The 576716-nt window shown below is 33.2% G+C and overlaps 4 protein-coding genes across 4 annotated transcripts; 2 read left to right on the forward strand and 2 right to left on the reverse strand.

The window, feature by feature from the left end:
- Positions 1-180448: 180448 nt before the first annotated feature.
- LOC139868896 (uncharacterized) lies at positions 180449-181204 on the forward strand. The gene has a single exon (XM_071857233.1). The coding sequence runs from the start codon at positions 180449-180451 to the stop codon at positions 181202-181204; it is 756 nt and encodes a 251-aa protein (XP_071713334.1).
- Positions 181205-181275: 71 nt separating this feature from the next.
- LOC139868897 (uncharacterized) lies at positions 181276-184511 on the reverse strand. Its single transcript, XM_071857235.1, has 3 exons — positions 184269-184511; positions 183944-184167; positions 181276-181348 (listed from the first exon to the last, which is right to left on the reverse strand). The coding sequence occupies exons 1-3, from the start codon at positions 184509-184511 to the stop codon at positions 181276-181278; spliced, it is 540 nt and encodes a 179-aa protein (XP_071713336.1).
- Positions 184512-289549: 105038 nt separating this feature from the next.
- Positions 289550-297018, reverse strand: LOC139868898 (uncharacterized). The gene is made up of 2 exons (XM_071857236.1): positions 296348-297018; positions 289550-289634 (listed from the first exon to the last, which is right to left on the reverse strand). The coding sequence occupies exons 1-2, from the start codon at positions 297016-297018 to the stop codon at positions 289550-289552; spliced, it is 756 nt and encodes a 251-aa protein (XP_071713337.1).
- Positions 297019-448006: 150988 nt separating this feature from the next.
- Positions 448007-449399, forward strand: LOC139865727 (uncharacterized). Its single transcript, XM_071853804.1, has 2 exons — positions 448007-448284; positions 448959-449399. Exons 1-2 carry the CDS (start codon positions 448063-448065, stop codon positions 449397-449399), a joined length of 663 nt encoding a protein of 220 aa, XP_071709905.1. The 5' UTR covers positions 448007-448062.
- The last annotated feature ends 127317 nt before the right edge of the window (positions 449400-576716 follow it).

Consider the following 576716-nt stretch of genomic DNA (forward strand, 5'->3'; position numbering starts at 1 on the left):
CGACAACATTTATTTAGGGCGAAATAGTGGGTATGGCTTTAAAAAATTCCCATTTTGTTGGGTGTTTTAGGGTGATCATGCATGTTTTTAAATTATCGGTGTGGTGTTTTAATGTTCTAATGATGATGATGATGATGATGATGATGTACGCTCTCTGTTTTTTACTATGAAATAAAATTGTGTTTGTGTGTTTTCAATAAGTAGTTGTTGTGTTTTTATTTATAATATTTTGTTATATGTCAAGTTGTGGCCGACAATATTGATAAAGTAAAGTTTGATAATCAACAAATTTGGTGAATCACAAATTCATTCACGGATATTACTGTTCTACATAGTGAATTATTGTACTATATATATGTGATCGATTGTAATCAGTGATACACCAATTCACACACATAGAATATATTTCATCACCATTCTTTTACTCTCTCTCTTATTTTAAGTTTATTAGTAGCCTATAGTCAAGAACAAATCCACTAAAGGTAGTTATATGCCTACTGAATTATAACACGAACCAAACCACTAAAGGTAGTTATAAGCCTACTGAATTATAACACGTTATCAGCACGAAGTGCTCCGTATAATCAAGGTAATAAAAAATATATTATTTAATGATATCTTCTATTAGTAAGGTAATTATTATTATCATCATAACTAACATTTATATTTATATTATTTAAGTTATATATGGTCGGTTATACCGCCTGAATAATATTTTTGTAATCTAACTTTTATTAACTTCATTAACATTTATATTTATGTTATATATGGTCGGTTATACCGCCTGAATTATATTTCTGTAATCTAACTCTTATTAACTTCACTAACATTTATATTTTTGTTATCTAACATTTATGATTATTTATGCAGTTAATCATTATTTATTTCATGCATACTAATGTTTATTCTTAAATTTATTATTTATGCATAATATGTTTATTCTCTTAATCTTCGTATTTATACTAAACATATTTCTACTAAATGTATTTTATAGTAATTATATTTATACTAATAAAATTCTTTTATTAAAATGATTATTAATATAACGAGTACATAACATTCGTTAACGTCAATTAACGACGTTACAATGGTCATATATACATAACGGTTGTTAACGTCAACTGACGACGTTACAACGACTATATTTTTCAAATATAAAATAAACATCTCCATTTTCATATTTTCACAAATCAATCTTCATTTTCTCAGATTAACACTCTCAAAAAGTTTTTGTAAAGATGATTCACACAAGGATGATTTTTCCTATTGTATTGGTCATATTAACTATCATCATTGTTGCTAATATACCACCGGGTGAACCTATATTCTATCCTGCCCTTGTGGTTTTATTATTTGTAATCATACCATTATTCTGTTGTTTGCTACTTATGAATTTAAAATGATTCTAATTTCATGTTGTTAGAAATTGATTATGATTATACTTTATGTTGTTCATCTTTCTGAAAATAGAAAATGTCAAACTTATCAAAGCTTGAGTTTGATGCCCTAGACGTATCGGGAACAAACTACACATCATGGGTCATGGATGTAGAAATAAATCTTGGATCATTGGGTATTCTAGAAACTTTAAAAGAAAACAATACTTGTTCTGATCAAGATAAATTAAAATCAATTGCTTTTATTCGTAAACATATTGATATCACCTTAAAACATATGTATCTCACTATCAAAGATCCACATGTTTTATGGGAAAGTATCAAAAGTAGATTCGAAAATCAAAAGGAAATATTACTCTCAACTGCGAGGGAAGAATGGAGAAATCTAAGGTTCCAAGACTTTAAAAAGGTAAGTGAATACAGCTCGGCCATGTTCAAGATCCGTTCAAAGCTTCAATTCTGTGGTCAAGAAATAAGTGATGCTAATATGATGGAGAAAACTTTCTCCACAATGCATTCTGCAAACATTACTATACAAGAAAATTTAAGATTGCAGAATTACAAAACTTTTTCCAAACTTCAAACTTATCTCTTAGTTGCAGAAGTGAATAAAGAATTACTGATGAAGAATTAAGAATCTCATCCTACGGGTGCGCTAGCATTCCCTGAAGCTAATGCTATTAACAATAATAATAATAAAAAAAGAAATGCACCTGGACGAGGATGTGGGCGAGGTTGTGGTCATATTGGCCAAAATCATCATCATGGAAATTACCATAACAATAATAAAAATCATAACTATGTTCGAAATCATCCTTATGGTAGTGGTCATGGTCGTAATGGTTACAGTGGTCGTGGTCGTGGACAAAGAAATAATAATCCACAAAATTATAAATTCCAACCACCATACAATCCCACAAATCATAATGTTGAAGGAAGCTCTTTAAAGAATATTGAAGATTCTTGTTATCGATGTGGTAAAATTGGCCATTGGTCTAAAAACTGTCGAACAAATCAATATTCTGTTAATCAATATCAAGAATTCCTAAAGGGAAAAGGAAAAGAGGCAAACCTTGTGGATGACCTTGATACAAAAATCACTGAGCCAACAAGTGACTACTTTAATGAATAAATTTCCTATTATATGGATGTAGATTTACCATCTATACCATATCTACTTTACTATATGTTTCCTTATTATGCACTTTCGTTTATAACATATTTTGAATGTAATATATTGATGAATTATGTACTCATTATTTGTTTCTCATATTTTGAAGTTCATGATGTACACTACTGGAGTGCAAAATCAGTCAAATGGTGGGAATCTTTGTATTGCAGACAGTGGTACCACATACACTATACTCAAATCTAAAAAATATTTCACTAATTTTAAAGCAACAGAAGGAACGGTACATACTATATCAGGTCCTGCGGACCATTTAGATATTTTATGGTCCTAATAGATGCATCTAGTAGATGGTCTCATGTTTTCCTATTATCAAGTCGAAATGTCACATTTGCAAAATTTCTTGCTCAAATTATTAAATTGAGAGCACATTTTCCTGATTATACTATTAAAATGGTGAGATTGGATAATGCTGGTGAGTTTACATCTCAAGCATTTAATGATTTTTGCATGTCTATTGGAATTGTTGTTGAACATCATGTTGCCCATGTGCATACACAAAATGGTTTAGCCGAATCACTAATCAAACGATTGCAGTTAATAGCTAGACCATTGATAATGAGAACAAAACTCCCAGTATCTGTATGGGGTCTTGCAATTTTACATGCTGCATCATTAATTCGCATTATACCAAGTGCAAGTCATACATATTCTCCTTTGCAACTTGTTTTTGGCCATCAGCCAAATATTTTCCACCTTAGAACATTTGGTTGTACGGTTTATGTTCCTATCGCACCACCACAATGCACTAAAATGGGTCCTCAAAGAAGGATGGGAATATATGTTGGATATGAAACATCTTCAATCATAAGATATATTGAACCCATGACGGGTGATGTTTTTACAGCATGTTTTGTCGTGTAGTGACCCGAACTTTTTCATGTTTATATATATATTAAATGAAATTGTTATTTACATGATTAAGTGTTTCCAACATGTTAAGCAATCAAACTTGTTAAGACTTGATTAATTGAAATAGGTTTCATATAGACAATTGACCACCCAAGTTGACCGATGATTCACGAACGTTAAAACTTGTAAAAACTATACGATGACATATATATGGTTATATATATAGTTAACATAATTTTATTATAAGTATGTATCTCATTAGGTATTTTAACAATGAGTTATATACATAAAAATGAGACTATTAATTTAAGAAACTCGAAAACGATATATATAACGATTATCGTTATAACAACGTCTTACTAGGTACATATGAATCATATTAAGATATTGATACACTTGGTTAATTATGTTAAATGATAAGTAAATATATTATTAAGTGTATTCACAATGAAATACATATGTAAAAATAAGACTACTAACTTAATGATTTCGAAACGAGACATATATGTAACGATTATCATTGTAACGACATTTAACTGTATATATATCATACTAAGATATATTATATATCATAATATCATGATAATATAACAATTTAACATCTCATTTGTTATAATAAACAATGGGTTAACAACATTCAACAAGATCGTTAACCTAAAGGTTTCAAAACAACATTTACATGTAACGACTAACGATGACTTAACGACTCAGTTAAAATGTATATACATGTAGTGTTTTAATATGTATTCATACACTTTTGAAAGACTTCAAGACACTTATCAAAATACTTCTACTTAACAAAAATTCTTACAATTACATCCTCGTTCAGTTTCATCAACAATTCTACTCGTATGCACCCGTATTCGTACTCGTACAATACACAGCTTTTAGATGTATGTACTATTGGTATATACACTCCAATGATCAGCTCTTAGCATCCCATGTGAGTCACCCTAACATATGTAGGAACCATCATTTGGCAACTAGCATGAAATATCTCATAAAATTACAAAAATATGAGTAATCATTCATGACTTATTTACATGAAAACAAAATTACATATCCTTTATATCTAATCTATACACCAACGACCAAAAACACCTACAAACACTTTCATTCTTCAATTGTCTTCATCTAATTGATCTCTCTCAAGTTCTATCTTCAAGTTCTAAGTGTTCTTCATAAATTCCAAAAGTTCTAGTTTCATAAAATCAAGAATACTTCCAAGATTGCAAGTTTACTTCCAAGTTTTCTAAATCCATTCCAAGTAATCATCAAAGATCAAGAAACCTTTGTTACTTACAGTAGGTTATCTTTCTAATACAAGGTAATAATCATATTCAAACTTTAATTCAATTTCTATAACTCTAACAATCTTATTTCGAGTGGAAATCTTACTTGAAATTGTTTTCGTGTCATGATTCTGCTTCAAGAACTTTCAAGCCATCCAAGGATCCTTTGAAGCTAGATCCATTTTTCTCTTTTCCATTAGGTTTATCCAAGGAAATTAAGGTAGTAATGATGTTCATAACATCATTCGATTCATACATATAAAGCTATCTTATTCGAAGGTTTAAACTTGTAATCACTAGAACATAGTTTAGTTAATTCTAAACTTGTTCGCAAATAAAAGTTAATCCTTCTAAATTGACTTTTAAAATCAACTAAACACATGTTCTATATCTATATGATATGCTAACTTAATGATTTAAAACCTGGAAACACAAAAAACACCGTAAAACCGGATTTACGCCGTCATAGTAACACCGCGGGCTGTTTTGGGTTAGTTAATTAAAAACTATGATAAACTTTGATTTAAAAGTTGTTATTCTGGGAAAATGATTTTTATTATGAACATGAAACTATATCCAAAAATTATGGTTAAACTCAAAGTGGAAGTATGTTTTCTAAAATGGTCATCTAGACGTCGTTCTTTCGACTGAAATGACTACCTTTACAAAAACGACTTGTAACTTATTTTTCCGACTATATACCTATACGTTTTCTTTTTAGATTCATAAAATAGAGTTCAATATGAAACCATAGCAATTTGATTCACTCAAAATGGATTTAAAATGAAGAAGTTATGGGTAAAACATGATTGGATAATTTTTCTCAATTTAGCTACGTGAAAATTGGTAACAAATCTATTCCAACCATAACTTAATCAACTTGTATTGTATATTATGTAATCTTGAGATACCATAGACACGTATACAATGTTTCGACCTATCATGTCGACACATCTATATATATTTTGGAACAACCATAGACACTCTATATGTGAATGTTGGAGTTAGCTATACAGGGTTGAGGTTGATTCCAAAATATATATAATTTGAGTTGTGATCAATACTGAGATACGTATTCACTGGGTCGTGGATTGATTTAAGATAATATTTATCGATTTATTTCTGTACATCTAACTGTGGACAACTAGTTGTAGGTCACTAACGAGGACAGCTGACTTAATAAAATTAAAACATCAAAATATATTAAAAGTGTTGTAAATATATTTTGAACATACTTTGATATATATGTATATATTGTTATAGGTTCGTGAATCAACCAGTGGCCAAGTCTTACTTCCCGATGAAGTAAAAATCTGTGAAAGTGAGTTATAGTCCCACTTTTAAAATCTAATATTTTTGGGATGAGAATACATGCAGGTTTTATAAATGATTTACAAAATAGACACAAGTACGTGAAACTACATTCTATGGTTGAATTATCGAAATCGAATATGCCCCTTTTTATTAAGTCTGGTAATCTAAGAATTAGGGAACAGACACCCTAATTGACGCGAATCCTAAAGATAGATCTATTGGGCCTAACAAACCTCATCCAAAGTACCGGATGCTTTAGTACTTCGAAATTTATATCATATCCGAAGGGTGTCCCGGAATGATGGGGATATTCTTAAATATGCATCTTGTTAATGTCGGTTACCAGGTGTTCACCATATGAATGTTTTTTATCTCTATGTATGGGATGTGTATTGAAATATGAAATCTTGTGGTCTATTATTATGATTTGATAATATATAGGTTAAACCTATAACTCACCAACATTTTTGTTGATGTTTTAAGCATGTTTATTCTCAGGTGATTATTAAGAGCTTCCGCTGTCGCATACTTAAATAAGGACGAGATTTGGAGTCCATGCTTGTATGATATTGTGTAAAAACTGCATTCAAGAAACTTATTTCGTTGTAACATATTTGTATTGTAAACCATTATGTAATGGTCACGTGTAAACAGGATATTTTAGATTATCATTATTTGATTATCTACGTAAAGCTTTTTAAACCTTTATTGATGAAATAAAGGTTATGGTTTGTTTTAAAATGAATGCAGTCTTTGAAAAACGTCTCATATAGAGGTCAAAACCTCGGAACGAAATCAATTAATATGGAACGTTTTTAATCAATAAGAACGGGACATTTCAGTTGGTATCCGAGCGTTGGTCTTAGAGAGCCAGAATTTTGCATTAGTGTGTCTTATCGAGTTTGTTAGGATGCATTAGTGAGTCTGGACTTCGACCGTGTTTACTTGAAAAATGATTGCTTAACAAATTTTGTTGGAAACTATATATTTTTAACATGTGAATATTATGTGATATATTAATCTCTTAACATGTTTGATATTATGTGATAGATGTCTACCTCTAGAACAAGTCCCATTGACTCACCTAATAATAATGAAGAGTCAAATGTAAATTGGAATAATTCGTGGACTGATTCACAAGTTCCCGAAGAGGAACCGGAAGAAGAGTCGGAACCGGAAGAAGAATCGGAACCGGAAGAAGAATCGGAACCGGAAGAAGAAATAGAACCAGTGGGGAAAATAATAAAACGGTTAAGTAGAAGAAAATCCTCAACCAACCGACCAAAGTTAATTATGGTCAATGGTGTTTCCGCCAAGGAAGCAAAGTATTGGGAGGATTACCGATTCTCCGATGAATCGGATCCCGACAAGGAATCCGATGATGTTATAGAAATTACCCCAACACAGTTTAATAAGAAAAATAAGAACAATAAGGGAAAGGGCATAAAAATAGAGAAATTTGATTCCAAACCCGATGAACTTTATATGTATCGTCAACACCCGTATTTCTTAAGTTGTGACAATAACCCGGGAACCTCTAAACCACCAGGTTTTTCTAAACCAATGTGGAAAACGATGGCTCGTATTAGGGGAACATCATATATCCCTAGAAACTTGTCAAAACGAACCAAAACCGAAGAAGAAGAAACGAGCGAGTCGGAATAAGATAGTTGTATTAGGGTGGTGTAATATATGTAATATAGTGTGCTTATGCTTTATGATATATGTAAAAATTGCTTGTATTAATAAGTATTTTTTTTTTATGAATCTAACTCTTGTCTATTTTACAGTATAAAAACACAAAATGGATAGACAACCCAATATTTTAAGAGACCTACCCGGAGACATGATTGATGAAATCTTGTCTAGAGTCGGTCAGAATTCCTCGGCACAACTATTTAAGGCGAGATCAGTTTGTAAGACATTCGAAGAACGTTCCAAGAATTCCTTGGTTTATAAAAGGCTTTCGTTCGAAAGATGGGGGATATCACATTGGGAAATCCATAAGTTACGATGTGTTTACTTTGACGCATATATTGCGGGGAACCTAAATGCTATTTTACGCAACGGGTTAAGAAATTATTTTGACTCAATATATCCGAATATAGGACTTCGTGATTTAGAAAAAGCGGCTAACATGCAACATAAAGAAGCATGTTATGCTTACGGCTTAGTAATGTTCACTTCTCACCAAAGTGAGAACAAGAACATCGGGCTACAACTATTAAACAAAACGTTCTCACAAGTGACGGAGTCGGTAATTGGGGTAAGAAATGAGGTTTTTAGATTGTTAAAGGACTGTTGGATATTACGTAACCCTCGTCCCTTTGACGACGTTACAACACGCTATCTTATCAATGGCCATAACGGTTATGTTCCACAAGACCAAGGATGGGAAGTAGTCCTAGTAAAACCAGAATGCATGACTTGTTTCTGGACGTATGAATTACGTGTCTTTATTACCTTTGCTGAACAACTTGTGTACTAGCTAGAATTATCTTCACAACTATCATGTATCAAAGTTATTGTGTGCTATATTTCATGCTTTATGTAAAATAAGCGGTATTGTAGTTTGTAAAATATTGTATAAAAGTTTGAACGCGAAATATTATTATAATCAGTTTTTCATATAGAATTGTAGTAGTTGAATTGTATATTAGCTACTAAGTATGAACTTAACGGGTAGGTACTACCCGAATTTAAACTTATAAAACGCTAATATGAAGAAAAAGCTTTTATAAATGAGTTCATATTATGCTACGAAATACTATTAACTACTCTTAATATTCTGTATGATTAACTTGTTCCATTTGACTATTTTGAAGGAAATGGCACCGACTACTCGACACACCGTAGAATATGAATGAAGAGGAATTCCGTACTTTTCTAGCTTCAAACATAGCCGCAGTACAGGCTGCGCTACATACCAACAATAACCTTGGATCTAGCAGTACAGGAAATCGTGTAGGATGCACCTACAAAGAATTCACTGCCTGCAAACCTTTGGAATTTGATGGAACCGAAGGACCGATCGGATTGAAACGGTGGACCGAGAAGGTCGAATCGGTGTTTGCCATAAGTAAGTGTACTGAAGAGGACAAAGTGAAGTACGCTACGCATACCTTCACAGGTTCTGCGTTAACATGGTGGAATACCTATCTAGAGCAAGTGGGACAAGATGATGCGTACGCACTACCGTGGTCAGCATTCACGCACTTGATGAACGAGAAGTACCGTCCCAGAACCGAGGTCAATAAGCTTAAGACAGAACTTAGAGGGTTACGAACCCAAGGATTTGATATTACCACGTACGAAAGACGATTCACAGAATTGTGCCTATTGTGTCCGGGAGCGTTCGAAGATGAGGAAGAGAAGATCGACGCGTTGGTGAAAGGATTACCGGAAAGAATCCAAGAAGAAATAAGTTCACACGAGCCCGCCTCCATACAACAGGCATGTAGAATGGCTCACAAACTAGTGAACCAGATTGAAGAAAGAATTAAAGAACAGACTGCTGAAGAGGCCAATGTGAAGCAAGTCAAAAGAAAGTGGGAGGAAAACGGTGATAAGAATCACAAATACAGCAACAACAACAATTACAACAATAATCGCAACAACTATCCCAACAATCGCAACATCAATCGCAACTACAACAAACGGCCCAACAACAACAACAACAGCAACTACAACAATCATCCCAACAACAATAATAACCGCAACAACAACAACAATCAGAAGCAGCTATGCCAAAGGTGTGAAAAGTATCACTCGGGGTTCTGCACCAAATTTTGCAACAAGTGTAAAAGAAATGGTCATAGCGCGGTGAAGTGTGAGGTCTATGGACCAGGGGTTAACAGAACGAAAGGAACAAATGGTGTCGGAATGAGTAATGGCAGAGCAAGTAGTGTCGGAGCAAGTTATGCCAATGTAGTTTGTTATAAATGTGGAAAACCGGGCCACATTATTAAAAATTGCCCGAACCAGGAGAACACAAATGGACAAGGCCGTGGAAGAGTTTTCAATATTAATGCGTCAGAGGCACAGGAAGACCCGGAGCTTGTTACGGGTACGTTTCTTATTGACAATAAATCTGCTTACGTTTTATTTGATTCGGGTGCGGATAGAAGCTATATGAGTAGAGATTTTTGTGCTAAATTAAGTTGTCCATTGACGCCTTTGGATAGTAAATTTTTACTCGAATTAGCAAATGGTAAATTAATTTCAGCAGATAATATATGTCGGAATCGAGAAATTAAACTGGTTAGCGAAACATTTAAGATTGATTTGATACCAGTAGAGTTAGGGAGTTTTGATGTGATAATCGGTATGGACTGGTTGAAAGAAGTGAAAGCAGAGATCGTTTGTTACAAAAATGAAATTCGCATTATACGAGAAAAAGGAAAACCCTTAATGGTGTACGGAGAAAAGGGCAACATGAAGCTACATCTTATTAGTAATTTGAAGGCACAAAAACTAATAAGAAAAGGTTGCTATGCTGTTCTATCACACGTCGAGAAAGTACAAACTGAAGAAAAGAGCATCAATGATGTTCCCGTCGCAAAAGAATTTCCCGATGTATTTCCGAAAGAATTACCGGGACTACCTCCACATCGATCTGTTGAATTTCAAATAGATCTTGTACCAGGAGCTGCACCAATAGCTCGTGCTCCTTATAGACTCGCACCCAGCGAGATGAAAGAACTGCAAAGCCAACTGCAAGAACTATTAGAACGTGATTTCATTCGACCAAGCACATCACCATGGGGAGCTCCTATTTTGTTTGTCAAGAAGAAGGATGGTACATTTAGGTTGTGTATTGACTACAGAGAGTTGAACAAACTTACCATCAAAAACCGTTATCCACTGCCGAGAATTGACGACTTATTTGATCAACTACAAGGCTCGTCTGTTTATTCAAAGATTGACTTACGTTCCGGGTATCATCAAATGCGGGTGAAAGAAGATGATATTCCAAAGACTGCTTTCAGAACACGTTACGGTCATTACGAGTTTATGGTCATGCCGTTCGGTTTAACTAATGCACCAGCTGTGTTCATGGACCTTATGAATCGAGTGTGTGGACCATACCTTGATAAATTTGTCATTGTTTTCATTGATGACATACTTATTTACTCAAAGAATGATCAAGAACACGGTGAACATTTGAGAAAGGTGTTAGAAGTATTGAGGAAGGAAGAATTGTACGCTAAGTTTTCAAAGTGTGCATTTTGGTTGGAAGAAGTTCAATTCCTCGGTCACATAGTGAACAAAGAAGGTATTAAGGTGGATCCGGCAAATATAGAAACTGTTGAAAAGTGGGAAACCCCGAAAACTTCGAAACACATACGCCAGTTTTTAGGACTAGCTGGTTACTACAGAAGGTTCATCCAAGACTTTTCCAGAATAGCAAAACCCTTGACTGCATTAACGCATAAAGGGAAGAAATTTGAATGGAAGGATGAACAAGAGGAAGCGTTCCAGTTATTGAAGAAAAAGCTAACTACGGCACCTATATTGTCATTGCCTGAAGGGAATGATGATTTTGTGATTTATTGTGATGCATCAAAGCAAGGTCTCGGTTGTGTATTAATGCAACGAACGAAGGTGATTGCTTATGCGTCTAGACAATTGAAGATTCACGAACAAAATTATACGACACATGATTTGGAATTAGGCGCGGTTGTTTTTGCATTAAAGACTTGGAGGCACTACTTATATGGGGTCAAAAGTATTATATATACTGACCACAAAAGTCTTCAACACATATTTAATCAGAAACAACTGAATATGAGGCAGCGTAGGTGGATTGAATTGTTGAATGATTACGACTTTGAGATTCGTTACCACCCAGGGAAGACAAATGTGGTAGCCGACACCTTGAGCAGAAAGGACAGAGAACCCATTCGAGTAAAATCTATGAATATAATGATTCACACTAACTTTACTACTCAAATAAAGGAGGCGTAACAAGGAGTTTTAAAAGAGGGAAATTTAAAGGATGAAATACCCAAAGGATCGGATAAGCATCTTAATATTCAGGAAGACGGAACCCGGTATAGGGCTGAAAGAATTTGGGTACCAAAATTTAGAGATATGAGAGAAATGGTACTTAGAGAAGCTCATAAAACCAGATACTCAATACATCCTGGAACGGGAAAGATGTACAAGGATCTTAAGAAACATTTTTGGTGGCCAGTTATGAAAGCCGATATTGCTAAATATGTAGGAGAATGTTTGACGTGTTCTAAGGTCAAAGCTGAACATCAGAAACCATCAGGTCTACTACAACAACCTGAAATCCCGAAATGGAAATGGGAAAACATTACCATGGATTTCATTACTATATTACCAAGGACTGCAAGTAGTTATGATACTATTTGGGTAATAGTTAATCGTCTCACCAAGTCAGCACACTTCCTGCCAATAAGAGAAGATGACAAGATGGAGAAGTTAGCACGACTGTATTTGAAGGAATTTGTCTCCAGACATGGAATACCAATCTCTATTATCTCTGATAGGGATGGCAGATTTATTTCAAGATTCTGGCAGACATTACAGCAAGCATTGAGAACTCGTCTAGACATGAGTACTGCCTATCATCCACAAACTGATGGGCAGAGCGAAAGGACAATACAAACTCTTGAAGACATGCTACGAGCTTGTGTTATTGATTTCGGAAACAGTTGGGATCGACATCTACCGTTAGCATAATTTTCCTACAACAACAGCTACCATTCAAGCATTGAGATGGCGCCGTTTGAAGCACTTTATGGTAGAAAGTGCAGGTCTCCGATTTGTTGGAGTGAAGTGGGGGATAGACAGATTACGGGTCCGGAGATAATACAAGAAACTACCGAGAAAATCATCCAAATTCAACAAAGATTGAAAACCGCCCAGAGTCGACAAAAGAGCTACGCGGACAGTAAAAGAAAAGATATAGAGTTTGAAATTGGAGAAATGGTCATGCTTAAGGTTTCACCTTGGAAAGGCGTTGTTCGATTTGGTAAACGGGGGAAACTAAATCCAAGGTACATTGGACCATTCAAGATTATAGATCGTGTCGGACCAGTAGCTTACCAACTGGAGCTACCTCAACAACTCGCGGCTGTACATAACACTTTCCACATCTCAAATTTGAAGAAGATCTCACTATTCCGTTGGACGAAATCCAAATCAATGAAAAACTTCAATTCATTGAAGAACCCGTCGAAATAATGGATCGTGAGGTTAAGAGACTTAAACAAAACAAGATACCGATTGTTAAGGTTCGATGGAATGCTCGTAGAGGACCCGAGTTCACCTGGGAGTGTGAAGATCAGATGAAGAAGAAATACCCGCATTTATTTCCAGAAGATACGTCAACACCTCCAACTGCTTAAAATTTCGGGACGAAATTTATTTAACGGGTAGGTACTGTAGTGACCCGAACTTTTCCATGTTTATATATATATTAAATGAAATTGTTATTTACATGATTAAGTGTTTCCAACATGTTAAGCAATCAAACTTGTTAAGACTTGATTAATTGAAATAGGTTTCATATAGACAATTGACCACCCAAGTTGACCGGTGATTCACGAACGTTAAAACTTGTAAAAACTATACGATGACATATATATGGTTATATATATAGTTAACATGATTTTATTATAAGTATGTATCTCATTAGGTATTTTAACAATGAGTTATATACATAAAAATGAGACTATTAATTTAAGAAACTCGAAAACGATATATATAACGATTATCGTTATAACAACGTCTTACTAGGTACATATGAATCATATTAAGATAATGATACACTTGGTTAATTATGTTAAATGATAAGTAAATATATTATTAAGTGTATTAACAATGAAATACATATGTAAAAATAAGACTACTAACTTAATGATTTTGAAACGAGACATATATGTAACGATTATCGTTGTAACGACATTTAACTATATATATATCATACTAAGATATATTATATATCATAATATCATGATAATATAACAATTTAACATCTCATTTGTTATAATAAACAATGGGTTAACAACATTCAACAAGATCGTTAACCTAAAGGTTTCAAAACAACATTTACATGTAACGACTAACGATGACTTAACGACTCAGTTAAAATGTATATACATGTAGTGTTTTAATATGTATTCATACACTTTTGAAAGACTTTAAGACAATTATCAAAATACTTCTACTTAACAAAAATGCTTACAATTACATCCTCGTTCAGTTTCATCAACAATTCTACTCGTATGCACCCGTATTCGTACTCGTACAATATACAGCTTTTAGATGTATGTACTATTGGTATATACACTCCAATGATCAGCTCTTAGCATCCCATGTGAGTCACCTAACACATGTAGGAACCATCATTTGGCAACTAGCATGAAATATCTCATAAAATTTCAAAAATATGAGTAATCATTCATGACTTATTTACATGAAAACAAAATTACATATTCTTTATATCTAATCCATACACCAACGACCAAAAACACCTACAAACACTTTCATTCTTCAATTTTCTTCATCTAATTGATCTCTCTCAAGTTCTATCTTCATGTTCTAAGTGTTCTTCATAAATTCCAAAAGTTCTAGTTTCATAAAATCAAGAATACTTCCAAGATTGCAAGTTTACTTCCAAGTTTTCTAAATCCATTCCAAGTAATCATCCAAGATCTAGAAACCTTTGTTACTTACAGTAGGTTATCTTTCTAATACAAGGTAATAATCATATTCAAACTTTAATTCAATTTCTATAACTATAACAATCTTATTTCGAGTGGAAATCTTACTTGAAATTGTTTTCGTGTCATGATTCTGCTTCAAGAACTTTCAAGCCATCCAAGGATCCTTTGAAGCTAGATCCATTTTTCCCTTTTCCATTAGGTTTATCCAAGGAACTTAAGTTAGTAATGATGTTCATAACATCATTCGATTCATACATATAAAGCTATCTTATTCGAAGGTTTAAACTTGTAATCACTAGAACATAGTTTAGTTAATTCTAAACTTGTTCGCAAATAAAAGTTAATCCTTCTAACTTGACTTTTAAAATCAACTAAACACATGTTATATATCTATATGATATGCTAACTTAATGATTTAAAACCTGGAAACACGAAAAACACCGTAAAACCGGATTTACGCCGTCGTAGTAACACCGCGGGCTGTTTTGGGTTAGTTAATTAAAAACTATGATAAACTTTGATTCAAAAGTTGTTATTCTGGGAAAATGATTTTTATTATGAACATGAAACTATATCCAAAAATTATGGTTAAACTCAAAGTGGAAGTATGTTTTCTAAAATGGTCATCTAGACGTCGTTCTTTCGACTGAAATGACTACCTTTACAAAAACGACTTGTAACTTATTTTTCCCACTATAAACCTATACTTTTTCTGTTTAGATTCATAAAATAGAGTTCAATATGAAACCATAGCAATTTGATTCACTCAAAACGGATTTAAAATGAAGAAGTTATGGGTAAAACAAGATTGGATAATTTTTCTCAATTTAGCTACGTGAAAATTGGTAACAAATCTATTCCAACCATAACTTAATCAACTTGTATTGTGTATTATGTAATCTTGAGATACCATAGACACGTATATAATGTTTCGACCTATCATGTCGACACATCTATATATATTTTGGAACAACCATAGACACTCTATATGTGAATGTTGGAGTTAGCTATACAGGGTTGAGGTTGATTCCAAAATATATATAGTTTGAGTTGTGATCAATACTAAGATACGTATACACTGGGTCATGGATTGATTCAAGATAATATTTATCGATTTATTTCTGTACATCTAACTGTGGACAACTAGTTGTAGGTTACTAACGAGGACAGCTGACTTAATAAACTTAAAACATCAAAATATATTAAAAGTGTTGTAAATATATTTTGAACATACTTTGATATATATGTATATATTGTTATAGGTTCGTGAATCAACCAGTGGCCAAGTCTTACTTCCCGACGAAGTAAAAATCTTTGAAAGTGAGTTATAGTCCCACTTTTAAAATCTAATATTTTTGGGATGAGAATACATGCAGGTTTTATAAATGATTTACAAAATAGACACAAGTACGTGAAACTACATTCTATGGTTGAATTATCGAAATCAAATATGCCCCTTTTTATTAAGTCTGGTAATCTAAGAATTAGGGAACAGACACCCTAATTGACGCGAATCCTAAAGATAGATCTATTGGGCCTAACAAACCTCATCCAAAGTACCGGATGCTTTAGTACTTCAAAATTTATATCATATCCGAAGGGTGTCCCGGAATGATGGGGATATTCTTAAATATGCATCTTGTTAATGTCGGTTACCAGGTGTTCACCATATGAATGTTTTTTATCTCTATGTATGGGATGTGTATTGAAATATGAATTCTTGTGGTCTATTATTATGATTTGATAATATATAGGTTAAACCTATAACTCACCAACATTTTTGTTGACGTTTTAAGCATGTTTATTCTCAGGTGATTATTAAGAGCTTCCGCTGTCGCATACTTAAATAAGGACGAGATTTGGAGTCCATGGTTGTATGATATTGTGTAAAAACTGCATTCAAGAAACTTATTTCGTTGTAACATATTTGTATTGTAAACCATTATGTAATGGTCGCGTGTAAACAGGATATTTTAGATTATCATTATTTGATAATCTACGTAAAGCTTTTTAAACCTTTATTGATGAAATAAAGGTTATGGTTTATTTTAAAATGAATGCAGTCTTTAAAAAACATCTCATATAGAGGTCAAAACCTCGCAACGAAATTAATTAATATGGAACGTTTTTAATCAATAAGAACGGGACATTTCATGTTGATTGTCACTTTAATGAAACATTGTTCCCTAGATTAGGGGGAGAAATAAAAAATAAAGAAAATGATGTTTCATGGTGTGAACCTCAATTAATGTATCTTAATCCTCGTACAAAAGAATGTGAGACTGAAGTTCAAAAAATAATGCATATGCAAGAACTTGCGAATAAATTGCATGATGCATTTACAGATACAAAAAGAGTGACTAAATCATATATACCAGCAGCAAATGCTCCAGCTATAATTGAAATTCCAAAAGCTGGCAATAATGTCGCTCTTGAGTCTTTGCCACGCCAGAAACGTGGGAGACCAATTGGTTCCAAAGATAAAAATCCTCGAAAAAGAAAATCAGCTGATAATGAGGTAAAAGAAAGTGTTCAAGAAGAATCACAAATCAATACTCCTTCTGCAGAGGAGATTGATGATATCAATACAGAATTTTCAATCAATTATGCACATTCAAAAATATTATGGAACCTAAATGAAATGAAAAATCTTGATGAGATATTTTCATATAATGTTGCATATCACATCATGAATGATGATGATGATCCAGAACCAAAATTTGTCAAGGAATGTCAAAATAGACATGATTGGGATCATTGGAAAGGAGCAATACGAGCTGAATTTGAATCGCTCAATAAAAGAAAAGTTTTCGGATCTATCATTCTCAAACCTAAAGATGTGAAACCTGTGGGATATAGATGGGTTTTTGTGCGAAAAAGAAATGAGAAAAATGAAGTTACAAGGTATAAAGCTAGACTTGTAGCTCAAGGTTTTTCTCAAAGACCAGGAATTGATTGTGAAGAAACTTATTCTCCTGTTATGGATGCAATTACTTTTAGATACTTAATCAGCCTGACAGTTTCTAAAAATTTAGAAATGCATCTCATGGATGTTATGACTGCTTATCTATATGGATCACTTGATAGTGAGATATATATATATATATATATATATATATATATATATATATATATATATATATATATATATATATATATATATATGAAGATACCTGAAGGATTTAAGGTATCAGAAGCAACCAATGCAAAACCCAAAGAAATGTACCCAATCAAGTTACAAAGGTCTTTATATGGGTTGAAACAATCGGGTTGCATGTGGTATAAACGATTAAGTGATTACTTGAAAAGCAAAGGGTATACAAATAATCTTATTTGCCCATGTGTATTCATTAAGAAAACAACATCCGGATATGTGATCATAGCCGTTTATGTTGATGATCTTAATATCATAGGTACAAATAAAGAGATCCATGAAGCCATTCAACTTCTAAAGAAAGAATTTGAAATGAAAGATCTCGGAAAAACCAAGTATTGCCTTGGTTTGCAGATTGAGCATATGCCTAATGGTTTACTTGTACATCAAACAACTTATACAGAAAAGATTTTAAAATGTTTCAATATGGACAAGGCAAAACCATTAAGTACTCCTATGGTTGTTAGATCACTTAATGTTGACACTGATCCATTTCATCCCTGTGAAGATCATGAAGATATCCTAGGACCAGAAGTACCATATCTTAGTGCAATTGGAGCTCTTATGCATCTTACAAATTGTACAAGACCTGACATTTCTTTTGCAGTTAATTTGTTGGCAAGGTTCAGCTCAGCTCCTACCAAAAGACACTGGAATGAGATCAAACACATATTTCGATACCTTCGAGGAACTACAGACTTAGGATTATTTTATTCTGACGAATCAAAACAAGATTTGGTTGGTTATGCAGATGCATGTTATTTATCTGATCCACATAAAGCTAAATCTCAAACTGGATATGTATTCCTAAATGGAGGTACTGCAATATCATGGCATTCTCAGAAACAAAGACTTGTTGCAACATCATCAAATCATGCCGAAGTGATTGCATTACATGAAGCTACTCGGGAATGTTTTTGGTTGAGATCAATGACACAACTCATTACTGATTCTTGTGGACTAGAACGCGATAAAAGTTCAACAACTATCTATGAAGACAGTGCAGCTTGCATAACACAGATGAAAGAAGGGTATATCAAAAGTGACCGAACAAAACACATACCTCCTAGATTCTTCTCATATACTCAAAATCTCATCCAAGACAACCAGATTGAAATGAGATATGTTCAATTCAGCAAAAACTCTGTATTTCTTTTCACTAAAGCACTTCCAACTGCTATTTTCAGAACGCATGTTCACAATATTGGCATGAGGCATGTTCAAAAGATGTGACGACTCATCAATGTCTACTTGAGGGGGAGTCAGCTCTATGCTGCACTCTTTTTTCCTTGGCTAAAGTTTTTATCCCATTGGGTTTTTCTTTAGTAAGGTTTTTAATGAGGCAGTAACTTGTAGTTGATCTTAATAAAACAAAATTGTCATCCAAGGGGGAGTGTTATATGTCAAGTTGTGGCCGACAATATTGATAGAGTAAAGTTTGGTAATCAACAAATTTGGTGAATCACAAATTCATTCACGGATATTACTGTTCTACACAGTGAATTATTGTACTATATATATGTGATCGATTGTAATCAGTGATACACCAATTCACACACATAGAATATATTTCGTCACCATTCTTTTACTCTCTCTTATTTTAAGTTTATTAGTAGCCTATAGTCAAGAACAAACCCACTAAAGGTAGTTATAAGCCTACTGAATTATAACACGAACCAAACCACTAAAGGTAGTTATAAGCCTACTGAATTATAACATATTTATATTTATTTATTTATCCCTACATCTCAAAACGCAGGTGAGACACTGATGATGTGTCACCTTGCTAATTACCCTAATCCATACGCAACATTTGTAAACACCTCATTAATTCGGATTAATTTTTTATAATCACCACAATATTACACGTTTCCCAATGAGGCTTCAATTTAAACAATCACATATACTGAAAAGGAGTTTTAAATCGTAAAAGAAACATAACCGTCGCTCCCTTACTCTCTCTCTTCAAACATCAAACCACACACGATCTACACCGGTGATGGTGGCTTCCAGCGTCGTTAATAAACCTCGCCGCCACTGCAGAATAAATCTTTACAATTTTACAAACAAAACGGTACTACTTTTATATATTTTGTAAACATATATACGCCAGAACATTTTTCGGTAAATCAATCTCATAGAAGATCAAAATTGTCGTACAAAGATCGATAAACCGCTTAGCAAACCGTTGTTGAAGTAACCCGTCCTAATCTATCTGGACGAATACATTACATTTGGTTACATCGCGAGGTACTTGACCTCTATATGATACATTTTACAAACATTGCATTCGTTTTTAAAAGACAAACTTTCTTTACATTGAAACTTGACGGCATGCATACCATTTCATAATATATCCAACTATAATTGACTTAATAATAATCTTGATGAACTCAATTGAAATGTCCCATTCTTATTGATTAAAAACGTTCCATATTAATTGATTTCGTTGCGAGGTTTTGACCTCTATATGAGACGTTTTTCAAAGACTGCATTCATTTTAAAACAAACCATAACCTTTATTTCATCAATAAAGGTTTAAAAAGCTTTACGTAGATTATCAAATAATGATAATCTAAAATATCCTGTTTACACATGACCATTACATAATGGTTTACAATACAAATATGTTACAACAAAATAAGTTTCTTGAATGCAGTTTTTACACAATATCATACAAGCATGGACTCCAAATCTCGTCCTTATTTAAGTATGCGACAGTGGAAGCTCTTAATAATCACCTGAGAATAAACATGCTTAAAACGTCAACAAAAATGTTGGTGAGTTATAGGTTTAACCTATATATATCAAATCATAATAATAGACCACAAGATTTCATATTTCAATACACACCCCATACATAGAGATAAAAATCATTCATATGGTGAACACCTGGTAACCGACATTAACAAGATGCATATATAAGAATATCCCCATCATTCCGGGACACCCTTCGGATATGATATAAATTTCGAAGTACTAAAGCATCCGGTACTTTGGATGGGGTTTGTTAGGCCCAATAGATCTATCTTTAGGATTCGCGTCAATTAGGGTGTCTGTTCCCTAATTCTTAGATTACCAGACTTAATAAAAAGGGGCATATTCGATTTCGATAATTCAACCATAGAATGTAGTTTCACGTACTTGTGTCTATTTTGTAAATCATTTATAAAACCTGCATGTATTCTCATCCCAAAAATATTAGATTTTAAAAGTGGGACTATAACTCACTTTCACAGATTTTTACTTCGTCGGGAAGTAAGACTTGGCCACTGGTTGATTCACGAACCTATAACAATATATACATATATATCAAAGTATGTTCAAAATATATTTACAACACTTTTAATATATTTTGATGTTTTAAGTTTATTAAGTCAGCTGTCCTCGTTAGTAACCTACAACTAGTTGTCCACAGTTAGATGTACAGAAATAAATCGATAAATATTATCTTGAATCAATCCACGACCCAGTGTATACGTATCTCAGTATTGATCACAACTCAAACTATATATATTTTGGGAATCAACCTCAACCCTGTATAGCTAACTCCAACATTCACATATAGAGTGTCTATGGTTGTTCCGAAATATATATAGATGTGTCGACATGATAGGTCGAAACATTGTATACGTGTCTATGGTATCTCAAGATTACATAATATACAATACAAGTTGATTAAGTTATGGTTGGAATAGATTTGTTACAAATTTTCACGTAGCTAAAATGAGAAAAATTATCCAATTTTGTTTTACCCATAACTTCTTCATTTTAAATCCGTTTTGAGTGAATCAAATTGCTATGGTTTCATATTGAACTCTATTTTATGAATCTAAACAGAAAAAGTATAGGTTTATAGTCGGAAAAATAAGTTACAAGTCGTTTTTGTAAAGGTAGTCATTTCAGTCGAAAGAACGACGTCTAGATGACCATTTTAGAAAACATACTTCCACTTTGAGTTTAACCATAATTTTTGGATATAGTTTCATGTTCATAATAAAAATCTTTTTCTCAGAATAACAACTTTTAAATCAAAGTTTATCATAGTTTTTAATTAACTAACCCAAAACAGCCCGCGGTGTTACTACGACGGCGTAAATCCGGTTTTACGGTGTTTTTCGTGTCTCCAGGTTTTAAATCATTAAGTTAGCATATCATATAGATATAGAACATGTGTTTAGTTGATTTTAAAAGTCAAGTTAGAAGGATTAACTTTTGTATGCGAACAAGTTAGAATTAACTAAACTATGTTCTACTAATTACAAGTTTAAACCTTCGAATAAGATAGCTTTATATGTATGAATTGAATGATGTTATGAACATCATTACTACCTTAAGTTCCTTGGATAAACCTACTGGAAAAGTGAAAAATGGATCTAGCTTCAACGGATCCTTGGATGGCTCGAAGTTCTTGAAGCAGAATCATGACACGAAAACAAGTTCAAGTAAGATCATCACTTGAAATAAGATTGTTATAGTTATAGAAATTGAACCAAAGTTTGAATATGATTATTATCTTGTATTAGAATGATAACCTACTGTAAGAAAAAAAGATTTCTTGAGGTTGGATGATCACCTTACAAGATTGGAAGTGAGCTAGCAAACTTGAAAGTATTCTTGATTCTATGTAACTAGAACTTGTAGAATATATGAAGAACACTTAGAACTTGAAGATAGAACTTGAGAGAGATAAATTAGATGAAGAAAATTGAAGAATGAAAGTGTTTGTAGGTGTTTTTGGTCGTTGGTGTATGGATTAGATATAAAGGATATGTAATTTTGTTTTCATGTAAATAAGTCATGAATGATTACTCATATTTTTGTAATTTTATGAGATATTTCATGCTAGTTGCCAAATGATGGTTCCCACATGTGTTAGGTGACTCACATGGGCTGCTAAGAGCTGATCATTGGAGTGTATATACCAATAGTACATACATCTAAAAGCTGTGTATTGTACGAGTACGAATACGGGTGCATACGAGTAGAATTGTTGATGAAACTGAACGAGGATGTAATTGTAAGCATTTTTGTTAAGTAGAAGTATTTTGATAAGTGTATTGAAGTCTTTCAAAAGTGTATAAATACATATTAAAACACTACATGTATATACATTTTAACTGAGTCGTTAAGTCATCGTTAGTCGTTACATGTAAGTGTTGTTTTGAAACCTTTAGGTTAACGATCTTGTTAAATGTTGTTAACCCAATGTTTATAATATCAAATGAGATTTTAAATTATTATATTATCATGATATTATCATGTATGAATATCTCTTAATATGATATATATATATACATTAAATGTCTTTACAACGATAATCGTTACATATATGTCTCGTTTAAAAATCATTAAGTTAGTAGTCTTGTTTTTACATATGTAGTTCATTGTTAATATACTTAATGATATGTTTACTTATCATAGTATCATGTTAACTATATATATATCCATATATATGTCATCATATAGTTTTTACACGTTTTAACGTTCGTGAATCACCGGTCAACTTGGGTGGTCAATTGTCTATATGAAACATATTTCAATTAATCAAGTCTTAACAAGTTTGATTGCTTAACATGTTGGAAACATTTAATCATGTAAATATCAATCTCAATTAATATATATAAACATGGAAAAGTTCGGGTCACTACAGTACCTACCCGTTAAATAAATTTCGTCCCGAAATTTTAAGCTGTTGAAGGTGTTGACGAATCTTCTGGAAATAGATGCGGGTATTTATTCTTCATCTGATCTTCATGCTCTCAGGTGAACTCGGGTCCTCTACGAGCATTCCATCGAACCTTAACAATTGGTATCTTGTTTTGCTTAAGTCTTTTAACCTCACGATCCATTATTTCGACGGGTTCTTCGATGAATTGAAGTTTTTCGTTGATTTGGATTTCATCTAACGGAATATTGAGATCTTCTTTAGCAAAACATTTCTTCAAATTCGAGACGTGGAAAGTGTTATGTACAGCCACGAGTTGTTGAGGTAACTCAAGTCGGTAAGCTACTGGTCCGACACGATCAATAATCTTGAATGGTCCAATATACCTTGGATTTAATTTCCCTCGTTTACCAAATCGAACAACGCCTTTCCAAGGTGCAACTTTAAGCATGACCATCTCTCCAATTTCAAATTCTATATCTTTTCTTTTAATGTCAGCGTAGCTCTTTTGTCGACTTTGGGCGGTTTTCAACCGTTGTTGAATTTGGATGATCTTCTCGGTAGTTTCTTGTATAATCTCCGGACCCGTAATCTGTCTATCCCCCACTTCACTCCAACAAATCGGAGACCTGCACTTTCTACCATAAAGTGCTTCAAACGGCACCATCTCAATGCTTGAATGGTAGCTGTTGTTGTAGGAAAATTCTGCTAACGGTAGATGTCGATCCCAACTGTTTCCGAAATCAATAACACATGCTCGTAGCATGTCTTCAAGCATTTGTATCGTCCTTTCGCTCTGCCCATCAGTTTGTGGATGATAGGTAGTACTCATATCTAGACGAGTTCCTAATGCTTGCTGTAATGTCTGCCAGAATCTTGAAATAAATCTACCATCCCTATCAGAGATAATAGAGATTGGTATTCCATGTCTGGAGACGACTTCCTTCAAATACAGTCGTGCTAACTTCTCCATCTTGTCATCTTCTCTTATTGGCAGGAAGTGTGCTGATTTGGTGAGACGATCAACTATTACCCAAATAGTATCAAAACCACTTGCAGTCCTTGGCAATTTAGTGATGAAATCCATGGTAATGTTTTCCCATTTCCATTCCAGGATTTCGGGTTGTTGAAGTAGACCTGATGGTTTCTGATGCTCAGCTTTGACCTTAGAACACGTCAAACATTCTCCTACATATTTAGCAACATCGGCCTTCATACCCGGCCACCAAAAATGTTTCTTGAGATCCTTGTACATCTTCCCCGTTCCAGGATGTATTGAGTATCTGGTTTTATGAGCTTCTCTAAGTACCATTTCTCTCATATCTCCAAATTTTGGTACCCAAATCCTTTCAGCCCTATACCGGGTTCCGTCTTCCCGAATATTAAGATGCTTCTCCGATCCCTTGGGTATTTCATCCTTTAAATTTCCCTCTTTTAAAACTCCTTGTTGCGCCTCCTTTATTTGAGTAGTAAGGTTATTATGAATCATTATATTCATAGATTTTACTCGAATGGGTTCTCTGTCCTTCCTGCTCAAGGCATCGGCTACCACATTTGCCTTCCCCGGGTGGTAACGAATCTCAAAGTCGTAATCATTCAACAATTCAATCCACCTACGCTGCCTCATATTCAGTTGTTTCTGATTAAATATGTGTTGAAGACTTTTGTGGTCGGTATATATAATACTTTTGACCCCATATAAGTAGTGCCTCCAAGTCTTTAATGCAAAAACAACCGCGCCTAATTCCAAATCATGCGTCGTATAATTTTGTTCGTGAATCTTCAATTGTCTAGACGCATAAGCAATCACCTTCGTTCGTTGCATTAATACACAACCGAGACCTTGCTTTGATGCGTCACAATAAATCACAAAATCATCATTCCCTTCAGGCAATGACAATATAGGTGCCGTAGTTAGCTTTTTCTTCAATAACTGAAACGCTTTCTCTTGTTCATCATTCCATTCAAATTTCTTCCCTTTATGCGTTAATGCAGTCAAGGGTTTTGCTATTCTGGAAAAGTCTTGGATGAACCTTCTTTAGTAACCAGCTAGTCCTAAAAACTGACGTATGTGTTTCGGAGTTTTCGGGGTTTCCCACTTTTCAACAGTTTCTATCTTTGCCGGATCCACCTTAATACCTTCTTTGTTCACTATGTGACCGAGGAATTGAACTTCTTCCAACCAAAATGCACACTTTGAAAACTTAGCGTACAATTCTTCCTTCCTCAATACTTCTAACACCTTTCTCAAATGTTCACCGTGTTCTTGGTCATTCTTTGAGTAAATAAGTATGTCATCAATGAAAACAATGACAAACTTGTCAAGGTATGGTCCACACACTCGGTTCATAAGGTCCATGAACACAGCTGGTGCATTAGTTAAACCAAACGGCATGACCATAAACTCGTAATGACCGTAACGTGTTCTGAAAGCAGTCTTTGGAATATCATCTTCTTTCACCCGCATTTGATGATACCCGGAACGTAAGTCAATCTTTGAATAAACAGACGAGCCTTGTAGTTGATCAAATAAGTCGTCGATTCTCGGTAGTGGGTAGCGGTTCTTGATGGTAAGTTTGTTCAACTCTCGATAGTCGATACACAACCTGAATGTACCATCTTTCTTCTTGACAAACAAAACAGGAGCTCCCCACGGTGATGTGCTTGGTCGAATGAAACCACGCTCTAAAAGTTCTTGTAATTGGCTTTGCAGCTCTTTCATCTCGCTGGGTGCGAGTCTGTAAGGGGCACGAGCTATTGGTGCAGCTCCTGGTACAAGATCTATTTGAAATTCAACGGATCGATGTGGGGGTAATCCCGGTAATTCTTTCGGAAATACATCGGGAAATTCTTTTGTGACGGGAACATCATTGATGCTCTTTTCTTCAGTTTGTACTTTCTCGACGTGTGCTAGAACAGCATAGCAACCTTTTCTTATTAGTTTTTGTGCCTTCAAATTACTAATAAGATGTAGCTTCGTGTTGCCCTTTTCTCCGTACACCATTAAGGGTTTTCCTTTTTCTCGTATAATGCGAATTGCATTTTTGTAACAAACGATCTCTGCTTTCACTTCTTTCAACCAGTCCATACCGATTATCACATCAAAACTCCCTAACTCTACTGGTATCAAGTCAATCTTAAATGTTTCGCTAACCAGTTTAATTTCTCGATTCCGACATATATTATCTGCTGAAATTAATTTACCATTTGCTAATTCGAGTAAATATTTACTATCCAAAGGCGTCAATGGACAACTTAATTTAGCACAAAAATCTCTACTCATATAGCTTCTATCCGCACCCGAATCAAATAAAACGTAAGCAGATTTATTGTCAATAAGAAACGTACCCGTAACAAGCTCCGGGTCTTCCTGTGCCTCTGCCGCATTAATATTGAAAACTCTTCCGCGGCCTTGTCCATTCGTGTTCTCCTGGTTCGGGCAATTTCTAATAATGTGGCCCGGTTTTCCACATTTATAACAAACTACATTGGCATAACTTGCTCCGACACTACTTGCTCCACCATTACTCGTTCCGACACCATTTGTTCCTTTTGTTCTATTAACCCCTGGTCCGTAGACCTCACACTTTGCCGCGCTATGACCATTTCTTTTACACTTATTGCAAAATTTGGTGCAGAACCCCGAGTGATACTTTTCACACCTTTGGCATAGCTGCTTCTGATTGTTGTTGTTGTTGCGGTTATTATTGTTGTTGGGATGATTGTTGTAGTTGCTGTTGTTGTTGTTGTTGTTGTTGGGCCGTTTGTTGTAGTTGCGATTGATGTTGCGATTGTTGGGATAATTGTTGCGATTGTTGTTGTAATTGCTGTTGTTGTTATATTGGTGATTCTTATCACCGTTTTCCTCCCACTTTCTTTTGACTTGCTTCACATTGGCCTCTTCAGCAGTCTGTTCTTTAATTCTTTCTTCAATCTGGTTCACTACGTTGTATGGAGGCGGGCTCGTGTGAACTTATATCTTCTTGGATTCTTTTCGGTAATCCTTTCACAAACGCGTCGATCTTCTCTTCCTCATCTTCGAACGCTCCCGGACACAATTGGCACAATTCTGTGAATCGTCTTTCATACGTGGTAATATCAAATCCTTGGGTTCATAACCCTCTAAGTTCTGTCTTGAGCTTATTGACCTCGGTTCTGGGACGGTACTTCTCGTTCATCAAGTGCTTGAATGCTGACCACGGTAGTGCGTACGCATCATCTTGTCCCACTTGCTCTAGATAGGTATTCCACCATGTTAACGCAGAATCTGTGAAGGTATGCGTAGCGTACTTCACTTTGTCCTCTTCAGTACACTTACTTATGGCAAACACCGATTCGACCTTCTCAGTCCACCGTTTCAATCCAATCGGTCCTTCGGTTCCATCAAATTCCAAAGGTTTGCAAGCAGTGAATTCTTTGTAGGTGCATCCTACACGATTTCCTGTACTGCTAGATCCAAGGTTATTGTTGGTATGTAGCGCAGCCTGTACTGCGGCTATGTTTGAAGCTAGAAAAGTACGGAATTCCTCTTCATTCATATTCACGGTGTGTTGATGTCAAAGCAGAGGGGTATAAAATACTATTAAATTTTATTAGGAAATACTATTAAATACGATACAATTTTACACAAGATATTTATTTATTTATAGAATGGATATACTTAAACCTTGCTACAACACTTATAGGCAGTGTACCTAATCGTACAGTAGTGTAGTTTTTAGTAAGTCCGGTTCGTTCCACAGGGAGATCTTTAAGCAAAGCTCAACGCTATATTAGTTTACTTTTATAAAAATACAAATATATATATAAGTAATATTATTATTATAAAGAGGGGTTTTTTTTACCGTTTAATGACCGGTTTGTCGATTTTAAAACTTTAGTCGCAGTTAAAACCTAATGTAAAATATAAAATAAATACAAGACTTTAAATTAAAGCGTAAAGTAAATAACGATAATGAAATTGCGAATAATAAAAATGCGATAAAAATTAAATTGCGATAATTAAAAAGTACGATAATTAAAAGTGCGATAAAATGAAATAACAATAAATAAAAGTGCGATAATTAGAAGTGCAATTAAATATAAAATAAAGGAAATTAAATATGAAATAAAAGAATTATGCTTATTTAAACTTCCGTAATCATGATGTTTGACGTGTTGATTTTAGTTTTATGCCCATGGGTTAATTGTCCTTTGTCCTGGATTATTCAATATGTCCGTCTGGTTTTTGTCCATAACAGTCCATCAGTCATAAATATAAATTGCAAGTGTCCTTGTCAAATTATTATTATACCCGAAGATAAATATTCCAACTAATTGGGGATTCGAATTGTAACAAGGTTTTAATACTTTGTTTAATGAATACACCAGGTTATCGACTGCGTGTAAACCAAGGTTTTACTACTTTGTTAACAATTACACCAATTACCCTTGAATGTAATTTCACCCCTATTTTAATTATTCTAGTGGCTATTAATCCATTCCCGTGTCCGGTTAAATGAACGATTATTCGTACATATAAATACCCCGCCCATCGTGTCCGATCGAGTGTATATGGTAATTTATAGGGACGCCCAATTGTAAATCTTTATATTAACATTAACAAACTTTCATTTAGTTAAACAAATATAAAGCCCATTAATAGCCCATAGTCTAGTTTCCACAAGTGTCGTTCTTTTGTCCAAACCCCAATTATGGTACAAAGCCCAATTACCCAATTTTAGTAATTAGCCCAACATCATGATTACTTTGTTTTAAACAAGCATAATAATAACTTAGCTACGAGACATTAATATAAAAAGGTTGAACATAACTTACAATGATTAAAAATAGCGTAGCGTTACACGGACAGAATTTCGACTTACACCCTTACAACATTCACTAACATACCCTTATTATTAGAATTATAATTAAAATTAAAATATAAATTATAAATATAAATATATATTACTTATGAAGAGGAAGAGAAAAAGGATGATAAAACTCGTCAGAAAACTGGCTATTTATAGGACCTGACCAGCAATCTCACACCATGCGACTCGCATGGTTTTGTGCTTCTGGCCATGCGAGTCGCATGGCCACCCTGGATTCAGCCAACTACTTTTGTTTTCTTCTTGCCGACGTAATATAATAATAATAATATATATAATATATAATTATATATAATTATATATATATTATATTATATTCTTGTGCATAGTAGACTAGATATTTTTGGTCCGTTGCGTCGGGCGTTTCTTCTTGGCTCAGGTCCCGGTTCCGGATTTTCGGACGTCCTCGCGTATTATTTTATATCGTGTACTTTGCGTTCCGCAACTTGTACTCTTGTCATTTTGAGACGTTCCTCATCAATATTTTGAACCTTTTTAGTTGTATCTTGTACTTTTTAGCTCTTTGGACCTTTTTGTCTTCAATTTGTCGAATCTGTCTTTTGTCTTCACCTTTTATTATTTAAACGAATATTGCTTGTAAATCGAACAATACCAACTAAAATCTTGTCTTTCTTGGGGAATAATGCTATGAAATATATGTTCGTTTTTAGCATTATCAAATATTCCCACACTTGAGCGTTGCTTGTCCTCAAGCAATATTGTCTTGAAATACTAGAATCACTTTTTTATTCTTCACACTTTGTACATCAGTGATTTCTATACGGCGGTATAAACAATGGTAGTAACGATATGGTTTACAGTCCCATATGACTATAAAAATTTAGATCCATTAATGAAATTGGATCTTTATGAAAACATTTGATCTTTTGAAAATTAAATCTAGTTTTTTCCCTAGATAAATTTTCCGGAATAACCCTTTACCGGTGTTTGCAAAATATTTTTGTGGGTTTGGTGGGTTTCAGATTTGAAAATTTTAGCTCAAAACTTGCGGTTTTGTGTCACCCACTTGCTAACCTTGTATTTGGAAAGCAACACGTCCAGTTTACTTGTTCCGTATATTACCTTTCGGCAAACTACCGTCCGGTTGTAAAGGAAAGCGTTGAACAAGCAACTGTTTAAGGCAATGTCCCGTGACATGCTTTTGATTATGGTCTATAACGTGTCGGACGCAATTACTATCCTTGGTAGGAGCAATAGTAAAGCTCACCCTTATAATTTTTCGGTCTGGCACAAGGTCCTGTCTTTGACCATGTTATGCAACCACCGTTCTTACGGTTGACACCCGATTTAGTTCAGGTGACCTAATGAATTCCAGGTGAATTCCTAGGATTTTACGTTCAATGGTAATGAACGCATTGAAAATAGGGTTTTCAGAAAACAAATCGGTTTGTATTTTTGATCAAAATATTTTCTCGTTCACGCTCGAGTTTAGATATCATTGAATTCCATGAGTTTGAATTCTCAATCTTTAAGGTCAATCTCTAGGATTGAGTAATATCAGTCTTAAAAGCTGATTTTTAATCTTTAAGGAGATTATCCTTTCTGGGGATCTGATTCATTAGTCTTATCCAGCTAATTTGCATGGTGCCCCCCCATTGTACGAGATAAATCCTTCTCATGGTTAGGATAAATCTGACCACTTGGCGACCCTGTTTAATGCTGAGGTCCGTGGATTTCCTGCTGATTTTAGTGATGACTTTTCTAGATTTTTCGTCAACCTACAGCTGGTCTGAACGACAACTTCATGACCTAAATCAAGAAGCGCGTGTCTTTTTCGGAAGACTTTACTTCCTTTTAATGATGGAATTGATTCATCGTGTAGATCCATCTCTTCTTTTCTTTCATCGGGTAAAACAGTTTAGTTTAGTCCAAAGCAAAAGTATTTTCAGTTATTTGTTACAGATATATGTGACATATGTTTAAAATAACTTGGTAAATTTTCCCACACTTTGGCTTTTTATTTTTCTTTTTATCGTCCTCTATTCCATTTTAAATGAATTTTGACATTTTAGTTTGTTTCTCAATTTATGTCCTTTTTGAGGTAACAATAATTTCGGTGTTAAAACCTAGTTTTATCGTTCATAAATATGTATAAACATGATTTTTAGTTCATTTAATTGAAAATTTTGGAAAATTTACTAGAATTGGGTAGTTAGTATATAAGACTAGGGCTGTTCTTTTTTTATCAGAGAGCACTAGATTCTAATACAACTACTGCTTTACTAGTATTTTTAATGGTAACCAAGTGTTTAATATAAAAATTTTAAAATCCGAAAGAATTTAACCCCTTCCCACACTTAAGATCTTGCAATGCCCTCATTTGCAAGAAATCAGTAACAATTTAAATTATTGAGGGTGATTTGTGTGAAAATGATTAAATTTTTACCAAAGTTTCCAAATATATTGGCGTTTGTTTGCTGAATGATAAATGGTGCACGTCATTTGTTCATTCCGTCTTGTTGTTATTTCACATACATTTTGCATCATTGTCGTCAAAATTACTTGCTTTTGCTGAACTTAATGCCAGTCTTTGAAAACGCGTTGTTTTACCCTGTTTTGTGCATAAAATAGAATACATACAATACAAATATAATCATACATGCAATTTGAAATGGAACTTTGGCATCCCACTTTCAAACTATAAGAAAAATATTAGTACACAATAATAATAAAATATCCAACATTACATAAACATAATAAAATGTTAAGTGTTTAAAATAAAAATAAAAATTACCAACTTATCTCATCTCTACTGATCAGGAGGTGGGTTAGGAGGAAAATTAGGATATGGATCCCAATTCATGTTCGCGTCCGGGTTCCATGGCTGATTATAGGTGTACTGGTATGCTGCGTCATAATCATATGAATCATAGGGTGGTCTCATCTCTGGCTGATGTGCGGGATAGTATGCGGGTCGGGTCGGATAATACATCTCACCAGGCTGCAACTGGCTTATAATTTGGCGCTGATGATAATCCCATCGGCCATGCTCTCGTTGCCGGGAATGCTCGTAGTCATTCCGGCGTTGCCATGCCTCGTACTGCATATGCCTATCATAGTTCGTCATGTATTCATCCTCCATACGAATACCTAAATCAAGAGCAGTCTCCCGAACAACTCCTATAATGTTGTTCGCCTCCTCCATCTCGTCATCCGAACCTCTCTCTACCTGTCGCTGAGGTCCCTCGTATCGATATACCCGACCACGTCTCATCAATAATACCCTTGCACCGTGATAAAGGTTTGAACTTATGGTTTCACCTCCGTCCTCTATTTCGTTCATTGGACCCCCTTGGTGCTTATCTACACCTAAATACTCTCCAATGAGAGTAATGAAAATACCACCACCTATAATACTCCCCGATTTCATCCCCGAAACTACATTAGCGAGATAATAACCAACACAATAGGGAATGTTAACGAAACTCCTCGGGTCTCTAATACACTTAAGGTAGAACAAATCGTTTACGGTCAATTTCTCCTTATTCCTACCCCTTTGTGTAATTGTGTTTGCTAAGAATCTATGAATCACCCGGAGTTCAGCTCTGTCTATATCTAAGTATGTATGATTTCCACTGGCGTGAAATTCATTAAAGTGTGACATACGCCTCCAGACAGCGTTAACATCAAATTCCCTATCTACCCTTTCTCCTTGGGCAATCAGGCTATTACAGTCGGGGCTCAAAAGTTCAGCAGGGGTGTAAATCTGTAAGGCCCTAGCTAAATCTATCATGGACATTCTGTACATGCGTCCACCTAACAGAAATCTAATAAAGCTTCTATCATCTATCCTCCTAACATCACTGTTCAACTTAATAGTACTAAGTAATTCTATACACCATTCCCTATATATGGTTCTACGAATGGAAAATAGACGCATCCAATCGTTAAACTGAGAATTACCATACCTTTGCACCAATAATCCCCGAATCGGTTCGGCAAGGTCAACTGTTTCCAAAGGTACCCAGTCAATTGCCCTTGGCATTTCAACAACCTTATTGTAGAGAATGTGCATGTTCTTTTGATAATCTGGATACTCTATCCAACATCGATCAAATCTCAGATTTGGGTGTAACTGATCTTCATTAATGTCTAAGCTCAGAATCCTTTGATGTGGAGCGAATTGACGAAACTGATTCACGAATAATTGATCTTGATCGTGATAAGGAATATGTTGCTCCTCCTGTTCTTCTTCTTCTTGTTGCATATGTTGTTCTTGTTCATGAAACATTTGCGGTTCGGGCTCTGGTTGCCTGGACGATGATGCTCCTGAACCTCCAGTATCGGCTTTCTGCAAAACACATTAAACACAAAATTTGTGCATCCAAATATGCATTAGTGTTAGCAAAATAATAACTTGAAACAATTATGATGACCTGTTCAATTCATAACACATTTTATACACATTTTCTTAACAATAACAATTCTACACTTTTACATACGAAAATGTGTACAATGTTTTATCACATTTAAACTCTTAAACATGTCAACAATAATCATTATAGCAATTAAACACTTGTTACATGGCATTCAAATCAAACTAGTGTTCATTTTCATATTTTTGTCAAGTCTACACTTTGTCAAATAAGCCTATACGAAAAATGTACATCAAGTTCATAAGCATTTATCTCAAATAACATGCCAAAATAATCACTACTAGCAATGAGACAAGTTTCAAATGGCCTTTATATCAAATTATCCAAGTTCATGAATTTTTAGACTTAAAAAGTCTACTTTAATTCTCAAAAACATGTTTAGGCTCAAAGTTTGGATCAATTAACTACCTAAACATGTTACACTACTTAATTTAGCAACAATTCATGACAAAAATCGGCCATAACCTGTTTATATCAAAAAGCCCCAAATTGCTCAAGAACACAAACCCTAGATTCTTAAAAATTTGAAGTTTTTAGCTTCAATTCATGTTAAATAGCTTCTATCTAGGATATACATGCATAATATAACAACAATTCAGCTCTAATTACACCTAAATTTAACAAAATCAAAATATAAATTTTCTAGCTCAAGAACACAAAAATTTGAATTTAAAGAGATTAGGGGTGAAATCTTTACCTTTCTCCTGAAGGGGTTGAACCTACTGAATCTAGGCATGATTATTGTGAAGTTTTGCAAGAAATTTGGTGAAAAATGGCGGATTTTTGAGAGGATTTGGGAGAGTTTTCGTGTATATGTGTGTGTGTTGTGAAAGAAGCAGAACTCGGCTGCCTTTTGATCCTGTCCAGTTTTTAACAGCCATGCGAGTCGCATGGCTTAAGCCTTTCCCCCATGCGACTCGCATGGGGGTATTTTCCAGAATTTTTTTTTTTTTTTTTTTTTTTTTTTTTTTTTTTTTTTTTTATAAACCTTATACTTTTAAAACATATAATTAAATAAAATTTTAAAAATTTTGTTTCTTTTTAAGACGAAGTCGTTTCGGGACGATGCCCTAGTCCGTCCCTCGACAAAATTTTAAAATTTGTCTTTTTGTAGCGATTGTTTTAAAAGCTAAGATTTTTGGGTTTTTTAATGTTTTTGGCATACTTTAAATCAATAAGATTAAAAATAATGATAATAAAAGTTCTCGTCCCTCCCTCGGGTAAAGCAATTTCGGTTCAAAGACCTAGTCTTCAACTTACGACGAATTTTAAAAATCATATTCTTAACTTAATGAGATAAAGTAAATTTTTGTTTTTAAATTCACACAACTTAAATATAAAATTCAAAATAAAAAAAAATTAAAAATTAAAAATTTACACCAAACTTAAAATTTGAAATGCATAAAATTAAAATTCATATTTTAAAAATTAAAAATTCACACCAAACTTAATTTAAAAATTCATAAATTCATATCAAACTTATATTAATTTTTCAAATATTTACAATTTTATATATATTGTTTTTATAAAGTTTACAATATTAATTTAAGGTTTAAATATTAAGATTAAAAACAATTAAAAATCTTTTTGTCTTTTTATCCCACTTTAATCAATCAAATATTATCAAAAATATGCGCCCCTCTTTTCGGTAAAGTAATTTCGGTTCCAAGACCTAATTTAACTCATGACGAATTTTTGAAATATTTTGGGTTGATTGATTAAAGATATTTATACCTTAAGAATAAACGTTAAATTTCGCAGTGATGTAATAAATTTTTGAACGATATCAATAATTTCGGTCGCCAAACCTAATTTTATTTAATACCAATTTAATACTTTTTAGCGAACAAATTAGCGTTTATTATCAAAAGGTTAAAAGTAAAAATAAAAATAAAAACTGTACAGACATACCTGTGAAATAGATTTCTTAGTTATATGATCTATTATATTCATAAGATAGTCGGTTTAATTGGTCTTCCATGGCTGCATAGGCGTAACCTCGAGCATTCATTGTCTTTTCTTCTAAACATATGAACGGTCCGTCTCTGCATAAAGTAACAAATTCGGTATTTGAATAGGTTTGATTATTTGAACATTTACCTCCATGTGACCATTTTCCGCATTTGTGACATTTTTCTAGGTGTCGTGCTCTTCTTTTCGCTGCGGATTTTGATTTTCCTTTACCAAATTGTAACTTATTATCTTCGCATCTGGATCCTTTTCTAACTCCGTCCATTCTTTCTCTGATTACTGATACTATTTCACTCGGGAGTATGTCATTATTACGTTTAGTGATCAAAGCGTGTAGCATTAGACCATGGTTTAATTCACAGGCAGTCTTCATTTTGTAAAAACCTAAAAAAAATAAAAATTCAGAATGGGGGGAGAAGACTAGTTCTTTAGGGTCTGCTAGGGAAAGACCATACGTGTTCCATTTTCGAGAATTACACGAAAACAGACAATCTAACTCTAACAGAAATACATATTATCCTTTAAAGACTTGATTCTCCCCACACTTAGTTAGCTGTGGTGTCGAAATTGTGATTAACTTCGTTGTCGACTTCCATCGGACCCTGTATGTAATGTTTAACTCTGTGACCATTAACTTTAAATTCAATCCCATTTGAATTTATTAATTCTATCGTTCCGTATGGGAAAACTCTTTTGACTATGAATGGTCCAGACCATCTTGATTTCAATTTTCCAGGAAATAGCTTGAATCGTGAATTGAAAAGAAGAACTCTGTCTCCTTCTTTGAATTCTTTTGATCTTCTGATTCTTTTATCATGCCATTTCTTCGTTCTTTCTTTATAGATTAACGAATTTTCGTATGCTTCATGTCTTAATTCTTCTAATTCGTTTAGTTGACTTAATCGTAGACGTCCGGCTTCATGTAAATCAAGATTACATGTCTTCAAAGCCCAAAATGCTTTGTGTTCAATTTCTACTGGAAGATGACACGCTTTTCCATAAACAAGTCTAAAAGGTGTGGTTCCAATTGGAGTTTTGTAGGCTGTTCTAAAAGCCCAGAGTGCATCCTCCAATTTAATGGACCATTCCTTCGGATTTGATCCTACGGTTTTCTCTAGAATACGTTTTAAAGCTCGGTTGGTATTTTCAACTTGTCCACTTGTTTGTGGATGATATGCGGTGGAGATTTTATGAGTTACTCCATATCTTTTAAGAACTTTCTCAAGTTGATTATTACAGAAATGAGTACCCCGATCACTTATTAAAGCTTTCGGTGTTCCAAACCTTGCAAAAAGACGTTTTAAAAAATTTACTACAACTCGTGCATCGTTAGTTGGGAGAGCTTGTGCTTCCGCCCATTTAGATACATAATCAATGGCTACGAGTATATATAGATTATTATGAGATTTTGGAAATGGACCCATAAAGTCAATACCCCAAATGTCAAATACTTCACATACTTGGATGACATTTTGTGGCATTTCATCACGTTGACTTATTTTTCCGGCCCTTTGACATGCATCACAGGATTTGCAAAGAAGGTGTGCGTCTTTGTAAATTGTAGGCCAATAGAATCCAGCTTCATAAACTTTTCTTGCTGTTAGTTGAGGCCCATAATGCCCTCCTGTTGGTCCTGTGTGACAATGGTTTAAAATTTTACTCGCTTCATCTCCAAATACACATCGGCGTATTATTCCATCGGGACAACTTTTAAACAGATGTGGATCTTCCCAGAAATAGTGTTTTATATCACTGAAGAATTTCTTTCGTCTTTGGTACGATAATCCTTTTTCAAGGAATCCACAAACTAAGTAGTTTGCATAGTCTGCAAACCATGGGATTTCTTTATAATCTATCTTCAATAGATATTCATCAGGAAAGTTGTCTTGTATGGCCGATTCATTCAGAACTTCTAATTCGGGATTTTCAAGACGAGAAAGATGATCAGCGGCGAGATTTTCTGCTCCTTTTTTATCTCGGATTTCAATATCAAACTCTTGTAAGAGTAAGATCCAACGGATTAATCTTGGTTTAGCATCTTGTTTTGAAAATAGGTATCTAAGAGCAGAATGGTCGGTATAGACCACCGTTTTTGCTAGAACTAGATATGATCGAAATTTGTCAAAAGCAAAGACAATAGCAAGGAGTTCTTTTTCAGTAGTTGTATAGTTCGTTTGTGCTCCTTGTAATGTCTTACTAGCATAATATATAGGTTGAAATCGTTTTTCAATCCTTTGTCCTAAAACGGCTCCCATTGCAAAATCACTTGCATCGCACATTAGTTCAAATGGTAGATTCCAATTTGGTGTTATCATGATCGGTGCATTAGTGAGTTTTTCTTTAAGAATATTAAAAGATTTGATACATTCATCTGAAAAGATGAATGGCGCATCCTTTTCTAGGAGTTTATTCATAGGAGTGGCAATTTTAGAAAAATCTTTTATGAAACGTCGGTAAAAACCGGCATGCCCTAGAAAACTCCTAACTCCTCTAACATTTGTGGGATGTGGAAGTTTAGCAATTACATCTACTTTAGCTCTATCCACTTCAATTCCTTCTTTTGAAATTTTATGTCCAAGAACGATGCCTTCTTTAACCATGAAATGGCATTTCTCCCAATTAAGTACTAGATTTGATTTTTCGCATCTAATTAGCATTCGTTCCAGATTAACTAGACATGATTTAAATGTATCACCGAAGACTGAAAAGTCATCCATGAATACTTCCATGCATTCTTCTATCATGTCGTGAAAAATCGCCATCATACACCTTTGAAAGGTTGCAGGGGCGTTACAAAGTCCAAATGGCATGCGTTTGTAAGCAAAAGTACCATAAGGGCACGTGAATGTGGTTTTCTCTTGATCTTCGGGTGCTATTGGAATTTGAAAATATCCGGAAAATCCATCTAGAAAACAATAGTAACTATTTCCGGCTAATCTTTCCAACATTTGATCTATGAAAGGTAAGGGAAAGTGATCTTTTCTGGTGGCGTCATTTAATTTTCTATAATCAATACATACACGCCATCCTGTTACAGTCCTAGTAGGAATAAGCTCATTTTTCTCATTTGTAATGACAGTCATGCCACCCTTCTTAGGCACGCATTGAACTGGGCTTACCCATGGACTATCAGAGATTGGATATATCAAACCTGCATCTAGCAGTTTAATAATCTCTTTCTTAACTACATCTTGCATATTAGGATTTAGTCTTCGTTGACGTTGCACATACGTTTTATGACCTTCTTCCATAAGGATTTTATGTGTGCAATACGAAGGACTTATTCCTTTAATATCATGAATCTTCCATGCAATGGCTGGTTTATGAGCTTTCAACACAGAAATGAGTTGTGATTTCTCATTTTCAGTAAGAGAAGACGATATTATTACAGGTAATTCAGATTCACCATGTAAATAAGCGTATTCCAAATGGTTTGGAAGTGGCTTTAACTCTAATTTCGGAGGTTCTTCTATCGATGATTTATATCGATATCTATCTTCTTCTTTTAGCATTTGAATTTCTTCTGTTGTTGGTTCATATCCATTAGCTATAAGTGTAGCTAACATTTCAGCTTCATCAATTGGTTCATTTCCTTCTCCTAAAGAACATTCTCCTGTTCCTTGTAATTCTGGAAATTCTTCTAATAATTCTGCATGTGCATCTATAGTTTGAATATAATAACATGTATCATCTGCAGATTGTGGTTGTTGCATTGCTCTATCAACTGAAAAGGTAACACTCTCATCCTCTATACTTAGGGTCAGTTTCTTACCGAACACGTCTATCATTGCTTTAGCCGTGTTTAAGAATGGTCTTCCTAATATGAGAGGAACTTGAGAATCTTCTTCCATGTCCAAAACAACAAAATCTACTGGGAATACTAAAGTACCAACTTTAACTAGCATGTTCTCCATTATCCCTCTAGGATATTTTATTGATCTATCGGCTAGTTGTATGCTTATTCTGGTTGGTTTCAATTCTCCAAGGTCTAGTTTAGCGTATAGTGAATACGGCATTAGATTTATACTAGCACCTAAGTCTGCCAATGCTTCTATTGAACTAAGACTACCCAGAAAACATGGAATTGTGAAACTTCCTGGATCAGATAGTTTTTCTGGTATCTTATTCAACAGCACTGCTGAACAATTAGCATTCATTGTAACAGCCGAGAGTTCTTCCATTTTCTTTCTATTCGTGATTAGATCTTTCAAGAATTTAGCATATCTTGGCATTCCTGAAATCACGTCAATGAAAGGAAGATTTACATTTATCTGTTTAAACATATCCAAGAATTTGGATTGCTCGGCTTCAAGTTTTTCTTTCTTCATTTTACTCGGATAAGGAAGTGGTGGTTGGTATGGTTTAACATAAGGTTTAGCCTTAACTGTGTTATCTTCATTAACCTTTTCAACTACCGGTTCTTTTTCCTTATCTTGATCTGGTTGTGGTTCTTGTGGAGTAGGAATAGTTTCATCAGAAGTTACAGGTATTTCAGGTGGTTTAAGTGTTGTACCACTTCTTGTGGTAATAGCTTTAGCTGTTTCATTCCGGGGGTTAGCATTTGTATCACTAGGTAAACTTCCCGGTTTTCTTTCACCTATTAACCTTGCTAGGTTACTTACTTCTTGTTCCAGATTTTGAATAGAAGCTTGTTGATTTCTAAATGCTTGAGCATTTTGTTCATTAGTTTGTTTTTGAGATGTGAAAAACTGCGTTTGAGTTTCAACTAGCTTCGTCATCATATCTTCTAAATTTGGCTTTTTATCATCGGTTTGTTGTGGTGGTTTGTTTTGAAAATTCGGTCTTTGCTGATTGTAAGTATTATTGGATACTTGTTGATTGCTAGGACCTTGTTGGTTGTTGTATGGAATATTTCGGTTATAATTCTGGTTTTGATTGTAAATCGGTCTTGGCGGTTGATAATTATTCTGATAATTATTTCCAGGCCTTTGGTTTATGTATGAAATATTCTCTCTTTGTTCCATTGTTAATTCAATACTTAGACAATCTTTTGTCAAATGTGGTCCTCCACACTGCTCACAACTAATTCGTATTGAGTGAATATCCTTAGTCATCTTTTCCATTCGTCTCTCCACAGCGTCTATCTTTGCGGAAATGGAATCTAAGTCATGGCTAGAATCGGCTCTAGCTGCTTTAGATGATCTAATGATGTCTTTTTCTTGGTGCCACTCATGTGAGTGGGAAGCAGTGTTATCAATAATTTTGTAAGCATCAGTTTCGGTTTTCTTCATAATAGAACCACCAGCTGCTATATCTATGTCTTTTCTTGTAGTGATGTCGCATCCTTGGTAGAATATTTGTACTATTTGACAGGTGTCTAAACCATGTTGCGGACATCCTCTTAACAACTTTCCATATCTTGTCCACGCCTCATATAATGTTTCATTTGGCTTTTGCGTGAACGTAACAATTTCTCCTTGAAGTCTCACGGCTTTAGATGCCGGAAAGAATTGTTTAAGAAATTTGTCAATTAAAACGTCCCATGTATCAATCGCCCCTTCGGGTAACGATTCTAACCAATCTTTGGCTTCTCCCTTTAAAGTCCAGGGAAACAACATGAGATAGATCTGCTCATCTTCCACTTCTCGGATTTTAAATAGTGTGCAGATCCTATTAAAGGTACGTAGATGTTCATTTGGATCTTCTTTCGGCGCACCACTAAATTGGCATTGATTAGTCACCATGTGTAGAATTTGTCCTTTGATTTCATAATCTGGCGCATTAATGTCTGGATGAGTAATTGCGTGACCTTGGCCAGTGCGTTTAGCTCTCATTCGGTCTTCCATACTTAAAGGTTCCAGATTCTCCATAATTGAATTTGTTGAATCGGTATCACTAGATGATTCTGATTTAATGGTTCGTTCCTCAACAATCTCTGTTTGAATGATTGGTGGTTCCGGAGGAAAGTTTAATGGTTCAGGATCTATGAACCTTTCCTGAATATTCTCTGGATTCTCAATTGTGAGGTTGGTTTCAAAAACTGGATTATCGGAAATTTGAACTGAAGTACTTGGTCGACTAGATGACGATTCTAAAGAAAAATCAACGGCGGTTATATTTGTTAAACGATGTCTTGATCGAGTTACAGGTGGTGAACGTACAAAAGGTGGTGAACGTCTTGCTCGGTGCATTCACAGAATATCCTATTAGTTTTTAAAAGGAAAGAAAAATTATAATAAGTTATCCAATCAATAGACTTTTCTGATTTTGCCCACGTTTCGAATAGCCAAAAGATGCAGCAGAGGGGCAGGATTCGTTTGGTCTCAATATAATTGAGGACTGTTTGGCTCCAATAACCCGGTCCACGTACAAATCCAACTATTACTACGAACCAGAAAATTTTTATGTCTATCAATTTAACTACTTAAAATAAATTTTCGTAATTTTAAGAAATTTAGATAAGAAGTAGAAAAAATTCTAAGTCCTAAAACTAGAATAGCGAGAAATAAGAGAGAAAAAGAGTTCGTCGAAAAAGGTCGAAAAAGAAAAATGGTTGAAAAATAAAAGGTGACGGAGAAATAAAAGAAACTTATAAAAACTTAAAAATACTTAACTAATTTAACCTTATTACTACAATTAACTTAAAATTATAATCGCAAATTGATATTACTAATTGGAATGATAATTGATACATAGTAAAAGGTCTAAAAATATTAAAGCTTACAGGAAAAACTAAATCCCAAATGGAAATAACTTAAAAAGAAACTAAAACTTAAAAAGGCGTCGCAAAATTCTAAAGCATCTAAATCTTAGTCTAAAGAAAAAGCACTTAAGGAATTCTACGGCAAAGCCTAAAAATCTAGGAGTAAAAATTACTATAGCGAAAACTAAGTTTAAAATTAATTATGAGCTAAAAAAAATACAAATATTACGCTACAACGATTAAAAAGGGACAAAATATAAAAGTTATAAAAAGTTATAAAAATATTAGATTTTATAAAAATATTATTTTTATATTTTATAATAAAAGTATTAAGTAAATAAATAATAAAAGTAAATAATAGTAAAAATAACTAAATAAATTAAACTTAATTATAATAATAATAATAGTATTAGGGTTTAGTTAATAATAATATAATATACCCCGTAATTAATGCGAAATTAGGGTTGGATGTGGCCCTGTCAGACCCTTCATGCGAGTCGCATGATTTAAGGGGTTGGGTCATGCGAGTCGCATGACTAACTGGACCGGTTCAACTGGACAGGTTCAATTTGACAGGTCACGTATATTTAATATTTATTTTCTTTTTTTTTTTTTTTTCTATTTAAATATAAATATATATATAATTAAAATAAAACTTAATCTTAAAACTAAAAATAAACTTAAAATACTTTATAATTTTGTAAAAATAAAAGAAAAACTTAAAAAAAATATATTTAAAATTTTTTTTTTTTTTTTTTTTTTAATTTTTAAACAAAAATATAAATTTTACAAAAACTAATTATAACTTAAAAATTAAAAATATGGCGTTTCGCTTCGGCGAAAATGATTCCCCGGCAGCGGCGCCAAAAATACTTGATGTCAAAGCAGAGGGGTATAAAATACTATTAAATTTTATTAGGAAATACTATTAAATACGATACAATTTTACACAAGATATTTATTTATTTATAGAATGGATATACTTAAACCTTGCTACAACACTTATAGGCAGTGTACCTAATCGTACAGTAGTGTAGTTTTTAGTAAGTCCGGTTCGTTCCACAGGGAGATCTTTAAGCAAAGCTCAACGCTATATTAGTTTACTTTTATAAAAATACAAATATATATATAAGTAATATTATTATTATAAAGAGGGGTTTTTTTTACCGTTTAATGACCGGTTTGTCGATTTTAAAACTTTAGTCGCAGTTAAAACCTAATGTAAAATATAAAATAAATACAAGACTTTAAATTAAAGCGTAAAGTAAATAACGATAATGAAATTGCGAATAATAAAAATGCGATAAAAATTAAATTGCGATAATTAAAAAGTACGATAATTAAAAGTGCGATAAAATGAAATAACAATAAATAAAAGTGCGATAATTAGAAGTGCAATTAAATATAAAATAAAGGAAATTAAATATGAAATAAAAGAATTATGCTTATTTAAACTTCCGTAATCATGATGTTTGACGTGTTGATTTTAGTTTTATGCCCATGGGTTAATTGTCCTTTGTCCTGGATTATTCAATATGTCCGTCTGGTTTTTGTCCATAACAGTCCATCAGTCATAAATATAAATTGCAAGTGTCCTTGTCAAATTATTATTATACCCGAAGATAAATATTCCAACTAATTGGGGATTCGAATTGTAACAAGGTTTTAATACTTTGTTTAATGAATACACCAGGTTATCGACTGCGTGTAAACCAAGGTTTTACTACTTTGTTAACAATTACACCAATTACCCTTGAATGTAATTTCACCCCTGTTTTAATTATTCTAGTGGCTATTAATCCATTCCCGTGTCCGGTTAAATGAACGATTATTCGTACATATAAATACCCCGCCCATCGTGTCCGATCGAGTGTATATGGTAATTTATAGGGACGCCCAATTGTAAATCTTTATATTAACATTAACAAACTTTCATTTAGTTAAACAAATATAAAGCCCATTAATAGCCCATAGTCTAGTTTCCACAAGTGTCGTTCTTTTGTCCAAACCCCAATTATGGTACAAAGCCCAATTACCCAATTTTAGTAATTAGCCCAACATCATGATTACTTTGTTTTAAACAAGCATAATAATAACTTAGCTACGAGACATTAATATAAAAAGGTTGAACATAACTTACAATGATTAAAAATAGCGTAGCGTTACACGGACAGAATTTCGACTTACACCCTTACAACATTCACTAACATACCCTTATTATTAGAATTATAATTAAAATTAAAATATAAATTATAAATATAAATATATATTACTTATGAAGAGGAAGAGAAAAAGGATGATAAAACTCGTCAGAAAACTGGCTATTTATAGGACCTGACCAGCAATCTCACACCATGCGACTCGCATGGTTTTGTGCTTCTGGCCATGCGAGTCGCATGGCCACCCTGGATTCAGCCAACTACTTTTGTTTTCTTCTTGCCGACGTAATATAATAATAATAATATATATAATATATAATTATATATAATTATATATATATTATATTATATTCTTGTGCATAGTAGACTAGATATTTTTGGTCCGTTGCGTCGGGCGTTTCTTCTTGGCTCAGGTCCCGGTTCCGGATTTTCGGACGTCCTCGCGTATTATTTTATATCGTGTACTTTGCGTTCCGCAACTTGTACTCTTGTCATTTTGAGACGTTCCTCATCAATATTTTGAACCTTTTTAGTTGTATCTTGTACTTTTTAGCTCTTTGGACCTTTTTGTCTTCAATTTGTCGAATCTGTCTTTTGTCTTCACCTTTTATTATTTAAACGAATATTGCTTGTAAATCGAACAATACCAACTAAAATCTTGTCTTTCTTGGGGAATAATGCTATGAAATATATGTTCGTTTTTAGCATTATCATGTGTCGAGTAGTCGGTGCCATTTCCTTCAAAATAGTCAAATGGAACAAGTTAATCATACAGAATATTAAGAGTAGTTAATAGTATTTCGTAGCATAATATGAACTCATTTATAAAAGCTTTTTCTTCATATTAGCGTTTTATAAGTTTAAATTCGGGTAGTACCTACCCGTTAAGTTCATACTTAGTAGCTAATATACAATTCAACTACTACAATTCTATATGAAAAACTGATTATAATAATATTTCGCATTCAAACTTTTATACAATATTTTATAAACTTACAATACCGCTTATTTTACATAAAGCATGAAATATAGCACACAATAACTTTGATACAAGATAGTTGTGAAGATAATTCTAGCTAGTACACAAGTCGTTCAGCAAAGGCAATAAAGACACGTAATTCATACGTCCAGAAACAAGTCATGCATTCTGGTTTTACTAGGACTACTTCCCATCCTTGGTCTTGTGGAACATAACCGTTATGGCCGTTGATAAGACAGCGTGTTGTAACGTCGTCAAAGGGACGAGGGTTACGTAATGTCCAACAGTCCCGTAACAATCTAAAAACCTCATTTCTTACCCCAATTACCAACTCCGTCACTTGTGGGAACGTTTTGTTTAATAGTTGTAGCCCGATGTTCTTGTTCTCACTTTGGTGAGAAGCGAACATTACTAATCCGTAAGCATAACATGCTTCTTTATGTTGCATGTTAGCCGCTTTTTCTAAATCACGAAGTCCAATATTAAGATATATTGAGTCAAAATAATTTCTTAACCCATTGCGTAAAATAGCATTTGGGTTCCCCGCAATATATGCGTCAAAGTAAACACATCGTAACTTATGGATTTCCCAATGTGATATCCCCCATCTTTCGAACGAAAGCCTTTTATAAACCAAGGCATTCTTGGAACGTTCTTCGAATGTCTTACAAACTGATCTCGCCTTAAATAGTTATGCCGAAGAATTCTGACCGACTCTAGACAAGATTTCATCAATCATGTCTCCGGGTAGGTCTCTTAAAATATTGGGTTGTCTATCCATTTTGTGTTTTTATACTGTAAAATAGACAAGAGTTAGATTCATAAAAAAAAAATACTTATTAATACAAGCAATTTTTACATATATCATAAAGCATAAGCACACTATATTACATATATTACACCACACGAATACAGCTATCTTATTCCGACTCGCTTGTTTCTTCTTCTTCGGTTTTGGTTCGTTTTGCCAAGTTTCTAGGGATATATGATGTTCCCCTAATACGAGCCGTCGTTATCCACATTGGTTTAGAAAAACCTGGTGGTTTAGAGGTTCCCGGGTCATTGTTACAACTTAAGGACTTCGGGGGTTGACGATACATATAAAGTTCATCGGGGTTGGAATTAGATTTCTCTATTTTTATGCCCTTTCCCTTATTATTTTCTTTTGCCTTTTTAAATTCAGTTGGGGTAATTTCTATAACATCATCGGAATTCTCGTCGGAATCCGATTCATCGGAGAATTGGTAATCCTCCCAATATTTTGCTTCCTTGGCGGAAACACCATTGACCATAATTAACCTTGGTCGGTTGGTTGAGGATTTTCTTTTACTTAACCGTTTTATTATTTCCCCCACCGGTTCTATTTCTTCATCCGGTTCCGATTCTTCCTCCGGTTTCGATTCTTCTTCTGGTTCCGACTCTTCTTCCGGTTCCTCTTCAGGAACTTGTGAATCAGTCCACGAATCATTCCAATTTACATTTGACTCTTCATTATTATTAGGTGAGTCAATGGGACTTGTTCTAGAGGTAGACATCTATCACATAATATCAAACGCGTTAAGAGATTAATATATCACATAATATTCACATGTTAAAAATATATAGTTTCCAACAAAATTTGTTAAGCAATCATTTTTCAAGTAAACACGGTCGAAGTCCAGACTCACTAATGCATCCTAACAAACTCGATAAGACACACTAATGCAAAATTCTGGTTCTCTAAGACCAACGCTCAGATACCAACTGAAATGTCCCGTTCTTATTGATTAAAAACGTTCCATATTAATTGATTTCGTTGCGAGGTTTTGACCTCTATATGAGACGTTTTTCAAAGACTGCATTCATTTTAAAACAAACCATAACCTTTATTTCATCAATAAAGGTTTAAAAAGCTTTACGTAGATTATCAAATAATGATAATCTAAAATATCCTGTTTACACACGACCATTACATAATGGTTTACAATACAAATATGTTACAACAAAATAAGTTTCTTGAATGCAGTTTTTACACAATATCATACAAGCATGGACTCCAAATCTCGTCCTTATTTAAGTATGCGACAGTGGAAGCTCTTAATAATCACCTGAGAATAAACATGCTTAAAACGTCAACAAAAATGTTGGTGAGTTATAGGTTTAACCTATATATATCAAATCATAATAATAATAGACCACAAGATTTCATATTTCAATACACACCCGATACATAGAGATAAAAATCATTCATATGGTGAACACCTGGTAACCGACATTAACAAGATGCATATATAAGAATATCCCCATCATTCCGGGACACCCTTCGGATATGATATAAATTTCGAAGTACTAAAGCATCTGGTACTTTGGATGGGGTTTGTTAGGCCTAATAGATCTATCTTTAGGATTCACGTCAATTAGGGTGTCTGTTCCCTAATTCTTAGATTACCAGACTTAATAAAAAAGGGCATATTCGATTTCGATAATTCAACCATAGAATGTAGTTTCACGTACTTGTGTCTATTTTGTAAATCATTTATAAAACCTGCATGTATTCTCATCCCAAAAATATTAGATTTTAAAAGTGGGACTATAACTCACTTTCACATATTTTTACTTCGTCGGGAAGTAAGACTTGGCCACTGGTTGATTCACGAACCTATAAAAATATATACATATATATCAAAGTATGTTCAAAATATATTTACAGCACTTTTAATATATTTTGATGTTTTAAGTTTATTAAGTCAGCTGTCCTCGTTAGTAACCTACAACTAGTTGTCCACAGTTAGATGTACAGAAATAAATCGATAAATATTATCTTGAATCAATCCACGACCCAGTGTATACGTATCTCAGTATTGATCACAACTCAAACTATATATATTTTGGAATCAACCTCAACCCTGTATAGCTAACTCCAACATTCACATATAGAGTGTCTATTGTTGTTCCGAAATATATATAGATGTGTCGACATGATAGGTCGAAACATTGTATACGTGTCTATGGTATCTCAAGATTACATAATATACAATACAAGTTGATTAAGTTATGGTTGGAATAGATTTGTTACAAATTTTCACGTAGCTAAAATGAGAAAAATTATCCAATCATGTTTTACCCATAACTTCTTCATTTTAAATCCGTTTTGAGTGAATCAAATTGCTATGGTTTCATATTGAACTCTATTTTATGAATCTAAACAGAAAAAGTATAGGTTTATAGTCGGAAAAATAAGTTACAAGTCATTTTTGTAAAGGTAGTCATTTCAGTCGAAAGAACGACGTCTAGATGACCATTTTAGAAAACATACTTCCACTTTGAGTTTAACCATAATTTTTGGATATAGTTTCATGTTCATAATAAAAATCATTTTCTCATAATAACAACTTTTAAATCAAAGTTTATCATAGTTTTTAATTAACTAACCCAAAACAGCCCGCGGTGTTACTACGACGGCGTAAATCCGGTTTTACGGTGTTTTTCGTGTCTCCAGGTTTTAAATCATTAAGTTAGCATATCATATAGATATAGAACATGTGTTTAGTTGATTTTAAAAGTCAAGTTAGAAGGATTAACTTTTGTATGCGAACAAGTTAGAATTAACTAAACTATGTTCTATTGATTACAAGTTTAAACCTTCGAATAAGATAGCTTTATATGTATGAATTGAATGATGTTATGAACATCATTACTACCTTAAGTTCCTTGGATAAACCTACTGGAAAAGTGAAAAATGGATCTAGCTTCAACGGATCCTTGGATGGCTCGAAGTTCTTGAAGCAGAATCATGACACGAAAACAAGTTCAAGTAAGATCATCACTTGAAATAAGATTGTTATAGTTATAGAAATTGAACCAAAGTTTGAATATGATTATTACCTTGTATTAGAATGATAACCTACTGTAAGAAACAAAGATTTCTTGAGGTTGGATGATCACCTTACAAGATTGGAAGTGAGCTAGCAAACTTGAAAGTATTCTTGATTCTATGTAACTAGAACTTGTAGAATATATGAAGAACACTTAGAACTTGAAGATAGAACTTGAGAGAGATCAATTAGATGAATAAAATTGAAGAATGAAAGTGTTTGTAGGTGTTTTTGGTCGTTGGTGTATGGATTAGATATAAAGGATATGTAATTTTGTTTTCATGTAAATAAGTCATGAATGATTACTCATATTTTTGTAATTTTATGAGATATTTCATGCTAGTTTCCAAATGATGGTTCCCACATGTGTTAGGTGACTCACATGGGCTGCTAAGAGCTGATCATTGGAGTGTATATACCAATAGTACATACATCTAAAAGCTGTGTATTGTACGAGTACGAATACGGGTGCATACGAGTAGAATTGTTGATGAAACTGAACGAGGATGTAATTGTAAGCATTTTTGTTAAGTAGAAGTATTTTGATAAGTGTATTGAAGTCTTTCAAAAGTGTATAAATACATATTAAAACACTACATGTATATACATTTTAACTGAGTCGTTAAGTCATCGTTAGTCGTTACATGTAAGTGTTGTTTTGAAACCTTTAGGTTAACGATCTTGTTAAATGTTGTTAACCCAATGTTTATAATATCAAATGAGATTTTAAATTATTATATTATCATGATATTATCATGTATGAATATCTCTTAATATGATATATATACATTAAATGTCTTTACAACGATAATCGTTACATATATGTCTCGTTTAAAAATCATTAAGTTAGTAGTCTTGTTTTTACATATGTAGTTCATTGTTAATATACTTAATGATATGTTTACTTATCATAGTATCATGTTAACTATATATATATCCATATATATGTCATCATATAGTTTTTATACGTTTTAACGTTCGTGAATCACCGGTCAACTTGGGTGGTCAATTGTCTATATGAAACATATTTCAATTAATCAAGTCTTAACAAGTTTGATTGCTTAACATGTTGGAAACATTTAATCATGTAAATATCAATCTCAATTAATATATATAAACATGGAAAAGTTCGGGTCACTACATCAATGACTCGAATGCAACGTCTTTTGAAATATGTCATGAATGACTCCAAGTTATATCTCTAAAATGAGCAAATGCACAGCGGAAGATTTCTTTAATATCTGAGAATAAACATGCTTTCAAGTGTCAACTAAAAGGTTGGTGAGTTCATTAGTTTATTATAAACATTCATTTCCATCATTTTAATAGACCACAAGATTTCAGATATTTAATTTTACACGTAACCCGAGTACATAATAACACGCGTAACCAGTGAATTAAAATTCATTCATATGGTGAACGCTTGATAACCGACTTAACTTTAATGCATAGAATATCCCCAAACAGAACCTCTCGTATGTATAATAATAATAATCTCGAAGTACTAAAGCATCCGTACCCCGGATGGGACTTGTCGAGGTCCATAGATCTATCTTTAGGATTCGCGTCGATTAGGGGCCATACCCGTTTCCTAATCATTAGGTTACCAAGCTAAAAAGGGGTGATATCCAATATTCATAATCCAGCCATAGAATGTAGTTTTTGATCACTTGTGTCTATTTCGTAAAACATTAATAAAATCGGCGCATGTATTCTCAGTCCCAAAAATATATATAAAAAGGGAGTAATGAAACTCACGATACTGTATTTTGTAGTAAAAATACATATGACGAATCTGAACAATGCAGGGTTGACCTCGTATTCACGAACCTATATCATTTGTGTATATATTAATACATATCCTTGTAATCGAACACACACACACACACACACACACACACACATATATATATATATATATATATATATATATATATATATATATATATATATATATATATATATATATATATATATATATATATATATATATATATATATATATATATATATATATATATATATTATTAGTGATAAAATTTTATATTATTAATTTGTATATCTCATTATTACTATATAGAAATATACTTTTGTTATGTTATATGTATCAAATATTTTATATGTATGTATTTCATTAGTTTGTTAAAATAGTAATTATATTAATACCAAAACAATATTAGTAGTGATTAAAATAATGATAATGATAATACTAGTGTTAATAATAATGATAATAATATTAATGATTTTATTAATAATGATAGTTTTAATGATAATTCTTTTAATAATGATAATATTAGTATTTTTTAATAAATTAAGTAATTTAATAATAATGATAATGAAAATTATACTTTTGATATTAATACTTAGTACTTAGTAATACTAATTGTAACAACCTTATTACTTATGGAAATCTTTAAAAGTAATACTTTTATAAAAATAATAATTCTAAAATGATATTAATACTAATATTAATAAAAAATGATAGTAACTTTTATTATTTTCATTATAATACTACTAATGATTCTCATAATACTTAATGACATAAAATGATAATATTATTAATCATAGTATTTCTGTTAACATAATAATAATGATAATAATAGTAGTAATAACAATATTCTTAGTTATAATAATGATAATTGATAATTAATACATATTAGTAATAATAATAATAACTATAATATTTAGTACTAATAACAATAATTAATAATAACATTAATAATAATAATAATAATAATAATAATAATAATAATAATAATACCTGTACCAATATTAATAATAATAATAATACTAATAGTACTTAGTGATATTAATTAGTAATAACAAAAATGATAATAATTTTAATCCTATTATTTATATTAACCTAATCAACAACAATCATTAATAATAATAACAATCACAATGACAATAATAATAATAATAATAATAATAATAATAATAATAATAATAATAATAATAATAATAATACCTTATAAACCTTGTTTAAAAAAAATGTCATTGCCCGGGCTTGAACCCGAGACCCCTCGCTCACTAACCAACACCCTCGACCATGGCACCAATTCGGTTTTTCTCAATTATACTAGATTCAACTTTTATTTATCTAGCTCCTATCTGCTTCCCTTTTCTTCTCCAATTTCGAATTCAATTGACCAGAGGTCGAGACCAACAATAAGATGATTTACCAATTAGTTTTTAGGATTTACAACTTATACAGAACCATTATAGTTCATTTAAATTAATTAAAATAGAAAATAGAATCCAAATATATTACGCTGATGAACATTTTTGACTTAAAATCAAACTCGAATTTAGAAGCCGTTATAGACCAACATTCCTTCATGAAAAAGGTTTTAAAACATCATTAGAAACTTTCTGGAATTTTAATTTAAATTAAAACATCAAAAAAAACCCTAATTTTATGATGAACACTTCGGTTGACTTTTTAGAATATGAACTTTGACTAAAAAATTCTTACTCAATAGATAAAATTGGGATTTGAGCTTTTGCAGTTAGTTTTCATAAGGGATTACTAACAAAACTGCATTAATAATTTTTTAATTTAATTTCAAATTCGAGGTTTTGATGAGAATGTGAAGAACAGAGCATTATAAGCTGTGTTCTTAATAATCTGTTTTAAATTCGCAAAAATGAGACTGTATTAATTGTGATGGATGATTGATAACAAAAGGTTGAATGTGTTAACACCATCAGATCAATTAATATATATGGAAGCCTATTAGGATCGACATCATATAACGGACAAAAAAGAAAAAATATAAAAAAATGTGGTAAAGTGATCGTGACACTCAACAGATTTTTTATCTGTTATAAATTGAGATTCGTTCAGTACAATCATTAGAGATAGGATTAGCAATCTAAAACAGTTTGATCAAGACATGAAACTGAATACATATTTTTCTATATTTAAAAATGCATATAATTTAATTTTATAAATCTATTTATCTATATCTGTATTTATATTTATATATATATCTGTAATTTATATATGTATATGTATTTAGATGTAAATATCTGTATATATATATATATATATGTATAACTGGATTTTTATATCTCTGTATATATATATGTTTATATATTTATCTATTTAGTTGTATATATATAATTGTATTTATATATGTATCTATTATTATTATTATTATTATTTTTATTATTATTATTATTATTATTATTATTATTATTATTATTATTTATAATAAATATAAACCTATTAATAATAATATTGTTGTTAATAATTATAATAATAATAACTAATAATAATAGTGGTATTAATGACAATGATAATAATAATAATAATATTAATGTTAATAATAATATTAATATCAAATTAATTAAATACAAATAATAATAATAATAATTATTTTAATAATGATAATGATAATAATATCACTAGTACTAATATTAATAATAATACTACTAATAACAATATTAATAAAAGTAATAATAATGATATCTATAATAAGTTTAATAATATTAATGATAATAATACCATTATTAATGATTCTAATAAAACTAGTTATACTTATTCATTAATACCCCATCATGTACTCACCTACATCATGTAACAATAATTGTCACACCAACTACTGGGAATTAGCAATCAGTATTTTGAATTTCGCGACAATTTTATGTCAAAAGTTATATGTATACATATAACGTCTATCTCATAAACTTACACACTTCGAATGTGAAGTTTCTGAAAAACATCTCAAACTGTGAATTAGTTCTCGAAATGCTAATGCAGCAGCAGAAACTGTAAACGACTTTAACAGTCAAAAGTTTGATGACAAAGAGTAATGTGTTGGTAAAGACCAGAAAAAGAGAAGAGTTGGTACTGAACAATGGATTGAGCAGACCGTGAAGGAGACCAAGGACAAATACAAGGACCAAAGTCTGTATTTAAAGAATCTTGATGATTCTGTTTTTGACGAAGTCATTAACGAATACCTTGCTCCTGACTCTAAACCTTTGCAGACCTTATTCTTCATCATCATCTTATCTTAAATATTATAAGATATCTTCGTATCTCTCATTATACATATTCTCCATATTTCTGGAGATATTTTCACAACTATTCTTATCTGAGATCATTTATCTCTCCATAATATCTGCAACATAAAAGAAACTGTGTTGGTTTCTAAATTCTGAAAAAAATTCAAATATGAATGTTTTGAAGTAGTGTTGGGAACTGAAGCATGAGTTAGTATAATATAATGACACTTGATCAACGTGATTATATTACAGTAAGTCATACTGAGATTCTAATGGAACGTGATGATTCACAGAACATACCGTCATCATGTACTATTTACACGACTCTTACATTCTACCCAATTTCCAAACATATTAAGAACATATCATCTTGATAGCTCTATATTTTCAGATATTCTGGTAATTTGTCAAATCAAGATCGTGTCATTACGATTTTCTTCTTGGAACATTAACTATGTTCATCCAAAAATTCATATCTACAAATTCTGGACCATTATCCGCTTGACTTAAGGTCGGGAAGAGAAAACGAAAGCATGAAGCTCCGAAATATAATGGAGAATATAAAGCCCGATAACAGCCCCGAAATTACAAACCGTGTATATCAATGCGTATAGCAATATGAAGACACGGGAGAATGAAAAACACAATAATTCCAAGGTAATGGTAGAAGAAAATAACTTCCTCCGGTGGTAGATGAAAAAGAAGAATGACAGATATGAAAGTTAAGAGTATATCAAGAATCAATACTGGATGAAGCATATTAAAGAATGATTTAAAGTATGAATTGGGGAGAAAGACTAGAAGGTGTGAGCTGTAGAAATAAAGAAACGAAGGGGGTGGATTTATAGTAAAATATCAGACAGAGAAATCGAGACAGATTATCGCATTTAATCAAATAAGATCCTGATTTCCTTAATCGCCGAAGAACCAAATCTTATTGCAAAGATTTTCTTTAAATCTCATGAATTCCAGAAATCAATCATAACTACGTCATCGGTTAAAACGAATATACGTTTACTCAGCTTCACTTATACTCTTCGCGTAAACAAATTGTTTTATCTATATTACTCAATGATGACAAAACTCTATTTATCAACTCATATTCGTCATGAAAACATTTTTAAAGTTAGCCATGACGACCTCGATCAAATTTCGGGACGAAATTTCTTTAACGGGTAGGTACTGTGACGACCCGGAAATTTCCGACCAAATCTAAACTTAACCTTTATATGTTTCCGAAACGATAAGCAGAATTTGTAATGTTGAATCTCAAAAAGTTTGGAACTACATTCATGTAATCAATTACCCTTTGACCGTGTTCGACGATTCACGAACAATTATGTGTATATAGATATGTATATATAATATATAATATTAACTGAAAACATTAACAAAGTATTAGATATATGATACTTTACATAAACGTATTTGTTTCGATATATTTATTGACATAATTAAGAGATAATTTCAAATGATTAAATTATCAGATACATTATGATATGATTACGGGCCTATGTTATGAGGTCCACTGTGATTTAAGAAATCTATTCTTTTTTACCACTCATTACTTAACCAGTATGATAAAAATAATGATATTTATATTTTATTTTATCAAATATATATAACAATTTAAATTAATATTATATATATTTATACGCGTATTATACATACATAGTTTTATACTTTTACTATACTTTAACTTTACCTTTACTTTACTTTTACTTTACTTTAACTTTAATAATTCACTTTAATAATTCATACTTTAATAATTTACTTTAATAATTCACTTTAATAATTCATACTTTAATAATTTACTTTAATAATTCATACTTTAATAATTCACTTTAATAATTCATACTTTAATAATTTACTTTAATAATTCATACTTTAATAATTCACTTTAATAATTCAAAAATCTATTATAAATAAAATTCAATAGGTTTCATTATTTCATAGAAACAAGAAAATATATTTCTCTAAACTCTCTCAATCGAATTATATATATATATATATATATATATATATATATATATATATATATATATATATATATATATATATATATTTACTTAGTATTATTTCAAGATATTATTAGTATACATAAAATACTACGACGGAGTTATATTCAGACGATTTCAAAATAAGTTTTCAAACGGGATAGAGCTAAGGAAATTATAGGTTATAGCTATGGAGGTTATGGGTATTGATCGAGGGTATTGCTCGTGAGGTCAACCTAACGTTTATCATTTTCGTTGCGTCTACGAACTTTCCTGCAATATTGAATCACAATATTGATACGTGAGCATTCATATCTTATCTTTTATATATTAATAGTGTATCCCTGACTAGTGCTCGAGTGTATATGATTATGCATGTTTGTATGCTTAGTTTCATCATTAAATAGTTTATGATAAATCACGAATTTGATACTTATGCTACTGAGATAAGGTATATGGTATGCATGTCGTTGAGAAGATGAAGAAAAATTAATAACTTTTCATTTAGAAATCATGTGATTTCGATGAACGGATTAAAAGATATGGTCAACTGAATTATCATTAATTTTAATATTATTATTAAAAAGATTATTATAATTGTTATTAGTTGATGTTATTACTAAAATTATCTCTATTACTAAAAATTAATATTTTTATTGAAACTATCATTTTATTATTTTTATCATTATTATTATTATCAATATTATTTTATCAAATAAATATGCGTACAAAGATATTTTTACCACACGTAATATAATTACATTAATAATACATACCACTATATTTTTATGATATTAAGTGAATTTTATAAATTTTATTACTTGAGATATATAAAAGTATATTTTTATCATATATGAATTTTAATATAAATTTTTATTTATTAATAAATGACTTGTATTATTTAGTATAATAAGATCTGATAAATATATTTAAATATATAAAACGACGATATATAAGTTATATAATAAACATGTATAGATTTTGAAAGTCATTTTGGGTCAAGTTAACTTTTGTTGACTTTTGCATGTTGGTCTCGAGCATTAGGATTGTGATACACTACGACTTGACCTAAATTATTAGACAGATATTGACCAACATATAAATATATATACTTAATATAGGTTCGCGAATCCGAGACAAACCCTGCACTTGTTCAGTGCCGTCATATACATAATTGCTACGAAATACAGTATTGTGAGTTTCATTGCTCCCTTTTTAATTGCTTTGCAATATATATTTTTGGGCTGAGAATACATGCGCTGTTTTATAAATGTTTTACGAAATAGGCACAAGTACTAAAACTAATTCTATGTGGGTTTAAACCAGAAATATACCCTTAGCTTGGTAACACTAAACTACTTGTCTATGTACGGTAGGCGCGAATCCTAAAGATAGATCTATTGGGCCTGACAAACCCCATCCTGACTATGGAATGCTTTAGTACTTCAAGGTTATTTTAAACACACCTGATCTGGTGTACTTCAGAGGGTAAAACATGAACGTTAAGGCTTGTTACCAGGTGCCTACAGCTTATAGAATACTTTTATACACTTGCGAGTGTACGGATATTTATAGAAACTGAAATCTTGTGGTCTATTACTATTATGGAAATGATTGATTATGATAAACTAATGAACTCACCAACCTTTTGGTTGACAATTTAAAGCATGTTTATTATCAGTTATTAAAGAAATCTTTCGCTGTGCATTAGCTCATTTTAAGGATATTACTTGGAGTCATTCATGACATACTTTGAAAGACGTTGTATTCGAGTCTTTGAGTTCATCAAGATTAATATTAAGTCAATTATAGTTAGATGTAATATGAAATGGTATGCATGCCATTAATTTTTGATATAAAGAAAGTTTATCTTTTAAAAACGAATGCAATGTTTGTAAAACGTATCATATAGAGGTCAAATACCTCGCGATGTAATCAACTATTGTGAATCGTTTATAATGTATATGAACGGATCCTTTCAGTTGGTATCAGAGCTGGTATAACGCCGTCCATGTGTGGCGGGTTAGTCGTAAAGGAGGTTCTCATAGTGTTACCTGTGACGAAGCATTGGCTCTTACTCCTTGCGATCCCTTACGAGGGTTGGCAGTAGCCGAGAGGCAGGCCCTAAAATCAGTATCTGAGGTACACTCAGTGGTCAAAAGGCGGTTAGCTGGGAAGGCACTGGGTGGGAAGGTGGTTGTCCCCAACTGTCTTTCAGTTGGTATCAGAGCGGTGGTCTTAGCGAACCAGGTCTTGCATTAGTGTGTCTAACTGATAGTTGTTAAGATGCATTAGTGAGTCTGGACTTCGACCGTGTCTGCATGTCAAAAGTTTTGCTTATCATTTTTAGTCGGAAATCATCTACTTACCATCCTTAGGAAATTACCTGCTTATCATTTTTTAAGTCTAGACGCGTTTTCCTACATTTATTGCATAATAATGTATAGACGAATTCTTATCTTAGCATATATGTTACTGTGAACTTTGACTGACATCTTTCAAAGATTCCTCCGTAATTTATGGGATTTTGATATTATATATACATATGTAAATTATGTATTAAAGAATACCAAATCTAAATTCTATAATCTATTTCATACCAAAAATTCTTTCCCTGATCATACAAGATGGATCCCTCAACCAGTTTGAGTTCCTCGGATTCTGACAGCTATGCCGATATTGATTTCCACATGAGCTCCGAAAGCAGCGTGACCGGAATGGATTAACCAATTAGCCATCATCTATTTTGGATGAATTGAGGATGGGTTCGTAATCTACTTAACCATTGGAGACAAGAAGAAGGTGATCCCTTTCATCCACCACATTGCCCTCTTGGCAATGAACCTGAAGCACTTATTGGCGAACCTGTCCGAAACACCATTTTCTCTCTCATTTCCAGAGTATCTCGTCATGATTATATACTACACCAAATTCTAGATCTTATTTATCCGGTCGTCCGAACCGACAATCACCCCGGTGTAATAGAAGAAGTCAACGAGCTTCGCGCTCGGGTAGTGGCTTTGGAGAATATGGTGCAAAGGTTACAAACACCAGCAGCAGCACCAGCAGCATAACCAGTACCACCATCAACAACATCAACAGTACCATTACCACCACCAACAACAACCGCATCACAAACCTTAACTTCACAATATTTCCCACGAGCATCGACGTCATACGCCATGTAGATACCAAGGAATACCACAACGATGAAGTATTGATTCATAACTTCATTGGGGAAACATTCTATGACGATTATGTAATTTCTAAAGTTTAGAAATTATCTATCCTAGCCTTAACCATAAATCAAATGAGTTTAATTTAATATTAACTCATTAAATCTATATTACATCTGAAGAAATATACACATATATATGCGTACAAAGATATTTTTACCACACGTAATATAATTACATTAATAATACATACCACTATATTTTTATGATATTAAGTAAATTTTATAAATTTTATTACTAGAGATATATAAAAGTATATTTTTATCATATATGAATTTTAATATAAATTTTTATTTATTAATAAATGACTTGTATTATTTAGTATAATAAGATCTGATAAATATATTTAAATATATAAAACGACGATATATAAGTTATATAATAAACATGTATAGATTTTGAAAGTCATTTTGGGTCAAGTTGACTTTTGTTGACTTTTGCATGTTGGTCTCGAGCATTAGGATTGTGATACACTACGACTTTACCTAAATTGTTAGACAGATATTGACCAACATATAAATATATATACTTAATATAGGTTCGCGAATCCGAGACAAACCCTGCACTTGTTCAGTGCCGTCATATACATAATTGCTACGAAATACAGTATTATGAGTTTCATTGCTCCCTTTTTAATTGCTTTGCAATATATATTTTTGGGCTGAGAATACATGCGCTGTTTTATAAATGTTTTACGAAATAGGCACAAGTACTAAAACTAATTCTATGTGGGTTTAAACCAGAAATATACCCTTAGCTTGGTAACATTAAACTACTTGTTTATGTACGGTAGGCGCGAATCCTAAAGATAGATCTATTGGGCCTGACAAACCCTATCCTGACTATGGGATGCTTTAGTACTTCGAGGTTATTTTAAACACACCTGATCTGGTGTACTTCAGAGGGTAAAACATGAACGTTAAGGCTTGTTACCAGGTGCCTACAGCTTATAGAATACCTTTATACACTTGCGAGTGTACGGATATTTATAGAAACTGAAATCTTGTGGTCTATTACTATTACAGAAATGATTGATTATGATAAACTAATGAACTCACCAACCTTTTGGTTGACACTTTAAAGCATGTTTATTCTCAGGTATTAAAGAAATCTTTCGCTGTGCATTAGCTCATTTTAAGGATATTACTTGGAGTCATTCATGACATACTTTGAAAGACGTTGCATTCGAGTCGTTGAGTTCATCAAGATTAATATTAAGTCAATTATAGTTGGATGTAATATGAAATGGTATGCATGCCATCAATTTTTGATGTAAAGAAAGTTTGTCTTTTAAAAACGAATGCAATGTTTGTAAAACGTATCATATAGAGGTCAAATACCTCGCGATGTAATCAACTATTGTGAATCGTTTATAATGTATATGAACGGATCCTTTCACATCACGAGGTACTTGACCTCAATATGATACATTTTACAAACATTGCATTCATTTTTAAAAGACAATCTTTCATTTCATCGGAAGTTGACGGCATGCGTACCATTTTATAATATATCCAACTATAATTGACTTAATAATAATCTTGATGAACTCAACGACTCGAATGCAACGTCTTTTGAAAAATGTCATGAATGACTCCAAGTAATATCTCTAAAATGAGCAAATGCACAGTGGAAGATTTCTTTAATACCTAACAATAAACATGCTTTAAAGTGTCAACCAAAAGGTTGGTGAGTTCATTAGTTTATCATAATCATTCATTTCCATAATTTTAATAGACTACAAGATTTCCATATATTGACACGCGTAACTCGCGAATTAAAATTTATTCATATGTTGAACACCTGGTAACCGACCTTAACAAGATGCATATAGAATATCCCCATCATTCCGGGACTCACATCGGACATGATAAATTTGAAATACTAAAGCATCCGTAACTCGGATGGGGCTCGTTGGGCCCGATAGATCTATCTTTAGGATTCGCGTCAATTGGTGGCAATTATCATAAACACCAATTCTTAGGCTACCAAGCTAAAAAGGGGCATATTCGGTTTGATAATCCAATCATAGAATGTAGTTTCGATCACTTGTGTCTATTTCATAAAGCATTTATAAAAGCAGCGCATATATTATCAGTCCTAAAAATATATACATTGCAAAAGCATTTAAAAAGGGAGTAAATGAAACTCACAATACAATATTTTTGTAGTAAAAATATTCATACGATGGAACTGAACAAAGCAGGGTTGGCTTCGGATTCACGAACCTATATCATTTGTATATTTATTAAAACATATACTAGTAATCGAACAAATATATATACTATTATTAGTGATGTAATTTATATATTTAATAATTTGTAAGTTTCATTATTTATTTATATATTTTCATTTTATATATAACAATGTTAATATAGTTAAGTTGTGCGTATTAAATATATTTATATACAAATATCATTTTATTTGTTAAATTAATGATAATACCAAAATAGTGATAATAAATAATTAGATTTATTATTGATGTTGAAAATAACAATTTTGGAAAATAACATTTGTCACATTATTTGTAGTAATAATGATAGTGATAATAATAATATTAAATAAGTAATAATAATAAGAATAAAAATGTAAATTTTATTAAAGATAATCTTAATAATCATGATAATAATAATACTTTTAATAATAATGATGATGATAAAATAATGTTTATATGAAGTTGTTTGATATTAATAATACTAATAGTATTGATAATAATATTAACTATAAAAATAACCATTTTACTACAGATGATAATAATGATAGTAATAAGTTTAATAATAACAATACTAATAATCATATTAACAATAATGGGGATAATATTAATAATGATACTTATGTCATTAATAATAATAATAATAATAATAATAATAATAATAATAATAATAATAATAATAATAATAATAATAATAATAATAATAATAATAATAATAATAATAATAATAATACATATATTAGTAGTAATAACAATGATAATTATTATAATACTAGTAATACTAGTGATAATAATAATAATAATAATGCTGTTATTAATAATATTAATAATGATAATACTAATAAGTTTTAATTGATGTTACTTATAATAATAATGATAATAACATTCATAATATTAATTTTAGTGATAAAAACAATTAACATATTAATAATAACATAATTAATAATAATAATAATAATAATAATAATAATAATAATAATAATAATAATAATAATAATAATAATAATAATAATAATAATAATAATAAATAAATAAATAAATAAATAATTAAATAAATAAATAAACTACCTTATGAAAAACAGATTTCTAAAAAGAAAACGTCCCAGCTCAGACTCGATCCCGCGACCACTTGCTTAATCACAAACACCCTAACCATCTGAACCAATCTGCTTTTCTGTTTTATTTACAGACCCAATTTAACTTAACCTATTTTTCTGTTTCCACTCTCTTCTCCTTCTTCTATAAATACCACTCGATCAGAGACAACCCAACATCAAACAACGAATTACCAAAACAAGATTTAAGACTTTGCCAACTACTAGAAAACTAATAAGTGATGTAATTGATTAATAAGGAAAATGAAAGAAGAAAAAAAAAACAAAAAAAAAAACAGTTGTTCCCGTCGCTGCCATTCTTAAAAAAAAATTATTGATGTTGAGATTTATCACGTTTTAGACAAAGTTTATAACACGAATTTAGTTTCAAATTACTCCTATAATCTATTGGAATCTTTAATTTAACTGAAAACATTGAAACAAACTCAAATTTCTCGATGAACACATCCTTTGACTTTTGAAAATTTATCTTTGACTCAAAAATTTGGATTCGTTATTAGAAATTGGGATTTGAGACTTTGCAGAAAGTTTTAGTATGAGATTCCTAACAACACTACATTATTACTTTTTGCAATTGAATTCGAATCCTAGTTTTTGAATTTTGTATCAAGAACACTTAAAACTCAAATCTTGATTATGAATTTAAGATTGTTTCAGATAATAATTTCTACATGAAATATGTTCTAAATGATCCTTTGAAACTTTCTGGATCATTAATTTAACTTAAAACATAAAAACAAGTTCAAATTTTACCATGAACAATTCGGTTGACTTTTTGGAATAAAACTTTGACTCGAAAATTCGTGATCACTAGAAGGAATTGGAAGTTAAGCTTTTGCAGATAGTTTGAATGAAGGATTACTAACAACTCTGCATTTAAGGATTTTTAAATTGTTTTTGAATTCGTGGTTTTGATAAAATGTTTCAATTATATAATATCAATAGTACCGATATTAATATTAATATTAATATCAATAGTAATAATGAAGTAATAACATTAATATATCAACTATATTTTTAACTTGCAATTATGTTTAATCTATTAATATTACATAATATTAATTATGTATTATTTAATAATTATATATATATATATATATATAATAACATATAATATCTCTACTTTGATATGTATTCCAATATACACATCATAATAATTATTTATAGAAATCAAATATATTTATATATAGCTTTAGTTTAATATCCACTTATTACTTTGTATATTATTTTACATACTTAATCTAAATTATCAAATTTTATCTGATTATTTTAATTTATTATATATACCTATATTTATATTTATATACCTTTTTATTTACAAATATTTATTCGTGAATCGTCGGGAATGGTCGAAGTTAAATGATCGTATGAAAACAGTTCAAAATTTTGAGACTCAACATTACAGACTTTGCTTATCGTGTCGAAATCATATAAAGATCAAGTTTAAATTTGGTCGGAAATTTTCGGGTTGTCGCAGTACCTACCCATTAAAGAAATTTCGTCCTGAAATTTGATTGGGATGGTTATGGCTGACAATAAGTATGTTTTCATGATGTATACGAGCTGAAAATTAGAGTTTTATCATCATTGAGTAATATAGATAAAACAATTCGATTTTGTGAAGAGTACGAGTGAAGTTATCACAAAAGAGTGAAATAAATAAATGTAGATTCGTCATATTTTTTGACGTAGATAGGATTAATTTCCAGAGTTCAAGGGATTTAGAGAAAATCTTCGTAATAAGATATGATTCTTCGGTAATTAAGGAAATTAGGATCTTCTTTGATTAAATGTGATAACCTGTTACGATTGCTCTGTCAGATTTTTCGCTATAAATCTACTCCCTTCGTTTCTTTATTCCCACAGCTCACCTTTATTCTTCCTCCCTCAACTCATACTTTAAAGTATTCGTCAATATGCTTCATCCAGTTCTGATTCTTGATATACTCCTAACTTTCATATCTATCGTTCTTCTTTTTCATCTGCCTCTGGAGGAATCTATTCAATTTTACTATACTTTTGGCTTTATAGTGATTTTAGTTCTCCCGTATCTTTATGTTGCAATACTTATTGATATACACGGTTTGTAATTTATGTGTTATCGTCGGGCTTTATATCTTTCCTTATTTTTTAGAGTCCCTGCTTCTGTCTTTCTATAATCATCGACATCCACAGTTAATGCTCTCTCCTATTTGCTACGATTTATACCCCCATTTCTATTTCGGAGCTTCATGCTCTGTTTTCTCTTCTATCCATTAAGCACCGCATGTAATGGTCCATAATTTGCAGATATGAATTTCGGAATGAACATATTTAATGTTTTAAGAAGGAAGTTGTAATGGCACGGTCTTGATTTGTCAAATTACCAGAATACCTCAGAAAAGACCGAATCATCAAGAAAATATTTTCTTGATATTTTTGAGGTTAAATATAATACAAGAGTCGTGTAACATGGCACATGATGACGGTATTATCTGTGAATCATCACGTTCCATTAGAAACTCAGCATGACTTACTGTAATATAATCACGTTGATCAAGTGTTATTATATTATACTAATTCATGCATCAATTTCTTTACATTTCTGCAGAATTCATTCATAAATTAAACTTAAATTTTACAGAAGTTTCCAATATAATGAAACACAGGAAGCACGAAGAGGTATATAATTTAAGAAGAGAATATTTATGAAAATATCCTTAGAAATATCAAAGATATTTATGATGATATTTTAGAATTTCCAAGTTCGAAGGTTGATGAAGAAAAATTTTTCGCAAGATTTTATCATGACTTCGGAGCAAGATATTCTCTAAAGATTTCAACGGATCTAGAATTACCTGGATTCTTTGAATATAGGGTATGGTCCTTGTATTTGTCCTTGGTCTCCTTCGTGGTTAGCTCAATCCGTTTTCCAGTTCTAACTTTTCTGAGCTTTTCCAACATACTATTCATTATCATCAAACTTCCGACGATTAAGGTCGTTTACGATTGCCCAAAGTTTCTGCTGCTTCATTCAGCTTTTTTAAAGTTCAATGTATTGATTCGTAGGCTGGGTGCTTTTCAAAATTTTAGAATTGAAGATCGTAATTCTAGGAGATAATTGTTATATGTATACATATAACTATTGATGTAGAAATGCTACGAGATTCAAAATACTGATTTCTGATTCTCGGTAATTGGTATGGCAATTATTGTTACAGGGTATAGATGAATACACGATGGGGTTTTAATGAATATAATGATTTTTCGGAAAGTCCAAATTCATTGAAGTTGCTGGTAGGTTTACTGCTAATGTGGTGGAATATAAACAGTTCCCCGGTAATGATGACGACAGGCAAACTTATATATCGAGGTTATAATAAGGCTAATTCGAATGGAAGTCGAAGTTGATTTGTTGAAGCTGTGACAAAATTGGCTAATTTGAAAAAGAGTTGCAATGTTATTTTCAGTAATAACAATGCCAAAGGAGCTAGCACAGACACATGTTAAACGTTTACTCAGGTTCCAAATGTTTTCAGGTGTATAAATATATGCATTAATCTCTTCTTCCGAAGATGAAGTGCGGTTGGTTCATCCTATCGATTGAAGTGTTTTCAAGAATTATGAAAGGTTTGAATCGCAGATTGTAATCGTCAAGATACAAATGAGGTTTAAGATGAAATCAAGTGGCAAACTTGAAGAATTGTTTATTTCATATGTTATAATCAATATTTTAATTCATTTTTATTGTCCAATGTTGGCAGTCCACAGTTAGCAGTCCATAATTAGTAATCCAATAATTCATATATAATGTAATATATAATATTCGAATTAATTAATACGTATTCGTGACCCATTGTATACATGTCTCAGACTCGATCACAACTCAAAGTATATATATTATTGTAGAATCAACCTCAACCCTGTATAGATAACTCGAACATTATTGCATATAGAGTGTCTACGGTTATCCCAAATAATATATATAGATGCGTCGATATGATATATCAAAACCTTGTGTACGTGTCCCGATATTTAAAGTGCGTAAAATATATAACAGAAATTAAATGACAATAAATAAAATTGCGAGAATTTAAATTATGATAAATAAATTGTGATAAATAAATGTAATAAGGAATTAACAGTTAGCTAGGAACAGTTAGCTAGGACTTTGTTAGCGTGGATTCTTAACAGAATTTCTCATAGTTAATTTGTTTGTTTCTAACAAATTTTATTTTGTCCAACATTTTCTTCATTATGCCACTTGGTGGATCTTGATAAGTCAAAATCCAAATATGAAATTGAATGAAAATGGTTATTCTGCGGTGAACGGATACGTATATATGTGGATGTAAGTAGGATAGTAAATGACTGTTGAATCAGATTGGAAGAATGTACAATGTAACTTATTAATGTGAAATCTAAATATCTCTCAGATATTACCTACCCGTTAAAATATTTTCATGATTAACAGTTTGTACAAAAGAATTTTTAATTACAATCTTTATGAAAATATACTTACATATATATTTTCTTCAGATGTAATCATGGATTTATAGATATCGATTGTTAAATCGTTGATGAAAGATGTGAATGATAACATATGTGAATTAATGATGTTATGCGAGGTAGTATATGAAATAGTTATATTTTTACTACGAAATACTATTAAATACGATACAATTTTACACAAGTTATTTATTTATTATTAGAGTGGATATACCTAATCCTTGCAACAACACTATAGGCAGTGTACCTAATCGTAAAGTAGTGTAGTTTTTAGTAAGTCCGGTTCATTCCGCAGGGAGCTAGCCAAGTTTAACGCTATATTTTTAAACTATATATATATATATATATATATATATATATATATATATATATAAGTAGTATTATTATTATAAAAAGAGGTTTTTACTGTTTAATGACCGGTTTGTCGATTTTATGTCTTAAGTAGCAATTAAAACCTAATGTAAAATATTAAATATACAAATGACTTAACTTAAAGCGTAAAGTGAATGACGATAATAAAATTGCGATCAATAAAATGACGATAAATAAAATTGCGATAATTAAAAGTACGATAATTAAAAAAGCGATAAGATATAAAATAAAGGAATTATGCTTATTTAAACTTCCGTAATCATGATGTTCGACGTGTTGATTTTAGTTTATTACCATGGGTTAATTGTCCTTTGTCCTGGATTATTGAATATGTCCATACGGTTTTTGTCCATAACAGTCCATCAGTCATAAATATAAAGTGCGAGTGTCCTCGTCAAATTATCCTTATATCCGAAGTCAAATATTCCAACAAATTGGGGACTTAAACTGTAATAAGGTTTAATACATTGTTAATGATTACACCAGGTTATCGACTGTGTGCAATCCAAGGTTTTAATACCTTATTATCAATTACACCAAGTGTCCTTGTATGTAATCCACCCCTATTTTAATGAGCCCATTGACTATTAATCCATCCCCGTGTCCGGTTAAATGAACGATTATTAGTATTTATAAATATCCCGCCCATCATGTCCGATCGAGTGTATATGGTTATTTATAGATACGTCAAATTATAAATCTCTATATTAAATTAACGAACTATCATTCAGTTAAACAAATATAAAGCCCATTAATAGTCCATAGTCCAATTTCTACAAGTGTCGGTCTTTTGTCCAAACCCCAATTATGGTACAAAGCAAAATAACCCCGTCTTTAATATTTAGCCCAACATCATGATTACTTCGATTTAAATAAGCATAATAATAACTTAGCTACGAGACATTAATTTAAAAAGGTTGAACATAACTTACAATGAGTATTAACAGCGTAGCGTTACAGGGATAGAATTTTGACTTACAAACTTAAAACATTCGCAAACATAACCTTATTATTATTAAACTTTAATATTAAAATTATAATATAAATATAAATATATATTTGAGAGTGAGAGAGATTGAATTATATTGTGTACAAAACTCGTCCGAAAAATGCTAAATTTATAGACCTGGCCAAACTTTTGGGGCCATGCGATCGCATGAGTTTTGTTCTTCCAGGCCATGCGATCGCATGGCCAACTGGATCCAGCCCACATGCTTTTGTTTGCTAGTTTGTCGACGTTATATAATAATATATAATATAATATATATAATTTTATATAATTATATATATATTATATTATATTCTTGTGCATAGTAGACTTGTAATTTTAGGTCTGTTGCGTCGCGCGTTGATAGTTGGTTCATGTCCCGGTTCTGGATTTTCGAACGTCCTTTCGTATGATTTAATATCTTGTACTTTGCGTTTTGCGGCTCGTACTCTTGTAACTTTTAGACGTTTCCTATCAATAAATTAAACCACTTAAATTGTATTTTGCACATTTTAGCTTTTTGGTTGTTTGCGTCTTCAAATCGTCGAATCTGTCTTTTTTCTTCATCTTTTATTATTTAAACGAATATCACTTGTAAATAGAACAATTGCAACTAAAAGCTTGTCTTTCTTGAGAGATAATGCTATAAAATATATGTTCATTTTTAGCATTATCAATTAGTTATGATAGAAGCCCTTTAAAGCTTCTTTTATCTTTCTCGGGTATTACCTACCCGTTAAACGTTTACACAGGTACGTGTTAAACGTTTACTCAGGTTCTGAGTGTTTTTAGGTGCATAGTTATATGTATCACTCTTTTCTCCCGTAGATGAAGTGCGATTGGTTCATTCTCTCGATTGAGGTGTTTCCAAGAATCATGAAAAGTTTGAACGTAGATTGGGATCGTCAAGATACAAATGAGGTTTAAAGTGAAATCAAGTGACAAACTTGAAGAATTGTTTAGTTTCATATGTTATAATTAATATTTTAATTCATTTTAATTGTCCAAATGATGATAGTCCAATAATAGGTTTATATATATATAATTTTAGAATTATCCCATGATGTATTGTATACGTATTGTCTTTGCATTAACCCAGAGACGTATTGTATACGTATTGTCTTAGAATTAACTAAGACATATTGTGTACGTATTGTCTTAGGATTTTTCAAAACGTATTGTATACTTATTGTGTTAGGACGTACCAAGAATATTATTATACATGTATACACTTTGTATACGTGTCCCGATATTTAAAACGCGTAAAATAAATAACAGAAATTAAATGACGATAAATAAAATTACGATAAATAAATTGCGATAAATAAAATGTAATAAGTTAGTGATAAGGCTAAAAAGGAACATATATTTCATAGCAATATCCCTCCTAAATAATAGGTTTTCATATGTAATTGTATTATATTTTCATTGTAATTGTTTAAATAAATAAGTGCGAAGACAAAAGGTGAAAACGAAGATTTGAAGACACAAACGTCCAAAAAGCTCAAATGTACAAGATATAATTCAAAAGGTTCAATTTATTGCTGAAAAATGTCTAAAAATGACAAGAGTACAAGTTACAAAACGCAAAGTACAAGATATTAAATTGTACGCAAGGACGTTCGAAAATCCGGAACCGGGACATGAGTCAACCATCAACGCCCGACGCAACGGACTAAAAATTACAAGTCTACTATGCACAAGAATATAATATAATATATAAATAATTATATTAATTATTTATATTTTATATTTATATATTTATTATGTCGACAAGCTAGGAGCCAAAAGTTTGTGAGCTGGAAAATCAAACTCCACGACTCGCGAAGTTTGAAGGCCAAAAACTCCACGACTCGCGGAGCTGTCAGAAATCAAAACCCCTATAAAAGGCCATGCATTCATTCGATTTTAATATATAAAAATAAAAATAATAATAATACTCCTTAGTATAATATAAATAAATATAATATATATATATATATATATATATATATATATATATATATATATATATATATATATATATATATATATATATATATATATATATATATATAGTATAGATTAGTGTTATATTAGATTAGTTTGGGTTATGTAAAAGTTATTTTTACGGGTTTTAAAGTCAGAGCTCTGTCCGTGTAACACTACGCGATAAATAATCAATGTAAGCTATGTTCTCCTTTTTAATTTAATGTCTCGTAGCTAAGTTATTATTATGCTTATTTAAATCGAAGTAATCATGATGTTGGACTAATTACTAAAATTGGGTAATTGGGCTTTGTACCATAATTGGGGTTTGGACAAAAGAACGACACTTGTGGAAATTAGACTATGGGCTATTAATGGGCTTTATATTTGTTTAACTAGATGATAGTTTGTTAATTTTAGTATAAAGATTTACAATTGGACGTCCCTATAAATAACCATATACACTCAATCGGACACGATGGGTGGGATATTTATATGTACGAATAATCGTTCATTTAACCGGACACGGGAATGGATTAATAGTCACTAGAATTATTAAAACAGGGGTGAAATTATATACAAGGACACTTGGTGTAATTGTTAACAAAGTATTAAAACATTGGGTTACACGCAGTTGATATCCTGGTGTAATTATTAAACAAAGTATTGAAACCTTGTTACAGTTTAAGTCCCCAATTAGTTGGAATATTTGACTTCGGGTATAAGGATAATTTGACGAGGACACTCGCACTTTATATTTATGACTGATGGACTGTTATGGACAAAAACCAGACGGGCATATTAAATAATCCAGAACAAAGGACAATTAACCCATGGGCATAAAACCAAAATCAACACGTCAAACATCATGATTACGGAAGTTTAAATAAGCATAATTGTTTTATTGTATTTTTCATCGTACTTTTATTTACTCGCTATTTTATTTAACGTCATTTATTTATTGTCATTTATTTTTCGCTACTTTAATTATCGTCATTTATATTTTGCATTAGGTTTTAATTGTAACTTAAAATATAAAATCGACAAACCAGTCATTAAACGGTAAACCCCCTTTTATATATTATCAATATAATATATTTTGTACAAATATAATTTTTTAAAAATATAGTGTGCAATAAGCCCGCTCCCTTTGGAACGAACCGGACTTACTAAAAACTATACTACTCTACGATTAGGTACACTGCCTATAGTGTTGTAGCAAGGTTTAGGTATATCCCATTTGTAAATAAATAATTAAAACTTGTGTAATATTTTGTCGTATTTCGTATTTAAATTAATACTATTTCGTACACCCCGCTGCACACATCAAGTTTTTAGCGCCGCTGCCGGGGAACTCGGCGAAACTCTATATTTTTAATTTATTTTTGTATAAATATATTTATATATATATTTAGAAAAACAATATAAAATTATATAAAAAAACGAAAATGCAATCTCTGAGACTTGCGGAATTTTAGGGCACGTGGCAACGCGACTCACGGAGCCGCCCTGACGCGCTGACAGAAACCCTATTTTCGCTTTAATTACGGAGTAATATTATTTATTATTATTTTTAAACCCTAATTACTTTATTAGTTTAATATAATTAGTTTTAATTTTTAATTAAATTGTATTTTAAATTTTAATTAGTTTTATTTATATATATATATAAATTAATACTTTTATAAAATAAATATATAAAAATAATATTTTTATAAAAATAAATAATTTTATCAAAATTTAAGCTTATTTTTATTTTTGTATCTTTTTAATCGGTTAATCGTAATATTTGTATTTTTATCGTTCATATCTAGTTTTAAGCTTAGTATTTTGCCGTAGCTTATTTTTATTTCTAGATTTTTAGGCTTTGCCGTAAAATCCCTTAAGTGCTTATTCCTTAGACTAAGATTTAGGTGCTTTTGAATTTTGCGACGCCATTTTTTCGCGCTATCTTTCTTATTTTTATTTTTCAACGTTTTTCGACGCGCACTCTTGTTCTTTCTTATTTCTCGACACGCTAGTTTTTAGGACTTAGAAATTTTCTCTATTTCTTCTCTAAAATTTCAAAACGAAAAATTATTTTAAGCGGTTAAATTGATAGACATCCAAATTTTTTGCTTCGTAGTAATAGTTGGATTTGTTAGTGGCTGAGTTGTGAGCTTCCGATTTAAAGGGTTCTGGCTCCCTGCTGCATCTATTGGCTATTCGAAACGTGGGCAAAAGCAGAAAAGTCTATTAATTGGACAACTTATATAAGTTTTTCTATTTTTATAACTAATAGGATAATTAAAATTTGGTAATAAGCGCATTATGAAAAGTCTCGAAGATATTTTGGAAACTCTTTATGAAATACAAAATCAACACTCTCAACCGAGTGTTGATGACAATTCGATCAGTCAATCTTGTATCACGAACGATGAAACAATAACTGGTTGTGAAATATGTGGAGATTATCACTCAACATGGGAATGTTACTATTACGTTCCTATGAAAAATTACGCACCCACGGAACCTGAATGGAATGATTATGAAGAATACAATTTAAATTGGAATTATTCCCAAGAATATTTCCAAACTCAACAACCAGTTGACGAGGAAAATTACGTGTCTGAAAATTTATTAGACAATATGAAAATCAAACTCGAAGAACTCAATGCTCAAAATGAACAAATGAGAGAGTTTGTAAACCGGCAAGCTGAAACTCTATCAGACTACACACCTGTTGATCTGAGGAGTATTGTGCAAGAAAATCTCATATCATCGAATTTTAATGAATTCGAGAGCTCCGAAATCACCAACTATCTCGATGATACTTTTTATTCAGTCTTACCAATTTCACAATATATCGACACATTAGCCTCTACCGACGAAATCATCGATCCATCTATGGATGAAGAAGAAATAAGGAAGACAAATTTGTACTCTTGGGAAAACGATAACGTTGAAAATTTTACCCCCAATACCAAAGTGGTGGGACTGATAAGTACCGTTAATGAAGAAGAATCTACTTCGATCCCAAAATTCACCATTCCACAACCTTCCAACCCAATATTCTCAATAGACGAGTCATCTATCGAAGATGAACTACGAGCTGTAATAGATAATGACACCTCAGATTTCACCCAATTGGGTAATAGAGGTGAAACCTTTAATCCCGAGAATAAAAGGAAGGAAATGTTAGGAATTGTCCACCCTATAATATGTATGTCGGTGTATATCGATCCATTTGACCAAGAACCAGAAAAGAGACATATCCATTTACTAAAAGCTACACTTAAAAAAGAATTAAGTAGTGATGATCGGGTGAGTCTAAACTTTAAACCCATTGATATATTATACACCACCCGAGATGTAAATAACTGGCTCACTATTTTAATTCATGGAACTTATTCTACCGACTTCACATGTCGTCAGCTAAGTATTTAGAAGTCTAACCCCACTTAACGTTAAATTAGGGGTTCGGGTTACTGCATAACTCGTTAATAAAAATGCATGATTAGGGTAAAAGACGCTTTTTTAAATATTAGTAAACAGTTCAGAAAAGCAGCCGTTTTTGAAAAAAAGCATGTGTGATAAAACAAGAAGGAATGAACGATGAGGCGCGCCATCTATCATTCGACGAGCTTTGTAATTACAAACTGGGTATTTTCAATCACTTTTCTACACTAATCACCCTCATGAATTTATAATTAGAGTCTGATTTCATGCAAATGAGGGCATTGCATGATCTCAAGTGTGGGGAAGAGTTATAAATTCTCTCGGGTTTACACTTGGTTTTATTTGCCAAATTTTGTGAAAATTTGAAAAATTTTCAACTAAATGAATTCAAAATCATGTTTATACATATTTATGAACGATGAAAACTAGGTGTTAATACCGAAATTATCATTACCTCGGAAAGGACATAAATTGAGAAACACCCTAAAACGCTTGAATTCATTTAAAATGGAATAAAGGAGAATAAAAAGGCAAAGAAAGAAACTAAGTGTGGGGAGAATGTACCTAGTTATTCAATTAAAACTATCTAGCACATGTTTCTGTAAAGTTTATTGCAGGTGCTTTTGTTTTGGACTAAATTAACTATTTTATCCGATGAAAGAAAAGAAAAGATGAATCTACACGATGAATCAATTCCATCATTAAAAGGAAGTAAAGTCTTCCGAAAAAGACACGTGCTTCTTGATTTAGTTCAAGAAGTTGTCGTCCAGGCCAGTGTAGGTTGACGAAAAATCTAGAAAAGTCATATCTAAAATCAGCAGGAAATCCACGGACCTCAGCATCAAACAGGGTCGCCAAGTGGTCAGATTTATCCTAACCATGAGAAGGATTTATCTCGTACAATGGGGGGCACCGTGCAAATTAGCTTGATAAGACTAATGAATCAGATCCCCAGAAAGGATAATCTCCTTAAAGATTAAAAATCAGCTTTTAAGCCTGATATTACTCAATCCTTGAGATTGACCTTAAAGATTGAGAATTACAAACTCATGGAATTCAATGATATCTAAACTCGAGCTTGAACGAGAAAATATTTTGATCAAAATTAAAACCGATTTGTTTTCTGAAAACCTATTTTCAATGCGTTCATTACCATTGAACGTAAAATCCTAGGAATTCACCTGGAATTCATTAGGTCACCTGAACCAAATCGGGTGTCAACCGTAAGAACGGTGGTTGCATAGCATGGTCGAAGACAGGACCTTGTGCCAGATCGAAAAAATTATAGGATGATCTTACTATTGCTCCTACAAAGGATAGTACTAGCATCCTACACGTTTATAGACCATAATCAAAAGCAAGTCACGGGACATTGCCTTAACAGTTGCTTGTTCATCGCTTTCCTTTACAACTGGATGGTAGTTTACCGAAAGGTAATATACGGAGCAAGTAAACTGGATGTGTTGCTTTCCTAATACAAGGATAGCAAGTGGGTGACACAAAACCATAAGTTTTGAGCTAAAATTTTCAAATCTGAAACCCACAAAACCCACAAAAATATTTTGCAACACCGGTGAAGGGTTATTCCGAAAAACTTATCTAGGGTAAAAGCTAGATTAAATTTTCAAAAAGATCAAATGTTTTCATAAAGATCCAATTTCCTTAAGGATCTACATTTTCATAGTCATGTGGGACTGTAAACCGCCTTTCAAATGTGCACTTTGCTTTGGAAACTGAAAGTAAATCGGCTATTTGATTGCAAGTGTTGTTGACCTAAACCTGAGGCAACTGTGGATGACACACCCACTTTTAACCATCGTTACTATCATTGTTTATACCGCTATATCAAAATCACTGATGTACAAAGTGTGAGAATAAAAAAGTGATTCGAGTGAAGTGTGATTTTATTTCAAGTTATGTATTGCTTGAGGACAAGCAACGTTTAAGTGTGGGGATATTTGATAAGGCTAAAAAGGAACATATATTTCATAGCAATATCCCTCCTAAATAATAGGTTTTCATATGTAATTGTATTATATTTTCATTGTAATTGTTTAAATAAATAAGTGCGAAGACAAAAGGCGAAAACGAAGATTTGAAGACACAAACGTCCAAAAAGCTCAGATGTACAAGGTACAATTCAAAAGGTTCAATTTATTGATGAAAAACGTCTAAAAATGACAAGAGTACAAGTTACAAAACGCAAAGTACAAGATATTAAATTGTACGCAAGGACGTTCGAAAATCCGGAACCGGGACATGAGTCAACTATCAACGCCCGACGCAACGGACTAAAAATTACAAGTCTACTATGCACAAGAATATAATATAATATATAAATAATTATATTAATTATTTATATTTTATATTTATATATTTATTATGTCGACAAGCTAGGAGCCAAAAGTTTGTGAGCTGGAAAATCAAACTCCACGACTCGCGGAGTTTGAAGGCCAAAAATTCCACGACTCGCGGAGCTGTCAGAAATCAAAACCCCTATAAAAGGCCATGCATTCGTTCGATTTTAATATATAAAAATAATAATAAAAATAATACTCCTTAGTATAATATAAATAAATAAATAAATAAATATATATATATATATATATATATATATATATATATATATATATATATATATATATATATATATATAGTATAGATTAGTGTTATATTAGATTAGTTTGGGTTATGTAAAAGTTATTTTTACGGGTTTTAAAGTCGGAGCTCTGTCCGTGTAACACTACGCGATAAATAATCAATGTAAGCTATGTTCTCCTTTTTAATTTAATGTCTCGTAGCTAAGTTATTATTATGCTTATTGAAATCGAAGTAATCATGATGTTGGACTAATTACTAAAATTGGGTAATTGGGCTTTGTACCATAATTGGGGTTTGGACAAAAGAACGACACTTGTGGAAATTAGACTATGGGCTATTAATGGGCTTTATATTTTTTTTAACTAAATGATAGTTTGTTAATTTTAATATAAAGATTTACAATTGGACGTCCCTATAAATAACCATATGCACTCAATCGGACACGATGGGCGGGATATTTATATGCACGAATAATCGTTCATTTAACCGGACACGGGAATGGATTAATAGTCACTAGAATTATTAAAACAGGGGTGAAATTATATACAAGGACATTTGGTGTAATTGTTAACAAAGTATTAAAACCTTGGGTTACACGCAGTTAATATCCTGGTGTAATTATTAAACAAAGTATTAAAACCTTGTTACAGTTTAAGTCCCCAATTAGTTGGAATATTTGACTTCAGGTATAAGGATAATTTGACGAGGACACTCGCACTTTATATTTATGACTAATGGACTGTTATGGACAAAAACCAGACGGGCATATTAAATAATCCAGGACAAAGGACAATTAACCCATGGGCATAAAACCAAAATCAACACGTCAAACATCATGATTACGGAAGTTCAAATAAGCATAATCGTTTTATTGTATTTTTCATCGTACTTTTATTTACTCGCTATTTTATTTAACGTCATTTATTTATTGTCATTTATTTTTCGCTACTTTAATTATCGTCATTTATATTTTGCATTAGGTTTTAATTGTAACTTAAAATATAAAATCGACAAACCAGTCATTAAACGGTAAACCCCCTTTTATATATTATCAATATAATATATTTTGTACAAATATAATTGTTTAAAAATATAGTGTGCAATAAGCCCGCTCCCTGTGTAACGAACCGGACTTACTAAAAACTATACTACTCTACGATTAGGTACACTGCCTATAGTGTTGTAGCAAGGTTTAGGTATATCCCATTTGTAAATAAATAATTAAAACTTGTGTAATATTTCGTCGTATTTCATATTTAAATTAATACTATTTCGTACACCCCGCTGCACACATCAGATAGCTAGGAACAGTTAGCGTGGATTTCTAACAAAATTTCAATTAGTTAATTCGTTTGTTTCTATCAATTTTTATTTTGTCCAATGTTTTCTTCATTATGCCACTTGTTGGATTATGATAAGTCAAAATCCAAATATGAAATTGAATAAAAATGGTTATTCTGTGGTGAACGGATTCGTATATTTGTGGATGTAAGTAGGATAGTAATTGACTGTTGAATCAGATTGGAAGAATGTACAATGTAACTTAATAATGTGAAATCTAAATATCTCTCGGGTATTACCTACCCGTTAAAATATTTTCACGATTGACAGTTTGTACAAAAGAATTTTTAATTACAATCTTTATGAAAATATACTTACATATATATCTTCTTCAGATGTAATCATGGATTTATAGATATCGATTGTTAAATCGATGATGAAAGATGTGAATGATAACATATGTGAATTAATTATGATAGGAGCCCTTTAAAGCTTCTTTTATCTTTCTCGGGTATTACCTACCCTTTAAAAATTCACACGTCATAGTTAATATGAAAAGAATTTTTATTACGATCTCGAGATATACATAAATATATACATATATCCTTTAATCGTGAACAGAAAGTAATGAATTAATATTTCATAATTCATCATTCTCGGTACTCTTCGGTGTCTGTGGTGCTTACGGAGCTTGTGGTGATGGAAATGATGCTGGTGCTGGTGGTGTTGCTATTGGTGTTGGTACTGCTTGTGGTACCTGCGTAGTAGATGCGAGCCAAGCTTTCAAATCGAACACCGTCACCTCCAAGGTTTCTACTTTACGCTCGAGTCTATGAATTAGTTCTACCCATTCTTCCGTAAGGTTTGTCAATTCTTGATATTTAGTTCGAAGTCTTCTAACTTCTTCTAATAATCCTATCTGATTAGAATTCGGGAGTAGAGGACGAATACTATCTTTAATTACATCGAGTCGACCTTCGAGGCGGAAAATCCGTGCGAAAAGAGTGAAAATGGTATTAACAGGTTCGCCGGTAAGCAGATCGAGCACTCCGATGTTAGGTAGTAAGTTCGGCTCGTGATATGGAGTACCTTCTTCATTTCTCCATAGGGTAAGTATTTCGCGAACCCATCTCCAATTCATCCAGAATTGGTGATGACTAATTAGTTGATCCATTCCGGTTACACTGTCTTCGGAGCTTGAGTCGAAATCCATATCGGAATAGCTGTCGAAACCTAAGGAATTTGAACTGGTTGTGAGTTCCGTCTTGTACGGTTAGATAAGGGATTTTTGATATGAGATGATTTTTGGATATCGGATGATATTCTAATTGTATAAAATTCCTAAATATAGTACAGAAGATCTCGTATATTACGAAGGAAATTAAGGAAACGTGTCTGATAAAGTCTAAAGTAACAGATACGCTAAGATATGGTTTAGCAGATATGCTAAGATATGACTTTGTCTATACACTATCAATGCAATAATTGCAATAAGATGTGTCGAGACTGAAAATGATAAGTAGATATCTTTCGACAAATGGTGGTAAGCAAAAAATTTTGACATGCAGACCAGGTTCAAGTCTAGACACATTAATATAACCTAACAACTACTAGGTCGAAGTCCAGACTCATTAATGCATCCTAACAACTCCTAGTTAGACACACTAATGCAATACCTGGTTCGCTACGACCACCGCTCTGATACCACATGAAACGACCCGTCCTAATCTACCTGGACGAAGTCATCAACATCTGGTCCCATTGCGAGGCGTTGACTTAAATATGCCATGAACGACTCCAAGTAATATCTCTAAAATGAGCAAATGCACAGCGGAAGGTTTCTTTCATACCTGAGAGTAAACATGCTTAAAAGTGTCAACCAAAAGGTTGGTGAGTTCATAGGTTTATCATAACAATCATTTCAATATCTTAATAGACCACAAGATTTCATATACACAAACGTTTTAATAAAAATATTCTAAGTGGTTGAGCACTTGGTAACCATACTTAACATTTAATCAACGTCGCATATTCCCTTTATTATTAAATCTCACTACACCGTACCAAGTGTAGTCACCGAAACGAAGTACTGTGCAACCGTTGAATACTGGTCGTCCAGTCCGGTTGGGGTTGTCAGGCCCGACAGATCTATCAACAGGATTCGCGTTTACAATATCACATGTAAATAGTAGTTACCAAGCTATTAGGGAAGATATGCAGGGTGGTACAACTCAACGTAGAATATATTTTAAGTACTTGTGTCTATTTCGTAAACATTTATAAAAGCGGCGCATGTATTCTCAGCCCAAAAATATATATTGCAAAAGTAATTAAAAAGGGAGCAAATGAAACTCACCATACTGTATTTTGTAGTAAAAATACATATGACGTCATTTAACAAGTGTAGGTTTGGCCTCGGATTCACGAACCTATATCATTGGTATGTATATATTAAAACGTATATTCGTAATCGAGCAATTTTATATATTTTGCTATGATACTTATTTGATATACATAGTTTAATTAACTTTATAATATTATATTAGTTAGAACATAATATTATGTAGTATTAATATAACTTATAATAAATATATTATTATAAAAATATCTTCTGTTTATAAAAGTTGATATTTATGATAATACGAAGTTAAGGATCATGATAATAAATATAACAATAACAATAATAATAATAATAATAATAATAATAATAATAATAATAATAATAATAATAATAATAATAATAATAATAATAATAATAATGATGATGATGATGATGATGATGATGATGTTAGTTTTTAATAATAATAACAAATTAATAATTTTATTAACAATGTTAATTTCAATGATAGTACCAATTTTTTAATAACATGATAGATTTTAAAAGAAATGATATTTTTAGTATTAAGGTAACAATATTAGTACTGATAATAGTAATACTTATAAAAGTAATCATTTTACTACAAATGATAATAAGTTTAATAATAACTATACTAATAATCATTTTAATAATAATGATGATGATATTGATTATAATACTAGTAATAATAACAATAATTTTAATAAAGAAAACTACCTCAAAAAGCTTTCCTAAAAATTAATACCCTGAACCGGACTTGAACCTGAGACCTCTCAGATCTCAACACAAATCCTAACCATCTAAGCTATTTCATTTTTCTGAAATTAAACACAGTTTAATATCTTTTAACCTCAATTTCCTTCTGTCATCTTCTTCTTAAAACTAAAAAAAAAAATCAATCGGTCCAAATTCATATCCTCATAAAAACGATGTTTACTCTTCAAAATAATCACAATTAATAATTATTAAATGGTTGTATTGTTTAAAGACAAAAAATAAAAAAAAATAACATAAAAGAATGCTGGGTTCGTCGCTGTTAGAACACAAGAGAAAAAAAATTGATTGAGAAATTAGGGACGTTTTAATCTATGATTATAACATAAAATAGTTTAGAAAACATTCATGTAATCTTCCCAAATCTTCAATTTGACTAAATTCGTAATAGAAATTGCGAATTCGATTAAAGAACAACTGTTGAGTTCTTTTATTTAAAACTTTGACTTCAACAATTCGAATTCATTTTGATGAATTGGGTTTTGATACTTCACCGAAAGATTGAATGGGAGATTCCTAACACTTCTACATTTAAAGATTTTTAAAACTGATTCGATTTTTAATTTTAGCCAAAAAGTAAAAAAAAATGTAGAAGAACCGAAAAATAAATAAATAAATATATAAATCTGTTCTTCGATTTTGATTGCTGAAGGTGAGTTATAATATAAGTGTAGTTGACCAGTCCAAACAGAAAGAATCCAAAATTTGAAAAGTAGAAAATGATTGGTAACAAATTTCATACGTTTTCATGATCCTGCTATCTAATATTTTGTTTCCATCCTAATATTTACTAAGTTATTATTATAATTGTGTTAATATTTAAATACAGATAATTATTAAATAAAATACTAATAATAATATTTATAGAAATAATACTAATAATATTAGTAATAATAATAACACTAATATTATTATTAATAGCAATAATATTACTACTAATTTAATAATAATAATAATTTAAATAAAATGATTATGAAACAGATAATTATGATAATACTAATATAAATGTTAATACCAATAATAAAGATGAGGTAATGATAATATTATTAATACAACTATATTTACTTGTAATTAAATTTAATATATTAGTATTTCATATTCTTGATTATGTTATATGATTACATAGTATACATTTCATGTTAATTACATTGATTTTTATACATTCTAATATACTACAACTTATTTACTTTATATTTTATTGTATTTATTAAATTTTAATGTTTAAATTATATTTTATAATTTCAAGTTACCACTTATATATATATATATATATATATATATATATATATATATATATATATATATATATATATATATATATATATATATATATATATATATATATATATATATATATATATATATATATATATACACACACACACACATATATATACATATACATATTTAATTACAAACACTTATTCGTGAATCGTCGATAACAGTCGAAGGTCAAATGGATATATGATACATTTCAAAAATTTTAAAACTCAACATTACAGACCTTGCTTATCGTATCAAATTCATTTAAAGATTTAAGTTTAAATTTGGTCGGAAATTTTCGGGTCATCACAGTACCTACTCGTTAAAGAAATTTCGTCCCGAAATTTGAGTGAGGTGGTCATGGCTAACAATAAATATGTTTTCATGACGCATATGAGTTGATAAATAGAGTTTTATCATCATTGAATAATATGGATAAAACAATTCGATTATTCGAAGAGTACGAATGAAGCTATCACAAAAGATTGAGATAGAGATTTAACTTTTGACGTAGTCACGATTGAATTTAGAAAATAAGGTGCTTCTTTACTTTTGACTTTGTCTGAGTTGAATTTCGGAATTCAAGGGATTTAAAGAACATCTTCGAGATCTAAAAGATTTGATTCTTCGGCGAATAAGGAAAGTAAGATCTCTATAACTAAATGCGTTTATCTCTCTCGATTACTACGTCTGATATTTCTATTATAAATTTACCTTTTCCGTTCCATTAATTTTCACCACTTCTATACTCAATTCCCAAATTCAAAAGTTTGTGAAAATTCTTAATCCAGTTCCGATTCTTGTCCTTATCCTTACTATTGCAACAATCATTCTCCTTTTTCCAATTTCCACCGGAGAAATCTGTTTTCTTCTAGTTCGGCCTTGGAGTTTGATGTGTGCAGCGGTGTATACGAAATAGTTATTTTTTTACTACGAAATACGATACAATTTACACAAGTTTTATTTATTTATATAGATGGGATATACTTAAACCTTGCTACAACACTTATAGGCAGTGTACCTAATCGTAGAGTAGTGTAGTTTTTAGTAAGTCCGGTTCGTTCCACAGGGAGCTAGCTGAGTTTAACGCTATATTTTTAACAACTATATTTATATAAAATATAAATAATTATATATAGTAATATTATTATAAAAGGGGGTTTTTTTACCGTTTAATGACCGGTTTGTCGATCTTAAATAAAGCGTAAAGATAAATGACGATAATATAAATGACAGAATTTAAATTGCGATAAAGTAAATTGCAGTAATTAAAATGACAGTAAATAAAGGTTCGACGAAATATGAAATAAAAGTATTATGCTTATTTAAACTTCCGTAATCATGATGTTCGACGTGCTGATTTTAATTTATTACCCGGGTTAATTGTCCTTTGTCCTGGATTATTTGATACCTATTTGGTTTTTGTCCATAATAGTCCATCGGTCATAATTATAAAATTCTCGTCAAATTAACCTTATTCCCGAAGTCAAATATTCCAACTAATTAGGGATTCGAACTGTAACAAGGTTTTAATACTTTGTTAATAATTACACCAGGTTATCGACTGCGCGTAATCCAAGGTTTTAATACATTGTTAACAATTACACCAATTATCCTTGTATGTAATCCACTCCTGTTTTAATGAGATATGAATATTAATTTACCCACTTGATCAGAATGAATAATCAATTACCCAACCCGAATAATTAATTAAATGATCGTAAAAGATGTCGTATAAACGTCACTAAATAGGACATACATAATCATTTTAATAATTATTAGATTAACTAATTTGAAGATAGGTTTGACAGGTTCCAATGAGTTGTCGCTCAATTAGACAATACCCCTTATCTATTAATAGTCATAGTCCAATGTCTACAAGTGTCGGTCTTTTGTCCAAACCTTAATTATGGTACAAAATCTAATAACCCCGTCTTAATATTTAGTCTAACATCACGATTACTTTGGCTCAAATAAGCATAATAATAACTTAGTTACGAGACATTAATTTAAAAAGGAAGAACATAGCTTACAGTGGTGATTAATCGCGTAGCATTGCACGGACAGAATTTCGACTTAAAACCCGTAAAACATTCTTAAAATAACCTTATTATTATTAACTTAAAATTAAAATTAAAATTATAAATATAAATATATATACATTGAAGAGAGTAAGAGATTGAATTCTCTTGTGTAATTAAAACGTCGAGCAAACTGCCTTTTTATAATACTTGGCCTGCTACAGTAACTCATGCGGTCGCATGAGATTTTAGTGCAAATCTCATGCACTCGCATGGGCTCATGCACTCGCATGAGTTTTATGCCTATTTCCCATGCGATCGCATGGCCGTCAGATCCAGCTCACATATTTTTTGTTTGCTAGTTTGTCGACGTTATTTAATATAATATATAATATATAAATAATTTATATAATTATTTAAATATTATATTATATTCTTTTGCATAGTTGACTTGTAATTTTAGCTCCGTTGCGTCGCGCGTTGATAGTTGGCTTAGGTCCTGGTTCCGGTTTTTCGAACGTCCTTGCGTACTATTTAATATCTTGTACTTTGCGTTTTGCGACTTGTACTTTTGTAATTTTGAGACGTTTCTCATCAATATTTCGAACCACTTGGATTGTACTTTGTACTTTTTAGCTTTTTGATCATTTGCATCTTCAAATCGTCGTTTTCTTCTTTTGTCTTCACACTTATTTATTTAAACGAATATTACATAAAAATAGAACAATTACAACTAAAAGCTTTACATATTGGAAGGATATTGTGCCTAAATATATGTTCATTTGGAGCACTATCAAATATCCCCACACTTGAGCGTTGCTTGTCCTCAAGCAATACAGAACTTGAAATTAAATCACACTACACTCGAATCACTTTTTTTTATTCTCACACTTTATACATCAGTGATTTTAATACGGTGGTATGAACAATGGTAGTAACGATGTGGTTTACAGTCCCATATGACTATGAAAATTTTGATCCTTTAAGGAAATTGGATCTTTATGAAAACATTTGATCTTTTGAAAATTCATTCTAGATTTTATCCTAGATAAGTTTTCCGGAATAACCCTTCACCGGTGTTTGCAAATTGTTTTTGTGGGTTTGGTGGGTTTCAGATTTGAAAATGTTAGCTCAAAACTTATGGTTTTGTGTCACCCACTTGCTAACCTTGTATTAGGAAAGCACACGTCCAGTATACTTGCTCCGTATATTACCTTTCGGTAAACTACCGTCCGGTTGTAAAGGAAAGCGTTGAACAAGCAACTGTTAAGGTAATGTCTAATGACATGCAGATGTTCATGGTCTAAAACGTGTCGGATGCAATTACTGTCCTTTGTAGGAGCAATAGTAAAGATCGCCCTATAATTTTTTGATCTGGCACAAGGTCCTGTCTTCGACCATGCTATGCAACCACCGTTCTTACGGTTGACACCCGATTTGGTTCAGGTGACCTAATGAATTCCAGGTGAATTCCTAGGATTTTACGTTCAATGGTAATAAACGCATTGAAAATAAGTTTTCAGAAAACAAATCGGTTTTAATTTGATCAAAATATTTTCTCGTTCAAGCTCGAGTTTAGATATCATCGAATTCCATGAGTTTGTAATTCTCAATCTTTAAAGTCAATCTCAAGGATTGAGTAATATCAGGCTTAAATGTTGATTTTTTAATCTTTAAGGAGACTATCCTTTCTGGGGGTCTGATTCATTAGTCTTATCAAGCTAATTTGCACGGCGCCCTCCCCATTTTACGAGACAGATCCTCTCATGGTTAGGATAAGTCTGACCACATGGCGACCCTGTTTGATGCTGAGATCCGTGGATTTCCTGCTGATTTTAGAGATGACTTTTCTAAATTTTTCGTCAACCTACAGCTGGTCTGGACGACAACTTCTTGACCTAAATCAAAAAGCGCGTGTCTTTTTCCGGAAGACTTTACTTCTTTTAAATGATGGAATTGATTCATCGTGTAGATCCATCTTTCTTTCAAATATATTACAGTAAATCGGGTAAAACTGATTAAAATCGTTCAAAACAAAAGTACCTGTAATAATATTGTACAAACATATGTGATATGTGTTTTAAATAACTTGGTAAATTCTTCTCACACTTAGCTTTTATTTATTTTTTTCTTTGCCTTTTTATTCTCCTCTATTCCATTTTAAATGAATTCTAACGTTTTGGGTTGTTTCTCCATTTATGTTCTTTACGAGGTAATAATAATTTCGGTATTATAACCTAGTTTTATCATTCATAAATATGTATAAACATGATTTTGAATTCATTTAGTTGAAATTTTTTCAAATTTTCACAAAATTTGTGGCAATTAAACTATGTGTAAACCCGAGAGAATTTATAACCCTTCCCCACACTTGAGATCATACAATGCCCTCATTTGCATGAAATCAGACTATAATTATAAATTCATGAGGGTGATTAGTGCAGAAAAGTGATTAAAAATACCGAGTTTGCAAACATATTTTATATCACATTTGATATTTTGCGTCTTGTCATCAAAATTAGTAGCTTTTGCAGAACTTTAATGCCAGTCTTTGAAAGTGCGTTGTTTTACCCTATTTTGTACATAAGATAAACTAAAAACATACATAATATTTTTATTATATATTTTTTTATAAAACCTTTATTTATTAAAACAATTTAAATGAATAATTTTTTAAAATTTTTGTTTCCTTTTACTTTAGGTAGTTTCGGTATGTTTACCTAGTCCGTCCCTCGACAAAATTTAAAATTTCTCGTTTTTAAAGCGATTGTTTTAAAAGCAAAGATTTTTGGGTTTTTTAAATTTTTTTTTGGTATACTTTAGATCAATAAAATTAGAAATAATGATAACAAAATTTGTCGCCCCGCCCTCGGGTAAAGCAATTTCGGTTCCATGACCTAGTCTTTAACTTACGACGAACTTTAGAAATCATTTTTTTTAAACCTAATGAAATAAAGTAAATTTTTGTTTTTAAATTCATACAAAAAAAATTAATTTTTAAAAAGCGTATTAATTTCATACAAAACCTACAAAACAATGGAATTCAGAATGGGGGGAAAAAACCAGTTCTTTAGTGTCTGCTAGTGGAAAAGACCAATCGAATTCCATTCTCGGATCTACACGAGAACAGAACAACTAATTCTAGACAGCATTTTCTTTTTAGAACATCTGAATCTCCCCACACTTAGGTAGCTGTGATATCGAATTTGTGATTAACTTCATTGTCAATTTCTTTTGGACCATAATCAACTTGCATATCTGTGACTTTTACTTTAAGCCATTGGTCGGATTCCTGTGTAATTTCCACAAATTCAACTAGTTTTGCCTTTTCTTTAAGCGATAGATTGGATACTAACCGGTTACATAACGTAAAGTTCCCCTTGGTTCTAGCATCGCGAATCCGTTTAATAAGTTTCTTCATTGAACTATTAATAACGGGATCATTTAATTTCGTTTCAACAATGGGGTTCTTTGTTATCAAGTCATCATTAGGTGTTACTTCATCTTCCCCACACTTAGGCGTTTTATTATTGCTAAGCACTACCGTTGGAGTTGGTAAAACAATATGCTTCTTACCAATTGTTTTTGTTGGTTCAACGGTTTTGGTTGGTGGAGATTTAGACTTTCGACTTACAAAGGTGATCGATTTTTCATCATCACTAAGTGTCATTCTACCCTCTCTTACATTAATGAACACCCTGGTGGATGCTAAGAATGGTCGACCTAAAATTAGAGGAATGTTTGAGTCCTCTTCTATGTCAATGACAATAAATTCGACTAGAAAGGTTAAATTACCTACTTCCAACTGGGTGCCTAATGGTTTGATCAAAGAGTCGAACACTCATTTCCGTTGGAATTAACTCACCTACACCTAATCTCTTATATAATGAAAGAGGCATAACACTCACACTCGCACCTAAATCTGCTAGTGCATCATACATGACACAATCACTAAGTAGACAAGGAACAATAAATTCACCTGGATCACCCACCCTGGGTGGAGGTTTCGGTGGAACTGTCTTTACCGGGTTTATCTTTACGATTTTTGTTTCTTGTACTTTCTTATTCTTCTTCTTCTTTCCAGAGGTATCACAAACTTTATTACTTATTACTTGCTCATACTCAACTCCTTTTCTTGGAAACGGTATGGGTGGTCTGTATGGTGCCACCACTTGCTTTACATACTCGGGTGGTTGTGGTGTTGTAACTTCTTCATTGTTACTCACATCTAAAACCTTCCCATCTTTTGGTGTTGGTTTTTCAGAATTCGTTGATACCATATTAACATTCTCATTCCGAGGATTTACTTCAGTATCACTCCGTAGCTTTCCTTGTTCCCTCTTACTCATCGTGCTAGCAAGAGAACCTACGTGTTTTTCTAGATTCAAAATGGAAGATTGTTGAGTTCTTAGTGACTGATCAAACCTCTCATTTGTTTGGGTTTGAGATGTTATAAATTGTGTTTGAGATTCCATTCGCTTTGCCATCATTTCTTCTAGATTTGGCTTTTTCTCTTCGGTTTGTTGTGGTGGTTTATATAAGCTAGGTCTTTGTTGATTGAAAGTGTTGTTTTGAGTTGGTTGGTTATTCGGACCTTGTTGGTTGTACGAGTTGTTGTTGGGTCCAATTGGATTGTAAAGAATATTTTGATTTCGATTAAAGTTTGGCCTTGGCGGTTGATAATTATTTTGATAATTATTTCCCGGCCTTTGGTTCATGTAGGAAACATTCTCACGTTGTTCCATTGTTTGCTCAATGTGGCAATCTTTCGTTAAGTGTGGTCCATCGCATTGCTCACAACTGATTCGTATTGCGTGAATATCTTTAGTCATCTTTTCCATTCGTCTCTCGAAAGCATCTATTTTTACGGAAACGGAATCAAAGTCATGGCTAGAATCGGCTCTAGCCGCTTTAGATGAACGAAAGATATTTTTTTCTTGGTGTCACTCATGTGAGTGGGAGGCTGTGTTATCAATGATCTTGTGAGCTTCAGTTGCGGTTTTCTTCATAATGGAACCACCAGCTGCTATATCGATGTCTTTTCGTGTAGTAATATCGCATCCTTGATAGAATATTTGTACTATTTGATAAGTGTCTAAACCATGCTGAGGACTTCCTCTCAACAACTTTCCAAATCTTGTCCACGCTTCATATAGAGTTTCATTTAGCTTTTGTGCGAACGTAACAATTTCTCTTTGAAGTCTCACGGCTTTAGATGTTGGAAAGAATTGTTTAAGAAATTTTTCAACTAAAACATCCCATGTATCAATCGCCCCTTCAGGTAACGATTCTAACCAATCTTTGGCTTCTCCTTTTAAAGTCCAGGGAAATAACATGAGATAGATCTGTTCATCCTCAACTTCTCTGATTTTGAATATAGTACAAATCCTATTAAAGGTTCGAAGATGTTCATTTGGATCTTCTTTTGGCGTACCACTATATTGGCATTGATTAGTTACCATGTGTAGGATTTGTCCTTTGATTTCATAATCTGGCGCATTAATGTCTGGCTTAATAATGGCGTGACCTTGGCCCGTGCGTGTGGCTCTCATTCGGTCTTCCATACTTAGAGGTTCTGTTACTTCCATAATTGAATTTGTTGAATACGAATCACTAGAGAATTCTGATTTAACTGTTTCTTCTTCGACAATCTCTGAATGAGTAATTTGTGGTTTAGGAGGAATGATTAATGGTTCAGGATCTCTGAATTGTCCTTGAATATCCTCCGGGTTTTCAATTTTGAAGTCGGGTTCAAAATATAGATTATCGAAAATTTGAGTTGGAGTACTTAGTCGACTAGATGATGTTTCTAAAGATAAATCAACGGTGATAATATTGGCTAGATGTCTTGATCGAGTTACAGGTGGTGAACGTATGAAAGGTGGTGAACGTTTTGCTCGGTGCATTCACTGAATATCCTATTAGTTATAAAAGATAAAAATTATATAAGTTATCAAATTAATAGACTTTTCTGATTTTGCCCACGTTTCGAATAGCCAATAGATGCAGCAGGTAGCCAGGACCCTTTAAATCAGAAGCCCACAACTCACCACTAACAAATCTAACTATTACTACGAACCAGAAAATTTTAGATGTCTATCAATTTAACCGCTTAAAATAATTTTTCATCGAAAGTTTAAAGAAATTTTAGAGAAGAAATAGAAAATTCTATGTCCTAAAAACTAGAGCGTCGAGAAATAAGAAAGAAAAAGAGCGCGTGTCGAAAAATAAAAGGTCGAAAAATAAAAATAAGAAAGAAAAACGTCGAAACTTAAAAGTCTAAAAACAAAATATTAAAAGTTGCGTCTAAAGGTATTAAAGTTTAAAAGGAAATCTATATCTAAAACGGCAATAACTTAAAAGGCACTAAAATATATAAACGGCGTCGCAAAATTCTAAAGCGCCTAAATCTTAATCTAAAGAAAAACCACTTAAGGGATTTTACGGCAAAGCCTAAAAACTAGAAATATAAAAATAACTACGGCAAAAATTAATCTTAAAATTAATTACGAACGATAAATATACAAATTAAAAATTAAACGATAAAAAAATATACAATATATAAAAATAGGCTTAAAGTTATAAAAATACAATTTTTTATAAAAATATTATTTTTATATTATTATTTTATAAAATTATTAATTTATTATATTAATAAAACTAAATATAACTTAAAAATACAAAATAAATAAAACTAAAATTAATTAATATAATAAATAACCCTAATTCGTATTTAATTTATTATAATTATTATTAATTACGTAACCCTAATTGTGTCGGCAGAGGTACCTGGGCTGTCAAATCACTCCATGCGATCGCATGGAGTGTATGCTATAATTTCATGCGGTCGCATGACCCTCGGATCCATTTCAGATGTTGGGCTGCTACAGTGTAGTGGCCCGATTACTTTTTTTTTAATTTATTTATATAAAATAAATAAAAACTTACTTTTTAAAAACTAAAATAGAAATAGAAAAACTTTATAATTTTATATATTTTAAACAAACTCTTAAAAATATATATACTTCGTTTTTCTTTTTATATTTTTTGTATTTTTAATATTTAAAACATATTTTTACAAAAAGAAATTAAAACTTAAATATATTTTTTTATATATAGCGTTTCGCTTCGGCGTCCCCGGCAGCGGCGCCAAAAACTTGATGTGTGCAGCGGTGTATACAAAATAGTTATATTTTTACTACGAAATACGATACAATTTACACAAGTTTTATTTATTTATATAGATGGGATATACTTAAACCTTGCTACAACACTTATAGGCAGTGTACCTAATCATAGAGTAGTGTAGTTTTTAGTAAGTCCGGTTCGTTCCACAGGGAGCTAGCTGAGTTTAACGCTATATTTTTAACAACTATATTTATATAAAATATAAATAATTATATATAGTAATATTATTATAAAAGGGGGTTTTTTTACCGTTTAATGACCGGTTTGTGAAATGTCCCGTTCTTATTGATTAAAAACGTTCCATATTAATTGATTTCGTTGCGAGGTTTTGACCTCTATATGAGACGTTTTTCAAAGACTGCATTCATTTTAAAACAAACCATAACCTTTATTTCATCAATAAAGGTTTAAAAAGCTTTACGTAGATTATCAAATAATGATAATCTAAAATATCCTGTTTACACACGACCATTACATAATGGTTTACAATACAATTATGTTACAACAAAATAAGTTTCTTGAATGCAGTTTTTACACAATATCATACAAGCATGGACTCTAAATCTCGTCCTTATTTAAGTATGCGACAGCGGAAGCTCTTAATAATCACCTGAGAATAAACATGCTTAAAACGTCAACAAAAATGTTGGTGAGTTATAGGTTTAACCTATATATATCAAATCATAATAATAGACCACAAGATTTCATATTTCAATACACATCCCATACATAGAGATAAAAGTCATTCATATGGTGAACACCTGGTAACCGACATTAACAAGATGCATATATAAGAATATCCCCATCATTCCGGGACACCCTTCAGATATGATATAAATTTCGAAGTACTAAAGCATCCGGTACTTTGGATGGGGTTTGTTAGGCCCAATAGATCTATCTTTAGGATTCGCGTCAATTAGGGTGTCTGTTCCCTAATTCTTAGATTACCAGACTTAATAAAAAGGGGCATATTCGATTTCGATAATTCAACCATAGAATGTAGTTTCACGTACTTGTGTCTATTTTGTAAATCATTTATAAAACCTGCATGTATTCTCATCCCAAAAATATTAGATTTTAAAAGTGGGACTATAACTCACTTTCACAGATTTTTACTTCGTCGGGAAGTAAGACTTGGCCACTGGTTGATTCACGAACCTATAACAATATATACATATATATCAAAGTATGTTCAAAATATATTTACAACACTTTTAATATATTTTGATGTTTTAAGTTTATTAAGTCAGCTGTCCTCGTTAGTAACCTACAACTAGTTGTCCACAGTTAGATGTACAGAAATAAATCGATAAATATTATCTTGAATTAATCCACGACCCAGTGTATACGTATCTCAGTATTGATCACAACTCAAACTATATATATTTTGGAATCAACCTCAACCCTGTATAGCTAACTCCAACATTCACATATAGAGTGTCTATGGTTGTTCCGAAATATATATAGATATGTCGACATGATAGGTCGAAACATTGTATACGTGTCTATGGTATCTCAAGATTACATAATATACAATACAAGTTGATTAAGTTATGGTTGGAATAGATTTGTTACCAATTTTCACGTAGCTAAAATGAGAAAAATTATCCAATCTTGTTTTACCCATAACTTCTTCATTTTAAATCCGTTTTGAGTGAATCAAATTGCTATGGTTTCATATTGAACTCTATTTTATGAATCTAAACAGAAAAATTATAGGTTTATAGTTGGAAAAATAAGTTATAAGTCATTTTTGTAAAGGTAGTCATTTCAGTCGAAAGAACGATGTCTAGATGACCATTTTAGAAAACATACTTTCACTTTGAGTTTAACCATAATTTTTGGATATAGTTTCATGTTTATAATTAAAATCATTTTCTCAGAATAACAACGTTTAAATCAAAGTTTATCATAGTTTTTAATTAACTAACCCAAAACAGCCCGCGGTGTTACTACGACGGCGTAAATCCGGTTTTACGGTGTTTTTCGTGTTTCCAGGTTTTAAATCATTAAGTTAGCATATCATATAGATATAGAACATGTGTTTAGTTGATTTTAAAAGTCAAGTTAGAAGGATTAACTTTTGTTTGCGAACAAGTTTAGAATTAACTAAACTATGTTCTAGTGATTACAAGTTTAAACCTTCGAATAAGATAGCTTTATATGTATGAATCGAATGATGTTATGAATATCATTACTACCTTAAGTTCCTTGGATAAACCTACTGGAAAAGAGAAAAATGGATCTAGCTTCAACGGATCCTTGGATGGCTCGAAGTTCTTGAAGCAGAATCATGACACGAAAACAAGTTCAAGTAAGATCATCACTTGAAATAAGATTGTTATAGTTATAGAAATTGAACCAAAGTTTGAATATGATTATTACCATGTATTAGAATGATAACCTTCTGTAAGAAACAAAGATTTCTTGAGGTTGGATGATCACCTTACAAGATTGGAAGTGAGCTAGCAAACTTGAAAGTATTCTTGATTTTATGTAACTAGAACTTGTAGAATTTATGAAGAACACTTAGAACTTGAAGATAGAACTTGAGAGAGATCAATTAGATGAAGAAAATTGAAGAATGAAAGTGTTTGTAGGTTTTTTTGGTCGTTGGTGTATGGATTAGATATAAAGGATATGTAATTTTGTTTTCATGTAAATAAGTCATGAATGATTACTCATATTTTTGTAATTTTATGAGATATTTCATGCTAGTTGCCAAATGATGGTTCCCACATGTGTTAGGTGACTCACATGGGCTGCTAAGAGCTGATCATTGGAGTGTATATACCAATAGTACATACATCTAAAAGCTGTGTATTGTACGAGTACGAATACGGGTGCATACGAGTAGAATTGTTGATGAAACTGAACGAGGATGTAATTGTAAGCATTTTTGTTAAGTAGAAGTATTTTGATAAGTGTATTGAAGTCTTTCAAAAGTGTATAAATACATATTAAAACACTACATGTATATACATTTTAACTGAGTCGTTAAGTCATCGTTAGTCGTTACATGTAAGTGTTGTTTTGAAACCTTTAGGTTAACGATCTTGTTAAATGTTGTTAACCCAATGTTTATAATATCAAATGAGATTTTAAATTATTATATTATCATGATATTATCATGTATGAATATCTCTTAATATGATATATATACATTAAATGTCTTTACAACGATAATCGTTACATATATGTCTCGTTTAAAAATCATTAAGTTAGTAGTCTTGTTTTTACATATGTAGTTCATTGTTAATATACTTAATGATATGTTTACTTATCATAGTATCATGTTAACTATATATATATCCATATATATGTCATCGTATAGTTTTTACAAGTTTTAACGTTCGTGAATCACCGGTCAACTTGGGTGGTCAATTGTCTATATGAAACATATTTCAATTAATCAAGTCTTAACAAGTTTGATTGCTTAACATGTTGGAAACATTTAATCATGTAAATATCAATCTCAATTAATATATATAAACATGGAAAAGTTCGGGTCACTACAGTTTGTCGATCTTAAATAAAGCGTAAAGATAAATGACGATAATATAAATGACAGAATTTAAATTGCGATAAAGTAAATTGTAGTAATTAAAATGACAGTAAATAAAGGTTCGACGAAATATGAAATAAAAGTATTATGCTTATTTAAACTTCCGTAATCATGATGTTTGACGTGTTGATTTTAATTTATTACCCGAGTTAATTGTCCTTTGTCCTGGATTATTTGATACCTATTTAGTTTTTGTCCATAATAGTCCATCGGTCATAATTATAAAATTCTCGTCAAATTAACCTTATTCCCGAAGTCAAATATTCCAACTAATTAGGGATTCGAACTGTAACAAGGTTTTAATACTTTGTTAATAATTACACCAGGTTATCGACTGCGCGTAATCCAAGGTTTTAATACTTTGTTAACAATTACACCAATTATCCTTGTATGTAATCCACTCCTGTTTTAATGAGATATGAATATTAATTTACCCACTTGATCAGAATGAATAATCAATTACCCAACCCGAATAATTAATTAAATGATCGTAAAAGATGTCGTATAAACGTCACTAAATAGGACATAAATAATCATTTTAATAATTATTAGATTAACTAATTTGAAGATAGGTTTGACAGGTTCCAATGAGTTGTCACTCAATTAGACAATACCCCCTATCTATTAATAGTCATAGTCCAATGTCCACAAGTGTCGGTCTTTTGTCCAAACCTTAATTATGGTACAAAATCTAATAACCCCTTCTTAATATTTAGTCTAACATCACGATTACTTTGGCTCAAATAAGCATAATAATAACTTAGTTACGAGACATTAATTTAAAAAGGAAGAACATAGCTTACAGTGGTGATTAATCGCGTAGCGTTGCACGGACAGAATTTCGACTTAAAACCTGTAAAACATTCTTAAAATAACCTTATTATTATTAAATTAAAATTAAAATTAAAATTACAAATATAAATATATATACATTGAAGAGAGTAAGAGATTGAATTCTCTTGTGTAATTAAAGCAAACTGCCTTTTTATAATACTTGGCTTGCTACAGTAACTCATGCGGTCGCATGAGATTTTAGTGCAAATCTCATGCACTCGCATGGGCTCATGCACTCGCATGAGTTTTATGCCTATTTCCCATGCGATCGCATGGCCGTCAGATCCAGCTCACATATTTTTTGTTTCCTAGTTTGTCGACGTTATTTAATATAATATATAATATATAAATAATTTATATAATTATTTAAAATATTATATTATATTCTTGTGCATAGTGACTTGTAATTTTAGCTCCGTTGCATCGCGCGTTGATTGTTGGCTCAGGTCCCGGTTTCGGTTTTTCGAACGTCCTTGCGTACTATTTAATATCTTGTACTTTGTGTTTTGTGACTTGTACTTTTGTAATTTTGAGACGTTTCTCATCAATATTTCGAACCACTTGGATTGTACTTTGTACTTTTTAGCTTTTTGGTCATTTGCATCTTCAAATCGTCGTTTTCTTCTTTTGTCTTCGCACTTATTTATTTAAACGAATATTACATAAAAATAGAACAATTACAACTAAAAGCTTTACATATTGGAAGGATATTGTGCCTAAATATATGTTCATTTGGAGCACTATAAGATTTATAATGTTTTTAATTCTCCCGTGTCTTTATGTTGCGATAAACATTGATATACACGGTTTGTAATTCCTGTGTTTGTGATTGGCTTTATATTTTCCTTTATTTTTCGGAGCTCCATGCTCTTGTTTTCTTTTCCCGACTCCAAGTCAAGCGAATAATAGTTCAGAATTCATAAATATAGAGTTTCGAATGATTATAATGTTCTAAGCAGGAACGAACGTAATAGAACGATTTGATTTGGTAAATTACCAGAATCGCTGAGAATAGAACTATCAAGAATATATTTTCTTGATATGTTCATAGGTTAATTAGAATGAAAGAGTTATGTAACATGGTACATGATAACGTTATTATCTGTGAATCATCACGTTCCATTAGAAACTCAGCATGACTTACTGTAATATAATCACGTTGGCCAAGTGTCATTATATTATACTAACTCATGCTCAAATTCTTAACACTTCTTCAGAATTCATTCATAATTAATATTTAGATTTTACAGAAGTTTTCAATATATTGAAATACAGAAAACACGAAGGGGTAGATAATTTCGAGCAAGAATATTTATGAAAATATCCTCAGAAATATCGAAGATATTTATGATGATATTTTGGAATTTCTAAGTTCGAAGGTTGATGAAGAAAAATTTTTCGCAAGATTTTAACATGACTTCGGAGCAAGATATTATCTAAAGATTTCCACGGATCCAGAATTACCTGGATTCTTTGAATATAGTGTTTAGTCCTTGTATTTGTCCATGGTCTCCTTCATGGTTAGCTCAATCCGTTTTTCAGTACCAAATTTTTTATCGAGCGTTCCCAACACTCCATTCTTTATCGTCAAACTCTTGGCCATTTAGGACATCTACAATTTTACTGTTTCCTCTGCATTTATTGCAGCCATATCTGAATCGTCGATTATCAATCCGAGGTGGTTTCAAGAGAATTGTGTTTTTAGATGATTAAACGCTGATGGTAATATGGTGGAATATAAAAGGTTCCCCAGTAACAATAAAGAGTACGCATATATATCAAGGTTATAATAAGGTTGTTTTGGATGAAAAGTCGGAGTTGACTTGTTGGAGCTGTGACAAAATTTGCTACTTTGAAAGGGATTACCAAATTATTTTGGGTAATAATAACACTAAAGGAATTAGCACAGCTACGTGTTAAACGTTTACTCATGTTCTGAGTGTTTTCAGGTGCATAGTTATATGTATCACTCTTTTCTCCCGTAGATGAAGTGCGATTGGTTCATCCTCTCGATTGAGGTGTTTTCAAGAATCATGAAAAGTTTGAACGTAGATTGGGATCGTCAAGATACAAATGAGGTTTAAAGTGAAATCAAGTGGCAAACTTGAAGAATTGTTTAGTTTCATATGTTATAATTAATATTTTAATTCATTTTAATTGTCCAAATGTTGATAGTCCAATAATAGGTTTATATATATATATATATATATATATATATATATATATATATATATATATATATATATATATATATATATATATATATATATATAATTTTAGAATTATCCCACGACGTATTGTATACGTAATGTCTTTGCATCAACCCAGAGACGTATTGTATACGTATTGTCTTAGAATTAACTAAGACGTATTGTGTACGTATTGTCTTAGGATTTTTCAAAACATATTGTATACTTATTGTGTTAGGACGTACCAAGAATATTATTATACATGTATACACTTTGTATACGTGTCCCGATATTTAAAACGCGTAAAATAAATAACAGAAATTAAATGACGATAAATAAAATTACGATAAATAAATTGCGATAAATAAAATATAATAAGTTAGCTAGGAACAGTTAGCGTGGATTTCTAACAAAATTTTAATTAGTTAATTCGTTTGTTTCTATCAATTTTTATTTTGTCCAAAGTTTTTCTTTATTATGCCACTTGTTAGATTATGATAAGTCAAAATCCAAATATGAAATTGAATAAAAATGGTAATTCTGTGGTGAACGGATTCGTATATTTGTGGATGTAAGTAGGATAGTAATTGACTGTTGAATCAGATTGGAAGAATGTACAATGTAACTTAATAATGTGAAATCTAAATATCTCTCGGGTATTACGTACCCGTTAAAATATTTTCACGATTAACAGTTTGTACAAAAGAATTTTTAATTACAATCTTTATGAAAATATACTTACATATATATCTTCTTCAGATGTAAACATGGATTTATAGATATCGATTGTTAAATCGATGATGAAAGATGTGAATGATAACATATGTGAATTAATTATGATAGGAGCCCTTTAAAGCTTCTTTTATCTTTCTCGGGTATTACCTACCCGTTAAAAATTCACACGTCATAGTTAATATGAAAAGAATTTTTATTACGATCTCGAGATATACATAAATATATACATATATCCTTTAATCGTGAACAGAAAGTAATGAATTAATATTTCATAATTCATCATTCACGGTACTCTTCGGTGTCTGTGGTGCTTACGGAGCTTGTGTTGATGGAAATGATGCTGGTGCTAGTGCTGGTGGTGTTGCTATTGGTGTTGGTACTGCTTATGGGACCTGCGTAGTAGATGCGAGCCAAGCTTCCAAATCGAACACCGTCACCTCCAAGGTTTCTACTTTACGCTCGAGTCTATGAATTAGTTCTACCCATTCTTCCGTAAGGTTTGTCAATTCTTGATATTTAGTTCGAAGTCTTCTAACTTCTTCTAATAATCCTATCTGATTAGAATTCGAGAGTAGAGGACGAATACTATCTTTAACTACATCGAGTCGACCTTCGAGGCGGAAAATCCGTGCGAAAAGAGTGAAAACGGTATTAACAGGTTCGCCGGTAAGCTGATCGAGCACTCCGATGTTAGGTAGTAAGTTCGGCTCGTGATATGGAGTACCTTCTTCATTTCTCCATAGGGTAAGTATTTCGCGAACCCATCTCCAATTCATCCAGAATTAGTGATGACTAATTGGTTGATCCATTCCGGTTACACTGTCTTCGGAGCTTGAGTCGAAATCCATATCGGAATAGCTGTCGAAACCTACGGTATTTTAACTGGTTGAGAGTTCCGTCTTGTACGGTTAGATAAGGGATTTTTGATATGAGATGATTTTTGGATATCGGATGATATTCTAATTGTATAAAATTCCTACATATAGTACAGAAGATCTCGTATATTACGAAGGAAATTAAGGAAACGTGTCTGATAAAGTCTAAAGTAACAGATACGCTAAGATATGGTTTAGCAGATATGCTAAGATATGACTTTGTCTATACACTATCAATGCAATAATTGCAATAAGATGTGTCGAGACTGAAAATGATAAGTAGATATCTTTCGACAAATGGTGGTAAGCAAAAACTTTTAACATGCAGACCAGGTTCAAGTCTAGACTCATTAATATAACCTAACAACTACTAGGTCGAAGTCCAGACTCATTAATGCATCCTAACAACTCCTAGTTAGACACACTAATGCAATACCTGGTTCGCTACGACCACCGCTCTGATACCACATGAAACGACCCGTCCTTTTTCCACCTGGACGAAGTCATCAACATCTGGTCCCATTGCGAGGCGTTGACTTAAATATGCCATGGACGACTCCAAGTAATATCTCTAAAATGAGCAAATGCACAGCGGAAGGTTTCTTTCATACCTGAGAGTAAACATGCTTAAAAGTGTCAACTAAAAGGTTGGTGAGTTTATAGGTTTATCATAACAATCATTTCAATATCTTAATAGGCCACAAGATTTCATATACACAAACGTTTTAATAAAAATATTCTAAGTGGTTGAGCACTTGGTAACCATACTTAAAATTTAATCAACGTCGCATATTCCCTTTATTATGAAATCTCACTACACCGTACCAAGTGTAGTCACCGAAACGAAGTACTGTGCAACCGTTGAATACTGGTCGTCCAGTCCGGTTGGGGTTGTCAGGCCCGACAGATCTATCAACAGGATTCGCGTTTACAATATCACATGTAAATAGTAGTTACCAAGCTATTAGGGAAGATATGCAGGGTGGTACAACTCAACGTAGAATATATTTTAAGTACTTGTGTCTATTTCTTAAACATTTATAAAAGCAGCGCATGTATTCTCAGCCCAAAAATATATATTGCAAAATTAATTAAAAAGGGAGCAAATGAAACTCACCATACTGTATTTTGTAGTAAAAATACATATGACGTCATTTAACAAGTGTAGGTTTGGCCTCGGATTCACGAACCTATATCATTGGTATGTATATATTAAAACGTATATTCGTAATCGAGCAATTTTATATATTTTGCTATGATACTTATTTGATATACATAGTTTAATTAACTTTATAATATTATATTAGTTAGAACATAATATTATGTAGTATTAATATAACTTATAATAAATATATTATTATAAAAATATCTTATGTTTATAAAAGTTGATATTTATGATAATACGAAGTTAAGGATCATGATAATAAATATAACAATAACAATAATAATAATAATAATAATAATAATAATAATAATAATAATAATAATAATAATAATAATAATAATAATAATAATGATGATGATGATGTTAGTTTTTAATAATAATAACAAATTAATAATTTTATTAACAATGTTAATTTCAATGATAGTACCAATTTTTTAATAACATGATAGATTTTAAAAGAAATGATATTTTTAGTATTAAGGTAACAATATTAGTACTGATAATAGTAATACTAATAAAAGTAATCATTTTACTACAAATGATAATAAGTTTAATAATAACTATACTAATAATCATTTTAATAATAATGATGATGATATTAATTATAATACTAGTAATAATAACAATAATTTTAATAAAGAAAACTACCTCAAAAAACTTTCCTAAAAATTAATACCCTGAACCGGACTTGAACCTGAGACCTCTCAGATCTCAACACAACTCCTAACCATCTAAGCTATTTCATTTTTCTGAAATTAAACACAGTTTAATATCTTTTAACCTCAATTTCCTTCTGTCATCTTCTTCTTAAAACTAAAAAAAAAAATTCAATCGGTCCAAATTCATATCCTCATAAAAACGATGTTTACTCTTCAAAATAATCACAATTAATAATTATTAAATGGTTGTATTGTTTAAAGAAAAATAATAAAAAATAATAAAAAAAATAACATAAAAGGATGCTGGGTTCGTCGCTGTTAGAACACAAGAGAAAAAAAATTGATTGAGAAATTAGGGACGTTTTAATCTATGATTATAACATATAATAGTTTAGAAAACATTCATGTAATATTCCCAAATCTTCAATTTGACTAAATTCGTAATAGAAATTGCGAATTCGATTAAAGAACAACTGTTGAGTTCTTTTATTTAAAACTTTGACTTCAATAATTCGAATTCATTTTGATGAATTGGGTTTTGATACTTTACAGAAAGATTGAATGGGAGATTCCTAACACTTCTACATTTAAAGATTTTTAAAATTGATTCGATTTTTAATTTTAGCCAAAAAGTAAAAAAAAATGTGGAAGAACCGAAAAATAAATAAATAAATATATAAATCTGTTCTTCGATTTTGATTGCTGAAGGTGAGTTATAATATGAGTGTAGTTGACCAGTCCAAACAGAAATAATCCAAAATTTGAAAAGTAGAAAATGATAGGTAACAAATTTCATACGTTTTCATGATCCTGCTATCTAATATTTTGTTTCCATCCTAGTATTTACTAAGTTATTATTATAATTATGTTAATATTTAAATACAGATAATTATTAAATAAAATACTAATAATAATATTTATAGAAATAATATTAATAATATTAGTAATAATAATAACACTAATATTATTATTAATAGCAATAATATTACTACTAATATAATAATACTAATAATTTAAATAAAATGATTATGAAACATATAATTATGATAATACTAATATAAATGTTAATACCAATAATAAAGATGAGGTAATGATAATATTATTAATACAACTATATTTACTTGTAATTAAATTTAATATATTAGTATTTCATATTCTTGATTATGTTATATGATTACATAGTATACATTTCATGTTAACTTACATTGATTTTTATACATTCTAATATACTACAACTTATTTACTTTATATTTTATTGTATTTATTAAATTTTAATGTTTAAATTATATTTTATAATTTCAAGTTACCACTTATATATATATATATATATATATATATATATATATATATATATATATACATATATAATTACAAACACTTATTCGTGAATCGTCGAGAACAGTCGAAGGTCAAATGGATATATGATACATTTCAAAAATTTTAAAACTCAACATTACAGACCTTGCTTATCGTATCAAATTCATTTAAAGATTTAAGTTTAAATTTGGTCGGAAATTTCCGGGTCGTCACACCGTATATTACCTTTCGGTAAACTACCGTCCGGTTGTAAAGGAAAGCGTTGAACAAGCAACTGTTAAGGCAATGTCCCGTGACATGCTTTTGATTATGGTAAAAAACGTATCGAATGCAATTACTATCCTTTGTAGGAGCAATAGTAAAGATCATCCTATAGTTTTTTGGTCTGGCACAAGGTCCTGTCTTCCACCATGCTATGCATCCACCGTTCTTACAGTTGACACCCGTTCAGGTTACCTAATGAATTCTTGTGAATTCTTAGGATTTTACGTTCAATGGTAATGAACGCATTGAAAATGGGTGTTCAGAAAACAAATCGGTTTGTAATTTGATCAAAATATTTTCTCGTTCAAGCTCGAGTTTAGATATCATCGAATTCCATGAGTTTGTAATTCTCAATCTTTAAGGTTAATCTCAAGGATTGAGTAATATCAGGCTTAAAAGCTAATTTTTGATCTTTAAGGAGATTATCCTTTCTGGGGATCTGATTCATTAGTCTTATAAGCTAATTTGCACGGTGCCCCCCATTGTACGAGATAGATCCTCTCATGGTTAGGATAAGGCTAACCACTTGGTGACCCTGTTTGATGCTGAGGTCCGTGGATTTCCAGCTAATTTTCGAGAAAACTTTTCAAGATTTTTCGTAGACTCTACAACTAGTCTGGACCACAACTTCCTGACCTAAATCAAGAAGTGCGTATATTTTTCTCAGAAACTGTACTTCCTTATAAATTCTATTTATATTACAATAAACTGGGTAAAACTGATTAATATCGTCCAAAATAAAAGTATCTTCAATTATTTGTACAAAAATATGTGATATATGTTCTAAATAACTTGGTAAATTTTTCCTACACTTGGCTTTTATTTTCCTTTCTTTGCCTTTTTATTCTCCTATATTCCATTTTAAATGAATTCAAGCGTTTTGGGTTGTTTCTCAATTTATGTCTTTTCCGAGGTAACAATAATTTCGGTGTTAACACCTAGTTTTATCGTTCATAAATATGTATAAACATGATTTTGAATTCATTTATTTGAAAATTCTTAAAAAATTTACTAGAATTGGGTAGTCAGTATATAAGACTAGGGCTGTTCTTTATTATCATAGAGCACTAGATTCTAATACAACTACTGCGTTACTAGTATTTTTAATGGTAACCAAGTGTTTAAATTAAAATTTTAAAACCCGAAAGAATTTAACCCCTTCCCATACTTAAGATCTTGCAATGCCCTCATTTGCAAGAAATCAGTAACAATTTAAATTTTTGAGGGTGATTAGCGTAAAAAGATGATTAAATTTTACCAAAGTTTCCAAACATATTGTTGTTTGTGTTGAATGATAAATGGTGCACATCATTTGTTCATTCCGTCTGTTGTTACATCACACTTGTTTTTCGTTTTGTCGTCAAAATTAATAGCTTTTGCTAAACTTAATGCCAGTCTTTGAAAATACGCTGTTTTACCCTGTTGTGTACATGAGATAAAATTCATACAATACAAATATAAACATGCATGGTAATTTGAAATGGGACTTAATATCCCACTTTCAAATCAAATTTGAAATATTAGTACAAAATAATAAAAATATTAAACATTACATTAAAGTATCAAAATGTTAAATGTTTAACATAAATAGATAAAATAATAAAAGAAAAGACATCACCAATGGAACACTATTTATTTGGATAGGGGTTCCAGTTCATATCATCATTCGGGTTCCATGGTTGGTGATAGGTGTTCTGGTATGCTTGATTGGGGTCGTACAAGTCATAGGGTGGTCGCATATCGGGCTGATGTGGAGGATAAAAAACAGGTCGGGTCGGGATGTAGTTATTTGGTACCTGATATGATAGCTGGCTCATGATTTGGTGCTGATGAACTTGCCAGCTATCGTGTTGGTGTCACCTGGAAGTCTCATACTTATTCGCGGCTTGCCACTGCTCATACCGACGATGCCTATCCTCATTAGTCATTTCTACCTCATTTATACGCTGGATAACGTCAGTAGCACTATCCCTAATGACATCCCTAATGTCATCCGCCTCCTCCATTTCATCATCCGAACCCCTCTCTACCTGTGGATGGCGGCCCTGATATTGTACTGCCTGATTGTGTCTCCTAGTCAAGACTTTTGCACCCTGATAGACTTGCAAACCTAAAGTCTCGTCCTGTTCCCTACATACCATCATCGGACCCCCTTGATCCTTATCTACACCTAAATACTCTCCAATGAGAGTAACAAAAATACCTCCTCCTATTATTCCCCCTTCCTGTATTCCTTCCACCATTTTGGACAGATAAAAACCAACAAAGTAGGAGATATTAACAAAGCTTCTAGTGTTTCGAATACACTTAAGGTAAAATAAATCGTGTAAGGTTATTTTCTCCTTGTTGTTACCTCTTTGTGTAATCGAGTTTGCTAAGAATCTATGTATTATACGAAGCTCGGCTTTATTAATATCTAAATAGGAGTGTCTTCCTCCCAGTGTAAAAACATTATAATTTGACATACGCCTCCAGATGGCGTTTGCGTCAAAATTTCTATCTACCCGCTCACCATGATAAATTAAATTTGTACAATCAGGTGATAGTAATTCAGTGGGAGTGTAAATCTGTAAAGCCCTGGCCATGTCCATCATGAACATCCTGTACATCCTACGGCTAAGTAAAAATCTAAGAAAACTCTTATCATCTATCCTATCTACACCTTTATTAAAAGCTATAGTACTCATTAGCTCAACATACCACTCTTTATATACAGGCCTACGAGTGGTAAATAAACGTTACCAATCAGTAAAAGAAGAGCTGCCATACCTTTGGATTAGATGCTGCCTAACTGGGTTAGCTAGGTAGACCCTTTCCAAAGGCTCCCAATCTATTACCCTTGGAACTTCTACATTTTTTGTCCAAAACTTAAATTTGTTACTTTGGTACGTCGGGTAATCTCTCTAACTTCTATCAATCCTTAAATTGGGATGCAACTGTTCTTCATGAATTGTTGGGTGTTCTATTATATGGTGAACGTGAAATACTACGTAGGCAATAAAAAATTGTGGCTCTGGCTCATAGTATGGTACGTGTTGATCATAATGTTATTGTTGTTCAGGTTGGTGTTCCGGTTCGTGATATTGCATCTCTGGCTGTGGTTCCGGAGCAGGTTGCCTAGACGATGATGATGCACCATCAGTATCTGTATTTCTCTTCAAAACACATTAAACACGAAATTTGTGCATCCAAATATGCATTAGTGTTAGCAAAATAACAAATTAAAATAATTACAATAACATGTTTAATCCATATTAAACTTATACTCATTTCCATATTTTTATCAATTCTACACTTTTTCAAATAAGCATATATGAAAATGTTTACAAAGTTCATAAGCATTCAACTCAAATAACATGTCAAAATAATCATTACTAGCAATTAAACAAGTTTCAATTGGCATTTACATCAATTTAATTAAGTTCATGAATTTTAGACTTAAAAAGTCTACTTTAATTCTCAAAAATCATGTTTAGGATCAAAGTTTGGATCATTTAGCTACCTAAACATGTTACACTACTTAATTTAGCAATAATTCATTATAAAAATTGGCCATAACCTGTTTATATCAAAAAGCCCCAAATTGCTCAAGAACACAAACCCTAGATTTCTAAAATTTTTGAAGTTTTTGGCTTTAAATCATGACAAATAGCATCAATCTAGGTTATACATGCATACTATACTAACAATTTAACTCTAATTACACTAGAAATTAACAAAATCAAATTAGGTAAAAATTAGCTCAAGAACACTAAAATTCGAAGTTAAAGAGTTTTATGGGTGAAATCTTTACCTTCCTGCTTCCCCATATGAGAAAAGACATGATTATAGCAGATTATTGTGAGAAATTTGGTGAATTTTGGTGAAAAATGGCGAATTTTTGAGAGTATTTTGGGATGTGTTCGTGTATGTGTGTGTAAATGTGGGAGACAGAAGCAGCTCGCTGGGAATTTTGTTCCTGACCAGCATTTCATCTCCATGCAATCGCATGGATATGAAGTGCAAACCCCATGCGATCGCATGGGGTCTGATCTTTTTTTTTTATATAAAAACCTTTGACTAATAAAACAAAAATAAAATTAATTAAAATTTTGTTTCTTTTAAGAATGAGGGCGTTTCGGATCGTTGTCCTAGTTCGTCTCTCGATAAAATTTTAAAATTTGTCATTTGTAAGCGTTGTTTTAAAAGCAAAGATTTTTGTGTTTTTTTAAATGTTTTTTGGCATACTTTAATTCAATAAGATTAAAAATAATGATAACAAAATTTCTCGTCCCTCCCTTGGGTTAAGCAATTTCGGTTCAACGACCTAGTCTTCAACTTACGACGAATTTTTGAAATCAATTTTTAACTTAATGAAATAAAGTACATTTTTGTTTTTAAATTCACACCAAACTTAAATTTAAAATTCATAATAAAATTTCATACAAATATCATTAATATTTAAATATATTAGTTTTACAAACTTATATTAAAAATATTAGTTTTTTTAAAATATTTAAAAACTTAAATGTATTGGTTTTAAAAATTTACAATAATAATATAATATTAATTAAAAACGAGGTAAAAATTAAAATTAAAAATCTTTTTGGTCTTTTATCCCACTTTAATCAATCAAATATTAACAAAAATATACGTCCCTCTTTTTGGGTAAAGTAATTTCGGCTATATTACCTAGTTTTACTCCTGACGAATTTCTGAAATATTTTGGATTGATTGATTAAAGATATTTATATTTTAAGAATAAATGGTAAATTTCGCAGTGATGTAATAAATTTTTGTATGATATCAATAATTTCGGTTTCGCATACCTAATTTTATTGAATATCAATTTAATACTTTATAGCTAACGATTCAGCGCTTATTATCAAAAGGTTAAAAGCAATAAAATAAAAGTAAAAACTGTACATACTTACCTGTGAGATAGAATTTTCAGACACCTGCTTTAGCCGACTCATAGGAGAGTCGTGTGATTTGGTTTTTCATAGCTACATAAGCGTAACCTCGATTCTTCAATAACTTTTCTTCTAAACATATGAACGGTCCTTCTCTGCATAGAGTAACAAATTCGGTATTTGAATATGTTTGATTGTTCGAACATTTACCTTCGTGTGACCATTTTCCGCATTTATGACATCTTTCAAGGTGTCGTGCTCTTCTTTTTGTTGCGGATTTTGATTTTCCTTTACCAAAATGTGTCTTATGATGATTCTTCCTAAGTTCTTTCCTCACTTCGTCCATTTTGCCTCTTATGAATGATACCAGTTCACTCGGAAAGATGTTATTATTACGTTTAGTAATCAAAGCGTGTAGCAGTAGACCATGGTTCAGATCAAAGGAATTCTTCATCTCGTAAAACCTAAAAAAAATAAAAATTCAGAATGGAGGGAGAAGACTAGTTCTTTAGGGTCTGCTAGGGAAAGGCCATCCGGATTCTATTCTCGGAAACTATACGAAAACAGAAAATCTAACTCTAACAGAAATAAATATTATCCTTAAAAAGATTCGAATCTTCCCACACTTAGTTAGTTGTGGTGTCGAAATTGTGATTAACTTCATCTTCAACTTCCATTGGATTATCTATGTAATGTTCAACTCTGTGACCATTAACTTTAAATTCAACCCCATTTGAATTTATTAATTCTACTGTTCCGTACGGGAAAACTCTTTTGACTATGAATGGTCCAGACCATCTTGATTTTAATTTTCCAGGAAATAGCTTGAATCGTGAATTGAAAAGAAGAACTCTGTCTCCTTCTTTAAATTCTTTTGAACTTCTGATTCTTTTATCATGCCATTTCTTCGTTCTTTCTTTATAGATTAACGAATTTTATTATGCTTCATGTCTTAATTCTTCTAATTCGTTTAATTGACTTAACCGTAGATGTCCAGCTTCATGCAAATCAAGATTACATGTCTTCAAAGCCCAAAATGCTTTATGCTCAATTTCTACTGGAAGGTGACATGATTTTCCGTAAATAAGTTTAAAAAGTGTGGTTCCAATTGGAGTTTTGTAGGCTGCTCTAAAAGCCCAGAGTGCATCCTCCAATTTCATGGACCATTCCTTCGAATTTGATCCTACGGTTTTCTCTAGAATACATTTTAAAGCTCGGTTGGTATTTTCAACTTGTCCACTTGTTTGTGGATGATAAGCGGTTGAGTTTTATGAGTTACTCCATATCTTTTGAGAACTTTCTCAAGTTGATTGTTACAAAAATGAGTACCCCGATCACTTATTAAAGCTTTCGGTGTTCCGAACCTAGCAAAAAGACGTTTTAAGAAGTTGACTACAACTCGTGCATCGTTAGTTGGGAGAGCTTGTGCTTCCGCCCATTTAGATACATAATCAATGGCAACGAGAATGTAGAGATTGTTATGAGATTTTGGAAATGGACCCATCAAGTCAATACCCCAAACGTCAAATACTTCACATACTTGAATGACATTTTGTGGCATTTCATCACGTTGACTTATTTTTCTGGCCCTTTGACAAGCATCACAGGATTTACAAAGAAGGTGTGCGTCTTTGAAAATTGTAGGCCAATAGAATCCAGCATCGTAAACTTTTCTTGCTGTGAGTTGAGGCCCATAATGCCCTCCTGTTGGTCCTGTGTGACAATGGTTTAAGATTTAACTAGCTTCGTTTCCGAATACACATCGGCGGATTATTCCATCGGGACAACTTTTAAATAAATGTGGATCTTCCCAAAAATAGTGTTTTATATCACTAAAGAATTTCTTTCGTTTTTAGTACGACAACCCTTTTTCAAGGAATCCACACACTAAGTAGTTTGCATAGTCTGCAAACCATGGAATTTCATTATAATCTATCTTCAAAAGATATTCATCAGGAAAGTTATCTTGTATGGCCGATTCATTTAGAACTTCTAATTCAGGATTTTCAAGACGAGAAAGATGATCAGCAGCAAAATTTTATGCTCCCTTTTTGTCTCGGATTTCAATATCGAATTCTTATAAGATTAAGATCCAAAGGATTAATCGTGGTTTAGCATCTTGTTTTGAAAATAGGTATCTAAGAGCAGAATGGTCGGTATAGACCACCGTTTTTGCTAGAATGAGATATGAACGAAATTTGTCAAAAGCAAAGACAATAGCAAGGAGTTCTTTTTCAGTAGTTGTGTAATTCATTTGTGCTCCTTGTAACGTCTTACTAGAGTAATAAATAGGTTGAAATCGTTTTTCAATCTTTTGTCCTAAAACGGCTCCAATTGCAAAATCACTTGCATCGCACATGAGTTCAAATGGTAGATTCCAATTTGGAGTTATCATGATCGGCGCATTAGTGAGTTTTTCTTTAAGAATATTAAAAGATTTGATGCATTCATCTGAAAAGATGAATGGAGCATCCTTTTCTAGGAGTTTATTCATATGAGTGGCAATTTTAGAAAAATCTTTTATGAAACGTCAGTAAAAATCTGCATGCCCTAGAAAACTCCTAACTCCTCTAACATTGGTGGGATGTGGAAGTTTAGCAATTACATATACTTTAGCTCTATCCACTTCAATTCCTTCCTTTGAAATTTTATGACCAAGAACGATGCCTTCTTTAACCATGAAATGGCATTTCTCCCAATTAAGAACTAGATTTGATTGCTCGCATCTAATAAGCATCCGTTCAAGATTAACTAGACATGTTTCAAATGTATCACCGAAGACCGAAAAGTCGTCCATGAAAACTTCCATACATTCTTCTATCATGTCGTGAAAAATTGCCATCATGCACCTTTGAAAGGTTGCAGGGGCGTTGCAAAGTCCAAATGGCATGCATTTGTAAGCAAAAGTACCATAAGGGCACGTGAATGTGGTTTTCTCTTGGTCCTCAGGTGCTATTGGAATTTGAAAATATCCGAAGAAACCGTCAAGAAAACAATAGTAACTATTCCCAGCTAACCTTTCCAATATTTGATCAATGAAAGGTAAGGGAAAGTGATCTTTTCTGGTGGCGTCATTTAATTTTCTATAATCAATACATACACTTCATCTTGTTACAGTCCTAGTAGGAATAAGCTCATTTTTTACATTTGTGATGACAGTCATGCCACCCTTCTTAGATACGCATTGAACTGAGCTTACCCATGGACTATCAGAGATTGGATAAATTAAACCTGCATCTAACAGTTTAATAATTTCTTTCTTAACAACATCTTGCATATTAGGATTTAGTCTTCATTGGCGTTGCACATATATTTTATGACCTTCTTCCATAAGGATTTTATGTGTGCAATACGAAGGACTTATGCCTTTAATGTCATGAATCTTCCATGCAATAGCTGGTTTATGAGCTTTTAGCACAGAAATGAGTTGAGATTTTTCATTTTCCGTAAGAGAAGATGATATTATTACAGGTAATTCAGATTCACCATGTAAATAAGCGTATTCCAAATGGTTTGGAAGTGGCTTTAACTCTAATATCGGTGGTTCTTCTATCGATGATTTGTATCGATATCTGTCTTCTTCTTTTAGCATTTGAAGTTCTTATGTTGTTGGTTCGTATTCATTATCCATGAGTGCAGCTAACATTTCAACTTCATCAATTGGTTCAGTTCCTTCTCCTAAAGAACATTCTCCTGTTCCTTGTAATTCTGGAAATTCTTCTAACAATTCTGCATGTGAATCTATAGTTTAAATATAATAACATGTATCATCTGCAGATTGTGGTTGTTGCATGGCTCTATCAACAAAAAAGGTAACACTCTCGTCCTCTATACTTAGGGTCAGTTTCTTATCGAACACGTCTATTATTGCTTTAGCCGTGTTTAAGAATGGTCTTCCTAATATGAGAGGAACTCGAGAATCTTCTTCCATGTCCAGAATAACAAAATCTACTGGAAATACTAAAGTACCAACTTTAACTAGCATGTTTTCCATTATCCCTCTAGGATATTTTACTGATCGATCTGCTAGTTCTATGCTTATTCGTGTTGGTTTTAATTCTCCAAGGTCTAGTTTAGCATAAAATGAGTACGGCATTAAATTTATACTAGCACCTAAATCTGCCAATGCTTCTATTGAACTAAGACTACCCAGAAAACATGGAATTGTGAAACTTCCTGGATCTGATAATTTTTCTGGTATCTTATTCAACACCACTGCAGAACAATTAGCATTCATTGTAACAGCCGAGAGTTCTTCCATTTTCTTTCTATTTGTGATTAGATCTTTCAGAAATTTAGCATATCTTGGCATTCCTGATATTACATCAATGAAAGAAAGATTTACATTTATTTGTTTTAACATATCCAAGAATTTGGATTGCTCGGCTTCAAGTATTTCTTTTCTCATTTTACTCGGGTAAGGAAGCGGTGGTTGGTATGGTTTAATATAAGGTTTTGTCTTAACTGTGTTATCTTCATTAACCTTTTCAACTACCGGTTCTAATTCCTTATCTTGCTCAGGTTGTGGTGCCTGTGGAGTAGGAATAGGGTCATCAGAAATTTCAGGTATTTCAGGTGGTTTAAGTGTAATACCACTTCTTGTGGTAATAGCTTTAGCTGTTTCATTCCAAGGGTTAGCATTTGTATCGCTAGGTAGACTTACCGGTTTTCTTTCACCTATCAACTTTGCTAGGTTGCTTACTTCTTGTTCCAAATTTTGAATAGAATCTTGTTGATTTCTAAATGCTTGAGCATTTTGTTCATTTGTTTGTTTCTGAGATGTGAAAAACTGCGTTTGAGATTCAACTAGCTTCGACGTCATATCTTCTAAATTTGGCTTTTTATCATCAGTTTGTGGTGGTTCAATTGGAAAAATAGGTCTTTGCTGATTGTAAGTATTATTGGATACTTGTTGATTACTAGAACCTTGTTGGTTGTTGTATGGAACATTTCGGTTATGATTCTGATTTTGATTGTAGTTTGGTCTTGGCGGTTGATAATTATTCTGATAATTATTTCCAGGCCTTTGGTTCATGTATGAAACATTCTCTCTTTGTTCCATTGTTTGTTCAATACTGAGACAATCTTTTGTCAAATGTGGTCCTCCACACTGTTCACAACTAATTTGTATTGCGTGAATATCTTTAGTCATCTTTTCCATTCGTCTCTCGAAAGCATCTATCTTTGCAGAAATGGAATCAAAGTCATGGCTAGAATCGGCTCTAGCCGCTTTAGATGATCTAACGATATCTTTTTCTTGATGCCACTCATGTGAGTGGGAAGCAGTGCTATCAATAATTTTGTAAGCTTCAGTTGCGGTTTTCTTCATAATGGAACCACCAGCTGCTATGTCGATGTCTTTTCTTGTAGTAATATCGCATCCTTGATAGAATATTTGTACTATTTGATAAGTGTCTAAACCATGCTGCGGACATCCTCTTAACAACTTTCCAAATCTTGTTCACGCCTCATATAATGTTTCATTTGGCTTTTGTGTGAACGTAACTATTTCTCCTTGAAGTCTCACGGCTTTAGATGCCGGAAAGAATTGTTTAAGAAATTTTTCAACTAAGACATCCCATGTATCAATCGCCCCTTCAGGTAACGATTCTAACCAATCTTTGGCTTCTCCCTTTAAAGTCCAGGAAAATAACATGAGATATATCTGTTCATCCTGTAGTGACCCGAACTTTTCCATGTTTATATATATTAATTGAGATTGATATTTACATGATTAAATGTTTCCAACATGTTAAGCAATCAAACTTGTTAAGACTTGATTAATTGAAATATGTTTCATATAGACAATTGACCACCCAAGTTGACCGGTGATTCACGAACGTTAAAACTTGTAAAAACTATATGATGACATATATATGGATATATGTATAGTTAACATGATACTATGATAAGTAAATATATCATTAAGTATATTAACAATGAACTACATATGTAAAAACAAGACTACTAACTTAATGATTTTTAAACGAGACATATATGTAACGATTATCGTTGTAAAGACATTTAGTGTATATATATCATATTAAGAGATATTCATACATGATAATATCATGATAATATAATAATTTAAAATCTCATTTGATATTATAAACATTGGGTTAACAACATTTAACAAGATCGTTAACCTAAAGGTTTCAAAACAACACTTACATGTAACGACTAACGATGACTTAACGACTCAGTTAAAATGTATATACATGTAGTGTTTTAATATGTATTTATACACTTTTGAAGGACTTCAATACACTTATCAAAATACTTCTACTTAACAAAAATTCTTACAATTACATCCTCGTTCAGTTTCATCAACAATTCTACTCGTATGCACCCGTATTCGTACTCGTACAATACACAGCTTTTAGATGTATGTACTATTGGTATATACACTCCAATGATTAGCTCTTAGCAGCCCATGTGAGTCACCTAACACATGTGGGAACCATCATTTGGCAACTAGCATGAAATATCTCATAAAATTACAAAAATATGAGTAATCATTCATGACTTATTTACATGAAAATAAAATTACATATCCTTTATATCTAATCCATACACCAACGACCAAAAACACCTAAAAACACTTTCATTCTTCAATTTTCTTCATCTAATTGATCTCTTTCAAGTTCTATCTTCAAGTTCTAAGTGTTCTTCATAAATTCTACAAGTTCTAGTTACATAAAATCAAGAATACTTTCAAGTTTGCTAGCTCACTTCCAATCTTGTAAGGTGATCATCCAACCTCAAGAAATCTTTGTTTCTTACAGTAGGTTATCATTCTAATACAAGGTAATAATCATATTCAAACTTTGGTTCAATTTCTATAACTATAACAATCTTATTTCAAGTGATGATCTTACTTGAACTTGTTTTCGTGTCATGATTCTGCTTCAAGAACTTCGAGCCATCCAAGGATCCGTTGAAGCTAGATCCATTTTTCTCTTTTCCAGTAGGTTTATCCAAGGAACTTAAGGTAGTAATGATGTTCATAACATCATTCGATTCATACATATAAAGTTATCTTATTCGAAGGTTTAAACTTGTAATCAATAGAACATAGTTTAGTTAATTCTAAACTTGTTCGCAAACAAAAGTTAATCCTTCTAACTTGACTTTTAAAATCAACTAAACACATGTTCTATATCTATATCATATGCTAACTTAATGATTTAAAACCTGGAAACACGAAAAACACCGTAAAACCGGATTTACGCCGTCGTAGTAACACCGCGGGCTGTTTTGGGTTAGTTAATTAAAAACTATGATAAACTTTGATTTAAAAGTTGTTATTCTGAGAAAATGATTTTTATTATGAACATGAAACTATATCCAAAAATTATGGTTAAACTCAAAGTGGAAGTATGTTTTCTAAAATGGTCATCTAGACGTCGTTCTTTCGACTGAAATGACTACCTTTGCAAAAACGACTTGTAACTTATTTTTCTGACTATAAACCTATACTTTTTCTGTTTAGATTCATAAAATAGAGTTCAATATGAAACCATAGCAATTTGATTCACTCAAAACGGATTTAAAATGAAGAAGTTATGGGTAAAACAAGATTGGATAATTTTTCTCATTTTAGCTACGTGAAAATTGGTAACAAATCTATTCCAACCATAACTTAATCAACTTGTATTGTATATTATGTAATCTTGAGATACCATAGACACGTATACAATGTTTCGACCTATCATGTCGACACATCTATATATATTTCGGAACAACCATAGACACTTTATATGTGAATGTTGGAGTTAGCTATACAGGGTTGAGGTTGATTCCAAAATATATATAGTTTGAGTTGTGATCAATACTGAGATACGTATACACTGGGTCGTGGATTGATTCAAGATAATATTTATCGATTTATTTCTATACATCTAACTGTGGACAACTAGTTGTAGGTTACTAACGAGGACAACTGACTTAATAAACTTAAAACATCAAAATATATTAAAAGTGTTGTAAATATATTTTGAACATACTTTGATATATATGTATATATTGTTATAGGTTCGTGAATCAACCAGTGGCCAAGTCTTACTTCCCGACGAAGTAAAAATCTGTGAAAGTGAGTTATAGTCCCACTTTTAAAATCTAATATTTTTGGGATGAGAATACATGCAGGTTTTATAAATGATTTACAAAATAGACACAAGTACGTGAAACTACATTCTATGGTTGAATTATCGAAATCAAATATGCCCCTTTTTATTAAGTCTGGTAATCTAAGAATTAGGGAACAGACACCCTAATTGACGCGAATCCTAAAGATAGATCTATTGGGCCTAACAAACCCCATCCAAAGTACCGGATGCTTTAGTACTTCGAAATTTATATCATATCCGAAGGGTGTCCCGGAATGATGGGGATATTCTTATATATGCATCTTGTTAATGTCGGTTACCAGGTGTTCATCATATGAATGATTTTTATCTCTATGTATGGGATGTGTATTGAAATATGAAATCTTGTGGTCTATTGTTACGATTTGATATATATAGGTTAAACCTATAACTCACCAACATTTTTGTTGACGTTTAAAGCATGTTTATTCTCAGGTGAATATTAAGAGCTTCCGCTGTTGCATACTAAAATAAGGACAAGATTTGGAGTCCATGTTTGTATGATATTGTGTAAAAACTGCATTCAAGAAACTGATTTCGATGTATCATATTTGTATTGTAAACCATTATGTAATGGTCGTGTGTAAACAGGATATTTTAGATTATCATTATTTGATAATCTACGTAAAGCTTTTTAAACCTTTATTTATGAAATAAAGGTTATGGTTTGTTTTAAAAATGAATGCAGTCTTTGAAACACGTCTCATATAGAGGTCAAAACCTCGCAACGAAATCAATTAATATGGAACGTTTTTAATCAATAAGAACGGGACATGTCAGTTGGTATCCGAGCGTTGGTCTTAGAGAACCAGAATTTTGCATTAGTGTGTCTTATCAAGTTTGTTAGGATGCATTAGTGAGTCTGGACTTCGACCGTGTTTACTTGAAAAATGATTGCTTAACAAATTTTGTTGGAAACTATATATTTTTAACATGTGAATATTATGTGATATATTAATCTCTTAACGCGTTTGATATTATGTGATAGATGTCTACCTCTAGAACAAGTCCCATTGACTCACCTAATAATAATGAAGAGTCAAATGTAAATTGGAATGATTCGTGGACTGATTCACAAGTTCCCGAAGAGGAACCGGAAGAAGAGTCGGAACCGGAAGAAGAATCGGAACCGGAAGAAGAATCAGAACCGGATGAAGAGATAGAACCGGTGGGGGAAATAATAAAACGGTTAAGTAAAAGAAAATCCTCAACCAACCGACCAAGGTTAATTATGGTCAATGGTGTTTCCGCCAAGGAAGCAAAATATTGGGAGGATTACCATTTCTCCGATAAATCGGATTCCGACGAGAATTCCGATGATGTTATAGAAATTACCCCAACTGAATTTAAAAAGGCAAAAGAAAATAATAAGGGAAAGGGCATAAAAATAGAGAAATCTAATTCCAACCCCGATGAACTTTATATGTATCGTCAACCCCCGAAGTCCTTAAGTTGTAACAATGACCCGGGAACCTCTAAACCACCAGGTTTTTCTAAACCAATGTGGAAAATGACGGCTCGTATTAGGGGAACATCATATTTCCCTAGAAACTTGGCAAAACGAACCAAAAACAAAGAAGAAGAAACAAGCGAGTTGGAATAAGATAGTTGTATTCGTGTGGTGTAGTATATGTAATATAGTGTGCTTATGCTTTATGATATATGTAAAAATTGCTTGTATTAATAAGTATTTTTTTTATGAATCTAACTCTTGTCTATTTTACAGTATAAAAACACAAAATGGATAGACAACCCAATATTTTAAGAGACCTACCCGGAGACATGATTGATGAAATCTTGTCTAGAGTCGGTCAGAATTCTTCGGCACAACTATTTAAGGCGAGATCAGTTTGTAAGACATTCGAAGAACGTTCCAAGAATGCCTTGGTTTATAAAAGGCTTTCGTTCGAAAGATGGGGGATATCACATTGGGAAATCCATAAGTTACGATGTGTTTACTTTGACGCATATATTGCGGGGAACCCAAATTCTATTTTACGCAATGGGTTAAGAAATTATTTTGACTCAATATATCCGAATATTGGACTTCGTGATTTAGAAAAAGCGGCTAACATGCAACATAAAGAAGCATGTTATGCTTACGGATTAGTAATGTTCGCTTCTCACCAAAGTGAGAACAAGAACATCGGGCTACAACTATTAAACAAAACGTTCCCACAAGTGACGGAGTCGGTAATTGGGGTAAGAAATGAGGTTTTTAGATTGTTACGGGACTGTTGGACATTACGTAACCCTCGTCCCTTTGACGACGTTACAACACGCTGTCTTATCAACGGCCATAACGGTTATGTTCCACAAGACCAAGGATGGGAAGTAATCCTAGTAAAACCAGAATGCATGACTTGTTTCTGGATGTATGAATTACGTGTCTTTATTGCCTTTGCTGAACGACTTGTGTACTAGCTAGAATTATCTTCACAACCATCTTGTATCAAATTTATTGTGTGCTATATTTCATGCTATATGTAAAATAAGCGGTATTGTAAGTTTGTAAAATATTGTGTAAAAGTTTGAACGCGAAATATTATTATAATCAGTTTTTCATATAGAATTGTAGTAGTTGAATTGTATATTAGCTACTAAGTATGAACTTAACGGGTAGGTACTACCCGAATTTAAACTTATAAAACGCTAATATGAAGAAAAAGCTTTTATAAATAAGTTCCTATTATGCTACGAAATACTATTAACTACTCTTAATATTCTGTATGATTAACTTGTTCCATTTGACTATTTTGAAGGAAATGGCACCGACTACTCGACACACCGTGAATATGAATGAAGAGGAATTCCGTACTTTTCTAGCTTCAAACATAGCCGCAGTACAGGCTGTGCTACATACCAACAATAACCTTGGATCTAGCAGTACAGGAAATCGTGTAGGATGCACCTACAATGAATTCACTGCCTGCAAACCTTTGGAATTTGATGGAACCGAAGGACCGATCGGATTGAAACGGTGGACTGAGAAGGTCGAATCGGTGTTTGCCATAAGTAAGTGTACTGAAGAGGACAAAGTGAAGTACGCTACGCATACCTTCACAGGTTCTGCGTTAACATGGTGGAATACCTATCTAGAGCAAGTGGGACAAGACGATGCGTACGCACTACCGTGGTCAGCATTCAAGCACTTGATGAACGAGAAGTACCGTCCCAGAACTGAGGTCAATAAGCTCAAGACAGAACTTAGAGGGTTACGAACCCAAGGATTTGATATTACCACGTACGAAAGACGATTCACAGAAATGTGCCTATTGTGTCCGGGAGCATTCGAAGATGAGGAAGAGAAGATCGACGCGTTTGTGAAAGGATTACCGGAAAGAACCCAAGAAGATATAAGTTCACACGAGCCCGCCTCCATACAACAGGCATGTAGAATGACTCACAAACTAGTGAACCAGATTGAAGAAAGAATTAAAGAACAGACTGCTGAAGAGGCCAATGTGAAGCAAGTCAAAAGAAAGTAGGAGGAAAACGATGATAAGAATCACCAATACAACAACAACAGCAATTACAACAATAATCGCAACAATTATCCCAACAATCGCAACATCAATCGCAACTACAACAAACGGCCCAACAACAACAACAACAACAACAACAGCAACTACAACAATCATCCCAACAACAATAATAACCGCAACAACAACAACAATCAGAAGCAGCTATGCCAAAGGTGTGAAAAGTATCACTCGGGGTTCTGCACCAAATTTTACAACAATTGTAAAAGAAATGGTCATAGCGCGGCAAAGTGTGAGGTCTACGGACCAGGGGTTAATAGAACGAAAGGAACAAATGGTGTCAGAACGAGTAATGGTGGAGCAAGTAGTGTCGGAGCAAGTTATGCCAATGTAGTTTGTTATAAATGTGGAAAACCGGGCCACATTATTAGAAATTGCCCGAACCAGGAGAACACGAATGGACAAGGCCACGGAAGAGTTTTCAATATTAATGCGGCAGAGGCACAGGAAGACCCGGAGCTTGTTACGGGTACGTTTCTTATTGATAATAAATCTGCTTACGTTTTATTTGATTCGGGTGCGGATAGAAGCTATATGAGTAGAGATTTTTATGCTAAATTAAGTTGTCCATTGACGCCTTTGGATAGTAAATTTTTACTCGAATTAGCAAATGGTAAATTAATTTCAGCAGATAATATATGTCGGAATCGAGAAATTAAACTGGTTAGCGAAACATTTAAGATTGATTTGATACCAGTAGAGTTAGGGAGTTTTGATGTGATAATCGGTATGGACTGGTTGAAAGAAGTGAAAGCAGAGATCGTTTGTTACAAAAATGCAATTCGCATTATACGAGAAAAAGGAAAACCCTTAATGGTGTACTGAGAAAAGGGCAACACGAAGCTACATCTTATTAGTAATTTGAAGGCACACAAACTAATAAGAAAAGGTTGCTATGCTGTTCTAGCACACGTCGAAAAAGTACAAACTGAAGAAAAGAGCATCAATGATGTTCCCATTGCAAAAGAATTTCCCGATGTATTTCCGAAAGAATTACCGGGATTACCCCCACATCGATCCGTTGAATTTCAAATAGATCTTGTACCAGGAGCTGCACCAATAGCTCGTGCTCTTTACAGACTCGCACCCAGCGAGATGAAAGAACTGCAAAGCCAATTACAAGAACTTTTAGAGCGTGGTTTCATTCGACCAAGCACATCACCGTGGGGAGCTCCTGTTTTGTTTGTCATGAAGAAAGATGGTACATTCAGGTTGTGTATCGACTACCGAGAGTTGAACAAACTTACCATCAAGAACCGCTACCCACTACCGAGAATCGACGACTTATTTGATCAACTACAAGGCTCGTCTGTTTATTCAAAGATTGACTTACGTTCCGGGTATCATCAAATGCGGGTGAAAGAAGATGATATTCCAAAGACTGCTTTCAGAACACGTTACGGTCATTACGAGTTTATGGTCATGCCGTTTGGTTTAACTAATGCACCAGCTGTGTTCATGGACCTTATGAACCGAGTGTGTGGACCATACCTTGACAAGTTTGTCATTGTTTTCATTGATGACATACTTATTTACTCAAAGAATGACCAAGAACACGGTGAACATTTGAGAAAGGTGTTAGAAGTATTGAGGAAGGAAGAATTGTACGCTAAGTTTTCAAAGTGTGCATTTTGGTTGGAAGAAGTTCAATTCCTCGGTCACATAGTGAACAAAGAAGGTATTAAGGTGGATCCGGCAAAGATAGAAACTGTTGAAAAGTGGGAAACCCCGAAAACTCCGAAACACATACGCCAGTTTTTAGGACTAGCTGGTTACTACAGAAGGTTCATCCAAGACTTTTCTAGAATAGCAAAACCCTTGACTGCATTAACGTATAAAGGGAAGAAATTTGAATGGAATGATGAACAAGAGAAAGCGTTTCAGTTATTGAAGAAAAAGCTAACTACGGCACCTATATTGTCATTGCCTGAAGGGAATGATGATTTTGTGATTTATTATGACGCATCAAAGCAAGGTCTCGGTTGTGTATTAATGCAACGAACGAAGGTGATTGCTTATGCGTCTAGACAATTGAAGATTCACGAACAAAATTATACGACGCATGATTTGGAATTAGGCGCGGTTGTTTTTGCATTAAAGACTTGGAGGCACTACTTATATGGGGTCAAAAGTATTATATATACCGACCACAAAAGTCTTCAACACATATTTAATCAGAAACAACTGAATATGAGGCAGCGTAGGTGGATTGAATTATTGAATGATTACGACTTTGAGATTCGTTACCACCCGGGGAAGGTAAATGTGGTAGCCGACGCCTTGAGCAGGAAGGACAGAGAACCCATTCGAGTAAAATCTGTGAATATAATGATTTACAATAACCTTACTACTCAAATAAAGGAGGCGCAACAAGGAGTTTTAAAAGAGGGAAATTTAAAGGATGAAATACCCAAAGGATCGGAGAAGCATCTTAATATTCGGGAAGACGGAACCCGGTATAGGGCTGAAAGGATTTGGGTACCAAAATTTGGAGATATGAGAGAAATGGAACTTAGAGAAGCTCATAAAACCAGATACTCAATACATCCTGGAACGGGGAAGATGTACAAGGATCTCAAGAAACATTTTTGGTGGCCGGGTATGAAAGCCGATGTTGCTAAATACGTAGGAGAATGCTTGACGTGTTCTAAGGTCAAAGCTGAGCATCAGAAACCATCAGGTCTACTTCAACAACCCAAAATCCCAGAATGGAAATGGGAAAACATTACCATGGATTTCATCACTAAATTGCCAAGGACTGCAAGTGGTTTTGATACTATTTGGGTAATAGTTGATCGTCTCACCAAATCAGCACACTTCCTGCCAATAAGAGAAGATGACAAGATGGAGAAGTTAGCACGACTGTATTTGAAGGAAGTCGTCTCCAGACATGGAATACCAATCTCTATTATCTCTGATAGGGATGGCAGATTTATTTCAAGATTCTGGCAGACATTACAGCAAGCATTAGGAACTCGTCTAGACATGAGTACTGCCTATCATCCACAAACTGATGGGCAAAGCGAAAGGACGATACAAACGCTTGAAGACATGCTACGAGCATGTGTTATTGATTTCGGAAACAGTTGGGATCGACATCTACCCTTAGCAGAATTTTCCTACAACAACAGCTACCATTCAAGCATTGAGATGGCACCGTTTGAAGCACTTTATGGTAGAAAGTGCAGGTCTCCGATTTGTTGGAGTGAAGTGGGGGATAGACAGATTACGGGTCCGGAGATTATACAAGAAACTACCGAGAAGATCATCCAAATTCAACAACGGTTGAAAACCGCCTAAAGTCGACAAAAGAGCTACGCTGACATTAAAAGAAAAGATATAGAATTTGAAATTAGAGAGATGGTCATGCTTAAAGTTGCACCTTGGAAAGGCGTTGTTCGATTTGGTAAACGAGGGAAATTAAATCCAAGGTATATTGGACCATTCAAGATTATTGATCGTGTCGGACCAGTAGCTTACCGACTTGAGTTACCTCAACAACTCGCGGCTGTACATAACACTTTCCACGTCTCGAATTTGAAGAAATGTTTTGCTAAAGAAGATCTCACTATTCCGTTAGATAAAATCCAAATCAACGAAAAACTCCAATTCATCGAAGAACCCGTCGAAATAATGGATCGTGAGGTTAAAAGACTTAATCAAAATAAGATACCAATTGTTAAGGTTCGATGGAATGCTCGTAGAGGACCCGAGTTCACCTGGGAGTGTGAAGATCAGATGAAAAAGAAATACCCGCATCTATTTCCAGAAGATTCATCAACACCTTCAACAGCTTAAAATTTCGGGACGAAATTTATTTAACGGGTAGGTACTGTAGTGACCCGAACTTTTCCATGTTTATATATATTAATTGAGATTGATATTTACATGATTAAATGTTTCCAACATGTTAAGCAATCAAACTTGTTAAGACTTGATTAATTGAAATATGTTTCATATAGACAATTGACCACCCAAGTTGACAGGTGATTCACGAACGTTAAAACTTGTAAAAACTATATGATTACATATATATGGATATATATATAGTTAACATGATACTATGATAAGTAAATATATCATTAAGTATATTAACAATGAACTACATATGTAAAAACAAGACTACTAACTTAATGATTTTTAAACGAGACATATATGTAACGATTATCGTTGTAAAGACATTTAGTGTATATATATCATATTAAGAGATATTCATACATGATAATATCATGATAATATAATAATTTAAAATCTCATTTGATATTATAAACATTGGGTTAACAACATTTAACAAGATCGTTAACCTAAAGGTTTCAAAACAACACTTACATGTAACGACTAACGATGACTTAACGACTCAGTTAAAATGTATATACATGTAGTGTTTTAATATGTATTTATACACTTTTGAAGGACTTCAATACACTTATCAAAATACTTCTACTTAACAAAAATTCTTACAATTACATCCTCGTTCAGTTTCATCAACAATTCTACTCGTATGCACCCGTATTCGTACTCGTACAATACACAGCTTTTAGATGTATGTACTATTGGTATATACACTCCAATGATTAGCTCTTAGCAGCCCATGTGAGTCACCTAACACATGTGGGAACCATCATTTGGCAACTAGCATGAAATATCTCATAAAATTACAAAAATATGAGTAATCATTCATGACTTATTTACATGAAAACAAAATTACATATCCTTTATATCTAATCCATACACCAACGACCAAAAACACCTAAAAACACTTTCATTCTTCAATTTTCTTCATCTAATTGATCTCTTTCAAGTTCTATCTTCAAGTTCTAAGTGTTCTTCATAAATTCTACAAGTTCTAGTTACATAAAATCAAGAATACTTTCAAGTTTGCTAGCTCACTTCCAATCTTGTAAGGTGATCATCCAACCTCAAGAAATCTTTGTTTCTTACAGTAGGTTATCATTCTAATACAAGGTAATAATCATATTCAAACTTTGGTTCAATTTCTATAACTATAACAATCTTATTTCAAGTGATGATCTTACTTGAACTTGTTTTCGTGTCATGATTCTGCTTCAAGAACTTCGAGCCATCCAAGGATCCGTTGAAGCTAGATCCATTTTTCTCTTTTCCAGTAGGTTTATCCAAGGAACTTAAGGTAGTAATGATGTTCATAACATCATTCGATTCATACATATAAAGCTATCTTATTCGAAGGTTTAAACTTGTAATCACTAGAACATAGTTTAGTTAATTCTAAACTTGTTCGCAAACAAAAGTTAATCCTTCTAACTTGACTTTTAAAATCAACTAAACACATGTTCTATATCTATATGATATGCTAACTTAATGATTTAAAACCTGGAAACACGAAAAACACCGTAAAACCGGATTTACGCCGTCGTAGTAACACAACGGGCTGTTTTGGGTTAGTTAATTAAAAACTATGATAAACTTTGATTTAAAAGTTGTTATTCTGAGAAAATGATTTTTATTATGAACATGAAACTATATTCAAAAATTATGGTTAAACTCAAAGTGGAAGTATGTTTTCTAAAATGGTCATCTAGACGTCGTTCTTTCGACTGAAATGACTACCTTTGCAAAAACGACTTGTAACTTATTTTTCTGACTATAAACCTATACTTTTTCTGTTTAGATTCATAAAATAGAGTTCAATATGAAACCATAGCAATTTGATTCACTCAAAACGGATTTAAAATGAAGAAGTTATGGGTAAAACAAGATTGGATAATTTTTCTCATTTTAGCTACGTGAAAATTGGTAACAAATCTATTCCAACCATAACTTAATCAACTTGTATTGTATATTATGTAATCTTGAGATACCATAGACACGTATACAATGTTTCGACCTATCATGTCGACACATCTATATATATTTCGGAACAACCATAGACACTCTATATGTGAATGTTGGAGTTAGCTATACAGGGTTGAGGTTGATTCCAAAATATATATAGTTTGAGTTGTGATCAATACTGAGATACGTATACACTGGGTCGTGGATTGATTCAAGATAATATTTATCGATTTATTTCTGTACATCTAACTGTGGACAACTAGTTGTAGATTACTAACGAGGACAACTGACTTAATAAACTTAAAACATCAAAATATATTAAAAGTGTTGTAAATATATTTTGAACATACTTTGATATATATGTATATATTGTTATAGGTTCGTGAATCAACCAGTGGCCAAGTCTTACTTCCCGACGAAGTAAAAATCTGTGAAAGTGAGTTATAGTCCCACTTTTAAAATCTAATATTTTTGGGATGAGAATACATGCAGGTTTTATAAATGATTTATAAAATAGACACAAGTACGTGAAACTACATTCTATGGTTGAATTATCGAAATCAAATATGCCCCTTTTTATTAAGTCTGGTAATCTAAGAATTAGGGAACAGACACCCTAATTGACGCGAATCCTAAAGATAGATCTATTGGGCCTAACAAACCCCATCCAAAGTACCGGATGCTTTAGTACTTCGAAATTTATATCATATCCGAAGGGTGTCCCGGAATGATGGGGATATTCTTATATATGCATCTTGTTAATGTCGGTTGCCAGGTGTTCACCATATGAATGATTTTTATCTCTATGTATGGGATGTGTATTGAAATATGAAATCTTGTGGTCTATTGTTACGATTTGATATATATAGGTTAAACCTATAACTCACCAACATTTTTGTTGACGTTTAAAGCATGTTTATTCTCAGGTGAATATTAAGAGCTTCCGCTGTTGCATACTAAAATAAGGACAAGATTTGGAGTCCATGTTTGTATGATATTGTGTAAAAACTGCATTCAAGAAACTGATTTCGATGTATCATATTTGTATTGTAAACCATTATGTAATGGTCGTGTGTAAACAGGATATTTTAGATTATCATTATTTGATAATCTACGTAAAGCTTTTTAAACCTTTATTTATGAAATAAAGGTTATGGTTTGTTTTAAAAATGAATGCAGTCTTTGAAAAACGTCTCATATAGAGGTCAAAACCTCGCAACGAAATCAATTAATATGGAACATTTTTAATCAATAAGAACGGGACATTTCACATCCTTCACTTCTCTGATCTTAAATAGAGTACAGATCCTATTAAAGGTTCGAAGATGTTCGTTTGGATCTTCCTTCGGCGCACCACTAAATTGGCATTGATTAGTTACCATGTGTAGGATTTGTCCTTTGATTTCATAATCTGGCGCATTAATGTCTGGTTGAGTAATTGCGTGACCTTGGCCAGTGCGTTTAGCCCTCATTCGGTCTTCCATACTTAGAGGTTCCAAATTTTCCATGATTGAAATTATTGAATCTGAATCACTAGAGGTTTCTGACTTAATGGTTTCTTCCTTGACAATCTCTGGATGAGTGATTTGTGGTTCAGGAGGAATGATTAGTGGTTCAGGATCTCTAAATTGTCCCTGAATATCCTTCGGATTCTCAATTGTGAGGTCGGGTTCAAAAAACGGATTATCGGAAATTTGAATTGGAGTACTTGGTCGACTAGATGACGATTCTAAAGAAAAATCAACGGCGACAATTTTGGCTAGATGTCTTGATCGAGTTACAGGTGGTGAACGTATAAAAGGTGGTGAACGTTTTGCTTGGTGCATCCACAGAATATCCTATAAGTTATAAAAGATAAAAAATTATATAAGCTATCAAATTAATAGACTTTTCTGATTTTGCCCATGTTTCGAATAGCAAATAGATGCAGCAGGTAGCCAGGACCCTTTAAATCGGAAGCCCATAACTCGCCACTAACAAATCCAACCATTACTACGAACCAGAAAATTTTGGATGTCTATTAATTTAACTGCTTAAAATAATTTTTTGTCGAAGTTTAAAGAAAATAAAAAAATTCTATATCCTAAAAACTAGAGCGTCGAGAAATAAGAAAGAAAAAGAGTGCGTCGAAAAACGTCGAAAAATAAAAGGTCGAAAAATAAGCGTCGAAAAATAAGAAAATTGCAGCGTCGAAACTTAAAAGTCTAAAAACTAAGAATTAAAAGTTGCGTCTAAAGGAATTAAAACTTAAAGGAATTCTATATCCAAAACGGCAATAACTTAAAAAGTACTAAAATCTTAAAACGGCGTCGCAAAATTCTAAAGCATCTAAATCTTAATCTAAATAAAAAGCACTTAAGGGATTTTACGGCAAAGCCTAAAAATCTAGAAATATAAAAATAAACTACGGAAAGACTAAGTTTAAAACTAATTACGCATGATAAATATACAAATTACGAAATAAACGATTAAAGTATACAATTTATAAAAAGATATAAAAAGTGATAAAATTACTTATTTTTATAAAAATATTATTTTTATATTATTATTTTATAAAAGTATTAAGTTTATATAATTAATAATAATATTAAAAATTTAAATATAAAATTAATTAAAACTAAAACTAAATATTATTAAATCAAAAACCCTAACTATAATTAATTATAATTAATAATAATTAAAATCGTAACCCTAACCTGCAAACTGAGGTACCGGTCCTGTCAAATCAATCCATGAGATCGCATGGATTGAGTGTAGGATTTTCATGCGGTCTCATGGCTTCGGTTTCCAGGCCAAGTAGTTGGGCTTCTACAGTGTCGGCCCGAATTTTTTTTTCCTGTTTTTTATATTTTTATAAAATATTTATATAAAACTTATAAATAAGAAAAATTTACTTATTAGTTTTTATAAAATATAAACTTTTTAAATTTAACTAAACTTAAAAATATAGATATATATTTTTCTTTTTCTTGATTTTATATTTTTGATTATATTATATAAAACGTATTTTTATAAAAATAAATTTAAGCTTAATAAAAATCTTTTTTTATAGCGTTTCGCTTCGGCGTAAAGTGTCCCCTGCAGCGGCGCCAAAAATACTTGATGTTATGCAAGGTAGTATACGAAATACTTATATTTTTACTACGAAATACTATTAAATACGATACAATTTTATACAAGTTATTTATTTATTATTAGAGTGGATATACCTAAACTTTGCTACAACACTATAGGCTGTGTATCTAATCGTAAAGTAGTGTAGTTTTTAGTAAGTCCGGTTCGTTCCGCAGGGAGCTAGCCAAGTTTAACGCTATATTTTTAAACTATATTTGTATATATATATATATATATATATATATATATATATATATATATATATATATATATATATATATAAGTAGTATTATTATTATAAAAAGGGGTTTTACCGTTTAATGACCGGTTTGTCGATTTTATGTCTTAAGTCGCAATTAAAACCTAATGTAAAATATTAAATATACAAATGACTTAATTTAAAGCGTAAAGTAAATGACGATAATAAAATTACGATAAATAAAATGACGATAAATAAAATTGCGATAATTAAAAGTACGATAATTAAAAATGCGATAAGATATAAAATAAAGGAATTATGCTTATTTAAACTTCCGTAATCAGATGTTCGACGCGTTGATTTTAGTTTATTACCATGGGTTAATTGTCCTTTGTCCTGGATTATTCAATATGTCCATACGGTTTTTGTCCATAACAGTGCATCAGTCATAAATATAAAGTGCGAGTGTCCTCGTCAAATTATCCTTATATCCGAAGTCAAATATTCCAACTAATTGGGGACTTAAACTGTAATAAGGTTTAATACATTGTTAATGATTACACCAGGTTATCGACTGTGTGCAATCCAAGGTTTTAATACTTTATTATCAATTACACCAACTGTCCTTGTATGTAATCCACCCCTGTTTTAATGAGTCCATTGACTATTAATCCATCCCATGTCCAGTTAAATGAACGATTATTAGTATTTATAAATATCCCGCCCATCGTGTCCGATCGAGTGTATATGGTTATTTATAGATACGTTAAATTGTAAATCTCTATATTAAATTAACGAACTATCATTCAGTTAAACAAATATAAAGCCCATTAATAGTCCATAGTCTAATTTCTACAAGTGTCGGTCTTTTGTCCAAACTCCAATTATGGTACAAAGCCCAATAACCCCGTCTTTAATATTTAGCACAACATCATGATTACTTCGATTTAAATAAGCATAATAATAACTTAGCTACGAGACATTAATTTAAAAAGGTTGAACATAACTTACAATGAGTATTAACAGCGTAGCATTATACGGACAGAATTTCGACTTACAAACTTAAAACATTCGCTAACATAACCTTATTATTATTAAACTTTAATATTAAAATTATAATATAAATATAAATATATATTTGAGAGTGAGAGAGATTGAATTATATTGTGTACTAAACTCGTCCGAAAAATGCTGAATTTATAGACCTGGCCAAACTTTTGGGGCCATGTGATCGCATGAGTTTTGTTGTCAGGCCATGCGATTGCATGGCCAGCTGGATCCAGCCCACATGCTTTTGTTTGCTAGTTTGTCGACGTTATATAATAATATATAATATAATATATATAATTTTATATAATTATATATATATTATATTATATTCTTGTGCATAGTAGACTTGTAATTTTAGGTCCGTTGCGTCACGCGTTGATAGTTGGTTCATGTCCCGGTTCTGGATTTTCGAACGTCCTTTCGTATGATTTAATATCTTGTACTTTGTGTTTCGCGGCTCGTACTCTTGTAACTTTTAGACGTTTTTTATCAATAAATTAAACCACTTGAATTGTATTTTGCACATTTTAGCTTTTTGGTCGTTTGCATCTTCAAATCGTCGAATCTGTCTTTTTTCTTCATCTTTTATTATTTAAACGAATATCACTTGTAAATAGAACAATTGCAACTAAAAGCTTGTCTTTCTTGAGGGATAATGCTATGAAATATATGTTCGTTTTTAGCATTATCAATTAATTATGATAGAAGCCCTTTAAAGCTTCTTTTATCTTTCTCGGGTATTACCTACCCGTTAAAAATTCACACGTCATAGGTAATATGAAAAGAATTTTTATTACGATCTCGAGATATACATACATATATATACATATATCTTTTAATCGTGAACAGAAAGTAATGAATTAATATTTCATAATTCATCATTCTCTGTACTCTTCGATGTCTATGGTGCTTACGAAGCTTGTGGTGATGAAAATGATGCTGGCGCTGGTGGTGTTGCTATTGGTGTTGGTACTGCTTGTGGTACATGCGTAGTATATGCGAGCCTAGCTTCCAAATCGAACACCGTCACCTCCAAGGTTTCTACTTTACGCTCGAGCCTATGAATTAATTCTACCCATTCTTCTGTAAGGTTTGTCAATTCTTGATATTTAGTTCAAAGTCTTCTAACTTCTTCTAATAATCCTATCTGATTAGAATTCGGGAGTAGAGGATGAATACTATCTTTAATGACATTGAGTCGACCTTCAAGGCGGAAAATCCGTGCGAAAAGAGTGAAAACGGTATTGCGAACAGGTTCGCCGGTAATCGGATCGAGCACTCCGACGTTAGGTGGTAAGTTCGGCTCGTGATATGGAGTACCTTCTTCATTTTTACATAGGGTAAGTATTTCGCGAACCCATCCCCACTTTCTAAAGAAATCACGGTAGTTGATCGGTTGGTGCGCTCCCGTCACGCTGTCTTCGGAGTCAGAGGAACTTGGTCGATTCGTAGAGGCCATCTTACGCGATCACAGAAAAGATTTTTGGTATGAAAAGTTTAGTGACAGCAAACGATAGTTGGATGGTATTCTCAATGCATAATTTGCATAGATATATATAGTACCAGGATCCCTTAAATTACGGAGAAATTTACGGAAGATATCAGGCAAAGTTTACCGTAATAGATACGCTAAGATATGAAATTGTCTATACATTATCTATGCAATAAAGGCAGTAGGACGTGTCTAAACTTAGGATTGATAAGCAGGTAATTTTCGACACGAAATGATAAGCAAAACTTTTTGACATGCAGACACGGTCGAAGTCCAGACCCACTAATGCATCTAAACATCTATCAGTTAGACACACTAATGCAAGACCTGGTTCGCTAAGACCACCGCTCTGATATCAACTAAAAGGACCCGTCCCAATCCATCTGGACGAATACATTACATTTGGTTACATCGCGAGGTACTTGACCTCTATATGATACATTTTACAAATATTGCATTCGTTTTTAAAAGACAAACTTTCATTTCATCGGAAGTTGATGGCATGTATATCATTTCATAATATATTCAACTATAATTGACTTAATAATAATCTTGATGAACTCGACGACTCGAATGCAACGTCTTTTGAAATATGTCATGAATGACTCCAAGTAATATCTCTAAAATGAGTAAATGCACAGCGGAAGATTTCTTTAATACCTAAGAATAAACATGCTTTAAAGTGTCAACCAAAAGGTTGGTGAGTTCATTAGTTTATCATAATCATTCATTTCCATAATTTTAATAGACCACAAGATTTCATATATTGACACGCGTAACTCGCGAATTAAAATTCATTCATATGGTGAACACCTGGTAACCGACCTTAACAAGATGCATATAGAATATCCCCATCATTCCGGGACTCACATCGGACATGATAAATTCGAAGTACTAAAGCATCCGTAACTCGGATGGGGCTCGTTGGGCCCGATAGATCTATCTTTAGGATTCGCGTCAATTGGTGGCAATTATCATAAACACCAATTCTTAGGCTACCAAGCTAAAAAGGGGCATATTCGGTTTGATAATCCAACCATAGAATGTAGTTTCGATCACTTGTATCTATTTCGTAAAGCATTTATAAAAGCAGCGCATATATTCTCAGTCCCAAAAATATATATATTGCAAAAGCATTTAAAAAAGGAACAAATGAAACTCACAATACAATATTTTTGTAGTGAAAATATTCATACGACGGAACTGAACAATGCAGGGTAGGCCTCGAATTCATGAACCTATATCATTTGTATATTTATTAAAACATATACTAGTAATCGAACAAATATATATACTATTATTAGTGATGTAATTTATATATTTAATAATTTGTAAGTTTCATTATTTATTTATATATTTTCATTTTATATATAACAATGTTAATATAGTTAAGTTGTGCGTATTAAATATACTTATATACAAATATCATTTTATTTGTTAAATTAATGATAATACCAAAATAGTGATAATAAATAATTAGATTTATTATTGATGTTGAAAATAACAATTTTGGATAATAACATTTGTCACAATATTTGTAGTAATAATGATAGTGATAATAATAATATTAAATAAGTAATAATAATAAGAATAAAAATATAAATTTTATTAAAAATAATCTTAATAATCAAGATAATAATAATACTTTTAATAATAATGATGATAAAATAATGTTTATATAAAGTTGTGTTGATATTAATAATACTAATAGTATTGATAATAATATTAACTATAAAAATAACCATTTTATTACAGATGATAATAATGATAGTAATAAGTTTAATAATCACAATACTAATACTCATATTAATAATAATGGGGATAATATTAATAATGATACTTATGTCATTAATAATAATAATAATAATAATAATAATAATAATAATAATAATAATAATAATAATAATAATAATAATAATAATAATAATAATATATATTAGTAGTAATAACAATGATAATTATTATAATACTAGTAATACTAGTGATAATAACAATAATAATAATACTGTTATTAATAATATTAATAATTAATAATGATAATACTAATAAGTTTTAATTGATGTTACTTATAATAATAATGATACTAACATTCATAATATTAATTTTAGTGATAACAACAATTAACATAATAATAATAACATAATTAATAATAATAATAATAATAATAATAATAATAATAATAATAAAAATAATAATAATAATAATAATAATAATAATAATAATAATAATAATAATAATAATAATAATAATAATAATAATAATAATAATAAACTACCTTATGAAAATCAGATTTCTAAAAAGAAAACGTCCCAGCTTAGACTCGATCCCGCGACCACTTGCTTAATCACAAACACCCTAACCATCTGAACCAATCCGCTTTTCTGTTTTATTTACAGACCCAATTTAACTTAACCTATTTTTCTGTTTCCACTCTCTTCCCCTTCTTCTCTAAATACCACTCGATCAGAGACAACCCAACATCATACAACGAATTACCAAAACAAGATTTAAGACTTTGCCAACTACTAAGAAACTAATAAGTGGTGTAATTGATTAATAAGGAAAATGAAAGAAGAAAAAAAAAACAAAAAAAAAATAGTTGTTCCCGTCGCTGCCATTCTTAAAAAAAAAATTATTGATGTTGAGATTTATCACGTTTTAGACAAAGTTTATAACACGAATTTAGTTTCAAATTACTCCTATAATCTATTGGAATCGTTAATTTAACTGAAAACATTGAAACAAACTCAAATTTCTCGATGAACACATCCTTTGACTTTTGAAAATTTATCTTTGACTCAAAAATTTGGATTCGTTATTAGGAATTGGGATTTGAGACTTTGCAGAAAGTTTGAGTATGAGATTCCTAACAACACTACATTATTACTTTTTGCAATTGAATTCGAATTCTAGTTTTTGAATTTTGTATCAAGAACACTTAAAACTCAAATCTTGATTATGAATTTAAGACTGTTTCAGATAATAATTTCTACATGAAATATGTTCTAAATGATTCTATGAAACTTTCTGGATCATTAATTTAACTTAAAACATAAAAACAAGTTCGAATTTTACCATGAACAATTCGGTTGACTTTTTGGAATAAAACTTTGACTCGAAAATTCGTGATCACTAGAAGGAATTAGAAGTTAAGCTTTTGCAGATAGTTTGAATGAAGGATTACTAACAACTCTGCATTTAAGGATTTTGAAATTGTTTTTGAATTCGTGGTTTTGATAAAATGTTTCAAGAATAGAGTGTTGACGAGCTGCTATATATTTTTTGTTTTTTTTTTCGTTTGTGAAAAGCTGTAATATAAAGGGAATAATCGAATGTACAATGCAATAATATGAGATGATTGATTTTTGTTTGTATTGTGGATCATCGACATGAAGAATCAATTAAAGATATACAAACAAATAAAAGGAGAAACCGATTGAGACTTATAACAACTGGTACGGTTTTTATAATTTTATTATTTATATTTAATTAATATAATTAACTAATATATACATATTAATAATAATTTTATTAATAATACAAAAACACTAAAAATAATTATAATAATAGAATTAATAATAAAATTAATCAAAATAATACTAATAATAATATGAGTAATGATAAGAGTAATAAAATTAATGAAAATAATAATTTTAAATAAAAATGATAATTTTTAATAATGATAATAATAATAATCATAATAATAATTAAAATCATAATAATAATGATATTAATAATGATAATAATAAGATTTAATAATAATATAACCAATTAAATGTATCTAATTCTATATATATATATATATATATATATATATATATATATATATATATATATATATATATATATATATATATATATATCAATAGTACCAATATTAATTTTAATATTAATATCAATAGTAATAATGAAGTAATAACATTAATATATCAACTATATTTTTAACTTGCAATTATGTTTAATCTATTAATATTACATAATATTAATTATGTATTATTTAATAATTATATATATAATAACATATAATATCTCTACTTTTGATATGTATTCTAATATACATATCATAATAATTATTTATAGAAATCACATATATTTATATATAGCTTTAGTTTAATATCCACTTATTACTTTGTATATTATTTTACATACTTAATCTAAATTATCAAATTGTATCTAATTATTTTAATTTATTATATATACCTATATTTATATTTATATGCCTTTTTATTTACAAACATTTGTTCGTGAATCGTCGGGAATGGTCGAAGTTAAATGATCGTATGAAAACAGTTCAAAATTTTGAGACTCAACATTACAGACTTTGCTTATCGTGTCGAAATCATATAAAGATCAAGTTTAAATTTGGTCAGAAATTTCCGGGTTGTCACAAGTCATGCCCTCAATGCAAAAGCAGCTACAAACATCTTAAAGGTATTAGTCATCTTTCAAATTTACTGTTATTTAGTTCATTATGTACAACTTATTAAGGTTTAATTAGCATAAACAAATCGTCATTTGTTTCATGTTTTGGTTCTATGAGTGATTGTAAAAATGTATGTGGTCATTAAATTGTTTCTTTACTTTCTTGAACACATTAAACCCTTCACAAAATGGATATAGCTAGTTACTGTTAACTATCTTAAAAAAGTATTTGCATATTAAAACATGACTTCCCCTCGAGTATCAAATTTTAATCTGTCACAATGGAACAACACTCATCATTAGTAAGTAACTAGATATATGTATTAGAGGTAAAAATGTTAATCGTTCAAAGCCTTTGCTTTAGCTTTCATCTATCCTACTGTACTATTTAATTATGTATGTTAGTGAAACTTATGAATACTCATGTTTTGCTTTTTTCACTACTATTTTCATCTTCATACGTAATTGTTGTTGATATATAAATTTTTTGCTATTTTAAAGTAACACGTTGAATCATAATGTGATGTTTAGCATCTGTTATGGTAGAAGGAGGTTTATACTTGTGCCTTGGATATAGATTGATATATGTGATGTTTCGCATATAATTTTAGGTATTCAATCTTCAATATGTCATTTTGTTGAATTCAGAAATTGTTATTTACCGTTAACCCTAGGAGATTATAAAATCATTACCCAATTCAACCCGATCATTTCCGAATGGGTTGGTTTGGCACCAGTGGCGGAACCAGCATGGGGCAGGGGGGGGGGGGGGTAGATGCCCCCAGTCGATTTGCAAGTTTTAGTGTAAAAATTTTGGGTTTTTCGATTTTGCCCCCAGTGAAAAAAAAAATTTGCCCCAAAACCACCATATTTTGCCCCAAAACCTCCGTATTTTGCCCCAAAACCTTCATATTTTGCCTAAAAACCTCCACATTTTGCTCAAAAATCACCATATTTTTCCCCAAAACCTCTATATTTTACCAAAAAAAATTTGATACGCTTTAAAAAAATTTTCGCCCCGGGTGAAAAAAATTCCTGTTTTCGCCACTGTTTGGCACGTTAACAAAATTCTTTTACGGTGGTTGGTTTATGTACTTACATTTACTGTTTCTTTTTGGTAATATAATATAAATAATATATGATCAAGTCTTGGATACATTGAAATGCATGGAACAAGATATGAACGAGGTTGATGAAACATATGACAAGGTTGGCAATTTCGTTATTGTTCAGACATTTATACAACTAAATCTATACATTATGATTATGATAGTTAGAGTAGGTTCCCAAGATGGATGAAATAGACGAAAAGGTAGGATATCTTTCTCATTTATGTAATGTATGAGAATCATGAGAATGATTACCTTACTGACTTAGTGTTATGAGAACGAAATTTATGTAGGTCGAGTTAATCTTATTGAGATTCATTTATGCAGTTCAATCTTTGTAATAATATATGGTTTCTACTGAAGGTTTACAAATATAACACATTGGCGCCCAAAAAGAGTGGAGAGCTCTGCTTATAGTACATCTTTGCATTTGAGGTATATCCTCGAGGTCCTTTATTACAAAGGTATGATACTCTCTTAATTGTTAAATTTATTTGTCAAGAAAAAAGTTAGACTTTATATTTAGAAAATATATCCTTGTTCAATTAGATATCTGGTGCATGCAATTGGATGTGAACATAGGGAGGAGCTTGACAAGTTCGATTTCATTCGTACAAGGGATAATGTATTTAAACAAACAGGGTCTGTTCCGTTTACAGTAAACGTGTAGCCAATCTTAGTAGTTTTTAAATGAAATCAATGTCCTTCATGTTATTCTGATGCTATCGGCGATGTCATGTTGCTTGGGAGACTTGGTGATAAGAACTCATATATGATCATATGCGTTTGTGCGTTTAATTGTCTGCTCATCACTGCAGCTACTCAACAATGTTGTAAAATTCTATAATTACCCTTTCTTTTGACTCTGTCTACCTTATAATAAAGATCATTGTAAAATACTAGACTATGGTTTTTCACAATGGCTTATATAATATTGTCATTTGAAATGCCAATGGGGTGCCTTACCAAACAGAATTTGATTTAAAGTTTTCATCATCATGACAGATTTCCATCACTTTCTTACTATAAGGAATGCGATTTATAATTGTCTTTAATTGTGATCATTCTCTTAATCATCAGGGCTTGGAAGTTTTTGCTAAAGATGGGGGTTATCATATGTATGCTTCATGGCGGGTGATGATCCCGAGTTGTGCAACTAATGTGAAACTTCTTTGAAGCGTATATATGAAACCATAAATTAGCAAAAGTAAAAAAGATCAACTGAAACGCTATATGAATGTTTGAGGAGATTACGATTTTCTTTTTCATCATTCTAAAGTTGATTGTGTTGAATTAACTAAATAAAAGATAGATATAATTCTTTAATTGTATTAATCCACTACGAAAATTTTCTTTTAAAAATCCCGCGAATTTGCGGGTATTAAACTAGTATATTTATAAAAATGAACTATTAATTTTATACAATTTAAAATGAAATAGTGGACTACTAATATGAGACGGAAAAAAGTAACGAAATAAATTAATTCAAAAATTACTACGAATCGGGATTCCAAAAAAACACAACAAACCCAAAACTAATCCATAAATTTCTTGTTAACCCCAAACTAAACTACCACAAAATCCTTTGGAACATAGAAACATGAAAGGAGAATCATTACTTGAATTCCGAAAACTGACAGAAGCTAGTCAAATCAATCAAATATTCAAATCATAGCCGGATGAATATTCATCGTCATCATGGAGTGCCATCATCCAAGTTCTTCATCAAATCATTCAGAGTAGTTCGTTCGAACCAACTAAGTTCACCGCAATATCTATTATGTTTTGTAATTAACTTAAAGATCATTTTCTTTCTTATTATGCCGAGAACTGGCCACCTAAGGCATTTGTCAAACTAGCATCATTTACGTAGCGTTTTTTCTTCTTAACAATTTACCTTATGCTCATGAATATTTTATATTCCTCTCACGTCTCAAAATTATTGTCCCGTTTTGATTGTTTGTCTTTTTTATAAAACTTTGAATTTAAAGTTTTGTTTGTGTTATATAATATTTGATAAAAGTTATATTAATGAAAACACATTTTAAAACCTAATTCATTCATTTTATTTTTATTAAATATTATATAGTACAGATAAAGATATTTAAAGTCTATCATTTAAAACGACGACTTTGGAAAGTGTTATTTTGGGAGTTGGGACAGTATTAGTTACCACTATTTTAATATTAGAAAGCCCAAGCACACAAGCGTAATCCACTTTCTGATTTAATAAAGTAAATTTACTTGGCACAATATAAGAATTCACAAGCTCAGTCCCTCTAAACCCACCTGTGTCCACATGCCAAAGGTCCACATCGTTAAAAGGCTCAAACTATTCATCATTTTTTTGATTGTTGTCAACTATATCGCCATCGGTAATTTGATCATATGACATAACTAAAAACCTTTATAAAATCTACTTTTATTGTGTTCATAATTCCAAATCAATATCTGACTAATGTGACTTCTTATTAGTAATTCATCATTAATTTCTAAATTAAATAATGAAAGTAGTCTTTAACAATTTGTTTTTGTGCAACTGTGAGAGTAAATGAAGGAGCAGTAAAATAGCCAATTATAGAATGAAAAATCAAGGACAAACCGAACCTATTGATTCATCCATGTGTATAAACCATGAAAAAGCAATGCACTCACCAACCGTTTTAACTGAAGGACCCCACCAACCATAACTTCCATAAATAATACTCCGTAGTTATCTTTTTCTTATTATTATTTTTTTATAATCTAAAAACGTACGACGTAAAATATAATTGCTACTCCCGTCCCGGATTGCATCTCCATCAACAAAAATTCTTCAATTGATATATTATTAATTTAGTAAAATATCCAATTTACCTTTCATTTAATAACTAGAACCGAATCGGCCCGCGCGATGCGGCGGAGTTTTTCGGGTTGCATCTTCATATTTAACGTAGTGCTATGCGTTTACAGAATTAAAAATGTGTTGTTACGGATGTGTTTGGATACACGTGAGTAGTACCTTGTATACCTAATGAACTGCAAGTTTTTAACGTCGAAAAATTGCGTAAAAAAAGGACAGAACCATATATATGATGTAGTTAGTTTGGGTTGTTTATTATATGTGTGTGTGTGTGTGTGTGTGTGTGTGTGTGTGTATATATGAAAAATAGCCTGAAATACTTAGCGTTTTTAAAAAGCGACCGTTTTGTGTATAGTTAGTTGCGTTGTGGTCGTAAAAGTATTTCGAGTTGAATGGTGATGTCGAAAAAATTTAACTCGTACCGAGCAAGAAGATATGGCCCGGGAAAAATTTGAGTAGAGTTTATTTAAGTTTTTTAATTAAAAATAGTGAATTTACAGTTTGTACCCCTATTCTGGCGGGTGAAATTGCAAAAGGGTTAAAAGTTTGTTATGGTTTCTTGATTTTGAGGGCCATGTCGTTTTGGGGTGGTTATTCCCTTATTTTTTTGTCATCAAAAGGGTTAAAAGTTTGTTATGGTTTCTTGATTTTGAGGGCCATGTCGTTTTGGGGTGGTTATTCCCTTATTTTTTTTGTCAAACGACACATTCAACCACCCTTTTTAGTATCTTAGGTATTAATATTAATTAATCAATTTTCAAACTAAAGTTAGAAAGAGATTAAATAAATATTAATAGTTTTGCTGACTTATAAATATAAAATGGGTAGAATTATAACATTAGTAATCTTTTAGTATTATTTTGAGCATGTGACATTTATTTTTGAACAAATATGAATATTAATATGGTCCTTTTTAATGGGACGGAAGGAATACTTCGTATTTAAGAATCAAAATCAAGTATGCATCAACCTTTAGGTTGTCTTGAATAAAACATGATGATAACCGGTGAATGGTTCAAAATTTGAATAATTAAAAGGTTCTAATTGAGCTTGTTTTATACGACAATAACTGTTTGATAATCATTCTGAATTAACAATGTTGAACTTATTATTGATGTAAATTCAATGTAATCACATTATAATTGAGTAAATAAATGAATATAATTGTTTGATAATTGTTTCAGAAATAATTTAAGGAAGATATTAAAGGAAATTAATGTGATGAATGATTAAGAAATTACTTTAACTTTGAATGGTTTAGTACAAATTGATGAACGGTCTAACATAATTTGACATTCAGATATCATATAAACGCACTGGATATCGAATGGTTCAATATGTTGAACCATTCAGTTAAGAGATAATCAAACATACATTTGGTTTGGTTGGTAGTATTTGTAAGTATTTTAGCATTAGTCATTTTTCAGTTTATAATCGCTTAAAATGTTCTTTGTATCTGGTGATTTGATTTTACTTCCATTGTCCTTTTATCACTTTGAACATTAGTACTCATTTTTAGTTTTATTCTTAGTGAGAGAGAGAGAGAGAGAGAGAGAGAGAGAGAGAGAGAGAGAGAGAGAGAGAGCTTAGTTGCTATTTATTTAGTGTTTGTTCCTATAACATATTATTACTAATGTTATCAATAAAGAACATGTCATTTACTGTTCATCACAAATTTTTATTTCAAAAAACTCGAATTTTTTACATAATAAATAATTAATGTGCTAATTATAACATAAAAGCACTCTTGGAGGAGTGGTTAAGCACGTGTTTGTTTAGGTTACCAGGTGGTCGGGCGTTCGAAGCACGACCAATTTTTTTTATTTAATGCAAAATGACGTCTTGTGTGACAACCCAGAAATTTTCGACCAAATTTAAACTTAATCTTTATATGATTTCGACACGATAAGCAGAAAATTTTGGAACTATTAAATTTTGGAACTATGTATATATATATATGTATATATATATATATGTATATATATATATATGTGTATATATATATATATATATATATGTATATATATATATGTATATATATATATGTATATATATATATATATATATATATATATATATATATATATATTATAACTTGAAAACGTTAACAAAGTATTAAATGTATAATATTTTAGAACAAACGTATTCGTCTCAATATATGCTTAATATATTCATCTACGGAATTAGAAGATAATACCAACGATTGGATTAACAGATATTTCAACAATTATAAATCCCGTAAGTATTGTGATAAGTCTTTGTTGAGAGGTCCACCTTAATTTAAGAAATCTTTCCTTTTTGACTGTATTTGATATATAAATTACTTGCAACGTGTATAGATAAAGTATTTATATATATATATATATATATATATATATATATATATATATATATATATATATATATATATATATATATATATATATATATATATATATATATATATATATATATATATATATATATATATATTAAGGTTCGAAATTATTTTTGTAAACAATAGTAACACCCATTTATTGTTCCGTTTGATAAATAAATATTATATACAAATTTATATTTTTCTAAACGAAAATATATATTTTACAATGTGATAATGCATAGAATTGAATTAGATATAAAACGTTTTTATATTATTAAATATATTTTAATAAACAACGAGGAGTTGATTTATAGAAGCAAATGACCAAATTACTAAAATGTATAAGTTATACTTTGAGTAATATAGTTTATTGATAATTTAAGATTATATTTTGACAAAGGTACGAATCACGAAACGTAAAGTACAAGTTTTCTAAGCATACGAAAATGCATTTCAGAAACCGGAACTGAGACATTAGTCGAGCGTAAACGTACGAGTCATCGGACCAAAAATTAAAAGTCAACTATGCACGTAAATATAATTTAATATATAATTAATTAATATAAATTATATATATTATATATATATTATAAAAATATGTCGACAAACAAAACAACAAAAAATTGTGAGTTGGATTTTGGGGCCATGCGATCGCATGAGAAATAGGCATAAAACCCATGCGATCGCATGACAGTCAGGATTCAGAAACATTCTATAAATTGGCCAGTTTGCTCGACGTGCACACACACACATATCCTATATGTTACTCCCTCTGTTATATAATTATTTATATTATTATTATTATTATTATTATTATTATTATTATTATTATTATTATTATTATTATTATTATTATTATTATTATTAAGATTATTATTATTATTAATCTTATTATTATCAGTAGTATTAATATTATTATTATTAGTATTATATATAAAATACTACGACGAAGTATTGCTCAAATGATTTCAAACCAAGTTTTCAAATGAGTCAAAGCTAAGGAAACTATGGGTTATAGCTATGGAAGTTATGGGTAATATTCATGAGTATTGCTCGTGAGTCAAACTAGTGTTTATCATCTCCGTTGCGTCTACGTACTTTCCTACAATATTGAATCACAATATTGATACGTAAGCATTCATATCTTATCTTTTATATATTAATAGTGTATCCATGTCTAGTGCTCGAGTATATATGTTTATGCATGCTTGTATGCTTTAATTTTGTCATTAGATAGTTTATGATGAATCACGAATTTGATACATATGCTACTGATATAAAGTATATGATATGCATGTTTTTGGAAAGCTGTCGAAAAATTATTAACTTTTCATTTAGAAATCGTGTGTTCCGATGAACGGATTAAAAGTTATGGTCAACTGAATTATAATTAACATTAATTGAAATTGCTTTTGAATCTGCAATTGATATTTAAACAACTGGTTTATAAGATTGATAAATTGGATTTTTAGATATTACTAATCGAGTAAATGAATTTCTATATAAGGCACGGCTTGTTTTGTTGAACAATTGTCAAAGTTGACTGTCGTATCATGTTTTAAAGCTTTATAAACACTATAATCTGATTCTACAAGTATTGAAAAACTATGTAAAGTAATAAAATATTTTCGATTGCCATGATAATTCAAATATAATATAGCTCCTGAAATAAATAATATTTTGAGTTTGATAAACTATAAATTCGTTCAATTATCAAGACTTATACTATGTTAATAAACATGTATAGATTTAAAGATCATATTGGGTCAGGTTGACTTTTGAGATGACTTTTGTTATCTTTTGCATGTTGGTCTCGAGCATTAGGATTGTGATACACTATGACCCAACCTAGCTTATTAGACATGTATTGACCAACATATGTTCTCTAGGTTGAGATCTACGGTTAATTTTGCATTCCGAGTTTCGGTCACTTTTTGGTGAATGACCTTATGTGCTGCTAAGGTGAGTTTCATATGATCCCTTTTACTCAATATATTTTTGGGCTGAGAATACATGCGACTGTTTATAAATACTGAAAATACTAGATTTATATGCGTGAGTTTCATTTGCTCACTTTTTAATTGCTTTTGCAATCTATATTTTTGGGCTGAGAATACATGCACTTTATTTTAAACGCAATGGATACAAGTACATACTAAATTCTACACCGAGTTTGAACCTAAAATCCCTTAGCTTTGGTAACTAGTAACTGCCGGTTATAAGAACTGGTGGGCGCGAGTAGTTATATATGGATCCATAGGGCTTGAAATCCCCTTCTGTTCCAGGTATAGAAACCCTAGCCTGAACTATAAAACAAACATATGCTATTTGAGTTTAGTACAAGTTGGTTTGCGTGTATTGTACATGTTGGTTGCTGATGTTGTGCGAGGTGTATATAAAATACTATGAAATTTTACAAGAAATACTATTAAATACGGTACAATTTTATACAAGATATTTATTATTTAGAGAATGGATATACTTAAACCTTGCTACAACACTTATAGGCAGTGTACCTAATCGTACAGTAGTGTAGTTTTTAGTAAGTCCGGTTCGTTCCACAGGGAATCTTTTTAAACAAAGCTTAACGCTATATTAGTTTACTTTTATAAAAATACAAATATATATATATATATGTATTATTATTATAAAGGGGGGTTTTTACCGTTTAATGACCGGTTTGTCGATTTTAAAACTTTAGTCGCAGTTAAAACCAAATGTAAAATAATAAATAAATACAAGACTTAATTTAAAGCGTAAAGTAAATAACGATAATGAAATTGCGAATAATAAAAGTGCGATAAAATAAACTTGCGATAATTAAAAAGTACGATAATTAAAAGTGCAATTAAATACAATAACAATAAAAATGCGATAATTAGAAGTGCAATTAAATATAAAATAAAGGAAATAAAATATGAAAGAAAATAATTATGCTTATTTAAACTTCCGTAATCATGATGTTTGATGTGTTCATTTTAGTTTTATGCCCATGGGTTAATTGTCCTTTGTCCTGGATTATTTAATATGTCCGTCTGGTTTTTGTCCATAACAGTCCATCAGTCATAAATATAAAGTGCGAGTGTCCTCGTCAAATTATCCTTATACCCGAAGTTAAATATTCCAACTAATTGGGGATTTAAACTGTAACAAGATTTTAATACTTTGTTTAATAATTACACCAGAATGTCGACTGAGTGTAACCCAAGGTTTTAATATTTTGTTATCAATTATACCAAGTGTCCTTGTACATAATTTCACCCCTGTTTTAATTATTCTAGTGGCTATTAATCCATTTCCGTGTCCGGTTAAATGAACGATTATTCGTACATATAAATACCCCGCCCATCGTGTCCGATCGAGTGTATATGGTAATTTATAGGGACGCCCAATTGTAAATCTTTATATTAACATTAACAAACTATCATTTAGTTAAACAAATATAAAGCCCATTAATAGCCCATAGTCTAATTTCCACAAGTGTCGTTCTTTTGTCCAAACCCCAATTATGGTACAAAGCCCAATTACCCAATTTTAGTAATTAGCCCAACATCATGATTACTTCGGATTAAATGAGCATAATAATAACTTAGCTACGAGACATTAAATTAAAAAGGTTGAACATAACTTACAATGATTAAAAATAGCGTAGCGTTACACGGACAGAATTTCGACTTTACACCCTTACAATATTCGCTAACATACCCTTATTATTAGGATTAAAATTAAAATTAAAATTAAAATATAAATATAAATATAAATATAAATATTTACGTATAGATATAGAGAGGATGGATATATGTTGGTTTTTGCGATCAGAATTCGTTTGCTTTTATAGGGAGTTTCAAACTTTAGGGCTCCGCGACTCGCGGCATTTTTTGCCTTCAAACTCCGCGAGTCGCGGAGTTTGAAAATACAGCTCACATTCTTTGGAGTCTTTCTTGCCGACGATTTATTTATAAATATAATATATATATAATTAATATAATTAATTATATATTATATTATATTTATATACATAGTTAACTTGTAATTTTTAGTCCGTTGCGTCGAGCGTTGAGAGTTGACTCTGGTCCCGGTTCCAGATTTTTGAACGTCCTTGCGTACAATTTTATATTTTGTACTTTGTGTTTTGAATCTTGTACTCTTGTAATTTCGAGACGTTTCTTATCAATAATTGGAACCTCTTTGATTGTATTTTGTACTTTTGAGCTTTTTGGTCGTTTGCGTCTTCAATTCGTCGAATCTGTCTTTTGTCTTCACCTTTTATTATTTAAACGAATATCACTTGTAAATAGAACAATTGCAACTAAAAGCTTGTCTTTCTTGAGGAATAATGCTATGAAATATATGTTCGTTTTTAGCATTATCAAATATTCCCACACTTAAGCGTTGCTTGTCCTCAAGCAATATCGTCTTGAAATACTAGAATCACTTCTTTATTCTTCACACTTTGTACATTAGTGATTTTCTATACGGCGGTATAAACAATGGTAGTAACGATATGGTTTACAGTCCCACATGACTATAAAAATTTAGATCCATTAAGGAAATTGGATCTTTATGAAAACATTTGATCTTTTGAAAATTAAATCTAGTTTTTACCCTAGATAAGTTTTCTGGAATAACCCTTTACCGGTGTTTGCAAAATATTTTTGTGGGTTTGGTGGGTTTCAGATTTGAAAATTTTAGCTCAAAACTTGCGGTTTTGTGTCACCCACTTGCTAACCTTGTATTTGGAAAGCAACACGTCCAGTTTACTTGTCCCGTATATTACCTTTCGGTAAACTACCGTCCGGTTGTAAAGGAAAGCGTTGAACAAGCAACTGTTAAGGCAATGTCCCCTGACATGCTTTTAATTATGGTCTATAACGTGTCGGACGCAATTACTATCCTTGGTAGGAGCAATAGTAAAGCTCACCCTTATAATTTTTCGGTCTGACACAAGGTCCTGTCTTTGACCACTATGCAACCACCGTTCTTACGGTTGACACCCGATTTAGTTCAGGTGACCTAATGAATTCCAGGTGAATTCCTAGGATTTTACGTTCAATGGTAATGAACGCATTGAAAATAGGGTTTTCAGAAAACAAATCGGTTTTATTTTTGATCAAAATATTTTCTCGTTCAAGCTCGAGTTTAGATATCATTGAATTCCATGAGTTTGAATTCTCAATCTTTAAGGTCAATCTCTAGGATTGAGTAATATCAGGCTTTAAAAGCTGATTTTTAATCTTTAAGGAGATTATCCTTTATGGGGATCTGATTCATTAGTCTTATCCAGCTAATTTGCATGGTGCCCCCCATTTTACGAGATAAATCCTTCTCATGGTTAGGATAAATCTGACCACTTGGCGACCCTGTTTAATGCTGAGGTCCGTGGATTTCCTGCTGATTTTAGTGATGACTTTTCTAGATTTTTCGTCAACCTACAGCTGGTCTGGACGACAACTTCATGACCTAAATCAAGAAGCGCGTTTCTTTTTCGGAAGACTTTACTTCCTTTTAATGATGGAATTGATTCATCGTGTATATAAGACTAGGGCTGTTCTTTATTATCAGAAAGCACTAGATTCTAATACAACTGCTGCTTTACTAGTATTTTTAATGGTAACCCAGTATTTAAGATAAAAATTTTAAAATCCGAAAGAATTTAACCCCTTCCCACACTTAAGATCTTGCAATGCCCTCATTTGCAAGAAATCAGTAACAATTTAAATTATTGAGGGTGATTTGTGTGAAAATGATTAAATTTTTACCAAAGTTTCCAAATATATTGGCGTTTGTTTTCTGAATGATAAATGGTGCACATCATTTGTTCATTCCGTCTTGTTGTTATTTCACATATATTTTGCATCTTGTCATCAAAATTAGTTGCTTTTGCTGAACTTAATGCCAGTCTTTGAAAATGCGTTGTTTTATCCTGTTGTGTACATAAGATAAACTGCAAACATATATACATATTTTTGAAGTTTGGTATATTACCCTACATTCAAAAATTATTAAAATCTAAGAATAAAAGTTAGAAAATTATAAAAACTATTACAATATTAACATAAGTATTAAACGTATCAACATTACAAATTACAAAATAAATAAAACAAAATAGACTAGAGATGATACGGGTACCAATAGGGGTTCCATGCATAACCATAGGTGCTATAAAATGCTTCGGCAGGGTTATACGTAGGATACGGTGGTTGCATCTCTATAGACCAGGGAGGGAATATGGGTTTTGGAGTAGGAATATAGTTTCTACCTATATGTTGGCAATGAGCTATGATTTGGTTTTGATGAACTTGCCAATCTTCAAATGCTCTCTGTCTAGCATTTTCGTACTCCTGTGAAGCTATAAACCTTTGCATTTCTTGCATTTCATTTCCCCCTCCTACATTACCTTGCTGTTGGTTTCTCTCAACCTGTGGATGTCTACCATGGTATTGTACTGCGGCGTTATTTCGCCTCTTCAAAACTTTCGCACCATGGTATACATTTAAACCTATAGTATCGCGGGGTTCTGGTTCTTCTACTAATAATCCCCCCCGACTTATATCCACACCGAGATATTCAGCAATCAAAGTAATAAAAATAACACCTCCTATTATGCTATGCGGTCTCATCCCCCTAACCATAGCTGATAAATAATAACCCACACAATAAGGTATACTTACAGCGCTTTGTGGGTCTCGAATACACATATGGTAAAACAAATCCTGTTCATTTACCTTTTCCTTGTTCTTACCTCTTTGTGTAATCGAATTAGCTAAAAACCTATGAATCACTCTTAATTCAGCTCTATCTATATCCAAATAAGAGTAATTTCCCCCTTTGAATCGGTGATGGCTTGTCATTTGACTCCATACACCATGTGTATCAAAATTTTCATCTATCTTTCTACCATTTAGTATCAACCCTCTACAATCAGCAGATGCTAACTCCTCAGGCGTATATATACGTAAAGCCTGAGCCATGTCTAGTAAAGACATGTAGCGCATCGAACCTCCTAACAAAAATCTAATAAAAGATCGATCGGTTAAACTAGCTACCCGATCATTTAATTCTATACTACACAATAATTCTTCACACCATACTTTATATACAGGTCTACGCATGGTGAATAAATGTACCCAGTCATTAAAAGTAGAACTACCATACCTCTGTGCAAGTAATTCCCTAATTGGCCCGGCCAATTCTACAGCTTCTAATGGTCCCCATTCTATGACCCTCGGTACCTCAACAACTTTAGAATGAAGAGTATGCAAACCCCTTTGGTATTTTGGATAATCTATCCAAAGTCTGTCAAATCTCAGGTTCGGGTGCAAATCTTCCAAGTGCATATCAGAAAATGTCATGACTGGATGAGGTATATCTTGCTTGTAGTAGCTATCCACCTCCTGTTGTTCCGCATTCTCAGCAGGAGCATTGCGAGCTTGGGATGAAGATTCACCCCTTTCAGTCTGCAAAACACATCAAACACAATTTTTGTGCATCCAAATATGCATTAGTGTCAGCAAAATCATCAATCAAAATAATTACAATGACATGATCAATTTATATCAAACTTAAGCTCATTTTTCATATTTTCATCAAATCTACACTTTTTTCAAATAAGCATATACGAAAATGTTCGCCAAATTCATAAGCATTCAATTCAAATAACATGTCAAAATAATCATTACTAGCAATTAAACAAGTTTCAAATGGCATTATCTCTCAAAAATCAAGTTCATGAATTTTAGACTTGAAAAAGTCCACTTTAATTCTCAAAATCATGTTTAGGCTCAAAGTTTGGATCATTTAACTACCTAAACATGTTACACTACTTAATTTAACAACAATTCATGACAAAAATCGGCCATAACCTGTTTATATCAAAAAGCCCCAAATTGCTCAAGAACACAAACCCTAGATTACTCAAAATTTGAAGTTTAAGGCTTCTAATCATGTTAAATAGCATCAATCTAGGTTATACAAGCATAATAATTAAACAATTTAAGCATAATTACACTAAAAAGCATCAAAATCAAATTGGGTATAAAATTGCTCAAGAACACTAATTTTCGGATTAAATGGTGTTTAGGTGTATAAACTTACCGTTTTTCTTGAGTAATTCCTTGATAGCATCCTTCTCAACATGATTTTAGTAAAAGATTTGATGATTAACGGTTAAAAATTATGATTTTGGGGGTGTTTTTCGGGTTTTTTCGCGCAGTATTTCGCAGTGTTTTCTGTGGGTGTTGTGTGGACTGAGCTGTTCCAGCTCTTATATTTTTTTTTCTGTAATTCGATCCCTCCGAGAGTCGCGGTGTTTGAAACTTCAAACTCCGCGAGTCGCGGAGTTTGTATTTTTTTTTTTTAATATCTTATACTAATTAAAACAATTAAGTAATTAATTTTAAAATTTTGTTTCCCTTGTTATTTAGGACGAGGTCGTTTCGGATCGATGTCCTAGTCCGTCCTTCGACAAAATTTTAAAATTTGTCTTTTTGTAGCAATTGTTTTAAAAGCTAAGATTTTTGGGTTTTTTAATGTTTTTGGCATACTTTAATTCAATAAGATTAAAAATAATGATAATAAAAGTTCTCGTTCCTCCCTTGGGTAAAGTAATTTCGGTTCAAAGACCTAGTCTTCAACTTACGACGAATTTTAAAAATCATATTTTTAACTTAATGAGATAAAGTAAATTTTTGTTTTTAAATTCACACAATTTAAATAAAAAATTCAAAATTAATATTAAAAATTCACACCAAACTTTAAAATTTGAAATGCATAAAATTAAAAATTCATATTTTAAAAATTAAAAATTCACACCAAACTTAATTTAAAAATTCATATTATAAATTCACACCAAACTTATATTAATTTTTCAAATATTTACAATTTTAAATATATTGTTTTTACAAAGTTTACAATATTAATTTAAGATTTATATATTAATTTTAAAACATGGTAAAAATAAAATTAAAAATCTTTTTGGCTTTTTATCCCACTTTAATCAATCAAATATTATCAAAAATATGCGCCCCTCTTTTCGGTAAAGTAATTTCGGTTCCAAGACCTAATTTAACTCATGACGAATTTTTGAAATATTTTGGGTTGATTGATTAAAGATATTTATACCTTAAGAATAAACGTTAAATTTCGCAGTGATGTAATAAATTTTTGAATGATATCAATAATTTCGGTCGCCAAACCTAATTTTATTCAATACCAATTTAATACTTTATAGCGAACAAATTAGCGTTTATTATCAAAAGGTTAAAAATAAAAAATAAAAATAAAGACTGTACAGACATACCTGTGAAATAGATTTCTTAGTTATATGATCTATCCCATTCATAAGATAGTCGGTTTAATTGGTTTTCCATAGCTACATAGGCGTAACCTCGAGCATTCAGTGTCTTTTCTTCTAAACATATGAACGGTCCGTCTCTGCATAAAGTAACAAATTCGGTATTTGAATAGGTTTGATTATTTGAACATTTACCTCCATGTGACCATTTTCCGCATTTGTGACATCTTTCTAGGTGTCGTGCTCTTCTTTTCGCTGCGGATTTTGATTTTCCTTTACCAAATTGTAACTTATTATCTTCGCATCTGGATTCTTTTCTAACTCCGTCCAATCTTTCTCTGATTACTGATACTATTTCACTCGGTAGTGTGTCATTATTACGTTTAGTGATCAAAGCGTGTAGCATTAGACCATGGTTTAGTTCACAGGCAGTCTTCATTTCCTAAAAAAAATAAAAATTCAGAATGGGGGGAGAAGACTAGTTCTTTAGGGTCTGCTAGGGAAAGACCATTCGGGTTCCATTTTCGAGAACTACACGAAAACAGACAATCTAACTCTAACAGAAATACATATTATCCTTTAAAGACTTGATTCTCCCCACACTTAGTTAGCTGTGGTGTCGAAATTGTGATTAACTTCGTTGTCAACTGCCATAGGACTATCTATGTAGTGTTTAACTCTGTGACCATTAACTTTAAATTCAATCCCATTTGAATTTATTAATTCTATCATTCTGTATGGGAAAACTCTTTTGACTATGAATGGTCCAGACCATCTTGATTTCAATTTTCAAGGAAATAGCTTGAATCGTGAATTGAAAAGAAGAACTATGTCTCCTTCTTTAAATTCTTTTGAACTTCTGATTCTTTTATCATGCCATTTCTTCGTTCTTTCTTTATAGATTAATGAATTATCGTATGCTTTATGTCTTAATTCTTCTAATTCGTTTAGTTGACTTAATCGTAGACGTCCGGCTTCATGTAAATCAAGATTACATGTCTTCAAAGCCCAAAATGCTTTGTGTTCAATTTCTACTGGAAGATGACATGCTTTTCCATAAACAAGTCTAAAAGGTGTGGTTCCAATTGGAGTTTTGTAGGCTGTTCTAAAAGCCCAGAGTGCATCCTCCAATTTAATGGACCATTCCTTCGGATTTGATCCTACGGTTTTCTCTAGAATACGTTTTAAAGCTCGGTTGGTATTTTCAACTTGTCCACTTGTTTGTGGATGATATGCGGTGGAGATTTTATGAGTTACTCCATATCTTTTAAGAACTTTCTCAAGTTGATTATTACAGAAATGAGTTCCCCGATCACTTATTAAAGCTTTCGGTGTTCCAAACCTTGCAAAAAGACGTTTTAAAAAGTTGACTACAACTCGTGCATCGTTAATTGGGAGAGCTTGTGCTTCCGCCTATTTAGATACATAATCAATGGCTACGAGTATATATAGATTATTATGAGATTTTGGAAATGGACCCATAAAGTCAATACCCCAAATGTCAAATACTTCACATACTTGGATGACATTTTGTGGCATTTCATCACGTTGACTTATTTTTCCGGCCCTTTGACAAGCATCACAGGATTTGCAAAGAAGGTGTGAGTCTTTGTAAATTGTAGGCCAATAGAATCCAGCATCATAAACTTTTCTTGCTGTTAGTTGAGGCCCATAATGCCCTCTTGTTGGTCCTGTGTGACAATGGTTTAAAATTTTACTAGCTTCATCTCCAAATACACATCGACGTATTATTCCATCGGGACAACTTTTAAACAGATGTGGATCTTCCCAGAAATAATGTTTTATATCACTGAAGAATTTCTTTCGTCTTTGGTACGATAATCCTTTTTCAAGGAATCCACAAACTAAGTAGTTTGCATAGTCTGCAAACCATGAAATTTCTTTATAATCTATCTTCAATAGATATTCATCAGGAAAGTTGTCTTGTATGGCCGATTCATTTAGAACTTCTAATTCGGGATTTTCAAGACGAGAAAGATGATCAGCGGCGAGATTTTCTGCTCCTCTTTTATCTCGGATTTCAATATCAAACTCTTGTAAGAGTAAGATCCAACGGATTAATCTTGGTTTAGCATCTTGTTTTGAAAATAGGTATCTAAGAGCAGAATGGTCGGTATAAACCACCGTTTTTGCTAGAACGAGATATGATCGAAATTTGTCAAAAGCAAAGACAATAGCAAGGAGTTCTTTTTCAGTAGTTGTATAGTTCGTTTGTGCTCCTTGTAACGTCTTACAAGCATAATATATAGGTTGAAATCGTTTTTCAATCCTTTGTCCTAAAACGGCTCCCATTGCAAAATCACTTGCATCGCACATTAGTTCAAATGGTAGATTCCAATTTGGTGTTATCATGATCGGCGCATTAGTGAGTTTCTCTTTAAGAATATTAAAAGATTTGATACACTCATCTGAAAAGATGAATGGAGCATCCTTTTCTAGGAGTTTATTCATAGGAGTGGCAATTTTAGAAAAATCTTTTATGAAACGTCGGTAAAAACCGGCATGCCCTAGAAAACTCCTAACTCCTCTAACATGCCAAAAATACTTGATGTTATGCGAGGTGTATATAAAATAGCTTTATATTTTACTAGGAAAAACTATTAAATACGATACAATTTTACACAAGATATTTATTTATTTATAGAATGGATATACTTAAACCTTGCTACAACACTTATAGGCAGTGTACCTAATCGTACAGTAGTGTAGTTTTTAGTAAGTCCGGTTCGTTCCACAGGGAAATCTTTAAACAAAGCTCAACGCTATATTAGTTTACTTTTATAAAAATATAAGTAATATTATTATTATAAAAGGGGGATTTTTACCGTTTAATGACCGGTTTGTCGATTTTAAAACTTTAGTCGCAGTTAAAACCTAATGTAAAATATAAAATAAATACAAGACTTAAATTAAAGCGTAAAGTAAATAACGATAATGAAATTGCGAATAATAAAAGTGCGATAAAATAAACTTGCGATAATTAAAAAGTACGATAATTAAAAGTGCGATTAAATAACAATAAATAAAAGTGCGATAATTAGAAGTGCAATTAAATATAAAATAAAGGAAATTAAATATGAAATAAAAGAATTATGCTTATTTAAACTTCCGTAATCATGATGTTTGACGTGTTGATTTTAGTTTTATGCCCATGGGTTAATTGTCCTTTGTCCTGGATTACTTAATATGTCCGTCTGGTTTTTGTCCATAACAGTCCATCAGTCATAAATATAAAGTGCGAGTGTCCTCGTCAAATTATTCTTATACCCGAAGTTAAATATTCCAACTAATTGGGGATTCGAATTGTAACAAGGTTTTAATACTTTGTTTAATGAATACACCAGGTTATCGACTGCGTGTAAACCAAGGTTTTACTACTTTGTTAACAATTACACCAATTACCCTTGAATGTAATTTCACCCCTGTTTTAATTATTCTAGTGGCTTTAATCCATTCCCATGTCCGGTTAAATGAACGATTATTCGTACATATAAATACCCCGCCCATCGTGTCCGGTCGAGTGTATATGGTAATTTATAGGGACGCCCAATTGTAAATCTTTATATTAACATTAACAAACTTTCATTTAGTTAAACAAATATAAAGCCCATTAATAGCCCATAGTCTAATTTCCACAAGTGTCGTTCTTTTGTCCAAACCTCAATTATGGTACAAAGCCCAATTACCCAATTTTAGTAATTAGCCCAACATCATGATTACTTCGTTTTAAATAAGCATAATAATAACTTAGCTACGAGACATTAATGTAAAAAGGTTGAACATAACTTACAATGATTAAAAATAGCGTAGCGTTACACGGACAGAATTTCGACTTACACTCTTACAACATTTGCTAACATACCCTTATTATTAGAATTATAATTGAAATTAAAATATAAATTATAAATATAAATATAAATATATACGATATATTGAGAGAAAGAGATATATTTTTTTGTGTGTTTAAAACTCGGCAGAAAACTGGCTTTATATAGGACCTGACCAGCATTTTCACTCCATGCGACTCGCATGGATTTTGTGCCTCTGGCCATGCGAGTCGCATGGCCACCCTGGATCCAGCCAAATTGCTAGTGCTCCAAATGAACATATATTTAGTATCAATATCCCTCCGATATGTAAAGATTTCAGTTGCAATTGTTCCATTTTCATGTAATATTCATTTATATTAAATAAGTGCGAAGACAAAAGGCGAAAACAACGAATTGAAGACGCAAAGGTCCAAAAAGCTCAAAAGTACAAGATACAATTAAAAAGGTTCAATTTATTGATAAGGAACGTCTAAAAATGACAAGAGTACAAGTTACGAAACGCAAAGTACAAAATATCTCAGCATACGCAAGGACGTTCGAAAATCCGGAACCGGTACATGAACCAACTCTCAACGCTCGACGCAACGGAAAAAAAATTACGAGTCTACTATGTATATAAATATAATATAATATATAAATAATTATAAAAATTATTTATATATTATATATATTTAAATAAAAACCGTCGGCAGCCTTGGATCTTGAACTTGTGGGCTGGTTTTGGAACCTTCGCGACTTGCGGAGCTGGAAGGCCAAAATGGCCGCGACTCGCGGAGCAGTGAATTTCAGTTCTGGCTATAAAAGCTCTCGAGTTCTGCATGTAAAATATAAAAAATAAATAATAATAATAATACTCCCTAGTATAATATAAATAAATATACATATGTATATATAGTATAGATTAGTGTTATATTAGATTAGTTTGGGTTATGTAAAAGTTATTTTTACGGGTTTTTAAAGTCGAAGCTCTGTCCGTGTAACACTACGCGATAAATAATCAATGTAAGCTATGTTCTCCTTTTTAAATTAATGTCTCGTACTTAAGTTATTATTATGCTTATTTAAAACGAAGTAATCATGATGTTGGGCTAATTACTAAAATTGGGCAATTGGGCTTTGTACCATAACTGGGGTTTGGACAAAAGAACGACACTTGTGGAAATTAGACTATGGGCTATTAATGGGCTTTATATTTGTTTAACTAAATGATAGTTTGTTAATGTTAATATAAAGATCTACAATTGGGCATCCCTATAAATTACCATATACACTCAATCGGACACGATGGGCGGGGTATTTATATGTACGAATAATCGTTCATTTAACCGGACACGGGAATGGATTAATAGCCACTAGAATAATTAAAACAGGGGTGAAATTACATTCAAGGGTAATTGGTGTAATTGTTAACAAAGTAGTAAAACCTTGGTTTACACGCAGTCGATAACCTGGTGTATTCATTAAACAAAGTATTAAAACCTTGTTACAATTCGAATCCCCAATTAGTTGGAATATTTAACTTCGGGTATAATAATAATTTGACGAGGACACTTGCACTTTATATTTATGACTGATGGACTGTTATGGACGAAAACCAGACGGACATATTAAATAATCCAGGACAAAGGACAATTAACCCATGGGCATAAAACTAAAATCAACACGTCAACCATCATGGTTACGGAAGTTTAAATAAGCATAATATATTTTATTTCATATTTCCTCGTACTTTTATTTATTGTCATTTTAATTATGGTTATTTATTTTATTGTTATTTAAATATCATCATTTACTATACGCTTCGCTTAAAATATAAATCGAAAAACCGGTCATTAAACGGTAAACCCCTTTTATATATTATTTTATATAATTATATATATTTTGTACAAATATAGTTGTTTAAAAATATAGTGTGCAATAAGCCCGCTCCCTGTGGAACGAACCGGACTTACTAAAAACTATACTACTCTACGATTAGGTACACTGCCTATAGTGTTGTAGCAAGGTTTAGGTATATCCATTTTGTAAATAAATAATTAAAACTTGTGTAATTTGTAACGTATTTTGTAGTAAAATATAGTACTATCACGTACCCCTCCGCTACATCATCAAGTTTTTGGCGCCGCTGCCGGGGACTTGGCGAAACGCTATATTTTTAATATATATTTGTATAAATATATTTTTAGAAAAACAATAAAAAAAAAAAAAAAAAAAACACGTCGAATTAAAAACTGTACCAGAGTTGAATTTTGGAATCCCGCGACTCGCGGGGTTTGCTGCATCGATTACCGCGACTCGCGGAGACACTCTGACACGGGTACACAGAACCCTAATTCAGCATTAATTACGGATAATTATTAATTATTATTATTATAACCCTAACTAATTATTATTATTATAATTACTTTTACTTTTTATTTAATTTATATATTTTAGTTAAATTAGTTTAATTAATTTGTAAAATTAATAGTTTTAATAAATAAATAATATAAAAATAATATTTTTATAAAAATTGTACTTTTTACAACTTTTTGTATATTTTTATATTTTGTCCCTTTTTAATCGTTTTAGCGTAATATTTGTATTTTTAGCTCATATTTAGTTTTAAACTTAGTTTTTGCCATAGTTATTTTTATTTCTAGATTTTTAGGCTTTGCCGTAAAATCCCTTAAGTGCTTTTTCTTTAGACTAAGATTTAGGTGCTTTAGAATTTTGCGACGCCGTTTTTATATTTTAGTACCTTTTTAAGTTATTACCATTTGTGATATAGTTTTTCTTTTAAGCTTTAATATTTTTAGACGCAACTTTTAATTCTTAGTTTTTAATTCTTTTTTTAAGTTACGACGCGCTATTTTCTTATTTTTATTTTTCAACGTTTTTCGACGCGCATTCTTTTTCTTTCTTATTTCTCGACGCTTTAGTTTTTAGGACTTAGAAATTTTCTCTATTTCTTATCTAATATCTCAAACGAAAAGAAAAATTATTTAAGTGGTTAAATTAATGGACGTTGACAATTTTCTGCTTCGTAGTAATAGTTGGATTTGTTAGTGGCTGAGTTGTGAACTTCCGATTTAAAGGGTTCTGGCTCCCTGCTGCATCTTTTGGCTATTCGAAACGTGGGCAAAAGCAGAAAAGTCTATTAATTGGACAACTTATATAAGTTTTTCTATTTTTATAACTAATAGGATAATTAGTGAACGCACCACATTGTAGCTAAAAATTTGTCCATCGCAATAAAATGGAAAATTTTGAAAACAGGGCCTTGGAAACTCTTTTTGAACTCCAAAATCAATTAAATCAATACCCTCAAACGAGTGTTGATAACAATTCATTCGGTCAATCTTGGATCGCGAACGACGAAACAATAACTGGTTGTGAAATCTGTGGAGATTATCACTCAACATGGGAATGTTACTATTACGTTCCTATGGAAAATTACGCACCCACGGAACCTGAATGGAACGATTACGAAGAACACAATTCAAATTGGGATTATTCCCAAGAATATATCCAAAGTCAACAACCAGAAGACGAGGAAAATTACGTGTCCGAAAATTCTTTAAACATTATAAAAATCAAACTCGAAGAACTCGATGCTCAAAATGAACAAATGAGAGAGTTTGTAAACCGGCAAGCTGAAACTCTATCAAATTACACACCTGTTGATCTGAGGAGACATGTTCAAAAAAATCCCATATCATCGAATTTTGATGAATTCGAGAGCTCCGAAATCACCAACTACCTCGATGATACTTTTTATTCAGTCTTACCAAATTCACAACATATCGACACATTAGCCTCTACAGACAAAATCATCAATCCATCAATGAATGATGAAGAAGAAATAAGGGTGACAAATTGGTACTCTTGGGAATACGATAACGTTGAAAATTTTAACCCCAAGGCCAAACCGAACTTCACCATTCCACAACCTTCCAACCCAATATTCTCAATAGACGAGTCATCTACCGAAAATGAACTACGAGCTGTAATAGATAATGACACCTCAGATTTCACCCAATTGGGTAATAGAGGTGAAAACTTTGATCTTGAGAATAAAAGGAAGGAAACGTTAGAAATTGTCCACCCTATAATATGTATGTCGGTGTATATCGATCCAATTGACCAAGAACCAGAAAAGAGACATATCCATTTACTAAAAGCTACACTTAAAAAAGAATTTAGTAGTGACGATCGGGTGGGTCTAAACTTTAAACCCATTAATATATTTTATACCACCCGAGATGTGAATAACTGGCTCACTATTTTAATTCGTGGAACTTATTCTACTGACTTCACATGTCGTCAGCTAAGTGTGGGGAAGTTTAACCCCACTTAACGTTAAATTAGGGGTTCGGGTTAGTGCATAACTCGTTAATAAACATGCATAATAAATTAGGGTAAAAGACGCATTTTTAAAGATTAGCAAACAGTTCAGAAAAGCAACCGTTTTTGAAGAAAAATATGTGTGATAAAACAAGAAGGAATGAACGATGAGCCGCGCCATCTATCATTCGACGAGCTTTATAATTACAAGCTGAGTATTTTCAATCACTTTTCTACACTAATCACCCTCATGAATTTATAATTAGAGTCTGATTTCATGCAAATGAGGGCATTGCATGATCTCAAGTGTGGGGAAGGGTTATAAATTCTCTCAGGTTTATACTTGGCTTATTTTCTAAATTTTATGAAAATTTGAAAAATTTTAAACTAAATGAATTTAAAATCATGTTTATATATATTTATGAACGGTGAAAACTAGGTGTTAATACCGAAATTATCGTTACCTCGGAAAGGACATAAATTGAGAAACACCCTAAAACGATTGAATTCATTTAAAATGGAATAAAGGAGAATAAAAAGGCAAAGAAAGAAACTAAGTGTGGGGAGAATGTGCCAAGTTATTCAATTAAAAACTATCTATCACATGTTTCTGTAAGGTTTATTGCAGGTGCTTTTGTTTTGGACTAAATTAACTATTTTACCCGATGAAAGAAAAGAAAAGATGGATCTACACGATGAATCAATTCCATCATTAAAAGGAAGTAAAGTCTTCCGAAAAAGACACGCGCTTCTTGATTTAGGTCAGGAAGTTGTCGTCCAGACCAGCTGTAGGTTGACGAAAAATCTAGAAAAGTCATCTCTAAAATCAGCAGGAAATCCACGGACCTCAGCATCAAACAGGGTCGCCAAGTGGTCAGATTTATCCTAACCATGAGAAGTATTTATCTCGTACAATGGGGGGGGCACCGTGCAAATTAGCTTGATAAGACTAATGAATCAGATCCCCAGAAAGGATAATCTCCTTAAAGATTAAAAATCAGCTTTTAAGACTGATATTACTCAATCCTTGAGATTGACCTTAAAGATTGAGAATTTAAACTCATGGAATTCAATGATATCTAAACTCGAGCTTGAAACGAGAAAATATTTTGATCAAAATTACAAACCGATTTGTTTTCTGAAAACCCATTTTTAATGCGTTCATTACCATTGAACGTAAAATCCTAGGAATTCACCTGGAATTCATTAGGTCACCTGAACCAAATCGGGTGTCAACCGTAAGAACGGTGGTTGCATAGCTTGGTCGAAGACAGGACCTTTTGCCAAGACCGAAAAACTATAGGGTGATCTTTACTATTGCTCCTACAATGGATAGTATTGCATCCGACACGTTAAAAACCATAATCAAAAGCATGTCACGGGACATTGCCTTAACAGTTGCTTGTTCATCGCTTTCCTTTACAACCGGACGGTAGTTTACCGAAAGGTAATATACGGGACAAGTAAACTGGACGTGTTGCTTTCCTAATACAACGTTAGCAAGTGGGTGACACAAAACCATAAGTTTTGAGCTAAAATTTTCAAATCTGAAACCCACCAACCCACAAAAATATTTTGCAAACACCGGTGAAGGGTTATTCCGGAAAACCTGTCTAGGGTAAAATCTAGCATGAATTTTCAAAAGATCAAATGTTTTCATAAAGATCAAATTTCCTAACAGATCTAAATTTTCATAGTCATGTGGGACTGTAAACCACAAATGCTACTATCATTGTTTATACCGCCGTATCAAAATCACTGATGTACAAAGTGTGAAGAATAAAGAAGTGATTCTAGTGTGTTTTATTTCAAGACTGTATTGCTTGAGGACAAGCAACGTTCAAGTGTGGGGATATTTGATAGTGCTCCAAATGAACATATATTTAGTATCAATATCCCTCCGATATGTAAAGATTTCAGTTGCAATTGTTCCATTTTCATGTAATATTCATTTATATTAAATAAGTGCGAAGACAAAAGGCGAAAACAACGAATTGAAGACGCAAAGGTCCAAAAAGCTCAAAAGTACAAGATACAATTAAAAAGGTTCAATTTATTGATAAGGAACGTCTAAAAATGACAAGAGTATAAGTTACGAAACGCAAAGTACAAAATATCTCAGCATACGCAAGGACGTTCGAAAATCCGGAACCGGTACATGAACCAACTCTCAACGCTCGACGCAACGGAAAAAAAATTACGAGTCTACTATGTATATAAATATAATATAATATATAAATAATTATAAAAATTATTTATATATTATATATATTTAAATAAAAACCGTCGGCAGCCTTGGATCTTGAACTTGTGGGCTGGTTTTGGAACCTCCGCGACTTGCGGAGCTGGAAGGCCAAAATGGCCGCGACTCGCGGAGCAGTGAATTTCAGTTCTGGCTATAAAAGCTCTCGAGTTCTGCATGTAAAATATAAAAAATAAATAATAATAATAATACTCCCTAGTATAATATAAATAAATATATATATGTATATATAGTATAGATTAGTGTTATATTAGATTAGTTTGGGTTATGTAAAAGTTATTTTTACGGGTTTTTAAAGTCGAAGCTCTGTCCGTGTAACACTACGCGATAAATAATCAATGTAAGCTATGTTCTCCTTTTTAAATTAATGTCTCGTACTTAAGTTATTATTATGCTTATTTAAAACGAAGTAATCATGATGTTGGGCTAATTACTAAAATTGGGCAATTGGGCTTTGTACCATAATTGGGGTTTGGACAAAAGAACGACACTTGTGGAAATTAGACTATGGGCTATTAATGGGCTTTATATTTGTTTAACTAAATGATAGTTTGTTAATGTTAATATAAAGATCTACAATTGGGCGTCCCTATAAATTACCATATACACTCAATCGGACACGATGGGCGGGGTATTTATATGTACGAATAATCGTTCATTTAACCGGACACGGGAATGGATTAATAGCCACTAGAATAATTAAAACAGGGGTGAAATTACATTCAAGGGTAATTGGTGTAATTGTTAACAAAGTAGTAAAACCTTGGTTTACACGCAGTCGATAACCTGGTGTATTCATTAAACAAAGTATTAAAACCTTGTTACAATTCGAATCCCCAATTAGTTGGAATATTTAACTTCGGGTATAATAATAATTTGACGAGGACACATTGCACTTTATATTTATGACTGATGGACTGTTATGGACGAAAACCAGACGGACATATTAAATAATCCAGGACAAAGGACAATTAACCCATGGGCATAAAACTAAAATCAACACGTCAACCATCATGGTTACGGAAGTTTAAATAAGCATAATATATTTTATTTCATATTTCCTCGTACTTTTATTTATTGTCATTTTAATTATGGTTATTTATTTTATTGTTATTTAAATATCATCATTTACTATACGCTTCGCTTAAAATATAAATCGACAAACCGGTCATTAAACGGTAAACCCCTTTTATATATTATTTTATATAATTATATATATTTTGTACAAATATAGTTGTTTAAAAATATAGTGTGCAATAAGCCCGCTCCCTGTGGAACGAACCGGACTTACTAAAAACTATACTACTCTACGATTAGGTACACTGCCTATAGTGTTGTAGCAAGGTTTAGGTATATCCATTTTGTAAATAAATAATTAAAACTTGTGTAATTTGTAACGTATTTCGTAGTAAAATATAGTACTATCACGTACCCCTCCGCTACATCATCAGTGGGATGTGGAAGTTTAGCAATTACATCTACTTTAGCTCTATCCACTTCAATTCCTTCTTTTGAAATTTTATGACCAAGAACGATGCCTTCTTTAACCATGAAATGGCATTTCTCCCAATTAAGTACTAGATTTGATTGTCCGCATCTAATAAGCATTCGTTCCAGATTAACTAGACATGATTCAAATGTATCACCGAAGACTGAAAAGTCATCCATGAAAACTTCCATGCATTCTTCTATCATGTCGTGAAAAATCGCCATTATACACCTTTGAAAGGTTGCAGGGGCGTTGCAAAGTCCAAATGGCATGCGTTTGTAAGCAAAAGTACCATAAGGGCATGTGAATGTGGTTTTCTCTTGGTCCTCGGGTGCTATTGGAATTTGAAAATATCCGGAAAATCCATCTAGAAAACAATAGTAACTATTTCCGGCTAATCTTTCCAACATTTGATCTATGAAAGGTAAGGGAAAGTGATCTTTTCTGGTGGCGTCATTTAATTTTCTATAATCAATACACACACGCCATCCTGTTACAGTCATAGTAGGAATAAGCTCATTTTTCTCATTTGTAATGACAGTCATGCCACCCTTCTTAGGTACGCATTGAACTGGGCTTACCCATGGACTATCAGAGATTGGATAAATTAAACATGCATCTAGCAGTTTAATAATCTCTTTCTTAACTACATCTTGCATATTAGGATTTAGTCTTCGTTGGCGTTGCACATACGTTTTATGACCTTCTTCCATAAGGATTTTATGTGTGCAATACGAAGGACTTATTCCTTTAATATCATGAATCTTCCATGCAATGGCTGGTTTATGAGCTTTCAACGCAGAAATGAGTTGTGATTTCTCATTTTCAGTAAGATAAGATGATATTATTACAGGTAATTCAGATTCACCATGTAAATAAGCGTATTCCAAATGGTTTGGAAGTGGCTTTAACTCTAATTTCGGAGGTTCTTCTATCGATGATTTGTATCGATATCTGTCTTCTTCTTTTAGCATTTGGATTTCTTCTGTTGTTGGTTCATATCCATTAGCTATAAGTGTAGCTAACATTTCAGCTTCATCAATTGGTTCATTACCTTCTCCTAAAGAACATTCTCCTGTTCCTTGTAATTCTGGAAATTCTTCTAACAATTCTGCATGTGCATCTATAGTTTGAATATAATAACATGTATCATCTGCAGATTGTGGTTGTTGCATTGCTCTATCAACTGAAAAGGTAACACTCTAATCCTCTATACTTAGGGTCAGTTTCTTACCGAACATGTCTATCATTGCTTTAGCCGTGTTTAAGAATGGTCTTCCTAATATGAGAGGAACTTGAGAATCTTCTTCCATGTCCAGAACAACAAAATCTACTGAAAATACTAAAGTACCAACTTTAACTAGCATGTTCTCTATTATCCCTCTAGGATATTTTATTGATCTATCGGCTAGTTGTATGCTTATTCTGGTTGGTTTCAATTCTCCAAGGTCTAGTTTAGCGTATAGTGAATAAGGCATTAGATTTATACTAGCACCTAAGTCTGCCAATGCTTCTATTGAACTAAGACTACCCAGAAAACATGGAATTGTGAAACTTCCTGGATCAGATAGTTTTTCTGGTATCTTATTCAACAGCACTGCTGAACAATTAGCATTCATAGTAACAGCCGAGAGTTCTTCCATTTTCTTTCTATTTGAGATTAGATCTTTCAAGAATTTAGCATATCTAGGCATTCCTGAAATCACATCAATGAAAGAAAGATTTACATTTATCTGTTTAAACATATCCAAGAATTTGGATTGCTTGGCTTCAAGTTTCTCTTTCTTCATTTTACTCGGGTAAGGAAGTGGTGGTTGGTATGGTTTAACATAAGGTTTAGCCTTAACTGTGTTATCTTCATTAACCTTTTCAACTACCGGTTCTTTTTCCTTATCTTGATCAGGTTGTGGTTCTTGTGGAGTAGGAATAGCTTCATGTAACAACCCAAACCAAACCACGACAATTCCCGTTAAATTTCACAACATAAAAAAAAAAAAATTCTGGTGCAGTTCATTTGCGCGGCGCGCCAGGTGGGTGCGCGGCGCGCCAAACCACCTGGATAGCCCGCTGTCCCCGGAAGTCAATTTAACGAAAATGTTTGACTAGTTCCCGACATTTTTAGCCAAAACGCTTTTAACCATAAATTCATATATATAAAACTAGCACGTTTAATTAATAAAATTGAGTTTACGAAGCGGGTCCCACAACGACCCATTTTACCACCTTAAGTACCGAAATACAATATTTGACCAAAAGACTTTTAATACAACAAAGCCGAGCATGGCGATTGGGAATACGCTACCCAATCCTAAATGATCCAAAAGTAAGTCACTAAAGCAACTATGCACGTCTTCTAGTCCTCGCGCTTACCCGAGCCACCAATCCACATGCGATCTATAAAAAGAGTCAACAACGAGAGGGTAAGCTAATGCTTAGTGAATGATAATATACTACATACATATATATGTATAAAATGAATACGCCACACAAAACAAATACCGCATACCGAAGCATTCAAGTATAAAGCGTCTACACTAAGCATACCGTACGATCTAAGCAACGAGCTAAAGATACAACACAAAAGATAGTCCATCAACGACAAAGTAAACATCGCCAAATAGCTACACCCGGAGGGTTAGCTACAACACAACAACACATTAATATATATATAACAATATAAACGAACAAGGTTAACCCCTTAACCTCAAACACACGAACATTGGCCGAACAACCCGAGCCTTGTGAATTCGCACAACCCGAAATTCACTTCTCAACCATAAGATGACCGAACAACCCGAGTCATCATGAATCCGCACTACCCGAGATTCATTACCTCCAATAAGGTGACCGAACAACCCGAGTCACCATGAATCCGCACTACCCGAGATTCATTTCACAATACTAAAACCCACGGTCACGGGATTATAAAATCCACCACACAACCATATCAACCCTTCGCCATTAGGGTTATAACAACCAAATCACAACCAAGTGTGATAACGTGCACACAAACGTGTACTTCGCCAAAGATGGTCAACCAAGACGCACAAACGTGCCAATTGGACTCATACACAAGTCCTTCAAATCTACCTATATGTGAAGTGAGCTCTATAACCGAGAATCACCTCACCCAACCCGCACCCATCCTACACATACATATGCATATAGGATATTATCACTCACCTTGAAGTCTTGAAGAAAGCTTCCAAGTAAACCGCAACTCGCCGATGGAAAATACCTATTCCATTATCACAAATACCACAACACAATTAGATTGGATTCACAAATTAACCCAATTCGTCACTTAGTGCCATTTCGACCCAAATGCACTTCCAAGCACAAACCGTACCCAAACTAACCAATAATCACTAACACAAGTGAGAATGGTCCTAATATGCCAATTAAACCCGAACTCAAGTGTTAAACACGTGTCATACCCATTTTGACACTTAAACCCTAATTTTGACCCATAAAGGTCAAAATCTCATCCTTTACAAGTTTTGCCACCAAAACACATTTAACTCGGTCTTATACTTCAACTTAATCCATTTTAAGTTTATAAACCTCATTAATTCGCCAATCGGGTCATAATTACCACCAAACCCTAATTTGACCCAAAGTCACAATTAGTCACCCAAATACCCTAAAATGGTTTCCAATACTTCCATAATCACTAATCCAAGTGATTAAACTCATAATCAAAGCCTAATCAAGGCCAAACCGCCAACCAACCCAAAACCCACCAACAATAACTATAAGATCCGATTACTAGCTTCACTTAACCCATTTCATCACTTAAAAGGGTTTTACAACTAATTAACTCAAAACCCTAACTTGAATATCAAATTAAATAAATGAAATTCAGAGTTTGAGCTTACCAATACTATCACCGCGTAGCCGAGAACGAAAGGAACAACTTTAAAACCCGAGCTTTTGCGAGAAATCCACTCCTTCTTCCCCAATCAAGCTCTCTCTCTCTAAACTCCCTTCTCTCTCTCTAGATGTAAGTGTGTGAGTGAAAGAGGTGAAAATGAAGATAAGATTGCCCATGGATCAGTTTTGTGGCTCAAAACCCGGCCATCAAGTGAAATACCCATTTTACCCTTTTTAAAACACTTAAAAGAAAAAAGGGTCTGCCAGCTCGATTCTGCGCGGCGCGCACCAGGACCGCGCGGCGCGCAACATGCCTGTTCCAGCTTCTTTTGCTTTTTAACTAATACAAATAGCCAATGCAACCAGAACTAGAATGTTATAAGTACATAAGTATGTAATATAAATATTTGGGTCTTACAACTCTCCCCCACTTAGACTCGATCACGTCCTCGTGATCCTCGTCACTTAACCCAACGGACCTCACCTCACGGTCCTCGACGTAAGTCCCAAACCGACTTTCCTAAGCATTTCTTTCCAACGAATCGCCTTCTACAACTTAATCGTCACCCGCGATTTCTCAAGTTCACAACCCGAGCACTAAACCATGCTCATTCCCCAACATCGAGGAAAACTCAACTAATCTCGTACCGGGATGTCAATCCCTTAGTATACTAATACCGAGTACAACTCTAAAAGCAACCAAGTCTCAACCTAAGGTCAACGACCCGAAACAATGAAGACCGAACCAAAAGAATCCTTACGGATACCACCAATCACGAATCATCCATTGTAGTGCGCAATACGACCCATACGCAACTACCGTAACAACACAATCCACGGTTAGAAACCGATAGCGCCCAAAGCGGCTATGGGAACACAAATCCCAAGGTGTACGAAATCATCCATCGTCACACCCGTAACAAACATGTGAGCGAAACACGGCTATCGCATCACTAATCATACCACATGGTCCTCACGACCCCACCATCGACGCATAAAACGACCGATAGTTCCCACAACATGGTCCTTACGACCCCACCATTGGTGTATCAAACAACCAATAGATTACAACTCAACATGGTCGAAACAACCCGAGCCAAAACACATATGGAGGATGGTCGAAACAACCCGAACCTTAGTGAATTCGCACAACCCGAAATCCACCAACCCAATCCATATATCTCACAACGAAATGACCGCACAACCCGAGTCATCGTGAATACGCGCAAACCGATATTCACTACCACCGCCACATAGTATAACCGAGGATGGCCGTACAACCCGAGCCTTAGTGAATCCGAACTACCCGACATTCACTACCTCAAACTATGAGCCCAACCAACAGGGACATTCGTACTACCCGAAATATTGTGAATACGAACAACCCGATATTCACGTCCCACAACACAACCCTCTTGATGAAGTCAGCGGACCCCGAAGGTCATGCTCCACCAATCACGTACTCCCATGATGAAGTCAGCGGACCCTAAAGATCATGCTCCATCACGCAACCATACTATAATGAAGTCAGCGGACCCCGAAAGTCATGCTTCATTAATCATCAATACCACGATGAAGTCAGCGGACCCCGAAGGTCATGCTTCATCAACTACATACCATAATCGAGCAAGAACCACCTATATCAAACATAGGTACCGAACAAGAATTCTCCAAAAGAGAACCCGACACACACCTTCCTTAACCGAAGGATTTCACCTTGCTCACCAAACACGTCCATTATCTCTCAACGAGATTTACCACATTACCGCCTCGGTGGGATTCCAATCCAAACCATAAGTACAATTTATCCGAAATCGCACTCTACCACGAGTCGACCCAAAACTAGGTCTCGGTAAAAATTCCAGATCTACCAAAATCATCATCCGAAATATCACACTAACACTTTCCTCGCGCAGGAGTGCGACTCCCCCACTTGGAAACACGTTCCTATATCACAACTCGTACACCCGTACGATGCTACCAAAGGTAGACTTTACCAACAATTGGGTACACACGACCCATCACCACACCTTGCTCTAACCTTGAGCACACGAAGGATTTCAATCAATCCTTAAACACTTTGAACGAAAAGTGTACCACGATTACACAAACCATACCCTCGCAATTATCCAATTGCTTTAGTTTGTCAAGTTTCACCTAGTCACTCATGTACCTACGGGTTTCTCCCGGGACCCTAAGTACAATGTAACCACAACACAATCGGAGTCGACACCACGCTAGTAGGTATAAAAGAGGCACCTAATGTCGCGTCATAAAGACTCCATTACCAACACACATCGAGATTTTAAACACTCGATCTCAAAGGTTCCAATCACCCGGCGAACCTCATGGTTCATCACTTCAACACCAAAAGCGAACACGCGCTTAACAATCGAACACCAAAACCATTTCCGTGGTTTGTAGAAACATTCCCCAAATACTAAGGAATGCTTGGTTACACCAAGTCTTACGCCCTTCGTCCAACAACCAAACATCACCATAGGGTACTTCCGTTAGGAACGTCACCCTTAACCATAACATGCAAATCACTATGCAATTAACAAGTCCGAACATAAACGCCACATAAATAAATATTCAAAGACATATTTATCAAAACGAAACGTACCTCAACGTCTCCTTGCGGCATTCGTCGCCGCCAACTCGGGACAATCCGGCTTGCGATGTCCCTCTTTATGACAATAGTAGCACATTCCGCCTTCACTTCTCGGCATCGTGCATTCCCACAACTTGTGACCCCTAACGCCACAATTGAAACATCTAGGCGCACGAGATTCCACCGCGCCCTTTACCACTTTACTCGTACTCGCACTCGGACCCTTAGTCCTCTTACTCGGAGCACCATAAGAAACAACCCTTCTCTCAATTGAAGGTTCGCCCTTTTTCGATCGCGTATAAGACTCGAAACCTCTAGCCACCGCAAATAACTCCGCAAACGACTTCGCGTAACCCCGGCTAATTTTGCTTTTCAAGTCATCGCTCAAAGTTCGATAGAAATCCTCCATCAACAAACGATCGTTCCCCAAATATTCCGGGCAAAAACGAGCCTTCGACATAAAAGTCGTCTTTAAAGTATTCAAGTCCATAGAACCCTGTTGCAAATTTCGCAACTCACAACGCAATTCCGATAAATCGGCTGAAGTTCGGAACTCCTCGAAGAATTCCTCCTTAAATTCGTCCCAAGATAACGTCATAAACGTTTCACCACCGACAAGATCAATCTTGCCATCCAACCAATCCTTCGCCCTACCCCGCAACAAACTAGTAGCGAGTCTCGTCTTTTTCTCGGGAGGGCATTCCATAGTACGAAAACACCCTTCGACATCCAAAACCCAAGTCGTACTCACCAAAGGATCCGGTTTCCCATCATACATCGGGGGTCTAGTCCTCATGAAGCTCTTAAGACAACGCTCCATTTCACCCCTATTTTGGAATTCGGAATACTTCCCATCCATTTCTTCTCGAAACGCTCTCATTTGCTCCGCAACGGCGGCCGCAACTCTAGCGTTAAATTCCGTGTCATTCGTCTCGGTCTCGTTTCGCGTCGTCATTCTAAAGAATGCAAAACGGTTAGTCCACGCACGTATAAAACGACACGCACAACACCACCCCATCTTGCTAAACACTCGTCGTACATCACTTGTTAGACACGATTTGCACCCGTAATAAGGTCTGCAAGTTCTTATTACGCACGCACGCCGCATCGACTCGTTAGTACAACGACCGCCTCGCTCGATGCTATAAACAAACACAAACAAAATTCTACGCGATAGAAGCACACGCGAGAATTACCCCACAACACAAATAATATATTAATAATATCCGCATTACTAATATAAACGTTAGTCAACCTATAAACAAGGCACTAACTAAACCCGTTCCTGACCCGTAATCCTACAAGTCCCGCAACAAATTACGCGCACACAAAAGTCTAAGTCTAGGCACTTATCTCAAGTCACCTAAATCCCTTAGACCATGCTCTGATACCACTTGTAACAACCCAAACCAAACCACGACAATTCCCGTTAAATTTCACAACATAAAAAAAAAAAATTCTGGTGCAGTTCATTTGCGCGGCGCGCCAGGTGGGTGCCCGGCGCGCCAAACCACCTGGACAGCCCGCTGTCCCCGGAAGTCAATTTAACGAAAATGTTTGACTAGTTCCCGACATTTTTAGCCAAAACGCTTTTAACCATAAATTCATATATATAAAACTAGCACGTTTAATTAATAAAATTGAGTTTACGAAGCGGGTCCCACAACGACCCATTTTACCACCTTAAGTACCGAAATACAATATTTGACCAAAAGACTTTTAATACAACAAAGCCGAGCATGGCGATTGGGAATACGCTACCCAATCCTAAATGATCCAAAAGTAAGTCACTAAAGCAACTATGCACGTCTTCTAGTCCTCGCGCTTACCCGAGCCACCAATCCACATGCGATCTATAAAAAGAGTCAACAACGAGAGGGTAAGCTAATGCTTAGTGAATGATAATATACTACATACATATATATGTATAAAATGAATACGCCACACAAAACAAATACCGCATACCGAAGCATCCAAGTATAAAGCGTCTACACTAAGCATACCGTACGATCTAAGCAACGAGCTAAAGATACAACACAAAAGATAGTCCATCAACGACAAAGTAAACATCGCCAAATAGCTACACCCGGAGGGTTAGCTACAACACAACAACACATTAATATATATATAACAATATAAACGAACAAGGTTAACCCCTTAACCTCAAACACACGAACATTGGCCGAACAACCCGAGCCTTGTGAATTCGCACAACCCGAAATTCACTTCTCAACCATAAGATGACCGAACAACCCGAGTCATCATGAATCCGCACTACCCGAGATTCATTACCTCCAATAAGGTGACCGAACAACCCGAGTCACCATGAATCCGCACTACCCGAGATTCATTTCACAATACTAAAACCCACGGTCACGGGATTATAAAATCCACCACACAACCATATCAACCCTTCGCCATTAGGGTTATAACAACCAAATCACAACCAAGTGTGATAACGTGCACACAAACGTGTACTTCGCCAAAGATGGTCAACCAAGACGCACAAACGTGCCAATTGGACTCATACACAAGTCCTTCAAATCCACCTATATGTGAAGTGAGCTCTATAACCGAGAATCACCTCACCCAACCCGCACCCATCCTACACATACATATGCATATAGGATATTATCACTCACCTTGAAGTCTTGAAGAAAGCTTCCAAGTAAACCGCAACTCGCCGATGGAAAATACCTATTCCATTATCACAAATACCACAACACAATTAGATTGGATTCACAAATTAACCCAATTCGTCACTTAGTGCCATTTCGACCCAAATGCACTTCCAAGCACAAACCGTACCCAAACTAACCAATAATCACTAACACAAGTGAGAATGGTCCTAATATGCCAATTAAACCCGAACTCAAGTGTTAAACACGTGTCATACCCATTTTGACACTTAAACCCTAATTTTGACCCATAAAGGTCAAAATCTCATCCTTTACAAGTTTTGCCACCAAAACACATTTAACTCGGTCTTATACTTCAACTTAATCCATTTTAAGTTTATAAACCTCATTAATTCGCCAATCGGGTCATAATTACCACCAAACCCTAATTTGACCCAAAGTCACAATTAGTCACCCAAATACCCTAAAATGTTTTCCAATACTTCCATAATCACTAATCCAAGTGATTAAACTCATAATCAAAGCCTAATCAAGGCCAAACCGCCAACCAACCCAAAACCCACCAACAATAACTATAAGATCCGATTACTAGCTTCACTTAACCCATTTCATCACTTAAAAGGGTTTTACAACTAATTAACTCAAAACCCTAACTTGAATATCAAATTAAATAAATGAAATTCGGAGTTTGAGCTTACCAATACTATCACCGCGTAGCCGAGAACGAAAGGAACAACTTTAAAACCCGAGCTTTTGCGAGAAATCCACTCCTTCTTCCCCAATCAAGCTCTCTCTCTCTAAACTCCCTTCTCTCTCTCTAGATGTAAGTGTGTGAGTGAAAGAGGTGAAAATGAAGATAAGATTGCCCATGGATCAGTTTTGTGGCTCAAAACCCGGCCACCAAGTGAAATACCCATTTTACCCTTTTTAAAACACTTAAAAGAAAAAAGGGTCTGCCAGCTCGATTCTGCGCGGCGCGCACCAGGACCGCGCGGCGCGCAACATGCCTGTTCCAGCTTCTTTTGCTTTTTAACTAATACAAATAGCCAATGCAACCAGAACTCGAATGTTATAAGTACATAAGTATGTAATATAAATATTTGGGTCTTACACTTCATCAGAAGTTACAGGTATTTCAGGTGGTTTAAGTGTTGTACCACTTCGTGTGGTAATGGCTTTAGCTGTTTCATTCCGGGGGTTAGCATTTGTATCACTAGGTAGACTTCCCGGTTTTCTTTCACCTATTAACCTTGCTAGGTTACTTACTTCTTGTTCCAGATTTTGAATAGAAGCTTGTTGATTTCTAAATGCTTGAGCATTTTGTTCATTGGTTTGTTTTTGAGATGTGAAAAACTGCGTTTGAGTTTCAACTAGCTTCGTCATCATGTCTTCTAAATTCGGCTTTTTATCATCTGTTTGTTGTGGTGGTTTGTTTTGAAAATTAGGTCTTTGCTGGTTGTAAGTATTATTGGATACTTGTTGATTGCTAGGACCTTGTTGGTTGTTGTATGGAATATTTCGGTTATAATTCTGGTTTTGATTGTAGATTGGTCTTGGCGGTTGATAATTATTCTGATAATTATTTCCAGGCCTTTGGTTTATGTATGAAATATTCTCTCTTTGTTCCATTGTTAATTCAATACTGAGACAATCTTTTGTCAAATGTGGTCCTCCACACTACTCACAACTAATTCGTATTGCGTGAATATCTTTAGTCATCTTTTCCATTCGTCTCTCGACAGCATCTATCTTTGCGGAAATGGAATCTAAGTCATAGCTAGAATCGGCTCTAGCTGCTTTAGATGATCTAACGATATCTTTTTCTTGGTGCCACTCATGTGAGTGGGAAGCAGTGTTATCAATAATTTTGTAAGCATCAGTTTCGGTTTTCTTCATAATAGAACCACCAGCTGCTATATCTATGTCTTTCCTTGTAGTGATGTCGCATCCTTGGTAGAATATTTGTACTATTTGACAGGTATCTAAACCATGTTGCGGACATCCTCTCAACAACTTTCCAAATCTAGTCCACGCCTCATATAGAGTTTCATTCGGCTTCTGTGTGAACGTAACAATTTCTGCTTGAAGTCTTACGGCTTTAGATGCCGGAAAGAATTGTTTAAGAAATTTTTCAACTAAAACGTCCCATGTATCAATCGCCCCTTCAGGTAACGATTCCAACCAATCTTTGGCTTCTCCCTTTAAAGTCCAGGGAAATAACATGAGATATATCTGTTCATCCTCCACTTCTCGGATTTTAAATAGTGTGCAGATCCTATTAAAGGTACGTAGATGTTCATTTGGATCTTCCTTCGGCGCACCACTAAATTGGCATTGATTAGTCACCATATGTAGAATTTGTCCTTTGATTTCATAATCTGGCGCATTAATGTCTGGATGAGTAATTGCGTGACCTTGGCCAGTGCGTTTAGCTCTCATTCGGTCTTCCATACTTAAAGGTTCCAGATTCTCCATAATTGAATTTGTTGAATCGGAATCACTAGAGGATTCTGATTTAATGGTTCGTTCCTCAACAATCTCTGTTTGAATGATTGGTGGTTCCGGAGGAAAGTTTAGTGGTTCAGGATCTACGAATCGTTCCTGAATATTCTCCGGATTCTCAATTGTGAGGTCGGGTTCAAAAAATGGATTATCGGAAATTTGAACTGGAGTACTTGGTCGACTGGATGACGATTCTAAAGAAAAATCAACGGCAGTAATATTTGCTAAATGTCTTGATCTAGTTACAGGTGGTGAACGTACAAAAGGTGGTGAACGTCTTGCTCGGTGCATTCACTGAATATCCTATTAGTTTTTAAAAGGAAAGAAAAATTATAATAAGTTATCCAATCAATAGACTTTTCCGATTTTGCCCACTTTTCGAATAGCCAAAAGATGCAGCAGAGGGGCAGGATTCGTTTGGTCTCAATATAATTGAGGACTGTTTGGCTCCAATAACCCGGTCCACGTACAAATCCAACTATTACTACGAACCAGAAAATTTTGATGTCTATCAATTTAACCACTTAAAATAAATTTTCGTAATTTTAAGAAATTTAGATAAGAATTAGAATAAAAATCTATGTCCTAAAAACTAGAATAGCGAGAAATAAGAAAGAAAAAGAGTTCGTCGAAAAAGGTCGAAAAAGAAAAATAGTTGAAAAATAAAAGGTGACGGAAAAAAAAAAACTTATAACACTTAAAAATACTTGACTAACCTAACCTTATTACTACAACTAACTTAAAATTATAATCGCAAATTGAGATTACTAATTGGAATGATAATTGATACATAGGTAAAAGTCGTCTAAAAATATTAAAGCTTACAGGAAAAACTAAATCCCAAATGGAAATAACTTAAAAAGAAACTAAAACTTAAAAAGGCGTCGCAAAATTCTAAAGCACCTAAATCTTAGTCTAAAGAAAAAGCACTTAAGGAATTCTACGGCAAAGTCTAAAAATCTAGAAGTAAAAATAACTATGGCAAAAACTAAGTTTAAAACTAAATATGAGCTAAAAATACAAATATTACGCTAAAACAATTAAAAAGGGACAAAATATAAAAATATACAAAAAGTTGTAAAAAGTACAATTTTTATAAAAATATTATTTTTATATTATTTATTTATTAAAACTATTAATTTTACAATTTAATTAAACTAATTAAACAAAATAATAATAAAAACTAAAATAAATAATTAATTAAAACCTAATTAGGGTTTTATAATAATAATTATAATAATTACCCGTAATTAATGCCTGATTAGGGTTCTGTGTGGCCCGTGTCAGACGGCTCCGCGAGTTGCGGTGCCCGAAGCAGAAAACTCCGCGAGTCACGGGGTTCCAGAATTCAACTCAGGTACAGTTTTTTATTCGACGTGTTTTTTTTTTTTTTATATTTTCTGTTTTTATATTTTCTATTTATATCAAAATATTTGTATAATAAAAACTTGTATTTAAAAACTTAAATAAAAATAGAACTTCTTTATAATTTTAAAAATATCTTAAAAATAGATTTATATATATTAATTTTTTTTTACATGTTTTAAATAAAAACAAAATATTTAAATAAAACTTATATAAAAATAAAGAAAATTTATAAAACTTAAATATTTAACAAAATCTTAAAAATACTTATATTTTTGTTTTTCTTTTTATATTTTCGAATAATTAAAAACGTATTTTTTATAAAAACGAATTTTAATAAAAGTAAACTAAATTTTTTTTTTTTTTATATTAGCGTTGCGCTTCCGGCTTTTAAGCGATTCCCCGGCAGCGGCGCCAAAAATAACTTGATGTCGTGCGAGGTGTATATAAAATACTATGAAATTTTACAAGAAATACTATTAAATACGGTACAATTTTACACAAGATATTTATTATTTAGAGAATGGATATACTTAAACCTTGCTACAACACTGATAGGCAGTGTACCTAATCGTACAGTAGTGTAGTTTTTAGTAAGTCCGGTTCGTTCCACAGGGAATCTTTTTAAACAAAGCTTAACGCTATATTAGTTTACTTTTATAAAAATACAAATATATATATATATATGTAATATTATTATTATAAAGGGGGATTTTTACCGTTTAATGACCGGTTTATCGATTTTAAAACTTTAGTTGCAGTTAAAACCAAATGTAAAATAATAAATAAATACAAGACTTAATTTAAAGTGTAAAGTAAATAACGATAATGAAATTGCGAATAATAAAAGTGCGATAAAATAAACTTGCGATAATTAAAAAGTACGATAATTAAAAGTGCATTTAAATACAATAACAATAAAAATGCGATAATTAGAAGTGCAATTAAATATAAAATAAAGGAAATAAAATATGAAAGAAAATAATTATGCTTATTTAAACTTCCGTAATCATGATGTTTGACGTGTTCATTTTAGTTTTATGCCCATGGGTTAATTGTCCTTTGTCCTGGATTATTTAATATGTCCGTCTGGTTTTTGTCCATAACAGTCCATCAGTCATAAATATAAAGTGCGAGTGTCCTCGTCAAATTATCCTTATACCCGAAGTTAAATATTCCAACTAATTGGGGATTTAAACTGTAACAAGATTTTAATACTTTGTTTAATAATTACACCAGAATGTCGACTGAGTGTAACCCAAGGTTTTAATATTTTGTTATCAATTATACCAAGTGTCCTTGTACATAATTTCACCCCTGTTTTAATTATTCTAGTGGCTATTAATCCATTCCCGTGTCCGGTTAAATGAACGATTATTCGTACATATAAATACCCCGCCCATCGTGTCCGATCGAGTGTATATGGTAATTTATAGGGACGCCCAATTGTAAATCTTTATATTAACATTAACAAACTATCATTTAATTAAACAAATATAAAGCCCATTAATAGCCCATAGTCTAATTTCCACAAGTGTCGTTCTTTTGTCCAAACCCCAATTATGGTACAAAGCCCAATTACCCAATTTTAGTAATTAGCCCAACATCATGATTACTTCGGATTAAATAAGCATAATAATAACTTAGCTACGAGACATTAAATTAAAAAGGTTGAACATAACTTACAATGATTAAAAATAGCGTAGCGTTACACGGACAGAATTTCGACTTTACACCCTTACAATATTCGCTAACATACCCTTATTATTAGGATTAAAATTAAAATTAAAATTAAAATATAAATATAAATATAAATATTTACGTATAGATATAGAGAGGATGGATATATGTTGGTTTTTGCGATCAGAATTCGTTTGCTTTTATAGGGAGTTTCAAACTTTGGGGCTCCGCGACTCGCGGCATTTTTTGCCTTCAAACTCCGCGAGTCGCGGAGTTTGAAAATACAGCTCACATTCTTTGGAGTCTTTCTTGCCGACGATTTATTTATAAATATAATATATATATAATTAATATAATTAATTATATATTATATTATATTTATATACATAGTTAACTTGTAATTTTTAGTCCGTTGCGTCGAGCGTTGAGAGTTGACTCTGGTCCCGGTTCCGGATTTTCGAACGTCCTTGCGTACAATTTTATATTTTGTACTTTGTGTTTTGAATCTTGTACTCTTGTAATTTCGAGACGTTTCTTATCAATAATTGGAACCTCTTTGATTGTATTTTGTACTTTTGAGCTTTTTGGTCGTTTGCGTCTTCAATTCGTCGAATCTGTCTTTTGTTTTCACCTTTTATTATTTAAACGAATATCACTTGTAAATAGAACAATTGCAACTAAAAGCTTGTCGTTCTTGAGGAATAATGCTATGAAATATATGTTCGTTTTTAGCATTATCAGTTGCATGTATGTTAAAACAGGGGTACTTATTATATATACATTAAAGTTTAGTTACCAGGGTGCTCAATCTTGTAGAATATTTTGATAAACGTTTCTGGATGAAACAACTGAAATCTTGTGATCCACCTTTATATACAGATTATGCGCGACATTTAAACTATGAACTAACCAACCTTTGTGTTGACACTTTTAAGTATGTTTATTCTCAGGTTTCTAGAAGTCTTCCGCTGTTTACTTATACGTTATACAATCTATGTGCATGGAGTCATACATGCTTTATTCGAGAAAATCTTGCATTCAACAAAATCATCACCATGTATCTTATTTTGACTGCATTGTCAACGGATGTAGTATTGTAAACTATTATTTACGGTGATTGTATATATGTAGAAATCATCAGATGTCAAAGACCTTGGAATTAGATATTCATTTATGGTGTGCCTTTTTAAAAGAATGCAATGTTTACAAAACGTATCATATAGAGGTCAAAACCTCACTATGAAATCAATGAATGATGTATTCGTCCAAAGGGATTTGGACGGGTCATCACATCTTGAGTAGATAAATACCATTAGTTCTAACCATATAAAAAAGTGTCTTAGTGGCAGGGTGGTTTGACGCCTTATATTGTTACCTGATGGTCCTGGGTCCCGGGTTCGAGTCCTCACAGTGAATTTTGTTAATTTTTTTTGTTTTTTTGTTATTTTTATAATTTAAAAAGATGACAGCGTAAGGCACGACAAACCAAATACCTATTAATATTAATATGTTACTCCTTTAGTCCTTTGATATATGTGTTGAATTATATAAATAAAGTGGTTCAGTTAAAAATATAAATGTAAACACTAGAATTTGTGTTTGAATGCATATGAGTGACTCCAATACCAGATGAAACTACAATCGCATCTCATAAGCTGGTGCCTTCGCGAACGAAGTTCAGAATCAACAAGGGTTCGTATCTTCTCGCTCTTCCGTGCTCCGCCATGTGTGGTAAAAAAAACTTGAGTGTGTAAGGAGTAATTTTTTTGGGGCGGGTCGGGTACTAATTCTAAAATTTCTTGGGTTAAATGGGACGATACTCTTTTACCTTTTGAAAAAGGAGGGTTAAATTTGGGCTCTTTAAAAAGTAAATATTTAGCTTTGATCGGCAAGTGGTGGTGGAGGTTTAAAACCGAAACTAACTCTTTGTGGGTCAAAGTTATCTCAAGCATTTTTGGGTCATCGGGGGGTTTATCTCATAATTTTGATGTTAATGCTTTTCCTTATTCATCGGTGTGGACTAACATAATCAAAACGGGGCAATCTCTAGATGGTCTTGGTATACATTTTCCCTCTTCTTTCATTCGAAAAATAGGGAATGGTTTATCAACATCTTTCTGGAATGATTATTGGGTTGGGAATTTCACATTGAAAGACAGGTTCAAAAGACTATTTCATCTTGATCGTGATCTGTACGCAATGGTGGGCTCGAGATTTTCTCATCAGGGGGCTGTTTCGACTTTTGCTGGGTGTTGGAACAGGCCACCATCAGGCAGATCTAGCGGTGAACTGGAGGAACTTTCTGGTTTGCTGCAACCGATCTCATTCAACCATGGTGCTGCAGATTCTTGGACGTTCGGTTTGGATCCTAAAGGTGTGTTTTCAACAAGTGGTCTCTCGAAACTTATTGATGAAAAGATCCTTCGTACAAGCAACTCTTCCTCGTTGGGTACCATTCGCAACAACCTTGTGCCCAAAAAGGTTGATGTGTTTGTTTGGAGGGTTTTAAAACGGCGAATTCCGATTCTTGTTGAGTTGGATAAAAGAGGTGTCGATCTACATTCGGTCCGTTGTCCAAATTGTGACAATGACATCGAAAGTATTAGTCACTATCTATTATCATGTGAAAAAGTATGCAATGTTTGGAATAGAATTTTTGATTGGTGGAGCTTACCGCGTCCCCCAAATTCGGTATTATCATCTCTACTTGGTAGTAATTCGGGGCAAAACAATTCGGGTTTGGGTAATCAAGTTTGGCAAGCGGTATTGTGGACATGTATCTATCTTGTGTGGAAATTCCGTAACGAAAAGGTTTTCAAAAAGAAAGATTGGAGTGTTCCAGTTGCGGTTTGCGAAATACAAGTTAAGAGTTTCGAGTGGGTGTCGAGAAGATGCAAAGACAAACATTTCGATTGGAACATTTGGCTACATAATCCTTGTACTTTATTTACATAGTTGTGTTTCGTGAGTTATGATCTCGTTGTGAATCGTTCTAGTATATATTTCTTTGTTGCCATCTTGGTACCTTATTGTATTGTGAGAACTTGGTAGTTTTTTCGCCTTTGGGCGCTACCTTCATTAATAGAATCTTTTGTTTGCCTTTCAAAAAAAAAAAAAAAAAAAAAAACAAGGGTTCGTAGAACGAAGGGAGAAATCATGACATAATATATACTACTCAACCACTACTTTTAAGTCTATAAGAAATTTAAGTTTCTTTTCACAATCCGATGTAGGACGGCTTAACGAGTTGTTAGAATACATCTTGATTCTTGACTACATACGCCATGATATGAATCCATTAATTAATGAAGAACACACAATTGCAAATATCAAAGCACGCAGAAGATATCTATTAAAATTACAAAACGTGCTCGTACAACCAACAATGAAAGACCATTTATGTTCAGTGTTTGTTGAAAGGGATACATAGGTTGTACATATACCATATACGTCATGAGATCATTTATTGTCAGCCTTATTTCTTCAGATATTGTTACACTAAACGCATATATATATATATATATATATATATATATATATATATATATATATATATATATATATATATATATATATATATATATATATATGATACGTAGGATAAGTAGTTAATGTAGAATTGTCGGCAATCGCATATACCCCTTTGTTTGGTTTTCGAAGTCTTTAAAAACGTACATAATAACTAATGGATCAAAAACTTCGAGTCTGTTTCCCAAAGTCAAGAATAAAGTTTTTGTCGTCGAGTTTGAGACAGGTCGATCATTAACACCATGTTAACATGATCTAGTCATCATATACTCACAAGGAACATGCATGACCGCTAATTAACATTAACATATTATTATTAACATATCTACTAAAAATTAGAAAGAATATGGTCGCTTCATTTGATAGAATTTGTGCTTTGACCAACTAATAATTACAAAAAATTTGGTGGCTTCATTTGATAGAAATTTGTGTTTTAACCAAGGAAAGTTTGAGCAAAATATCAAATACTTTAAGGGTGCAACATGTAATTATTTAGGGGTAAATGTTGAAAATGTTTAGATACTTCGAGGGTTAAAATATAACTTTTCAATTTAATATAATAATTATTAAATAAAACCACCCAATTTTTTAACGGGATTTATATTTTTATTTGATGCGAGTTAGATTTATCCGTCATCACTGTTAAACTCGAAATAATTTTAAGAACAATATGCAACCAATTATATTCAAAATGGAGCGTTTTATATTATACAATTATGTATAATATATATATAATAAACTAACTCAACTAATTATATCAAGTGGATGACTAGAGAAAGTGGTAAGTTATTGAGTTTGTAAGGGAAAAGATTCTAGTTCGATTTCTTTTCTCCCATTTTTCGCAATATTTTACTCACTTCTCAGTCAACATTAATTTCTTAAAATACGTTAAAATGTTCCACTGAACGCAACGCGCGGGCCATTAGATATATTAGGTATCAAACAATGTATATCCAAATATATATAATAGTAGTAAGTATGTCGTAAGTAGTAAGTAGTAAGTAGTAGTTGTCATATGTAATAAGCTGTACTTATATACTCAGTAGTTATGCATAACCAGTTATATAATCAATAATATATAAGTTATGTCCATACACAAAACAATTTTCAGATAAGGTATTAAACAATGCATACCCGAATGTAACCAACAAAACCGCCGCAACGCGCGGTCAAATATTTTTCTAGTTAGTTAACAAGTTAACAACATCGTCACCGATATCATAATCAAATTTTTAAGGCAATTCACACGTTCAAATTAACATATTGAAATCGTAGAATCCACAATAGCATATTAACCCGCAATAGCATATTAACATATTGAAATCGTAGAATCCACACAAATTATACATATGTAAGAATCCTACACTAAGAACAGTCAGTTGGTTATTATTATTACTTTAATTTTGAGAAAATTTTCAATATACACTTTTTTTTCAAAGTGTTAAAAACAAAATACACTTTTTCATAAAAATTGTAAATATACACTAGGTTCGAACATAGCTCGAACAGAATAATGTTCGAACCTAGTGCACTGGTCGAAAAACTTTGTAAACCGATAAAATACAACTATGATTCTGTGCACTAGGTTCGAAGATGGTTCGAACACGACCATGTTAGAACCTAACTAAGTTCAAACGAAAAAAAGCTTAATTTTGAACCATCACTTGTTGAACCTAGCCTTATGATTTATTTATTTATTTATATTTTTTTTTTTTTTTTGACTTATTCACAAAATGTCAATCGATAGAGACCCACAACCAAATCTATACGTTCATATATCAAATTAAAGGCATTTTCAAATTTAAAAGCGTTGGAAGATTGTTTCTGCTAAGTTTCATGAATTAATTTCAAGTCTAGTTTGACTTTTTACTACCAGTCAAAGATCAATTATTTGATTGAATCAGTTGTGGTTTTAAAGCGTTTTTTTTTTTTTTTTTTTTTTTTTTTTTTTTTTTTTTTTTTTAAGGCAATCAAATATTAGTATTAATATCTCAAAGGTAGCGCTTAAACAGAGCATACTACCAAGTCTCACAGTTACAATACAATGAGCAAAGGTGTCAAGTCAACACCATTAATTACATATATACAAGATTACACGATTGCTAAACGGTTAGAGAATATGGGTTATGAAACCAGCTATGCCAGTAGATAACTTTTCTTTTGCACCGTTTAGCAATCCACTCAAATCCTTTTACTTGAATCTCACTTAAAGCGACCAGCGCACTCCAACATTTGTTTTTGAAGACTTTCTCATTTCGATTCTTCCAGATTAAGTACACACTTGTCCAGAGAGCCGCTTGCCAAATATCTTTACCCTGATTCGATCCGAAGCTACCCAAGTTACCTTCTAGTATGTCATTTAAACCCACAACTGCGGGTCGTGTGACACCCTACAATCAAAGACTCTCAACCATATTTCCCACACCTTGTCGCAATTTAGAAGGCAGTGATTGATGCCTTCGATATCATTATCACAAAGTGGTCAACGTACCGAATGTAGGTCAACACCCCTTTTGTCCAATTCCGCCAATGCCGGGATCCTACCTTTTCTAGCTCGCCAAATAAATACCTCCACTTTTTTGGGGACTAAATTGTTTCGCATAGTGCCCGCCAAAACAGAAGTATTATTCAGGAGCTTCGAATCGATAAGACCTGACAGAGATTTGCAGTTGAAGCAACCGTTACTACTTAATGCCCAGCTCCAAGAATCGACCTTATCTGTATTTAAAACCATCGAATTCAGCAGCCCCTGTAGCTCCTCAAGTTCGCCAAGTGCCCTACCTGACGGCTCCCGAACCCAACACAAATTACCCACGGCATCCAGACCCACTTTGTACGATCCTTGACCCAACAGTAGCCTTCAAGTCAGTGTCCAAGTAAGCAAGTTGCTTAAACCTGTCTTTTAGAGCCACGTTACCAAGCCAGAGATCGTTCCAAAATGATGTTGATTGCCCGTCACCAATGTTCCTGACAAAAGAACTCGAAAAAGCAATGCCAAGTGCATCAATGTGTTTCCCTGCTTTTATGATATTAGTCCACACTGAGGTATAAGGTGTAGCAACATGATTATCACAATGATTAGAAAGCCCTCCCGAGGACCCATATATGCTCGAGATAACCTTGACCCACAAGGAGGAGGTTTCGGATTTAAACCGCCACCATCACTTGCCGATCAAGGTTAAGTTTTTACCCTTTAATGTACCGAAATTTAACCCTCCTTTCTCGAAAGGAAGAAGGGTTTCCTCCCATTTTACCCACGAAATTTTAGATTTTGATCCCGACCCACCCAAAAAAAAAGAACGTCTTACACACTCAAGTTTTTTTACCACACAAGGCGGGGCGCGTGTGACGATCGCTCCAAATCCATATGGACGAACACGTCATTCATCGATTTCATTGCGAGGTATTTGACCTCTATATGATACGTTTTGTAAACATTGCATTCTTTTGAAAAGGCACACCATAAATGAATATTTAAATCAAAGGTTTTCGACATCTGATGATTTCTACATATAGACAATCACCGTAAATAATAGTTTACAATAGTACTTCCGTTGACAATGCAGTCAAAATAAGATACATGGTGATGATTTGGTGAATGCAACGTTTCCTTGATAAATATACCATGTAAGACTCCATGCAAATAGCTTGTCTAACATATAAGCAAACAGCGAAAGACTTCTAGGGAACCTGAGAATAAACATGCTAACAAGTGTCAACACAAAGGTTGGTGAGTTCATAATTTTAATGTTTTGCATAATCTGTACATAAAGGTGGATCACAAGATTTTAGTTGTTTCATCCAGAAATGTTTATCAATAGATTCTACATAACAGAGCACCCTGGTAACTAAGCTTTAACGTTATAATGATAAATACCCCATTCGTTTTAATACACACAAACCAACGTGTCCTAAACTCAAATAACACACGTCCGTTAAATGGCTAGCGCTCAAGCTCGGATGGGGATGTCAAGCCCTATGGATCCATATACTATTATTCGCACCCACCAGTCCATATGTAACGACCCGGCTTTTTCGACTTGCTTTTGTGCTTTGTGCTTACGCGAAACTACGTATCTGAGCTTAATGTGCTATTTTATACTCTGGAATCTTACTACACGTGGATTACTTTCATTTATATGTTAAAACGTGCCTTTAAGTACGTAGGTTACTTAACTTGATCACCGGATGCCTTTATGACCGTTAGTGTCACTTGACGTTTCGAACAAACTGCGTACTGCGTACACGTTTAACTTTTGTCGTAATCGGAATATTATGAATACGAAATATTAATTGTTATTTTATAATAATAATTACTTGGGTTATTGGATGCTTAATTACGCTTAGTAATTTACTTATGCTTACTAGTTAGTCTTGTTGGACTTTCTACCTTGTTGGACTTTAGCCCACCCTACACTAGTTAGTGGACCATTTAATTAGCCCAATTATAAGTAACTAGTGACCCATTAATATGTAAGACAAATGCCCATTTATTAGAGGGAACATGCTAGCATTTTTGTCAAGTATTATCCTTAATGTTGCATGTGATCCTAACATAAGCACCAACTTTAGACAACCATTAATCAAAAAGTAAAAGTTTGCCCCCCTTGTCCTCCATATGTTCCTACGGTTTTGATACCCCATGTATCACCTCATTTACCTATAAATACAAGCCTTATTCCATCCATTTTACACTTGCTCTCATTTGTATTTCACACACACTTACTCTCTTATTTCCTCTCTAGTCTTTCTCACTCTAAAACATGTAAGTTTTTGATTTTCTTCTTCTTCTTCCCTTCATCATTCACAAATCATCATCATCATTTAAAGGATCAAGCTTTTTAGCTTTGATCTTGATTACATCTTGTAGATTCAAACTTGGATTTGAATCCTTCAAGAACATGGAAGATTCAAGCTTTCTAGCTTTGAATCTTCACCTACTTTGTAGATCTATATCTTTTAACTTTAATCTTGTTATTTTGTTATAAAGATTCAAACTTATGTTTGTAATCTTCATGTTGAAATGTCCCGTTCTTATTGATTAAAAACGTTCCATATTAATTGATTTCGTTGCGAGGTTTTGACCTCTATATGAGACGTTTTTCAAAGACTGCATTCATTTTAAAACAAACCATAACCTTTATTTCATCAATAAAGGTTTAAAAAGCTTTACGTAGATTATCAAATAATGATAATCTAAAATATCCTGTTTACACACGACCATTACATAATGGTTTACAATACAAATATGTTACAACAAAATAAGTTTCTTGAATGCAGTTTTTACACAATATCATACAAGCATGGACTCCAAATCTCGTCCTTATTTAAGTATGCGACAGCGGAAGTTCTTAATAATCACCTGAGAATAAACATGCTTAAAACGTCAACAAAAATGTTGGTGAGTTATAGGTTTAACCTATATATATCAAATCATAATAATAGACCACAAGATTTCATATTTCAATACACATCCCATACATAGAGATAAAAATCATTCATATGGTGAACACCTGGTAACCGACAATAACAAGATGCATATATAAGAATATCCCCATCATTCCGGGACACCCTTCGGATATGATATAAATTTCGAAGTACTAAAGCATCCGGTACTTTGGATGGGGTTTGTTAGGCCCAATAGATCTATCTTTAGGATTCGCGTCAATTAGGGTGTCTGTTCCCTAATTCTTAGATTACCAGACTTAATAAAAAGGGGCATATTCGATTTCGATAATTCAACCATAGAATATAGTTTCACGTACTTGTGTCTATTTTGTAAATCATTTATAAAACCTGCATGTATTCTCATCCCAAAAATATTAGATTTTAAAAGTGGGACTATAACTCACTTTCACAGATTTTTACTCCGTCGGGAAGTAAGACTTGGCCACTGGTTGATTCACGAACCTATAACAATATATACATATATATCAAAGTATGTTCAAAATATATTTACAACACTTTTAATATATTTTGATGTTTTAAGTTTATTAAGTCAGCTGTCCTCGTTAGTAACCTACAACTAGTTGTCCACAGTTAGATGTACAGAAATAAATCGATAAATATTATCTTGAATCAATCCACGAACCAGTGTATACGTATCTCAGTATTGATCACAACTCAAACTATATATATTTTGGAATCAACCTCAACCCTGTATAGCTAACTCCAACATTCACATATAGAGTGTCTATGGTTGTTCCGAAATATATATAGATGTGTCGACATGATAGGTCGAAACATTGTATACGTGTCTATGGTATCTCAAGATTACATAATATACAATACAAGTTGATTAAGTTATGGTTGGAATAGATTTGTTACCAATTTTCACGTAGCTAAAATGAGAAAAATTATCCAATCTTGTTTTACCCATAACTTCTTCATTTTAAATCCGTTTTGAGTGAATCAAATTGCTATGGTTTCATATTGAACTCAATTTTATGAATCTAAACAGAAAAAGTATAGGTTTATAGTAGGAAAAATAAGTTACAAGTCGTTTTTATAAAGGTAGTCATTTCAGTCGAAAGAACGACGTCTAGATGACCATTTTAGAAAACATACTTCCACTTTGAGTTTAACCATAATTTTTGGATATAGTTTCATGTTCATAATAAAAATAATTTTCTCAGAATAACAACTTTTAAATCAAAGTTTATCATAGTTTTTAATTAACTAACCCAAAACAGCCCGCGGTGTTACTACGACGACGTAAATCCGGTTTTACGGTGTTTTTCGTGTTTCCAGGTTTTAAATCATTAAGTTAGCAAATCATATAGATATAGAACATGTGTTTAGTTGATTTTAAAAGTCAAGTTAGAAGGATTAACTTTTGTTTGCGAACAAGTTTAGAATTTACTAAACTATGTTCTAGTGATTACAAGTTTAAACCTTCGAATAAGATAGCTTTATATGTATGAATCGAATGATGTTATGAACATCATTACTACCTTAAGTTCCTTGGATAAACCTACTGGAAAAGAGAAAAATGGATCCAGCTTCAATGGATCCTTAGATGGCTCGAAGTTCTTGAAGCAGAATCATGACACGAAAACAAGTTCAAGTAAGATCATCACTTGAAATAGGATTGTTATAGTTATAGAAATTGAACCAAAGTTTGAATATGATTATTACCTTGTATTAGAATGATAACCTACTGTAAGAAACAAAGATTTCTTGAGGTTGGATGATCACCTTACAAGATTGGAAGTGAGCTAGCAAACTTGAAAGTATTCTTGATTTTATGAAACTAGAACTTTTGGAATTTATGAAGAACACTTAGAACTTGAAGATAGAACTTGAGAGAGATCAATTAGATGAAGAAAATTGAAGAATGAAAGTGTTTATAGGTGTTTTTGGTCGTTGGTGTATGGATTAGATATAAAGGATATGTTATTTTGTTTTCATGTAAATAAGTCATGAATGATTACTCATATTTTTGTAATTTTATGAGATATTTCATGCTAGTTGCCAAATGATGGTTCCCACATGTGTTAGGTGACTCACATGGGCTGCTAAGAGCTGATCATTGGAGTGTATATACCAATAGTACATACATCTAAAAGCTGTGTATTGTACGAGTACGAATACGGGTGCATACGAGTAGAATTGTTGATGAAACTGAACGAGGATGTAATTGTAAGCATTTTTGTTAAGTAGAAGTATTTTGATAAGTGTCTTGTAGTCTTTCAAAAGTGTATGAATACATATTAAAACACTACATGTATATACATTTTAACTGAGTCGTTAAGTCATCGTTAGTCGTTACATGTAAATGTTGTTTTGAAACCTTTAGGTTAACGATCTTGTTAAATGTTGTTAACCCAATGTTTATAATATCAAAAGAGATTTTAAATTATTATATTATCATGATATTATGATGTACGAATATCTCTTAATATGATATATATACATTAAATGTCGTTACAACGATAATCGTTACATATATGTCTCGTTTCAAAATCATTAAGTTAGTAGTCTTGTTTTTACATATGTAGTTCATTGTTAATATAATTAATGATATGTTTACTTATCATAATATCATGTTAACTATATATATAACCATATATATGTCATCATATAGTTTTTACAAGTTTTAACGTTCGTGAATCACCGGTCAACTTGGGTGGTCAATTGTCTATATGAAACCTATTTCAATTAATCAAGTCTTAACAAGTTTGATTGCTTAACATGTTGGAAACATTTAATCATGTAAACATCAATCTCAATTAATATATATAAACATGGAAAAGTTCGGGTCACTACAGTACCTACCCGTTGAATAAATTTCGTCCCGAAATTTTAAGCTGTTGAAGGTGTTGACGAATCTTCTGGAAATAGATGCGGGTATTTCTTCTTCATCTGATCTTCACGCTCCCAGGTGAACTCGGGTCCTCTACGAGCATTCCATCGAACCTTAACAATTGGTATCTTGTTTTGCTTAAGTCTTTTAACCTCACGATCCATTATTTCGATGGGTTCTTCGATGAATTGGAGTTTTTCGTTGATTTGGATTTCATCTAACGGAATAGTGAGATCTTCTTTAGCAAAACATTTCTTCAAATTCGAGACGTGGAAAGTGTTATGTACAGCCGCGAGTTGTTGAGGTAACTCAAGTCGGTAAGCTACTGGTCCGACACGATCAATAATCTTGAATGGTCCAATATACCTTGGATTTAATTTCCCTCGTTTACCAAATCGAACAACGCCTTTCCAAGGTGCAACTTTAAGCATGACCATCTCTCCAATTTCAAATTCTATATCTTTTCTTTTAATGTCAGCGTAGCTCTTTTGTCGACTTTGGGCGGTTTACAACCGTTGTTGAATTTGGATGATCTTCTCGGCAGTTTCTTGTATAATCTCCGGACCCGTAATCTGTCTATCCCCCACTTCACTCCAACAAATCGGAGACCTGCACTTTCTACCATAAAGTGCTTCAAACGGCGCCATCTCAATGCTTGAATGGTAGCTGTTGTTGTAGGAAAATTCTGCTAACGGTAGATGTCGATCCCAACTGTTTCCGAAATCAATAACACATGCTCGTAGCATGTCTTCAAGCGTTTGTATCGTCCTTTCGCTCTGCCCATCAGTTTGTGGATGATAGGCAGTACTCATGTCTAGACGAGTTCCTAATGCTTGCTGTAATGTCTGCCAGAATCTTGAAATAAATCTGCCATCCCTATCAGAGATAATAGAGATTGGTATTCCATGTCTGGAGACGACTTCCTTCAAATACAGTCGTGCTAACTTCTCCATCTTGTCATCTTCTCTTATTGGTAGGAAGTGTGCTGATTTGGTGAGACGATCAACTATTACCCAAATAGTATCAAAACCACTTGCAGTCCTTGGCAATTTAGTGACGAAATCCATGGTAATGTTTTCCCATTTCCATTCCGGGATTTCGGGTTGTTGAAGTAGACCTGATGGTTTCTGATGCTCAGCTTTGACCTTAGAACACGTCAAACATTCTCCTACGTATTTAGCAACATCGGCTTTCATACCCGGCCACCAAAAATGTTTCTTGAGATCCTTGTACATCTTTCCCGTTCCAGGATGTATTGAGTATCTGGTTTTATGAGCTTCTCTAAGTACCATTTCTCTCATATCTCCAAATTTTGGTACCCAAATCCTTTCAGCCCTATACCGGGTTCCGTCTTCCCGAATATTAAGATGCTTCTCCGATCCTTTGGGTATTTCATCCTTTAAATTTCCCTCTTTTAAAACTCCTTGTTGCGCCTCCTTTATTTGAGTAGTAAGGTTATTATGAATCATTATATTCATAGATTTTACTCGAATGGGTTCTCTGTCCTTCCTGCTCAAGGCATCGGCTACCACATTTGCCTTTCCCGGGTGGTAACGAATCTCAAAGTCGTAATCATTCAATAATTCAATCCACCTACGCTGCCTCATATTCAGTTGTTTCTGATTAAATATGTGTTGAAGACTTTTGTGGTCGGTATATATAATACTTTTAACCCCATATAAGTAGTGCCTCCAAGTCTTTAATGCAAAAACAACTGCGCCTAATTCCAAATCATGCGTCGTATAATTTTGTTCGTGAATCTTCAATTGTCTAGACGCATAAGCAATCACCTTCGTTCGTTGCATTAATACACAACCGAGACCTTGCTTTGATGCGTCACAATAAATCACAAAATCATCATTCCCTTCAGGCAATGACAATATAGGTGCCGTAGTTAGCTTTTTCTTCAATAACTGAAACGCTTTCTCTTGTTCATCATTCCATTCAAATTTCTTCCCTTTATGCGTTAATGCAGTCAAGGGTTTTGCTATTCTGGAAAAGTCTTGGATGAACCTTCTGTAGTAACCAGCTAGTCCTAAAAACTGGCGTATGTGTTTCGGAGTTTTCGGGGTTTCCCACTTTTCAACAGTTTCTATCTTTGCCGGATCCACCTTAATACCTTCTTTGTTCACTATGTGACCGAGGAATTGAACTTCTTCCAACCAAAATGCACACTTTGAAAACTTAGCGTACAATTCTTCCTTCCTCAATACTTCTAACACCTTTCTCAAATGTTCACCGTGTTCTTGGTCATTCTTTGAGTAAATAAGTATGTCATCAATGAAAACAATGACAAACTTGTCAAGGTATGGTCCACACACTCGGTTCATAAGGTCCATGAACACAGCTGGTGCATTAGTTAAACCAAACGGCATGACCATAAACTCGTAATGACCGTAACGTGTTCTGAAAGCAGTCTTTGGAATATCATCTTCTTTCACCCGCATTTGATGATACCCGGAACGTAAGTCAATCTTTGAATAAACAGACGAGCCTTGTAGTTGATCAAATAAGTCATCGATTCTCGGTAGCGGGTAGCGGTTCTTGATGGTAAGTTTGTTCAACTCTCGGTAGTCGATACACAACCTGAATGTACCATCTTTCTTCTTGACAAACAAAACAGGAGCTCCCCACGGTGATGTGCTTGGTCGAATGAAACCACGCTCTAAAAGTTCTTGTAATTGGCTTTGCAGTTCTTTCATCTCGCTGGGTGCGAGTCTGTAAGGAGCACGAGCTATTGGTGCAGTTCCTGGTACAAGATCTATTTGAAATTCAACAGATCGATGTGGGGGTAATCCCGGTAATTCTTTCGGAAATACATCGGGAAATTCTTTTGCAATGGGAACATCATTGATGCTCTTTTCTTCAGTTTGTACTTTCTCGACGTGTGCTAGAACATCATAGCAACCTTTTCTTATTAGTTTTTGTGCCTTCAAATTACTAATAAGATGTAGCTTCGTGTTGGCTTTTTCTCCGTACACCATTAAGGGTTTTCCTTTTTCTCGTATAATGCGAATTGCATTTTTGTAACAAACGATCTCTGCTTTCACTTCTTTCAACCAGTCCATACCAATTATCACATCAAAACTCCCTAACTCTACTGGTATCAAATCAATCTTAAATGTTTCGCTAACCAGTTTAATTTCTCGATTCCGACATATATTATCTGCTGAAATTAATTTACCATTTGCTAATTCGAGTAAAAATTTACTATCCAAAGGCGTCAATGGACAACTTAATTTAGCACAAAAATCTCTACTCATATAGCTTCTATCCGCACCCGAATCAAATAAAACGTAAGCAGATTTATTGTCAATAAGAAACGTACCCGTAACAAGCTCCGGGTCTTCCTGTGCCTCTGCCGCATTAATATTGAAAACTCTTCCACGGCCTTGTCCATTCGTGTTCTCCTGGTTCGGGCAATTTCTAATAATGTGGCCCGATTTTCCACATTTATAACAAACTACATTGGCATAACTTGCTCCGATACTACTTGCTCCGCCATTACTCGTTCTGACACCATTTGTTCCTTTCGTTCTATTAACCCCTGGTCCGTAGACCTCACACTTCGCCGCGCTATGACCATTTCTTTTACACTTGTTGCAAAATTTGGTGCAGAACCCCGAGTGATTCTTTTCACACCTTTGGCATAGTTGCTTCTGATTGTTGTTGTTGTTGCGGTTATTATTGTTGTTGGGATGATTGTTGTAGTTGCTGTTGTTGTTGTTGTTGTTGTTGTTGTTGTTGTTGTTGTTGGCCCGTTTGTTGTAGTTGCGATTGATGTTGCGATTGTTGGGATAATTGTTGCGATTATTGTTGTAATTGCTGTTGTTGTTGTATTGGTGATTCTTATCACCGTTTTCCTCCCACTTTCTTTTGACTTGCTTCACATTGGCCTCTTCAGCAGTCTGTTCTTTAATTCTTTCTTCAATCTGGTTCACTAGTTTGTGAGCCATTCTACATGCCTGTTGTATGGAGGCGGGCTCGTGTGAACTTATATCTTCTTGGATTCTTTCCGGTAATCCTTTCATAAACGCGTCGATCTTCTCTTCCTCATCTTCGAATGCTCCCGAACACAATAGGCACAATTCTGTGAATCGTCTTTCGTACGTGGTAATATCAAATCCTTGGGTTCGTAACCCTCTAAGTTCTGTCTTGAGCTTATTGACCTCGGTTCTGGGACGGTACTTCTCGTTCATCAAGTGCTTGAATGCTGACCACGGTAGTGCGTACGCATCATCTTGTCCCACTTGCTCTAGATAGGTATTCCACCATGTTAACGCAGAACCTGTGAAGGTATGCGTAGCGTACTTCACTTTGTCCTCTTCAGTACACTTACTTATGGCAAACACCGATTCAACCTTCTCGGTCCACCGTTTCAATCCGATCGGTCCTTCGGTTCCATCAAATTCCAAAGGTTTGCAGGCAGCGAATTCTTTGTAGGTGCATCCTACACGATTTCCTGTACTGCTAGATCCAAGGTTATTGTTGGTATGTAGCGCAGCCTGTACTGCGGCTATGTTTGAAGCTAGAAAAGTACGGAATTCCTCTTCATTCATATTCACGGTGTGTCGAGTAGTCGGTGCCATTTCCTTCAAAATAGTTAAATGGAACAAGTTAATCATACAGAATATTAAGAGTAGTTAATAGTATTTCGTAGCATAATATGAACTCATTTATAAAAGCTTTTTCTTCATATTAGCGTTTTATAAGTTTAAATTCGGGTAGTACCTACCCGTTAAGTTCATACTTAGTAGCTAATATACAATTCAACTACTACAATTCTATATGAAAAACTGATTATAATAATATTTCGCGTTCAAACTTTTATACAATATTTTACAAACTTACAATACCGCTTATTTTACATAAAGCATGAAATATAGCACACAATAACTTTGATACAAGATAGTTGTGAAGACAATTCTAGCTAGTACACAAGTCGTTCAGCAAAGGCAATAAAGACACGTAATTCATACGTCCAGAAACAAGTCATGCATTCTGGTTTTACTAGGACTACTTCCCATCCTTGGTCTTGTGCAACATAACCGTTATGGCCGTTGATAAGACAGCGTGTTGTAACGTCATCAAAGGGACGAGGGTTACGTAATGTCCAACAGTCCCGTAACAATCTAAAAACCTCATTTCTTACCCCAATTACCGACTCCGTCACTTGTGGGAACGTTTTGTTTAATAGTTGTAGCCCGATGTTCTTGTTCTCACTTTGGTGAGAAGCGAACATTACTAATCCGTAAGCATAACATGCTTCTTTATGTTGCATGTTAGCCGCTTTTTCTAAATCACGAAGTCCAATATTCGGATATATTGAGTCAAAATAATTTCTTAACCCATTGCGTAAAATAGCATTTGGGTTCCCCGCAATATATGCGTCAAAGTAAACACATCGTAACTTATGGGTTTCCCAATGTGATATCCCCCATCTTTCAAACGAAAGTCTCTTATAAACCAAGACATTCTTGGAACGTTCTTCGAATGTCTTACAAACTGATCTCGCCTTAAATAGTTGTGCCGAGGAATTCTGACCGACTCTAGACAAGATTTCATCAATCATGTCTCCAGGTAGGTCTCTTAAAATATTGGGTTGTCTATCCATTTTGCGTTTTTATACTGTAAAATAGACAAGAGTTAGATTCATAAAAAATAATACTTATTAATACAAGCAATTTTTACATATATCATAAAACATAAGCACACTATATTACATATATTACACCACATGAATACAACTATCTTATTCCGACTCGCTTGTTTCTTCTTCTTCGGTTTTGGTTCGTTTTGCCAAGTTTCTAGGGATATATGATTTTCCCCTAATACGAGCCGTCGTTATCCACATTGGTTTAGAAAAACCTGGTGGTTTAGAGGTTCCCGGGTCATTGTTACAACTTAAGGACTTCGGGGGTTGACGATACATATAAAGTTCATCGGGGTTGGAATTAGATTTCTCTATTTTTATGCCCTTTCCCTTATTATTTTCTTTTGCCTTTCTAAATTCAGTTGGGGTAATTTCTATAACATCATCGGAATTCTCGTCGGAATCCGATTCATCGGAGAATTGGTAATCCTCCCAATATTTTGCTTCCTTGGCGGAAACACCATTGACCATAATTAACCTTGGTCGGTTGGTTGAGGATTTTCTTTTACTTAACCGTTTTATTATTTCCCCCACCGGTTCTATTTCTTCATCCGGTTCCGATTCTTCTTCCGGTTCTGATTCTTCTTCCGGTTCCGACTCTTCTTCCGGTTCCTCTTCGGGAACTTGTGAATCAGTCCACGAATCATTCCAATTTACATTTAACTCTTCATTATTATTAGGTGAGTCAATGAGACTTGTTCTAGAGGTAGACATCTATCACATAATATCAAACGCGTTAAGAGATTAATATATCACATAATATTCACATGTTAAAAATATATAGTTTCCAACAAAATTTGTTAAGCAATCATTTTTCAAGCAAAACACGGTCGAAGTCCAGACTCACTAATGCATCCTAACAAACTCGATAAGACACACTAATGCAAAATTCTGGTTCTCTAAGACCAACGCTCGGATACCAACTGAAATGTCCCGTTCTTATTGATTAAAAACGTTCCATATTAATTGATTTCGTTGCGAGGTTTTGACCTCTATATGAGACGTTTTTCAAAGACTGCATTCATTTTAAAACAAACCATAACCTTTATTTCATCAATAAAGATTTAAAAAGCTTTACGTAGATTATCAAATAATGATAATCTAAAATATCCTGTTTACACACGACCATTACATAATGGTTTACAATACAAATATGTTACAACAAAATAAGTTTCTTGAATGCAGTTTTTACACAATATCATACAAGCATGGACTCCAAATCTCGTCCTTATTTAAGTATGCGACAGCGGAAGTTCTTAATAATCACCTGAGAATAAACATGCTTAAAACGTCAACAAAAATGTTGGTGAGTTATAGGTTTAACCTATATATATCAAATCATAATAATAGACCACAAGATTTCATATTTCAATACACATCCCATACATAGAGATAAAAATCATTCATATGGTGAACACCTGGTAACCGACAATAACAAGATGCATATATAAGAATATCCCCACCATTCCGGGACACCCTTCGGATATGATATAAATTTCGAAGTACTAAAGCATCCGGTACTTTGGATGGGGTTTGTTAGGCCCAATAGATCTATCTTTAGGATTCGCGTCAATTAGGGTGTCTGTTCCCTAATTCTTAGATTATCAGACTTAATAAAAAGGGGCATATTCGATTTCGATAATTCAACCATAGAATGTAGTTTCACGTACTTGTGTCTATTTTGTAAATCATTTATAAAACCTGCATGTATTCTCATCCCAAAAATATTAGATTTTAAAAGTGGGACTATAACTCACTTTCACAGATTTTTACTTCGTCGGGAAGTAAGACTTGGCCACTGGTTGATTCACGAACCTATAACAATATATACATATATATCAAAGTATGTTCAAAATATATTTACAACACTTTTAATATATTTTGATGTTTTAAGTTTATTAAGTCAGCTGTCCTCGTTAGTAACCTACAACTAGTTGTCCACAGTTAGATGTACAGAAATAAATCGATAAATATTATCTTGAATCAATCCACGACCCAGTGTATACGTATCTCAGTATTGATCACAACTCAAACTATATATATTTTGGAATCAACCTCAACCCTGTATAGCTAACTCCAACATTCACATATAGAGTGTCTATGGTTGTTCCGAAATATATATAGATGTGTCGACATGATAGGTCGAAACATTGTATACGTGTCTATGGTATCTCAAGATTACATAATATACAATACAAGTTGATTAAGTTATGGTTGGAATAGATTTGTTACCAATTTTCACGTAGCTAAAATGAGAAAAATTATCCAATCTTGTTTTACCCATAACTTCTTCATTTTAAATCCGTTTTGAGTGAATCAAATTGCTATGGTTTCATATTGAACTCAATTTTATGAATCTAAACAGAAAAAGTATAGGTTTATAGTATGAAAAATAAGTTACAAGTCGTTTTTATAAAGGTAGTCATTTCAGTCGAAAGAACGACGTCTAGATGACCATTTTAGAAAACATACTTCCACTTTGAGTTTAACCATAATTTTTGGATATAGTTTCATGTTCATAATAAAAATAATTTTCTCAGAATAACAACTTTTAAATCAAAGTTTATCATAGTTTTTAATTAACTAACCCAAAACAGCCCGCGGTGTTACTACGACGGCGTAAATCCGGTTTTACGGTGTTTTTCGTGTTTCCAGGTTTTAAATCATTAAGTTAGCATATCATATAGATATAGAACATGTGTTTAGTTGATTTTAAAAGTCAATTTAGAAGGATTAACTTTTGTTTGCGAACAAGTTTAGAATTTACTAAACTATGTTCTAGTGATTACAAGTTTAAACCTTCGAATAAGATAGCTTTATATGTATGAATCGAATGATGTTATGAACATCATTACTACCTTAAGTTCCTTGGATAAACCTACTGGAAAAGAGAAAAATGGATCTAGCTTCAATGGATCCTTAGATGGCTCGAAGTTCTTGAAGCAGAATCATGACACGAAAACAAGTTCAAGTAAGATCATCACTTGAAATAGGATTGTTATAGTTATAGAAATTGAACCAAAGTTTGAATATGATTATTACCTTGTATTAGAATGATAACCTACTGTAAGAAACAAAGATTTCTTGAGGTTGGATGATCACCTTACAAGATTGGAAGTGAGCTAGCAAACTTGAAAGTATTCTTGATTTTATGAAACTAGAACTTTTGGAATTTATGAAGAACACTTAGAACTTGAAGATAGAACTTTAGAGAGATCAATTAGATGAAGAAAATTGAAGAATGAAAGTGTTTATAGGTGTTTTTGGTCGTTGGTGTATGGATTAGATATAAAGGATATGTTATTTTGTTTTCATGTAAATAAGTCATGAATGATTACTCATATTTTTGTAATTTTATGAGATATTTCATGCTAGTTGCCAAATGATGGTTCCCACATGTGTTAGGTGACTCACATGGGCTGCTAAGAGCTGATCATTGGAGTGTATATACCAATAGTACATACATCTAAAAGCTGTGTATTGTACGAGCACGAATACGGGTGCATACGAGTAGAATTGTTGATGAAACTGAACGAGGATGTAATTGTAAGCATTTTTGTTAAGTAGAAGTATTTTGATAAGTGTCTTGAAGTCTTTCAAAAGTGTATGAATACATATTAAAACACTACATGTATATACATTTTAACTGAGTCGTTAAGTCATCGTTAGTCGTTACATGTAAATGTTGTTTTGAAACCTTTAGGTTAACGATCTTGTTAAATGTTGTTAACCCAATGTTTATAATATCAAAAGAGATTTTAAATTATTATATTATCATGATATTATGATGTACGAATATCTCTTAATATGATATATATACATTAAATGTCGTTACAACGATAATCGTTACATATATGTCTCGTTTCAAAATCATTAAGTTAGTAGTCTTGTTTTTACATATGTAGTTCATTGTTAATATAATTAATGATATGTTTACTTATCATAATATCATGTTAACTATATATATAACCATATATATGTCATCATATAGTTTTTACAAGTTTTAACGTTCGTGAATCACCGGTCAACTTGGGTGGTCAATTGTCTATATGAAACCTATTTCAATTAATCAAGTCTTAACAAGTTTGATTGCTTAACATGTTGGAAACATTTAATCATGTAAACATCAATCTCAATTAATATATATAAACATGGAAAAGTTCGGGTCACTACACATGTAACTTAAAGATCCAAGCTTTAAGCTTCAAGATCTTCAAGAACAACCAAGATGCAAGCTTTCTAGCTTGAATCTTCATATGTTTTATTGGATCTAAGTTTCCTAACTTATGATCTCATTATTTTGTTATAAGGATCAAAACTTGTGTTTATGGTCTTCATATAACTTAAAGATCTAAGCTCTATGCTTCAAGGTCCTCAAGAACACTAAAGGTTCAAGCTTTCTAGCTTTGTGACCTTATAACTTGTGTGAAAAGGATCCAAGCTCTATAGCTTAGGGTTCCATCACTTTATTTAACTTAGATTATGTTCATACTTGTTTGATTGAAGTAAAGTGTGTAGCTTTAGTTGAAAATGTAACTTGTATTTGTGTTAAGACTAAGGATATGATGTAACCTTGGTTCATCATCTATCTAAGACTCTTAAATGAGTTGTGTTCTTACTTGGTCTTAACATATTGTGTGTTTATGGTAGAATCTTGGTCAAGGTGATGCTAACCCATCAACGAGTTGTACACTTGAAGCTACAAGCATCAAGGATGAGAACTGTGATGAGCATCAAGCACTGAGAACCCCACCGGAGCACCTTGCTTACTGTTTTCGGTATCTGATCAGACCACCTGGGCTACTGGAAAGTTGATTTTCAGTTATTTCAGTTCGAGTAGATGATTTTCTGTTTCGACCTCGTCTTAATCCGAGTTACGGTTTAGGATTTATGGCCTTCCAAAAGTCACTACACCCTATTAACGTCGTGCTGAAATTTTTGACCTACTCACACTTAAACCGTCACCACGCTCAAATGAAGACGAGTTTGGTTCTAGAAATTGGTCAGCCGCTAGAGGACTCCCATATGGAGCCATGGCCACTGATTACGTATCTTTTTGATTTACGTAGAGGCCGTAGAAGCTGATCAAACTCAGCCTATTGTTTTGACCTCTATACTTGTTAAACTTACTTAACTTTTGCAATAATGAATGATGATGACACTTAAACTTATTTTATGCACTATTAGAACTTATGAGGATAACATACTGACCTAGTAACCTTTGACTTAGGTTGACGACCTTTCGGACCGACTTACTACTTGCATACTTTCATTATCGATTTTACCGCTCTTATCACTGTGAGTTATAGCTTCCCTTTTTACTTTACTATTTTTGCGACTGAGAATACATGCGCTTTTTATGTTTTACATACTAGACACGAGTACTTAAACTTTACATATGTGTGGGTTATATAACGGCATAAACATTCCCCATAGAACGGTAACGTTTAGTCATTGGTTTTTGAACCGGTGAACGCGAATCTTAGATATGGATCTATAGGGTTTGACATCCCCACTCAGGCTAGTCGCGCTAGCATTTAACGGGTGTTTAATACTTCGTAAACTTACGCACTCGCCAAGTGTACTTTTAGGGGGTAATATTACGTTAAGTTAGTTACCGGGTGCCCACGGATAAGCATATACTTTATCATACTGATTTGAATTACTGATTTGAAATGCTGGTTGAAGCACTGAAATCTCGTGGCCTACATTACATTACTGATTACAGACAAATTATAGCTCACCAACATTCGTTTTGACTTTTTAAGCATGTATTTCTCAGGTGCTTAGACGTTGTTGCTTCCGCTGTTAGACTTGCTGTCTTGGTGTTATAGACTTGCTGTTATGGACCTGCCGTGTTAGATTTCCGCTGCATTACTTAGAGATGTCTCAATCATGGAACTTTTATTTTGCATTCGTAACTTACGTTATTTTCAAACAATGGCTTTGTAACGACCTTTGGGTCACATACTTGTGTAAACGCTTCAATTCATAGCAAGCACATTATCATTTGTAAAACGCTATCTTTTCATGAATGCAAAAACTAGTTTTCAAACAGCATATAGTGTTTGACCTTGTAATGATCCTGTTGTTGACTATCCTTACACGATGGTTTTGTACGGGGCGTCACATTTGGTATCAGAGCATTGGTTGTAGGGAATTAGGTTGCATTAGTGAGTCTAGAGCAGACCAAGTAGGATTCACTAATAGGACTAATCTACAACTTGCTCGTTTACTTGTTACTGCTTACTACTGCTGCATGTTACTGCTTACTTATACTGCCATATGATCTGCTGCATGCTACTGCTTCCTCTTACTGCTATGTGAACTCGCTGTATGCTATTGCTTATCTTCGCTACTGCATGCTACTATCTGCTTTCGATTGCATGTTACTTCTGTTTAGCACTGTTAATATTGCCATACTATATACTGCGGTAGACGTTCTAGGTTGCTGTAGTGCCTGATTACGTGCTTGCTTCATGCCTGCTATTCGCTGTACCGACTTGGAAAACTTACCTTTCCTAGTTCAAATGTTTTTCTGAACCCTTTTCCAACACGTCTAACCCTAAGGATTAGTATTGTAATCCACCTGTTACTACCGTACCACCGTTCCAGAGATCGAAACGATTCTTCACGCAATCTAGGAGGAGTATCCCTCGGATTACACGCCCACCAAAGTTGATCCTCGGAGGAGGAGATATGTGAGGACTTTCCGGAGTAACCGCACCCCGAGCTCACTCTAATTAACCACGTACAACGTATGAACATTAGAAGGATGTCCAGTTCCCGCAAGATGACCCGTGTCCCGTACGCTTTCATGACCGTCACTTATCACTTTCATTCTTCACCACTACTCGACTACCTAACGACACTTCTGGACTTAAGTCCTTAACACTCTTAGGTATTAGAGAAGTTGGGAGGACATCTCCTTTCACAAGGTTAGAGTGCCTTCTACTGATGCTCAGCCATACCCAAAGACTTGGGGGTCACCTCAAAACATATCGTATTACTACTTGCTACATGTACAACTCGACGCGAGACCCAGATTGAATTTCTAGAAAGGAACCTAACGACGTTACCTGAACCCAAACATTTTGAAGAAATTTCGGGACATTTAGGTATTGATGCATGACCTACGGAACCTATGCACCCACACCGAGAAACCGTGCGATTAATTATGTAGATTTTGTTTTGAGATAGCATAGATAAAGCACCGTTAGATGAAATTGAGTAGAACTTGAAGTGATCACGTTACATTGACCATATGGAGTGATATTGGAATGAACGTATGATTTAGTATAATATAATGACGCCAGGCCAGCGTGATTATATTGAAGTAAATCATGAAGAAGTCCCAATGCTACTATATAAGGAATATGAAGTGATTCAAAGAAAATTTTGGTAGGAACCACTTGAGTATACGCATTATAGTCTGTTAGAGGTAGGGAAAGAATAACCACGTAGTCCAGATACTGTACAAGAAGGGCCTTGATTGCAGAATTGATAACCCGAAAATTTGTTACTAATATAGACACCCTAGACACTTAAGGAAAAAGTTCACAAATAGGGAAAACTTTGGACTTACTTGCGATAGAGCAATCGTTATCTCAAGCTATGGAGACTCGCATGGATCCTGATTTTAGTTAGGGTACGTTTCGTCACAACGTTTTATTGTCTCGGAGATGTTTAATACTAGAGCGATAGAAACCTTATATCTAAGAACATTAGTGTTATGACTAATAAGCCATTAACAACCATGAGGGTTAAGTATTCTATAGGACAAGCTAATGGTAAGCTGGCAGAGATAGAGGAGTAATTTAAGGTAGTACCTTAAAATTAACAAGTGGGTCATTCGGAGATGACCTCATGTCAATAAAACTTGGAAGTTTTATAGTAGTAGTTGGAAAGGATTAGTTACCTACGCACAAGCAGATGTTATTTGAGAAAGTTGATAGAATTTTTCGAGATAGTATAATAAGGTTTAGTTGGAATGGACTTTAAGATTAACCTAATACTCATCAAATCAGGAAGTTTGATATAAAAGTTGGAATGAACTTTAGGGTTAACCTAATACTCATCGAGTTAGGAAGCTTTGATGAAATAGTTAGAATGGACTAGCTTTCAAGGATGAAAGCGAAAGTTATGTATAGTAAGAAGATTTTTCGTATACCTCGCGAGAATGGTGAGCCAAAATCCATCTGGGTTACTTCAACAACCCGAGATCCCACAATGGAAATGGGAAGGGATGACGATGGATTTCATCCCAAAGCTACCAAAAACAGTCGGCAGTTATGACACTATCGGGGTTATCGTTGATCGCTTCACCAAATCTCCTCACTTTCTAGCCATGAAAGAAACCGATACAATGGACAATGATACATAAAGGAAATTGTATCCCGTCACTTCAGCAATTCAACTTCTATACTACCCAAGAATCTTATTTGATACTCATTCTTACGCGACTCTAAGTCCTAACTTATTCTGAGAGATATCTTAATCGATAATAATCACACCATCACCCTTCTTACTTTGATATTAGTCATACCAGTTCGGAATTTCCAAAATCAATGGGTAGTTAATCCCCGTCCTCATACTCTCCCTTTCGTGTCTCACTTATAAGCAACAACTTTATACTTAAGTATTTTTGGTCGAAGGACTTATGCCCTACTAATAGTCATCAACCACATTTAAATTCAACAGTTTTCATTACCTCGTAACATTTTTGCTCAAATATCACCCGAGATTTTCAAAAGTCTTTTACTCGATTCTCATCAATCTTTTTTCAACTTGTAACCTCCGAAATATGGAAATTTTGTTTACCAAAATTTTACTTACACTATTTTACTGTGCGATCCTCTCAAAACTTAATAAAAATAAATTTATTTTATTTGCCATTCGTGCAAAATTTTGAAATCGTATACGTTATATAAAATAAAGTAAATAATTACTTCTTTTTGACAAATACATATGAAATTTTACTTTCAATTTTACAAATCAAATCTTTTATTCAAAGGATATTTTACCTTGAATGGTACGTGTTGTACATAACCCTAGTTTACTAAGAACTTAATTTCTTTTCTTACATCGTCACCTTAAACGAATTCTATAAAATTTTCGTTGCTTGTCAATATAAAATTTTTCGTTGCTTATTCGTATCCAAGTCATCATGAAGACAGACAACTGTCAAAACTAAGAGATTCATGTGTGTGTATGTGATGAAGGCACTTACTACCACGTCATGCAGAGCCTTAGGGCATCCACAAACACTTAAACCATTCAAAATTACTGCGTTACCCCAGGAATCTTATTCTTCACACCTGTCGGAGCGATGCTCTATCTTACATAACTCAAAGTCCTGACCTATTCCAAGGAAATTCTCATCTAGCGATATTAACATCATTAGTATTTTGACTTTAATATTAGCCATAACCTGTGTGGCATTCTGCAAAGTCAAGAAGCGATTAACTTCTCATCCTCACGCTTTATCCTTCGTACCTCACTTTTTAGCAACGGCTTCACACGTGATCATTTTTGCCCAAAGACTTATGTTATCAAAACTACATTTAATTCATTAGTTTTCATTACCTAGTAATGCGTCACCTGATGATTCAAAGATTTTTCACTCAATCTTTTTCAACTCATAACCTCTGAAATGCGAAAAACTATGTTTATCATAATTTTTACACATTGATTTTACACGTTGCTTATTTGTGCGGTCCTCACGAGAATTATGGATAAATGAAAGTACTAAAAACTTTTCTATCACTTATGCGATTTATAAAACCATATATGTATGTAAGTAATTAAGTTAATAAATTTACCTTCACTTAATTTGATTAGTACATACAAAGTTATACCTCCAAATAACTTAAAAATCGCTCATTTATCGAGTTATTTAACTTAAGTCAAATAGTTTTGTGCAAAATGGTACACGTTGTACATACTTCTAAATTTACTAAGAACTTCGTTCCGTTTATGTTATCACATCAAAAGTTTAAAGGTTTTTCAAAACTTCCTTGGTGTTACTAAAGGTTTTCGTATTAGACTACACCATGTATGGATCACACTTCTTCTTGCCCTCCGTTAGGGATGAAGCTTACTATTAAAATCTTTGTTAAAAACGCTTAAGCCACTTTGGGAGGCAGATTTTTAAAAATTTGTTAAGAAGTCTTTGCGCTCATGAAATGTTCCTTTTAAGGTTAGACATGACAAAAACGCGGGCCGATAAATCAGTCTTCTGAGGTACACTCAGTGGTCACCCTATTGTAGGAAAGGCACTAGACGGGTTTCTACTCTCAATGTTTCACGGCTAATCGCAGCACCCTCGTAAACATCATCTCTATGAATCAGTAGGTTGAGGTACAAGGAATCATTTTTGAGATTCTTTTCACTTAGAGTAAACCGTTCTTTATGACCAAGGGTTCACATATCCTCTCATTCGCGCATCCCCATAAATATAAGGATAAATTCGGATCAATCCACTCGAAGAGTTCACTCTGGTTCAAGGACCACACCTTTCGTGCGATTTTCTTTCAGAATTGTAGTGTAAGATACTTTAGGAGTCTATGAATCTTGTTATCCTCTTGGAAGGGGACTGCTTAAAACATTTACGGCACTGATGTGGATACTCTACATATTTCTTCCTTCGTTGATTGCAAATTTATGTTGTTCTAGTTAATAATAACCATAACTTCAACATGTAACTGAATGGATAAAGTTACAATGTGGAACTGTGCTTTCATTCCATCTAAGGATAAGTTCACACGTAGTATGTTGTGATCATCATGTTTTCTATTCTATCTATCAACTTTGTATTGTGACACAAGCGCTCAATGTTTTAGGTAAGTTTAGAAACATTCATGATGTATTTCATGCATCCGACTTACTGAAGATTCCTGTAAGGCTAAAAACATCATCTTTCCTTTTGTGGGTATATATTCAGATGACATATTCATGTTAACAAGAAACGAAATCAAATTGTTGATCTCTTAGGACAAGAGACTTAATTAATGGTATATACCTATTCTTACTTTTATACGCCCAAGTACCTTTCAAGGTAAATAACTCACTTCCGAGCCCACGAGTCTCATGGCACTTTGATATACTCCTTCTCATTCAAATACGGTACCATTGTTGGTCACTCCTCAAAATTTTGGGACGAAATTTTCTTTAACAGGTGGGTAATGTAACGACCCAGCTTTTTCGACTTGCTTTGGTGCTTTGTGCTTACGCAAAACTACGTATTTGTGCGTACTGTGCTATTTTATACTCTGGAATCTTACTACACGTGGATTACTTTCATTTATATGTTAAAATGTGCCTTTAAGTACGTAGGTTACTTAACTTGATCACCGGATGCCTTTATGACCGTTAGTGTCACTTGACGTTTCGAACAAACTGCGTACTGCGTACACGTTTAACTTTTGTCGTAATCGGAATATTATGACTACGAAATATTAATTGTTATTTTATAATAACAATTACTTGGGTTTTTGGATGCTTAATTACGCTTAGTAATTTACTTATGCTTACTAGTTAGTCTTGTTGGACTTTCTACCTTGTTGGACTTTAGCCTACCCTACGCTAGTTAGTGGACCATTTAATTAGCCCAATTATAAGTAACTAGTGACCCATTAATATGTAAGACAAATGCCCATTTATTAGAGGGAACATGCTAGCATTTTTGTCAAGTATTATCCTTAATGTTGCATGGGATCCTAACATAAGCACCAACTTTAGACAACCATTAACCAAAAAGCAAAAGTTTATCCCCCTTGTCCCCCATATGTTCCTACGGTTTTGATACCTCATGTATCACCTCATTCACCTATAAATACAAGCCTTATTCCATCCATTTTACACTTGCTCTCATTTGTATTTCACACACACTTACTCTCTTATTTCCTCTCTAGTCTTTCTCACTCTAAAACTTGTAAGTTTTTGATTTTCTTCTTCTTCTTCCCTTCATCATTCACAAATCATCATCATCATTTAAAGGATCAAGCTTTTTAGCTTTGATCTTGATTACATCTTGTAGATTCAAACTTGGATTTGAATCCTTCAAGAACATGGAAGATTCAAGCTTTCTATCTTTGAATCTTCACCTACTATCTATATCTTTTAACTTTAATCTTGTTATTTTATTATAAAGATTCAAACTTATGTTTGTAATCTTCATGTAACTTAAAGATCCAAGCTTTATGCTTCAAGATCTTCAAGAACAACCAAGATGCAAGCTTTCTAGCTTGAATCTTCATATCTTTTGTTGGATCTAAGTTTCCTAACTTATGATCTCATTATTTTGTTATAAAGATCAAAACTTGTGTTTATGGTCTTCATATAACTTAAAGATCTAAGCTTTATGCTTCAAGGTCCTCAAGAACACTAAAGGTTCAAGCTTTCTAGCTTTGTGACCTTATAACTTGTGTGAAAAGGATCCAAGCTCTCTAGCTTAGGGTTCCATCACTTTATTTGACTTAGATTATGTTCATACTTGTTTGATTGAAGTAAAGTTTGTAGCTTTAGTTGAAAATGTAACTTGTAATTGTGTTAAGACTAAGGATATGATGTAACCTTGGTTCATCATCCATCTAAGACTCTTAAATGAGTTGTGTTCTTACTTGATCTTAACATATTGTGTGTTGATGGTAGAATATTGGTCAAGGTGATGCTAACCCATCAACGAGTTGTACACTTAAAGCTACAAGCATCAAGGATGAGAACCGTGATGAGCATCAAGCACTGAGAACCCTACTGGAGCACCTTGCTTACTGTTTTCGGGATCTGATCAGACCACCTGGGCTACTGGAAAGTTGATTTTCAGTTAGTTCAGTTCGAGTAGATGATTTTCCGTTTAGACCTCGTCTTAATCCGAGTTACGGTTTAGGATTTATGGCCTTCCAAAAGTCACTACACCCTATTAACGTCGTGCTGAAATTTTTGACCTACTTGCACTTAAACCATCACCACGGTCAAACGAAGACGAGTTTGGTTCTGGAAATTGGTCAGCTGCTAGAGGACTCCCATACAGATCCATGGCCACTGATTACGCATCTTTTCGATTTACGTAGAGGCCGTAGCAGCTGATCAAATTCAGCCTATTGTTTCGACCTCTATACTTGTTAAACTTACTTAACTTTTGCAATGATGAATGATGATGATGATTACACTTAAACTTATTTTATACACTATTAGAACTTATGAGGATAACATACTGACCTAGTAACCTTTGACTTAGGTTGACGACCTTTCGGACCGACTTACTACTTGCATACTTTCATTATCGACTTTACCGCTCTTATCACTGTGAGTTATAGCTTCCCTTTTTTACTTTACTATTTTTGGGACTGAGAATACATACGCTTTTTATGTTTTACATACTAGACATGAGTACTTAAACTTTACATATGTGTGGGTTATATAATGGCATAAACATTCCCCTTAGCACGGTAATGTTTAGTCATTGGTTTTTGAACCGGTGAACGCGAATCTTAGATATGAATCCATAGGGTTTGACATCCCCACTCGGGCTAGTCGCACTTGCATTTAACGGGTGTTTAATACTTCGTAAACTTACGCACTCGTCAAGTGTACTTTTAGGGGGTAATATTACGTTAAGTTAGTTACCGGGTGCCCACGGATAAGCATATACTTTATCATACTTATTTGAATTACTGATTTGAAATGTTGGTTGAAGCACTGAAATCTCGTGGCCTACATTACATTACTGATTACAGACAAACTATAGCTCACCAACATTCGTTTTGACTTTTTAAGCATGTATTTCTCTGGTGCTTAGACGTTGTTGCTTCCGCTGTTAGACTTGCTGTCTTGGTGTTATAGACTTGCTGTTACGGACCTGCCGTGTTAAATTTCCGCTACATTACTTAGAGATGTCTCAATCATGGAACTTTTATTTTGCATTCGTAACTTACGTTATTTTCAAACAATGGCTTTGTAACGACCTTTTGGTCACATACTTGTGTAAACGCTTCAATTCATAGCAAGCACATTATCTTTTGTAAAACGCTATCTTTTCATGAATGCAAAAACTAGTTTTCAAACAGAATATAGTGTTTGACCTTGTAATGATCCTGTTGTTGACTATCCTTACACGATGGTTTTGTACGGGGCGTCGCACCATATCCTATGTACTGGCAGCTACTAGTTACCAAAGCTAAGGGATTTTCGGTTCAAACTCGGTGTAGAATTTAATATGTACTTGTATCCATTGCGTTTAAAATAAAGTGCATGTATTCTCATCCCAAAAATATATATTGCAAAAGCAATTAAAAAGGGAGCAAATGAAACTCACCTTAGCAATACATAAAGTCGTTCACCGAAATGTTACCGAAACTTGGAATACCAAATAACCGTAGATCTCAACCTAGAGAACATATGTTGGTCAATAATTGTCTATCAAGCTAGGTCAGGTCATAGTGTATCACAATCCTAATGCTCGAGATCGACATACAAAAGTTATCCAAATTCGTTTCAAAAAGTCAATTTTGACAATAGTTCAACAAAACGAGACGTGCCTTATATAAGGTTCATTTACTCAGCTGGTAATATTCAAAAATCTAATTTACCAATCTTACAAACAAGCTGTTTAAATCTTAATTGCAGATTCAAAAGCAATTTCAATTAATGTCAATCATAATTCGGTTGATCATATCTTTTAATCAGTTCATCGAAACTATTCGATATCTAAATGAAAAGTTATTGATTTTTCGCCAGCTTTCCAAAAACATGCATATCATATACCTTTTATCAGTAATATATGTATTTAATTCGTGATTCATCATAAACTGTTTAACGATGAAATTTAGCATACACGCATGCCTAAACACATATACATTCGAGCACTACACATATACATTCGAGCACTAAACGACGAAACTGTTTAACGACAAAATTTAGCATACACGCATGCCTAAACACAATTAATATATAAAAGATAAGATATGAATGCTCACGTATCAATATTGTGATTCAATATTGCAGGAAAGTACGTAGACGTAACAGAGGTGATAAACACTAGGTTTGATTTGCAAACAATACCCATGAATATTACCCATATCTCCATAGCTATAACCCATAATTTTCTTAGCTTTATCCCGCTCGAAAACCCATTTCAAAAGTGACCCCCTCATGGCTTCGTCGTAATATTTTATGTATATTTTAATAATAATAAGATTAATAATAATAATAATATTAATCCTAATAATAATAATAATAATAATAATAATAATAATAATAATAATCTTAATTAATAATAATATAAATAATAAAATAATTAATAATAATTACGGAGTAATATAGTAATAGAGATAGATAGATGAATGATATGTAACTGAGCCAGAATTCGAGCTTTTATAGATGTGGCCTGGACAGGGCTGCCATGCGATCGCATGGCCTCCAAGACCATTTCCCATGCGATCGCATGGGATGGATTTCCAGCTCACAATGATTTTTGTCCCGTTGTTTGTCGACATATTATTTAATTTATATTTATAATATATAATTTATATAATTAATTATATATTATATTAAATTCACGTGCATAGTTGACTTGTAATTTTTGTTCCGATAAGTCGTACGTCATCACGCGACTTATGTCCCGGTTCCGGTTTTTCGAATGTCCCTTCGTACGCTGAGAAAACTTGTATTTTTCGTTTCATAACTCGTACCTTTGTCAAAATATAGTCTTAAATTATCAATAAACTATATCACTAGTGAAATAGTGTTTTGGTCATTTACTTCAATAAATCATCGTCTCGTAGTATATACATATACATTTTCATTTTGAAATAGTGTTTTACTGTAGCAAAGTTATTGTAGTAAAGTTTTTTACTGTAGCAAATAGTGATTTTCGAAAACACTGTAGCTTTTCGGGTACTGTAGCAATTCGAAAATACTGTAGTAAATTAGTGTTTTACTGGTTCATCTTAAACGTTTTAGTTAACTTATCTAAATATCAATCGAATCAATAATCGAATGTTACTATCGTTTACTAAATAACTTGAAATCATGTATATATATATATATATATATATATATATATATATATATATATATATATATATATATATATATATATATATATATATATATATATATATATATATATATATATATATATATGCACATTAAGTTATATATATATATATATTGTTCGTGAATCTTCGAGAACAGTCAAAGAATAATTGATTACATAAATATAGTTCCAAAACTTTGAGATTCAACATTACAGACTTTGCTTATCGTGTCGAAAACATTATATCATTTAAAGATAAAGTTTAAATTTGGTCAGAAATTTCTGAGTCATCATAGAACCTACCCGTTAAAGAAATTTCGTCCCGAAATTTAAGTGAGGTCATCATGGCTAACACTAAAAATGTTTTTATGATGAATATGAGTTGATAAATAGAATTTTATCACCGTTGAATAAAATGGATAAAACAATCCAATTACTCGAAGCGTATGCGATAAGTTATTGTAAAAGAGTGAAATGAGGGAATAACGGTTTATCTTAACTTCTGACGTAGTCATGGTGGAAATTCCGGAATTTATGGAATAGAAAATCTTCATATCTGAATAAGATTTGATTCTTCGAAATTTAAGGAAATGGAGATTTCTTTTGATTAAATACGTAATCTGCCTCAATTGCTATGTCTGATATTTCGCTATAAATTGACTTCTTCCATTCCATTTATTTTCACCACTCCTATAATCTTCTTCCTTATTTCATACTTCCAAAAGATTGTGAAATGCTTCATCCAGTTCCGATTCTTGATATACTCCTAACTTTCATATCTGTCATTCTTCTTTTTCATCTACCACCAGAGGAAGTTATTTTCTTCTACCATTACCTTGGGATTATAGTGTTTTTCATTCTCCCGTGTCTTTATATTGCTATACGCATTGATATACACGGTTTCTAAATTTCGGGGTTGTTATCGGGCTTATATTCTCCTTTATATTTCAAAGCTCCATGCTTTCGATTTCTCTTCCCGACCTTAAGTCAAGCGGATAATGGTCCAGAATTTGTAGGTATGAAGTTTCAGATGAACATAATTAATGTTCTGAAAAGGTAATCGTAATGGCACGATCTTGATTTGTCAAATTACCAGAATATCTGGAAAAGATCGAATCATCAAGAAAAATATTTTTTTGATATGTTTAGAGGTTAAATAGAATGAAAGAGTTATGTAACATGGTTCATGATGAGGGTGTGATCTGTGAACCTTTATCAAGTTCCATTAGAAACTCAGCATGACTTACTGTAATATAATCACGTTGATCAAGTGTCATTATATTATACTAACTCATGCTTCAGCTCCCAACACCACTTCAAAAATATTCATATTTTAAACTCGAAGGTTTCAGAATTTAGAAACTAAAATAGTTTCTTTTATGATGTTACACAGATATCACAAGGAGAAAATTGATTTCCGATAAGAATGATTATGGAATTATCTCCAGAAATATGGAGGATATTTATAATGAAAGATACGATGATATCTTAGAATTTCTAATATCAGAGGATGATGAAGAATATTGTCTGCAAGAGTTTAGATTCGAAAGCAAGGTATTAGTTAATGGCTTCAGCAGATACTGAGTCATTTGGATTCTTTGATGGCAGGTTTATTCTTTATGATTTGTCCACAACCTCCTTCATACTTTGCTCAATCCGTTTTTCAGTACCAAACTTTCTCATTTTCTGTGCTTTTCCAACACACTACTCTTTATCATCAAACTTTTGACTGTTAAGGTCGTTTAAAGTTTTTGCTGCTTCATCAACATTTTTCCAATTTCGGAGAACTAGTTTCGTAGTTTGGGATGTTTTTCAGAAACTTCACATTCGGAGTATGTAAGTCTAGAAGATAGACATTATATGTATATATATAATTGTTGGCGTAAAATTGCTGCAAAATTCGAAATACTGATTGCTAATTCCCGGTAGTTGGTATGACAATTATTATTACAAGATGTGGATGAGTACATGATAGGGTTTCAATGAGTATAAGGATTTTTCGAAAGGTCAAGGATTAATAAAGTTGTTGGTAAATTTACTGCTAATGTGGTGGAACATGAAAGGTTCCCCAGTAACAAGAACGTATATGTCAAGGTTATAATAAGGCTAATCTGAAAAGTCGAAGTTGACTAGTCGGAAGTGTGATAAAACTGGATACTTTAAAAAAGATTGTAAGATTATTTTCGGAATAACAATGCTAAAGGATCTTTCACAGTTTTGAAGTCAAAGTATAGCTTTGAAAGATGTAGAGATCTAAGAATGATGTCACTGGTTCAGAGTTATGACTTGGATTCCGATCCGTCAATATCAGAATATGTAATTGAATTTCTATGAAAACGATTGTATATCGTTGTTAGCATTGTTAATAATTTTTGAATCAAAGTTGAAGAATGTATAGTGTAACATATTAATTGCGAACTTATATATTTCCCGGGTATTACCTACCCGTTAATGATTTCACAATTAAAACTTTGTACAAAAGAATTTTTATTACCGTCTTTATGAAAATATGTGTATGTATATTTTCTTCAGATGTAACACATATTTAATGAGTTAATATCATATTATGCTCATTCGATTTTCGGCTTGACTTAGAAATGATTAATCTCTAAAACATTAAAGATTACATAATCTTTGCGGAGTATTTTGCTAATGTAATCGATACTTCATTATTTATTCTTATTCCTCGGTGATGGATATTGATGCTCGTGGATTTTTTTTTTTTTTTTTTTTGTGAACCTTACAAGGCACAGATGATGTTTTTCTGGAAAGTTTCGAGTACATCAAAAATGAAAATGTAAAATCAATTATGTAATTGAATAATACACTTGGTTTATTATGAAATGGAATTCATTGAGTTGAAACAGAGATTGTAGTTAACAATGGTTAAGTTGTTAAGGAAGGATGTACATCATTGCATATTAGTAATATGAACTAACCGAGTAGTACCTACCAGTTAAGATTCACACGTAATAGTTTAGTACGAAAAGATTTATTTTGATTTCAAAATTTCATATATATTAAATATACATAAAATTTCTTCAGGGAAAATGAGTTAATACTTCATCGGTTATTGTTGCTGGTATTTCTTGGTAACTACGGTGCGTATGACGTTAATGTTCAAGGTACATATTGTGATGTTGAGGCTTGTGGTGCGGATGTTGTTGGTGGTGTTGTTGTCGGTGGTACTGTTGATGCCGGTGATTTTGCTGGTGCTTGTGATGCCCCGTACAAAACCATCGTGTACGAATCATCAACAACAGGATCATTACAAGGTTAAGTACTATATGCTGTAATAAAAGAAGTTGCATTCACGATAGAAAGATGACGTCATAATCGACATCCAATGTTTTACACCAACAGTATGCTTCTACGAATAGCAAGCATGAATAAATGTATGTGACCCTTAGGTCGTTACAAAACATAGTTTCAAATGTATTAAAGTTTGAATGCAAGATAAAGTAGTTCATGCGGTGATAACACTAGAGCAGCGGGTGTGTACGGTAAGACTAGTACACAGCGGAAGCAGCTAACCTTAAGCACCTGAGAAAGACATGCTTAAAACGTCAACACAAAGGTTGGTGAGCTATAGTTTAAGTATATCATTATGTAAGGTAGGCCACGAGATTTCAGTGCTACAAAGAGCGTTTCAAAACAGTATGATAAAGTATATGTTTAACCCCCTGAAAGTATATGATAAAGTATATGTAAGGTAGGGCACTTGGTAACTAACTTAACGTTTATACCCCCTGAAAGTACACTTGGCAAGTGCGTATGTTTACGAAGTATTAAACACTCATTAAATGCTAGCGCGACTAGCTCGAGTGGGGATGTCAAACCCGATGGATCCATATCTAAGATTCGCGTTCACCGGTTCAAAAACCAATGACTAAACGTTACCGAGCTAAAGGGAATGTTTCTGCCGTTATATAACCCACACATATATAAAGTTTAAGTACTCATGCCTAGTATGTAAAACATAAAATCCGCATGTATTCTCAGTTCCCAAAATAAGTTAAAGTAAAAAGGGAATGCTATAACTCACAATGATAAGGTAGCGGTAAAGTATGACTCGGAAAGTAAGCAAGTAATGAAGGTTGTCCAAACGGGTCCTCAACCTAAGTCAATTAGTACTAAGTCATTAAATCATCTGAATAGGTTTAAAAGTATGTAAATAAGGTCTTAAGGGTCATCATCATTCATCATTTAACAAAAGGTGTAAAGTAAGTTTCGTTTGTGAAAAGAGTTTAAAACAAAGGCTGAGTTCAGTCAGTCACCATGGCCTCTATACCTACTAAAATAAGGTGATACCAGTGGCCATGGATCCGTATATGAGTCCTTTAGTTGTGGTAAAAATCCCAGAAGCAAACTCGTATTCGTTTGACCGTGACGACGGTCTAAGTGCGAGTAGGTCAGAATTTTAGCACAACGTTAAAAGGACATAGTGACGATCGGAGGGCCATAAATCCTAAACCGTAACTCGGATTAAGACGAGTCCTATATGAAAAGTTATCTACTCGAACAGAGCTATCTGAAAATCATCTTTACAGTAGCCTAGGTCATACGGGTCAGATAAAGAAACAGTAAAACAGTAGGGTCAGTAGGTTCCGGTGGTTCTTGGTGCTCGATGCTTATCATGGTTCTCATCCTTGATGCATATAGCTTCAAGTGTACAACTTGTTGATGTGTTTGCATCATTTTCACCAAGGTTTGACCATCATAACTCAAGTGTAAGTCTAAGTCTAAGACATGAAGCACAACTCACTTAAGTGTTGCAAGTGTTTTGATGAACCAAAGTTACATCAAAGTCTTAGATTCAACACATACATGAAATATAAAAGTATTGTAGAACTATAAACTTGAAAATAAACTAACTAATCAAGATCTTAAGATGTAGAACATAGTTCTTAGTTTGATCTTGAAGATCCAAGACTCAAAAGTCTAGATCTAACATAAGTGTACAAAGTTATAATTAAAGAAAGCTTACTTACATGTTCTTGAACTTTTAAAGTTAAATTTTGTTCAAGATAAATGAGATCAAAGTTAACTAGTAACACTTGACCAATTTTAACCAACAAACATGAATTTAAAGTACATAATATAAGGAAATAAACTAAGTAAACTAGTAACTAGTTCATGGGTTGTTCATACTTTAAAGATTCAAACCAAAGTTTGATCTTTAAGAAAGTAAATTTTAAAATTTACTAACATGAATTACAAGTATGCTTTCACAACACATGAACTTAAATCTTTTTAAAACAACAAGTGTAGAACATAACTAGAAAGCTTATGTTCTTGTTTGTTCTTGTAAAACCAAGATGACATGGAGAATCAAACTATCAAGTTTGCTTTTTAGTAATTAGTAAGTAACAACAACAAGTAAATAACAACAACAAAGTTCATGTAACTAAGTAACAAACAACTACAAGTAATCAACAACAACAAAGAATGATGATGATGGGAGTACTTGGTCACGGTTTTGGAGAGGAGAAAAGGAAGAAGTTTAAGCTTTGCTACTTATAATTTTAGAGAGAAAAGAGAGAAATGTTGAAAGCTAGTAAGTGTGTGTTTTGAAAATGAGAGAATACAAGTGAAGAAGTAATACAAAAATGAACCAAAAAACTCCCTCCAAGGCCTTCTAGGCCGACGGCCTGCAGCAGAAAAATGGGGGGGGGGGGATAGATCCAAGAGGTCCTTGCATGTAATTGTCCTTAAAGGTGGTTAAAAGAGGTAGTTTCATGGGGATTATGGTGCAAGTATGTTGCAACTAGATTCTTTACTAGTTAATCTATCTAGTTTAGTTCCAAGGTAATACTTACATAGTAGGTTGGGCTAAAAACTCCATTAAGAAGTAGGTTGGGCTTATAAGTCCTCATTCAAGAGTCCATTAACATTAATCAAGCCCAAGTTTCATGTAAGTAACAATTTAATCCAATAAGAGTCCAAGTAATTAACTAGTAACTTTAGTTAATTAAAATGATTAATAAAATCAATCATGAATGTAAATAATATTCAAAAATATTATTCGGGTAATGTACGTATGTCACAAAGACGTTTCGGGCATTTAAAGTCAAGTATGATCAATCAAAGTAACAAGTAAATGTAATAACATACATTCGTTAAACCACAAGTATTAATAATAACAATTATTAATAAATAAACGTTGGAAAATCCAGGGTCGTTACAGTGCTTGTAACCTTTGCACCATATTCTCCAAAGCCACTACCCGAGCGCGAAGCTCATTGACTTCTTCTACTACACCGGGATGATTGGCGGTTCGGACGAGCGGATGAATAAGATCCAGAATTTGAGAGAGTATATGGTCATGACAAGATATTCTGGAGATGAGAGAGAAAATGGTATTACGAACAGGTTCACCGGTAAGTGCTTCAGGTTCTTCGCCAAGAGGGCAATATGGTGGATGAAAGGGATCGCCTTCTTCTTGTCTCCAATAATTAACTAAGCTACGAACCCATCCCCAATTCATCCAGAATAGGTGATGGCTGATTGGTTGATCCATTCCGGTTACACTGTCTTCGGAATTCAGATGAATATCCATATCGGAATAGCTATCGGAGTTTAAGGAATTTGAACTAGATGCGGGATCCATCTTGTATAACTAGGGAATTGATTTTTGATATGAATTAGATTATAGAACTTAGATTGATATTCTTCAATACATAATTTACATATGTATATATAATACCAAAATCCCATAAATTATGGAGATATTTTCGGAAGATGTCAGGAAAAGTTTACAGTAACAGATACGTTAAGATGTGAATTTTTGTCTATACACTATTTATGCAATAAATGCAGAAAAACTTGTCTAGACATAGGAATGATAAGCATGTAATTTCTGACAAGAAATGATAAGCAAAACTTTTAACATGCAGACACGGTCGAAGTCCAGACTTACTAATGCATCTTAACAACTATCAGTTAGACACACTCATGCAAGACCTGGTTCGCTAGGACCAATGCTCTGATACCAACTGTGACGATCGCTCCAAATCCATATGGATGAACACATCATTCATCGATTTCATTGCGAGGTATTTGACCTCTATATGATACGTTTTGTAAACATTGCATTCTTTTGAAAAGGCACACCATAAATGAATATTTAAATCAAAGGTTTTCGACATCTGATAATTTCTACATATAGACAATCACCGTAAATAATAGTTTACAATAGTACTTCCGTTGACAATGCAGTCAAAATAAGATACATGGTGATGATTTGGTGAACGCAACGTTTCCTTGATAAATATACCATGTAAGACTCCATGCACATAGCTTGTCTAACATATAAGCAAACAGCGAAAGACTTCTAGGGAACCTGAGAATAAGCATGCTAACAAGTGTCAACACAAAGGTTGGTGAGTTCATAATTTTAATGTTTTGCATAATCTGTACATAAAGGTGGATCACAAGATTTTAGTTGTTTCATCCAGAAACGTTTATCAATAGATTCTACATAACAGAGCACCCTGGTAACTAAGCTTTAACGTTATAATGATAAATACCCCATTCGTTTTAATACACGCAAACCAACGTATCATAAACTCAAATAACACACGTCCGTTAAAAGGCTAGCGCTCTAGCTCGGACGGGGATGTCAAGCCCTATGGATCCATATACTGTTATTCGCGCCTACCAGTCCATATCCTATGTACTGGCAGCTACTAGTTACCAAAGCTAAGGGATTTTCGGTTCAAACTCGGTGTAGAATTTAATATGTACTTGTATCCATTGCGTTTAAAAAAAAGTGCATGTATTCTTAGCCCAAAAATATATATTGCAAAAGCAATTAAAAAGGGAGCAAATGAAACTCACCTTAGCAGTACATAAAGTCGTTCACCGAAATGTTACCGAAACTTGGAATACCAAATAACCGTAGATCTTAACCTAAAGAACATATGTTGGTCAATAATTGTCTATCAAGCTAGGTCAGGTCATATTGTATCACAATCCTAATGCTCGAGATCGACATACAAAAGTTATCCAAATTCGTTTCAAAAAGTCAATTTTGACAATAGTTCAACAAAACGAGACGTGCCTTATATAAGGTTCATTTACTCAGCTGGTAATATTCAAAAATCTAATTTATCAATCTTACAAACAAGTTGTTTAAATCTTAATTGCAGATTCAAAAGCAATTTCAATTAATGTCAACCATAATTCGGTTGATCATATCTTTTAATCCGTTCATCGAAACAATTCGATATCTAAATAAAAAGTTATTGATTTTTCGCCAGCTTTCTAAAAACATGCATATCATATACCTTTTATCAGTAATATATGTATTTAATTCGTGATTCATCATAAACTATTTAACGACGAAATTTATCATACACGCATGCCTAAACACATATACATTCGAGCACTAGACATGGATACACAATTAATATATAAAAGATAAGATATGAATGCTCACGTATTAATATTGTGATTCAATATTGCAGAAAAGTACGTAGACGTAACAGAGGTGATAAACACTAGGTTTGATTTGCAAACAATACCCATGAATATTACCCATAACCTCCATAGCTATAACCCATAATTTTCTTAGCTTTATCCCGCTCAAAAACGCATTTCAAAAGTGACCCGCTCATGGCTTCGTCGTAATATTTTATGTATATTCTAATAATAATAAGATTAATAATAATAATAATATTAATCCTTTCCTTATAATAATAATAATAATAATAATAATAATAATAATCTTTATTAATAATAATATAAATAATAAAATAATTAATAATAATTACGGAGTAATATAGTAATACAGATAGATTGATGAATGATATGTAACTGAGCCAGAATTCGAGCTTTTATAGATGTGGCCTGGATAGGGCTGCCATGCGATCGCATGGCCTCCAAGACCATTTCCCATGCGATCGCATGGGATGGATTTCCAGCTCACAATGATTTTTGTCCCGTTGTTTGTCGACATATTATTTAATTTATATTTATAATATATAATTTATATAATTAATTATATATTATATTAAATTCACGTGCATTTTTTTACTGTAGCAAATAGTGATTTTCGAAAACACTGTAGCTTTTCGGGTACTGTAGCAATTCGAAAATACTGTAGTAAATTAGTGTTTTACTGGTTCATCTTAAACGTTTTAGTTAACTTATCTAAATATCAATCGAATCAAAAATCGAATGTTACTATCGTTTACTAAATAACTTGAAATCATGTATATATATATATATATATATATATATATATATATATATATATATATATATATATATATATATATATATATATATATATATATATATATATATATATATATGCACATTAAGTTATATATATATATTGTTCGTGAATCTTCAAGAACAGTCAAAGAATAATTGATTACATGAATATAGTTCCAAAACTTTGAGATTCAACATTACAGACTTTGCTTATCGTGTCGAAAACATTAAATCATTTAAAGATAAAGTTTAAATTTGGTTAGAAATTTCCGGGTCAGAAATTTCCGGCGCGGAAGAGCGAGAAGTAGTACAACAGGAGACTATTTAACACCGATTTCACAAGGGTCAAGCGTTCACCATAAGACTCCGAGCGTGCCTTCCAATCCGAGAGCCTTTTTGAAATTTTTTTCAAAACCGGATTCCAACTTTCAAGTTTGTTCATTCTACCACCAACCGGGAGGCCAAGATAAGTGAATGGGAAAGTTCCAATCTTACACCCGAACAAGGTAGCCATAGCTTCAACGTCCACTTTTTCAACACCAACACCAAACAAGCTACTTTTAAGATAATTAACCTTGTGCCCCGAAGTGAGCTCAAAACACTTAAGTAGTTTAAAGAGATTTCGAAGATTATTTTCACTCCATTCACCAAAGAAAATAGTATCATCCGCATATTGAAGATGCGAGATGGGAATTTTATCGTTTCCAATTTCCACACCAATGAACTTCTTATTGCTAACTGCTTTTTTTGCCATCACATTTAATCCTTCCGCCGCAATGATAAAGAGAAAAGGCGATAGCGGGTCACCTTGTCGAACACCACGTTTAAGCTTAAACTCACTAGTCGGAGATCCATTCACAAGAACCGATATTGAGGCTGATTTGAGGCATGATAGGATCCACCCTCTCCACTTAGTACCAAAACCCATGATTTCCATAATTTCCAAGAGGAAATCCCAACTTAGGCAATCAAACGCCTTCTCGAAGTCAACTTTGAAAATTAGGATTTTTAATCGCTTATGTTTTAGAAAATAAAGGGATTCATTTGCTATCAAGGCTCCGTCAAGGATATTTCTACCCTTGATAAACGCACTCTACTCGAAACTGACTAGGTTTGGAACAACCTTCCTAAGTCGGTTGGAAAGTACTTTAGCAATGACTTTGTAATAACTCCCAATAAGATTAATAGGACGATAGTCATAAGAGTCGAAGGATCCGATTTTTTCGGGACAAGTGTGATAAACGACGCATTGCACCCATTGGAGATCTTACCCGTCACCCAGAATTCATGGATAGCCACCATCAAGTCGTCTTTGATTAAGTGCAAAAACTTTTTGTAGAAATTCATATTAAAACCATCGGGTCCAGGGGCTTTAGAACTCCCACAATATTTAATCGCGTTCCATATCTCACTTTCACTGAATTGTGCTTCTAATAACCCCGACATCTCACTTGATAACCTGGACAGTCGTGACCCAGCAGAAACCTGAACAGAATTCGAGACAGAACCAGGAACATAGACAGAATCTGAGGAAGCAGGCCTATTATACGAGTTATCAGGCCCACCAGGCCCACCAGTAATCACTTCATCACGGGCCCAATTTTCTGGCAGCAGATATGGCCTTCTGTTCAGGCCCTGACTGAAATTTTTTTTTGGAGTATTCGCACACTGTTGATTTGATTTCCTTCGGATCTTCACACCAATTGCCATTAATATTCAAACCTCGAATGTTATTTTTGTTGTACTTTCTACGGATTGAGGCGTGAAAAAACTTTGAATTTTCATCCCCTTCGAGTATCCAACGAGCCCGTGACTTTTGCTTTAGCATACATGCCTTCATTTTTTCTTTCGTTAACCAATTCCTACGGGTATCTAACTGATGTGCGAGCGGAGGTGTATACGAAATAGACTATATATTTTTATTACAAAATACGTTACGAATTACACAAGTTTTAATTATTTATTTACAGATGGGATATACCTAAACCCTGCTACAACACTATAGGCAGTGTACCTAATCGTAGAGTAGTATAGTTTTTAGTAAGTCCGGTTCGTTCCACAGGGAGACGACTTATTTTACACTATATTTTTAAACAATTATATTTGTACAAAATATATTATATATAGTAATAATATATAAAAGGAGGTTTACCATTTAATGACCGGTTTGTCGATTTTAAAACTTAAGCGTAAATATAAATGACAATAATTAAAGTGCATAAAATAAATAACAATATAATAATTATGCTTATTTAAACTTTCGTAACCATGATGTTTGACGTTTTGATTATTTATTACCCTGGGTTAATTGTCATTTGTCCTGAATGTATTTGAAACCTATCTGGTTTTTTGTCCATAATAGTTCATCGGTCATAATTATAAAATGCTCGGCAAATTTAACCTTATACCCGAAGTCAAATATTCCAACTAATTGGGGATTCGAACTGTAACAAGGTCTTAATACTTTGTTTAATGAATACACCAGGTTATCAACTGTGTGTAAACCAAGGTTTTAATACTTTGTTAACAATTACACCAATTACCCTTGAATGTAATCCACCCCTGTTTTAATGAGTCCATTGACTATTAATCCATCCCCGTATCCGGTTAAATGAACGATTATTCGTACTTATAAATATCCCGCCCATCGTGTCCTATCGAGTGTATATGGTTATTTATAGGTACGTCCAATTATAAGTCTATATATTAAATTAACGAGGTATTGTTTAATTAATATAAAGCCCATTTATAGCTCATAGTCTAATTTACACAAGTGTCGTTCTTTTATCTAAACCCCAATTATGGTCCAAAGCCCAATTACCCAAATTTAATTATTTTAGCCCAACATCATGATTACTTCGGCATTAAATAAGCATAATAATTACTTAGCTACGAGACATTAAATTAAAAATAACATTAACCATAACTTACAGTGATTAAAAATAGCGTAGCGTTACACGGACAGAATTTCGACTTACACCCTTACAACATTCGCTAACATACCCTTATTATTAGGATTTAAAATTAAAATTATAATTATAATTAAAATATATATATATATATATATATATATATATATATATATATATATATATATATATATCGTTGATAGATAGGAAGAGAAAAAGAGGTATATATTTGCTCAAAAACTGCGAAATTTATAGATGTGTCCTGTCACCTACTTCCATGCGATCGCATGGAAAATGTGCTTCCAGGCCATGCGATCGCATGGCCACTTTTTCCAGCTCACAAGAGTTTGTTTCTTTCTTTGCCGACGGATTAATAAATAAATATAATATATAAATAATTTTAAGAATTATTTAAATATTATATTATATTTATGTGCATAGTTGATTTGTAATTTTTAGTCTGTTACGTCGAGCGTTGAGAGTTAACTTTGGTCCTGGTTCCGGATTTTTGAACGTCCTTGCGTACAATTTAATATCTTGTATTTTGCGTTTTGCGTCTTGTACTCTTGTAATTTCGAGACGTTTCTCATCAATAATTTGAACCACTTTGATTGTACTTTGTACTTTTAAGCTTTTTGGTCGTTTGCATCTTCAATTCGTCGAATCAGTCTTTTGTCTTCACATTTTGTTATTTAAACGAATATCACTTGTAAATAGAACAATTGCAACTAAAAGCTTGTCTTTCTTGAGGGATAATGTTATGAAATATATGTTCGTTTTTAGCATTATCAAATATTCCCACACTTGAGCGTTGCTTGTCCTCAAGCAATATAGTCTTGAAATAAAAACATACTAGAATCACTTCTTTATTCTTCACACTTTGTACATCAGTGATTTCTATACGGCGGTATGAACAATGGTAGTAACGATGTGGTTTACAGTCCCACATGACTATAAAAATTTAGATCCTTAAGGAAATTGGATCTTTATGAAAACATTTGATCTTTTGAAAATTTAAGCTAGATTTTACCCTAGACAAGTTTTCCGGAATAACCCTTCACCGGTGTTTGCGAAATTGTTTTTGTGGGTTTGGTGGGTTTCACATTTGAAAATTTTAGCTCAAAACTTGCGGTTTTGTGTCACCCACTTGCTAACCTTGTATTGGGAAAGCAACACGTCCAATATACTTGCTCCGTATATTACCTTTCGATAAACTACCGTCCGGTTGTAAAGGAAAGCGTTGAACAAGCAACTGTTAAGTCAATGTCCCCTGACATGCTTTTAATTATGGTCTATAATGTGTTGGATGCAATTACTATCCTTTGTAGGAGCAATAGTAAATCTCACCCTATAGTTTTTCAGTCTGGCACAAGGTCCTGTCTTTGACCATGCTATGCAACCACCGTTCTTACGGTTGACACCCGATTTGGTTCAGGTGACCTAATGAATTCCAAGTGAATTCCTAGGATTTTACGTTCAATGGTAATGAACGCATTGAAATCGGTTTTTCAGAAAACAAATCGGTTTGTAATTTTAATCAAAATATTTTCTCATTCAAGCTCGAGTTTAGATATCATCGAATTTCATGAGTTTGTAATTCTCAATCTTTAAAGTCAATCTCAAGGATTGAGTAATATCAGGCTTAAAAGCTGATTTTTAATCTTTAAGGAGATTATCCTTTCTGGGGGTCTGATTCATTAGTCTTATCAAGCTAATTTGCACAGCGCCCTCCCCATTTTACCAGACAGATCCTCTCATGGTTAGGATAAGTCTGACCACTTGGCGACCCTATTTGATGCTGAGGTCCGTGGATTTCCTGCTAATTTTAGAGATGATTTTTTTAGATTTTTCGTCAACCTACAGCTGGTCTGGACGACAACTTCCTGACCTAAATCAAGAAGCGCGTGTATTTTTCGGAAGACTTTACTTCCTTTTAATGATGGAATTGATTCATCATGTAGATCCATCTTTCTTTCAAATATATTATAGTAAATCGGGTAAAACTGATTAGTTTAGTCCAAAGCAAAAGTACCTGTAATAATCTTGTACAAACATATGTGATATGTGTTTTAAATAACTTGGTAAATTCTTCCCACACTTAGCTTTTATTTATTTTTTTTTCTTTGCCTTTTTATTCTCCTCTATTCCATTTTAAATGAATTCTAACGTTTTGAGTTGTTTCTCCATTTATGTTCTCTCCGAAGTAACAATAATTTCGGTATTAACACCTAGTTTTATCGTTCATAAATATGTATAAACATGATTTTGAATTCATTTAGTTGAAAATTTTTCAAATTTTCACAAAATTTGGAAATTAAACTAAGTGTAAACCCGAGAGAATTTATAACCCTTCCCCACACTTGAGATCATGCAATGCCCTCATTTGCATGAAATTAGACTATAATTATAAATTCATGAGGGTGATTAGTGTAGAAAAGTGATTAAAAATACCGAGTTTGCAAACATATTGTTTTATATCACATTTGATAATGCGCTGTTTTACCCTGTTTTATAAATAAGATAAACTACAAACATATATATATATATATATATATATATATATATATATATATATATATAAACCTTTATTTATTAAAACAATTTAAATGAATAATTTTTTAAAATTTTGTTTCCTTTTACTTTAGGTAGTTTCGGTATGTTTACCTAGTCCGTCCCTCGACAAAATTTAAAATTTGTCGTTTTTAAAGCGATTGTTTTAAAAGCAAAGATTTTTGGGTTTTTTTAATTTTTTTGGCATACTTTAAATCAATAAGATTAAAAATAATGATAATAAAATTTTTCGTCCCTCCCTCGGGTAAAGCTATTTAGGTTCAACGACCTAGTCTTCAACTCACAAAGAATTTTATAAATCAATTTTTAACTTGATGAAGTAAAGTACATTATTGTTTTTAAATTGACACAAAACTTAAATTTAAAAATGCATATTAATTTCATACAAAACCTACAAAACAAAAATTCAGAATGGAGGGAGAAAACTAGTTCTTTAGTGTCTGCTAGTGGAAAAGACCAATCGGATTCCATCCTCGGAACTACATGAGAATAGAACAACTAACCCTAGACATCATTATTTCTTAGACATTTGAATCTCCCCACACTTAGGTAGCTATGGTGTCGAATTTGTGATTAACTTCATTGTCAATTTCTTTTGGACCATAATCAACTTACATATCTGTGACTTTTGCTTTAAGCCATTGGTCGGATTCCTGTGTAATATCCACAAATTCAACTAGTTTCGCCTTTTCTTTAGACGATAGATTGGATACTAATCGGTTACACAACTTAAAGTTCCCCTTGGTTCTAGCATCGTGAATCCGTTTAATAAGTTTCTTCATTGAACTATTAATAACGGGGTCATTTAATTTTGCATCAACAACGGGGTTCTTTGTTATCAGGTCATCATTAGGTGTTACTTCATTTTCCCCACACTTAGGCATTTTATTATTGTTAAGCACTACCATTGGAGTTGGTAAAACAATATGGTTCTTACTAATTGTTTTTGTTGGTTCAACGGTTTTGGTTGGTGGAGATTTAGCCTTTCGACTCACAAAGGTGATCGATTTTTCATCATTACTAAGTGTCATTCTACCCTCTCTTACATCAAATAACGCCCCGGTAGATGCTAAGAATGGTCGACCTAAAATTATAGGAATGTTTGAGTCCTCTTCTATGTCAATGACAATGAATTCGACTAAAAAGGTTAAATTACCCACTTGAACGGGTAGGTTGTCAGCAATTCCAACTGGGTGCCTAATGGTTTGATCAAAGAGTCGAACACTCATCTCTGTTGGAGTTAACTCACCTACTCCTAATCTCTTATATAATGAAAGACGCATAACACTTATACTCGCACCTAAATCTGCTAGTGCATCATACATGACACAATCACTAAGTAGACAAGGAACAATAAATTCACCCGGATCACCCAACCTGGGTAGAGGTTTTGGTGGAACTATCTTCACCGGGTTTACTTTTACGGTTTTTGTTTCTTGTACTTTCTTATTCTTCTTTTTCTTTCCATAGGTATCACAAACTTTATTACCTATTACTTGCTCATACTCAACTCCTTTTCTTGGAAACGGGATGGGTGGTCTGTATGGTGCCACCACTGGCTTTACATACTCGGGTGGTGGTGGTAGTGTTGTAACTTCTTCATTGTTACTCACATCGAAAACCTTCCCATATTCTGATGCTGGTTTTTCAGAATTTGTTGAAACCATATTAACATTCTCATTCCGAGGATTTACTTCAGTATTACTTGGTAGCTTTCCTTGTTCCCTCTCACTCATCATACTAGCAAGAGTACCTATGTGTTTTTCTAGATTCAAAATGGAAGCTTGTTGAGTTCTTAATGACTGATCAAACCACTCATTTGTTTGGGTTTGAGATGTAATAAATTGTGTTTGAGATTCCATTAGCTTTGCCATAATTTCTTCCAAATTTGACTTTTTCTCTTCGGTTTGTTGTGGTGGTTTATACAAGCTAGGTTTTTGTTGATTGAAAGTGTTATTTTGAGTTGGTTGGTTATTCGGACCTTGTTGGTTGTATGAGTTATTGTTGGGACCATTTGGATTGTAAAGAATGTTTTAATTTCAATTGAAGTTTGGCCTTAGCGGTTGATAATTATTTTGATAATTATTTCCCGGCCTTTGGTTCATGTAGGAAACTGATAATGCTAAAAACGAACATATATTTCATAGCATTATTCCTCAAGAAAGACAAGCTTTTAGTTGCAATTGTCCTATTTATAAGTGATATTCGGTTAAATAATAAAAGGTAAAGACAAAAGATAGATTCGACGAATTGAAGACGCAAACGACCAAAAAACTCAAAAGTATAAAATACAATCAAAGAGGTTCCAATTATTGATAAGAAACGTCTCAGAATTACAAGAGTACAAGATTCAAAACGCAAAGTACAAGATATTAAATTGTACGCAAGGACGTTCGAAAATCCGAAACCGGGACCAGAGTCACCTCTCAACGCTCGACGCAACGGACTAAAAATTACAAGTTAACTATGTATATGAATATAATATAATATATAATTAATTATATAAATTATATATATATTATATTTATATATTAAAATCGTCGGTAGACTAGGATCCAAACTTGTGTGAGCTGGATTTACGAACTCCGCGACTCGCGGAGTTTGTAGTGCAAAAATGCCGCAACTCGCGGAGCTGTCCTGGACAAAAATGCCTATAAAAGCTCGCGCATTCTGAACGTTTTATATATCCTAAATCCATCCATCTCTCTCTATCTATATGTAAACGTATATATATATATATATATATATATATATATATATATATTTATATTTTAATTTTAATTTTAATTTTAAATTCTAATAATAAGGGTATGTTAGCGAATGTTGTAAGGGTGTAAGTCGAAATTCTGTCCGTGTAACGCTACGCTATTTTTACTCATTGTAAGTTATGTTCAACCTTTTTACATTAATGTCTCGTAGCTAAATTTTTATGCTTATTTAATCCGAAGTAATCATGATGTTGGGCTAAAAATACTAAAATTGAGTAATTGGGCTTTGTACCATAATTGGAGTTTGGACAAAAGAACGACACTTGTGAAAATTAGACTATGGGCTATTAATGGGCTTTATATTTGTTTAACTAAATGATAGTTTGTTAATTTTAATATAAAGATTTACAATTGGTCGTCCCTATAAATAACCATATACACTCGATCGGACACGATTGGCGGGGAATTTATATGTACGAATAATAGTTCATTTAACCGGACACGGGAATGGATTAATAGTCACTAGAATTATTAAAACAGGGGTGAAATTATGTACAAGGACACTTGGCATAATTGATAACAAAGTATTAAAACCTTGGGTTACACGCAGTCGATATCCTGGTGTAATTAATAAACAAAGTATTAAAACCTTGTTACAGTTTAAGTCCCCAATTAGTTGGAATATTTAACTTCGGGTATAAGGATAATTTGACGAGGATACTCGCACTTTATATTTATGACTGATAGACTGTTATGGACAAAAACCAGACGGACATATTAAATAATCTAGGACAAAGGACAATTAACCCATGGGCATAAAACTAAAATCAACACGCCAAACATCATGATTACGGAAGTTTAAATAAGCATAATTCTTTTATTTCATATTTAATTTCCTTTATTTTATATTTAATTGCACTTTTAATTATCGCACTTTTATTTATTGTTATTGTATTTAATTGCACTTTTAATTATCGTACTTTTTAATTATTGCAATTTTATTTTATCGCACTTTTATTTATCACAATTTCATTATCGTTATTTACTTTACGCTTTAAATTAAGTTGTATTTATTTTTAATATTTTACATTAGGTTTTAACTGCGACTAAAGTTTTAAAATCGACAAACCGGTTATTAAACGGTAAAAACCCCCCTTTATAATAATAATATTACTTATTTATATATTTGTATTTTTATAAATTAAAACTAATATAGCGTTAAGCTTTGTTTAAAGATTTTCCCTGTGGAACGAACCGGACTTACTAAAAACTACACTACTGTACGATTATGTACACTGCCTATAAGTGTTGTAGCAAGGTTTAAGTATATCCATTCTATAAATAAATAAATATCTTGTATAAAATTGTATCGTATTTAATAGTTTTTCCTAGTAAAATATAAGCTATTTCATATACACCTCGCATAACATCAAGTATTTTTGGCGCCGCTGCCGGGGAGCGCCGAAGCGAAACGCCACACACGAAGAAAAAAAAAGATTTTTATTAAGTTTTATTTAGTTTTTGTAAAAATACATTTTTTTAAATATCAAAAATATAAAAAAACCGAAAAATATATATATATATATATAAATATATTTTTAAGATTTTTATAAAATTATAAAGTATTTCTATTTTTATTTTAGTTTTTAAAACATAAGTTTTTATTTAATTTATATAAATATTTTATTTAATTATTAAAACAGAAAATATAAAACAGAAAAATATAAAAAAATATAATAAAAACTGAACCTTTCAAATTTGAACCTGGTACACGTTGAACCTGCAATCTCCGCGACTTGCGGGGGTTTTGAACTGGGTTCACCGCAACTCGCGGAGCCGCCCAGACAGGTCACACAGAAACCCTAACAGCATTAAATACGGAGTAATTATTATTATTATTTTTTTAATTATAACCCTAATTAAGTTAGTGTATTAATTTAATTAGTAATTAGTTTTTATTATTATTTTATTTAATTAGTTTAATTAAATTATAAAATTAATAGTTTTATTAAATAAATAATATAAAAATAATATTTTTATAAAAATTGTACTTTTTACAAGTTTTAGTTTATTTTTATATTTTGTCCCTTTTTATTTGTTTTAGAGTAATTTTTGTATTTTTTGTTCGTATTTAGTTTTTAAGATATAGTTTTTGCCATAGTTATTTTTATTTCTAGATTTTTAGACTTTGCCGTAAAATCCCTTAAGTGCTTTTTCTTTAAACTAAGATTTAGGTGCTTTAGAATTTTGCGACGCCATTTTTATATTTTAGTACCTTTTTAAGTTATTGCCATTTGGGATATAGTTTTTCTTATAAGCTTTAATATTTTTAGACGCAACTTTTAATTCTTAGTTTTTAGTTCCTTTTTAAGTTTAGACGCGCTACTTTCTTATTTTTATTTTTCGACGCCTTTTACCTATGTATCAATTATCACTCCAATTAGTAATCTCAATTTGAAATTTTAATTTTAAGTTAGTGATAGTAATAAGGTTGGGTTAGTCGAGTGTTTTAAAGTTTTATAAGTCACTCTTTTTCTTTCTTATTTTTCGACGCCTTTTATTTTTCAACCCTTTTCTTTTTCGAGCTTTTCCGACGCGCTCTTTTTCTTTCTTATTTCTCGCCATTCTAGTTTTTAGGACTTAGATTTTATTTTCTATTTCTTATCTAAATTTCTTTAAATTACGAAAATTTATTTTAAGTGGTTAAATTGATAGACATCAAAATTTTCTGGTTCGTAGTAATAGTTGGATTTGTACGTGGACCGGGTTATTGGAGCCAAACAGTACTCAATTATATTGAGACCAAACGAATCCTGCCCCTCTGCTGCATCTTTTGGCTATTCGAAACGTGGGCAAAATCAGAAAAGTCTATTAATTGGATAACTTATATAATTTTTCTTCCTTTTTAAAAACTAATAGGATATTCAGTGAATGCACCGAGCAAGACGTTCACCACCTTTTGTATGTTCACCACCTGTAACCAGATCAAGACATCTAGCAAATATTATCGCCGTTGATTTTTCTTTAGAATCGTCATCCAGTCGACCAAGTACTCCAATTCAAATTTTCGATAATCCATTTTTTGAACCCGACCTCACAATTGAGAATCCGGAGAATATTCAGGGACAATTCATAGATCCTAAACCATTAATCTTTCCTCCGGAACCACCAGTCATTCAAACAGAGATTGTTGAGGAATGAACTATTAAATCAGAATCCTCTAGTGATTCAGATTCAACAAATTCAATCATGGAGAATCTGGAACCTCTAAGTATGGAAGACCGAATGCGAGCTAAACGCACTGGCCAAGGTCACGCAATTACTCATCCAGACATTAATGCGCCAGATTATGAAATCAAAGGACAAATCCTACACATGGTAACAAATCAATGCCAATTTAGTGGTGCGCCTAAGGAAGATCGAAATGAACATCTTCGTACCTTTAATAGGATCTGTACACTATTTAAAATAAGAGAAGTGGAGGATGAACAGATATATCTCATGTTATTTCCCTGGACTTTAAAGGGAGAAGCCAAAGATTGGTTGGAATCGTTACCTGAAGGGGCGATTGATACATGGGATGTTTTAGTTGAAAAATTTCTTAAACAATTCTTTCCGGCATCTAAAGCCGTAAGACTTCAAGGAGAAATTGTTACGTTCACACAGAAACCAAATGAAACTCTATATGAGGCATGGACTAGATTTGGAAAGTTATTAAGAGGATGTCCGCAACATGGTATAGACACTTGTCAAATCGTACAAATATTCTACCAAGGATGCGACATCACTACAAGGAAAGACATCGATATAGCAGCTGGTGGTTCTATTATTAAGAAAACCGAAACTTATGCTTATAAAATTATTGATAACACTGCTTCCCACTCACATGAGTGGCACCAAGAAAAAGATATCGTTAGATCATCTAAAGCAGCTAGAGCCGATTCTAGCCATGACTTAGATTCCATTTTAGCAAAGATAGATGCTGTCGAGAGACGAATGGAAAAGATGACTAAGGATATACACTCAATACGAATTAGTTGTGAGCAGTGTGGAGGACCACATTTGACAAAAGATTGTCTCAGTATTGAACTAACAATGGAACAAAGATAGAATATTTCATACATAAACCAAAGGCCTGGAAATAATTATCAAAATAATTATCAACCGCCAAGACCAATTTACAATCAAAACCAGAATTATAACCGAAATGTTCCATACAACAATCAACAAGGTCCTAGCAATCAACAAGTATCCAATAATACTTACAATCAGCAAAGACCTAATTTTCAAAACAAACCACCACAAACCGATGCTAAAAAGCCGAATTTAGAAGATATGATGACGAAGCTAGTTGAAACTCAAACGCAGTTTTTCACATCTCAGAAACAAACTAATGAACAAAATGCTCAAGCATTTAGAAATCAACAAGCTTCTATTCAAAATTTGGAACAAGAAGTAAGTAACCTAGCAAGGTTAATAGGAGAAAGAAAACCGGAAAGTCTACCTAGTGATACAAATGCTAACCCCCGGAATGAAATAGCTAAAGCCATTACCACAAGAAGTGGTATTACACTTAAACCACCTGAAATACCTATAATTTCTGATGAAGCTATTCCTAATCCACAAGAACCACAATCTGAACAAGATAATGAAAAAGAACCGGTAGTTGAAAAGGTTAATGAAAATAACACAGTTAAGGCTAAACCTTATGTTAAACCATACCAACCACCACTTCCTTACCCGAGTAAGATGAAAAAAGACAGACTTGAAGCCGAGCAATCCAAATTCTTGGATATGTTTAAACAGATAAATGTAAATCTTCCTTTCATTGATGTAATTTCAGGAATGCCTAGATATCCTAAATTTCTGAAAGATTTAATCACAAATAGAAAGAAAATGGAAGAACTCTCGGCTGTTACTATGAATGCTAATTGTTCTGCAGTACTGTTGAATAAGATACCAGAAAAACTATCAGATCCAGGAAGTTTCACAATTCCATGTTTTCTGGGAAGTCTTAGTTCAATAGAAGCATTGGCAGACTTAGGTGCTAGTATAAATTTAATGCCGTATTCACTATACGTTAAACTAGACCTTGGAGAATTGAAACCAACAAGAATAAGCATACAACTAGCGGATCGATCAATAAAATATCCTAGAGGGATAATGGAGAACATGCTAGTTAAAGTTGGTACTTTAGTATTTCCAGTAGATTTTGTTGTTCTGGACATGGAAGAAGATTCTCAAGTTCCTCTAATATTTGGAAGACCATTCTTAAACACGGCTAAAGCATTGATAGACGTGTTCGGAAAGAAACTGACCCTAAGTATAGAGGACGAGAGTGTTACCTTTTCAGTTGATAGAGCTATGCAATAACCACAATCTGCAGATGATACATGTTATTATATTCAAACTATAGAATCACATGCAGAATTGTTAGAAGAATTTCCAGAATTACAAGGAACAGGAGAATGTTCTTTAGGAGAAGGAACTGAACCAATTGATGAAACTGAAATATTAGCTACACTAATTGCTAATGGATATGAACCAACAACAGAAGAAATTCAAATGCTAAAAGAAGAAGACAGATATCGATATAAATCATCGATAGAAGAACCACCGACATTAGAGTTAAAGCCACTTCCAAACTATTTGGAATACGCTTATTTACATGGTGAATCTGAATTACCTGTAATAATATCGTCTTCTCTTACTGAAAATGAAAAATCTCAACTCATTTCTGTGTTAAAAGCTCATAAACCAGCTATTGCATGGAAAATTCATGATATTAAAGGAATAAGTCCTTCGTATTGCACACATAAAATCCTTATGGAAGAAGGTCATAAAACGTATGTGCAACACCAATGAAGACTAAATCCTAATATGCAAGATGTTGTTAAAAAAGAAATTATTAAACTGCTTGATGCAAGTTTAATTTATCCAATCTCTGATAGTCCATGGGTAAGCCCAGTTCAATGCGTACCTAAGATGAAATGTCCTGTTCTTATTGATTAAAAACGTTCCATATTAATTGATTTCGTTGCGAGGTTTTGACCTCTATATGAGACGTTTTTCAAAGACTGCATTCATTTTAAAACAAACCATAACCTTTATTTTATCAATAAAGGTTTAAAAAGCTTTACGTAGATTATCAAATAATGATAATCTAAAATATCCTGTTTACACACGACCATTACATAATGGTTTACAATACAAATATGTTACAACAAAATAAGTTTCTTGAATGCAGTTTTTACACAATATCATACAAGCATGGACTCCAAATCTCGTCCTTATTTAAGTATGCGACAGCGGAAGCTCTTAATAATCACCTGAGAATAAACATGCTTAAAACGTCAACAAAAATGTTGGTGAGTTATAGGTTTAACCTATATATATCAAATCATAATAATAGACCACAAGATTTCATATTTCAATACACATCCCATACATAGAGATAAAAGTCATTCATATGGTGAACACCTGGTAACCGACATTAACAAGATGCATATTTAAGAATATCCCCATCATTCCGGGACACCCTTCGGATATGATATAAATTTCGAAGTACTAAAGCATCCGGTACTTTGGATGGGGTTTGTTAGGCCCAATAGATCTATCTTTAGGATTAGCGTCAATTAGGGTGTCTGTTCCCTAATTCTTAGATTACCAGACTTAATAAAAAGGGGCATATTCGATTTCGATAATTCAACCATAGAATGTAGTTTCACGTACTTGTGTCTATTTTGTAAATCATTTATAAAACCTGCATGTATTCTCATCCCAAAAATATTAGATTTTAAAAGTGGGACTATAACTCACTTTCACAGATTTTTACTTCGTCGAGAAGTAAGACTTGGCCACTGTTGATTCACGAACCTATAACAATATATACATATATATTAAAGTATGTTCAAAATATTTTTACAACACTTTTAATATATTTTGATGTTTTAAGTTTATTAAGTCAGCTGTCCTCGTTAGTAACCTACAACTAGTTGTCCACAGTTAGATGTACAGAAATAAATCGATAAATATTATCTTGAATCAATCCACGACCCAGTGTATATGTATCTCAGTATTGATCACAACTCAAACTATATATATTTTGGAATCAACCTCAACCCTGTATAGATAACTCCAACATTCACATATAGAGTGTCTATGGTTGTTCCGAAATATATATAGATGTGTCGACATGATAGGTCGAAACATTGTATACGTGTCTAAGGTATCTCAAGATTACATAATATACAATACAAGTTGATTAAGTTATGGTTGGAATAGATTTGTTACCAATTTTCACGTAGCTAAAATGAGAAAAATTATCCAATCTTGTTTTACCCATAACTTCTTCATTTTAAATCCGTTTTGAGTGAATCAAATTGCTATGGTTTCATATTGAACTCTATTTTATGAATCTAAACAGAAAAAGTATAGGTTTATAGTCGGAAAAATAAGTTACAAGTCGTTTTTGTAAAGGTAGTCATTTCAGTCGAAAGAACGACGTCTAGATGACCATTTTAGAAAACATACTTCCACTTTGAGTTTAACCATAATTTTTGGATATAGTTTCATGTTCATAATAAAAATCATTTTCTCAGAATAACAACTTTTAAATCAAAGTTTATCATAGTTTTTAATTAACTAACCCAAAACAGCCCGCGGTGTTACTACGACGGCGTAAATCCGGTTTTACGGTGTTTTTCGTGTTTCCAGGTTTTAAATCATTAAGTTATCATATCATATAGATATAGAACATGTGTTTAGTTAATTTTAAAAGTCAAGTTAGAAGGATTAACTTTTGTTTGCGAACAAGTTTAGAATTAACTAAACTATGTTCTAGTGATTACGAGTTTAAACCTTCGAATAAGATAGTTTTATATATATGAATCGAATGATGTTATGAACATCATTACTACCTCAAGTTTAGTAGGTAAACCTACTGGAAGTGACAAGAAATGATCTAGCTTCAAAGGATCTTGGATGGCTTGAAAGTTCTTGAAGTAGGATCATGACACAAAAACATGTTCAAGTAAGATTTTTTACTCGAATTAAGATAGTTTATAGTTATAGAAATTGAATCAAAGTTTGAATATGAATATTACCTTGAATAAGAAAGATAACCTACTATATATAACAAAGGTTTCTTGATCTTAGATGATTAGTTGGAATGGATTAGAAAGCTTGGAAGTAAATTAGTAAACTTGAAGGGATTTTTGAAGTGTTCTTGAAGTGTTCTTCCTATGATGATTATAGCTTGATTCTTGAAGTGATTTTTGATGAAGATGATGATTAACTACTGGAAAAATACGTTCATAATAGTGTGTGTGTGTTGAGAGAGAATTAGAAAGAGAATTGGAAGTGAAATGGAGTGAATGATGAGTGGTAATTGGTGAGTGGTGAGTGGGGTTAAAAGGAGTTCTAGTTAGTTGACTAGCTCATGGTAGAAGTTAAAATTGATTAGTCATACATGACATAATCAAGAGTGGAATCCCATGCTAGTTCCTATTGGTATATACCTATAGTAAGTACGTTTTGAAGCTGTGTATAATACGGGTAAGAATACGACTAGAATTCTTGATGAAAGAAAAGAATGGGAAAGTAACTGTAACCATTTCGTTAAGTATGAGTGTTTTGATATATGTCTTGAAGTCTTCCAAAAGTATTTTAATACATCTAAATACACTACATATATATACATTTTAACTGAGTCGTTAAGTCATCGTTAGTCGTTACATGTAAGTGTTGTTTTGAAACCTTTAAGTTAACGATCTCAATTAATGTTGTTAACCCATTATTTATTATATCTAATGAGATGTTAAATTATTATATTATCATGATATTATGATATATTAATATATCTTAATATGATATATATACATTTAAATGTCGTTACAACGATAATCGTTACATATATGTCTCGTTTCGAAATCCTTAAGTTAGTAGTCTTGTTTATATGTATATAACTCATTGTTAATATACTTATGGAGATACTTACTTATCATAATCTCATGTTAACCATATGTATATCCATATATATATCGTCATGTCATTTTTACAAGTTTTAATGTTCGTGAATCGCCGGTCAACTTGGGTGGTCAATTGTCTATATGAAACATATTTCAATTAATCAAGTCTTAACAAGTTTGATTGCTTAACATGTTGGAAACATTTAATCATGTAAATATCAATCTCAATTAATATGTATAAACATGGAAAATTTCGGGTCACTACAGTACCTACCCGTTAAATAAATTTCGTCCCGAAATTTTAAGCTGTTGAAGGTGTTGACGAATCTTCTGGAAATAGATGCGGGTATTTCTTCTTCATCTGATCTTCACGCTCCCAGGTGAACTCGGGTCCTCTACGAGCATTCCATCGAACCTTAACAATTGGTATCTTGTTTTGCTTAAGTCTTTTAACCTCACGATCCATTATTTCGACGGGTTCTTCGATGAATTGGAGTTTTTCGTTGATTTGGATTTCATCTAATGGAATAGTGAGATCTTCTTTAGCAAAACATTTCTTCAAATTCGAGACTTGGAAAGTGTTATGTACAGCCGCGAGTTGTTGAGGTAACTCAAGTCGGTAAGCTACTGGTCCGACACGATCAATAATATTGAATGGTCCAATATACCTTGGATTTAATTTCCCTCGTTTACCAAATCGAACAACGCCTTTCCAAGGTGCAACTTTAAGCATGACCATCTCTCCAATTTCAAATTCTATATCTTTTCTTTTAATGTCAGCGTAGCTCTTTTGTCGACTTTGGGCGGTTTTCAACCGTTGTTGAATTTGGATGATCTTCTCGGTAGTTTCTTGTATAATCTCCGGACCCGTAATCTGTCTATCCCCCACTTCACTCCAACAAATCGGAGACCTGCACTTTCTACCATAAAGTGCTTCAAACGGCGCCATCTTAATGCTTGAATGGTAGCTGTTGTTGTAGGAAAATTCTGCTAACGGTAGATGTCGATCCCAACTGTTTCCGAAATCAATAACACATGCTCGTAGCATGTCTTCAAGCGTTTGTATCGTCCTTTCGCTCTACCCATCAGTTTGTGGATGATAGGCAGTACTCATGTCTAGATGAGTTCCTAATGCTTGCTGTAATGTCTGCCAGAATCTTGAAATAAATCTGCCATCCCTATCAGAGATAATAGAGATTGGTATTCCATGTCTGGAGATGACTTCCTTCAAATACAGTCGTGCTAACTTCTCCATCTTGTCATCTTCTCTTATTGGCAGGAAGTGTGCTGATTTGGTGAGACGATCAACTATTATCCAAATAGTATCAAAACCACTTGCAGTCCTTGGCAATTTAGTGATGAAATCCATGGTAATGTTTTCCCATTTCCATTCTGGGATTTCGGGTTGTTGAAGTAGACCTGATGGTTTCTGATGCTCAGCTTTGACCTTAGAACACGTCAAACATTCTCCTACGTATTTAGCAACATCGGCTTTCATACCCAGCCACCAAAAATGTTTCTTGAGATCCTTGTACATCTTCCCCGTTCCAGGATGTATTGAGTATCTGGTTTTATGAGCTTCTCTAAGTACCATTTCTCTCATATCTCCAAATTTTGGTACCCAAATCCTTTCAGCCCTATACCGGGTTCCATCTTCCCGAATATTAAGATGCTGCTCCGATCATTTGGGTATTTCATCCTTTAAATTTCCTTCTTTTAAAACTCCTTGTTGCGCCTCCTTTATTTGAGTAGTAAGGTTATTATGAATCATTATATTCATAGATTTTACTCGAATGGGTTCTCTGTCCTTCCTGCTCAAGGCATCGGCTACCACATTTGCCTTTCCCGGGTGGTAACGAATCTCAAAGTCATAATCATTCAACAATTTAATCCACCTACGCTGCTTCATATTCAGTTGTTTCTGATTAAATATGTGTTGAAGACTTTTGTGGTCGGTATATATAATACTTTTGACCCCATATAAGTAGTGCCTCCAAGTCTTTAATGCAAAAACAACCGCGCCTAATTCCAAATCATGCGTCGTATAATTTTGTTCGTGAATCTTCAATTGTCTAGACGCATAAGCAATCACCTTAGTTCGTTGCATTAATACACAACCGAGACCTTGCTTTGATGCATCACAATAAATCACAAAATCATCATTCCCTTCAGGCAATGACAATATAGGTGCCGTAGTTAGCTTTTTCTTCAATAACTGAAACGCTTTCTCTTGTTCATCATTCCATTCAAATTTCTTCCCTTTATGCGTTAATGCAGTCAATGGTTTTGCTATTCTGGAAAAGTCTTGGATGAACCTTCTGTAGTAACCAGCTAGTCCTAAAAACTGGCGTATGTGTTTCGGAGTTTTCGGGGTTTCCCACTTTTCAACAGTTTCTATCTTTGCCGGATCCACCTTAATACCTTCTTTGTTCACTATGTGACCGAGGAATTGAACTTCTTCCAACCAAAATGCACACTTTGAAAACTTAGCGTACAATTCTTCCTTCCTCAATACTTCTAACACCTTTCTCAAATGTTCACCGTGTTCTTGGTCATTCTTTGAGTAAATAAATATGTCATCAATGAAAACAATGACAAACTTGTCAAGGTATGGTCCACACACTCGGTTCATAAGGTCCATGAACACAGCTGGTGCATTAGTTAAAAAAACGGCATGACCATAAACTCGTAATGACCGTAACATGTTCTGAAAGCAGTCTTTGGAATATCATCTTCTTTCACTCGCATTTGATGATACCCGGAACGTAAGTCAATCTTTGAATAAACAGACGAGCCTTGTAGTTGATCAAATAAGTCGTCGATTCTCGGTAGTGGGTAGCGGTTCTTGATGGTAAGTTTGTTCAACTCTCGGTAGTCGATACACAACCTGAATGTACCATCTTTCTTCTTGACAAACAAAACAGGAGCTCCCCACGGTGATGTGCTTGGTTGAATGAAACCACGCTCTAAAAGTTCTTGTAATTGGCTTTGCAGTTCTTTCATCTCGCTGGGTGCAAGTCTGTAAGGAGCACGAGCTATTGGTGCAGCTCCTGGTACAAGATCTATTTGAAATTCAACGGATCGATGTGGGGGTAATCCCGGTAATTCTTTCGGAAATACATCGGGAAATTCTTTTGCGACGGGAACATCATTGATGCTCTTTTCTTCAGTTTGTACTTTCTCGACGTGTGCTAGAACAGCATAGCAACCTTTTCTTATTAGTTTTTGTGCCTTCAAATTACTAATAAGATGTAGCTTCGTGTTTCCCTTTTCTCCGTACACCATTAAGGGTTTTCCTTTTTCTCGTATAATGCGAATTGCATTTTTGTAACAAACGATCTCTGCTTTCACTTCTTTCAACCAGTCCATACCGATTATCACATCAAAACTCCCTAACTCTACTGGTATCAAATCAATCTTAAATGTTTCGCTAACCAGTTTAATTTCTCGATTCCGACATATATTATCTGCTGAAATTAATTTACCATTTGCTAATTCGAGTAAAAATTTACTATCCAAAGGCGTCAATAGACAACTTAATTTAGCACAAAAATCTCTACTCATATAGCTTCTATCCGCACCCGAATCAAATAAAACGTAAGCAGATTTATTGTCAATAAGAAACTTACCCGTAACAAGCTCCGGGTCTTCCTGTGCCTCTGCCGCATTAATATTGAAAACTCTTCCGCGGCCTTGTCCATTCGTGTTCTCCTGGTTCGGGCAATTTCTAATAATGTGGCCCGGTTTTCCACATTTATAACAAACTACATTGGCATAACTTGCTCCGACACTACTGCTCCGCCATTACTCGTACTTGTGTCTATTTTGTAAATCATTTATAAAACCTGCATGTATTCTCATCCCAAAAATATTAGATTTTAAAAGTGGGACTATAACTCACTTTCACAGATTTTTACTTCGTCGAGAAGTAAGACTTGGCCACTGTTGATTCACGAACCTATAACAATATATACATATATATTAAAGTATGTTCAAAATATATTTACAACACTTTTAATATATTTTGATGTTTTAAGTTTATTAAGTCAGCTGTCCTCGTTAGTAACCTACAACTAGTTGTCCACAGTTAGATGTACAGAAATAAATCGATAAATATTATCTTGAATCAATCCACGACCCAGTGTATACGTATCTCAGTGTTGATCACAACTCAAACTATATATATTTTGGAATCAACCTCAACCCTGTATAGCTAACTCCAACATTCACATATAGAGTGTCTATGGTTGTTCCGAAATATATATAGATGTGTCGACATGATAGGTCGAAACATTGTATACGTGTCTATGGTATCTCAAGATTACATAATATACAATACAAGTTGATTAAGTTATGGTTGGAATAGATTTGTTACCAATTTTCACGTAGCTAAAATGAGAAAAATTATCCAATCTTGTTTTACCCATAACTTCTTCATTTTAAATCCGTTTTGAGTGAATCAAATTGCTATGGTTTCATATTGAACTCTATTTTATGAATCTAAACAGAAAAAGTATAGGTTTATAGTCGGAAAAATAAGTTACAAGTCATTTTTGTAAAGGTAGTCATTTCAGTTGAAAGAACGACGTCTAGATGACCATTTTAGAAAACATACTTCCACTTTGAGTTTAACCATAATTTTTGGATATAGTTTCATATTCATAATAAAAATCATTTTCTCAGAATAACAACTTTTAAATCAAAGTTTATCATAGTTTTTAATTAACTAACCCAAAACAGCCCGCTGTGTTACTACGACGGCGTAAATCCGGTTTTACGGTGTTTTTCGTGTTTCCAGGTTTTAAATCATTAAGTTAGCATATCATATAGATATAGAACATGTGTTTAGTTAATTTTAAAAGTCAAGTTAGAAGGATTAACTTTTGTTTGCGAACAAGTTTAGAATTAACTAAACTTTGTTCTAGTGATTACGAGTTTAAACCTTCGAATAAGATAGTTTTATATATATGAATCGAATGATGTTATGAACATCATTACTACCTCAAGTTTAGTAGGTAAACCTACTGGAAGTGACAAGAAATGATCTAGCTTCAAAGGATCTTGGATGGCTTGAAAGTTCTTGAAGTAGGATCATGACACAAAAACAAGTTCAAGTAAGATTTTTTACTCGAATTAAGATAGTTTATAGTTATAGAAATTGAATCAAAGTTTGAATATGAATATTACCTTGAATAAGAAAGATAACATACTGTATATAACAAAGGTTTCTTGATCTTAGATGATTACTTGGAATGGATTAGAAAGCTTGGAAGTAAATTAGTAAACTTGAAGGGATTTTTGAAGTGTTCTTGAAGTGTTCTTCCTATGATGATTATAGCTTGATTCTTGAAGTGATTTTTGATGAAGATGATGATTAACTACTGGAAAAATACGTTCATAATAGTGTGTGTGTGTGTTGAGAGAGAATTAGAAAGAGAATTGGAAGTGAAATGGAGTGAATGATGAGTGGTAATTGGTGAGTGGTGAGTGAGGTTAAAAGGAGTTCTAGTTAGTTGACTAGCTCATGGTAGAAGTTAAAATTGATTAGTCATACATGACATAATCAAGAGTGAAATCCCATGCTAGTTCCTATTGGTATATACCCATAGTAAGTACGTTTTGAAGCTGTGTATAATACGGGTAAGAATACGACTAGAATTCTTGATGAAAGAAAAGAATGGGAAAGTAACTGTAACCATTTCGTTAAGTATGAGTTTTTTGATATATGTCTTGAAGTCTTCCAAAACTATTTTAATACATCTAAATACACTACATGTATATACATTTTAACTGAGTCGTTAAGTCATCGTTAGTCGTTACATGTAAGTGTTGTTTTGAAACCTTTAAGTTAACGATCTCAATTAATGTTGTTAACCCATTGTTTATTATATCTAATGAGATGTTAAATTATTATATTATCATGATATTATGATATATTAATATATCTTAATATGATATATATACATTTAAATGTCGTTACAACGATAATCGTTACATATATGTCTCGTTTCGAAATCCTTAAGTTAGTAGTCTTGTTTATATGTATATAACTCATTGTTAATATACTTATGGAGATACTTACTTATCATAATCTCATGTTAACCATATGTATATCCATATATATATCGTCATGTCGTTTTTACAAGTTTTAACGTTCGTGAATCGCCGGTCAACTTGGGTGGTCAATTGTCTATATGAAACATATTTCAATTAATCAAGTCTTAACAAGTTTGATTGCTTAACATGTTGGAAACATTTAATCATGTAAATATCAATCTCAATTAATATGTATAAACATGGAAAAGTTCGGGTCACTACATAAGAAGGGTGGCATGACTGTCATCACAAATGAGAAAAATGAGCTTATTCCTGCTAGGACTGTAACAGGATGGCGTGTATGTATTGATTATAGAAAATTAAATGACGCCACCAGAAAAGATCACTTTCCCTTACCTTTCATTGATCAAATGTTGGAAAGATTAACTATTGTTTTCTTGATGGATTTTCCGGGTATTTTCAAATTCCAATAGCACCCGAAGACCAAGATAAAACCACGTTCACGTGCCCTTATGGTACTTTTGCTTACAAACGCATGCCATTTGGACTTTGTAACGCCCCTGCAACCTTTCAAAGGTGCATGATGGCGATTTTTCACGACATGATAGAAGAATGCATGGAAGTTTTCATGGATGACTTTTCAGTCTTCGGTGATACATTTGAATCATGTCTAGTTAATCTGGAACGAATGCTTATTAGATGAGAACAATCAAATCTAGTTCTTAATTGGGAGAAATGCCATTTCATGGTTAAAGAAGGCATCGTTCTTGGTCATAAAATTTCAAAGGAAGGAATTGAAGTGGACAGAGCTATAGTAGATGTAATTGCTAAACTTCCACATCCTACCAATGTTAGAGGAGTTAGGAGTTTTCTAGGGCATGCCGGTTTTTACCGACGTTTCATAAAAGATTTTTCTAAAATTGCCACTCCTATGAATAAACTCCTAGAAAAGGATGCTCCATTCATCTTTTCAGATGAATGCATTAAATCTTTTAATATTCTTAAAGAAAAACTCACTAATGCACCGATCATGATAACACTAAATTGGAATCTACCGTTTGAACTTATGTGCGATGCAAGTGATTTTGCAATGGGAGCCGTTTTAGGACAAAGGATTGAAAAACGATTTCAACTTTTTTATTACGCTAGTAAGACGTTACAAGGAGCACAAACAAATTATACAACTACTGAAAAAGAACTCCTTGCTATTGTCTTTGCTTTTGACAAATTTCGTTCATATCTCGTTCTAGTAAAAACGGTGGTCTATACTGACCATTCTGCTTTTAGATACCTATTTTCGAAACAAGATGCCAAACGACGATTAATCCGTTGGATCTTACTATTACAAGAGTTTGATATTGAAATCCGAGATAAAAAGGGAGCAGAAAATCTCGCAGCTGATCATCTTTCTCGTCTTGAAAATCCCGAATTAGAAGCTCTAAATGAATCGGCCATACAAGACAACTTTCCTGATGAATATCTATTGAAGATAGATCATAATGAAATTCCATGGTTTGCAGACTATGCAAACTACTTAGTTTATGGATTCCTTGAAAAAGGATTTTCGTACCAAAAACGAAAGAAATTCTTTAGTGATATAAAACACTATTTCTGGGAAGATCCACATCTGTTTAAAAGTTGTCAAGATGGAATAATACGCCGATGTGTATTCGGAGATGAAGCTAGTAAAATCTTAAACCATTGTCACACCGGACCAATAGGAGGGCATTATGGGCCTTAACTAACAGCAAGAAAAGTTTATGATGCTGGATTCTATTGGCCTACAATTTACAAAGACGCACACCTTCTTTGCAAATCCTGTGATGCTTGTCAAAGGGCCGAAAAAATAAGTCAACGTGATGAAATGCCACAAAATGTCATTCAAGTATGTGAAGTATTTAACGTTTGGGGTATTGACTTTATGAGTTCATTTCCAAAATCTCATAATAATCTCTACATTCTCGTTGCCATTGATTATGTATCTAAATGGGCCGAAGCACAAGCTCTCCCAAATAACGATACACGAGTTGTAGTCAACTTTTTAAAACGTCTTTTTGCAAGGTTTGGAACACCGAAAGCTTTAATAAGTGATCGGGGTACTCATTTCTGTAATAATCAACTTGAGAAAGTTCTTAAAAGATATGGAGTAACTCATAAAATCTCCACCGCTTATCATCCACAGACGAGTGGACAAGTTGAAAATACCAACCGAGCTTTAAAACGTATTCTAGAAAAAACCGTAGGATCAAATCCGAAGGAATGGTCAATTAAGTTGGAGGATGCACTCTGGGCTTTTAGAACAGCCTACAAAACTCTAATTGGAACCACACCTTTCAGACTCGTTTATGGAAAAGCATGTCATCTTCCAGTAGAAATTGAACACAAAGCATTTTGGGCTTTGAAGACATGTAATATTGATTTACATGAAGCTGGACGTCTACGGTTAAATCAATTAAACGAATTAGAAGAATTAAGACATGAAGCATGCGAAAATTCGTTAATCTATAAAGAAAGAACGAAGAAATGGCATGATAAAAGAATCAGAAGTTCAAAAGAATTTAAAGAAGGAGACAGAGTTCTTCTTTTTAATTCACGATTCAAGCTATTTCCTGGAAAATTGAAATCAAGATGGTCTAGACCATTCATAGTCAAAAGAGTTTTCCCATACGGAATAGTAGAATTAATAAATTCAAATGGGATTGAATTTAAAGTTAATGGTCACAGAGTTAAACATTACATAGATAGTCCAATGGAAGTTGACAACGAAGTTAATCACAATTTCGATACCACGGCTAACTAAGTGTGGGGAGAATCAAGTCTTTAAAGGATAATATGTATTTCTGTTAGAGTTAGATTTTCTGTTTTCGTGTAGTTCTCGAAAATGAAACCCGAATGGTCTTTCCCTAGCAGACCATAAAGAACTTGTCTTCTTCCCCCATTCTGAATTTTTATTTTTTTAGGTTTTACGAAATGAAGACTTCCTGTGAACTGAACCATGGTCTAATGCTACACGCTTTGATTACTAAATGTAATAATGACACACTTCCGAGTGAACTGGTATCAGTAATCAGAGAAAAATTGGACGGAGTAAGAAAAGAATCCAGATGCGAAGATAATAAGTTACAATTTGGTAAAGGAAAATCAAAATCCGCAGCAAAAAGAAGAGCACGACACCTTGAAAAATGTCACAAATGCGGAAAATGGTCACACGAAGGTAAATGTTCAAATAATCAAACCTATTCAAACACCGAATTTGTTACTTTATGCAGAGACGGACCTTTCATATGTTTAGAAGAAAAAACACTGAATGCTCGAGGTTACGCCTATGTAGCCATGGAAAACCAATTAGTCCGACTATCTTATGAGTGGGCTAGAGCATATCACTAAGAAATATATTTCACAGGTAAGTTTGTATAGTTTTCATTTTTATTTTTTTATTTTTATTTTTATTTTTATTTTTAACCTTTTGATAATAAACGCTAATTTGTTCGCTATAAAGTATTAAATTGGTATTCGATGAAATTAGGTCTTGCAACCGAAATTATTGATATCATACAAAAATTTATTACATCACTGCGAAATTTAACGTTTATTCTTAAGGTATAAATATCTTTAATCAATCAACTCAAAATATTTCAAAAATTCGTCATGAGTTAAATTAGGTTATGGAACCGAAATTACTTTACCGAAAAGAGGGGCGTATATTTTTGATAATATTTGATTGATTAAAGTGGGATAAAAGCCAAAAAGATTTTTAATTTTAATTTTACTTTGTTTTTAAAATTAATATTAAAATAATATTGTAAACTTGTTAAAATTAAATCAATATATTTAAAATTGTAAATATTTGAAAAATTAATATTTTTAATATAAGTTTGTATGTATAAAAACAAAAATATAATTTAAGTTTGGTGTGAATTTTTAAAATGTGAATTTTTAATTTTATGCATTTTAAATTTAAGTTTGGTGTGAATTTAAAAATAAAAATTTACTTTATTTCGCTAAGTTAAAAATATGATTTTTAAAATTCGTCGTGAGTTGAAGACTAGGTCTTTGAACCGAAATTGCTTTACCCAAGGGAGGGACGAGAACTTTTATTATCATTATTTTTAATCTTATTGAATTAAAGTATGCCAAAAAAATTAAAAAACCCAAAAATCTTTGCTTTTAAAACCGCGCTTTAAATTGACAAATTTTAAAATTTTGTCGAGGGACGGACTAGGACATTGTTCCGCGCTTTAATTAATTAACTGTTTTATAAGTTAAGGTTTTTATTAAAAAAAAAAAAAAGGACACCGCGACTCGCGGAGTTTGAAGGTGTTATACACCGTGACTCGCGGAGTTTGTAAAATACAGAAAAAAATAAAACGCAAGAACAGATCAGTTTACCAACACCCACACCCAAATAACTGCGAAAATACCCGAAAAACACACACAAAAACCTCCCAAATTCGCAATTTTTCACCAAAAATCATAAAATCTTTCACAAAATCATGTTGAGAAGGATGCTATCAAGGAATTACTCAAGGAAAACGGTAATTTCTTCATCAAAACACCCATTTAATTCGAAAATTAGTGTTCTTGAATAAATTTATACCCAATTCGATTTTGATGCTTTTTAGTGTAATTATGCTTAAATTGTTTGTGTATTATGCTTATATAACCTAGATTGATGCTATTTAACATGATTAGAAGCCTTAAACTTCAAATTTTGAGTAATATAGGGTTTGTGTTCTTGAGCAATTTGGGGTTTTTTGATATAAACAGGTTATGGCCGATTTTTGTCATGAATTATTGCTAAATTAAGTAGTGTAACATGTTTAGGTAGTTAAATGATCCAAACTTTGAGCCTAAACATGATTTTTGAGAATTAAAGTGGACTTTTTCAAGTCTAAAATTCATGAACTTGATTTTTGAGAGATAATGCCATTTGAAACTTGTTTAATTGCTAATAATGATTATTTTGACATGTTATTTGAGTTGAATGCTTATGAACTTGGCGAACATTTTCGTATATGCTTATTTGAAAAAGTGTAGATTTGATAAAAATATGAAAATGAGCATAAGTTTGATATAAATTGAACATGTCATTGTAATTATTTTGATTGATGATTTTGCTGACACTAATGCATATTTGGATGCACAAAAATTGTGTTTGATGTGTTTTGCAGACTGAAAGGGGTGGATCTTCATCCCAAGCTCGCATTGCTCCTCCTGAGAATGCGGAACAACAGGATGTTGATAACTATTACAAACAAGATATACCTCATCCAGTTATGACATTTTCAGATATGCACGTGGAAGATTTGCACCCGAAATTGAGATTAGACAGACGTTGGATAGATTATCCAAAATACCAAAGGGGTTGCACACTCTTCATTCTAAAGCCGTTGAAGTATCTAGGGCAATAGAATGGGAACCGTTAGAAGCTGTAGGATTGGGCGAACGGATTAGAGAATTACTTACATAGAGGTATGGTAATTCTACTTTTAACGATTGGGTACGATTATTCAACATGCGTAGACCTGTATATAAAGTATGGTGTGAAGAATTATTGTGTAGTATAGAAATAAATGATCGGGTAGCTACTTTAACCGATCGAAGTTTTATTAGATTTTTGTTACGAGGTTTGATGCGCCACATGTCTCTACTAGACATGGCTCAGGCCTTACGTATATATACGCCTGAGGAGCTAGCATCTGCCGATTGTCAAGGGTTGATATTAAATGGTAGGAAGATTGATGAAAATTTTGATACGCATGGTGTATGGAGTCAAATGACTAGCCATCACCGATTTAAAGGGGGAAATTACTCTTATCTTGATATTGATAGAGCTGAATTAAGAGTAATCCATAGGTTTCTAGCGAACTCGATTACACAGCGAGGTAAAAATAAGGAAAAGGTAAATGAGCAAGATTTATTTTACCACATGTGTATTCGAGACCCACAAAGCGCTGTAAGTATACCTTATTGTGTGGATTATTATTTATCGGCTATGGTTAGGGGGATGAGACCGCACAGTATAATAGGAGGTGGTATATTTATTACATTAATTGCTGAGTATCTCAATGTGGATATAAGTCGGGGGGATTATTAATCGAAGAACCAGAACCCCACGATACAATTGGTTTAAATATATATCATGGTGCTAAGGTTTTGAAGAGGCGAAATAACGCCGCAGTACAATATAATGAAAGACATCCACAGGTTGAAAGAAATCAACAGCCAGGTAATGTGGGAGGGGGAAATGAAATGACAGAAATGCAAAGGTTTATAGCTTCACAAGAGTATGAAAATGCTAGACATCGGACATTTGAAGATTGGCAAGTTCATCAAAACCACATCATAGCTCATTGCCAACATGTAGGTAGAAACTATATTCCTACTCCAAAGCCCGTATTTTCTCCCTGGTCTATAGAGATTCAACCACCGTATCCTACTTATAACCCAGCTGAAGCATTCTATAACACATACGGTTATGTAAGGAACCCCTACTGGTATCAGTATCAACCCTAGTTTATTTAGTTTTATTTATTTTATTTTTGTAATGTTACTACATTTAACACTTATGTTGATATTGTAATAGTTTTTATAATTTTCTAACTTTTATTATTAGATTTTAATAATTTTTGAATGTGGGGTAATATACCAAACTTCAAAAATATGTATATATGTTTGCAGTTTATCTTATGTACACAACAGGGTAAAACAACGCATTTTCAAAGACTGGCATTAAGTTCAGCAAAAGCAACTAATTTTGACGACAAGATGCAAAATATATGTGAAATAACAACAAGACGGAATGAACAAATGATGTGCACCATTTATCATTCAACAAACAAACGCCAATATGTTTAGAAACTTTGGTAAAATTTAATCATTTTTCTACGCTAAACACCCTCAATAATTTAAATTGTTACTGATTTCTTGCAAATGAGGGCATTGCAAGATCTTAAGTGTGGGAAGGGGTTAAATTCTTTCGGATTTTTAAAATTTTTTAACTTAAACACTTGGTTACCATTAAAAATACTAGTAAAACAATAGTTGTATTAGAATCTAGTGCTCTCTGATAACAAAGAACAGCCCTAGTCTTATATACTGACTACCCACTTCGAGTAAAATTTTTTAAAATTTTCAATTAAATGAACTCAAAATCATGTTTATACATATTTATGAACGATAAAACTAGGTGTTAACACCGAAATTATTGTTACCTCGGAAAGGACATAAATTGAGAAACAACCCAAAAATGTTAGAATTCATTTAAGAATGGAATAGAGGAAAATAAAAAGGCAAAGAAAGAAACTAAGTGTGGGGAGAATGTACCAAGTTATTCAATTAAAAAAAACTATCTATCGCATGTTTCTGTAAAGTTATTGCAGGTGCTTTTGTTTTGGACTAAATTGACGGTTTTACCCGCAATATTATAATAAAGATAAAAGAAAAGATGGATCTACACGATGAATCAATTCCATCATTAAAAGGAAGTAAAGTCTTCCGAAAAAGACACGCGCTTCTTGATTTAGGTCAAGAAGTTTTCGTCCAGACCAGCTGTAGGTTGACGAAAATTCTAGAAAAGTCATCTCTAAAATCAGCAGGAAATCCACGAACCTCAGCATCAAACAGGGTCGCCAAGTGGTCAGATTTATCCTAACCATGAGAAGGATTTATCTCGTACAATGGGGGGGCACCGTGCAAATTAGCTTGATAAGACTAATGAATCAGATCCCCGGAAAGGATAATCTCCTTAAAGATCAAAAATCAGCTTTTAAGACTGATATTACTCAATCATAGAGATTGACCTTAAAGATTGAGAATTACAAACTCATGGAATTCAATGATATCTAAACTCGAGCTTGAACGAGAAAATATTTTGATCAAAATTACAAACCGATTTGTTTTCTGAAAACCCATTTTCAATGCGTTCATTACCATTGAACGTAAAATGCTAGGAATTCACCTGGAATTCATTAGGTCACCTGAACCAAATCGGGTGTCAACCGTAAGAACGGTGGTTGCATAGCATGGTCAAAGACAGGACCTTGTGCCAGACCGGAAAATTATAAGGGTGAGCTTTACTATTGCTCATACAAAGGATAGTAATTGCGTCCGACACGTTATAGACCATAATTAAAAGCATGTCAGGGGATATTGCCTTAACAGTAGCTTGTTCAACGCTTCCCTTTACAACCGGACGGTAGTTTATCGAAAGGTAATATACGGAACAAGTATACTGGACGTGTTGCTTTCCCAATATAAGGTTAGCAAGTGGGTGACATAAAACCGCAAGTTTTGAGCTAAAATTTTCAAATCTAAAACCCACCAAACCCACAAAAACAATTTGCAAACACCGGTGAAGGGTTATTCCGAAAAACTTATCTAGGGTAAAAACTAGATTTAATTTTCAAAAGATCAAATGTTTTCATAAAGATCCAATTTCCTTAATGGATCTAAATTTTTATAGTCATGTGGGACTGTAAACCACATCGTTACTACCATTGTTTATACCGCCGTATAGAAATCACTGATGTACAAAGTATGAAGAATAAAGAAGTGATTCTAGTATATTTCGAGACTATATTGCTTGAGGACAAGCAACGCTCAAGTGTGGGAATAATTGATAATGCTAAAAACGAACATATATTTCATAGTATTATTCCTCAAGAAAGACAAGCTTTTAGTTGCAATTGTCCTATTTACAAATGATATTCGGTTAAATAATAAAAGGCGAAGACAAAAGATAGATTCGACGAATTGAAGACGCAAACGACCAAAAAACTCAAAAGTATAAAATACAATCAAAGAGGTTCCAATTCTTGATAAGAAACGTCTCAGAATTACAAGAGTACAAGATTCAAAATGCAAAGTACAAGATATTAAATTGTACGCAAGGACGTTCGAAAATTCGGAATCGGGACCAGAGTCAACTCTCAACGCTCGACGCAACGGACTAAAAATTACAAGTTAACTATGTATATAAATATAATATAATATATAATTAATTATATAAATTATATATATATATATATTATATTTATATATTAAAACCGTCGGCAGACTAGGATCCAAACTTGTGTGAGCTGGATTTACGAACTCCGTGACTCGCGGAGTTTGTAGTGCAAAAATGCCGCAACTCGCGGAGCTGTCCTGGACAAAAATGCCTATAAAAGCTCGCGCATTCTGAACATTTAATATATCCTAAATCCATCCATCTCTCTTTCTATATGTAAACGTATATATATATATATATTTTAATTTTAATTTTAATTTTAATTTTAAATTCTAATAATAAGGGTATGTTAGCGAATGTTGTAAGGGTGTAAGTGTAAAGACCCGTCCTTATCCCCCTGGACGAAGTCATCAACATCTGGTCCCATTGCGAGGTACTGACCTAAATATGCCATGAATGACTGCAAATAATATCTTTCAATTGAACAAATGCACAGCGGAAGACTTAATTCGTACCTGAGAATAAACATGCTTAAAAGTGTCAACCAAAAGGTTGGTGAGTTTATAAGTTTATCATAAAACAATAAAATTCATCATTTTGATAGACCACAAGATTTCCGTTTATAAATATATGTACACTCGCAAGTGTATAAAAGTATTCTATAAGCTGTAGGCACCCGGTAACAAGCCTTAACGTTCATGTTTTACCCTCTAAAGTACACCAGATCAGGTGTGTTTAAAATAACCTCGAAGTACTAAAGCATCCCATAGTCAGGATGGGGTTTGTCAGGCCCAATAGATCTATCTTTAGGATTCGCGCCTACCGTACATAGACAAGTAGTTTAATGTTACCAAGCTAAGGGTATATTTCTAGTTTAAACCCACATAGAATTAGTTTTAGTACTTGTGCCTATTTCGTAAAACATCTATAAAACAGCGCATGTATTCTCAGCCCAAAAATATATATTGCAAAAGCAATTAAAAAGGGAGCAAATGAAACTCACCATACTGTATTTTATAGTAAAAATACATATGACGTCATTTAACAAGTGTAGGGTTGACCTTGAATTCACGAACCTATATTATTCATATATTTATTAAAACATATACTTGTAATGGAATAAAGTTATGTGTATATTTATTAATAATATCATTCTATATTAATAACTTGTATGTTTCATAACTATATTTATTCTATGTACTTTAAATAAATAAAATATAGTTATATTATATGTATCAAGTATAGTTTTATATAACTTAATAGTTATTTGATAATATTAATAATAATAACAAAAAAAGTTGTTTTGTTTTATAATAATAATAATAATAATAATAGTTGTTATGATAACAATAATAATAATAATAATAATAATATTACAATAATAATATTAATGTCAGAATAATAATAATGATAATAGTAATAAAAATGATATATTTTTTTTAACAAAAATGGTAGTCTTTAATAAAAATGATAATTTTAGTAATAAAAATGATGATGATAATAATAATAATAATAATAATAATAATAATAATAATAATAATAATAATAATAATAATAATAATAATAATAATAATAATAATAATAATAATAATAATAATAATAATAATAATACTACCTTAAGAGAAAAGGCTTCAAAAAGAGCATAAATTTCCTTAGCCTAGGTTTGAACCCACAACCTCCCATTAATTGACACAACACCCTAACCATTCCCTCTGTCCTGCCTTTCTGTTTTAAAAACTCGACTTCATTTTATATAAACCGTATATATTTGTTGTTTTCTCAACCCAAAAACTCCATCGACATTATCATTTTACCCAATCATACATGGATCATATTTCGGCCCAACGATCCCAACAAACACGACCCAATATAAATTAAAAATATAACGGCCCAAGTTGCAATCCAAAGCCCAATCTCAATACTAATTTACATGACCCAGCGGTTTGTTTATGTAGATAAAAAATAAACAAGTTGCAACTGCCATTATCATAATTATATCATTATCACAGCATCGTGAGTAACATCATCATCATCGTTCATCACCTACGATACTATTCATCGTCTTCTTCATCCGCCATCATCATAAATTTTTATTGTTCATCAGGATCTTCATCGTTATTTTTCACTTTGTCGACCACCATCGTTATCTGTAACGGAACAGAAAGAAGACTCGTACTGCAGCAGTAGCAATAAATGAAAACAATAAAACAGTTGCAGGTTTATTGTAGCAGTGGGTTTCATTTATAAACGATTAATTATAGCGGCAACAGAAGGTCTAGGTTGGGCTGCACCAGCGAACAACCAGTTGTGGGTTTGACGTCCAAGAAAGAAAGAAAGAAAAATATATCAGCTGCAGTTCGATGGTTTGATTCTGTGAACATCGATTAGAACAGAAACTTAGTAGTGAGTAGTGGTAACAATGGGTGGTTGTTAAGGTGGAGGATTATAGCGGTTGTGATGGTTCTATGGTAGTGATGGAAGTCTCGGTGTGGTTATAGTGGTGGTGTTAAAATAGTTTAACAAAGAAGAAAGAAAAAAAAATATAGAGAGAGAGTGTATGAGAGAGAAAAAGAATGGTGATGAGGTGAGGGTTGATGTGTGGTGGTCGTGGTGATGTAGGTTGGTGGTTGTAGATGATGGTTGCCGATGTTAGAGGGTGGTGGTTCCGGTGTGACCGTGGTGGTCGCCGGCTTATGGATTTTGATGAATGGGTGGTTAACACAAATGTTTATCCAGCATAGGTTCTTTTCACATATATAATCATGTAAATGTAATTTAATTTAAAGATTAATTAATATAATAATAACAATAATTAATACACAGTAAATATCGTGACAACCATTGTCTATATGCTACCGACACTTACCAAGGTATTATATCGTGTCTCTTGCTAAACAGTTACGGATAAAAGGGTTCCTAAAAATCCCAAATTTTTAGATTAAATATATTTAATTATTTCACTCATTAACTGTTTTAAACCTGATCAAAAAGGTTTGATAATTATTTATTTTCTGTTCCAATTTATATGTACGGAGTACTAAAATTTAAACTTAAAAGGTAAAAATATTTTTAACAAATCTAGAATCTTCGTAATCAATTTACACTCCAATTTTTATTTTAATCTTTCATAAACATGTATTATATCTATATTAAAACTAACAAAACATCAACTGAGTGTTACTGACATTTATTAATTAAGCTCGAAATCCTTTATTTTCCATATACTATATGTATATATCAATACATTTTAATATCAGGTTTTATTATATAAAATTAAATATATATATATATATATATATATATATATATATATATATATTCAAATAGATATATTTACAATTTACATTCATGTATATATATACATATGTATGTATATATACATATATATATATATACATATATATATATACATACATATATATATACATATATATATATATATGTATACATATATACATATATATATATATATATATATATATATATATATATGTATACATATATATATATATATATGTATACATATATATATATATATATGTATACATATATATATATATATATATATATATATGTATATATATATATATATATATATATATATATATATATATATATATATATATATCTATTTACAAATAGTTGTCGTGAATCGTCGAAAACAGTCGAAGGTCGATTTAACAGTTCAAAATTTTTGAGACTCAACCTACCAGACTTTGCTTATCGTGTTGAAATTACACTATCATATCGAGAGTTTAGTTTAAAATTAGTCGAAATTTTCCGAGTCGTGACAGTACTTACCCGTTAAAGAAATTTCGTCCCGAAATTTGATCGAGGTCGTCATGGCTAACAATAAGAATGTTTTCATGACAAATATGAGTTGATAAATAGAGTTTTATCATTATTGAGTAATATAGATAAAATAATTCGAGTATTTGAAGAGTACGAATGAAGCTATCACAAACGGGTGAAATGTGGAATTTAAGATTCGCCTTACTTTTGACGTGGTCGCGTTTGAATTTCGGAATTCAAGGGTTTTAAAAGAAAATCTTGGAAATCTATAGGATTTGATTCTTCAGGATTTATGGGAAATTAGGATCCTCTTTAATTTAATGCGATTATCTGTCTCGATTGCTTTATCTGGTATCTTCTCTATAAATGAACTTCGTTCGTTCCATTATTTTCACCACTCCAATTCTTTCTTTCTCGATTCATACTTTCAAACGATTGTGAAAATGCTTAATCCAGTTCTGATCCTTGTCCTCATCCTTACTATCGCAACATTCATTCTCCTTTTCCAACTTCCACCAGAGGAATCTACTTTCTTCTACTTCGCCTTTGGGGTTATAGTGTTTTTAGTTCTCCCGTGTCTTTATGCTGCGATAAACATTGACATACATGGTTTGTGATTTCTGTGTTGTTGTCGGGTTTTATATCTTTCCTTATGATTCGGAGCTCTTTGCCTTTTTCTTTTCTTCTCGACCTCTAGTAAAGCGAGTAACGGTCCAGAATTCGTAAATATGGAGTTTCGAATGAACTTAATGTTCTAATCAAGAATGAACGTGATAGCACGATTTGATTTTCAAATTTATCAAAATCACTGAGGATAGAACTATCAAGAATACATTTTCTTGATATATTCGGGGGTTAAGTAGAATGGAAGAGTTTTGTAACATGACACATGATGACTTTATGATCTGTGAATCATCATGTTCCAATAGAACTTCCAGCATAATTTACTGTAATATAATCACTTTGGCCGGGCGTCATTATATTATACTAACCCATGCTTCAATTCCCAACACTTCTCTACAATTCATTCATAATTTATACTTAGATTTTACAAAAGTTTCCAATATAATGGAATACTGAAAACACGAAGAGGTAGATAATTCTGACAAGAATATTTATGAAAATATCCTCAGAAATATCGAAGATATTTATGATGATATTTTGGAATTTCTAAGTTCGAAGGTTGATGAAGAAAGATTTTTCGCAAGATTTTAACATGTTTTCGGAACAAGATATTCTCTAAAGATTTCGGTGGATCCAGAATTACCTGGATTCTTTTGAAAATAGGGTTTGATACTTGTATTTGTCCTTGGTCTCCTTCATGGTTAGCTCAATCCGTTTTTCAATATCCAATTTTCTATCGAGCGTTCCCAACACTCCATTCTTTATCATCAAACTCTTGGCCATTAGGCCATCTACAATTTTACTGTTTCCTCTGCATTTAATGCAGCCATATCTGAATTCATTGGTTAGCAATCCGAGGTGTTTTCAAGAGAATTGTGTTTTTAGATGATTAAACGCTGATGGTAATATGGTGGAATATAAAAGGTTCTCCGGTAACGATGAGGAAAGCCAATCGTATATATCAAAGTTATAATAAGACTTATTCGAATGAAAGGTCGAAGTTGCTCTGCTGGAGCTGTGACAAAATTGGCTAATTTGAAAAGGGATTGCAAAATTATTTTGGGTAATAATAACACTAAAGGAATTAGCACAGCTACGTGTTAAACGTTTACTCAGTTTCTGAGGGTTTTTCAGGTGCATAACTATATGCATTAATCTTTTCTTCTGTAGATGAAGTGCGGCTGGTTCATCCTCTTGATCGAGGTGTTTTTAAGAATCATGAAAGATTTGAACATGGATTGGAATCGTCAAGATTCAAATGAGGTTTAAGATGAAATCAAGTGGCAAACTTGAAGAGATGTTTAGTTTCATATGTTTTAATCAATATTTTAATTTATTTTAATTGTCCAATAGTCCTCAGTTGATAGTCCACAATTAACAGTCCAATAATTCATATATAGATTAATATATAATATTCGTATTAATTAATACGTTTCGTGACCCGTATACGTCTCAGACTCGATCACAACTCAAACTATATATATTATTGTAGAATCAACCTCAACCCTGTATAGCTAACTCCCGCATTACTGCATATAGAGTGTCTATGGTTATTCCAAATAATATATATAGATGCGTCGATATGATATGTCAAAACCTTGTATACGTGTCCCGATATTTAAAGTGCGTAAAAATAAATAACAGAAATTAAATGACGATAAATAAAGTGCTTAAAGTAAATAACAGAAATTAAATGACGATAAGTAAAATTGTGAGAATGTAAATTGCGATAAATAAATTGTGATAAATAAAATGTAATCAGTTAGCTAGGAACAATTAGCTAGGAACAGTTAGCGTGGATTCTTAACAACATTTTTCTCGTAGTTAATTTGTATGTTTCTAACAAATTTTATTTTGTCCAGTGTTTTCTTCATTATGCCACTTGTTGAATTCTGATAGATCAAAATCCAAATATGAAATTGAATGAAAATGGTTATTCTGTGGTGAACGGATACGTATATCGGTGGTTGTAAATAGGATCGTAAATGACTATTGAATTAGATTTGGAAGAATGTAAGTATACTTATTAATGTGAAATCTGAATATTCCTCGGGTATTACCTACCCGTTAAAATATTTTCAACATTAACAGTTTGTACAAAAGAATTTTTAATTACAATCTTTATGAAAATATACTTACATATATATTTTCTTCAGATTTAATCATGGATTTAATGAATTAATATGATATTAATCTCATTTGCTTTTCGGTTTAAGCTAGATTAGCTAATCTCTAAGACTTTAGAGATTACATAATCGCCATGTTCCGTGAAGATAAATGATATAGAACGATTTGTAGAACGAAAATTAATCGATGTAGAACAAAGTGTAAAACGAAGATTATGCTCGAGGTACAGAATGAGATGTTGAGGCATGGATTGTTGATGGTACTGGTGTTGTTACTGATGGTATTGTTGGTGCCGTTGATGTTGTTGAAGCTGGTAACTTTTGCACTAAATTCTCCCAATTGATTACTCGAGCGCGAAATTCGTTGACTTCTTCTATTATTCCGGGATGATTGTCGGTCGAAACGAGCGGATGAATAAGGTTCAAAATTGTGGATAGAATATAATCGTGTCGAACTACTCTGGAACGGAGGCTGAAAATGGTGTTACGAACAGGTTCGCTGGTAAGTGCTTCAGGTTCTTCATCAAAAAGTGAATTCGGTTAGTGGAAGGGATCGCCTTCTGCGCGTCTCCATTGATTAAGTCAACAACGAACCCATCAGATGAATTGGGGATGGATGATTGGTTGATTCATTCTGGTGACACTACTTTCGGAGCTTAGGTGAAACTCCATATTAGAATAGTTGTCGAAATCTGAGGAATTCGAACTGGTAGAGGGATTCATCTCGTACGATCAGATGAAGAATTTTCGATAAGAAATAGATTATAGGATGTAGATTAGTACCCTGTAATACATAATTTACATATGCATATATAATACTAAAATCCCATAAGTTACGGAGGAATCTACGGAATATGTTAGGCAAAGTTTACAGTAACAGATATGCTAAGATATGAATTAGCAGATACGCTAAGATATGAATTTTGTCTATACACTATTCATGCAATCCAGGCAGTAAGATATGTCTAGATTAAGTATGATAAGCAAATAATTCGCTAAGAATGATAAGCAGGAAATTTTCGACACGGAATGATAATCAAAACTTTTGACATGCAGACACGGTCGAAGTTCAGACTCACTAATGCATCTAATCAACTATCAGTTAGACACACTAATGCAAGACCTGGTTCGCTAAGACCACCGCTCTGATACCAACTGTAAAGACCCGTCCTTATCCCCCTGGACGAAGTCATCAACATCTGGTCCCATTGCGAGGTACTTACCTAAATATGCCATTAATGACTCCAAATAATATCTTTCAATTGAGCAAATGCACAGCGGAAGACTTAATTCGTACCTGAGAATAAACATGCTTAAAAGTGTCAACCAAAAGGTTGGTGAGTTCATAAGTTTATCATAAAACAATAAAATTGATCATTTTGATAGACCACAAGATTTCCGTTTATAAATATATGTACACTCGCAAGTGTATAAAAGTATTCTATAAGCTGTAGGCACCCGGTAACAAGCCTTAACGTTCATGTTTTACCCTCTGAAGTACACCAGATCAGGTGTGTTTAAAATAACCTCGAAGTACTAAAGCATCCCATAGTCAGGATGGGGTTTGTCAGGCCCAATAGATCTATCTTTAGGATTCGCGCCTAGCGTACATAGACAAGTAGTTTAATGTTACCAAGCTAAGGGTATATTTCTAGTTTAAACCCACGTAGAATTAGTTTTAGTACTTGTGCCTATTTCGTAAAACATTTATAAAACAGCGCATGTATTCTCAGCCCAAAAATATATATTGCAAAAGCAATTAAAAAGGGAGCAAATGAAACTCACCATACTGTATTTTATAGTAAAAATACATATAACATCATTTAACAAGTGTAGGGTTGACCTTGAATTCACGAACCTATATTATTCATATATTTATTAAAACATATACTTGTAATCGAATAAAGTTATGTGTATATTTATTAATGATATCATTCTATATTAATAACTTGTATGTTTCATAACTATATTTATTCTATGTACTTTAAATAAATAAAATATAGTTATATTATATGTATCAAGTATAGTTTTATATAACTTAATAGTTATTTGATAATATTAATAATAATAACAAAAAAAGTTGTTTTGTTTTATAATAATAATAATAATAGTTGTTATGATAACAATAATAATAATAATAATAATAATAATAATATTAATGTCAGAATAATAATAATGATAATAGTAATAAAAATGATATTTTTTTTTAACAAAAATGGTAGTCTTTAATAAAAATGATAATTTTAGTAATAAAAATGATGATGATGATAATAATAATAATAATAATAATAATAATAATAATAATAATAATAATAATAATAATAATAATAATAATAATAATAATAATAATAATACTACCTTAAGAAAAAAGGCTTCAAAAAGAGCATAAATTTCCTTAGCCTAGGTCCGAACCCACAACCTCCCATTAATTGACACAACACCTTAACCATTCCCTCTGTCCTGCCTTTCTGTTTTAAAAACTCGACTTCATTTTATATAAACCGTATATATTTGTTGTTTTCTCAACCCAAAAACTCTATCGACATTATCATTTTACCCAATCATACATGGATCATATTTCGGCCCAACGATCCCAACAAACACGACCCAATATAAATTAAAAATATAACGGCTCAAGTTGCAATCAAAAGCCCAATCTCAATACTAATTTACATGACCCAGCGGTTTGTTTATATAGATAAAAAAAATAAACAAGTTGCAACCGCCATTATCATAATTATATCATTATCACAGCATCGTGAGTAACATCATCATCATCGTTCATCACCTACGATACTATTCATCATCTTCTTCATTCGCCATCATCATAAATTTTTATTGTTCATCAGGATCTTCATCGTTATTTTTCACTTTGTCGACCACCATCGTTATCTGTAACGGAACAGAAAGAAGACTCGTACTGCAGCAGTAGCAATAAATGAAAACAGTAAAATAGTTGCAGGTTTATTGTAGCAGTGGGTTTCATTTATAAACGATTAATTGTAGCGGCAACAGAAGGTCTAGGTCGGGCTGCACCAGCGAACAACCAGTTGTGGGTTTGACGTCCGAGAAAGAAAGAAAGAAAAATATATCAGCTGCAGTTCGATGGTTTGATTCTGTGAACATCGATTAGAACAGAAACTTAGTAGTGAGTAGTGGTAACAATGGGTGGTTGTTAAGGTGGAGGATTATAGCAGTTGTGATGGTTCTATGGTAGTGATGGAAGTCTCGGTGTGGTTATAGTGGTGGTGTTAAAATAGTTTAACAAAGAAGAAAGAAAAAAAATATAGAGAGAGAGTGTAAGAGAGAGAAAAAGAATGGTGATGAGGTGAGGGTTGATGTGTGGTGGTCGTGGTGATGTAGGTTGGTAGTTGTAGATGATGGTTGCCGATGTTAGAGGGTGGTGGTTCCGGTGTGACCGTGGTGGTCGCCGGCTTATGGATTTTGATGAATGGGTGGTTAACACAAATGTTTATCCAGCATAGGTTCTTTTCACATATATAATCATGTAAATGTAATTTAATTTAAAGATTAATTAATATAATAATAACAATAATTAATACACAGTAAATCTCGTGACAACCATTGTTTATATGCTACCGACACTTACCAAGGTATTATATCGTGTCTCTTGCTAAACAGTTACGGATAAAAGGGTTCCTAAAAATCCCAAATTTTTAGATTAAATATATTTAATTATTTCACTCATCAACTGTTTTAAACCTGATCAAAAAGGTTCGATAATTATTTATTTTCTGTTCCAATTTATATGTACGGAGTACTAAAATTTAAACTTAAAAGGTAAAAATATTTTTAACAAATCTAGAATCTTCGTAATCAATTTACACTCCAATTTTTATTTTAATCTTTCATAAACATGTATTATATCTATATTAAAACTAACAAAACATCAACTGAGTGTAACTGACGTTTATTAATTAAGCTCGAAATCCTTTATTTTCCATATACTATATGTATATATCAATACATTTTAATATCAGGTTTTATTATATAAAATTAAATATATATATATATATTTTCAAATAGATATATTTACAATTTACATTCATGTATATATATATATATATATATATATATATATATATATATATCTATCTATTTACAAATAGTTGTTCGTGAATCGTCGAAAACAGTCGAAGGTCGATTTAACAGTTCAAAATTTTTGAGACTCAACCTCCCAGACTTTGCTTATCGTGTTGAAATTACACTATCATATCGAGAGTTTGGTTTAAAATTAGTCGAAATTTTCCGGGTCGTGACAGTAAGTCGAAATTCTGTCCGTGTAACGCTATGCTATTTTTACTATTGTAAGTTATGTTCAACCTTTTTACATTAATGTCTCGTAGCTAAATTATTATGCTTATTTAATCCGAAGTAATCATGATGTTGGGCTAAAAATACTAAAATTGGGTAATTGGGCTTTGTACCATAATTGGGGTTTGGACAAAAGAACGACACTTGTGGAAATTAGACTATGGGCTATTAATGGGCTTTATATTTGTTTAACTAAATGATAGTTTGTTAATTTTAATATAAAGATTTACAATTGGACGTCCCTATAAATAACCATATACACTCGATAGGACACGATGGGCGGGGAATTTATATGTACGAATAATAGTTCATTTAACCGGACACGTGAATGGATTAATAGTCACTAGAATTATTAAAACAGGGGTGAAATTATGTATAAGGACACTTGGCATAATTGATAACAAAGTATTAAAACCTTGGGTTACACGCAGTCGATATCCTGGTGTAATTAATAAACAAAGTATTAAAACCTTGTTACAGTTTAAGTCCCCAATTAGTTGGAATATTTAACTTCGGGTATAAGGATAATTTGACGAGGATACTCGCACTTTATATTTATGACTGATGGACTGTTATGGACAAAAACCAGACGGACATATTAAATAATCCAGGACAAAGGACAATTAACCCATGAGCATAAAACTAAAATCAACACGTCAAACATCATGATTACGGAAGTTTAAATAAGCATAATTCTTTTATTTCATATTTAATTTCCTTTATTTTATATTTAATTGCACTTTTAAGTATCGCACTTTTATTTATTATTATTGTATTTAATTGCACTTTTAATTATCGTACTTTTTAATTATTGCAATTTTATTTTATCGCACTTTTATTTATCGCAATTTCATTATCGTTATTTACTTTACGCTTTAAATTAAGTTGTATTTATTTTTAATATTTTACATTAGGTTTTAACTACGACTAAAGTTTTAAAATCGACAAATCGGTCATTAAACGGTAAAAACCCCCCTTTATAATAATAATATTACTTATTTATATATTTGTATTTTTATAAATTAAAACTAATATAGTGTTAAGCTTTGTTTAAAGATTTTCCCTGTGGAACGAACCGGACTTACTAAAAACTACACTACTGTACGATTAGGTACACTGCCTATAAGTGTTGTAACAAGGTTTAAGTATATCCATTCTATAAATAAATAAATATCTTGTGTAAAATTGTATCGTATTTAATAGTTTTTCCTAGTAAAATATAAGTTATTACATATACACCTCGCATAACATCAAGTATTTTTGGCGCCGCTGCCGGGGAGCGCCGAAGCGAAACGCCACACACAAAAAAAAAAAGAAGATTTTTATTAAGTTTTATTTATTTTTTGTAAAAATACATTTTTTTTAAATATCAAAAATATAAAAAAAAACCGAAAAAAATATATATATATATATAAATCTATTTTTAAGATTTTTATAAAATTATAAAGTATTTCTATTTTTATTTTAGTTTTAAAAACATAAGTTTTTATTTAATTTATATAAATATTTTATTTAATTATTAAAACAGAAAATATAAAACAGAAAAATATAAAAAAATATAATAAAAACTGAACCTGTCAAATTTGAACCTGGTACACGTTGAACCTGCAATCTCCGCGACTTGCGGGGGTTTTGAACTGGGTTCACCGAAACTCGCGGAGCCGCCCAGACAGGTCACACAGAAACCCTAACAGCATTAAATACGGAGTAATTATTATTATTATTTTTTTAATTATAACCCTAATTAGGTTAGTGTATTAATTTAATTAGTAATTAGTTTTTATTATTATTTTGTTTAATTAGTTTAATTAAATTATAAAATTAATAGTTTTATTAAATAAATAATATAAAAATAATATTTTTATAAAAATTGTACTTTTTACAAGTTTTAGTTTATTTTTATATTTTGTCCCTTTTTATTTGTTTTAGAGTAATTTTTGTATTTTTCGTTCGTATTTAGTTTTTAAGATATAGTTTTTGCCATAGTTATTTTTATTTCTAGATTTTTAGACTTTGCCGTAAAATCCCTTAAGTGCTTTTTCTTTAAACTAAGATTTAGGTGCTTTAGAATTTTGCGACGCCATTTTTATATTTTAGTACCTTTTTAAGTTATTGCCATTTGGGATATAGTTTTTCTTGTAAGCTTTAATATTTTTAGACGCAACTTTTAATTCTTAGTTTTTAGTTCCTTTTTAAGTTTAGACGAGCTACTTTCTTATTTTTATTTTTCGACGCCTTTTACCTATGTATCAATTATCACTCCAATTAGTAATCTCAATTTGAAATTTTAATTTTAAGTTAGTGATAGTAATAAGGTTGGGTTAGTCGAGTGTTATAAAGTTTTATAAGTCACTCTTTTTCTTTCTTATTTTTCGACGCCTTTTATTTTTCAACCCTTTTCTTTTTCGAGCTTTTCCGACGCGCTCTTTTTCTTTCTTATTTCTCGCCATTCTAGTTTTTAGGACTTAGATTTTATTTTCTATTTCTTATCTAAATTTCTTTAAATTACGAAAATTTATTTTAAGTGGTTAAATTGATAGACATCAAAATTTTCTGGTTCGTAGTAATAGTTGGATTTGTACGTGGACCGGGTTATTGGAGCCAAACAGTACTCAATTATATTGAGACCAAACGAATCCTGCCCCTCTGCTGCATCTTTTGGCTATTCGAAACGTGGGCAAAATCAGAAAAGTCTATTAATTGGATAACTTATATAATTTTTCTTCCTTTTTAAAAACTAATAGGATATTCAGTGAATGCACCGAGCAAGACGTTCACCACCTTTTGTACGTTCACCACCTGTAACCAGATCAAGACATCTAGCAAATATTGTCGCCGTTGATTTTTCTTTAGAATCGTCATCCAGTCGACCAAGTACTCCAATTCAAATTTCCGATAATCCATTTTTTGAACCCGACCTCACAATTGAGAATCCGGAGAATATTCAGGGACAATTCATAGATCCTAAACCATTAATCTTTCCTCCGGAACCACCAATCATTCAAACAGAGATTGTTGAGGAATGAACTATTAAATCAGAATCCTCTAGTGATTCAGATTCAACAAATTCAATCATGGAGAATCTGGAACCTCTAAGTATGGAAGACCGAATGCGAGCTAAACGCACTGGCCAAGGTCACGCAATTACACATCCAGACATTAATGCGCCAAATTATGAAATCAAAGGACAAATCCTACACATGGTAACAAATCAATGCCAATTTCGTGGTGCGCCTAAGGAAGATCCAAATGAACATCTTCGTACCTTTAATAGGATCTGTACACTATTTAAAATAAGAGAAGTGGAGGATGAACATATATATCTCATGTTATTTCCCTGGACTTTAAAGGGAGAAGCCAAAGATTGGTTGAAATCGTTACCTGAAGGGGCGATTGATACATGGGATGTTTTAGTTGAAAAATTTCTTAAACAATTCTTTCCGGCATCTAAAGCCGTAAGACTTCAAGGAGAAATTGTTACGTTCACACAGAAACCAAATGAAACTCTATATGAGGAGTGGACTAGATTTGGAAAGTTATTAAGAGGATGTCCGCAACATGGTATAGACACTTGTCAAATCGTACAAATATTCTACCAAGGATGCGACATCACTACAAGGAAAGACATCGATATAGCAGCTGGTGGTTCTATTATGAAGAAAACCGAAACTTATGCTTATAAAATTATTGATAACACTGCTTCCCACTCACATGAGTGGCACCAAGAAAAAGATATCGTTAGATCATCTAAAGCAGCTAGAGCCGATTCTAGCCATGTCTTAGATTCCATTTCAGCAAAGATAGATGCTGTCGAGAGACGAATGGAAAAGATGACTAAGGATATACACTCAATACGAATTAGTTTTGAGCAGTGTGGAGGACCACATTTGACAAAAGATTGTCTCAGTATTGAACTAACAATGGAACAAAGATAGAATATTTCATACATAAACCAAAGGCCTGGAAATAATTATCAAAATAATTATCAACCGCCAAGACCAATTTACAATCAAAACCAGAATTATAACCGAAATGTTCCATACAACAATCAATAAGGTCCTAGCAATCAACAAGTATCCAATAATACTTACAATTAGCAAAGACCTAATTTTCAAAACAAACCACCACAAACCGATGATAAAAAGCCGAATTTAGAAGATATGATAACGAAGCTAGTTGAAACTCAAACGCAGTTTTTCACATCTCAGAAACAAACTAATGAACAAAATGCTCAAGCATTTAGAAATCAACAAACTTCTATTCAAAATTTGGAACAAGAAGTAAGTAACCTAGCAAGGTTAATAGGAGAAAGAAAACCGGGAAGTCTACCTAGTGATACAAATGCTAACCCCCGGAATGAAACAGCTAAAGCCATTACCACAAGAAGTGGTATTACACGTAAACCACCTGAAATACCTATAATTTCTGATGAAGCTATTCCTAATCCACAAGAACCACAACCTGAACAAGATAATGAAAAAGAACCGGTAGTTGAAAAGGTTAATGAAAATAACACAGTTAAGGCTAAACCTTATGTTAAACCATACCAACTACCACTTCCTTACCCGAGTAAGATGAAAAAAGAGAGACTTGAAGTCGAGCAATCCAAATTTTTGGATATGTTTAAACAGATAAATGTAAATCTTCCTTTCATTGATGTAATTTCAGGAATGCCTAGATATCCTAAATTTCTGAAAGATTTAATCACAAATAGAAAGAAAATGGAAGAACTCTCGGCTGTTACTATGAATGCTAATTGTTCTGCAGTACTGTTGAATAAGATACCAGAAAAACTATCAGATCCAGGAAGTTTCACAATTCCATGTTTTCTGGGAAGTCTTAGTTCAATAGAAGCATTGGCAGACTTAGGTGCTAGTATAAATTTAATGCCGTATTCACTATACGTTAAACTAGACCTTGGAGAATTGAAACCAACAAGAATAAGCATACAACTAGCGGATCGATCAATAAAATATCCTAGAGGGATAATGGAGAACATGCTAGTTAAAGTTGGTACTTTAGTATTTCCAGTAGATTTTGTTGTTCTGGACATGGAAGAAGATTCTCAAGTTCCTCTAATATTTGGAAGACCATTCTTAAATACGGCTAAAGCAATGATAGACGTGTTCGGAAAGAAACTGACCCTAAGTATAGAGGACGAGAGTGTTACCTTTTCAGTTGATAGAGCTATGCAATAACCGCAATCTGCAGATGATACATGTTATTATATTCAAACTATAGAATCACATGCAGAATTGTTAGAAGAATTTCTAGAATTACAAGGAACAGGAGAATGTTCTTTAGGAGAAGGAACTGAACCAATTGATGAAACTGAAATATTAGCTACACTAATTGCTAATGGATATGAACCAACAATAGAAGAAATTCAAATGCTAAAAGAAGAAGACAGATATCGATATAAATCATCGATAGAAGAACCACCGACATTAGAGTTAAAGCTACTTCCAAACCATTTGGAATACACTTATTTACATGGTGAATCTGAATTACCTGTAATAATATCGTCTTCTCTTACTGAAAATGAAAAATCTCAACTCATTTCTGTGTTAAAAGCTCATAAACCAGCTATTGCATGGAAAATTCATGATATTAAAGGAATAAGTCCTTCGTATTGCACACATAAAATCCTTATGGAAGAAGGTCATAAAATGTATGTGCAACACCAATGAAGACTAAATCCTAATATGCAAGATGTTGTTAAAAAAGAAATTATTAAACTGCTTGATGCAAGTTTAATTTATCCAATCTCTGATAGTCCATGGGTAAGCCCAGTTCAATGCGTACCTAAGAAGGGTGGCATGACTGTCATCACAAATGAGAAAAATGAGCTTATTCCTACTAGGACTGTAACAGGATGGCGTGTATGTATTGATTATAGAAAATTAAATGACGCCACCAGAAAAGATCACTTTCCCTTACCTTTCATTGATCAAATGTTGGAAAGATTAGCCGAAAATAGTTACTATTGTTTTCTTGATGGATTTTCCGGGTATTTTCAAATTCTAATAGCACCTGAAGACCAAGAGAAAACCACGTTCACGTGCCCTTATGGTACTTTTGCTTACAAAAGCATGCCATTTGGACTTTGTAACGCCCCTGCAACCTTTCAAAGGTGCATGATGGCGATTTTTCACGAAATGATAGAAGAATGCATGGAAGTTTTCATGGATGACTTTTCAGTCTTCGGTGATACATTTGAATCATGTCTAGTTAATCTGGAACGAATGCTTATTAGATGCGAACAATCAAATCTAGTTCTTAATTGGGAGAAATGCCATTTCATGGTTAAAGAAGGCATCGTTCCTGGTCATAAAATTTCAAAGGAAGGAATTGAAGTGGACAGAGCTATAGTAGATGTAATTGCTAAACTTCCACATCCCACCAATGTTAGAGGAGTTAGGAGTTTTCTAGGGCATGCCGGTTTTTACCGACGTTTCATAAAAGATTTTTCTAAAATTGCCACTCCTATGAATAAACTCCTAGAAAAGGATGCTCCATTCATCTTTTCAGATGAATGCATTAAAACTTTTAATATTCTTAAAGAAAAACTCACTAATGCACCGATCATGATAACACTAAATTGGAATCTACCGTTTGAACTTATGTGCGATGCAAGTGATTTTGCAATGGGAGCCATTTTAGGACAAAGGATTGAAAAACGATTTCAACCTTTTTATTACGCTAGTAAGACGTTACAAGGAGCACAAACAAATTATATAACTACTGAAAAAGAACTCCTTGCTATTGTCTTTGCTTTTGACAAATTTCGTTCATATCTCGTTCTAGTAAAAACGGTGGTCTATACTGACCATTCTGCTTTTAGATACCTATTTTCGAAACAAGATGCCAAACCACGATTAATCCGTTGGATCTTACTATTACAAGAGTTTGATATTGAAATCCGAGATAAAAAGGGAGCAGAAAATCTCGCAGCTGATCATCTTTCTCGTCTTGAAAATCCTGAATTAGAAGTTCTAAATGAATCGGCCATACAAGACAACTTTCCTGATGAATATCTATTGAAGATAGATCATAATGAAATTCCATGGTTTGCAGACTATGCAAACTACTTAGTTTGTGGATTCCTTGATGTGACGACCCGAAAATTTCCGACCAAATTTAAACTTAACCTTTATATGTTTCCGACACGATAAGCAGAATTTGTAGTGTTGAATCTCAAAAAGTTTGGAACTACATTCATGTAATCAATTATCCTTTGGCCGTGTTCGACGATTCACGAACAATTATGTGTATATAGATATGTATATATAATATATAATATTAACTGAAAACATTAACAAAGTATTAGATATATGATACTTTACATGAACGTATTTGTTTCGATATATTTATTGACCGAATTAAGAGATAATATCAAATGATTGAATTATCAGATACATTATGATATGATTACGGGCCTATGTTATGAGGTCCACTGTGATTTAAGAAATCTATTCTTTTTGACCACTCATTACTTAACTAGTATGATAAAATAACGATATTTATATTTTATTTTATCAAATATATATAACGATTTAAATTAATATTATATATATTTATACGCGTATTATACGTACATAGTTTTATACTTTTACTATACTTTAACTTTACCTTTACTTTACTTTTACTTTACTTTAACTTTAATAATTCATACTTTAATAATTCAATTTAATAATTCATACTTTAATAATTCAATTTAATAATTCATACTTTAATAATTCACTTTAATAATTCAAAAATCTATTATAAATAGAATTCAATAGGTTTTATTATTTCATAGAAACTTGAAAATATATTTCTCTAAACTCTCTCAATCGAATTACACATATATATTTTCTTTGTATTATTTCAAGATATTATTAGTATACATAAAATACTACGACGGAGTTATATTCAGACGATTTTAAAATAAGTTTTCAAACGGGATAGAGCTAAGGAAATTATGGGTTATAGCTATGGAGGTTATGGGTATTGATCGAGGGTATTGCTCGTGAGGTCAACCTAACGTTTATCATTTTCGTTTCGTCTACGTACTTTCCTGCAATATTGAATCTCAATATTGATACGTGAGCACTCATAACTTAACTTTTATATTTCAATAGTGTATCCCTGACTAGTGCTCGAGTATATAGGATTATGCATGCTTGTACATTCGATATTGTCCTTAGATAGGTTTGTTGAATCCTGAATTAGATACATATGCTACTGAGATAGGGTATATGATATGCATGTCATTGGAAAGCTAGCGAAAAATTAAGAACTTTTCATTTAGATATCGAATGATTTCGATGAACGGATTAGAAGTTATAGTCAACTGAATTTTAGTATTATTGTTAAAATGATTATTATTACTATCGTCGTTATTATTTTAATAGAAATATCATTGTTATTATAAAATATCATTATTACTATTATGTTAGTATTATCATTTTATCATAATAACATTTTTAGTAAATATAAATATTGTTATTTTTTATAGAATAATAATAATTATTATTACAAAATAATACAACTTTTACTTATTATTATTATGATCAATATTATTTTATCAAATAAATAGGGGATACAAAGATATTTTTCACCACGCGTAATATAATTACATTAATAATACTTACCACTATAGTTTTACGATATTAAGTGAACTTTATAAATTTTACTACTTAAGATATATAAAAGTATATTTTATCATATATAAACGTTAATATAAATTTTTATTAATAAATGACTTTTATTATTATAAAATCTAATAAATATATTTAAATATATAAAATGACTATACTTAAGTTATATAATAAACACGTATAAATTTTAGAAGTCATTTTGGGTTAAGTTGACTTTTGTTAACTTTTGCATATTAGTCTCGAGCATTGGGATTGTGGTACACTATGACTTGACCAAAAATTGTTAGACAAATATTGACCAACATATAAATATATATAATTAATATAGGTTCGTGAATCCGAGGCCAACCTTGCACTTGTTAAATGACGTTATATGTATTTTTACTACGAAATACAGTATGGTGAGTTTCATTACTCCCTTTTTATATATATTTTTGGGCTGAGAATACATGCGCTGTTTTATAAATGTTTTACGAAATAGGCACAAGTACTAAAACTAATTCTATGTGGGTTTAAACCAGAAATATACCCTTAGCTTGGTAACATTAAACTACTTGTCTATGTACGGTAGGCGCGAATCCTAAAGATAGATCTATTGGGCCTGACAAACCCCATCCTGACTATGGGATGCTTTAGTACTTCGAGGTTATTTTAAACACACCTGATCTGGTGTACTTCAGAGGGTAAAACATGAACGTTAAGGCTTGTTACCGGGTGCCTGCAACTTATAGAATACTTTTATACACTCGCGAGTGTACGGATATTTATAGAAACTGAAATCTTGTGGTCTATTACTATTACGGAAATGATTGATTATGATAAACTAATGAACTCACCAACCTTTTGGTTGACACTTTAAAGCATGTTTATTCTCAGGTATTAAAGAAATCTTTCGCTGTGCATTAGCTCATTTTAAGGATATTACTTGGAGTCATTCATGACATACTTTGAAAGACGTTGCATTCGAGTCGTTGAGTTCATCAAGATTAATATTAAGTCAATTATAGTTGGATGTAATATGAAATGGTATGCATGCCGTCAATTTTTGATGTAAAGAAAGTTTGTCTTTTAAAAACGAATGCAATGTTTGTAAAACGTATCATATAGAGGTCAAATACCTCGCGATGTAATCAACTATTGTGAATCATTTATAATGTATATGAACGGATCCTTTCAGTTGGTATCAGAGCGGTGGTCTTAGCGAACCAGGTCTTGCATTAGTGTGTCTAACTGATAGTTGTTAAGATGCATCAGTGAGTCTGGACTTCGACCGTGTCTGCATGTCAAAAGTTTTGCTTATCATTTTTAGTCTGAAATCATCTACTTACCACCCTTAGGAAATTACCTGCTTATCATTCTTAAGTCTAGACGCGTTTTCCTACATTTATTGCATAATAGTGTATAGACGAATTCTTATCTTAGCATATCTGTTACTGTGAACTTTGACTGACATCTTTCAAAGATTCCTCCGTAATTTATGGGATTTTGTTATTATATATACATATGTAAATTATGTATTGAAGAATACCAAATCTAAATTCTACAATCTATTTCATACAAAAAAATTCTTTCCCTGATCATACAAGATGGATCCCTCAACCAGTTTGAGTTCCTCGGATTCCGACAGCTATGCCGATATGGATTTCCACATGAGCTCCGAAAGCAGCGTGACCGGAATGGATCAACCAATTAGCCATCATTTATTCTGGATGAATTGGGGATGAGTTCGTAATCTACTTAACCATTGGAGACAAGAAGAAGGTGATCCCTTTCATCCATCACATTGCCCTCTTGGCAATGAACCTGAAGCACTTACTGGCGAACCTGTCCGAAACACCATTTTCTCTCTCATTTCCAGAGTATCTCGTCATGATTATATACTACACCAAATTCTAGATCTTATTTATCCGCTCGTCCGAACCGACAATCACCCCGGTGTAATAGAAGAAGTCAACGAGCTTCGCGCTCGGGTAGTGGCTTTGGAGAATATGGTGCAAAGGTTACAAACACCAGCAGCAGCACCAGCAGCATAACCAGTACCACCATCAACAACATCAACAGTACCATTACCACCACCAACAACAACCGCATCGCAAACCTCAACTTCACAATCTGTCCCACGAGCATCGACGTCATACGCCATGTAGATACTAAGGAATACCACAACGATTAAGTATTGATTCATAACTTCATTGGAGAAACATTCTACGGCGATTATGTAATTTCTAATGTTTAGAAATTATCTATCCTAGCCTTAACCATAAATCAAATGAGTTTAATTTAATATTAACTCATTAAATCTATATTACATCTGAAGAAATATACACATATATATTTCCATAAAGACTGTAATAAAATTCTTTTGTACAAAATATTAATTGTGAATTTTTTTTTAACGGGTAGGTAATACCCGAGAGATATATAAATTCACAATTAATATGTTACATTCTTCGAATCTGATTCTGCAAGTCATCCATTATACTCCCTACTTTCACAACAATATACATTCTTTTATAGAAATCAAAACAACCATACTCATTCAAAATCTAATTACATATTCTGATTTTAAAATCTCAGAATTCGATTCAAGATATAACCGAAATCATCACTCTTAGATTCCTACATCTTTCAAAACTATACTTTGACTTCAAAACTGTCCTAGAACCTCATTTCTATTCATGGAACTCGCAAAAATATTTGTATCATTCAAAATCTTAGAACATCATATGTATATTAACAATTACAATATGTGTTCAAACACTTCGAAATTCCTAAAGACATGCGAGATGATTATCCAACCACACATTACCCACTGTCATGCACCTGAAAAGCTCTCGAAACCAAAGTTATAGTTTAACATGTATCAATGTCAGATCCTTTGATATTTATTACCAAATATAATTTTTCAATCTCTTTCCAAAATAGACAGTTTTGTCACAGCTCCAGCAAATCACCTTCATTTTTTTATATGAATAAATCCTTCATCATGGTTACCGGGGAACCTTTCATATCTCGTCACATTAGCAGTAAACTTATCAACAACTTCATTAACCTTCGACTTAAGCCTCTCCGAAAATCCACTATACTTATTCATTAAAACCCCATCATGTACTCACCTACATCCTGTAACAATAATTGTCACACTAACTACTGGGAATTAGCAATCAGTATTTTGAATTTCGCGACAATTTTACGTTAAAAGTTATATGTATACATATAACGTCTATCTCCTAGACTTACATACTTCGAATGTGAATTTTCTGAAAAACATCCCAAACTATGAACTAGTTCTCCGAAATTGGAAAAATGCTGATGACGCAGCAAAAACTGTAAAAGACTTTAACAGTCAAAAGTTTGATGATAGAGAATAGTATGGTGGTAAAGCTGAGAAAAAGAGAAGGTTTGAAACTGGAAAATGGATTGAGCAGACCATGAAGGAGGCTGTGGACAAATCACAAAGACTAAACCTGCCTTCAAAGGATCCAAATGTTTCAGTGTCTACTGAAATCGTTAGCAAACACCTTACTTCTTATTCTGAACCTTCACAGACAAATCTTCTTCATCATCCATCTATGTTAAGAATTCTAAGATATTATCGTATCTTTTATTATAAATATCTTCGATATTCCTGAAGATATTTTCACAACTATTCTTATCCGAAATCTTTTATCTCTTTGCAATATCCGCGTTACAACATAAAAAGAAACTGTGTTAGTTTCTAAATTCTGAAGAAAAAAAATTCGAATTTAAAATAGGAATGTTTTTAAAGCAGTGTTGGGAACTGAAACATGAGTTAGTATAATATAATGACACTTGATCAACGTGATTATATTACAGTAAGTCATGCTGAGTTTCTAATGGAACGTGATGATTCATAGAACATACCGTCATCATGTACTATTTACACGACTCTTACATTCTACCCAATTTCCAAACATATTAAGAACATATCATCTTGATAGCTCTATATTTTCAGATATTCTGGTAAGTTTCCAAATTAAGATCGTGCCATTACGATTTTCTTCTTGGAACATTAACTATGTTCATCCAAAAATTCATATCTACTAATTCTGGACCATTATCCGCTTGACTTAAGGCTGGGAAGAGAAAACGAAAGCATGAAGCTCCGAAATATAATGGAGAATATAAAGCCCGATAACAACCTCGAAATTACAAACCGTGTATATCAATGCGTATAGCAATATAAAGACACGGGAGAATGAAAAACACAATAACCCCAAGGTAATGGTAGAAGAAAATAACTTCCTCCGGTGGTAGATGAAAAAGAAGAATGACAGATATGAAAGTTAAGAGTATATCAAGAATCAATACTGGATGAAGCATATTAACGAATGCTTTAAAGTATGAACTGGGGAGAAAGACTAGAAGGTGTGAGCTGTGGAAATAAAGAAACGAAGGGGGTGGATTTATAGTAAAATATCAGACAGAGAAATCGAGACAGATTATCGCATTTAATCAAAGAAGGTCATGATTTTCTTAATCGCCGAAGAACCAAATCTTATTGCAAAGATTTTCTTTAAATCCAATGAATTCTGGAAATCAATCATAACTACGTCATCGGTTAAAATAAATATACGTTTACTCATTTCACTCTCTTGCGATAGCTTCACTTATACTCTTCGCATAATCAAATTGTTTTATCTATATTACTCAATGATGATAAAACTCTATTTATCAACTCATATTCGTCATGAAAACATTTTTATAGTTAGCCATGACGACCTCGATCAAATTTAGGGACGAAATTTCTTTAACGGGTAGGTACTGTGACGACCCGAAAATTTCCGACCAAATTTAAACTTAACCTTTATATGTTTCCGACACGATAAGCAGAATTTGTAGTGTTGAATCTCAAAAAGTTTGGAACTACATTCATGTAATCAATTATCCTTTGGCCGTGTTCGACGATTCACGAACAATTATGTGTATATAGATATGTATATATAATATATAATATTAACTGAAAACATTAACAAAGTATTAGATATATGATACTTTACATGAATGTATTTGTTTCGATATATTTATTGACAGAATTAAGAGATAATATCAAATGATTGAATTATCAGATACATTATGATATGATTACGGGCCTATGTTATGAGGTCCACTGTGATTTAAGAAATCTATTCTTTTTGACCATTCATTACTTAACTAGTATGATAAAATAACGATATTTATATTTTATTTTATCAAATATATATAACGATTTAAATTAATATTATATATATTTATACGCGTATTATACGTACATAGTTTTATACTTTTACTATACTTTAACTTTACCTTTACTTTACTTTTACTTTACTTTAACTTTAATAATTCATACTTTAATAATTCACTTTAATAATTCATACTTTAATAATTCACTTTAATAATTCATACTTTAATAATTCACTTTAATAATTCAAAAATCTATTATAAATAGAATTCAATAGGTTTTATTATTTCATAGAAACTTGAAAATATATTTCTCTAAACTCTCTCAATCGAATTACACATATATATTTTCTTTGTATTATTTCAAGATATTATTAGTATACATAAAATACTACGACGGAGTTATATTCAGACGATTTTAAAATAAGTTTTCAAACGGGATAGAGCTAAGGAAATTATGGGTTATAGCTATGGAGGTTATGGGTATTGATCGAGGGTATTGCTCGTGAGGTCAACCTAACGTTTATCATTTTCGTTTCGTCTACGTACTTTCCTGCAATATTGAATCTCAATATTGATACGTGAGCACTCATAACTTAACTTTTATATTTCAATAGTGTATCCCTGACTAGTGCTCGAGTATATAGGATTATGCATGCTTGTACATTCGATATTGTCCTTAGATAGGTTTGTTGAATCCTGAATTAGATACATATGCTACTGAGATAGGGTATATGATATGCATGTCATTGGAAAGCTAGCGAAAAATTAAGAACTTTTCATTTAGATATTGAATGGTTTCGATGAACGGATTAGAAGTTATAGTCAACTGAATTTTAGTATTATTGTTAAAATGATTATTATTACTATCGTCGTTATTATTTTAATAGAAATATCATTGTTATTATAAAATATCATTATTACTATTATGTTAGTATTATCATTTTATCATAATAACATTTTTAGTAAATATAAATATTGTTATTTTTTATAGAATAATAATAATTATTATTACAAAATAATACAACTTTTACTTATTATTATTATGATCAATATTATTTTATCAAATAAATAGGGGATACAAAGATATTTTTCACCACGCGTAATATAATTACATTAATAATACTTACCACTATAGTTTTACGATATTAAGTGAACTTTATAAATTTTACTACTTAAGATATATAAAAGTATATTTTATCATATATAAACGTTAATATAAATTTTTATTAATAAATGACTTTTATTATTATAAAATCTAATAAATATATTTAAATATATAAAATGACTATACTTAAGTTATATAATAAACACGTATAAATTTTAGAAGTCATTTTGGGTTAAGTTGACTTTTGTTAACTTTTGCATATTAGTCTCGAGCATTGGGATTGTGGTACACTATGACTTGACCAAAAATTGTTAGACAAATATTGACCAACATATAAATATATATAATTAATATAGGTTCGTGAATCCGAGGCCAACCTTGCACTTGTTAAATGACGTTATATGTATTTTTACTACGAAATACAGTATGGTGAGTTTCATTACTCCCTTTTTATATATATTTTTGGGCTGAGAATACATGCGCTGTTTTATAAATGTTTTACGAAATAGGCACAAGTACTAAAACTAATTCTATGTGGGTTTAAACCAGAAATATACCCTTAGCTTGGTAACATTAAACTACTTGTCTATGTACGGTAGGCGCGAATCCTAAAGATAGATCTATTGGGCCTGACAAACCCCATCCTGACTATGGGATGCTTTAGTACTTCGAGGTTATTTTAAACACACCTGATCTGGTGTACTTCAGAGGGTAAAACATGAACGTTAAGGCTTGTTACCGGGTGCCTACAACTTATAGAATACTTTTATACACTCGCGAGTGTACGGATATTTATAGAAACTGAAATCTTGTGGTCTATTACTATTACGGAAATGATTGATTATGATAAACTAATTGTTACTACCATTGTTTATACCGCCGTATAGAAATCACTGATGTATAAAGTGTGAAGAATAAAGAAGTGATTCTAGTATATTTCAAGACTATATTGCTTGAGGACAAGCAACGCTCAAGTGTGGGAATATTTGATAATGCTAAAAACGAACATATATTTCATAGCATTATTCCTCAAGAAAGACAAGCTTTTAGTTGCAATTGTCCTATTTACAAGTGATATTCGGTTAAATAATAAAAGGTGAAGATAAAAGATAGATTCGACGAATTGAAGATGCAAACGACCAAAAAACTCAAAAGTATAAAATACAATCAAAGAGGTTCCAATTATTGATAAGAAACGTCTCAGAATTACAAGAGTACAAGATTCAAAACGCAAAGTACAAGATATTAAATTGTACGCAAGGACGTTCGAAAATCCGGAACCGGGACCAGAGTCAATACGCTCGACGCAACGGACTAAAAATTACAAGTTAACTATGTATATAAATATAATATAATATATAATTAATTATATAAATTATATATATATTATATTTATATATTAAAACCGTCGGCAGACTAGGATCCAAACTTGTGTGAGCTGGATTTACGAACTCCGTGACTCGCGGAGTTTGTAGTGCAAAAATGCCGTAACTCGCGGAGCTGTCCTGGACAAAAATGCCTATAAAAGCTCCCGCATTCTGAACGTTTTATATATCCTAAATCCATCCATCTCTCTATCTATATGTAAATGTATATATATATATATATATATATATATATATATATATATATATATATATATATATATATATATATATATATATATTATATTTTAATTTTAATTTTAATTTTAAATTCTAATAATAAGGGTATGTTAGCGAATGTTGTAAGGGTGTAAGTGTAAAGACCCGTCCTTATCCCCCTGGACGAAGTCATCAACATCTGGTCCCATTGCGAGGTACTAACCTAAATATGCCATGAATGACTGCAAATAATATCTTTCAATTGAGCAAATGCACAGCGGAAGACTTAATTCGTACCTGAGAATAAACATGCTTAAAAGTGTCAACCAAAAGGTTGGTGAGTTCATAAGTTTATCATAAAACAATAAAATTCATCATTTTGATAGACCACAAGATTTCCGTTTATAAATATATGTACACTCGCAAGTGTATAAAAGTATTCTATAAGCTGTAGGTACCTGGTAACAAGCCTTAACGTTCATGTTTTACCCTCTGAAGTACACCAGATCAGGTATGTTTAAAATAACCTCAAAGTACTAAAGTATCCCATAGTCAGGATGGGGTTTGTCAGGCCCAATAGATCTATCTTTAGGATTCGCGCCTACCGTACATAGACAAGTAGTTTAATGTTACCAAGCTAAGGGTATATTTCTGGTTTAAACCCACGTAGAATTAGTTTTAGTACTTGTGCCTATTTCGTAAAATATTTATAAAACAGCGCATGTATTCTCAGCCCAAAAATATATATTGCAAAAGCAATTAAAAAGGGAGCAAATGAAACTCACCATACTGTATTTTATAGTAAAAATACATATGACGTCATTTAACAAGTGTAGGGTTGACCTTGAATTCACGAACCTATATTATTCATATATTTATTAAAACATATACTTGTAATCGAATAAAGTTATGTGTATATTTATTAATGATATCATTCTATATTAATAACTTGTATGTTTCATAACTATATTTATTCTATGTACTTTAAATAAATAAAATATAGTTATATTATATATATCAAGTATAGTTTTATATAACTTAATAGTTATTTGATAATATTAATAATAATAACAAAAAAAGTTGTTTTGTTTTATAATAATAATAATAATAATAGTTGTTATGATAACAATAATAATAATAATAATAATATTACAATAATAATATTAATGTCAGAATAATAATAATGATAATAGTAATAAAAATGATATATTTTTTTTTAACAAAAATGGTAGTCTTTAATAAAAATGATAATTTTAGTAATAAAAATGATGATGATAATAATAATAATAATAATAATAATAATAATAATAATAATAATAATAATAATAATAATAATAATAATAATAATAATAATAATAATAATAATAATAATAATAATAATAATAATAATAATACCTTAAGAGAAAAGGCTTCAAAAAGAGCATAAATTTCCTTAGCCTAGGTTCGAACCCACAACCTCCCATTAATTGACACCACACCCTAACCATTCCCTCTGTCCTGCCTTTCTGTTTTAAAAACTCGACTTCATTTTATATAAACCGTATATATTTGTTGTTTTCTCAACCCAAAAACTCCATCGACATTATCATTTTACCCAATCATACATGGATCATATTTCGGCCCAACGATCCCAACAAACACGACCCAATATAAATTAAAAATATAACGGCCCAAGTTGCAATCAAAAGCCCAATCTCAATACTAATTTACATGACCCAGCGGTTTGTTTATATAGATAAAAAATAAACAAGTTGCAACCGCCATTATCATAATTATATCATTATCACAGCATCGTGAGTAACATCATCATCATCGTTCATCACCTACAATACTATTCATCATCTTCTTCATCCGCCATCATCATTAATTTTTATTGTTCATCAGGATCTTCATCGTTATTTTTCACTTTGTCGACCACCATCGTTATCTGTAACGGAACAGAAAGAAGACTCGTACTGCAGCAGTAGCAATAAATGAAAACAGTAAAACAGTTGCAGGTTTATTGCAGCAGTGGGTTTCATTTATAAACGATTAATTATAGCGGCAACAGAAGGTCTAGGTCGGGCTGCACCAGCGAACAACCAGTTGTGGGTTTGACGTCCGAGAAAGAAAGAAAGAAAAATATATCAGCTGCAGTTCGATGGTTTGATTCTGTGAACATCGATTAGAACAAAAACTTAGTAGTGAGTAGTGGTAACAATGGGTGGTTGTTAAGGTGGAGGATTATAGCGGTTGTGATGGTTCTATGGTAGTGATGGAAGTCTCGGTGTGGTTATAGTGGTGGTGTTAAAATAGTTTAACAAAGAAGAAAGAAAAAAAAATATAGAGAGAGAGTGTATGAGAGAGAAAAAGAATGGTGATGAGGTGAGTGTTGATGTGTGATGGTCGTGGTGATGTAGGTTGGTGGTTGTAGATGATGGTTGCCGATGTTAGAGGGTGGTGGTTCCGGTGTGACCGTGGTGGTCGCCGGCTTATGGATTTTGATGAATGGGTGGTTAACACAAATGTTTATCCAGCATAGGTTCTTTTCACATATATAATCATGTAAATGTAATTTAATTTAAAGATTAATTAATATAATAATAACAATAATTAATACACAGTAAATCTCGTGAAAACCATTGTCTATATGCTACCGACACTTACCAAGGTATTATATCGTGTCTCTTGCTAAACAGTTACGGATAAAAGGGTTCCTAAAAATCCCAAATTTTTAGATTAAATATATTTAATTATTTCACTCATTAACTGTTTTAAACCTGATCAAAAAGGTTCGATAATTATTTATTTTCTGTTCCAATTTATATGTACGGAGTACTAAAATTTAAACTTAAAAGGTAAAAATATTTTTAACAAATCTAGAATCTTCGTAATCAATTTACACTCCAATTTTTATTTTAATCTTTCATAAACATGTATTATATCTATATTAAAACTAACAAAACATCAACTGAGTGTTACTGACGTTTATTAATTAAGCTCGAAATCCTTTATTTTCCATATACTATATGTATATATCAATACATTTTAATATCAGGTTTTATTATATAAAATTAAATATATATATATATATATATATATATATATATATATATATTTTTTTTCAAATAGATATATTTACAATTTACATTCATGTATATATATATATATATATATATATATATATATATATATATATATATATATATATATATATATCTCTCTATTTACAAATAGTTGTTCGTGAATCGTCGAAAACAGTCGAAGGTCGATTTAACAGTTCAAAATTTTTGAGACTCAACCTACCAGACTTTGCTTATCGTGTTGAAATTACACTATCATATCGAGAGTTTGGTTTAAAATTAGTCGAAATTTTCTGGGTCGTGACAGTACTTACCCGTTAAAGAAATTTCGTCCCGAAATTTGATCGAGGTCGTCATGGCTAACAATAAGAATGTTTTCATGACAAATATGAGTTGATAAATAGAGTTTTATCATTATTGAGTAATATAGATAAAATAATTCGAGTATTTGAAGAGTACGAATGAAGCTATCACAAACGGGTGAAATGTGGAATTTAAGATTCGCCTTACTTTTGACGTGGTCGCGTTTGAATTCCGGAATTCAAGGGTTTTAAAAGAAAATCTTGGAATTCTATAGGATTTGATTCTTCAGGATTTATGGGAAATTAGGATCCTCTTTAATTTAATGCGATTATCTGTCTCGATTGCTTTGTCTGGTATCTTCTCTATAAATGAACTTCGTTCGTTCCATTATTTTCACCACTCCAATTCTTTCTTTCTCGATCCATACTTTCAAACAATTGTGAAAATGCTTAATCCAGTTCTGATCCTTGTCCTCATCCTTACTATCGCAACATTCATTCTCCTTTTCCAACTTCCACCAGAGGAATCTACTTTCTTCTACTTCGCCTTTGGGGTTATAGTGTTTTTAGTTCTCCCGTGTCTTTATGCTGTGATAAACATTGACATACATGGTTTGTGATTTCTGTGTTGTTGTCGGGTTTTATATCTTTCCTTATGTTTCGGAGCTCTTTGCCTTTTTCTTTTCTTCTCGACCTCTAGTAAAGCGAGTAACGGTCCAGAATTTATAAATATGGAGTTTCGAATGAACTTAATGTTCTAATCAAGAATGAACGTGATAGCACGATTTGATTTTCAAATTTATCAAAATCACTGAGGATAGAACTATCAAGAATACATTTTCTTGATATATTCGGGGGTTAAGTAGAATGGAAGAGTTTTGTAACATGACACATGATGACGTTATGATCTGTGAATCATCGTGTTCCAATAGAACTTCCAGCATAATTTACTGTAATATAATCACGTTGGCCGGGCGTCATTATATTATACTAACCCATGCTTCAATTCCCAACACTTCTCTACAATTCATTCATAATTTATACTTAGATTTTACAAAAATTTCCAATATAATGGAATACTGAAAACACGAAGAGGTAGATAATTCGGACAAGAATATTTATGAAAATATCCTCAGAAATATCGAAGATATTTATGATGATATTTTGGAATTTCTAAGTTCGAAGGTTGATGAAGAAAGATTTTTCCCAAGATTTTAACATGTTTTCGGAACAAGATATTCTCTAAAGATTTCTGTGGATCCAGAATTACCTGGATTCTTTTGAAAATAGGGTTTGATACTTGTATTTGTCCTTGGTCTCCTTCATGGTTAGCTCAATCCGTTTTTCAATATCCAATTTTCTATCAAGCGTTCCCAACACTCCATTCTTTATCATCAAACTCTTGGCCATTAGGCCATCTACAATTTTACTGTTTCCTCTGCATTTAATGCAGCCATATCTGAATTCATTGGTTAGCAATCCGAGGTGTTTTCAAGAGAATTGTGTTTTTAGATGATTAAACGCTGATGGTAATATGGTGAAATATAAAAGGTTCTCCTGTAACGATGAGGAAAGCCAATCGTATATATCAAAGTTATAATAAGACTTATTCGAATGAAAGGTAGAAGTTGCTCTGCTGGAGCTGTGACAAAATTGGCTAATTTGAAAAGGGATTGCAAAATTATTTTGGGTAATAATAACACTAAAGGAATTAGCACAGCTACGTGTTAAACGTTTACTCAGTTTCTGAGGGTTTTTCAGGTGCATAACTATATGCATCAATCTTTTCTTCTGTAGATGAAGTGCGGCTGGTTCATCCTCTCGATCGAGGTGTTTTCAAGAATCATGAAAGATTTGAACATGGATTGGAATCGTCAAGATTCAAATGAGGTTTAAGATGAAATCAAGTGGCAAACTTGAAGAGATGTTTAGTTTCATATGTTTTAATCAATATTGTAATTCATTTTAATTGTCCAATAGTCCTCAGTTGATAGTCCACAGTTAACAGTCCAATAATTCATATATAGTTTAATATATAATATTCGAATTAATTAATACGTTTCGTGACCCGTATACGTCTCAGACTCGATCACAACTCAAACTATATATATTATTGTAGAATCAACCTCAACCCTGTATAGCTAACTCCCGCATTACTGCATATAGAGTGTCTATGGTTATTCCAAATAATATATATAGATGCGTCGATATGATATGTCAAAACCTTGTATACGTGTCCCGATATTTAAAGTGCGTAAAAATAAATAACAGAAATTAAATGACGATAAATAAAGTGCGTAAAGTAAATAATAGAAATTATATGACGATAAGTAAAATTACGAGAATATAAATTGCGATAAATAAATTGCGATAAATAAAATGTAATCAGTTAGCTAGGAACAATTAGCTAGGAACAGTTAGCATGGATTCTTAACAACATTTTTCTCGTAGTTAATTTGTTTGTTTCTAACAAATTTTATTTTGTCCAGTGTTTTCTTCATTATGCCACTTGTTGGATTCTGATAGATCAAAATCCAAATATGAAATTGAATGAAAATGGTTATTCTGTGGTGAACGGATACGTATATCGGTGGTTGTAAATAGGATTGTAAATGACTATTGAATTAGATTTGGAAGAATGTACAGTATACTTATTAATGTGAAATCTGAATATTCCTCGGGTATTACCTACCCGTTAAAATATTTTCAACATTAACAGTTTGTACGAAAGAATTTTTAATTACAATCTTTATGAAAATATACTTACATATATATTTTCTTCAGATTTAATCATGGATTTAATGAATTAATATGATATTAATCTCATTTGCTTTTCGGTTTAAGCTAGATTAGCTAATCTCTAAGACTTTAGAGATTACCTAATCGCCATGTTCCGTGAAGATAAATGATATAGAACGATTCGTAGAACGAAAATTAATCGATGTAGAACAAAGTGTAAAATGAAGATTATGCTCGAGGTACAGAATGAGATGTTGAGGCATGGATTGTTGATGGTACTGGTGTTGTTACCGATGGTATTGTTGGTGCCGTTGATGTTGTTGAAGCTGGTAACTTTTGCACTAAATTCTCCCAATTGATAACTCGAGCGCGAAATTCGTTGACTTCTTCTATTATTCCGGGATGATTGTCGGTCGAAACAAGTGGATGGATAAGGTTCAAAATTGTGGATAGAATATAATCGTGTCGAACTACTCTGGAACTGAGGCTGAAAATGGTGTTACGAACAGTTTCGCCGGTAAGTGCTTCAGGTTCTTCATCAAAAAGTGAATTCGGTTAGTGGAAGGGATCGCCTTCTGCGCGTCTCCATTGATTAAGTCGACAACGAACCCATCAGATGAATTGGGGATGGATGATTGGTTGATTCATTCTGGTGACACTACTTTCGGAGCTTAGGTGAAACTCCATATTAGAATAGTTGTCGAAATCCGAGGAATTCGAACTGGTAGAGGGATTCATCTCGTACGATCAGATGAAGAATTTTCGATAAGAAATAGATTATAGGATGTAGATTAGTACCCTGTAATACATAATTTACATATGCATATATAATACTAAAATCCCATAAGTTACGGAGGAATCTACGGAATATGTTAGGCAAAGTTTACAGTAACAGATATGCTAAGATATGAATTAGCAGATACGCTAAGATATGAATTTTGTCTATACACTATTCATGCAATCCAGACAGTAAGATATGTCTAGATTAAGTATGATAAGCAAATAATTCCCTAAGAATGATAAGCAGGAAATTTTCGACACGGAATGATAATCAAAACTTTTGACATGCAGACACGGTCGAAGTTCAGACTCACTAATGCATCTAATCAACTATCAGTTAGACACATTAACTCAAGACCTGGTTCGCTAAGACCACCGCTCTGATACCAACTGTAAAGACCCGTCCTTATCCCCCTGGACGAAGTCATCAACATCTGGTCCCATTGCGAGGTACTGACCTAAATATGCCATGAATGACTCCAAATAATATCTTTCAATTGAGAAAATGCACAGTGGAAGACTTAATTCGTATCTGAGAATAAACATGCTTAAAAGTGTCAACCAAAAGGTTGGTGAGTTCATAAGTTTATCATAAAACAATAAAATTCATCATTTTGATAGACCACAAGATTTCCGTTTATAAATATATGTACACTCGCAAGTGTATAAAAGTATTCTATAAGCTGTAGGCACCCAGTAACAAGCCTTAACGTTCATATTTTACCCTCTGAAGTACACCAGATCAGGTGTGTTTAAAATAACCTCGAAGTACTAAAGTATCCCATAGTCAGGATGGGGTTTGTCAGGCCCAATAGATCTATCTTTAGGATTCGCGCCTACCGTACATAGACAAGTAGTTTAATGTTACCAAGCTAAGGGTATATTTCTGGTTTAAACCCACGTAGAATTAGTTTTAGTACTTGTGCCTATTTCGTAAAACATTTATAAAACAGCGCATGAATTCTCAGCCAAAAAATATATATTGCAAAAGCAATTAAAAAGGGAGCAAATGAAACTCACCATACTGTATTTTATAGTAAAAATACATATGACATCATTTAACAAGTGTAGGGTTGACCTTGAATTCACGAACCTATATTATTCATATATTTATTAAAACATATACTTGTAATCGAATAAAGTTATGTGTATATTTATTAATGATATCATTCTATATTAATAACTTGTATGTTTCATAACTATATTTATTCTATGTACTTTAAATAAATAAAATATAGTTATATTATATGTATTAAGTATAGTTTTATATAACTTAATAGTTATTTGATAATATTAATAATAATAACAAAAAAAGTTGTTTTGTTTTATAATAATAATAATAATAATAGTTGTTATGATAACAATAATAATAATAATAATAATATTACAATAATAATATTAATGTCAGAATAATAATAATGATAATAGTAATAAAAATGATATATATTATTTTTTTTTTTAACAGAAATGGTAGTCTTTAATAAAAATGATAATTTTAGTAATAAAAATGATGATGATAATAATAATAATAATAATAATAATAATAATAATAATAATAATAATAATAATAATAATAATAATAATAATAATAATAATAATAATAATAATAATAATAATAATAATAATAATAATAATAATAACACTACCTTAAGAGAAAAGGCTTCAAAAAGAGCATAAATTTCCTTAGCCTAGGTTCGAACCCACAACCTCCCATTAATTGACACAACACCCTAACCATTCCCTCTGTCCTGCCTTTCTGTTTTAAAAACTCGACTTCATTTTATATAAACCGTATATATTTGTTGTTTTCTCAACCCAAAAACTCCATCGACATTATCATTTTACCCAATCATACATGGATCATATTTCGGCCCAACGATCCCAACAAACACGACCCAATATAAATTAAAAATATAACGGCCCAAGTTGCAATCAAAAGCCCAATCTCAATACTAATTTACATGACCCAGCGGTTTGTTTATATAGATAAAAAAATAAAAAGTTGCAACCGCCATTATCATAAATATATCATTATCACAACATCGTGAGTAACATCATCATCATCGTTCATCACCTATGATACTATTCATCGTCTTCTTCATCCGCCATCATCATAAATTTTTATTGTTCATCAGGATCTTCATCGTTATTTTTCACTTTGTCGACCACCATCGTTATCTGTAACGGAACAGAAAGAAGACTCGTACTGCAGCAGTAACAATAAATGAAAACAGTAAAACAGTTGCAGGTTTATTGTAGCAGTGGGTTTCATTTATAAATGATTAATTGTAGCGGCAATAGAAGGTCTAGGTCGGGCTACACCAGCGAACAACCAGTTGTGGGTTTGACGTCCGAGAAAGAAAGAAAGAAAAATATATCAGCTGCAGTTCGATGGTTTAATTCTGTGAACATCGATTAGAACAAAAACTTAGTAGTGAGTAGTGGTAACAATGGGTGGTTGTTAAGGTGGAGGATTATAGCGGTTGTGATGGTTCTATGGTAGTGATGGAAGTCTCGGTGTGGTTATAGTGGTGGTGTTAAAATAGTTTAACAAAGAAGAAAGAAAAAAAATATAGAGAGAGAGTGTATGAGAGAGAAAAAGAATGGTGATGAGGTGAGGGTTGATGTGTGGTGGTCGTGGTGATGTAGGTTGGTGGTTGTAGATGATGGTTGCCGATGTTAGAGGGTGGTGTTTTCGGTGTGACCGTGGTGGTCGCCGGCTTATGGATTTTGATGAATGGGTGGTTAACACAAATGTTTATCCAGCATAGGTTCTTTTCACATATATAATCATGTAAATGTAATTTAATTTAAAGATTAATTAATATAATAATAACAATAATTAATACACGGTAAATCTCGTGACAACCATTGTCTATATGCTACCGACACTTACCAAGGTATTATATCGTGTCTCTTGCTAAACAGTTACGGATAAAAGGGTTCCTAAAAATCCCAAATTTTTAGATTAAATATATTTAATTATTTCACTCATTAACAGTTTTAAACCTGATCAAAAAGGTTCGATAATTATTTATTTTCTGTTCCAATTTATATGTACGGAGTACTAAAATTTAAACTTAAAAGGTAAAAATATTTTTAACAAATCTAGAATCTTCGTAATCAATTTACACTCCAATTTTTATTTTAATCTTTCATAAACATGTATTATATCTATATTAAAACTAACAAAACATCAACTGAGTGTTACTGACGTTTATTAATTAAGCTCGAAATCCTTTATTTTCCATATACTATATGTATATATCAATACATTTTAATATCAGGTTTTATTATATAAAATTAAATATATATATATTTTCAAATAGATATATTTACAATTTACATTCATGTATGTATGTATATATATATATATATATATATATATATATATATATATATATATATACTATTTACAAATAGTTGTTCGTGAATCGTCGAAAACAGTCGAAGGTCGATTTAACAGTTCAAAATTTTTGAGACTCAACCTACCAGACTTTGCTTATCGTGTTGAAATTACACTATCATATCGAGAGTTTGGTTTAAAATTAGTCAAAATTTTCCGGGTCGTGACAGTAAGTCGAAATTCTGTCCGTGTAACGCTACGCTATTTTTACTCATTGTAAGTTATGTTCAACCTTTTTACATTAATGTCTCGTAGCTAAATTATTATGCTTATTTAATCCGAAGTAATCATGATGTTGGGCTAAAAATACTAAAATTGGGTAATTGGGCTTTGTGCCATAATTGGAGTTTGGACAAAAGAACGACACTTGTGGAAATTAGACTATGGGCTATTAATGGGCTTTATATTTGTTTAACTAAATGATAGTTTGTTAATTTTAATATAAAGATTTACAATTGGACGTCCCTATAAATAACCATATACACTCGATCGGACACGATGGGCGGGGAATTTATATGTACGAATAATAGTTCATTTAACCGGACACGGGAATGGATTAATAGTCACTAGAATTATTAAAACAGGGGTGAAATTATGTACAAGGACACTTGGCATAATTGATAACAAAGTATTAAAACCTTGGGTTACACGCAGTCGATATCTTGATGTAATTAATAAACGAAGTATTAAAACCTTGTTACAGTTTAAGTCCCTAATTAGTTGGAATATTTAACTTCGGGTATAAGGATAATTTGACGAGGATACTCGCACTTTATATTTATGACTGATGGACTGTTATGGACAAAAACTAGACGGACATATTAAATAATCCAGGACAAAGGACAATTAACCCATGAGCATAAAACTAAAATCAACACGTCAAACATCATGATTACGGAAGTTCAAATAAGCATAATTCTTTTATTTCATATTTAATTTCCTTTATTTTATATTTAATTGCACTTTTAATTATCGCACTTTTATTTATTGTTATTGTATTTAATTGCACTTTTAATTATCTTACTTTTTAATTATTGCAATTTTATTTTATCGCACTTTTATTTATCGCAATTTTATTATCGTTATTTACTTTGCGCTTTAAATTAAGTTGTATTTATTTTTAATATTTTACATTAGGTTTTAACTGCGACTAAAGTTTTAAAATCGACAAACCGGTCATTAAACGGTAAAAACCCCCCTTTATAATAATAATATTACTTATTTATATATTTGTATTTTTATAAACTAAAACTAATATAGCGTTAAGCTTTGTTTAAAGATTTTTCCTGTGGAACGAACCGGACTTACTAAAAACTACACTACTGTACGATTAGGTACACTGCCTATAAGTGTTGTAGCAAGGTTTAAGTATAACAATTCTATAAATAAATAAATATCTTGTGTAAAATTTTATCGTATTTAATAGTTTTTCCTAGTAAAATATAAGCTATTTCATATACACCTCGCATAACATCAGAAACATTCTCACGTTGTTCCATCATTTTCTCAATGTGGCAATCTTTCATTTAGTGTGGTCCACCGCATTGCTCACAACTGATTCGTATTGCGTGAATATCTTTAGTCATCTTTTCCATTCGTCTCTCGAAAGCATCTATTTTTGCGGAAACGGAATCAAAGTCATGGCTAGAATTGGCTCTAGCCGCTTTAGATGAACGAAAGATATCTTTTTCTTGGTGCCACTCATGAGAGTGGGAGGCTGTGTTATCAATGATTTTATGAGCTTCAGTTGCGGTTTTCTTCATAATGGAACCACCAGCTGCTATGTCGATGTCTTTTCGTATAGCAATGTCGCATCCTTGGTAGAATATTTGTACTATTTGATAAGTGTCTAAACCATGTTGCGGACATCCTCTTAACAATTTTCCAAATCTTGTCCACGCCTCATATAGAGTTTCATTTGGCTTTTGCGTGAACGTAACAATTTCTCCTTGAAGTCTCACGGCTTTAGATGCCGAAAAGAATTGTTTAAGAAATTTTTCAACTAAGACATCCCATGTATCAATCGCCCCTTTAGGTAAAGATTCTAACCAATCTTTGGCTTCTCCCTTTAAAGTCCAGGGAAACAACATGAGATAGATCTGTTCATCCTCAACTTCTCGGATTTTAAATAGAGTACAGATCCTATTAAAGGTTCGAAGATGTTCATTTGGATCTTCCTTCGGCGTACCACTATATTGGCATTGATTAGTTACCATGTGTAGGATTTGTCCTTTGATTTCATAATCTGGCACATTAATGTCTGGCTTAATAATGGCGTGACCTTGGCCAGTGTGTGTGGCTCTCATTCGGTCTTCCATACTTAGAGGTTCATTTACTTCCATAATTGAATTTGTTGAATACGAATCACTAGAGAATTCTGATTTAACGGTTTGTGGTTCAGGAGGAATGATTAATGGTTCAGGATCTTGGAATTGTCCTTGAATATCCTCTGGGTTCTCGGTAGTGAAGTCGGGTTCAAAAAATGGATTATCGGAAATTTGAGTTGGAGTACTTGGTCGACTAGATGACGATTCTAAAGAAAAATCAACGGCGACAATATTGGCTAGATTTCTTGATCGAGTTACATGTGGTGAACGTATGAAAGGTGGTGAATGTTTTGCTCGTGCATTCACAGAATATCCTATTAGTTACAAAAGATAAAAATTATATAAGTTATCAAATTAATAGACTTTTCTGATTTTGCCCTCGTTTCGAATAGCCAATAGATGTAGCAGGTAGCCAGGACCCTTTAAATCGGAAGCCCATAACTCGCCACTAACAAATCCAACTATTACTACGAACCAGAAAATTTTGGATGTCTATCAATTTAACCGCTTAAAATAATTTTTTGTTTTGAATTTTTAGAGAAGAAATAGAAAATTCTATGTCCTAAAAACTAGAGCGTCGAGAAATAAGAAAGAAAAAGAGCGCGTCGGAAAACGTCGAAAAATAAAAGGTCGAAAAATAAATGTCGAAAAACAAACAGTCAAAAAATAAAAATAAGAAAATAAAGCGTCGAAACTTAGTATTCTAAAAACTAAATATTAAAAGTTATGTCTAAAGGTATTAAAGCTTAAAAGGAATTCTATATCCAAAACGGCAATAACTTAAAAAGTACTGAAATTTTAAAATGGCGTCGCAAAATTCTAAAGCACCTAAATCTTAGTCTAAAGAAAAGGCACTTAAGGGATTTTACGGCAAAGTCTTAAAAGTTAAAAATAAAGTAACTACGGCAAAATACTAGTCTTAAAACTAATTACGAACGATAAATATAAAAATTACGAATTAAGCGATATAAATATACAATTTATAAAAAGAAACTAAAAATGATAAAATTACAATTTTTATAAAAATATTATTTTTATATTATTATTATATAAAAATATTAATCTATATATTTAATAATAATAAATAAACTTAAAATTAAAATTATAAATTAAAACTAAAATTATAAACTAATTAAAACCCTAATTAATAATAATTATAAATTAAAAACCCTAACTGCATTTATGGCGTACCAGGTCAGACATGTCAGACCACCCCATGCGATCGCATGGGGTTTAGGCTGATGGGTCATGCGACCGCATGGACTGTCAGTCCAGTTTTTTTTTTTTTTTTAGATTTTATATTGTTTTTCTAAAAATTATAAATAAATATATTTATACAAATATATATTAAAAATATAGCGTTTCGCCGCTTCCCCGGAAGCGGCGCCAAAAACTTGATGTGTGAGCGGAGGTGTATACGAAATAGACTATATATTTTTATTACAAAATACGTTACGAATTACACAAGTTTTAATTATTTATTTACAGATGGGATATACCTAAACCTTGCTACAACACTATAGGCAGTGTACCTAATCGTAGAGTAGTATAGTTTTTAGTAAGTCCGGTTCGTTCCACAGGGAGACGACTTATTTTACACTATATTTTTAAACAATTATATTTGTACAAAATATATTATATATAGTAATAATATATAAAAGGGGGTTTACCGTTTAATGACCGGTTTGTCGATTTTAAAACTTAAGCGTAAATATAAATGACAATAATTAAAGTGCGTAAAATAAATAACAATATAATAATTATGCTTATTTAAACTTCTGTAACCATGATGTTTGACGTTTTGATTATTTATTACCCTGGGTTAATTGTCCTTTGTCCTGGATGTATTTGAAACCTATCTGGTTTTTTGTCCATAATAGTTCATCGGCCATAATTATAAAATGCTCAGCAAATTTAACCTTATACCCGAAGTTAAATATTCCAACTAATTGGGGATTCGAACTGTAACAAGGTCTTAATACTTTGTTTAATGAATACACCAGGTTATCGACTGTGTGTAAACAAAGGTTTTAATACTTTGTTAATAATTACACCAATTACCCTTGAATGTAATCCACCCCTGTTTTAATGAGTCCGTTGACTATTAATCCATCCCCGTGTCCGATTAAATGAACGATTATTCGTACATATAAATATCCCGCCCATCGTGTCCTATCGAGTGTATATGGTTATTTATAGGTACGTCCAATTATAAGTCTATATATTAAATTAACGAGGTATCGTTTAGTTAATATAAAGCCCATTTATAGCCCATAGTCTAATTTCCACAAGTGTCGTTCTTTTATCCAAACCCCAATTATGGTCCAAAGCCCAATTACCCAAATTTAAATATTTTAGCCCAACATCATGATTACTTCGGCATTAAATAAGCATAATAATTACTTAGCTACGAGACATTAAATTAAAAATAACATTAACCATAACTTACAGTGATTAAAAATAGCGTAGCGTTACACGGACAGAATTTCGACTTACACACTTACAACATTCGCTAACATACCCTTATTATTAGGATTTAAAATTAAAATTATAATTATAATTAAAATATATAATATATATATATCGTTGATAGATAGGAAGAGAAAAAGAGGTCTATATTTGCTCAAAAACTGCGAAATTTATAGGTGTGGCATGTCACCTACTTCCATGCGATCGCATGGAAAATGTGCTTTCAGGCCATGCGATCGCATGGCCACTTTTTCCAGCTCACAAGAGTTTGTTTCTTTCTTTGCCGACGGATTAATAAATAAATATAATATATAAATAATTTTAAGAATTATTTAAATATTATATTATATTTATGTGCATAGTTGATTTGTAATTTTTAGTCCGTTGCGTCGAGTGTTGAGAGTTGACTTTGGTCCCGGTTCCGAATTTTTGAACGTCCTTGCGTACAATTTAATATCTTGTATTTTGTGTTTCGCGTCTTGTACTCTTGTAATTTCGAGACGTTTCTCATCAATAATTTGAACCACTTTGATTGTACTTTGTACTTTTAAGCTTTTTGGTTGTTTGCGTCTTCAATTCGTCGAATCAGTCTTTTGTCTTCACCTTTTATTATTTAAACGAATATCACTTGTAAATAGAACAATTGCAACTAAAAGCTTGTCTTTCTTGAGGGATAATGTTATGAAATATATGTTCGTTTTTAGTATTATCACTAACCAACACTGACGCTCACTGTCCAATAATGTACCATTTTCAGCTTTCAATTCCCACTTCAATACGTTTTCCTTCAAAGTATTTATTTCATCATCAAGATTCTCGGATTCTTTTTTATTCCAACTCTTTAATCCCGCTTTCACATTTTTGAGTTTGTCTCGGAAGATACAATCCTTTAAATTCCCACGCACATTTTTATTCCAACCGTCTTGGATAACATTACCCGCACCTTCTAGCTCTAACCAATTATCAAAAATTTTGAAAGGCTTGGGACCAAAGTCAATTGCACCGTCCTGTAGAACCAACGGACAATGATCTGACTCTTTTCTATCAAGCACATTGATGGAGAGATCTTTCCATAGTTTGATGAAATCATCCGTTACAAGAAAACGGTCAAGCTTGCTAAACTTGACGCCATCATCACTAACTCGGGTAAATTTCCTACCTTTTATTGGGATCTCAATTAAGTTATTCCTGACAATGAACTCATTGAATCTCCCAGCCCTAGCTTCGTGGAAGACACAATTAAGCCTGTCCGATTGTTCCCGCACCTCATTAAAATCCCCACATAAAACCCATCCCGAGTCGCTGCCTAACAAAAGATTATCCAGAGATTCCCACATCTTCTTTTTATCCGCATTGCTATGAGGACCATAGACATTGACGAGGATCATGTCATGTCAGTTCCTACCCAAATCCCCCTAATGGCTGTGAAGAATTCACCACCTACTGCACAATTCACCTTAAATCTATTCGTATCCCAAATAATCAACAAACCCCCAGAGTTCCCGACCACCTCCTTTTGAATATACCCAAAATCATCATATCCCCATAATTGCTGAACCCATTGATCCCCAAGAGCCCTACACTTTGTTTCTTGAAATGCAGCTATGTCCGGTCTCACATTAAAACATAAACCTTTGACCCAACCAAATTTACCCGTGACCCCAAATCCACGCACATTTAGAGATAGAATCTTCATCCACAACTAAAAAGACGAGAAAAGGAAAAGGAACTTACTGAGATTGGGGCCAAACCAGCCCAATCTGTTCATCATACTCCTTTAACTCCACATTATTCACAGACCCCCCAATTGAGACTCCATTACCTTGAGATGTCTTTGATTTTTACGACTTACTCTTCCTTGAGGCAGCAATTTTTCGACAGGTTTTGCAATTAATTCGATCACCACACAAAGCATCGCTCCCACTTCTAGCCAATCTTTTTAGTTTCATGATGCGTGATGAAGTCTTCCAGTTCCCTATTGAGCTCCAATAGCAACGATTGTAGATCGAAACCTCAGAAGGTTGTGCACCAGACCTTGATTTTGTCGATATCCCTTTACCATTATCCTTTTTAACTGTACTCGAAGTTGGGCCTGTTGGGCCATGCTCCTTATTAGCCCCAAGAGTATCTGAGTTGTTTGAATTGTTATTAGAGCTATTTCCCTCACATGAATCAGGCCCATTATTATTGCCCACCGCAGGCCCGTTATTTATTTCATTTGGCCCAGATACCTTTTGAGTAATATCCACGTAATCCTTGTTATTGGAACATTCATCCGCCGAATTTACCCCATGCGTGTCGACTGACAACTTTTTGGGGTTGGGGATACCCTCATCATTAAACACGGTTTCTTCAACCAACTCCTCGTTTTCCACGTTTACACCCCTCTTCCCCAAGCATCTCGACTCTTGATCTTCTTCTCCCTGTGGACATTTGCCAGCTTCATCTTCTACCTTTTTTGGTTTGAAACCAGGAATTGAAACAGATTCAGAGATGTCGTCATCATCCGAATCAATAAAAGTATCGAAGGCATCGTCATCATCTTCCTGATCCGTAGGCTTTGTAGATTTGTCATCACTAGAAAATTCATCCGATTCCACCATATCTGAACTAAAGTCAGAGGAGCTATTAGTGTTGTCTTTAAAGCAGGCAAATTCCTTTTCCTCCTCAACAATATTGATGAAATTTTTTTTGCTCTTATGCTGTAATACCAGAGACCCATTCACCACTTCCGAGTTGTATAATTTGACAAAAACCCTACCGAATTCGAATCTTTGAGACTCGAGTAATGAACAGTTTTCCATATCATACACAATACCCCACCACTCTGCAATGGAAGAGAATACCTCCTTGTTCCAGCAATGTGGCGGGACCCCCCTAATACGTAACCACGACATTCTACTGTCTGGCCAACCCGAAGAATCCCAACGCATGACTTTATGAATCCATCGTTTAAGCGGATGATCTGCCCTATTAACCACATCTATTGCAGCCTCTTCGCTACTGAAAATGACCAATATGTTTAATCCCCAAAGCAATTTGATTTGAATATCAAAAAAACCTTCCTCCATACAAATGGACTCAAGATTTTTAAGGACATCAAAGTTAATTGCTTCAGCAATTATTGCACTCTTCAATGTTTCATTGTTGCACTTATCATCGCCTATAACTATAACATTGCAACCCTTTTTTCCTTTGTCATTAGAGGGTGCTGTTTTTTGCTCTTCACACCTTCTTTTGTTATTGAGAATTGACCTAAGATCTTCCTTGAAATTTACCAGGACCTAGTTAAATTTCCTATCATCACAGAAACTGTTGTTCGCCACCTTGCTCTTCAGTTAAGCACCATTAGCCCCATAGGTGTGACCACCATTTGCCTTAGAGATGGGTTTCCTCGATGTAGCTTTGAATACCTTGATGGGCTTCCCACTGAACTTGATTCCTTGTAATGCATGAAGCATTCTATCTGCATCTCCCACATCTGCGAATCTGACAAATGCAAACTTTTCTCCATTTCTTAGACATTTACTCGCCACATAAACATCACGAACCGAGCCAAAAGGTTTGAATGTCTTCCAAAGATCGACCACCTTGTACTCCTTTGGAAAGTTGAAGAACATGTACGATGTCAAATCGTTTCTGCTTGACCACTTGAATCGGTGTTGGAAGTCGCCGCCGTTGTAGCCATCCTGTGCCCTAGCCGCTCCAGCCCTCACTCTCTCTCTATTTTCTCTCTCACACATTCTCTCTCTTGAATAATTCAATTATATGTGCTTGGTTTTAAAGCGTGTTTTGATCGAAATAAAAAATTTGAAACGTTTTTATCGTAGCCACTGTTCTTCCCTCTTTTGGGGATTAACCTATGGTTTTGATGAATTAAATCATCCATTCATGGTCTGCGTAGCATATTCATATGGATCATTTTCTCATATTTAATTGTTCAAATATACAAGCTGCAAATTTGCAGGATTCTGTTAACGTGAAAACCCTCAAGAACCGTCTAGGTTCGAACAAGTAATGGTTCGAACTTTAGCTTTTCCGCTCGGACTTAGTTAGGTCGTTCTAACATGGTCGTATTTGAACCATGTTCGAACCTAGTGCGTATGATCGTAGTTGTACTTTATCGGTCAACAAAGTTTTTTTGGACAAGTGCACTAGGTTCCCGCCTCGAATGAAATGACAGTTTGGATGGGTGCGTTCGAATCATATTTGAATCCATGATGTAAATATGCATTTTTTGTGGAAAAATGTATTTTGGCCCTAACACTTTGAAAAAAGGTATATTGGTCAATTTCCCTCTAATTTATTAATCCAAATTTAAAAACAAAATAGTCTAGTATAGATAGAAAACTTTCAATTTTTGGAAAATCAAATTACGATAGAGAAATGATTAAACCACTAAAATTTTGCAAAATAATAATCAGAAAAGCCTTTGAATCAATAGTAAAATGAGAGAGACTAAAGAGAAAACTTAAGGTAGATTGTCGTGAACATATCAAAGATACACATGTATAGCTCGTGTTAGGATTCGTGGCTCACAACTACACACTGTATATTTTATGTATGTATATAATATATATATCGCTTTTCAAAAAAAAAAGATTGTGATTGGTTAATATGATTAACCACCTCATTTTGTGAATTATTTGTGGCCCGAACATTACTCGTTATGATATACTCCATCGATTCGTCCCTAAGAGCATTCGTTATGGTAGAGGGTGTGGATTGACGGTGTGAGCTTTTTTTTTACACTTTCTTACTGGCTATGGAGTGTAAGTTTTAAATGTGAAATTATGGTAGTGTGAGTTTCTAATCTTTTTATTAGTATAAAACCTTTTTGGTTTTAGCTACTGATTTTTTTTTTTTTTTTTTTTTTTTGAAAAGCGGTTTTAGCTACTGATAGTAAATTATATAAATTAAATTTTTTCAAAATATATAAACATAATTTAAATTGAATAAAAAACTACAAAATTTAAATTCCTAACAAATAAAAAGTACATATTTTTAATTCCTAAAAAACAAATTACATTGCTAATACCATAAATTAAAAGACGTTAAAACATAGGCTACTCCTCGTCATCCTCTAAGTTGTCATCGATGTTCAAGTTATCTTTCAAGTTGTGACGAACCAATTTTTTTTTAAGAATCTTTAAACGTCTTGCATTTAGCGGGTCCGACATATTAGCGGGTATTTTCTCTAACACTATACACGTTGAACTTATCAAGCTTAGTATTCCTTTAGACGGCCAAGCCACCATTATACTTACACAAGTTATTCATAAACTCATCAGCCTTTGAATTACCTGAACTCTGCCATGAGATGATGCGGCTGCGGCCGAAGAGGTTGAACTTCTAGTCGCTTTCTTTTCTCTTTCACGTCCCATGGGACGCTGCATTGGCACGTCCCCAAACAACTTTCTTTCATACTCTTGAGAAAGACTCACAATGTCGGGCTGATTGTCACCAACATTCTCGTAATCATCCCGAACTCTACCAACCGGGTCATTAGAAACATTCCACTTTGATTATTGCGTCAAGAAAAGAAACGCTTCCATCATGAAAAATTTCTTGGTGTATTGATTATAATAAGATTGCAACGCCGTGTCATAAATATCGTGATCATTTGATCCGTTATGCCATTGATCCTTTATATCTTTGAAGATCGACAAAAACTCATTACATATCATGTTCACATCCTTTTATTTGAAGATAACAAATATTCGACGCGATCACATCTAAATTCATTGTCATTAAACTTAACCTTGACTATTCCTCAAAAATTATTTTTCTTTTGCAATTTTCCTACTCTTGAATCATCTTAAGCGCCTCAAAAACACTCAGCTAACCACGCCATCTCTTTTATCGACCACGTTTTTTGGGACCTGGAAGTGTCCTCGATAAACACCTTTTCTATAAAATGTATAACATTAACTCTTCTCTTATCTATGAAATTTCGTGTTTGTGATCGAGGTCGGCCAAATATGAGATACGTTGCAGCTATAGTCAGAACTTTAACTGGGCTAATTACTGGAATAATAATACCAATATATATATATATATATATATATATATATATATATATATATATATATATATATATATATATATATATATATATATATATATATATATAATATTAATATGATAATGTAATACAGATTATATTATTATTACATTAATTTAATATAATAATAATAATAATAATAATAATAATAATAATAATAATAATAATAATAATAATAATAATAATAATAATAATAATAATTCGGAATACTAATTATATACCTTTGTCTCTTTCTTGTCTTTTCTCTCGTTTGCGTTGTACGCTGTTACGTTTCCATTGTCCGTTGTTGCAATTGTGTTTCTTGCTGCAGTTGTGTTTGTTGTTGTTGAAAGATTTATTGTTGTTGTTGAAAGATCTGTTAATTTTGTGTAGATGTTGTTGGTGTTTATATAAAGAAGATTTGCGAATAATTTTTGATCGTCGGGGTGGATGGCCCCGGTTGTCTCAAGGTGGATCCGCCCTGGTTCCATGGCATGAGATGAGATGGATCAAGTGACGGGTGGTGACAAAAGTTAACCAGACGTCAATGTGTGGCGTTAGTCATGATTCCGGCAAAAGCCAACGAAGGCGTTTGGTTTATTTTGCGGAATCATAATTTACCAAAGATATAATTTAAATCATTAATTTAGTTTTTTTCCTATCCAACTTTCAATCATATTTTACCAAATCATTAAAAATCTGCGTACACAAATTTGACACTATAATTTGACATTTTGGGTTAAAAAGGTCGAGGAGTGACCTTGCGACATCACATACAGATTTGCATTTTTTGGACCCAAAGTGTTCTCGGCGCCCTCCACGTCACAGGCATGGTTAACATCAGTCCAAGTATAATAGTCTACACTGTACTTAGTTAGGCAATAGCTATATAACATCCATCACTTTAGCAGAGTAATTTGAACTTTTTTCTTAGAGACAAAAATAATATCATGATTAGTCGGCGGAATTTGAACATAATCATTGTGAGTGTCATCGATCTTAATCGTATATTATTTAAGTTATTTTCTTAAACTTGCAATACTCATTTAATTTAAAATGTGTTTTGTTAGAAAATGATCGAGAAATACGGTAAAGATAAGTAAATTGTTGATAAATGTAAATTGCGCAAGCATTGCCATGTTCGCCATATCTCCCCTTTATGTTATTCCGATTTAATTGATTCAAAAGCTCAAATGTTTATAACTCAAAAGTCAAAATCTATTAGTTAAATTTCAAGGGCACTATCATCCTAATTTTAAAGTGACTAGGAGGGTATAAAAGATAACGTACGTAATGCTAAATATCAAAAGAATGTAACAATGGTTCTGAAAATACTTATGAAATATATTTTGGGGTTGGGGATAAATGAAGATGGAGGAGGTGGGTTGATGGGCATTAAACAAAACTGGTGATGAGAGCGATGAAAGAAATTAAAGACAAGATGTTAATTTGTAGAAAGCGAGGAGGCGTTTCAATGCTACTCGATCGATCTCTTATTTCATTTATTTCACTTCAACCATTTTTTTTTTTTTTTTTAATTATGACAGGTTACTCGCCTATTTTTAATTTTCTGCATAAATTTTAACAAATTAAATGAATTTAAATGCACATCCAGAGTTGAGTCTGACGTTGAGTTTATTTTCATCGTACTTGGAAACAATTGTTTTACCTTACCTCACTACATTTATTTTATCTTACCTCACATTATGTCTACGAATATAGACATATAGTGGCGTGTTCGCATTGAACCGTTATGCTCGGGGTAGTTTCCACCCTGTGGTGAGAATGCCTCGGAGCCTGTTTCTTTGGGGTTGGACGTGCCGGTCTAGGCGGCGTGTGTAAAATAGTTTGGTTCGATCCTAGGTGAGGGCTCGAGCCTTCCGAACAGTTTACCTTCTAAAGGTCAAGGGGAGCGGCGAAAACAACGATTACTGGAAGATGTGCCTCTGAATTGGTAAGACTTGTGAGGAGTCGTATTCATTGGTGTGAAAAAATATTCAACGTATAATGTGTTATATATAACCTTTAAAAAAGAGAAAAACTATTATTATCAATTAACACAAAAGTAGACAACTATGATAATCATGCACTAATAGATAATGGTAAATTCAGTTCGTTCCAAAAGGACCAATTGAATTTACGAATTTAATACTAATAATTATGCTAAGTAAAATGGGGAGTTTTAAGTTGAAATTAAATTAAATTAATTAGCGGAAAAGTAAATAAACAAGAATTCAGAGGAGACAAAGGTATTCACTTAGAATCAATTCTCTTAGCTATGACTGTTTGTTAAACCCGTTTTTAATAATCGATATTATGGTGACATTGCAATTATCCGTCTTCTCACAATTTATTAACCAGTATTCAACCTAGAATCTGTCACTATCCTAGATACGAGTTAATTCACAACTTAGTCAAATAATTATGTAACTTAGCTTAGTTTTTACTTTCATATAACCGTAGGCTAGACCGGTGTCCCGATTCAAATCACACAATCAAATAACTTTGAACTACTCGAGATTATAGTACAATTTTAAGTTAATTTTGTGTCCCTATTTAAACTCATAATTACTTTAACAAATCAATAGTTAATATTGTTTACGTCTAATTACATCGATTTCCCGCATATAATTCAACGAATCTTAAATCATTCATCAATAATATAGCAAAATTCATTAATCACATTAACTATCGTTTACCTAACCAATAAACTTACAATAAAAATAATTGATCACACATAAGTATGGGTGATTCTTTAATCTAACATAAACACGAATAATTAATCAATTATTTTTAACCAAAAGAATCCATCACCAAGGTTCAATAATCAAAGTGAATATATAAAAACTTTGCTAGACATGGTAGTGCAAGAAGTAATGGCACACAAAGATAAGCAATTGTTAAACATTGTATTAATCAAAAGAATAATAAGAATCGTTACCGAAAGATTAATCGAATCCACAATTTAAAGTGAAGTGTTTAACCTGAATTACAAACAAGAAAAACCCTTAAAAATAGACTAAGATCTGCCTCAAAAAAGTTTAATTCGTAACTAAAAGTGATACCGTAAGTTGGGTATTAAGTATTGTATTTATAGGGTAAAATTCTTTAACACCAAGGTTTTCATCTATAGTGCGAGCCGCATACAGGTGGGTGCGCGACACAAGGCGCCAGGACAAAATGGGATATTTTTCTATTTATGAAATATGGGGGATCTTTTTGCAATATTCGAGTAAAAAATCATGAGGAGGTTTCAGATACTTCATTTCACTTCTGGAAATAAAAGGAATTAGAAAGAAGGGGTTAGAGAGAGATAGGGGGGGCATCAATGGTTGAATCAAGGAGAAAGAAACTAGGGTTTGTAATTGGAGCTTTTGCAATTTGGTGTTACCTAGCAAGAAGAAAGCTTATCTCAGCAGACTATCATCATTTTCATTCCCATTTTTACTTATATTGTAAGAACCCTGATGCACCCGGATCCGTCATCTTTTTCTTATGGGTGATGGGATGTGATGTGATGGTGGTGTAGGAAGGTTGACTTCTCCTGGACGTTCACTTGTGACGATCGGTCCCGTTTGCGTCTCTATGATCGTTTGAAAAGCTAGACCTTTCAGCTTTCAAAGAGCGACATCTATTGCACGAGTGCATCCGTGGTATTAATATTTATAATTTCTAGGGCCTTGGCATGTACTTACATTTATCTAACAAGTAGATAGCGAAAGTATAACCTAGAGTAGTCACACGACTCAACAGTTGGATGCGAACTACAAGGTTATTCTTTATTAGATTTGAGTTGATATTTTATTATATTTTTGTCCATACTTTTCATGTTTTATATTAGAGATACTTAATATTTTGTGTTGCGTTTTTTGTTTAATAACTATATATACATATATATATATATATATATACATATGTATATATATATATATATATACACACACATATATATATATATACATATATACACATATGTTTTTTTTTTGAACGGCAAGCTTGCATCAGTCCGAATCGAAGCCTAGTCATCATTTGCACACACACACGCGTTCGGGCAGGAAACCTGAACCACACTCAGGGGATCCGACCCTTAAACCATCCCATACGGGGCAGGCGGGCCGGACCTTAGTCCCGGAGCGGGTCGGTAAAACCTTCCCTTTGGGCCACCCTCAAGGAATTTCTTTCAAATAATATCCTTTGTAGGTGACGAGGCTCGAACCCGAGACCTCTAGCCCGGCGGGGGTGCTAGGCACCACCACATGTCCACTGAGCCAAAGCTGCGGGGACATATATACATATATGTACATATATACATACATATATACATATATGTACATATATATATATATATACATATATATATATATATACATATATATATACATACATATATACATATATATATATATATATATATACATATATATATATATATATATATATATATATATATATATATATATATATATATATATATATATATATATGTATATATAGATATGTACATACATATATATATATATACATACATATATATATGTACATATATATATATATATACATATGTATATACCTATATATATACACATATATATACATATATATACGTAGTATATATATATATATATATATATATATATATATATATATATATATATATATATATATATATGTGTGTGTGTGTGTGTGTGTGTGTGTGTGACGATCGCTTCAAATCCATATGGACGAATACGTCATTCATTGATTTCATTGCGAGGTATTTGACCTCTATATGATACGTTTTGTAAACATTGCATTCTTTTGAAAAGGCACACCATAAATGAATATTTAAATCAAAGGTTTTCGACATCTGATGATTTCTACATATTGACAATCACCATAAATAATAGTTTACAACAGTACTTCCGTTGACAATGCAGTCAAAATAAGATACATGGTGATGATTTGGTGAATGCAACGTTTCCTTGAAAAATATGTTGTGATGACCCGAAAATTTTTGACTTATTTAAACCAATTCTCTATACGATTTATTATTTTAACACGCTAAACAAAGTCTGTTAGATTGAGTCTCAAAATTTTAGAACTGTTTCATATATACAATTACCTTTGATTACTCTCGACGATTCATGAACAATTATATGTATGTATATATATATATGTACAAGTAAAAACGACTTTCCTACAGTAAAACCCTATTTGCTACAGTAAAACACTATTTGCTACAGTAAAACACTATTTGCTACAGTGAAACCGTATTTTGCTACAGTGCTACAGTGAAAACGACTTTGCTACAGTGATTTGCTACAGTAAACACTATTTGCTACAGTGAAACCGTATTTTGCTACAGTGCTACAGTGAAAACGACTTTGCTACAGTGATTTGCTACAGTAAACACTATTTGCTACAGTAGAATTAGGAAGTTTTGACGTAATTGTTGGCATGGACTGGATGTCCAAAACAAAAGCGGAAGTTGTTTGCGCTGAGAAAGCAATTCGCATCCCTCGTAAGGATGAAACGTCATTAATGATTTATGGGGAGAAGAGCAACTCAAAGCTGAACTTTATCAGCTGTATGAAGGCCCAGAAACTTATAAAAAAAGGTTGTTATGCTATTCTGGCACACATAAAGAAGATCGATACTGAAGAAAGAAGCATTAATGATATGCCAGTTGTAAGAGAATATCCCGGAGTATTTCCAGAAGAATTACCGGGGCTACCTCCACACAGATGTGTAGAATTCCAGATTGATCTCATACCAGGAGCCGCACCTGTAGCCCGATCCCCATATAGACTTGCACCTTCAGAAATGCAAGAATTACAAGACCAGTTGCAAGAATTATCTGACCGTGGATTTATTCGTCCTAGTTTTTCACCTTGGGGTGCTCCTATTCTGTTCGTCAAGAAGAAGGATGGATCTATGAGAATGTGCATAGATTACCGAGAATTAAACAAATTAACGATCAAGAATCGGTACCCATTACCGAGGATTGATGATTTGTTTGATCAATTGCAAGGATCAAGTGTTTATTCTAAGATTGATCTACGCTCCGGATATCATCAGCTGAGAGTGAAGGAAGAAGATGTTCCTAAAACCGCGTTCAGAACCCGTTACGGTCACTATGAGTTTCTAGTCATGCCTTTTGGATTAACTAATGCTCCAGCAGTATTCATGGATCTAATGAATCGCATCTGTAGACCGTATTTAGACAAATTTGTCATTGTTTTTATCGACGACATATTGATTTACTCGAAGAACAAGGAAGAACATGAGCAACACTTAAGACTGGTATTGGAGATACTCAAGAAAGAAGAATTGTACGCAAAATTTTCGAAGTGTGATTTCTGGTTACAAGAAGTACAATTTTTGGGCCATGTTGTCAGTAAACATGGAATTAAAGTTGACCCCGCCAAGATCGAAGCCATTAGTAAATGGGAAACCCCGAAGACTCCAACACAAATTCGCCAATTCTTAGGTCTTGCTGGTTACTACCGAAGATTCATTCAAGATTTCTCTAGAATCGCCAAACCCTTAACTGCATTGACTCAAAAGGGAAAGAAGTATGATTGGTCCACGGAACAGGAATCCTCATTCCAGTTATTAAAGAAGAAGTTAACGTCTGCACCCATTTTGTCATTACCGGAAGGAAATGATGATTTCGTGATCTATTGTGACGCTTCGCGCCAAGGTTTAGGATGTGTATTAATGCAACGCACAAAAGTTATCGCATATGCCTCACGACAACTAAAAATTCATGAAAAGAACTATACGACGCACGATTTGGAACTTGGAGCAGTAGTTTTTGCACTCAAAATATGGAGACACTACCTATATGGCACCAAGTGTACAGTGTACACTGACCATAAGAGTCTTCAGCATATTTTTGATCAAAAACAACTCAATATGAGGCAACGTCGCTGGGTAGAGTTGTTAAACGATTACGATTGTGAAATCCGTTACCACCCCGGAAAGGCTAATGTTGTAGCTGATGCCCTAAGTCGAAAAGAAAGAGTAAAACCTCTTAGGGTCCGAGCTTTGAATATTACAATTCGTACCGATCTCACAAAGTAAATTCAAGCAGCACAGTTAGAAGCTTTAAAAGAAGAAACTGAAAAAGGCGAAATGAGCAGAGGGTTAGAAAAACAGCTTGAGGTAAAAGCCGATGGAACCCTGTATTTTGCTGATAGGATATGGGTACCAAAATATGGTAATCTAAGGCAACTAGTACTAGATGAAGCACATAAAACGAGGTACTCAATTCACCCAGGAAACGGGAAAATGTACCACGATCTCAAGAAGTTTTATTGGTGGCCTAATATGAAGACAGAAATTGCTACCTATGTAAGCAAATGTTTGACGTGTGCAAAGGTCAAAGCTGAGCACCAAAAGCCGTCAGGATTACTGCAACAACCAGAAATTCCGCAGTGGAAATGGGAAAGAATAACTATGGATTTCATTACGAAATTGCCAAGGACTGCAAGTAGTCATGATACTATTTGGGTGATAGTTGATCGTCTAACTAAATCAGCTCACTTTCTACCAATAAAGGAGACAGACAGTATGGAGAAATTAGCACGCCTATATTTGAAGGAAGTAGTTTCCAGGCATGGTGTACCCATCTCTATCATATCTGATCGCGACACCCGATTCACATCACGTTTCTGGCAGTCATTACAAAAAGCATTGGGAACTCGATTAGATATGAGCACCGCTTATCACCCACAAACAGATGGCCAAAGTGAAAGAACAATACAAACATTGGAAGACATGTTACGGGCATGCGTGATTGACTTTGGAACCAGTTGGGATCGACACTTACCGTTGGCAGAATTTTCATACAATAACAGCTATCATACGAGCATCAACGCAGCGCCATTTGAAGCACTTTACGGTAGAAAGTGCAGATCTCCTATCTGTTGGAGTGAAGTAGGAGAAAGACAACTTACTGGACCAGAAATTATTCACGGAACCACCGAAAAGATCATTCAAATACAACAGCGATTGAAAACGGCCATGAGTCGCCAAAAGAGTTATGCTGATGTAAGAAGAAAACCGCTAGAATTTCAAGTGGGCGACAAAGTCATGTTGAAAGTGTCACCCTGGAAAGGCGTTGTACGATTCGGTAAACGAGGAAAGCTAAGTCCTAGGTACGTAGGACCCTTTGAAATCACCGAAAGAATTGGAGCAGTTGCTTATCGATTAAGGCTACCACAAGAACTTAGTAGTGTTCACGACACATTTCACGTGTCAAATTTGAAGAAATGTTTAGCTGAAGAGGATGTCATAATTCCTCTTGACGAAATACGAATCAATGATAAACTCCATTTTGTCGAAGAACCTGTTGAAATCATGGACCGTGAGGTCAAACAATTAAAACAAAGCAAAATACCGATAGTTAGAGTTCGTTGGAACGCTAGACGAGGACCCGAGTTTACTTGGGAACGTGAAGATCAGATGAAGCAAAAGTATCCACATTTGTTCACTGATGTCGCTCATGAAACAGGTACTACTCAAAATTTCGGGACGAAATTTTCTTTAAGGGGGAGGTACTGTGATGACCCGAAAATTTTTGACTTATTTAAACCAATTCTCTATACGATTTATTATTTTAACACGCTAAACAAAGTCTGTTAGATTGAGTCTCAAAATTTTAGAACTGTTTCATATATACAATTACCTTTGATTACTCTCGACGATTCATGAACAATTATATGTATGTATATATATATATATGTACAAGTAAAAACGACTTTCCTACAGTAAAACCCTATTTGCTACAGTAAAACACTATTTGCTACAGTAAAACACTATTTGCTACAGTGAAACCGTATTTTGCTACAGTGCTACAGTGAAAACGACTTTGCTACAGTGATTTGCTACAGTAAACACTATTTGCTACAGTAAAACACTATTTGCTACAGTAAAACACTATTTGCTACAGTAGCACTATTTGATGTCGACGAACTAGCAAACAAAAACAGAAAAGGCGGCCATGCGATCGCATGGCAAAAACACTGAAAACTCATGCGATCGCATGAGCTACAGTAAACGGAAAAGTAATATAAATACGCCTGTTTTGCTCGACGAATTATCTCATAATTTTTCTTCAGTAATAAAAATTTATATTTAAATTATAATTATAATTTTAAATTTAAGTTTAATAATAATAAGGTATATTCGAGGGTATTTTAATTCGGGTTTTAAACCACTTTAAGCTAAGGAAATATTGGGTATTGTTCGGGGTATTGTTCTTGAATCCAAGGCCAACCATACAGTCGTCTACCATCATTACGTCTACGCAATTTGCCTACAATATTGAGTCTCAATATTGAACTGTGAGTTTATAGTCTCCCTTTTTAAATACTTTAAATATTTTGGGCTGAGAATACATGCAATTTATTTTAAACGTGATAAGACACAAGTACATACTAAATTCTACACTGAGTTAAACCGGAAATCCCTTAGCTTTGGTAACTAGTAGCTGCCAGTACATAGGATATGGACTGGTGGGCGCGAATAATTGTATATGGATCCATAGGGCTTGACATCCCCGTCCGAGCTAGAGCGCTAGCCTTTTAACGGACGTATGTTATTTGAGTTTAAGACACGTTGGTTTGCGTGTATTAAAACGAATGGGGTAATTATCACTATAGCGTTAAGTTTAGTTACCAGGGTGCTCTGTTACGTAGAATCTATTAACTTTTGATGAAATCTTGTGGTCTATCTTTATATATGTTTATGACTCGAGCAATTAAACCTATAACTCACCAACATTCGTGTTGACTTTTTAGCATGTTTTATTCTCAGGTCCTTAGAATGCTTCCGCTGTGATGTGCTTGTTGCCTGCATGGAGTCTCTCATGCTTTGTACAAAGTTTATTGCATTCAAAATAAAACTGCGTTGTGTAATAAATAATTGGACTGTGATGTCAACCTGTAAATTAAAGACTTATGTATTTCGGGGTTTTGCTTATACCTAAGCACTTGCCCACATGTTTATAACTTTCTATGTTTAGAAAGTCACTTATTTTAATGAATGCAATATTTTATCAAAACGTATCATATAGAGGTCAAAACCTCACTGTGGAATCAATGATTAATGTGCCGCGTCAATAGCGATTTTGACGGGTCGTTACAGTTGGTATCCGAGCTTGAGGTCATAGGGAACCAGAAATTACATTATTGTGTTTAACTGGTAATTGTTAGGATGCATTAGTGAGTCTGGACTATGACCATATCTGTTTTTCCTGATTTTTGCTTATTATTTGGTCAAAAACATTATATGTGATATATTTATATGCTAACGTAATTGTTGTTTCAATTATGTGATAGATGACTTCCTCTAATCCTATCATTTTGTACGACTCGGAATCGGACACTGAATCTATTCTATCCACAACTGAAAAGGGCGTTCCAATACCTATTAAAGAAGAAATTGTGTTAGCCGGGGAATCTCAACTCCCGGTAAACCCAGAGGAGGTTCCAGCTCCACCCAGCTTTAGTTTTCCGGAGCCACAGTATCGTTGGCATGGACCCATGATCCCTGGAGTAAAAGAGGATCGTCCATTTCTAAACAAATATGGACATTGGTCCAGATATACCGCCGACGGGCGGGTTGTGCCGATTACGCCTGGCAGATTTCGGTTCATGACCACCGGTACATATTCTTGCAGTTCGTCATCATATTCTCCTACACATGACTCAGACAGTTCGTCATCAGACGAGATCAGTAAGGAGGAGGATTTCGCTAATGAAATAAAAGAGATCACTAAGGAGAAATTCCAACTTGCTATAGATAATAAAAACAACCACAATAATAAAATGTCCTTAGTTATTAAAAAAGAGCAGGACCATTTGATCCGTAACCACCCTTATTGTATTAAACCCACTGAGGCAACGGGTACCTCAAAACCTCAACTAAAAATAAAATACACTGCCAGAATGTCTGTCGGACCATGTGCACACAAACAATTGGCAGAGAGAACCAAATGGGAAGAAGTTTCTGATAGTTCTGAATGAACGACCTCGCAACCATAAATCTTCCATGCGCTATTTTATTGCTTATGTGTGCTACTCTATCTTGTTATGTAAAATAAGCATATGTAAAATATCAGTATTGTATGGTATTGTATTATTTTGGTTTATTAATAATAAATGCATGGAATGATTATTTGTATTATTACTACTTCTTATTATTATTAATACATAATAATGTAGTAACTCGCTATAATTTTTCATAGTGGAATATTATTAGGATTTTAGTAGTTAATTCCTGGTACTAGTTATTATGTATGAACTTAACGGGTAGGTAATACCCTAGAAATAATTATAAAATGCTAATAAGAAGAAAAGGCTTTTATAATAATCGGTTCATATTATTAATATGCTACGATTAACTATTGACAACTCATTTTACCTATAATATTCTATATGATTAAATTATATCTGTTGTGTTTATTGAAGAAACATGTCTCAAATGTCGGATGCTGAGTTTGAGCAACTAGTCGAGAAACGTGTGAATGAAAGAATTGCTGCAACCGAAGCAGCAAAAGCAACAGCCGAAGCAGCAGCCAAAGCAGCAGCCGTAAACACAAACTCACGAAACGGATGCTCATACAAAACTTTTCAAGGATGCAAACCACAGACGTTTAGTGGAACCGAGGGACCAGTCGGTCTAACCCGATGGTTTGAAAAGATGGAGTCCGTTTTCAAAATCAGTAATTGTGCGAACGGAGACAAGTCAAAGTATGCTTCGTGCACGTTGCAAGATGGTGCACTTACTTGGTGGAACAATTATGCTAAAGCAGAAGGAATAGATACGGCATATGATATCTCTTGGGAAGAACTGAAAAAGATGCTAATCGAGGAGTACTGTCCTCGAAACGAGATCAGAAAAATGGAATCTGAGTTACGTAATCTGAAGGTTATCGGCGCGAATCTCAATAACTATGAAAAGCGTTTCATGGAACTAGCCTTGTTGTGTCCCGAATTGGTGCCAAACGAGAAACGAAAGATAGAAATGTATATTGACGGTTTATCGATCAATATCAAAGGAAATGTTACATCGTCCAAACCAAATACGATGCAGGAAGCCATGACAATGGCACACCAACTCATGGACCAGATCACAGAGAGTTCGATTAAGGCACCAATTACCGAAGTCAAGACAACTGAAGGAAAGAGGAAATGGGAAGACTATAAGGGCAAAAGTACTCACCTGAAGAAACAAGAAACTTTTAAAGGTAAACAAGATGGGGCAACTGCAAGTCCAAACTATAAGGGACCACATCCGTTCTGCAAAAGATGTTACACACATCATGCAGGTTATTGTCAAGTGGTCTGTGATAAGTGCAACAAGAAAGGACATGTGGCGAAAGATTGTTATGCCACCGTTTCTGAAGTAAAGACAAAACTGACCGATGTCAAGAAATGTTTTGGATGCGGGAAGTCTGGTCACTTTATAAATCAATGCCCTGATAAGGAGAAGAATAAAGAACCCGCACGTGGGAGGGCATTTAATGTTAGTACCAGTGAAGCACGTGAGGATCCTAATCTTGTCACGGGTACGTTTACCGTTAATAATCAACTAGCTTCTATTATGTTTGATACGGGTGCTGATAGAAGTTATATGTGTAAAGACTTTAGTTCTAAACTAAAATGTGCATCATTACCTCTAGACGATAAATATACTATAGAATTAGCTAATGGTAAACTGATAAAAGCCGATAAAATTTGCCATGGTTGCGAAATGAATCTCGCTGGTGAAACCTTCAAAATCGATTTGATACCCGTAGAATTAGGAAGTTTTGACGTAATTGTTGGCATGGACTGGATGTCCAAAACAAAAGCGGAAGTTGTTTGCGCTGAGAAAGCAATTCGCATCCCTCGTAAGGATGAAACGTCATTAATGATTTATGGGGAGAAGAGCAACTCAAAGCTGAACTTTATCAGCTGTATGAAGGCCCAGAAACTTATAAAAAAAGGTTGTTATGCTATTCTGGCACACATAAAGAAGATCGATACTGAAGAAAGAAGCATTAATGATATGCCAGTTGTAAGAGAATATCCCGGAGTATTTCCAGAAGAATTACCGGGGCTACCTCCACACAGATGTGTAGAATTCCAGATTGATCTCATACCAGGAGCCGCACCTGTAGCCCGATCCCCATATAGACTTGCACCTTCAGAAATGCAAGAATTACAAGACCAGTTGCAAGAATTATCTGACCGTGGATTTATTCGTCCCAGTTTTTCACCTTGGGGTGCTCCTATTCTGTTCGTCAAGAAGAAGGATGGATCTATGAGAATGTGCATTGATTACCGAGAATTAAACAAATTAACGATCAAGAATCGGTACCCATTACCGAGGATTGATGATTTGTTTGATCAATTGCAAGGATCAAGTGTTTATTCTAAGATTGATCTACGCTCCGGATATCATCAGCTGAGAGTGAAGGAAGAAGATGTTCCTAAAACCGCGTTCAGAACCCGTTACGGTCACTATGAGTTTCTAGTCATGCCTTTTGGATTAACTAATGCTCCAGCAGTATTCATGGATCTAATGAATCGCATCTGTAGACCGTATTTAGACAAATTTGTCATTGTTTTTATCGACGACATATTGATTTACTCGAAGAACAAGGAAGAACATGAGCAACACTTAAGACTGGTATTGGAGATACTCAAGAAAGAAGAATTGTACGCAAAATTTTCGAAGTGTGATTTCTGGTTACAAGAAGTACAATTTTTGGGCCATGTTGTCAGTAAACATGGAATTAAAGTTGACCCCGCCAAGATCGAAGCCATTAGTAAATGGGAAACCCCGAAGACTCCAACACAAATTCGCCAATTCTTAGGTCTTGCTGGTTACTACCGAAGATTCATTCAAGATTTCTCTAGAATCACCAAACCCTTAACTGCATTGACTCAAAAGGGAAAGAAGTATGATTGGTCCACGGAACAGGAATCCTCATTCCAGTTATTAAAGAAGAAGTTAACGTCTGCACCCATTTTGTCATTACCGGAAGGAAATGATGATTTCGTGATCTATTGTGACGCTTCGCGCCAAGGTTTAGGATGTGTATTAATGCAACGCACAAAAGTTATCGCATATGCCTCACGACAACTAAAAATTCATGAAAAGAACTATACGACGCACGATTTGGAACTTGGAGCAGTAGTTTTTGCACTCAAAATATGGAGACACTACCTATATGGCACCAAGTGTACAGTGTACACTGACCATAAGAGTCTTCAGCATATTTTTGATCAAAAACAACTCAATATGAGGCAACGTCGCTGGGTAGAGTTGTTAAACGATTACGATTGTGAAATCCGTTACCACCCCGGAAAGGCTAATGTTGTAGCTGATGCCCTAAGTCGAAAAGAAAGAGTAAAACCTCTTAGGGTCCGAGCTTTGAATATTACAATTCGTACCGATCTCACAAAGCAAATTCAAACAGCACAGTTAGAAGCTTTAAAAGAAGAAAATGAAAAAGGCGAAATGAGCAGAGGGTTAGAAAAACAGCTTGAGGTAAAAGCCGATGGAACCCTGTATTTTGCTGATAGGATATGGGTACCAAAATATGGTAATCTAAGGCAACTAGTACTAGATGAAGCACATAAAACGAGGTACTCAATTCACCCAGGAAACGGGAAAATGTACCACGATCTCAAGAAGTTTTATTGGTGGCCTAATATGAAGACAGAAATTGCTACCTATGTAAGCAAATGTTTGACGTGTGCAAAGGTCAAAGCTGAGCACCAAAAGCCGTCAGGATTACTGCAACAACCAGAAATTCCGCAGTGGAAATGGGAAAGAATAACTATGGATTTCATTACGAAATTGCCAAGGACTGCAAGTAGTCATGATACTATTTGGGTGATAGTTGATCGTCTAACTAAATCAGCTCACTTTCTACCAATAAAGGAGACAGACAGTATGGAGAAATTAGCACGCCTATATTTGAAGGAAGTAGTTTCCAGGCATGGTGTACCCATCTCTATCATATCTGATCGCGACACCCGATTCACATCACGTTTCTGGCAGTCATTACAAAAAGCATTGGGAACTCGATTAGATATGAGCACCGCTTATCACCCACAAACAGATGGCCAAAGTGAAAGAACAATACAAACATTGGAAGACATGTTACGGGCATGCGTGATTGACTTTGGAACCAGTTGGGATCGACACTTACCGTTGGCAGAATTTTCATACAATAACAGCTATCATACGAGCATCAACGCAGCGCCATTTGAAGCACTTTACGGTAGAAAGTGCAGATCTCCTATCTGTTGGAGTGAAGTAGGAGAAAGACAACTTACTGGACCAGAAATTATTCACGGAACCACCGAAAAGATCATTCAAATACAACAGCGATTGAAAACGGCCATGAGTCGCCAAAAGAGTTATGCTGATGTAAGAAGAAAACCGCTAGAATTTCAAGTGGGCGACAAAGTCATGTTGAAAGTGTCACCCTGGAAAGGCGTTGTACGATTCGGTAAACGAGGAAAGCTAAGTCCTAGGTACGTAGGACCCTTTGAAATCACCGAAAGAATTGGAGCAGTTGCTTATCGATTAAGGCTACCACAAGAACTTAGTAGTGTTCACGACACATTTCACGTGTCAAATTTGAAGAAATGTTTAGCTGAAGAGGATGTCATAATTCCTCTTGACGAAATACGAATCAATGATAAACTCCATTTTGTCGAAGAACCTGTTGAAATCATGGACCGTGAGGTCAAACAATTAAAACAAAGCAAAATACCGATAGTTAGAGTTCGTTGGAACGCTAGACGAGGACCCGAGTTTACTTGGGAACGTGAAGATCAGATGAAGCAAAAGTATCCACATTTGTTCACTGATGTCGCTCATGAAACAGGTACTACTCAAAATTTCGGGACGAAATTTTCTTTAAGGGGGAGGTACTGTGATGACCCGAAAATTTTTGACTTATTTAAACCAATTCTCTATACGATTTATTATTTTAACACGCTAAACAAAGTCTGTTAGATTGAGTCTCAAAATTTTAGAACTGTTTCATATATACAATTACCTTTGATTACTCTCGACGATTCATGAACAATTATATGTATGTATATATATATATATGTACAAGTAAAAACGACTTTCCTACAGTAAAACCCTATTTGCTACAGTAAAACACTATTTGCTACAGTAAAACACTATTTGCTACAGTGAAACCGTATTTTGCTACAGTGCTACAGTGAAAACGACTTTGCTACAGTGATTTGCTACAGTAAACACTATTTGCTACAGTAAAACACTATTTGCTACAGTAAAACACTATTTGCTACAGTAGCACTATTTGATGTCGACGAACTAGCAAACAAAAACAGAAAAGGCGGCCATGCGATCGCATGGCAAAAACACTGAAAACTCATGCGATCGCATGAGCTACAGTAAACGGAAAAGTAATATAAATACGCCTGTTTTGCTCGACGAATTATCTCATAATTTTTCTTCAGTAATAAAAATTTATATTTAAATTATAATTATAATTTTAAATTTAAGTTTAATAATAATAAGGTATATTCGAGGGTATTTTAATTCGGGTTTTAAACCACTTTAAGCTAAGGAAATATTGGGTATTGTTCGGGGTATTGTTCTTGAATCCAAGGCCAACCATACAGTCGTCTACCATCATTACGTCTACGCAATTTGCCTACAATATTGAGTCTCAATATTGAACTGTGAGTTTATAGTCTCCCTTTTTAAATACTTTAAATATTTTGGGCTGAGAATACATGCAATTTATTTTAAACGTGATAAGACACAAGTACATACTAAATTCTACACTGAGTTAAACCGGAAATCCCTTAGCTTTGGTAACTAGTAGCTGCCAGTACATAGGATATGGACTGGTGGGCGCGAATAATTGTATATGGATCCATAGGGCTTGACATCCCCGTCCGAGCTAGAGCGCTAGCCTTTTAACGGACGTATGTTATTTGAGTTTAAGACACGTTGGTTTGCGTGTATTAAAACGAATGGGGTAATTATCACTATAGCGTTAAGTTTAGTTACCAGGGTGCTCTGTTACGTAGAATCTATTAACTTTTGATGAAATCTTGTGGTCTATCTTTATATATGTTTATGACTCGAGCAATTAAACCTATAACTCACCAACATTCGTGTTGACTTTTTAGCATGTTTTATTCTCAGGTCCTTAGAATGCTTCCGCTGTGATGTGCTTGTTGCCTGCATGGAGTCTCTCATGCTTTGTACAAAGTTTATTGCATTCAAAATAAAACTGCGTTGTGTAATAAATAATTGGACTGTGATGTCAACCTGTAAATTAAAGACTTATGTATTTCGGGGTTTTGCTTATACCTAAGCACTTGCCCACATGTTTATAACTTTCTATGTTTAGAAAGTCACTTATTTTAATGAATGCAATATTTTATCAAAACGTATCATATAGAGGTCAAAACCTCACTGTGGAATCAATGATTAACGTGCCGCGTCAATAGCGATTTTGACGGGTCGTTACATATGTCATGTAAGACTCCATGCACATAGCTTGTCTAACATCAAAGCAAACAGCGGAAGACTTCTAGGAAACCTGAGAATAAACATGCTAACAAGTGTCAACACAAAGGTTGGTGAGTTCATAGTTTTAATGTTTCGTATAATCTATATATAAAGGTGGATCACAAGATTTCAGTTGTTTCATCCAGAAACGTTAATCAAAATATTCTACAAGATTGAGCACCCTGGTAACTAAACTTAACGTATATATAATCTGTACCCTTTGTATAATCATCTTAATAATACACGCAAACCAACGTGTACGCTTCTCAAATAGCATACGTTCGTTAAAAGGCTAGTGCTCTAGCTCGGACGGGGATATCAAGCCCTATGGATCCATATACTACTACTCGCGCCCACCAGTTCTTATAACTGGCAGTTACTAGTTACCAAAGCTAAGGGATTTTCGGTTCAAACACAGTATAGAATTTAGTATGTACTTGTGTCCATTGTTTAAAATAAAGTGCATGTATTCTCAGCCCAAAAATATATATTGCAAAAGCATTTAAAAAGGGAGCAAATGAAACTCACGCATATAAATATTGTATATCGGTTAATAAAGCATTTGCATGTATTCTCAGCCCAAAAATGTAGAGAGTAAAAGGGATCTTATGAAACTCACCTTAGCAGCATATATAGTCGTTCACCAAAATGTGACCGAAACTCGGATTACCAAATAACCGTAGATCTCAACGTATCAATATTGTGATTCCATATTTCAGAAAAGTACGTAGACGCAACAGAGATGATAAACACTAGATTTGATTCATAATTATACCCCCGAACATTACCCATAACCTCCTTGGCAATAACCCATAATTTTCTTAGCTTTATCCCGCTCATAAAACTATTTTGAAAGTGACACTCTCATGACCTCGTCGTAGTATTTTATGTATAATACTAATAATATTACTAATAATAATTAGATTAATAATAACATTAATCTTAATGATAAAATAATAATAATCATAATAATAATAATAATAATAATAATAATAATAATAATAATAATAATAATAATAATAATAATAATAATAATAATAATAATAATAATAATAATAATATAAATATAAGATGTATCGTATATGTGTGTGAGAAAACAGAACCGAAGTCGAGCTTTTATATAGACTTGGCCAGCAATATGGTGCCATGCGATCGCATGGCTTCCAAGCCTTTCTCCCATGCGATCGCATGGGCAAGATTTCCAGCTCACGATCTTTTAACATTTAGCTTGTCGACATAATATTATATAATATATATAATATATATAATATATTTAATTTATATAATTAATTATATATTATATTAAATTCACCTGCATAGTTGACTTGTAATTTTTATTCCGATAAGTCGTACGTTTTTACTCGACTTATGTCCCGGTTCTGGTTTCTCGAACGCATTTTCGTACACTTAGAAAACTCGCTTTTTACATTTCGTGACTCGTACCTTTGTTAAAATATAGTCTTAAATTATCCCTAAACCATACCACTCGAGGTATAACTTATACATTTGAGTGTTTTGGTCATTTACTTCTATAAATCATCGTCTCGCTATTTGTTAATATATATATATATATATATATATATATATATATATATATATATATATATATATATATATATATATATATATAATACATACATTTTCATTTTGAAATAGTGTTTTACTGTAGCAAAGTTACTTTCACTGTAGCAAATAGTGATTTTCGAAAACACTGTAGCATTTTGGATACTGTAGCAATTTGAAAATACTGTAGCAAATTAGTGTTTTACTGGTTCATCTTAAAAGCTTTAGTTAACTTATCTAAATATCAATCGAATCAATAAACGAATATTACTATCATTTACTAAATAACTTGAAATTATATATATGTATATATCTTTTTAATATACATAAATCAGTTTTTAAATACACATAAAATTTAATAATAAATATTTCAACTTATCATATATATTCAAATAGATATTTAAACCAATAAGTTTAATGTACGGTATCAAACAATTAATACATTGTTACCTTTTCAAGTTATAGTATATATGTATATATTTACATATAATTGTTCGCGAATCGTTGAAAACAACCGAAGGGTATTTAAATATATAAAAGTAGTTCAAAAATTTTGAGATTCAGTTTTACAGACTTTGCTTATCGTGTCGGAAATGTTAATCATACAAAGATTAAGTTTAAATTTGGTCAGAAATTTTCGGGTCATCACAATACACACATATATATATATATATATATATATATATATATATATATATATATATATATATATATATATATATATATATATATATATATATATATATATACACATACATATATATATGTACATAGATATATATATATGATGTTATGCGAGGTGTATATAAAATAGCTTAAATTTTACTAGGAAACACTATTAAATACGATACAATTTTACACAAGATATTTATTGATTTATAGAATGGATATACTTAAACCTTGCTACAACACTTATAGGAAGTGTACCTAATCGTACAGTAGTGTAGTTTTTAGTAAGTCCGGTTCGTTCCACAGGGAAAATCTTTTAATCAAAGCTTAACACTATATAAAAATACAAATATATATATATAAGTAATATTATTATTATAAAGGGGGATTTTTACCGTTTAATGACCGGTTTGTCGATTTTAAAACTTTAGTCGCAGTTAAAACCAAATGTAAAATATTAAATAAATAAAAGACTTAATTTAAAGTGTAAAGTAAATAACGATAATGAAATTGCGAATAATAAAAGTGCGATAAAATAAACTTGCGATAATTAAAAAGTACGATAATTAAAAGTGCAATTAAATACAATAACAATAAATAAAAATGCGATAATTAGAAATGCAATTAAATATAAAATAAAGGAAATTAAATATGAAATAAAAGAATTATGCTTATTTAAACTTCCGTAATCATGATGTTTAACGTGTTGATTTTAGTTTTATGCCCATGGGTTAATTGTTCTTCGTCCTGGATTATTTAATATGTCCATACGGATTTGTCCATAATAGTCCATCAGTCATAAATATAAAGAGCGAAAGCCTTCGTCAAATTATTCTTATTCCCGAAGTCAAATATTCCAACTAATTGGGGATTCAAATTGTAACAAGTTTTTAATACTTTGTTTAATGAATACACCAGGTTATCGACTGAGTGTAACCCAAGGTTTTAATACTTTGTTAACAATTATACCAAGTGTCCTTGTACATAATTTCACCCCTTTTTTAATAATTCTAGTGGCTATTAATATATTCCCGTGTCCGGTTAAATGAACGATTATTCGTACATATAAATACCCCGCCCATCGTGTCCGATTGAGTGTATATGGTTATTTATAGGGACGTCCAATTGTAAATCTTTTATATCAAAATTAACAAACTATCATTTATTTAAACAAATATAAAGCCCATTAATAGCCCATAGTCTAATTTCCACAAGTGTCGTTCTTTTGTCCAAACTCCAATTATGGTACAAAGCCCAATTACCCAATTTTAATATTTTTAGCCAACATCATGATTACTTCGGATTAAATAAGTATAATAATAACTTAACTACGAGATATTAATGTAAAAAGGTTGAACATAACTTACAATGATTAAAAATAGCGTAGCATTACACGGACAGAATTTTGACTTACACCCTTACAACATTCGCTAACATACCCTTATTATTAGAATTAAAATTAAAATTAAAATTAAAATTAAAAAATATATATATATATATATTACGTATATATTGAGAGAGAGATAGATTATATGATGATTTTTACGATCAAACTGCGTTTGCTTTTATAGGGATTTGAGTCCAGGGAATCTCCGCGACTCGCGGCATTTTTTGCCTTCAAACTCCGCGAGTCGCGGAGTTTGAAATTCCAGCTCACCAGCTTTGGCTTCTTTCTTGCCGACGTTTTTAAATATTAATATAATATATATATAATTTTTAAGAATTATTTATATATTATATTATATTCATGTGCATAGTTGACTTGTAATTTTTAGTCCGTTGCGTCGAGCGTTGAGAGTTGACTCTGGTCCCGGTTCCGGATTTTCGAACGTCCTTGCGTACAATTTAATATCTTGTACTTTGCGTTTTGAATCTTGTACTCTTGTAATTTTGAGACGTTTCTCATCAATAATTGGAACCTCTTTGATTGTCTTTTGTACTTTTGAGCTTTTTGGTCGTTTGCGTCTTCAATTCGTTGAATCTGTCTTTTGTCTTCACCTTTTAATATTTAAACGAATATCACTTTTAAATAGAACAATTTCAACTAAAAGCTTGTCTTTATTGAGGAATAATGCTATGAAATATATGTTCGTTTTTAGCATTATCAAATATTCCCACACTTGAGCGTTGATTGTCCTCAAGCAATATAGTCTTGAAATACTAGAATCACTTCTTTATTCTTCACACTTTGTACATCAGTGATTTCTATACGGCGGTATAAACAATGGTAGTAACGATATGGTTTACAGTCCCACATGACTATAAAATTTAGATCCATTAAGGAAATTGGATCTTTATGAAAACATTTGATCTTTTGAAAATTTTAATCTAGCTTTTACCCTAGATAAGTTTTCCGGAATAACCCTTCACCAGTGTTTGCAAAATATTTTTGTGGGTTTGGTGGGTTTCAGATTTGAAAATTTTAGCTCAAAACTTGTGGTTTTGTGTCACCCACTTGCTAACCTTGTATTAGGAAAGCAACACATCCAGTATACTTGCTCCGTATATTACCTTTCGGTAAACTACCGTCCAGTTATAAAGGAAAGCTTTGAACAAGCAACTGTTAAGGCAATGTCCCCTGACATGCTTTTAATTATGATCTATAACGTGTCGGACGCAATTACTATATTTTTTAGGAGCAATAGTAAAGCTTACCCTTATGATTTTTCGGTCTGGCATAAGGTCCTGTCTTCGACCATGCTATGCAACCATCGTTCTTACAGTTGACACCCGATTTGGTTCAGATGACCTAATGAATTCTAGGTGAATTCCTAGGATTTTATGTTCAATGGTAATGAACGCATTGAAAATGGGTTTTCAGAAAAGAAATCGGTTTATAATTTGATCAAAATATTTTCTCGTTCAAGCTCGAGTTTAGATATCATTGAATTCCATGAGTTTGAATTCTCAATCTTTAAGGTCAATCTCTAGGATTGAGTAATATCAGGCTTAAAAGCTGATTTTTGATCTTTTAAGGAGATTATCCTTTCTGGGGATCTGATTTATTAGTCTTATCAAGCTAATTTGCACGGTGCCTCCCCATTTTACGAGATAAATCCTTTTCATGGTTAGGATAAATCTGACCACTTGGCGACCCTATTTTATGCTGAGGTCCGTGGATTTCCTGCTGATTTTAGTGATGACTTTTCTAGATTTTTCGTCAACCTACAGCTGGTCTGGACGATAACTTCCTGACCTAAATCAAGAAGCGCGTTTCTTTTTCGGAAGACTTTACTTCCTTTTAATGATGGAATTGATTCATCGTGTAGATCCATCTCTTCTTTTCTTTCATCGGGTAAAACAGTTTAGTTTAGTCCAAAGCAAAAGTATTTTCAGTTATTTGTTACAGAAATATGTGACATATGTTTAAAATATCTTGGTACATTTTCCCACACTTGGCTTTTATTTTCCTTTTTATTGTCCTCTATTCCATTTTAAATGAATTTTAACATTTTGCTTTGTTTCTCAATTTATGTCCTTTCCGAGGTAACAATAATTTCGGTGTTAAAACCTAGTTTTATCGTCCATAAATATGTATAAACATGATTTTGAGTTCATTTAATTGAAAATTTTTAAAAATTTTACTAGAATTGGGTAGTCAGTATATAAGACTAGGGCTGTTCTTTATTATCAGAGAGCACTAGATTCTAATACAACTACTACTTTACTAGTATTTCTAATGGTAACCAAGTGTATAAAGTAAAAATTTTAAAATCCGAAAGAATTTAACCCCTTCCCACACTTAAGATCTTGCAATGCCCTCATTTGCAAGAAATCAGTAACAATTTAAATTATTGAGGGTGATTTGTGTGAAAATGATTAAATTTTACCAAAGTTTCCAAACATATTGGCGTTTGTTTGCTGAATGATAAATGGTGCATATCATTTGTTCATTCCGTCTTGTTGTTATATCACATTTATTTTGCATCTTGTCGTCAAAATTAGTTGCTTTTGCTGAACTTAATGCCAGTCTTTGAAAATGCGTTGTTTTACCCTGTTGTGTACATAAGATAAACTGCAAACATATATACATATTTTTGAAGTTTGGTATATTACCCCACATTCAAAAATTATTAAAATCTAAAAATAAAAATTTGTAAATTATAAAAACTAATAAAATTCCAACATAAGTATTAAATGTATCAACATTACAAATTATAAAATAAATAAAACTAAGTAGACTAGGGATGATACTGATACCAGTAGGGGTTCCATGCATAACCATATGTGTTATAAAATGCTTCGACTGGGTTATACGTAGGATACGGTGGTTGGATCTCTATAGACCAGGGAGGAAATACGGGCGATGGAGTAGGAATATAGTTTCTACCTACATGTTGGCAATGAGCTATGATTTGGTTTTGATGAACTTGCCAATCTTCAAATGCTCGATGTCTAGCATTTTCGTACTCTTGTGAAGCTATAAACCTTTGCATTTCTGTCATTTCATTTCCCCCTCCCACATTACCTTGCTGTTGGTTTCTCTCAACCTGTGGATGTCTACCATGGTATTGTACTGCGGCGTTATTTCGCCTCTTCAAAACCTTCGCACCATGATATACATTTAAACCTATTGTATCGCTGGGTTCTGGTTCTTCGATTAATAATCCCCCCCGACTTATATCCACACCGAGATATTCAGCAATCAAAGTAATAAATATACCACCTCCTATTATGCTATGCGGTCTCATCCCCCTAACCATAGCTGATAAATAATAACCCACACAATAAGGTATACTTACAGCACTTTGTGGGTCTCGAATACACATGTGGTAAAACAAATCCTGTTCATTTACCTTTTCCTTATTCTTACCTCGTTGTGTAATCGAATTGGCTAAAAACCTATGAATTACTCTTAACTCTGCTCTATCTATATCCAAATAAGAGTAATTTCCCCCTTTAAATCGGTGATGGCTAGTCATTTGACTCCATACACCATGCGTATCAAAATTTTCATCAATTTTCTTACCATTTAATATCAACCCTCTACAATCGACAGATGCTAACTCCTCAGGCGTATATATACGTAAAGCCTGAGCCATGTCTAGTAAAGACATGTGGCGCATCGAACCTCCTAACAAAAATCTAATAAAATATCGATCGGTTAAACTAACTACCCGATCATTTATTTCTATACTACACAATAATTCTTCACACCATACTTTATATACAGGTCTACGCATGCTGAATAATCGTACCCAATTGTTAAAAGTAGAATTACCATACCTCTGTGTAAGTAATTCCCTAATTGGCCCGGCTAATTCTACAGCTTCTAACGGTGCCCATTCTATTACCCTAGGTACTTCAACAGCTTTAGAATGAAGAGTATGCAAGCTCCTTTGGTATTTTGGATAATCTATCCAACGTCTGTCAAATCTCAAGTTCGGGTGCAAATCTTCCAAGTGCATATCAGAAAATGTCATAACTGGATGAGGTATATCTTGTTTGTAGTAGTTATCCACCTCCTGTTGTTCTGCATTCTCAGTAGGAGCATTGCGAGCTTGGGATGAAGATTCACCCCTTTCAGTCTGCAAAACACATCAAACACAATTTTTGTGCATCCAAATATGCATTAGTGTCAGAAAAATCATCAATCAAAATAATTACAATGACATGATCAATTTATATCAAACTTATGCTCATTTTCATATTTTTATCAAATCTACACTTTTTCAAATAAGCATATACGAAAATGTTCGCCAAGTTCATAAGCATTCAACTCAAATAACATGTCAAAATAATCATTACTAGCAATTAAACAAGTTTCAAATGGCATTATCTCTCAAAAATCAAGTTCATGAATTTTAGACTTGAAAAAGTCCACTTTAATTCTCAAAATCATGTTTAGGCTCAAAGTTTGGATCATTTAACTACCTAAACATGTTACACTACTCAATTTAGCAACAATTCATGACAAAAATCGGCCATAACCTGTTTATATCAAAAAGCCCCAAATTGCTCAAGAACACAAACCCTAGATTACTCAAAATTTGAAGTTTAAAGCTTCTAATCATGTTAAATATCATCAATCTAGGTTATACAAGCATAATACATAAACAATTTAAGCATAATTACACTAAAAATCATCAAAATCGAATTGGGTATAAAATTGCTCAAGAACACTAATTTTCTGATTAAATGGTGTTTAGGTGTAGAAATTTACCGTTTTTCTTGAGTAATTCTTTGATAGCATCCTTCTCAACATGATTTTGTGAAAGATTTGATGAAAAATGGTGAAAATTTGCGAATTTCGTGTGTGTTTTTGGGTGTTTTTCGCAGTATTTTGTGAGTGGTAGTGTGCAACTGATCTGTTTCCAGCGTTTTTATTTTTTTTTCTGAATTTCGCAAGCTCCGCGAGTCGCGGTGGTTTTTCACTTCAAACTCCGCGAGTCGCGGTGATTTTTACTTTTTTTTTTTTTTTAAATAAGCCTTAACTTATAAAACAAATATAAAATAAATTTAAAATTTTGTTTTCCTTTGTTTTAGGACGAGGTCGTTTCGGATCGATGTCCTAGTCCGTCATTCGACAAAATTTTAAAATTTGTCTTTTTGTAGCGATTGTTTTAAAAGCTAAGATTTTTGGGTTTTTTTAATATTTTTGGCATACTTTAATTCAATAAGATTAAAAATAATGATAATAAAAGTTCTCGTCCCTCCCTCGGGTAAAGCAATTTCAGTTCAACGACCTAGTCTTCAACTTACGACGAATTTTAAAAATCATATTTTTAACTTAGCAAAATAAAGTAAATTTTTGTTTTTAAATTCACTCCAAACTTAAATTTAAAATGCATAAAATTAAAAATTCACACCAAACTTAATTTATATTTTTGTTTTTATACATACAAACCTATATTAAATATTCAAATATTTACAATTTTAAATAAGTTTACAATATTAAATTAATATTTATATATTAATTTTAAAAATATGGTAAAAATAAAATTAAAAATCTTTTTGGCTTTTATCCCACTTTAATCAATCAAATATTATCAAAAATATACGCCCCTCTTTTCGGTAAAGTAATTTCGGTTCCATGACCTAATTTAACTCATGACGAATTTTTGAAATATTTTGGGTTGATTGATTAAAGATATTTATACCTTAAGAATAAACGTTAAATTTCACAGTGATGTAATAAATTTTTTGTATGATATCAATAATTTCGGTCGCCAAACCTAATTTTATTCAATACCAATTTAATACTTTATAGCGAATAAATTAGCGTTTATTATCAAAAGGTTAAAAATAAAAATAAAAAATAAAAACTGTACAGACTTACATGTGAGATAGTATTCTTAGTGATACGATCTATCCCACTCATAAGATAGTCGGTTTAATTGGTTTTCCATAGCTACATAGGTGTAACCTCGAGCATTCAGTGTTTTTTCTTCTAAACATATGAACGGTCCGTCTCTGCATAAAGTAACAAATTCGGTGTTTGAATAGGTTTGATTATTTGAACATTTACCTCCATGTGACCATTTTCCGCATTTGTGACATTTTTCAAGGTGTCGTGCTCTTCTTTTCGCTGAGGATTTTGATTTTCCTTTACCAAATTGTAACTTATTATCTTCGCATCTGGATTCTTTTCTTACTTCGTCCAATCTTTCTCTGATTACTGATACTAGTTCACTCGGAAGTGTGTCATTATTACGTTTAGTGATCAAAGCGTGTAGCATTAGACCATGGTTTAGTTCACAGGAAGTCTTCATTTCGTAAAAACCTAAAAAAATAAAAATTCAGAATGGGGGGAGAAGACTAGTTCTTTAGGGTCTGCTAGGGAAAGACCATTCGGGTTCCATTTTCGAGAACTACACGAAAACAGACAATCTAACTCTAACAGAAATACATATTATCCTTTAAAGACATGATTCTCCCCACACTTAGTTAGCTGTGGTATCAAAATTGTGATTAACTTCATTGTCAACTTCCATTGGACTATCTATGTACTGTTTAACTCTGTGACCATTAACCTTAAATTCAATCCCATTTGAATTTATTAATTCTATCGTTCCGTATGGGAAAACTCGTTTGACTATGAATGGTCCAGACCATCTTGATTTCAATTTTCCAGGAAATAGCTTGAATCGTAAATTGAAAAGAATAACTCTGTCTCCTTCTTTAAATTCTTTTGAACTTCTGATTCTTTTATCATGCCATTTCTTCGTTCTTTCCTTATAGATTAACGAATTTTCGTATGCTTCATGTCTTAATTCTTCTAATTCGTTTAGTTGACTTAACTGCAGACGTCCAGCTTCATGTAAGTCAAGATTACATGTCTTCAAAGCCCAAAATGCTTTGTGTTCAATTTCTACTGGAAGATGACATGCTTTTCCATAAACGAGTCTGAAAGGTGTGGTTCCAATTGGAGTTTTGTAGGCTGTTCTAAAAGCCCAGAGTGCATCCTCCAATTTAATGGACCATTCCTTTGGATTTGATCCTACGGTTTTTTCTAGAATACGTTTTAAAGCTCGGTTGGTATTTTCAATTTGTCCACTTGTTTGTGGATGATATGCGGTGGAGATTTTATGAGTTACTCCATATCTTTTGAGAACTTTCTCAAGTTGATTATTACAGAAATGAGTACCCCGATCACTTATTAAAGCTTTCGGTGTTCCAAACCTTGCAAAAAGACGTTTTAAAAAGTTGACTACAACTCGTGCATCGTTAGTTGGGAGAGCTTGTGCTTCCGCCCATTTAGATACATAATCAATGGCTACGAGAATATATAGATTATTATGAGATTTTGGAAATGGACCCATAAAGTCAATACCCCAAATGTCAAATACTTCACATACTTGAATGACATTTTGTGGCATTTCATCACGTTGACTTATTTTTCCGGCCCTTTGACAAGCATCACAGGATTTGCAAAGAAGGTGTGCGTCTTTGTAAATTGTAGGCCAATAGAATCCAGCATCGTAAACTTTTCTTGCTGTTAGTTGAGGCCCATAGTACCCTCCTGTTGGTCCTGTGTGATAATGGTTTAAAATTTTACTAGCTTCATCTCCGAATACACATCAGCGTATAATTCCATCGGGACAGCTTTTAAACAGATGTGGATCTTCCCAGAAATAGTGTTTTATATCACTGAAGAATTTCTTTCGTTTTTGGTACGACAATCCTTTTTCAAGGTATCCACATACTAAGTAGTTTGCATAGTCTGCAAACCATGGAATTTCATTATAATCTATCTTTAATAGATATTCATCAGGAAAGTTGTCTTGTATGGCCGATTCATTTAGAACTTCTAATTCGGGATTTTCAAGACGAGAAAGATGATCAGCGGCGAGATTTTCTGCTCCTCTTTTATCTCGAATTTCAATATCAAACTCTTGTAAGAGTAAGATCCAACGGATTAATCTTGGTTTGGCATCTTGTTTCGAAAATAGGTATCTAAGAGCAGAATGGTCGGTATAGACCACCGTTTTTGCTAGAACGAGATATGAACGAAATTTGTTAAAAGCAAAGACAATAGCAAGGAGTTCTTTTTCAGTAGTTGTATAGTTCGTTTGTGCTCCTTGTAACGTCTTACTAGTATAATATATAGGTTGAAATCGTTTTTCAATCCTTTGTCCTAAAACGGCTCCCATTGCAAAATCACTTGCATCGCACATTAGTTCAAACGGTAGATTCCAATTTGGTGTTATCATGATCGGCGCATTAGTAAGTTTCTCTTTAAGAATATTAAAAGATTTGATGCATTCATCTGAAAAGATGAATGGAGCATCCTTTTCTAGGAGTTTATTCATAGGAGTGGCAATTTTAGAAAAATCTTTTATGAAACGTCGGTAAAAACCGGCATGCCCTAGAAAACTCCTAACTCCTCTAACATTGGTGGGATGTGGAAGTTTAGCAATTACATCTACTTTAGCTCTATCAACTTCAATTCCTTCTTTTGAAATTTTATGACCAAGAACGATGCCTTCTTTAACCATGAAATGGCATTTCTCCCAATTAAGTACTAGATTTGATTGTTCGCATCTAATAAGCATTCGTTCAAGATTAGCTAGACATGATTCAAATGTATCACCGAAGACTGAAAAGTCATCCATGAAAACTTCCATGCATTCTTCTATCATGTCATGAAAAATCGCCATCATGCACCTTTGAAAGGTTGCAGGGGCGTTGCAAAGTCCAAATGGCATGCGTTTGTAAGCAAAAGTACCATAAGGGCACGTGAATGTGGTTTTCTCTTGATCTTCGGGTGCTATTGGAATTTGAAAATATCCGAAAAAACCATCAAGAAAACAATAGTAACTATTTCCGGCTAATCTTTCCAACATTTGATCAATAAAAGGTAAGGGAAAGTGATCTTTTCTGGTGGCGTCATTTAATTTTCTATAATCAATACAAACACGCCATCCTGTTACAGTCCTAGTAGGAATAAGCTCATTTTTCTCATTTGTAATGACAGTCATGCCACCCTTCTTAGGCACGCATTGAACTGGGCTTACCCATGGACTATCAGAAATTGGATAAATTAAACCTGCGTCTAGTAGTTTAATAATTTCTTTTTTTACTACATCTTGCATATTCGGATTTAGTCTTCGTTGGCGTTGCACATACGTTTTATGACCTTCTTCCATAAGGATTTTATGTGTGCAATACGAAGGACTTATTCCTTTAATATCATGAATCTTCCATGCAATGGCTGGTTTATGAGCTTTCAACACAGAAATGAGTTGTGATTTCTCATTTTCAGTAAGAGAAGACGATATTATTACAGGTAATTCAGATTCACCATGTAAATAGGCGTATTCCAAATGGTTTGGAAGTGGCTTTAACTCTAATTTCGGTGGTTCTTCTATCGATGATTTATATCGATATCTGTCTTCTTCTTTTAGCATTTCAATTTCTTCTGTTGTTGGTTCATATCCATTAGCTATTAGTGTAGCTAACATTTCAGCTTCATCAATTGGTTCATTACCTTCTCCTAAAGAACATTCTCCTGTTCCTTGTAATTCTGGAAATTCTTCTAACAATTCTGCATGTGAATCTATAGTTTGAATATAATAACATGTATCATCTGCAGATTGCGGTTGTTGCATTGCTCTATCAACTGAAAAGGTAACACTCTCATCCTCTATACTTAGGGTCAGTTTCTTACCAAACACGTCTATCATTGCTTTAGCCGTGTTTAAGAATGGTCTTCCTAATATGAGAGGAACTTGAGAATCTTCTTCCATGTCCAGAACAACAAAATCTACTGGAAATACTAAAGTACCAACTTTAACTAGCATGTTCTCCATTATCCCTCTAGGATATTTTATTGATCTATCAGCTAGTTGTATGCTTATTCTTGTTGGTTTCAATTCTCCAAGGTCTAGTTTAGCGTATAGTGAATATGGCATTAAATTTATACTCGCACCTAAGTCTGCCAATGCTTCTATTGAACTAAGACTACCCAGAAAACATGGAATTGTGAAATTTCCTGGATCAGATAATTTTTCTGGTATCTTATTCAACAGCACTGCTGAACAATAAGCGTTCATAGTAACAGCTGAGAGTTCTTCCATTTTCTTTCTATTCGTGATTAGATCTTTCAAGAATTTAGCATATCTAGGCATTCCCGAAATCACATCAATGAAAGGAAGATTTACATTTATCTGTTTAAACATATCCAAGAATTTGGATTGCTCTGCTTCAAGTTTCTCTTTCTTCATTTTACTCGGGTAAGGAAGTGGTGGTTGGTATGGTTTAACATAAGGTTTATCCTTAACTGTGTTATCTTCATTAACCTTTTCAACTACCGGTTCTTTTTTCTTATCTTGATCAGGTTGTGGTTCTTTTGGAATAGGAATAGCTTCTTCAGAATTTACAGGTATTTCAGGTGGTTTAAGTGTTGTACCACTTCTTGTGGTGATAACTTTAGTTGTTTCATTCCGGGGGTTAGCATTTGTATCACTAGGTAAACTTCCCAGTTTTCTTTCACCTATTAACCTTGCTAGGTTACTTACTTCTTGTTCCAAATTTTGAATAGAAGCTTGTTGATTTCTAAATGCTTGAGCATTTTGTTCATTAGTTTGTTTTTGAGATGTGAAAAACTGCGTTTGAGTTTCAACTAGCTTCATCATCATATCTTCTAAATTCGGCTTTTTATCATCGGTTTGTGGTGGTTTGTTTTGAAAATTAGGTCTTTGCTAGTTGTAAGTATTGTTAGATACTTGTTGATTGCTAGGACCTTGTTGGTTGTTGTATGGAATATTTCGATTATAATTCTGGTTTTGATTGTAAATCGGTCTTGGCGGTTGATAATTATTCTGATAATTATTTCCAGGCCTTTGGTTTATGTATGAAATATTCTCTCTTTGTTCCATTGTTAATTCAATACTGAGACAATCTTTTGTCAAATGTGGTCCTCCACACTGCTCACAACTAATTCGTATTGAGTGAATATCTTTAGTCATCTTTTCCATTCGTCTCTCGACAGCATCTATCTTTGCGGTAATGGAATCTAAGTCATGGCTAGAATCGGCTCTAGCTGCTTTAGATGATCTAAAGATATCTTTTACTTGGTGCCACTCATGTGAGTGGGAAGCAGTGTTAGCAATAATTTTGTAAGCATCAGTTTCGGTTTTCTTCATAATGGAACCACCAGCTGCAATATCTATGTCTTTCCTTGTAGTGATGTCGCATCCTTGGTAGAATATTTGTACTATTTGACAGGTGTCTAAACCATGTTGCGGACATTCTCTTAATAACTTTCCAAATCTTGTCCACGCCTCATATAGAGTTTCATTCGGTTTCTGTGTGAACGTAACAATTTCTCCTTGAAGTCTTACGGCTTTAGATGCCGGAAAGAATTGTTTAAGAAATTTTTCAACTAAAACGTCCCATGTATCAATCGCCCCTTCAGGTAACGATTCCAACCAATCTTTGGCTTCTCCCTTTAAAGTCCAGGGAAATAACATGAGATATATTTGTTCATCTTCCACTTCTCGGATTTTAAATAGTGTGCAGATCCTATTAAAGGTACGAAGATGTTCATTTGGATCTTCCTTCGGCGCACCACTAAATTGGCATTAATTAGTCACCATGTGTAGAATTTGTCCTTTGATTTCATAATCTGGCGCATTAATGTCTGGATGAGTAATTGCGTGACCTTGGCCAGTGCGTTTAGCTCGCATTCGGTTTTCCATACTTAAAGGTTCTAGATTTTCCATGATTGAATTTGTTGAATCTGAATCGCTAGAGGATTCTGATTTAATGGATAGTTTCTCAACAATCTCTGTTTGAATGATTGGTGGTTCCGGAGGAAAAATTAATGGTTCAGGATCTACGAATCGTCCCTGAATATTCTCCGGATTCTCAATTGTGAGGTCGGGTTCAAAAAATGGATTATCGGAAATTTGAACTGGAGTACTTGGTCGACTGGATGACGATTCTAAAGGAAAATCAACGGCGGTAATATTTGCTAGATGTCTTGATCTAGTTACAGGTGGTGAACGTACAAAAGGTGTTGAACGTCTTGCTCGGTGCATTCACTGAATATCCTATTAGTTTTTAAAAGGAAAGAAAAAATTATATAAGTTATCCAATTAATAGACTTTTCTGATTTTGCCCACGTTTCGAATAGCCAAAAGATGCAGCAGAGGGGCAGGATTCGTTTGGTCTCAATATAATTGAGTACTGTTTGGCTCCAATAACCCGGTCCACGTACAAATCCAACTATTACTACGAACCAGAAAATTTTGATGTCTATCAATTTAACCACTTAAAATAAATTTTCGTAATTTTAAGAAATTTAGATAAGAAGTAGAGAAAATTCTAAGTCCTAAAAACTAGAATAGCGAGAAATAAGAAAGAAAAAGAGCGCGTCGAAAAAGGTCGAAAAAGAAAAGAATTGAAAAATAAAAGGCGTCGAAAAATAAGAAAGAAAAAGAAAATGACTATAAAACTTTAAAACACTCGACTAACCCAACCTTATTACTATCACTAACTTAAAATTATAATCGCAAATTGAGATTACTAATTGGAGTGATAATTGATACATAGGTAAAAGGCGTCGAGAAATAAGAAAATAGCGCGTCTAAACTTAAAAAAGAACTAAAAATTTAAAACTAAAAGTTGCGTCTAAAAATATTAAAGCTTACAAGTAAAACTATATCCTAAATGGAAATAACTTAAAAAGGTACTAAAACTTAAAAAGGCGTCGCAAAATTCTAAAGCACCTAGATCTTAGTCTAAAGAAAAAGCACTTAAGGGATTTTACGGCAAGGCCTAAAAATCTATAAATAAAAATAACTATGGCAAAAACTAATTTTAAAACTAAATACGAGCGAAAAATACAAATATTACGCTAAAACAATTAAAAAGAGACAAAATATAAAAATATACTAAAAGTTGCAAAAATTACAATTTTTATAAAAATATTATTTATATATTTTTTATTTTATAAAAGTGTAAATTTTATAATTTATTTAAATTAATTAAACTAAATATACAAAATAATAATAACTTAAATTAAGTAATTAAAAACTAAAAAACTAATTAGGGTTTTAATTAAAATAATAATAATAATAATAATTACACCGTAATGATGCAGTTAGGGTTTCTGGTCACCTGTGTCAGGGCTGCTCCGCGAGTTGCGGTTCCCGAAGCTGGAAAACTCCGCGAGTCGCGGGGTTCCAAATTTCAGATGACAGGCTGATTTAAATTCGACGTGTTTTTGTTGTTTTTTTTTATTTATATTTTCTGTTTTAATAATTAAATAAAATATTTATAAAAACTAAATAAAAACTTATAAAAATAGAAATACTTTATAATTTTATAAAAATCTTAAAAATAGATTTATATATATATATATATATATATATATATATATATATATATATATATATATATATATATATATATATATATATATATATATATATTTCGGTTTTCTTAATTTTATGTTTTGAACAAAATATTTAAATAAAACTTATATTTTTATAAAATAAAAATAAAGAAACTTTATAAAACTTAAATATTTAACAAACTCTTAAAAATATTTATATTTTTTTTTTCTTTTCTATGTTTTTGAATATTTAAAACGTATTTTTACAAAAACGTATTTTTATAAAAGTAAACTAAAAATAAAAATCTTTTTTTTTTATAATTAGCATTGCGCTTCCGGCTTTTAAGCTAGATTGTCCCCGGCAGCGGCGCCAAAAATTACTTGATGTTATGCGAGTTGTATATAAAATAGCTTAAATTTTACTAGGAAATACTATTAAATACGATACAATTTTACACAAGATATTTATTTATTTATAGAATAGATATACTTAAACCTTGCTACAACACTTATAGGCAGTGTACCTAATCGTACAGTAGTGTAGTTTTTAGTAAGTCCGGTTCGTTCCACAGGGAAAATCTTTTAATCAAAGCTTAACGCTATATAAAAATACAAATATATATATAAGTAATATTATTATTATAAAGGGAGATTTTTATCGTTTAATGACCAGTTTGTCGATTTTAAAACTTTAGTCGCAGTTAAAACCAAATGTAAAATATTAAATAAATAAAAGACTTAATTTAAAGCGTAAAGTAAATAACGATAATGAAATTGCGAATAATAAAAGTGCGATAAAATAAACTTGCGATAATTAAAAAGTACGATAATTAAAAGTGCAATTAAATACAATAACAATAAATAAAAATGCGATAATTAGAAATGCAATTAAATATAAAATAAAGGAAATTAAATATGAAATAAAAGAATTATGCTTATTTAAACTTCCGTAATCATGATGTTTGACGTGTTGATTTTAGTTTTATGCCCATGGGTTAATTGTTCTTTGTCCTGGATTATTTAATATGTCCATACGGATTTGTCCATAATAGTCCATCAGTCATAAATATAAAGAGCGAAAGCCTTCGTCAAATTATTCTTATTCCCGAAGTCAAATATTTCAACTAATTGGGGATTCGAATTGTAACAAGGTTTTAATACTTTGTTTAATGAATACACCGGGTTATCGACTGAGTGTAACCCAAGATTTTAATACTTTATTAACAATTATGCCAAGTGTCCTTGTACATAATTTCACCCCTGTTTTAATAATTCTAGTGGCTATTAATCCATTCCCGTGTCCGGTTAAATGAACGATTATTCGTACATATAAATACCCCGCCCATCGTGTCCGATTGAGTGTATATGGTTATTTATAGGGACGTCCAATTGTAGATCTTTTATATTAAAATTAACAAACTATCATTTAGTTAAACAAATATAAAGCCCATTAATAGCCCATAGTCTAATTTCCACAAGTGTCGTTCTTTTGTCCAAACTCCAATTATGGTACAAAGCCCAATTACCCAATTTTAATATTTTTAGCCCAACATCATGATTACTTCGGATTAAATAAGCATAATAATAACTTAGCTACGAGACATTAATGTAAAAAGGTTGAACATAACTTACAATGATTAAAAATAGCGTAGCGTTACACGGACAGAATTTTGACTTACACCCTTACAACATTCGCTAACATACCCTTATTATTAGAATTAAAATTAAAATTGAAATTAAAATATAATATATATATATATATATATATATATATATATATATATATATATATATATATATATATATATATATATATATATATTACGTATATATTGAGAGAGAGATAGATTATATGATGATTTTTGACTTATAATTTTTAGTCCGTTGCGTCGAGCGTTGAGAGTTGACTCTGGTCCCGGTTCCGAATTTTCGAACGTCCTTGCGTACAATTTAATATCTTGTACTTTGCATTTTGAATCTTGTACTCTTGTAATTTTGAGACGTTTCTCATCAATAATTGGAACCTCTTTGATTGTCTTTTGTACTTTTGAGCTTTTTGGTCGTTTGCGTCTTTAATTCGTTGAATCTGTCTTTTGTCTTCACCTTTTAATATTTAAACGAATATCACTTTTAAATAGAACAATTTCAACTAAAAGCTTGTCTTTCTTGAGGAATAATGCTATGAAATATATGTTCGTTTTTAGCATTATCAATATACATATGTATATACATATATATATATATATATATATATATATATATATATACATTCATATATATATATATGTACATATATATATGTATGTATATATATATATATGTATGTATGTATATATATATGTATATATATGTATATATATGTATATATATGTATATATATGTATGTATGTATATATATACACATATGTATATATATGTATATGTATGTATATATATGTATATATATATATATGTATGTATATATGTGTATATACATATACATATGTATATATATATGTATGTATATATGTGTATATACATATACATATGTATATATATATATATATATATATAAATATATATATATGGTTATTAGTTATGTACGTAGGTTATTAAACAAAAAACGCAACACAAAATATTAAGTATATATACCTAAAGATAAGTATATCAATCAAACTTTTATAGAGTATATCTTTATAAGCTTCGTTTGGCCAATTGGGGTTAATTCAGAAATTATTTATTAAAGCTTGTTGTACACTTAAAGCTCTCCTTAATTGGTCTGGTTCCAATAAAGGAAGTCATTGGTAATCTTTAAGGCAAGGGTGATTCTGACTGTAGGGTTAATTACCTGTCCCCAGCACCGCACCTCTGACAGAGTATACATGCGGCATTCAATTTAACCTATTCGAATAAGACACCATCCCATTTAATATTACAGTTTTTCTTAACGACGAGACCTTAATAAATTCTTTAAGAAAACACGCGGACTATTTTAAAATATATTTAGAGAATATTTTAAGTTCTTATATTAGACATTAGAAATTATCGAGTGCAATGTCTTGTACCAATTTGTGGACCTATTTACAACAACTAAAAACCTCTTTTTCAATCAAACTCTTTGTCTCAACCACTACTAGGGATGGCATCGGTGTGACAACTCGGAAATTTCTGACCAAATTTAAACTTAATCTTTATATGTTTCCGACACGATAAGCAAAGTCTATAATGTTGAGTCTCGAAAGTTTTGGAATTATATTCATGTAAACAAATACGCTTTGACCGTGCTCGACGATTCACGAACAATATATATATATATATATATATATATATATATATATATATATATATATATATATATATATATATATATATATATATATATATATATATATATATATATATATATATATATATATATATATAACTGGATGTGCATATATGATTATAAATATAAATATTAATTGAAAACGTTAACAAAGTATTGGATGTATAATACTTTACATGAACGTATTTGTTTCAATATATTGTTTAATATATTTATCGACGAAATTAAAAGATAATATCAAATTATTGAATTATCAGATACATGATGAATTTGTTACGGGTCTCTGTTACGAGGTCCACATTGATTTGAGAAATCATTCATTTTTAACGATATTCAGAAAAATTGGTAAAGTGATCTACAAGTGAGAACAAGATGTCAATTAACGAGTGTTAGACGAAAGTTAGTGGAAATTTCTGTTTGATTTTCAATGCATGCTTTAACATAATTCCCTAGTTACTTTTGATAAAATAACAATTTAGTTTTCATATTAGTTAATGAGAAAGTGAAATCAGGGAATATAGATAACTTAGAAAATAGGTATCGACAAGTTAAATAAATCGACATTTTACATTAAGATAATTTCATACGTTTATTTAACTTTTGGACTTTATCCCATGCTTCACCAACAGACTGTAATTTAAAAACTTGAAACCTATTATGAATATATATAATTCTACTTTTCTAAAAATGTTTTATGATATAACGATTTCCATTATTTTAACCTTTTAACAAAATGATTCTTAAATATATTTAGTTTTGGAAAACAAAATTATCATATTTATTTGATTTAGTTTCAAACGTACAAAAACGTTTTCAGTTTAAAAAGAACTTTATTATTAAAACGTATATAACTTTTATAAATATCTAGAACCACTTTTGACAACTCATTACTTAACCAGTATGATAAAGATAACGATATTTATATTTTATTTTATTAAATATATATAACGATTTAAATTAATATTATATATATTTATACGCGTATTATACGTACATAGTTTTATACATTTACTATACTTTAACTTTACCTTTACTTTACTTTTACTTTAACTTTAATAATTCATAATTTAATAATTCACTTTAATAATTCATACTTTAATAATTCACCTAAGAATTAGGGAAATGGCCCCTAATTGACGCGAATCCTAAAGATAGATCTATTGGGCCTAACAACCCCCATTCATGTCTATGGATGGCTTTAGTACTTCGAGATTATTATTATACAGACGACAATGTCTGTGGGGATATTCTATGCATTATGGTTAATGTCGGTTACCAGGTGTTCAATCCATATGAATGATTTTTATGCAGATGGCTATATGCATGCATGATGTTTATGAGAAATTGAAATATGAAACCTTGTGGTCTATTAAAATTAAGGAAATGATTGATTACGATAACTAATGAACTCACCAACCTTTTGGTTGACACTTGAAAGCATGTTTATTCTCAGGATTGAAAGAAATCTTCCGCTGTGCATTTGCTCATTTTAAAGATATTACTTGGAGTCATTCATGGCATATTTCAAAAGATGTTGCATTCAAGATTGTTGAGTTCAGTAAAGATTATTATTAAGTAAATGACAGATTAGGTCATTTATAGTTTGGATATTATGAAATGGTATGCATGCCTGTCAACTTTCGATGTAATAAAAGTTTGTCTTTTAAAAATGAATGCAATGTTTGTAAAATGTATCATTTAGAGATCAAATACCTTATAATGAAATCAATTATTATGTAACGTTTATAATCGATATGAACGGGGCATTTCAGTTGGTATCAGAGCGGTGGTCTTAGCGAACCAGGTCTTGCATTAGTGTGTCTAACTGATAGTTATTAAGATGCATTAGTGAGTCTGGACTTCGACCGTGTCTGCATATCAAAAGTTTTTCTTATCATTTTTGTCGGAAATTACCTGCTTATCATCTTAAGTCTAGACACATTTTCCTTTATTTATTGCATAGATAATGTACAGACGAATTCAAATCTTTAGCATATCTGTTACAGTAAACATGCCTGATATTTTTTCAAAGATTCCTCCGTAATTTATGGGATTTTGGTATTATATATACGTATGTAAATTATGTGTTGAAGAATACCAAATCTAAGTCCTATAATCTAATTCATATAAAAAATCATTTCCCTAATTATACAAGATGGATCCAGTATCTAGTTCAAATTCCTTAGATTCCGACAGCTATTCCGATATGGATTTCCACTCGAGCTCCGAAAGCAGTGTGACTGGAATGGATCAACCAATCAGCCATCATATATTCTGGATGAATTGTGGATGGGTTCGTAGTCTACTTAGTTATTGGAGACAAGAAGAAGGTGATCCCTTCCATTCACCACATTTCCCTCTTGGCAAAGAACCCGAAGCACTTATCGGCGAACCTGTTCGAGACACCATTTTCTCTCTCATTTCCAGAGTATCTCGTCACGATTATATAGTATCTCAAATTCTGAATCTTATTCGTTCTCTTGTCCGAACCGACAATCATTCCGGTGTAATAGAAGAAGTCAACGAGCTTCGCGCTCGAGTAGTGGCTTTGGATAATATGGTGCAAAGGTTACAAGCACCAGCATCATCACCGGCATCAACAGTACCACCATCATCAATACCAATAGTACCATTACCACCACCACCAACAACATCCGCATCCCACATCTCAACATCACAACCTGTACCTCGAGCATCAACGTTATACACACCGTAGATACCAAGGAGTACCAACAACAATAACCGATGAAGTATTAATTCATAACTTCATTGGAGAAACATTCTGCGACGATTATGTAATCTCAAAAGTCTTAGAGATTATCTATTCCAGTCTTAATCATAAACCAGATAAATGGGCGAATAGAAATGATGAAATGAAACCCTGACTGGAATGGTGCACGATTTACAAGCTAGACTTGTTTTACCAACAACATCAACATCACCTACAACATCACAAGCTCCACCATATCTATAATCACCACGAACATCACTAATCAACAACAAGTATGTCATATCAACGAGTTATGAAGTATTAACTCATTTCCACTGAAGAAATTATATGTAAAACTTATATATATAAATTTTAGAAACCGTAGTATATCTTTTCATATTAAGTTATTATGAATGAATTAAATAAGGGTAGATACTACTCGGTAAATTCATATTACTAATATGCAATGATGTACATCCTTCGTTAACGACTTAACCATTGTTAACTACAATCTCTGTTCCAAACTCAATGAATTCCAATTCATAATAAATCAAGTGTATTAATCAATTACATGTTTGATTTTACACTTTCATCTTCGATGTACTCGAAACTTTCTAGAAACATCATTCGTACCTTGCGAAATTCACAAGAATCCCACGAACACCAACATCATTCACCGAGTAAATATCAATAAAAATGAATAATGAAGTATTGATTCATAATTTCATTTACGTCGAAGTGATAATCCACGAAGATTACGAAATTTCTAAAGTTTTAGAGATTATTCATTTCTAGTTCCAACTGAAAATCAAATGAGCTTAATATGATATTAACTCATTAAATCTGTATTACATTTGAAGAAAATATACATATTAATATTTTCATAAAAATTGTAATAAAATTCTCTCGTACAAAAGATTACTTGTGAAACTTTTAACAGGTAGGTAATACCCAAAAGATATATAAATTCATAATTAATATGTTACATTCTTAGATTCTAATTTAGCAAATCATCTACTATACTCCATACTTTCACAACAATATACATTCTTTTATAGAAATCAAAATAACCATAGTCATTCAAATCCAATTACATATTTTGATTTTGAAATCTCAGAATTCAATTCGAGATATAACCGGTATCATCACTTTTAGATTTCTACATCTTTCAAAGCTATACTTTGACTTCAAAACTGTGCTAGAACATCATTTCTATTCATAGAACCCAGAAAAATATTTGTATCATTTAAAATCCTAGAACATCATATGTATATTAACAATTACAATCTGTGTTCAAACCCCTCGAAATTCCTGAAGACACTTCAAATAATGAACAATCGAGATGATGATCCAACCACATGTTACCCACAGTCATGCACTTGAAAAACTCTCGAAACCAAAGTCATAGTTTAACACGTATCCGTGTCAGATCTTTTGGAATTTATTACCAAAAAAATAACTTTTCAATCCCTTTTCAAAATAGACAGTTTTGTCACAACTCCAACAAATCAACTTCAATTGTTCATTTGAATAAGCCTTATTATAACGATTACCCCTTCATCATTGTTACCGGAGAACCTTTTTATCTTGCCACATTAGCAGTAAACTTACCAACAACTTCATTGATCTTCAAGCCTCTCCGAAAAATCACTATATTTATTCATTGAAACCCTATCATATACTCATCTGCATCTTGTAATAGTAGTTGCCATACCAAAAAGCTTGAATCATCATTCTTGAATTTCGCAGCAATTCTACGCCAACAGTTATATATACATATAACGTCTATCTCCAAGACTTACATACATCAAATGTGAAGTTTCTGAAAAACACCTTAAACTGCTAACTAGTTCTCGAAATCTTGAAAAATGCTGATGAAGCAGCAAAAACTGTAAACGATCTTAACAGTCAAAAGTTTGATGATAAAGAATAGTATGTTGGCAAAGCTCAGAAAAAGAGAAGGTTTAGAACTGGAAAACGGATTGAGCAAACCATGAAGGAGGATGTGGACAAATCACAAAGACTAAACCTACCTTCAAAGAATCCAAATGATTCAGTGTCTGCTGAAATTATTATCAAATACCTTGCTCCTGACTCTAAACCTTTACGGACAAATCTTCATCATCATCCATCGATGTTAAAAATTCTAAGATATCATCATAACTTTCATTATAAATAACTTCGATGTTCCTAAAGATATCTTCATAACTATTGTTATCCGAAATTATTTACCTCTTCGCGCTATCTGTGTTACATTATAAAAGAAACTATTTTAGTTTCTAAATTCTGAAACCTTCGAGTTTAAAATATGAATGTTTTTGAAGTAGTGTTGGGAACTGAAGCATGAGTTAGTATAATATAATGACACTTGATCAACGTGATTATATTATAGTAAGTCATGCTAAGTTTCTAATTGGAACGTGATGATTCACAGATCATAACGTCATCATGTACCATATTACACGACTCATGTATTCTATTTAATCTCTAAAAATATCAAGAAAATATTTTCTTGATGATTCGGTCTTTTCGGGGATATTCTGGTAATTTGACAAATCAAGATCGTGCCATTAAAGTTTCCTTCTTTGAACATTAACTATGTTCATTCCGAAATTCATATCTACGAATTCTGGACCATTACATAAGGTGCTTAATGGCAAGAAGAGAAAACAAAAGAATGAAGCTCCGAAATAGAAATTGGAGTATAAATCGCAGCAAATAGGAGAGAGCATTAACTGTGGATGACAATGATTATAGAAGACAGAAGCAGGGACTTTGAAATATAAGAGAAGATATAAAGCCCAACAACAACCCAGAAATTAAAAATCATATATATCAATGCATATAGCAATATAAAGACACGGGAGAACTAAAAATACTATAAAACCAAGAGTATAGTAGAAGTAAATAGATTCTTTCGGCGGTAGATGAAAAAGAAGAATGACAGATATGAAAGTTAGGAGTATATCAAGAATCAGAACTGGATGAAGCATATTGATGAATGTTTTAAAGTATGAATTGAGGGAGGAAGAATAGAAGGTGTGACCTGTGGAAATAAGGAAACGAAGAGAATGGATTTATAGTGAAATAGCAGGCAGAGCAATCGAGACAGATCATCGCAATTAACCGAAAAGGATTCTAATTTCCTTAATTAGCGAAGAATCAAATCTTATTACGAAGATTTTCTCTAAATTCCTTGAACTCCGGAAATCAATCCTATCTACGTCAAAAGATATGACGAATCTACACTTACTCATTTCACTCTTTTGCGATAGCTTCACTCGTACTCTTCACATAAACAAATTATTTTATCCATATTACTTAATGATGATAAAATTCTAATTTCTAACTCATAAGAGTCATGAAAACATACTTATTGTCAGCCATGATCATCCCAATCAAATTTTGAGACGAAATTTCTTTAACGGGTAGGTACTGTGACAACCCGAAAATTTCTGACAAATTTAAACTTAATCTTTATATGTTTCCGACATGATAAGCAAAGTCTGTAATGTTGAGTCTCGAAAGTTTTGAAATTATATTCATGTAAACAATTACCCTTTGACCGTGCTCGACGATTCACGAACAATATATATATATATATATATATATATATATATATATATATATATATATATATATATATATATATATATATATATAAAACTGGATGTGCATATATGATTAAATATATATAAATATTAATTGAAAATGTTAACAAAGTATTGGATGTATAATACTTTACATGAACGTATTTGTTTCAATATATTGTTTAATATATTTATCGACAGAATTAAAAGATAATATCAAATGATTGAATTATCAGATACATGATGAATTTGTTACGGGATTCTGTTACGAGGTCCACATTGATTTGAGAAATCATTCCTTTTTAACGATATTCGGAAAAATTGGTAAAGTGATCTACAAGTGATAACAAGATGTCAATTAACGAGTGTTAGACAAAAGTTAGTGGAAATTTCTGTTTGATTTTCAATGCATGCTTTAACATAATTCCCTAGTTACTTTTGATAAAATAACAATTTAGTTTTCATATTAGTTAAGGAGAAAGTGAAATTAGGGAATATAGATAACTTAGAAAATAGGTATCTACAAGTTAAATAAATCGACATTTTACATTAAGATAATTTCATACGTTTATTTAACTTTTGGACTTTATCCCATGCTTCACCAACAGACTGTAATTTAAAAACTTGAAACCTATTATGAATATATATAATTCTACTTTTCTAAAAATGTTTTATGATATAACGATTTCCTTTATTTTAACATTTTAACAAAATGATTCTTAAATATATTTAGTTTTAGAAAACAAAATTATCATATTTATTTGATTTAGTTTCAAACGTACAAAAACGTTTTCAGTTTAAAAAGAACTTTATTATTAAAACGTATATAACTTTTATAAATATCTAGAACCACTTTTAACAACTCATTATTTAACTAGTATGATAAAGATAATGATATTTATATTTTATTTTATTAAATATATATAATAATTTAAATTAATATTATATATATTTATACGCATATTATACGTACATAGTTTTATACTTTTACTATACTTTAACTTTACCTTTACTTTACTTTTACTTTACTTTAACTTTAATAATTCATACTTTAATAATTCACACGTTAATAATTCAATTTAATAATTCATACTTTAATAATTCACTTTAATAATTCATACTTTAATAATTCACTTTAATAATTCAAAAATCTATTATAAATAGAATTCAATAGGTTTCAATATTTCATAGAAACTTAAAAATATATTTCTCTAAACTTTCTCAATCGATTTACATATATATATATTTACTCAGTATTATTTTAAGATATTATTAGTATACATAAAATACTACGACGGAGTTATGTTCAGGCGATTTCAAAATAAGTTTTCAAACGGGATAGAGCTAAGGAAATTATGGGTTATAGCTATGGAGGTTATGGGTATTGTTCGAGGGTATTGCTCGCGAGGTCAACCTAACGTTTATCAATTTCGTTGCGTCTACGTACTTTCCTGCAATATTGAATCACAATATTGATACGTGAGCATTCATATCTTATCTTTTATATATTAATAGTGTATCCCTGACTAGTGCTCGAGTATATATAATTATGTATGTTTTGTATGCTTAGTTTCGTCGTTAAATAGTTTATGATAAATCATGAATTTAATACATATGCTACTAAGATAAGGTATATGATATGCATGTCGTTGGAAAGCTGGCGAAAAATTAATAACTTTTCATTTAGAAAGCTTATGGTTTCGATGAACGGATTAAAAGATATGGTCAACTGAATTATTATTAATTTTAGTATTATTATTATTAAAATGATTATTATTATTACTATCGTCGTTATTATTATTATTTAATTATTATTATTATTATTATTATTATTATTATTATTAATATCATTATCGTTATTAATATAAGTATTATTATTGTTATTACTATCGTTATTATCATTAAAGTTATTATTAATATTATTATTATTATTATTATTATTATTATTATTATTATTATTATTATTATTATCATTATTATTATTATTATTATTATTATTATTATTATTATTATTATTATTATTATTATTATTATTACTATTATTATTATTCTAATACTTATTAGTATCATTATCATTAAAACTAATATTAGTATCATCTAATTATTATGATTACTATTATTATCATTATTATGAATACGATATAAAAGAGGACTAAAAGCTATTAAACAAGTCGATTAGGAAATAATGAGTATAAGTATCATGATTCAGTTAAAATATTGTTAAGATTATGATTTAGATAAAAATATCGTTTTTATTATTATCATTATTATTAGTATTATTAAAAGTATCGTTAAAATTAAAACTATCATTTTATCAAAATTATCATTCTAATTGAAATATCATTGTTATTATAAAATATATTATTATTATTATTATTATTATTATTATTATTATTATTATTATCATTTTAGTATTATTATTAAAAATTATCATTTTTAATAGAATTATTATTTTATAAAAGTTAATATTAAAAAGTATCGTTATTAGTAAATTATCATGATTAGAATTATCATTTTATTATAATTATTTAGTAAATAAATATTGTTATTATTATTATTAGTATAATAATAATTATTATTATTATTATTACAAAATAATACAAGTTTTACTCATTATTATTATCATCAATATTATTTTATCAAATAAATATGTGATACAATTACATTAATAGTACATACCACTATATTTTTATGATATTGAGTGAACTGTATAAATTTTATTACTTGAGATATATAAAAGTATATTTTTATCATATATAAATTTTAATATAAATTGTTATTTATTAATAAATGACTTGTATTATTTAGTTTAATAAAATCTAATAAATATATTTAAATATATAAGACGACTATATTTAAGTTATATAATAAACATGTATAGATCTTAGAAGTCATTTTGGGTCAAGTTGACTTTTGTTGACTTTTGCATATCGGTCTCGAGCATTAGGATTGTATACACTATGACTTGACCTAAATTGTTAGACATATATTGACCAACATATAAACTAATGATTGATTACGATAAACTAATGAACTCACCAACCTTTTGGTTGACACTTGAAAGCATGTTTATTCTCAGGATTGAAAGAAATCTTCCGCTGTGCATTTGCTCATTTTAAAGATATTACTTGGAGTCATTCATGGCATATTTCAAAAGATGTTGCATTCAAGATTGTTGAGTTCAATAAAGATTATTATTAAGTAAATGACAGATTAGGTCATTTATAGTTTGGATATTATGAAATGGTATGCATGCCTGTCAACTTTCGATGTAATGAAAGTCTGTCTTTTAAAAATGAATGCAATGTTTGTAAAATGTATCATTTAGAGGTCAAATACCTCGTAATGAAATCAATTATTATGTAACGTTTATAATCGATATGAACGGGGCATTTCAATCGGGTCAGGTTTGGGTCGAGTTTAAGTAATCTTAGACCCGAATCTGATTAGAAAAACCCATCCCAAACACTGACTCGAACCCGTCGGGTCTCCATTTAGCTACTAACTAGCGGGTAAATAGGTTTCTCCACGGGTATTCAGGTCCCCATTTACTTACAAAATATTGGATAAATGGGTTATCCCACTGATATTCAAGTCTTTTTTCGGGTATACGGGCTGCGTAATTGAGTAAACAGGCCGGGTAAATAGGTATACGGGCTGAGTATATGAACTTGGGTCTTTTTTCAGGTATACGGGCCAGGTAATCGGGTTTGTGTCTAAAACCATACCCGAACCCGCGAAAAAACTAAAAACTATCTCCATACCCGACCCTAGACCCATTTACCAGGCCCAAAAATATCGAGTTTCGGGTTTGTTCATCGGGTAAGGGTTTTTTTGCCATCCCTAACCACTACAGCCAACCATGCATTTTCGTAATTACAAGTGCTTGTAATTACTTCAATCTCACCCTAGATGTTAACAAAGATAATTAACTAGTTCATTAAAGATTGGCGTTTAAGTTTAGATAAACAGTTAACCGCACAAACAGTTGGAAAGGGTAATCCTTGAACTAGTATTTTAGTTGATCAAGGTTAAATATATATAAAATAGTTCCTGAGAGTTTAATTAGGTTTGTAGTTTGTAGCTTAGAAGATATATTAGAGATTTTATTATTTGATAGATATATTTATAATATTCAACAACTTACACGATGAATATTACGGGGATATTACTTAATCAAATTACGATAACGATATATTAATAATTATTATAACAACACATATAATAATTATATAGTTAACATAATATAAATAAATATAGCTATAGTTTTGGCTTATAATGACATAGATGATCCTTGCAATCCTCGTTATCATGGTGATTCCCTTATGTATTATTCATAGACAAATATTACATAAAATATAGCTCCAACCCTTGCTTCAATAAGTATAGACAACTTACTTAAAGCTTACAAAACCTATTCTCATTTATAATAAACTAGCCTAACCTGTGATGCCCCGTACAAAATTAACATGAACGGATCATCAACAACAGGATCATTACAGGGTCAAACACTATATGCTGTTTGAAAAGAAGTTTGTGTTCATAAAAAGGGGTAACGTCTTTACCGACGTCAAATGTTTTACAAACGATAGTGTACTTCTACGAATAGAAAGCAATAACATAAGTACGAGACTCAAAGGTCATTACAATTTCATTATTCAAAAGTAACATAGGTTGTGAATGTAAAGTAAATGTTTCATGCAGAGACATCTCTAAACCTTGCCGTTAAAAAAAAAAGAGACATCTCTAAACAAAAGCAGCAGGAGTCTACACAGCAAGTCCAACATCGAGACTAATACAGCGGAAGCATCAAACGTCTAAGCACCTGAGAAATAGCATGCTTAAAAGTCAACACGAATGTTGGTGAGCTATAGTTTAATTGTAACAGTAATGTAATGTAGGCCACGAGATTTCGTATTCAAAATAGTATGAAAAGTATATGCTTAACCGTGGGCACTTGGTAACTAACTTAACGTAAATATCACCCCCTAAAAGTACACTTGGTGAGTGCGTAAATTTACGAAGAATTAAACACCCGTTAAATGCTAGCGCGACTAGCCCGAGTGGAGATGTCAAACCCTATGGATCCATATCTAATATTCGCGTTCACAGGTTCAAACACCAATGACTAAACGTTATCGAGCTAAGGGGAAAGTTTATGCCATTATATAACCCACACATATATAAAGTTTAAGTACTCGTGCCTAGTAAGTAAAACATAAAAAGCGCATGTATTCTCAGTCCCAAAAATAGTTGAAGTAAAAAGGGAGCTATAACTCACAGTGAATGCGCGGTAAAAGTCGATACGAGGTAAGTAAGCAAGTAAGTCGGTCCGAAAGGTCGTCAACCTAAGTTAAAATTTACTAAGTCAGTAAATCGTCCCAACGGATTTAAAAATACGTAATTTAAGTCTTAAGTGTCATCATCATCAACATCATATATAAAAAGTAAAGTAAGTTTTCAATCAAAAATAGAGACCGAAACAAAGTCTGACTTCGTTCAGCTTCTAAGACCTCTATACAAACTGAAATGAAGTGAGGCCAGTGGCCATGGCTCCGTATATGAGTCCTCTAATCGCTGACCAATTTTCAGAACCAAACTCGTCTTCGTTTGACCGTGGCGACGGTTTAAGTGCGAGTAGGTCAGAAATTTCAGCACAACGTTACAAGGGCGTAGTGACTTTCGGAAGGCTATAAATCCTAAACTGTATATCGGATTTAGGCGAGGCCTAAACGAAAAGTCATCTACTCAAACCAAAATAACTGAAAATCAACTTTACAGTAGCCCAGAGAGTCTGATCAGACCCTGAAAAACTGAAAGTATGTGCTCCGGTGGGATCCTTGGTGCTTGATGCTCATCACGGTTCTCATCCTTGATGCTTGTAGCTTCAAGTGTACAACTCGTTGATGTGTTTGAATCACTTTGACCAAGGTTTAACTATCAACACATAAGGTTAAGACTAGGAAACAAAATACAACTTATGTAAGAGTTTGAGCAAGATGATGAACCAAAGTTACATCAATTTCCTAGTTTCAACACAATCACAAGTTCTATTAAGCTATAAACTTTGAATCAAACTAAATAATCAAGACCTTAAGCTAGAGAGCTTAGATCTTAACTAGATATTAAAGATCTTAGACTAAAAAGTCTAGATCTCATGTTCTTGGTGAAACCCTAAGTCAAAACACTTAGACTTTCAACTTTACACAACCATAAGTTATGAAACTTAGATTTTGTAAAGTAAGGTGAGCACAAATTAACGAACTATTCTTTTAACAAGTTAGATGACCATAAGTTATGGAACATAGATCAATCTTAGATGAGTGAAAGTTATAAACTAGTAAGCTTAAACTTTTTTGTTCTTGAACTTTCAAAGTTAGACTTTGGTTACAAGATTTATGAGATCAAAGTTAACAAGTAATCTTTGACCAAGTAACTTATACAAATTGAAATCCACAAACATAAATGACAAATTTAAAGTTAAAAATAAACAAGTTCAAGTTTAGATTCATACATAAAGAGATATCAAGTCACAAACTTGAATCTCCATGAAATGAACTTTAAAGTTCCAACACTTGAACATAAAAAGGATCTTAAAGTGTTTGATCCTTAAATTTGTTACAAGTTCGTGTAGAACCAAAAGCTACAAAGCTTTGATCGTTGTTCTTGCTTCTTTATCATAAAAGTGATCAAAGGTTGCAAGATAACATGAGGATTGAAGTTATAAAAACCAAAATCCAAAAATAAATAATGATGATGATGATTTACGGTTTTGAAGGAAGAAAAAGAAGAGAAAAAGAATTAAAACCTTCAAGTTCTTCAAGAAAAGTTGAGAGAAAAGTTAGGGAGAATTTGAGAGAAAAGAAGTGTGTATTTTTGAAATGAAATGAGAGTGTTTGAAATGAAATGGTGATGGTGGTGTGTGGGGGTGTGGCCGACGGTTTAAGGGAGTAAGGGGAGGGGACCATTTGCTTTCTATTGGATGGTGGTACATGGTGGTGGTTGTACATGTTGGGTGGCATGAAAAAAGACGTTAAAACATGTAAGTAATAGGACACTAGAATGCTTAATACTTGTCTTAATGTCTAATGGACTTGTCTCATGTAGTAATAGGCTAACTAGTCCATCAAGTGAGTCCATTATGTTAAGTAGGTTAGGCCTTTAATTAGCTAGGTCCATTAAGGTGTTAGGTCCATTAAAACTAACTAGTAAGCATTAGTAACCACTACGCATAATTAAGGAACCATAAAGCTAGGTAATTGTCATAAATAAATAACAATTATGTTTACGTAGTAATAATATTCCAATTATGACCAAAGTTTAACGTGTACCAAGTACGTAGCTCGTTTTAAATGGTAAGTGACACTAACGGTCGTAAATGCATTCAAGGATCATGTTAAGCACTTAATATCACGTTGTAAGTCATTAACGAAAGTAATTAACACAATATTAATGACCCCAGAATATAATCTATCACAGTACGCACAAATACGCAGTTTCATAAAAGTAATAAATATAAATAAAAGTCAAAATGTCAGGCCGTTACATAACCTTTGAAAGAGTGTGTTGTGGGAGAGAGGGAGCAGAGAGAAACTAGGAATGAGAGAGACCTGAGTTTTCTGAATGAATGAAATGAACGCCCGATGGTCTCTATTTATAGTAGAATTGAGTCGCCATTTTTGAATCATGGGTCGCCAGTTGCTAACCACGCCAGTTACAAGCTCCGAGTCGCCAGTTAGCTAACCGTGGGTCACCATTTGCTAATTGTGGGTCACCAGTTATCTTCCCTGGATCACGAGTTGTGATATCTGAGTCGCCATTCGCATCTTCCGGGTCACTAGTTGCAGTAACCGGATCGTCAGTTGATGTAACCGGGTCACCAGTTGCACCAATTGGGTAACCAGTTTCCCCAACTGGGTCGCCAATTGGTGGAACAGAGTATCCAGTTATGATTATGCATTCTGTGTTTGTCGTACACTGGTTTCTGATAGTACAGTGTTGAGTACCGGTATGCATTTTGACTTGAAGTTCAGCAGATGCACTTTCTCGGGGTCCCTTAGAATTGTAATAGTCACACACAATCCCCTGAATCACTTCTTAATGTTCCTTGCGGTTGTATTTGAAGTATGTGATTGCTTTCATCATATGTATTTGTCTATCTCTTATAATTGTTTTGTATGTTCAATATTTATCTGAGACATATACTATGTTATGCTGAAACCTTGTCGGATTTAGAAGTCTAATTCATGGATCATCCTTTCCAATTACTCATGTGGCTAACCTAGTGTTAGGACATGATCAATCCTAGAATACAGGGTAAGTAGTTATATGTGTTTAACTTCACAATAGAGTTTAGTACCAACGTATAAATAGTCACCTATCTATCAGAGAAGAGCTGCTGATCGGTGTCAAAGGGCCGGTCAAAAATAGCCTAATTACTCTACTTTAGATAGGGTAAGCAGGATTCGTTTCACGGGAAATAGTGGTTAATAGCAAGCAATTTCAGGATCGGTTTGTTTGTTTAACTAAGAGCTACTATGATTAATCAACTAAATTAAAGCTTAAAACTTAAACTAAAGTGCAATTGAGAATGTTGAAATGTAAACAATGAGATTAAAAGCCTTTATCCTTTCACAATCCCAATCTAGCATGCATTCATTCAAACAAGTATTATGTTTACCAAGTATTGATCAAATCTTATAGACAAGACTTCTTAAGTTCATCAATTCTACTATCTTGGGATTGAACTATGCAACCTAGACAATATGTCTTTATCCTTAATCTAATTAACACTAAGTTGGATCAAGAACACAATGTTAAATCATAATAATTCAACTTGCAATAACAAAAGCATAGAACTTGCATTGATCAATAGTTGATTGGTTTACAATATCATAATCCAAAAGACGTAAGTATTAAAACATCATAAACCACATAAACTTGAATGAAATAATACATGTTTGATTGTTCATGGAAAGGATAAAGATAAGAAAACTAGCCAAGCATGTTGGTGATGATGATCATGGTTGTTTCTTGAAGTTTCATAATGAACACCACTTGAATCCTAGCTTGAATCCTTGATTGATGATGATTTATGATGTGTTTTGGTGTGTTTTTGGCTCTCAAACTGATGGAAAAGGTATTCAATTCGTAGCCTAGGGTTTTCCTTATATAGGGATGAAGTAGGGTATTCCCCAAGCATGAAATCCCTCAAATTCGGCTCTAAATTCTATCCAAAAATACGTTCAGCCGCAATTTATGCTCACCAGCCGCAATTTACGCCCAGCCGCAAAAACCCAAACTCCTCCTTATGCCCATTTCTGACCTGAGCAAACTTTTTATTTCAGGCCAGCCGTAATTTACTCTCACCAGCCGCAATTTGCGGCTGGGTACTTTTTTCGCGCCTTTTTCTCGTTTTAATCCTCATTTTCGCGTTTCGTCTTGACTCGTTACCCATTATGAAAACCTTATAAAATAGCCTTTTAAACCTCAAATGCACACATAAAATTCATCCTTTAATATCAAACACGATCGACATTTATGAACCGATCAGCTTCCCCACACTTATCATTGTTTGTCCTCAAAAAATCTTAAACTCAAATCTTCAATTCAAACCTCTAGCAAATGATAAATCTTCAAAGGCATGAATAAAACCGCAAAGTCTTGAACTCAATGTGAAACATAAATTCTACCGACATGGCTCCCACTTGAAATCAACCAACTTAAAATTCACACATTTAATCATGATTATAACAACATCTTGTCTCGAACAAATACTTCATAGCAAAGTGTATTAAAATCTCGAACTTTTTAATCTTCAAATAACCATGAGTCAAGTGGGAGCCATCCACCATACGAACTAGATAAAAGAACCATGTATCGTCAATTCCATATTTATTTAAAGGTTGGTGTGCCAGAGTGTCCCAAGACACCCTTTTTGATTCTCCCGGTGTTTTAGGATCACGGCACTCATCTCATGCCCTAACAACTCCTCCGGTGACTCTCGGAGCAGGGTAGACAATCGACGAAGGGTCGTGGAATTTAAGTCCCACGTGACTTATAATGAGAAATAGTTTTTGTGGATTTAGCCCCATCTAGCTCTATTTTTAGCGGTATTATACGCCCCAACAAGGCTCGCGTGTAGGAATATTTATCCAGCCCCTATACTGGCTGTTTTATGGATTTGGCTCCATCGAGCTCTCGTTTTGTGGTTTTAGCCCCAAGCATTGCTCTCGTTTAGGAATATTCATCTAGCCCCTAAACTGGCTGTTTTGCAGAGAACTGTGGGTATAGCTAGTGTCATCCACAGCTAATCCTGGTTTTGGATAGCGACACAGAACAAGTCCAAGCACAAACATTTGTTCCCGGTATCGAAACAAGATGTGAATGAACAGGAAATGACATTTTGTACTTTTCAATTTCGTCAATTCATGGGTAAAAAAGCTGCACTAAAAGTGCTTTTGCAACATAAATTGGAAGACTTTACTTCCTTTTTTTTCGAACAACACCTTGATAAATAACTAAGAAGACTTTACTTCTTAACTTGACCACTTCGAAAATTCTTGTTTAATTTAGGTGCTAACATCCAACTTTTCTTAATACCTATTAATACCATGCCATTTCACTTATTCTTTCACTTATTCTTTCAACCCTTTTCGCAAGAATCACACTTGGTTTGTTATAAAATTATGATAAAATTTTTTGTTCAATTTTAATAATCATAATATTTTACTCACTTTAAGCTTCAAACCAAAGTAATGTATCCAAAAATTTTTAATTTCTCCTCTCCCCCACACTTACATCATGCTACGCCCTCGTATGCATGTTTTAAGAATATTACAATACTTATGCAAAAAGAAAAGGAAAAATTTAACATATTACCGAGATACGTTCACCATTCACTAGAAAGCATTGCACACCATTTTGATTCATCATCACACGTTCCATTTGATTACATTTATCCTTCCATTACAACTTATAAAAAGAAAAACAAAGAGAAAAGCGTAAAATCCTAACTAGCCACTTTCGTAGGGGCTCACGATTGCACTTAGCGTGTGCAACAAGCCTTTAAACCACTCGATACCCTCGGGTGGACGAGTTTTGTCTCGTGAGGGCTTGCAGTGAACATACCCACAAAGTTAATTTAACTAAAAATAAATAAAAATAAAATAGAAACAAAGTAAAAATAAAATAAAGAAGACTTACAAACTCTACACATAGTTTGTGCAATTTTTATATCTGAGTCGTGCACACGACTCTTTCTTCACTTCAGCTAATTCTAGGACTGTAGAAGGTTCCTTATTCCCTCACTTTATGAGAACCTTCACTATCTCTAACTTTCCTCAACTTAGAATCCAACCACACATCATTCTCCTTAGCCACATGTATTAACTCAAACAATTTAGCTTTTTCTTTAGGAGACAAGTTACACACAAGATGGTTACTCAAAATTTCATCTCCTCTACTTCTAGCATCGTGGACCCGTCTATGTAATTTTCTCATGGAACGATCAAGCACCGGGTCATCCACATATTCCTTACACTCACTATCATGCCTCAAAGAACTATGTGGCGAGTTTTCACTATCTCCCCCACACTTAGGCCCTTCAAGATCCTCTAAATTAGAAATCACCTCATAATCAACTCGAGAATTCACCTTTTCATTCTTATTCACTTTGATCTTGTGACCTCCAAACCACTCAACGAGTTTTTCTACGGTTTTTCCCATTTCTTTGACTACTTTTTCATCGAATTCTTCAGACTTTTCAAGTGTATCAACAGAGACATTCCCAACACAATTCTCCATTTTGTTATCACTAGATACCTGCTCATTTAATTTTCTCATTGATGGTGGTCGGGAAATCCTAATCGTCTTCGGGGTTACCCAATGTTCATCCTCTTCACATTTAGAAACCTTTTCATCCACCCCAACAAAGGTGGATACTGCCATCACGGTTTCTTTAATCGGTAATGAACAAGTGGTGCTAATAGAGAACTCAACTTGGTTTCAAGAACTTGACTCAGATTTTTCAATTCTCGCTCAAGATTTTGTATCGACTCTTGTTGACTCATTAAAATGTTTGCATTAGTTCTTATTTGAGATTCCATGAATCCACTTATCATACCCTCTTCACTAGATTTTCTTACCTCCTCTTTCTCTTTCACATCTGGTGCATACTTTTGAACCTGTTCATGGTTAGTATCCAACAAAAAACAATCCTGGACATCCGGTGTATGTAATGAATTAAAAATATTAATCCGTGATCTCTTATTACCAAAAGAAATGTCCATAACCCCGGTTCTACAATTGATAATAGCATCAATTGTGGCCAAAAATGGACGACCAAGAATGATCGTCAGTTGGGTATCCCTAAAGGTGGTCTCTGTGTCCATAATTATAAAATCTACGGGGTAATAAAAGTCTTCCACTTTCACAATCACATTTTTCAACATACCCCTTGGAGTTCTCAATGACTGATCCGGAAGTTGGACGAGAATATCAGTGTGTTTTAAAGTTCCCAACTCGTATCGGTCAACAAGGTTCGACGAAAGTATGTTAATACTGGACCCTAAGTCTAACAAAGCCTTTTTGACGTTAACATTACCCAGCGTAACCGAAATTAATGGTGTCCTCGGGTCCTTAAACTTGGGTGGAAGAGAACCCGAAATTACAGCACTCACTTTTTCAGTTAATTTTACCTTTTTGGGCAATGATGCGTTGAGTTTACGCTTTTGAACACACAAATCTTTTAAAAACTTAGCATATTCTAGAATTTGTTTAATTGCATCAATAAGTGGAATATTTATTTTTACTTGTTTAAATGTCTCCCACATATCATCCGTTTTTGGTCCCTTTTTCCCATAAGGGAATTGGTTTGGAGACTCCAAAGCCTCGGTGAATGGAATGGTATTAGTTTCCATGTCCGATCCCCCATACTTTTCAACTACCGATTTTTCAACATTTAACCCAATCCCATTACCATCTTTAACATCACTTTTATCGTTTACAATAATGTCATCATCCTCATTAAAAACAATAGAAGACTTACCTGAACCACGCTTAGTCTTTAATTTCTCGGTTGCCTCAACTAAGTTGTTATAAGTCTTTCCACTTCGCAAAGTTCCTACCATGTTTACACCATGAACTTTACCATTTTCTTTGTGAGTTGGATTTAAAACCGTGTAACTTGGAATGGTACCCAGTTCCCTTGTTCCCTTGCTTTCAGCCACATTACCAATTTCTTTAGCCAACGCACCAATAGATTTATTTTGAACCTCCACTATCTTTCGCATCTCTGAAATAAATGCATCCATCTTTGCATCCGAGCTCGATGGTTGATTTAGTGGAGCATTGCTTTGGTTTTGATCTTGGTTTTGGTAATGGTTTTGGTGTTGGTTTGGTGTATTCAATGTGTTGTTGTTCCAACTGAACTTTGGATGATTCCTCCACCCTGGGTTGTAGGTGTTATAATATGGATCATATTTTCGCTCTTGAACCTCGTTCACTTGCTCTTCCATTATTGGTGGGTTCCATTTCTTACATCCATTTGCATAATGTGAAGCATCCCCGCATAGTGAGCACACTTCCTGAACCTGCAAATAATTAAAACTACCACCCTGCTTTGGGTTGTTAAACATTGGCATTAACATCTTTATCTTATCTAATTCCTTTTCTAAATTTCTAGACGACCCTCCCGAAGTGGACACTTGGTTAACTTGGGAAGAATTGTGAGTTTTCCGTTCAACCGAAGCTTGGGTTTTTGAACCCTTGCTCAATTGCTAGAAAAATGCCCACTCATCCTCACTACTTCGAGTCATAAACACACCACCACTAGCCGCTAATAGGAATTGTCTATTTTGTGAGTCAAGACTGCCATAAAAACTTTGACAAGTTCCCATTTTGGTATTTCATGGTGGGGACAAGATCTAAGTAATTCCTTCAAACGTTCATATGCTTCATGAAAAAGTTCACCTGCAATTGCCTAAAAGATTTAATTTGCATAAGCATATCCGAAGTTTTACTTATCGGGTAGAATTCCTCAAGGAACTTCTTTTTCATCACCACCTAAATAGTAATACTTCAGGCGGGCAAAGACAAAAACCATCACTTAACTTTATCTTTTAATGAATAAGGAAAAAGACGAAGACGTACCTCTTCATCAGTGAAGCCGTTTACCTGATTTGTAGCACATATTTTATTAAACTCAGTGATGTGTTCATATGGTTCCTCATTAGCCATACCTCGGTAGGTTGGCCAAATGGAGATAAGTTGAGGTCGAACCTCAAATCTCCGATTGTTTCCCCCTTCTTGGGTGGGGAAAACGATGGGTGAATGATCCACATACTCACCCGGTTGGTAGTAGGTATCTACTCCTCTTGCACATTCTGCCATTTCGGTTTGATGAACGAAAACTTCCTCCTCGACGTCGGAGTCTGATTTAGGCAAGTTGGTGGAACAATAGGATGTGACTCTGGTGGTGGTTGTGTGGATGTTGAAGCCACTGTCGAGTTCTTTAAAATTCTTGTAGCTTTTCGATTAGCTTTTGCAGATTTCTCGATTTCCGGGTCTAAAGGCTTAAGATTTTGATCTCCCGACTTCCGAGTTTGCATACACTAACCTGCACTCCAACAAAAACAAGAACACCGAGCGCAAAACAGACAAAAAAAAACAAAATAAACAAAAACACTATTTTTGGTTTTTTATTGGTTTTATAATTTTTATGGTTTTTTCTAATTTAACACGAAAGCAATAAAATAAGATCTTGCAATCAAGCGCACACCTCCCCGGCAGCGGCGCCAAAATTTGATCGATGTCGAAGGGCCGGTCAAAAATAGCCTAATTACTCTACTTTAGATAGGGTACGCAGGATTCGTTCAACGAAAAATAGTGGTTAATAGCAAGCAATTTCAGGATCGGTTTGTTTGTTTAACTAAGAGCTACTAAGATTAATCAACTAAATTAAAGCTTAAAACTTAAACTAAAGTGCAATTGAGAATGTTGAAATGTAAACAATGAGATTAAAAGCCTTTATCCTTTCACAATCCCAATCTAGCATGCATTCATTCAAACAAGTATTATGTTTACCAAGTATTGATCAAATCTCATAGACAAGACTTCTTAAGTTCATCAATTATACTATTTTGGGATTGAACTATGCAACCTAGACAATATGTCTTTATCCTTAATCTAATTAACACTAAGTTGGATCAAGAACACAATGTTAAATCATAATAATTCAACTTGCAATAACAAAAGCATAGAACTTGCATTGATCAATAGTTGATTGGTTTACAATATCATAATCCAAAAGACATAAGTATTAAAACATCATAAACTACATAAACTTGAATGAAATGATACATGTTTGATTGTTCATGGAAAGGATAAAGATAAGAAAACTAGCCAAGCATGTTGGTGATGATGATCATGGTTGTTTTTTGAAGTTGCATGATGAACACCACTTGAATCCTAGCTTGAATCCTTGATTGATGATGATTTATGATGTGTTTTGGTGTGTTTTTGGCTCTCAAACTGATGGAAAAGGTATTCAATTCGTAGCATAGGGTTTTCCTTATATAGGGATGAAGTAGGGTATTCCCCAAGCATGAAATCCCTTAAATCCGGCTCTAAATTCTATCCAAAAATACGTCAAGCCGTAACTTATGCTCACCAGCCGCAATTTACGCCCAGCCGCAAAAACCCAAGCACCTCCTTATGCCTGTTTCTGACATGAGCAAACTTTTTATTTCAGGCCAGCCGTAATTTACTCTCACCATCCGCAATTTGCGGCTGGGTACTTTTTTCGCGCCTTTTTCTCGTTTTAATCCTCGTTTTCGCGTTTCGTCTTGACTCGTTACCCATTATGAAAACCTTATAAAATAGCCTTTTAAACCTCAAATGCACACATAAAATTCATCCTTTAATATCAAACACGATCGGCATTTATGAACCGATCAGCTGCCCAATTTAAGATTGTGATTAGAGTAAGTACTATAGATTTCAGTGAACATTGACTTACGCAAAAGCATGGTTCGCGCCGGTTGAGTAATTAATCGCAAATGATAGACCTCTAATCTAATTAGTAGTACCTTAGAATATCTAAGATTGCACATCTATTAATGTTAAGGCATAACTAGGTATTAAGTGAAGAACTTGACAACAGTTAAACTAACTAGGGTTAAGAAAAGCCGAAACCTTTATTAGGTATGTCACTTTATTCATGAGCCTAGGGTTCAATCCAAGAGGTTTTTATAATCAATTAAGATTAACGTTGGGAGTGGGTATATTATTTTTGGTCCTTCAAAACCTAAACTCTTAGTTACAAGTCAATTAGGTTCATCCCCAGTTGATTACGGTTTAGTGTTCATTCAAAGAAGTAAGACTCTATCAACAAATCACCTTCAGTTCTAGATATTGCATTCACATATTTTACTTTATCTATCTATTATCCTATCTACACTATTATAAAACCTAAAATCATTTCACCTTAATTGCTAGTGGGTTAACTTTAGACGCACTTTATCCCACGTTATCGGTAAACATAAAAAATACGAACTCTTATAATTATCACTTACACGTTATAAGAAAAGACAAGTAGGTGAAAAATAGCTAAAAACCCTAGCTAAATATAAATATTAAAACTACACAACCCCGTTTCGGTATCTTAAACAGACGACATGCTGCCTAACGACACAAGATCAAATAAATTGTCGGTTTTGGTCATATCATAAGCACGTTTACTTCGATTCTTCTTGCAGTGTCTTCGTAATCACTGGATCTACAATATAAAGCAAATAAATGTTTAATTGATAAATTTAAATAAATATACTAGTTTCGGGCTTAATATCCGGGGGGGGGGGGTTTAAAAACATATCTTTTTAGCTGATGTCACTCATACTTGAAAGATATTGAATCGGCAAACCCATCAATTAATCATTTAAATTTATGTTCAAGTATACATTAATGTTCAAACTATGCATAGAACAGAGCATCTTCTATTTGGGACTTAATGATCATTCTACGATATCAAGATTCATTTAATGGTTATGAAATTCATCAGACACCTATGTGTTTATAATGTTTCATAATTATTCTTATGGTGACAAATGATGATAATTAGAAAAATACTGGCCCGCGCGATGCGGCGGGGTCGTTCGGATTGCATATTCCTATTTAATGTAGTGTTACGTATTTTCAGAATAAAAAACGCGCTGCTACGGGTATGTTTGGGAACACGTGGTTAATACCTAGTATACTTAATGGACTGCGCATTTTTAACGCCAGGAAAATTGCATGAAAAGGGAAAAGAACCATCGATATGATGTGGTTAGTTTATGTTGTTTATTATACGTGTACGTATATGTGTGGAAAATATCCTGAAATGTTTAGCTTTTTTAAAAATAGTCTGTTTCGCACATAGGTAGGTGCGTTGTGTTCGTAAAATTATTTCGAGTTGAACGGTGAAGTCGAAAAAATTTAACTCGCGGTGAGCGGGAAGATACGACCCGTTGAAAATTTGAGTGGAGTTTGGGTGAAGTTCTTTAATAAAATAATAAAGTTACAGGTGAAGCCCCTGAAGGATTTGACCATTTAACATGGTTTGAGGGGGTTTTTTGGAAAGTTGGTGTGTGTTGTCGTATTTATGTTGATAATACAACTAAAATCTGAGTGAAAATTAGTATATAAGGGTAATTAAGTCCATGTATGAAAGTAGTGAGACATCTTTAATTGATATTTAGAGACTCATATAATATATGTTAGATAAAGTTTCAACCATTAGAAGTGTCATGACATAGGTGATCATTATATTTTAAAAGTGCATTTTAATTAGAAAAAACTATGGTCGTTCCACAACACAACCATGGTGTCGACGCACGTCCCAAAACATGTATGACTCAGGTACGTGTGTATAGAGCATGGACGGTCCATTCAGCGGTCCAACCATGGCATCGACTGTATGCATGCTTCTTTTATAACACATCACTTTTGATTTACACGTTATGTGTTTTAGTCGTTTGCTAGAGAAATAGCAGGTTTATGAACTTGAATTTTTACTTTAATATAAATGTCATCTATCAAGCTAAATGTAATCATCAAAACATATTGGATATAAACTAACAGTCTTGAATTTCACAACTTTTCGGGTTTCCCGCCCCTGGCCACCACCTCTCTTTCACCTTCTTCTCCACCACTAAAAGCAACCTTCACATTTTCGTCCGACCATTCCAAACTTCCATAGCCACCTCTCATCCGTAGTTCTCCCTTCCTGACTTCTGCCACTTTCCAAATCGTTCCTAATCTCCCTTACCCTAACTCAAGTGGCACATTAGCACATGGTTTCTATCTCTTCGACGTGAAATTACTGGCGAACGTTGAATCCCCTGGTTCTACCATATTTTTTGGTAGGTTTGTTGATCCGATTAAGGATCATTAACAACATATTCGAGCAAAATCAAAGACGGAAGAGATAAACACGATGAATCAAACATAAATCAATATTATTAATATAAAAGTTGAACTTACAATTGATTTAAACGAAGAAACATCGGTTGGCCAGGAGAGATCGAGCATGATCTCCCCTATGCACAGGAATCGCCAAAACGGCTCTTCCAAATTAGGGTTCTAGCCTGACCCCAATTAAGGTTCTACTCTGTTGACCCTAAACACATATGATACTGATATATATATATATATATATATATATATATATATATATATATATATATATATATATATATATATATATATATATAGACTAACTAGGCTTAGGTTACCCTAATGGGCCTATCAATATGAACGGCCCAACAGTCGGCCCAACAGTCACATATGCTCCTGTAACTGATCAGTTTCACACATGTAATACATCTAGATGTACAATGTAAGACTAAACGTTATTCGCCCAGCGACGGCCATACAAAATATGCATCAAAAAGGTTGCACCCTGATTTTGATAAGGTTACATTACAAAAATCGTTTGGTAAGTTTGGTAGCATCGTTGAAATTCAGTCTTGGAAAGATCGACGTTATGCCTTTATCAAATATGGCTCACATGAAGTAGTAGTTGAGGCGATTCGTTTAATGAATGGGGGTTATTTATTCGGCATATCTATTTTTGCAGGATGGGCAAATCGCACTCATTCTTGTGGGTCCAATTCGGATTCCTTGCCTCGTGGTCGCTCTCCGGTGTTGCGTATCAATTTAAAACGTCAACTATGACATTGTTAACATGCTTTAGCTCGGTGTCTTATTGGTCAATTCACATCCCTTCTCAGATGACAAACTTGTGGTGTGTTTGTCGAAAAAAGGTTCAATTTTTTCACTTGTTGATAAATGGGGACCTTCACGTTCATTTTCGAATGCCCGGATGAAAATAAATTGCAGAAACTTGTTGTCGAGCACCCCAAATCGGACGATGTGCTCTTAATCGAACCTTTTACCAAACGGGCCGAAGGGTTTTTAAAGTATACATGTATTGCCATCTCGAGGCTTCCGGTCAAGTTATAATCGTCGAATAACATTAAAAAGGTGGCCTCAACTTTCGGTAAGGTGATCCATCTTTCTAATCTCATTGCCGAATTAAAACAGGTTGGTATAGGGTATGCGCTTACTGAATCAGGATCTCCATTGTTGTATGTTGACGCGATTAAGGAGGTTAAGAATAATCTATGGCCAAAATCCTTTTTTATTCGGGCCAATGAAATCACTCTGTCACGATTGTTTCCCATCGGATTTACTTGATAAAGCTAATCGTGCGCTGTGGAATGGTGAAAGGATCAGTGGTAAGGAGTTTGATTTTTTTTTTTTCCCAGTGGCCTAAATGTTTACTAGAATCATCTTAATGAGGTGTATCAATCTTTGAGGTCCCAAGGTTTAGGTGTTTCCCAGCGTAATGTGGTTGTAAAGGTTGTTGTAACCGAGCAAGATCGTTGCTCCCTTGTTCGGATAAGATGTTATCGATCGTAATCATGTTGAGGATTGACACGTTATTGATCGCAACCCTGGTTCGGATGTATATGGTATCGTTAGCATCCCTGTTTATATCTGTGATTTAAATTTCTCAGAGGGTGCAATTTGGTTGTTGTTGATGCGATTCCGGATACACAGGTTCCATTGGTTTAGGTTATTCCGTCATCGAATTCGTCGGGTTCTAAACCACTTTATAAGGACATGCTCATTGGTAATTTTTCTCTTTCATTATTGGTTGTGGATGAAGACAACATACTTGATGATGACACTGAAGAGGTAGGTTCCGTTGTTCACATACTTAGGGGTTCGTCGTCGGCCCCGGTATTTGTTGATTCAGTTGAGGTCGAGTCTGAGGTTTTGGATGTGAATTTTGCCAATGATAATAAGAGTTCGGTTGATTTCGCTTCGCTTGCTTCTAATTTCAAGAAATCATTGGGGAAAAAACCTATGGTCGAGGACTCGGGTGCAGCTAATCCCTTTCCGGACTCTCCATTTGCGGCTTTTGATGAGATAATGACACATATAGTTGCCGAAAATGTCAAATGCATTCTCATTAATTTCGACAATTTGCCTTGGAAACCACTTAAAGCAAAGAAACCTAGCAGAAGAAGGCCGATTCAATGAACTGAGATGGAGCAGTTTTCTGAATATGTTAAAGACATGAGTTTTTTATTCTATTTGTGTTCGGTTGGTTGAGTTTTTGGCCCGTAGATGGTTCCAATCTTTCGTAGCTCGTTTGATATGTTGCTCTCTTAGCATAGCATTTTGTTCTGTCTTTTGATGCAATTTTCATAGCATATTTTGTTTGCTTTTGTGAGCTCGTGTGTGATTCTTGTTTTAGATGACTCGTTTGTTTGTGTAGCTTGTTAGTTCTTTGGACTATTTTTTTGATGAAGTTTCCAACTCACAATATAGTTTATACGGAGTAGTATTTTTGCATAAAATTAGTAAAGTAGAATATTATTAATTTATTATGACCTGTTTAGTTTTTTGTTTTTACAATATAATGAAATTTTGATATTCTGTTTAGATTATATATTTAAGTTGAGTAGATGAGAAGAAAAAATTCAAAAAAAAAAAAAAAAAAAAATATATATATATATATATATATATATATATATATATATATATATATATATATATATATATATATATATATATATATATAGGGGCAGGATCAATGGGGAAGTAACCAATCGGGGGAAAGCAAAATTTTTTTTCGTTTTTTTTTGGAATTTTTTTTCCGGCATCAAGATCACATGAAAATATGAACATTTAGAGAAGACACTTCGTGATGAATGTTATTATTTAGGCGGGAAAACGATCGACAAAAATAACATTCAAGATAATATTGTTCGTGAAGAATATGAACGTTTTTTTTCTTCATGTTTTGTGAAGTAAAATTTAGCCCGATTTAGAGTTTAGGGTTTAGGATTTAGGGTTTATTCCATAAACCCAAAACACCAAACTCTAAACCCAAAACCCTAAACCCTAAACCCTAAACTCTAAACCGTTCGTGTTAAAAACTCAATCTAAATCCTAAATCTAAACCCTAAATCTAAACCCTAAACCCTAAATTTCTAAACCATAATATCTAAACCCTATAAACCCTAATAGCTAAAACCTCAACATACGCTCGAAAAACACGATAATTGTTATATATTACTTCTTCGAGCGTTTTTCCGCCAAAATAAAAACATTTATCACCAAGTTTCTGTATTAAATGTTCATATTTTCATCCCATCTATAATGTTCGTGAACAAAGTTTTTTCAAAAATCTAAAAAAAAAAAAAATAAAATTTTGCTTCCCCCCGATTGGTTACTTCTCTCTTGATCCTACCACTATATATATATATATATATATATATATATATATATATATATATATATATATATATATATATATATATATATATATATATATATATATATAGTGGTAGGATCAAGAGGGAAGTAACCATTCGGGGGGAAGCGGGGGGAGCAAATTTTTTTTTTTTCCTTCATTTTTTGAAAAAACTTTGTTCACGAACATTATAGATGAGATGAAAATATGAACATTTAGTAGAGACACTTTGTGATAAATGTTTTTATTTTGGCGGGAAAATGCTCGAAGAAGTAATATATAACAATTATCGTGTTTTTCGAGCGTATTTTGAGGTTTTAGCTATTGAGGTTTAGATATTAGGGTTTATAGGGTTTAGATATTAGGGTTTAGAAATTTAGGGTTTAGAAATTTAGGGTTTAGGGTTTAGATTTAGGGTTTAGATTGAGTTTTTAACACGAACGGTTTAGAGTTTAGGGTTTGGGGTTTAGGGTTTAGGGTTTGGTGTTTTGGGTTTATGGAATAAACCCAAAACACCAAACCCTAAACCCTAAACTCTAAATCGGGCTAAATTTTACTTCACAAAACATGACAAAAAAAAACGTTCATATTCTTCACGAACAATATTATCTTGAATGTTATTTTTGTCGATCATTTTTCCGCCTAAATAATAACATTCATCACGAAGTGTCTCTTCTAAATGTTCATATTTTCGTGTGATCTTGATGCCGGAAAAAAAAAATTACAAAAAAAATGAAAAAGGAGGTTAATTTTTTGCTTCCTCCCGATTGGTTACTTCCCCATTGATCCTGCCCATATATATATATATATATATATATATATATATATATATATATATATATATATATATATATATATAACTGAATAAGCAAATGTGGACCACAAAATATCATAAAACTTCATTTTAACTTAAAATGCATGGAAGGGCAAAATAGTAATTTTATAAATTATGATTAATAAAATTAATTATACAAAAGTTAACATATTATGAACGACCTTCACCACCACCACCACCACCCGCCACCACTAACCACCAACCACCACCACCAGCACCACCACCCACCACCAACCACCACCACCAACCACCACCACCAACTACCAACCACCACCACCAACCACCACCACCCACCTCCAACCACCCACATCCAACCACCACTACCACCAACCACCACCACCATCACAACCACACACCACCATCACCACCAACCACCTGCCATCACCAACCACCACCTACCACCACCACCAACTACCGCTACAACCAACCACCACCAACCACCACCACCACACCAACCACCACCACCAACCACCACCGCACACCACCACCACCCACCCACCACCACCAACCACTACCACCTACCACCACCACCTACCACCAACAACCACCAACAACCACCACCACCTACCACCTACCACCATCCACCACCAACCACCACCACCAACCACCACCACCAATAACCACCATCACCGACCACCACCACCAACCATCACCAACCACCATGTAACAACCCAACCCGTTAACCATCCGAAAACGTGACAATTTTTTTTTTCCTGAGACAGCCCTTCTGGACGGCGTTCAAAAGCTTGGACGGCGTCCAGCCCTTAAGACCTGGACGGCGTCCAGCAGATCTGGACGGCGTCCAGAATGCCTGCCAGATTTTGTTTTGCTTAACGATTTCACACGGGCGAAAAACCCGCTTCCCGACACTTTTAAACCAAGACACTTTCACAATATGTTATAATAATTAAAACTAAGAGTTTTCCACAATAAAACAGAGTTTTACAACAACGGGCCCACATGGACCCAAATTACCACAAAGTGACCATTTCGACCCACTTAGTTAAATTCAAAACATAGACCGAGCATGGGATTGGGGATACGCTACCAATCCTAATCAAATCCAAAAGCAAGTCTTCTAAAGCAAACTACGCAAGTCCACTAGTTCCCACGCTTACCCGAGCCACCTCATCCATGCAATCTATAAAAATGTAAACAACGAGAGGGTAAGCTAACGCTTAGTGAGTGAGAATATACTACATACATATATATGCATAAAATGGACACGCCACAACAATAATCAAATAGCGCATACCGGAGCATCCAAGTATAAGGCAAGCTAAACCTAGCATACCGTACGTTCACTAAGCACAAGCTAACAACACCAACAATATAGTAAGTTCGCAAACAACGTTGTGAACAATGTCAATAAGCTACAACCAGAAGGTTAGCTACATCACGACAATACAACATTATACGTATACAATATATATATATATATATATATATATATATATATATATATATATAACAACGCGTAAAACACCCAAGGTTAACCATAACGCTATGGTGCTACCGGCTCGTGGTTCACACCATACGCATTTGAGTCATACTCTTTTATAGTGCTACCGGCTCGTGGTTCACACTTTGTTTTATAGTGCTACCGGCTCGTGGTTCACACTCGATGCTACCGGCTCGTGGTTCACATCTTAGTTTATAGTGCTACCTGCTCGTGGTTCACACTCGATGTTACCGGCTCGTGGTTCACATCTTATCGCACACATGTTATGGCACTACCGGCTCGATGGTTCATACCATAACACCCAAAAATAAATATGCCATATACACGTACGTATAAATACTCCACTCACAATATTAACCCTTCGCCATTGGGGTTATATAATCCACATCACACACCCATGTGATAACGTACACACAAAGTGTGCACCTCGTCAAAGGTGGTCAACCAAGACGCACAACCGTGCCAATTGGACCTATACACAAGTCCATCAATCCACCTATATGTGAAGTGAGCTCTATAACAGAGAACCACTTTCGCCGAGCCGCACCCATCCTACACATACATATGCACATAGGATATTAACACTCACCTTGTCACCTTGCTGAATGCTTCCAAGTAATCCGCGACTCGTCAATGGAAAATACCTATTCCATTATCACAAATACCACAACATAATTAGGGTGGATTTACAAACCAACCCAATTTACACTTAGTGCAATTTCGACCCAATTGCACTTCCAAGCACAAACCGCACCCAAACTAACCAATATTCACTAACACGAGTGAAAATGGTCCTAACACACCAATTAAACCCGATCACAAGTGTTAAACAAGTGTCATACCCATTTTGACACCGAAACCCTAATTTTGACCCATTTAAAAATTAGTTAACCAAACACACCCAAAAGTGTTCCAACACTTCCAATATCACTAAACCTAGTGATTAAACTCATTATCAAACCATAATCAAGGCTAAATCGTCAACTGACCCAAAACCCGCCAAGTGACAAGAATAACAAGTCACCATAAACCTACTTCATCATCTAGAAGGGTTTTACAACAAACTAGCTCAAAACCCTAACTTGAATATCAAATCTAACAATTGAAATTCGGAGTTTGAGCTTACCAATACTACCACAACGTAGCTAGGAGCGAGATGAACAACTTTAGAACCCGAGCTTTAGCGAGAATCCGACTCCTTCTTCTCCAAATCCACCTCTCTCTCTCTCTCTAAAACCCTTACTCCCTCTCTAGATGAGGTTGAGAGTGTTTGTGTGGGTGTAAAGTGATCCAAAAATGATCAAGGGATTAGCCTTGAAGGCTCCAAACCGGCACCTAAGTGAAATTACCATTTTACCCATTTATAACAAATTAAAACAGCTGGCTCGACAGACAGTTTGGACAGCGTCCCAAACCTTGGACGGCGTCCCACCTTTTATTGCTGGACGGCGTCCCCCTATCTGGACGGCGTCCCGATCTACTACAAAATCAGAAACAGAAACAGGGTGTTACAACTCTCTCCCACTTAGAATCGATCACGTCCTCGCGATCCTCATCACTTAACCAAACGGACCACACCCTACGGTCCTCAAACATAAGTCCCAATTCGACTTTCCTAGGCAACTCTTCCCATTGGATCACCTTTAACAACTAAAATCGTCACCCGCGATTTATCAAAACCACATCCGAGCACTAATACCTGCTCAAGTCCCCATATCGGGAAAAACTCAACCAATCTCGTACCGAGATATAAATTCCTTAGCGTACCTTTACCAAGGACAACGCTAAAAGCGACCAAGTCTCAACCTAAAGTCAACAATCTGAACGTTGAAGATCGAACCACATGAATCCTTACGGATTACACTTACCACTAAACCTCCTTTGTAGTGCCCAATACAACTAATACGCCACTATCCTAACATCATAAGCAACGGCTAAAACAAAAAGCGCCCAAAACGACTATGGCAACGCTAATCCTAAGGTGTATAAAATCGACTATTGTCACACCCGTAACAACATATGAGCGAAACACGGCTATCGCATCACTAAACACACAACATGGTCCTCACGATCCCACCATCGATGTATAAAACAACCGATAGATCACTCAACACCGGATGAAGTCAGCGGACCCCGTCAACGGTCATGCTTCACCGATATATCACTACTCCCATGATGGAGTCAGCGGACCCCGAAGGTCATGCTTCGCCAATCAACGATCTCATGATGAAGTCAGCGGACCCCGAAAGTCATGCTTCACCAATCAACGATCTCATGATGAAGTCAGCCCCCCCCCCCCCGAAATTCATGCTTCACTAACCAACGGCCTTTTGACCTCGAACAACGAGTAGCGTAACATCGCGCTCTACTACACCATAGTGAATCCTAATGGATACCACTAACCATTCCCAAAATCGAGCAAGAACTACCTATCTCGAACATAGGCACAAAACAACCATTCTCCAAAAGAGGACCCGACACGCACATCCCTTAACCGAGGGATCTCACCTTGCTCGCCAAACACGTCCATTATCTCTCAACGAGATTTACCACATTACCACCTCGGCGATAATTTAAATCCAAACCATAAGTACAATTTAACCGAAATTGTACCCTACCACGAATCGACCAAAACTAGGTCCCAACACAAGTTTCGGATCTACCATAAGCATTATCCGAATTTTCACCCTAAGGCCTCCTCGTGCGGGAGTGTAACTCCCCCACTTGGAACTACGTTCCATATCCACAACTCGTATTACCGTACAGTGCTACCAAAGGTAGACTTTACCAACAATTGGGCTCACACGACCCATCACCACATCTTGCTCCAACCTTGAGCATACGAAGGATTTTAACCTATCCTTAAACACTTCAAACGAAAAGTGTATCACAAATTACACAAACTATACCCTCACAATCATCCAATTGCTTTAGTTTATCAAATTTCACCTAGTCACTCATGTACTTAAGGGTTTCACTTCGGCACCCTAAGTACAATGTAACCATAACACAATCGGAGTCGAACACCACGCTAGTAGGTATAAAAGAGGCACCTAATGTCGCGTCACGTAGACTCCTTTACCAACATACATCGAGATTAAAAAAAACTCGATTTCTCGGGTTTCATCCCACCCGTCGAACCTCATGGTTCATCAACTTCAACACAAAAGCAAACAAGCGCTTAACAACCGATACCAAAACCCATTTCCATGGCTTGGTAGAAACATTTCTTAAATACTAAGGAATGCTTGGTTGCACCTGAAATGTCCAGTTCATATTGATTATAAACGTTCCATATTAATTGATTTCGTTGCGAGGTTTTGACCTCTATATGAGACGTTTTTCAAAGACTGCATTCATTTTTAAAACAACCATAACCTTTATTTTATCAATAAAGGTTTCAAAAGCATTACGTAGATTATCAAATAATGATAATCTAAAATATACTGTTTACACACGACCATTACATAATGGTTTACAATAGAAATATCTTACATCGACATATGTTTCTTGAATGCAGTTTTTACATAATATCATACAAACATGGACTCCAAATCTTGTCCTTATTTTAGTATGCAACAACGGAAGCTGTTAATATTCACCTGAGAATAAACATGCTTTAAACGTCAACAAAAATGTTGGTGAGTTATAGGTTTAACCTATATATATCAAATCGTAACAATAGACCACAAGATTTCATATTTCAATATACATCTCATACATAGAGATAAAAATCATTCATATGGTGAACACCTGGTAACCGACATTAACAAGATGTATATATAAGAATATCCCCATCATTCCGGGACACTCTTCGGATATGATATAAATTTCGAAGTACTAAAGCATTCGGTACTTTGGATGGGGTTTGTTAGGCCCAATAGATCTATCTTTAGGATTTGCGTCAATTAGGGTGTCTGTTCTCTAATTCTTAGATTACCAGACTTAATAAAAAGGGGCATATTCGATTTCGATAATTCAACCATAGAATGTAGTTTCACGTACTTGTGTCTATTTTGTAAATCATTTATAAAACCTGCATGTATTCTCATCCCAAAAATATTAGATTTTAAAAGTGGGACTATAACTCACTTTCACAGATTTTTACTTCGTCGGGAAGTAAGACTTGGCCACTGGTCGATTCACGAACCTATAACAAATATGTACATATATATCAAAGTATATTCAAAATATATTTACAACACTTTTAATACATTTTGATGTTTTAAGTTTATTAAGTCAGCTGTCCTCGTTAGTAACCTACAACTAGTTGTCCAACGTTAGATGTACAGAAAAAAATTGATATATATTATCTTGAATCAATCCACGACCCAGAGTATAGACGTCTCAGGCTAGATCACAACTCAAAGTATATATATTTTTGGAATCAACCTCAACCCTGTATAGCTAACTCCCAATTACTGCATATAGAGTGTCTATGGTTGTTCCAAATAATATATACACATGGGTCGATATGATATGTCAAAACATTTGCATACGTGTCTATGGTATCCCAAGATTACATAATATATTAGAATACATTTATAATACAATATAAGTTAGCTAGGATATGATTAATATAGATTTGTTACCAATTTTCACGTTGCTACAACAAGAAAAATTATCCAATCTTGTTTTACCCATAAATTCTTCATTTTAAATCCGTTTTGAGTGAATCAAATTGCTATGGTTTCATATTGAACTCTATTTTATGAATCTAAACAGAAAATGTATAGGTTTATAGTCAGAAATATAAGTTACAAGTCATTTTTGTAAAGGTAGTCATTTCAGTCGAAAGAAAGACGTCTAGATGACCATTTTAGAAAACATACTTCCACTTTGAGTTTAACCATGATTTTTGGATATAGTTTCATGTTCATAAGAAAAATCATTTTCCCAGAAGAAAAACTTTTAAATCAAAGTTTATCATAGTTTTTAATTAACTAACCCAAAACAGCCCGCGGTGTTACTACGACGGCGTATGTCCGGTTTTACAGTGTTCTTCGTGTTTCCAGGTTTTAAATCATTAAGTTAGCATATCATATAGATATAGAACATGTGTTTAGTTTATTTTAAAATTCAAGTTAGAAGGATTAACTTTTGTTTGCGAACAAGTTTAGAATTAACTAAACTATGTTCTAGTGATTACAAGTTTAAACCTTCGAATAAGATAGCTTTATATGTATGAATCGAATGATGTTATGAATATCATTACTACCTCAAGTTTTCTGGATAAAGCTACTGGAAATGAGAAAAATGGATCTAGCTTCAAAGGATCCTTGGATGGCTTGAAAGTTCTTGAAGCAGAATCATGACACGAAAACAAGTTCAAGTAAGATTTCCACTCGAAATAAGATTCTTATAGTTATAGAAATTGAATCAAAGTTTGAATATGAGTATTACCTTGTATTAGAAAGATATCTTACTGTAAATAATAAAGATTTCTTGAGGTTGGATTATCACTCTACAAGATTGGAAGTAAGCTAGCAAACTTGGAAGTATTCTTGATTTTATGAAACTAGAACTTGTAGAATTTATGAAGAACACTTAGAACTTGAAGATAGAACTTGAGAGAGATTAATTAGATGAAGAAAATTGAAGACTGAAAGTGTTTGTAGGTGTTTTTGGTCGTTGGTATATGGATTAGATATAAAGGATGTGTAATTTTGTTTACATGTAAATAAGTCATGAATGATTACTCATATTTTTGTAATTTTATGAGATATTTCATGCTAGTTGCCAAATGATGGTTCCCACATGTGTTAGGTGACTCAAATGGGCTGCTAAGAGCTGATCATTGGAGTGTATATACCAATAGTACATACATCTAAAAGCTGTGTATTGTACGAGTACGAATACGGGTGCATACGAGTAGAATTGTTGATGAAACTGAACGAGGATGTAATTGTAAGCATTTTTGTTAAGTAGAAATATTTTGATAAGTGTCTTGAAGTCTTTCAAAAGTGTATGAATACATATTAAAACACTACATGTATATACATTTTAACTGAGTCGTTAAGTCATCGTTAGTCGTTACATGTAAGTGTTGTTTTGAAACCTTTAGGTTAACGATCTTGTTAAATGTTGTTAACCCATTGTTTATTAAATCAAATGAGATGTTAAATTATTACATTATCATGATATCATGATGTATTAATATATCTTAATATGATATATATACATTAAATGTCGTTACAACAATAATCGTTACATATATGTCTCGTTTCAAAATCATTAAGTTAGTAGTCTTGTTTTTACATATGTAGTTCATTGTTAATATACTTAATGATATGTTTACTTATCATAATATCATGTTAACTATATATATATATCCATATATATGTCATCATATAGTTTTTACAAGTTTTAACGTTCGTGAATCGCCGGTCAACTTGGGTGGTCAATTGTCTATATGAAACCTATTTCAATTAATCAAGTCTTAACAAGTTTGATTGCTTAACATGTTGGAAACATTTAATCATGTAAATATCAATTTAATTTAATATATAAAAACATGGAAAAGTTCAGGTCACTACAGTACCTACCTGTTAAATAAATTTCGTCCCGAAATTTTAAGCTGTTGAAAGTGTTGACGAATCTTCTGGAAATAGATGCGGGTATTTCTTCTTCATCTGATCTTCACGCTCCCAGGTGAACTCGGGTCCTCTACGAGCATTCCATCGAACCTTAACAATCGGTATCTTATTTTGTTTAAGTCTCTTAACCTCACGATCCATTATTTCGACGAGTTCTTCAATGAATTGAAGTTTTTCATTGATTTGGATTTCGTCCAACAGAATAGTGAGATCTTCTTTAGTAAAACATTTCTTCAAATTTGAGACGTGAAAAGTGTTATGTACATTCGTAAGTTGTTGAGGTAACTCAAGTCGGTAAGCTACTGGTCCGACACGATCAATAATCTTGAATGGTCCAATATACCTTGGATTTAATTTCCCCCGTTTACCAAATCGAACAACACCTTTCCAAGGTGCAACCTTAAGCATGACCATTTCTCCAATTTCAAATTCTATGTCTTTTCTTTTAATGTCGGCGTAGCTCTTTTGTCGACTTTGGGCGGTTTTCAACCGTTGTTGAATTTGGATGATCTTCTCGGTAGTTTCTTGTATTATCTCCGGACCCGTAATCTGTCTATCCCCCACTTCACTCCAACAAATCGGAGACCTGCACTTTCTACCATAAAGTGCTTCAAACGGCGCCATCTCAATGCTTGAATGATAGCTGTTATTGTAGGAAAATTCTGCTAACGGTAGATGTCGATCCCAACTATTTCCGAAATCAATAACACATGCTCGTATCATGTCTTCAAGCGTTTGTATCGTCCTTTCGCTCTGCCCATCAGTTTGTGGATGATATGCAGTACTCATGTCTAGACGAGTTCCTAATGCTTGCTGTAATGTCTGCCAGAATCTTGAAATAAATCTACCATCCCTATCAGAGATAATAGAGATTGGTATTCCATGTCTGGAGACGACTTCCTTCAAATACAGTCGTGCTAACTTCTCCATCTTGTCATCTTCTCTTATTGGCAGAAAGTGTGCTGACTTGGTGAGACGATCAACTATTACCCAAATAGTATTATAACAACTTGCAGTCCTTGGCAATTTAGTAATGAAATCTATGGTAATGTTTTCCCATTTCCATTCCGGGATTTCAGGTTGTTGTAGTAGACCTGATGGTTTCTGATGTTCAGCTTTGACCTTAGAACACGTCAAACATTCTCCTACATATTTAACAATATCGGCTTTCATTCCTGGCCACCAAAAATGTTTCTTAAGATCCTTGTACATCTTCCCCGTTCCAGGATGTATTGAGTATCTGGTTTTATGAGCTTCTCTAAGTACCATTTCTCTCATATCTCCAAATTTTGGTACCCAAATTCTTTCAGCCCTATACCGGGTTCCGTCTTCCCGAATATTAAGATGCTTCTCCGATCCTTTGGATATTTCATCGTTTAAATTTCCCTCTTTTAAAACTCCTTGTTGCGCCTCCTTTATTTGAGTAGTAAGGTTAGTGTGAATCATTATATTCATAGATTTTACTCGAATGGGTTCTCTGTCCTTTCTGCTCAAGGCGTCGGCTACCACATTTGCCTTCCCCGGGTGGTAACGAATCTCAAAGTCGTAATCATTCAACAATTCAATCCACCTACGCTGCCTCATATTCAGTTGTTTCTGATTAAATATGTCTTGAAGACTTTTGTGGTCGGTATATATAATACTTTTGACCCCATATAAGTAGTGCCTCCAAGTCTTTAATGCAAAAACAACCACGCCTAATTCCAAATCATGCGTCGCATAATTTTGCTCGTGAATCTTCAATTGTCTAGACGCATAAGCAATCACCTTCGTCCGTTGCATTAATACACAACCGAGACCTTTCTTTGATGCGTCACAATAAATCACAAAATCATCATTCCCTTCAGGCAATGAAAATATAGGTGCCGTAGTTAGCTTTTTCTTCAATAATTGAAACGCCTTCTCTTGTTCATCATTCCATTCAAATTTCTTCCCTTTATGCGTTAATGCATTCAAGGGTTTTGCTATTTTGGAGAAATCTTGGATGAATCTTCTGTAGTAACCAGCCAATCCTAAAAATTGACGTATATGCTTCGGAGTTTTTAGGGTTTCCCACTTTTCAACGGTTTCGATCTTTGCCGGGTCCACCTGGATACCTTCTTTGTTCACTATGTGACCAAGGAATTGAACTTCTTCCAACCAAAATGCACACTTTGAAAACTTAGCGTACAGTTTTTCTTTCCTCAATACTTCTAGCACTTTTCTCAAATGTTCTTCGTGCTCTTGATCATTCTTTGAGTAAATAAGTATGTCATCGATGAAAACAATGACAAACTTATCAAGATATGGCCCACACACTCGGTTCATAAGGTCCATGAACACAGCTGGTGAGTTAGTCAATCCAAACGGCATAACCATAAACTCGTAATGACCATAACGCGTCCTAAAAGCAGTTTTTGGAATATCATCCTCATTTACTCGCATTTGATGATATCCAGAACGTAAATCGATCTTCGAATAAACCGATGAGCCTTGTTGTTGATCAAATAAGTCGTCAATTCTCGGCAGTGGATAACGGTTTTTGATGGTAAGTTTGTTCAACTCTCTGTAGTTAATACACAACCTAAATGTACCATCCTTCTTCTTGACAAACAAAATAGGAGCTCCCCATGGTGATGTGCTTGGTCGAATGAAACTACGTTTTAATAGTTCTTGCAGTTGGCTTTGCAGTTCTTTCATCTCGCTGGTTGCGAGTCTATAAGGAGCACGAGCTATTGGTGCAGCTCCTGGTACAAGATCTATTTGAAATTCAACAGATCGATGTGAAGGTAGTCCCGGTAATTCTTTCGGAAATACATCGGGAAATTCTTTTGCGACGGGAACATCATTGATGCTCTTTTCTTCAGTTTGTACTTTCTCGACGTGTGCTAGAACAGCATAGCAACCTTTTCTTATTAGTTTTTGTGCCTTCAAATTAGTAATAAGATGTAGCTTCGTGTTGCCCTTTTCTCCGTACACCATTAAGGGTTCTCCTTCTTCTCGTACAATGCGAATTGCATTTTTATAACATACGATCTCTGCTTTCACCTTCTTCAGCTAGTCCATGCCAACTATTACATCAAAACTCCCTAACTCTACGGGTATCAAATCAATCTTAAATATTTCGCTACCCAGTTTAATTTCTCGATTCTGGCATATATAATCTGCTGAAATTAATTTACCGTTTGCTAATTCAAGTAAAAATTTACTATCCAACGGCGTCAATGGACAACTTAATTTAGCACAAAAATCTCTACTCATATAGCTTCTATTCGCACCCGAATCAAATAAAACGTAAGAAGATTTATTGTCAATAAGAAACGTACCCGTAACAAGCTCCGGGTCTTCCTGTGCCTCTGCCGCATTAATATTGAAAACTCTTTCACGGCCTTATCCATTCGTGTTCTCCTGGTTCGGGAAATTTCTAATAATGTGGCCCGGTTTTCCACATTTATAACAAACTACATTGGCATAACTTGCTCTGACACTACTTGCTCCGCCATTACTCGTTCCGACACCATTTGTTCCTTTCGTTCTGTTAACCCCTGGTCCGTAGACCTCACACTTCGTCGCGCTATGACCATTTCTTTTACACTTGTTGCAAAATTTGGTGCAAAACCCCGAATGATACTTTTCACACCTTTGGCATGACTGCTTCTGATTGTTGTTGTTGTTGTTGCAGTTGTTATTGTTGTTGGGATGATTGTTGTAGTTGCTGTTGTTGTTGTTGTTGTTGTTGTTGTTGTTGTTGTTGTTGTTGTTGTTGTTGTTGTTGTTGGGCCGTTTGTTGTAGTTGTGATTGATGTTGCGATTGTTGGGATAGTTGTTGCGATTATTGTTGTAATTGCTGTTGTTGTTGTATTGGTGATTCTTATCATCGTTTTCCTCCCACTTTCTTTTGACTTGCTTCACATTGGCCTCTTCAGCCGCCTGTTCTTTAATTCTTTCCTCAATCTGGTCCACTAGTTTGTGAGCCATTCTACATGCCTGTTGTATGGAGGTGGGCTCGTGTGAATTATATCTTCTTGGATTCTTTCCGGTAATCCTTTCACAAACGCTTCGATCTTCTCTTCCTCATCTTCGAACACTCTCGGACACAATAGGCACAATTCTGTGAATCGTCTTTCGTACGTGGTAATATCAAATCCTTGGGTTCATAACCCTCTAAGTTTTGTCTTGAGGTTAATTACCTCGGTTCTGGGACGGTACTTCTCGTTCATCAAGTGCTTGAATGCTGACCACGGTAGTGCGTAAGCATCATCTTGTCCCACTTGCTCTAGATTGGTATTCCACCATGTTAACGCAGTACCTGTGAAGGTATGCGTAGCGTACTTCACTTTGTCCTCTTCAGTACACTTACTTATGGAAAACACCTATTCGACCTTCTTGGTCCACCGTTTCAATCCGATCGGTCCTTCGGTTCCATCAAATTCCAAAGTTTTGCAGGCAGTGAATTCTTTGTAGGTGCATCATACACGATTTCTTGCGCCGTTAGCTGCATTGCTAGATTAGGAGTTATTGTTGGTATGTAGCGCAGCCTGTACTGTGGCTATGTTTGAAGCAAGAAAGGCACGAAATTCCTCTTCGCTCATATTCAAGGTGTGTCGAGTAGTCGGTGCCATTTCCTTTAAAATAGTCAAATGAAACGAGTTAATCATATAGAATATCAAGAGTAGTCAATAGTATTTCGTAGCGTAATATGAACTTATTTATAAAAGCTCTTTCTTCATATTAGCGTTTTATACTCTTTAATTCGGGTAGCACCTACCCGTTAAGTTCATACTTAGTAGCTAACATACCATTTCAACTACTACAATTCTATATGAAAACTAATCACAAAAAAAAAAAAAAAATCATATTCAAACCTTTATACAATAACTTGTAAACTTACAATACCGCTTTTTTTTACATATAGCATGAAATATAGCACATAAAACTTTGATACAAAGTAGTTGCGAAGATAATTCTAGTTAATAAATAAGGCGTTCAGCAAAGGCAATAAAGACACGTAATTCATACGTCCAGAAACAAGTCATGCATTCTGGTTTTACTAATACCACTTCCCATCCTTGGTTTTGTGGAACATAACCGTTGTGACCGATAGTAAGACAATGTGTTGTAACGTCGTCAAAAGTATGAAGGTTACGTAATGACCAACAGTCTCGTAATAACCTAAAAACCTCATTTCTTACCCCAATTACCGACTCCGTCACTTGTGGTAACGTTTTGTTTAATAGTTGTAGCCCGATGTTCTTGTTCTCACTTTGGTGAGAAGCGAACATTACTAACCCGTAAGCATAACATGCTTCTTTATGTTGCATGTTAGCCCTTTTTTCTAAATCACGAAGTCCTATATTCGGATATATTGAGTCAAAATAATTTCTTAATCCGTTGCGTAAAATAGCATTTGGGTTCCCCGCAATATATGCGTCAAAGTAAACACATCGTAACTTATGGATTTCCCAATGTGATATCCCCCATCTTTCGAACGAAAGCCTTTTATAAATCAAGGCATTCTTGGAACGTTCTTCGAATGTCTTACAAACTGATCTCGCCTTAAATAGTTGTGCCGAGGAATTCTGACCGACTCTAGACAAGATTTCATCAATCATGTCTCCGGGTAGGTCTCTTAAAATATTGGGTTGTCTATCCATTTTGTGTTTTTATACTGTAAAATAGACAAGAGTTAGATTCATAAAAAAATACTTATTAATACAAGCAATTTTTACATATATCATAAAGCATAAGCACACTATATTACATATATTACACCACACGAATACAACTATCTTATTCCGACTCGCACGTTTCTTCTTCTTCGGTTTTGGTTCGTTTTGCCAAGTTTCTAGGGATATATGATGTTCCCCTAATACGAGCCGTCGTTTTCCACATTGGTTTAGAAAAACCTGGTGGTTTAGAGGTTCCCGGGTTATTGTCACAACTTAAGAAATACGGGTGTTGACGATACATATAAAGTTCATCGTGTTTGGAATCAAATTTCTCTATTTTTATGCCCTTTCCCTTATTGTTCTCTTTTGCCTTATTAAATTGTGTTGGGGTAATTTCTATAACATCATCAGAATCCTTGTCAGGATCCGATTCATCGGAGAATTGGTAATCCTCCCAATACTTTGCTTCCTTGGCGGAAACACCATTGACCATAATTAACTTTGGTCGGTTGGTTGAGGATTTTCTTCTACTTAACCGTTTTATTATTTCCCCCACTAGTTCTATTTCTTCTTCCGATTCTTCTTCCGATTCCGAATCTTCTTCCGGTTCCGACTCTTCTTCCGGTTCTGACTCTTCTTCCGGTTCCTCTTCGGGAACTTGTGAATCAGTCCACGAATCATTCCAATTTAATTTGACTCTTCATTATTATTAGGTGAGTCAATGGGACTTGTTCTAGAGGTAGACATCTATCACATAATATCAAACACGTTAAGAGATTAATATATCACATAATATTCACATGTTAAAAATATATAGTTTCCAACAAAAATGTTAAGCAATCATTTTTAAAGAAAACACGGTCGAAGTCCAGACTCACTAATGCATCCTAACAAACTCGATAAGACACACTAATGCAAATTTTCTGGTTCTCTAAGACCAACGCTCGGATACCAACTGAAATGTCCCGTTCATATTGATTATAAACGTTCCATATAATTGATTTCGTTGCGAGGTTTTGACCTCTATATGAGACGTTTTTCAAAGACTGCATTCATTTTTAAGACAACCATAACCTTTATTTTATCAATAAAGGTTTCAAAAGCATTACGTAGATTATCAAATAATGATAATCTAAAATATACTGTTTACACACGACCATTACATAATGGTTTACAATAGAAATATATTACATCGACATATGTTTCTTGAATGCAGTTTTTACATAATATCATACAAACATGGACTCCAAATCTTGTCCTTATTTTAGTATGCAACAGCTGATGCTGTTAATATTTACCTGAGAATAAACATGCTTTAAACGTCAATAAAAATGTTGGTGAGTTATAGGTTTAACCTATATATATATCAAATCGTAACAATAGACCACAAGATTTCATATTTCAATATACATCCCATACATAGAGATAAACCGACATTAACAAGATGCATATATAAGAATATCCCCATCATTCCGGGACACCCTTCGGATATGATATAAATTTTGAAGTACTAAAGCATCCGGTACTTTGGATGGTGTTTGTTAGGCCCAATAGATCTATCTTTAGGATTCGCGTCAATTAGGGTGTCTGTTCCCTAATTCTTAGATTTTCAGACTTAATAAAAAAGGGGCATATTCGATTTCGATAATTCAACCATAGAATGTAGTTTCACGTACTTGTGTCTATTTTGTAAATCATTTATAAAACCTGCATGTATTCTCATCCCAAAAATATTAGATTTTAAAAGTGGGACTATAACTCACTTTCACAGATTTTTATTTCGTCGGGAAGTAAGACTTGGCCACTGGTAGATTCACGAACCTATAACAAATATGTACATATATATCAAAGTATATTCAAAATATATTTACCACACTTTTAATACATTTTGATGTTTTAAGTTTATTAAGTCAGCTGTCCTCGTTAGTAACCTACAACTAGTTGTCCAACGTTAGATGTACAGAAAAAAATTGATATATATTATCTTGAATCAATCCACGACCCAGTGTATAGACGTCTCAGGCTAGATCACAACTCAAAGTATATATATTTTTGGAATCAACCTCAACCCTGTATAGCTAACTCCCAATTACTGCATATAGAGTGTCTATGGTTGTTCCAAATAATATATACACATGGGTCGATATGATATGTCAAAACATTTGCATACGTGTCTATGGTATCCCAAGATTACATAATATATTAGAATACATGTATAATACAATATAAGTTAGCTAGGATATGATTAATATAGATTTGTTACCAATTTTCACGTTGCTACAACAAGAAAAATTATCCAATCTTGTTTTACCCATAACTTCTTCATTTTAAATCCGTTTTGAGTGAATCAAATTGCTATGGTTTCATATTGAACTCTATTTTATGAATCTAAACAGAAAATGTATAGGTTTATAGTCAGAAATATAAGTTACAAGTCATTTTTGTAAAGGTAGTCATTTCAGTCGAAAGAAAGACGTCTAGATGACCATTTTAGAAAACATACTTCCACTTTGAGTTTAACCATGATTTTTGGATATAGTTTCATGTTCATAAGAAAAATCATTTTCCCAGAAGAACAACTTTTAAATCAAAGTTTATCATAGTTTTTAATTAACTAACCCAAAACAGCCCGCGGTGTTACTACGACGGCGTATGTCCGGTTTTACAGTGTTCTTCGTGTTTTCAGGTTTTAAATCATTAAGTTAGCATATCATATAGATATAGAACATGTGTTTAGTTTATTTTAAAAGTCAAGTTAGAAGGATTAACTTTTGTTTACGAACAAGTTTAGAATTAACTAAACTATGTTCTAGTGATTACAAGTTTAAACCTTCGAATAAGATAGCTTTATATGTATGAATCGAATGATGTTATGAATATCATTACTACCTCAAGTTTTCTGGATAAAGCTACTGGAAATGAGAAAAATGGATCTAGCTTCAAAGGATCCTTGGATGGCTTGAAAGTTCTTGAAGCAGAATCATGACACGAAAACAAGTTCAAGTAAGATTTCCACTCGAAATAAGATTGTTATAGTTATAGAAATTGAATCAAAGTTTGAATATGAGTATTACCTTGTATTAGAAAGATATCTTACTGTAAATAATAAAGATTTCTTGAGGTTGGATGATCACTCTACAAGATTGGAAGTAAGCTAGCAAACTTGGAAGTATTCTTGATTTTATGAAACTAGAACTTGTAGAATTTATGAAGAACACTTAGAACTTGAAGATAGAACTTGAGAGAGATTAATTAGATGAAGAAAATTGAAGAATGAAAGTGTTTGTAGGTGTTTTTGGTCGTTGGTATATGGATTAGATATAAAGGATGCGTAATTTTGTTTACATGTAAATAAGTCATGAATGATTACTCATATTTTTGTAATTTTATGAGATATTTCATGCTAGTTGCCAAATGATGGTTCCCACATGTGTTAGGTAACTCACATGGGTTGCTAAGAGCTGATCATTGGAGTGTATATACCAATAGTACATACATCTAAAAGCTGTGTATTGTACGAGTATGAATACGGGTGCATACGAGTAGAATTGTTGATGAAACTGAACGAGGATGTAATTGTAAGCATTTTTGTTAAGTAGAAGTATTTTGATAAGTGTCTTGAAGTCTTTAAAAAGTGTATGAATACATATTAAAACACTACATGTATATACATTTTAACTGAGTCGTTAAGTCATCGTTAGTCGTTACATGTAAGTGTTGTTTTGAAACCTTTAGGTTAACGATCTTGTTAAATATTGTTAACCCATTGTTTATTAAATCAAATGAGATGTTAAATTATTACATTATCATGATATCATGATGTATTAATATATCTTAATATGATATATATACATTAAATGTCGTTACAACGATAATCGTTACATATATGTCTCGTTTCAAAATCATTAAGTTAGTAGTCTTGTTTTTACATATGTAGTTCATTGTTAATATATTTAATGATATGTTTACTTATCATAATATCATGTTAACTATATATATATCCATATATATGTCATCATATAGTTTTTACAAGTTTTAACGTTCGTGAATCGCCGGTCAACTTGGGTGGTCAATTGTCTATATGAAACCAATTTCAATTAATCAAGTCTTAACAAGTTTGATTGCTTAACATGTTGGAAACATTTAATCATGTAAATATCAATTTAATTTAATATATAAAAACATGGAAAAGTTCGCGTCACTACAGCACCAACTCTTACGCCCTTCGCCCAACAATCAAAACGTCACCATAGGGTACTTCCATTAGGAACGTCACCCATGACGATAACATGCACAACACGATGTATTTAACATACTCCAACTCAACGGCACATAATAAATAATCAAAGGACATATTTATAAGAACGAAACGCACCTTAACGTCTCCTTGCCGCCCCCGTCCCCGCTAACTCGGGACATTCTGACTTACGATGTCCTTCTTCTTGGCAATTGAAACATACCGTGCCATCACCCTTTGGTACCGGACGTTCCCAAGACTTGTGACCCCTAATGCCACAATTGTAACACCTAGACACACTAGAATCCGATATACCCATCCGTGTACCACCCGTGCTCATGCTCGGACCCTTAGTCCTCTTACTTGGAGTACCATAAGAGACAACCTTTCTCTCCCTTGAAGGTTCACCAACCTTCGATAGCTAATACGACTCGAAACCTCTAGCCGTGACGAATAACTCCGCAAACGATTTCGCCTGAACTCTGCTAATCTCACTCTTCAAGTCATCATTCAAGGTTCGATAGAAATCTTGCATCAACAAATGATCATTCTCCAAATACTCCGGGCAAAAACGAGCCTTCGCCATAAAGGTCGTCTTGAGAGTATTTAAATCCATAGAACCTTGTTGCAAATTTCGCAACTCATTACGCATTTTCGACAAAACGGCTGAAGTTCTGAACTCCTCGAAGAATTCTTTCTTAAACTCGTCCCACGATAACGCCATAAACGTTTCACCACCGACAAGGTCAATCTTACCATCCAACCAATCATTCGCCCTACCCCGCAACAAACTAGTAGCGAGTCCCGTCTTCTTCTCGGGAGGGCATTCAATAGTGCGAAAACACCCTTCGACATCCGAGATCCAAGTTGTGCTCACTAAAGGATCCGGTTTCCCATCATACATCGGGGGTTTAGTCCTCATGAAGTTCTTAAGACATCGCTCCATTTCACCACTACCTTGAAGTTCGAAATACTTCCTATCCATTTCTTCTCGAAATGCATTTATTTGCTCCGCAACGGCGGCCGCAACTCTAGCGTTAAACTCCGCATCGTTCGTCTCGATCCCACTTCCCGTCTCCATTCTAAGGAATGCAACTCGAATTAGATCAAGAACGTATAAAACACACACTCCCCTCCGGTCCATCTTGCTACACACTCGTCGTACATCACTTGTTAGACACGATTTGCACCCGTAATAAGGTTTGCAAGTCCTTATTACGCACACACGCCGTATCCACTCGTTAGTACAACAACCGCCTCGCTCGATGATAAAATCAAACATAAACAAAATTCTACGCGATATAAGCACGCGCAAGAATTATTATCACAACACAATAACATATTAATAATATCCGCATTACTAATATACACGTTAGAACACCTACAACAAGGCACTAACTATAACCCATTTCGACCCGTACTCCTACAAGTCCCGCAAAAATTAAGCACACACAAAAGTCTTAGACCATGCTCTGATACCACTTGTAACAACCCAACCCATTAACCATCCGAAAACGTGCCAAATTTTTTTTTCTTCCTGAGACAGCCCTTCTGGACGGCGTCCAAAATCTTGGACGGCGTCCAGCGCTTAAGACCTGGACGGCGTACAGCAGATCTGGACGGCGTCCAGAATGCCTGCCAGATTCTGTTTTGCTTAACGATTTCACACGGGCGAAAACCCTCTTCCCGACACTTTTAAACCAAGACACTTTCACAATATGTTATAATAATTAAAACTAAGAGTTTTCCACAATAAAACCGAGTTTTACAACAACGGGCCCACATGGACCCAAATTACCACAAAGTGACCATTTCGACCCACTTAGTTAAATTCAAAACATAGACCGAGCATGGGATTGGGGATACGCTACCAATCCTAATCAAATCCAAAAGCAAGTCTTCTAAAGCAAACTACGCAAGTCCACTAGTTCCCACACTTACCCGAGCCACCTCATCCATGCAATCTATAAAAATGTAAACAACGAGAGGGTAAGCTAACGCTTAGTGAGTGAGAATATACTACATACATATATATGCATAAAATGGACACGCCACAACAATAATCAAATAGCACATACCGGAGCATCCAAGTATAAGGCAAGCTAAACCTAGCATACCATACGTTCACTAAGCACAAGCTAACAACACCAACAATATAGTAAGTTCGCAAACAACGTTGTGAACAATGTCAATAAGCTACAACCAGAAGGTTAGCTACATCACGACAATACAACATTATACGTATACAATATATATATATATATATATATATATATATATATATATATATATATATATATATATATATATATATATATATATATATATATATATATATATATATAATAACGGGTAAAACAACCAAGGTTAACCATAACGCTATGGTGCTATCGGCTCGTGGTTCACACCATACGGATTTGAGTCATACTCTTTTATAGTGCTACCGGCTCGTGGTTCACACTTTGTTTTATAGTGCTAACGGCTCGTGGTTCACACTCGATGCTACCGGCTCGTGGTTCACATCTTAGTTTATAGTGCTATTGGCTCGTGGTTCACACTCGATGTTACCGGCTCGTGGTTCACATCTTATCGCACACATGTTATGGCACTACCGGCTCGATGGTTCATACCATAACACCCAAAAATAAATACGCCATATGCACGTACGTATAAATACTCCACTCACAATATTAACCCTTCGCCATTGGGGTTATATAATCCACATCTCACGCCCATGTGATAACGTACACACAAAGTGTGCACCTCGTCAAAGGTGGTCAACCAAGACGCACAACCGTGCCAATTGGACCTATACACAAGTCCATCAATCCACCTATATGTGAAGTGAGCTCTATAACCGAGAACCACTTCACCCGACCCACACCCATCCTACACATACATATGCACATAGGATATTAACACTCACCTTGTTGCCTTGCTGAATGCTTCCAAGTAATCCACGACTCATCAATGGAAAATACCTATTCCATTATCACAAATACCACAACATAATTAGGGTGGATTTACAAACCAACCCAATTTACACTTAGTGCAATTTCGACCCAATTGCACTTCCAAGCACAAAACGCGCCCAAACTAACCAATATTCACTAACACGAGTGAAAATGGTCCTAACACACCAATTAAACCCGATCACAAGTGTTAAACAAGTGTCATACCCATTTTGACACCGAAACCCTAATTTTGACCCATTTCAAAATTAGTTAACCAAACACACCCAAAAGTGTTCCAACACTTCCAATATCACTAAACCTAGTGATTAAACTCATTATCAAACCCTAATCAAGGCCAAATCATCAACGACCCAAAACCCGCCAAGTGACAAGAATAACAAGTCACCATAAACCTACTTCATCATCTAGAAGGGTTTTACAACAAACTAGCTCAAAACCCTAACTTGAATATCAAATCTAACAATTGAAATTCGGAGTTTGAGCTTACCAATACTACCACAACGTAGCTAGGAGCGAGATGAACAACTTTAGAACCCGAGCTTTAGCGAGAATCCGACTCCTTCTTCTCCAAATCCCCCTCTCTCTCTCTAAAACCCTTACTCTCTCTAGATGAGGTTGAGAGTGTTTGTGTGGGTGTAAAGTGATCCAAAAATGATCAAGGGATCAGCCTTGAAGGCTCCAAACCGGCACCCAAGTAAAATTACCATTTTACCCATTTATAACAAATTAAAACAGCTGGCTCGACAGACAGTTTGGACGGCGTCCCAAACCTTGGACGGCGTCCCACCTTTTGTTGCTGGACGGCGTCCCGATCTACTACAAAATCAGAAACAGAAACAGGGTGTTACACACCACCACCACCAACCACAACCACCAACCATCACCACCACCAACCACCACCGCCACCAAACACCACCGACCACCACCACCACCACCAACCTATACCACACACCACCACCACTACCACCAACCACCACCAACCACCACCACCACCACCACACACCACCATCACCACCAACCACCACCAACACCAACCACCACAACCAATCACCACCAACCACTACCACCACCAACCACCACCCACAACCAATCACTACCAACCACCACCACCAACCACCACCGCACACCACCACCACCCACCTACCACCACCACCCACCACCACCACCACCAACCACCACCACCAACCACCACCAACCACTACCACCCACCAACACCAACCGCCACCACCATCCTCCGCCACTAACCACCACCAACGACGACCACCACCACTATCCACCACCAACCACCACCAACCACCACCACCACCATCCACTACCATCCACCACCACCACCACCATCAACCACCATCACCAACCACCACCACCATACACCACCATCACCACCACGACCAACCACCACCACCAACCACCACAACCAACCACCACCAACCACCAACACCAACAACTGCCAGCAACCACCATCAACCACCACCACCACCAACCACCACCAACTACCACCACCACCAACCACCACCACCACCACCACCCACCACCACCATCACCAACCACCACCACAGCCAACCACAACCAACCACCACCAACCATCACCACCATCAACCACCACCACCACCACCAGCCACCACCACCAGCCACTACCAACGACCACCACCAACCACCATCACCTACCACCAACCACCACCACCACTACCATCCACCACCTACCAACACCAACCACCACCTACCACCACCAACACCACCACCACCCAAAATGATTATCATTCATTATATCAATCATCACAAAATGATTATCATTCATCGAAAAACAATTATAATTCATCAAACAATTATCATTCATTAAACAGTTATGATTCATAAAAGCAACAATTATCATTCATCAGAAAAAACTAGCATTTATCTGAGTTATCTTTCATCCAATAGTTATCATTTTTTTTAAAAACATATATTATTCATAAGAAAGCAATAACCATTCATCACAAAATGATTATCATTCATTAAAACAATTATCATTCATCAAACAGTTATGATTCATAAAAGTAACAATTATCATTCATCAGAAAAAAAATTATCAATTATCAGAAAAAAGTTGTCATTCATCTAAGTTATCATTCATTAAATATAATGAATGATAAAAAAAACTGATGAATGATATAAAAATTAGATGAATGAGAAAAAAATATGATGTATGATAAAAGTTTTAGTAACAAACACATGTCAATTAGAAGTCAAATATGTTATCATTCAAAAGGAAAAATTTATCATTCATCACAAAACAATTATCGTGCATCAAAATGTTATCATTCATCAAACCATTATCATTCATCAAACCGTTATCATGATTACTTTTATAAAAATAATGGGGCATTCCGAGAATCGAACTCGGGACCTCCCGCACTGAAAGCGAGAATTGTACCACTAGACCAAATGCTCAATTATCAAAAAAACATCATTCATCTAATTGTCATTCATATAAAAAAACTTATCTTTTACTGAAAAACAATGTTATCATTCATCAAAATGTTATCATTCATTAAACACTTCCCATTTATCAAAAAACAGTATCATTCATCAAGCATTTATCATTCATCAAAATACCCGATAATTGATAAAAATATCAAATGAATGATAAAAGTAGAAGATGAATGATAAACGATGAACGATAAAAGAACGTGATGAACGATTATAAAAATACCCGATAAATGATAAAAATATCAAATGAATGGTTAAATATCAAATGAATGATAAAAGTAGCTGATGAATGATAAACGATGAATGTTAAAAAAACATGATGAAGGATAAAAATATAGGATGAATGATGAAAATACGCAGTGAATGATAAAGATAGCTGATGAATGATAAGCGAAGAATGATAAGCGAACGTGATGAACGATAAAAAATACCCGATGAATGATAAAAATACACGATGAATGATAAAAATAACAAACGAATGATAAAAGTAGCTGATGAATGATAAAAAAATGCTCGATGAACGATAAAAATGCCCGATGAATGATAAAAAATACCAAATGAATGATAAAAGTAGCTGGTGAATGATAAAAAAAATACCTGATGAATGATAAAAATACCTGATGAATGGTAAAAATATCCAACGAATGATAAAAATATCCATTGAATGATAAAAGTAGCTGATGAATGATAAACGATGAATGATAAAAGAACCCGATGAATGATAAATGATGAATGATAAAAGAACCCAATGAATGATAAAAATACGCAGTGAATGATATTCATCAAATATTTATCATTCATCGGAAAAAAAATTATCATTCATCGAATAGTTATCATTCATGAGACAATTATCATTCATCAGATATTTATCATTCATCAAACATTTATCATTCATCGAAAAACGTTTATCATTCATCTAAAAACGTTTATCATTCATCGAAAAACGTTTATCATTCATCGAAAAACGTTTATCATTCATCGAAAAACATTTATCATTCATCGAATACCATTTATCATTTATCAAATAGTTATCATTCATTAGAAAATTATCATTCATTAGACAATTATCATTATATGTATACTTATTATTCGAGTACAAAAGTAAACAAGATAAAAGAATGCTTACTTTCTTGAAGCAATCGATATATGGTTACCATGTCTGCACCAGAACAAAATTTCATGCCACTACCCTTCAATAAATCAAATTAATATTTAGATTTACATAAAAATAAAAATACTAACAAAAAGAGTGAAGATTTTCATAACACAATGAAATACCTTCATTGTCACGAAACCAATATGTGAGTTGTCCTCCCATGACTCTTAGTGTCATTGTAACCGACTGGACTACATACGTGACAACGCATATGCATGAGTCAGAGACAGCATTTGACAAGTCTTCGATGAAATTTTCCGTTCATAATGATTATAAATGTTTCATATTAATTGATTTCCTTGCGAGGTTTTGACCTCTATATGAGACGTTTTTCAAAGACTGCATTCATTTTTTAAAAACAGACCATAACCTTTATTTTATCGACAAGTTTTAAAGGACACAACCTAGATTATCAAGAAATGATAATCTGAAAATATCACACTTACACATTACCATTACATAATGGTTTACAATATTAATATATTACAACAAAGTAAGTTCTCGAATGCAGTTTTTAAGCGATATTATACAAGCAAGGACTTCAAATCTTGTCCTTAATTTAGTATGCAACAGCGGAAGCTCTTAATAATCACCTGAGAATAAACATGTTTAAAACGTCAACAAAAATGTTGGTGAGTTATAGGTTTAGCCTATATATTTATCAATTCGTAATAATAGACCACAAGATTTCATATTTCCATTTCTTGTAAACAACATGCATGCATAAAAATCATTCATATGGTGAACACCTGGTAACCGACATTAACAAGATGCATATAAGAATATTCCCATCATTCCAGGACATCCTTCGGACATGATAAAAAACTCGAAGTACTAAAGCATTCGCAACCATGGATGGGGTTTGTTAGGCCCAATAGATCTATCTTTAGGATTCGCGTCAATTAGGGGCCAGTTCCCTAATTCTTAGGCTACCAAGCAAAAAGGGGCATATTCGGCTTCAATCATTCACCCATAGAATGTAGTTTCGATTACTTGTGTCTATTTCGTAAAACATTTATAAAACTGCATGTATTCTCATCCAAAAAATATTAGATTTTAAAAATGGGACTATAACTCACTGTCTACGCCCGATCCCAGATAAAATATAAAAAAATATTTTAAAACTTAACAAATAGTTCCTAAATGCATATTGAATAAGTCTATAAATTATATAACTCATTTTAGACTCACCGTTTATTTTAAATCACATAAGTTCGAATTTAACTTTCTTAATATCGAACGAATGACAATTGAGTGTTACTGTCATTTACTAAGTATATTCGAAATCACAGAATATATATTTAATATACTTTATTTACATATCTAGATATGTTTTAAATATTAATAAATATATATATTAGTTTATTTTATATTATTAATTCTAACAATTACTTCATATAATATTTCAATTTATATTTTTAATTATTATTTATATATATATTTACACACATATCTATTTACAATTTATTGTTCGTGAATCGTCGAAACAGTCGAAAGTCAAATGGATGTATGAAGCAGTTCAAAATTTTTGAGACTCAACCTAACAGAATTTACTTATCGTGTCAAAAATATTAAATCGTATCGAGAGTTTGGTTTAAAATTAGTCGAAATTTTTCGGGTCGTCACAATACCTACCCGTTAAAGAAATTTCGTCCTGAAATTTGATCGAGGTCGTCATGGGTAACAATAAAAATGTTTTCATGACGAATATGAGTTGATAAATAGAGTTTTATTACTATAGAGTAATATGGATAAATCGATTCGATTATGCGAAGAGTATAGGTGAAGCTGTCACAAAAGATTGAGATAGAGATTTAACTTTTGACGTAGTCATGGTGGATTTTCAAAAATCAAGGAATTTAAAGATAATCTTCGAAATCTATATAAGATTCGGTTCTTTGCTGAATAAGGGAATTAGGATCCTCTTTAATTAAATGCGATCATCTACCTCGATTGCTATGCCTGAAATTTCGCTATAAATTTACTTCTCCCGTGTCATTATTTTCACCACTCCTATACTTTCTTCCTCAATTCCTACTTCCAAACGATCCGTTAGAATGCTGAATCCTGTATTGATCTTTGCTATTATATTGACCATATATACAGTCATTCTTCTTTTCAATCTTCCACCAGAAGAATATTTTACTTCTACTTTGCTCTTGGGATTTTTGTATTTATAATTCTCCCGTGTCTTTATATTTCTATACGCATTGATATACACAGTTTGTAATTCTGTGTTGTTGTCGTACTTATATTCTCCCTTCTATTTTTGAAGCTTCATGCTTTTGTTTTTCTTCCTGACTTAAGTAAAGCGATCGAGACGTCTCAGATTTGTAGATATGAACATAACTAATGTTCTAAGCAGAAAGGAAATGTAGTAGCACGATTTGATTTGTTAAATTACCAAAAATAACAGAAAAGATAGAAATATCAAGTAAATATGTTCTTGATATGTTTAGAGGTTAAATAAAATGAAAGAGTTATGTAACATGGTATATGATGAGGGTATGATCTGTGAACCATCATCACGTTCCATTAGAAATTCAGCATGACTTACGGTAATATAATTACATTGGCCAAGCGTCATTATATTATACTAACTCATGCTTCAACTCCCAACACTTCTCCAGAAATCATTCATACTTTAAACTTAGGTTTTACAGAAGTTTCTAATATAATGTAATACAGATAACACGAAGAGGTACATAATTTTGGACGAGAATATTTATGAAAATATCTTCAGAAATATCTAAGATATTTATGATGATATTTTGGAATTTCTAAGTTCGAAAGTTGATGAAGAAAAATTTTCCGCAAGATTTTAACATGATTTCAGAGCAAAATATTTTCTAAAGATTCCAACTGATCCAGAATTACCTGGATTCTTTGTATATAGGGTTTGGTCCTTGTATTTGTCCTTAGTCTCCTTCATGGTTAGCTCAATCCGTTTTTCAGTACCAAATTTTCTATCAAGCGTTCCCAATATTCCATTCTTTATTATCAAACTTTTGGCCATTTAAACAATCTATAATTTTGCTGTTTCCTCTGCATTTAATGCTACCATAACTGAATCATCGGTTATCAATCCAGGGTGGTTTCAAAAGAATTGTGTTGTTAGATGATTAAACGCTGATTGTAATTGAAATGTCCCGTTCATATTGATTATAAACATTCCATATTAATTGATTTCATTGCGAGGTTTTGACCTCTATATGAGACGTTTTTCAAAGATTGCATTCGATTTTTAAAACAATCATAACCTTTATTTTATCAATGAAGGTTTAAAAAATTACGACGATTATCAAATAATGATAATCAAAATATAGCGTTCTCACACGACAATTACATAATGGTTTACAATAATATTACACAGAAATATATGTCTTCGAATGCAGTTTTCAAACAATATTATACAAGCACGGACTCCAAATCTTGTCCTTAATTTAGTATGAAACAGCGGAAGCTCTTAATAATCACTTGAGAATAAACATGCTTTAAACGTCAACAAAAAATGTTGGTGAGTTATAGGTTTAACCTATATATTTATCAAATCATAATAATAGACCACAAGATTTCATATTTCAATATACATCCCATACATAGAGATAAAAATCATTCATATGGTGAACACCTGGTAACCGACATTAACAAGATGCATATAAGAATATTCCCATCATTCCGGGACATCCATCGGACATGATATAAAAACTCAAAGTACTAAAGCATCCGCTACACCGGATGGGGTTTGTTGGGCCCAATAGATCTATCTTTAGGATTCGTGTCAATTAGTAGACTGGTTTACTAATTCTTAGGTTACTAAGCAAAATGGGGCATATTCGGTTTCGATCATTCAACCATAGAAAGTAGTTTCATGTACTTGTGTCTATTTTGTAAAACATTTATAAAGCTGCATGTATTCTCATCCCAAAAATATTAGATTTTAAAAGTGAGACTATAACTCACTTTCATAGATTTTTACTTCGTCGGGAAGTAAGACTTGGCCACGGGTTGATTCACGAACCTATAACAAATATGTATATATATATATATATATATATATATATATATATATATATATATATATATATATATATATATATATATATATATATATATATATATATATATATATATATCAAAGTATGATCAAAATATAATTACAACATTTTTTTATTACGTTTTAATGATTTGAGTTTGTTAAGTCAGCAGTCCTCGTTAGTAACCTACAACTAGTTGTCCACAATTAGATGTACATAAATAAATCAATATATATATTATCTTGAATCAATCCACGACCTCGTGTATACAAGTCTCAGGCTAGATCACAACTCAAAGTATATATAATATTTTGGAATCAACCTCAACCCTGTATAGCTAACTCCAACATTACTGCATATAGAGTGTCTATGGTTGTTTCGAAATATATATATAGATGGGTCGATATGATATGTCAAAACATTGTATTCGTGTCTATGGTATCCCGAGATTACATAATATATGATAGAATACATGTATAATACAATATAAGTTAATTAAGTTAGGATTTGTATAGATTTGTTACAAATTTCACGTAGCTACAACAAGCAAAATATACAATCTTGTTTTACCCATAACTTCTTCGTTTTAAATCCGTTTTGAGTGATTCAAGTTGCTATGGTTTCATATTGCACTTAAGTTTATGAATCTAACCAAAAAACGTATAAGTTTATAGTTGGAAATACAGATTACAAGTCGTTTTTGTAAAGGTAGTCATTTCAGTCAAAAGAACGACGTCTAGATGACCATTTTGGAAAACATACTTCCACTTTGAGTTTAACCAAGATTTTTGGATATAGTTTCATGTTCATAAGAGAAATCATTTTCCCAGAATAATAGCTTTTAAATCAAAGTTTATCATAGTTTTTAATTAACTAACCCAAAACAGCCCGCGGTGTTACTACGACGGCGTATGTCCGGTTTTACGGTGTTTTTCGTGTTTTCAGGTTTTAAATCATTAAGTTAGCATATAATATAGATATAGAACATGTGTCTAGTTGATTTTAAAAGTCAAGTTAGAAGGATTAACTTTTGTTTGCGAACAAGTTTAGAATTAACTAAACTATGTTCTAGTGATTACAAGTTTAAACCTTCGAATAAGATAGTTATATATATATGATTCAAATGATGTTATGAACATCATTACTACCTCAATTTTTGTGGATAAACCTACTGGAAATGAGAAAAATAAATCTAGCTTCAAAGGATCCTTGGATGGCTTGAAAGTTCTTGAAGTAGAATCATGACACGAAAACAAGTTCAAGTAAGATTTCCACTCGAAGTAAGATTGTTATAGTTATAGAAATTGAATTAGAGTTTGAATATGAGTATTACATTGTATTAGAAAGATATCTTACTGTAAATAAGAAGGATTTCTTGAGGTTGGATGATCACTCAAAATGGATTTGCAAGATTGAAAGTAAGCTAGCAAACTTGGAAGTGTTGTTGGTGTGTTCTTGAGTAGTTGTTTTGTAACTTGATTTATATATGGATTTATGAACTAGATTGAGCTAGATTTTTTATGAAGATGATGAAGAACACTTAGAACAATCTAAGAACACTTGAGAGAGAGTAATTTGATTCAAGAAAATTGAAATGGAAATGTGTTTGTGAGTCCTCTAGTTTACGTGAATTTAGGGGTTCCATATAGGCTCCATTATTTTGTAATTTTGTGAGATATTTCATGCTAGATGTTAAATGATGGTTCCCACATGGTTAGGTGACTCACATGGGCTGCTAAGAGCTGATAATTGGAGTGTATATACTAATAGTAAATACATTTAGAAGCTGTGTATTGTACGAGTACAAATACGAGTGCATACGAGTAGAATTGTTGATGAAAATGAATGAGGATGTAATTGTAAGCATTTTTGTTAAGTAGAAGTACTTTGAGAAGTGTCTTGAAGTCTTTCAAAAGTGTATGAATATATATTAAAACACTACATGTATATATATTTTAACTGAGTCGTTAAGTCATCTTTAGTCGTTACATGTAAGTGTTGTTTTGAAACCTTTAAGTTAACGATCTTGTTAAATGTTGTTAACCCATTGTTTATTATATCTAATGAGATGTTAAATTATTATATTATCATGATAATATGATGTATTAATATATCTTAATATGATATATATACATTTAAATGTCGTTACGACGATAATCGTTACATATATGTCTCGTTTCGAAACCCTTAAGTTAGTAGTCTTATTTTAACATACGTAGTTCATTGTTAATATACTTAATGATATGTTTACTTATCAATTATCATATTTAAACATAGTGTAACAATATCTTAATATGATTCATATGTATTTAGTAAGACGTTGTTATAACGATAATCGTTATATATATCGTTTCGAGTTTCTTAATTCAATAAACTCATTTTTATGTATATCACTCATTGTTAATATACTTAGTGAGATACTTACTTATCATAATATCATGTTAACTATATATATATATATCCATATATATGTCATCATATAGTTTTTACAAGTTTTAACGTTCGTGAATCACCGTTCAACTTGGGTGGTCAATTGTCTATATGAAACCTATTTCAATTAATCACGTCTTAACAAGTTTGATTGCTTAACATGTTGGAAACACTTAATCATGTAAATATCAATTTCATTTAATATATATATAAACATGGAAAAGTTCGGGTCACTACAGTACCTACCCGTTAAATAAATTTTGTCCCGAAATTTTAAGCAGTTGGAGGTGTTGACGTATCTTTTAGAAATAAGGGCGAGTATTTATTCTTCATCTGATCTTCTCATTCCAGGTGAACTCGGGTCCTCTACGAGCATTCCATCAAACCGTAACAATTGGTATCTTGTTTTGCTTAAGTCTTTTAACCTCACGATCCATTATTTCGACGGGTTCTTCAATGAATTGAAGTTTTTTGTTGATTTGGATTTTGTCTAACGGAATAGTGAGATCTTCTTTAGCAAAACATTTCTTCAAATTCGAGACGTGGAAAGTGTTATGTACAGCCACTAGTTGTTGAGGTAACTCAAGTCGGTAAGCTACTGGTCCGACATGATCAATAATCCTGAATGGTCCAATATACCTTGGATTTAATTTCCCCCGTTTACCAAATCGAACAACGCCTTTCCAAGGTGCAACTTTAAGAATGACCATCTCTCCAATTTTGAATTCTGTATCTTTTCTTTTAATGTCAGCCTAGCTCTTTTGTCGACTTTGGGCAGTTTTCAACCGTTGTTGAATTTGGATGATCTTCTCGGTAGTTTCTTGTATTATCTCCGGACCCGTAATCTATCTATCCCCCACTTCAATCCAACAAATCAGAGACCTATACTTTCTACCATAAAGTGCTTCAAACGGCGCCATCTCAATGCCTGAATGGTAGCTGTTGTTGTAGGAAACTTCTGCTAACTGTAGGTGTCGATCCCAACTGTTTTCGAAATCAATAACACATGCTCGTAGCATGTCTTTAAGCGTTTGTATCATCCTTTTGCTCTGCCCATCAGTTTGTGGATGATAGGAAGTACTCATGTCTAGACGAGTTCCTAATGCTTGCTGTAATGTCTGCCAGAATCTTGAAATAAATCTGCCATCCCTATCAGAGATAATAGAGATTGGTATTCCATGTCTGGAGACGACTTCATTCAAATACAGTCGTGCTAACTTCTCCATTTTATCATCTTCTCTCATTGGCAGAAAGTGTGCTGATTTGGTGAGATGATCGACTATTACCCAAATAGTATCATAACCACTTGCAGTCCTTGGCAATTTAGTAATGAAATCCATGGTAATGTTTTCCCATTTCCATTTCGGGATTTCAGGTTGTTGAAGTAGACCTGATGGTTTCTGATGTTCAGCTTTGACCTTAGAATACGTCAAGCATTCTCTCACATATCAAGCAATATCGGCTTTCATACCCGGCCACCAAAAGTGCTTCTTGAGATCTTTGTACATCTTTCCCGCTCCGGGATGTATTGAGTATCTGGTTTTATGTGCTTCCTTAAGTACTATTTCTCTCACATCTCCAAACTTTGGTACCCAAATTCTTTCGAGCCTATTCCGGGTTCCGTCTTCCCGATTATTAAGATGTTTCTCCGATCCTTTGGGTATTTCGTTCTTCAATCTTCTCCCTTTTAAAACTCCCTGTTGTGCCTCCTTTATTTGAGTAGTAAGGTTAGTATGAATAATTATGTTCATAGCTTTTACTCATATAGGTTCTCTATCCTTTCTGCTCAAGGCGTCGGCTACCACATTTGCCTTCCCTGGGTGGTAACGAATCTCGAAGTCGTAATCATTCAACAGTTCAATCCACCTACGCTGTCTCATGTTCAATTGTTTCTGATTAAATATATGTTAGAGACTTTTGTGGTCGGTATATATAATACTTTTGACCCCATATAAATAGTGCCTCCAAGTCTTTAATACAAAAACAACAACGCCAATTCCAAATCGTGAGTCATATATTTTTTCTCGTGAATCTTCAATTTTCTGGACGCATAAGCAATTACCTTCATTCGTTGCATTAATACAAAGCCGAGGCCTTGCTTTGAGGCATCACAATATATCAAAAAATCATCATTCCCCTCAGGCAATGACAATATAGGTGCCGTAGTTAACTTTTTCTTCAACAATTGAAATGCTTTCTCCTGCTCATCCTTCCATTCAAATTTCTTCCCTTTATGCGTTAATGTAGTCAAAAGTTTTGCTATTTTGGAAAAATCTTGGATGAACCTTCTGTAGTAACCAGCCATTCCTAAAAATTGGTGTATATGATTCGGAGTTTTCGGGGTTTCCCACTTTTCAACGGTTTCAATCTTTGCTGGATCCACCTGAATACCTTCTTTGTTCACTATGTGTCCGAGGAATTGAACTTCTTCCAACCAAAATGCACACTTTGAAAACTTAGCGTACAGTTTTTCTTTCCTTAACAACTCTAGCACTTTTCTCAAATGTTCTTCGTGCTCTTGGTAATTTTTTGAGTAAATAAGTATGTCATCGATGAAAACAATGACAAGCTTGTTAAGGTATGGTCCACACACTCGGTTCATAAGGTCCATGAACACAGCTGGTGCGTTAGTCAACCCAAACGGCATAACCATAAACTCGTAATGACTGTAACGCGTCCTAAAAGCAGTTTTTAGAATATCATCCTCATTCACCTGCATCTGATGATACCCAGAACGTAAATCAATCTTCGAGTACACTGACGAACCTTGCAGCTGATCAAATAAGTTGTCGATTCTCGGTAGTGGGTAGCGGTTCTTGATGGTAAGTTTGTTCAACTCTCGGTAGTCGATACACAACCTAAATGTACCATCCTTCTTCTTAACAAACAAAATAGGAGCTCCCCACGGTGATGTGCTTGGTCGAATGAAACCACGCTCTAAAAGTTCTTGTAATTGCCTCTGAAGTTCCTTCATTTTGCTGGGTGCGAGTTTGTATGGAGCACGAGCTATTGGTGCAGCTCCTGGTACAAGGTCTATTTGAAATTCATCGGATCGATGTGGGGGTAATCCCGGTAATTCTTTTGGAAATACATCGGGAAATTCTTTTGCGATGGGAACATCACTGATGTTCTTTTCTTCAGGTTTAACTTCCTCGATGTGTGCCAGAATGACGTAAAAACCTTTTCTTATTAGTTTTTGCGCCTTCAAACTACTAATAAGATTTAATTTCGCGTTGTTCTTTTCTCCGTACACCATTAAAGGTTTTCCTTTTTCACGCATAATGCGAATCGCATTTTTGTAACAAACGATCTCTGCTTTCACTTCTTTCAACCAGTCCATAGCGATTATCACATCAAAATTCCCTAACTCTACTGGTATCAAGTCAGTCTTAAATGTTTCGCTAACTAGTTTAATTTCTCGATTCCGACATATATTATCTGCTGTAATTAATTTACCGTTTGCTAATTCGAATAAAAATTTATTATCCAAGGGCGTCGGTAGGCAACTTAGTTTAGCACAAAAATCTCTACTCATATAGCTTCTAGCAGCACCCGAATCAAATAAAACATAAGCAGATTTATTATCAATAAGAAATGTACCCGTAACAAGCTCCGGGTCTTCCTGCGCTTCTGCCGTATTAATATTGAAAACTCTTCCGCAGCCCTGCCCATTAGTATTCCCTTGATTCGGGCAATTTCTACTAAAGTGGCCCGGTTTTCCACATCCAAAACAAACTATGGCGGTGTTATTTGTTCCGACATTATTTGTTCTTTTAGTTCTGTTATGCATTGGTCCATAGATCTCGCACTTCGTTGCGCTATGACCATTTCTTTTACACCTGTTGCAAAATGTCGTGCAGAACCCCGGGTGATGCTCTTCACACCTTTGGCATGGTTGTTTTTGGTTTTTGTTGCCATTGTTGTTATTAAGATTGTTGTTGGGATTTATATTGTTGTTGTTGTTATTATTATTGTTGTTGGGACGGTTATTGTAGTTGTTGTTGGGACGTTTGTTGAAGTTGTTGTTGCGGTTGATATTGCGGTTGTTGGGATAGTTATTACGATTGTGGTTATGATTGTTGTTGTTGTATTGGTAACTCTTGTCATTGGTTTCTTCCCACTTTCTCTTGACTTGTTTCATGTTAGCCTCTTCGGTTGCCTGCTCTTTAATCCTTCTTCGATCTGATTCACTAGTTTGTGAGCCATTCGACTTGCCTTTTTTTATGGAGGCGGGCTCGTGTGAACTCACATCTTCTTGAATCCTTTTCGGTAACCCTTTTACAAATGCGTCGATCTTCTCTTCTTCGTCTTCGAACGTTCTGGGGCACAATAGGCACAGCTCTGTGAATCGTCGTTTGTACATGGTGATATCGAAACCTTGCGTTCGTAATCCTCTAAGCTTTACCTTGAGCTTATTGACCTCATTTCTGGGACGATACTGCTCGTTCATCAATTGCTTGAATGCTGACCACGGTAGTGCGTAAGCAGCATCTTGTCCTACCTGCTCGAGATAGGTATTCCACCATGTTAACGCCGTACCTGTGAAGGTATGCGTAGCGTACTTTACTTTGTCTTCTTCAGTACTGATCATATACATAGCATTGTATATGTATATTTTATTGGCTAAAGGCCAAAGGAAAAACTACGCGAATTATAATGCAAAGTTGTGGAATGTTCGCTGAAAGTAAGTTCAGCGGTTATGTTTTCGCATTAATGCAAGACCGCGGTTTAATCCGCTGAGTTTCCGCGGATAGTTAAGTAACTCGCAGACCGCGGATATTTCGATTCCTATAAATAGAGAGCTTGGCCTCTCATTTATAGGTTGTTGATTCTCTGCCATTTTGCCTAAGCCTTTGTAATTTCCACTTGTGATCTTGCTCAAGGGATTTTTACACCGCGCAAAGGTGAATTAAGCTAATTAACAATCAAGACCGGGTCGGGGTGGTTGATCACTTGATAGTTAAAGTGAAAGACGATCATCGGGGCCCAAAATAATCATCAAACATTCCATCCTCCATTACAATCTTATTGCACTCAATCCGTAATTAAGTAACATCATTAATTAAGGATTGATCAATTGGCGCCATCCGTGGGACACGTTTTACGAATTAAACTGAAATTTTTTTGTTTTATGCCGTTAAAACAATTAATTCGATGGTTTAATTTCAATCGTGTTTTTGTTGTGACGATTTGCAGGTGCATACATTTAAAATCGGCGGCGAATTGCTTGATTGCTTAGAATTATGAGTAATATTGGAAATAATAGTGATGTAGTGGTCGCTGTGCGAGCGAATGCCCAAAAAAGAGGAAAAAAGCTAAGGTCCGCTAAAATGTATCATAATTGGCATTTTGCGCCAATTAGTTTCCCGAAAATGCAGAGCGATGATTTCTCTAAAATGCCGATAATGGTATCGTGTAAAATCTCGGAAGCTGATATCACAGTCATGAAAGTCCATGTCGACAACGGCAGTAGCGTTGATATTATTTACGAACAATGCTTCGCTCAGTTGCCAGAAAGTATTAAAACATACCTGCAAACAACCGCAGTTTCACTAACCGGTTTTGCAGGAGAATCTTCATTACCTATAGGTGTTTTGTCATTAAACATCGAGTTAGCTGATGTTAATGATGACGCTTTGGTGCGACAAGCGCGATTAGATTTTTATGTTATGCGAGCCTCTTCTCGCTATAACATGCTGCTGGGGAGAACCGCTATAAGTAAATTTGGAATTGTCCCGTCTACAATTCATGGCATGATTAAGTTTCCAACATATAAGGGAGTTGCCACAATATGTTCAATGAGCATTATGCCTATTTGTGCGGCTGTTAACGTAAAAACCACAGGGCAAGAACCTGTTGATGGTGCGGATGCTATGGAAATAATTAATCCAGCATATCCAGAACAGAAAATCAAAGTAGGACGCAATGTTAGTTCGGATACTAGAAAGCAAATTGTGCAATTACTTGTCCAGTATATGGATGTTTTTGCCTGGTGTGAAAATGATATGACTGGTGTTTCGCGTCATATTGCGGAACATAGGCTTAATGTGAATCCAGCTCTAAAACCCGTAGTGCAAAAGCGAAGGGGCATGGCCCCAGATCGCGTAAAATGGTTGTGTGAAGAAGTAACAAAATTAGTAAGAGCCGGAATTTTGCACGAAGTCCAATACCGATCCTGGATTGCGAATCCAGTATTGGTGAAAAATCCTGATGGTTCTTGGAGAATGTGTATTGATTACAAAGATTTAAATAAAGCGTGCCCCAAGGATAATTATCCGCTTCTAGAAATTGATTTTAAAGTTGAATCTTTACATACTTTTCCATATAAATGTTTTCTGGACGCGGCAAGAGGATATCATCAGATTCCTATGGCTCAAGAAGACGCAGATAAAACCGCATTTCATACGGGCAAAGGCATATATTGCTATATAATGATGCCTTTCGGTTTAATCAATGCGGGTGTAACATATCAACGGTTGATTGATACCGCATTTGATAAACAAATAGGGCATAATTTTGAAGCTTATGTAGATGATTTAGTCATCAAAAGTGCGAAACAAGAGCGAATCATTGAAGATATGCGCGAAACGTTTGACAGACTGCGAAAAATAAACATGAAGCTTAATCCGCTAAAATGTAGTTTTGGCGAAACTGATGGAAAATTTTTGGGATATCTTGTTACAGAGCAAGGTATTCAAGCTAATCCTAAAAAGATTGCAGCTATAGAAAATATGACCGCGCCGAAAACGGTCAAAGAAGTGCAAAGTTTGACGGGAAAACTAGCCGCATTACCGCGCTTCTTGTCTAAAGCTGCCGAAAGGCAGTTGCCATTTTTCAAAACTCTGAAAGGGTGCTTGAAGCAAAAGAATTTTGTTTGGTACAGCGAGGCAGAATCTGCGTTTCAGGAGATGAAAACGTTGTTAAAAACTTTGCCTACACTAACAGCGCCGGTTCATGGCGAAACTCTTTATCTTTATATTTCAGTAGCAAATGAAGCTTTTGGCTCAGTTTTGATTGCGGAAAGGGACAAAATACAAAATCCAGTGTATTTTGTTGATAAAGCTCTTACGGGGAGTGAAATAAACTATGCGCCGATTGAAAAGTTTGTGTATGCGCTCATTTTAACAACGAGAAGGTTACGAAGATATTTTCAAGGGCATCCCGTGCATTTATTAACTAATCTACCAATCAGGCAAATCTTAACAAAGCCAGAAATATCTGGTAGACTCGCATTATGGGCGGTAGAATTAGGTGCTTATCAAATATCTTACCTTCCACATAGCGCGGAAAAAGGACAAGTTATGGCGGATTATCTCGCTGAACTGTCTGGAGAGTTGGAGGTGATTAATGAGCGAACCGCACTAAAACCTGAACACGGTGAAACTTGGGATTTATTTACTGATGGTGCTTCGTGTGCAGAAGGTGCAGGTGCGGGTTTAGTTTTGGCAAGTTCAAGCGGTGAAGAGCATACTTATGCTCTGCGGTTTAATTTTGACGTAACAAACAATGAAGCAGAGTATGAGGCATTGCTTGCAGGTTTAAATATTGCGCGAAAAATGAATGTTGTTAAGTTGCGTGCATTTATGGATTCGCAGTTAGTAGCGAATTAGTTTAATGGATCTTTTGACGCGCATGATCCCTCTATGCAAAAGTACTTGCAATTGTTGAAAGAAATGGCAATGCGATTTGAGCATTTCGAACTCGCGCAAGTGCCAAGAAGCAAAAACAAAAAGGCGGATGCGTTGAGTAAATTGGCTGCGTTGACGTTCTCACACTTTCAAAAACAAGTGTGGGTTGAGGAATTACCAAGTAAATCAATAGATAGTGACTTAATGGTTGCATCTGTTACAGAAGAACAGCAAAATTGGATGGATCCAATTTTACAATATATCCCCAGTGATATTCTGCCAGATGATGGTCGCGAAGCCCGTTTAGTAAGAGAGCGAGCATCGATGTATATCATCCAAGATGATATCTTATATCGCAAATCATATTGCGGGCCAATGATGCGTTGTGTCAGTCCAATCGAGACAGAAATGATTATAGAAGAAGTGCATAATGGTACTTGTGCACTGCATTCAGGCTACAAAACTATCGCGGAAAAAATTATGCGAATGGGATACTTTTGGCCATCCCTATACCACGATGTAGCAAAAATTGTTAAACGCTGTAAAAGCTGCCAAAGGCATGCTCCGCAGAATCGAATGCCGCGGCATGATATGATTCCTGTTAATTCACCATGGGCGTTTAATAAATGGGCTATTGATATTGTAGGGCCATTTCCTGCAGGTCCTGGAAATGTTAAATTCCTGATTGTCGCGATTGATTACTTTACCAAATGGGTTGAAGCTAAGGCGGTTCGCACTATTACTGGTGTGCAAGTGCGAAATTTTGTATGGGAATACATTGTTTGCCGATTTGGCATTCCGCGAGAATTGGTTAGCGATAATGGTGCTCAAATAGCGAAAGATCCTTTTAAGACATGGTGCACTGATTTAAATATTATACAAAAGTTTACGTCAGTGGCGAACCCGCAAGCCAATGGGCTGTGTGAAGTAACCAACCGCGATATTGTGAGTAGTATTAAAAAGAGGTTATGCGAAAGGCGAACTGGTTGGGTAAATGAATTACCCAATGTGTTATGGGCACATCGCACTACTTTCAAAAAGAGTACAGGCGAAACACCTTTTAGTTTGGTATATGGTTCTGAGGCAGTAATCCCCGCAGAAATTCTGGTACCAACGCATCGAATTGCTAACTTTGATGGCGAAGCAAATGATGTTGCGTTGAGCGAAAATCTAAATTTCATAGAAGAGCGGAGATTAATGGCTACTATTAGAGAAGCGAATAATAAGCAGCAAATTGCTAAGTATTATAACAAAAGAGTGCGTGCTTTGTCTTTCGCTATAGGCGAATGGGTGCTGCGAAACAATGAAGCAAGCAGAGCAGAAAAGCTTGGCAAGTTGGGTCCTAATTGGGAAGGCCCTTATCAAATTGTGGCAATTAATGCCGCAGGCTCATATAAGCTCGCGGATATGGAAGGGCGAGTTTTACCTAATGCGTGGCATGCTGTTTTGTTAAAACGATATTATGCGTAGTTTTGCGAAAAATATCAAAGATATATGTGCAAAGTGTGACATTAGATTCAAGGCATATGGCTGATATGCTTATTAGGTGTTTTTGTTTTTTATTTTTCTTGCAAGTCTTGATCACGCTTGTAGGAATTTTAAAAATAAGCACTTGTAAAAATATGCGAAAAGCTTATTTGTGAAATACGGATAGTTATGAAATGTTTTAAAGATTGTTTCATAATGATTATAGTATTTCGCAGTGTTTAAATAGCAAAGTGATGAAATTGCCCACTTTTGCATATAAATTATTGCGAAAGGAATTTTATATCCTAAGTGTTTGATTTTGCCAATGCTTAGATGCTTCGCAATGCTAATTAACTGCCTAAGGATCGTTTCGGCGGACTTAGAAGATTCATAACGTATAAGCATATACGCATACATATTGTTTCGCAAAAGTACGCATTTATTATGTGCACAATAATATATGTTGGAAATTGCAAAGGACAAGTTTGTGTTATGAATGTTGATAATGAAAGCGCTATAAAAATAGAAGTACTTGCAAAAATATGAAACAGCGAAATTTTATTAATAATGTCACAGAGGCAGCTGTGTGCTGTTATACAAAGTGCGTACTAATCCTTGGTTAAGTCAAGCTCGATGATGTCATCTGCAGTGACATCTTCTTGCTCACTTATTGCGGTTATCTTGGGGAGGGAAATTTCGGCTATGCCCTGCTGAGCAACCGCCTATGCTGATTTCACGTCTTCCAATGAGCAAAGGTGATCAGCTAATGCAGATGGTAGTGGGTCTGGCAGTGGGCAGCGAATAGCAATCTCATCCATAAATTCAACCCCCTCGCATAGCCTTAATGCGGCGGCAAATGTTGAAAAATTTACAGAAACAGGCTTGGAATTGAGAATATTTCTAGCCAGTTCAGGGAGATGTTGGCGAACCTTGGTGAACTCAAGTTCCGCAGAGGCTTTAGCAGCAAGAGCGTTGTCTCGCTTTGTTGTTAGTTTCGTCACGTTCTCTGACAGTGCTTTAATGGTGTCCTGCAGTTGGTTTTCTTTCTCAGTCGTAGTAGCAACTTGTTATTTCAAGTCATCAACTGTGATTTTTGCTGCGGTTAGCTCATGAGAAAGATTAGCACAGCGTTTTTCGCTGTCTTCAGCTTTGATCTTCTTAGCATTATACTTTAGTTGTTCAGCTTCAAGAACATTGAAAAATTGTTCTTGACGGCATATAACGTCATATACTGAATTGAAGCACATGTAGAAATTTTGAACAAAACTATTATGCGCGTCCAGCGCAGAGAGTTTAGAGAACTCGCGGTGAAGCTCGCCGGGGATTGCTAACTTCATCTGTTGGCGCTGATCCAGAGCAGCAGCAGATGAAGCACAAGTATATCCTGCTAAACCATCAATCCGCACTCCATAAGAGTCAGGTGGAGTGCGGAACAATTCGGTGATTTGATCAAGAGTGTTCGGGCTTACAAAGAAAGGATCACCAGAAGAATCGCCTGCAAAATAACATCGTTGGTTAGTTGGTGAAATAAAACTAATGTATATTTTACGTATGCAATAACAATACGCAATATACCAGTTTGCCGGTCCCCTTCGTATTCCAATATAACTGGATTGTCGTGAGGGGGGGTCTCTTGTTGTTTATGTTTTTTGCTTTGCAAAGACGGCGGTGTTTGTAACGGTCGCTTGGTAGAGCCCGGCTTTGTATAGGGAAATTTGAAGGTTAAATCGACGATTGGAATGGGTTGCTTTTCTTTTGATGATGACGATTTAGCTTTCGGGCTTGTTAATAGTTTGGTGATCAAGGTTTTTGGATCAGCCTTCCTATCTAACTCGTTAATCTTCATTTTAAATTAAAGAAGAGCTGCAAGTAATGATTAAAATGATAAAGATTGACTGATGAGTTGAGAAATTTTCTGATACTTTGGAAAATGAGTAGTGAATTTGTGATTTCAGGTCACAATATATATAGGCGACGGGGTTAATAATGTTAATTATCTATTGAGATAATTCAAACGGTAACATTGACTGTTATAACGGTAACAAAGATAATGCGAAATATGTTTCAATGCGATTAGTGTTCAGATCAAACTGCGAATTTTTAGAGTTTATCATGATGCATTTGTTTCGCAATATGTATCATAATAAACTGGGGGGACTTGATCATATACATAGCATTGTATATGTATATTTTATTGGCTAAAGGCCAAAGGAAAAACTACGCGAATTATAATGCAAAGTTGTGGAATGTTCGCTGAAAGTAAGTTCAGCGGTTATGTTTTCGCATTAATGCAAGACCGCGGTTTAATCCACTGAGTTTCCGCGGATAGTTAAGTAACTCGCAGACCGCGGATATTTCGATTCCTATAAATAGAGAGCTTGGCCTCTCATTTATAGGTTGTTGATTCTCTGCCATTTTGCCTAAGCCTTTGTAATTTCCACTTGTGATCTTGCCCAAGGGATTTTTACACCGCGCAAAGGTGAATTAATCTAATTAACAATCAAGACCAGGTCGGGATGGTTGATCACTTGATAGTTAAAGTGAAAGACGATCATTGGGGCCCAAAATAATCATCAAACATTCCATCCTCCATTACAATCTTATTGCACTCAATCCGTAATTAAGTAACATCATTAATTAAGGATTGATCAAGTACATTTACTTATGGCAAACACCGATTCAACCTTCTCGGTCCACCGTTTCAATTCGATTGGACCCTTGGTTCCATCAAATTCCAAAGGTTTGCAGGCAGTGAATTCTTTGTAGGAACATCCTACACGATTTCTTGTGGAATTTGTTCCACTGCTAGAACCAGAGTTATTGTTATTATTTTTCATTGCGGCCTGCACTGCGGCTATCTTCGCAGCAATGAAAACACGGAAGTCTTCCTCACTCATGTTCAAGTTCTGACGAGTCGTCGGTGCCATTTCCTTCAAAAATAGCCAAAAGAATTGAGTTAATCATATAGAATTTAAGAGTAGTCAATAGTATTTCGTAGCATTATATGAACTTATTTATAAAAGCTTTTTCTTCATATTAGCATTTTATAGTTTTAATTCGGGTAGTACCTACCCGTTAAGTTCATACTTACTAGCTACTATACAACTCAACTACTACACTTCCATATGAAAAACTTATTACAATAATATTTCGCGTTCAAACTTTTATACAATATTTTACAAACATACAATACCACTTATTATACATATAGGATGAAATATAACACATAACAACTTTGCTACACGGCAGCTATAAAGGTAATTCTAATTAATACGCAAGTTTTTCAGCAAAGGCAATAAAGACACGTAATTCATAAGTCCAGAAACAAGTCATGCATTCTGGTTTACTAAGACGACTTCCCATCCTTGGTCTTGTGGAAAGTAACCATTATGACCATTGGCTAGGCAGCATGTTGTAATGTTGTCAAAAGGACGAGGGTTTCGTAATGTCCAACAGCCCCGTAATAATCTAAAAACCTTGTTTCTCACCCCAACTACTGAATTCGTCACTTGTGGGAAGGTTTTATTTAAAAGTTGTAATCCGATGTTCTTTTTCTCACTTTGGTAAGAAGCGAACATCACTAACCCGTAAACATAACATGCTTCTTTATGTTGCATGTTAGAAGCTCTTTCTAACTCACGAAATCCTATGTTGGGATATGTTGAGTCAAAATAGGTTCTTAACCCGTAGCGTAAAATTGCATTTGGGTTCCCCGCATTTAACGCTTTAAAGAAAACACGGCTTAACTTACGGTCTCCCCAATGTGATATACCCCACCTATCAAAGGAAAGCCTTTTATAAACTAAGGAATTTCTGGAAAGTCTTTCAAAAAGGAATTTCTGGAAAGTCTTTCAAATGTTTGACAAGTTAATTTCGCCATAACTAATTGTGCTGATGAATTCTGACCGACTATAGACAAGATTTCATCAATCATATCCTCTGGTAGGTCTTCTAAAATATTCGGTTGTCTACCCTTAACGTCCAATTTGTGTTTTTATACTGTAAAATAAACAAGGATTAGATTCGAAAAAAAACAATTAACAAACAATACAAGCAATTTTTACATAGAACATAAAAGTATAAGCACACTACAATACGTATAATACACAACATGATTACAACCCTCTAATCTGAATCACTGGTTTCTTCTTCTTCGAACTTGGTTCGTTTTCCTAATTTTCTAGGGATATATGGTGTTCCTCTAATACGAGCCGTCGTTTTCCACAATGGTTTAGAAAAACCTGGTGGTTTAGAGGTTCCCGGGTTATTGTTACTTTTTAGGAAATACGGATGTTGCCGATACATATAAAGTTCATCGGGGTTAGAATCAGGTTTCTCTATTTTTATAACTTTTTCTTATTATTTTCTTTTGCTTTATTAAATTGGGTCAAGGTAATTTCTATAACATCATCGGAATCCTCATCGGGATCCGATTCATTGGAAAATTGGTAATCTTCCCAATATTATGCTTCCTCGGCGGAAACACCATTGACCATTATTGACTTTGGTCCGTTGGTTGAGGATTTTCTTTTATTTAATCAGTTTACTATAGGTATCAATATTTCTTCCTCCGGAACCTCTTCTTCTTCCGGTTCCTCCTCTTCCGGTTCCTCCTCTTCCGGTTCCTCTTCTTCCGGTTTCTCCTCTTCCGGTTCCTCTTCGGGAATTTGTGAATCTTTCCAAAATATATTCGACTCTTCATTATTATTAGGTGAGTCGATGGGATTTGTACTAGAGGTAGACATCTATCACACAATATTAAACACGTTAAGAGATTAATATATCACATAATATTTACATGTTAATTATATATAGTTTCTAACAAAAAAAAAATGTTAAGCAATCGTTTTTAAAGAAAACACGGTCGAAGTCCAGACTCCCTAATGCATCGTAACAAACTTGGTAAGACACACTAATGCAATTTTCTAGTTCTCTAAGACCAACGCTCTGATACCAACTGAAATGTCCCATTCATATTGATTATAAACATTCCATATTAATTGATTCGTTGCGAGGTTTTGACCTCTATATGAGACGTTTTTCAAAGACTGCATTTGATTTTTAAAACAATCATAACCTTTATTTTATCAATGAAGGTTTAAAAAATTACGACGATTATCAAATAATGATAATCAAAATATAGCGTTCTCACACGACAATTACATAATGGTTTACAATAATATTACACAACAATATATGTCTTCGAATGCAGTTTTCAAACAATATTATACAAGCATGGACTCCAAATCTTGTCCTTAATTTAGTATGCAACAGTGGAAGCTCTTAATAATCATCTGAGAATAAACATGCTTTAAACGTCAACAAAAAATGTTGGAGAGTTATAGGTTTAACCTATATATTTATCAAATCGTAATAATAGACCACAAGATTTCATATTTCAATATACATCCCATACATAGAGATAAAAGTCATTCATATGGTGAACACCTGGTAACCGACATTAACAAGATGCATATAAGAATATCCCCATCATTCCGGGACATCCATCGGACATGATATAAAAACTCGAAGTACTAAAGCATCCGCTACAACGGATGGGGTTTGTTGGGCCCAATAGATCTATCTTTAGGATTCGCGTCAATTAGTAGACTGGTTTACTAATTCTTAGGTTACTAAGCAAAAAGGGGCATATTCGGTTTCGATCATTCAACCATAGAAAGTAGTTTCATGTACTTGTGTCTATTTTGTAAAACATTTATAAAGCTGCATGTATTCTCATCCCAAAAATATTAGATTTTAAAAGTGAGACTATAACTCACTTTCATAGATTTTTACTTCGTCGGGAAGTAAGACTTGGCCACGGGTTGATTCACGAACCTATAGCAAATATGTATATATATATATATATATATATATATATATATATATATATATATATATATATATATATATATATATATATATATATATATATATATATATATATATATATATATATATCAAAGTATGATCAAAATATAATTACAACATTTTTTATTACGTTTTAATGATTTGAGTTTGTTAAGTCAGCAGTCCTCGTTAGTAACCTACAACTAGTTGTCCACAGTTAGATGTGCATAAATAAAGCAATATATATATATTATCTCGAATCAATCCACGACCTCGTGTATACAAGTCCCAGGTTAGATCACAACTCAAAGTATATATAATATTTTGGAATCAACCTCAACCCTGTATAACTAACTCCAACATTACTGCATATAGAGTGTCTATGGTTATTCCGAAATATATATATAGATGGGTCGATATGATATGTCAAAATATTGTATTCGTGTCTATGGTATCCCAAGATTACATAATATATGATAGAATACATGTATAATACAATATAAGTTAATTAAGTTAGGATTTGTATAGATTTGTTACAAATTTCACGTAGCTACAACAAGCAAAATATACAATCTTGTTTTACCCATAACTTCTTCGTTTTAAATTCGTTTTGAGTGATTCAAGTTGCTATGGTTTCATATGTATTCATATGTATTTAGTAAGACGTTGTTATAACGATAATCGTTATATATATCGTTTCGAGTTTCTTAATTCAATAAACTCATTTTTATGTATATCACTCATTGTTAATATACTTAATGAGATACTTACTTATCATAATATCATGTTAACTATATATATATATATATATCTATATATATGTCATCATATAGTTTTTACAAGTTTTAACGTTCGTGAATCACCGGTCAACTTGGGTGGTCAATTGTCTATATGAAACCTATTTCAATTAATCACGTCTTAACAAGTTTGATTGCTTAACATGTTGGAAACACTTAATCATGTAAATATCAATTTCATTTAATATATATATATAAACATGGAAAAGTTCGGGTCACTACAGTAATCGTCAAGATACAAAGGATGTTTAAGATGAAATCAAATGTTTAGTTGTAGAAGGTGTAGCTTATTAGCAATATTTTAAACCAAAATGTGTTATAATTTATATTCATACTCTTTTAATACTTTTTAATTGTTCAAAGTTAGTAGTTCAATGTTAATAGTCCAATAGTTCAATATATACTCTTATAATTTAAAACATTTAAGATCAGAAGATGATGAAGAAATTTTACGTATTTAATTAATTGTTTACTAATAAATTTTATTTTGTCCATTATTTTCTTCATCATGCCACTTGTCAAATCTTGACTTGGTTTTTGATAGGCAGAAATTCGTATATGAAATCGAGTTGAAATGAAAATGGTTATTCTTTGGTGAATGGATACGTATATCTGTGGTTGTATGTTGGATAGTAAATGACTGTTGAATCGGATTTGAAGAATGTACAGTATAACATGTTAATGTGAGATCTAAATATTTCTAGGGTATTACCTACCCGTTAAAATATTCTCCTCATTAATAGTTTGTACAACAGAACTTTTAATTACCATCTTTATGAAAATATATGTACATATATATTTTCTTCCAATGTAATCATGGATTTAATGAGTTAATATTATATTAAACTCATCTGATTTATGGTTAGAACTAGAGTACATAATCTATAAAACATTAGAGATTACATAACCGTCATGTCGAACGAAGATAAATGAGGTAGAACGATACGTAGAACGAAAATAATCGACGTAGAACAAGATGTAGAACGAAGATTATGCTCGAGGTATAGATTGTGATATTGAGGCGGGTAATGTTGAAACTTAGCTTGTTGGTGGTACTAGTGTTGATGTTGGTGATACTGTTGGTGCCGGTGATGTTGCTGAAGCTGGTAAGTTTTGCACCATATTCTCCAAATTGATTACTCGGGCGCGAATCTTGTTGACTTATTCCATTTACTCCAGGATGATTGTCGGCCGGAACGAGCGGATGAATAAGGTTTATAATTTTAGATAGCATATAATCGTGACGAGCTATCTTGAAAATGAGGCTAAAAATGGTGTTTCGGATAAGTTTGCCGGTAAGTGCTTCAGGTTCTTCGCCAATAGGGCAATATTTTGAGTGGAAAGGATCTCCTTCTTCGTAATTCCATTGATTAAGTCGACTAAGAACCCATCCCCAATTCATCCAGAATTGATGATGGCTAATTGGTTGATCCATGCCGGTTACACTGCTTTCGGAGCACAGGTGAATATCCATATCAGAATAGCTGTCGTAATCTGATGATCTCAAACTAGTTGAAGGATTCATCTCATACAATCAGGGAATTGATTTTCGATATGAGATAGATTATAGGACTTAGAAATACATAATTTTCATATGTATATAAAATACCAAGATCCCATAAGTTACGGAGGAATCTTTAGAAGCTGTCAGGCAAAGTTTATAGTAACATATACGCTAAGATACGAACTGAAATGTCCCGTTCATAATGATTATAAACGTTTCATATTAATTGATTTCCTTGCGAGGTTTTGACCTTTATATGAGACGTTTTTCAAAGACTGCATTCGTTTTTTAAAAACAAACCATAACCTTTATTTTATCGACAAGGTTTAAAGGACACAACCTAGATTATCAAGAAATGATAATCTGAAAATATCACACTTACACACTACCATTACATAATGGTTTACAATATTAATATATTACATCAAAGTAAGTTCTCGAATGCAGTTTTTAAGCAATATTATACAAGCATGGACTTCAAATCTTGTCCTTAATTTAGTTTGCAACAGCGGAAGCTCTTAACAATCATGTAACGACCCAAACCAAACCACGAACAAACCCGCTTGAAATATCACAAAAAAAAAAATTATTTCTCTGTTCAGCAAATGGCGCGGCGCGCCATATGGCCGCCCGGCGCGCCAAATTGGTCTGTCCAAAAAGTCTTTAAACGTGAAAAAGATTGGCCACTTCCCGACATCTTTAGACGAAACGCTTTTAACAACAAGTTCCAATATGTAAAACTAACACGATTCAAACATAAAATAAGTTTTACAAAGTAGGGCCCACATCGGCCGTTTTACGAGTTTCATACAAAAGTTTGAATTTCGACCACGTGAGTTTAATTTCCAAACAACACTACGAGCATGGTGTTTGGGGTTAAACTACCCAAGTCTCGGTCAAACTCCAAAAGCTAACTCAATCCAAAAAGCGTCCCCCAATCAACAAACCGGGATCTCTAATTCAAAATAATGCCCTTACCCTTGTCCACGCCGGAGCCTATAAAAAGATAAACAACGAGAGGGTAAGCTAACGCTTAGTGAATGCAATAATTACACACATACATATATAATATATCTATTTGCAAACACTTACACGCATACCGTATACATGCTAGCAAACACAATTAGCTTATCGTCATAAATACAAGCTATAACCTCCAATAACCAACTAGCATAACAATAGCATATTTAACTTGAACAAATATAATATGCTTACTCTACAACACAATAACCATGGTTAACCAATCGAACAAGGAACGGTGTTTAAAGACCGTCGGAGTTCATAACTACCATTAGTGCACTTAACACTTCGTACACTAACCCCACGGGTGGCATCTTAACACGTCGATACTTCACCCTAGGTGGCGTCTTAACACGTCGACACTTCACCCCGAGTGGTGTCTTAACACTTTGACACTTCACTCTTCATTTTACTTGAGGTGGCATCTTAACACGTCGATACTTCACCTCAAGTGGCGCCTTAACACATCGGCACTTCACCCTTCAACTTACTTGGAGTGGCATCTTAGCACATCGATACTTCACTCCGGGTGGTGTCTTAACACATCGACACTTCACCCCGGGTGGCGTCTTAACACATCGACACTTCACCCATCATATTACTTTGAGTGGTGTCTTAGCACATCGATACTTCACTCGTCACGTGAAATGTGGTGTCTTAGCACATCGACACTTCACATCTCACGCTATAACAAATAAATACATTATATACCTACGTATATAATCATTTCACTCACCTTACGCCTTTGGTGAATCAATAAACCAAGCTTGAATCTTCAAGGTAACGCACCTATTATAATATACACATAATAAATCAATCATTCAAGTTGGTCAAACCCACAACACTCACTACTACTAGGTCATTTTGACCCATTTGAACACTTAACCCTAAAATTGGGTCATCTTTCACCAAAACCCTAACATTAGCCAAGTTAGGTCTTAAAACACCTTTTAACACTAAGTTTATGCATTAATCACAAACATTAACCAACCTAGGTCCATTTTGACCCGTTTGACCAATTTAAGGTCAACACACCCATTTCGGGTCACCCATTAACCCACACAACGCCCACTTACATATATAAGTGTGCTAGCAATTTACTAACTACTTAAGGTTCATTAATAACAATTAATACTTGAAAAACCCTAGTTAGTCCTCTTTGAGTCAACATAACCCAAATTCACCCAAAACACCCAATTTACTAACAAAGTGGGTTTTAAGTTCACCATAAACCCTAACTCTAACCCTTACACAAAATTGAATCAAGAAATCAAGATTAGAGCATACCACTACCACCAAAACGTAGCTAGGAAGTAGATGAACAACTTTAGAACTTGAGCTTTAGCAAGAATCCTCCTTCTTCTTCTCCAAAATGAGTTTTCTCACACTAGGTTATCACTCTCTCTCTAGAATTGAATGGATGAGGTTGAAGTAGATGGAAATGGAGTTAATGAGGCTCCATAAACTGATCTAAGGCCTTAAAGTCGGCCCTTTTGTGAATTTACCAAATTTCCCTCAAAATATCTAATTTAAAAGAAAGAAGGAATCTGTCACAGACAAACGGCGCGGCGCGCCAAAAGGCTGCGCGGCGCGCCAAACGCCCAGACCAGATTCTGCCTTCTTTTTAAATTATGAAACGAACACCTACACTTTACGCATATGTACGGTGAAATATTTGGGTCTTACAACTCTCCCCCACTTATTCGGATTGCGTCCTCGCGATCCAAGCCGCATGACAAGAAGGAAGATAAACTAACACGAATTCTTTGGGCTCCCAAGTAAACTCGGAACCTTTACTACGACGCCATTGGACTTTAAAAGTCCTAACCTCTTTATGTCTCAACCTTTTGACCTTCTCATCGAGGATAGCAATCGGTTCCTCAATATACTCTAACTTATTGTTTAGTTCAATCTCGTCTAATGGCACCCACGAAGAATCATCTGCAAGACACTTACGGAGATGGGAAACATGAAATGTATTATGGATCCCCGCAAGCTCTTCGGGTAATTCCAAACGATACGCGACTTCACCAACACGAGCTAAAACCTTAAATGGCCCAATAAACCGAGGAGCTAACTTCCCCCATTTTCTAAACCGAATAATGCCTTTCCATGGTGAAACTTTAAGCATCACCATGTCACCTTCTTGAAATTCGATCGTTCGTCTACGTTTGTCGGCATACGACTTTTGTCTATCTTGAGCCTTTTTCAAATGATCCTGAATAATATCAATCTTATTATTCGTCTCCAAAACCAAATCGGTACTCCCGATTTCTCTTTGACCCACTTCACCCCAACAAATTGGAGTTCGACACCTACGCCCATAAAGCATCTCATAAGGTGGCATCCCGATACTAGTGTGATAACTATTATTGTACGAGAATTCCACCAAAGGCAAATGCTCAACCCAACTACCACCGAAATCAATAATACACGCCCGTAACATATCCTCCAATGTTTGATTTGTACGTTCGGTTTGACCGTCCATTTGAGGATGATACGCCTTGCTCAATTTCAATTGCGTACCCATATCTTCGTGAAACTTTTCCCAAAACCGAGATGTAAAACGAGTATCTCTATCCGAAACAATAGATATAGGAACCCCGTGTCTCGATACTACTTCCTTGACAAAAAACTTAGCCAAGGCCTCTGACGATATTGCTTCTTTAATGGGAAGAAACAAAGCACTTTTCGTCAATCGATCAACTATTACCCAAATCGAATCAAATTGGGTTCTCGCCGTTTTAGGTAACTTTGTAATGAAATCCATGGTAATGTGCTTCCATTTCCACTTTGGGATTTCTAACGGTTGTAACTTACCATACGGCTTTTGGTGCTCGGCCTTAACTTGCAAACACGTGACGTATTGCTCGACATACTTTACAACATCGCGTTTCATGCCCGGCCACCAATAATCCTTCGTCAAATCATGATACATTTTCGTCGCGTCCGGATGAATGGAATACTTTGACTTATGTGCTTCATCAAGTAGCACCAGCCGGTAATCCCCCATCTTAGGCACCCACACCCTTCCTTGAGAAGACAACAAACCACGCGAACCCATAGTAATGAATTTCGATTGCCCCACAATTCGTTCCGCATGCTTGTTGTGAACGTAAGCCTCTATTTGAGTCACACCAAGTTTTTCAAGAAAATCGTTAGTAATAATCATACGTAACAATCCCAATCGTAACACCGGGTGGTGACTCTTTCGACTTAACGCATCCGCAACCACATTCGCCTTGTCCGGATGATAAAGTATTTCACAATCATAATCTTTTACCACATCCATCCACCTACGTTGACGATAATTCAAATCTCGTTGATTAAAGAGATGTTTCAAGCTCTTATGATCCGAATAAATCGTACTCTTAACACCATACAAGTAATGGCGCCAAATTTTCAACGCATGCACAACCGCTGCCAACTCAAGATCATGAGTCGGATATCTCGTTTCTTGTTCCTTTAGTTGTCGAGAGGCATAAGCGATGACTTTACCTCTTTGCATTAGAACACACCCGAGCCCATTTAACGAAGCATCACAATAAACCGTCATGTCTTCCACCCCTTCCGGCAAAACTAACACCGGAGCTTGACACAACTTCTCTTTTAACAATTGAAAAGCAATTTCTTGCTCGTTCTCCCAAACAAACCTCGTGTTCTTCCTCGTCAATTTCGTCAACGAAGAAGCGATCTTAGAAAAGTCTTGGATAAACCAACGATAATAACCGGCCAATCCGAGAAAACTTCGGACCTCTGTAGGCGTAGTCGGTTGTCTCCAACTCTTCATCATCTCTATCTTCCCCGGATCTACTTGAATACCGTCTTTGTTCACAATGTGGCCAAGAAATTGAACCTCCCTTAGCCAAAATTCACATTTGGAGAACTTAGCATACAACTTCTCCTTTCGTAGCGTCTTCAATACTTCGCGCAAATGGCGTTCATGTTCGTTCATACTTTTCGAATAAACAAGTATATCGTCGATGAACACAATTACCGACTTGTCCAACATAGGTTGGCACACTCGGTTCATAAGGTCCATGAATGCCGCCGGTGCATTCGTAAGACCAAAAGGCATAACCACAAACTTAAAATGCCCATAACGCGTACGAAAAGCCGTTTTCTCGATATCTTCCTCACGGACCCGCATTTGGTGATAGCCGGACCGTAGGTCGATTTTAGAGAAATACGTTGCACCTTGGAGTTGGTCAAACAAATCGTCAATCCTAGGCAATGGATAACGATTCTTGATCGTCACTTTATTCAACTCCCGGTAATCGATGCACATCCGCATACTACCATCCTTCCTTTTCACGAATAAAACCGGAGTGCCCCATGGCGAAGCACTCAGTCGAATAAAACCCTTCTCAAGTAACTCTTGGGTTTGATTTAACAACTCTTGCATTTCCGTCGGCGCTAAACGATAAGGAGTTTTAGCAATGGGAATAGCTCCAGGAACCAACTCAATGCGAAATTCAACTTGTCTTTCCGCCAGAACACCCGGTAACTCGTCCGAAAAAACTTCTTCGAATTCACTAACCACCGGAATTTCACGAATGGGTGGTGGCTCATCACGAGTATCAACAACATGGGCAAGAAAAGCCATGCCACCACTAACAAGGAAATGACGTGCCCGTGGAAAAGAACATATTGGCACGAGTCTTCTTCGCTTATCGCCTTGAATAATCATCTCTCCCCCACTTGGGGTCTTCACACGAATAAATTTTTCATGGCATGCAATATCGGCTCTATTATGATCGAGCCAATCCATACCCACAACAATATCGAAATCGCCCAAGGTCATCGGAATGAGCTCTATCTTAAAGTTTTCAGCACCAAACACAACATCACAATTTTTACACACGTCGACCAATAGCACCGTCTTGCCGTCCGCTATTTCGACTTCTACCGGACGACTTAACTTAGCTAACGGTCTATTAAGTTTAGGCACAAATTTAGGAGACACAAACGACAAATTTAGACCGCTATCGAAAAGAATCCTTGCCGGATTAGAATTTACCATGAAAGTACCTGAGACAACTTAGTTCGATTGTTTGGCTTCATCATTGGTCATCAAATAGTTGCGACCCCTCGCCGTACCTGCCGCCTTCTCTAACCACTTAACATTATCATTGTGCAACTCGGGACACTCGGGCCTTTTGTGGCCCTCCTTACCACAATTGAAACAAGTGATTTTGGTTGCGGAGGATAGACTTGGACATTCACGAGCCATGTGGCCCTTTTGTCCACAATTGTAACACGAATAAGAAAAATCCCTGGAAGCACCTTTCTTTCCACCACTAGCATTACCGAAACCCTTTTTGTTCTTTTTGCTCGAAAAGTTTGAATGGTTCGAACCTTCACTCTTTCTCTTGCCAAAAGTAAAGCCGCTCTTCCTCAATACGAGCGCCTCAAAACCCTTGGCCATATCAAATAACTCATCAAAAGTTTTCACCACCGTTACACTAATCTTATCTTGATAACAATCATTCAATGTTCGGTAAAAGTCTTCCTTCAACATCTTATCATTCCCGACATACTCCGGGCAAAATTAGGTCTTGGACAAAAACACGGATTTGAGAGTGTTCAAATCCATCGACCCTTGCCTCAAGGAACGTAACTCGTCCTTAAGCCTAGTAAGATCGGCCGAAGTTCGGTATTCCTTGAAAAATTCGAACTTGAATTCATCCCACGTAAATTCCATGCATTGCTCTTCACCATAAACTTGGAGCTTTGCGTCCCACCACAACTTAGCATCACCCCTCAACATACCACACTCGTACCTTGTCTTCTTATCGTGAGGACATTTGCAAGTACGGAAGGCCCCCTCCATATCGAAGATCCAACGGACACTCTTTAGAGGGTCTCGTTCACCTTCAAAGGTGGGAGGTTGAGAATCCTTGAAGTTCTTATAGAGAAAGTCCCGTCTTCCCACATTATCTTCGTGAAGAACGGCCTTCACTTGCTCCTTGACTACATTGACTAATTGCTCGTCAATCGTATCTAGAAACATTTTCTTAACATCCTCGAGGAACTCCGCCTTTTGACGTTTAAAGATGGCCTCAACTTTGGCCGTGAACTCAACGTCCTCACTCGTACTTCCATCATTGGTGTCGTGTCCATTTCTCATCTTCATTCTATAAAACGGAAAAGATTAAACAACAAAATGAAGGGACGTAACACATATGTATATACATATACACCACACTACTCCATCTTGCTCAACAATCGTCGTACATCGCTTGTTTGACACGATTTGAACCCGTAACAATGGTAGCTAATCATTGTCACGCGAACACGTCGCATTAACTCGCTAGTACAACGTCCATCTCGCTTGATGATTGCTAAACACAACACAAATCAATTTGCACAAAGTTAGTTCACATAAATCAAAGCACTAACAATTCCCGATTAGACCCAAAGTCCTACAAGTCCTGCATAAAGCGTACACACAATAAAATCTAAGTCTAGGCACCTATCTTAAGTCGCCTAAATCCCTTAGACCATGCTCTGATACCACTTGTAACGACCCAAACCAAACCACGAACAAACCCGCTTGAAATATCACAAAAAAAAAATTTATTTCTCTGTTCAGCAAATGGCGCGGCGCGCCATATGGCTGCGCGTCGCGCCAAACTGGTCGGTCCAAAAAGTCTTTAAACGTGAAAAAGATTGGCCACTTCCCGACATCTTTAGATGAAACGCTTTTAACAACAAGTTCCAATATGTAAAACTAACACGATTCAAAAATAAAATAAGTTTTACAAAGTAGGGCCCACATCGGCCGTTTTACGAGTTTCATACAAAAGTTTGAGTTTCGACCACGTGAGTTTAATTTCCAAATGACACTACGAGCACGGTGTTTGGGGTTAAACTACCCAAGTCTCGGTCAAACTCCAAAAGCTAACTCAATCCAAAAAGCGTCCCCCAATCAACAAAGCGGGATCTCTAATTCAAAATAATGCCTTACCCTTGTCCACGCTGGAGTCTATAAAAATATAAACAACGAGAGGGTAAGCTAACGCTTAGTGAATGCAATAATTACACACATACATATATAATATATCTATTTGCAAACACTTACACGTATACCGTATACATGCTAGCAAACACAATTAGCTTATCGTCATAAATACAAGCTATAACCTCCAATAACCAACTAGCATAACAATAGCATATTTAACTTGAACAAATATAATATGCTTACTCTACAACACAATAACCATGGTTAACCAATCGAACAAGGAACGGTATTTAAAGACCGTCGGAGTTCATAACTACCATTAGTGCACTTAACACTTCGTACACTAACCCCACGGGTGGCATCTTAACACGTCGATACTTCACCCTGGGTGGCATCTTAACACGTCGACACTTCACCCCGATTGGTGTCTTAACACTTCGACACTTCACTCTTCATTTTACTTGAGGTGGCATCTTAACACGTCGATACTTCACCTCGAGTGGCGCCTTAACACATCGACACTTCACCCTTCAACTTACTTGGAGTGACATCTTAGCACATCGATACTTCACTCCGGGTGGTGTCTTAACACATCGACACTTCACCCCGGGTGGCGTCTTAACACATCGACACTTCACCCGTCATATTACTTTGAGTGGTGTCTTAGCACATCGACACTTCACTCGTCACGTGAAACGTGGTGTCTTAGCACATCGAAACTTCACATCTCACGCTATAACAAATAAATACATTATATACCTACACATATAATCATTCCACTCACTTTACGCCTTTGGTGAATCAATAAACCAAGCTTGAATCTTCAAGGTAACGCACCTATTATAATATACACATAATCAATCAATCATTCAAGTTGGTCAAACCCACAACACTCACTACTACTAGGTCATTTTGACCCATTTGAACACTTAACCCTAAAATTGGGCCATCTTTCACCAAAACCCTAACATTAGCCAAGTTAGGTCTTAAAACACCTTTTAACACTAAGTTTATGCATTAATCACAAACATTAACCTACCTAGGTCCATTTTGACCCATTTGACCAATTTAAGGTCAACACACCCATTTCGGGTCACCCATTAACCCACACAACGCCCACTTACATATATATAGGTGTGCTAGCAATTTACTAACTACTTAAGGTTCATTAACAACAATTAATACTTGAAAAACCCTAGTTAGTCCTCTTTGAGTCAACATAACCCAAATTCACCCAAAACACCCAATTTACTAACAAAGTGGGTTTTAAGTTCACCATAAACCCTAACTCTAACCCTTACACAAAATTGAATCAAGAAATCAAGATTAGAGCATACCACTACCACCAAAACGTAGCTAGGAAGTAGATGAACAACTTTAGAACTTGAGCTTTAGCAAGAATCCTCCTTCTTCTTCTTCTCCAAAATGAGTTTTCTCACACTAGGTTATCACTCTCTCTCTAGAATTGAATGTATGAGGTTGAAGTAGATGGAAATGGAGTTAATGAGGCTCCATAAACTGATCTAAGGCCTTAAAGTCGGCCCATTTATGAATTTACCAAATTGCCCTCAAAATATCTAATTTAAAAGAAAGAAGGAATCTATCACAGACAAACGGCGCGGCGCGCCAAAGGCCCGTGCGGCGCGCCAAACGCCCAGACTAGATTCTGCCTTCTTTTTAAATTATGAAACGAACACCCACACTTCAAAGATCATATTTACGCATATGTACGGTGAAATATTTGGGTCTTACAAATCACCTGAGAATAAACATGCTTAAAACATCAACAAAAATATTGGTGAGTTATAGGTTTGGCCTATATATTTATCAATTCGTAATAATAGACCACAAGATTTCATATTTCCATTTCTTGTAAACAACATGCATGCATAAAAATCATTCATATGGTGAACACCTGGTAACCGACATTAACAAGATGCATATAAGAATATCCCCATCATTCCGGGACATCCTTCGGACATGATAAAAAAAACTCGAAGTACTAAAGCATCCGCAACCATTGATGGGGTTTGTTAGGCCCAATACATCTATCTTTAGGATTCGCGTCAATTAGGGGCCAGTTCCCTAATTCTTAGGCTACCAAGCAAAAAGGGGCATATTCAGCTTCGATCATTCACCCATAGAATGTAGTTTCGATTACTTGTGTCTATTTCGTAAAACATTTATAAAACTGCATGTATTCTCATCCCAATAATATTAGATTTTAAAAGTGGGACTATAACTTACTGTCCACGCCCGATCCCAGATAAAATAAAATAAAAATATTTTAAAACTTAACAAATAGTTCCTAAATGCATATTGAATAAGTCTATAAATTATATAACTCATTTTTGACTCACCGTTTATTTTTAAATCACATAAGTTCGAATTTAGCTTTCTTAATATCGAACGAATGACAATTGAGTGTTACTGTCGTTTACTAAGTGGCCCTTTTGTAATCACAGAATATATATTTAATATACTTTATTTACATATATAGATATGTTTTAAATATTAATAAATATATATTAGTTTATTTTACATTATTAATTCTAACAATTACTTCATATAATATTTCAATTTATATTTTCAATTATTATTTATATATATATTTACACACATATCTATTTACAATTTATTGTTCGTGAATCGTCGGAACAGTCGAAAGTCAAATGGATGTATGAAGCAGTTCAAAATTTTTGAGACTCAACCTAACAAAATTTACTTATCATGTCAAAAATATTAAATCGTATCGAGAGTTTGGTTTAAAATTAGTCGAAATTTTCCGGGTCGTCACATTCGAGTGAGTATCCACCCTCGAAGACAAGACCTCTAACCGGGTATTTAAGGATCTTAGAAATAATTACTCCGCTTTTAAATTCGGTAATCTTACTAGTTGGAGCTTTCTCAATTGGAAATGCCACAACCAAATAGTAAGCCTGAAATGTAAATAATATAAACAACTGATTATCTGTATCTAAAGTAATTATCATGCATTGTTTAGAGTGTTTCAGGTCAATATCTAATCAGATTGCAAGAAGCATGTAAAATAGATGCATAAAATCTGTATCTAAGTTTAACCAACTGAATATATAATTTGTGAAGTTGCACCGTAGCAATTATTAGTTTGGAAATATGCAAAAAAAGAAAGATCAATGTAGATATGAACCTAAAAGTGAAGGTGATTAATAGTAGAAAATGCACCAAGGTTATTATAACCCAGACGAAAGTAAGCATTTTTAGCTTCGGATGTCATGTAAAGTGCAAGCAACATGCTTTTGTAGTCAATCATTTGGGGCAATCACTCCAAAATTCGAGGTATCAGAAGCACGTGTCCATATTTAATTGGGCTCACCTATTAAACAGTTAGATCATTATGAGATAAAGATGATAATTTGATACAATTCAGTGAGATGGGTTAGTGGTATATAAAAGGTTCCATAGCCAAGATAGAATCAAAGTAGCTTACATTAATGGCAACAACGCTAGACGACTTTTCAACATCAATTGGAGCATTTGGATAAAACTTGACTTCACTATCTTCACTTGATTCAAACTGAAGAAAACCTCTTCCTGCCCAACTTTAGTGAAGTTGAACTTGCTCCCATCAAAAGGCTGAAGAACTTTATCCACTCGAAACTCAGTTGGACGCTTTTTCAGGTGACGACCCTCGTTTAACTGAGCAACAAACCCATAATCTCCCGGAATCACCTGTTAAATCTGTGTAACAAGAAACTATATTTCTACAAGGAATTTCGTTAAAAACTTGATTTGCTTCGTGTACGTACCCACATTTAGTTGTTTGCTCAGTTTCAAATCTGTGTAAATAAGTAACTAATCATTTATTTTGCATAACCGTATCAAAAAGTAGATAAAATACAACTAACCAATCTATCTCTAAACAATTTGTGATTTTTAAAGTGATAAGATATTGTTCACATGGGAAATAATACTACAGACATCCCATTTGCAAGTCTGACAAAGGAAATATAAGCAAACGATGGAGATAAAGATACGAGTTGAATTTACTGATTTACAAAAAGCAAATATACTATATGGTTGCTTCAAACACATCTCACATTTGTAAAAGAATACATAAAAAAACAACCGTACTAAGTTAAGTGACCAAGGCTTTTCATCGAACATGTGGTGTGCATTCAATATATTGTGCATCATATACTAAGTTACAAGCTCATGTAGAACAGTTTTAACCATGCGCAAGGGCTTGTCATCAGCTCCAGCTCTACATGTGGTTAACAGTAGCAGATAAAAAATAGTTAAATGCATGATTAGCAGCATTACAATAATTATTAAAAGTACCTATTTATATAGTCCCATTTTATTTAATAGAAATGAGAATCAAGTGACAAAGAGTTGTGAATGAAAATGAACTTCACAAATTTGACGCAAAGGAAACTGTTTGAGTGTGTGATTCCAAACCGAAATTTGCTCTAAATCATTCCGAAAACACTTTCTGATCATCACTATGATCAGAAACATCACGAAACGCTCGAATCAATTAGTTGACCCAAAGTGAGCGAAATTTGACTTGGAATCTGCAATTTCCATGATGTTCTTCAATCTGAATCGATGAATCACGAAGTACAAACACGTGATAATGAACCCAAATCTATGCTCATTTCATCCTAAGATTGTCTAAATCGTTCTATACTCCTTGATGTGTGATGTTTTCGAATGAAACATGAACTCGAGATCAAACTCTTCAAATTTGTTGATGTAAATCGAAATTGACGATGAACGTAGTTTAGAATTAGTGTTAAGATCATGAATGTAACATCAATTTGTTGTAGGAATCATCTTTTGAAATTATGAATTTTGATAAATAATGATGATGAACGTATCAGTGTATGAACCCTAATTGCTCCTGAAAAAAGCCATGGAAAAATAAATAATAAAAAGACCAAAATATCCTTCCACATTTTTTAGTATAAAATTAGGATTTCTAAAATGTGAGGCTCATATTCTCTTATCCAGTTTGTACTCCATTTAGTGCTTAGCTATGGATTGGTCCAATATATATATATATATATATATATATATATATATATATATATATATATATATATATATATATATATATATATATATATATATATATATATCAACATTTGACTTTTATAGACCTTTGGAGTGTAACATAGCTGATTCCAAAGATATGGGCATTCGAAGAATATATAACATGTTCACTCTCACTATAAACGAGAAGAACATAATAATAATGTTCCTAGCGTCTCCTTATAAGTGTCATATTTTAATTTTTATTTTTTTTTAGATTTTGATTACAAATATATTTTTATTTGTGTTATATACTACCTATTAAAAGTTATACCAATGAAATTATATTTAACACTTAATTCAATCATATATTTTTTTTACCAAATATTATACAGTATAATATAAAAAATATTTAAAAATAAAGTTGAGAAAAAAGATTTTAAATATAAAAGTATAACAATTATAATTGAACGGAGGTACGTACTAATAGTTTAATTAATTATAATAAAGACTTTATATAGTAATATTTATTTCCAGTGTGTTAGAGCTGGTAACGAGTTAGAGAAGTTTAGGTTAATCTTGGAAAAGTCTTTGTCAATGCTTCTGATCCCGTTCCATATTGAGCCTCTGTTTGAAAGGTTTTCATTGGATTGACCCAACCCCCCATCCCTCCCGTGAATACTTAATGACTATGACCCAAAACACATCATGTTCCACTTTAAAACGTCACTTCTACTTTCCTAGCAAAGCTAGGTGATAACGCCAAAATTATACATATTTGTTGTCGTTATTTCGATCCGATTTTGTATTATTTTGTATGTAATTGTTGTACTTGTGTATTGTAATAAGTTAAAATGTGTGTATAATCCATTGCGAATGTTGAAGCGAAGATTTATGGAAAATATTACTGATTTTAGAAGATTATGCGCACCTGCACCGTTTTGGCCATAACTCGATCATACGAACTCGAAAAAGGGTGAATCCAGAGCCCAGACATCCGTAACTCAGAGCTCTACAACATCATATTGGAAAATTACAAATAAACAGTACCAAATGTGGCACATCTGCTGTAGATGCGGCGAATCTGAGGCGAAAATAGTCCCGACATCTTTAAATGCGGCGCATCTGTGCCAGATGCGGCGCATCTAACTTAGATGCGGTGCATCTAAGGTCCTGTCGACAGTTCTGGGTCCTAAAACAAGCTGGAAACCACTAAAAATAAAGGGATACGGCACATCACCTTTAGATGCGGCGCATCTGATGCATTTCTGGCCATTTTACCTAACTTTTGAGCCTATTTAAGAAGAGCTTTGGTTACACATTTGACACACCATAATATAGATCAGTAGTAGTCTGAGAAGGGGGGTTTCCCCAGCCATTCTAAAGGGTTCTTCACCCTTTTGAGCATCAAGATTGAAGAAGGGTTCATACGCTACGATAGGTACTCTCGGTTTCATTTATTTTAGTGATAAGATTATGAATTCCTATTGTTTCGATTGTATCGTTGTAACCTTCATTATTATGATTGGCTAAAGCCTTGTGTGTTTACTTTAATGTAAGATTTATGGTTTGGGATTGTTTTATCTTTTAATGTTATTTAAGTTACTATGATGTTTGATTGATTAAATTACCATGTCCAACCAAAAGAACCATAGTTATGCTAGTTTGGTACTTTCCTTCAATTACATAGATTGTTAACTACATGTGACACTAGGAACACAATCTATGCTTCAATACTTTTAGTAATCTAGACGGGTAAACATATACTTAATTGACGACTTTGCTATATGTTTAGATCGGTAATTGAATAAGTACTAGAACTACATAGTCATGAATTTACCTCAAGTAATTGTTGTAATTTAGATTTTACGTGAGTTTAATCGGGTTGGGTCTAATTAATCTAATCAATCTAAATCAATTATGTTCTTCCATAGATCCATTGTTGTAAGTATCCATTTACTCTAGTTCAATTATACAAGTTATTAATTGGTTTATGTGAGTTTATCAATGTTCATGGCTAGTACTTCAACACCTAGTGATTTAGACATCTACATGTGAGTGTAGGATGGTAATTGAATGGTAACTAGATTTTATAATAGTGTAGTTTATTTAGAGTGATCTTAATAAACTAGGTTTTATGTGAATTCAACCAAGGAAGAGTCTTATTGATTAAACATATGTAAAGAAGAACTAATGACAAGGTTTATGTGAATTTACTGAGTTTATAGTTCTCGATTTATAGATATTGTGAGATTGATATGAACCATTTACTTGTAACTACAAAATAACGGGTTTAAGTATAAAAGAACAATCCTTATCATTTATCAAGCATTGAAGTAAACACCGCCTTCTCATCCTTGTTATTTATCTCATTTTATTTCCCGTTTGTTACTTAACAATTCTACAATTAAAACTCCCCTTTTTCTTAGAATAATTAACTGTTTTTGAAGTCCTTAAAACAAACTTCTCCCTGTAGATCGAACTGGTCAATTTACTTGCTAGTTACTACATGATCGTGTTTTAGTTGCCTGTATTATGTGTTAATTATTAAGCATATTATCTACATTTTAAAGGTTACGTCTTGACACATCACTAGGTTTTTTGCTGTTAGTGACCCAATATTTAGACCCCCCTCACCTATAAGAAGAAAGTATTGTGTCCCATTTAACCCATGCTATGTTTGTTTTTTCCCTCGACCAGCCCCCAAAAAAATTTCGTCTCAAACCTTCAAGCGAGTGTAAGGCACATGAAGGAGCGCGGAATAGGGAGAAGGCATACAATGGGAGACTACTAAGAACTGACTTAACGAGAGTAATACGACCTCCAAAAGATAACGTTTTTGCTTTCCATCTCGACAATTTACTTTTAAATTTTTCCACAACAGAATCCCAATCTTTTTCTTTATTCATCTTACAACCTAGTGGGAGTCCAAGATATGTAAACAGTAATGAACCTATTGTACAACCCATATAGGAAGTAATTTCACTTATCGCCTTATCATTAACCCCAATACCATGAAGATAACTCTTTGTAAAGTTAACTTTCAAACTGGAAATTTTTTCAAAGCTTTTTAAGAGTTTCATAATGTTGCGAGCATTACGTCTACTTCATTCACCAAAAAAAAAAAATCATGTCATCCACGTATTGTAAATGGGAGACTATGATGTTCTCATCTCCGACTTGCAATCCTTTAATGAGACCAACTTCAAGTGCTTTTTTTGTTAGTCAATTCAATCCCTCGGCTGCAATAATAAACAAGTATGGTGATAATGGATCACCTTGCCAAACACCTTTCTCAAGGGAGAATTCATTTGTTGGCGACCCATTTACTAGCACCAAAATAGAAGCGGATTGGAGACATTCTTTTATCCATAAGATCCACTTATTTCCGAACCCCATGCAACTCATTACCTCAAAAAGATAAAGTCAATTAACAATATCAAATGCTTTAGCAAAATCGGCCTTGTAAATTAGACATTTTTTCTTCCGGTTCTTTTGACCCATCATTGTTTCATTTGCCACAAGAATACTATCAATGATTTGTCGACCTTTAATGAAAGCGCTTTGCTAGTAACCAATTATTTTGGGAATTGCCTTACGAATTCGGTTTGCCAATATCTTAGCTACTATCTTATAGTAGCTACCTGTTAGACTAATTGGGCGATAGTCGTTTAATCCAATGAGGTCTTTCTTCTTGGGGATAAGAGTCACGAACGAAGAATTGCATCCTTTTGAGACCGTGTTCTTTTCCCAAAACCACTCGATGGCCCTCACGAGGTCGTCTTTAATGAGCCACCAAAATAATTTGACGAATTTGAAATTAAAATCATCCGGACCTGGAGCTTTAGAGTCTTCACAATTCTTTATGGCATCCCATATTTCACCTTCTAAGATGGGGGATTCAAGATAGTTTGCTTCTGTTGATTTGAGTTTTTTGAAATTTAATTGATTTAAACCATGAATTTCGGTGGCATGCCCTTGATCCTTTTCGAAAGTTTTATTGAAATGACACCAAACCTCTTTTTTTTATTTCCTCTGGGTATTCTTCTCATTTACCATTTATGTGAATCCTACGAATATTCGAATTATTGTTGTTCCTTCTGATCGATGAATGAAAGAGTTTGGAACTCTATTTTGGATGGACAAATGGTTAGGCGAATAACCCTTATGTGTTTCTTTTAATCGTCTTTGTAGGAGCTATTCGGATCTTCGGATCGATGTTCTAGCGAATCGTTGACTTTTGGGTGTCGATTTTGTCTAACCGGATCGTATAGATCGGATTAGATCAACGCCTAGAGTCGTTATTTGACTTGGTGGGTTTTGGTACTGCTGTGGTAGAGAGAAACCGCCTTGTAGGGTTTTCAGGATCATTAGTCACAAATGAAAGCTAAGCTTTCATTATATACTCGACTGGGCCCGATAGTCGGTCAGGCCCGTTAGTCGTTCATCTGACCCGTCTAACTTTAATCTTGTTTAGGTTGATATGAACTTGGGCCTTTATGCACCAACATACTCCCCCTAGGACCTAGTTTGATCAACATTCCTTCTTAACTCGGACTTGTATACCATAAAACTCCCTTGAGGATCAACATACTCCCCCTTGGATGAGGCATTACATTCAGCTTTACTTGACTTTACATTATGCACCAATAAACTCCCTTGTATGGTACATACTTTCTCTCTTCATCTTTATCCTTGTAATATTCCAATTATAATTGCAAGTCGACACGATCATCGGGAAATACACTTTCGTTGAACCTTTGAGTAAAATCTCTTTAGATACCCGGAGAGTTATACTCAACAATCTTCAAAGCACACCAGTCATCAGATTAACCCTAACTTATGACTGTTGTGACTTCAGGTTCTTCAATCTCTTCAAATCTTCTTAGAAGCAGCGGAATATTAAGATTTGACAATGTTTGGCCTATAAATAATCAGACGAATCTGATTACCCCACAATAACTTCTATATCTTTCTAAAGCTTCATAACATGCACATGTAAACATCAAAAAGCACAATGACATATATAGACATGAGCACGTTAGACATAATCAATCTCTCGATTCTTTACAATCATAAACATTTAGAATATGCGCGACCATCAATTAAGCAGCTTTCTTCCATTCTTTCACGTACGCCATTCCTTCACATTCATCAGAACTCCAGAAGCTCCAACTTTAACTTCTTCTTGTAGTTAACATGGCTCATACGTATATCAATTTTGACAAAATGTTGGTCATATAAAACATATATTTCAAACACACACTGGTTTGACCATTTTGACTCAACATTTCTCACAAATATTCAAAACAAAATGTTTGTATTTCCAAACGGAAAACAAAATTTAAAACTTCAACCATAAACAACACTTTAACTTTTCAAACACACTCAGGTTCAGTTTGATACATCAAATTGAATTCACATGAGTAACCTTAAAATAAATAAGACATAAAATATTTTTGGATTTTCTAAAGTTTATACTAAAACACACCAAAAATCTTTTTGTATTTTTCATAAAATGAATGCACACATGCAGCAATTAAGATACCGAAAGTAATCTATATGCAGATGCAATGTAATCATGCAATAATGCAAAAATTGAAACATGCAGGCTTTAAAATGCAAAATGTTAACATCACAAGTTTTTGCAATGCAATCATATAAGCTAGCAATTACTAATAATGCAAAACATCTTATTTACAAAAACTCAACCATACATGAATTAAACTACATCATACTAAAATCAAACATACGATGCATCAAATATTTTTGCGAGTTATTGCTCTTAACTTGAGATTACACCTGAACTATAGTATCGAGAAACTTAACGTTCATTCATTTTCATATATAATAAAGCATATACAGAATAACTTTCAAATATATCAATAAACATTTACCAAATTTCACCCTAGACTTCGATGACCACGTTAAATTAATTACTTTAACATTTTTCAATGTTAGATTTTGATCACAAATTCAGTCCTCATTCGAGATCGCACGATGTTTCAGGTAGAACAATTGAGCACAACATGTTGACGCTGTCCTCTTATCACATCAATGTACTTTCAATCTGATTGGACAGAACCATCTCACAATGTTTCTAGCAACCCTGTCAGCCATGAGCTTCTACCTTAAACTTACACTTTTCGTTTCAGATAATCTTGTGAATCTCAAATTTATTGCATACTTAGTTAAAACGCATACCAGCCGCTATAAACCCCATACTTAAAAGGAAATAGTATGATGTATGATGTTGGATAGATGGAAGTGATATATATATATATATATATATATATATATATATATATATATATATATATATATATATATATATATTTGAGAACTTATCAGATCATCAGATATAGAGAACTTAAATCATTCAGTTCACATCTCTAATTTGGTGGACTTTACATCTTTTGTCTGTGGTATGGGATTGTACCTATTGACCTGTATAGCAGGGAATATCTTCTGGAAGGTATCTTAGCGTTCCATCACTCAAATATATTTATCACTACCATCCATCCAACATCATACATCATACGATTTCCGTTTAAGTATGGGGTTTATAGCGGCCGGTATGCGTCTTTAACAAAGTATGCAATAAATTTGAGATTCACAAGGTTATCTGAAATGAAAGGTGTAAGTTTAAGGTAGAAGCTCATGGCTGACAGGGTTGCTAGAAACATCGTGAGATGGTTCTGTTCAATCAAATTGAAAGTACATTGATGTGATAAGAGGACAGCGTCAACATGTTGTGCTCAATTGTTCTACCTGAAACATCATGCGATCTCAAATGAGGACTGACTTCGTGATCAATGTCTAACATTGAAAAGTGTTAAAGTAATTAATATAACGTGATCATCGAAGTCTAGGGTGAAAGTTGGTAAATGTTTACTGATATATTTGAAAGTTGTTTTGTATATGCTTTATCTAGTCACTTAATGAATGAAGCGTGAAACTACATGTCAATATAGTTCAGTTCTGATCCCCGAATCAAAGGATTTAATCAATTTGATATGTCAACTCACAAAAAGATGTGTTATACTGCTTGTAGTGTGATTCATGATAAGCAGTTTTATCTGTTCCTATGCTGATAACATCATATATTCTTCTTATGCTATTGTTTAATGAAACTGATGTTAGAAGTTGATTTATTGTAGATCTAAAAGGTTAACTGTTGCTGTTATAATGTTGATAATCATGACACACTGGATCTTGTACAGTAATTTGCTTTTTGTATTTGCATGTGCATGCATATCTGAGATTGTTTGCATTCATAAGATTAGTTGCATGTGCATTTCTGTTTATGTATTAAGCCAAACAACTCAGTTCTCGGAAAGGTTTACTGTGAAAGGATCCTATGTTTTTCGTTAAATTTGATTAAATTATTTGGAGGTTAAAGGAACAAAGCGTGTTTGACTAATACTGTGAAGATCAGTCCCAGGGGGAGTGAATCTGAAAAAGAAGGTAATGTTTGAATGTGAAAAGTGTTAAGTTTTAAATTTTTCAAAGCTTAGACCACCGGACGACTGAAATTACCCTCGGCCGAAGGACTAAGACACTCGACCGAGTGTCTGGACCATCGGGCTGAAGGATTAGACCATCGGCCGATGGTTACTGACAGGATATAAAAGGACCCAAAGTCAATCGGGTCAGTCACTTGGTGCAATTTTGTGTGATTTTACCATCGATTTTCAAGTGAAAGAGAAAAGAGTTTTTTGTCCGTGTGTTTTGTGCATCTTTCTTTTGTGATTCCAGCGCCATTAACAAGGTACACTAACTCGTTTCCATCTGTTCTAAATCGTTAATTTTGTTTTCGAAGTTTAAACTTTCAATCGAGTGATTTTTGTTAGTTATCTGTTGAAATAGTATGATGTATGATGTTGGATGGATGGAAGTGATATATATATATATATATATATATATATATATATATATATATATATATATATATATATATATATATATATATATATATATATATTATTTGAGTGATGGAACTCTAAGATATCCTCCAGAAGATATTCCCTCTATCCAGGTCAATAGGTACAATCCCATACCACAGACAAAAGATGTAAAGTCCACCAAATGTGATGTGAACTGAATGATTTAAGTTCTCTATATCTGATGATCTGATAAATTTCTCCCCCTCAGATGTAGATAACTAAATCTTCCAAATAAATCTCCGATGGTATTATCTATTGTCTCAGACTTAGATAATATAGGAATCTCTGAAGCTGTGTTCAATTCTTGATCTTTGATTCTCTTGCAGTAATGTGATGCATCATGTTATTTACAACGTTGAATAAATAAACATAAACATAACATATATTTTTTTTTTGATGTTGCCTTTTCTCCATAAAACAAATAAAATAAATAAATAACTACAACTATACCAGAAGATGATGCACCACTGTCTTTGACTTTAGAAGTAACTGCACCAAACACCAATCTTCTGATGCTGAAATCTAGAACCTGATGACGTTGCTATATGCAAATCATTCTATGTATGTGATACAAGATTGCACCTCTCATCCCTTTTAGAGAAAATACCTCCCTTTGGGTACCCGATATGTATGTTGTTGAATTTCGGTCCAAGTAATAAAGGTAAATAGAAACAAGTATGCATCCTAGACAAAGTATGCTCACCTTGGGGACTCACAAAATTATCCTTTGCTACCGAGTATAAATCATAGTAGGGGAGACCTCAACCGTCTGTTGAGTTTCTGAACAACCATTTCTCAGTACATATTCAGTGATAATTGGTGACTACCCTCAACCGCTGTAAATCTTTCCATGATTTCCTCATCATGATATTTACGCTTTGTTAATGTGATCATCTCTATCTAGAATTAGGCCAATAAAGTCCACTAACACATTATCAATCATTCTGTATTACTTGTTTTTCGCAATTTACATGTCAGTTTAGTATTGCAATCACTTCTCCATAACATATAATAAACAACTCATTTTCAGGTTTTTCAATTTTTATGGATTTTCCATTTTTCAATTTTTATTTGTTTTTCTGGTTTTTCTGATTTTTATGGCTTTTCTATTTTCTCTGTACAAAAACAACGGAAAAATGCAGAACATATAAAATAAAGTAGCATTCAAAACAGAAATATCCTAATTATCATGCAGACATGCAAAGATGCAAATGCAAACATATATAAAAGATAAACATATAAGAATGAAATTGTTACTCATTTGACGTTTTGTTTCTGGGACGATATCAGACTGATTTTTGACACCAAATGACGTTATTACACGGGTTCTACATTGAATTATGTAGAAGCCAAAACATACGTTTCGTTTCGGGTTGCATATTGAAGTATATACAAGCCATTCTCCTGGGCAGTTACGTGCGGACCGCCACATTGTCGACAATCCAGGTACTATCAACAAGGTTAAACAAACATGGCGACCTGCACAAGCTTAAAAACAAAATTAGTTCAAAATGGGAACCCAAGCCCGAATGGCAGTGGGATTCCCGTCGACACCAACAACCTGAAGATCCACCCATTTTCTAGTGGATCATAATGGTGTCATATTCACATCACTATCACTAGTACTACAACCTCTAGTACTACAACCTCCCTCAGATTTAGATCTCCAGACATGACGCTTACATGGCGACCGTTTATGATAAAATGGTGTTTCATTAATGTTCTTGAAAATCTTAGCAGTTGAAATAAAAACACGGTTTTTAATAGGTGAGGTTGAACGATTTTTGAAAAATTTATTATACTTCCATTTTGACTTAGAAGAATTTTCATTAAACGTCTGATTCAGGTCAACCTTCCTATGTGGTGTACGCAAGTAGTTCGGACATTTCCAAGCAACATGTCCATATTCTCCACAATCAAAACATGTCCTATGGTCTACAAACTTTCTAGGACGGTGAGTCCTTCTCTCTTTGAAAACAAATTCCAGATTAGCCTTTCATCTATGTGGTGGAATGTACGTACTTTTGAGATTTGGAGTCTTTAAGGACACACCGGGAATAGTTTGATACTCTAGTTCCTCTTTCTTAGGAGAAGTAATAGGTTTGGTCGTTGGATTGAGATCAGACTTAACCTTTGAATTCGATTTAGACTTAGAGGACTTGGATTTAGTAGCTCTTCTTGGTTTTAACTCAGGTCTATCAACAGGTTTTGACACAATCTCCTCAATTGTCTCATCATTAGTAAGAACTTCGTCAACAAACTTAGGCACACTGCTAGTCTTATGACCCTCACTCTTAAAAAGTTCTTCGGGTGGTGAAGTAAGAACATACTCATTTTCTAAGTTCAGTCCTTTCTCATACTTAACACGTGTTTGAAACACAAGCTTCTCCTTAGGGTTCCTAGACTTCTCAACTTTTCTTGGGTTTGATTTCTTACTAGCACTCATGGGATTTTTCAAAATCGTGATGGGTTTAGTCATAGGTCGGAATGGTTTGCTGTCTTTCTCAATGGCGATATCAGTATCGGACTCTATCTCATAGACTACATCTAGGGACTTCTTACCCTCACCATTCTCACTTGTACTCTCAACGGGATTTTTCTCAGGTTTACCATACTTTGGTTCTACAACCGGATCCTTACTCTTTTCAACAGGCTTATTGACAAATTCTCCCAAAAGCGGTGTGCCACCTGATTATAGCCTATCCCTTGATTTTTAGGATGTTTCAAAGTTTGCGTCACGTACGACATTCTCTGCCAGTTATCAATCCTAGCCTTTTCTGACTCATATTTTAACTTGTATGAATCTTTTTCTGCCTTAAGTGCTTCTATCTGGCTCAAATACAGGTGAATCACTTTCTCATCATCTACAATAGTTGATTTTAAATGACCTACTTGATTCTCTAAGGACTTAATAACATCAACATACTCTTTCTGCTTATTAAGGTAGAAAAGAGCATCATCATAGTTCTTCCTATGTGTCTGATTTTCTAGACTCAAGTTCTTAAGTTCAAGTCTAAGTTTCGAACAAGTTTCACAAGTAGCAGGTATCTCATTAAGCTTAGAAACTACACATTCAAGTCTATCAATTTCCTGCTCAAACTCAATACATTTAGAACAAACAGAAGTAGATTTAGTGTGTACCTTATCATTGCTTGACGTGTTGGCCGTGAATGCACAGTTGGTTGTCGAGTTCGAGACCTTAATTTCAGACTCTGACCGAGAACTGTCTGACACTATCTCCAGCTTCTCAATACTATCAGCAGCAGTATTCACAACTGGCTCTTCTTCCCTAGCCGGATTTTCAATCTCAGTAGCAGCATCACCATTGTCATTTGAAGATTCGTCCTTAATGCAATCACCAACAATCTCAACCTCATTCTTTGACCCAGACGCAAACTCATCGTTTATCTTAGAATCTTGAAGTATATTACGTTTAGTACATTGTTCCAATTCCTTCTTCCTCAACTTGGATATAAACGAATTAACAGTAAGAACATTGTTGCAAGCCCATGCTCTTGATTCAATCTGCTCAATATATTCATCCCATTCATGAGGTAGTCCTTCCTTGAGAACTTTTACAGCCTTAGCTTGTGTAAACCCAACTCCGTAATTCTCCATTTCGGATATTAGACGACAATACCTCGCAATCGTGTCCTCTAAATTCTCAGTTCTCAGTGCCTTAAAACTTTTCCATTCTTGTTTCAAAGACCTACCCTTATCTTCCTTCATTTCGTGATACGAGTAAGACATTTGAATATCTCAAAATCCGACAAAAACTCGCGAAATCTCGACAAAACGACCAAGAATTGACTATCGGGGTCAATTGGATAAACTTATCAAGATTTCCCGTGAAAACCTGACGAAAGCTAAATATCCGAAAAAAAAATTCACAAGTTTTCGAAAAATCGGTCAAAGTTTGACTTTTTGGTCAAAGTCAACTGTCAAAAGTCAACTCTGGTCAATATTAGCAAAGGTTTAGTCAACTTGTCAAAATTTAGACCCAAAAATCAAAAATATCATCTTTGATCCTCAACAGTTAATCCTTCGTTAAGTAGTTAACTGAGAACACCAACAGTTCGTTAAGTCACTTGTGAAAATGTAAACTTCTTGTCTAACAACCACCTTTAACATACATAAAATATTAGAAATGGGACCCACGAGCTTTTGATTAAGTCCAAGAGACACATTCACGTGATATGCTTCTCACCTCAATTATATATATCCACTTTTCCAATTTTTTAATACAAATAATAATAATATAACAAACACCTGCAATTTTATCTTCAAATTTATTCTTCTCTAACACCACTGAACACAAGTGATACTTGCAACTATGAAAAGAAACCAAAAACCACAAGGTTTCTTTAATCTTTAATTCAACATTAAATTTCAATAAACTTCTTGATTCAATTAAAAAAATCAAAACACCAAAATCCTCTCTTGTTCTATTGTTGCACGATTGACAAAAACCCAAAAAAAAAAAAAAAATTTAATTTGCCTCTTCTTGCTTCTTCTCAATAGACGAACAGAAGCAGATACAATCAATCCCAAACCAGCAGCTTTGACTTGTTTTGTTCTCTGAATCACAGTCTGTCGATGGAGAAGGACAATCGGTCGAGGGTTAGACAGTCGGTCGATGGTCCAGGTACAATTGGTCGTGGGTCAGACCTCAAACAGAGCACGGGTAAAATACAATCGGTCTTGTGAGTTTCGTCAATTGGTCGAGTGAGGGTGAATGTCGGTCAAGGATGAAAATGACAATCGGTCGATGGAGGTACACAATCGGTCGATGGAGTGAGACGATCGGCCGATGGAGAAAACGGGGTGTTCTTGAGGTATTTGCAGAAACCGGTGGCGGGAAGTGGTGGTGAGTGGTGGTGAGTGGCGGAGGAGGCTCAAAACAATGAATTAGGACTCGAAAACTTGCAGATAGAGGTAATAAACTACATCAAACACTTCTGAAATTTTAGATTTTCGAAATAATACTCGATCTATGAAAACGAACGGACCAAAAACTTAATTTTTTCGACTTTTAAAACACGATTTTGCGATGATTATGCCACGAAATCGAGATCTGTAAATTAGTGTGAGATTATTGGACCCTAAAGAATGTTTTTCAACAATCAATTTCAACTTTTAACACACGAAAACGATTATGACGAATTTAGGGTAAAAACTTGAAAAATACACAAAAAATCAATTTTTTAACAACTCAAAAAACGATTCTTCGCTGTAACGATTCGATCCTACAACTCCAGCTCTGATACCACTTTGTAGGAGCTATTCGGATCTTCGGATCGATGTTCTAGCGAATCGTTGACTTTCGGGTGTCGATTTAGTCGAACCGGATCGTATAGATCGGATTAGATCAACGCCTAGAGTCGTTATTCGACTTGGTGGGTTTTGGTACTGTTGTGGTAGAGAGAAACTGCCTTGTAGGGTTTTCAGGATCATTAGTCACAAATGAAAGCTAAGCTTTCATTATATACTCGACTGGGCCCGATAGTCGGTCAGGCCCGTTAGTCTTTCGTCTGACCCGTCTAACTTTAATCTTGTTTAGGTTGATACGAACTTGGGCCTTTATGCACCAACAGTCTTTACATGCTAGATGCATTTAAGGAGGCAAGCGTAAAAGGTCGAATTATTCTACAAGACTCAGTCTATTCGCTGAATTAGGACTGGATCAGAATGCCTTCAGGCAGAACAGGTACGAAACTGGAGAATCTGCAATCAATGTTATCGAGCTTCAGGTATGCTGATGATGGAAAAGATCATTGGGTGTGGACTTTAAACAATAGCAAAGCATTCGTCTCTTCCATTCTGAGGGAAAAAACCGACAAGTTGATTCTTCCCCCACAAGATAACCCAGTAGAAACCATGCGAAACAATCTAATACCGCAAAAAATTAACGTTTTTGTATGGAGAGCTCAAAGAAATCGGCTACCGGTTAGAATTGAATTAGACAAAAAAAAAAGGGTATTGATCTCGACTCAATATATGCCTGATATGTGACAATGCTTTAGAATCGATAGATCATATTTTAAGTGAATGCGTTTTTTTGGTGGGGCATCACCTTACCCATTGGTTTAAACGTAAATTCCCTTCTTCAAAATGATTCGCAATTTCCGAATAGCAATCAAATCTCAGGGATATGGAAAGCAACTAGATGGGTAAGTGCTTATAAAATTTGGCAAAACAGGAATAATAAACTCTTCCGTAATAAATGCGTGATGGCGTTGATGCTTATAAGAAATTCAAGTAAAAAGTTATGAGTAGATAGCTAATCGTCATAAGAACTACAAGTTAAGTTGGCTTCAATGGATCTCGAATCCATCTATTTTTGATGATCACGGTTAATGTATTTTTAGGAGCTCTCAGTTTTCATTTTTTGGTTTAATTCATCGTTGTCTGATGTTCTTTTTCGTTTTTACAGGGCTCGTCTGTGAGTCTTTCCTTCTTTCCTGCTTGTTGTAGCAGTTCACTGATGTATATGCTTTCTTATTAATTGATGACGTAGGGTTTGGCCCAATTAGGGTCTACGCAATTAACTTGGGCCCCAAGTCAAGTAACCCTAATTCCCATCTATAAATATGGGGCAAAACCTACATCAAGTTCACACGCTCCCAATCGCATACACCCTCATGCGGTCATTCAATCTCGCCTCTCACTCTCTCAATAAAAACACGTGGCAGTCATAGCCGGATCTTCTCCCTTTGCCGTCGATAGGGTCCGACTATCGACTGGCGGGCAATTCGTTGGCCACCCTCCCGAGATCAACATCTCGGGTACGGGTTATTCACGGTAACCGGACCGGAGATCAACGACATTGACGCCTAAAAAAACCCTTTCCCATTGATGTTCGTGTGTAGGTCTTCCCTTGGAAAACATATGCATGAACAATTGGCGCCCACTGTGGGGCACGATGCTTTATGTCTCGTGTTTCTACCGTCTATCGTTCGGTTTGAGAAGGTTTGTCTTTTCTTATTGAGCTTTTAATTCGTTATATGCGGTTTAAGTACATGAATATTTAGCGCAGATGTTCGCGCGCTTGCGCAACTGTCCACACGCTTTTGTCCAGGTTACGCACGCTTTGCGCACAGTTGTCCGCGACTTTAGACGCAATTTTAATGCGGTTTTACGCATGCTAGTTCATGCGGTTTCCCACGCATTCTGCATGCGGTTTTTTGCACATATGTTCGCGGGTTTACGCACAGTTGTTTGCGCAGGCTCATGTGAACTTATTTTCCGCAGCATAATGAGAAGTTCGATACGATACTTGACAAAAATATCATACCGAACTTGGGGGACTTGATGACGTAGGGTTTGGCCCAATTAGGGTCTACGCAATTAACTTGGGCCCCAAGTCAAGTAACCCTAATTCCCATCTATAAATATGGGGCAAAACCTACATCAAGTTCACACGCTCCCAATCGCATACACCCTCATGCGGTCATTCAATCTCGCATCTCACTCTCTCAATGAAAGCACGCGACAGTCATAGCCGGATCTTCTCCACGATTGTCTTCATGATTGCAACACTAGGGTTTTTACCTACGGATCTTGTAGGGTTTTTCCTCCCTTTGCCGTCGATAGGGTCCGACTATCGACTGGCGGGCAATTCGTTGGCCACCCTCCCGAGATCATCATCTCGGGTACGGGTTATTCACGGTAACCGGACCGGAGATCAACGACGTTGACGCCTAAAAAAACCATTTCGCATTGATGTTCGTGTGTAGGTCTTCCCTTGAAAAAAATATGCATGAACATTAATAAAATTTTTTGACTTTTCAAAAAACAAAAAGTAATATTTATTCCTCCTAACCCCATAAATTAAAGTTAAGAATAAATATTTCTTTTGCATGCATTTGAGCACGTACATGACTTTCCCTAAAGTTGAAGTTACCTCCTTATACTTGTGTATATTTATTCATATTACCGTTTCATTGTCAATTCGTTTGATGAATTTCACATTTATTTTGATGTAGCAATCCAAAAGAAAGATATGATATCAGTTGTGACATTTTAGCTCACTTCAATAAAACCAATCATCATATACATTTTTCTACATGTTTGATGCAACACTATTAAACCATATAGCTAGTCCTAGTTTTTTTACAAGAGTTTTGTAGTTCAAGACTTACTATTACGGAGTATCATATTGGATGACCTAATAAAGTAAGGGTTGAAGATAATTAATAGACCTATCGATATATAAGGCTATAATATGATCTAACAAATTTGTTACATCATATCCTAGTCTTATATATCTATAGGTGGATTAACATGCTAAGTATAGTCTAAATAATTTGTTACATCATATTCAGTGGCGGAGCTTGAAATTAATAGTTGGAGGGGTAAGACTTTGTCGAAATGTGTGATATGTTTTTTAGCAACAAAAAACGCAAAGTTTGGAGGAAAATTTGTAAATTTTATATGCATTTAAGATGACAATATCGATCATAATTGTACATAATTTAATATATCGATCATAATTGTACATTATTTAATTTAACTTCTTAAACTTTAGTTTTAGATTGTTTTCTAGTTAAAAATGCCCATGAAATATGAAAGAATAAAGTAAATTGTTGATGAAAATAAAATCTGTAAGCTTTCACCATTTTCGGCATATATTCTTCATAAAGACTCCGATTTAGTTGATTCAAAAGCCCATACGTCCGTAATTCAAAGGGCTACGAAATACCATTACTTAGAGAAACTTTTGGAGGGGAGAGGGCTCCCTCCTGTCCTTATAAAGCTCCGCCCCTGATCATATTCTAGTCTTATATATCGATAGGTCTATTAATAATGATATGATAATCCGATTAATTAGGTGCGTATATTTAAGTAAAAGTTCGTTGTCCTCGAGTAATTTGAACATGATAAAGTTTATCCGTTTACTCAACTTTTTGTGATCAAGGATTTTGAGGAGGAACGGAGAGTCGAGCATTCGTTCTAAACTACACACATACATTTTATAACTTCAATTGTAACCTCAATACAACTACTTCGCTCACATGGAAGAAGTTTAAGGATAGACATGATAACTTGAAGACAATTCATGTAGTTCGTTACATAAATGTAAAATGAACTTAAAGAGGACATGAGATTAAATATGGTTGTTTTAAAATGGAGAGAGAGGCCATAAATTCACATGTAGAAGTAGCTGAATAAACTTATGGTGAAATTTAAAGTGTGTAGAGGGGGTTGTGGGAAGCTTTAAAAGTTTTAGTAGTTCAAAGGGGGAAGATGACTAACGTTTTAAATACATATATTTAATAGCCAAGAGGGTGTTGGTTTTGGTGCTTTTAATTAAAGTTTTTAATTTAGTTCATTGAGTGACCCAATTGTGGAAGTTGGTTTTTAGTGAATCCCCATTCAATTCTATCTAGCTATGTGCATTGCATTCATGACTTCCTTCAACTGTATCTATACAGTCTCTCTGTACCCCTCATTTAATGATAAATTACACTAATCTCCTCTTTTGTTTTTAAAATGTCACTTTAAGTCCTTTTTATCCATGTGACTACACATACTAGTCCTTAGCTAGTACTATACTCTAAGCAAGTTTAACCATATTGATTGCTAAAATTCATACTCCGTAATTATTGTGGGGCTAACTTTTTTTAAATACATCATTAATTCTTGACATATATAGTCGTGTTATATATCTGATAACAACATATGGAGTAAGCTTTTTATCAAAATAAATGGCAATCCCATCTTTATAATTAATAGATGATTATGACATGTAACAAGTCGTTGATACGTATAATAATCAATGGGTATTAAATACTAAAGACGAGTGTATAAATGAAATTGATTCATGTTATATACGTAGACTTGCATTTAATAGTTATAGGTGGTATGCTAACTTTATCATATAAAAATTGACTTACTAACATGAGAGGTGCAATCAAAAAATAGGCGTGTGATCAACAACTATAGCAATATTGAGATGATGGATCATGTAACCAAACAAATAGTTGATATCATAAAATCATGTTTATGAAATTTACTTGACTTTACGTATGAAAGATAGAGTTATTAAACAATTTATAGAGCTAGTCTACACAATTAAAATTTGTAGTAGTAATTACAAAAACTTAAAAAATTCACTTGAAGTGCACGTCATGAGGAGTTTTGGTGGGGCCTCACTAGTTTCACATTTATTATTTTGCCCCTTTTAGATTCTCCCTTGCAGTTATGTGCTTATTTTATTTATGTCACCTCATTTACCTCCTTTTCTTTCATTTCTCCTCTATATAAATCTCTTCACCATTGCACAATCTTGAAAACACACACACATCTTTAGCATACACTCTTCAAAATTGATCAAAAGTGATCTAAAGAAAGCAAGTTAATTAGTTATCTTCATATAGATGGTTTCTTTTAATGGATCTCTCTTGCCTACATCAACCATGATTCAAGATAGTGAGGATTATTCGAAAAAGAGGAAAATTGATGAATCGTCACGTTCAAAAGATATCATCGATGATCTCTCTTTGTCGAAAAATAAATACTTAAGAAGGTCGGTACTTGATACCGAGCTTCATCTTGAGACTCCCATGCCTTCGGAGTGGCAAAGATGCCTAGACATCAAGGTACGTACATAATTAATTACTAATTTTATAGTATAAATTATAGTTCTTTCATGTCTTATAACGACTATGATTTAAAGTGAGTTATCAATGGACATATATCGATGGACATGAAACAATTAAACTTCATCATTTAAGGAACTAAATAATCTCATTGTTTTTGGTGATTTAATTTGATATGAACAACTATTTTTAAGTTTTGAAGAGATCAAATATCTATTCTTGAAAATTTTTTAAGTAATTTCATGAAAAAATAAAAATACTTTAATGAACATTAATTTAACAAAAATTATACGGAGTATCTTTCTGCTTTTGCTAGAAAAAACATTTTTACGGTCTTGAGTAATTATAGTAGCATGTTATCTAGCTTGAGGATTTTGAGTGAATTATACGAGTACTTCTTTTTACTTACAAAGATATATATATATATATATATATATATATATATATATATATATATATATATATATATATATATATATATATATATATATATATATTAGCCTATATTTTACCTTTCTAATGGGTAAATGAATGAATTAGCATATCATGGAAGGTGATTATTTTTACTAATGCAGTCTAACCGGTTTTTACATGTCTGTTTACACGAATATTTTACACTTTTTAAGTTGTTTAATTGTTTAATTTTTATACCAACTAATATATATTAAATGCAGTCTGGCCAAATTTATTATTATAACACACGAACTCAAAAAAAGACATCAATGGATCCAAGAAATACCCCAGAGCCACCAAAGAACATGAGTCTTGAACTTGAACTCAACTTTTCATGTGGATCATCATCATCATCATCATATACAACAACAAACAAAATACACCATGTTGTTGACAACTTCACAAAGTACAAGACTTTAAGCACAAAGTCCAACAAGTTTAGTGGTGGTGGAGCACCCTCATGGTTAGCCTTAGAAGGAGAAGGAGATAATAAAAATGATGAACAACAAGAAATGATGACAGCAGTTTGTAAAAAATGTCATATGCTGGTGATGATGTTTAAGACTTCACCTTCATGCCCTAATTGTAAATTTATGCACCCACCCAATCAAACTCCAACAACTCTCTTTAACAGTACTAGAGAATTAAGCCTACTGTGTTAGATCATTAATCAAGGTTTAATTCAATTAATTAAGGTATTTATTATTTTTAATTGTTTTTCCTTTTTTAATTAGTTAAGAAGAATGTGTAAAATTTTAGTTACTATATATATAAAGTTAGATTTATGTGTTTATTTTCTTCATCTTCAAGATAATAATGACATTAAGACCTTTTGTAGTGGTGACGGTGACATGTTAATATAATGAGTTTTCTTGGGGTGCGCGTTGTAACGTGACAAATGTGATCGAATGAAATGAAGTAGGGGTTAAGTTGTTGGGAGATGATGTTGCGTGATGTGTAATAGTATGATTAAAAGTTAGTTGAAATATGGTTTAAATAATAGAAAAAGTTAGATTACGATAGTAATAACTCATCAAGCTTGAGAAGTACTCTCTGTCACCATCCAGCACGCTCGAAATAGTGGAGTCAGCATGTCGTATTATCGTGCTGATAGCATTATTGGATCACAATCGCTCTATAACGTTTCGATGCAAACAGCCTATAGGAAAAAAAATAAGAAAAATCAGGCCTACCAAATTAGAAAAATACTACTTCGTACTATCTAATTATGCAAGTTAACTGATAACTATTCACAATATAGATAATGGTAATATATGACGACATAAGCATGACGGTGTCATCGCACACGAAAAGGGACTTTGTTTCTCTAAGATATATAATTTAAGTTTGAGATGTGCTCGGGTGAAAAGTATATTTAATTTAAAAAATTTAAGCTTATTATGAACAAAGATCTCAAAAAACCTCTAATCACACGAGTTAATACTTTTATAAACCAGAAACCAATCAATCTATAAAGATACACAGATTTTAAACCTAAAACACAAACTCTAAATCATCTAGGTGATGAAATAGACAAAACAGAATAACTCTCTTTCAAAAGAGAGAAAGAAGACCGAGAGAAGCAGGTGTAAAAATGTGAATGAGTTAATGAAAACCTGAACTGGATGTTAGAATTTTATATGATGGGTCACCAACATCTTGATGGAGTCAACTTAGAGTTGATACGCCCAGTAATCTTGAACTTAATAGACTCAAACTAAGTGATCCAATCTAATAACCAACTCAGCACTTATAACACCCCGTCAAAATTCATTAACGGAATGTTAACTCTGGTCCCAGTGTTCGGTCTGACTTCTACGTAACAGCAATGTTCTATAGCGGAAGCAACTAATACCTGAGATAAAACATGCAAAACGGATCACCATAAAGTTGAGTGAATCTACGGGTTTGAGTAAATAGTTCTCGTATGTTTCATAAAACAGTTTCTATAAATCATTTGTCAAAAATCAGTAAACATTTATCAGTATAAACCACTAAGGTTTAATCTCAAAAGTTTAGATATAGTAAATTTTAAGTAATAAATTGTTTGTAAGATGTCAAGTTTCAACTGAGTAGAACATCAAAAAGTTCTTTTTGTTTCAACTGCTGGTAGACATTACCATGTCAAGTTTCTAGTTTGTAAACATCAAGTTTAAGTAACATTCATCGTAAATTAGGCCACGAGATTTCTGAAATAAAAGCATCGTAAAAGTATACATTTATCATGAGCACTTGATTATAAAGCTTTAACCATGCGGATAGCTAAAGCGCTACACGTCTTCCCTTTACCCTTTCTAAGCATACACTAATCAGGTGTACAAGTAACAATAGAATAAGCACCTCGTAGGTTGAGGCGAGGTTTGTCAAACCTAACGGTACCGTCCCTATAAGTCGATCTTACGTAAAGTAACTAATATAATCAAGCTAAGGGATTTTTGATCTGAACTCATATGTATATTCGTTTAGTTACTCGTGCCTAATATGTAAAACAGTTGTAAAAACAGTTTAAGAAACAGTTTCAAAAGTAGCATGTATCTCATCCCAAAAATGTTGATGAAAAAGGGACTGTAGACACACTTTAGCAAAAGCACTGAAATCTCTTAGTAAAACTGTACAGTAGTCGAACAATCACGACCGAACAACGCAACCTAGTCAAATAGGTCATCTTAGATATACATATAGGTCACACTATGTTAACCCATAGTGTACGCATAGTCCTAGTCCTGAGACTGACTCAATATGCATGTAAAAGTTAACTAGTCTAAGCAAGTCAACAAAAGTCAACCAAAGTCAACTCAAAAGTCAACTCGGTCAAAGTGGTCAACTAAAGTCAAACATCTCAGTAGGTCATGCAATCATGTTCAACATGTCAAACCTAAGTCAAATAACATGTTACACCTCATAGTTCACAATTTGCACATTCGTAGTTTATCGCATGTCCTTAGAATACGCGCATCACAGAAAGAAACGAGTATAACTCTTAGCACATAATTCATGAAAACATGGCAAACTCCAGATCAAAACTAGACTCAAATCGATTCCAAAAAGTATAACATGGCCCTCATACGATGTCTACAAGTCGGGTTTCAGAAAACGTCTAGTTACCGTTTACCAAATCAGTTTCAGCATGCGCATCAGTTTTAGAACATTTCACATTTAATATTGAAAATAGATTTTGACGAACAGACAATTGGATATGACTCAAAACACTCCAAAGTTTTAGTGATAAAATAATCAAAGACATTCATTTAGCCAATTTGAACAGATTAGCCTATCTTAACAGACCCTTCAGTTTTAGTACAACAAACAGACATATCATTTGGTCAAGCTTATAACTCATGTAAATACACGTTTTCAGAAGTTAGCATGCAAATGAAATATACTAAGGAACATATAGACTAACATATTCCAGAAGATAAAAGCCTCAATCAATTTCTAGTTCACTATAGGTCAATTCGTGTAACTTTGAAAATAGATTCAGCACACTATAAAGCACGAATCTTCGTTTTGACGTACCGAGAGCATTACAAAAGCTTTTGACGCAAATCTTAAGTTCAACATGCATGAATTTTCACAAAGAATACAACGGTACATATTTCAATAGCTAAATCACAAACTACATAACTCAGAAAATTCGTATACCATGTAAAACCCTAACGAGACTTCGATTAATCATAACTTGAGCATACGATAGCGAAATCATACGAAATCAAAGTCCAGACTTATTAATTTTTCGAGGTCTATTCATATAAACAAAATACAAGATCAGTTCATAAGTCAATTTGATCAGATTAATAAGATACAAATTCGTGATTCATACAATCAACAATAATCGAGCAATCTAACGATAAACGACAACTCTATACACCATCAATTGAGCACTAGACTTGGTTACACTATGTAATTGACAAAAAAAAAAATAATTTAGAAAAATTAGGGTTTGCAAATATACCTTACAATCACAAATTGCAAGTACTATCGCGTAGAGGATGATGCAAGGAATAACGTTCGTGTTGAAGGTTTGATCTAATTTTGAGTTTGAATGTGTGTGTGTGTGTGTGTGTGTGTGTGTGATAAAGACTGACGGTCAAGGGAGGGGGAGAGGGAGTAAGTTGTCGACCAAAATAGGTGAGAATGAGGGTTTACTAAGTTTGCTTGCTATTTATATGTCGGGTTTAGGGCCTAATTCCACTAAAGGGCTACTAGTAATCATCCATAAGTCCAAAACAACAAAACAAGGAGTCCAATAGGGGGTTTGGCCGAATGGCCTCTTAATGGGGTCTCGGACTCATTTTTGCTTAACTCTTGGTACGCGCGTGGTCCGTTTCTAGTGCCGTTAACTGTACCGCGTCTCCGGAATGTTAACTAGTCGTTGAAATGAATTCACCTGGTTTAATTCATTAAATAAATAATAAATTAAATAAGTTTTTATTAAAGTCAATAATTATTAAAAATAATTATTTTATCGTTTTTCTGAGCTCCGTAAACTGAAAAGATTTCTAGGCGATTAACTTAATCGTATCGTTTTCTAGTTATTTCGTTATCCGAAACAAGTTCATAAATTAATATAACATATTAATTCAAGTAATCCAATAGGATCAAGTATGCATTTAAATCTGTTAAACACATAAAGTCTAAGTAATCACCGTTAAATATTTAACGGACAAGTAACGATAGTAACGGAAAAAGTCGGGTTGTTACAGCACTCTTCAGAATAGGCCATCCCATTCCTCCAACTTTAAACTCTTGTCACTTGCAGTCCTTCAACATTATAATCAACAACATATAAACCTGCAAGTATTAGAATTTCCGCAAATGAGACTTTAAGTTATAAATTATGTTCTAAACTAAGCTTGCAAATTATTTAATCCTTTAAACATCTTTCTGCAAGCGTAGTTTGGAACAAGTCAATTAGGCCTAAACCATTAGACAACACTTGGTGTTGTCTTATGGTAAGACCTTTTGTTAAAATATCACGTAGATTGTTAAGTGACTCGGTCTTTGAAACTTACACCAGCAGCGATTATTTCCTCTAAAAAAGTAAATCTATTTCAAAATGATACATTTTCTCATGAAAAATAGGATTAGCGGATGTTTGAATAGCGAAACTATTGTCACAAATTAACTAAATTTGTAAGTTTAATTTTATGTTGAAATCCATTAACAAAATTTTCACCCACATAATTTCACAAGTTGTAATAGCCTTAACCCTATATTATGCTTCAACAGATGACCTGGAGACAAAATATTGTTTTTTGCTTTTTCCAAGAGACTATAAAGCTACAAAAATATAGCAGATAACCACTTACAGATTTCATGTTCAACTTACATTTACCTCAGTCAGAATCACAATAAGCATGTAAACTGAACTCACTACCTTTGATCAAATAACACCTTTTCCTGGTGCACCTTGTAAATACTTCAAAGTTCTAAATGCTAAGTTTAAATGTGAGTGCAAGGGTACATGCATGTATTGACTTATGACATGAACATCAAAAGATATATCAGATCTAGTTTGGGTCAGTTAAATTAACATACCAACTAATTTCTGATATTCTGTAACATTTACAATTAGACCATCTTTGTCACTTGGTTCACATTTAACACAAAGATTAGGTTTAATAGGTGTACTCATTGGTTTAAAACCTAATAAGCCATAATCATTTAAGATTTCAAAACAATACTTCCTTTGAGACAAGCATATGCCTTTATCAGTCTTAAGTACTTCATTTTCAAGAAAGTACTTTAGTTCACCTAAATCTTCTATTAATAACTTAGTTTAAAGAAAAGTTTTTAAAGTCTCAATTTTGGTTACATTATTTTCATTAATGACAATATCATCTACATACACAAGTAATGCCATAAAACATTATCATTGTTTTTAATATATAAAGAATAATTCTTTGAACAAAATCGTTTTCAATTAAAGCACCATTGATATTTTCTTTTCGTCATCTTAGTGCTTGTTTAAGACCATATAGGGACTTAATTAGCTTGAAAACTTTATTATAGTTAACAGAACCAGTATAATATCCTTTAGACAAAGTCATATAAATTTCTTCATTTAAATCTCCATATAAGAATGCAATATTGATATCAAGTTGATTAAGAGACCAGTTATTTTGAACTGCAAGTGTAATGAAACATCTTACAGTTACATGTTTAACCAGTAGAGTAAAAGTCTCTTCATAGTCAATTCCTTCCTTTTGACTATAAACCTTAGCCACAATCCTTGTTTATACCTCTGAACGTCAGCACTAGACTTATACTTGATTCCGTATACCCATTTTCATCCAACAAGGTTTCTGTTAAATGGTAGATATGTTATTTCCCAGGTATTGTTTCTGTTTAATTGCTTCAACTTCAAAATTCATTGCTTGAACCCAGATAGGATTAGTACAAGCTTGTTCATAAGTTTTAGGTTCAAGAGTTTTGTTTAACTTAAACACAAAGCAGAAGTTCTCATACTTTAAGTTTATATAGTTAACAACTTTATCAATTCCAAACTTACCCACCAATTACAAAATCATCATACTTCTTTGGAAAACTTGTATTTATGGAAATCTCCTTAAATCGGTGGTATTAGCATTTATAGTTTCTGACATTGTATGTAAATTGCCCTCAGAGATGAAGAATTATCTTCATATGTGTTGTTGTACGACTATTCTCTCCACTTTGAGAACTATCTCTACTTCCATCACATGTATTAGCACCTCTTCCTTCATCATTGGGACTTGTAATATTATTGGTAGTTTTACAAACATCATCAAAAAAGTTAACATGATTTAAATTCTTTTCATTTTCAGACTTATCAGTCTGCAAATCACCCAAAGAATACTTCATTTTAAAAGGAAAAACAGTATCATAAAACTTTACATCCTTGGAATATAAAAAGTTTTATCTTCAAGACTAATTAACATCTTATAACCTTTTTTGACAGTTGCAAAAACTATTAAAACACACTTTTTTGACCTTCTACTAAATTTTTCAACAGGATTAAGAGACACTAAAAAACAAAGGCAACCAAAATAGTTTAAATGGGAGAGCTTATGTTCAGTTTTAAACACCATTTCATAAGGAGACTTCCCATTTATCACAGCAGTTGGAGTCATATTAATCAAATAACAAACATTTAATACACATTTAGACCACATGTTTAAAGGTAATCCCCCCTGAAACATAAGCGCCCTTGTTACATTTAGCAAGTGCCTATGTTTCCTTTCAACCACACCATTTCATTGTGTTGTGTATGATCATGTGGTTTGATGCACTATACCTTTGCTATTGATAAACTCAGTCAATTTATTGTTTACAAATTTAGTTCCATTATCACTTCTGATGATTTTTACATTTTTACAAAACCGAGTTTCAATTAACTGGACAAAATTAATGATGTTTTTATAAACATCTTTTTTACATTTAATCAAAAATAACCATACAACTCCAGATTAGTCATCAACCACTATTAAAAATATTTGTAATCTTCTTTTTACTGTATTCTAAAATGACCTCACAAATCTAAGTGAATTAAATCACCTAAACTTGAGGGTTTATGTTCACTTAAAGAGAAAGCATTTATGCTTTTCTTAGCTTTGTGATAAATTATCCAAGGTTTGGTATTAATTTTATCTTTGATATCAAGTTTGTTCTTTAAAACATGAAGAACTTGATCTGAGGGGTGACCAAGTCTTGCATGCCAAAGCTTGCCAGAAGCATAATGTGCACTTACATTGCAACTGATATTAGGTTCATTCAATTGATCATTATTTTTAAAAAACATACGGACCATCACTTTCTTTATTGATCCCTCTTATTATCTTGTCCTTCAAACTATTTACAAAACATTTAGAGTCATCAAAACTCGCAATTAAATTGTTGTCTTTTGGAAGTTTACAAAAAGACATTAAACTGACAAAATATTCAGGCAGAATTAGAACATTTGTTAAGGTGATAAACATGTTTATAATAAGATTACAATACCCTTAATTAAGGATTGAGTCCTATGATGACCCGGAAATTTCTGAGCAAATTTAAACTTAATCTTTTTATGATTAACGTTTCTGACACGATAAGCAAAACCTGTAAAACTGAATCTCAATATTTTTGAACTACTTTCATATGTTCAATTACCCTTCGGTTGTTCTCGACAATTCATGAACACTTATATGTAAATAGATACATATATATACTATAACTTGAAAGCGTAACAAAGTATTAATTATATGATACTGTGCATTAAACTTATTGGTTTATATATCTATTTGAATATATATGATAAGTTGGAATATTAATTGTATGAAAATATTGCGACGTGTATTTAAAACGTGTTTATGAATATTGAATATTTATAAAACGTTTTGATTTAAAACAATATTATTAAATATACTTTGATAGATAACGAGACGATGATTTATAGAAGTAAATGACCAAAACACTCAAATGTATAAGTTATATCTCGAGTGGTATAGTTTATTGATAATTTAAGACTAAATTTTAACAAAGGTACGATTCGCGAAACGAAAAGTATTAGTTTTCTAAGTGTACGAAAATGCGTTCGAGAAACCGGAACCGGGACATAAGTCGAATGACAATTTTACGAGTCATCAGAACGAAAATTACAAGTCAACTATGCTCGTGAATTTAATATAATATATAATTAATTATTTAAATTTTATATATTATATATATTATATTTAAATATGTCGACAAACAAAACAACAAAAGTTTGTGAGCTGTCAGGGCATCCCATGCGATCGCATGGGAAATGCACTGAGAAGCCATGCTATCGCATGGCAGTCAGGATTCAGAAACCTTCTATAAATTGGCCAGTTTTCTCGACGTACACACACATACACACATATTCTATATCTTACTCCCTCTGTTATATAATTATTTATATTATTATTATTATTATTAAGATTAATATTATTATTAATCTTATTATTATTAGTAGTATTATTATTAGTATTATACATAAAATACTACGGGGAGGTCATGAGCATTTCACTTTCAATACGAGTTCTCAAACGGGTTAAAGCTAAGGAAACTATGGGTTATAGCTATGGAGGTTATGTGTAATGTTCATGGGTTTTGTTCGCAAGTCAAACCTAGTGTTTATCATCTCTGTTGCGTCTACGTACTTTCCTGCAATATTGAATCACAATATTGATACGTGAGCATTCATATCTTACCTTTTATATATTTATAGTGTATCCATGTCTAGTGCTCGAGTATATATGTTCATGCATGCTGATATGCTTTAATTTTATCGTTAAATAGTTTATGATGAATCACGAATTTAATACATATATTATTGATAAAAGGTATATGATATGCATGTTATTGAAAAGCTGGCGAAAAATCAATAACTTTTCATTTAGAAATCGCGTAATTTCGATGAACGAATTAAAAGATATTGACAACTGAATTATGATTAACATTAATTGAAATTGCTTTTGAATCTGCAATTGATATTTAAACAACTTGTTATAAGATTGATAAATTGAATTTTCAAATATTACTAATCGAGTAAATGAATCCTTATATAAGGCACGTCTCGTTTTGTTAAACAATTGTCAAAATTGACTGTTTTATCATATTTTAAAGCCTTATAAAAACTATAGTTTAATTTTACAAGAATTGAAAAACTATGTGAAATGTTAAAATGTTTCAATTGTCATGATCATTTAACTATAGTATTGAGTCAGATTGACTTTTTGAAACGACTTTTGATAACTTTTGTATGTCGATCTCGAGCATTAGGATTATGATACACTATGACCTGACCTAGCTTGATAGACATTTATTGACCAACATATGTTCTCTAGGTTGAGATCTACGGTTATTTGGTATTCCGAGTTTCGATTATATTTCGGTGAATGACTTTATGTGCTGCTAAGGTGAGTTTATAGATCCCTTTTTAATTGCTTTTGCAACCTATATTTTTGGGCTGAGAATACATGCATTTTATTTTAAACGCAATGGACACAAGTACATACTAAATTCTACACTGAATTTGAACCGAAAATCCCTTAACTTTGGTAACTAGTAACTGCCAGTTATAAGAACTAATGGGCACGAGTAGTTGTATATGGATCTATAGGGCTTGACATCCCCGTCTGTTCCAGGTATATAAACCCTAGCCTGAACTATAAAACAGACGTATGCTATTTGAGGTTAGTACACGTTAGTTTGCGTGTATTGTACATGTTGGTTGCATGTATGTTAAAACAGTGGTATTTATTATATAGACGTTAAAGTTTAGTTACCAGGGTGCTCAATCTTGTAGAATATTTTGATAAACGTTTCTGGAAGAAACAACTGAAATCTTGTGATCCACCTTTATATACAGATTATACGAAACATTAAAACTATGAACTCACCAACCTTTGTGTTGAAACTTGTTAGCATGTTTATTCTCAGGTTCCCTAGAAGTCTTCTGCTGTTTGCTTATATGTTATACAAGCTATGTGCATGGAGTCATACATGCTTTATTCAAGAAAACGTTGCATTCACAAAACCATCATCATGTATCTATTTTGACTGCATTGTCAACGGAAGTATTATTGTAAACTATTATTTACTGTGATTGTCTATATGTAGAAATCATCAGATGTCGAAAACCTTGGATTTAAATATTCATTTATGGTATACCTTTTCAAAAGAATGCAATGTTTATAAAACGTATCATATAGATGTCAAATACCTCGCAATGAAATCGATGAATGACGTATTCGTCCATATGGATTTGGAGCGATCGTCACAGTTGGTATCATAGCGTTGGTCCTAGCGAACCAGGTCTTACATTGGTAAGTCTGGACTTCGACCGTATCTGCATGTCAAAAGTTTTGCTTATCATTTCTTGTCAGAAATTACATGTCTATCATCTTAAGTCTAAACGCGTCTTATTGCATTGATTGCATATATAGTGTTTAGACAAAATTCATATCTTGGCATATCTATTACAGTAAACTTTGCCTGACATCTTCCGTAAAATCCTCCGTAACTTATGGGATTCTGGTATTATAAATACATATGTAAACTATGTATTGAGGAATACCAAATTAGTCCTATAATCTATTTCATTCCAAAAATCTTTTCCTCAATTACATAAAATAGATCATGTATCTAGTTCAAATTCCTTAGATTCCGACAGCTATTCCGATATGGAATTCGACCTGAGCTCCGAAATCAGTGTGACCGAAATGGATCAACCAATTAGCCATCATCTATTCTGGATGAATTGGGGATGGGTTCGTAGTTTACTTAATCATTGAGAGACAAGAAGAAGGCGATCCCTTCCATCCACCACATTGCCCTATTGGCGAAGAACCTGAAGCACTTACCGGTGAACCTGTTCGTAATACGATTTTCTCTCTCATTTCTCGATTATCTCGTCACGATTATATACTATCTTAAATTCTAGATCTTATTGGTCCGCTCATCTGAATCGACAACCACCCCGGTGTAATAGAAGAAGTCAATAAGCTTCGCGCTCGAGTATTGGCTTTGGAGAATATGGTGCAAAGGTTACAAGCACTAGCAGCATCACTGGCATCAACAGTACCACCATAATCAACACCAACAGTATCATTACCTCAACCAATAACAACATCCGCATCCCACACCTCAACATCACAATCTGTACCTCGAGCATCAACGTCATACTCACCATAGATACCAAGGAGTACCAACAACAATAACCGATGAAGTATTGATTCATAACTTCATCGGAGAAACATTCTACGACGATTATGTAATTTCTAAAGTTTAGAGATTATCTATTCTAGCCTTAACCACAAATCAGATAGAGTAGAAACCCTGATCGGAATGGTGTATGATTTACAAGCTACACTTGTTATATCACAACATCAACAGTACCGTCAGCATCGTCAGCACCAGCAGCATCTACTACATCACAAGCTCTGCCAGTTCAAGAATCACCATGGACATCATTACGAATCAACAACGATTATATTGTATTAACGAATTATGAATCATTAACTCAATTCCTCTGAAGAATTTATATGTATATCTTATATATATAAATTTTGAAACCATCATAAATCTTTTCGTACTAAGCTATTGTGTATGAATTAAAAAAGGGTAGATATTACTCGGTTAATTCATATTACTAATATGCTATAATGTACATCTTTCGTTAACGACTTAACCATCATTAACTACAATCTCTGTTTCAACTCAATAAATTCCATTTCATAATAAACCAAGTGTATTATTCAATTACATAATTAATTTTACATTTTCATTTTCTATGTACTCGAAACTTTCAAGAAAACATCATATGTACCTTGTAAGGTTCATAAAAATTCCACGAGCATCAACATCCTTCACCGAGGAATAAGAATAAATAATGAAGTATCGATTACATTAGAGAAATACTACGTAAAGATTATGTAATCCTTAATGTTTTAGAGATTAATTATTTCTAAGTCAAGCCGAAAATCAAATGAGCTTAATATGATATTAACTCATTAAATCTGTATTACATCTGAAGAAAATATACATACATATATTTTCATAAAGACGGTAATAAAAATTCTTTTGTACAAAGTATTAATTGTGAAATCTTTAACGGGTAGGTAATACCCGGGAAATATTTAAGTTCGCAATTAATATGTTGCACTGTACATTCTTCAGCTTTGATTCAAAAATTATTAACAATACTCACAACGATATATAATCGTTTTCATACAAATTCAATTACATATTCTGATATTGACGAATCAGAATCCAAGTCATAACTCTGAACCGGTGACATCATTCTTAGATCTCTACATCTTTCAAAGCTATACTTTGACTTCAAAACTGTGCAAGATCCTTTAGCATTGTTATTACCGAAAATAATCTTGCAAATCTCTTTTCAAAGTATCCAGTTTTACCACACTTCTAACCAGTCAACTTCGACTTTTCAGATTAGCCTTATTGTAATCTTGACATATACGTTTTTGTTACTGGGGAACCTTTCATGTTCCACCACATTAGCAGTAAATTTACCAACAACTTCATTGATCCTTGACCTTCCAAAAAATCCTTATACTCATAGAAACCCTATCATGTACTCATCCACGTCTTGTAACAATAATTGCCATACCAACTACCGAGAATTAGCAATCAGTATTTCGAATTTCGCAGAAATTCTATGCCAACAGTTATATATATACATATAATGTCTATCTTCTAGACTTACATACTTCGAGTGTGAAGTTTCTGAAAAACACCCCAAACTACGAAACTAGTTCTCCGAATTTTGGAAAAATGCTGATGAAGCAGAAAAAACTGTAAACGACCTTAACAGTCAAAAGTTTGATGATAAAGAATAGTATGGTGGTAAAGCTGAGAAAAAGAGAAGGTTTTAGAACTACAAAACAGATTAAGCAGACCATGAAGGAGGCTGTGGACAAATCACAAAGACTAAACCTGCCTTCAAAGAATACAAATGATTCAGTATCTGCTGAAGTCATTAACGAATACCTTGCTCTTGACTCAAAATCCGTTACGAACAAATCTTCTTCATCATCCTTCGATATTAGAAATTCTAAGATATTATCATATCTTTCACTATAAATATCTTCGATATTTCTGAAGATATATTCATAACTATTATCATCCGAAAATTATTTTATCTCTTCGCGCTATCTGTGTTACATCATAAAAGAAACTATTTTAGTTTCTAATTCTGAAAATTTCGAAAAATAGATGTTTTGAAGTAGTGTTGGGAATTAAAGCATGAGTTAGTATAATATAATGACACTTGATCAACGTGATTATATTACAGTAAGTCATGCTGAGTTTCTAATGGAACGTGATAAAGGTTCACAGATCATACCCTCATCATGAACCATGTTACATAACTCTTTCATTCTATATAATCTCTAAATATATCAAGAAAATATTTTTCTTGATGATTCGGTCTTTTTCGGATATTCTAGTAATTTGACAAATCAAGATCGTGCCATTACAATTTCTTTCTTAGAACATTGACTAGGTTCATTCCGAAATGCATAGCTACGAATTCTGGACCATTATCCGCTTGACTTAAGGTCGGGAAGAGAAAACAAAAGCATGAAGCTCCTAAATATAGTGGAGAATAAAAAGCTCGATAAAAATCCCGAAATTACAAACCGTGTATATCAATGCGTATAGCAATATAAAGACACGCGAGAATGAAAAATACTATAACCCCAAGGTAATAGTAGAAGAAAATAACCTCCTCTGGTGGCAGATGAAAAAGAAGAATGAAGGATACGATAGCCAAGAAAATATCAAGATTCAGAACTGGATTAAGCATTTTCACAATCTATTAAGAAGTAAATAAGGAAGGAGATTATAGGAATGGTAAAAATAAATGAAACGGAAGGGGTTAATTTATAGCGAAATAACAGACAGAGCAATCGAGGCAGGTGACTGCATTTAATTAAAGAAAATCTTAATTTCCTTAAAATCCGAAGAATCAAATCTTATTTGGATTATGAAGATTTTTTTCTATTCCTTAAATTCCGGAAATCAATCGTGACTACGTCAAAAGTTAAGAAGAATCTCTATTCCTTTATTTCACTCTATTACGATAACTTCTCTCATACGCTTCGAGTAATTAGATAGTTTTATCCATATTATTCAACGGTGATAAAACTCTATTTATCGACTCATATACGTCATGAAAACATTTTTATTGTTAGCCATGACGACCTCACTTAAATTTCGGGACGAAATTTCTTTAACGGGTAGGTGTTGTGACGGCCCGGAAATTTCTGAGCAAATTTAAACTTAATCTTTGTATGATTAACGTTTCCGACACGATAAGCAAAGCATGTAAAACTGAATCTCAATATTTTTGAACTACTTTCATATGTACAATTACCCTTCGGTTGTTCTCGACGATTCAAGAACACTTATATGTAAATAGATACATATATATATATATATATATACTATAACTTGAAAGCGTAACAAAGTATTAATTATATGATATTGTGCATTAAACTTATTGGTTTATATATCTATTTGAATATATATAATAAGTTGGAATATTAATTGTATGAAAATATTGCGACGTGTATTTAAAACGTTTTTATGAATATTGAATATTTATAAAACGTTTTGATTTAAAACAATATTATTAAATATACTTTGATAGATAATGAGACGATGATTTATAGAAGTAAATGACCAAAACACTCAAATGTATAAGTTATATCTCGAGTGGTATAGTTTATTGATAATTTAAGACTAAATTTTAACAAAGGTAGGATTCGCGAAACGAAAAGTATTAGTTTTCTAAGCGTACGAAAATGCGTTCGAGAAACCGGAACCGGGACATAAGTTGAGTGACAATGTACGAGTCATCAGAATGAAAATTACAAGTCAACTATGCTCGTGAATTTAATATAATATATAATTAATTATTTAAATTTTATATATTATATGTATTATATTTAAATTTAAATATGTCGACAAACAAAACAACAAAAGTTTGTGAGCTGTCAGGGCATCCCATGCGATCGCATGGGAAATGCACTGAGAAGCCATGTGATCGCATGGCAGTCAGGATTCAGAAACCTTCTATAAATTAGCCAGTTTGCTCGACGTACACACACACATATTCTATATCTTACTCCCTCTGTTATATAATAATAATTATTATTATTATTATTAAGATTAATATTATTATTAATCTTATTATTATTATTAGTATTATTATTAGTATTATACATAAAATACTACGACGAGGTCATGAGCATGTCACTTTCAATACGAGTTCTCAAACGGGTTAAAGCTAAGGAAACTATGTGTTATAGCTATGGAGGTTATGTGTAATGTTCATGGGTTTTGTTCACAAGTCAAACCTAGTGTTTATCATCTCTATTGTGTCTACGTACTTTCCTGCAATATTGAATCACAATATTGATACGTGAGCATTCATATCTTACCTTTTATATATTTATAATGTATCCCTATCTAGTGCTCGAGTATATATGTTCATGCATGCTGATATGCTTTAATTTTGTCGTTAAATAGTTTATGATGAATCACGAAATTAATACATATATTATTGATAAAAGGTATATGATATGCATGTTATTGAAAGGCTGGCGAAAAATCAATAACTTTTCATTTAGAAATCGCGTAATTTCAATGAACGAATTAAAAGATATGGCAACTGAATTATGATTAACATTAATTGGAATTGCTTTTGAATCTGCAATTGATATTTAAATAACTTGTTTATAAGATTGATAAATTGGATTTTCAAATATTACTAATCGAGTAAATGAATCCTTATATAAGGCACGTCTCGTTTTGTTAAACAATTGTCAAAATTGACTGTTTTATCATATTTTAAAGCCTTATAAAAACTATAGTTTAATTTTACAAGAATTAGAAAACTATGTGAAATGTTAAAATGTTTCCATTGCCATGATCATTCAACTATAGTATTGAGTCAGATTGACTTTTTGAAACAACTTTTGATAACTTTTGTATGTCGATCTCAAGCATTAGGATTATGATACACTATGACCTGACCTAGCTTGATAGACATTTATTGACCAACATATGTTCTCTAGGTTGAGATCTACGGTTATTTGGTATTTCGAGTTTCGGTCACATTTCGGTGAACGACTTTATGTGCTGCTAAGGTGAGTTTATAGATCCCTTTTTAATTGCTTTTGCAACCTATATTTTTGGGCTGAGAATACATGCACTTTATTTTAAACGCAATGGACACAAGTACATACTAAATTCTACACTGAATTTGAACCGAAAATCTCTTAGCTTTGGTAACTAGTAACTGCCAGTTATAAGAACTAGTGGGCGCGAGTAGTTGTATATGGATCTATAGGGCTTGACATCCCCGTCTGTTCCAAGTATAGAAACCCTAGCCTAAACTATAAAATAGACGTATGCTATTTGAGGTTAGTACACGTTAGTTTGCATGTATTGTACATGTTGGTTGCATGTATGTTAAAACAGGGGTATTTATTATATAGACGTTAAAGTTTAGTTACTAGGGTGCTCAATCTTGTAGAATATTTTGATAAACGTTTCTGGAAGAAACAACTGAAATCTTGTGATCCACCTTTATATACAGATTATACGAAACATTAAAACTATGAACTCACCAACCTTTGTGTTGACACTTGTTAGCATGTCTATTCTCAGGTTCCCTAGAAGTCTTCCGCTATTTGCTTATATGTTATACAAGCTATGTGTATGGAGTCATACATGCTTTATTCAAGAAAACGTTGCATTCACAAAACCATCATCATGTATCTATTTTGACTGCATTGTCAACGGAAGTATTATTGTAAACTATTATTTACGGTAATTGTCTATATGTAGAAAACATCAGATGTTGAAAACCTTGGATTTAAATATTCATTTATGGTATACCTTTTCAAAAGAATGCAATGTTTATAAAACGTATCATATAGAGGTCAAATACCTCGCAATGAAATCGTGAATGATGTATTCATCCATATGGATTTGGAGCGATCGTCACAAGTCCCATTTGGATGTCTAACTGTTAATTTTAAACCAGATATATCAACAACATCACTAAAACCATTACTAGAAAAAGTCATGTGTTGATTTGCTCCTGAATTAATGATTCAACCATGATGAACAACTTTTGATTGAGAAAGATCGGAATTAATTTTTTTATTAAAGTTAATATTGAACTTAACACTGGCATTAAAGAATGTACTTTTCATATTATAAATGGAACTTTTAGAAGCACTAGTAGGTACATCAATGGTGAGACTTAAAATTTTAAGCATCTGCTCATTAAAGAAAGATAAAGGAGAAGAACCACTTGTGCTAGCTTCATTAGAAGCATCATTATTATTAGAAACACTTTAAAGTTGTTTTGATTGTTGTTATAGTTCCTGTTATTATTATTGTTATAAATTTATTTAAAATTTGGAGGATAACTAACAAATTCAAAACATCTTTCTATAGTGTGATCATTTTTGTTACACTTTTTACATTTAAGATTTAGGTTAGGTCCTCTGTTATAAAATTGGTAATACTGTTCTTATTATAAGTTTTATTCATTGGAACTTAAGCCACATATGCAGAGGTTTGAGATTTAGAAATAGTATTTTCTTTCATAGAGTTAATTCTGTAAGATTCTTCGCTTGAGATTATAGCATAGGCACTCTTCACATCAGAAAGAGGACCCCTTAGGAAAATATTACTTCTCACAGTTATAAGCATCATTTTACCCCATTAAGAAATGCAATGATTTCATCACTTTATTGTTTTGAGTAACAAATACAGATGTTGCACAAATACAAGCATCTGCTCCACACGTACGTGGTGGTGAGGACACCATAACATTATATTGTATCCAAAGACTATTAAGGTTATGATAATATACAGGAAGAGAACTGTTATTTTGTTTAGAGATATTATTTTTCGATAAAAATTGAAAATGAAAAATCCATCAATTTTATCATATGTTTCTTTTGAATCATTCTAGACATTTATATCATTATAATTAAAGATCTGACCAGAATAAAGCTCTTTAGATAGAGTACCAAGAATCCAAGACAACACTATTGTGTTACACCTATCCCATTACTAGCAAGAACATCATTAGTTGTACTTTTGACACGAGTAACAAAACCCAGTTTATTCTTGGTACCCGATGGAAGAAGCATTGATCTGCTCCAAACATTGTAGTTTTCAGTGCCTTTTAATTCTATAAAAATTATAGACGTTCTAATAGTTGTGTCACTTGGATGTAAGTATAAAGGATCTCCAAAATCAAGTTTGTTGATTAAGGTGATAGCCGTAGAAGTCCCCCAGATTCCATTTCATCCTTGATTGATGAAACAGAAAAGACTAATTAAAAGAATATAAAGAAACTAATTAAAAAACCTAATACAAAAACTGTGCCTTATCATGAATTCGTCTATTTCAAGAACATAGATTAAGAGTTTGCACGGTGAAGTCTCTTCTACCAAGAAAAATAAGAAAGGTTAGAATCAATATAATGAATAAAGAAGAGATGGACGTAACCATTCAACCAAAATATGGTCGATGATACAGCTAAAGAACAGCAAAGAAAACCAGCAACTCTGATGAACAACAAGCCCTAAACTTAATTTCAAAGAAATTAGGGTTTTCAAAAATACCAAATAGATTCAAAGATCTATCACCCACAAGTCCGTCTTCGAACCCAAATAGACAAGATTAATCACCAATACACTGATTGATGAAGAAAAACCAGAACAACAAAGAAACCCTAATTTCTTTTGAAATGCCAAATGAATTTGAGAGAGATTAACATCGGATAAAGAGCCTAGCTACAACTCTGATACCTTGAACAAAGATATCAAAAAACCTTCAATCACATGAGTTAATACTTCATAAACCAGAAACTAATCAATCGTTACAAATGCAAACCTCAATAAACGAATACTAAACTAAAAATTGTCTCAAACTCAACAATATACACAAATTATAAACTTAAAACACGAACTCTAAATCATCTATGTGATGAAATAGTCAAATGAGAATAACTCTCTTTCAGAGAGAAAGAATATTGAGATAAGCAGATGTAATATTGTGAAGGAATTCATGAAAATACTAACTAGATGATAGAGTTTTATATGATGGGTCACCGAAATCTTGATGGAGTCATCTTAGAGTTATTAAGCCCAATTTTCTTGAGCCTAATAAACTTAAACTAAATGATCTAATCCAATAACCAGCTCAACACTCTTCAGAATAAGCCATCATTTTCCTCTGCATTTAAACTAAAAGTACTACAATTATTACAAATGAGACTTAAAAGTAATAAATTATGTTCTAAACTAAGCTCACAAATTATTTAATCCTTTGAACATTTTGTATGATTATATGAAGGGAAAAAATCATTTAGAAAATGTTGAATTTGTTTTCAATAAAATCTTAGGCTTATGAAATAATTAGATATATTAAGTCAATTCACATTCAAGAATTTTTAGTTTCAACTATTTTTAAATTAAATTATTCGATTGAAATCTATAATTTACTGTTAAGTTGTTATGAAATTTTAGTTGCTTGATTACTTTGAGTGAGTTGATGGTAACCAGTTATAACCGATTGAAATCTATCAAAATTAACCAAACTATACAATTGTATATGAGTGTATTTTAGATTTTCATAATTATATGTATATACACTTATATACGCTTTATAAATACAATATCGTCAAATTATTTAAGCAAAAGTAAAAGATTATTCGTCACTGTGACGGTGATGTGGAGGTATTGTGAGACTTTAAGGTGGGATGACTATGATGTGACAATGTTATATTTTGAAGGGGTGTTATTGCAGAAGTTGTGAGAAGTGTTGAGAGATGTGATAATTCGACGTTGATGATAAAAGAAATAAAATAATTGTATAAATGGTGTCACAAATGATTAGGTATCATTTTTAATTGTTGCTCGTCGAGAAAATGTCTGATGCTGAAATTTTGTCATAAATGATGCCTTATATTGGGCGCCATTTTTGTCAAAATCTTGTCGGCCAGAAAATGGCGGGCGTGAATATTAATACTAAGGAACACTCTAAGAATGCAGGGGATATAATTTATAACAAATTTAAATTTGTCTTTTTTCTCGATTTAAACCGTAACTTTTTTCTTTTAGCATTTCACACACACTTGTAAAATGTCATTAACAATTTGCATATACCTTGATGTCAATGATAGATGTTGATGCCGATGATATTGTTCCTCTTTGTTTGTTTTGTAACGACCCGGAAAATTTCGACTTATTTTTAACTTGAATCTCTAAATAATTTCATAATTCTGACATGATAAGCAAAGTCTGTTATCCTGAGTCTCAAAATTTTTGAACTATTTTTATACAGTCATTAATTTCGACCATTTTCAAAGATTCACGAACCTTTATTTGTAAATAAATGTGTATACATATACATATATATATATATATATATATATATATATATATATATATGTATATATATATATGTATATATAATAACGTAAAATAATAATATACGATATAATTAAATTGTTATTAATATATATATATATATATATATATATATATATATATATATATATATATATATATATATATATATATATTAAATATATAATTATTTAATGACTGTAATATCCGTTGGATGTTTCGATTATTATTTAGAGAAGTTTAATTCGAACTTATGTGATTTTAAAATAAATGGTGATCTGAAAATGAGTTATATAAATTATAGCTTTATTAAAAATATATTTAGAATATATTTTGATAAATTTTAATACTCTGTACATTTATACTTGGGACTGAGCGCTAATAATTAATCAACTTTTTATGATTGATTTCACACCCTAAAAGATCAAAATAAATAAATATATTTAATGTAAAAATTTGGGATTTTTCCAAAGACTTTTGTACGCCACTGATTTAATAACGGAGTAAGATATAGTACTCCGTGTACTGTCGGTAGAAATTGACAAATGAAGATGGCTGATATTTTCTTTCTTACACGTTTATTTAAACTTTATGATTTATTTAATATATTATTATTATACTGTTTTTGTTTTGTGCTTTGTCCCTTCACAAGTTAAACTCATACGGAGTAATATATATACATGACAATTATATCTCAACCCATAACCACCATCAACTAGTCACTGTCTCTAATTCTGTTGAAACCACGAACAACCGCCACCCATTTAAACGATCATCAAAAACTACCACCCTCTTCCATCTTCACTACCTTAAAACCCGTCACCCATACTACTTGATCAACCCAACATACCACCACTACCATCGATAACCAACCATGAAACCATCACCACCGATTACATATTATTACAACTGTTTTCTGTCAAGAAGAAACCCAACAACCATAAACCAGACCCTTTGACTAGTGCTACCTTCTTTTCGAATTAAACCCATCATTCAACCCACTACCATCTTACTTGAGCCATCAACAAATAACCTCAAAACCCAATATAACTTCTTTAACAGCAGCATGGTTACAAGCTGCTGTCATTATTTCTGTCCGAAGAGCCAAAACACAAAAACCTTTTTTGCTGTGCTACTATTTCGGCATTTACTGTCAACCAAATCAGGCTACTCACTGCAGCCGTGAACCACTACCAAGTAGTGACCTGAACTTTTCCATGTTATATATTAAATGAAAACTATATTTGTATGATTAAATGTTTCTAACATGTTAAGCAATCAAACTTGTTAAGACTTGATTATTTAAAATGTGCTTCATATAGACAATTGACCACCCAGGTTGACCGGCGATTCACGAACGTTAAAAATTTGTAAAAACTACATGATGATAAATATATGGATATATATGGTTAACATGAGATTATGATAAGTAAGTATCTCACTAAGTATATTAACAATGAGTGATATACATAAAAATGAGTTTATTGAATTAAGAAACTCGAAACGATATATATAACGATTATCGTTATAACAACGTCTTACTAAATACATATGAATCATATTAAGATATTGATACACTATGTTTAACATGATAAAATGATAATTAAGTATATCATTAAGTGTGTTAACAATGAACTACATATGTAAAACAAGACTACTAACTTAAGAAATTCGAAACGAGGCATATATGTAACGATTATCGTTGTAACGACATTTTAATGTATACATATCATATTAAGATATATTCATACATTATAATATCATGATAATGTAATAATTTAACATCTCATTTAAGTATAATAACAATGGATTAATTACATTTAACAAGATCGTTAACTTAAAGGTCTCAAAACAACACTTACATGTAATGACTAACGGTGACTTAACGACTCAGTTAAAATGTATATACATGTAGTGTATTAAAATGTATTAATACACTTTTGAAAGACTTCATGACACATAGCAAAGTACATCTACTTAACAAAAATGCTTACAATTACATTCTCGTTCATTTTCATCAACAATTTTTTCTCGTATGCCCCGTATTCGTACTCGTACAATACACAGCTTCTAGATGTATATACTATTGGTATATACACTCAATCATCAGCTCCTTAGCAGCCCATGTGAGTCATTAAACATGTGGGAACCATCATTTGGTAACTATCATGAATGATTACACAAAATTACAAAAATATTATAAATCATTCATGAATTATTTACATGAAAACAAAATTACACATCCTTTATATCTAATCCATATACCAACGACCAAAAACATCTACAAACACTTTAATTCTTCAATTTTCTTCATCTAATTGATCTCTCTCAAGTTCCATCTTCAAGTTCTAAGTTTTCTTCATAAATTCTACAAGTTCTAGTTTCATAAAATCAAGAATACTTCCAAGTTTACTAACTCACTTCCAATCTTGTAAAGTGATCATCCAATCTCAAGAAATCCTTGTTGTTTACAGTAAGATATCATTCTAAATCAAGGTAATACTCATATACAAACTTTGATTCAATTCCTATAGCTATAACTATCTTAATTCGAGTGATAATCTCACTTGGACTTGTTTTCGTGTCATGATTCTACTTCAAGAACTTTCAAGCCATCCAATATCCTTTGAAGCTAGATCATTTCTTGTCACTTCCAGTAGGTTTACCTACTAAACTTGAGGTAGTAATGATGTTCATAACATCATTCAATTCATACATATAAAACTTTCTTATTCGAAGATTTGAACATGTAATCACTAGAACATAGTTTAGTTAATTCTAAACTTGTTCGCAAACAAAGTTAATCCTTCTAACTTGACTTTTAAAATCAACTAAACACATGTTCTATATCTATATGATATGATAACTTAATGATTTAAAACCTGGAAACACGAAGAACACCGTAAAACCGGACATACGCCGTCGTAGTGAAACCGGGGGCTGTTTTGGGTTAGAAAAAATAAAAACTATCTTAATCTTTGAATTGGAAGTTTGTTTTCTGGAAAAATGATATTTCATATGAACATGACTATTATATCCAAAAATCATGGTTAAACACAAAGTGGAAGTATGTTTTTCAAAATGTTCATCAAGATGTCGTTCTTTCGACGAAAATGACTACCTCTTTAGTAAATGACTTGTAACTTGTATTTCCGACTATAAACTTATACTTTTTTTTTAGTTTCACAAATTAAATTTCATTATGAAACCATAGCAACTTGAATCACTAAAAACGGATTTAAAACGAAGAAGTTATGGGTAAAACAAAATTGGAAAATTTTACTTGTTGTAGCTACGAAAATTTTATAACAAATCTATATTAATCATATCCTAGCTAACTTATATTATATAATACATATATTCTAATATATTATTTAATCTTGGGATACCATAGACACGTATACAAATGTTTTGGCATATCATATCGACCCATGTATATATATTATTTGGAACAACCATAGACACTCTATATGCAGTAATGTTTGAGGTAGCTATACAGTGTTGAGGTTGATTCCAAAAATATATATACTTTGAGTTGTGATCTAGCCTGAGACGTGTATACACTGGGTCGTGGATTGATTCAAGATAATATATATCGATTTATTTCTGTACATCTAACTGTGGACAATTAGTTGTAGGTTACTAACAAGGACAGCTGACTTAATAAACTCAAATAATTAAAACGTAATAAAAATGTTGTAAATATATTTTGAACATACTTTGATATATATGTACATATTTGTTATAGGTTCGTGAATCGACCAGTGGCCAAGTCTTATTTCCGATGAAGGAAAATCTGTGAAAGTGAGTTATAGTCCCACTTTTTAAAATCTAATATTTTTTTTTGGGATGAGAATACATGCAGCTTTATAAATGTTTTACAAAATAGACACAAGCACGCAAAACTACATTCTATGGTTGGATTATTAAACCGAATATCGCCCTTCAAGTCTAGTAACCTAAGAATTAGGGAAATGGCCCCTAATTGACGCGAATCCTAAAGATAGATCTATTGGGCTTAACAACACCCATTCAGGTTACAGATAGTTTAGTACTTCGAGATTATTATACAGACGAGAGGTTGTGTTTTGGGGATATTCTGTGCATTATGTTAACGTCGGTTACAAGGTGTTCAACATATGAATGATTTTTATCTCTATGCAGTTTGTGAAATGTCTGATATGAGATGTACTATAAAAATGAAATCTTGTGGTCTATTATTATGATTTGATAATATATAGGTTAAACCTATAACTCACCAACATTTTTGTTGACGTTTTAAGCATGTTTATTCTCAGGTGATTATTAAGAGCTTCCGCTGTTGCATACTAAAATAAAGACAGGATTTGGAGTCCATGCTTGTATGATATTGTGTAAAAACTGCATTCAAGAAACTTATTTCGATGTAATATATTTTTATTGTAAATCATTATGAAATGGTCGTGTGTAAACGGTATATTTTAGATTATCATTATTTGATAATCTACGTAATGTTTTTTTTAAACCTTTATCGATAAAATAAAGGTTATGGTTGTTTTAAAAATGAATGCAGTCTTTGAAAAACGTCTCATATAGAGGTCAAAACCTCGCGACAAAATCAATTAATATGGAACGTTTATAATCAATATGAACGGGACATTTCAGTTGGTATCCAAGCGTTGGTCTTAGAGAAACAGAAAATTTTCATTAGTGTGTCTTATCGAGTTTGTTAGGATGCATTAGTGAATCTGGACTTCGACCGTGTTTTTTTTTAAAATGATTGCTTAATATTTTTTTTTGTTGGAAACTTCAAATTGTAACATGTAAATATTATGTGATATATTAATCTCTTAACATGTTTGATATTGTGTGATAGATGTCTACCTCTAGTACAAATCCCATCGACTCACCTAATAATAATGAAGAGTCGAATATATTTTGGGAAGATTCACAAATTCCCGAAGAGGAACCGGAAGAGGAGGAACCGGAAGAAGAGGAACCGGAAGAAGAAGAGGTTCCGAAGGAAGAAATATTGATACCTACAGTAAATCGATTAAATAAAAGAAAATCCTCAACCAACGAACCAAAGTTAATAATGGTCAATGGTGTTTCCGCCGAGGAAGCAAAATATTGGGAAGATTACTAATTTTCCGATGAATTGGATCCAGATGAGGATTCCGATGATGTTATAGAAATTACCTCGACCCAATTTAATAAAACAAAAGAAAATAATAAGGGAAAATGTGTAAAAATAGAGAAACATGATTCCAACCCCGATGAACTTTATATGTATCAGCAATATCCGTATTTCCTAAATTGTAACAATAAACCGGGAACCTCTAAACCACCAGGTTTTTCTAAACCATTATGGAAAATGACAGCTCGTATTAGGGGAGCACCATATATCCCTAAGAAATTAGAAAAACGAACCAAGTCCGAAGAAGAAGAAACGAGTGAGTCGGATTAAAGAGTTGTAATCATGTTGTGTAATATATGTAATATAGTGTGCTTGTGCTTTTATGATAAATGTAAAAATTGCATGTATTATTTGTTAATTATTTTTTATGAATCTAACCCTCGTCTATTTTTACAGTATAAAAACAAAAAATGGACGTTAAGGATAGACGACCAAATATTTTAGAAGACTTACCAGGGGATATGATTGATGAAATCTTATCTAGAGTCGGTTAGAATTCATCGGCACAATTAGTTATGGCGAAATTAACTTGTCAAACATTTTAAAGACTTTCCAGAAATGCCTTAGTTTATAAAAGGCTTTCCTTTGATAGGTGGGGTATATCACATTGGGGAGACCGTAAGTTACGCCGTGTTTTCTTTAAAGCGTTAAATGCGGGGAACCCAAATGCAATTTTACGCTGCGGGTTAAGAACCTATTTTGACTCAACATATCCCAACATAGGATTTCGTGAATTAGAAAGAGCTTCTAACATGCAACATAAAGAAGCATGTTATGCTTACGGGTTAGTGATGTTCACTTCTCACCAAAGTGAGAAAAAGAACAACGGATTACAACTTTTAAATAAAACCTTCCCACAAGTGACGGATTCAGTAGTTGGGGTGAGAAACAAGGTTTTTAGATTATTACGGGGCTGTTGGGCATTACGAAACCCTCGTCCCTTTGACGACGTTACAACATGCTGTCTTGTCAACGGCCACAACGGTTATGTTCCACAAGACCAAGGATGGGAAGTAGTCTTAGTAAAACCAGAATGCATGACTTGTTTCTGGACTTATGAATTACGTGTTTTTATTGCCTTTGCTGAATGACTTGTGTATTAACTAGGATTGTTGTCACAACTGTTTTGTATCAAAGTTGTTGTGTGCTATATTTCATGCTATATATATTATAGCGGTATTGTAAGTTTGTAAAATATTGTATAAAAGTTTGAACGCAAAATATTATTATAATCAGTTTTTCATATAGAATTGTAGTAGTTGAATGGTATATTAGCTACTAAGTATGAACTTAATGGGTAGGTACTACCCGAATTAAAACTATAAAACGCTAATATGAAGAAAAAGCTTTTATAAATGAGTTCATATTATGCTACGAAATACTATTGACTACTCTTAATATTCTATATGATTAACTTAATTCTTTTGGGCTATTTTTGAAGGAAATGACACCGATGACTCGTCAGAATTTGAACATGAGCGAAGAAGACTTCCGTGCTGAAAGGACCCGACCTAATTCATTTGGATGAAGTCTTCAACAGTTGGTCCCATTGCGAGGTTCTAACCTCTATATGCCATGAACGACTCCATGTAATATGAGCAAATGCACAGCGGAAGATTTCTTTCATACCTGAGAATAAACATGCATAAAAGTGTCAACCAAAAGGTTGGTGAGTTTATAGGTTTATCATTTCAATATATTAATAGACCACAAGATTTCCGTTTATAAATATATGTACAATCGCAAGTGTATAAAACCGTTTTGCTTATGTTGAGGCCTTAGTAACCAACCTTAACAATAATATAATAAGTCATCTTCGCAAAGATGGATATGTACACTCGCAAGTGTATAAATAATCCTCGAAGTACTAAACATCCGCCCACTAGCTCTTATGTCTAGTGCAGCCTATAGGATGGGGGTGTTAAGCCCGATAGATCTATCTTTAGGATTCGCGCTTATATGCTCTTATAACATATAACTAAATTACCTAGCACATCAATCTGCAGAATATCATTTTTTATCACTTGTCTCTATTTCGTAAAGCATTTATAAAATATTGCATGTATTCTCAGCCCAAAATATATATTGCAAAAGCAATTAAAAAGGGAGCAAATGAAACTCACCATACTGTATTTTGTAGTAAAAATACATATGACGTCATTAAACAAGTGTAGGATTGGTCTCGGATTCACGAACCTATATTAATTATATACATTAACACATTTAATATTATTAAACTAAGTTTATATATATTTAAAATGTATTAGTATTAACATCTTTATGTATAATTATATTAATACCTATAATAGGTTATATTATATATAAGATATATAATTTAATTAATGTTATGATAATTATAATAATAATAATAATAATAATAATAATAATAATAATAATAATAATAATAATAATAATAATAATAATAATAATAATAATAATAATAATAATAATAATAATAATATTCATAATAATAATAATAATAATAATAATAATAATAATAATAATAATAATAATAATAATAATAATAATAATAATAATAATAATAATAATAATAATAATAAGATTAATAGATATAATGATAATAAAAATATATGTACATCATGTTAATGATAATAATAATAATAATAAAATAGAAATAATAACAAATATGCTACCTCAGATTAGGCTTTTTAAGAAAAATATAACGTCACTACCCAAACTCGAGACCTCTCGGTCATACTCAACACACTTAACCACTACTCCACTTAATCATTTCTGTTTTAATATCGAATTAAAACCCCATATAACTCATCTCATCATCCTCTTTATCAATTTAACACTTCAGTCCAACAGCAACAACACAAGCCCAATTTTTGGCCCAACAAAAGGTATTGCTCAATCTCGGTCCAATAAGAATTCGGCCCACATCAGTCCATAAGATTTAGTAATAAGCCCGATCTTTTCTTTTTGGATTTAGGGATCGGTTAACTCAATAATAAGCATTATTAACTTCAAATAATCTGACCAACAATTTGCAGCAATCATTCACTAATATAATATTAGGTTTTCTCTTTTTTTTATAAACAAGTGGAGTTGTTTGTAGATAAATGTCGGCCACTTGGATATAAAAAGAAATACCAGCATCCGATAATCACGTTCATCATCAATATAAAGATAAATACTGAAGAGTGCAGCAGCGTCTGAAACGAAAGAAAGAACAAAAAAATATGATGGTGTGATTATAGCGACGGTAGCAGAAATTTCGATGAATGTGGTGGTGTTCGTAGGGTTGTGGTGGTCGATGAAGGTGTAACCGAAGGTGGTTGTTGGGGTTACATCCGGTGCATATCTATGTATATGTATATGTAATTTAGAGAGAGTTAGAGAGAGAGTTCATGTTAGTTTGAGGTGGGTTATTCGATAGCTGCAGGTGGTGGTGGTTTCGAGCTATACTCAAAAATAATTAACAAGTGGTGTTGGGTTGTCGATAGTGGTTCATATTGGGTATTCTTTTTAGAAAACAGAAGTAATTGGCAGCGATTTAGATAGGTTTTCATGATGATGATTCGGTGAAGGTGATTGTAGAATGATGGTTGGTTGATATTTAATTGAGTTCTTGAACGGAACTAGTTGAATATTATGAGTGTTGGTTTCTTTCTTTTCCTCTCGAATTGCATTAAAGATTTTATATCAAGTGTAAGTAATGAATTGATTCTATATCAAAAATTTATTAATGTTTGTATTATAGTACGATCATGGTCGACAAGTTGTACAATTTAGAACAGAAGGAGAAGAAAAAAAAATAAAGAAGAAAATGACTTCAAACTGATTTTGTTTGATAACTTGATTTGCCCGACATAGATTATTCGTTTAGTACAGAAATAAATAAAAAGAATAAAAGGTGAATATGACTTCTAACAAATTGTACTAATCGATTGGGATGTTTAACAAACTCTGAGATATATGACAAAATCAGGTACAGGTTGATATTGTTCTAAAGCTGAGTGAATTTCCTAAATTTGTGGGTTAATTATAAATAAATATTCATAAAAGAATTCTATTAATTTTAAAAATAATAATTATTAATAATAATTAATAATAATTATTAATAATAATAATGTTAATAATGATATTATTAATAATAATAATTATAAAGAATACCATGTTATGCTAATAATAATATTCTTTTAATTTCATAATTTTTTAAAAGTAAATGTACATTTAATTTTATAATATTACTAAAAGTAAAGGTACTAATAGAAGTAATGATAATAAATATAATGATAATAAGAATCTTAAATGAAAATGATAACTTTTAGTAATAACAATAAAAATCATAAAAACGATTATAATTTACTACTAATTATAATGATATTAATAATGATAACAATTGTAAAATTTTCTAATGATAATAATAGTAACACTAGTACAACAAATCATATGTATTAATTTTTATTTCTACATATAATATTCATAATAGATTCTAGTATTAATATTAGTATTTATTTTGAATAAATTAATACTAACATATAATCATTATGTTTTAACTTGTAATTACATTTACAATTTATTAATTATGTAATATATCATATATTATACAATGACTTTTATTAAATATCTATAATATTAATTATACATAGAATTTATATATAGAGCTTCATTTTAAATTACGCTTAATTATTTTGTATTTTATTTTACATATCAAATTTTAAATGTTTTAATTTATATTTTAAAATTTCAAATTATCATTTATACTTACATTTATTTATATACATATTTATTAAACAATTGTTTGTGAATCGTCGGTAATGGCCAAAGGTTATCTGAATTCACATAAACAGTTCAAAAATTTTGAGAATCAACCTTACAGACTTTGCTTATCGTGTCGAAAACATATAAAGATTAAGTTTAAAATTGGTCGAAAATTTCCGGGTCGTCACAGTACCTACCCGTAAAAGAAATTTCGTCATGGCTAACAATAAAAATATTTTCATGATGAATATGAGTTGATAAATAGAGTTTTATCATTATTGATTAATATAGATAAAACGATTTGATTGTGTGAAGCGTACGAATGAAGTTATCACAAAAGTGTGAAATGATTAAAACAAAGCTTGTCTTAACTTTTGACGGAGTTATGTCTGAATTTAGAAAATAAGGTGCGTCTTAACTTTTGAAGTAGTGTGGTTTGAATTCTGGAATTCAAGGGATTTAAAAGAAAAATCTTGGAAATCTATAAGATCTGATTCTTCGGGATTTATGGAAATTAAGATCTCTATAATTAAATGCGATTATCTGTCTTGATTGCTTTATCTGGTATTTTCACTATAAATGAACTTCTTTCGTTCCATTATTTTCACCACTCCAATACTTTCTTTCTCAATCCAAACTTTTAATGATTGTGAATATGCTTAATCCAACTCTGGTTCTTAATCTCATTCTGACTATTGCAACAATCATTCTTCTATTCCAACTCCCACCAGATGAATCTGTTTACTTCTATTTCGCTCTTGGGGTTATTGTGTTTATCATACTCTCGCGTCTTTATATTGGTATTAGTATTAATGTACACGGTTTGTGATTTCTGTGTTGTTGTCGAGTTTTATATCTTCCTTTATGTTTCGGAGCTCTTTGCCTTTTCATTCTCTTCTCGACCTCTAGTAAAACGAGTAATGGTCCAGAATTCGTAAGTATGGAGTTTAGAATGAACTTAATGTTCTAAACAAGAAAGAACGTAAAAGCACGATTTGATTTGTCGAATTACCAAAATCACTGAGAATAGAACTATCAAGAATATATTTTCTTGATATATTTAGAAGTTAAACAGAATGAAAGAGTTATGTAACATGATTCATGAAAAAGGTATGATCTGTGATCCTTTATCACGTTCCATTAGAAACTCAGCATGACTTACTGTAATATAATCACGTTGGTCGGGCGTCATTATATTATAATAACCCATACTTCAATTCCCAACACTTCTCCACAATTCATTCATAATTTATACTTAGATTTTACAGAAGTTTCCAATATAATGGAATACAAAAATACAAAAAGGTAGATAATTTCGGACAAGAATATTTATGAAAATATCCTCAGAAATATCGAAGATATTTTTGATGATATTTTGGAATTTCTAAGTTCGAAGGTTGATGAAGAAAAATTTTTAGCAAGATTTTAGCATGAATAAGGAGCAAGATATTCGTTGAAGACTTCATTGGATCCAGCATTACCTGGGTTCTTTGAATATAGAATTTGGTCCTTGTATTTGTCCTTGGTCTTCTTCATGGTTAGCTCAATCTGTTTTTCAGTACCAAATTTTCTATCGAGCGTTCCCAACATTTCATTCTTTATCATCAAACTCTTGGCCATTTAGGCCATCTATAATTTTACGGTTTCGTCTGCATTTAATGCAGCCATATCTAAATCGTCGGTTATCAATTCGAGGTGGTTTCAGGAGAATTGTGTTTTTAGATGATTAAACGTTGATGGTAACATGGTGGAATATAAAAGGTTCTCTGGTAACAATAAATGAGCACAGATATATATCAATGTGTTAATAAGGTTGTTTCGAACGAAAATTCGAAGTTGACTTGTTGGAGCTGTGACAAAATTTGCTACTTTGAAAGGAATCACCAAGTTATTTTGGGCAATAATAACACTAAAGGAATTAGCACAAATACGTGTTAAACGTTTACTCAGGTTTCAAGTGTTTTCAGGTGCATAACTATATGCATCAATCTTTTCTTCTGTAGATGAAGTACGGTTGGTTCATCCTCTCGGTTGAGATGTTTTCAAGAATCATGAAAGGTTTGAATGCAGATTGTAATCGTCAAGATACAAATGAGGGTTAAGATGAAATCAAGTGGCAACTTGAAGAATTGTTTAGTTTCATATGTTATAATCAATATTTTAATTCATTTTAATTGTTCAATATGGTAGTCCACAGTTAATAATTCAATAATTCATATAGCCAACTCAAACATTACTGCATATAGAGTGTCTATGGTGATTCCAAATAATATATATAGATGTGTCGATATGATATGTCAAAACCTAGTATACGTGTCCCGATATTTAAAGTGAGTAAAATAAATAACATAAATTAAATGATGATAAATAAAATTGCGATAATTAAATTGCGATAAATAAACTGCGATAAATAAAATGTAATCAGTTAGCTAGGGACAGTTAGCTAGGATTTTGTTAGCGTGGATTCTTAACAAAATTTTCTCATGGTTAATTTGTTTGTTTCTAACAAATTTTATTTTTGTCCAATGTTTTCTTCATTATGCCACTTGTTGGATTCTGATAAATCAAAATCCAAATATGAAATTGAATGAAAAGGGTTATTCTGCGGTGAACGGATACGTATATCAGTGGTTGTAAATAGGATAGTAAATGACTGTTGAATTAGATTTGAAAGATTGTACAGTGTACTTATTAATGTAAAATCTAAATATTCCTCGGATATTACCTACCCGTTAAAATATTTTCACCATTAGCAGTTTGTACGAAAGAATTTTTAATTACAATCTTTATGAAAAAAATACATATATATACCTATATATTTTCTTCAGATGTAATCATGGATTTAATGAGTCAATATGATATTAAACTCATTTGATTTACCGTTAGAACAAGAATATATAATCTCTAAAACATTAGAGATTACATAATCGCTATGTCAAACGAAGATAAATGGTGTAGAACATCATGTAGAACGATGATTATACTCGAGGTATAGAATGAGATGTTAAAGCTGGTGATGCGGATGTTGTTGTTGGTGGTACTAGTGTTGTTGGTGCTGAGACTGGTGATGTTACTGGTGTTGGTGATACTGCTGGTGCTTGCAAATTGTGTACCGTACTCTCTAAAGTTAACACTCGAGATCGGAGTTCTTTAACTTCTTCTACTAACCCTGGTTGGTTATCAGTGTGAGGTAGAGGTTGGATATCTTCTCTAGTTCTGTTAATGGTAGCCTCAAGACAAAAAATTCTTGTAAAAAGGGTATAAACGGTGTTTCGAACAGGTTCGCCGGTGAGCGGGTCAAGTACTCCAAGGTTAGGTGGTAGATTCGGTTCATGATATGGAGTACCTTCTTCCTTCTCCATAGGATGAGTATGTCGCGAACCCACCCCCATTTTATCCAGTAATCACGGTAGTTGATTGGTTGGTGTGCTCCTGTCACGCTGTCTTCGGAGTCGGAGGAACGTGGTCGATTTGTAGAGGCCATCTTACGCTATCACAGAAAATATTTTTGATATGAAGAGTTAGTGACAGCAATTGATAGTTGGATGTATTCTCAATGCATAATATGCATAGATATATATAGTACCAGGATCCCTTAAATTACGGAGAAATTTACGAGAGATATCAGGCAAGGTCTACAGTAACAGATACGCTAAGATATGAATTGTCAGATACGTTAAGATATAAATTTTGTCTATACACTATTTATGCAGTCGATGCAGTAAAACGTGTCTAGACTAAGAATAATGAGCAGGTAATTTCCTAAGGATGATAAACAGATGATTTCCGACAAAAATGATAAGCAAAACTTTTGACATGCAGACACGGTCGAAGTCCAAACTCACTAATGCATCCTAACGACTATCAGTTAGATACACTATTGCAAGACCTGGTTCTCTAAGACCACCGCTCTGATACCAACTGAAAAGACCCGACCTAATTCATTTGGACGAAGTCTTCAACAGCTGGTCCAATTGCGAGGTTCTGACCTCTATATGCCATGAACGACTCCATGTAATATGAGCAAATGCACAGAGGAAGATTTCTTTCATACCTGAGAATAAACATGCCTAAAAGTGTCAACCAAAAGGTTGGTAAGTTCATAGGTTTATCATTTCAATATATTAATAGACCACAAGATTTCCGTTTATAAATATATGTACACTCGCAAGTGTATAAAACCGTTCTGCTTATGTTGAGGCCTTAGTAACCAACCTTAACAATAATATAATAAGTCATCTTCGCAAAGATGGATATGTACACTCGCAAGTGTATAAATAATCCTCGAAGTACTAAACATCTGCCCACTAGCTCTTATGTCTAGTGCAGCCTACATGATGGGGGTGTTAAGCCCGATAGATCTATCTTTAGGATTCGCGCTTATATGCTCTTATAACATATAACTAAATTACCTAGCACATCAATCCGCAGAATATCATTTTTAATCACTTGTCTCTATTTCGTAAAGCATTTATAAAATAGTGCATGTATTCTCAGGCCAAAATATATATTGCAAAAGCAATTAAAAAGGGAGCAAATGAAACTCACCATACTGTATTTTGTAGTAAAAATACATATGACGTCATTAAACAAGTGTAGGGTTGGTCTCGGATTCACGAACCTATATTAATTATATACATTAACACATTTAATATTATTCAACTAAGTTTATATATATTTAAAATGTATTAGTATTAACATCTTTATGTATAATTATATTAATACCTATAATAGGTTATTTTATATATAAGATGTATAATTTAATTAATGTTATGATAATTATAATTATAATAATAATAATAATAATAATAATAATAATAATAATAATAATAATAATAATAATAATAATAATAATAATAATCATAATCATAATATTCATAATAATAATAATAATAATAATAATAATAATAATAATAATAATAATAATAATAATAATAATAATAATAATAATAATAATAAGATTAATAGATATAATGATAATAAAAATATATGTACATCATGTTAATGATAATAATAATAATAAAATAGGAATAATAACAAATATGCTACCTCAGATTAGGCTTTTTAAGAAAAATATAACTCCACTGCCCAAACTCGAGACCTCTCGGTCATACTCAACACACTTAACCACTACTCCACTTAATCATTTCTGTTTTAATATCGAATTAAAACACATATAACTCATCTCATCATCCTCTTTATCAATTTAACACTTCAGTCCAACAGCAACAACACAAGCCCGATTTTTGGCCCAACAAAAGGTATAGCTCAATCTTGGTCCAATAAGAATTCGGCCCACATCAGTCCATAAGATTTAGTAATAAGCCCGATCTTTTCTTTCTGGATTTAGGGATCAGTTAACTCAATAATAAGCCTTATTAACTTCAAATAATCTGATCGACAATTTGCAGCAATCATTCACTAATATAATATTAGGTTTTCTCTTTTTTTTTATAAACAAGTGGAGTTGTTTGTAGATTAATGTCGGCCACTTGGATATAAAAAGAAATACCAGCATCCGATAATCACGTTCATCATCAATATAAAGATAAATACTGAAGAGTGCAGCAGCGTCTGTAACGAAAGAAAGAACAAAAAAATATGATGGTGTGATTATAGCGACGGTAGCAGAAATTTCGATTAAGGTGGTGGTGTTCGTAGGGTTGTGGTGGTCGATGAAGGTGTAACCAAAGGTGGTTGTTGGGGTTACATCCGGTGCATATCTATGTATATGTATATGTAATTTAGAGAGAGTTAGAGAGAGAGAGTTCATGTTGGTTTGAGGTGGGTTATTCGATAGCTGCAGGTGGTGGTGGTTTCGAGCTATACTCAAAAATAATTAACAAGTGGTGTTGGGTTGTCGATAGTGGTTCATATTGGGTATTCGTTTTAGAAAACAGAAGTAATTGGCAGCTGTTTAGATAGGTTTTCATGGTGATGATTCGGTGAAGGTGATTGTAGAATGATGGTTGATTGATATTTAATTGAGTTCTTGAACGGAACTAGTTGAATATTATGAGTGTTGGTTTCTTTCTTTTCCTCTCGAATTGCATTAAAGATTTTATATCAAGTGTAAGTAATGAATTAATTCTATATCAAAAATTTATTAATGTTTGTATTATAGTACGATCATGGTCGACAAGTTGTACAATTTAGAACAGAAGGAGAAGAAAAAAAAATAAAGAAGAAAATGACTTCAAACTGATTTTGTTTGATAACTTGATTTGCCCGACATAGATTATTCGTTTAGCACATAAATAAATAAAAAGAATAAAAGGTGAATATGACTTCTAACAAATTGTACTAATCGATTGGGATGTTTAACAAACTCTGAGATATATGACAAAATCAGGTACATGTTGATATTGTTCTAAAGCTGAGTGAATTTCCTAAATTTGTGGGTTAATTATAAATAAATATTCATAAAAGAATTCTATTAATTTTAAAAATAATAATTATTAATAATAATTATTAATAATTATTAATAATAATAATGTTAATAATGATATTATTAATAATAATAATTATAAAGAATACCATGTTATGCTAATAATAATATTCTTTTAATTTCATAATTTTTTAAAAGTAAAGTTACGTTTAATTTTATAATATTATTAAAAGTAAAGGTACTAATAGAAGTAATGATAATAAATATAATGATAATAAAAATCTTAAATGAAAATGATAACTTTTAGTAATAACAATAAAAATTATAAAAACGATTATAATTTACTACTAATTATAATGATATTAATAATGATAACAATTGTAAAATTTTCTAATGATAATAATAGTAACACTAGTACAACAAATCATATGTATTAATTTTTATTTCTACATATAATATTCATAATAGATTCTAGTATTTATATTAGTATTTATTTTGATGAAATTAATACTAACATATAATCATTATGTTTTAACTTGTAATTACATTTACAATTTATTAATTATGTAATATATCATATATTATACAATGACTTTTATTAAATATCTATAATATTAATTATACATAGAATTTATATATAGAGCTTCATTTTAAATTATGCTTAATTATTTTGTATTTTATTTTACATATCAAATTTTAAATGTTTTAATTTATATTTTAAAATTTCAAATTATCATTTATACTTACATTTATTTATATACATATTTATTAAACAATTGTTCGTGAATCGTCGGTAATGGTCAAAGGTTATCTGAATTCACATAAACAGTTCAAAAATTTTGAGAATCAACCTTACAGACTTTGCTTTTCGTGTCGGAAACATATAAAGATTATGTTTAAAATTGGTCAAAAATTTCCTGGTCGTCACACGTGCTTTCCTTGCAGCAAACATAGCCGCAGTACAGGCTGCGATGCAAAATAACAATAACTCTAAATCCAACAATGGAACTAACGCCATGAGAACTCGTGTAGGATGCTCCTACCAAGAATTCACTGCCTGTAAACCTTTGGAATTCGATGGAACCGAGGGTCCAATCGGATTAAAACGGTGGACTGAGAAGGTTGATTCGGTGTTTGCCATAAGTAAGTGCACTGAAGAAGACAAAGTAAAGTATGCTACACATACCTTCACGGGTACTGCGTTAACATGGTGGAACACTTATCTAGAACATGTGGGACAAGATGCTGCTTACGTACTACCGTGGTCAGCATTCAAACACTTAATGAACGAGCAGTACCGTCCCAGAAACGAGGTCAATAAGCTCAAGGTAGAGCTTAGAGGGTTACGAACACAAGGGTTTGATATTACCACGTACGAACGACGATTCACAGAGTTGTGCCTATTGTGTCCGGGAGCGTTCGAAGATGAAGAAGAGAAAATCGACGCATTTGTAAAAGGGTTATCGGAAAGGATCCAAGTGGATATAAGTTCACACGAGCCCGCCTCCATACAAAAGGCAAGTCGAATGGCTCATAAACTTATAAATCAAATTGAGGAAAGGATTAAAGAATAGGCGGTCGAAGAAGCCAATACGAAATAAGTCAAGAGGAAATGGGAAGAAACCAGTGATAAGGGTCACAATTTCAATAATCAACCCAACAATCTCAACTACAATTGCACCAATTTTCGCAACAACAAACGCAACAACAACAACCACCCCAGCAACAACTACAACAACCGTTTCAACAACAATAACAATCGCAACAACAACAATCCCAACAATAACAACAAGAGGCAGAAATTCTGCCAGAGATGTGAAGGATACCATCCATTTGGGCTCTGTACAGCAGTGTGTACTAAGTGTAATAGAAAGGGCCATGGTGTGACAAAGTGCGAAATCTACGGATCAATGGCTAAGGGAATAAATAATGCCGGAACAAGTTATGCCGACATTACCTGTTTCAGATGCGGGAAGAAGGGCCATTACAAAAATATATCCAAATTAGGGGGATAATAATGGGCAAGGCCGAAGAAGAGTCTTCAACATTAATGTGGTTGAAGCGCAGGAAGACCCGGAGCTTGTTACGGGTACGTTTCTTATTGACAATACATCTGCTTATGTTTTATTTGATTCGGGTGCAGATAGAAGCTATATGAGTAAGGATTTCTGTGCTAAATTAAGTTGTCCATTGACGCCTTTGGATAATAAGCTTATACTAGAATTAGCAAATGATAAATTAATTGCAGCAGATAATATATGTCGGAATCGAGAAATTAAACTGGGTAGCGAAACGTTTAAGATTGATTTGATACCAGTAGAGTTAGGGAGTTTTGATGTGATAATTGGCATGGACTGGTTGAAAGAGGTGAAAGCAGAGATCGTATGTTACAAAAATGCAATTCGCATTGTACGAGAAGAAGGAAAACCCTTAATGGTGTACGGAGAAAAGAGCAACGCGAAGCTAAATCTTATTAGTAATTTGAAGGCACAAAAGCTAATAAGAAAGGGTTGCTATGCTGTTCTAGCACACGTCAAGAAAGTACAAACTAAAGAAAAGAGCATCAATGATGTTCCCGTCGCAAAAGAATTTCCCGATGTATTTCCGAAAGAATTACCGGGATTACCTCCACACCGATCCATTGAATTTCAAATAGATCTTGTACTGGGAGCTGCACCAATAGCTCGTGCTCCATACAGACTCGTACCCAGCGAAATGAAGGAATTTCAAAGCCAATTACAAGAACTTCTAAAGCGTGGTTTCATACGACCAAGTACATCACCATGGGGAGCTCCTGTTTTGTTTGTCAAAAAGAAGGATGGTACATTCAGGTTATGTATCGACTACCGAGAGTTGAACAAACTTACCATCATGAACCGTTACCCACTACCGAGAATCGACGACTTATTTGATCAATTACAAGGCTCGTCAGTTTATTCGAAGATTGATTTACATTCTGGGTATCATCAAATGCAGGTGAAGGAGGACGATATTTCGAAGACTGCTTTTAGAACGCGTTACGGTCATTACGAGTTTATGGTTATGCCGTTTGGATTAACTAACGCACCAGCTGTGTTCATGGACCTCATGAACCGTGTGTGTGTGGGCCATATCTCGACAAGTTTGTCATTGTTTTCATTGATGACATACTTATCTACTCAAAGAATGATCAAGAGCACGAAGAACATTTGAGAAAAGTGCTAGAATTGTTGAGGAAAGAAAAACTGTACGCTAAGTTTTCAAAGTGTGCATTTTGGTTGGAAGAAGTTCAATTCTTCGGTCACATAGTGAACAAAGAAGGTATTCAGGTGGATCCGGCAAAGATTGAGACCGTTGAAAAGTGGGAAACCCCTAAAACTCCGAAGCATATATGCCAATTTTTAGGACTGGCTGGTTACTACTGAAGATTCATCCAAGATTTTTCCAAAATAGCAAAACCCTTGACTGCATTAACGCATAAAGGGAAGAAATTTGAATGGAAGGATGAACAAGAAAAAGCGTTTCAATTGTTGAAGAAAAAGTTAACTACGGCACCTATATTGTCATTGCCTGAAGGGAATGATGATTTTGTGTATATTGTGACACCTCAAAGCAAGGCCTCGGTTGTGTATTAATGCAACGAACGAAGGTAATTGCTTATGCGTTTAGACAATTGAAGATTCATGAGCAAAATTATACGACACACGATTTGGAATTAGGCGCTATTGTTTTTACATTAAAGACTTGGAGGCACTATTTATATGGGGTCAAAAGTATTATATATACCGACCACAAAAGTCTCCAACACATATTTAATCAGAAACAACTGAACATGAGGCAGCGTAGGTGGATTGAGTTATTGAATGATTACGATTTCGAGATTCGTTACCACCCGGGGAAGGCGAATGTGGTAGCCGACGCTTTGAGTAGAAAGGACAGAGAACCTATACGGGTAAAAGCTATGAATATAATTATTCTTACTAACCTTACTACTCAAATAAAGGAGGTGTAACAGGGAGTTGTAAAAGAAGGGAATTTGAAGAATGAAATACCCAGAGGATCGGAGAAACATCTTAATATTCGGGAAGACGGAACCCGATATAGGGCTGAAAAAATTTGGGTACCAAAGTTTGGAGATGTGAGAGGAAAGGTACTTAAGGAAGCACATAAGACCGGATATTCAATACATCCCGGAGCGGGGAAGATGTACAAAGATCTCAAGAAATACTTTTGGTGGCCGGGTATGAAAACCGACATTGCTACATACATAGGAGAATGTTTGACGTGTTCCAAGGTCAAAGCTGAGCATTAGAAACCATCAGGTGTACTTCAACAACCCGAAATCCCAGAATGGAAATGGGAAAACATTACCATGGATTTCATTACTAAATTACCAAGGACTGCAAGTGGTTATGATACTATTTGGGTAATAGTCGATCATCTCACCAAGTCAGCACACTTTCTGCCAATGAGAGAAGATGATAAAATGGAGAAGTTGGCACGACTATACTTGAAAGAAGTGGTCTCCAGACATGGAATACCAGTCTCTATTATCTCTGATAGGGATGGCAGATTTGTTTCAATATTCTGGCAGACGTTGCAACAAGCATTAGGGACTCGTCTAGACATGAGTACTGCCTATCATCCACAAACTGATGGGCAGAGCGAAAGGACGATACAAATGCTTGAAGAAATGCTACAAGCATGTGTTATTGATTTTGGAAACAGTTGGGATCGACACCTACCGTTAGCAGAGTTTTCCTACAACAACAGTTCTCACTCGAGTATTGAGATGGCACTATTTAAGGCACTTTATGGTAGAAAGTGCAGGTCTCCGATTTGTTGGAGTGAAGTTGGGGATAGACAGATTACGGGTCTGGAGATAATTCAAGAAACTACCGAGAAGATCATCCAAATTCAACAACGGTTGAAAACCGCCCAAAGTCGACAAAAGAACTACGCGGACATTAAAAGAAAAGATATAGAATTTGAAATTGGAGAGATGGTCATGCTTAAGGTTTCACCTTGGAAAGGTGTTGTTCGATTTGGTAAACGGGGGAAACTAAATCCAAGATACATCGGGCCATTCAAGATTATAGATCGTGTCGGACCAGTAGCTTACCGACTTAAGTTACCTCAACAGCTCGCGGCTGTACATAACACTTTCCACGTCTCGAATTTGAAGAAATGTTTTGCTAAAGAAGATCTCACTATTCCGTTAGATGAAATCCAAATCAACGAAAAACTTTAATTCATTGAAGAACCCGTCGAAATAATGGATCGTGAGGTTAAAAGACTTAAACAAAACAAGATACCAATTGTTAAGGTTCGATGGAATGCTTGTAGAGGACCCGAGTTCACCTGGGAGCGTGAAGATTATATGAAGAAGAAATACCCGCACCTATTTCCAGAAGATGCGTCAACACCTCCAACTGTTTAAAAATTCGGGACGAAATTTAATTAACGGGTAGGTATTGTAGTGACCCGAACTTTTCCATGTTATATATTAAATGAAAACTATATTTTTATGATTAAATGTTTCCAACATGTTAAGCAATCAAACTTGTTAAGACTTGATTATTTGAAATGTGCTTCATATAGACAATTGACCACCCAAGTTGACCGGCGATTCACGAACGTTAAAAATTTGTAAAAACTACATGATGATATATATATATATATATATATGGATATATATGGTTAACATGAGATTATGATAAGTAAGTATCTCACTAAGTATATTAACAATGAGTGATATACATAAAAATGAGTTTATTGAATTAAGAAACTCGAAACGATATATATAACGATTATCGTTATAACAACGTCTTACTAAATACATATGAATCATATTAAAATATTGATACACTATGTTTAACATGATGAAATGATAATTAATTATATCATTAAGTGTGTTAACAATGAACTAAATATGTAAAACCAGACTACTAACTTAAGAATTTCGAAACGAGGCATATATGTAACGATTATCGTTGTAACGACATTTTAATGTATATATATTATATTAAGATATACTCATACATTATAATATCATGATAATGTAATAATTTAAAATCTCATTTAAGTATAATAACAATGGATTAATTTCATTTAACAAGATCGTTAACTTAAAGGTCTCAAAATAACACTTACATGTAATGACTAACGGTGACTTAACGACTCAGTTAAAATGTATATACATGTAGTGTATTAAGATGTATTAGTACACTTTTTAAAGACTTCATGACACATATCAAAGTACATCTACTTAACAAAAATGCTTACAATTACATTCTCATTCATTTTCATCAACAATTTTACTCGTATGCACCCGTATTCGTACTCGTACAATACACAGCTTCTAGATGTATATACTATTCGTATATACACTCAATCATCAGCTCTTTAGCAGCCCATGTGAGTCATTAAACATGTGGGAACCATCATTTGGCAACTAGCATGATTATTACACAAAATTACAAAAATATTATAAATCATTCATGAATTATTTACATGAAAATAAAATTACACATCATTTATATCTAATTGATCTTCAATTTTCATTCTTCAAACACTTTCATTCTTTAATTTTCTTCATCTAATTGATCTCTCTCAAGTTCCATCTTCAAGTTCTAAGTGTTCTTCATAAATTCTACAAGTTCTAGTTTCATAAAATCAAGAATACTTCCAAGTTTACTAAATCACTTCCAATCTTGTAAAGTGATCATCCAACCTCAAGAAATCCTTGTTGTTTACAGTAATATATCATTCTAAATCAAGGTAATACTCATATACAAACTTTGATTCAATTCCTATAACTATAACTATCTTAATTCGAGTGATAATCTTACTTGAACTTGTTTTCGTGTCATGATTCTACTTCAAGAACTTTCAAGCCATCCAAGATCCTTTGAAGCTAGATCATTTCTTGTCACTTCCAGTAGGTTTACCTACTAAACTTGAGGTAGTATTGATTTTCATAACATCATTCGATTCATACATATAAAACTTTCTTATTCGAAGATTTGAACATGTAATCACTAGAACATAGTTTAGTTAATTCTAAATTTGTTCGCAAACAAAGTTAATCCTTCTAACTTGACTTTTAAAATCAACTAAACAAATGTTCTATATCTATATGATATGCTAACTTAATGATTTAAAACCTGGAAACACGAAGAACACCGTAAAACCGGACATACGCCGTTGTAGTGAAACCGGGGGCTGTTTTGGGTTAAAAAAATAAAAACTATCTTAATCTTTGAATTGGAAGTTTGTTTTCTAGAAAAATGATATTTCATATTAACATGATACTATATCCAAAAATCATGGTTAAACACAAAGTGGAAGTATGTTTTTCAAAATGGTCATCAAGATGTCGTTCTTTCAACGGAAATGACTACCTCTTTAGTAAATGACTTGTAACATATATTTCGGACTATAAACTTATACTTTTTCTGTTTAGTTTCATAAATTAAATTTCATTATGAAACCATAGCAACTTGAATCACTAAAAATGGATTTAAAACGAAGAAGTTATGGGTAAAACAAAATTGGAAAATTTTACTTGTTGTAGCTACGAAAATTTTATAACAAATCTATATTAATCATATCCTAGCTAACTTATATTGTATAATACATATATTCTAATATATTATGTAATCTTGGGATACTATAGACACGTATACAAATATTTTGACATATCATATCGACCCATGTATATATATTATTTGGAACAACCATAGACACTCTATATGCAGTAATGTTTGAGTTAGCTATACAGGGTTGAGGTTGATTCCAAAAATATATATACTTTGAGTTGTGATCTAGCCTGAGACGTGTATACACTGGGTCATGGATTGATTCAAGATAATATATATCGATTTATTTCTGTGCATCTAACTGTGGACAACTAGTTGTAGGTTACTAACGAGGACAGCTGACTTAATAAACTCAAATAATTAAAATGTAATAAAAATGTTGTAAATATATTTTGAACATACTTTGATATATATGTACATATTTGTTATAGGTTCGTGAATCGACCAGTGGTCAAGTCTTATTTCCGACGAAGGAAAATCTGTGAAAGTGAGTTATAGTCCCACTTTTTAAAATATAATATTTTTTTTTGGGATGAGAATACATGCAGCTTTATAAATGTTTTACAAAATAGACACAAGTACGCAAAACTACATTCTATGGTTGGATTATTAAACCGAATATCGCCCTTCAAGTCTGGTAACCTAAGAATTAGGGAAATGGCCCCTAATTGACGTGAATCCTAAAGATAGATCTATTGGGCTTAACAACCCCCATTCAGGTTATGGATGGTTTAGTACTTCGAGATTATTATACAGATGAGAGGTTCTATTTTGGGGATATTCTATGCATTATGTTAACGTCGGTTACCAGGTGTTCAACATATGAATGATTTTTATCTCTATGCAGTTTGCGAAATGCCTGATATGAGATGTACTATAAAAATGAAATATTGTGGTCTATTATTATGATTTGATAATATATAGGTTAAACCTATAACTCACCAACATTTTTGTTGACGTTTTAAGCATGTTTATTCTCAGGTGATTATTAAGAGCTTCCAATGTTGCATACTAAAATAAGGACAGGATTTGGAGTCCATGCTTGTATGATATTGTGTAAAAACTGCATTCAAGAAACTTATTTTGATGTAATATATTTTTATTGTAAATCATTATGAAATGGTCGTGTGTAAACGGTATATTTTAGATTATCATTATTTGATAATCTATGTAATGTTTTTTTTTAACCTTTATCGATAAAATAAAGGTTATGGTTGTTTTAAAAATGAATGCAGTCTTTGAAAAATATCTCATATAGAGGTCAAAACCTCTCTACGAAATCAATTAATATGGAACGTTTATAATCAATATGAACGGGACATTTCACACCACAGCCACCATCGTCCACCACTATTCCATCGTCACCTAGCTATACTGCTGCTGCTATTATCTTTCTGTTTCTACTCCTATCTTCTGCTGTAAAAACCGAAGCCAAACATGCACACCATTGTAAGACCCGTTTATTCGTACGATGTATATATGAAGAACACGTACGACGTACAACGAATATATATATATATATATATACATATATATATATATATATATATATATATATATATATATAGTGTACAAGGGTTGAACGAAGGGTTGTATAATGGTATAAAGATGATTGTACGATGCGTGTATGAAGTGTACCAAGCATGTGCATGTTGCTTGTTCGAATGTCGAAGAAAACTGGAAGTTGTTTGAGTCACAAGGTGTGTACGTACCTTTTCGACTCCAAATGAAGATTGAGTTGATGTTTCAAAACCTTACCATTAGAAAGGAAATCTTATTACGTTTCCAACGATATTTGATTCATCAAAAACGGAGCTACGGTCAAAAAGTTATGGCCAAAATAAGTTGCTGAAACTTGTTTTTCTCGGTTGCCAGCATCTGTATGCTGGAGCGGCGCTCCACCCTTTGGAGCGGCTCTCCGATTGCATCTGATGCGTTTTTCAGCATTTTTAAAGGGTTTAAATGAGGGGTATTATGGTCCTTTCGCATATGGACGGTTTGGGGACCTCAAAACTGGTCTAAACCTTATCCAAACCTCATTTCACTTCCACCAAACACTCTCATCTTCAACCCTAGAGAGAGAGAGGAGAGAGTTTAGAGAGAGAGCTCTATTGGAGAAGAAGAATGGTGTTTCGGGTCAAACCTCAAGTGTTAAAGTTGTTCATCTCGTGAACGGCTACGTTTTGATAGTGTTGGTAAGTTCTTACTCTGAATTTAATTATTAAGATTCTTGTTCATGTTTAAGGTTTGTGCTAGTTAGGGTTCTAAACCCCATTCCTTGTGGAATTTGGGGGTTTTGGGTATTGTTAGTATATGTGAACCCGATTATTGGTGGGTTAAGGTTTGATGACGATTTTGGTCATAGTTTTGGGTGTGAATCACTAGATTATAAATATATTAGTGTTTTAATGTTCTTAAGAACAAGTTTGCTACTTAAAATGGGTGTTGACTTTGATTTTGTGTCAAACTAAGATTGAGTCAAGTTTTAGTGAATCAAGTATGTAAATACTTGATTTAGTCGTTAATTGGTGTTTTGAAAATATAATCACTAGCCGTTAGTGATTTCGGGGCGTTTTATGACTTTGGTCAAAATGGGTAATTTGAATTGGGTCAAAATTGAGGATGACACTAATTTGGATTAAATGGATGTTAAATGCTTTTGTTAAGTGTTAAATGATGTTTTTGGATGTAATTACTCGCGAGAAGTAATTTTGGATTAAAATGATATTTAACATAGGTCAAACGTGGTCAAAAGCAATATGGGTCAATATTGCACGTGTTGGGGTTTTGGTGTAATTGGCGTTTGAAATGATTACTACCTAAATAGTAATTTAGTTTTAAGACCCAGGTTTGGTCTAATTGGTGTAAAGTATAATTTGGGATAAATTGTATTTTGTTGTGTTGGCTTGAATTACCACCCGAAGTGGTAATTGGTTTGTGTCCATTAGGTGATTAAATGGGCGGGTTTCGGCGAGCAAGGTGTGATCCCTCGGCTAAGGGATGTTTATGTTGAGTTCTCTTTTAGAGAATGGCTATTTATGTGTATATTGTACCTATGTGTGATATAGGTGGTTACTTGCTCGGATTTGAGGACGAATATCATGTTGTACATGACTTATGCGGGTATTCTAAGGTGAGTGGAATAATTATGCGTGTACATATATAATGTATTTATTTGTGTAGCGTAAATATGGAATTGTCGCGGTGTTTAAGACACCACATTCTACGTAACGAGTGGAATTGTCGCGGTGTTCAAGACACCACTCATTGGTTTGATTGACATGTGGAATTGTCACGGTGTTCAAGACACCACATTGTCATGGGAGTGGAATTGTCGTGGTGTTCAAGACACCACTCATTATTTTGATTGACATGTGAAATTGTTGCGGTGTTCAAGACACCACATTGTCATGGGAGTGGAATTGTCGCGGTGTTCAAGACACCACTCATTGTTTTGATTGGCATGTGGAATTGTCGCAGTGTTCAAGACACCACATTGTCATGGGAGTGGAATTGTCACGGTGTTCAAGACACCACTCATTGTTTTAATTGACATGTGGGTTAGTCACGGTGTTCAAGACACCACATTGTCATGGGGGTGAGTTAGTAGCGGTGTTTAAGACATCACCCGGGGGATTAGTGATTACGCGGTGATTAAGTAACACTAATGGATGTTATGAACTTCGATGATCTTTCACGAGTACCGTTCCCTTGTATGATTGGTGAACCATGGTTGTGTGAATTTTGTATTAGCATATTAAATTGTGAACTACATGCTATTGGTGTTGCTAGCTTATTGTAAATTGCGGATATTGGTTTATGCATGATGTTTGCATAGTTGTTGAATTGCTAGCTTGTATGCGGTATTGTGTAAGTGATTGCAAGTAAGTAGATTATATATGTATATGTATAATTATTGCATTCACTAAGTGTTAGGTTACCCTCTCGTTGTTTACATTTTTATAGATTTGCGTGGAGGATGGCTCGAGTAAGTGTGGGGACTTGTGGACTTGCGTAGTTTGCTTTAGAAGACGTGATGTTGGATTTAATTAGGATTCGGTAGCGTATCCCCAATCGCCATGCTCGGTCTTTGTTTTGTATTAAACTAAAATGGGTAGAAATGGTCATTTGTCGTAATTTGGGTCGATGTGGTCCCGGTGTGGTAAAACTCGATTTTATTGTGGGAAATTCTTAGTTTTACTTATATTGACGTGTTATGATAATTTGTTTCATTTAAAAGTGTTGAGAAAAGTGTTTTACGAACAAGCATAAAAAGAAAGTGGACATGCCACTTTGGAACGGCGCGCCCCTATATGGAGTGGCGCTCCATATGTCTGAAACTGGGCTTTCCTTGCGTGCTTTAGAGATTATTACGTTTGGATCAGGTACGAATAACAACGGCCCTGGTCTAGTTCGGGCTTGGGTCATACACTAGGTATGCCTTTTTGTTTTTAATTTTCCGCAAATAAACTAAATTATAATAAGCTAAACTAAACTAAGTTAATCTAATTCTAAGGTAATCTAATCTAATCTAAGGTAATCTAATCTAAGGTAGTCTAAAGTAATCTAAAGTTCTCTAGCTAATTAACTAACTATCCTATGGTGGAATATGTTTTTGGTTCTGGCTACTGATTCCCTGGTATTTCGGTAACAGAGCTTCGCACAAACTATTCAACAAACCAAGTGGCCAGGCCGACTACGGAGAGGTAGGATCCTTTTGGTCCCAATATAATTGGCGACTGTTCGGAAAATCCAATAACCAAGTCCGTGTATAATTGTCTTTCTTAGACACCACTAAATGCTTGTGAATAAGTTTGATAGAGAGCAGTATTGTCTGATACCAGTTCCCCGACAGCGGCGCCAAAAACTAGGTTCTCTCCTGATTTGGCCGAAACGGAAGGTTTTTATTTGCGCGATGTCGTTAGGCCGCGGCTCGCCAAGATCAGCCACTCGTGGGAAAGGGTACAGTTTTAAATTTATATTTAGCGGGGCCTAAATCTTACTACTCCTTATGAGTAAGGGAAGTATGACCTAGAGTCGTATTTTTGAGATATCAGTAACATCGAACCTATATTTTAGCCTAAGATAGTTAGGGAGTAGTGAATATTTATTTTGGGATTTTCTAATTTTATAAGATAGATAAAGTAAATGCGATAAAATTTACAATTCAGATAAGGTTAAATTAAGCGCATACTATGATTTCATCAGTTATTCTGCCAAGATTATGGAATGATAGCTCATGAATAGGCAAAGGCCTTGTACTCATTACACTGGTCCTAAACGCCCATGTCATAAGACATGTCACTGGGTACTGCGTTAGGCTTGAAGATTCTGAATAGACAGCAACGTCCCTTACCCCCGACGCCCGTGCAGTCTGACTACAGGCATACACGTTCAGACGGCTCATCCAATTGAGCGACTCGGTTGGGTGACGTATTAACATTCCAAAATGGTCTAAACTTTCTTAAGCGTAATAGAATACATGGTTTACCATATCCGAGAGACGTGATGTGCTTCAGTGCTTTTGTTAATGATTGGTAAAAGATAGTTATGCCCTTAAACAAAGAGTTCAACCATAAAGAACTCCATGGCCAAGTCAAGTTGACTTCCATGAACACGTTCGGTTACCTTAACGGTCCAATCCTTTATGTGTCTAAACAAACAGTTCCTTAATTAACTAAGAATCCCACAAGCGGGGTACAATTCTTGAGACCGCGTTATGGTGTAGTGTACTGGTCAACACTAACCGTGTTCCATGGCGTTACTTAGCAGAGGTACAACTTACAACAACCGTTGTGCTTCAGCGTGCACGTACGAAGTTTATATGCTTGGTGACTACACTAGCATGGTCTAGGACCGACAATGTACTACGGGTCTAGTCAGATGTTTCACTACAAAGGAGTCCTCGGTCGAAATCCAAAGCTTGATAGACTTACTACAACCGGTGTGCCTCATTCGATCTTACGTTGTATCCGATAGACTTCTCTTACCAAGGGGTGACACAGATAGTGTACTCTGAATCGGGGTTGGCGATTTCCCAATAACAGAGCCTATAACTACGTTCTATTAGTTGGAAAAGCGATTGAGTTTAAAGCATAATCGGAAAGCATTTCGACAGCATGCACAAACCATAATATTATTTCGGCATTATAACTGCTTACATCATAGCATACACTAAAGATAACTACTCGCTAATCATGGCAACAATATAATAAAACATTATATAAGATAAAGGGTAGAGGTACCAGTAGATTAAACGAGTTCCAAATACAAAAGTGACAACGTCAAGACTCCAGACCGCTCCTAATACAATCTTCAGCGTTCTTCTCCGGGTACTAGGTTTCTCGCACGGAGTCGAAGGCCTTGAGAGTATGACTAATATTGTACAAGAGAGAGAAAGAAGTGAATTGAAGTGTGCGTTGGAATGAATGACAAAGACCCATTAAATAGACTTGAAAATTGCCAAAATACGCCTGGCAGGTCGCATGGCAGGTCGCATGGCAGGCCGTATGGTGGGGCGTATTTGGCAGGCCGTATGGCTGGCAGGCCGTATGGTGAGGGCACTTGGTGTGGCGTATCTGGCAGGCCGTATCCATAGAGGCAGGCCGTATGGCAGGTGATAATGCTAAAAACGAACATATATTTCATAGCATTATCCTTCAAGAAAGACAAGCTTTTAGTTGCAATTGTTCTATTTACAAGTGATATTCGTTTAAATAATAAAAGGTGAAGACAAAAGACAGATTCAACAAATTGAATATGCAAACGACCAAAAAGCTCAAAAGTACAAAATACAATCAAAGTGGTTCAAATTATTGATGAGAAACGTCTCAAAATTACAAGAGTACAAGACGCAAAACGCAAAGTACACGATATTAAATCGTACGAAAGGACGTTCGAAAATCCGGAATCGGGACCTGAGTCAACTTTCAACGCTCAACGCAACGGATAAAAAATTACAAGTCAACTATGCACAAGAATATAATATAATATATATATAATTATATATATTATATATATATTAAAAAATTACAGAAGCCCACGTTTAAATCAAAGAGTGAGCTGGAATCCACAGATCTGCACTCGCGGTACTTTTGTGAAGGAAACTACCGCACTCGTGGTACTCTACAGTACGAAGTGGGCCTATAAAAGGCAACGAATTCTGCACCAAAAACACATATTTTTCCTTCATCTATCTCAACGTATTTATATATATATATATTTATATTTATATTTTAATTTTAATTTTAATTTTAAATTCTAATAATAAGGGTATGTTAGCGATTGTTGTAAGGGTGTAAGTCGAAATTCTGTCCTTGTAACGCTACGCTATTTTTAATCACTGTAAGTTATGGTTAATGTTATTTTTAAATTAATGTCTCGTAGCTAAGTTATTATTATGCTTATTTAATACCGAAGTAATCATGATGTTGGGCTAAAAATATTAAAATTGGGTAATTGGGCTTTGTACCATAATTGGGGTTTGGACAAAAGAACGACACTTGTGAAAATTAGACTATGTGCTATTAATGGGCTTTATATTTGTTTAACTAAATGATAGTTTGTTAATTTAATGTAAAGATTTACAATTGGACGTACCTAGAAATAACTATATACACTCGATCGGACACGATGGGCGGGATATTTATATGTACGAATAATCGTTCATTTAACCGGACACGGGAATGGATTAATAGTCTATGGAATTATTAAAACAAGGGTGAAATTATGTACAAGGACACTTAGCATAATTGATAACAAAGTATTAAAACCTTGGGTTACACGCAGTCGATATCCTGGTGTAATTATTAAACAAAGTATTAAGACCTTGTTACAGTTTAAGTCCCCAATTAGTTGGAATATTTGACTTCGAATATAAGGATAATTTGACGAGGACACTCGCACTTTATATTTATGACTGATGGACTGTTATGGAAAAAAACCAGACGGGCATATTAAATAATCCAGGACAAAGGACAATTAACCCATGGGAATAAAATCAACACGTCAAACATCATGATTATGGAAGTTTAAATAAGCATAATTCCTTTATTTTCGTATTTAATTGCACTTCTAATTATTGCACTTTTATTTATTGTCATTGTATTTAATTGCACTTTTAATTATCGTACTTTTTAATTATCGCAATTTTATTTTATCGCACTTTTATTTATCGCAATTTCATTATCGTTATTTACTTTACATTTAAAATTAAGTTGTATTTATTTTTAATATTTTACATTAGGTTTTAACTGCGACTAAAGTTTTAAAAATCGACAAACCGGTCATTAAACGGTAAAAACCCCCTTTTATAATAATAATATCACTTATATATATATTTGTATTTTTATAAATTTAAAACTAATATAGCGTTAAGCTTGTTTAAAAGATTCCCTGTGAAACGAACCGGACTTACTAAAAACTACACTACTGTACGATTAGGTACACTGCCTATAAGTGTGGTAGCAAGGTTTAGGTATATCCATTCTATAAATAAATAAATATCTTGTGTAAAATTGTATCGTATTTAATAGTTATTTCGTTGTAAAAATAATACTATTTCCTAGTACACCTCGCACACATCAAGTATTTTTGGCGCCGCTGCCGGGGACCAACACTTAACGCCGAAGCGAGACGCTATTATTAAAAAATATATATAGTTTTTACGTTATTTTTGTAAAAATATATTTACATAAGTTTTAAATATCAAAAATATAAAAACATAAAAAATATATATCTTTAAGTTTTTTTTTTTTTTAAATAATAAGGAATTTTTAGTTATAAAATACTAATTAGTGATTTTTATTTAAAATATAAGTTTTAGTTATATTATAAAACATTTTTTTAAATAGAAAATTAAAAAACAAGACATAAAAAAAATATATATAAACACTGAACATGCATGAGCACCTCAGCTGAATCTCTATAATCCGCACTCACGGTACTTTATGCCAGCTGTGATCCGCACTCGCCGAGCTTTCTGACAGGTCAAGCCTTAGCCAGCATTAATTACGATTTAGGGTTTAATTTACTAAATATTATTATTATTAAACCCTAATTAGGGTTAGATTATTTAATTAGTTAATTTAGTTTTTATTTAATTTGTATTTTATGTTTAATTAGTTTAATTAAATTATAAAATTACTAGTTTTATAAAATAAATAATATAAAAATAATATTTTTATAAAAATTGTATTTTTACAATTTTAAGATTATTTTTATATTTTGTATCTTTTTAATTGTTTTAGCGTAATTTTTATATTTTTCGTTCATATTTAGTTTTAAGACATAGTTTTTGCCATAGTATTTTTATTTCTAGATTTTTAGGCTTTGCCGTAAAATCCCTTAAGTGCTTTTTCTTTAGACTAAGATTTAGGTGCTTTAGAATTTTGCGACGCCATTTTTATATTTTAGTACCTTTTTAAGTTATTGCCATTTGAGATATAGTATTCCTTTTAAGCGTTAATATTTTTAGACGCAACTTTTAATTCTTAGTTTTTAGTTCCTTTTTAAGTTTCGACGCGCTACTTTCTTATTTTTATTTTTCGACGCCTATTATTTTTAGACTTTTTATTTTTCGACGTTTTTCGACGCACTCTTTTTCTTTCTTATTTCTCGACGCTCTAGTTTTTAGGACTTAGATTTTTTCTATTTCTTATCTAAAATTTCTTTAAATTTCAAAACGAAAAATTATTTTAAGTGGTTAAATTGATAGACATCAAAATTTTCTGGTTCGTAGTAATAGTTGGATTTGTACGTGGACCGGGTTATTGGAGCCAAACAGTACTCAATTATATTGAGACCAAACGAATCCTGCCCCTCTGCTGCATCTTTTGGCTATTCGAAACGTGAGCAAAATCAGAGAAGTCTATTAATTTGATAACTTATATAATTTTTCTTATTTTAAAAACTAATAGGATATTCAGTGAATGCACCTAGCAAAACGTTCACCACCTTTTGTACGTTCACCACCTGTAACCAGATCAAGACATCTAGCAAATATTATCGCCGTTGATTTTTCTTTAGAATCATCATCCAGTCAACCAAGTACTCCAATTCAAATTTCTGATAATCTATTTTTGAACCCGACCTCACAATTGAGAATCCGGAGAATATTCAGGGACAATTCATAGATCCTGAACCATTAATCTTTCCTCCGGAACCACCAATCATTCAAACAGAGATTGTTGAGGAACCTACCATTAAATCAGAATCATATAGTGATTCAGATTCAACAAATTCAATCATGGAGAATCTGGAACCTCTAAGTATGGAAGACCGAATGAGAGCTAAACGCACTGGCCAAGGTCACGCAATTACTCAACCTGACATAAATGCGCCAGATTATGAAATCAAGGGACAAATTCTACATATGGCAACTAATCAATGCCAATTTAGTGGTGCACCGAAGGAAGATCCAAATGAACATCTTCGTACCTTTAATAGGATCTGCACACTATTTAAAATAAGAGAAGTGGAGGATGAACAGATATATCTCATGTTATTTCCCTGGACTTTAAAGGGAGAAGCCAAAGATTGGTTGGAATCGTTACCTGAAGGAGCGATTGATACATGAGACGTTTTAGTTGAAAATTTTCTCAAACAATTCTTTCCGGCATCTAAAGCCGTGAGACTTTCAGGAGAAATTGTTACGTTCACACAGAAGCCAAATGAAACTCTATATGTGACGACCCGGAAATTTCTGACTAAATTTAAACTTTATCTTTATATTATTCTGACACGATAAACAATGTTTGTTAAGTTAAATCTCAAGGATTTTAAACTATGTTTATACATTCATTTAAACCTCGACCAAATTCCAATGATTCACGAACCATTAAATGAACATATATGAATATGTATGTATATGTGTATATGTTATAAATTGAAAATGTCAACAAAGTATTTAAATGTATAATGCTTTATATGAACGTATTTTTTTCAATATGATTATCGACGAAATTAAAAAAAATATATATTAAATGATTGAATTATTAGAAACATTGAATTATGATTACATGTCTCTGTTGAGAGGTCCACTATGATTTGAGAAAATCTATTCCTCTTAACGATATTCGGAATAATTTGTAAAGCTATTTATAAATAAAAATAAAAAGTGTCATTTACGAAAGTTAGACAAAAGCTAGTGGAGAATTGGTTTCCATAATATTCTATTAATCTATTTTCAAATGTACAAAAACGTTTTCAGTTTAAAAAGAACTTTATTATTAAAACGTATATAACTTTTATAAATATCTAGAATCACTTTTGACAACTCATTACTTAACCAATATAATGAATATAATGATATTTATATTTTATTTCATTAAATATATATAATGATTTAAATTAATATTATATATATTTATACGCGTATTATACATACATAGTTTTTATACTTTTACTATACTTTAACTTTACCTTTACTTTACTTTAACTTTACTTTAACTTTAATAATTCACTTTAATAATTCATACTTTAATAATTCACTTTAATAATTCATACTTTAATAATTCACTTTAATAATTCATACTTTAATAATTCACTTTAATAATTCATACTTTAATAATTCACTTTAATAATTCATACTTTAATAATTCACTTTAATAATTCATACTTTAATAATTCACTTTAATAATTCAAAAATCTATTATAAATAGAATTCAATAGGTTTCATTATTTGATAAAAACTTGAAAATATATTTCTCTAAACTCTCTCAATCGAATTACATATATATATATTTACTTAGTATTATTTCAAGATATTATTAGTATACATAAAATATTACGACAGAGTGATTTCAAAATAGTTTTTTGAATGAGTCGAAGCTAAGGAAATTATGGGTTATAGCTATGGAGGTGATGGGTATGGTTCATGGGTATGCTCGTGAGGTCAATCTAGTGTTTATCATCTCCGTTGCGTCTACATACTTTCCTGCAATATTGAATCTCAATATTGATACGTGAGCACTCATAACTTAACTTTTATATATCAATAGTGTATCCCTGACTAGTGCTCGAGTATATAGGATTATGCATGCTTGTACATTCGATATTGTCCTTAGATAGGTTTGTTGAATCCTGAATTAGATACATATGCTACTGAGAAAGGGTATATGATATGCATGTCATTGAAAAGCTAGCGAAAAATTAAGAACTTTTCATTTAGATATCGAATGGTTTCGATGAACGGATTTGAAGTTAAAGTCAACTTAATTTTAGTATTATTGTTAAAATGATTATTATTACTATCGTCGTTATTATTTTAATAGAAATATCATTGTTATTATAAAATATCATTATTACTATTATGTTAGTATTATCATTTTATAATAACATTTTTAGTAAATATAAATATTGTTATTTTTTTATAGAATAATAATAATTATTATTACAATATAATACAACTTTTACTTATTATTACTATGATCAATATTATTTTATCAAATAAATAGGGGATACAAAGATATTTTTCACCACGCGTAATATAATTACATTAATAATACTTACCACTATAGTTTTAAGATATTAAGTGAACTTTATAAATTTTACTACTTAAGATATATAAAAGTATATTTTATCATATATAAACGTTAATATAAATTTTTATTAATAAATGACTTTTATTATTATAAAATCTAATAAATATATTTAAACATATAAAACGAATATAGTTAAGTTATATAATAAACACGTATAAATTTTAGAAGTCATTTTGGATCACATTGACTTTTGTTGACTTTTGCATATTAGTCTCGAGCATTAGGATTGTGGTACACTATGACTTGACCAAAAATTGTTAGGCAAATATTGACCAACATATAAATATATATAATTAATATAGGTTCGTGAATCTGAGGCCAACCTTGCACTTGTTAAATGACGTTATATGTATTTATACTACGAAATACAGTATGGTGAGTTTCATTTGCTCCCTTTTATATATATTTTAGGGCTGAGAATACATGCGCTATTTTATAAATGTTTTACGAAATAGGCACAAGTACTAAAACTAATTCTATGTTGGTTTAAACCAGAAATATACCCTTAGCTTGGTAACATTAAACTACTTGTCTATGTACGGTAGGCGCGAATCCTAAAGATAGATCTATTGGGCCTGACAAACCCCATCCTGACTATGGGATGCTTTAGTACTTCGAGGTTATTTTAAACACACCTGATTTGGTGTACTTCAGAGGGTAAAACATGAATGTTAAGGCTTGTTACCGGGTGCCTACAACTTATAGAATACTTTTATACACTTGCGAGTGTACGGATATTTATAGAAACTGAAATCTTGTGGTCTATTACTATTACGAAAATGATGGATTATGATAAACTAATGAACTCACCAACCTTTTGGTTGACACTTTAAAGCATGTTTATTCTCAGGTATTAAAGAAATCTTCCGCTGTGCATTAGCTCATTTTAAAGATATTACTTGGAGTCATTCATGGCATATTTTGAAAGACGTTGCATTCGAGTCATTGAGTTCATCAAGATTATTATTATGTCAATTATAGTTGGATGTATTATGAAATGGTGTACATGCCGTCGACTTTCGTTGTAAAGAAAGTTTGTCTTTTAAAAATGAATGCAATGTTTGTAAAATGTATCATATAGAGGTCAAATACCTCGCGATGTAATCAACTATTGTGAATCGTTTATAATGTATATGAACGGGTCCTTTCAGTTGGTATCAGAGCGGTGGTCTTAGCGAACCAGGTCTGCATTAGTGTGTCTAACTGGTAGTCGTTAGGATGCATTAGTGAGCCTGGACTTCGACCGTGTCTTCATGTCAAAAGTTTTGCTTATCATTTTTGTCGGAAATTACCTGCTTATCATTCTTAGTCTAGACACGTCTTACTGCATTGATTGCATGAATAATGTATAGACAAAATTCATATCTTAGCGTATCTGCTAAATCATATCTTATCGTATCTATTACCGTAAACTTTGCCTGACATATCCCGTAAATTCCTCCGTAACCTACGAAATCTTTTGCGCTATATATATATAGATATTCTATGTAATTAGAATACCACCCGATAGCCGGAAAATCATTTAGTATCAAAAAAAATCCTTTATCAAAGCGTACGAAATGGAATTCGTCATCAGTTTAAGTTCCTCGGATTCCGAAATGGAATCCCACTCAAGCTCCAAAAGCAGTGTGACTGGAATGGATCAACCAATCAGCCATCATCTATTCTGGATGAATTGGGGATGGGTTCGTAGCCTCCTTAATCATTGGAGACAAGAAGAAGGCGATCCTTTCCATCCACCACATTGCCCTCTTGGCGATGAACCTGAAGCACTTACCGGCGAACCGGTCCGAAACACCATTTTCTCTCTCATTTCCAGAGTATCTCGTCATGATTATATACTACACCAAATTCTAGATCTTATTTATCCGCTCGTTCGAACCGACAATCACCCCGGTGTAATAGAAGAAGTCAACGAGCTTCGCGCTCGGATAGTGGCTTTGGAGAATATGGTGCAAAGGTTACAAACACCAGCAGTAGCACAGCAGCATAACCAGTACCACCATCAACAACATCAATAGTACCATTACCACCACCAACAACAACCGCATCGCAAACCTCAACTTCACAATCTGTCCCACGAGCATCGACGTCATACGCCATGTAGATACCAAGGAATACCACAACGATGAAGTATTGATTCATAACTTCATTGGGGAAACATTCTACGGCGATTATGTAATTTCTAAAGTTTAGAAATTATCTATCCTAGCCTTAACCATAAATCAAATGAGTTTAATTTAATATTAACTCATTAAATCAATATTACATCTGAAGAAATATACACATATATATTTTCATAAAGACTGTAATAAAATTCTTTTGTACAAAATATTAATTGTGAATTTTTTTTTAACGGGTAGGTAATACCCGAGAGATATATAAATTCACAATTAATATGTTACATTCTTCGAATCTGATTCAGCAAATCATCCATTATACTCCCTACTTTCACAACAATATACATTCTTTTATAGAAATCAAAACAACCGTACTCATTCAAAATCTAATTACATATTCTGATTTTGAAATCTCAGAATTCGATTCAAGATATAACCGAAATCATCACTCTTAGATTCCTACATCTTTCAAAGCTATACTTTGACTTCAAAACTGTGTTAGAACAACATATGTATATTAACGATTACAAACTGTGTTCAAACTCTCCGAAGTTTTCGAAGACACTTCAAAGAATGAACAATTGAGATAATGATCCAACCACATATTACCCACATTTATGTACCTAAAAAGCTCTCGAAGCCAAAGTCATAGTTTGACGCGTATCCGTGTCAGACCCTTTTGCATTTATTAACTAAAATGACTTTTCAATTCCTTTTCAAAGAAGACAGTTTTGTCACAGCTCCAGCAAGTCAACTTCGACTTTTCAGTCGGACTAGTCTTATTATAACCTCGATAGATACGTTGCCCTTTCGTCATCGTTACTGGGGACCTTTCATATCTCGCCACCTTAGCAATAAACTTACCAACAACTTCAATTATCTTTGACTTTTTGAAAAATCATTATATTTATTGACATCACATCATTTACTCATTCGCATCTTGTAACGAGAATTGTCATACGAATCATCAGAAAACAGTAACCAGTATTTTGAAATCTCGCAGCATGTCTACGCCAACAGTTATATGTGTACGTAAAACGTTTATCTCCTGGACTTACATACTTTGAATGTGAAGTTCTGAAAAATATTTTAAACTGCAAACTAGTTCTTGAAATGCTGACGAAGCATCAAAAACTGTAAACGATCTTAATAGTAAAAAGTTTGATGACAAAGAATAGTAAGGTGGTAAAGCTGAGAAAAATATAAGGTTTGGAACTGGAAAATGGATTGAGCAGACCATGAAGGAGGCTGTGGATAAATCACAAAGACTATACCTGCCTTCAAAGAATCCAAATGATTCAGTGCCTGCTAAAGTCATTAACGAATACCTTACTCTTTATTCTAAACCTTTACAGACAAATCTTCATCATCATCCATCAATATTAGAAATTCTAAGATATTATCATATCTTTCATTATAAATATCCGCGATATTTCTGAAGATATTTTCACAACTAATCTTATCTGAAGTCATTTATCTCTTTGCGCTATCAGTGTTACATCATATAAGAAACTATTAGTTTCTATATTCTATAAACTTTCGAGTTTAAATTATGAATGTTTTGAAGTAGTGTTGGGAACTGAAGCATGAGTTAGTATAATATAATGACACTTGATCAACGTGATTATATTACAGTAAGTCATGCTGAGTTTCTAATGGGACATGACGATTCACAGACCATGCCGTCATCATGTTCCATGTTACACGACTCTTGTATTCTATTTAATCTCTAAAAATATCAAGAATATATTTTCTTGATGATTCGGTCTTTTCAGGGTATTCTGGTAAATTAACAAATCAAGATCGTGCCATTACCATTTCCTTCTTAGAACATTAACTATGTTCATTCTGAAATTCATATCTGCGAATACTGGACCATTACAAATGTTGCTTAATCGCAAGAAGAAGAAACGAAAGGACAAAATTCCAAAATAGAAATTGGAGTATAAATCGCAGCAAATAGAAGGGAGCATTAACTTGGATGTCAATGATTATAGAAGACAAAAGCAGGGGCTTTGAAATATAAGGGAAGATATAAAACCCAACAACCACCCAAAAATTATAAACCGTATATATCGATGCGTATAGCAATATAAAGACACGGAAGAACTAAAAACACTATAAAACCGAGAGTATAGTAGAAGTAAATAGATTCTTCCGGAGGCAGATGAAAAAGAAGAACGACAGATATGAAAGTTAAAAGTATATCAAGAATCAATACTGGATGAAGCATATTAACGAATACTTTAAAATATGAGTTGAGGGAGATAGAATAGAAGGTGTGAGTTGTAAGGAAACGAAGGAGGTGGATTTATAGTGAAATACCCGACAGAGAAATCAAGATGGATTATCGTATTAATTCGAAGAGAATCATAATCTCCTTAATCACCGAAGCATCAAATCCAACATAGATTACAAAGATTTTCTTTAAATTCGGAGATCAATTGTGATGACGTCAAAAGATATGACGAATCACTATAATCTTATTTCCTTCATTTACGATAACTTCCCTCATACGCTTCGAGTAATCGAATTATTTTATCCATACTTCTTAGACATGATAAAACTTCATAATCGTTACGTCATAATAACATTCTCATTGTTAGCCATAACGACCTCTATCAAATTTCGGGGACGAAATTTCTTTAACGGGTAGGTACTGTGACGACCCGGAAATTTCTGACTAAATTTAAACTTTATCTTTATATTATTCTGACACGATAAACAATGTTTGTTAAGTTAAATCTCAAGGATTTTAAACTATGTTTATACATTCATTTAAACCTCGACCAAATTTCAATGATTCACGAACCATTAAATGAACATATATGAATATGTATGTATATGTGTATATGTTATAAATTGAAAATGTCAACAAAGTATTTAAATGTATAATGCTTTATATGAACGTATTTGTTTCAATATGATTATCGACGAAATTAAAAAATATATATATTAAATGATTGAATTATTAGAAACATTGAATTATGATTACAAGTCTCTGTTGAGAGGTCCACTATGATTTGAGAAAATCTATTCCTCTTAACGATATTCGGAATAATTTGTAAAGCTATTTATAAATAAAAATAAAAAGTGTCATTTACGAAAGTTAGACAAAAGCTAGTGGAGAATTGGTTTCCATAATATTCTATTAATCTATTTTCAAATGTACAAAAACGTTTTCAGTTTAAAAAGAACTTTATTATTAAAACGTATATAACTTTTATAAATATCTAGAATCACTTTTGACAACTCATTACTTAACCAATATAATGAATATAATGATATTTATATTTTATTTCATTAAATATATATAACGATTTAAATTAATATTATATATATTTATACGCGTATTATACATACATAGTTTTTATACTTTTACTATACTTTAACTTTACCTTTACTTTACTTTAACTTTACTTTAACTTTAATAATTCACTTTAATAATTCATACTTTAATAATTCACTTTAATAATTCATACTTTAATAATTCACTTTAATAATTCATACTTTAATAATTCACTTTAATAATTCATACTTTAATAATTCACTTTAATAATTCATACTTTAATAATTCACTTTAATAATTCAAAAATCTATTATAAATAGAATTCAATAGGTTTCATTATTTGATAGAAACTTGAAAATATATTTCTCTAAACTCTCTCAATCGAATTACATATATATATATTTACTTAGTATTATTTCAAGATATTATTAGTATACATAAAATATTACGACGGAGTGATTTCAAAATAGTTTTTTGAATGAGTCGAAGCTAAGGAAATTATGGGTTATAGCTATGGAGGTTATGGGTATGGTTCATGGGTATGCTCGTGAGGTCAATCTAGTGTTTATCATCTCCGTTGCGTCTACATACTTTCCTGCAATATTGAATCTCAATATTGATACGTGAGCACTCATAACTTAACTTTTATATATCAATAGTGTATCCCTGACTAGTGCTCGAGTATATAGGATTATGCATGCTTGTACATTCGATATTGTCCTTAGATAGGTTTGTTGAATCCTGAATTAGATACATATGCTACTGAGAAAGGGTATATGATATGCATGTCATTGGAAAGCTAGCGAAAAATTAAGAACTTTTCATTTAGATATCGAATGGTTTCGATGAACGGATTTGAAGTTATAGTCAACTGAATTTTAGTATTATTGTTAAAATGATTATTATTACTATCGTCGTTATTATTTTAATAGAAATATCATTGTTATTATAAAATATCATTATTACTATTATGTTAGTATTATCATTTTATAATAACATTTTTAGTAAATATAAATATTGTTATTTTTTTATAGAATAATAATAATTATTATTACAAAATAATACAACTTTTACTTATTATTATTATGATCAATATTATTTTATCAAATAAATAGGGGATACAAAGATATTTTTCACCACGCGTAATATAATTACATTAATAATACTTACCACTATAGTTTTAAGATATTAAGTGAACTTTATAAATTTTACTACTTAAGATATATAAAAGTATATTTTATCATATATAAACGTTAATATAATTTTTTATTAATAAATGACTTTTATTATTATAAAATCTAATAAATATATTTAAACATATAAAACGAATATAGTTAAGTTATATAATAAACACGTATAAATTTTAGAAGTCATTTTGGGTCACATTGACTTTTGTTGACTTTTGCATATTAGTCTCGAGCATTAGGATTGTGGTACACTATGACTTGACCAAAAATTGTTAGACAAATATTGACCAACATATAAATATATATAATTAATATAGGTTCGTGAATCTGAGGCCAACCTTGCACTTGTTAAATGACGTTATATGTATTTATACTACGAAATACAGTATGGTGAGTTTCATTTGCTCCCTTTTATATATATTTTTGGGCTGAGAATACATGCGCTGTTTTATAAATGTTTTACGAAATAGGCACAAGTACTAAAACTAATTCTATGTGGGTTTAAACCAGAAATATACCCTTAGCTTGGTAACATTAAACTACTTGTCTATGTACGGTAGGCGCGAATCCTAAAGATAGATCTATTGGGCCTGACAAACCCCATCCTGACTATGGGATGCTTTAGTACTTCGAGGTTATTTTAAACACACCTGATTTGGTGTACTTCAGAGGGTAAAACATGAATGTTAAGGCTTGTTACCGGGTGCCTACAACTTATAGAATACTTTTATACACTTGCGAGTGTACGGATATTTATAGAAACTGAAATCTTGTGGTCTATTACTATTACAAAAATGATGGATTATGATAAACTAATGAACTCACCAACCTTTTGGTTGACACTTTAAAGCATGTTTATTCTCAGGTATTAAAGAAATCTTCCGCTGTGCATTAGCTCATTTTAAAGATATTACTTGGAGTCATTCATGGCATATTTTGAAAGACGTTGCATTCGAGTCATTGAGTTCATCAAGATTATTATTATGTCAATTATAGTTGGATGTATTATGAAATGGTGTACATGCCGTCAACTTTCGTTGTAAAGAAAGTTTGTCTTTTAAAAACGAATGCAATGTTTGTAAAATGTATCATATAGAGGTCAAATACCTCGCGATGTAATCAACTATTGTGAATCGTTTATAATGTATATGAACGGGTCCTTTCACTATATGAGGCTTGGACAAGATTTGGAAAGTTATTAAGAGGATGTCCGCAACATGGTTTAGACACCTGTCAAATAGTACAAATATTCTACCAAGGATGCGACATCACTACAAGAAAAGACATCGATATAGCAGCTGGTGGTTCTATTATGAAGAAAACTGCAACTGATGCTTATAAAATTATTGATAACACTGCTTCCCACTCACATGAGTGGCACCAAGAAAAAGATATCATTAGATCATCTAAAGCAGCTAGAGCCAATTCTAGCCATGACTTAGATTACATTTCTGCAAAGATAGATGCTGTCGAGAGACGAATGGAAAAGATGACTAAAGACATCCACTCAATACGAATTAGTTATGAGCAGTGTGGAGGACCACATTTAACAAAAGATTGTCTCAGTATTGAACTAACAATGGAACAAAGAGAGAATGTTTCATACATAAACCAAAGGCCTGGAAATAATTATCAGAATAATTATCAACCGCCAAGACCGATCTATAATCAAAACCAGAATTATAACCGAAATGTTCCATACAACAACCAACAAGGTCCTAGTAATCAACAAGTATCCAATAATACTTACAACCAGCAAAGACCTGTTTTTCAAAACAAACCACCACAAATCGATGATAAAAAGCCAAATTTAGAAGATATGATGTCGAAGCTAGTTGAATCTCAAACACAGTTTTTCACATCTCAGAAATAAACCAATGAACAAAATGCTCAAGCATTTAGAAATCAACAAGCTTCTATTCAAAATCTGGAACAAGAAGTGAGCAACCTAGCAAGGTTAATAGGTGAAAGAAAACTGGGAAGTCTACCTAGTGATACAAATGCTAACCCCCGGAATGAAACAGCTAAAGCCATTACCACGAGAAGTAGTATTAAACTTAAACCACCTGAAATACCTATAATTTCTGATGAAACTATTTCTACTCCACAAGAACCACAACCGGAGCAAGATAAGGAAAAAGAACCGGTAGTTGAAAAGGTTAATGAAGATAACACAGTTAAGGCTAAACCTTATGTTAAACCATATCAACCACCACTTCCTTATCCGAGCAAAATGAGAAAAGAAAGACTTGAAGCCGAGCAATCCAAATTCTTGGATATGTTTAAACAGATAAATGTAAATCTTCCTTTCATTGATGTAATTTCAGGAATGCCTAGATATGCTAAATTTCTGAAAGATCTAATCACAAATAGAAAGAAAATGGAAGAACTCTAGGCTGTTACTATGAATGCTAATTGTTCAGCAGTGCTGTTGAATAAGATACCAGAAAAATTATCTGATCCAGGAAGTTTCACAATTCCATGTTTTCTGGGTAGTCTTAGTTCAATAGAAGCATTGGCAGACTTAGGTGCTAGTATAAATTTAATGCCGTATTCACTATACACTAAACTAGACCTTGGAGCATTGAAACCAACACGAATAAGTATACAACTAGCAGATCAATCAGTAAAATATCCTAGAGGGATAATGGAGAACATGCTAGTTAAAGTTGGTACTTTAGTATTTCCAGTAGATTTTGTTATTCTAGACATGGAAGAAGATTCTCGAGTACCTCTCATATTAGGAAGACCATTCTTAAACACGGCCAAAGCAATAATAGACGTGTTTGGTAAGAAACTGACCCTAAGTATAGAGGACGAGAGTGTTACCTTTTCAGTTGATAGAGCAATGCAATAACCGCAATCTACAGATGATACATGTTATTATATTCAAACTATAGAATCACATGCAGAATTGTTAGAAGAATTTCCAGAATTACAAGGAACAGGAGAATGTTCTTTAGGAGAAGGAACTGAACCAATTGATGAAACTGAAATGTTAGCTACACTTATGGCTAATGGATATGAACCAACAACAGAAGAAATTCAAATGCTAAAAGAAGAAGACAGATATCGATATAAATCATCGATAGAAGAACCACCGACATTAGAGTTAAAGCCACTTCCAAACCATTTGGAATACGCTTATTTACATGGTGAATCTGAATTACCTGTAATAATATCGTCTTCTCTTACTGAAAATGAAAAATCTTAACTCATTTCTGTGTTAAAAGCTCATAAACCAGTCATTGCATGGAAGATTCATGATATTAAAGGAATAAGTCCTTCGTATTGCACACATAAAATCCTTATAGAAGAAGGTCATAAAACGTATGTGCAACGCCAATGAAGACTAAATCCTAATATGCAAGATTTTGTTAAGAAAGAAATTATTAAACTACTATATGCAGGTTTAATTTATCCAATTTCTGATAGTCCATGGGTAAGCCCAGTTCAATGCGTACTTAAGAAGGGTGGCATGACTGTCATCACAAATGAAAAAAATGAGCTTATTCCTACTAGGACTGTAACAGGATGGCGTGTTTGTATTGATTATAGAAAATTAAATGACGCCACCAGAAAAGATCACTTTCCCTTACCTTTTATTGATCAAATTTTGGAAAGATTAGCCGGAAACAGTTACTATTGTTTTCTTGATGGTTTTTCTGGGTATTTTCAAATTCCAATAGCACCCGAGGATCAAGAGAAAACCACGTTCACGTGTCCTTATGGTACCTTGCTTACAAACGCATGCCATTTGGACTTTGCAACGCCCCTGCAACCTTTCAAAGGTGCATGATGGCGATTTTTCACGACATGATAGAAGAATGCATGGAAGTTTTCATGGATGACTTTTCAGTCTTCGGTGATACATTTGAATCATGTCTAGTTAATCTTGAACGAATGCTTATTAGATGCGAATAATCAAATCTAGTACTTAATTGGGAGAAATGCCATTTCATGGTTAAAGAAGGCATCGTTCTTGGTCATAAAATCTCAAAGGAAGGAATTGAAGTGGATAGAGCTAAAGTAGATGTAATTACTAAACTTCCACATCCCACCAATGTTAGAGGAGTTAGGAGTTTTCTAGGGCATGCCGGTTTTTACCGACGTTTCATAAAAGATTTTTCTAAAATTGCCACTCCTATGAATAAACTCCTAGAAAAGGATGCTCCATTCATCTTTTCAGATGAATGTATCAAATCTTTTAATATTCTTAAAGAAAAACTCACTAATGCGCCGATCATGATAACTCCAAATTGGAATCTACCGTTTGAACTTATGTGCGATGCAAGTGATTTTGCAATGGGAGCCGTTTTAGGACAAAGAATTGAGAAACGATTTCAACCTATATATTATGCTAGTAAGACGTTACAAGGAGCACAAACGAACTACACAACTACTGAAAAAGAACTCCTTGCTATTGTCTTTGCTTTTGACAAATTTCGTTAATATCTCGTTCTAGCTAAAACGGTGGTCTATACCGACCATTCTGCTCTTAGATACCTATTTTCAAAACAAGATGCCAAACCAAGATTAATCCGTTGGATCTTACTTTTACAAGAGTTCGATATTGAAATCCGAGACAAAAAGGGAGCAGAAAATCTCGCCGCTGATCATCTTTCTCGTCTTGAAAATCCCGAATTAGAAGTTCTAAATGAATCGGCCATACAAGACAACTTTCCTGATGAATATCTATTGAAGATAGATTATAGTGAAATTCCATGATTTGCAGACTATGCAAACTACTTAGTATGTGGATTCCTTGAAAAAGGATTATCGTACCAAAAATGAAAGAAATTCTTTAGTGATATAAAACACTATTTCTGGGAAGATCCACATTTGCTTAAAAGTTGTCCCGATGGAATAATATGCCGATGTGTATTCAGAAATGAAGCCAGTCAAATCTTAAACCATTGTCACACAGGACCAACAGGAGGGCATTATGGGCCTCAACTAACAGCAAGAAAAGTTTATGATGCTGGATTCTATTGGCCTACAATTTTCAAAGACGCACACCTTCTTTGCAAATCCTGTGATGCATGTCAAAGGGCCGGAAAAATAAGTCAACGTGATGAAATGCCACAAAATGTCATTCAAGTATGTGAAGTATTTGACATTTGGGGTATTGACTTTATGGTTCCATTTCCAAAATCTCATAATAATCTATACATTCTCGTAGCCATTGATTATGTATCTAAATGGGTGGAAGCACAAGCTCTCCCAACTAATGATGCACGAGTTGTAGTCAACTTTTTAAAACGACTTTTTGCAAGGTTTGGAACACCGAAAGCTTTAATAAGTGATCGGGGAACTCATTTCTGTAATAATCAACTTGAGAAAGTTCTCCAAAGATATGGAGTAACTCATAAAATCTCAACCGCTTATCATCCACAAACAAGTGGACAAGTTGAAAATACCAACCGAGCTTTAAAACGTATTCTAGAAAAAACCGTAGGATCAAATCCGAAGGAATGGTCCATGAAATTGGAGGATGCACTCTGGGCTTTAACTCCAATTGGAACCACACCTTTCAGACTCGTTTATGGAAAAGCATGTCATCTTCCAGTAGAAATTGAACACAAAGCATTTTGGGCTTTGAAGACATGTAATCTTGATTTACATGAAGCTGGATGTCTAAAATTAAGTCAATTAAACGAATTAGAAGAATTAAGACATGAAGCATATGAAAATTCGTTAATCTATAAGGAAAGAACGAAGAAATGGCATGATAAAAGAATCAGAAGTTCAAAAGAATTTAAAGAAGGAGACAGAGTTCTTCTTTTCAATTCACGATTCAAGCTATTTCCTGGAAAATTGAAATCAAGATGGTCTGGACCATTCATAGTCAAAAGAGTTTTCCCATACGGAACAGTAGAATTAATAAATTCAAATGGGATTGAATTTAAGGATACCACAGCTAACTAAGTGTGGGGAGAATCAAATCTTTAAAGGATAATATGAATTTCTGTTAGAGTTAAATGTTCTGTTTTCGTGTTAGTTTCCGAGAATGGAATCCGAATGGTCTTTCCCTAGCAGACCCTAAAGAACTAGTCTTCTCCCCCCATTCTGAATTTTTATTTTTTTTTTAGGTTTTACGAGATGAAGACTTCCTGTGAACTAAACCATGGTCTAATGCTACACGCTTTGATCACTAAACGTAATAATGACACCCTTCCAAGTGAAATAGTATCATTAATCAGAGGTAAATTGGACGGAGTAAGAAAAGAATCCAGGAACGAAAATAATAAGTTACAATTTGGTAAAGGAAAATCAAAATCCGCAGCGAAAAGAAGAGCACGACACCTTGAAAGATGTCACAAATACGGAAAATGGTCACACGAAGGAAAATCCTCGACGAATCAAACATATTCCAATACCGAATTCGTTACTTTATGCAGAGATGGACCATTCATATGTTTAGAAGAAAAAACGTTGAATGCTCGTGGTTACGCCTATGTAGCTATGGAAAACCAATTAGTCCGAATATCTTATGAGTGGGCTAGAGCATATCACTAAGAAATCTATTTCACAGGTAAGTATGTACAGTTTTTTTTTAACCTTTTGATAATAAACGCTAAATCGTTCGATATAAAGTATTAAATTGGTACTCGATAAAATTAGTTCTTGCAACCGAAATTATTGATATCATACAAAAATTTATTACATCACTGCGAAATTTACCGTTTATTCTTAAGGTATAAATATCTTTAATCAATCAACCCAAAATATTTCAAAAATTCGTCATGAGTTAAACTAGGTTATGAAACCGAAATTACTTTACCGAAAAGAGGGGCGCATATTTTTGATAATATTTGATTGATTAAAGTGGGATAAAAGCCAAAAAGATTTTTAATTTTATTTTTACTTTGTTTTTAAAATTAATATATAAATATTAAATTGATATTTTAAACTTTTTAAAATCAATATATTTAAGTTTGTAAATATTTGGAAAATTAATATTTTTAATATAAGTTTGTATGTATAAAACCAAAAATATAATATAAATTTAGTGTGAATTTTTAAATTTTATTAATATGAATTTTTAAAGTTATGCATTTTTAAATTTAAGTTTGGTGTGAATTTAAAAACAAAAATGTACTTTATTTTGTTAAGTTAAAAATATGATTTTTAAAATTCGTCGTGAGTTGAAGACTAGGTTGTTGAACCGAAATTGCTCTACCCAAGGGAGGGACGAGAACTTTTATTATCATTATTTTTAATCTTATTGACTTAAAGTACGCCAAAAACATTAAAAAACCCAAAAATCTTTGCTTTTAAAACAACGTTTTAAAATGATGAAATTTTAAAATTTTGTCGAGGGATGGACTAGGTCAACATACTGAAACAACCTCATCCTAAATAAAAAAGGAAAACAAAATTTTAAATTACTCCATAAATTGTTTTATTATTAAAGGTTTTATATATATAAAAAAAAACAACTGCACTCGCGGTACTTTGTGGGTACCCACATCCGCAATCGCGGAGGGTGCAAAACCCAGTCAGATAAACTGGTCGAACAGACCAGTTTCCACACCCCATCCCATTTTTTTTTTCTGCAAAAAATACACACAAACCACTCCCAATTTCGCGATTTTTCACCGATAAACTTCAAATTTTTTGCTAAAATCATGTTGAGAATGATGCTACCAAGAAGTTACTCAAGAAAATCGGTAATTTCTACATCTAAACACCATTTAATTCGGGTTATTAGTGTTCTTGAACAAAAATATTCATAATTTGATTTTGATGATTTCTAGTGTAATTGTGTTTGAATTGATTGTATATTGTGCTTGTATAACCTAGATTGATGCTATTTAACATGATTAGAAGCCTTAAACTTCAAATTTTGAGTAATCTAGGGTTTGTTTTCTTGAGCAAAATTGGGGCTTTTTGATATAAACGGGTTATGGCCGAATTTTGTTATTAGTCTATACTAAATTGAGTAGTGTAACATGTTTAGGTTGCTAAATGATCAAAACTTTGATCCTAAACATGATTTTCAAGAATTAAAGTGGACTTTTTGAGTCAAAAATGCATGAACTCAATTTAATTGATATGAATGCCAATTGGAACTTGTTTAATTGCTAGTAATGATTATTTTGACATGTTATTTGAGAAAAAAGCTAAAGATCATTGTATACATTCTCATATATGTTCATTTGTAAAAGTGTAGAATTGTTAATATTATGAAAATGTGTATAAAGTTTAATATAGATTAAACATGTCATTGTAATTGTTCTGATTTATGATTTTGCTAACACTAATGCATATTTGGATGCACAAAAATTGTGTTTGATATGTTTTACAGACTGAAAGGGGTGAATCTTCATCCGCATCTCAGGCTCACAATGCTCCTCCTGAGAATGCAGTAGAACAGGAGATTAATGACCTATATAGACAAGAACTACCACATCAATACATTCCATATTCAAATATAGAATTGGCAGATTTACATCCTAATTTAAGGTTTGATCGACATTGGATAGATTATCCAAAATACCAGAGGAACTTGCACACCCTTCAGTCTAATGTTGTTGAAGTACCTAGTCATAGATTGGGAACCATTAGAAACAGTTGGATTAGCCGGTCCAATCAGAGAATTACTTACGCAAAGGTATGGTAATTCTACTTTTACTGATTGGGAATGTTTATTTAATATACGTAGACGTGTATATAAAGAATGGTGTGTGGAGTTATTGTGTAGTATTGAAATAAATGATCGGGTATCTACCTTAACCGATCGTAGTTTTATTAGATTTTTATTAGGAGGTGTGATGCGCCATATGTCTCTACTAGACATGGCTCAGGCTTTGTGTATATATACGCCTGAGGAGTTGGCATCTACTGCTTGTCAAGGGTTGATACTTAATGGTAGGAGAATTGATGAGAATTTTGATATGAATGGTGTATGGAGTAGAATGACTAGGCATACACGATTTTGTGGGGGGAATAACACTTATACTGATATTGATAGAGCTGAGCTAAGAGTAATCCATAGGTTCTTAGCAAATTCGATTACACAGCGAGGTAAGAACAAAGAGAAAGTAATTGAGAATGATTTATTTTATCTCATGTGTATTCGAGACCCACAAAGCGCTGTGAGTATACCTTATTGTGTGGGTTATTATTTATCAGCTATAGTTAAGAGTATACGGCCTAATGGGATAATAGGAGGTGGTATATTTGTTACCCTAATTGCTGAGTATCTCGGTGTCGATAGAAATCGGGGGAGATTAATAATTGCAGCACCGGAACCCCGTGATACAATTGGTTTAAAAGTATATCATGGTGCTAAGGTTTTAAAGAAAAAAACATAACGCTGCAGCACCATATGAGGGCTCGCACCCACAGGTCGAAAGAGATCAGCATCAAGGTAACGCGGGAGGGGGGAATGAGATGACAGAAATGCAACTTTTTATGGCTCATCATGAGTATGAAATGGCTAGACAACGAGCATTTCAAGATTGGCAGTATCATCAAAACCAAATCATGAGTCATCGTGCACACATAAATGCAACTTACATTGCGACTCCAATGCCCGTATTTCCTCTTTGGACTATACAGACCCAACCACCGTACCCTACATATGACTCAGCTCAAGCATTCTACAGTACATACGGCTATGAATGGGATCCATACTGGCACCAGCCTTATCAACCCTGATTTCTTTTATTTTTATTTTTATTTATTTGATAACTTGTAATTTTATACTTTTAATATTTCTTTTGATATTTTAATAGTTTTTTATTTTCTAACTTTTATTATTAGATTTTTAATAATTTTTGAATGTGGGGTGATATACCCAACTTCAAAAATATGTATATATATGTTTGTAGTTTTTCTCATGTACAAAATAGGGTAAAACAACGCATTTTCAAAGACTGGCATTAAGTTCAGCAAAAGCTAGTACTTTTGACGACAAAATGAAAAACAAATGTGATGTAACAACAAGACGGAATGAACAAATGATGTGCACCATTTATCATTCAGCAAACAAATGCCAATATGTTTGGAAACTTTGGTAAAATTTAATCATTTTTCTACGCTAATCACCCTCAATAATTTAAATTGTTACTGATTTCTTGCAAATGAGGGCATTGCAAGATCTTAAGTGTGGGAAGGGGTTAAATTCTTTCGGATTTTTAAAATTTTTAACTTAAACACTTGGTTACCATTAAAAATACTAGTAACGCAGTAGTTGTATTAGAATCTAGTGTTCTCTGATAATAAAGAACAGCCCTAGTCTTATATACTGACTACCCAATTCTAGTAAAAATTTTCAAAATTTTCAATTAAATGAACTCAAAATCATGTTTATACATATTTATGAACGATAAAACTAGGTGTTAACACCGAAATTATTGTTACCTCGGAAAGGACAAATTGAGAAACAACCCAAAATGTTAGAATTCATTTAAAATGGAATAGAGGACAATAAAAAGGAAAATAAAAGCAAAGTGTGAGAAAAATTACCAAGTTATTTTGAACATATGTCACATATTTTTGTAACAAATGATTGAAAATACTTTTGCTTTAGAGTAATCTAAACAGTTTTACCCAATTTACTGTAATTTATTTGAAAGAAAGATGGATCTACACGATGAATCAATTCCATCATTAAAAGGAAGTTGTAATGACCCGGAAATTTCCGACCAAATTTAAACCTTAATCTTTATATGTTTCCGACACGATAAGCAAAATCTGTAATGTTGAGTCTAGAAAGTTTGAAATCTATTTTTGGTTAATCTGTTACCCTTTGACCATGCCTGACGATTCACGAACAATAATGTGTAAATATATATGTATGGATATATACATATGTGTGATTGTTAATTTGAGAAATATTAACAAAACATTAAACGGTACGATTAATATATATATATATATATATATATATATATATATATATATATATATATATATATATATATATATATATATATATATATATATATATATATATATATATATATATATATATATATATATATATATATATATATATATATATATAAAGATAAATATAAGTATTGAAAATACTAAAATGTAACTAAATCATTAGAATTAAATATGTAATATATTATAATTATTAAAATAGAACTATATATAAGTGTATGTGACTTTTATAAATAATTATTTGGATATGTAAATTACAAAAGGCTTAACTATTATATGTCATATATTTACAATTGTTAAATTATACATGATTAATAATACCATTATTATCATTATGTTTATCATTTTTATTTATAATTATTAAACCTATTTTTTTTATTAAAAGTTTCCATTATTTTTATTATTAACATTAGCGTATTAATATTTTCTATTACACTGTATTATTTGATATTATTTGATTATTATTTATTTCAAAAGTCAATACATATAATTATTATTATTATTTGTATTAGTGATAATATTATCATTATTAGTTATTATTATTATTAGTTATTATTATTATTATTATTATTATTATTATTATTATTATTATTATTATTATTATTATTATTATTATTATTATTATTATTAGAACTTGTATTATTATTAATATTATTATTAGAACTTGTATTATTATTAATATTATTAATTATTAATTAATAATATAATTATTATTCTATAAAAATTAAATTACGAATTTATAGAATCAATATCAATAACATGTCCTAATCTAAACTGTATTAGAATTTTGTTTCTGTTTCTAATTTGGAGTACAAATCGAATAATATCTCAGAATAAGAACAAATTTAGGTAAACATCGATTTCAACTTTTATTTTTATTTTATTTTATGTCCCTGTGTCTAAACAACGGTTTGACAATATAAATTGCTATAAATTCGATCACATTCAGTTATTAAGGAAATCGTTTGAGTTTTCTCCCTCATCATCTTCATCAATCACCATAAAATCACTATCTCATATCCACAATCAACAAACAACCATATAAAAACTACCATGATCACCATGACCACCGGAACACCATCACAATATCACCGTATCCGTCACCCATCACAACAAACCACCACCTTTCTTCTTCACTCACCATCGACTTCCAGGCTACTCGTTTATTTTCTGTTTTATTTGAAGTTATACTCACCACCTTGAAACCTACATCCGCCACCTTTGTTGAACCACAATCACCTTCCATCAATACCCTCAACGAACACCACCTTCACTATCCTTTGAACACTACCACTTGACCGTTCTTGTCTTGCTTCTTCTATTCAAATGAGCCTCATGTAACAACCAAAATCAACGAATCTAAACTAATATTCTTATCCTAATCCTTCTATTCCCTTTCGTGACACAACCAACCACAACTTGCGATTTCTTTTTCTGTTTTTCTGTCTAAACCGAGACCCAACATCACCTATGATCTTTTGTCTTTCCGTTTCCTAATTTGATCAAACAACCAAGTCCTTGCTATGTTATTAACCGACAACACATACCTGCAACTTCAAACTTTCTAGTTCGCGTTTTAAACTTTAATCCCACTTGATATAATTTATTCTCGTGTGTATCTCATTTTCAATACACAGCAAAATTGATAACCCCACCACCATGCTCATCATACGATTTAAATAAGAACAAGTTAGTGGGATATTTGAGATCATTGTAGGGTCTATATGTGAAGGTGTTTGGTGGAAAGTTTAAAAAAAAACGAATCCTATGCTGTAACATGGATTTTGCTTCTGTTCGGCTCTTAGGTCGTACAACTATTGGGCCATTTAAATTAACGAACTAATATGGCAGACAAATCCCAAACAAAACCCCACACACACACTAATCCACTAGCTTTCTGTTTTATAAAAAAAAAAAGAGGGAGAATGAAAGTGATAGCATACAAGTGGCTAGTTGGCTGATTATTACAATTCGAGTTCCAACTTCAAGCAATTTGGGCCGTGACTCTATAATGATATTTTGTTGGACCGGGTTCCATTTTTGTTTTTCTTTTGGGCCGAAGGATTGTGAAGAGATTCATGATAAGGGTGACTAGTGATCTGTTAATGATACATGACTTGATGATGATGAAATGATAATGGCGTTTAATGAAACTGATAATGATGAATCCATAATGGTATGCGATCGGTTAAACAAATTAGAGTCTAGGATTTAATCAGAAATGCACGACTAGGGTAATGGTTAGAGAGTTGTTTGGTTTAACAAGAGGTCGCGGGTTCGAGCCCCGCCGTGGGCAATTCTTTTTAGGAAGCTTATTAAAGGGTATAATCATTTTTTTATTATTATCATTATTATTATTATTATTATCATTATTATTCTTATTAGTAATATTATTATCATATTTATTTATAGTATCATTTTTATTAAAATCCTAATATTTTCAAAACTATCATTTTTTATTAAAATTATCATTTTTATTATTATTATTATATGAAAAATAAAGGATCTTTATATAAAAAATATATTTAATACACATAACTTAAATATATTAATATCTTTATTTACTTAGAATATATAAAATGGATATATTTAATTAAATAATGAAACCTATAAGTTATTAATATAAGAATTATATCACTAATAATAATATACATATATTTTGTTCGATTACGATTATATGAATTAATGGATATACAATTAATATAGGTTTGTGAATCCGATGCCAACCTTGTAATGTTCAATGATGTTATATGTATTTTTACTACAAAATACATTAGGTGAGTATATAGTCCCACTTTTAAACTCTAAATATTTCGGGATGAGAATACATGCATTTTATGATTTACGTTATGGACACAAGTGATTAAAAATATATATTCTACGTTGAGTTGTACCACTGGCATACTTCCCTGTAACTTGGTAACTACTATTTACATGAGGTATTGTAAACGCGAATCCTGTTGATAGATCTATCGGGCCTGACAACCCCAACCGGACTGGACGACCAGTATTCAACGGTTGCACAGTACTTCATTTCGGTAACTACACTTGGTACAGTGTAGTAAGATTTCATAATAAAGGGAATATGCGACGTTGATTAAATGTTAAGTATGGTTATCAAGTGCTCAACAACTTAGAATATTTTTATTAAAACGTTTATATATGAAATCTTGTGGTCTATATTTATAACGCTGCTAGCATCAAACCTATATCTCACCAACTTTATGTTGACGTTTTAAAGCATGTTTATTCTCAGGTATGAATTAAGTCTTCCGCTGTGCATTAGCTCATACTAAAGACATTACTTGGTGTCGATCATCGCAATGGAACCAAATGGTGAAGACTTTGTCCAGGTGGATAAGGACGGGTCTCTACAGGTGGTATCAGAGCGGTGGTCTTAGTGAACCAGGTATTGCATTAGTGTGCCTAACAGATAGTCGTTAGGATGCATTAGTGAGTCTGGACTTCGATCGTGTCTTCATGTCAAAAGTTTTGCTTATCATTTCTACTCGGAAATCATCTGTTTATCATCCTTAGGAGATTACCTGCTTATCATTTCTTAAGTCTAGACACGTCTTACTGCATTTACTGTATTAATAGTGTATAGACAAAATTCATATCTTAGCGTATCTGATAATTCATATCTTAGCGCATCTGTAGGCTTACCTGACATATGCCGTAAATTCCTCTGTAGTCTACGAAATCTTTAGTATTATATATATAGATATTCTATATAGTTAGAATATCATCCGATATCCGAAATTCATTTCACGACGAAGATCCCTTCTATCCACCAAATTGCCCTCTTAGTGATGAACCTGAAGTGCTTACCGGCGAACCTGTTCGAGAAACTATTTTCTCTCTCATCTCTAGAGTATCTCGTCACGATTATATACTATCTCATATTTCGAATCTTATTCATCAGCTCGCCCCAACTTTCAATCATCCCGGTGTAATAGCAGAAGTTAACGAACTTCACGCTCGCGTGACGGCTTTGGAGAACATGGTGCGAAGGTTGCAAACACCAGCAGCAGCACCAGCAGCATAATCAGCACCACTATCATCAACGCCAACAGTGCTCTTATCACCCCCAACCACAACCGCGTCGTAAACCTCAACATCAAAATCTGTGCCTCGGATATCAACATCACACGCCTCAATAACCCCATCTGTACTTTGAGTATGATCTTCGTTCTACATATCGTTCTACATCGATTATCTTCGCTTTACATATCGTTCTACCTCTTTTATCTTCGTTCGACATGACAATTATGTAATCTATAATGTTTTAGAGATCATGTAATAACGATAAATCAAATGAGTTTAATATCATATTAACTCATTAAATCCATGATTACATCCGAAGAAAATATATATGCAAGTATATTTTCATAAAGATTGTAATTAAAAATTCTTTCGTACAAACTATTAATGATGAAAATATTTTAAAGGGTAGGTAGTACTCGAAGAATATTTAGATTTCACATTAATGAGTTACACCGTACATCCTTCGAATCTGATTCAACGGTCATTTGCTATCCTACATACAACCATCGATATACGTATCCGTTCACCGAAAAATAACCATTTTCATTCAATTTCATATTTGGATTTTGATCTATTAGAATCCAACAAGTGGCATAATGAAGAAAACATTGGACAAAATAAAATTTGTTAGAAACAAATGGATTAACTAATTGAAATATTGTTAGCATTCCACGCTAACTGTTCCTAGCTAACTGTTCCCAGCTAACTGATAATTCCATATTACATTTTATCGCAATTTAATTATCGCAATTTTATTTCTGTTATTTACTTTTATGCACTTTAGATCGGGACACATGTACACAATACGTCGGATTAATTCTGAGACAATACGTTGTACACGGGTCATGATATATTTATTTATTTTTCGCATTTTAAATAACGGGACACGTATACAAGGTTTCGACCTATCATATCGACCCATCTATATATATATTTCAGAACAACCATAGACACTCTATATGTGAATGTTGGAGTTGGCTATACAGGGTTGGAGTTGATTCCAAAATATATATATGGTTTGAGTTGTGATCAATACTGAGACCGGTGCATGGGTCACGATACGTATTAATTAATTATATATTAAATTTTATATGAATTCATTGGACTATTGGACTGCTAACTTTGGACAATTAAAATGAATTAAAATATTGATTATAACATATGAAACTAAACAATTCTTCAAGTTTGCCACTTGATTTCATCTTAAACCTCATTTGTACCTCGACAATTAAAATCCGCGTTCAAATCTTTCATGATTTTTGAAAACACTTCGATCGGGAGAATGAATCAACCGCACTTCATCTACGGAGGAAAAGATTTATGCATATAGTTATGCACCTGAACAACTCTCGAACCCAAAGTCATAAGTTAATACGTACCCGCGTCGAATTCTTTAGCATTTATTAGCAAAAACAACCTTACGATTCCTTCTCAAGGTAGCCAATTTTGTCACAGCTTCAGCGAGTCAACTTCGACTTTTCAGTCGAACTAGTCTTATTATCATCTCGATATATACACGATGTCCTTTTGCCGTCGTTACCGGAGAACCTTTTATATTCCACGACATCATCAGCAGATGTACCAGCAGCTCGTTATCTCCTTGACAGAATCCGCAATCAGTATTTTGAAAATCTCGTAGAACTCCTCCAGTTATACCTATAATGTCTATCCCTAAGAATTTCATACTCCGAATGTGAAGTTTCTGAAAAACACCCTGAACTGCGAACTAGTTCTTGAAATGCTGATGAAGCAGCAAAAACTGTAAACGACTTTAACAGTCAAAAGTTTGACGATAAAGTACAGTGTGTTAGAAAAGCTCAGAAGAAGAGGAGGGTTGGAACTGGAAAACGGATTGAGCAAAGTATGAAGGAAGCTGTGGATAAATCGCAAAGACTGAATCTGCCTTCAAAGGATCCAAATGATTCAGTGCCTGCTGAAATCGTTAGCAAACACCTTACTCCTCATTCTAAACCTTCACAGACAAATTTCCTTCATCATCCATCAATGTTAGAAATTCTAAGATATCATTGTGCCTTTCATTATAAATATCCTCGATATTTCTGGAGATATTTTCACAACTATTCTTATCTGATATCATGTATCTCTCCGTAATATCTGTGATACGATATAAAAGAAACTGTGTTAGTTTCTAAATTCTGAAACCTTCGAGTTTAAAATAGGAATGTTTTGAAACAGTGTTGGGAACTGATGCATGAATTAGTATAATATAATGACGCTTGATCAACGTCATTATATTACCTAAAGTCATGTTGAGTTTCTAATGGAATGTGATGATTCACATAACCAACATCATATGTCATGTTACACGGCTCTTACATTCTATCCAATCTCTAAACATATCAAGAAAATATTCTTTTGATGATTCGGTCATTTCCAGGATATTCTGGTAATTTGACAAATCAAAATCGTGTAATTACTATTTCCTTCTAAGAGCATTAGCCATGTTCATTCTGAATTTCATACCTACGAATTCCGAACCATTACTCGCTTGACTCGAAGTCGGGAAGAGGAAAACGAAAGCATGAAGCTCCGAAAAATAATGAAGAATATAAAACCCAACAACCATCCAGAAATTACAAACCGTGTATATCAATACGTATTGTAACGTAAAGACACGGGAGAATTAAAAACATTATAATTCCAAGGAAATGATAGAAGTAAATAGATTCTTCTGGTGGTAGATGAAAAAGAAGAATGACAGATGTAAAAATTGATAATATATCAAGAATCAGAACGGGATGGAGCTTTTTAAAGAATACTTTAAGGTATGGATTGAGGGAGAAAGGATAGAAGATGTGAGAAGTAAGGAAAGGAAGGAGGTTGATTTATAGTGAAATATCCGACAGAGAAATCGAAACAGATTGCCGCATTAAATCAAAGAAGATCCTGATCGCCGAAGAACCAAATCTTATTATGTAAGATTTTCTTTAAATCCCTTAAATTCCGAAAATCAATAGTAATTACGTCATCGGTTGAAACGAATATATTTATTTACTCATTTCACTCTTTTGTGAAAGCTTCACTCGTACGCTTCACATGATCGAATCATTTTATCTATATCTCTCAATAATGATAAAACTCCATTATTACCTCATATTCGTCATGAAAACATTCTTATTGTTATCCATGACAACCTCTATCAAATTTCGGGGACGAAATTTCTTTAACGGGTAGGTACTGTAATGACCCAAAAATTTCCGACCAAATTTAAACCTTAATCTTTATATGTTTCTGACACGATAAGCAAAATCTGTAATGTTGAGTCTAGAAAGTTTGAAATCTATTTTTGGTTAATCAGTTACCCTTTGACCATGCCTGACGATTCACGAACAATAATGTGTAAATATATATGTATGGATATATACATATTTGTGATTGTTAATTTGAGAAATATTAACAAAACATTAAATGGTACGATTAATATATATATATATATATATATATATATATATATATATATATATATATATATATATATATATATATATATATATATATATATATATATATAAAGATAAATATAAGTATTGAAAATACTAAAATGTAACTAAATCATTAGAATTAAATATGTAATATATTATAATTATTAAAATAGAACTATATATAAGTGTATGTGACTTTTATAAATAATTATTTGGATATGTAAATTACAAAAGGTTTAACTATTATATGTCATATATTTACAATTGTTAAATTATACATGATTAATAATACCATTACTATCATTATGTTTATCATTTTTATTTATAATTATTAAACCTATTTTTTTTATTAAAAGTTTCCATTATTTTTATTATTAACATTAGCGTATTAATATTTTCTATTACACTGTATTATTTGATATTATTTGATTATTATTTATCTCAAATGTCAATACATATAATTATTATTATTATTTGTATTAGTGATAATATTATCATTATTAGTTATTATTATTATTATTATTATTATTATTATTATTATTATTATTATTATTATTATTATTATTAGAACTTGTATTATTATTAATTATTAATTAATAATATAATTATTATTCTATAAAAATTAAATTACGAATTTATAGAATCAATATCAGTAACATGTCCTAATCTAAACTGTATTAGAATTTTGTTTCTGTTTCTAATTTGGAGTACAAATCGAATAATATCTCAGAATAAGAACAAATTTAGGTAAACATCGATTTCAACTTTTATTTTTATTTTATTTTATGTCCCTGTGTCTAAACAACGGTTTGACAATATAAATTGCTATAAATTCGATCACATTCAGTTATTAAGGAAATCGTTTGAGTTTTCTCCCTCATCATCTTCATCAATCACCATAAAATCACTATCTCATATCCACAATCAACAAACAACCATATAAAAACTACCATGATCACCATGACCACCGGAACACCATCACAATATCACCGTATCCGTCACCCATCACAACAAACCACCACCTTTCTTCTTCACTCACCATCGACTTCCAGGCTACTCGTTTATTTTCTGTTTTATTTGAAGTTATACTCACCACCTTGAAACCCACATCCGCCACCTTTGTTGAACCACAATCACCTTCCATCAATACCCTCAACGAAAACCACCTTCACTATCCTTTGAACACTACCACTTGACCGTTCTCGTCTTGCTTCTTCTATTCAAACGAGCCTCATGTAACAACCAAAATCAACGAATCTAAACTAATATTCTTATCCTAATCCTTCTATTCCCTTTCGTGACACAACCAACCACAACTTGCGATTTCTTTTTCTGTTTTTCTGTCTAAACCGAGACCCAACATCACCTATGATCTTTTGTCTTTCCGTTTCCTAATTCGATCAAACAACCAAGTCCTTGCTATGTTATTAACCGACAACACATACCTGCAACTTCAAACTTTCTAGTTCGCGTTTTAAACTTTAATCCCACTTGATATAATATATTCTCGTGTGTATCTCATTTTCAATACACAGCAAAATTGATAACCCCACCACCATGCTCATCATGCGATTTAAATAAGAACAAGTTAGTGGGATATTTGAGATCATTGTAGGGTCTATATGTGAAGGTGTTTGGTGGAAAGTTAAAAAAAAAAAAAAGCGAATCCTATGCTGTAACATGGATTTTGCTTCTGTTCGGCTCTTAGGTCGTACAACTATTGGGCCATTTAAATTAACGAACTAATATGGCAGACAAATCCCAAACAAAACCCCACACACACACTAATCCACTAGCTTTCTGTTTTATAAAAAAAAAGAGAGAGAGAGAATGAAAGTGATAGCATACAAGTGGCTAGTTGGCTGATTATTACAATTCGAGTTCCAACTTCAAGCAATTTGGGCCGTGACTCTATAATGATATTTTGTTGGACCGGGTTCCATTTTTGTTTTTCTTTTGGGCTGAAGGATTGTGAAGAGATTCATGATAAGGGTGACTAGTGATCTGTTAATGATACATGACTTGATGATGATGAAATGATAATGGCGTTTAATGAAACTGATAATGATGAATCCATAATGGTATGCGATCGGTTAAACAAATTAGAGTCTAGGATTTAATCAGAAATGCACGACTAGGGTAATGGTTAGAGAGTTGTTTGGTTTAACGAGAGGTCGCGGGTTCGAGCCCCGCCGTGGGCAATTCTTTTTAGGAAGCTTATTAAAGGGTATAATCATTTTTTTTATTATTATCATTATTATTATTATTATTATTATTATTATCATTATTATTCTTATTAGTAATATTATTATCATATTTATTTATAGTATCATTTTTATTAAAATCCTAATATTTTCAAAACTATCATTTTTTATTAAAATTATCATTTTTATTATTATTATTATATGAAAAATAAAGGATCTTTATATAAAAATATATTTAATACACATAACTTAAATATATTAATATCTTTATTTACTTAGAATATATAAAATGGATATATTTAATTAAATAATGAAACCTATAAGTTATTAATATAAGAATTATATCACTAATAATAATATACATATATTTTGTTCGATTACGATTATATGAATTAATGGATATACAATTAATATAGGTTTGTGAATCCGAGGCCAACCTTGTAATGTTCAATGATGTTATATGTATTTTTACTACAAAATACATTAGGTGAGTATATAGTCCCACTTTTAAACTCTAAATATTTCGGGATGAGAATACATGCATTTTATGATTTACGTTATGGACACAAGTGATTAAAAATATATATTCTACGTTGAGTTGTACCACTGGCATACTTCCCTGTAACTTGGTAACTACTATTTACATGAGGTATTGTAAACGCGAATCCTGTTGATAGATCTATCGGGCCTGACAACCCCAACCGGACTGGACGACCAGTATTCAACGGTTGCACAGTACTTTGTTTCGGTAACTACACTTGGTACAGTGTAGTAAGATTTCATAATAAAGGGAATATGCGACGTTGATTAAATGTTAAGTATGGTTATCAAGTGCTCAACAACTTAGAATATTTTTATTAAAACGTTTATATATGAAATCTTGTGGTCTATATTTATAACGCTGCTAGCATCAAACCTATATCTCACTAACTTTATGTTGACGTTTTAAAGCATGTTTATTCTCAGGTACAAATTAAGTCTTTCGCTGTGCATTAGCTCATACTAAAGACATTACTTGGTGTCGATCATCGCAATGGAACCAAATGTTGAAGACTTTGTCCAGGTGGATAAGGACGGGTCTTTACAGAAGTAAAGTCTTCCGAAAAAAAGAAACGCGCTTCTTGATTTAGGTCAGGAAGTTATCGTCCAGACCAGCTGTAGGTTGACGAAAAATCTAGAAAAGTCATCTCTAAAATCAGCAGGAAATCCACGGACCTCAGCATCAAACAGGGTCACCAAGTGGTCAGACTTATCCTAACCATGAGAGGATCTGTCTTGTAAAATGGGGAGGACGCCGTGCAAATTAGCTGGATAAGACTAATGAATCAGATCCCCAGAAAGGATAATCTCCTTAAAAGATCAAAAATCAGCTTTTAAGACTGATATTACTCAATCCTTGAGATTGACCTTAAAGATTGAGAATTACAAACTCATGGAATTCAATGATATCTAAACTCGAGCTTGAACGAGAAAATATTTTGATCAAAATTACAAACCGATTTGTTTTCTGAAAACTCTATTTTTAATGCGTTCATTACCATTGAACGTAAAATCCTAGGAATTCACCTGGAATTCATTAGGTCACCTGAACCAAATCGGGTGTCAACTGTAAGAACGGTGGTTGCATAGCATGGTCAAAGACAGGACCTTGTGCCAGACCGAAGAAAAATTATAAGGGTGAGCTTTACTATTGCTCCTACCAAGGATAGTAATTGCATCCGACACGTTATAGACCATAATTAAAAGCATGTCAGGGGACATTGCCTTAACAGTTGCTTGTTCAACGCTTTCCTTTACAACCGAACGGTAGTTTACCGAAAGGTAATGTACAGAGCAAGTATATTGAACGTGTTGCTTTCCCAATACAAGGTTAGCAAGTGGGTGACACAAAACCATAAGTTTTGAGCTAAAATTTTCAAATCTGAAACCCACCAAACCCACAAAAATAATTTGCAAACACCGGTAAAGGGTTATTTCGGAAAACTTATCTAGGGTAAAAGCTAGATTTAATTTTCAAAAGATTAAATGTTTTCATAAAGATCCAATTTCCTTAATGGATCTAAATTTTCATAGTCATATGAGACTGTAAACCACAACGTTACTACCATTGTTTATACCGCCGTATAGAAATCACTGATGTACAAAGTGTGAAGAATAAAGAAGTGATTCTAGTATTTTTATTTCAAGACTATATTGCTTGAGGACAAGCAACGCTCAAGTGTGGGAATATTTGATAATGCTAAAAACGAACATATATTTCATAGCATTATCCCTCAAGAAAGACAAGCTTTTAGTTGCAATTGTTCTATTTACAAGTGATATTCGTTTAAATAATAAAAGGTGAAGACAAAAGACAGATTCGACGAATTGAAGACGCAAACGACCAAAAAGCTCAAAAGTACAAAATACAATCAAAGTGGTTCAAATTATTGATGAGAAACGTCTCAAAATTACAAGAGTACAAGACACAAAACGCAAAGTACACGATATTAAATCTTACGAAAGGACGTTCAAAAATCCGGAACCGGAACCTGAGTCAACTTTCAACGCTCGACGCAACGGATAAAAAATTACAAGTCAACTATGCACAAGAATATAATATAATATATATATAATTATATAAATTATATATATTATATATATATATATATATTAAAAAATTACAGCAGCCCACGTTTAAATCAAAGAGTGTGCTGGAATCCACAGATCCGCACTCGCGGTACTTTTGTGAAGGAAACTACCGCACTCGCGGTACTCTACAGTACGAAGTGGGCCTATAAAAGGCAACGAATTCTGCACCAAAAACACATCTTTTTCCTTCATCTATCTCAATGTATTTATATATATATACTTATATTTTAATTTTAATTTTAATTTTAAATTCTAATAATAAGGGTATGTCAGCGATTGTTGTAAGGGTGTAAGTCAAAATTCTGTCCGTGTAACGCTACGCTATTTTTAATCACTGTAAGTTATGGTTAATGTTATTTTTAAATTAATATCTCGTAGCTAAGTTATTATTATGCTTATTTAATGCTAAAGTAATCATGATGTTAGGCTAAAAATATTAAAATTGGGTAATTGGGCTTTGTACCATAATTGGGGTTTGGACAAAAGAACGACACTTGTGGAAATTAGACTATGGGCTATTAATAGGCTTTATATTTGTTTAACTAAATGATAGTTTGTTAATTTAATGTAAAGATTTACAATTAGACGTACTTATAAATAACTATATACACTCGATCGGACACGATGGGCGGGATATTTATATGTACGAATAATCGTTCATTTAACCGGACACGGGAATGGATTAATAGTCTATGGAATTATTAAAACAAGGGTGAAATTATGTACAAGGACACTTGGCATAATTGATAACAAAGTATTAAAACCTTGGGTTAAACGCAGTCAATATCCTGGTGTAATTATTAAACAAAGTATTAAGACCTTGTTACAGTTTAAGTCCTCAATTAGTTGGAATATTTGACTTCGAATATAAGGATAATTTGACGAGGACACTCGCACTTTATATTTATGACTGATGGACTATTATGGATAAAAACCAGACGGGCATATTAAATAATCCAAGACAAAGGACAATTAACCCATGGGAATAAAATCAACACGTCAAACATCATGATTACGGAAGTTTAAATAAGCATAATTCCTTTATTTTCATATTTAATTGCACGTCTAATTATTGCACTTTTATTTATTGTCATTGTATTTAATTGCACTTTTAATTATCGTACTTTTTAATTATCGCAATTTTATTTTATCGCACTTTTATTTATCGCAATTTCATTATCGTTATTTACTTTACGTTTAAAATTAAGTTGTATTTATTTTTAATATTTTACATTAGGTTTTAACTGCGACTAAAGTTTTAAAAATCGACAAACCGGTCATTAAACGGTAAAAACCCCCTTTTATAATAATAATATCACTTATATATATATATATATATTTGTATTTTTATAAATTTAAAACTAATATAGCGTTAAGCTTGTTTAAAAGATTCCCTGTGGAACGAACCGGACTTACTAAAAACTACACTACTGTACGATTAGGTACACTGCCTATAAGTGTTGTAGCAAGGTTTAGGTATATACATTCTATAAATAAATAAATATCTTGTGTAAAATTGTATCGTATTTAATAGTTATTTCGTTGTAAAAATAATACTATTTCCTAGTACACCTCGCACACATCAGTAGGCCGTATGGCAAGCCGTATGGTGTGCTGGTCAGCCTTGATTCCCTGGATCGTAACTTGATTTCTTGTCTTTCACCGTTTTCGCTCTAGAATCTTCGTTTTAGCTCCGATTCTCTTGATTCTTTTTGCACCGCCTTCGTAATTACTTGTTCTTCAATTCTAACCGACGAAGTGGGTTTTTTGCCAATAAAGTTCGAATCTTTCTTGTTTTTGGGCCTTAATACCGGGGTAAAAACGTGACTTTTTAGCCGATATCAAATATCCCACACTTAGACTTTGCTTGTCCTCAAGAAAACTCTTATTTTTTTTAAGAATCTTTTCGGTGTTTCTATTCTAATAGCCTAAGCGGTTTGCTTTTATTATAAGAGCAAAAAGATAAGGTGAGTCATCTATTTTAGGATTTTGAAATTATCTCTGCAAGCATGCGAGGAGGTTACATGACATAGGCTAGCTTTCACGGGTCACTCAAATCACTCAAGTGTTTAGAGTACCCTATTGATCTAAGAAATGAAGTACGCTCATAGCCAGACATGCTGCACCCATTGTCATAGGCTTGATAAAGACTAAAATCCTTGCTGCTAATGCGAGAACGGTAGTAATCTCAGCTTTATAGGTTATTTGTCAATGATGGAGAAGGAATTTTGGAGTGGTAGTGAAGTTGTTTTTCGTAGGGTGAGATAACGGGTAATGTAGTCTTTATACAGACTTTTATTCGGATAGATAGGAGTGCTGAAGTATTTTGAGAAGCACTTTTGAACTTTTTTTCATTTGATAATCATTTTTGGTCGAGTTCTCTTCGGCATTTCTCTTATTTAGTTCTGCTCCTTTTTTCAGAACTTGAAAATATCATCATTTTTTTTTTTTTGGAGACTTCATCTCGAGAAACTTTTTGCCGGTAAACTTTTTCAAGACCTTTGCCATGATACTTGAGAGGTTTATAACATCGGGTTTTCGGAAGGAATCTCATTTTATGAGTTTTTTGAGTAAATAGTAAAGGTGATATGGATGTGGTGGTGGAGTAGAAGTAGTGGAGGTGTGAAAGGTTTATGTTTTGACAAATGGGTAGTTATTTAGATTACAACCGAACCACGTTTTGCTGCTTGGAGATGTAGATCTAAAGCAAGTTCTGATTCTGAGAACAGACATCGGCACTCTCAATGAAAAATAGTGAAGCATTAAAGATGAATGCTGGTCTTATTTAGGGTGCCTCACCATAATCAATTTTGGTCGATAATGCCTTAGTCATGCAATGCTCTATTAGAGATTTCATTCTAACAAGAATTCCACCTTACTTAAGCCTTATTTTTATTGACAAATGTTTTAGGTTTTCAAAAATACTCTTTCGAAAAGGGTTTCTTTTGCAAAAATTTTGAAATTTGTCTTAAGGACTTGGAATTTTCGTAATGGTTTATTATAATACAGCATAAAAAGATACCAACATCCCACACTTAGACGAACATTGTCCTCAATGTTCCTAGTGTACCACACTTAGGAGTTGAATTTGAAGATTTGGGAGTATTTGTCTAGTGTTTTTATTGGGTGTTATCCCACACTTAGTGATAAGCTAGGATGTGGCATATTTTGAATCTTGAGCTAGTAGCGAAAAGAGAGAAATACCCCTAGCAGATGCGGCTGGCTTCCTTGCTTCTTTATCGGCTCATTTGTCATCCTTTATTCTTCTACTCTACTTTTTTTGCACGGGTTGCCTCCCGAGAAGTGCTTTTGTTTAAGGTCGTTGGCTCGACCGTAGTGATGCTTCAAAAAGCGAACATTCCTTGCTGATGGTTGTGATCTTGGTCTTCTTGAGGGAATGTGAGTCTTGGTGGATAAGACCTGAGAAAGTGTCTGACCAATAGTGGTAACAAGTCCGGTACTTCTCTTGAAGATCTTCTGAAAGATAAGTAGTGTGCAGTTTTGGCTCTTGATAAGTCTTGAAGTTCGATGAGAATATGATCCACAGCTCTGCTAGTTGACCCATGAATGTCAATCATAGAAGCAGTGCTGATGTTGATGATTTTTCTGACGGGATGCTCATTTCGGAGGTCTTCAAACAATGTAAGAAACTGTATTTTTAGAATTTCGAAGTCTTCAGAACGGTGATCTCCACAGTAGGAGTCTGTAGCTTTGCACAGATTAGTTAAGAGATGAAGCTAGAAAGAAGTGAACAGCAATCCTGATCCGAATATTAATTTCACCGTCTTTAAGTATATCTCCCAACATCCAGCTTTAAATGTGAAACTAGGATCCGTGGACTCGTGGAAGATACGTGATAGTTGCTTCGTAACATAGGTAGAAATATTAACTCGATCTGGTTCAAGATGAGAGAACGGATTGTTTCTCCTTACTTCCTCCATAACAGCATCTTGTAACTCTTTAATAATCAGATCAGCATGGTGATCAATTGTTACGTAAATCACTAGTCTGTCTGGTGTGCTTTCAAAATTATCTCTATCCAGAAGAGCGAAAAGACTGTGAATATCCTCGATCATTTGCAAATCAGAGTGATAAGTTGGGTGGCCGGTGGAAAGATCCATATGCTTCCGGATGAGAGTTAGTAGTGCTCATTGGTTTCGTGAGAACAGAAGTGCAGATCCGGCTAAGGCGTTATAAACCCTAGAATAAATGATCTTCTGATCTCGACAGAATCCTATTTCGAGAATAGTGCGAACTACTGAGTTATGCTCTCATTGCCTTTCTTCGTGATAGATATGATCATGAAGAGAATTGATAAAGTCTTGAATGCGTTCTTCTAGGATTTCAACATCATTGTCTTCTCTTCGAAGATAGAGGTGGTGCTCTTCTCTGATAGCCATAATTCGTTCTGTTAAGAGTAGCGAAAAGTCAATGATTGACTTTCGGATGGCTTCGAGAATGCCTTCAAATTCATCGTTATCATTGATGAAGGTGATCATGTCTGCATGTGTGGATATAACTAGAATTCGATCTGAAGAAGAGTCCAGATCCCCTTGATCTAGTTCGGTTGGAGAGTGTGAGTTAGTCAGAATGTCTTCATGATGCTCTTCCTCGTCATTATCGGTATCTGGTTCCTCTGAGGATGCGTCCGATGAACGGGTTTCTTCAGTATTCTGATTCTCCACTTTGATACTTACAGGATCAATTTCTATATCCTTAACCTCAGCCTTGTCGGTCTTCTTCTTGAAGCGAATAATTAAACTGTGATCTGCCGTCTCAAGCCTCATTATTTCTTCATGACGCCCAGTGCTTGGAATAGGTATTGTCGCAGTTTCTTTTACGTCTTCCATTTCCTCTTCCTCCTCAGATTCTTCCTCTTCCTTTATTTCTTCGCTGGGATCCTCTTCTTCCATTTCTGGGTCGTTTACAGACTGTGATTCGACACCCATTTCGATATCATCGGTTGGTGGTGACTAGTCATCGGAAGTGATCCGTCTAGTGGAAATAGCAAACATCTCTACCTGCCCAGAAAGATCGGTTGGTCGGTCAATTTTAAAGGTAACGCTCTCCCTATATGATCGTAAGATCATGGTATGATTGTACACATCAATGACAGTCCTAGCCGTATTCATGAAAGGTCTTCCTAACACTACTGGGGTGTGTAGGTCTTCCTTGATATCTATCACTACGAAATCCGTAGGATACAAGAATTTGTCAACTTTCACCAAAACGTTCTCAACTATGCCCTTAGGATATCGAATTGTATGATCGGCAAGTTGGATTGTCATTTTGGTTGGTGACAAGTCTCCTAACTCTAATCTCTTGTAGAGAGAGTAGGGGATTAGGTTGATACTTGCTCCTAAATCTGCTAGCACATGAATGGTTCCAAATTAGTAGATTGAACACGGGAAAACGAATCGGCCCGTATCTCCTAGCTTTGGTGGTAGAGAGTTTCTGAGTAATGCAAAGCATTCTTCATTCAGTGGAATTTTGTTAGAGTCTGGTATCCTCTCCTTTGTAGAAAGAAGCCTTCGGATGTATCTCTTCTGGTTGGGAACTTTGGACATGATGTCCAAGAATCTTCCGTCAAGTTTGAAGGAATCAAGCTTGGATGGTTCTTCTTGTAGCCTCCCAGGATAAGGTACGCGAACTGAAGTTTCAGGGGTCAGCTTCTGAATATATGTCGATTTGTTCTTGAGCCTAGTTGACCTTCTCCGTGGTTCTTCCTCTGGGATTACGGAATCCATTTGCTTTGCTTCTTCTATGTGGGGATTTTGGATAGTATTACATGGCAATCTTCCCTGCGGTCGGGTTTCAAGGCATTGTGATAACTGTCCGAGCTGTGTTTCCAAACTTTTGAGCAGAGCCAATTGATTTCTCATTAGTATCTTTGTCTGATCTTGTCTGGTTGCAGTTCTCTGATTCAGCTGTTGTTGTCCTTGGATGAAATGAGTTAACTGATCATCAGCTCCGAGAGTAGGGTTAGTTGCTTTTGTAATCTGGGTGGTAGGGGAATTTTCCTCAACTGGGGGACCAGTGAGTGAAAGTGGTTGATCGTAGGTCAATTGAGATTGTTGGGCTGGGTAAGGTGGATAGCGATAGCGAAAAGGTTGATTGCTTCACTGAAATTGATTAACCCTAGGTGGTTGATTGAATCTGGGATGAGCTGGGTATTGGACGTAACAGACTGAACCGTCAGGGTTTTCGTACTCAACTTGATAATCTTCAGTAGACTGCGGGTTGGTACAATTAACACAAGCCTGAGCTTAGTTAACCTGCTGCGGTTGCGTCTTCAATTCTCCGAGTTGTTTGGCAAGAGATTCCATCTTATCTGTGAGGGATTTGATGGCCCCCGTTTGATTATTAAGTGCGGAGAGTGGTGCAGATGATGAAGTTGTTTCACCACTGTTCCAGTCATGATGATACATCGTCATGTTCTCGAGCAATTCCCATGCTTCGTCTGCGGTTTGGTTCATCAGATTCCCTTGAGCTGCTGTATTGATCGTCCTCCTGTGATTTACCCTAAGACCATTGTAGAAGGTGCAGATTTGGGCTGACCGTTCTAGCTGGTGGTTAGGGCATTTCTTCAGCAGGGTTTTGAAACGCTCTCATGCGGTGTAAAGAGATTCATCGTAACTTTGCTTGAAGTTAATGATGTCATTCTTCATTTTCGTTTGTTTAGAAGGAGGGAAATATTTGGTTAGGAATTTAGTAGCCATCTCCGTCCATGACGCGATGGAATCTTTTTCCAATCCTTCAAACCAAGTTTGAGCATGATGAGTGAGAGAATAGGGGAACAAGTATAGTCGGACTATATCTTGTCCTATCCCTGGCTATTTGTAGGAGTTCGAAAGAGATATGAATTTATCAAGGTGAGAATTAGGATCGTCATTCGGTAATCCGTGAAACTGACAGCTATTCTGAATGAGCTGGATGATGTGATGTTTTAACTCGAACGAGTGTCCTTGAATCTCTGGAAATTTGATTGGTCCTCCTCGACCTTCAATCGAGGGTTTGGTATTTTCTGCTAAAGTAACGCGTAACGCCATTTGGTTTCTGATTCTTGCTTCCTTGCGTTGCGTGCTTTAGAGATTATTGCGTCTGGATCAGGTACGAATACCAACGGCCCTGGTCTAGATCGGTTGGGTCATACACTAGGTATGCCTTTTTGTTTTTAATTTTCTGCAAATAAACTAAATTATAATATGCTAAACTAAACTAAGTTAATCTAATTCTAAGGTAATCTAATCTAATCTAAGGTAATCTAAGGTAATCTAATCTAAGGTAGTCTAAAGTAATCTAAAGTTCTCTAGCTAATTAACTAACTATCCTATGGTGGAATATGTTTTTAGTTCTGGCTACTGATTCCCTGGTATTTCAATAACAGAGCTTCGCACAAACTATTCAGTAAACCAAGTGGTCAGGCCGACTACGGAGAGGTAGGATCCTTTTGGTCCCAATATAATTGGCGACTGTTCGGAAAATTCAATAACCAAGTCCGTGTATAATTGTCTTTCTTAGACACCACTAAATGCTTATGAATAAGTTTGATAGAGAGCAGTATTGCCTGATACCAGTTCCCCGACAGTGGCGCCAAAAACTAGGTTCTTATCTTGATATGGCCGAAACGGACGGTTTTTATTTGCGCGGTGTCGTTAGGCCGTGGCTCACCAGAATCAGCCACTCGTGGGAGAGGGTACAGTTTTAAATTTATATTTAGCGGGGCCTAAATCTTATTACTCCTTATGAGTAAGGGAAGTATGACCTAGAGTCGTATTTTTGAGATATCAGTAACATCGAACCTATATTTTAGCCTAAGATAGTTAGGGAGTAGTGAATATTTATTTTGGGATTTTCTAATTTTATAAGATAGATAAAGTAAATGCGATAAAATTTTCAATTCAGATAAGGTTAAAGTAAGCGCATACTATGATTTCATCAGTTATTCTGCCGAGATTATGGAATGCTGGCTCATGAATAGGCAGAGGCCTTGTACTCATTACACTGGTCCTAAACGCCCCTGTCATAATACATGTCACTGGGTACTGCGTTAGGCTTGAAGATTCTGAATAGACAGCAACGTCCCTTACCCCCAACGCCCGTGCAGCCTGACTACAGGCATACACGTTCAGACGGCTCATCCAATTGAGCGACTCGGTTGGGTGACGTATTAACATTCCAAAATGGTCTAAACTTTCTTAAGCGTAATAGAATACATGGTTTACCATATCCGAGAGACGTGATGTGCTTCAGTGCTTTCGTTAATGATTGGTAAAAGATAGTTAGGCCCTTAAAAAAAGAGTTCAACCATAAAGAACACCATGGCCAAGTCAAGATGACTTCCATGAACACGTTCGGTTATCCTAACGGTCCAATCCTTTATGTGTCTAAACAAACAGTTCCTTAATTAACTAAGAATCCTTCAAGCGGGGTGCAATGCTTGAGACCGCGTTATGGTGCAGTGTACTGGTCAACACTAACCATGTTCCATGGCCTTACTTAGCAGAGGTACAGCTTACAACAACCGCTGTGCTTCAGTGTGCACGTACGAAGTTTATATGCTTAGTGACTACACTAGCATGGTCTAGGACCGACAATGTACTAGGGGTCTAGTTAGATGTTTCACTACGAAAGAGTCCTCAGTCGGAATCCAAAGCTTGATAGACTTACAACAACCGGTGTGCCTCAGTCGATCTTACGTTGTATCCGATAGACTTCTCTTACCAAGGGGTGACACAGATAGTGTACTCTGAATCGGGGTTCGAGACTTCCCAATAACAGAGCCTATAACTACGTTCTATTAGTTGGAAAAGCGATTGAGTTTAAAGCATAATCGGAAAGCATTTCGACAGCATGCACAAACCAGAATATTATTTCGGCATTATAACTGCTTACATCATAGCATACACTAAAGATAACTACTCGCTAATCATGGCAACAATATAATAAAACATTATATAAGATAAAGGATAGAGGTACCAGTAGATTAAACGAGTTCCGAATACAAAAGTGACAACTTCAAGACTCCAGACCGCTCCTAATACAATCTTCAGCGTTCTTCTCCGGGTACTAGGTTTCTCGCACGGAGTCGAAGGCCTTGAGAGTATGACTAATATTGTACAAGAGAGAGAAAGAAGTGAATTGAAGTGTGTGTTGGAATGAATGATAAAGACCCATTAAATAGACTTGAAAATTGCCAAAATTCGCCTGGCAGGCCGCATGGCAGGCCGTATGGTGGGGCGTATTTGGAAGGTCGTATGGCTGGCAGGCCGTATGGTGAGGGCACTGTGACAACTTGGAAATTTCTAACCAAATTTAAACTTTAATCTTTATATGTTTTCGACACGATAAGCAATATTTGTTAAGTTAAATTTCAAGAATTTTAAACTATGTTCATACATTCATTCAACCTCGACCAAGTTCCAACGATTCACGAACCATTAAACGAATATGATTATATATGTATATGTGTATATATATATTATAACTTGAAACGTAAACAAAATATTAGATTAAATACTTTACATGATTGTATCTGTTTCAAAATGTTTATCAATGGAATTAGAAGATAAGATCAAATGATTGAATTATCAGATATATTAAATTATGATTACAAGTCTCTGTTGAAAGGCCCACGTTGATTTGAGAAATCTTTCCATTTTAACAATAAATGGTAAAGTGATTTATAAATAAGAACAAATTGTCAATCATTGAGAACTAGACAAAGGATAGTGGAAGATTGAATCTCATAAAAACTCGATTGATCTATTTAGTTTCAAACGTACAAAAACGTTTTCAGTTTAAAAAGAACTTTATTATTAAAATGTATATAACTTTTATAAATATCTAGAACCACTTTTGACAACTCATTACTTAACTAGAATGATAAAGATAACGATATTTATATTTTATTTTATTATATATATATATATAACGATTTAAATTAATATTATATATATTTATACGCGTATTATACGTACATAATTTTATACTTTTACTATACTTAAACTTTACCTTTACTTTATTTTTACTTTACTTTAACTTTAATAATTCACTTTAATAATTCATACTTTAATAATTCACTTTAATAATTCATACTTTAATAATTCACTTTAATAATTCATACTTTAATAATTCACTTTAATAATTCATACTTTAATAATTCACTTTAATAATTCAAAAATCTATTATAAATAGAATTCAATAGGTTTCATTATTTCATAGAAACTTGAAAATATTTTTCTCTAAACTCTCTCAATCAATTTACATATATATATTTACTCCGTATTATTTCAAGATATTATTAGTATACATAAAATATTACGACGGAGTGCTGTCCGAGTAATTTTGAAATTGTTTTTCGAGTAGGATAGGATTAAGGAAATTATGTGTTATAGCTATGGAGGTGATTGAGTATGGTTCATGGGTATGCTCGTGAGGTCAATATAGTGTTTATCATTTCCGTTGCGTCTACATACCTTTCCTGCAATATTGAATCTCAATATTGATACGTGAGTACTCATAATTTAACTTTTACATACTAATAGTGTATCCCTGACTAGTGCTCGAGTATTTAGGATTATGCATGCTTGTACCTTTGATATTGCCCTTAGACAGGTTAGGTTGAATCTTGAATTAGTTACTCTTGCGGTTGAGATAAGGTATAAGATATGCATGTCCTTGGAAAGCTAGCGAAAAATTAAGAACTTTTCCTTTAGATATCGAATGGTTTCGATGAACGGATTAGAAGTTATAATCAATTGAATTTTTGATATTTTTATTAAAAATGATTATTATTATCGTCGTTTTTATCGTCGTTCCAGTTTTATCTTATTATTATCATTATTATTATCTTTATCAATAAAAGGGATTTATCATAAAAATTGTTATTTTTTTTTATTATTACTATCGTTATTATCATTAAAGTTATAATTAGTATTATTATTATTATCCAATTATTATTATTATTATTATTATTATTATTATTATTATTATCATTATTAATATATATCATTATTTAAAAATGGTTATTGTTATTGTTATTATTATTATTAATATATTATCATTAAGATAATTATTAGTATTATCGTTAGTAATGTTATAGTAACTATCATTATTAATATTAGTGTAACTAAAACAAATATTTATAACACCTAATTATTTTGATTACTATTATTATCATTATTATGAACACGATATAAAAGACAATTAAAAGCTATTAAATGAAACGATTAGGAAATAATGAGTAAGAGTATCATGATGAAATTAAAATATTATAAGATATTGATTTAGATAAAATTATAGTTCTTATTATTTTTTATCATTACTATTATTATTAAAAGTATCGTTAGTATTAAAACTATCATTTTAACAAAAATTATCATTTTAATAGAAATGTCATTGTTACTATAAAATATCATTATTGTTATTATTTTAAATAGAATTATTATTTTAAAGATAATATTAAAAATTATCGTAAATATTAAAGTTATCATAATTAGAATTATCGTTTTATCATAATGTCATCTTAGTAATTATAAATATTGATATTTTTATAATAATAATTATTATTACAAAATAATACAACTTTTACTTACTATTATTATAGATATTATTTTATCAAATAAATATGTGATACAAACATATTTTACTACGTGTAATAACTTACTTTAATAATACCTATCATATTATCTTTATGATATTAAATGAATCCTATAAATTTTATTACTTAATATATATAAAAGTATATTTTATTATATAAATTTAATATAAAATTTTATTTATTAATAAATAAATTATATTATTTACTCTAATAAATCTTTTAAAAATATTTAAAAATATAAAACGACGATATTTAAACTATATATTAATCATGTATAGATTTTTGGTAATTATTTTGAGTCAAATTTACTTTTGTTGACTTTTGCATATTAGTCTCGAGCATTAGGATTGTGGTACACTATGACTTGACCTAATTTGTTAGACAAATATTGACCAACACATAAATATATATATATAATTAATTTAGGTTCGTAAATCCGAGGCGAACCTTGCACTTGTTCAATGACGTTATATGTATTTTTACTACGAAATACAGTATGGTGAGTTTCATTTGCCTTTTTACCCTTTATATTTTTGGGACTGGGAATACATGCGCTTTTATAAATGTTTGACGAAATAGACACAAGTAATTGAAACTACATTCTATGGTTGAATTATCAAAATCGAATATGCCCCTTTTTATTAAAGTCTGGTAATCTAAGAATTAGGGAACAGACACCCTAATTGACGCGAATCCTAAAGATAGATCTATTGGGCCTAACAAACCCCATCCAAAGTACCAGATGCTTTAGTACTTCGAAATTTATATCATGTCTGAAGGAGGATCCCGGAATGATAGGGGATATTCTTATATGTATCTAGTTAATGTCGGTTACCAGGTGTTCACCATATGAATGATTATTTTTGTCTCTATGCATGGGACGTATATTTATGAGAACTGTAAATGAAATTCTTGTGGTCTATTAAAATGATGGAAATAAATGATTATGATAAACTAATGAACTCACCAACCTTTTGGTTGACACTTTAAAGCATGTTTATTCTCAGGTGTTAAAGAAATCTTCCGCTGTGCATTTGCTCATTTTAAAGATATTACTTGGAGTCTTTCATAGCATATTTTGAAGAACGTTGCATTCAAGTCATTGAGTTCATCAAAGATTATTATTAAATCAATTTATAGTTGGATAGTGGATATTATGAAATGGTATGCATGCCTGTCAATTTTCGATGTAAAGAAAGTTTGTCTTTTAAAAACGAATGCAATGTTTGTAAAATGTATCATATAGAGGTCAAATACCTCGCAATGTAATCAACTATTGTGAATCGTTTATAATGTATATGAACGGGTCCTTTCAGTTGGTATCAGAGCGGTGGTCTTAGCGAACCAGGTCTGCATTAGTGTGTCTAACTGATAAGTCGATAGGATTCATTAGTGAGTCTGGACTTCGACCGTGTCTGCATGTCAAAAGTTTTGCTTATCATTTTGTGTCGAAAATTAACTACTTATCATCCTCAGAAAATTACCTGCTTATCATTTTTAGTCTAATACACGTCTTGCTGCATTGATTGCATGAATAGTGTATAGACAAAAATTCATATCTTAGCATATCTACTAAATCATATCTTATCGTATCTGTTACTTTAAACTTTGCCTGACATATCTCGCAAAGTCCTCCGTAATCTACGAAATCTTTTGATCTATATATATATATATATATATATATATATATATATATTCTATGTAATTAGAATACCATCCGTTAGCCAAAATCATTTGATATCGAAAAAAAAAATCCTTTATCCAATCGTATGAAATGGAATTCGTCATCAGTTCAAGTCACTCAGATTCCGAAATGGAATCCCATTCAAGCTCCGAAAGCAGTGTGACCGGAATAGATCAACCAATTAGTCATCACCTATTCTGGATGAATTGGGGATGGGTTCGTAGCCTCCTCAATCATTGGAGACAAGAAGAAGGTGATCCCTTCCATCCACCACATTGCCCTCTTGACGAAGAACCTGAAGCACTTACCGGCGAACCTGTCCGAAACACCATTTTCTCGCTCATTTCCAGAGTATCTCGTCACGATTATATATTACATCAAATTTTAGATTTTATTTATCCGCTCGTCCGAACCGACAATCACCCCGGTGTAATAGAAGAAGTCAACGAGCTTCGCGCTCGGGTAGTGGCTTTAGAGAATATGATGCAGAGATTACAAACACCAGCAGCAGCATCAACAGCATAACCAGTACCACCATCATCAACGCCAACAGTACCATTACCACCTTCAACCACAACCGCGTCGTAAACCTCAACTTCACAATCTCTCCCACGAGCATCAACGTCATACGCACCATAGATACCAAGGAGTACCAACAACAATAACTGACGAAGTATTAATTCATAACTTCATTGGAGAAACATTTCCGCGGCAATTATGTAATCTCTAAAGTCTTAGAGATTATCTAATCTAGCCCTAACCATAAATCAGTTAAGCGAACCAAAATGATAGAAGGAAGAGTAGAAACCCTGACAAAAATGGTGTGTGATTAACAAGCTAAACTTGCTTTACCAACAGCATCAACAGTACCGTCAGCGTTACCAGCATCGTCAGTACAGTCAACATCCGAATCAACAACACCGATAACATCACAAACTCCGTCAGTTCAAGAATCACTGTGGACATCATTACGAATCAATAACTTGTATATTGTATCAATGAGTTATGAAGAATTAACTCATTCCCTCTGAAGAAATTATATGTATATTATATATATATATATATATATATATATATATATATATATATATATATATATATATATATATATATATATATATATATTTTTTGAAATAAATCTTTCCGTGCTAAGCTATTGAGTGTGAATCTTAACTACTCGGTTAATTCATATTACAAATATGCAATAATGTACGTCCTTCGGCCGCAACTTAACCAGCGTTAACTACAATCTCTGTCGCAATTCAACAAATTCCAATTCATAATAAATCAAGTATATATTTGATTTTACACTTTCATCATCGATGTACCCGAAACTTTTCAGATAACATCATTCGTACTTTGCGAAATTCACAAGAATTCCACGAACCGAACATCATACATCAACAAATAACGAAGTATTGATTCATAATTTCAATGTCATTAAAGAAATACTGCGTAAAAGTTATGTACTTTTTAAAGCCTTTAGGGATTATTCAATTCTAGTTTCAATCGTAAATCAAATGAGTTTAATTTAACATTAACTCATTAAATCTATGTTACATCTGAAGAATATATATATATATATATATATATATATATATATATATATATATATATATATATATATATATATATATATATATATATATATATATAAAGACTGTAATAAAATTCTTTTGTACAAAATATTAATTGTGAAATTTTTTTTTAACGGGTAGGTAATACCAAGAGATATATAAATTCACAATTAATATGTTACATTCTTCGAATCTGATTCAGCAAATCATCCATTATACTCCCTACTTTCACAACAATATACATTCTTTTATAGAAATCAAAACAACCATACTCATTCAAAATTTAATTACATATTCTGATTTTGAAATCTCAATATTCAACTTGAGATATGACCAAAATCATCACTCTTAGATCCTTACATCTTTCACAAGCTATATTTTAACTTCAAAACTGTGTTAGAACATCAAATGTATGTTAACGATTACAATCTGTGTTCAAACCCTTCAAAAATTTCTGAAGACACTTCGAATGATGAGCAATCGAGATGATGATCTAACCACATGTTACCCACAGTTATGTACCCGAAAAACTCTTGAAACCAAAGTAAAAGTTTAAACAACGTATCCGCGTCAGATTCTTTGGCATTTATTAGTAAAAATAACTTTGCGACTCCTATTCAAAGTAGCCAGTTTTGTCACAGCTCCAGCAAGTCAACTTTGACTTTTCAGTTAGACTAACCTTATTATAACCTTGAGATATACACCATCGTTACCAGGGAACCTTTTACATTCCACCACATTATTAGCAGATGTACCAACAACTTCATTACCCTTTGACTTTAGCCTCTCCAAAAAGTCATTATAATTATTCATTGAAACCCCATCATTTACTCATTCGCATCTTGTAATGAGAATTGCCATACGAATCATTGGGAATTAACAATCAGTATTTTGAAATCTCGCAGCATGTCTACGCCAACAGTTATATGTGTATATATATAACGTCTATCTTCTGGACTTAATTTGAATGTGAAGTTTCGGAAAAACACTCCGAACTACGAATTGGTTCTCCGAAAATGAAAAAAAAATGCTGATGAAGCAGCAAAAACTATAAATGACTTTAAACGCTAAAAGCTGGATGATAATGATGAAGTGTGCTGGCAAAGCGCAGAAAAAGAGAAGTTTTGAAACTGAAAAACGGATTGAGCAAAGTAGGAAGGAGGCTGTGGACAAATTACAAAGACTGAACCTGACTTCAAAGGATCCAAATGATTCAGTACATGCTGAAGTCATTAACGAATACCTTGCTCCTGACTCTAAACCCCTGCGGACAATATTCTTCATCATCCTCTGATATTAGAAATTCTAAAATATCATCATATCTTTCATTATAAATATCCTATATATTTCTGAAGATATTTTCTTAATTTTTCTTATTTGAAATCATTTACCTCTTCGCGCTATCTGTATTACATCATAAAAGAAACTATTTTAGTTTCTAAATTCTGAAACATTCAAGTTTAAAATAGGAATATTTTGAAGTAGTGTTGGGAACTGAAGCATGAATTAGTATAATATAATGACACTTGATCAATGTGATTATATTACAGTAAGTCATGCTGAGTTTCTAAATGGAACGTGATGATTCACAGATCATAACATCATCATGTGCCATGTTATACGACTCTTGTATTCTATTTAACCTCTAAAATATCAAGAAAATATTTCTTGATGATTCGGCCTTTTCCAGGGTATTCTAGTAATTTGATAAGTCAAGATCGTGCCATCACAATTTCCTTCCTAGAACATTAACAATGTTCATTCTGAAATTTATATCTGTGAATTCTGGACCAGTACAAGCGGTGCTTAATCGCAAGAAGAAGAAACGAAAGGACAAAACTCCGAAATAGAAATTGGGGTATAAATTGGAGCAAATAAAAGAGAGCATTAACTGTGAATGATAATGATTATAGAAGACAGAAGCAGAGACTTTGAAATATAAGGGAACATATAAAGCCCAACGACAAACCAGAAATTATAAACCATATATATCGATGCATATAGCAATATAAAGACATGAGAGAACTAGAAACACTATAAACCCAAGAGTATAGTAGAAGTAAATAGATTCTTCCGGCGGTAGGTGAAAAAGAAGAATGACCGATATGAAAGTTAGAAGTATATCGAGAATCAGAACTGGATGGAGCATATTGATGAATACTTTAAAATATGAGTTGAGGGGAAAAGAATAGAAGGTGATGAAACATGACTAGGAACTTAGAAATCAACAGATTTAACTCACACAATGGCGGAATAAGTGAATCAAACCCTCTAGTGAATAGGTTAAGTTTTTTTTTTTTGATTAATTTAGTCAAACCACAACTAAATCAAGTGTGATTAGATCAACACCTAGAGCTATTATTCACCACCTGGGTGATTTGGACTGAGAGAGAATCGGAAGAGCTCACTAGATCTGAGTGTGTGTAACAAATGAGAGGCTTAACCTAAAATGAAGAACATAAGACTTTATATACCCCTGCTGTTGACTCACCCATATGATTCATTCATCACACGTACGAGTTGGCTTCATCAGCCATACGGGTGATCACTCACTCGTGTCTTCTCATTTAGGTTTTAATTGTGACTTAGCTCAGCATCAACCGTGCGTATGAGCCTGTCAGCCGTACTAGTGAGGCTTCACTCGTACGTCTGACTAAGTCTAACATAGTCAAACATCTAAATCTCGTTCCTGCAATTCCTGTAACCACATACAAACACGGATAGGATAATAACGAGCAATCATGGTGGCCTGTAAATTTTTGTACCTGCAATGGACGTGGGTAGATGTCTAGGGACTTGCATAAAATGTATCAACATGAGGTGTGAGTTGTAAGGAAACGAAGGAGGTGAATTTATAAGAAAATCTCCGACAGAACAATTAAAATGGACAATCGCATTTAAAGCGGATCCTAATTCCCTTGATTACAGGATAGTCAAATCTTATTAAGAAGATATTCTTCAAATCCCTTGAAATCTGGGAATCAATCATATCTACGTCAAATGATAAGATAAATCTACACTTACTCATTTCACTCTTCTATGTTAGCTTCATTCGTACTCTTCATACAAATGGATTGTTTATCCAAATTATTCGCTGATGATAAAACTCTAATTTTCAGCCCGTATGCATCATGAAAACATACTTATTATCATTCACGACCTTTCCACTCAAATTTCAGGACGAAATTTCTTTAACGGGTAGGTACTGTGACAACCAGGAAATTTCCAACCAAATTTAAACTTTAATCTTTATATGTTTTCGACACGATAAGCAATATTTGTTAAGTTAAATTTCAAGAATTTTAAACTATGTTCATACATTCATTCAACCTCGACCAAGTTCCAACGATTCACGAACCATTAAACGAATATGATTATATATGTTTATGTGTATATATATTATAACTTGAAACGTAAACAAAATATTAGATTAAATACTTTACATGATTGTATCTGTTTCAAAATGTTTATCAATGGAATTAGAAGATAAGATCAAATGATTGAATTATCAGATATATTAAATTATGATTACAAGTCTATGTTGAAAGGCCCACGTTGATTTGAGAAATCTTTCCATTTTAACAATAAATAGTAAAGTGATTTATAAATAAGAACAAATTGTCAATCATTGAGAACTAGACAAAGGATAGTGGAAGATTGAATCTCATAAAGACTCGATTGATCTATTTAGTTTCAAACGTACAAAAATGTTTTCAGTTTAAAAAGAAACTTTATTATTAAAACGTATATAACTTTTATAAATATCTAGAACCACTTTTGACAACTCATTACTTAACTAGAATGATAAAGATAACGATATTTATATTTTATTTTATTATATATATATATAACGATTTAAATTAATATTATATATATTTATACGCGTATTATACGTACATAATTTTATACTTTTACTATACTTAAACTTTACCTTTACTTTACTTTAACTTTAATAATTCACTTTAATAATTCATACTTTAATAATTCACTTTAATAATTCATACTTTAATAATTCACTTTAATAATTCATACTTTAATAATTTACTTTAATAATTCATACTTTAATAATTCACTTTAATAATTCATACTTTAATAATTCACTTTAATAATTCAAAAATCTATTATAAATAGAATTCAATAGATTTCATTATTTCATAGAAACTTGAAAATATTTTTCTCTAAACTCTCTCAATCGATTTACATATATATATTTACTCCGTATTATTTCAAGATATTATTAGTATACATAAAATATTACGACGGAGTACTGTCCGAGTAATTTTGATATTGTTTTTCGAGTAGGATAGGATTAAGAAAATTATGGGTTATAGCTATGGAGGTGATTGAGTATGGTTCATGGGTATCGCTCATGAGGTCGATATAGTGTTTATCATTTCCGTTGCATCTACGTACCTTTCCTGCAATATTAAATCTCAATATTGATACGTGAGTACTCATAATTTAACTTTTACATACTAATAGTGTATCCCTGACTAGTGCTCGAGTATTTAGGATTATGCATACTTGTACCTTTGATATTGCCCTTAGACATGTTAGGTTGAATCTTGAATTAGTTACTCTTGCGGTTGAGATAAGGTATAAGATATGCATGTCCTTGGAAAGCTAGCGAAAAATTAAGAACTTTTCCTTTAGATATCGAATGGTTTCGATGAACGGATTAGAAGTTATAATCAATTGAATTTTTGATATTTTTATTAAAAATGATTATTATTATCGTCGTTTTTATCGTCGTTCCAGTTTTATCTTATTATTATCATTATTATTATCTTTATCAATAAAAGGGATTTATCATTAAAAATTGTTATTTTTTTTTATTATTACTATCGTTATTATCGTTAAAGTTACTATTTATTTTGATTACTATTATTATCATTATTATGAACACGATATAAAAGACGATTAAAAGCTATTAAATGAAACGATTAGGAAATAATGAGTAAGAGTATCATGATGAAATTAAAATATTATAAGATATTGATTTAGATAAAATTATAGCTCTTATTATTTTTTATCATTACTATTATTATTAAAAGTATCGTTAGTATTAAAACTATCATTTTAACAAAAATTATCATTTTAATAGAAATGTCATTGTTACTATAAAATATCATTATTGTTATTATTTTAAATAGAATTATTATTTTAAAGATAATATTAAAAATTATCGTAAATATTAAAGTTATCATAATTAGAATTATCGTTTTATCATAATGTCATCTTAGTAATTATAAATATTGATATTTTTATAATAATAATTATTATTACAAAATAATACAACTTTTACTTACTATTATTATAGATATTATTTTATCAAATAAATATGTGATACAAACATATTTTACTACGTGTAATAACTTACTTTAATAATACCTATCATATTATCTTTATGATATTAAATGAATCCTATAAATTTTATTACTTAATATATATAAAAGTATATTTTATTATATAAATTTAATATAAAATTTTATTTATTAATAAATAAATTATATTATTTACTCTAATAAATCTTTTAAAAATATTTAAAAATATAAAACGACGATATTTAAACTATATATTAATCATGTATAGATTTTTGGAAATTATTTTGAGTCAAATTTACTTTTGTTGACTTTTGCATATTAGTCTCGAGCATTAGGATTGTGGTACACTATGACTTGACCTAATTTGTTAGACAAATATTGACCAACACATAAATATATATATAATTAATTTAGGTTCGTGAATCCGAGGCCAACCTTGCACTTGTTCAATGACGTTATATGTATTTTTACTACGAAATACAGTATGGTGAGTTTCATTTGCCTTTTTACCCTTTATATTTTTGGGACTGGGAATACATGCACTTTTATAAATGTTTGACGAAATAGACACAAGTAATTGAAACTACATTCTATGGTTGAATTATCGAAATCGAATATGCCCCTTTATATTAAAGTCTGGTAATCTAAGAATTAGGGAACAGACACCCTAATTGACGCGAATCCTAAAGATAGATCTATTGGGCCTAACAAACCCCATCCAAAGTACCGGATGCTTTAGTACTTCGAAATTTATATCATGTCCGAAGGAGGATCCCGGAATGATAGGGAATATTCTTATATGTATCTAGTTAATGTCGGTTACCAGGTGTTCACCATATGAATGATTATTTTTGTCTCTATGCATGGGACGTATATTTATGAGAACTGTAAATGAAATTCTTGTGGTCTATTAAAATGATGAAAATAAATGATTATGATAAACTAATGAACTCACCAACCTTTTGGTTGACACTTTAAAGCATGTTTATTCTCAGGTGTTAAAGAAATCTTCCGCTATGCATTTGCTCATTTTAAAGATATTACTTGGAGTCTTTCATAGCATATTTTGAAGAACGTTGCATTCGAGTCATTGAGTTCATCAAAGATTATTATTAAATCAATTTATAGTTGGATAGTGGATATTATGAAATGGTATGCATGCCTGTCAATTTTCGATGTAAAGAAAGTTTGTCTTTTAAAAACGAATGCAATGTTTGTAAAATGTATCATATAGAGGTCAAATACCTCGCAATGTAATCAACTATTGTGAATCATTTATAATGTATATGAACGGGTCCTTTCAGGCACTTGGTGGGGCGTATCTGGCAGGCTGTATCCATAGAGGCAGGCCGTATGTGTAACGACCCGACCAAAACCGTTATTGACGGCGCCGTTAACTTAGGTCCCGTTGCGTGGTCGTAGTCCCTATATGAGACTCGTTTGACCAAAATTATGTCGCATTCATTTGAAAGGTACAAGACTTGCAAGTTTAGTTTACAAAACCGTTCGACAACAAGTCTAAGTTTACAAAAGTCATAAAGTATAAATGAAATAACTTGCGACATAATTAGTTTAAAAACGCAGTTGCTATAAATAGCGTAAGTATGTAAACAAAAGTTTGAATCCAAAAGTGCTATCCCTAGCGTATGCATGCATGGTTGACTCCAATCAAGTAATCAAAGAGTGCGGAAGCATGTATCAAGTAGCCAAGTATGAACCTGAGAAAACATGTAGAAAACTGTCAACGAAAAACGTTGGTGAAATCATAGGTGTTTGTAATAAACGTTGTTTTTGAACCACAAGATTTAGTATTCCCATAACGTTGATTATCAAAATCGTTTGCATTCCAAAAGTATTGTTCGCGAGCACCCAATTATCAAGACTTAACGTTTCCTTCCATAGAACCCCATCACAATAGTGTTAGAACATACACTTTTTCTCGAAAATATATTTCATCCGTAGACGGTAGCGAACTATCCGTAATGAGGGTTTGTCAAACCCGTATGGCCACACAATATAAGTTCTCGCTTACACCCTGCAAGTGTAACTAATGATAATCGAATTGAGGATTTTTGTTCTAACTCGCTGTGGAATGTTTGTTTCATCGTACTTGTGTTCAAAGTATAAAAGTAAGTAGTACAAAATGTAACAAAGTATATGTTTCTCAGCCCACAATTTAAAAGTATAAAAAGTTGTTGAAAAGATGGGACTATGATCTCACCTCGAGTGCACGAGTATAAAAGTACTTCACAAAGTAAACGTGTGCATGAAAGTTGCTTAGCCTTGACCTAAACAAGTAAGTTGTGTCAATTAACCGGTTACGATACAAGGTCGGGTGAAATGTGTTCAATTAGTCCTATGGCTCGTTACGACTCGAAAAGTATAGCATGTGAATCACGTTGTCAAGTTTCATGCAAGAATCAAGTATAAAAGAAAGACTAGAACGATTGCATAAGCGTTTAGTTAAGTTTGACTAAAAGTCAAACTTGGTCAAGGTCAAAGTCAACGAAAAGTCAACACGTTCGGGTTCGGTCCCGAACTATTTTTCTGAGGTTTTTATTCATGTATAAGCATGTTAGAACAAGTCTCATGTGAATCGGGGGTGCGTAGCATAGCAAACATTATTCGAAAATTGACAAAATTGGACAGCCCACTTTGGCGCGCCGCGCGGGTGTATGGCGCGCCGCGCCATTACCTGTGCAGAGAATTCTGGCAGTTTTCACACTCAAGCACGAATCCAACTTCAAATACCCATAAATCCTAAACCGTAAATATCCAAAACAAGTATCTTATATCGTTGGAAAGGTATTTTGACAAGGAATACAACTAACCACTTTTCATAAAGCAAAAACATCAATTACAATAACCGAAAACTCGTCAATTGATCAAGAAAGGTTTATTTTCAAAGTTTCAAGTTCGTAAAACGTATTTTATGATTCGGGAATCCAATTTACACATACGATATGCCGTTTTGAAGGTAATGAAGCATACATTACTACTAAACACTAACAATTAACATTTCATGGCATTCAAGCATCAAAAGTTCATGTCAAGAACTATCAAACCCTAGTCAAACATCACAAAATCCTTAATCATGTTAACGCAAGGTTTTCATATCATCCAACATACCAAAACGAAACTAGCGATGCTAGTAACACTTTTAACACAATGGGTTTAACATCTAACAACATTTAATCAATCAAAATCAAAGATTAAACTAACCCATTTTGAGTGTTCATGCTAGTTACACCAAATAACAAGATCGAGCATACAAATTACATACACGACATCACAATGAGCCATAGACACTAACTAACATCATTTCAAGTCAAAAACACGAATTTAGAGAAATCTAGAGTTTTTAGAAAGTTACCCAAACTTGATGAAATTGGTATCAAAATGTAGAGGATGAAGAGAGGATTCCAAATATGTAATTTGTTTTGTTGCTAGCTCCCTAAACCGAATTTAGATGATGATTTTGTGTTTGAGGTTTTGAGAGAATAAAAATGGAAGTAATGAAATGGGGAGGTTGAAATGAATGGAGGAGGGTGAAGGTTGACTAGTTGACCTAGTCATCTCTTTGCCCTCTTGGCAAGTTTAGTCCCTCGAGTTTCAAAGCGGGTGCGGGAATTAACCAAACGAATATTTTAAAAACGCTCGAGTAAATGAGTGATGTTATAATTAAATAACGGAAATATTATGAACGTTAGTCAACGGAAACTACAAATTTAAATAACGAAAGATATTATAAAAAAAAAGATAGTGTTAAAAATAAATTTAACAGAAAAACGCGGGATGTTACATTACCTACACCTTAAAAGAAATTTCGTCCCGAAATTTAGTTGGAAGTAGTAGTTGTTGGTTCTTTCTAGAGATGTTGTGTTGCAAATTCTACGGATATGTGAAGGTACTTCCTTGGGCATTTCAACGAACTTTGACAATCGGGATTTGACGTTGGTTTAAAGTTTGGTTTCACGATTTATAGTTTCAACCGGTCCTCCTAGGGAGCGAAGTTTATCGTTGATAGTAAGTTCATCGAAGAGGATAACAAGTTCTTGTTTCGCGAGACACGCCCTTAAGTTTGATACGCAGAATGTAGGATGAACGGAATTTGTTTGAGTCGGAAGTATGAAGCGGTAAGCAACGGGCACAACACGCCCCAAGATTTCAAAAGGATTAAAAATATCGCAGATTTAGCTTTCTATGTTTCCGAAACGGACTACACCTTTTCAAGGTGCGACTTTTAACGTTACGCGGTTTCCCATGGAATTCGAAAGGTTTACGTGTAACCTCGGCATAGCTCCTGGTGATTACGAGTCGCGTTGGGTCTTGCTTGAATATGAATAAATCCTCTCGATTGCTCATGAATAAGCTCGGCCCCGGTGAATTGATCATCGTTTACTTGGTTTCGACAAAAAGGAGGATGACGTTTCCGGTCACATGTGGTTTCAAAAGGTGTGACGTTAAAACTCGAATGAAAATCATTGTAGTACGAGGATTAAGCTAAAGGAAAATACTTTTCTCAAGTAAATTTGAAGTTAGTAATACAACTCGTATTATGGATTCTAAGGTTTAAATCGTATGTTTGTTCGGTCCGTCGGGTTGCGGATGGTACGCGGTACTCATGTCTAAACGTGGTCCCGAGGCTTTTCGAAAAGCACTCCGAAATCTAGAAGTGAAACGAGGATCTCGATCCGAAACGAGGTACATCTCTTTAAGGTATATTTGAAAGAGTTTGTTAGGACGTGAAAACGTTTGTTGGAACAAGTTTCTGTTTCTCAAGAATTTCGCGCCGCGGAAGATTTATCGGTTTCCAAATACGTTCGTCGAGACTATTCACCCTCGAGGCGAATACTAGTATAACGTGAAGAGTCTCTCTCCATTGAGAATTTAAAATAAAAGATTTCCTGAACCAGAATTACGAGTGTAAGGCGAGAGAAGTTTCCGCCTCGATGCGAGCATAACGAGTAAATTGTAGTTAGTCAATAAGACTGTGCGAGGACGAGATAGTATACACGTGTAACATACGGTTGAAGTCGAAAGGAATCGGTAATTCATTCGGAAGCATAAGTATAGTTCGACAAAAATCGAAGGTGTGTCCCCGGTATGGTTGTTATCAATATTCTCGGAGTTTTCAGATGTCCAACATGAATAGATGAGGTCATGTACATGGCTCATGGTGGTGTTTAGGTTGATCGAGTCTAACCACCATCACGTGTCACTAGAACTTTGGTATGTCTTACCGTAATATAACCACGTTGATCGAGTGTCGTTATATTACGCTAACTCATACCTCCATTCCCACATCACTCTATAGATTCAAGTTCGTGTAATCGTGAAGTTTAAAATAAACAAAGTGTAACGACGTCTCTAACGTGACTCGTATTGAATCGAAAGAATTAGTGCAACTATAAAGAAGCGTTCCCCGAGGGAAGTGTATAAATGATTGTTCACGTCAATGTGGTTCGAGTCAGACAATAAGGTATTCAGGTATGAAAAGAGTAACGAGTCATGATAACGAATAGCACGCAACCGTAGTGATAAATGTTGATGACGATACTCACCTAGAGTAGTGATGGTAGTAACACCAAAAAGTAGATAGTAAGAAACACCAGTGGGAAACCGATAGTAAGTTGAAACGGTGGCAAATAACAATCCGGGAGACAGAGTTCCCGAACAAGTGTGACTAATGAAGTCGTCGTCATCCATACGTGTATGAATCATGAATTTACGTGTGTTACCAAAAAGTGGCGGAATACGAGTTCGTATGATGAAAGCTTGGTACCATCAAGAAGTTTGCCTAAGAATGATTCAAGTATAATGCACAAGTAGTCAAGTAAGTGCTATCTATAGCATATGTATGTCAGAATGCAATGGCTAACTATCCGGTTGTAGTCTAGATTCACTAATGCGTCCCAACGACTCTGTCAGACACACTAATGCACATCCTAGTTCCCTACAACCAACGCTCTGATACCACTTGTAACGACCCGACCAAAACCGTTATTGACGGCGCCGTTAACTTAGGTCCCGTTACGTGGTCGTAGTCCCTATATGAGACTCGTTTGACCAAAATTATGTCGCATTCATTTGAAAGGTACAAGACTTGCAAGTTTAGTTTACAAAACCGTTCGACAACAAGTCTAAGTTTACAAAAGTCATAAAGTATAAATGAAATAACTTGCGACATAATTAGTTTAAAAACGCAGTTGCTATAAATAGCGTAAGTATGTAAACAAAAGTTTGAATCCAAAAGTGCTATCCCTAGCGTATGCATGCATGGTTGACTCCAATCAAGTAATCAAAGAGTGCGGAAGCATGTATCAAGTAGCCAAGTATGAACCTGAGAAAACATGTAGAAAACTGTCAACGAAAAACGTTGGTGAAATCATAGGTGTTTGTAATAAATGTTGTTTTTGAACCACAAGATTTAGTATTCCCATAACGTTGATTATCAAAATCGTTTGCATTCCAAAAGTATTGTTCGCGAGCACCCAATTATCAAGACTTAACGTTTCCTTCCATAAAACCCCATCACAATAGTGTTAGAACATACACTGTTTCTCGAAAATATATTTCATCAGTAGACGGTAGCGAACCGTCCGTAATGAGGGTTTGTCAAACCCGTATGGCCACACAATATAAGTTCTCGCTTACACCCTGCAAGTGTAACTAATGATAATCGAATTGAGGATTTTTGTTCTAACTCGCTGTGGAATGTTTGTTTCATCGTACTTGTGTTCAAAGTATAAAAGTAAGTAGTACAAAATGTAACAAAGTATATGTTTCTCGGCCCACAATTTAAAAGTATAAAACGTTGTTGAAAAGGTGGGACTATGATCTCACCTCGAGTGCACGAGTATAAAAGTACTTCACAAAGTAAACGTGTGCATGAAAGTTGCTTAGCCTTGACCTAAACAAGTAAGTTGTGTCAATTAACCGGTTACGATACAAGGTCGGGTGAAATGTGTTCAATTAGTCCTATGGCTCGTTACGACTCAAAAAGTATAGCATGTGAATCACGTTGTCAAGTTTCATGCAAGAATCAAGTATAAAAGAAAGACTAGAACGATTGCATAAGCGTTTAGTTAAGTTTGACTAAAAGTCAAACTTGGTCAAGGTCAAAGTCAACGAAAAGTCAACACGTTCGGGTTCGGTCCCGAACTATTTTTTTGAGGTTTTTATTCATGTATAAGCATGTTAGAACAAGTCTCATGTGAATCGGGGGTGCGTAGCATAGCAAACATTATTCGAAAATTGACAAAATTGGACAGCCCACTTTGGCGCGCCGCGCGGGTGTATGGCGCGCCGCGCCATTACCTGTGCAGAGAATTCTGGCAGTTTTCACACTCAAGCACGAATCCAACTTCAAATACCCATAAATCCTAAACCGTAAACATCCAAAACAAGTATCTTATATCGTTGGAAAGGTATTTTGACAAGGAATACAACTAACCACTTTTCGTCAAGCAAAAACATCAATTACAATAACCGAAAACTCGTCAATTGATCAAGAAAGGTTTATTTTCAAAGTTTCAAGTTCGTAAAACGTATTTTATGATTCGGGAATCCAATTTACACATACGATATGCCGTTTTGAAGGTAATGAAGCATACATTACTACTAAACACTAACAATTAACATTTCATGGCATTCAAGCATCAAAAGTTCATGTCAAGAACTATCAAACCCTAGTCAAACATCACAAAATCCTTAATCATGTTAACGCAAGGTTTTCATATCATCCAACATACCAAAACGAAACTAACGATGCTAGTAACACTTTTAACACAATGGGTTTAACATCTAACAACATTTAATCAATCAAAATCAAAGATTAAACTAACCCATTTTGAGTGTTCATGCTAGTTACACCAAATAACAAGATCGAGCATACAAATTACATACACGACATCACAATGAGCCATAGACACTAACTAACATCATTTCAAGTCAAAAACACGAATTTAGAGAAATCTAGAGTTTTTAGAAAGTTACCCAAACTTGATGAAATTGGTATCAAAATGTAGAGGATGAAGAGAGGATTCCAAATATGTAATTTGTTTTGTTGCTAGCTCCCTAAACCGAATTTAGATGATGATTTTGTGTTTGAGGTTTTGAGAGAATAAAAATGGAAGTAATGAAATGGGGAGGTTGAAATGAATGGAGGAGGGTGAAGGTTGACTAGTTGACCTAGTCATCTCTTTGCCCTCTTGGCAAGTTTAGTCCCTCAAGTTTCAAAGCGGGTGCGGGAATTAACCAAACGAATATTTTAAAAACGCTCGAGTAAATGAGTGATGTTATAATTAAATAACGGAAATATTATGAACGTTAGTCAACGGAAACTACGAATTTAAATAACGAAAGATATTATAAAAAAAAAGATAGTGTTAAAAATAAATTTAACAGAAAAACGCGGGATGTTACAGTATGGCAGGCCGTATGGCAAGCCGTATGGTGTGCTGGTCAGCCTTGATTCCCTGGATCGTAACTTGATTTCTTGTCTTTCACCGTTTTCGCTCTAGAATCTTCGTTTTAGCTCTGATTCTCTTGATTATTTTTGCACCGCCTTCGTAATTACTTGTTCTTCAATTCTAACCGACGGAGTGGGTATTTTACCGATAAAGTTCGAATCTTTCTTGTTTTTGGGCCTTAATACTGGGGTGAAAACGTAACTTTTTAGCCGATATCAGTGTATATATACAGGTGTCTTTTGGTGCGATGTCCTAGGGACGAATCTATTGGAGAGATTCGCATGTTTGGCGGTTTGAGTGATCAAGTTCACGGTAAGGACTTGGGTTAATCGGGTACTAGGAGTTATCACGTGTTATTTTGTGTGAATGTTGTTTCAGTCCGGGTAAAGTACTTTGCATGACCATGTGGAAATGGTAAGGTACGCATTTGTAATAGTGACTGATCACTATTATTATGAAAGTGTATCTTGACACCAAGCATGACATGACAAGTAACGAACGGAGGAAACGTGGCATGGTTGGGGTAGAATGGGACGAATTAGGAATCTTTTATTGGTTCCTAGGTTATAGTTATCTCGGGTGATGTGTTTGGTGTCACATCGAGTTCATTGCGAGTCGGGAAGTGTTACGGTGGATTCGGTTAGTTAAGTGAGTGAGCCAACTCATGAGTTCAGCGCGTACTTAGTCACCCTACGTAGTGGGTGCATTATTGGGATTGTCATTGGTTGTAGTTACTCATCGTAACTAGGAGGACCGATTAGTGAGTGTGTGTACGACGAAGACTTGAGTCCCGTGATGGGATGTAGCAAGTCTAATGATTATAGAATTGGGTTACACTCGGTAAAGTGGGTGGTTAGAGAACCGTGTAAGGATTCTAGTTGTGAGTCGCCTTGAAATTGGCGAATCGAGGAGTCTTCGGGTCGTTAAACTCATGGGAGTGGGAGCCGTATGACGGTGATTGCGTAGTTTGTTAGCGTGTTGTGGATTATATGGTAACATTCCTAACGGAATACCCCTTAATGATGTGGTTGTGCCGATATGCGGAAGAGTGTAAGACTTGGTGTTTCCAAGCATCTCTTTAGTGTTAGATGAAGGGTTCGTGAGGCTATATCGTTTGACCTTATGAAAATTGCGGGTAGCGTGTGATCGCTAGGAACTTTCGATAAGACGATAAACCGTAAGATTTGCAGGGTAGGTATGACTACAGGTCATTATTATAGAGAGATGGGTGACATCGGGTGTATGGAACCTAAAGATCGAGTTTCTAAAATTCGGTTGATTGTGGTGGGAGTCTGCATAACACGGCGTCAGGTGCCTTCTTATACCTGCTAGTGTAATGTTCAACTCCAGTGATGGTGTGATCACTTTGTGCTTAGGGTGCCCGTGAGATACCCTTGGAAGCATCGAAGATTTTAAATAGTGATCGACGGGTGATAGTGATTCGACGGTTGCGAAAGTTGAAGTTTAAGAGCATTGCAGTAAATACTTCTTAGGAAGTGGCGGATGAGATAATATTGTTACTCTTAAGTGTTAGACGGGTAAAGATGACCGGTGAGCCGGTGATGGACTTAATGGTCAGTTAAGCTAAAGGTTTGTGATGAAGTGTTGATATTGCGGTCGACACAATTATTGTGCCGGATTGGTCACTCTTCTCCATGAGAGTGAGCAATTGTTGATAACGATTCGTTAAGTGGAAGGTCGGGTGATCTCGACTGAGAATCACGACTAAGTAAGCGGAGTGACATATGCCTAGGCTTAGAGACATACGTAGGACTTTGGTGGAGTTCGCTTTGCGAACAATGTAGGGCTATTAGTTGTGATTTGTGGTATGAAGGTGCAATGTCGTCGCGTGTACAACATCTCTAGTGATTGTGTATGATGGCTCTGAGAGCTAAAGTAAATTTGCGATGATTCAGAGATTATGATCAATGATGAGAATGATCATGTTTGTGTTGTGAAATGGTAATTCTGCGGGATGTTATCGTCTTGGCGGTGAGAATGTGGAGCTGAACCCTAAGTGGGGGAGTTTTTTACTACCGCAAGAGGAAGCTCTGGTGGTGTTATGTAAAGAGAAGTGGCGTAGTGTACCGTGCTAGGCCTCAATAGGGATTTGGAGTTCCTAACGAGGAAGAATGACGGGTTGCTACTGTCAACTCAAGATCGTGCGTTACGATTGAGAGTTACAATTCCATAATGTTATGTGTAGAATCGTGATGAAAGGATCGAATGGAGTGTAAGTCTTCTTAAGAAAAGTGGTCGTGTGGTACAAATGTGCGGTATGAGACCAAATGTGAAGTTTGAGATCCCAGAGTCATAGAATGAAACCATCGTTGCGGGTGCTCTCGTGATGTAAGATTGGGTTGGTGCGAAACCCGGATGGTACTGTTGCGTAGGTACGAGTTCGATTTCGGTATGGATACTATATTTTCCCTTTCGGGAAATGTGATCGTGGAAATCGTCAGTGGATTATTCCATTTTATGGACGATTGTGAGGCGCGGAGTGCCGGTTCCGATTGTCTCACATAGAGACGCGTGGATGTTGTTTGTTTGTGAGGGTGTTTTCCCTAGTGATGTGACATGTTGGTTGCATTGAAATGTCGAGGCCATCCTTAATGGACGGTCTAGGCAGGAGGATTCACCCGGCGTTTGTGAATATTTTGTGGGTCGTGTGGCGAATTGTGAATTTGTTGTGATGATAATTCACTGTTGATGGGATTCTAGTACGCGAATAGTTTCCATGCTAGTACTAGGGGGTCGTCTTGTGTGGTTGTGTTGTAGGGTTTGAAGGAGAAACCCTGTGTCGAGTATTGGTGAGTTGTTTGGCACGTGGTGTATTATTGTCATCCTGGATTAATTCAGAGACTAATAGTCATGTGCGGATTAATTTATGGGAAAGTTTGTGCCCCTAGTGTGATTAGTTGGCGATACCAAGATTTCTTCATTGAAGGAATGTAGCTTGTTACGAGTTGTAGCCGAGAGAACTTGAAGGAATATATGGTGTTTTCTGTATTTCCTAAGTGGGCAGTTTGAACGTTGAGCGCGTGAAATATCGCTTGTAGCGGTAATGCACGCTAGTGATTATTAGCGTGTGGTAAAAACTTCGGATTAATGGAAATTGTTATTGGAATTATTGCGGACATCGAGTTTGGATGTGTGTCGGAGGACTATAGAGTGTGGGTTCGAATTTGGTTAAGTGACTAGGATCACGATGACGTGATCGAAATAAGTGGGGGAGAGTTGTAAGACCCGTTTATTCGTACGATGTATATATGAAGAACACGTACGACGTACAACGAATATATATATATATATATATATATATATATATATATATATATATATATATATATATATATATATATATATATCGAGTATGTATATATATATATAGTGTACAAGGGTTGAACGAAGGGTTGTATAATGGTATAAAGATGATTGTACGATGCGTGTAAGAAGTGTACCAAGCATGTGCATGTTGCTTGTTCGAATGTCGAAGAAAAATGAAAGTTGTTTGAGTCACAAGGTGTGTACGTACCTTTTCGACCCCAAATAAAGTTTGAGTTGATGTTTCAAAACCTTACCATTAGAAAGGAAATCTTATTACGTTTCCAACGATATTTGATTCATCGAAAACGGAGCTACGGTCAAAAAGTTATGGCCAAAACAAGTTGCTGAAACCTGTTTTTCTCGGTTGCCAGCATCTGTATGCTGGAGCTGCGCTCCACCCTTTGGAGCGGCACTCCGATTGCGTCTGATGCGTTTTTCAGCATTTTTAAAGGGTTTAAATGAAGGGTATTATGGTCCTTTCGCATATGGACGGTTTGGGGACCTCAAAGCTGATCTAAACCTTATCCAAACCTCATTTCACTTCAACCAAACACTCTCATCTTCAACCCTAGAGAGAGAGGAGAGAGTTTAGAGAGAGAGAGAGCTCTATTGGAGAAGAAGAATGGTGTTTCGGGTCAAACCTCAAGTGTTAAAGTTGTTCATCTCGTGAACGGCTACGTTTTGATAGTGTTGGTAAGTTCTAACTCCGAATTTAATTGTTAAGATTCTTGTTCATGTTTAAGGTTTGTGCTAGTTAGGGTTCTAAACCCCATTCTTTGTGGAATTTGGGGGTTTTGGGTATTGTTAGTATATGTGAACCCGATTATTGGAGGGTTAGGGTATGATGACGATTTTGGTCATGGTTTTGGGTGTAAATCACTAGATTATAAATATATTAGTGTTTTAATGTTCTTAAGAACAAGTTTGCTAGTCAAAATGGGTGTTGACTTTGATTTAGTGTCAAACTAAGATTGAGTCAAGTTTTAGTGAATCAAGTATGTAAATACTTGATTTAGTCGTTAATTGGTGTTTTGGAAATATAATCACTAGCCGTTAGTGATTTTGGAGCGTTTTATGACTTTGGTCAAAATGGGTAATTTGAATTGGGTCAAAATTGAGGATGACACTAATTTGGATTAAATGGATGTTAAACGCTTTTATTAAGTGTTAAATGATGTTTTTGGATGTAATTACTCGCGAGAAGTAATTTTGGGTTAAAATGATATTTAACATAAGTCAAACGTGGTCAAAAGCAATATGCGTCAATATTGCACGTGTTGGGGTTTTGGTGTAATTGGCATTTGAAATGATTACTACCTAAATAGTAATTTAGTTTTAAGACCTAGGTTTGGTCTAATTGGTGTAAAGTATGATTTGGGATAAATTGTATTTTGTTGTGTTGGTTTGAATTACCACCCGAAGTGGTAATTGGTTTGTGTCCATTAGGTGATTAAATGGGCGGGTTTCGGCAAGCAAGGTGTGATCCCTCGACTAAGGGATGTTTGTGTTGAGTTCTCTTTTAGAGAATGGCTATTTATGTGTATATTGTATCTATGTGTGATATAGGTGGTTACTTGCTCGGATTTGAGGACGAAGATCATGTTGTACATGACTTATGCGGGCATTTCAAGGTGAGTGAAATAATTATGCGTGTACGTATATAATGTATTTATTTGTGTAGCGTAAATGTGGAATTGTCGCGGTGTTTAAGACACCACATTCTACGTAACGAGTGGAATTATCGCGGTGTTCAAGACACCACTCATTGGTTTGATTGACATGTGGAATTGTCGCGGTGTTCAAGACACCACATTGTCATGGGAGTGGAATTATCGCGGTGTTCAAGACACCACTCATTGTTTTGATTGACATGTGGAATTGTTGCGGTGTTCAAGACACCACATTGTAATGGGAGTGGAATTGTCACGGTGTTCAAGACAGCACTCATTGTTTTGATTGACATGTGGAATTGTCGCAGTGTTCAAGACACCACATTGTCATGGGAGTGGAATTGTCGCGATGTTCAAGACACCACTCATTGTTTTGATTGACATGTGGGTTAGTCGTGGTGTTCAAGACACCACATTGTCATGGGGGTGAGTTAGTCGCGGTGTTTAAAACATCACCCGGGAGATTAGTGATTACGCGGTAATTAAGTAACACTAATGGATGTTATGAACTTCGACGGTCTTTCACGAGTACCGTTCCCTTGTACGATTGGTTAACCATGATTGTGTGAATTTTGTATTAGCGTATTAAATTGTGAACTAGATGCTATGGGTGTTGCTAGCTTATTGCGAATTGCGGATATTGGTTTATGCATGATGTTTGCATAGTTGTTGAATTTCTAGCTTGTATGCGGTATTGTGTAAGTGATTGCAAGTAAATAGATTATATATGTATATGTATAATTATTGCATTCACTAAGCGTTAGCTTACCCTCTCGTTGTTTACATTTTTATAGATTTGCGTAGAGGATGGCTCGGGTAAGTGTGGGGACTTGTGGACTTGCGTAGTTTGCTTTAGAAGACGTGATGTTGGATTTGATTAGGATTGGGTAGCGTATCCCGAATCGCCATACTCGGTCTATGTTTTGTATTAAACTAAAATTGGTAGAAATGGTCATTTGTAGTAATTTGCGTCGATGTGGGCCCGGTGTGGTAAAACTCGATTTTATTGTGGGAAATTCTTAGTTTTACTTATATTGACGTATTATGATAATTAGTTTCATTTAAAAGTGTTGAGAAACGTGTTTTACGAACGAGCATAAAAAGAAAGTGGACAGGCCACTTTGGAGTGGCGCTCCCCTATATGGAGCGGCGCTCCATATGTCTGAAACTGGGCTTTTAAATGTAAAAAAAAAAAAAAAAAAAAATTAGTGTTTTCATAAAAATGGGCTTTTAAATGCTTTTGCAATATATATTTTTGGGCTGAGAATACATGCGCTGCTTTTGTAAATGTTTTACAAAATAGACACAAGTACTTGAAACTATATTCTATGATTGGATTATTATACCGAATATCGCCCATTTAACTTGGTAACCTAAGAATTAGGGAAATGGCCCATAATTGAAGCGAATCCTAAAGGTAGATCTACAGGGCACTAACCAGCCCCAGTTAAAGAAAATTGAATTGCTTTAGTACTATGATTTAAATGGTGATTGCGATTGCCGGTATATGGCATACTTGCGAGTATGTGGGGGATATTCTATATGCATTATGTTAATGTCGGTTACCAGGTGTTCATCATACGAATGATTTTTATACAGATAGCTATATGCCTGTATGTTATTTATGAAAATGAAATCTTGTGGTCTATTAAAATATTGAAATGATTGTTATGATAAACCTATGAACTCACCAACCTTTTGGTTGACACTTTTAAGCATGTTTATTCTCAGGTATGAAAGAAATCTTCCGCTGTGCATTCTCTCAATTTAAAGATATTACTTGGAGTTATTCATGACATATTTCAATAAATGGTGCATTCAAGTTATTTGAGTTCAAAAAGACGTTTATTAAGTCAATGACATATTAGTCATTCATAATACGAGAATCATATATCATTTGTATCAAAAGGTTATATTTTGAAATGAAAGTTTGTCTTTTAAAAATGAATACAATATTTGTAAAACATATCATATAGAGGTCAGTACCTCACAATGGGACCGGATGTTGATGTATTCGTCCATATGGATTTGGACGGGTCACTACATTTGAACTTATCAAAATATAATCTTGAAAATCTTGATTTTTGTCGACCAATTTTTTTGAACTTATCAAAATATAATCTTGAAAATCATTTGGCGCTTTCGGTTGATTATGGTTATTATCCATTAAAGTTTGATGTGTGAAAAGATTAGTTTTATTTATATTTTAGAATATGAGAGTGTTTGATTTGTTTTAAATGAGTATATGATATAAAAATTAAGTTTATATAGATGTCAATTTAATAAAATTTGATATATATATATATATATATATATATATATATATATATATATATATATATATATATATATATATTTATTTTAAAAAGTAAAAATAGTAATATTACTAATAACATTAACGTTCGGAACGGTCAAACGAAGCAACCAATAGGAATCAAACACGTGTGCCTGATGTTTATCCTTTTTTCTATCAGATCGTTGACTGACACGGCCTAACACCGCGTTAGGGGCGTTAGATAGCGCCAGTTTCTCCAGGTCACGAGCTTTTTTTTTATAGCACGATAGCGCGTTAATACCAGTCTATGTAAGAGATCGATAAAATCTAACATTATTTAACCTAATCATTAAGTAGGATTACAATTTTCCTAAACCGAGCTAAGCTCAGCCCTTTATTTTTTGTATTATGTTGAACAAAAAAATTTTGTCATTTTTATTTTAAATTCATTTTGGCAACTTCTTATGATGTTTTTTTTTTTTTTTCATTTCATACAAGTAGAGATATAGGATTTTACTAGTGAAATGACCCGTGAAATCACAGGTTTGGTTAAACGAAACAGTTTAATGATATCTTTTAGGAATTAAGTGAATATAAATGCTAAAGTCGTTTAGTTTAATGACCCGTAAAACCATGGATTCTGTCTAAGAAACTTGGCGTTGTTTTTACAAACATATAGAGACATGTATTTTCGCATACATATGTAATGTAATTAATCCCGTAAAGAGAATCCATATTTGAATATTAATATTATAATAATAATAATTATTATTTTAATTTTAATTATAATAATAATAATAATAATAATAATAATAATAATAATAATAATAATAATAATAATAATAATAATAATAATAATAATAATAATAATTAATAATAAAAAAGTTTGCTTAAAATAGAGTATTTATATTTTTAATAATAATTATTACTAATAACAAATGTCTTTTGAATTTTTTTTTTTAAATTAACATACAATTATTATATGAAAGTTGTGCAATATGCTTTAAAATTTGTACATTTGTTTATTGAGTATTTTGTAGAATATTGTAGAATTTGTTTTAAAGTTTGTGCATATAATCATGTGAGTGTTAATAATAATAATAATAATAATAATAATAATAATAATAATAATAATAATAATAATAATAATAATAATAATAATAATAATAATAATAAAGTTTGCTTAAAATAGAGTATTTATATTTTTAATAATAATTATTACTAATAACAAATGCCTTTTAAAAAATTTTAAAAATTAAAATACAATTATTATATGAAAGTTGTACAATATGCTTTAAAATTTATACATTTGTTCATTGAGTATTTTATAGAATATTGTAGAATTTGTTTTAAAGTTTGTGCATATGGTCATGTGAGTGTTTTATCATAAGGTTCGATGATAATATGAAGAGAGTTTGTTAGGGTTGAGTATTTAAGGGTGCATGAATTATTGTATGTTAATATTATTTTGTTAATTTATATCTTAATCATCATTAATTGTAAGATTAAACTTTAATTGTAATTTAAATTGATTTAAGATGTCATCTAAGTAGGTTATATTTTTTTCTATATTATTTTTGATTTTTTCCAATGAAAGAAAATAACTAATTATGATGTCATCATTATAGCAATTTAATATTAACTATAGATAGGATTTACCAAACTTTTTTAACTTAGTATATAGTTATTGATTTGTTTAAAGTAGGAAATTAATTAATGAATATATAGCTAGTCTTATATATATATAAATAAACTTGTCATGTGACAAATTAAAGTATACGATATTCTCTTTGTCTTAAAATAGAATATAACATATTCTACTTTATACATGTATGTAATTGTCAAAAATCCCGCCTGGCTAGTTATATGCTATCACTAGTTTTATGAGCCCACGCGTTGCACGACATTTATATAAATTAGTAGTCAATAACGTTAATGTTAATACTTATCAAATGTATACAATTACAATTATAAATAACTTTTGATAACATTTGTATCGAAAACATTAATATTGAATAGTAATGCATAGATTATGAGACCGTCCGTCAGAATCATTTTAAATTCAGTTGACAAATAATCGATAAAACAACAAACATGAGCCCCTAAAAAGTTGTTTTCAAACCAATCGTTAAAAATAATATTTTATGTACATCTCTAATTATATATGTTTTAAGTACAAACAAATTTCATTATATCAAAATCTCAAAAGAAGCAGACCACGCATACATCTAAATATTTATAAGTATTATCAAATAATCATTTTAATTTTAATTGACAAACATGATTCCATGCGTTTTATATAATAATTTATAGATATTATATTAACATGATTTTTTAAAATTTATACGCAAATTGTAGATTTATTTTATATTATATAATTTATCATTTGTAGATAATGTTATAATATTAATAAAGGAATATATATTTTATAATTTTTATTACAATAAAGAACATTGAAATAGTTTTCAATATATTTCATTCATATATATAAATATTATCAATATTTATATTAAATTATTGTATCGGTTTAATATTAATTTAAAGTTATTATATATTTATATATAGCAAGTGCAGGTTGGCCAAGGAAAAATAGAAGAATAGAAGAAAATGTTTAGAAGAAAAATACAACATTACCCTAATCCTACTAAAGTTAATAGCAAGTGCAGGTAGGCCAAAGAAATATAGAAAAAAAAATGTTTAGAAGAAAAAGACAACATTACCAAGGATGGAAAGTTGTCTAAAAAGGGTAAAATCATGCAGTGTTCTAATTGTAAAGAATTTGGCCACAATAAAAGAGGAAGCAAAATTGAAGGAGCGGGAACTAAAAGAAGCAGTGAGGCTTCAGGAAGTAGAACAAAGAAGAAATCAAAGAAGTGAAACAAGAAGAAATCAGTTTGTGCTAGTATGTTGTCTTTTATTTTTTGGTAGTTTGTAATGTATTTTGACTTTTAATTTGTGGTACTATGGGTAGATTGTAATGTATTTTGAACTAGTGGTTTGTGGTAGTTTGTATGTTACATTTGCAAGTTTGTGAACTTGAAATCATCTTCAACTTTTGAGTTTATGCAAATATGCAATGAAACATGTCTTATGATCATTAGTTTGTTATTCACTTCTATACAAATACGCAACATCAGATAAAACAAATCATTCAGAATAAGATTCAAATAAGTTTTAAGCACTAAAATTAGGGTTTTTTTGTTTACTTTTGTTGGACATGAATAGTAGCGTCTATGTGAATTTTTTTTGCCGTCATTAAAGTGGAATAATAGCACGCTTGCCACAATGTCAAATCACCATAGTAATTTGACAAGCTTGCATGTTACAATTGCAAATTAGGGTTTAGAATTATGAACGGGACGAAATTGGGGTTATGGAACCTATTTGAATGAAATGGTGAGGTACATAGTATATTTAAAGTGACCAAACTATGTGTGTCGTCCCTAAAGTTATTAAAAGACTGAAACGCCCTCACATGATTCTCACATTATTGAGGTTAACAGAAAACTTGGACGCAATGTTGACAGAATGATGACTTGTGTTCATATGCACAACATGAGGGACGACGCAAGCAAAAATAAAAAAGAATAAGTATGACGTGGGAAGGCTGGATACAAGTTCAGGGACGACGAGCGTAAGTTTGTCTTAATTTAAAGGACTAATTTATATAATTTACTATTTAAACTTTAACATTACATATGTATATTTCCCATGTCCCATCATAATATAATAATATACGGTATCTATAAACTCAACAACCTTTTTCACAATAACTATAATACACAAAACACACACACATTTGGGTGTTTATTAGTTCGGTGTAAATGGTTTTAACCAAACCGATGAACACCCCTACACACACACACACTGACACACACACATTTGGCTGTTCATTAGTTCGGGGTGTGTGTGTGTGTGTGTGTGTATGTGTGTGTGTGTGTGTGTTTTACGCATTATTAGTTGTGTGGTGTATAACATATCGCAGAGTCTTGTTGGTGATTTGTATCAACTATAATCTTTAAGATCTTTTGTTTTATTTTTTTAATTTTCTATTTTATCGTCAACATATATATATATATATATATATATATATATATATATATATATATATATATATATATATATATATATATATATATATATATATATATATATATATATATATAGGGTTACATTCCCATGAGAACATTCTCACATATTTATAAAATGAGAACAAGGGTAGATAAGGAAATTTACATATCTAACAGTTTTAAATTTTCTCCTGATTTCATGTTCTCTTTTTATTCTACGTTAACTTCATGAACAAATATTAACAAAATTCTTTAATACACACTCTAATTTATAGAACTCAGAACTTGTACATAATGCATCCAAATTATTAGTTGGACATCGATTGCTTTTTAACTTTAAAAATGTGCGATGGCGATAAAAATAATGAGCATCCATTCATAATAAAAAAAACAATGCATATATGAAAATCTGCATCACAACCTACGGATGCACCAAAAAGGATATCCAGTTGTAGCCAAACATAAGGGATAAAAAGCGGATGCATTCGGAAACGAATGCACTGAAAAACAACATACGCTAGCATACATGGATGAATGTACGGTTGGATGCATCACTATCAGTAAGGTCATACTTATGAAAGTTCTCCATTGTAATTTAATATATAAAATTAAATTTAATTAATGTTTGTAAATGACGATGTTCATGAGAGATGATTGGATCATATAAATGTGAATAACGCAGATTGTTAGTGGGTATGTGGCAGTTAAAATTCATGGCATGTAAAAAATGTTGAAAATAATTTATTATTAATTTAAAGATGGAAGAGAAAATGGATCCCATGAAAACCGAA

The sequence above is a fragment of the Rutidosis leptorrhynchoides genome, chromosome 9 (genome assembly GCF_046630445.1).
Source record: "Rutidosis leptorrhynchoides isolate AG116_Rl617_1_P2 chromosome 9, CSIRO_AGI_Rlap_v1, whole genome shotgun sequence".
Lineage (NCBI taxonomy): Eukaryota > Viridiplantae > Streptophyta > Magnoliopsida > Asterales > Asteraceae > Rutidosis > Rutidosis leptorrhynchoides.

Excerpts from the sequence above, each read along its gene's own strand:
- LOC139868896 (XM_071857233.1), top strand. The coding sequence starts at position 180,449 with ATGGTGGGCTCGAGATTTTCTCATCAGGGGGCTGTTTCGACTTTTGCT.
- LOC139868897 (XM_071857235.1), bottom strand. The coding sequence starts at position 184,511 with ATGGTTTTAAATACAGATAAGGTCGATTCTTGGAGCTGGGCATTAAGT. Across the intron at positions 184,168-184,268 it reads GGGGTGTTGACCTACATTCG|GGTGTCACACGACCCGCAGT; the intron begins GTACGTTGACCA and ends CTTTGATTGTAG. Across the intron at positions 181,349-183,943 it reads TTTGAGTGGATTGCTAAACG|GCAAACAAAAGATTCTATTA; the intron begins GTGCAAAAGAAA and ends TTTTTTTGAAAG.
- LOC139868898 (XM_071857236.1), bottom strand. The coding sequence starts at position 297,018 with ATGATCCTCGTCAATGTCTATGGTCCTCATAGCAATGCGGATAAAAAG. Across the intron at positions 289,635-296,347 it reads GACAGTGAGCGTCAGTGTTG|TACGAGTCTTCTTTCTGTTC; the intron begins GTTAGTGATAAT and ends TTACTGCTGCAG.
- LOC139865727 (XM_071853804.1), top strand. The coding sequence starts at position 448,063 with ATGGTTTCTTTTAATGGATCTCTCTTGCCTACATCAACCATGATTCAA. Across the intron at positions 448,285-448,958 it reads AAAGATGCCTAGACATCAAG|TCTGGCCAAATTTATTATTA; the intron begins GTACGTACATAA and ends TATTAAATGCAG.